Source organism: Anolis carolinensis, chromosome 1 (assembly GCF_035594765.1).
Source record: "Anolis carolinensis isolate JA03-04 chromosome 1, rAnoCar3.1.pri, whole genome shotgun sequence".
Taxonomy (NCBI): domain Eukaryota; kingdom Metazoa; phylum Chordata; class Lepidosauria; order Squamata; family Dactyloidae; genus Anolis; species Anolis carolinensis.
The window spans coordinates 84,660,074-85,236,789 of record NC_085841.1 but is presented as its reverse complement, the minus strand read 5'-3'; the positions used below and the strand labels follow the sequence as shown (position 1 = coordinate 85,236,789).

General features: G+C 40.0%; 4 protein-coding genes and 3 long non-coding RNA genes across 27 annotated transcripts; 3 read left to right on the top strand and 4 right to left on the bottom strand.

Annotated features, from left to right (window-relative positions):
* Window positions 1-128,849: 128,849 nt before the first annotated feature.
* Window positions 128,850-132,417, top strand: LOC134295689 (uncharacterized). The gene is made up of 2 exons (XR_010002317.1): window positions 128,850-131,125; window positions 131,945-132,417. It is a non-coding gene; the product is annotated as an uncharacterized LOC134295689 (long non-coding RNA).
* Window positions 132,418-132,973: 556 nt separating this feature from the next.
* pde7b (phosphodiesterase 7B) lies at window positions 132,974-376,126 on the top strand. 6 transcript variants are annotated; one of them, XM_008114527.3, is made up of 13 exons: window positions 132,974-133,114; window positions 261,310-261,370; window positions 331,607-331,690; window positions 341,218-341,369; window positions 342,624-342,687; window positions 345,883-345,978; window positions 353,728-353,828; window positions 357,324-357,455; window positions 361,263-361,354; window positions 363,050-363,194; window positions 369,918-370,014; window positions 371,295-371,375; window positions 374,621-376,126. In XM_008114527.3, the coding sequence occupies exons 2-13, from the start codon at window positions 261,364-261,366 to the stop codon at window positions 374,839-374,841; spliced, it is 1,272 nt and encodes a 423-aa protein (XP_008112734.1). In that variant the 5' UTR covers window positions 132,974-133,114; window positions 261,310-261,363; the 3' UTR covers window positions 374,842-376,126. The 6 variants fall into 6 exon arrangements, with proteins under 6 accessions (XP_008112734.1, XP_008112733.1, XP_008112732.1 ...); XM_008114526.3 differs by lacking the exon at window positions 132,974-133,114 and adding an exon at window positions 133,776-133,923; XM_008114525.3 differs by lacking the exon at window positions 132,974-133,114 and adding an exon at window positions 193,957-194,395.
* A 249-nt stretch (window positions 376,127-376,375) lies between these two features.
* On the bottom strand, window positions 376,376-400,328 carry mtfr2 (mitochondrial fission regulator 2). Of its 5 annotated transcripts, none has more exons than XM_062968981.1 (9): window positions 400,185-400,328; window positions 396,053-396,143; window positions 394,650-394,772; window positions 393,635-393,739; window positions 391,136-391,257; window positions 389,957-390,144; window positions 388,653-388,944; window positions 388,093-388,276; window positions 376,376-378,627 (listed from the first exon to the last, which is right to left on the bottom strand). In XM_062968981.1, exons 2-9 carry the CDS (start codon window positions 396,113-396,115, stop codon window positions 378,445-378,447), a joined length of 1,260 nt encoding a protein of 419 aa, XP_062825051.1. In that variant the 5' UTR covers window positions 396,116-396,143; window positions 400,185-400,328; the 3' UTR covers window positions 376,376-378,444. The 5 variants fall into 5 exon arrangements, with proteins under 5 accessions (XP_062825051.1, XP_062825053.1, XP_062825052.1 ...); XM_062968983.1 differs by lacking the exon at window positions 400,185-400,328 and adding an exon at window positions 400,051-400,173; XM_003223287.3 differs by lacking the exon at window positions 376,376-378,627 and adding an exon at window positions 386,386-386,972 and having other exon boundaries at window positions 400,185-400,327.
* Window positions 400,329-405,467: 5,139 nt separating this feature from the next.
* bclaf1 (BCL2 associated transcription factor 1) lies at window positions 405,468-437,446 on the bottom strand. 5 transcript variants are annotated; one of them, XM_008114521.3, is made up of 13 exons: window positions 437,311-437,446; window positions 433,901-433,952; window positions 433,021-433,176; window positions 430,712-431,617; window positions 427,703-428,371; window positions 427,439-427,608; window positions 421,613-421,718; window positions 418,690-418,774; window positions 416,712-416,887; window positions 415,473-415,653; window positions 409,375-409,521; window positions 406,905-407,111; window positions 405,468-406,788 (listed from the first exon to the last, which is right to left on the bottom strand). In XM_008114521.3, exons 3-13 carry the CDS (start codon window positions 433,122-433,124, stop codon window positions 406,783-406,785), a joined length of 2,757 nt encoding a protein of 918 aa, XP_008112728.2. In that variant the 5' UTR covers window positions 433,125-433,176; window positions 433,901-433,952; window positions 437,311-437,446; the 3' UTR covers window positions 405,468-406,782. The 5 variants fall into 5 exon arrangements, 3 of the variants coding, with proteins under 3 accessions (XP_008112728.2, XP_003223334.2, XP_008112729.2); XM_003223286.4 differs by having other exon boundaries at window positions 437,296-437,433; XM_008114522.3 differs by having other exon boundaries at window positions 415,473-415,584; window positions 437,296-437,433.
* Window positions 437,447-437,512: 66 nt separating this feature from the next.
* Window positions 437,513-447,389, top strand: LOC134295687 (uncharacterized). Its single transcript, XR_010002315.1, has 2 exons — window positions 437,513-445,387; window positions 446,542-447,389. It is a non-coding gene; the product is annotated as an uncharacterized LOC134295687 (long non-coding RNA).
* An 11,883-nt stretch (window positions 447,390-459,272) lies between these two features.
* On the bottom strand, window positions 459,273-576,104 carry map7 (microtubule associated protein 7). 8 transcript variants are annotated; one of them, XM_062968976.1, is made up of 19 exons: window positions 575,971-576,104; window positions 509,379-509,480; window positions 505,232-505,309; window positions 496,388-496,551; window positions 494,824-494,941; window positions 493,838-493,924; window positions 490,949-491,059; window positions 483,133-483,246; window positions 478,377-478,525; window positions 477,023-477,126; window positions 475,361-475,635; window positions 474,076-474,268; window positions 472,520-472,718; window positions 470,520-470,615; window positions 469,734-469,784; window positions 469,587-469,629; window positions 468,001-468,136; window positions 461,071-461,303; window positions 459,273-460,104 (listed from the first exon to the last, which is right to left on the bottom strand). In XM_062968976.1, exons 1-19 carry the CDS (start codon window positions 576,101-576,103, stop codon window positions 460,094-460,096), a joined length of 2,397 nt encoding a protein of 798 aa, XP_062825046.1. In that variant the 5' UTR covers window position 576,104; the 3' UTR covers window positions 459,273-460,093. The 8 variants fall into 8 exon arrangements, with proteins under 8 accessions (XP_062825046.1, XP_062825047.1, XP_062825049.1 ...); XM_062968977.1 differs by having other exon boundaries at window positions 478,377-478,501; XM_062968979.1 differs by lacking the exon at window positions 575,971-576,104 and adding an exon at window positions 550,308-550,335.
* Window positions 519,693-534,391, bottom strand: LOC134295688 (uncharacterized). Its single transcript, XR_010002316.1, has 2 exons — window positions 534,298-534,391; window positions 519,693-523,957 (listed from the first exon to the last, which is right to left on the bottom strand). It is a non-coding gene; the product is annotated as an uncharacterized LOC134295688 (long non-coding RNA).
* Window positions 576,105-576,716: the final 612 nt, after the last annotated feature.

Genomic DNA, 576,716 nt, shown 5'->3' with positions numbered 1-576,716 from the left:
GGCAAAGTGAGTGTTTCGGTTATTGGATTACAACTTTGGACCTTAATATTTTATATTGGACATTGTTTCTTTGGACTAATTTTGACCTTTCCTGAAAGGTCTACTTCTGGACTATTTTCTACACTTGTTTTTATTAACTTTATATACTCTTACAATAAAGATATTAGATAGATTCTGGCCTCTGTGAATGGTTATTGGTGCTCTGCAGCCTGGGTCTTGACATTTGTTGCCTTTCTGTTCATCTGGCAAGATGTTTTTTTCTTCAAGATAGTCTTGAATTTTGTCAGCTATGGTGTCAGTCAGTAGTTTAAACATAGTGGGCAGACACGTTATTGGCCTGTAGTTTCCTGGTGCTGCTCCTTTTGCTGGATCCTTTTGTATCAGGTATGTTCTTCCAGTTGTTAGCCATTCACTGATACTTCCTTTCTGCAGCATCCCATTGAATTGTTGGGCCATTTTTCCATGTAAACTAATCAGATATTTGAGCCAAAATTCATGAAGTTGATCACTACCAAGCGATGTCCAGTGCACTCGTTTGCTGATCATTTCAATTGTTATTTCCATCTGTTCCATTTTGTTCTGTAAGAATTTTCCTTCAAACTCCTTTATCCACCCAGCGTTTTTGTTGTAGTTCTTATTATTTTCCCAAAGCTCTTTCCAGAACTTCAATGTTGCAGTTTTCTTTGGCTTTATGGTTACTGTGTCTGTTCTTTGGTTCAGACTCTGGTAGAACTGTCTTTGGTCTGATGGAAACAGTCTGTACTGGATGATTCTGGTTTCATATCTTTCCATTTTTCTGGCTGTTGCTGTAATTTGTTCTTTCACAATTTCCAAAGCTTCTTCAATTTTTCTGGTGTTCAGCCAGTACTTTCTGATCAGGTATTGCTTGATTTTGTCATTCTTCAGTTTCTTGTCTTTCATATTTTTCAGGTTCCTTGCATCTGTTCTAAGATTCTTGATTTTCAACTCTAGCCTGACCTTCCACTTTGGTTTTCCAGTCGATTTTCTTTGGGGCTGCTTTGGTTGTAGGAGCCCAAGCTCTTCTATTACTATCACTGCTGCACTGTAGGCATACTGGTTTGTTTGTTCAATTGATGTTATCTGGACAGTGGAGAGTACTGTATTCACATCTTTCATGAGAGATGCCAGGTGTCCCTTGGGCACTGTTTTTAGAGTTGGGAGCCACTTTCTTATTGCATTTGCTGCAGCATGAGCCACGATCTTTTTTTCTTTTTTCCCCCTCCCCAAAGGGAATTTTTATTAATCATTATTTTATAATACATAATCATAGTTACATTTTCCTTTTCCATTCCCTTCTCCCTCCCCCACACCCACCCCCCTCCCTGTTGACAACGTAAACCTTATTTTCTTGTTACATGAGCCTTCTTTCCATTCTTTCCAATTTTTTCTTCCAACTTTCGTCATATGGTTTAACAATCTGTAGCCGTCTGCTAAATGGAGTCCATATTTCTTTAATTTTCTTTTGTTTGTCTGACCATGTTTTTTTGTTTCTTATAATGTCCATAATATCCAGTTGTATTTGATCCCATATATATTCATACCATTTTTCAAGTGTCCATTTCTTTTTATCCTTCCACCCGCACGCTATTACTGCGTGTGCGGCTCTAAACATTATCATCATTAAGTCTTGGTCCTTAATTCTTCTGTCCCCATAAATCCCTATTAACAGAATTTGCATATTTATATCAAATTTGGTTTTAATATGTAATTCAACCTGGGTTAGAATTTGTTTCCAATTTTTTTTATCTCTTCGCATTTCCACCATAGACGAGAGTACCATGACTCCCTACTCCCACAATGCCAACATTTGGGATTTAATCCCTGAATGATGTGTGCCAGCTGAATTGGTGTTCTGTACTATTTCGTAATTATTTTGAGTTCTAATTCCTTATATTTATTTTTATTTTATTTAAACCACTGACTATCTTTTCTATCTTTTCTTTTCCTAGGCCCCCTTCCTTTTCCCACTCCTTATCTTCTATCATTCTTCCATTTATTTTATTTAATTTTATTTTTACCACTAAGTCTCTCTTTTAATATCTTGTCTATTATATTTTCTCCCTCATTACATTCTTCCTTCTTGATTTGTTCCCAAATACCTCTTAGTGTTAACAAATTTATCCCACCCCTAATCTTTCCAATTGTTTCCATTCCATTAATTCCTTATTTTCATTATATAAATCTTTAATTTTACTATATCCCATTTGTTTCAATTTTTTTATAATACTCCTGTCCTCAATATTTCTTAAACTACCTATCGGGGCTTCTTTTGATAAGTATAGCATCCATTTCTCTTTCCATTTCCCCCATATTTTTAATGCTATTTTCCTTGAGCCTATTGTTTTTTCTATTCCCTCTTTTAAATTTTTTGTAAATATTCCATAGTCTCCTTTATTTTTATTTACTTCATTCTCTATTCTTATCCACTTCTCTTGCTTCTCCTCTACTAATTCCAACAACGCTTTCAGCTGGAATGCTTCGTAGTATTCTTGTAACTTCGGTATTCCCCATCCTATTTCTTTATTGGATCTATACAGCTCCTTATTACTTATTCTTGATTTTTTCCCTCCAAATATCCACTTCCTTATTTCTCCATCCCATTTTTTAAATTTTTGTTGTGAAATATCCAATGGTAGAGTTCAAAACAAATACAATAATTTGGGGAGTATACACATTTTAATTGATCTAATTCTCATTGAAATACTTAAGTTCTTATCCTTCCAATTAATACATTTGCATGTATCCTATTCCATGTCTTCTTATAGTTATAATCCCAGATCCTTGTTGGTTTATTAGTTAAGTAAATTCCCAAATATTTAATTTTGTTTTTTACAATCTGTATATCTTTTCTTTTCCGGATCTCTTTTAAAATTCCTTTCCCCAGGTTAAACCCCAACAGCTCTAATTTTGTCATATTTATCCGTAAACCTGAGATTTTATAATAATCTTCCAATATTACTTCCAGTTCTTTCAAGGTGTCCAGTGGATTTTCTGTGATTATTAAAAAATCGTCTGTAAACAGATTCACTTTCACTTCCTTTTTTCCTGTCCTAAATCCTGTTATTCTACCATTGTTTTTAATTCTGTCTGCTAGATATTCTATAGCCATTGTGAATAACATTGGTGATATAGGACATCCCTGTTTAACACCTCTTTCAATGTCTATTTTTCTGGAATATCCTTCATTCACTTTTAATTTTGCTACTCCTTTTTTATACATTTCTCTTATAACCTCTATGAATTCTTGTCCCAATCCCAAATTCTCCATCCTTTTAAACAAAAAGTTATGATTCACTGTGTCGAATGCTTTGTATACATCCAATTTAATAAATGCTATTTTTCTTTTACTTTTCTGTGCAATAATATTAAGCAAATTTCTAATTGGATGGCTGATATTTCTCCCCTTTATAAATCCATAATGGTCTTCCCCTATCACTTTTGGTAATAAATCCTTTAGTCTATTTGCTAATATTTTCGCAAATATTTTGTAATCCTCGTTCATTAAAATAATTGGTCTATAAGAATTTACTTCTCTAGGGTTCTTCCTGGTTTGATAATTGTTATTATTTCTGCCTCCCTCCAAGACTCAGGTACTTCACCTCCTCTTATTATATTATTAAAAACTATTGCCAATTCCGGTATTAGTTCTTCCTTCATTTGTTTGTAAAACTCTGCTGTGTAACCATCAGCTCCAGGTGATTTTGCTTTTTTAAAGTTTCCTATTACCTCATCAATTTCCTGATATGAAATAACGCTTTGTAAAAGATTTCTGTCCTCTTCTCCCAATTTTTCTCGGACCCAGTCATCGCCTTGCAAATTATTTTCGCCTTTATATAATTTCTGGTACAAATCAGCAAATGTATCCCTTATACTTTTATTGTCCTTTACCAAATTATTTTTTTCATCAAATATTTCTTTCACCCTTTGCTTTTCCTTTCTTTTTTTTAAATAGTTTGCCAAGCGCCTTACTGAATTAACATTTGCCCTTTGGAAATCGTTTTTCACCATTATTTCTTTTTTCCATATATTAAATTTATCTATCTCCTCCAACTCTCGTTTCAACTTATCTATTTCTTTTTTTTTTTTTGTTCTTTTTTCATACCTACTCTGAAGGTCCCTGTACTTATCTTCCAATTGCTTGATTATTGTATTTCTCTCCTGATTCATAAATTTCTTCTTGGCTATTTCATTCTTTATTAATAATCCTCTTATAAAGGCTTTCTCTGTATCCCAAATAATCCTTTCTATTAACTTGGAAGAAGTTTTTAATTTCTTTTCCCAACTCTTCCCTATCTTTTTCCTTCATCAATAGTAATTCCTTGTATCTCCATCTATAGTGGGGTTTCTCCTCTTTTAATTGTAGTGTGTCACGCATGAGCCACGATCTTATCCTTGAGCTCTTGTTGTCTTGCTGTCAAGATTCCTGGTGGTTCAACAGGTGTTTCAAGTGCAGGTTCTTCAAATTCTTGCAAAAGCTCCACACTTTCTTCTGGTTCAATCTGTTCCACCATTCCAAGTGTTGCTGGAGTCTCTGCTGCTGTCTGTGCTGTGGTCTGATGGTAATTTGCTTTGTAGATTTTCTGGATTTCTTCAAGTTCAACTTCACTGAACACTTTGTTTCTGATTATGAATCTTCGTTGGTCAGCCAGTCGGGGTTCTGTTATCTGTGAGTCAGGGTACTCTTATTTCCATAGCTGATGCATCCTTTTTTGGTGGCCACGCTTTTCAGCATTTCATAACTGTGCGGTTTTCAGGCATTATATATATCTGCCGCTTCTGTGACTGTTCATTTGCATTTTGATTCCATAGCCCACTTGTCGATGGATGTCCAGAATCAGCAGCATCCACCACGGTCCTTTTTATCCTGGGCGACAACCAAGCCAGTAGAGACTTCGTTTTGGTTTGATTCTCCATAATGCTAATGGGTTAGGTGCTCTTGGTTCCATTCCTCAACTGAGACCTCTCTGGCTTGGTTGGACCTGCCAGTAGTTACATTACCGCCAGCACAGCCCTCAGCATCATCGGAATGCTCAAGCCCCCCCACCACAGCAAGGTGGCACCTACGGGGGGTATTATTATTATTATTAGATTCACAACAAAATTACTACATAGCAAACAAGATCATTATGCTAGCTTTTTTATTAGATCACACGTCAGACACTTCCCAAGTGTCTAGGACTACGCGTGCAGATCTTTTGCAGATGACAGATGGTGATTTGGTCAGCACTGATTATTTTCAAGGTCTTTAGGTACTGCACTGTGCCGATTACCACTGGGAACACCTTTACTGGCTTGTAAACATTTCCAGTTGCTTCTTGCCAATTCTGCTGTTGCCTGGAATTGCAACATTGACGATCCATACCTTTTTTTTTTCCCCACGATCGTGAGGTCAGGAGTATTATACTCCACAACTCCATCAGTCTGAATTCAGAAGTCCCAGAGTAGTGTTGTTGTTGCTGTTGTTTTGTATGTGCTTTATTTGTATTAATAATAGGTCTGGATTGATGTCTCTAAATGTTCTAGTAATATGTATAGTCAGTCATAGTCCAAATACAAGAATCAGAAATGTTCATTTTTCCCCCCTAAAAAAACTAATCTTTGAAAATCTGCACTATCTTTGGTCAGTGTACCTTTTTGAAACAGAAAAGATTATCATATTCAAATGAAGCACTGTCTTGCTGAGTAAACTATTGTTGTTTCCCATTTCTATTCAGAAACCAGAATAACAATGTATTATTTTTTTCTCTATTTATTTTTTGTTTACATATCTACAGAAACAATTAGCTTTCAAAATATTGGACAGCATTAGTAAAGTTGATTATGCAACATGTGAGGAAGAAACATCAGTGGAGAAGAGAGAGTTTAAATATAATCTTTTAAGATACCTAAATAAGATAAGGAGGTTTAATGGGCATAATCCTATCCTAAAATAGAAATGATTTCATCTTGCCGTAAACTCTGGTAGTCAAAAGATAACTAGATTTTCAGAAGAGAGAAACAGATCCTTAATTTGTAGCATTGCACTGATGGAATTACTATAACAGAGTTTTTAAATATTAATGATAAACACATTGAGAAAATCCAGTTACCTGCATTATAACATAAAGGAAATATATAATAAACAAACCAGCAAAGCGGACCCCGCTGTTAAGTGGGACAAATGCTGAAAAAAAGAGGAAATGTAGATGAAATCTTAATGTAGAAGTATCCTTAATTTAGAAAGAGGCCTCTAGGTGGCAATGAAGTTATATACATTCATAGATTTTTGTCCCCTAAAAAAATAATTTTGAGATGCATTTTTCCTGAAACCATTTTAAAGAGCATTTCATACTTTCTGTTAATATTTGCAATCACATCTCCATGATTTTTGCACAGGAGTAGTACGTATAATCCTATTACATACAGATTGATTCTATTCATAGTTCTGTGATCATCTCAGAAAATTACATTATATTATGCAATAAACAACTTATTTATTATGTAATATGTAGCAGATATACAGTGTGCAATGCACTGACTATATATATATATATATATATATATATATATGCACACACACACACACATATACATATACATACACATACATACACACACACACTCTCATACATGAGTATTATATGGCACTTCATGTCAACCTCATGTATATAAGTTGAGGGAAGATTTTGGGGTGAAAATTGTGGATTTTGATATGACCTATAGATAACTCGAGGGTTATTTCTCAGAGGGGAGAGCACCAGTCTTCTCCCAGCTGCCATTTTTCCACCAAAGCATTCATAAAGTCCAGAAATGGTGCCAACAGCAGAGAGAGTAGAGAGGGTTAGTGCTTCTTTTACATTCTCCTTGGATAGACTGTCTTGCTTTTCACCACTCTACTCTGAGAAGGGAATGATTACTTTTTCTTATAAGAGTTAAAGCACAATTTTGATTAACATATCTAGACTTATACATGAGTTTATAGGGTGCACATGACAGTCATGAGGATATGGGTTCGGCGCAAGTGGGTGATGGATGTGAGAACCATCCTAGGGCTGATCTGTTATATGCCTTGTCAAATCAGCCTCAGGATAATAGGTTAGTGCAGATCTGCCCCTTGTTGTCAGTCAGGGGGTTTCTACCATTTTGCTATCATTATGGCTGATGATACTGAAGTAAACGTTTTCTATTTCAACAAGATTTAAGGTCCTTTATGGATTTATCACACATTCTATATTAGCAATGTTGCAAAATCAAACTTTTGGGTTTTTTCCTCCCTTTATTCATTGAAGATGTGCATTGTTTCACCTGAGGATTCAGTACAAGGCATTTCAGAATCTCAGAAAGAAGTCTAAGACATCTTTCAAAAAGAGAAAAAGTAACTCAGCTCCAGTAGGTGGCAGGAACACCAGTAGAATTTGGAGCAGGAAATAAACCCCAAATGAAAAACATAGACAACTTGTAATAATATTTATAACTTAAAATCCCTGGAGCCATTTGCAGATAAGTTGTAAATCTGTTTTTGCTGCTTTCCTTCATGATTTAGCATCTCATGTAGAAGAAATAAAACACTACTGTTGTCAAAAGTTTTCCAGCTTCTTAGAATCCTTTATATTAAAATTTACTTTGTAGACTTTGTTATATACTTATATTTGCTGTTATTTGGCATCAAGTCATCCTCAATTTAGTTCTACTTATGAAAAAGAGAATTCCATGAGTTCTAGTCATCAGCTAGATCAGGTCTTCCAAACTTGAGTCCACAGCTTTCTTGACTCAGTTACTCCATCTAAAATGTGGTCTTCTTTCTTCTCTTCCTTTTACTTTACTGAATATTCTCTAATGCAGGGGTTTCTCAAACCTTTTCAGCCGTGAAGCTCTTTTTGAAGCAAAAGTTTATTGTGGAGCGCCAAGATTTTTTTTTTATCGTGTCAGAGGCAAATTGGAGTTACTTTTGGGGACGCCCTGATGTGTTACCATACTGTGGGAGGCTTCTTTCATGTCCCAGCATGGGAAGCTGGAGCTGACAGACGGGAGCTCACCTTATCTCACTGATTCGAACTGGCGACCTTCAGATCTTCAGGTCAGCAGTTCAGCCAGCGCAAGGATTTAACCCATTGCGCCACCACGGCTCCAAGAAATGTTTTTATATTGTATTATATATTATATACTAGCTTGGGAACCCAGCGATGCCCAGGTTATTTGAAAAAGGCATTATTTGTCTGATTGTTAGGTATTTTCAGTTTGGAGTGGGTGAACTACAATTTCCAGAATTGTGGGTCAGTCCTCCCCAAACCCTGCCAGTATTCAAAGTTGGCCATTTTGGGTCTGTGTACCAAGTGTGGTCCAGATCTGTCATTGGCTGGTCATAGCCTGGCTGCAGTGCTCTTTGGATGGGGGTGAACTGCTACAACTCCCAGATTCCCGGGGTAAGTGTCCCAAAACATCTGTCAGTATCCACAGAAGGCTATGTTGAGTCTGTGTGCCAAGTTTGGTCCAGATCCGTCATTGGCTGGGTTCAGTGGTCTTTGGATACAGGAGAACTACAACTCCCAAAATCAAGGCCCAGTCCCACAAACCCCTGCAGTATGTCCAGTTGGTCATGAGGCTTCTCTGTGTGAAGTTTGGTCCTGGTCCATTGTTGATGGGGGCCACTGTTTCTCTGAATGCAGGTGAACTATAAGGACAGGTTGCTCACCTGTAACCATGTTTCTTCGAGTGTACTCTGTGAATTCACACTAATGGAGAAGCTGCGCCTGCGCAGGTTCCGACGGAAACTCTTCCAAGCTGAAGTTCAAATTTTGGCGGTAACCACGCCCCCCTTCCCAAGGGGCATATAAGGCAGCCCCAGGCGCCCGCTCTCCAGTTCCTACGCCGCCAAGGCAACGAGAAAGGGAGAGGTTTGCCAGAGGGGAAGGAAGGGCGGGTTTGTGTGAATTCACAGAGTACACTCGAAGAAACATGGTTACAGGTGAGCAACCTGTCCTTTTTCTTCGTGTACTCTGTGAATGCACACTAATGGAGACTAACACGCTAAGGTCCCGGATGGTGGGACAAGGCAAACTCGACAATCAGTGAATGTCCAAACACATGTTTATTAGGACATAGAAAAAATAACCGTCCCAAGGGACCAGTGCAATAAATTGTCCGAAAGGACCAGTGCAATGCAACATGAGCATCATAGAAGAAGAACATAACATGGAAGGAATTTTTCAATAAACATGATAGAGAAAAATACACAATTGCGTAGTGCATATAAACGCTCTCCCAGGGGGAGAGGGACAAACACATCTTGGTCTTTGGCATATCCGCCAGGGCCAACGAGGCGGTACAAAGCAACAGAGCAACTGCTCAATACAATCATGGGAAAAAAACATATCCCTAGAGGCAGGTATGGGGAAAAAACCCCGTCCAACTTGAAGGAGAGGTATAGAGAGCCACCTGTGGGTGAATATGAAGAGAAAAAACGTCTGAGAGTCAGGAGAGGCAAGATGAGAGTACTGATCTTGCAAAGGCCGAGTCTTTAAGGGCCTTACTGTCCAGCCTGTAGTGAGAGACAAACGTGAGAGGGTTTGACCAGATAGCCGCTTTACATATGGAGTCAAGCGGAATACCCCTAAGGAAGGCGGTCGACGCCGAGAGGCCCCTAGTCGACCTCGGGCGGATGGAAGGAGGGGGAGGTCGCTTGGCTAGTTCATAGGCCAACTCAATGGCCTGAGCGATCCAGTGGGACAGTCTTTGGGAAGAGATGGGATTACCCAACTTGTCCTGGGCATAGGCGACAAAGAGTCTTTGTGACTTACGAATGTCCTTAGTACGGTCCCTGTAGAAAAGAAGTGCTCTCCGAACGTCGAGAAGGTGCAGTTTTTGCTCGAGAGGAGAGGAGGGGTTAGAGAAGAAAGCTGGTAAGACAATGTCCTGGTTGAGGTGGAAGGCTGACACCACCTTAGGAAGAAAGGTAATGTCCGGGCGAAGAACAGCGCGGTCATGGTGGAAACGAAGATAAGGCTCGTCGACTCTGAGGGCAGCGAGCTCGGATGGCCGTCGTGCCGACGTGATCGCCACCAGAAAGGCCAACTTCCAGGAGAGCAGGCGTAGATCGGTCGAGGCAAGCGGTTCGAAGGGAGCAGAAGACAGTTGAGAAAGTACAAGTTCGAGGCTCCAGCCCGGCGTAGGTGGTAGCGACGGCGGGCAGATGTTATTGTAGCCCCGGAGAAAGGTTTTGATCAGGTGGTGAGAAAAAAGAGATGGCTGGCCGTGGCGCTGAAAAGACCAGGAAAGAGCTGCGAGATAAGCTTTTATAGAGGCAAGAGAAAGTTTCTTCTCGACGAGAGTCATGAGGAAGTCGAGGACCACCGATACCGAGGTCGGGAAGGTGTCGACGTTACGGGATCGAAGGAAGGCATGAAAGCGAGAGAGTTTGTAGGAATAAGCCTTGGTAGTAGACGGCTTATGGGCTGCCCGCAGGACGTCTTGCAGATTCTGCGGAAGAGAGGCTAGGTAAGAATCCTCCATGCAGTGAGATGAAGGGAAGAAAGGTCCGGGTGAAGAATTTTGCCGTCCTCCCGTGAGAGAAGGTGCGGCGAGAGAGGCAGAGGGTGAAACGATCCTCTGGAGAGGCGAAGAAGGGCTGGATACCACAGTTGGCGGGGCCAGGCCGGAGCTATGAGAATCGCCGTGACCGAGATCGAGAGAAGTTTTTCGAGAACTTTCGGTATGAGGGGAATCGGTGGAAAAAGATAAAGCATCTCCGCCGACCAGTCCAGAAGAAAGGCATCCCCTAGGCAGCCGGGGAAAGAGTTCGGGGGGAGCCTCGCTCCGTAGCGGGGTAGCTGAGCGTTGTGGGGAGACGCGAAGAGATCCAGAGTAGGGCGCCCCCAGAGGCGGAACAGACCGTCGAGGACCTCAGGATTGAGCTTCCATTCGTGAGAGGAAGAAGTCATCCTGCTGAGGGCATCCGCTAAGCCGTTTTGGGCGCCCGGTAGGTGGATTGCAGAGATCTGTACGCCGTGGGCTATGCACCAAATCCAGAGACGAGAGGAGAGGAGCATCAGTTTCCTCGAACCCGTACCACCCTGTTTGTTGATGTAGAATACTGCTACTAGGTTGTCCGATTGAATGAGGATGGACTTGTGGCGGATGAGGGGGGAGAATGCTTTTAGGGCTTTGAGAATGGCGAGAAGTTCGAGGAAGTTTATGTGGTTGGCCCTCTCTGACGGGGACCAAAGATTTTGAACCGTTAGACCGTTCATGTGGGCTCCCCAAGCGTAGGTGGAGGAGTCTGTGGTTATGGTTAGCGATGGCGGGGCTGGATGGAAAGGAAGGCCCTTGCACACGTTTTGGTGAGACATCCACCATGAGAGAGACTGGCGGACGGACGACGGTACCGACAGGTATCTGGAGTTGTGGTGGTGGAACGGTTTGAAAGTGTCTATAAACCACCTTTGCAGGGTCCGAAGGCGCAGCCTGGCAAACGGGGTCGTGAGAACCGTGGAGGCCATGTGGCCTAGAAGGACCTGAATGACACGGGCTCTGACCCTCCGGGCAGATCGACAAAGGGCGATATGGTGGCGGAGAGCCAGGAATCTGTCGAACGGAAGTGACACAGTCTCTGCGACGGAGTCGAAGAGGGCCCCGATGAACCGGATTCGGGTTGACGGGGAGAGATTTGACTTCTCGGAATTGAGTTGGAGGCCGAGAGATTTTAGAAGACGCAGCGTGAAAGAGACGTGATTTTGGAGAAGAACCGGGTCGGGCCCGACGAGAAGCCAGTCGTCCAGATAAGGAAAGACCGTGATGCCATGTAGCCTGAGGTGGGCCGCTACGGCGGCGACAACCTTGGTGAAGACCCTCGGGGCCGTGACGAGACCGAAGGGCAAAACGGTAAACTGGTAGGTTTGGTCGAGAACTTTGAAGCATAGGAACCGTCTGTGCGCCTCTCGTATTGCCACGTGGAAGTAGGCGTCTCGTAAGTCTATGGAGGCAAAGTAGTCTCCCCGCTGCAGCATCGGGAGGATAGAGGCAATAGAGACCATCCTGAATTTGGAGGGGCGAATGAATATATTGAGTGCCCTTAAGTCCAGAATCGGGCGTAGCCCGCCTCCTCTTTTCGGGACTGTAAAGTATCTGGAGAAGAAACTTAAAGGGTCCAGTTCGGGAGGGGAGGGACGGATAGCGCCTTTGGCCAGTAGCGCTTCGACTTCGGCCAGTATCTCTGGGGAAGGGTTTGAGTGGAGAACGTGACCTGTAGGAGGGAGGTCCATGAACTCTAAGGCGTAGCCGTCTTGGACAATGCGGAGAACCCATGCATCTGAAGTAATAGAGTCCCATTGATTGTAGAAAGGGGCTAGTCGGTCTGCAAAGACACCGAAGGGACGAGGCAGCGTGGGCTCTACAACGGTAGCGGGCGAGGAGCTTTGGCAGGGGTTGGCGTCAGGTACGCCGATTAGGCTGCGGAGGAGCAGGGATGGATCGACCGCGTTGCTTTTGCGGATGAGGTCCCCGGCGAGGTTGGTGATGGGCTTGATTGTTCGAGCCCGAAGGCCGCCTGAAAGAATGGTGTCTGAAAGATTGCGGCGGGAAACGGCGGGAACGGTGCGGGAACCAGCGAGTGCGCTGAGGTTGAGGTTGGTCGCCACATTTAGACGCAAGAATTTTAAAGTCATGATTAGACTTGAGTTTGTCATCGGTACCGGCGTGAAACAGTCCGAGCGCGTCAAAGGGAAGGTCCTCAATGACCTGTCTGGAAGATGAGGAGAGACCCGAAGACCTCAGCCAGGCGTGGCGGCGAATGGAAATCGCGTGGGCAATCATTTTACCCGCAGTATCACCTGTATGCTTCGCCATTTGTATTTGGTGGTGAGCGAGCGAGTCTGCCTCCTGTTGGAGGGTAGTGAGGACGGAGCGGTCTTCGTCCGACATCTTAGCGAAGAAGGGCTGCGCCTTCTCCCAGATAATTTGTTGGTAGGCACCCATGCAGGCTCCATAATTCGCCATGCGGCAAAGCAAAAGGGCTCCGGAATAAAGTTTTCGACCCACGGCGTCGAAGCGCTTCCCCTCTCTGTCGGCCGGAGTATTCGACTGACGACCTGAGGATTGAGAGGCCTTAACGACCAGGGAGTTAGGGTCGGGATGGTGTTTGAGCCACTCCAGGGTATCATCGTCGGTACGGTACCAAGTCTCGATCCTCTTCGAGGTCGGAGGAATGGAGGAAGGGTTTTTCCAGGAGGCCTGGATAACGTCCAACAGATAAGGCAGAAAGGGGAGTAGCGTGGCCGGCGGAGCTTGGGCCTGCACCCTTTTGAAGACTGGGTCAGACACTGCTTTGGAGGTTTGCTTGATCTCCAAACCCAGGGCGTCGGCCATCCTGACCATTTGCTCAGCGAAAGCACGAACATTGTCAGTAGGAGAAGGCGGGTCCGCCTCATACGCGTCGTGGGGAGGAGAGAGGTCGAGACCGAGAGAGACCACCGAGGCCGAGAGGACAGAGTCTGGGCGGTCGACATCAACATCTTCCTCCTCAGCCCCTTGGGGGGACTGAGGGGGAGAAGACAGCACAGTCTCGGGAGGAGGCAAGGCCTCGCGGGAAGAGAGGGCCGGAGGCCGAAGGTCCTTAGAGGCTGAGGCCTGGGCTGCCCGAGCCAGGCGAGCCGTTTGTCTGCCACGCTCCGGTGTCGAGGTGGGAGGGAAGAGCTGTTGGCGCGACGAGCGAGGCGGCGCAAGGGGCTCCGGCACCGGCACCCTGACCACCGTTTGGGTAGAGTGGTGGGGTGAGTCCTGCAGCTCCCCATCAGACAGGGGGTGCAATGGAGACTGAGAAACATCTCTAGGCCTCTGGGCTGGTACAATAGGAGAAGACCTTCTCGAGGAAGTTGTCGAGGAAGATGGCGGGTCTTTCTTTGAGGAGGCCGAGGAGGAGGAGCGCTGAGTTAGCCGTTTCTTCGCCGGCGGTTGCTTGGATGCAACCCTCAAGGACTTGCCAGGTGTGGGAGGAACCACAGCTGAGTCGGATTGCGCTCGACGAGACTCCTCGTGAGCCCTTTTAAAGGCTATTTTGATAGCAGAGGAGGACGGAGGGGAACCGATACGAGAGCGGATCGAGGTCACCGAAGCCAGAGAGCTCGACGTCGAGGAAGGTCCCACCTTTCCGGAGCGGGTCGACACGGTCGCCGTCGTCACAGTACACGGTGGTTTGACCGGTTTAGCGGCCCTGGAGGTCTTGGACGCTCTGGACGAGACCGAGGAAGCCTTGGCTGCCGGAGGCTTAGTTGGTGGCGCCGACATAGCTCTCAAAGCTGAGGACGCCGACGTACCCGACGTCGACGGAGTCGGTTCTGGCGCGAGAGATTTTTCGTAGAGCGCCGCTCTAAGCCTAGCGGCTCTGTTCTTTCTGGCCTGAGCCGTGAGAGCTAGGCAAAAACGGCAGGTACTGACCACATGAGCCTCGCCAAGACAGAAGAGGCACTTGGCGTGGCCGTCCGAGTCAGGAATTTTAGCAGCACACTGCGTGCAACGCTTGAAACGAGTAGTAGACATGCGAAGAGTCCGAAGTGAACCTTGCGGCGGAAAAAAAGGAACTGGAGAGCGGGCGCCTGGGGCTGCCTTATATGCCCCTTGGGAAGGGGGGCGTGGTTACCGCCAAAATTTGAACTTCAGCTTGGAAGAGTTTCCGTCGGAACCTGCGCAGGCGCAGCTTCTCCATTAGTGTGAATTCACAGAGTACACGAAGAAAAACCTCCTTTTCCCCAAACTTGTCCAATATGTTCTATTGGTTACGGGGGCTCTGTGTGCCAAGTCTGGTCCTGGTCCATTATCGGTGGGGTTCAATTGCAGGTGAATTACAAATCCCAGTACCTACGACTCCCAAATGTCCAGGCCAATTCCCCTCAAAACCCACCAGTATTCAAATCTGGGTATATCGGGTATGCATGGCAAGTTTGGCCCAGAGCCATCATTGTTTGGGTTCACAGTGTTCTGGGTGTTGGTGAACTACAAGTCCTCTACATTCCCCAGTAGGAGTCACAGTGCTCTGACTTGATGCAGGGTGAACGACAACTTCCACCATGTGGAGTCAATCCCCAAACTCCTCCAGTAAGTTTAGTTGCTGCTCAGTTCTGCTGTGTTTGTTGTGCAGACAGATTTGAAAGGGAAGGGCAGTAGGCGGGTTCATGCAAATTCCACACCAGTGGAGAACCTTGGGATGCCTGCCTGTGGTGGAGGAAAATGCAAAATCTAGGATGAAATGGTCCCCAAATGAAAGCATTCCTTGGTGGGGGTTCGTAGTGTTTGGGGAGGACATTGGCAAGGGTTGGGATACATGTTCATGGAGCTTGCTGTAACTGCAATATCAGTGGACGGGAGTGACTTGGTGGCTCCTCAGCACTGGGAACTAGAGCCTGTTTGCGGAGGCCGGAGGCTGTCTGTGTGAGCAGACACCCATGCCACATATTCACATATGGGTTTTCACTTTTATTATAGACTAGCTTGGGGGCCAGGCGGTGCCCGGGTTATTTGAGAACGGAATTGTTTGCCTTTGTTCCAAGTTTAGTCTCGATCCAGTGTCAGTTGGCTTTAGTTGGTATGGGTGAACTACAACTCCCATGTGCAAGTCCATGGTCGATCCCCCTCCAAACAGCTCCGGGATGTAAAGCAGGTCATGGGGACTCGATGTGTCAAGTTTGGTTTTGATCAGACATTGGTGGGGGTCGCAGTGGTCTGGGGAAGTGAGTGAAGGTACTGTTAATCCCATCATCCTTGGTCTGTTGTTCCCTCAAATGATAGGAGGACGTAAAGTGGGCCACATTGCACCTATATGTCAAGTTTGGTACAGTTTCGTCTTTCATGGGTATCACAGTGGTCCGTGGGAGGTGAATAGGATAAGGGTACTGCAAATCCCATCATCCAAGGTCCATCCTGCATCAAACCAGATCAGGACGTAAAGGGGGCCACATTGCACCTTTGTATCAAGTTTGGTACAGTTTTGTCATTCAAGGGAATCACAGTGGCCTGTGGGAGGTGAATTGGATGAAGGTACTGCAAATCCCATCGTCCTTGGTCCATCCTCCCCCAAACTGCTGCAACATATAAAGTGTGTCATTTGGGATATATATACCAGATTTGGTTCAGTTCTGTCATATGTAGCAGTTGCTATGGTCTCAAGAAGCAAGTGAAGGTACTGCATGTCCCATCTGTGTGCCAAGTTTGGTCCAGTTCCATCACTGGTGGGCATCGCAGTGGTCTGTGGGAATCGTAGCGATTGAAAGTACTACATATCCCATCACCCATGGTCCATCATCCTGCAAACGGCACCAGGACATAAAGCGCATCATGGGGTAGGCTCTCTGGAATTGTGGAAGTTGGAGTCCAAAACACCTGGAGGGCCCAAGTTGGCCCGTGCCTGGTTTAAAGGCTTCCATACAATCCTAGAGTTAGAAGGGGTGCCCATCTAGTTGAACCCCCTTCTGCCATAGAGGAAAACACCATCCAAGCCCTCCCGACAGATGGCCATCCAGTCACAAATACGATTGGGAGATAGAGAGAGTCCTAGATTTGAAAGGGGTCTCTGAAGGTCATCCAGTCCAGCCCCATCTGCCACAAAAGAAGAGACCATTCAAGCCCTCCCGACAGAAGGTCATTCCAACCATACATACCATTGAGACATTTATTTATTTATGTATTTATTTCTGATATTTCTCCCCTGCCTTTCTGCAATGGACCCAAAGTGGCTTGCAAGGTCATTAAGCCATGTGCTAACATCCACCATATAAATAAAACATAAAAGTAACGTCAAGCAATAGTAGTATAAATAAGAAATAGCAGGGTTCAGTGGAGGCAGGTGAACTACAATTCCCATATGCAAGTCCATCATCCATGGTCCATCCCACCCCAAACAGTGCCCGGGTGTATAGTAGGCCATGGAGACTGTATGTGTCAGGCCTGTTAGAGTGAGTAGGCCAAAGCCTGCTCTGTGGTAGTTTTTGGCCTCAGTAAAAACTGGGGGGGGGGGGGGGGAGAGTAAACCATCCTTAAAAGGAAAGATTTAAAAGATAGTCATTATTTTCTCTTTAGTCTGCTGTGAATAGTATTTACGTACTGCCGCCTGACCTTGTTGAAGGAGAGTGCTGTATCCAAAAGACACAGGCAAAAGCTGCTCTGTTTGGAACCATGTGGAACAGGGAAGATGGCTGCCTCTTTTGCGGCCTAGCACAATGGAGCCAGGCTGCAAGGCCTGAAACGTGTAGCAAAATGATCAAAGGAGGCTTGGATTGGGGCTTTGGGGGCTAGAAGTGTTCATAAGCATATCGTTAAAAAGATAATAACAATGTTCTCTGCTGCCTTTTGAGGAAAGTAGGGCCTTACAAAGAAGTTGAAAGCTGAGGCAAAATGGCATCCTCCTTTTCGGCCTAGCAGCGAGGGGCCAGCCTGGAAGGCCTTAAACATGTCAGCAGAGGGGCCAAAGGGGGCATCCGTTGTCAGTGGGTTCATGGGGTGATGTGTGTCAAGTTTGGTCCAGCTCCGGCCTTCCTGATGGTCCCAGTGGTGTTTTGGATTACCAAAGTGTAGGCCGAGGCTGTTAACTGTCCCAAAGCTAGCATCGTTCTGAGGAGAGAAGTAGGCCGAACGAAGCCAGTTGGTAGTAGTTTTTCCCTCAGCGATCCCAGTGGCCTGTGAAAGTGGCGGCCAATCAGAGCTGGCCCATATTCCGGCCGGCCAATTAGAAAGCTGATCCATATTCTGCCAGGCCAATCAAAACGCGAGCACATATTCCGCCAGGCCAATCAAAACGCTGATACATACTCCGATACAAACATTCACTTTTATTATATATATAGACTAGCTGTGCCCGGCCACGCGTTGTTGTGGCGTTGTCTGGTGGTATGGGAAATAAAGTATTGAGGAATTGGTGGTAGTTAAGGTCAAGGGTAAAGGTTTTCCCCAGACATGAAGTCCAGTCGTGTCTTACTCTAGAGGTTGGTGCTCATCTCCATTTCTAAGCCGAAGAGCCGGCGTTGTCCGTAGACTCCTCCAAGGTCATGTGGGATGACTACATGGAGCGGCATTACCTTCCCGCCGGAGCAGTACCTATTGATGCACTCACATTTGCATGTTTTCGAACTTCTGGGTTGGCAGAAGCTGGGGCTAACAGTGGGGGCTCTCTCCGCTCCCCCAATTCAAACCTGTGGCCTTTCAGTCCAGAAGTTCAGCAGCTCAGCGCTTTAACACGCTGCGCCATCAGGGGATATTATTTCCTAAAGGTTGTGAATATACAATATTTCTGATTGGTTTTTTTTGTTTGTTGGAGGCAAGTATGAATGCTGCAATTAGGAAAAATGATTAGGATGTAATGGCCTTGCAGCTTTAAAGCCTGGCTGTTTCCTCCCTGAGTGAATTTTTTGTTGGGAGGTGTTAGCTGGCACTGATTGTTTCCTGTCTGGAATTCCCTTGTTTTCAGAGTGGTGGTGTTTGCGATATTTTATGTGCTTCTACTGTCTGTGGCCCTGAGAAAACAGAGGATTTTCCAGACTTTGATGATGGGAATACTTTGTTGGGAGGTGTTAGCTGGCCCTGATTGTTTCCTGTCTGGAATTCCCTTGTTTTCAGAGTGGTGTTGTTTGCGATATTTTATGTGCTTCTACTGTCTGTGGCCCTGAGAAAACAGGATTTGCCAGACTTTGATGATGGGAATACTTTGTTGGGAGGTGTTAGCTGGCCCTGATTGTTTCCTGTGTGGAATTCCCCTGTTTATTTACTGTCCTGGTTTTAGAGATTATATTGTTCTGCATTATTCTATCCCAGTAATTATTTCATATTAAAGAAGAATCTCACTTATCCAACATGCGCTTATACAATGTTCTGGATTATCCAACGCAGTCTTCCTTTTCATAATCAATGTTTTTGTAGTCAGTGTTTTAAATTCATTGTGATATTTTAGTGGTAAATTTGTAAATACAGTACAGTAGAGTCTCACTTATCCAACATAAACGGGCCGGCAGAACGTTGGATAAGCGAATATGTTGGATAATGAGGAATTAAGGATAACCCTATTAAACATCAAATTAAGTTATGATTTTACAAATTAAGCACCAAAACATCATGTTAGACAACAAATTTGTCAGAAAAGTAGTTCAGTACACAGTAATGCTATATAGTAATTACTGTATTTATGAATTTAGCACCAAAATATCACAATATATTGAAAGCATTGACTCCAAAAATGCGTTGGATAATCCAGAACGTTGGATAAGCGAGTGTTGGATAAGTGAGACTCTACTGTAAATACTACATAGCATTACTGCGCATGCAACTACTTTTTCGGTCAAATTTGTTGCATAATATGATGTTTTGGTGCTTAATTTGTATAACGATTACCTAATTTGATGTTTAATTGGCTTTTCCTGAATCCCTTCTTATTATCCAACATATTCACTTATCCTGCCGGCCTGTTTACGTTGGATGAGTGAGACTCTACTGTATATTTCTAATCTTATATTATCTGCTTAGAACTGGATTATATGAGGCCTCTTCTTCACAGCTGTATAAAATGCACACTGAAGTGGATTATATGGTAGTGTGGAGTCAAGATAATCCAGTGCAAAGCAGATAATATAAGATTATAAATGGGTTATATAGCTGTGTGGAAGGGCCTTGAGTCTACACTGCCATATAATCCAGTGCAAATTAGATAATCTGTGGAAGAGGCCTAAGTGAGGCCTAACTGTGCCTGTCCCCTGGGCTGAGTATGTTGCTAGGAGACCAAGTAGGCGGAACTTAGCCTTGTAACTGGCAGCAATTGGATAAAAACAATTATTGCTCTCCCTCTAATTAGGACTTTATTTTTCTTTTCTTTTTGTTGTATCAACCTAGAGCCGTGGATGATGGGTTGTGTTGTCAAATTTTGAGGTTGGGGGGGCCTGTAGTTTTGTTGTTTTGTCCGCTGCCCTGATGCCATCACTCTTTTATATATATAGATATAGAATAGATATAGATATAGATATATAGATATAATGTATAGATATCAGTCATGGGCTGGGCCAGTGGCAAATGGGTGGAGAGTGCTTGTGTAATCTAATTCACATGGTGCAAAAAAAAAAAGGAAAGAAAGAAACAAAGAACAATTGTGAGCTTAACTTGTATATAATTAATGCATATATTTGCTTTGACACATAGGTACTCAAAGGTATATTGAGAATAAGGAAAAGACAACAGACTTTGTGCATGTCCAAAAGTAGGGGAAATAAAGTGCTGCTAATAGTTCTGCTTCTGAAAACCTTAGAACATCATAGTTGTGGTTTACATTTTATTATTATTATTATTATTATTATTATTATTACTGTATTATTATTGTTGTTGTTATTATTTTATTTTTTCCCTGCCTCTTCTCATGGCTTGAGGCAGGTTACAACATTGCTGAAACATATAATCAAAACACATAATCATTTTAAAATACTGCATTGAATACACATATTAATTTTAAAATATATTTCCTTTTTTTGCACTGTGTGAATTAGTTCACACAAACACTCTCCATCCATCTGCCACTGGCCCAGCCCATGCCTGATATATATACTGTATACATTATAAAAACATTTCTTGGTGCTCCACAAGAGACTTTTGCTTCAAAAAAGGGCTCCACAGCTGAAAAATTTGGTGAGAGCCCTTGAGCTAGAGAAAGCCAAGCTGTGTAGGTGAGGGGCTCTTTGTTCCATAACAATCTGTACTGTACATATACTTGATCCCCTAATACAAATACAAGGCCTGTGTTTGTTTAAGGCAGAGAGAAAATAGCATAAGAACCAAACCAACTGCCTAGCAGAAATAGTGTTCATTAAAAATACAGTCCTCCTCCCTCCTTCTCTCCTTTTCAAATAACACCTGGCTACTAAACTTATAACAGGGCTATGGTTTTAACTTGAATATGTTTAATAGATTTTAACTGTGCATTTTAAAATACTGTTTATATTTAATTCTGTTTTAATGTTAGCATATTTGTATATTTTCAATTGTATGCTAATACTTTTATGTTAAGTCACTTTGAGTCTCCTTCAGGACAAATAAAGGTGGATATAAATAAATACAATAACAATACATGCATGCAAGTGTAGCTACTGCATATGTACAGGACTTGGATCAAGATAATTGGATGTGGAGATTTGGGATGCATCTGTATTGTAGAATTAATGCAGTTTCAAAACAATTTGAATGCCATGGCTTGATATTATTAGGAATTGTAGTTTGAAGAGATACCAACACTATCTGGCACAGAAAAGTAGACCATGTAAATCTACAAAATCCAGTATCCCATAGCATTGAGCCATGGCACTTAAAATATTGTCAAACTTCATTAATTCTACTGCATTAATTCTACTTAATTCCTCTTAAAGGAACTAGAGCTTGACTTATCTCATATTCATTTTGAATATTGTACTCATGAACTAATTGTATATGGTTCACATTTTCATCACATAAACACAAACAATTCCTTTCTTATTTTGGTTGGGAAAATAGGACAAATTAAATTTTTCATAGCTCCTGTGTTCTGTATCAATACGTATATATATCTTCCCTGCAAAGAGGAGTCATTGTATTTTTCCACACCCTCCCAGATGTTAGGTGGAATGGTGCATTAGTCACTGACGAAGATTAAGAAACTCTGGTTCTGGGAACCTTTCTGACTCCATCCTTCCTTACAGATTTATTGTATCAGCAGTGTCACTCCATATTTTCTAAGGTCACATGCAAGCTTGTTCAAAAATGTCGAGGTTACCACATATTTTACATGGTGACATCTCAGCTTATTGAAATGGAGCATGTTAAATATAATCAGCCATTTATAAATCTTAGGAAGCATTTACTGAATATTTAAGGTGGTGACGATGCTACATAAATGGCTATGGGAAAGCTCCAGTTCATACCTCCAAATTGTATATCTGAATGTTCTATTTTGGGTATTGAGTTGAACAGCAGACATATCTCTTATTTGCATAATTTGAAATAATTAAAACCACAATCATGAGAGGATTTGGGTGAGGAATCCAAACTGCTCCAAATCCCAAAATTATCCACATAGGTACTGAGATAATGACAAATTTGTTTTCTGATAGTTCAGTGTACACAAACATTATTTCGTGCACAGAAGTATTGTTGTATTGTTTATAAAATTACCTTCAGATTATGTGTATAATGTGTATATGAAACATAAATCAATTTTGTGATATCTTGTGTTTTGAAAATATTCCAAGATCTAAAAAATCTGAACACTCATACTTGAAAACATTTAGGACAAGGGATACTCAACTTATACCAGGATCCAATGTTGTACTTCTCTGAAATTTGCTGTTTCCTCCAGAATTAGTGGTATACTATCATGCAGCACCCTAAAACCAGTTCTGCACAACTGTGCTGTCACATGCTGGGGCCTGTAATAATGTCTGTTTGCAGGACATGCCTTCTGTATGCCCAACGGGACGCCAGGGTGCCTCAGCTGAAGGGTCCCTTAGATTCCCCAACACAAAGTTCTATTGAGGCTCCAAATAAGTTCAACAAAGCTCTTTATTTGGGCTTAAATCTTCAAACAAATGAATTAAATGCTTTATAACCATGGAAAACCGGTAGTTTCCTCAATCTGCCATCAAGGACAGGTAACTGTTGGTAAACTGTTTCCTTTTTCCTTAGGGAAATCTTCTGACCCCTCCCTGGGCAATCTTTCTTTACCTTGCTGGTGTGAGGCCCCTGCTCCCAGATGCGTTATGGATAGCCCGAGTGGTCCCTTACCAGACAAGGTTGCTGTAGATTCTGGCAAGCTGGAAGGTGTCCTTTAAATCTACTCCACGAAGGCTGTAGGAACTGTGTTGATCCCCCAGCAAAGCTGTGGAACTATTTCTTTACTCCCCAGCAAAGCTGTGAGAAGTAAAGCTTTTGTGCAGGTGGGAAAGAGAATCGCACATGTCCTGCCATAAGGCTTCAAACAGTGAAACTGAACAAAATCCCCTTTTCCCTCCAAAACCCTGGGAAAAGGGGCGGGTTTAAAGATTCTAATGAAGATTGCCAAGTTGTTGGCCCTATGAATGCAACCTGAGGGAAACTACCTTATTGCTTAAATAAGTTTCTTACAAACTAGCAGTGCAAGAAAAGGAATTCAAATCTCCTGGCACTACTGTGCCAGCACAACAACTGAGAAACTTTGTAAGATTCTGACATTATGGAGGGCTGTAGCCAGTGAGGAAAGTAAAGCATGATTCCATTGGCATTGAAAGTTTATAACTAGATTTTGGCCTATATGTGTGCATTCAAAAATTACTTTGAGAAAGATTTTTTCCTCCTATTATCTTAGCCTCGTAATGCAAAAACAGCTTGTGAGTATTCAGTCTTTGAGTAGAAAACCTTATTTGGAGGTTGTACTGGATGCAATTTGTGTGGAATCAGTAAGGGAGCACAAGGAGTGTAATGTGGACATGGTGACACATTCAGAAGGGGTGAAGTTGTCTTTAAAACCTTTGTGCCATGTTTCAGCGAACATTTATTTTTTAATAAAAAATATCCCTGTAATTAAGTATAGAGAGCCAGTTAGGTATAGATAGTACTTTGAGCATTGGATTATAACTCTGGAGACCAGCGTTCCGTTCTCTACTTGATCATGGAAACCACACTGAGTGAGATTGGGTGAGACACACAGTTTCAACCCAGAAAACTTCTTAGGATCACCCTTGCTTGGAAATTACTTAAAGGCACACCACAAAAATGTTTTTCATAAGTCCAGTTTACATGCACTGTATCAGTATACCTATAAGGCTAAAACTGTATATTAATTTACATTTTGAACCTTGTAATATGTTTGTGCTTCAGTCAGAGGAATGGAGCCGCCCGGTGGCACAGTGGGTTAAACCCTTGTGCCGGCAGGACTGTTGACTTGAAGGTTGCATTGCTGACCTAAAGGTTGCCAGTTCAAATCCAACCCTGGGAGAGCGCAGATGAGCTCCCTTTATCAGCTCCAGCTCTATGCAGGGACATGAGAGAAGCCTCCCACAAAGATGGCAATATCCTTGCAGATGGCCAATTCTTTCACACCACAAGCAACTTACAGTTTCTTAAATCGTTCCTAGCACAAAACCCTAACAAAAAAGTCAGAGGAATTACAAATTACAATTTATAATCATGCACTGCTGTTTTTGTTTCTGCTGCTTTTGCTGAATTTGTTAAATTTTCTGGTATTTTAGCTACAATATTATGGTTTGTCTGGTATAGGTGGAGGTCCATGAGGTAACAACATGAAAGAAATGACACCATGAGGTATAAATGTAACTAATAAATAACGATAGGATTGCAATCTAAAGGAGAGACCAAAAGTCTTGTCATGAGGGCTGGTGTTATACAGTGACAAGGCAATCCTCCGGAGTTTGGAGGGGAGAGGTGTGCAGGTCGCTGAGCTTTCATCCACCCACATGCTTGCTGGCTAGAGCTGCAGAGCCTCCCTCGGTTGGTGGCAGCCAAAGAAGTCCTCGTAGCTCTCGCCAGCAAATGTACAGACGGCTTTGCAACTACCAGGTTTCCCTCGGCTGGCTACCAATGGAAACCCCTTAACTGCAAAAAATAAAAAATAAAAATCAGTGCATAATAGTGCATAAAGCTGAACTTTTGATTTGATGGAAGCAAATCCAAATGATTGGTTATATAAATACAGAAGAGTCTCACTTATCCAACATTCTGGGTTATCCAACACAGTTTGCCTCCCTCCCAGATCCACAGCAGTTTCTCTAGGCAGCAAGGACAGAACTTTTAATGTATTTAATTTCAGACAATGCTGTTACTGTAATTTCATTTTATGCAATTTTATCTTTATTTGTAGTCAATTTGTTAGGAGCCAATGTTTTTGTAAATACAGTAATTAATACGTAATGTTACTGTATATTGAACTACTTTTTCTGTTGATTTGCTGTAAAACATGATGTTTTGGTGCTTAATTTGTAAAAGCATAACGTAATTTGATGTTTAATAAGCTTTTCCTTAATCCCTCCTTATTATCCAACATTTTTGCTTATCCAATGTTTTGCTGACCCATTTATGTTGGATAAGTGAGGCTCTACTGTAGGTTTGGTTAGGGAATAACAATATTAAACATGTAATGACTAAAATATGACAAAGGATAACTGCAAACTAGAGAGAGACTACCATCCTACCAGAAAGTAAACATCATTCAACACAGTGATTTTTGAACAAGCATGCAGATAATGTAACAAAAGCTGTTCTAGTTCAGACCAAAGGCCTGTCTACACTAGTATCCTGATCACACAGCAGCTAGCCATTTCCCTATGGAAAGTTCATTGTAGGATAGTTGCAACAGCCTAAAGACTCTTCATCTTTAATTCATAGCAGCCCAAAGACCCTTCGTCCTTAATTAATTTCCCTTTGGCCATTTTCTGTCCAAAATGAGCTCTTACTCTCCATCTTCTCCTTCTGCACTTGAGCAGCAGGAATGTCAAGGTTAAGGCCTTGTCTGGGGGCTGTTTTCCCCCTGCAAAGTTGTGGAGAAACGGCATTCATGTGCATAATATATTTAGGTTATCCACAAACTTTTCAGATTATTTAGCCTTGGGGTATTTCCCATTCAAATAGCATTTGATTATGAACCATCCTTTGTACTGTGTCAAAGCGCTAATTAGATAATGCCTCAATATATCTGAATGAGTGGCTAATCCAGGTCATACTGACCTGAAGTCTTTGACTACTTGTTATAATAGTAGTGTTAAAAGCACCAAACATTTCAGGAGAAACCATGTTCACATAATTACTCTTTTCTAAAAAGTCAAACTTGTTTGAGTCCACCTTATCCTATGTGAGCTACGAAAAGCTCAGTTTACAAATGATGATGATGATACTGGAAAACGTTTTAACCCAAAGTCAGGATGAACATATTACTCACTTCTACAGTCAAATATGCTTCTTTTCTATGTTGACATTTTCCTTCAGTTGTATGTTTTTAGAACAATTCCTGAAACCTAGTTCAAATATTACTTAGTTCCTCCTTCATCTGGAGTGTGTAATATGGCACATGTGTAACAACTCTGGTGCTGACATGTTAAAACATCTTTCAGAAGAGCAGAGAAAGCTGGTGTACAGAAAGTTTCCAGTGCAATAAGATATTTTCCAAGAACCATCTTGCAGTCTATGAACATGCTCTGTATCTTTTTGAAAGACGCTATTGGGACGAGGGGACCTTTTGGTCTAAAGTTTGGTATAAAAATACTTTAAATTAATAATACATAAATTATATTTGCCTAGTCAGAATGTTCATCATCAATATGAGTTCGTAAAACTAGGAATGTTAGCTTTGCAAATAAACTTTGCAGTTTTTTGCACTTTAAACTATGTAGAAGACAAAATATTTTAACTCTTGAAAACACGAATTTTTGAAATACTTTATAATCATATCAATAAATCCTGGAAAGTCTATTTTGTTGGACAACAACTCCCAGCATCAATTGGCTGACATAGTAGAAGCCACTCTAGTTGAAAAATTTTAAAAGTTAGAGTCCAACAAAAATAAGTTTCCTAATTCTGACCACAACAATGTCTCTCCATTAAAACCCTGAAAATATGCCAAGAAAAGAAGAGAAGATACAGCATGATAAAGGTAGATTCAGAACTCAATATGCATGCTCTTTTGGATACCAGCTCAATTAATCTGTATCAAACCACGGCTGAAACATACTTCCTTTTCTACAGCCACACATAGCCTTCTTTGCAAGGAACAAATGTCTGTTGGCTTTCAACATTTTATAAAAATGAATTTTGTTCATCACTGCTGTTTATTCCCACCACATGATGAGAGGAATTCTGTTTGCAAATCTTTGAAGAAAGATAAAGATCTTGAACTCACTTATGCAGAATGGCTGAGTGAGTTTTCCACCCAAATCTGATGGAAAAATCTGATATTGTTTAAACAGGAAATACTAATTGAAAGTGGATGGGAGAAAACAAAGAACATAAAAGAGCAGCATAAGAGCTTTGGGGCTGGGGGTAATTTTATTTCTCTCCACTTTTTGCATTCTTCTCCAGCTGTCCATAAATTGGCTACTTATTTTGCAACTGTAATTAGCATGTAATTTTAATTGAGAATAATTTTGCATAGAGGCAGAAGGGGCAAGCCCAGCCTCTCACCCCAACATGACCACAGCCTCCTATGTATACCTATCTTGCCTCTTGATTAACATAGGGATGGAATTCTTCACTAAACCTCTTCTCGAAGGCCGGAACAAATAATTTCAGCAATTTTCTTTCCTCTTCAAGAGAGTCTTGAGAAACCACATACTTTTGGAAGACTGGAAAATAATATTAACTCCTGTATAGAACATGCTGTTTTCTGCTCAGGAAATGGTGTGATTGACAATTTATTATTTATTTATTATTTATTACATCATTTCTACCCCGCCCTTATCACCCCTCAGGGGGCTCAGGGTGGCTTACAACATGAACATATATATCAAAACAATTTATATCATGTTTAAAAATCCATTTAAATTAAAAACGTACATTAAAATTGAGAGCTTACATTAAAAAACCTACATAGTTATGCATATAAATATACATTCAGGCGCATTTCAATTTAGTCTGCATAAAATGTGCAAATGCTTGATTCACATAGAAAACAGCCTTTTCTGTATAGACATTTTCTGTGTAAGAACTAATACTACTGCACAAAACAAGCATGTGGACAAGAGTATTTCCCATTCCATCCTAGAAGTGTCTATGACTAAATATGGGGCCTCCTCCATGCAAAATCTGTTTCCTTTAAACTACCAACATTCAACAAGGCCAGGATTAAATCCAGCATAACATGATACATACACTTCTAGAAACAAACTCAGTGCCATGTTTATATCCTACTATAACATACCATCCAATTGTCCCAATTTGTCAAGGACAGTCCCAATTAATCCTGTCACCCACTTTTCAGCTGCTTCTAAAATGTCCCACGTTCTCCTCCTCCCAGTTTCCACATTTGTCCTTGGCTAACGTCCATTGGTGCAAACTGAGTTCAAAGTGAAAAATAGTTTGCGCTCAATTTAATCTGGAGGGAGAGTGAAATTTTTCTGCAGACCTACACGGCCTCTCTTAACATGTGTGCTCTTCCTCATTAAAAATGGTTGCCATCTTGATGACACTCTGTTGCTGAGGCATTAGTGAAATGTTAGAGGATAGGATGTAGTATAAAAGGAGCCCCCAATGGTGCAGTGTGTTAAAGCACTGAGCTGCTGAACTTACAGACCAAAAGGTCACAGGTTCGAATCCGGGGAGTGAAGTGAGCGCCTGCTGTTAGCCCCAGCTTCTGCCAACCTAGCAGTTCGAAAATATGCAAATGTGAGTAGATCAGTGGGTACCGCTCCGGCGGGAAGGTAACGGCGCTACTTGCAGTCATGTCTGCCACATGACCTTAGAAGTGTCTACGGACAACGCCGGCTCTTTGGCTTAGAAATGGAGATGATTTCTGATCCCAGAAGGGCAGTTGGTTCTCGCAGAAGCAGAGGCAGCAGGAGGACATTTTTGCTCCCTGGCTTCAGGTAGGATTTGGCTAAGATTTGGCTAAGATTTTAAACTGAGTGTGGGCTTGGCTCCTGTGGTCAAAGTCTAACTGTTGTGTGACTGTTGTGTTGAAAGAGAGCCAGGTACTTAAGTTGATTGACAGCAGGCATTGTCCCCTGTTAATTGAGTTTCTGGGAAAGCTTTATTTGCCAGTGTCGCGCGCGCCTCACGGCGCGCACGAAAAAGGCACCTTTACTAACTATCCTTTGCAGTACATACAGGAAACAAAGCAACATAAACAAATACACAAAGAGGTGGTTTGTTGCAGGTTGCACATAAAGTGCGTGCATATTACTTAACTGTACAAAGATCCCACTTGGCCACCACGCTCACCAAGAGATGCAACAAAAGCAAAACATTCCCATCACATGCACCAGCTGTGGCATGTTCCGCTTTTTCACACAAAAACTAGACAACTACATCTGCTCCAAATGCAAACAGATGACTCTGATGGAACAGAGGATCCAACAGCTCGAGCACCGTATTAAGGACATTCAGGCACTCGAGCTCTTCTTGGACACTGCACAACACGCTGCTGTAGATCAGCAGCCTGCATCACACCAACACCACCAAGACCTTATGGGGAGATCAACTCAAAGGTAGACCACCCTCAGGCTTGGAAGGAGGTCACCCATAGAAGGAGACGCAGGACCAGGCAGCCTCCGCAGAACTCCTCTGCTCAGCTGCATTTACACAACAGATTTGAAATTCTTACATCATTAACATACAATCAGGAAACACATCTTGTGGAGGACCACAGTTTCTTAGATACCACTCAGTGGACCACCCTGGATCAATGCGCAGGGGATAGCCCTGACGGGGACAGTGCATCACCACAGTCACACTTATGTAATCATGCAAATGCTCCATCCCCAATCATAGACCAGGAGCAACAGGAACATCCTTGGGAGAGTAATGGGCTCTCGGATGTATCTCAATGGATTGTCATTGATGAATGCACTGGGGATGTTGAGGAGGAGGACAACACTTTACACCTACATGATTCACTTCAACAGGAACACTCTTCAGGGGACATACACACTGTCTTGCACAAAAGGGACCCTGTCAATCCTCAAAGGAAACAGGTCTTGGTAGTAGGTGACTCCCTCCTTAGAGGAACGGAAGCCATCATTTCCAGACCGGATGGGATGGCTCGAGAAACATGCTGCCTCCCGGGGGCAAAAATACACCATATCACTCAGAGGCTCAGCAGGCTCCTAAAGCCCCATCACCCTCCCCACCTTATGTTGATACATGTAGGTACCAATGACACCGCTAGGCATACTTTTCAAAAGATCACAAATGATTTTCGAGCTCTGGGAACAAAGCTAAAACTGTATAATGTACATGTGATCTTTTCATCCCTCCTCCCTGTTGTAGGACACGGCTCTACAAGGGCCGGAAAAATAGTACAGGTCAATAACTGGCTCAGAAAATGGTGTCAAGAGGAGCATTTTGGCTTCCTTGACCATGGTCTACTCTTCCAAGAGGATGGACTACTGGCAAGTGATGGCGTGCATCTCACACAAGTAGGAAAACATCTTTTTGCACACAGACTCACAAACCTCATCAGGCGCACTTTAAACTAGATCCACTGGGGGAGGGGAACAACAGCCTGGCGAACAATATATTACCCACGACCACAGGGAACCGCCGAAAGGCTAAACGGAGGGCTGCACAAACACAGCAAGGACCAAGTACAGAGAGCACAATAATCCCAAATAAACAGTTCGAGAGGAGGTCACAGGGGCTTACATGTCTTTACACTAATGCTCAGAGCATGGGAAATAAACAAGACGAACTCCAACTCCTAGCACAGCACCACACATACGATGTCATAGGCATCACTGAAACCTGGTGGGATGACTCCCATCACTGGAATTTAACCATTGAGGGCTATAACCTCTTTCACAGAAATAGAACAAAGGGGAGAGGAGGGGGAGTAGCTTTATATGTCAAAAACAGTTACGTTGCAGAAGAAATGCAAGACCGTAATCCGGGAAACCAGCTTGAAAGCATCTGGATAAGAATCAAGGGAACCGGGACTCAAAAAGATCTTGTCGTGGGTGTCTACTACAGACCTCCGAGTCAGGATGAAGGATTTGATGAAGCCTTCTGTCAACAGCTGACCAAACAGGCACAAAGAAGAGATATAGTAGTCATGGGCGATTTCAATTATCCCGATATCTGCTGGAAAACAAACTCAGCCAAGAGTACAAAGTCCAACAAATTCCTCACTTGCCTTGCAGATAATTTTATGGTCCAGAAGGTAGAAGAGGCAACAAGGGGATCAGCAACTCTTGATCTAATCTTAACAAATGTGGAAGACCTGATCAATACAGTTGAAGTGGTTGGATCCTTAGGGGCAAGTGACCATGTGCTCCTGCAGTTTGCAATACAAAGGAATGCTGAAACTAAGACAAGTCAAACACGCTTTCTGGACTTTAAGAGAGCTGACTTCCAAAAAATGAAGGAATTACTGAGCGGCATTCCATGGACGCCGATATTAAAAAACAAGGGAGTTAAGGATGGATGGGAGTTTTTCAAAAGTGAAATACTCAAGGCGCAAATGCAAACAGTGCCAACAAAGAAGAAAAATAAGACAAGTGCAAAGAAGCCAGAATGGATGTCCAAAGAACTTCTAACTGAGCTAAAGCTCAAAAGTGACATGCACAAGAAGTGGAAAAGGGGAGAAATCACCAAAGAAGAATTCAAACGTATAGCCAACACCTGTAGGGAAAAGGTTCGCAAGGCTAAAGCGCAAAATGAGCTCAGGCTTGCCAGGGACATAAAAAACAACAAAAAAGGCTTTTTTGCTTACGTTGGTAGAAAAAGGAAGAAAAAGGAGGCGATAGGGCCATTGCAAGGAGAAGATGGGGTGATGGCGACAGGGGACAGGGAAAAGGCAGAACTGCTCAATGCCTTCTTTGCCTCGGTCTTCTCAGAAAAAGAAAGCCATCTTCAACCTCAGCAACACGGAATGGACGAAGGATTGGGGGAAATCCAACCCCAAATAGGGAGACACGTTGTCCAGGAACACCTGGCCTCTCTAAACGAATTCAAGTCCCCAGGGCCAGATCAGCTACACCCAAGAGTACTGAAGGAACTAGCGGAAGTTATTTCAGAACCACTGGCAATTATCTTCGAGAGTTCTTGGAGAACGGGAGAAGTCCCAGCAGATTGGAGGAGGGCGAATGTGGTCCCTATCTTCAAGAAGGGAAAAAAGAACGACCCAAATAATTACCGTCCGGTCAGCCACACATCAATACCAGGCAAAATTCTGGAAAAGATCATTAAGGAAGTGGTCTGCGAACACTTAGAAACAAATGCGGTCATTGCTAATAGTCAACACGGATTTACCAAAAACAAGTCATGCCAGACTAATCTGATCTCTTTTTTCGATAGAGTTACGAGTTGGGTCGATACAGGGAATGCTGTGGATGTAGCGTACCTGGATTTCAGTAAGGCCTTCGACAAAGTCCCCCACGACCTTCTGGCAAACAAACTAGTAAAATGTGGGCTAGACAAAACTACGGTTAGGTGGATCTGTAATTGGCTAAGCGAACGAACCCAAAGGGTGCTCACCAATGCGTCGTCTTCATCATGGAAAGAAGTGACAAGTGGAGTGCCACAGGGCTCCGTCCTGGGCCCGGTTCTGTTCAACATCTTTATTAACGACTTAGACGAAGGGTTAGAAGGCACGATCATCAAGTTTGCAGACGACACAAAACTGGGAGGGATAGCTAACACTCCAGAAGACAGGAGCAGAATTCAAAACGATCTTGACAGACTAGAGAGATGGACCGAAACTAACAAAATGAAGTTCAACAGGGACAAATGCAAGATACTTCACTTCGGCAGAAAAAATGGAAATCAAAGATACAGAATGGGGGACGCCTGGCTTGACAGCAGTGTGTGCGAAAAAGACCTTGGAGTCCTCGTGGACAACAAGTTAAACATGAGCCAACAATGTGATGCGGCAGCTAAAAAAGCCAACGGGATTCTGGCCTGCATCAATAGGGGAATAGCGTCTAGATCCAGGGAAGTTATGCTCCCCCTCTATTCTGCCTTGGTCAGACCACACCTGGAATACTGTGTCCAATTTTGGGCACCACAGTTGAAGGGAGATGTTGACAAGCTGGAAAGCGTCCAGAGGAGGGCGACTAAAATGATTAAGGGTCTGGAGAACAAGCCCTATGAGGAGCGGCTTAAAGAGCTGGGCATGTTTAGCCTGCAGAAGAGAAGGCTGAGAGGAGACATGATAGCCATGTACAAATACGTGAAGGGAAGTCATAGGGAAGAGGGAGCAAGCTTGTTTTCTGCTGCCCTGCAGACTAGGACACGGAACAATGGCTTCAAACTACAGGAAAGGAGATTCCACTTGAACATCAGGAAGAACTTCCTCACTGTGAGAGCTGTTCGACAGTGGAACTCTCTCCCCGGGGCCCTGGTGGAGGCTCCTTCTTTGGAGGCTTTTAAGCAGAGGCTGGATGGCCATCTGTCAGGGGTGCTTTGAATGCGATTTCCTGCTTCTTAGCAGGGGGTTGGACTAGATGGCCCATGTGGTCTCTTCCAACTCTACTATTCTATGATTCTATGATTCTATGAGCGCCAACCCACAGAGTCAGACACGAGTGGACTTAATGTCAGGGGAAAACCTTTACCTTTACCTTTACTAGGATGTAGTATATTAACAGTATTCATGTATATACTAGGTAGCATTGGGAACAAAGTCTAAGCACAAGATAGACCAACACTAAGCTGTGGGCACTGAACTGGAATGCCATACCATCACCTCCTGAACCTGGCCCTCAAGGAAAGTCAAAACCACTGCCACAGTGTAGAACCATGTCCTATTGCAGAGAAGTGGCCAAAAATGGTACTGTGATTGATGGTACTGAAAGTATCCAAAAGGACAGAATGGTTAAGAATATCACTGGGAGTATCTCCCTGTTTGTCCTTTTCTGTGCTTCCTATATTTCAAAATATCCCCGAATTCTTTAGTGTTCTGGATATCATAAAAGTTTAAAGCAGTCACCAGTTTATTTAATTTCACTGTGTAGACTGATAAAGTTTTAAATTTGGTTTTGTCTATAAACAAAACTATGAATATCCATTTTGGGATAATTGTATGGCTATACAACATAGTTAAATATAAGCACATGGAATATTGGGGATGATATCTCCTGACATTCTGTTTCCCATACAAATGTGCCCAAATTGCCCCCACCCCAATCCCCAGGGCTAATCATTTATTTGAGGTCCAGCAAAGAAGGCTGCTGAGCTTTTGCTATGTGGGTGGGAAGAAGGAAGCCTGCTCAGGAAGGACTGCAATAATATTTACATTCCGTGGCTACCATTATGACATATATAGGTGGAAAGGCATACACTCGTTATTATGCAGATGCTCTGTCTTTTCGTTATGAGGAAAAGAGTAGTCTGCAGAACAAGAACGTGTGTCCCAAGTTTTGACATTTTATTTTATGTCTTATCACATCTTTTGAAAGAAAACAAAGCAAACCATCAAAGTGTGCAATTCACTCAAGGATTTAATCCAAACATCATAAACCATTTCCAAACTTCAGGTAAATATCTTTATTCCCCATGGAACATGTTGCAATATTTCCATCTGTCTTGTTGGCTCTTTTACTAGGGCTTCTGTTATAACTAGACAGTACTAATGTATCTTTTGTTCACAATATTACTAACCTTCTTACATTTTTCTCCTCTTCCCACATCATGCAAGGTTCACCATATGATACTCTTTACCAGTGGCCTACCTGTTTAATAGATATTACTTTTCTCCCCTTGTTACTACTAAGGGGGATGTATAGGGGTAGACACAAAGAGCGTCACACTCTCTCTCAGAGGAGGAGAATTTCTGGTATATAGCCCCTGATGCCTGAGCCAGTATCCCATGCATTATTCAGAGCTGAAGTTGTTGAGTACCAGCACTTTTCATAATATATCACTATAACACTAGGATTCCACATTAACTTCCCTGGCTCCATCCAATGGAATATTGGAGTTTGTAGTTTGGTGAGGTACTAGATCTCTCCAACTGAGAATTCTAGACACTCTTCCTTATACTGCCGACCCAGGATTCCATAAAAAGGAACAATGATAATTAAAGTAGAATCATAATGTGTAACTATGGGATTCTAGTATCTTCATTTCTCCTTCATGTGGTATACAGTTTGTACTAGGGGTGGGAAAACTCAATTTCCCTGCCTTTCCCTCTTCGCAAGCAATACAAAAAACACAATTCTTGAACTGGAAAAAAAAGAAGGTCTATCCCAATGGGTGGAGGGCCAGATAGGAGATGCCTCGACCCATTTTATTTCAGATTCCATATTGCAATTCAGTTCTAGCAATGTAAGTGCAAAATTGTTGGTGTGGTACATCTAATGTTCCAGCTAACAGAGCTGTAATGGAAGAAACAGAATTCCCTAGCACTGAAATGATACCTTTTTATTTTTGTTGTCAGTGCTATGAGCCACAAGATCATAGCTCTAACTAGTAAGACCATTTCTGCTTGCTGATCTAATGTTCAAACTTTAGATTTTTGCGTCTTTTCTTCCTTCACAAAGCCTTTGGAAAGAAGGAGAGTATGATGATTCCAAAGTAGGAACAAAAGCAAATTTGGGAGGAACTGGTGGTGATGGTGGTGGTGGTGGTGGTGGGAGGGGGGGAGTGGACACACCAACAGTTTAAACAGTCAATTTTTAAAAAAGAAAAAGTTGGGAGAAAATAATGTGGCAATGTTTGATAGGGCAAGCAACCTGAAGTGTCACTGAATGTCAGAAAATGATATGGCACAAACTGCTATAAATGGCCCTTTCTTGAAGAGCCCTTAGGTCAATGCATAATAGTAGAGATGACATTTACTGCTACCTCAGGAAGAAACCTTTGTACAAGGCAGCTTGAAACAAGCTGTTTATTATACTTATGTAAATGTATATGTATATGTAAATATAATGTGAATCATATAAATTGGCCATTGCTCATACAATTTGAAGTGACATGATATACTCCTTTCCCCCCACCCCATCTGCTATACACACACACACACACACACATATACACATACATATATAAAAACAGATTTGAGAGTAACTTTCCTTTTTTCATCTGAGCATGTCTGTTAACATATGGAACAAAACAACCCTCAAAGCATCCTTGCAAATAACAAGTTACTCCTCTTCTAAGGAGAGCCTCTATCATTTTGTGTTTACTTTTACTTGATAGCTTTTTTAAAATGTGTATTTCATACTGTAGGCCCTGCATTCCTACTGTCCAACATGGGAAGGCTCTTGCTCCAAAACAAGCACAGCAGGAATGCCTTTAAAAGTCCTGACTTGTTTCAGATATCTCAGTCAGCCATACAACTACACAATTAGAAAAAGCTTTATACCCTTATTTAAAATAGCTTCTTTACAAGTTATAACTAGCCTCTGTTGCATCCATTCAAAAATATTTACAATGTTTGTGGATTATAGCTGACCTGTGCCCAGTAGATATGAGTTACTGCATTTATAAATCTCAAGTGTCAAGCTTTATTCCCTTCCAACAACTACAACAGCAGAGCAAAAAAAAAAAAAAAAAAAAGCTACCCTTTCATTTATTGCACAGGATCAGATTGTGTGTGCATTCAAATTGTCTTTGAGTTATGGCAACCCAGTAAATTTCTCGAATTTTCTTAAATAAGGAATACTCAGAGGGGGTTTTCCAGTCCCCTCCTCTGCAATACAGCCAACTGCACATGGCATTTAATGGCACTCTCTCATCAAAGTACTAGCCTGGGTTGATCCAGCTCAGCTTTGAAGATCAGGTGGGATTTGGTGCTTTTAGGACAGGGGTCCCCAAACTAATGTCCGTGGGCTGGATGTGGCCCTCCAAGTTCATTGACCTGGCCCCTGTCCTAAACTTTATACTTAGGGTTGACCTAAGTCTACCTGGTCTTTGGAGGTCTCTTTGCTTACTTATGGCCTTATGAGACCATCTAGATGGCTTTGAGAGGTCACTTTCCTTACTATGGTCCTATGAAACCATCTAGATGGCCTTTGAGGGTCCCTTTCCTTACCTATGGTTTTATGAGATTGTCTAGATGGCCTTTGGGGGCTCCTTTCCTTACCTATGTTTTTATGAAACCATCTAGATGGTCTTTGGGGGCCCCTTTCCTTACCTATGGTCTTATGAAACCATCTAGATGGCCTTTGGGGGCCCCTAATAATAATAATAATAATAATAATAATAATAATAATAATAACAACTTTATTTTTATACCCCGCCCCATCTCCCCAATGGGGACTCAGAGCGGCTTACATGGGGACCAAGCCTGAAAACATACAACAATAAAATGATAAAACAATTATTCCAACAGTAAAACATCAATATCAATAAAACCATCATAGTAATCAACATATAGCATAAAATATTAAAAGCAGGAGAGTAAAACAAGGATCTGGGCCAAAGTGCAAAATATATCAAAATGGGAGAGGTAGTTTCTCAGTAAAGTGCAAAATAGTAGTGGCAGAAAAACCTGCAGTTGGATGGGCAGATAGTTCAACCTAATAATCAATCGTCGAAGGCCTTTTTGAAGAGCCAGGTTTTTAGGCTCTTCCGGAAGGAGAGGAGGGTAGGGGCCTGCCTGATCTCCCTGGGGAGCGAGTTCCAAAGTCGGGGGGGTCACGACGGAGAAGGCCCTCTCTCTCGTCCCCACCAACCACGACTGCGAAGGTGGTGGAAGCGAGAGGAGGGCCTCACCCGATGAGCAAAGAGAACGGGCAGGTTCATAGGGGGAAATGCGGTCTCTAAGGTAGGTGGGTCCCAAACCGCTTAAGGCTTTGTAGGTGATAACCTGCACCTTGAATTGGGCCCGGAAAGTAAACGGCAGCCAGTGGAGCTCCTTGAACAGAGGCGTAGAACGTGCCCTGTAATTCTCTCCAGTTAGAAGCCTGGCTGCCGAACATTGTACTAATTGTAATTTCCGGGCCGTCTTCAAAGGCAGAGCGCATTGCAATAATCCAGTCTAGAGGTAACTAAGGCATGGACCACCATGGTCAGATCAGACTTCTCGAGGTATGGTCGCAGCTGGCGCACAAGTTTTAGTTGTGCAAAGGCCCTCCCGGCCATGGCCGACACCTGAGCCTCAAGAGTCAGCCCCGAGTCCAGGAGGACCCCCAAGCTGTGGACCTGCGCCTTCAGGGGAAGTGCGACCCCGTCAAGCACAGGTTGCCTTTCCTTACCTATGGTTTTATGAAACCATCTAGATGGTCTTTGGGGCCCCTTTCCTTACCTATGGTCTTATGAGATCGTCTAGATCAGGGATCCCCAAACTTAGGCCCTCCAAGGTCATTGACCTGGCCCTTGTCCTAAACTTTAGACTTAGGGTTGACCTGAGTCTGAATCGACTTGAAGGCACACAACAACAACCACACTCTTAATTATGGACTATTTCATCCTAGTCCGCACAGTCTGAGGGACTGTGAATCGGCCCCCCACTTAAAAAGTTTGGGGACCCTGTCACATGTCCTGTTCTAAGGACATATGACAAATAGAGTAAAACTACAGAAAGAACAAAGGATCAACACTGGCAACTTCAACTCTGGTTCTTCTCTACTGTGGTGGATGCTCCTTCTTTGGAGGCTTTTAAACAGAGGCTGGATGGCCATCTGTCGAGGGTGCTTTGAATGGGATTTTCCTGCTTCTTGGCAGGGGGTTGGACTAGATGGCCCACGAGGTCTCTTCCAACTCTATGATTGATTCATCATGCCTATCTCAAGATATTTTGCCAACTGCAGTCTTTACTTATTCTTTTCTTGAAGGAAGCAATGAGTAATTTAAGCATTGATCTTTTTGCTACAAGAAAGTCACTGATTTTTTTTTTCTGAACAGAAAATGCTGTTTTCTATGTAATTATTGTTTTTGTTATTAATATTGGTGAAGAATAGATCCTAAACAGTGAATATTCTTGTCTGTCCAGAATTCTCCTCATCAGAATTTTTGACACTTGGAAAAAAAGGACCATTTAAAAATATTTTCAAATATTCTTTCTATTCTAGCAGCAAGGATAAGATGGTGTCTCCTTGCTTCTTGTACAGAAGCTGAATTGACTATCAGTTAACTTTTCCTTCAGTACTAGTAAAAGGATAGAACACTCCATAGAATCTGAGGCAACAGGATCAAGGCCAAATATGTAGCAACATATAGAGCCATGTTCTCCCAACACTGTGGAGCAATTGGAATAATGGGAGCTCTGCCATCTAGCATCTGCTACCAAAGGTGATCTCTTCCTTCCGATTCAGAATGGGGGTGGGATCAGTTTCCAAACATCTGGACTAATTTTTCACTCCCCAAATCCACTGAAAGCCACAGCAGGCCATGTTGGTGTATTTTGGTGTAAGGGTGAAATGTTGATTCAAGTGTTTCTGCTGTTGGGTTTTGCAACTGTGTATTCCAGCATGCTTTCCAGCAGCACACGGGTTAATGGCAGGCCAGCTTGAATGATAGCCTGCCTAGCCAATAGGTCAAGCCTTCTGGTCTCAGAAGTGCGGACAGGACATTAGTCATTCTTCTACGAAATGAGGGAGTTGCTGACAGAAGAGCTTCGCTGATGATCGGCAAAGAGAGAGGACGTGCTTTGCCTTGCTAGGGAAGCATGGGTCCTATGAGCAATTGACTTTGTAGTTGTATATAATTTGTATATAATAAAGCCTTGGAACCACTGTGATCAGCTGAATTACGACTGTGGTGTCGTTTGTCGGTGCTGCTTAGCCGGATGCTTAAGCAGTCTGATGGAGGATGGATTGGTGAGAGGCATGACTCACCAATAAATCAGGGTGGTTCGGAGCCAATTAACCCCCTGATAGGCCAGACATATTTAAATAAAGTTTATGAAACCCCACTTCTGGTTCCATTTTTCTTTGGATTAGAACAAAATGGCTGTTCCCAAAGGATCAGGAAAGCCCATAAGATTATCAAAGTTTTGGAAGCCACAATTCGTTTGGGATCATAGGTGTGGATGCTCAACATCAATTACATAGAAAACAGACAATAATCTGACTTGAAGGCAACTCAGGGTTGAGGTATCCTGATAACACCCCCATGTGATCTCCAATTTGCATCCAGACGGGAACAGCATGATAAAAAGAGTCACCTGAAATCCTGATTCTAGACATAATATCTGCTGCATCCCTCCTGTTCCTGAATATGGCATAGGAATGAGTGAATGACAAATATGGAATGCTCATGTAAATAGCAATGGGAAAGCAGTTATAATACTAAGGTAACTGCACAGCACAGCTGGAAGATAATCAAAGCCTCCCCCTGAAAGCCCAACATCCCCTTGGGAATGCTCACATCTATTGCCTTGCTTTGCAGAGCTGTAAAGCAGTTTCCCAACTTTTGGACCTCCAGGTGTTTTGGACTTCAACTCCCAGAAATCCCAGCCAGCTTGCCAGCTGTTCGGAACTGTGGGAGCTGAAGTCCAAAACACCTGGAGGCCCAAAGGTTGGGAACCATTGCTGTAAAGCAAACACTAGGGAAGCTGTTTGTCAAGAGGTAAGGGAAAGAAAATACATAAATTCCTGGGTTTTGATGGAGGCACTTAATCTGATCAGAATGTGGTTTCAGAGATCTAGTGGATGTGTGGACTCTTCCACCTGTTTCCCAGTATGTCTGTGTAGGCACTCTGGAGCAAATTGGATTTCTTAAATCCACATTCTGCTACAGATTAATGGCTTTGTAGAAGCAATCATAAGGAGCCCCGGTGGCGAAGTGTGTTAAAGCGCTGAACTTGCAGACCGAAAGGTCCCAGGTTCAAATCCCGGGAGCGGAGTGAGCGCCCGCTGATAGCTCCAGCTCCTGCCAACCTAGCAGTTTGAAAACATGCAAATGTGAGTAGATCAATAGTTACTGCTCCGGCGGGAAGGTAACGGTGCTCCATGCAGTCATGCTGGCCGTATGACTTTGGAGGTGTCTATGGACAACGCCAGCTCTTTGGCTTAGAAATGGAGATGAGCACCAACCCCCAGTGTCAGACATGACTGGACTTAACTATTATTACAGTGTACATGTATTTCCCTTTTCCTGCTCCATATCATTGACTACTGCTGGCGAACCGGGGGGGGGGGGGGGGTGCACAGATATCAGGATGCAGATTGTATTCAACAAAATACTGTCGAGAAGAAGTACATAAATGAGGAGCACCATTTTGTTGGAAGCCCCATGCTTTTGATATCATGTAGTCCTCTGCTAAACGTTTTGTAAAAAGGAAATGAAGACATGAAGAGGAGAGCTGACCTGATCATTGATGTATGGTGTTTCCTTTCTTTGCAAATGATTGAAGTCCTAGGAGCTTTTCCCATATACAGTAAGCCTAGAGCCACGAAGAACGGCTTCCCCCTAAATTGCCAGGTAAAACTGGACCATGTATATTCCTGTGAACTGATCATCCTCGTGAATGATCAATCAGAAGGGTCCTCAATTATCAAATACTGAGAATATTAATGCAGCTATGGTGCTTCCTTCAGCAAGTACCTACAAGCAGGCAAAATGAATAACTACAAGGGTAGCTATGAGTTTTCTGGGTTGCATGGCTATATTCCAGAGGCCATACAGCCCAGAAAACCCACAGCAACCCAGTGATTCCGGCCATGAAAGCTTTCGACAACACAATAACTAAACACCTGCGAATATTGAGCAGAGGCCCTAACCTAAAAACAGATGTGGGATCTCTAACGGTAACCATTGGTGCCTATGTGAAAAAATGTGAAGTGTTACATCCAGTATTTCTGAAGCCACTAAGAATGTTGGCAGTTAAATACATTGGAAAAGTTCCACTGATTTCACAGGCAATGTACGTAACTGGAATGGGTTACTGGGAATTGAAATCCAAACCCCAACTTTTCTATACTCTCCTGTACTGGCACTGGCCTTTGGGCTGTGTACTCTTCCCTACAAATGTACTTTCTCTGGAGCTGTATTGAAAAAAACCCTGTAATAAATGAATTATTATCTACGTGTCTAAGAAGAGCTACATACATCCAAATCCCCTTGCCAAAGCATCCCCAGAGGCTACAGATGTTCTCTCAAAAACAGGCATGTATATTTTTGTCAGGACCCAGGCTGCAGAGCACCAATAACCATGCGCAGAGACCAGAATCTATCTAATATCTTTATTAAAGGAATATATAAAGTCAATAAAAACAAGTGAAGAATAAAGTTCAGAAATAGACCTTTCAGGAAAGGTCAAATATAGTCCAGGAAAATAATGTCCAATAGAAGATATTAAGGTCCAAAGTTATAATCCAATAACCGAAACACACACTTTGCCGAGCAAAGTGTGGGGAAATGACAAGGTCCTTTAGTCCATTGGAGCTTGACAACAAGGCTGGAAAACAAACTAGATTCTTGGCAAACAAGACTTGATACGAGGCAACAAGAAGCAAGAACAAGGTCCGTGGCGAGGTCCGGGGAACAAGGCAGGCTTGGAACTAGAACAAGGTCCTGGAAACAAGGAACTGGAGTTGCGTAGTCCACACACGATCTCACTCCTCAAGCTGACGAATTGACTCCGCAAAGTTTCCTTTGCGGCAGAACACCTAAATAGGGTCTCGTTTTCCCGCCAGAAGAACACTTTCCCTGGAGAACTAAAAGTGAAACCCAAGCTGTGTCCAGATGCATGACTCCTTAGAATTTCCCAAGGGAAGCAACTTAATCAGCTAATTGTCTGGCAGCGATTCTGGCGCTTCGGCGCTTTGCCTCCCTAGCGCCTCTATCTCTATTATAATTGTCCTTACGAGAAAACGGGGGAGAATTCTGCCCAAGGCTTGTTTGGCTGACTTCTTGAGGGCAAACATCCTGCAGGTGCAGGGGCTCCGAATCTGGCTGAATCTGTGGGAATCCCAAGTTTTCCTCTTCATCTGCCACAATAGTACTAGGAACGGGACTACATGGCCCATGAGACATCACAATTTTAAACCTTACATTAATTTTTACTGCATCATCAGACACAGATGTGACTCAGGAGAATGTACCTGTATAAAGGCAAGCAATCCAACACATGCAATACACAAAGTAGTAAAAATGAGAATCTCTTTAGGATTCTTTTTTTGTTGAAAACATCACAGCCAGACATTTCATTAGACAGTTAAGCAGATTTATTTCTGTATTGAAGACTGCTGCTTTACAATTTTAAATATATATATATATAGGTTTTTAAATAAATTAACTCAATATAAACTCTCATTTATGGGGTCACCATATTCAGCAGTTAACAACAACAACAAACATTTCCAGGGTTATGTTTTATCCACCTGTGCTTACTTAGATTTTGAACTCTCATGATTAGACAAATGCAGACTTTAAACTCTGCCTCCTTTGACATTGACTTCCTTATTGGAAAGAGTTAAATAGCAAGGCCATCATCAGTACACAATTGGATCTCAAAACCAATGGCAGCTGGCTGGTGGCTTTTAAACTCATGAGGCATTAGACTTGCTTTGGGCTTTATCCTACATTTCAATAGTGTTACCAAAGGTGCTGAATCCTATCTCTAAAATAAATTCTGTACCCTGCATAGCTCCTTTAAAGTTTGGACTTAAGACCAGAGCAGCTTTGCTACCCCATTCACATGGAAGCCACACACTGCCACATTTCAGAAACAATGTGCTAAAACTTGGATTCCTCAATTGGAGAATTTCAGTTAAATATTTAGTGTAGAAATGTCACAGCTGTGTGACACCAAGCATAAGGAATAATCTTTTTTCTTAAAACTGGAAAAATGAATTCAGAATGCAGTGCTACCTTATTGTAACAGTCTATTCTATGGCTGTATGTTGTATTTAGCAGTTTGTTGGCATTCTATGTGGCCTGCTTTGGAAAAGGGACATTGGGTCACACGAGCTGATCTAGCATGCTGAACTCTTGTGGCAACTCCTTTCATGCACCAGGGTGTCCAGTGGGCCATGGACACAACCACAAAACCAACCCAGTGACGCAAATTGGCAACTGAAATAAACAAACTAAAAAAGACCAGAAAACCAGCAAAAAGCCTCCAGGAACTGCTCAGGATTTTGCTTTGTTTTCTTTTGTTAAGGCAAACAACATTACATATTTCATAACTGTTAAAATGTACATAAACTCGGTATGCATAGTGCCACTGCATCACAGTTGTCCTGCAGCACGGTATGTTTATAGTATGGATATTTTCACTTCAGTTCATATTTAGTTCAATTTATGCAATGTAGCTTTGGCTTTTTTATGTTTCTAAACCAAATGACACACATAAACATATGCCTTTCCATTTCAACAGAGGTGACACACAATTACAGGCAGTCCCATGTTACAAACATCCAACTTATAAACGACTTACAATTAAGAATAGGGTGAGACAACAGGAAGAGAGAGAAATCTGCCTCTAAGAAGGGAAATTCACAGTTGAAAGAGTTATCATGAGGAAAATGGGTCTTCACTGAAGCTTTATCACCAATCCTTGTTTTCACAACAATCAAATTTTTCAAAATCCAATTATCACAAGGTGAGAAAGTGAGGCAAAATCTACTGAACTGGGCACAGACAGCAAAACAAACACCAAAGGGTTGTAACCTTTCTGTATGCTATCCAAAGCTCTCATCTATCTATTTATATAAAATGGTAATAAAATTACGGCCTAAGACAAAACAACAAAACTGCACATCCCAGAAACACTAAACTTGGCAGCACAACCCCTCATCCATGCCTCTACGTTCATACAACAAAAAGAAAACAAAAATAAAGTCCTAATTAGAGAGAGAAGAATAATTGTTTTTATCCAATTGCTGCCAGTTAGAAGGCTAATCTCTGCCCACTTGGTTTCCTCCTAGCAACCCACTCAGCCCAGGGGACAGGCAGAGTTAGGCCTAGAATCATAGAATAGTAGAGTTGGAAGAGACCTCATGGGCCATCCAGTCCAACCCCCTGCCAAGAAGCCTCACTTAGGCTTCTTCCACATTGCCTATAAAATACAGATTATCTGATTTGAACTGGATGGCAGTGTAGACTCAAGGCTCTTCCACACAGCTATATAACCCATTTATAATCTTATATTATCTGCTTTGAACTGGATTATCTTGAGTCCACACTGCCATATAATCCACTTCAGTGTGCACTTTATACAGCTGTGCAGAAGGGGCCTCATATAATCCAGTTCTAAGCAGATAATGTAAGATTATAAATATACAGTACAGTCTCACTTATCCAACATAAACAGGCCGGCAGAACATTGGATAAGTGAATATGATGGATAATAAGAAGGGATTCAGGAAAAGTCAATTAAACATCAAATTAGGTAATCATTATACAAATTAAGCACCAAAACATCATGTTATACAACAAAGTAGTTCCATGCGCAGTAATGCTATGTAGTAATTACTGTATTTACAAATTTAGCACCAAAATATCACAATGAATTTCAAACACTGACTACAAAAACATTGACTACTAAAAGGCAGACTGTGTTGGATAATCCAGAACATTGGATAAGCGAATGTTGGATAAGTGAGATTCTACTGTAATATGAAATAATTACTGTGGTAGTATAATACAAAACAATATAATCTCTAAAACCAGGACAGTAAATAAAGAGCTAACACCTCCCAAGAAAGGATTCTTCCAGAAAGGAAGCTGAGAAGGGAGTGAAGCAGTGTGTATTACCAAAGTCATTCTTCTTCCTCTTCTTCTTCTTCTTCTTCTTCTTCTTATTATTATTATTATTATTATTATTATTATTATTATTATTATTATTATTATTATTATTATTGTGTTACTGTGAACTGTGAAAATGAATACAATCTGGCTCCAAATATTCAAAAACAGTAAAATCAGAATATATAAAAATTACTATGGTATAATAAAACAGAACAATACAATCTCTAAAATCAGAACACTAAAAAAAAAAAGAACACCACTCTGAAAACAAGGGAATTCCAGACAGGAAACAATCAGGGCCAGCTAATACCTCCCAACAAAAAAATTCACTCAGGGAGGAAACAGCCAGGCTTTAAAGCTGCAAGGCTTTACCCTTTACCTTAACTACCACCGATTCCTCAATACTTTATTTCCCATACCACCATACTTCGTCAAAGCAACGCGTGGCCGGGCACAGCTAGTCTATATATATAAAAATGTAATGTGCTGTTTTACTATGGAGTAAACAGCAAAACTACTGAACCAAATCACACCAAATTTGGCCACAAAAGACATAGTCATTCAGTCTATGTCTTTCAAACAAAAAAATCTAGAAAAATAAAGCCCAAAATAGAGGATGAGAAAGAGCCACTTTCCCCCTTTAGAAACGGCTCTGAACAGTAGGCCCCACCCCCTTTAGGCCCCCACTTTGTATCCTAGCAATTCCCTCAGCCAAAATGGTGCCCAGGGCACAGGCAGAGTGCACTTAGCCCTCATCCACACTGCCTATAAAATACAGATTATCTGATTTGAACTGGATTATATGGCAGTGTAGACTCAAGTCCCTCCCATACAGCTATATAACCCAGAATGCCAAGGCACATAATCCACAGTATCTGCTTTGAACTGGATTATCTTGAGTCCACACTGCCATATAACCCAGTTCAGTGTGGATTTTATACAGCTGTGTAGAAGAGGACCTCATATAATCCAGTTCTTAGCAGATAATAGAAGATTATAAATATAATATATAATAATTGCTGTTGTATAATAATACAGAACAATATAATCTCTAAAATCAGGACAGTAAATAAAGATCAACACTCTGAAAACAGGGGAATTTCAGAAAGGAAACAACCAGGGCCAGCTAACATCTCCCAACAAAGGATTCCCCCAGGCAGGAAGTATCCAGGTTTTGAAGCTGCAAGGCCATTACATGCTAATCAAGGTGACTAATTGCAGCATTCATACTTGCTGCACCAAGACTATTAATTGCTATTCAACCTGGACAACCGAGGATTCCACAAGGTAGAAAGTGGCCAGGCTTTTAAGCTGCAAGACTATTCAGTGCAATTCAAGATGGCCAAACAATTATTCTCCTACAAAGGAAGTAGCCAGGCTTCAAAGCGGCTTTTCGATTGAGGTTGCTACTCCAGCTCGCCAAACAAGGATTCCCCTAGGTATAACACAGCCAGGCATTGAAGCTGCAAGACTATTCAGTGCAATTCAACCAGGCCAACAAAAGATTAACCTTGGTAGAAGGCAGCCAGGCTTTGAAGCAGCGATACTACTCTGTACTATTGAAGCTGACCAACCAAAGATTCTGCTAGATAGCAAGCAGCCAGGCTTTGAAGCAGCAAGGCTATTCATTTCAATTCTAGCAGCCCAAAAAACATTCTCCTAGAACGAAAGTACCCAGCCTACCAAGCAGCAAGCCTATTCCATTGTATTCCAGCTCACCAAACAAGGATTCCCATAAGAAGAAAACAGCCAGACTATGAGGCTGCAAGGCTATTCACTGCTTTTCCACCTGGCCAACAAATGATTCCCATAAGCTACAGCAACTCGTGGCCGGGCACAGCTAGTGTGTGTGTATGTGTGTGTGTACACATAGATAGATGATAGAGAGATAGATATTTCCCGATTACTATATCCATATTCTATTTTTAAATGTAAACCTTTGGGGTCTGATTTTTCTCTTTGCCTTCCCTGTCCTTTCTCACACATTTTCCCCCATCAGCCAAATCTCTTTCTTCCACCTCCCACCAATTAAACATCCCAATAGCTCCTTGCAACCCCACTTTCCCATCACAATCAACCATCCTGAACATTCCCAAAGTACCTGCCTTGCAATGCGAAACTAAGCACACAGTGCCAGCCTTTTAGGTCAGATCACCATGGTCCAGTCTATGATGGGAAAGGGAACTCTGGTGTGGTGTTCCCTGGTAGTTCCTCACAAGTGAACTAATAACTAGTTCCCATATGAGTAATGCCATTGCCCTGTGCCATTTGCTGAATATTTTAAGGACTTCATAACATTCCCCTAGTTTTATCATCATTCCTTACCCCTCCCCGCAAAAAATTCAGCTTGGAGAAAACAATGGAATAGCTGCATAGTAATTACAAGTGTGGGGAACTCACTGTCTGGAAATATTCTAAACCAGGCTAAACTTATCTGTGGTGAAATAAGAACAACTGCTAGATGACCAGCTGGAAAAGCCATTGTAATTTGGACTAGAAATGATCTTTGGTTGTTTGTTTCCCTTAAGGCTTCAAATATACCACAAGCAGTATACATGGAAAGAAAGAAGAAGATAGAAATGTTTTAGGGTTTGATAGGAGCAAATTATATAGTAGTAGTAGTAAGTATTGGGATACTAATACCTTCTCTAGATGTGACTTTGCAATTCTGACTTAAATAACTGAAAATTTATAGAATGAGTAAACATTACTTACACAGTAGAATGATGTCCTGCTGAGTAACTGTTCCTGTAATTATAATAAAATATACACCATATATTGATACAACCAGTGGTGTTTTTCCACATTTATACTAGGAATAGGCAGGCCCGAAAGGCTTCTGAGGCTACTGCATTCACATAATCATATAATACTTACTGGGTTGGAAATATTTTGAGACTGGCATTCTCATGAGACTTCTGTCATTTCCTGTTTTTGATCAGCCAAAAACCTTTTCTCTGTCTCGAAACTGTATCATGTTTCATCTTCCTGTATTCATATTCATTTTGGCTTCATACCATTTTAACTTACAATTAAAAGGTCAAATTGTTCCAGCTGTTTTTCATGTAAGATTTTTTCCAAAATATTCTCACTTTAACTTTAACTAATGAAGGTTTAAATCACAACCAGAGGAGTTCCACAGTGCCCACTGTGCCATTCCATTTGATTCAATGGGACCACTCCAGTTGAAGCTGGCAGTTGAAGTTAAATCAGGGATGGAAATTACATGGGCTTTCAGGTGTAGTTGTGCTGTAACTCCCAGCCTTTGTCATGATTGGCTGTGTGGCAAGGACTGCTTGGAACTGTAGTCCAACAACATCTGAAGAGCCATGCAATCCTTTTCCGGTTTAGACCTTAAAAATAGATAAACAAATATATTTTGTATAAAGAAGATTAGACTGATTTTTTAAAAACTGGAAACGGATTCTTGCAAACTAGCAGAAGCTAGGATGAGAAGTTACATCTGGTTACATAATTGCCCTTTGCCTTCTCAACTTTTTTTTAGAAAATGAAAAATCTTTCAAATAATATTTTACAAACAAAAGCTCCCTTCAGGCATTATTTTTGAAGGGAATACATTATTTTCAGTTCCCAAGTTTTCCATCAAAACTTCTACTGTGCTGTTCGCAAGCAGAATTTTCCAGCTCTTTATGTAAAGTGAGCATTTTAGAAGCCTGCTGTTTTCACCTTACTCCACATGGTTTGTGGTGGTAAATTTACATAAATGAGGGAGGTTTGTGTGGTATGTCTGCAGACACCAGAAAACTGGTGGTACGAGATTGTAATGCGTTGGATAAAGAATGTAATATAGGTCCCACCTACACTGTCTGAAACTGCATTATATGGCAGTGCAGACGGGACCATATTTTCACGTATTATGGCATTGAATAATTTCTCCTGTTGCCTCTCATGCAACCCCTCCTACCACACTTGAAAAAAACAACATGGGTGATTTTTTTGCAATCTGAATTGACTAAGCACTTTATTGCACAAATCCACTATTCTACTACAGTCACACTATCATTGATAGCAGATCAGTACAGGCAGTTCCCAAGTTATGAACAAGATAGGTTCTGTAGGTTTGTTCTTAATTTGAACTTGGAGCATTTTAAAGTGTAACTTCAGCCATACACACACAAAACACTTTAGCTTTGGATAGCATAGGGAAAGTTTTTGTTTTGCTGTCTGTGGCATTTGTTCAGAAGATTTCACCTCACTTTCTGTCCCTGTGATAATTGGATTTTGAAATTTTTGGCTTGTTATGGAAACAAGGATTGGTGATACAGCTTCAGTGGACACATCCTTTCTCCATGATAACTCTTTCAGGAGTGAATTTCCCTTTCGGGGGGGGGGGTAGATTTCTCTCACCTTGTCTCATCCCCGTTCTTAACAATGAGTTATTTGTAAGTCGGATGTTTGTGACTCAGAGACTGCCTATACTGGGCTGAACACCTTCAATATCATGCCTCTCATCAATCACTCCAATTCATCCATTTGTGGTCCTATGATTGTATTTCACTATATCCTTGTATAGCTCTGCCTTTCCACACAACTGCTCTTCAATAATGTTTTATTTTTATTTTGAAGCAACTTTGTAATTCCAATTTTGAAAAACAACAAAAAGGCAATTATGGCTGTGAAATATAAACTAAATTTTAAAACAAGCAACTTGGGACAGGTTTTAAGATGGGCTTCAGAGCATTTATGATTGTGGTATCACAATTAGAAATGTGAAAAAGAAACTACGTGGATATAAACTAGGATGCCTGACATCTTTGTTCTGTTTGACAGAAGTGTTGAGTGTCACTTGGGATGAAAATGCATGTTATGACTTATGGTTGTACTTTGTTTTTAAAAATCAAGGGGGGGAAAGACGTAACCATTTAATAAAGGATTTCCTTTATACTATGAAAGGCAATTTGTCACTTCAGTTCAGTGCTGTCTAATGTCGCTAGAAATGGCTGTCTCAAGGACTCGGGGTAAATTATACACAACACAGTTCTGTGCCTCCCAATTATAGGTATAGGAGTGTTTCATTTTTATTTTTGCTTACAAATTACCAGATTTGGGGGAAAAGTGAGACTAGATTGGCAACCCAATGTCCTCTTGTTTTCTGCTGTAGGTCTCCTGGTAGCAGGAGAAGAAGTAAAGGTGCACTTATGTCACATGGTCTGGGAGCCTTGTTTCTCACCAACAGGATAAATATGCTTAGAATAAATAAATAAACAAAACATAAAACAAAACATTATTGGAATGTAACTGCCATTAATGAGACTCAGGATGCACTTACACCATAGAATTAATGCAGTTAGATATCTCTTTAACTACCATGACTCAATGCTACATTGGTATTTTGAACCCATCTGATGGAGTAAATTGAAACTGGATTTTAAATTTTTGTGGTTGTTTTAGCAGGTTTGTATGTTTTTGTTTTATGATGTTTAATTTTGTTGTATGGTTTTCCTTTTTGGCAATTGAATGTTTTGCCTTATGTTGGAAACTGTTCTCAGTCCTCTTGGGGAGATAGGGGGGTATATAAATAAAGTTTTTTTTTTATTATTATTATTATTATTATTATTATTATTATTATTATTATTATTATTAAAGTTTGGCGAGTCTCCTACACTCTTTGGCAGAAAAGGCTAAAGAAGTTGCAAAACTATCATTCCCAGGCCACACCGCATTATTCTACAGTGTAGATGCACCCTAAATCTTGCAATTTTTATTAATTTTTATTATGTGTTGCCACTAATCTCTAATGGACTCTAAATAAATTCAAGTCCCCAGGGCCAGATCAACTACATCCAAGAGTATTGAAGGAACTAGCGGAAGTTATTTCAAAACCACTGGCAATCATCTTTGAGAGTTCTTGGAGAACGGAAGAAGTCCCAGCAGATTGGAGGAAAGCAAATGACCCAAACAATTACTGTCCGGTCAGCCTCACATCCAGAGCCAGCCCTAGGTAATTTCCAAGTGTAAGCAAGCACTATTTCTGACGCCCCCCCCCCCCCCCCCAAACCAATCACTTGCCGCTTCTCTCCTCGTCAAGCCCCCCGGCCTCCTCCCTTGCTGCAAGGAAGGAGTTTGAGGCTTTGGCGAGAGAAGTGCCGCTCCTCTCCTCTCCTCGCCACAGCCCCAAACTCCTTCCTTGCGAACACTTAGAAACGAATGCGGTCATCGCTAATAGTCAACACAGATTTATTAGAAACAAATCATGCCAGACTAATCTGATCTCCTTTTTTGATAGAGTTACGAGCTGGGTAGATGTGGGGAATGCCGTGGATATAGCGTATCTAGATTTCAGTAAGGCCTTCGACAAGGTCCCCCATGACCTTCTAGCCAACAAGCTAGTCAAATGCGGGCTAGTCAAAACTACAATTAGCTGGATCTGTAATTGGCTAAGTGAATGAACCCAAAGGGTGCTCACCAATGCGTCTTCTTCATCTTGGAAAGAAGTGACTAGTGGAGTACCGCAGGGTTTGGTCCTGGGCCCAGTTCTGTTCAGCATCTTTATTAATGACTTAGACGAAGGGTTAGAAGGCATGATCATCAAATTTGCAGATGACACCAAACTGGGAGGGATAGCTAATACTCCAGAAGACAGGAGCAGAATTCAAAACGATCGTAACAAACTAGAGAGATGGGCCGAAACTAACAAAATGAAGTTCAACAGGGAAAAATGCAAGATACTCCACTTAGGGAGAAAAAATGGAATGGAAAGATACAGAATAGAGGATGCCTGGCTCAACAGCAGTCCATGGGGAAAAGACCTTGGAGTCCTTGTGGGCAACAAGTTAACAATGTGATGCGGCAGCTAAAAAAGCCAATGGGATTTTGGCCTACATCAATAGGAGTATAGTGTCTAGATCCAGGGAAGTCATGCTATCCCTCTATTCTGCCTTGGCCAGACCACACCTGGAATACTGTGTCCAATTATGGGCACTGCAATTGAAGGAAGATGTTGACAAGCTAGTATGTGTCCAGAGGAGGGCATCTAACATCTAACACAGGGGTCCCCAAACTTTTTAAGTGGAGGGCCGGTTCACGGCCCCTCAGACTGTTGAGGGGCCGAATTATCATTTGAAAAAAAATATACAAACAAATTCCTATGCACACTGCACGTGTCTTATTTGCAGTGAAAAAAAACCCCAACAACAATTATTTATTTATTCATTTATTTATTTACTACATTGATACCCCACCCTCTCTCACCCCGAAGGGGACTAAGAGCGGCTTACAAGTTGTATGTACATACAATATATTATATTATTTAGCATAGCACAATATTAGCATTATATATTACTATATTGTACTATACCACTGTATTGTAATATTATTAGTAATATTACATTTAATATATAATATGCAATTAATATTATTATATTACACAATATTATTATATTGTATTATTATTATTATTAGCCACCCTGAGTCCCCTATTGGGTGAGAATGGAGGGGTAGAAATACTCCTTATATTTTGTCCTTGTGTTGTTTGGGCCTCTGCCCCATGTAAGCCGCCCCGAGTCCCCACGGGGAGATGGTGGCGGGGTATAAATAAAGTTTTATTATTATTATTATTATTATTATTATTATTATTATTATTATTATTACTGTAATAAATAAATAAATATTATATTATATTGTATTATATAATAAGATTATTATCAATATTATATGTATACACAATATATTATATTATTCGGATTGCACAGTATTAGTAAATTAAAGAACAATACAATATTTAAAAATAAAAACAATTTTAACCAACATACTGTGTAAAATCAGGATTTCAATGGGAAGTGTGGGCCTGCTTCTGGCCAATGAGATAGTCAAGCTAAGTAGGATTGTTGTTGTTGTGTCTTCAAGTCATTTTGGACTTTGGGCGACCCTAAGTTTAAAACTGAGGGCGGGGGCCAGGTCAATGACCTTGGAGGGCCACATCCGGCCCCCGGGCCTTAGTTTGGGGACCCCTGATCTAACATGATCAAGGTCTGGAGAACAAGCCCTATGAGGAGCGGCTTAAAGAGCTGGACATGTTTAGCCTGCAGAAGAGAAGGCTGAGAGGAGACATAATAGCAATGTATAAATATGTGAGGGGAAGTCATAGGGAGGAGGAAGCAAGCTTGTTTGCTGCTGCCCTGCAGACTAAGACACGGAACAATGGTTTCAAACTACAGGAAAGGAGATTCCACCTGAACATCAGGAAGATCTTCCTCACTGTGAGAGCTGTTCGGCAGTGGAACTCTCTCCCCCGGACTGTGGTGGAGGCTCCTTCTTTGGAGGCTTTTAGGCAGAGGCTGGATGGCCATCTGTTGGGGATGCTTTGAATGCGATTTCCTACTTCTTGGCAGGGGGTTGGACTGGATGGCCCATGAAGTCTCTTCCAACTCTATTATTCTATGATTCTATGACATTAATTGTAGTGCCCTTGGGATACCACTAATTTTCAAAGGCTGCCAATTTTTCCTAAACCCAAGTCTAATGTTCATATCTGGATAACAACATCATTATTTTTCACTCATTTTTTTCTTACTTGAACTTGTGTACCATAAATGACTCAAAGAAGAGTGCCTTAGACCCTATCTCCACTGCCATACAAACACATATAATGCAGTTCAATGCAGTTAAACTGCATTATATGAGTGTGACTATATTATGCCGTTTCAAACTACATTATATAGTAGTCAGATGCCTCATTCAGCAGAGTAAAGGGTGTCACTGGAGAAGCTATCTACATAGACTAGAAGGGGATATTTTTAGAATATCACAAAAAGGGGTTTTCATGTGAGCATTGACTTGGAGAGCCCAGAAAATCTTTCCGAGATCAGTTAGCTGTTATCCACACCCAACTTTGTCCATCTCTGGAGATTGTGTATGAATAGAAGGATTTCCTGGAATGAACGAAGTGGATAAGCATATATTTTATTCTTAATAAAGGACTTCTAGTCAGCCATGTAACATATATCAGTTGTCTAAAAAAAATTATAATGAAATTATTTTTTCTGTTTCAAGGTGAATTTTGAAAGGTTAATTTATATACCGTAAATGTGCTTTCAGTTTCTTTTCGTTTCTTATTTTTTGATGGGACTAGATTCACAAAATAAAGATTACATGTATGAACAAACTTGGAGGAAAACAATAATTTTAGAGTGAGGCATCACTTCTCATGTTGTTCACATATATTTCTACATACTTCTCTACCCAAACAATTTTGTAAGATCTTGAAAGAGTGCAAAACTTTTTCACTAGAGCTTAAAGGAGAAAGTGTTCATACAGACAGACCCCAGTTAATAAAATGGATGTGTTCCTGGGCATCATTTTTTTAACTGAAAAATTGGTACCAGAGGCAGAAATGAAATGAAAAGAATAGAGATAGCCCTTGTACCACACAAGAAAACATTTCCCCTTAATTTTTTATTCAAAACTATCAATATGCCCACATGAAATGAGACAACCAGATCAAGTAACCTTGCATAAGTAAATGAAAACAGTCTTCCAGCTAGACAGAGGACAAGGAGGAACTGAAGGAATGGTGTACATGAGAAGACTTCATTAACAGGAGCTTCATTTGGGTGGCTTTGTTAGCAAAGGTAAGTCTGCATTTTAGTGGCAATGGCCCCACTTTCAAACCAGCGTCAAACTTTAAAAAAAAACCCACAAAAGAACTACAGTCTGTTTCCATGTCCTAGCGCAGTGCTTAAGGCACGTACTTAAATGTTTGGTGCTCATCTATTTCTTCTTGAGAATGTATGACTCATCTGTTTGTGCCTGCATCTGTACACAGCATAAAATACTACTTTCTTTTATAGGAAACTGCTTTATCCTATATCATTTCATTTTCTCCATCCTGTCCACTACTATCTACCTCGATAAGTCTAAAAATCTCACGTGCATATCTTTTCCCATACCTTTTTACCTATCTCTGATAGCTCAGAGGTGGGCAACAGTGATAGGACTGAAGCCAATTCTATGCCACTTAGAATTCATGAACTGCCAAGAATTTCACAAAACTGGCGAAAGTGTTCTTCCCATGACCTTGTAGCACCTTAACTTCCTTCTTGTTTACAAGTTTCACTCAGTGCACTTTGCCCAGCTCATTTTATGTTTTTACTGCTGTGTTTTTCATGTGTTTTACAATGATTGCGATTTTTGTATGCCTTTTACATTTATTTGTGTGTTTTTGTATTTGATATTTGTATTTGATATCACTGTATGCTTGTTTTATATCTGTGAGCCGCGCCAAGTCCTTCTGGGGAGATGGTGGCGGGGTACAAAAATAAAATAATAATAATAATAATAATAATAATTATTATTATTATTATTATTATTAAGTGACCAGGGGTGGGATAAGGGGGAAAAATGAGAAATATACTACTGGTATTGAAACATTAGCATCTTTTTCAAGAAGGGAGTTTCACAACCTCCTTTACAGAATAAATTGCAGTATTTACTGATATAAGTTTTTATAGGGATGTGTCTATTAGGGATCATAGGTAGCTGCCTTACACTATTGGTCTATTGACCCACAAGACTAAAGGAACTGGCAGCTCCAGGGTTTTAGCTGAGAGCCTTTCCAGCCCTGTGTGGAGATGTCACAGATTGGATGTGGAGCTCCCATTGGCGTAGTGGGTTAAACCCTTGTGACTTTAAGATTGGGTTGCTGACCTGAAGGCTGCCAGGTTCAAATCCAACCCGGGGAGAGTGCGGATGAGCTCCAGCTCCATGCGGGGACATAAGAGATGGAGCTCCAGCTCCATGCGGGGACATAAGAGAAGCCTCCTACAAGGATGGTAAAAACATTAAAACATCTGGGCATCCCTTGGGCAATATCCTTGCAGACAGCAAATTCTCTCACACCAGAAGCGGCTTGCAATTTCTCAAGTCGCTCCTGACACGGGAAAAAAAAACCTTTTGAATGCAGATGGAATAAACATTGAAATGAAACCTGAACAACATATATTCTGAGACCAGAGAAATCTGGCACAGACCTTAAATATCTACAGTATTTTGCTACCTCTCCAAGCCATCCTACAGATTTGTCTGAAGCCTTTGCAGACCTATTAAAAGTCTGTATGCTCAAAATAGTTTCCCGAATCATTGTGTGATGCCATCACTTGGAAGCCAACAGGGGAAAAGAGGTGTTAAACATATATACATATAACCATGAGATCTGCAACAGCCAGGCAGGTGTTGAGCCAGTTCCCATTTGATTAATCTGCTCAGCAGCTGATGGCTTCCTATTTTAAGGACACCATGAACTGTAAATTTTTTGGAAAGTCCTCATAGCACCAGACCTTCTGAGGAAAATTGACTAAAGAGATTTGCAGGATAATGAAGGGCCTAAGTGGGAATGCCATTTGCAGTGCTTCAAAAAGCAGCATGTTTGATAAGTTCTCCATGACTAGTATGTAGAGTATGTGGCAGAAGAAGGTAAAAGTGGCAATATTGTGATGCTGAAGGATCCTTGCTCTATATGGGTGCATATCTGCATTGTATAATTAATACAGTTCGACACTGCTTTAAATGCCAAGGCCCAATGCTATGGAATCATGGGAGCTATAGTTTGGTGAGGCACTAGCACTGTTATTCAAAAAAGGCTAAAGACCTTGTAAAACCACAACTCCCATGATTCCATAGCACTGATCCATGACAATTGAAATCACTTGTTCCAAAGATATGGACCTTGCAGGTATACAGCAGAAACAGTTTCAGCCCCCGAGGACTCTGGATACAGCCTTTTTTTTTGTCTTTCTTTCATAATGTTCTTTTCAGTACGTTTGTATCACAAGAAAGGGGTACACAAGGAACTTCTGAGAAAAAACAGGAGTGGCTCTTTCATGCAGAACAAGAGGTCTATTCATTACTCTGTTTCTGCAGAGGACATATCTAGTTTATCCAGACATACTAGTTCACTATAGGACAGGGACAAATCCCAGAAGAAGATTCTGAAGTAACTCAAACAGAAGCCTTGTAGGACACACACTCTTGTTTTGTTACTTATATTAGTAAATGTCAACCTACGTTTTTACACCTCAAGTGCTTTAGCAGAAAAGTAGTGTTTCAATCTGAACTAAAAGTTATGCAGGATTTATTTTTGTTTTGCGTTTCTTTCTTTTTCTTTTTGCTTCTCTGAACTGAAAGCAGTTTTGTTTGTTTCTTCTTCATGATAGGGTTATCAAAGATCACAGAGTTTTCCTGTTTGCTAATTGTGTAAATAAGAGGCATTACAAGAGAAAACACTTGCAAATTAACTACCAATTTCTACAAACTGCAGTCTCCTTCAACTCCTACACTCTTATTGGAAAGTGCTTACATAACACAATGGTATTTGTTATGTAATGCAGCTGTACTATCTTATGATCCAGTCTTATGAGCCCCCATGACAAAAATCTCAAAGGATCAGGTGGTGGGGTGGAAGAGAAATGCTAATAAAATAACTATTTTCATCAGTCTTTGGGCTCTTCCACACAGGCACATATTGCGGCTCAAACCAGCATGAAACTGCCAGTTCTGAGCCACATTGAGGCCACACAAGGGTGTCCTGAGCTGCCTTGGTGGCAAGATACCATGGCCAAAGCCCAGCCTAGTTTGGCAGGGCTGGGCATGGGGCAGGATTCCAAGTCACCCCCCTCAAAAAAGGAATTCTGCTTCACTCATGCTGGCTACTCTTCTCTTCCCGTTTCTTCGTCATTCAATGAACAAAGCAGCTTGGGAGGAGTGAGCCCTATCATCTCCAAAGCTGCTGGGCTCACTGAATGATGATGGAATTGGAAGGGAAAAGCAGGTCATGCCAGTAAGGGGAAATTTCCTTGTTTGTTTTTTTTTCAGTTGAATGAATGGGGTTGCTGGAGGGCAGGAAGGGGCTGCTTCCCACCTTTTGGGCTGCCTGAGCCAGGGGAGCATGGGATGCTTCTTAGTACACTATAAAGGAGAGAGAATCATTGTGAACATTGGGCTTGGACTCTGAAGATCACATGGAGACCCACTAGGTGACCTTAGGCAAGTAATACTCTTTCAATTGAAGAGGAAGCAAAGGCAACTCTCCCCGAAAAAAACTAGCCAAGAAAACAACCTTAGGGTTGTAATATGTCGTAAATGAATTGAAGACATACAAAAACAAAACAATAACAACATTGTAAGGATGTAATTGTTTGCTAGTGTCATTCTGAAAAATTATGATGAGGGGAAATTGTTTTCTGAGCTGTAAATATAACACTGTTAAGTGTGATGGAGTCTTCTTCTCTGGAGGCTGGATGGACATGTGTTGGAATGGTTGTTTCTGCTTAACAGAAGGTTGGACAAGATGCACTTATGGTCTCTTCTAACTCTATAATTCTATGCAGGAATCGGTGAAACCTGAACTTTATTTCAAGGTTTTCTCCAGTGTATTAAAAGAGTTGAAAAAGACTGATTTGGCAAATATTGGAATGGATGAATTTTACATCCTGATATGACCAGGATAAGTTCTCCCAGTGGCACAGCGGGTTAAACTGCAGAGCTGCTGAACTTGCTGACTGAAAGGTTGGTGGTTCAAATCCGGGGAGTGGGGTGAGCTCCTGCTGTTAGGCCCAGCTTCTGCCAACCTAGCAGTTTGAAAACATGCAAATGTGAGTAGATCAATAGGTACCACTTCTGCAGGAAGGTAACGGCACTCCATGCAGTCATGCTGGCCACATGACCTAGGAGATGTCTACAAACAACGCTGGCTCTTTGGCTTAGAAATGGAGATGAGCACCACCCCCCTAGATTCAGACACGACTAGACTTAATGTCAAGGGAAACTATTACCTTTTCTGACCAGGATGAAAAATGAGCAGTGTGTCCAGGGCTGGATTGTTATAAATGGAGATGAAATTGAGGAAGTGACTGAATATGTATTTCTTGGACAAGTCAGTTGAATAATTTGGCAAATTGACAAGAAGACACAAGGCTGCTAATCATGTCAGAAGCAAATTGAAAATACAACTATAGTGTATAAAAAAAACCCCAAAGTTAAAAACTTGGCATTATGCTAAATTTCCTTTGACCAGAAGCTGGCCACTTCAAGTGCCTCTGGATTGCATTGTAATAGGTGGTCTGTGATTTGCTCTTCTCTACCCTCGCATGTTGTGGACTTCACTTTGTAGCACCATTTCTTAAGGTTGGCTCTGCATCTCATGGTGCCAGAGTGCAGTCTGTTCAGCGCCTTCCAAGTTGCCCAGTCTTTTGTATGCCCGAGTTTGGGGGGGGGGGGGGGTTCTCATCTAGTATCAGCCATAAGTTCCAGGTTTTAGCCTGCCACTTTTGGACTCTCACTTGCTGTGGTGTTCCTGTGAGTGTCTTTGTACATCTTAGGAAGTTATTGCTTGATTTTAGTCATTGGCATTCTGGCTGATATCCGAACAGAGGATGGGCCGGAGATGATAAGCTGCCAATGAAGATCAGAGCAGATATCTTCAACACTACAGTTTTACTGGCAATATTATATGCATCTGAAACATGAGTAACAACAAAGTTAGAGGAGGAAAAACTGGCAGTGACTCAGAATGGAAGGAAGCAATGGAACGAAGGGTGTGTGGCACGATAAGAAGAGCTAAAGTCAGCAATAAAGAGCTGCATCAACTGGGGTATGCGATGTGGTCAATTAAATCTATGAGGCAAAAAGAAGATGAGCAGGTCATATAGCACAAACAAAAGACAATCAATAGAAATGTTGACTAACGAACTAGATACCAAGAGATCATAAGCAGCCCTTGTGCAGACATCATATTTGATGAGACAAACTAGTGGTTAAGCTATTCTGCCAGAAATAGAAAATAAAAGCACAAGATCGTATATTTGGACAAATGGTAGATTTGCGTGAAGCCCAAAGAAGTGGATCGATGACAAATCAGATAAGATAAGATAGGTTGGCCAGTCTCTGGTATCATTTATTTTCATAAATCATAGTTATATTAAAACATATATATATGGGAAAGGTGCTATACAGATGCTTGTAGGATATTAATATTTTCTCAAAATGAGGCCTGAGCAAAGGTGAGTTGGAAAGGGTCACTTAGCTCTCAAACATCCCTCATTTCATCTTCCGCTCTCCATCTTTTAGTATTCTAGATATAGGCCATTGTGATTTTTCTTCAAATCACTAATCACAACCTTAAAAAGTTTCCTGTGTAACTTTTAGAAATATTTTTAAACTATAAAATGCCAAGGCAAAGTCAAAAATGAAAAGAAGAAATTTAAAGTACACATTCTTTGGAAATAATGCTATCTAGAGTAATTTTCTGTCGTATATTATCTACCTAATTCCCACCCACATGTCTGTCTTTGAAATCTGCCCAGGATTTCATATAGTCATTTTCCCTTTAAAATAAAACTGGTTGCAGCAGTATAGCCCGGATTTATTTATGTTATATGGAGGACTTTTAAACAGCCTAACAAAATGGATTTCATCACTTTCAGCCAGTTATCTATTCTGCATTTTACCCCAGATGAAAAAGAATGCAATGTTAAAGAAAAAAGGGGGGGAAAGATAGGAAAGAATACAGAATGGATAGAATTCATTAGTTGTCTTTCTCCTTTGCTATTAAAATGTCTCCCAGAGCCATAAAATTAATGGTCATAAGCATTCTGTCAGGTCCAAAAAGTTATGCATAGCTGTGAAATCTGGATCCATATGAAAACAAAACACAGGCTCCTGTCTGCAACCCAAGTATTTGAGCTTCTTGAAAAAGCTGTTTTGTTTTGTTTGTTTTTTGTTTTGTTTTTTAAAAAACAGATTTGTAAAATACAGGTAAAAATAATTTCGATAGGGTTAAAAAGTATAAAGAATTATAAAGAAGTATGATTATGTTTAGTGAACAGAGGGCTACCAAAAATAGAAAAGCATGTCTACAAAAAGTGAAAAGCAGAAAAAGAAATGGGAGAGCAAAACATAAACTTAAACAATACAGTTTGGCCTGCCAGATTTTTGGGTTTTGTTTTTGTGGATCAACGTTTTGATTAAAATGTTCTCTCTAAGAATCTCTAGACCCTCTAGTGCACTTCTGTGATCACTTTCAACAGGAAGTTTCCCATAGGGTCACACCTTTCTAAGAATCTCTAGATCCTACAGCTGACGTTGACTATAGAGTTGTGCTGGAGGAAGGGCCAGTTCTTAATGGAGGCCCATGAACCATGCTGGGTGCTCTCGAAGCAGCAGCAGCGGCAACCATTGGGTCGCTCGCCACAGAACAAGGAAGTACTTGCTATTCTCGCAAGAAATCTCGCAGAGATCTCACAGAAATCTCACAAGTATAGCAAGTACTTCCTTGTTCCATGGCGAGTGACCCAATGGTCGCCGCCGCTGCTGCCACTGCCGCCGCTCCCACCGCCGCCGCTGCCAGTAAGTTGGGGGGGTGTAATTTCGGGGGGGGGGGGCGGTCCTAGGTTCGCTTACATACTGAAAAAACCTAGCGCCACTCCTGGCTGGAGTGCCAAGAGATTCTAGAATGTTGACCTCTCAAGTGGAAAAAATGTTGTATATTCATGATTTTTCCACATGTGCAGGGATCATGCACTCCTAACCTCAGCAAATGTGAAAGGCCAACTGTACTATGCAAACTGCTAACTTGCTTGTCAAGGATAGTCTGTGATAGACAGCTGGGTACCACAAAGAAGCTTTATGGAATAGACAAAGGCATTGCTAAAAACAAGGTGACGCAGCAGCAACAACAGAATGACCTACTAAGATACCATTTAAGGACTACATTTGTGCAGCATTGTAAAGAAATGACAGAAGGGTAGCTTTGTAAATCTTATGCTGATATAGATCGCAAATTTGTGATTTCGGTATCTAAAAATGGTCACTAATGCAATATTAAATTAAGTGTGACTCAATGCCCCCCTCCCCCAATGTAGCAAGGTGGGTATTCTATTTAATGCAATAGCAGTTCTTACCTGTCCCTCTCTCCCTTCCTCCCTAAGATGCTAGAAAAGAGGTAAAGGGTTTAGCACTGAGGACGGTGAACTGAGAGGAAGAAGAAATCTACATGAAACCTGTCTGCTTCTTATAGTAGAGATTGCTGTGGCTCTCTCAAGCAGAGTATTTGACACGTTAGGCAGAAGTCCGAACAACTCACCAGCCCACTCCACCCTACACCCAATAGCTAGCCAACAAAGAAATCAGAAAAAATCCCAATTCCATTTAAGCAGGGGTCCTCAAACTTTTAAAGCAGAGGGCCGGTCCACAATCCTTCAGACTGTTGAGGGGCCAAATTATCATTTGGGGGGAAAAACCGAACAAATCCCTATTCACACTGCACATACCTTATTTGTAGTGCAAAACAACAATAACAATGAAAGAACAATACAATATTTAAAAATGAAAATAATTTTAACCAACATAAACCTATCAGGATTTCAATAGAAGTGTGGGCCTGCTTCTGGCCAATGAGATAGTCAGGTTAATTAGGGTTGTTGTTGTTGTTGTGTGTCTTCAAGTCATTTCAGGCTTTGGGCGAGCCTAAGTCCAAAATTCATTTACTACATTTATTTACTACATTTAAATCCCACCCTTCTCACCCCGAAGGGAACTCAGAGCAGCTGTATGTACATACAATATACTATATTATTAGCATAGCACAATATTAGCATTATACTATATTGAACTATACCACTATACTGTAATATTATATGTAATATATAACATATAATTAATATTAGTATATGGTATTATTGTTAGCATTATATTGTATAAAATGATAATATTCTTATCAATATTATATGTATATACAATATATTATATTATTAAAACTGATATAAAAATATCTATATATATAAAATGATAAAGTTGTTTGAGCAGTGACTATAACAACAAAACTAAACATCCCAGAAATACGAAATTTGGCAACACAATGTAAAAGGCTTGCCTCCAGGTTACAACAACACAACCACACCACAAAACCACAATCCAGACCCACAAAACTCACAACAACGCGTCATGCGATAACAACACAACTAAACGCCCCAGAAATACAAAACTTGGCAACACAATGCAAAAGCCTTGCCTCCCAGTTGTAACAACACAACCACATCACAAAACCACAATCCAGACCCACAAAACTCACAACAAGGCATCGTGACTATAACAACACAACTAAACGCCCCAGAAATACAAAACTTGGCAACACAATGCAAAAGCCTTGCCTCCCAGTTGTAACAACACAACCACATCACAAAACCACACAGGACCCACAGAACTCACAACAAGGCATCGTGACTATAACAACACAACTAAATGCCCCAGAAATACGAAACTTGGCAACACAATGCAAAAGCCTTGCCTCCCGGTTGTAACAACACAACCACACCACAAAACCACAATCCGGACCCACAAAACTCACAACAATGCATCGTGACTATAACAACACAACTAAACGTCCCAGAAATACGAAACTTGGCACACAACTAAACGCCCCAGAAATATAAAACTTGACAACACAATGCAAAAACCTTGCCTCCCGGTTGTAACAACACAACCACACCACAAAACCACAATCCGGACCCACAAAACTCACAACAATGCATCATGACTATAACAACACAACTAAACGCCCCAGAAATACGAAACTTGGCACACAACTAAACGCCCCAGAAATACAAAACTTGACAACACAACACAAAAGCCTTTTCTCCCAGTTGTAACAACACATCTGCACCACAAAACCACAATCTGGACCCACAAAACTCACAACAACGCATCGTGACTATAACACAACTAAACGCCCCAGAAATACGAAACTTGGCAACACAACACAAAAGCATTCCCTCCCGATTGTAACAACACAACCACACCACAAAACCACAATCCGGACCCACAAAACTCACAACAACGCATTGTGACTATAACAAATACAAAATTTGACAACACAACTCATCCACCTCCCCAATCCCTACATTCACACTTGGCCTCCAAAAAAACAATTACAATAATAACAATGACAACAACAACAACAATAAGAATCAACACCATCACAGGCAAGAAACAGCCAGGCACTGAGGCTGAGAGGCCAGTCAGTGCTACACTGGGCCTCCAAAAAACAATACAGTAGCATCTAACCTTCATGACCACTACAACAACAACAATAATAACAGGCAAAACAAAAAAAAGACTATTGTATCACAATAAAAATATAAACCGCACTCAGCAGAATCAGACATTACAATTAACAACAAACCAAAGACAACAGGGATCTCAAGCAATTATCAATCAACACAAAAATTGAAGAAGGTGACAGACTTCAAATACTACTACTAATGTGAGTATAAAGAAGGGTGGAGATCACAGCATAAATACAACTTAATGTAGACTGACCAACACCACCAGACTAAGCCACAGCAACACGTGGCCGGGCACAGCTAGTTATTTTATAAATGAGCGCGGGGGCCAAGTAAATTACCTTGGAGGGCCGCATCCGGCCCCCAGGCCTTAGTTTAGGGACCCCTGTGTTTAAGTGTAGATTTTACACAGCCACTTAAGCTGAGCTAGGAAGCAAATTAAAAGGAAATAGTTCTGCTGCAGAGCACCTACACAAGTGCCCCAGAAATTGGTACCAAACTGGTATGGTGGCAACAAATATCCGCGGATCATGAATCCATCTGAACCCAGTTTTTTTCTTGTCTAATTTGCCAGTGTAGCGGAACCTTTGTGCTACGGTCCATGTGAGCGCGTCGGGAGGAATTGAAGACGGACAACTGGAGTCTTTCCAAGAAAACAGTTTATTGGCAAGCGGCCACTGGGGTTCCCCCTCGCACAACACGGTGCTTTCCAAGGGAGAACCCCCAGCGGTGGGCTGAATAAATATTTATACAAATTACAGGGTTCGGGTTATGCCCGCCCACAAGCAAATTCATTGGCTTAGAGTTGTGACGTGGCTCGAATTGCATCCAATCAACGCCGACCAGCGGCCTGGGCGCACTCTTTCCGTGTCGTGTTCACAATCACTCAGGGCGTCTGCGTGCGCACGCGCAGTTTGCCTATTCTTAGCTTTCATTTCTTCAGAAACACGTGATTTCCCAGAAATCACGTGTTTCTGTGAGCTTATGCACCCGGCTCGCTAGCCGTCGCCATCTCTGCCCATATATAGCATTTCCTGGGGTTCTTTAACCTCCCGCCTCACTCCCCCATTTTCTTTTTGCGAAGCGCGTGTACAGAAGCTGAAGCAAAGCATTACGGTTCCATCCAATCCTGCTTGGCTTGGAGTATGGCTATCTTTTCTCCAGGTAAAGATTGTGTGACACACCTAGTACACATTTGCATCATTATTGGAGTGCAGCACATAACTATGAGAACAATGAACAATCCTAAAATCCCTACCAACAATATGTCCTTCAACCATTCTACTGAGGGTAACTAGCTAGTCAACCAGGAGAAGGGAGACCAACCTCCTACCTCCTGGACATTATTGTAAATTAACTTTTGCAATGACTCGATGTCATCTTCAATAGTACTATTCAAGTTATGAAAGTCAAGTTATGAAATTCAAGTTATGAAAGTCACTACACAATGCCCTCTAACCATGGCGCATAAACCCCCCCTGGCCGCCAGTAGGTAGTCAAGGGCCAGCTTATGCTGCAGGGCCATCTGGCTGATTTCTTCTACTTCAGACTGGATTTCCCGGAAAATTTTACCAGTGGCATTTATGGACTTTTCAAGACGGCAAGTCAGGCCCAGAACACTTCTACGATTGGCCTGGGCTACAATCCCTGGGTAGACACCCAGGGTCAATAAGCCAGTGACCAAGCCTCCTCCTACACGAGAAGCTTCTGAGCCTGATAAAGCCTTATTAATAATTATTTCATCTATACATTCTGGTCCCAGAGGATCAGTTTGGATTATGTCTCGCTTACGTCTAAGTCTTGTTTTATGATAAACTCTAACGGGGAAAGTTAAGTATCCTATTCCAACACATCGATAGCCTCCTGGGTGATAGTTTGTTGCCCACTTATCAAAAAAGAACCACAAGTTGGGGTCTCTGATTAACCATGAAGGCAGCATATCAGGCTGGGTCTTAACGGGCTGTCTTATCTGACCAGTCCCCCAACTAAGAAAAGAAATGTATCCCACCTCACCATCAGTAGAATTGTCAGTTTTGAACATGTCCTCGGGGGGAATAGGTTCAGGGGGGAATAGGTTCAGGGTACATAGATGTCCACTCGGTATCAGTTAGATTAGGGAAGGCATATGATTTGTTATACAGACCATGTAGATAGAAACGGTCCCGGCAATAGGAGTAGTTTCCTAACCGGGAAAAGAATGCCTGTCTGGGTCCCCAATGTTTCCACATGGAATTATCTACCTCCGGCCCCCCATGGCAGAAGCACAGGCCTCTTGTGGAGGCATGATATCTGAAACGCCGGAATCGGGTGGAGTTTAACTCCTGGGATATGCTTGAAAATAGAGTGGGTGGCCACGCATTCTGGACCTTTACTAGTCCCTCTAAAACAATCTGTGGTTCATCAATCAAATCGGGAAGAAATGAAAAATCTCCTACGGTGAGGGGGTGTTCATAAATCAATGTTGCCTCTTTCCCATGTTGTTCAAACATATAATTGGCATGTCTTTTTATCCAATTCCCATGTGCCCTTTTTTCAAAAGAATAAAACTCAGCACAAATAATATACCAAAAACAGTACGCTTTCCTCCCCTCCTCATAACTTGTCTCCCACTTTTTCCTCTCAAAATGTCTAGCCACCATCTCCCGGAGAGCTCCTTTGTTGGGCCATGCTGCGACATACTTGACCACCGACGCTCCGTTGCACCCGAAGGGATCAGCTTCATGGTCTTGTTGACCCCTCAGGGAGTTGCCGGATGATCCTGAGTCTCAGGTCCTCACCAGGAACTCGCTCCGTCCGCCACTCCTCAGGTGCTAGTTTTACACGGGTGTAATGTATCCACGGCTTAATCTCCTTCACCTTCACTGCAGTGGGGGTAGACAGGAGCACAACATAGGGTCCTCGCCACTTGGGTCCCAATGGCTCAATCTTCCAATCCTTGACCAGAACCTCGTCACCTGGTGAAAAACAATGTAGAGGTGTGGTAGGGAATGGTGGGTTCAATTCAGAAATGTATTTTTCTAACTGCTGCATTTGTCTGCCCAAAGCCTGAACCTGGGCCAATGTCTGTTTCTCTCCTATGAGGTGTTGCTCAGCTCCTGTCTCTAAGGCTCCCTTCAAGTTCAAAGGGGGTCGTCCATAGAGTCTTTCAAAAGGGGAGAGTCCTATCCGTTTGTGTGGTGTACATCTGATTCCTAATAATGCCATGGGCAAAACCACCGTCCACGGCAATCCTGTCTCCTGGCAAAGTTTCCCAAGCTGAGCCTTTAATGTCCTATTCATTCTTTCCACTTTTCCAGAAGATTGGGGTCTATATGCACAATGTAATTTCCATTTTATGCCCAAAATTCTACATAATCCTTGCACGGCCTGTTGGATATACGCTGGGCCATTATCTGATCCAATTTCCAAGGGTATGCCAAATCTGGGAATAACATCTTTCATCAGAGATCTTGAAACCTCCACAGCCTTCTCAGTCTTTGTAGGGTACGCCTCTACCGATCCTGTGTATGTGTCCACAAACACCAGTAAATATTTGTATCCTTTGTATGGGGGCATTTCTGTAAAGTCAGTGACTAAAGCTTCAAAGGGTACCCCACCCACATGTTGGACTCCTGGTGGCTTGAGGGGTCCTTCTCTGGGGTTATTTTTGATACATGTCCAGCATCTTCGGGCTGCTGCTGCCGTTAGGCTATGTAATCCATCGATATACAACTGTCGTCCTAGCAGATTTGCCAATGCCATTTTTCCTAAATGTGTGTTTTGGTGCATGTGTTGGACTATGTGCCATGCCAAGTCCTTAGGGACGTAGACGCGGGCGTCTGGCATCACTATGAGTTCTCCTGACCACTGACCCTTCTCCTTTAAGGCCCATTCTTCTTCCTCTGGTGTATATGTAACGTTATGTTCAGTTAATTCTACCTGTAGGGCCATTACCTGATGTTCAATATGGGGCAGCCTAGCTGCCTCTTTGGCTGCCAGATCAGCCTGCCTATTTCCTTGCACTACGGGATCGTCTCCATGTTGGTGCCCTTTACAATGCATCACAGCCACCTGCCTTGGCTTCCAAACCGCCTCCAGGAGATACACAATCTCTCCGGCATGTTTCACGCACTTTCCTCCAGACGTGAGGAGCCCACGCTCCTTGTACAGTGCTCCGTGTGCGTGGAGGGTAGTGAAGGCATATTTTGAGTCTGTGTAGATGTTAACCCGCTTTCCGCTTGACAATTCCAACGCTCGGGTCAGGGCAATCAATTCGGCCTTCTGGGCAGAAGTCCCCGGGGGCAGTGACCCTGCTTCCAGCGTCTCTCCCCCCCACTGGACCACCGCATAACCCGAGTGTCTTTGACTATTTTCCATAAAGGAGCTTCCGTCTGTGAACAGGGTGTCGTCCACCTTCGTCAGTGGCACATCCTTCAAGTCCGGTCGACTGGAGAATACCTCGTCCATCACCTGGGCACACTGATGGATCGTGGTGTCTCCTGGAGTCGGGAGCAGGGTGGCCGGATTCAGAGTGGAGCAAGTCTCCAGGGTCACCAGTGGGTTGTCACACAGCAATCCCTCGTATTTCATTAACCTCTCACTTGTGAGACAGCGCGGTCCCTTAGTGTCTAACAGCGCCTTAACGCTATGGGGCACCTTAACTGTCAGTGGCTGTCCTAGGGTCAATTTATTTGCTTCTTTGATTAAATCTACTGATGCTGCCACAGCCCTCAGGCAGGGTGGCAATCCACGAGCCACTGTGTCCAATTGTTTTGACAAGTAGGCGACCGGCCTTTGCCATGAACCTAGTGGTTGGGTCAATACTCCAACCGCTGTTCCTTCCTGCTCCGCAGTGAACAGAGTGAATGGTTTTTCCAAATCGGGCAGTCCTAATGCTGGAGATGACATCAATGCTTCTTTTAATGCCTTAAATGCCTGTTGACATTCTTCTGTCCACTCAAACGGATCTTCTCTTCCACCTCTCGTGGCCTGGTACAGCAGCTTAGCCAACACGGCGTAGTTGGGGATCCACTGTCTGCAATATCCTGCTTATCCCAAAAATTCCCGCACCTGTCGCCGGGTACTGGGAGTGGGAATGGCGCAAACAACTTCCTTTCTTTCAGCTCCTAACATCTTCTTTCCTTCGGTCAGATGGAACCCCAAATATTTCACCGTGGGACAGCACAACTGGGCCTTTTTCCTTGACACTTTGTAACCCTTCTCTTCCAATTCCTTGAGTAACCTCAAAATGTGCTCCTTACAGCCCCCTAGTGTCCGGCAAGCAAGAAGCAGGTCATCTACATATTGAAGCCAAATTCCCTTTAGGTATTACAAAATCTTGCAAGTCTTTGGCCAGGGCTTGACCAAAAATGGTCGGGCTGTTCTGGAACCCCTGAGGAAGGCGTGTCCAAACATACTGGGTCCTTTGTCCTGACTGCTGAGATTCCCATTGGAAAGCAAAGATCGGTTGGGATACAGGGGCCAATCGAATGCAAAAGAATGCATCCTTTAAATCCAATACAGTAAACCATTTGGCAAATGCTGGTACTAGACTCATCATGATGTATGGATTAGGCACTACTGGGGTTAGGGGAACGGTGGCTTGATTCACAGCCCGCAAATCTTGAACTGGGCGATATTCTCCTTGTTCTCCAGGTTTCTTGACTGGGAGCAGGGGCGTATTCCACGGGGAACTGCATGGTACCAATATCCCATGTTGCAGAAGTCGCTCTAGATGTTTTCTGATCCCCTGCACCGCCTCTCGACTGACGGGATACTGTGGCTTACATATGGGCCCCATTCCTCTTTTCACTTCCACCACCACCGGTGGAACATATTTAGCTAATCCTGGAGGATTATCTTCTGCCCATACTAAAGGAGTCTCATGCCATGGCCACTGTATTTCTTCAGTAAAAATCCTAACTTGAAACAGTCTCCATTCCTCTTCCATAGGAAATGATAGTTCCATTTGTCCATTCTTCATGAACTGGAGTTGTGCTTGTAATTTTGATAAAATGTCCCTTCCCAACAAAGGGACTGGGCAGTCTGGAAGATATAACATCTTATGCCTGACCTGATGTCTGGCCAGATTGCAAGTGCGTTCCTTGAGAAAGGGGCACTTCTGGGTCTTCCCAGACACCCCTATTACTTTCGTAGTTTCCCGAGTTTTTTTTTGTATTTACTACTACTGATTTTTCAGCACCCGTGTCCACTAAAAAGTCCAATTGTTGGTCCCCGATTTCAAGTGTGACCATCGGCTCCCCGGGGTCCAACAAAACAAGAGCCTGGCTTCCTCATTCCTCTCCTTCATCCATATCTTCCTATTCTTCTTCCATCACAGCTGCTGCAGCTATCACCTCTCTCGCAGGAAAAGGTACGTAGTTTCCACGTCCTCTTCCCCTTCCTGGGTTTCTTCCTCTCTCAGGCCTTCCTCTTCCTCTCGGTCCTTCCTGACTTCCTTCTTTTCCTTCTGGGCATTCACCTTTCCAGTGTCCAAACTTCTTACATTTAGCACATTGGTCTCGACCTAACCTCTGAGGGGGCCCTCTTCTTCCTCCTTGTCCCCCTCTGGCATATCCTCCTCTTCCTCTCTGTCCACTTGCACTCTGTTCCATCATGGTAACTAATGCTTGGTATCCCTGCTTCTTCTTCCTGTCCTTCTTCTCCTCTTCTGCCTGGTCCCTTGCCATATAAACCTGATCTGCGAGTGCCAACAGCTCATTCATAGTCTTCCCTAGAAATCCTGGTTGCTTTTGAATCTTTCTCCGGATGTCAGGAGCCGCCTGACTGATAAAAGACTGTTGAATCGCCCTCCTGCCGTTTTCATCCTCCAAATTATACGGGCTATATTTCCTGTATGCTGCCTCCAGCCTTTCCAAGAAGGCTGATGGTGACTTGGATTTCTCCTGCACTACTCCCTGAATTTTTATAATGTTGATGGGTCGCAGTGGGCCCCTTTTTACCGCTTCTACCAATATACGTTGAAATCCTCTCAACCTTTGCAAATGTCCTTGTTGCATGGGATCCCGCTGGGGATCTATCTCCACGGGGAACCTCTGGGCTCCCCATTCAGCCACATCATCATCCTGTGGAGCTCCCGTCTGGGCTATGGCTATCCCGTTATTCAAGACTGCTCTTCTTTCTTCCGAGGTGAACAACATATTCAGTAGCTGTCTACAATCTTGCCAGGTGGGGTTATGGGTTTCCATAATCCCTTCCAATAATCTAGCCATAGCCTGGGGTTCTTCACTATAAGGTGGAGTATTATTTTTCCAATTCAAAATATCACTACTACTGAAGGGCACCGCCTGATATGTTTGGACTATCTCATTCCTGTTGTTCATCACAGGCACCGTTCTCAAGGGCATCTGGAGGGCCGGTCCTGCCGGTGAATCACTGGGCCACACCGGAGCCCCATGTCTCCGGGTCTGTGCCGGGGAGGCATCACTGGGCATCCGTTGTGACTTCTTCTTTTCTTTTACTTCCTCCTGATACTTTTCTAGGCTAGGATAGTGTTTCCTGGCCGCTTCAGTTGACTCTGGAGAGTAGGGTGGGGGTCCCGTCTCTAATGTAGGTGCACTGGGGACTGTTCCCTGGGGTGGGGGCGGTGGCAAGGGTGGCGGCAGTAATTCCTGTTGTCTGGCCTGTACACTCAACTGTAAATCTGGGTAGTCCTCCTCGTTTGATTGGAAAACTTCCTTCTTTTTCCCTTCCTTCTTCACCACCATACATTTGCCATTTTTGCACTGTTGAACCCAATCTGGACCTTCCCTAACTACCCGTTCCCAGGTAGCAATATAGACCCACTGGTTCGGATGATTCACAGCACAATATTCTTCCACTGTTCGGATCAGTTTCAGATCCCACGTCCCTTCTCCTCGCCAACCTAAGCCAAACTCTGGCCATTCTCCCTGACACAAATTCCTCAGTCTATAATCTCTCAGGTCCCTTGGATTGCCTGCTACGGCTCGGGTGGCAAAAGAGCCAAAATTATCTAAGATGCATTGTAAGGAAGTGGAACTCTTTGAGTTTTTCCCTCCCATCCTGCCTAATAGAGGGGACTGCCTTGGCCTGGGCACCCGGACACTCAACGGTATGCGTCAGGAACCGCAAGACAGAGCCCCTTTCTACCTCCCTGGGAACCTTTGTGTGTCCCTCCCGGCGCCGGTAACTGTGTTCCCTAGTGTCTTACTTGACCACTATACTTGCCAGATTGCTGTAGACATCGGACCAACCTTCGCCCCTGGACTTTTCCCTGGATCTTTCCTCCCGGCTGGTTTCTATGGAACCTCGCTGTCGTTGCAGCTCCCTCTGTCGGTCAGCGTTGGCTGTAGAGACAAACACCGCAGCCGGTCTTAGGATGATCAGGGGGCCCTTCCTCGTCTCACGGTAGTTGTCTCCGGCCCCCGCCGACGAGTCGGGGCCGTCCCGTCAACGGGATCCGCCTCCACCTCCCCGGCCCGTCTTACAGGAAATCACGTCGGGGTCACCAGAAAATGTAGCGGAACCTTTGTGCTACGGTCCATGCGAGCGCGTCGGGAGGAATTGAAGACGGACAACTGGAGTCTTTCCAAGAAAACAGTTTATTGGCAAGCGGCCGCTGGGGTTCCCCCTCGCACAACACGGTGCTTTCCAAGGGAGAACCCCCAGCAGTGGGCTGAATAAATATTTATACAAATTACAGGGTTCGGGTTATGCCCACCCACAAGGAAATTCATTGGCTTAGAGTTGTGACGCGGCTCGAATTGCATCCAATCAGCGCCGACCAGCGGCCCGGGCGCACTCTTTCCGTGTCGTGTTCACAATCACTCAGGGCGCCTGCATGTGCACGTGCAGTTTGCCTGTTCTTAGCTTTCATTTCTTCAGAAACACGTGATTTCCCAGAAATCACGTGTTTCTGTGAGCTTATGCACCCGGCTCGCTAGCCGTCGCCATCTCTGCCCATATATAGCATTTCCTGGGGTTCTTTAACCTCCCGCCTCACCAATATGCACTAGTGTGCATCGCAATGACTGTTGAAGATCAGTGCTACACCAAGGCAAGGCACAAGAAACGGAGACAAAGGGGCAGAAAGTGAGCATTCCCATGGGAACAAAATATTTCCTCTCGGGGGTGGGATGGGGGTAATTATCTTTCAGTCAGATCTGTTTCTGGGTTTTTCAAATGTGTCAGTGCTAGTCCTTTCCAGAAGACATTTTTCGGTCTAAGATTCTAGTTCTGCATGGGATATACACCGATTGGCTGTAGAAGATTTTGTGGCTTGTTGGAATTTCTGTATGCTTTATAGACACACCAGCCAACTTCAAACTTCATTATACTGCATGTATAGAATGTCCCTTAACCTTATTCATACAGAAACTAAGTTTGATTCACAAATCTTTATGCATAATCAACACAGGTTCATCTTCTTGAGGAAAGATAAGAAATGAAAAAGTACTGTATGATATGGCGAGAGTTGAAGCATCTAACTGAAACAGATGTTGTCACATGCATGCTTCGTGCCAGGCAGGCAGGCAGAAAGAGAAAAGCAGATGAGACCCCAGAGATCAAAGTGATACAAAAAGAGAACAGGTGTGAACAAACACACAAACAAGCTAGAAGTTACTACACACATGATATGTTTAGATAGTGACACACAATTTAACTATCATTGAGTATAGGCATGCAAAGATTGCAATATCCAAAATTCCCTCCTCCCCTTGGAATTGCCTTGAGTAGGGCAGAAAATGTATAAGGAAATGGGATGGTGCAATGGTAGATGCTGCTTCCTTTTGAAAACGGAACTATTACATCTCCCAGAAGAAGCCCTGGTGGGATGTGAAGGGGGGAAAGGGAATCTAATAACCTCTTGAAGGGTGCAGCTACACTGTAGATTTAATGCAGTTTGACACCACTTTAACTGTCGTGGTTCAATGCTGTGGAATACTGGGACGTTGTTTGGTAAAGCACCAGAATTCCTTGGCAGAGAATGCTAAAGACCTTGTAAAACTACCGTTCCTGTGAGCCCAAAGTGGGGTCAAACTGTATTAATTCTACAAGGGTAGATGCACTTGAAGACCAACTGATTTCTACTTTAGCATAAACATTTGCAGATATCAATCCACTTTTTCAGATACAATGACTGAGGAAGTGAATTAATAGCCACAAAAACTCATGCTAAAACCATCTAGTCTTCAAGGGTCTATAGACCCCTCCCCCTCCTTTTACCTGTTCATTTGCCCTCAAATGTTAATTATAATTTTCCTCCTTCAGTGCCTTTTCCTCTCGAGAATAGTGGGTACAGTGGAGATTTTCAAGTTGCACTGTGTTATTAGGGTTGTGCATGATTGTGTCTGGTGATTCCAGATTCGGGAAAATGGACCAGTCAGGACCCAGGCAAAGGCTCAGCCGAAATGGACGATGACAGCTGGATCTTTCGACTAATGGGTGCGATCGGGTTGAACTGCACTCTACCTGAGGCAGAGGCCACGATGTGTGGGTGGCCTTGCAAATCAGGCAAGAGCAGGCTCCTGCTGTCTGTGGCTCCTCCTCTTCATTCTTTCAGCCTCCTCCATCTCTTCACAAAGACCCTCTTGGCAGAGCACCCAAATAAGGCCGGAAAGAGAGAGAAAAGGGGACATAAAGGTGGGGAAGGCTTCCCTAGGCCTCTCCTCCAGAGAGGACCCTTCCGGGAACTCACTTTCCCAGCAGCACGTTGTATGGCACGGGCATTAAAAGAGCCTCTGAGCTCCCTCCCAGGGCATGATGGGAGTTGAGGTTTCTCTTTCCCTCTCTGTTTCTCACGTTTCTCAGCCAATCAGAGGCCTGATTGACAGTGTCCATTCTCCTCCCCTCTTAACAACAACAAGAACAACTCTTTATTGATTAGTCAGTATTGACCATATCAAAACATGTAAAACATGTAAAACATACAAAACGTACACCCTTACCCATACATACAGTAAAATCATGTAAAACAGTAAAACCATGTAAAAACAAGGCATCCTGGCCTACTAGCCTATCTCCCCTCTTGTGGCGTGCTGATTGGGACTTCAATTCTCAGAACTGCCTCTTGTGGGTTTTTAAAAAAATGTTGCGGTAAAAGTTTTTAAAATTTCCCAAAATCAGTAGATTGGTGAAATGTTCTGAAACTTAACAGGCTTGCAGTTGTAAATGTGTCCAATTGATGCAAGTTTCATCCTGATAGGCCTAAAAATGACAGAGAAATGAGCCTCTAAAATTTCCCTGTTGTCGCAAATAGACCTAATCTTACCAGACCAAAAATGGCACCCCTCTCCTTTTTTTGGGAATTTCTCGGTAGATGGGATGGAGGGGAGCTGAAAATGGGACTGAAAACTGCAGCTTTTTTGCCAAATCGCAAACCCCTAGTTCTGATTCAAGATTCGTAATATACTGCCCCATATCACCAGATTGGCAAGACCTGAGCCAGAATCTGGGCATTGTACCTGGTACCTCTTAGTGCCATTATTAGCTGGCCTGGATTCTTACACTTCAAAGAACAAACCTACCAGGAAGAAAAGAAAGACTACAGAAAAAGAGAGACTTGAAATATGGGGAAGAATGTGTTTGCTAACTAAGCATCAAAACTGAGTAAACTTTGCCATTCATAGCGGTGCAAATCTAGTCTGTGCCATAAGCATTATAAGCATACAGAACACAGCACAAAACATGAGAATTTTTATAGATTTTCCATTAAAAATGCAAGCTGTATTGTATTTTCCCCAGGCTTCTAGAGAGCTAAACTGGATGCTTGCAGATGAAAAGGATATGAGAGAAAGACAGATAGAGTATGGATTGATGGACAGGTCGATAGAAGCTCACTGGAGAAAGGTAGATATTTATTTACTGTGGATCTTCATTTTTTCTAAAGCAGTTTAAAATAACAAATGAAGCTCTTTTAGAAGGGCTAATTCCACTTTTGAGGTGGGTAAAGATGCAAGACTGAAGGAATATATTTTAAGACATGTTAATAAAATACAGGTGGCTGGTGATGGGGGAAAAGATGTGCCATCCAGTATGGTTCCTTGCCTTGAACTTGTTTATGGGCTTTTTTTTTACAAAGGAAAACAGATTTCAGAAACCAATGGTACATCTACCTTGTAGAATCAATGCAATTCGACACCACTTTAAATGGCCATGGCTCAATGCTATGGAATCATGGAAGTTGTAGTTTTGCAAGGTCTTTAGCCCCATCAAACAAAACTTCCCACAAGACCATACTACTGAGTGATGGCAAACTGCACTGATTCTACGGAGTCGTTTTTTGTCGTGTTTCTCTTTTGCAGGAAAAATGAGTTACAAGAGTTACAAGGAATAGGGTGGGTAAGATACTTTATACAGGTTGAGCATCCCTTATCGGTGATGCTCCAAAATTGTCCGCATAGATGGCTGAGATAGTGACATCTTTCTGATGGCTCAGTGTACACAAACTTTGGGTTATACACACAGTTATTAAAAATATTGTATGACATTACCCTCAGGCTATCCAAAACACTTTTGGTCCCAAACATTATGAATAAACAATGCTTAATCCGTATTCCAAAATCTCTGCATTCAGAGGAAGCAAGCAGCAGAATGTGACATAAAAGTGACTGGTGGTTCAGAAATCATTGATCCACTCATGTTTTTTGTTTGAACATCGATCATTAAAAAAGCTATCCAAAATGATCCCAATCCTCAGAATGGCACCAAAATTGATCTAATTTTCAGAGTAAAACTTGGGAGATGATTCACCATCTTATTGGCTCAGAAATTCTATTTATTTACTTTATTTTTACCCCACTCTATCTCAATCCCAATGGGGACTCAGAGCAGCTTCCACCACAGCAGTTCTGTCCTTTCTAGATCCTGGGGTAAGTAAATTCTCAATCTTCTTTAAAGGTGGAACGCCACACAAAGAAGACAATTCTACACAAAGAAGATAATTTCCCCTGCTTTCCCCAGCTCTGTCTGATGAAGTCCTTAAATACATACCATCTTATTGCTGACAGGGGTCTCATCTAGTGCAATCTCTTGCCATGCCGGAATATACGACTAAAGACCTCCAAAGAAGGAGAGTCCACCAGTTTTTTCTGATAATAGTTTTTATTATTGTACCTTAAAAAAAAGAAATAGAAACATATAATATTGTTTACACACAAAAATAATAATAAGAGGGTGGGGTTATGGAGCTGTGGTTAGTAGTAGATTAGTTATATAAATATCTGCTGTATCACTGAAGAAAAGGAAGGGGTTTGTGGAGATTGTGTGTGTGTGTGCGTGCGTGTGTTACAGTTGTTACATCGATATCTTCCATACAAGTATTATGCACATCATCTAAAAAATTTAAAGTTCCAAATGCCCTCTATAAGAAAGTACATACATTCTTTTTTGGCATCTGGTATCAAAACTTGTTGTCATAACTTCTTATATCCAGTACTCTCTCAATATTCTTTTCCAGTTGTCTGGATATATTGTTCTAGTTTTAATTGTTGCCCTATCTGTGGAAATCAATTCCCTTTCTTAGTAAACTAGAGTGTCCACCATTTTTGAGGCAATCTGTGCCATTGTTTAATTGTAAATAAAGACATTCTTCCTAATATTTAGGTAAAGTATTTTATCATATCAATTCATTTGGTTCTCATTCTAGTCTCTGGAATAGCAGAAAGCAAGTTCATTCCACCTTCTACATGACATCTCTTCAGATATTTAAAGATGGTTATCCTATCAGCTCTCAGTCTTCTCTTTTATCAAGCTAAACCAGGCAGTTGGTTAATTTATTATAAGTTTTGATTTCCTGACCCTTCATCATCTTGGTCAGACCAACAATGGGATGTGCTTGGCATACTGCATAGGCACCGTCACCACTGCTTCAATTTCAGTTTTCTCCTTCTTGCAACAAAGTCCTAAATGGTTTGTCATTGTGTTAATATTTTTGTAACTAGCGTACCACCCAGGCTTGGGGGAGAAGCATAAACATGAATGTATTCACACCAAGAAAGAGTTTAAACTACATATTAACTTAATTTGTGAGGAAATATTTTTACAAGAAATCATAAATACAGCAACCAGTTTTGCTCCAAATATCCAATTCAGCACAAACTGTTTCAAAGCCTTCTTCCAAAGTGTAAACATTATGAAAATATCTGTTTTCTTCAAAATGTTTAGAAGTTTGTGTTTCAAGAGTGAAACTGTTATTAGTATACCCCCAAAACAGTGCCATGTGACCATGCCCCAACAGCAGAAGTGACAAAGTAACAACCAGATAACAAGGTTATAGCTCTGCGTACCTGGATTTCAGTAAGGCCTTCGACCAAGTCCCCATGACCTTCTGGCAAACAAACTAGTAAAATGTGGGCTAGATAAAACTACAGTTAGGTGGATCTGTAATTGGCTAAGCGAACGAACCCAAAGGGTGCTCACCTTTTTCATTGTGGAAAGAAGTCACGAGTGGAGTGCCGCAGGGTTCTACTATTCTATGATTCTATGATTCTATGATAATAACTATGGTGAAGAACACATACTGTATGATTTAGCTCTCTTTCTTTTCAATTATATCATTTCCCCTAGAATTCCAATGCTGAATAATTCAATTAAAATAAAATATCGTGATAATAATTAAAATTTTGTTTAAAATTTGGGATAAATTTTCTTTAGTTCTGTTCCTTCAGTCAAACATTTTTATCTGGGGTCATATATTACACAATTGTAGCATTATGGTTTCACTTTAGCTGCCATTACTGCATCTGGTGGTTTGTGATTTGGTGCAGCAATAGAACCAGCTTTCCTTAGATAAGTATTCTAAATTATCCAGCAGAACAAAGCCATGTTTCTCCTAAGATACTAAAAGAGAACCACTGCACTATTATTGTGTAGTATGAAAGAGCCCATGATTTCTTGTTTTAATTAACTAACTCCGTTTTTTCTCAATAATAACTGCATTTATCAATAGGCATGTCTTTCCTGCAGGTTGACTGTGCAACAATGTCAGATATGGGAGACATGACCTCAGCTACAGTAGAGTCTCGCTTATCCAACATAAACGGGCTGGCAGAATATTGGATAAGTGAAAATGTTGGATAATAAGGAGGGATTAAGGAAAAGCCTATCAAATGTCAAATTGTGTTATGATTTTACAAATTAAGTACCAAAACATCATGTTTTACAACAAATCAACAGAAAAGCAGTTCAATACATTGTAATATTATGTAGTAATTACTGTATTTATGAATTCAGCACCAAAACATTGCAATGTATTGAAAACACTGACTACAAAAACATTGACTACTAAAAGACTGACTGTTTTGGATAATATAAAACGTTGAATAAGCGAAGGTTGGATAAGCGAGATTCTAATGTACATTTATCTGATTTGTCTTAGGAGAAATTTTAATTAACTTTACTTTGTAATAGGCACATGTATAATTTAAGACCTACATAGCTGAATAACCACATTTTCTTCCTTCAACTATTTTGCAATATGATCAGTAGGATCCCAGCATCAGTCCTCTCTCCGTATGGTCAAGGAGCCTCGAAGGCTGAGTCTCAGGTTTGAAAAGAGAATTAGCACAAGGCTTACTTGAAATCTCAAGCTCCTGTTTGCCTTTGGCCTAAAAGCGAACTGTATTTGCTGCCAATAATCTTTCTCCAAATATTTATTGAGGTTTTCAAATGAATATATTCTGATCAGTTGAATTATGGATGAATACAACAAAAAGAACCCTTCTTAGGCCAAAAATCTTTCAAAAATGTGTGTGCTTCTGTTTTTCCTGAACACCCTTCCTTCCCCCCAAATTTTCTTCATTCTTACAGTTTTTACCTGTGTTCCGTCCCCCAGAGGTTTGTTTTGCATTTTTTCATAGTTATAGAAAATAGCTCCCGTTTGCATTTGCTCCAGGGTTGCTGCCGATTCTGCAGCAGTCTGATAGTTAGGATATTAGCAGAGTTTATAACCAGTGTGCAAAGCCTTGCTGCTATAGGCTGCAAATGTATCAGTTTGTTCTGGAGACCGCCCCTTTTCCTGGGGATAGAAGGCTCCATTTTGAGAAGCCTATTCTGCCTTCTAGACTGAAGGAGAAACATCATAGATGTGCTTGTGTGGCCAAGCCAGGCCAACTCTGAAAAGGCCATCGTAAGTACAAACAAATGACCTGCCTTTAAAACCAGTGCCAAGCATAGATAGGGGAAAGACCTGGTCTTTCGAATAGCTTTGGCACTGGGGCAGAGAACATCTTTTGATTTCTTTGCCACTGGAGGAAGCTCTACCAACTTCACCTCAAAAACTAGCTTTGAACTTAGATAGGTATAGAACTTTTGAAAGCAGCTCAGAGCTAGGGTGAAGAGGATCTCTGGACCTCTTTGCTTTTGGTGGAAGTTAACCCAGCAACCTAAAGGGGGAAAAGCAAGCAAGGAACATCTGCAAGGTTTTATAAGTGGACTGTTTTTATTTGCAACTTCAATTATATGTGCCAAGTCTGCCAAGGACTTTGTGAAAATAAAATTTTGTTGGATTGTTCTACTTGAAGTGCCTTTGGTTACTGGGATTTCCAGAGCTTCTACTAAGTAAGGCCCCCGCAGTTCATCTGGGCAAAGGAAGAAGCACATCCTAAAGCTTAAAAAGGTGCCTGGATGTGACGGCATAACCTGGCTTTGGCACAAATGCAATTGCAAAGACCTTACCTGAACAGCACCACTGATTTTTTCACTAACTTGCAAAAACTGCTTGTGAACGTCTACAACAAAATTTGCACAGGAGGTGATGTCATGGGATTCAGATTGATCTAATGAATGTTATAAATTTTCTAATTGGTAAGACACCACATCCCTGCTGATCTTGGCTAAGAGACAGAAGAATCACCAGGGGGGAAGGAATTACAAAGGTCTTCTAATCCAGACCCCTTCTGCTAGTGCAGGGATCCACCACTACAGTATTCCTAAAGGATGCCTCCCCTGAACTGCTTCAAGATGCAAGCAAGTCTACCACCCACAGAAGAAAGCACTGCAGGGGAGAAGAGTGGAAAGGGAAAATGAGACCCCTCTCCATCATGTAACCCACCGTCGTTCCCCATCTTGAGCTGTACATGCATTTCAGGCTACTCTGTGCTCAGTCCAGGGCTGGATGTTGCAAATATGGGACCTCTACACATGTGTGAATCTTCAAGTTGTCTGTCAATTTATGGCTTCCCTGTGAATTTCACAAAGCTTTCTTAGGAATCCCTCAAAGTGGCCTTGCCAGTTCCTTCCTCTGAAATACACACCCAAGATTCCTTGGTGGTCTCCCATCCAAGTGCATGCTAACCAGGTTTCACCCTATTTAGCTTCCAATATCAGGCCAGATCTGGTGTCTTGCGGGTGTTTAAGTCCTTTATGGGGCCTAAATATGGGGTACATATACATATGAGAGAACACATGCAACCACCCTATACACATAGAGATTTGGGGATTGATCTCCAAGGATGCGATGCCCCTCCTAACCTGGCTCCCGGGGGTCTATGCCTGCTGCTTGGCATTCCCACCTGCACCTGAAGTGGCCCTTCATTCCCAGAGAACCTGATTTCCAACCCCTCCCTCCCCCTCCCCCAGTACGGCTATTCGTGGACAGGGTCACCCTTGATTAGTACTTTGATGGGAGAGTGCCAGCAGATACCAGGTGCTATAGGTTGTATTTGAGAGGGGTGAACTAACAAAAACATTTCAGAGTATTCTCTGCCTAAGAAAGCTTTATTTCATTTATGAGATCATCATAGGTTGCCAAGTGACCTGAAGGCACAGGCACACAACCATCTGTAATCTTTTGGAGACACATTTTAATGTGAGAAGATTTGAGTATGTCAGAGAGGTTGATAGTAATACTGTCAGACTAGATTTGATCAAAACCCTAGATTCCTCAAAAGGGGGTAAGTGAAGATACCAGACATAGGGTGCATCCATCCTCTTCAGAGAGTTACAGCCACTCAGTGGAAGAAAACTAATAGTTCTATTGTTGAAGATGGCTGAGAAGCTCTAAAACGGAAGTTAATGACTCAACAGTAGTGGGAAATGGCAGAGATTCCATCAAAGACAATGCCAGTGGCGCCTTAGCTAACTCTTGTTAGTACTGCAAAGAAGAAGGCATTGGTAGATGACTAGAAATTGTAAAACAAGAAATGGAACATAATATAGCCCCTCTTGATGTCATCAAGCTAAACTAGGTGGGTATGGGATAATTCAGGAAATATAATACAGAATATATCAAAAAAATTAGCAATAAGATTGCAGGAAAATCTTCCTTTATAACCATAATACAGGTTTACACTCCAAGTACAAGAATAAAAGTTAAAGGAATGGAAGCATTTTATGCAGATGCCCAAGTTTCAGAGTTTCCACCTTTGGTGCTCCAAATCTTAGTTCTACAGTTTCTCTCTTTCTTTGGATTTGGATTTTATTTCCATGAGGAAAAATAATATTTCAATTTTGATTTTCTCTCCAAGTCTGTGAATCAGATGAACAAGCACAATATAACTTTTATGAGGCATTCTTTCTTCAAAATCTTCTGTGCTCCCCGGCCCCTGTTCTTCTTCATTGCATTGTCTCCTGTATCCAGTTCTGCAAGCTTTGCTCTTCACATTGCATCCACCTTCCTTTACCCTAGTTCTTCTGCCTTCCACTTCATATTTGTTCCACACCCAGCTCCTATCATCTATAGCTTCTTGCTCCACTGTCCTGATGGGTTTTCCATCCACCATCCCTCCCGCTTCATGACACCTCCAGTTCCATCCACCTGCTTGTCCTCCTGCTTACCTCCCAGGTTCCCCTTCTCAGGGCCTTTCCACACAGTCATATAATCCAGAATACCAAAGCAGAAAATCCCACAATATCTGCTTCAAACTGGATTATCTGAGTCTACACTGCCATATATTCCACTTCAAAGCAGATAATGTGGGATTTTATTCAGCTGTGTGGAAGGGGTTTCAGTTCTCCACCACCCTTCTAGCCACCTTTTTCTCCATACATTCAGTTTCCTGTGGTCCACAGCTGGCTTCTCCTCTGAGTAGGTATCCTGCTATGGGTAAGTGACTTGGCAGGCTGTCTGCTATCTTGCTAGACTTCCATATAGCTATGCTAGACTTGAAAAAGTTACTTTTTTGGATTTTATTTCTCAGAATCCCTGAGCCTGAGCTAGGAGGTGTTATGGAAAGAACAGTCCAAAAGGTAATCTTTCTGGCTCTGAATTGTTCCTAGACTTTGAAATATTATTGTGTAGTAGATAATCAGTTGTCTTCAACACAACTAAAAAGAATGAAATCCCTTCTTTGTCCTGCACTTTTGGGGTACTTCTTTGTCCCTATCAAATTGTAATGACAGTGCTGTTTTCCAAGACAGACCTCTGCGACTACTGGTGGTCAGTGACCACCATGTCACTGGGATAGGGAATCTGCTACAATTCTTAGTTCTACAGCTTCTCTTTTTCTGCAGTCTCTTTGGATTTGGATTTTATCTCCATGCGGAAAAATAATATTTCAATTTCGATTTGCTCTCCAAGTACCTCTGTGAATCAGATGAACAAGCACAATATAACTTTTATGAGTTCTTTCTGCAAAATTTCCTGTGCTGTCTCCCTCTTACTGTTCTTCTTTATTGCCATGTCTCCAGTGTCCAGTTCTGCAAACTTTGTTCTGCAAATTGCATCAACTTTGCATATCTTTCTGCCTAACCATTTAGCCTCTTGTATAATATATGCTGCGATGTGTATGAATTATGTTTATTTCACTTTTATCTCACTTTATTTGACTTATTTTCACCTTATTTCACTGCTTTTTTATCCCAAACTTAGTGTTTTAAAAAGTGTTGCACAAATTGAATGAGGGAGTGTTTAGTTCTCCTGACAGGCACACACATTTATATATATGCATACATACAAAGGATAGTGAGATCATGGCGAGATTATAGGAGTGAAATGGAAGGAAAGGAAGCAAGGGAGCCATATACATGCTGTCCAACAGGAGTGCAAGTAGGCAATCAGGTTGAAAGAAAGGCTGTTTATTGGCTTATATGTGTGTGTGGATATACATATATTCACATGAATGTCAGGAAAGGGGCGGGGGAACACATTTGCTAGAGTTGTGTGATCTAAAACAATCTGGTACAGTGTGCATGTAGACATAGGTAGAAATGCTCCTTCATATCAATGTGGGAAATGTGTGGCTTTGAAGATCAACTAGATTTTGCATTAAAAGTGTGATATTAATGGGGTCAAACCAGGGCATGATACTATCTCATGAATATTTGATTTATTTCAGTATTTCAGAGTGAATGATATGAACACCACTGTCAACATTAAACGTTTAACGATTTTCAGCAGTTTTCTATTTTAAAGGAAAATAGGATTAATTTCTGAAAAGATTATTCTCTGGATAGTAATATTACCAGATATTTCCAGTGCGACAAAGACAGTTTGTTTTCTGTATTTTCTTTAAAGATGTAAACCTTGGCAAAGAATGAATTAAGTCTCTTTACTAAAGACTTCAGTGAAGAAGCAGTCAGGATTTTGTATCCCACCCCATATATGAATTATCCAATAGAATTATCCTTTCAGATGTCTTTTATAATCATTGACAGGCCAAGGCTGCTCAAAGCCCAAACAACCTCTGTAAACTTTACTCTTACTGCTCACAAAACTTTCATGTGGCTATCTTAATTAAAATGCTGAAGAAAGTACAATATGTTCTATGGTGATGCAATCCAGTAGGGCAAATGTGAACTAAGGAAAACACATTGAAAATAAAAAAAAACCTAACCACACTTGTACAGTAGTAGTGTGTGAGAGAGTATGTTTATTTAGGTTTGCTTTATTTGAAATAAGAAACCTCATACTTTTAAGCATGAGGTGGTGGGGAAAATACAAATAGGGATCAATTGCGTCACTGAAGTCAGTAGTAGTTTATTTATTTATTTTATTTATTTACAGTATTTATATTCCGCCCTTCTCACCCCAAAGGGGACTCAGGGCAGATCACATTATATACATATAGGGCAAACATTCAATGCCCATATACACATAGAACCGAGACAGAGACAGACGCAGAGGCAATTTAACCTTCTCCTGAGGGGATGTTCGATTCTGGCCACAGGGGGGAGCAGCTGCTTCATCATCCACTGTGACGGCACTTCCTCATTCCAACGTCGTAAATTAGTTAAATTTGCCTCCCACTTTATAAGTGGTACCTTATTTCCTACTTGATAGATGCAACTATCTTTCGGGTTGCTAGGTCAGCAACGAGCAGGGGCTATTTTTTAATTTTTTAATTGATGGGTGCTCACCCCTCCACGGGCTGGCCTCGAACTCATGACCTCATGGTCAGAGTGATTTATTGCAGCAGGCTGCTCACCAGCCTGTGCCATAGCCTGACCCCTACAACAAATCATTGTGTCGGGAAAGGTTTGCGAGCATTTTTCTGTACATTTTACTAAGATGGTTTTATAAATGTGGGTTGAGCATACCTTATCCAGAATTCCAAAATGTGTTACATCAAAATTGTCCACATTAAAGCTATGATTTGTTTTCTGGTGGATCAGTGTACACAAACTTTGTTTCATGCACATTATTCTTAAACATGTGTAAAATTCCTTCCAGGAAAATAGGCTAGCATGTGTGCATGAAATCTTGTGTTTAGACTTGGGCACATCTCTGAGCTATCATGCACATATATGTAAGTACAGATAATCCAAAATCTAAAAATATCTGAAACTGAAAACACTTATGGTCCCAGACATTTCAAATAACTCATGCTCACTGTGACGGCGCGAGTGGCGCCATCTATATGTTGGAACTATAAGTTGCAAGATTTGAATTGTTGTATCATGCCTGATTTTGCCCTTACCCTGTAAATGTAGTTGGATTGGTTATTTATATCTGTCAATCAATGTTGTTTGTACCTGTTATATTGCTCACTCAGCAAAACTGTTTGGCTCCACCTCTTCCTGGAGTAGGACTGTGTTTCCTCCTTTTTATTCCACCAGCAAGCTCTCTACCAGATGGACGTGAAAGAGAGGCTTGGCTCAAAAAGCCCTTCAAAAGTTACCTCTCAGCACCAATTCTGAGGTTCTTACCCTTGGGACTCACACTTCATGTTCAGGGCCAACCTGAACAACGTTAAGGAGTCTCAAGCGCCTTCACATCAGTCCTTTGGCAACAGAGGAAGACTCTTGTCTTCAGATATAGGTCATTGGACTGAGGCTGAGTTTGCTCCGGCATTCACAGCCAGAGAAAGAGGGATCTGGACAAGCTTCATGGACTTAAACAATCAAAGACTGTAATGTATATTTTCTTTTTGAGTTTTTGAGTTATCTACAGAGTTTTGGTCCTTGGGAGTTCCAGTTTCCCTAAAGGAGGGCAAGAAGCAATCCCCTGGGGAAAGATGTCACGTCCATGTCTCTTTCACTAAGAGTACAGCCCCAGGCGCGACGGCACACTCACCCTGTACACACATTTTTACAAGCATTTTCCCCCATCACCAATTTAGTCACTTTTGTATGTCAATAATTATGTTACAATTTTCATGTAAGTTTGGGCAGCACAATTAGGAAGGTTTGTATTAATTGCAAACAGAAAAAACGTATTACTCATTTTGAGTGACTGGTATGCTTCTCGATCAGCTCCTTTACAAAGTCAGAAATAAGCCACACATCCCAATGTTTACATCTGTCATAAATTTTCACTTGAAAACTGATGACATGGGGGTGGAGTACAGAGGAAGACACACATGAACTGAAAGAACTATGGCAAGCTACAAGTGGATTACCAAACCTAGAAATAAACAGGACAGTGGAAAAATTAAAACTTGTTTAAACCATGAGTATTGTAGAATTATGAAATTCCAGCAACCCTGTTAATTAAGAGTTTGGGAAGCACTCCAAGTCACAGTCAACTTCTAGTTATTTTCCCCTCTAGCAAGGCAAATATGGGTAACATGGCAAGATAGGGTCATGCCTACTTTCTTGTCTAAATCAATTTACCATCAATATAACCACAGCCCTCATTTGGAAGCAGGGGTGCTGTCATTGCAAATAGTATTTGAAGATGAATGTTGCATTTTTGACACTGGCTGGGAAAAAATCCATATTCTTCTGACAATTCAGGACTTCCTGCTGGAATCTGTAGTGCTTTAAACTGAATCAGGATGCATCTGCACTGTATAATTCATGCAGTATAATACCACTTTTAAGTGCCAATGGTATGGAATTCTGGGAGTTGTAGCTTAGTGAGGCATAAGCAGTCTTTGTCAGAGAAGATTAAAGATCATGCAAGACTACAACTCCCATGATTCCATAGCATTGAGCATGGCAGTTAAAGTGGCGTCAAACTGCATTAATTCCCAGTATCTCAACCCAGCATACTATATGAGTTGTAGTCCCATCCCATAACTATTCCAAGCTCTGTACTGTTGCATATTCCCAAACTCTAATGTCACATCAATGTAAATTCTAGATTTTCAAGATCAGCTTTTGTCATATCTGGTTTATGCTGAATTCATACAGAAATCAGGAGTCTTCACACTCTGGACTCAGTACAAAAAAGGACCAAATATGACAAGTGACAACACATAATAATAATAATAATAATAATAATAATAATAATAATAATAATAATAAAAAATCCCCCCATAGGTGCCACCTTGTCGTGTGGGGGGGGGGGGGGGGGCTTAACTGTTCCAAGGATGCTGAGAGCTGTGCTGGTGGTAGTGTAACTACCGGCAGGTCCAACCAAGCCAGAGAGGTCTCAGCTGAGGATTGGAACTAAAAGCACATAACCCATTAGTATTATGGAGAAACAAACCAAAACGAAGTCTATACTGGCTCGGTTGTCGCCCAGGATAAAAAGGACCGCGGTGGATGCTGCTGATTCTGGACATCCATTGACAAGTGGGCTACAGAATCAAAATAAAAATGAACAGCCACAGAAGCAGCAGAAATATACAATGCCAGAAAACCACACAGTTATGAAATGCTATTACAAATCTGAACCTCAAAAGCGTGGTGTGACGGCGCGAGTGGCGCCATTTATATGTCAAACTATAAGTTTCAAGATTTGAATTGCTGTATCATGCCTGATTTTGCCCTTACCCTGTAAATGTAGTTGGATTGGTTATTTATATCTGTCAATCAATGTTGTTTGTACCTGTTACATTGCTTACTCAGCAAAACTGTTTGGCTCCACCTCTTCCTGGAGTAGGACTGTGTTTCCTCCTTTTCATTCCACTGTATCGGATGGACGTGAAAGAGAGGCTTGGCTCTGAAAGCCCTTCAAAAGTTACCTCTCAGCACCAATTCTGAGGTTCTTACCCTTGGGACTCACACTTCATGTTCAGGGCCAACCTGAACAACGTTGAGGAGTCTCAAGCGCCTTCACATCAGTCCTTTGGCAACAGAGGAAGACTTGTCTTCAGATATAGGTAATTGGACTGAGGCTGAGTTTGCTCCGGCATTCACAGCCAGAGAAAGAGGGATCTGGACAAGCTTCATGGACTTAAACAATCAAAGACTGTAATGTATATTTTCTTTTACCCCCTTTGTGAAGAATAAACCCAGTTTTTGAGTTAACTACAGTGTTTTGGTCCTTGGGAGTTCCAGTTTCCTTAAAGGAGGGCAAGAAGCAATCCCCTGGGGAAAGATGTCAGTCCATGCCTCTTTCACTAAGAGTTTACAGCCCCAGGCGCGACGGCACAGTGCTGAGAGGACCCTTCTTTTCCAGCAGTGCTGAGAGAAGCCTTCTTTTCCAGAAGTACTGAGAGAGAAGCCTTCTTTTCCAGAACTGCTGAAAGAAGCCTTCCAGAAGTGCTAAGAAGGGAAAAGAAGGAGTGAAAGGGCCTTAAATTTGCCAAGCCCATAGTCTCCTAAAGATAAAGAAGTCAAAAGAAGCCTGCCTTTGCCTCCAGAGGGAAGCCCAGCCTTCACAAAATTGTGACATTTGCAAGCTTTCCCGCTCTTTTTGCATCTCAAGCCACCAGCAAATTGCTACATTCAGCTCTTGCAGCTGCAGCAAGTTCAAGCCTTCTGCAAAGTTGATACATTTTGCTAGTTTTCCCGCCCTTTTTGCATCTGAAGCAAGCCTTTGCAAATTGAGACATTTGCAGCAAGATCAAGCTTTCTGCAAAGTGGATACATTTCGCTAGAAGCCAAGCCTTTGCAAAATTGAAACATTGGCTAGGTTTCCCGCCTTTTCTGTTTATCAAGCAAGCCAGCAAAATCCAGGTTTCTGCAAAGTAGATACATTTCTCCAGAAGCCAGCCTTTACAGCAACCAAGCCTCTTCCAGAAACCAGTTTGCAAAGCAATAAATTCCAACCTTCTGCAGTTCCTGCCATTTCTTCAAAGCCTGCTGCAAGTTTATGAAAGCCCAAGCTTAACTTCTCAGTTAAGCAGCTGTTTTAATTGTCTTGTTTAAAGTATTGCATTGCCCTTTTGTGTGCCTTTAATTGTATAGTTATATAGTATTGCATTTTGTACTGTTTGAAACTTGGGATAAGTTTCCTTTTGAATTACAGAATGTCAAGTCAATGAGATTTTGCAAACAAGGGTCAAATCTCCCCGCCCAGTCAGAGAAAGGCACCCCACAGAGAAAACAATGCTCTGCCTTTTGCAGCAGGAAGGCCAGCTTAGGCAGAGGTTTAACAGAGCTTGGCAAAACCTGCCAACCATAGCTGATGCAATAAAGGCATCCTTTTGCCCAAAGGAAAAGGAAATTCTTAGGCAAGAATTTGTAAAGGCCTTCAATAATGGGAGTGCTATTGCAGAAGAAATAATCTATGTACTGAACAAAATTAGCACTCCAGAGTCTTTAGATAGGGCTAAGGAAATTTCTTTTAGCCTACAAGAAGAGAGGAGGCGTTACAGCGCGGTTCTATCTCAACCAGAGCCCAGTTCCTTATTCAAAGGTGCAGAAGAAAGGGTTCAAGGCTCCCCATGTGTAAGCCTTAGATCTAGTCTGCTCAAGATTCCATCTAATGATGCTAGCCATAAATCTAAGCATTCATCTAGGCATAGCAGTTCCTCCCAATCCATACATTCATTCATCAGTACTTCTTCCAAAGCAGCCCACTACAACAGAGAGGCTGTCCATTTAAAAATTAGAAAAGAGGTTTTAGAAGCAGAGGCATCTGCAGAAATGGCTAGGCAAGACTTTGCCTTCAATGAAGAGGAACTCCTCCTTCAACAGGCTAAAGCCAAGCAGAAACTGCTTCTAGCTCAGGCTAGGGCCCAGCAAGAAGCTGATCTAGCGCAGGCTAGGGCCCAACAAGAAGCTGACCTAGCTCAGGCTAGGGCCTAGCAAGAAGCTGATCTAGCGCAGGCTAGGGCCCAACAAGAAGCTGGCCTAGCACAGGCCAGGGCCCAGAGAGAAATAGAGCTTGCAATGGCTGAAGCCAAGCAAGATGAGCTGCAACGGGATCTAGATCTGCTTCAAGTAAAAAGAGACACAGCACAAAAGATAGTCAGAGCTAACATTCTAGCCAAAGCCCTATCACAGGAACTAACCCAAGAAAACCTTAGTTTCCTGCCAACACAAGAGCCTACAGCAAGGGTTTCAGCACATCTGCAACTGGAATCACCTGTAGTGCAGAGTCATATCTCCTTTCGCCACCTTGAAGATCGCTCACCTGTTCCGGTGTTTGCAACTTCAAGGCCAGCCCATTCCTCAGAAGTATACAGCAAAGCATGGCCGGGAGAGTGCCATCATCTCTGTCAGAGTCCATCCCTGTACTTAGGCCTCAGAGATACCACTTGTCTACTTGGGAACAAAAGGATGACGTCTTTCAACAACATCCAGATGTCCATTCACATTGGCAAGGCATAGCCGGGAGTGAACCACCACATTCATCCCTGCATACCAAGTCAGTTCTCCCATCGCTGAAGATGAAGGCTTCAGAGGTGCTGCCTGCCAGCAATCTGCTGAACCCAGCATCGCCTACCATCACGAAAAGATGTGTTCAACCGAAGAACATTGAGTTTGTCACGCCACATCACACTCCTCAGATGTACCCTTACACACTGGAGTCTCAATTGGGTTCCCTCTTGAGAAATCCAAGAAGAGACATCAGAGACAAAGGCGTCCAGAAATTCACTGACCGACTGGATGACTACCTTCTGTGGAAAATCACCTTCATGAGGGCCATTCGAGATTTCAAGCTAGAAGCGGATGAAGAACTGTCCCTTCTTATGGCGTGGCTTGGACCCAGCTCAGCCGAGCAAGTAAAAAGACTTTATGCTGCTCATGTAGCAGACCCCCAAAGAGCTTTGTCCACAGCGTGGTCTCGCTTGGACCAGCGCTTCGGTGCGAGCACTGAGATAGAAGCATCCCTCATCGATCGACTCAACAGGTTCCCATCACTGAAGATGAAAGATTGCAAACAGCTTTGGGACTTTAGTGATCTTTTACTAGAGCTAGCTTCAGCCAAAGGAAATCCAGAGCTGCCAGGTTTAGCATGTCTGGACCAGCACACGTCGCAGAGTGCCATTCTCTGCAAACTTCCTTTTCCTCTTCGAGAAGCTTGGGGAAAACAGGTGTTCAAGTACAAAGAGGAGAATGCAAATGTATACCCGCCCTTCACCTTTTTGGTGGATTTCGTCACTAGAGCAACCCGTGAGAGGAATGACCCTCAAACAGGTCTTCTCGCTTTGTACCAAGACCTAAAGCCTGAAAAGACCTCCAAAGAAGACAAAGCCCAGGGCAAAGATCTTAGAAGGAACCTGAGTGTCAAGATGACAGACGCAACTCCTGCAGCTTCTGCTCAACCAGTCAGCAACAACACCATATCCTGTCCCATTCATCAAAGGCCACACAGCCTAGCTGAATGCAGAGAGTTCGCAAAGAAGCCTTACAAAGAACGACTTCAAATAATTCAAAAGGCCAAGGTGTGCTTTAGATGCTGCGGCACCACTATTCACTTCTCCAAAGACTGCAAAGAAAAGGTTAAATGCCAACACTGCAACAGCATCAAGCATTGCTCTGCAATGCACAACTTCGATTCCCCTCAATTCAAAGCAAAGTCAAATTCTCCTGCCAAAGAAGAAACCAAAGAAGACCAAAAGCCTACAGAACCTCAGGTAGCCCTCAAGGCTCCTGCGGTTGCCTGCACCAAGCTTTGTCAAAATAGCCACAAGCCCAGGATTTGCCACCCAATCTGCCTGGCAGAGGTGTATCCAGACAAGCAGCCATGGAATAAGAAAAGGGTCTACGTCGCCTTGGATGCCCAAAGTGACGCATCTCTTGCAACCCCAGAGTTCTTCGACATGTTCGACCTTCATACAGAGACAATAGAATACACCATATCCACTTGTTCTGGAAAGAATAAGATGAATGGCAGAGTTGCAACAAAGTTCAAAATCTCGCCTGTTGGACAAAAGGTCAGGTACGATCTTCCTGACCTTATAGAATGCAGCCTGATTCCCAGGAACAAAGAACAGATAGCCACGAAGGAGGTGGTACAAGCCCATCCTCATCTCAAAGGTATTCAAGACCTAATTCCAGCTTTGGACTTAGAAACAGACATCGTAATGCTTATCGGTGCAAATTGTCCCACACTGTTCTGTGTTAGCAACCAGATTGAAGGTCCTAAGGGATCACCCATGGCCCAGCAGTTGCCTTTAGGATGGACGGTGTTAGGCCCAGTCTGCCTGAACAAGATGTTCCAGCCTGTCACTAAAAGGCCTTCACTAATGCAAGGATGTGCCAGCCACATCTCAGTTTGCTGCCAGGGAGTAATGCCCGATTACTCTTCCATCATCGAAGTCACAGAGAGAGATGAGCAAACAGCCTTCTCTAAAAATGAACAGAAGTTCCTTGAGATGATGAACAGCCAAGTCACTCAAGTCTCTGAAGGTAATTGGATAGCACCTTTACCTTTCAAGCCGGAAAGACCATCTCTACCCAACAACAGAGATGTTGCCCTTCATCGTCTCCTGTCCTTAAGAAGAAGGATGCTAAAGGATCCGAAGGTAAAGACCCAGATCACCCAGTTTGTGGAAGACCTCTTCAGAAACAACTACGCTGAACCAGCCAGCGTGTGTGCGGAGGGAGAAGAGCAGTGGCATTACATATCCACTTCAGAAAATCCGGCAGATGTGACATCCCAAGGAACATCAGCCGCAAAGTTGTCCAAGTCATCCTGGATCACTGGACCCAAATGTCTTCAAAATCCTTCCTTTCCAGAAAGCATTTCCGTGCTCAAAGACACTGAGTTGCCAGAAATTCAGTCCTGCAAATCTACCATCGATGGCCAAGACTTATCAAGGCAAGGTTTAAATCCAGCCAAGTTTGAAAGATTTTCAAAACGGACTAGACTTCAGGCAGCCATTGCCAGGCTCATACATTACATCACTACAAAAAACAGTGGTGCAATTCAGCCCCAAGATCTTTCAAAAGCCTCAACAGTCATCCTGAGATCCACTCAAAGACAGTGTTTTTTAGAAGAAATAGCTTGTCTAGAAAGAAAAGCTTCCTTGCCCAAAAATAGTTGTTTAAAGGACTTGAACCCCTTCCTGGACAATGAGGGTCTCCTTAGGGTTGGAGGTAGACTAAAAAGAGCAAAGATTAGATCCTGTGTTAAAAATCCTTTTATTTTGCCACACCATAGCCACATAGCTCTGCTGTTGACACAGCATTTCCACTCAAAGGTCAAACACCAAGGAAGGTCATTTACAGAGTCTGCCCTAAGAAACTATGGGTTTTGGATTGTTAAGTGCCGACGTAAAGGTTGGGGATTTGGTGTTACTTAAACAAAGATGCTCCTAGATACCAATGTGCTAAGGGTATTGTGTCAAAATTATATCCTAGCTCTGACAATAGAGTGGGCAAGGCCCAGGTTAAGGTCGTCTCTAACGAAAAGGTTTTTTTAATTTGACAGGCCTATTAGCGACATGGTTGTGTTATTTTCAGAAGACATACAGTCTTAAAGTTATTAGAGTTAAAGGTATTTAACTCCATTTTGTTTAGATTTCCGAAAGTCCGGAAATCTAGGCCGGGAGTGTGACGGCGCGAGTGGCGCCATTTATATGTCAAACTATAAGTTTCAAGATTTGAATTGCTGTATCATGCCTGATTTTGCCCTTACCCTGTAAATGTAGTTGGATTGGTTATTTATATCTGTCAATCAATGTTGTTTGTACCTGTTACATTGCTTACTCAGCAAAACTGTTTGGCTCCACCTCTTCCTGGAGTAGGACTGTGTTTCCTCCTTTTCATTCCACTCTATCGGATGGACGTGAAAGAGAGGCTTGGCTCTGAAAGCCCTTCAAAAGTTACCTCTCAGCACCAATTCTGAGGTTCTTACCCTTGGGACTCACACTTCATGTTCAGGGCCAACCTGAACAACGTTGAGGAGTCTCAAGCGCCTTCACATCAGTCCTTTGGCAACAGAGGAAGACTCTTGTCTTCAGATATAGGTAATTGGACTGAGGCTGAGTTTGCTCCGGTATTCACAGCCAGAGAAAGAGGGATCTGGACAAGCTTCATGGACTTAAACAATCAAAGACTGTAATGTATATTTTCTTTTACCCCCTTTGTGAAGAATAAACCCAGTTTTTGAGTTAACTACAGTGTTTTGGTCCTTGGGAGTTCCAGTTTCCTTAAAGGAGGGCAAGAAGCAATCCCCTGGGGAAAGATGCCTCTTTCACTAAGAGTTTACAGCCCCAGGCGCGACGGCACACGTGGCTACCAAAAAAGTATGCATCCCTTGACAAAATTGAAGGAAAAGCTGATAAGGAGAAGACCTGGCTATGGCTCACAAATGGGACACTGAAGAAGGAGACAGAAGGCCTGATTCTTGCAGCTCAGGAGCAAGCCATCAGAACAAATGCAATTAAGGCCAAGATCGAAAAATTAGCTGATGATCCCAAATGCAGACTGTGCATGGAAGCCGACGAAACCATTGATCATATCCTCAGCTGCTGTAAGAAAATCGCACAGACAGACTACAAACAGAGGCACAACTATATGGCCCAAATGATTCATTGGAACTTATGCCTCAAGTACCACCTCCCAGCAGTAAAAAACTGGTGGGATCACAAACCTGCAAAGGTAATGGAAAATGAACACGCAAAGATACTGTGGGACTTTTGAATCCAGACTGACAAAGTTCTGGAACACAACACATCAGACCTCACAGTTGTGGAAAAGAAAAAGATTTGGATTATTGATGTCGACATCCCAGGTGACAATCGAATTGATGAAAAACAACAGGAAAAAGTCAGCCACTATCAGGACTTCAAGATTGAACTTCAAAGACTCTGGCAGAAACCAGTACAGGTGGTCCTGGTGGTATTCAGCACACTGGGTGCCATGCCAAAAGATCTCAGCCGGCATTTGGAAACAATAGGCATTGACAAAATTACGATCTGCCAACTGCAAAAGGCCACCCTGCTGGGATCTGCGCGCATCATCCGAAAATACATCACACAGTCCTAGACACTTGGGAAGTGTTCGACTTGTGATTTTTTGATACGAAATCCAGCATATCTATCTTGTTTGCTGTGTCATAATAAAATAATAATAATAATAATAATAATCATCATCATCATCATCATCAACATCATCATCTTTATTTATATCCCACCACCATCTCCCTGAACTCAGGGTGGCTTACAAAGGCACTCCAGGGTGCAACATATAACATAAGAATAAAACAATAACACATAAAATTATAACAACCACCACTATCAACACACATAACATAAAATAAAACTGCTCAATTTTAAAAATGCAGAACACCTGAAGATAAAAACTAGCTGCCATCAATTCACAAACTAAAGTGCCAGAGTGTCATTCTCATATGAGCCCATTACAGCCTACTCAAGGTCAAAGACCTGTTTAAAAATCCGTTTTTAGGCTGGGTCAGAAGGATTGAAGAGTGGGGGCTAACCTTATCTCTTTTTGGAAAGTTTTCTTAAAAGTGGGACACTTCATGATAAATTAGAATTTGATATTAATTTCATTTGCTAGCTGTGGACCTGTTGTTCTCTTTCTATCTAATTTATTAGGAAGGAACATACTGCGAGCCTAAATTCTCTAAAGGCAGAAGATCCTGTCTGATCTTGGAAACTAAGCAGGATCAGCCCTGGTTAGTACTTGGATGGGAGACTGCCAATGGATAGCAAGTGCTGTAGGCTATATTTCAGATGAAATAGCTGGCAAAGCCACGTCTGAGAATTCCTTACATGAGAAATCCTTATGAAATTTATGGGGTTTTCGCCGTAAGTCAGCAGGCAACTTTAAGGCAAGTATAGACATATACAGCAATGGTGGAACACAACTTGCTCATAAGACCACAAGTTGATCCCAAGAATCAGACAGAAAGTATAGTGAAGGACCCAACCTGATTCCCTGAAGAGCCACATTGCATCAAAAGAGATAATATTGTGCTGTGACGTCAAATAATCTAGCAAACAATCTAGTAAAACTGAGTAATGCATTACAATTTTGTGAATATTGTTTTTTGTTTTGAAATTTGGGGTTTCAAATAGCACTCTTTTTGTGGCTGACAGAGAAGTTTAATGTACTGTATATATGTATACATGTGTATGTCTGTTTCTCACATACACATGGCATCTGAGCACCATTCGTTATATTAAGTATGACATTGTTTTATTGTTGCTGGCAGATGCTTTGAGGTCATCTGAGAAATAAATGAAATATAAACCCACAAACAAATGTAAGACATGATGGTATTTCCACATAATGTGAAAAAGATGAAACCAGTGGTGGATGATTTAGCCATTCATTCAATATTCAGCAAAACAAATGCATTAAAGTTTCAGTGTATGAACTGCACTGTACTAGTCAAATGACTGATTGAGAAAAACTACCATGTGCTAAAGCAGAGAGGCAGAACCTTTAATTTGCTAGAATCTGACCAATATAGATACCAGTGGAATTCAGCAATGTCTAGGGAACTACTTGTTCCCCATTCCATTGCTGAGGTCATTTCTTTTAAAATATGCTCGTGTAAAAGGTAAAGGTTTTCCTCTGACATTAAGTCTAATAGTGTCTGACTCTGGGGATTGGTGCTCATCTCCATTTCTAAGCTGAAGAGCTGGCGTTGTCCGTAGACACCTCCAAGGTCATATGGCTGACATGCCACAGTGGTACCTATTGATCTACTCACATTTGCATGTTTTCAAACTGCTAGGTTGGCAGAAGCTGGGGCTAACAGCGGGAGCTCACCCCGCTCCCAGATTTGAACCGCTGACCTTTCGATCAGCAAGTTCCGCAGCTCAGCGGTTTAACCCGCTGTGCCACTGGGGGCTCCTGTATAAAGTATCTATTTCACATCTAAAGTATCTATTCATCAATGGAATATGCAGTCTAGGGAGATTGTTCAAATATTTAGAAATCTGAGACAAAGATCAAGCAGCCATTCTTTGGAAAAGGTTATGTCAAAGTTGTATCAGATGAAACATAGAATGCCTGCCCACCAGCATTTCAGACTAGATTAATTTTAAAACTTAAAAATTAATCTGAGACATCATGCTGTAATGGAGCAACTTATATATTATCCTTTGCTCCTGATGAATAGTGGCCATTGCTTGTCTCTTAAAGAAATGTATTGCACAGATCTAGCAAGCTGGCATTGCAGCTGTGTGACTCTTCCTACTGGTTTGACTTCTCCCCATGATTCTCCTGTCAGTAGCTATTAGAAAGCAAAACCCACCAATAGCTTCCAATCCTGCAACATTCCTGTCACCTACCTTGCTGCAATGGTCCATTCCTTTTCTGTGCCAGCATCCCAACAGTAAAGTGACTTCAGGGAATGGGATTCTCCTTCTTTTCCCCTCTCCCTTTGCTATTTCCAAGCAGGCTGTTTTTCTTTTCTTTTGTATTTCAAAGCCATCTTTGCCTTTTTTAAAAATTGTAAATGCTTTAATTGTATTAAAAATTAAGAAGAAATAAGAACCATTGGTAGTGTGGGAAGGCGGGTTTAGAAGAATGTGCAGAAGTACAATAGCAAGATCACAAATTGGCAAATCAGAGCAATTATTGAAGAGAGGTGCAATTTCAGAGGTGCCTAACTCGGTATGTATTTATTATCAATAAAGAATGTGTAATGGAATACTGGATTCATGCAATAAAGTCCTATGTTTCCACTGTGTCATCATTTTGTTCCTTGCCACCATGGGTTCTTTTCTTTTCCTGCTATGAGGGTAATTGGGGAATGTTGATCCCTTCAGGAATAGGATGTGGGGCTCACCTTACCCTAACATTATCTGGTATTATCTGACCATCACGACTCCCATGTTGTTGACTCTTCTCAAAAACCATTGATTAGTACAGGCAGCCCCCAAGTTACAGCTAAGATAAGTTCTGTAGGTTTGTTCTTAAGTTGAATTTATTTGTAAATTGGAACAGATACGTTTAAAGTGTAACTCCAAGCACTAAGAATTATTAAGACAGGATGGTCATAGAGCTGTCCCAGGAAAAGTAAATATTATCTGTCCTATGATACTTTCTTGGATACAAGCTATACTGTCTACATGGAGATCACTTCTACACATTATGTTTATAAGAATCTTCATATTTAAGGATGTTTTAATTATTATGGATGGGGAAAGTAATTTGCCCTCACACTTTGGCAGGCAAAAACAAAACTTGAAAAAAATTACTCCTCGGCATCAGCACCTGAAAAATCAATAACCTGTCTGCCAGTGTGAAGCACCTTGCTCCAATAAAAAACAATTACAGAGTCACCGCTTGGTCACTTGAAGCAGAATCTCTGCCCCGGCTCCCTTCTGCTGCTGTTCATTTCTTCTGGTCTACTCAGATCTCATCAGTCAGCTCCAACTCCAAACTGGGTACAAATGTGCTACACAGAGCTAGCAGTCCATCTAAAGTGGCTGCTGATCCAAGTTCTTTGGGAGGAAGGGCATCTCACCGGCTTTCTAAACCACAGTCTGACAAACAAAATGACAAAACTTGAGAGAATTGCTCCCAGACTACTCAGTAATGGAACAAAAACCACTGAAATAATTTTGACTCACCCTTTGTCTTTCCCAGGATATAAAAGACTTTCAGATCTGGGAAAATATGTGGGCCTCTGTGAGAGAATGACCTAAAATCCAAATAGAAATATAGATTTGTTTATCATGTTTACAAACTGAAATGACACTTGACTTGCCAATATAAAATACTTATTTTCTTCATTTGACTATGAGGTGATGTGGTTGACTTAAGAATTTAATTTTGATATATTGTAGAGGCTTGCATTATTATTCTTATTATTTTCTTTATTACCCAGGACCTCATTCACTGGATTAGTACCTACAGATCAGAGAAACCAAACAGGCCAGAGCTACATTTGTGGAGTAATTCTTTACTTTCCTAATATTCTTTTAGATACCATATATGCTGATGTATATACTGACCTCATGTATAAGTCAATGGAAACATTTGGGGGCAAAGTTATATATTTTGATATGACCTGTGGATATGTCAACGGTCATTCTCTGAAGAAGGCAAAGCACCAATGGCACCTCCAAGGAGCAGTTGACCCTGGCCACCACTGCCACTTCCCCACTCAGGCATCCAAAAAGGCCAGAGATGGCACCATAGTGAGGAAAGTAGAAGGGGTTGGTGCTTATTTTAGGTTATCCTGGGACGGACTAAGCTCTTGCCTTTAGCATTGTACTCAGAGATGGGTATGGTCCCCTTTTTTAATGGTTAAGGTACAGAATTTCTGCTGACCTCTGGATAAGGTAAGACCAGATTTTCTGTGTTGCTTTTTTGACTAATGTTTCTAGTCTTCTACATGAGTATATATGCTACTTAATAAAAGTAATATTGCAAAACACTATATGCAAACCAAACAACTCCTGTCATCATAAATATAGCTAAACACATAGTAACACCAAGAAGAATGTGACATTTTGCTTTGGTAATCTATAATAATCATGTGACTTAGTTGTGACTTAAGTCTTTATTGTACAAAGTTGCTATTCCACTACTGTCATTATATATATATATATATATATATATATATATATATATATATATATATATCTGGCATCAGGGCAGCAGACAAAACAACAAAACTGCAGGCCCCCCAACCTCGAAATTTGACAACACAACCCATCATACATGGCTCCAGGTTGATACAACAAAAAGAAAAGAAAAATAAAGTCCTAATTACAGGGAGAGGAATAATAGTTTTTATCCAATTGCTGCCAGTTAGAAGGCTAAGCTCCACCCACTTGGTCTCCTAGCAACCTACTCAGCCCAGGGGACAGGCACAGTTAGACCTCACTTAGGCATCTTCCACAGATTATCAGATTTTAACTGGATTATATGGAAGTATAGACTCAAAGCCCTTCCACACAGCTATATAACCCATTTAGAATCTTATCTGCTTTGAACTGGATTATCTTGACTCCACATTGCCATATAATCCACTTCAGTGTGCATTTCATCCAGCTGTATAGAAGGGGCCTCATATAGTCCAGTTCTAAGCAGATAATATAACATTATCAATATACAGTAGAGTCTCACTTATCCAACATAAACAAGCAGGCAGAACATTGGATAAGTGAATATGTTGGATAATAAGAAGGGATTCAGGAAAAGCCGATTAAATATCAAATTAGATCATCATTATACAAATTAAGCACCAAAACATCATGTTATACAACACATTTGACAGAAAAAGTAGTTCCATGCACAGTAATGCTATGTAGTAATTACTGTATTTACAAATTTACCACCAAAATATCACAATGAATTTAAAACACTGACTACAAAACATTGATTATTAAAAGGCAGATTGCGTTGGATAATCCAGAACACTGGATAAGCAAATGTTGGATAAGTGAGATTCTACTGTAATATGAAATGATTACTGTGATAGAATAATACAGAACAATATAATCTCTAAAACCAGGACAGTAAATAAAGAACAACACTCTGAAAGCAGGGAAATTGGAAATTCCACAAAGGAAACAATCAGGGCCAGCTAACATCTCCCAAGAAATGATTCTTCCAGAAAAGAAGCTGAGACGCAGTGTGTATTACCAAATTCATTATTATTACTTTCATTACTATTATTATTATCATTATTATTATTATTATTGTGTTGCTGTGAACTGGGAAAATGAATACAATCTGCCTCCCAAGTATTCAAAAACACTAAAATCTAAATATATAAAATTTACTGTGGTATAATAAAACAGAACAATACAATCTCTAAAATCAGAACACTAAATAAAGAACAACACTGTGAAAACAGGGGAATTCCACACGGGAAACAATTAGGGCCAGCTAACACCTCCCAACAAAGTATTCCCATCACCAAAGTCTGGCAAATCCTGTTTTCTGAGGGCCACAGACAGTAGAAGCACATAAAATATCGCAAACAACACCACTCTGAAAACAAGGGAATTCCAAACAGAAAAGAATCAGGGCCAGCTAACACCTCCCAACAAAAAATTCACTCAGGGAGGAAGCAGCCAGGCTTTAAAGCTGCAAGGTCATTACATGCTAATCATTTTCCATAATTGCAGCATTCATACTTGCCTCCAACAGACAAAAAAAAATCAGAAATATTGTATATTCACAACCTTTAGGAAATAATAGCCCAATTGCGCAGCGTGTTAAAGCGCTGAGCTGCTGAATTTCTGGACCGAAAGGCCACAGGTTTGAATTGGGGGAGCGGAGAGAGCCCCCACTGTTAGCCCCAGCTTCTGCCAACCCAGAAGTTCAAAAACATGCAAATGAGAGTAGATGAATAGGTACTGCTCCGGCGGGAAGGTAACGGCACTCCATGCAGTCATGCCGGACACATGACCTTGGAGGAGTCTACAGACAACGCCGACTCTTCGGCTTAGAAATGGAGATGAGCGCCAACCCCCAGAACCAGACACGACTGGACTTAATGTCAGGGGAAAACCTTTACCCTTTACCTTAACTACCACCAATTCCTCAATACTTTATTTCCCATACCACCATACTTCACCACAGCAACGCGTGGCTGGGCACAGCTAGTGTGTGTGTGTGTGTGTGTGTGTGTGTGTGTGTGTGTGTGTGTGTATATATATATATATATATATATATATATATATATATATAATGGGATGAGCACTTTTGTTATCGGACCTCTCTTCATTTGTGCAATTCCACCAATTCAACATCCCATGGTCCTGAGATCATACTTCCACATACCATCATGCCCCATCTTCCTGCACTTCCACTGCATTGTAATTTTACTATTTCTAATTTTAGAGCATTTTGGAAATTCTAACAATGAATAATAAAAACAGGCAAATATAACTATAACATATTGAATAAGAACAAAACAGACAGTTTGGGAATAGCAAGGGGGAATGAAGAGGAGAATCATCGACCTCTACATTACTTTGCTGTAAGCATGCAGGCACAGAAGCAAAAGGGACCCATCATACAAGAAACATTGTAAGATTGCAAACTACGAACATATATTTCCATCAACATCAGAGAATGGGTTAATCACAGGAAGGAGGCTTCAGTGTCTGTTTGTCTCTCTTGTACAAGTTCTTAGTAATTCCAGAAAGAGAAATGAATTACATATTACTTGTTACACATTAATAGGAAAGTGTATAACCCTACTCCCGAAGAGCCAAAATATTCACAGGCAAGGCAAGCAATGTGGGAAACCAACAGCCGGTTACTCAGAAAAAGTAAATGCCTGTCATGTTAGATAATGCTTTCTGAGTCCTCACCACTCACCTTCTTTTCATGACAGTATAAGGCTAAAGAATCTTCAAGTGCATCTGACACTTATCTAAATTAGCCAGATGATGTTACAGAAGGTAGGCAGCCTCATGATGTGGGGATTTCCACTGAATGGAATGTGTTTATGATGATACAGATCTGAACACGTCCTGTCTTGGGTGTATGACTTTTCCCCCATGAAGTGGTACTGTGTTGTGTCATTCATAATTGTGGCAGTAGTGCCATGACTGTGAATACAGAGCATAGGTGAATACAGAGAGTTACAGATCTGCAACTCTACGAATGTATAACTGCCATTCTGGATGACAGCTATGTTTTGTATATATGAATCTGCATATTCTATGTGAAAATACATGTGAATCACACACACACACATGGATTATATGGATTTGATCAGTGAAGTTACAGCAACTATAGAGTCACCATGGAGTATGTATGGATGCACCTCTTTTTTGTGGGAGCCTTGTGCACCTAACTCTCACAAAAGTGGAGGGCAAACTATATGAGCCACATATTAAGTCAGTTTATAAATATAACTTCATAAGTAGCAACCAGTTATTGGCATTACCATTACATAATTTTAAGTAGTACATCAGGGTTAGTGTTGTTTTGTTTTTTAATGAAACTTTAAAACTGAAACAATGCCCATATTAGAAGTAGGAAGGAAATAAATTGTCATTTTAATGCAGTTGTTCCCAACCTTTTTTTTGGACCAAGGACTACTTTGACCAGGGACCACTCTCCAACATTAGTACCAAAAAGGCTACGAATCAGTTTTTGGTCAATTTAAAATTTGGTTTGGTTATTTGGGGTGCTGATTCAGAAAAATGCATTGGATAGACCACATCATCTCTGGTTTCTGATACAGAACATATGCAATCCAATAGTTGCCATCTGCTCGGCTACAGAAAGCCATATTTAATAAGCCTTGGCACTATAAGAGGGCTTCACGAGATTGGTTTTGTTGCAACAGTGTAGTATCATTGAGGTTGTGTACTATGCGGACTATTGATGGTCCATGGACTACAGATTGGGAACTACAGCTTTAATGTCACAGATTAGTCTGGTTATGAGAAAGGAAAGAGAAAGGAAAGGAAATTACTAGCAGAGATTGTAACATGGTACACATGGTGTGCCCATCTGTACATTTTATAAAAAGGGGGCAAAATAAAGTTATATTTCAGAAATGATGCAATGAATGAAGATATAACTATACTAGGATATAACAAGTAATGCTTCGCTTGTAAACATTAATTTTAAAGTATAATGCTCTTGTCAATCCTACATGTTATTATCAATCCCCATATTTGTAAATTCTATATCACCATCCAAAGTTACATACAAAAAGAGAGAAACAAACAACTGGTAATATGATGACTTACATTTTCAGCACTGTTCTATAGAAATAGAATATAGAATATTTAGCCATGTGTATATATGTGAGGGGAAGTCATAGGGAGGAGGAAGCAAGCTTATTTTGTGCCACCCTGGAGACTAGGACGCGGAACAATGGCTTCAAACTACAGGAAAGGAGATTCCACCTGAACATTAGGAAGAAGTTCCTCAGTGGAACTCTCTACCTCAAAGTGTGGTGGAGGCTCCTTCTTTGGATGCTTTTAAGCAGAGGCGGGATGGCCATCTGTCAGGGGTGCTTTGAGTGTGATTTTCCTGCTGCTTGGCAAGGGGTTGGACTGGATGGCCCGTGAGGTCTCTTCCAACTCTATGATTCTATAAAAGACCATTAATTCATTCCTAAAGCACTGTCATGAGTAAAAGAAATGAAATGCTTTCAAAAATAACACTTTTTGGGCATCAAAAAAAGGAAGAATAGAAGAAAGTAGGGCTAGAGAACTCAAAGACCCATAAAGGACAATACAGCCAAGTCTCTTGAGAATGGTACTTCTTTTTGTTGTATTGTTAGGAGACAGCCAGATTTGTACAGCATCTTTGCCCAGATATCCAGATGTATGTCCTAAAATGAAACCACTTTTGATTGTGTAGCCAAGGTCACAGAATAGTTAGCTGAAGAGCCTGATCAAATCTTACAGTCAGCAACTTTTCTGCCTCCATTATCTAGCATCAGCAAGTTTGCTTAATTTTCCTGATTGAATAGCCCCAGACACAATTCTTTCTCTCCCAGAATGTGGCTCTGCACTTGGCAAACAATGCAGCACTGATAGGAAATGACACTGATAGAAAATGTCACTTCTAGGGCAAGGGTGATTGACATAATGTTTCAGTGTTACCTGTCTTAAGTGTCTTTTGAGACATTACCACCTTTCAGCTAAACCAAATATTGGGTAGGGTATCTCAGGAAGCTTTTAAAATAAGTTTCTCTGTTTTACAGAAGTTTTGATGTCATGTTTAAAAGAATTCTAAATTCAGAAGAATTCATTCTTGTTAATGGGTCTACTTGAACCCACAAAATCCATGATTTTGGCCAGAGAATCTTGTTAGCTCATTTTTCTTTCTTTCTCGAAATCCTTGTTCTGGCATGTGTACTCAGAATATGAATTCATTAATGGGCTCTGAGGGCATACCTGGTAACTGTGTTGTTGTTGTGTCTCCTCAAATCATTTACAGCAATCCTATCAGACTTTGTCATGAGCCTTTTTGGCAATATGTGTTCAGAATAGTGCCTTCTTCTGAGGCTGAGAGTGTGACTCACTAAGGCTCACCCAGAGGGTTTCCATGGCTGAGCATGGATCTAACTCTGGTCTCCCAGAGTCCTTGTCCAGGCCTTTGGTACTGGTTTCCAGTAATATGACAAAAGTAAACCATGACATAAAATAAAACGAACATGATCTTGGAAAGAGCAGGATTCTTCCCCAATCTTTCCTGCTATAATCATGTGTGCCTGCACCCAACAGGCAGGATAAGAAGCAGCTGCCCCCATAAGCCTTTACCAAGTATGTGAGGATTAAAACAAAGGAGAGCAGATAAGACTGCCTTAACAGTTTTCCCCAGTATGTTATTAAACAAATTGACCTATAGTTTTAACACCAAAATAGAAATAATAAAAAGTAGAACCTGATTAAAGAAAAAGCAATTACTAGATGTATTTTGCAAAAAACAACAGTAAGTGATCTCTACAAGGTTCAACATGTTTTTGCTTACTTATGCAAATCCTTGGAGCCCCCAGTGGCACAGTGTGTTAAAGCAGTCAAAAGGTAGCAGGTTTGAATCCCGGGAGTGGAGTGAGTGCCCACTGTTAGCTCCAGCTTCTGCCAACCTAGCAGTTCGAAATCAAGCAAATGTGAGTAGATCAATAGGTACCGCTTCAGCAGGAAGGTAACGGTGCTCCATGCAGTCATGCCGACCACATGACCTTGGAGGTGTCTACGGACAACACTGGCTCTTCGGCTTAGGAATGGAGATGAGCACCAACCCCCAGAGTCAGACATGATTGGACTTAACGTCAGGGGAAACCTTATGCAAGTCCTCCCTGATTTGGTTGCTTTATTTCAAATATGCCCAGTGTTTACTGAAATATGTAGAAGTGCTATCCTTTTTTGTGGCATGTATTTTTTTCCGTGTCATTTCTGTCTCATCAAATTTCCTTAAAAAAAAAACAATGCCCACAAATACATTCATTTTGTTAACTAAGGTATTTTTTTGTGTTAAGCCATTTTAGCTCAGTCATTAATCAAAATGAGGATTGCAGTCTAGAAACCAGAAAAAGACTAACACTTGGACACATCATCAGAAGACATGACTCACAAAAAAAAAGACAGCAATGCTTGGCAAAGTTGAAGGAAGTAGGAAAAGAAGAAGAAAGTTCTTGTTATTTATTACTTCGTATTTGGAATATGTATCCTCTGCATTTCAAAAAGCCAGCATAAACCTATTCCCCAAAGATTCATCCAGAATTTATGTTTTCAACATCTGCTGCTATATGAATGCATTCTTCATATTTCAACTTCACCACTGTCCATCCTTTAATAAGAAGTTAGTTATGTAAGAGGAGGACTATTCCCTGTGTATTTAACTACACACTAATCAGAAAATAACCTAGGAGTTATCTGTTGCATTATCTGTTGCATAATCACTCTTTCTTACAAATCTACACTGAGATAAGTTGGTATTTACAACTCAACAGCTGCCATAGGTCATTCTCCACTATTCTGAAGACTTATGGCACAATTCTAACAGCTACTGTGCCAGCATAAATACTCACAGAACTGCATTAAAGAGGCCAATGGCAAAAAATAGCCATAGTTTGTGGCCTTTCTGACCTGGTATCAACCTGATTGCAGATGCAATGACAAATAGCAGGACTCTGAAGGCCTCTGAAATAGCCTAGGCTTGTTCTTAGGAACCTTGCCTTTACATTATCACACTCATAGTATATGCATGAAATATTCCAGGTTTTAGGTCCTTTGTGGGAATAATCTGCCTCTTCAGAACCACAGCGCTGCAGCTGAAAACTTTACAGAACTCTCCAAGAATTCAAAATGTTCCTCCTTCATTTTTCCCGGGCAAAAAAATTGAGGTCCACAGCAGGGCCCCAGGTTTGTGTTTAATTCAGTGGATTGGATCCAGACCCCTCCGAGAGGAGATTCTTTGAAATGAATAGGTCTGACATTAATAATGACTAACTTTGATGTTGAATGCCTTCAAGTTGTTTCAGACTTATGGTGGCCCTAAGGCAAACCTATCTCAAGACGTTCTTGGTAAGACCAATTCAGAGGGGCCTTGTTTTTGCCTTTCTCTGAGGCTTACACAATGTGACTTGCCCAAGGTCACCTAATGGGTTCCCATGCCTGAGTGGAGATGCAAATTTATTTATTTATTTATTACATCACTTCTACCCCGCCCTTCTGACCCAACAGGGGACTCAGGGCGGCTTACAATATAAACATATACATCAAAAACAGTTTACATCAAATTTAAAAATCCATTATGATTAAAAATTACAATAAAATCTGGAGCATACATTAAAAAACTTACAAACCCTGGTTTAATGCTTAAACTACTATATCACACTGGCTCTCTTCTTTAGAAAATAATTTAAATCTCATTAATTTCAAAGACTGTTCAAATTTGGCCTTTAACTCCTAAGTGGCATGAAACAAATTTATCACTCAGCTGACAAAAGGGTTTCATTGCCACAATGAGGAAGAAGAAAACATTCTGTAATTTTTCTCCCAAACCAAATTCCACAGGCCCAAAATCTGCTCCAGGTGGGTATCCAAAGTGTCTCTAAACCACCTAGAACCTCTTCATATAGTTGTTGGGGGGGAGGGTGTCATTACGCTGGCAATTACTAGCAAGATGGAAGATGCATGGGGTGCCTCGTGGTGCCCCACATGTCCTTCCTCCTTCCCCCATCATATGGTGGGGACAGGACAGGGCACATTGGCACCTTGTCCCTATCCCCATCATATGATAGAAAGGACGACAACACACAGCAACTCATGTAGTCCCATCATCCTTTCTCCTATCATATGTGGAAAGGGGGAGGAAAGCACAGGTAGCTCTGTTGGAACTACCTGAAAAACACTTTCCTCTCTATGGTGGAGGAGGAAACGCCTTTCGATGCTTCCCTTTCACTTTGGGAGGAATGTGGGCGGGGCCTGCCAAGCGTCATCTGATGTGCTCTGAAATCCCCGTCCAGGCCCTGGCCAAAAGCGGCAATACGGGGCTATTTAGCCCCATGTGAAGAGATTCCCTAGTCATGCGGATGGGGGGATTTACACTGAGGATGAGAGAAATAATATACAATATTGTTACTAAAGTATTTAAGAAAGATATGACCCAAGAGATGCAGAGAAGAGCTCCCTCAGCTAAAAGATGCTTTGGGGTGAATTTTGGTCATTATGTGAGTTTAGTAAAGAAAAAAAAGTTTGGGAAATTTTCCGTTTTACAAAACAATATAATATGAGCACTATGCAACTGAATGAGATGTAAGTTTAATTTGTTTGCATTTAGAGATTGCTATTTGGATCCCTCTGTCCATTTTCCCCCATGCAAACTAACCTATTGCTACTGCTCCATGTAGTGTGTTGACAAATTATAGTCTCTACTTGTTTCTTTTGGCTTCTTCTTCACCTTGCTCCAGTTCTGAGAAGTGGATCTCAGCTGGATAAAAGAACAAAGTGGAGATAAAAGTGAATTGAGTTATGCAATTTGTCAGGCGGTGGAAAAAAATATATTGTGTGTGATCATGAGGGTGGAAGGGGGTAATATTGCCTTCACTACTACAAAAAGCCAAAAAGATCCTTCCCATAGTCTCTCTTTTTAGCTTATTCACCCTTGTAATAACTAACTGTCATCATGGCTGAGCAATGTATGGTTGATGAACAATACATATACACTTGTTTCAGTGCTTGGTGTGTCCAGGACCCATAATTTAGTGTGGAAAGGCTGCACAACACTACATAGAACATTGGGATGAAATTCTCCTTGGAAGCAAATAGTTAAGGCATCTATGTGTTAACATAGAAAATTGAAAAGACCGACACTGGAAACTTGTTGTAGTAGGACACTGGCTAAATTTATTGTCAGTTCCTCCCCTCCTACAAAGAGATATTTGTTGTTAACTGCTGTCAAGTCAATTTTGACTTATGACAACCCTATGAATAAGAGACCTCAAAGACATTCTGTTATCAACTGCCCACATGGCTTCCGTGGTTGAGTTTCTTTAACCTGCTGAAATGAGTCTTGATTTTATTTGTTGTTTCACAGTTGTAGAAACAAAATTGGAGTCACAATAAAAAAATTATGAATTTGAATTGATTTCATCTAGGACCTCAAATAAGAAGGTCCATGCCTGGAGCTTCTGCTAAACCAGATCAGCCAGGACAGAGAACAGGCACTCTGGGTTGAAGGCAAACTACAGAGGTTTGTTACAGTTTGTCTGAAAGGAATTCAAGTACCACCCAACACTCAAAATGTACTAGCATACTTCCTGTGCCTCCTTCTCATTGACTGAGAAACCATTCAGGGTTTGGTCACAGGTTTCCTTGACGTCACTGACTGGAGGAGAGGATCCCCATGATGGGCAGAAGAATAGCGGATTATTGGTAGGTTTAAAATTCAGTCTGTTGCAGACACACACCTCTGGGAGGATGCAGAACTGAAGGGGATGATGACATGGTATGCAGATGATTCCTTAATTGACTTAAGTGTCCAGTTCCATGGGGACAAATGTGCAAGACCCAGAAAACAAAAGGTGAGAATTCCAGTCAACCAGAGGCTTGGCTACCTATATCTGTTTTAGTCTTCTCTTCCATGGAAATGGCCAGCCTCCAGTCTGAGTCAAAGAGGTAAACATCCTAAGCCCATTTGGTGACAAAGGGATCATCTGTCTAATACACATACACAAAAGGAGCTGATATTATCTGGTTTGGGAGCTTGCTGGAGGAACCTTTCTTCATTGTGCAGCGATCTCTGTTCCCAGGAGCTTGTGTAAATAGGGGGCACTGGGGAAGCAGATGCCTTCAGCATACATTTGATACAAGTTTATACATTTAGAAATTGATACAATAAACAAGTAATAAAAATATCATTTTTATAGATTTATTAAAGGGTTTAACTTTGCTATAGTTTGAGGTACAGTTGCTGCTGGGGCCCCCCGGAGCATCCAGCAGCTTTGATATTGCGAAACTTTGAAAGAGCAGAAAATGTTTGTAAAAAACAAAGAAAAAACCATATATTTTGCTTGAAGTCTTATTGAAGTTCATAAATGTTTGGGAGGGGTGCCGTGACTCGACAACATACTGACTGCTTTTCCATACCACCTAAGAACTAAATTTCTCTGAATGTTCCACAAAAGAAAACTTTAAAACCCCAAAATACAAAAAAAAAATAATAACATGGAAGCTATTTAAAGTAGTACAGTAAAAACCACAGTAGAAGTAAAAGCCGTTACCATGTATTGAACTGCTTTTTCTGTCAAATTGTTGCAAAACATGATGCTTTGGTGCTTAATTTGGAAAATCATAACATAATTTGATGTTTAATAGGCTTTTCCTTAATCCTTATTATCCAACATTTTCGCTTATCCAATGTTCTGCCGGCCTGTTTATGTTGGATAAGTGAGACTCTAATGTATGATCAGGGGGTACTTTGAATGCGATTTTCCTGCTTCTTGGCAGGGAGTTGAACTGGATGGCCCACGAGGTCTATTCCAACTATGATTCTATGATTCTATAAACAGCCAATACTGCCCCACCCACCCTTTTGGATTCATGAAAATTGTCCATGGTCTGCATTTTACTCACTCCTGATCTAATACTTATCAGCTCCATTGATTTCTAGTTTGTTCTAAGTCTCAATTCAAAATGTTGTTGCTCAGTATCAAACCCCTGAAAAGCCTGGAACTAGGATTGCAGAGAGAAAACCTCAGATGGCTCCTGCACCTTTGAGGATTGTGACAGATGAGGAGCGGCTTAAAGAGCTGGGCATGTTTAGCCTGCAGAAGAGAAGGCTGAGAGGAGACATGATAGCCATGTACAAATACGTGAAGGGAAATCATAGGGAGGAGGGAGCAAGCTTGTTTTCTGCTGCCCTGGAGACTAGGACACGGAACAATGGCTTCAAACTACAGGAAAGGAGATTCCACCTGAACATCAGGAAGAACTTCCTCACTGTGAGAGCTCTTCGACAGTGGAACTCTCTCCCCCAGGCTGTGTTGGAGGCTCCTTCTTTGGAGGCTTTTAAGCAGAGGCTGGATGGCCATCTGTCGGGGGTGCTTTGAATGTGATTTCCTACTTCTTGGCAGGGGGTTGGACTGGATGGCCCATGAGGTCTCTTCCAACTCTACTATTCTATGATTCTATGATTCTAGAAGAGTACATTTCAGTTCACATTGTTTGGTATCTTGTTGCATGAGAAAGAACACCTGGTAAAATTTCTCATTATGCACAAATTAAAGGTACAGGAACTGTCATCAGTTTTCAGTCTGACAAACCTACCTGGGGCTAGGATAGTTACATCCTAGTCCGAGTCTCCTTGTTTGATTAGGAACAGAGCTTGGAAAAGTTACTTTGGGCCATAGTATTTGGGAGATTCTAAGAGTCTTCCATAAAATAAAAATGTCCAGGCTCTGGTTAGCTGGATAGGAAAGTTTTCTTCACCCCAGGCACAAGGTTCTGTTGCCCAGGAATCCTGCTTACCTTTCCCATTGCTTATTTCCCACAGGAAAATAAAATTCCAAAACATGGTTGCAATGCTAATATGGTATTTTAGTTGGTTGTTCCTTTTTGTGGATTAAGATATTGTCAGGCTTTCACTATTCCTTGTTATTTTTGAAATGTTGCTGTTGGGTTATGTGCTTTGCATAAGAAATTATTGCTAATACTATTCATTTTACAATATATTTTGTGATTTTTTTATCATACTAAGTACTTTTCACTGTTGTTATGTTAGGCGATCCCCCATAGATCAAGGATGATGGTCCTCCAATTGTGAGGTCTTGGGGGTGGGTTTGTAGGTGGCTGAAGAGACCTATTCTTGATCCGCCTATTCTCCTGCAGTAGAGACATCAGTTTCCAGATGGAAGATGCTCCCAATCAGGGTTGGCTTGACACGCTTTCCTCTTGGCATGTTTCTCCCTCAAGCCCTCCATTCGTGCCTCTTCGAATTCTGTACCACTGCTGGTCATAGCTGACCTCCAGCTACAGCGCTGAAGGGCCAGGGCTTTCCAGTTCTCAGTGTCTATTCCACAGTTTTTAAGATTGGCTTTAAGCCCATCTTGATTTAGATCACAATTTTATTTACAGATTTTTGGGGTTGCAATGGGCAGCCCTTTGGCCCCTTCACTGGCAAATCTTTTCATAGCCAATCTGGAACAAATCTGGATTCTAAATGAAGAAAAAAAATACTGCTTTACCAGAAATCATTTACTATGGCAGATACATAGATGACATTTTTATGGTATGTAAAACGGAAGCAATAGCCACACTATTCAGTCAATGGGTAAACACATTACACAAACATATTTACCAGTAACAGTAATCCATATGAGATTAATTTCCTGGATGTCACAGTGTATAAAATACAAGATAAATTAAGTGTTAGGAATTATCAAAAGCCTATGGACAAGAATTCCATCATGCAGTATATTAGTTTCCACCATCACAGATTGAAAACAAATCTGCCTTTTTCACAACTCACGCGACTAAAACGCAACACTAGCTCTTTGAAGGATTGTGAATTAGAAGTACGTACCTTTAAGAGAAAATTCAAAGAAAGAGGATATCCCTACAAAGTATTGAATACAACATCCGAAAAGTCAATCATATAGATAGAGCTCTCCTTCTAAGAAACTCTCAAAATACACCTCCCAATAGGATAATTTGGCCCCTTACACTTACACAACTCTCCTCCAACATCTATAAAATAGTCAAGAAACACTGGCACATGATCACGGATATCCCAGGCTGCCAAATTTTATTTATTATTTATTTCCATCATTTCTATCCCACCCTTCTCACCCAAGGGGACTCGGGGCGGCTTATAGATCTGGCAGAATTTGATGTCAATACACCACAGTACAATAAAATAAAACAATAAAACTGTTAAAAACTGTTAAATGAAATAACAATATACAAAATTTAAAACAATATAAAGTACTTGAACCATTCATCCGCAAAAACCTTGTACATAAACCTTAATCCAGACCGAGTCGAAGCCAGCCAAGTCTTCAATTTCTTTCTGAAACCCAAAAGGGATGGGGCCTGCCGGATGTCACTAGGAAGGGAATTCCACAGCCGAGGAGCCACTACTGAGAAGGCCCTGTCTCTTGTCCCCACCAGCTGCGCTTGCAAGGCAGGCGGGATCGAGAGCAGGGCCTCCCCAGATGATCTTAGAGTTCTCGTAGGCTCATAGGAGGAGATACGCTCGGACAGGTAAGTTGGACCAGAACCATTTAGGGCTTTGTAGGCCAAGGCCAGCACTTTGAATTGGGCTCGGTAGCATATCGGCAGCCAGTGGAGCTGACGCAACAGAGGAGTGGTATGCTCCCTCCGGTTATGAGCCTGGCTGCCGCCCATTGTACTAATTGAAGCTTCTGGGCCGTCTTCAAAGGCAGCCCCATGTAGAGCGTGTTGCAGTAATCCAGGCAGGATTTAACCAGAATGTGGACCACCGTGGCCAGGTCAGACTTCCCAAGGTATGGGTGCAGCTGGTACACAAGTCTTAGTTGTGCAAATGCTCCCCTGGCCACTGCTGAAACCTGGGGTTCCAGGCTCAGCAATGAATCTAGGAGAACGCCCAGACTGTGAACCTGTGTCTTCAGGAGGAGTGCAACCCTGTCCAACAGGCTGTAACCCTATACCCTGTTCAGCCCTATGACTGACCAGGAGGACCTCTGTCTTGTCTGGATTCAGTTTCAATTTGTTTGTCCTCATCCAGTCTGGCACAGCGGCCAAGCACCGGTTCAGGACCTGAACAGCCTCCTTAGTGACAGGTGGAAAGGAGTGACAGAGTTGGACATCATCTGCGTACAGATGACACTGCACCCCGAAACTCCGGATGATCTCTCCCAGTGGCTTCATGTATATGTTAAACAATACGGGGAACAGTACTGACCCGTGAGGGACCGCACAAGACAATGGTTGTGGGCCCGAGCAGGTGTCCCCCAGTGACACCATCTGGGAGCAACCCTCCAGGAAGGACCGGAGCCACTGCAGAATAGTACCTCCGAGCCCCATCCCGGTGAGGCGTCCCAGAAGGATAACATGATCGACAGTATTGAAGGCCGCTGAGAGGTCCAGCAGAACCAGCAGGGACACACTCCCTCTGTCCAGTTCCCGGCGTAGATCATCAATTAAGGCGACCAAGGCTGTCTCGGTACCATGTCCCGGCCTAAAGCCAGACTGTGCCAGATCTAGAAAATAGGTGTCTACCAAGAATGCCTGGAGTTGTGTGGCCACCACACGTTCCATGACCTTGCCCAAAAAGGGGAGATTGGAAATAGGCCGATAGTTGTCCAATTGAGTGGGATCCAGTGATGGCTTCTTCAACAGCGGTTTGATCACAGCCAAGGGAGCCACACTAGTGAAAATTCAGTAGAGATGTATAGTTGGGTGCTTTGAAGGGTTTTTGTGAGAGGCACTTTACTTTGATAAACGTGGTCCTTTTGAAATACACTTATATTTTAGTACATCTAAGTTTGAATAGCCCCTGTAGATTCCTGAAATGTTGAGCTCTTCTTTAGTCCTCCCCCCGCCAATGTTCAAAATACTGAATTAATATTTCTTTGAACAAAAGTACATGTAGCGCATAAATAAAGGGCACAACGCACCTGGAGTGTGTGGGAGAGACAAAAAGATGTCTGAAATTGCATTCAAATACTGTCAAGTCCTCCTGTCAAGCTGGGCTCATCCACAGAAGAAGAAAAAACCACAGTATTGCTAATTTTTTTTATTTCATTGACACAGCACCAAATGGAAAGGCAACAAATAATTAAGATAGTTCTGTATATGGCACATATGTGTGCATACAGTGGAGCTGAGAGACATGGTTTCTCTTCACAGCATTTCTTTCTGATGTATTGCAAAGTCCTGTGGAAATCCAAAGCCTTGTGGAGTTTTACAACGTTGTCTGTTAAAGACCACTCTAGGGGTTAAGCTAGTGAAGCTCAAATGAACACAGACAACTTTTTATACATTTATGGAAATCTGTCTTTCTCTAAACTGCCATTCTTATCCATTAGTTTATTTCTCCATTTATCTGCTACTATGTAGTTATGTCTATCAGAAAATCAGTTTGTCTTCTGCAACAAAAATTTGCCTTGAGGTGCTTTCAGAAGAGGGCACTCCACACACACACACACACACACGCGCCTAAACACATCCTAGAAGCTCTCTCCAATTTGATCCCAGTATGTAGAACAAGAGGATGGACATTCCTCCTAAATGAGGCAGAAGATTGGAGCAAGAAGGGCACCTCACAATAGGTAAGAATGTGTGTGATTTGTAAAGTTGCCATTGGCCATGTTTCCAGAGACCAGATTCTAGGAGCATCTCTGTGTTATAGCCAATTCCGATATTATACCTTCTACATGCTTCAAATGCTTCCACCAGCCAGTAGCTTTGTACATAGGCCATTATGACTGACAGGCATTTGCTATGCAAATATTCTTCATCCCATTAGTGAGAACCATTCTGTTCAGCTTTGGCCAAGAACGTCTTCTGGAGTATTGTATCTAGTTCTGGGCATCAGAGATCTAAGAGGATATTGACAAATTCATACATGTCCAGAGGAAACTGATCAAGATGGTAAGCCAGGAGTGGGAATAATGGGCTTCTGCAAATATTTCTGGTCTGCAACTCCCATTCCTGAATTTTGGAGGGCTACGGAATTCCCAATCCTATAGCAAAAAGACTAGAAATTGAGGCCTAATAGAAATGGTTGAGAAAATTGAGTATGTCTCATCTGAAGATGAGAATACTGAAAGGCAACATTATTCCTACCTTTAAATATCTGAAATATCTGAAGGTCATGTAAAAAATAGTATGTGCTTGTTTTCAGCTACTGCAGAGGACAGGGCCTAAATTGATGGGTTCATATTACAAGAAAGGAAATTCTTCCTAACAATTGCTGGACAGTGAAATTGCCTATTTTGGAAGGTGGTGAACTCTCCTTCCTTTGTGGTTTTTAAACAGAGTTTTGATGACAACTGCTCAGGAATGCAGTAGGTGTGGAACTCTGAACTGTTAGTGGATTGGACCAATGGGATCTTTTCCAACTCAATGGTTCCATGACGTTACTCTTCTCTACAACGTTCTTCTAGCCACCAAACCTTGGAAAAGTTGTTTTCTAAATGACAACTCCAAGATCCCCAACCAGAGTTTAGTCAAGAACCTGAGTTCCCAAAAAGTAACTTTTCTAAACTCTGCAAGTAATACAGTATAGTATCCAACTGGCTAAAAACCATCAGGTTCTATTCGGAATAAAAATCAGCAAAATAATAGAAGTTTTTTTTTTTCAAACAGGAAGTTTCTATTCCAAACTTCTCACGGGCATTGGTAATGCAGCACAAGATTTCACATTTATAAAAGTACTTGACATGATAAAGGAGATCAAGAAGTATCTAGTGTTAAAGAAAATTGTATAAAGCAGCTGCTGAATAGAAAGATGACAGCTAGTAACAAAATAATTGGTAGCAAAATACAACCCAAATTATGTTTCATCTAAATCGTTTCCTGTGTTACGAACACAGAAGTTAATAGCCTTGAAAACAGGACACACATTTTTGTGCATTGAGTGAGACAATTTTGTGTGACCATATGCATATTATCATAAATACACGTTGAGGTAACATCTAGGTGACATTATGCAAGATGAAAGAAAAATATGAAAACGGAAGTTTTAAAAAAACTGGCAGAGCAATTTGCTGCTCTCACAGAACAGAAGGATGTACATATGATCATGTATCTCATGCAGGTTTTACCCCACTGTAGGCACTGTTTAGGTGTGGCGAAGGCGGGAGAGCAAGCCAGTGCAATTAACTGCAATGAATCACTCTGACCAGGAGGTCATGAGTTCGAACCCCGCTCGGAGCCTATGTTTGTTTGTCTTTGTTCTATGTTAAAAGGCATTGAATGTTTGCCTATATGTGTAATGTGATCCGCCCTGAGTCCCCTTCGGGGTGAGAAGGGCGGAATATAAATGCTGTAAATAAATAAATAAATAAACTTGAAAATGGGATTCAAAGACATAGCCATGTTAGTCTGGAATGTCTGTTTGCAAAGGTATCTTGCAGAACCTTTGAGATTGAGAGACTTAGGAGTCATCTACATTAGGCAGGTATGGCCCAGTGTGAATCTGTCCCAGAACCACTCTGGATCGAGCACGTGTGTACTGCATCAAAGGGCATTGTCCAGACAGCCTAAAACTGGTATAACTCTGCTGGATTGTCACCTGAGCCACATCTCTGTTGCCACTCCTAGCCAACGACAGCACTCCACCTACTTACCCACCATGGACATCTCTGCTGATGTCAGAATGGAGCACCTGTACAACCAATAAGAAGGAAAGGGTGAATCTGACATCACAAACATGCCAGGTGCTTGAACAGAGTTCCATGGATAGCTAGGAGTGGTGGTGACATGGGCACGATCCCGATTATCTGCTGTTCTTTTCCCCACCGCCACTGCTTTCCCCTGCCCTGTTATCCCGGCCTTCCTCCATTGCCACTTGCCACCATACTCACCTCTGCCCCCACCATTATCCCCACTGTACACACTTTCCCCCACCACCTCTTCCCCCATCTCTGCTGCCACCACTTTCCCCACAGTCACTTTGGGAGCTGTTGCTGTGAAGATTGTTGCCATAATGTCATCACAGGGGAGCTGGTGGATGTTCACAAATTTATTAGGTATCTGATTTTCAAGAGGATTTGTCCAGAGGGCATTACGATTCATGGTGTCAAAGGCCTTTGCATGTATAAAGGTTGATTTTGTTCTTTGCATTTTTCTTGCAGCGGTCGTGCAAGTGAAAATCATATCCACTATTCCTCTGGAGGACTAAAGCCATTTTGGGATACAGGGAGTGTCATGCCACCAGAAGGCTCTCAATCTGTGCTGCCCCTTTAAGGATCTGAGGGGGAGGAGCTTAGCCTTGGCTCCTGCTAACTTTAAAATGGCAGTTATTTTTGTCAGTTAGGATTTGTCAGTTAGTGGTAGTTCTGGAAGGAAGCATAGGAAGGTTGAAGGTGCACAGAAATTCACGTCATGTTGGAACTGTATTAAATTAAAGAGCCAAATAATACAGTGATATAAAGTCATGTCAACATTGTATTAAAGTCAGTTTAAAGATACATAGAATCCAGTCATGTCAGGACTTTATACTATATAGCAATAACCATCGGGAAACAAGAAGATTTGAGAACCAGGACTGCATAGACTTCAAAGGTTTCCTTTCCTCACAGAGACTTTATACTGGCAGCCAAGGGGAAAAGAAGTTCAATTTGTCTATTAATAAAACATTTTAATTTGCCAAATACAGTCTCCGATCTGTCCTTTGTGCTACGTTGCCTCCAGTTTACTTAGTTAAGCACAAAGGCAGAACAGGGAGGATATCACTGAAATAGTAGAAGGCGTTTGCAGGGATTCTTACAAGGATTTTACTGGTGGAGGTTAAAAGGGAGGTATCTTGATAGTTTCCATAGCCTTTTCTTTCCCCTTTTTGAAAAGGGTGATGATAATGGCATCCCTGAAGCTTGCTGGGATCTTTTTGGTCACCCACAAATTTTCAATGAGTTTGTGGAATTGTTGTGTCAGTTTGAGTCCACCTTCTTTAAAGATTTCAACAGGGATCCCATCAAGTCCACTGGCTTTACTATTTTTTAATTGGCTGATGGCTTTACTGACATCCTCCAAACTAGGCAGTGCTGCAAGCTCATGCTGGGTTTGGTTTTGCAGGGTTTGCTAGAAAACCTCTTCAAGCACTTTGGACCTGCTGTTAAGGAGGTTATGGGATGCTTTTTTTCCAATGTAGTGCAATGGACACATACACACTATTTCCAGATAGCCATGTGAAATGTTTTAGTTCTATTTAAGATTTTGTGATGAAAAAAGGGGGTATGGAGAAAAAGTAGTCACTTTATATGCATGATTTCTGAGTTTTGGCACAGAAAGCAGTAATCTTGCACAAGATACACATGTGGCTTTCTGGAAAAAATGCTTTTTGACAAAATGCCATGATTTTCATGCACCCCTCTCCCTCCATGTATTTCTGTGCTAAATAATTTACCAAAACACCTGGGGATGTACTAATACTGGGTGAGAAGCGTGTAGAAATATTTGGTTTTTCCCCCCAGTAGGGACAGAACTAGAAATTATTCACCTCAATTGCAAGGACAAAATAGTCAATATTTACATCCTTACTATTCAGAGTGCTTTTCCACTAAGAAGAGAATGGGCTTTTTTGTTGTTCTTGCTTGCCTTCAGACTTACGGCTCCTCTCTTAGGGATTCGAACCCTGGTCTCCAGAGTTGTAGTCCAGTCAGGGCCGGCCCCACTCATGCGGCAGCTGACGCCGCCGCCTCGGGCGCAGGCCCGGGGGGGCGCCGTCAGGCTGGGCGGGAGGCGGGGCACCGCCCTGACGGTGCCCCGCCTCCCGCCCAGTGCGCCCTGGCCCGTCTGGCCTGCTTGAAAAGGCCAGACGGGCGAGCGGGAGTAGCGTGGGAGGCGGGGCCAGCTCTGACGCCGCTCCCCCCCCGCCCAGCGTGCCTTGGCCCCGCCTCCCACGCTGCGTGGGAGGCAGGGCCAAGGCACGCTGGGCGGGGGGGGGAGCGGCGTCAGAGCTGGCTCCGCCTCCCACGCTACTCCCGCTCGCCCGTCTGGCCTTCCTAGAAGGCCAGAAAGCAGCGGAGGTCCCTCCAGGCCGCGATTGCGGCCTGGAGGGACCTCCGCTGCTTTCTGGCCTGGTAGGAAAGGCCAGACGGGCGAGCGGGAGTAGCGGAGGCGGAGCCAGCTCTGACGCCGCTCCCCCCCGCCCAGCGTGCCTTGGCCCTGCCTCGGGAGGCGGGGCCAAGGCACGCTGGGCGGGGGGGGAGCGGCGTCAGAGCTGGCTCCGCCTCCGCTACTCCCGCTCGCCCGTCTGGCCTTTCCTACCAGGCCAGAAAGCAGCGGAGGTCCCTCCAGGCCGCAATCGCGGCCTGGAGGGACCTCCGCTGCTTTCTGGCCTTCTAGGAAGGCCAGACGGGCGAGCGGGAGTAGCGTGGGAGGCGGAGCCAGCTCTGACGCCGCTCCCCCCCCGCCCAGCGTGCCTTGGCCCTGCCTCCCACGCAGCGTGGGAGGCGGGGCCAAGGCACGCTGGGCGGGGGGGGGAGCGGCGTCAGAGCTGGCTCCGCCTCCGCTACTCCCGCTCGCCCGTCTGGCCTTTCCTACCAGGCCAGAAAGCAGCGGAGGTCCCTCCAGGCCGCGATTGCGGCCTGGAGGGACCTCCGCTGCTTTCTGGCCTGCTAGGAAGGCCAGACGGGCGAGTGGGAGTAGCGTGGGAGGCGGGGCCAACTCTGGCCCCGCCCCCCCGCCCAGCGTGCCCTGGCCCCGCCTCCCACGCAGCGTGGGAGGCGGGGCCAGGGCACGCTGGGCGGGGGCGGGGCCAACTGTGGCCCCGCCCCCTCACTAATCGCCATGGCCCCGCCTCCCACGCAGCGTGGGAGGCGGGGCCAGGGCGCGGGAGGCGGGGCCGGTGGCGGGGGCGCTTTTCAGCACCCCCGCTTCCCATTAAAAATTATCTCCGGCCGGCCCTGAGTCCAGTGTTCAAAACAGTATACCTTCCTGACTCTTGGACTGGCTTTTAAAGTAAACATTGACTACTAAAATCCAGGGAGTAGTAGGTCTCTGAATGGCTCCTGAAGGAGGCTTACAGTTGGAATCTGCATCAGACAATAATTATTGAAAAGAGAAAATAAAACAGAGCTCTCTTGGGCACTACTGCTAAGATTCCCAACTCCGAGACAAGGGAAAATGGCAAGAAAAAGGAGAATGCCAAGGATTGCTGCTACTGAGATCCCTTGTATTTAAAAAGGGTAGGGGGAAAAGTAGTTTTGCATGATATGTTGTGGTAATCTTTTTAAGATTAAGAAGAACAACAGAAGCAAGAAACAGGAAATCCCATGAACACCTTTCAGGCTGTATGTACAGACATTGCTAATGCTGAGGACACTTCAGCTACCCACACGTACATACACAGATCACCAGGCAGATGGTTTGCATAGCAGTAGAACCAGTATTCCAGGAGCCCAAGGAGCAGGAATGATGGGGTTTTTATAGCCATATTCCAAATCAACTGTAAGCATCTGAGCCAATCTATGGCATGATGGCTAACTTCCATTCTGTAGGCTTTTGTATGTGGCCATGAATTACTTTTTTGTCACTTTTTAACCCTTAAGTCTTAAATCCCAGATAACTTAGGCAAAATATTACTTATAAAAAGGCCCAAAATGCTGTTTGGAACAATGATATGCTACTCCCCACCAACAGCAAATACCATCCCATATGTACTTGCAAAAAACAACAACAACAACAACAACAACAACAACAACTCAATAAGCATGAAACATGAAATTAGGTAATCATTATACAAATTAAGCACCAAAGCATCATGTTATACAGCAAATTTAACAGAAAAAGAAGTTCCATGCGCAGTAATGCTATGTAGTAATTACTGTATTTACAAATTTACCACTAAAATATCACAATGAATTTAAAACACTGACTACAAAAACATTGACTACTAAAAGGCAGACTGCATTGGATAATCCAGAACATTGGATAAGCGAATGTTGGATAAGTAAGATTCTACTGTAATATGAAATAATTACTGTGGTAGAATAATACAGAACAATATAATCTCTAAAATCAGGACAGTAAATAAAGAGCAACACTCTGAAAGCATGGAAATTGGGAATTCCACAAAGGAAACAATCAGGGTCACCTAACACCTCCCAAGAAATAATTCTTCCAGAAAGGAAGCTGAGAAGGGAGTGAAGCAGTCTGTATTACCAAAGTCATTATTATTACTATCATTACTATGATATTGATGATGATGATGATTATTATTATTGTTGTGTTGCTCTGAACCGTGAAAATGAATACAATCTGCCTCCCAAGTATTCAAAAACACTAAAATCAGAATATATAAAAAAAATACTGTGGTATAACAAAACAGAACAATACAGTCTCTAAAATCAGAACACTAAGTAAAGAACAACACTCTGAAAACAGGGGAATTCCACACAGGAAACAATCAGGGCCAGCCAACACCTCCCAACAAAGTATTCCTATCACCAAAGTCTGGCAAATCCTCTGTTTTCTGAGGGCCACAGACAGTAGAAGCACATAAAATATCGCAAACAACACCACTCTGAAAACAAGGGAATTCCAGACAGGAAACAATCAGGGCCAGCTAACACCCTCCAACAAAAAATTCACTCAGGGAGGAAGCAGCCAGGCTTTAACACTGCAAGGCCATTACATGCTAATCATTTTGCATAATTGCAGCATTCATACTTGCTTCCAACAGACAAAAAAAAACAATCAGAAATATTATATATTCACAACCTTTAGGAAATAATATCCCCTGATGGCACAGCGTGTTAAACCGCTGAGCTGCTAAACTTCTGGATTGAAAGGTCGCAGGTTTGAATTGGGGGAGCAGAGAGAGCCCCCAGTTAGCCCCAGCTTCTGCCAACCCTAAAGTTCAAAAACATGCAAATGAGAGTAGATGAATAGGTACTGCCTCAGCGGGAAGGTAATGGCGCTCCATGCAGTCATGCCACATGACCTTGGAGGAGTCTACGGACAACGCCAGCTCTTCGGCTTAGAAATGGAGATGAGCACCAATCCTCAGAGTAGGACACGACTGGACTTAATATCACGGGAAAACCTTTACCCTTAACTACCTTAACTACCACCAATTCCTCAATACTTTATTTCCTATACCACCATATCTATATATATCATAGCATAACATATTATGAAATACAATGATTAGGACAATATGCATTGAAAAATAGTTTATAGAGAACATATATATCAGGTTATTCATTTATCAAAATGGCATAGTGGTTTGAGTCTTGGACTAAGATTCTGGAGACAAGGGTATAATAATGATGGTTTGAGGCAGGATGTAACATCATTAAAACCAGAGATAAAACACAATTAAAAGACATACAACAAGATTTTAATACAAGAGTTAAAACACAAGTTAAAATTCACTGATGAAATGTGTTGTCGAAGGCTTTCATAGCCGGGATCACAGGGTTGTTGTATGTTTTTTGGGCTGTCTGGCCATGTTCCAGAAGTATTCTCTCCTAACATTTCGCCCACATCTATGGCAGGCAACCTCTGAGGATGCCTGCCATAGATGTGGACGAAACTTCAGGAGATAATACTTCTGGAACATGGCCAGACAGCCCAAAAAACATACAACAACACTCACTGATGAAATGCACATTAAAATTCACAAATCTCCATTTGGCCATGAAAACCCACTGGGTGACACTGGACAAGTCACATTTTCTCTGATTCAGAGGAAGGCAAAGACAAACTCACTCTGAACAGAGGAAACCTTATGATAGGTTCATCCTGGAGTCACTGTAAATCAGAAACAACTTCAAGGCATACAACAAATCAGTGATTCACAAAGTGGGCGCTACTGCCCACTGGTGGGCGCTGCAGCGATCCAGGGGTGCGGTGATGGCCACAGGTGCATTTGAATGTTTTCACTTTTTTTGTATTACCTTTCTATTCTGAGTTCAAAAAATAGTTTCATAATTTCAAACTTCAATGTTTCTAATTTACACCTTTCTTTACTATATTTTACGAAAACGGTAGAAACATTAATACATATATCCTTCTGTTTAATTGCTATTAAAATTTAAAAAAAAATTCCCGGGGGCGCTGAGTAATATTTTTTCTGGAAAGAGGTCGGTAGGCCAAATAAGTTTGGGAACCACTGCAACAAATATTTTGTAGCACCATGTCATCTGGATGGCATCCTTGCTTACATCACTAATGGCAAGCCTATGTTTTGGTGCCCTCTGTGTGTGTGTGTGTTGTGCCCCCAATGCTATTAAACAGGTATGCTTTTTAACACTATTATGATTTGGCAGACATTTGATCACAGATTTCACTGTTATGCTGAGATATATTATATCTGTACTTAAATTTTAATGATTATTTCCAAATGTGCTATACATATTTCACAACAGGTACATGTATTGTACAAGTCCATTGCCTCCTTTACCTTCTTTTTGGATGAAGTGTTTTGTATCTCTCTCTCTTTTGGAGGTCAATATCTAAGTGCCGCCTCCCCTCCTTAATGAAACGGAGAGGTGGGTGGAATACTGGGGACCTCCTAGACAGCTAAAAATGTTTCTGTGAACAAGCATGATTTACATTTTGTTTTGTGTTCTGGTTCCATTTTCTATCGTTTCTTGTCAAAACACTCTTTGGGGATCACTCTTGCTCCTTCGTAATACCCTAGTTTTGCAGATTTTTCCACAATTCAAAAATTATTACTTTCCATAGGCTTATTTTATTAGTTGAAAATAATCCAATTAAATTTTAAAATATGCTTAATATGCCTTTCTTTCTTTTTTTTGACTAAGACTGAATACTTGGTTTTTTATTCATGCATGAGGAAGAACAGATATTTGAGCATTGTTTTCTCAAAGTCACAATGACATTTTATTCACCACCATTGGACTATTTTATTCTCCTGTGTGTGTAATCTAATGATGTGGCTTGCATTTTGGTTTGGACAGCTAAGACAACTCCCGGGTTTTTGGCTCTGTCTTTAATTTTTCTGGCAGACAAGAGCTGGTTAAAGGCGAAAAATTGCAGTTTCCACTCCATTTAACAAAATACAATTTCTAAAGCTTGAGGTTTTAAGAGAAAATAGTTTTGTCCAATTTTGTCATATTTTAAATTACAATGGGTGCTAGTTGTAGCTTCTTTTACAGTTTGCAAAACCATACTGGACTGCAAGATTTGAAGAGGTTTCAAAAACAAATTACATTGATTATAGGGACGGACATGTTCTATCTTTGATGAACAGCCTAAAAGTGAATTTTCCAGGGCTGCATTATAAATAAAAAGTTATTTGCAATCAATTTCTTTTTGGAATGACTAAGGCGCCATTGAATTATATCAGGACGGTTCTATTAAAAGGGATGCTTTGTATTCCTCTGTAGTGTAACTAAGGCCAGTGTAACTACACTGCCATATAAAATCTAAATTACCTGCTTTGAACTGGATTACATGGCAGTGTAGACTATTATAATCCAGTACAAAGCAGATAATCTGGATTTTGTATGACAGCATAGATGGGACCTAAGTTTTTAGTTCCTTTCCTAGTTACAGGGGTGTTGGCCCACAAATGAATGGAGCAGAAATATCACATGGTTGAAGTGCTGGCACATTTTGTGCTTCATGTTGCCATCTTATTTTCTGCTGTGGATGTTGTGGCAACTGAGAGGCAACCCCAAAATGTTCAGCTATTATCAAACAAATATGTTGTTGTTGTTTATTCATTCAGTCGCTTCCAATTCTTCGTGACCTCATGGACCAGCCCACGCCAGAGCTCCCTGTCAGCTGTGGCCACCCCCAGCTCCTTCAAGGTCAAGCCAGTCACTTCAAGGATACCATCCATCCATCCATCCATCTTGCACTTGGTCAGCCTGTCTTCCTTTTTCCTTCCATTTTCCCCAGCATCATTGTTTTCTCCAAGCTTTTCTCTCTTCTCATTATGTGGCCAAAGTACTTCATCTTTGCCTCTAATATCCTTCGCTCTAGTGAGGGAAGTATGGACTGGTTGGATCTTCTTGCAGCCCAAGGCACTCTCGACCAAACAAATATATTAGTGAGTTTTTTCAGTGCTTTGAATGGCATTATGGTACCATAGTCAGAATAGAATAGCTTTATTGTCATTATGCATTCTTCCACCTCCCCAAAAGATGACCTTACTTCAAAATATGTGTGTATTCTGTGAAAAGCCGAGATGACGGAGGATAGCTAAAATAGAAGTCAATATTTACTATGGCATGCTAGCTGGGCTAACAGTGGGAGCTCACCAGATTTGAACTTTCGTTTAACAAGTTCAGCAGCTCAGTGGTTTAACCCACTGTGCCACTGGGGGCTCAATTTTACTTTTAAATTACATATTAATTTATTATTTCTAATTTTCATATTTCCTTATACCATTCTTCTATCTTAATTTCTGCCCCTCCTTTACAGTATTTTGCTATTAATAGCCTTGCTGCCATTAACAATATTATTATCAAATTATTTTCTTTTTCTTTCCAATCATCTGTATTGTATAAAGATAACAATATAGTTGCAGGATTTCTATTAATTTTTTCTTCATAATGCTTTCTATCTCTATTATAACCTTTCTCCAGAATCTCTGTACATATTTACATGGCCAGCACATGTGAATATATGTTCCCATTTCTTGACATCTCCTCCAACTTTTTTTTCAAACAGCTCTTATCCATATTATGTACCTTTATCGGGGTCAAGTACGATGTCCATATCATCTTGTAGTAATTTTCTTTTATTCTGACTGATAAATTCTTGAAGTGTCTTGTTTTCCATAATCTTTCCTAATTTCTTTCTCCTGTTTTTGTTCCCAATTCTTCCTCCCCTAGTTCTCTTGCTTGTGTCTATTTTCCCACCATTTAACCTCTATTAATATTTTATATATCATACTGGTTATCCCTTTCTGATACTCATTTTTGTCTTTCATCTGCTCTTTTAAAATTATGTTTTCAAATTTCATTAGCTCTCTTTTCCCCAAGCTTCTTCCCCTCCAACCTCTAAACCATTGCTCCAATTGTACCCAGTAGTACCATAATATATTTAATTCACCTAAAATTTCCTTTACATTATTCTTCCCTTTTATTTGTTCCATCCAGCTTCCAATTTTGTCTAATTTCCTCCTTTTCAATTCCTTATTCATTACATTTTTAAAGTTTGCTGGAAATTTCTGCTCCATTATAACGTGTTATTTTAGAATTTCCTTTAATTAAATCATTCTTATATTTATTCCATATTATTAATATACATTAATGGTACATTTCCCATTTGATTGATTTCCATTTTTGAGCATTACTTAAAATATATTTTCTAATCTCATTTCTATATCTTTGGTTCACTGCAGATGCAGACTGCAGCCAGGAAATCAGAAGTTTACTTCTTGGGAGGAGAGCAATGGCCAACCTTGACAAAATAGTGAAAAGCAGAGACATCACACTGGCAACGAAGGTCCGCATAGTGAAAGCAATGGTATTCCCCATAGTAACCTATGGCTGCGAGAAGGCTGAGCGAAGGAAGGCTGAGCGAAGGAAGATAGACACTTTTGAACTTTGGTGCTGGAGGAAAATCTTGAGAGTGCCTTGGGCCGCAAGAAGATCCAACCAGTCCATCCTACAGGAAATAATGCCCGACTGCTCACTGGAGGGAAGGGCATTAGAAGCAAAGTTGAAGTATTTTGACCACATCATGAGAAGACAGGAAAGCTTGGAAAAGATCATGATGCTGGGGAAAATGGAAGAAAAAAGGAAGAGAGGCCGACCAAGGGCGAGATGGATGGATGGTATCCTTGAAGTGACTGGGTTGACCTTGAAGGAACTGGGGGCGGCAACGGCTGACAGGGAGCTCTGGTGTGGACTGGTTCATGAGGTCACAAAGAGTCAAAAACGACTGAACGAGTGAGACAACGACGATATCTTTGGTGTTCATTTCCATCCAATCTATATCAGCTTTGTTTACCATCCCTTCTACCACATGCTACCTTTCATTAATAGCCAACTGGTGCTAGTAGAGGTAGGTAAGCAGAGGCAGAACCAACGGCATCTTATTTTCCTACAAACACAGGATAAAGCCAACTTCTTCTTTTCTAAAGTCCTGCACTATAGGTTTGCTGGGGTTCTTGAGTTCTATGTTATGAAGACAGATTACTGGTGACTGTGATTTATTGTGGGAGTGACTGTGTTTTTGGAGACCTCCCCCCCACTGAAGTAGGGTTGAGAGAAGGCTCCATCTTTCCTTTCCCCAAATCAATAGCAACAAGGATCTGAAACCGGAAATACGGCTTACAGAAGATCTATGGAGTTCCATATTGTATTTACTTTCCCTTGCTTTTAGTTTAAAACTTAAATCATCAGATTTTTTTAAGTGTACAAATATTGACATGGGACATGCCCTAATGTCAGGTTTAAGAGCCAATACATTACCCCCAAATTTGTATTGTGCCCAATTATTGTTGGTACTGTAATATATTTACAGGTTCTTCATAGTTTGAAGTCCTTCTCAGCAATAACCTTTTTGTGGACAAATCCAGTGGTGCATTTCCGTCCCTTTTACTTTGTGGTATGGCAATTCAGGTTGCAAATGCAACCTAGTTCAGTCTTAAAAATTTAGATTTTTTTGAGGTCTACTTCATTCTTTCTAAAATACTAACCAAAGGAGGCCTGCTGACATCTGTTATCCATAGTTTCATGCCAAGAAAGCTCAAGGATGAGATGTCCCACCTGGATATTTTTTATGCTGATTGGAGAAAGGCACAGTGTTGGAGGATGGAAGAAATAAAAAGTGCCACCAAGATATATGATATTTTATTAAGTAAGGATGGGCTCCCTAAGTGAACCTGGGGCCATTTTTCTCCCCTGACCTTGCACAAACCCTCAAAAAATGTGAATTCTGCAGCACCACCCCCAAAGCGATAACTTCTGATGGGGATGGGAATGAATTCTGTAGCACAAGACTCATGTTTTGCTAAGGCAGGTAGGAATGACCTTTCCTACAGGCTTGCAGGATTTGTTGTTATGTGCTTTCAAGTCATTTCCAACTTACAGGGTCTCTATGGTGAGCCTATTATGAAGCTTTCTTTCCAAGACTGTTCCAGAGAGATTTTGCCCTTGTCTTCCTCTGAGAATAAGGAAATATAACTTGTTCAATGTCACCCAGTGGGTTTTTGAGATGACCAATTCAAACACTGGTTTCTAGAGTCCTAGTCCAATGCTCAAACCACTAGACCAGTGGTTCTCAACCTGGGGTCCCCAGATGTTTTTGGTCTACAGCTTCTAGAAATCCTAACAGCTGGTAAACTGGCTGGGATTCCTGGGAGTTGAAGGACAAAAACATCTGGGGACTCTAGACCAAACTGACTCTTTCAGAATTAGCAGCTCTCACTTTTGATTGGGAGGGTGAAACAATTAGAATGGGCTTTGGGGTTTAAAAATGGCCTTGAACATTCCATTTGGTCCTCGGCCTGCATGAGTCCCATCCCTGCTTAAAGTGAATACAATTTTGATTCTGCCAGCAACCCAAGGAATTGACTGGGACAACTGAAGAAAGTGTAAATGTGTACCATATGTGACACTGAACATAACCCCCCTCTGCTTTATATCTGTTCAGGAAATTAAATAAAAAAGTTATACTGACTAGAATGTAGATTTACTTTTGTGGTTTCAGTGGGTTTTGTTTTATGGTGATTTAATGGCTTTTAAACTTTTGTATACTGTGAATTTTTAACTCCGTTTAACTGTTGTAAGCTGCCTTGAGTCACAAATTGAGGGAAAACAAAGATATAAATCAATATAAATAATAAGGCTCTTGCCTACATTGTGCCTCATGCTAAAAAGTAATTCATTTCATGTTTTTCAGTTTACATAAGAAGATATCCTCTAAAGCAGTGGTTCTCAATCTGTGGGTCCCCAGATGTTTTGGCCTTCAACTCATAGAAATCCTAACAGCTGATAAACTGGCTGGGATTTCTGGGAGCTGTAGGCCAAAACACCAGGGGACCCACAGGGTGAGAACCACTGCTCTAAAGGGCTACACCAACATTTCCCTGAAGACAGCCAGGACATATGTGGTCAAATAATATCAGAGTGTGGTCAAGATGGCAAGAAGAAGAATACACAAGTTGGAAGACACTGTGCCATTTTGCTTTTGCTTGCATCTACCGAAGAGAGTGAGATTAACTTACTCCTCTTTCCCTGCTGAGTTGAATTTAGAGCTCTTTTGTACTTTTCCAGCAGTTGATATAAACTGAGGAGAAAGGGGGAGAGTGGGGGAGAACAAATTGGAACATTTTGAAAACAATTTTAAAATTGGGATGGCAGAGATTGGTCACTGCCAAATTAGAGTAATGGAATGAGTATGGGAATGCTATGCCTGTCACCATCAACACAGGCCATGCTGGCTAATGCTGTGATAGGAATTGGATTTCAACACTTTCTGGAAGAACATACAGTTGTTCATCCCTGTCTTGTTGAGGGAGAGACAAGAGGAGATAAGGACTATAAAGCTGCATGATGGTAAATCTCTTTTTGAAAGAAATAGAAGAGTGAGCGCAGTTTCACCTTTCTTCCCTTTAAAAGGGGCAGAGTCAAGATTCCTGGTTGATCCAGACATTGGCTCCATTCACAATGCTATACTTCCATTCTAACTGCCATGGCTCCATCCTGTGGAATCCTGGGTATTGTCATTTGTTGAGCAATAAGTGAGCTCTCTGGTTAAGAATACTAAGTGCCCCATCTCACCTGAAATGACACCCCCAGGATACCAAAAAATGTTGATGTGGTATTTGAAATGAAATATAGTGTTGTGGTTTGTAAAGACACCATTATGGATGGGTTAACTGGAAAGGTATGTGTAAGAAGCTGGAAAGGTATGTGTAAGAAGGGTCTGAGAACAGCTAGAAATCTGATTAGTCAATTTCTCTGCCATGCTACTGAGGAACTGTTGAGAGTGAGAATGTGTGCTGACTGGAAACAGCCAAGAGAGAAGATGGCTGCCGACTCTCAGAGGCACTGATGTTTCTATGGCTCTGAGGCAATTTTATGGACTACTTAAAAGGACTATTTATTCCTACTGTTCTCTACAAGCAATCAGAGAGACTATTGTGAATATTATTGCTCTGTTTGACCATTTTGAAGTCAGTAAAGTTCCTGTTAATTGTTCTACAAAGCTGAGTGGCACTTCATTACCCTGCAAGGTGACTTTGGCTCACAGGTGGACGTAAGAGCTTCTATTTAATGTCATCTACAATCCTTAACATATAGCACTGCAATTGTATAGTATGAATGGGCCCACCGTTTCAGACATTATTCTGCTGGATGTTTGCAGAATCTCAGCATATCATTCTCATTGGTGTGGTTTCATCACCAACATCCAATTATCAGAGTTTGGAAAGGTAACTTTTTTGGACTACAATTTCCATAGCCCCCAGGCATCATAACTTGGACCATACTACCTCAAAGAATGCAGCCCAAAAGTGCCAGTTTATGATCATCCTGGCTCATAGGGTCTTCATGCCAAAACCTGAAACCTAGTGATAGATCCTACAATATTATCAAGTGACATTATCAAGTTTTTGCCAGATCAAGTTGAAATGTGGGGTTATTTCATTTCACTTAATTAGTAGTACAGGATAAGTAATATTTGATATTTCCTACTTCCTTGTAGCCAAAAGGTGGATGCAGAGCACAGTGGAAGGTGAGCCCTGATACTACAGTGCCAAGAAGAGAAGGAGCTAAGCTGCAGAATTGCACACATCCCTTTCTTTTGGCGGTAGCTGAGTCCCCCAACACATGAGAATCTGAACCCCCATCAGCAGCCTGGAGATGATTCATGATTACCAGGGATGCAGGGCCAAGCTCTGAGATTTGATAATGGACGGCTAAAAGAGTAACTTTTCTTCCAGTGATGAATGACATTAAAGGTTACCAAAAGACAACTGAGCTGGCCTGGTTTCATCTGGCAGCTCAAATATTCTGAACCTTTTGAAGTGAGATCCTTCCTTTCTTTCCCTCTTCCCCTCCCTCTTCTCCTTCCTATCCTGCTTTTCTTGTACCCAGTGGCTGAAAATCATTCTCTCGCAATCATATGTCTGTGGTGTGGCTGATGCATCCAATTTAATTAAAAAGACCAGAAAGCTCCAGATTTTGTTTTTGTTCTCTCCCATTTTATTTTGGGAATCCATATAGAATATCTTCTGCATGGGACGGTCAGAGATCTGTACAACAGCTCCCCAGGACAGTTTATTTTAGCCCAATGTAAACTTGGAAAAAGCAAGAACATAATCTGGGACTTTTCAATATGTTTGATGTGCTGCAGATTTGGGGGGGGGGGGGGGAGAGAATTTAGAGGGAGGGGAGAACAGATATTCTGTACTCAGGTTTCTCCCTCTCACCCTCCCACTACTTTGTGCTTTGAATTCAAGGCAACCCACAATCCCTTCCAGCCGAACACTGTAATGCACACACAGAGCCCAAAAGAGGATACAAGAAGAAAACTGGTTTGTGCAGCAGCAGCAACAGCAGCTGCGGCTTATTTTCAGGCCACATCGCCTAAGAGCTTCTCACACATTCCCTTTCTCCCACCTCTCCCCAAATGTTCTGCCTGCTGTGTGCAAGCTTGGTGTTTACAGTTCAGGGTTATGGAGGAGGAGGAAATATTTTGCCTATTGTTCAGTGACGTCAATGGCTTCGCTCCCAGTCACTTGAGGGACTCTGGTGCTTAGCAAATGTCAGAACAGTGCTGCTACAGGCATGTGCCTCCAAAAAACGGCTGCTTGTTACAGCATATCTTACTAAGGCCTGAGTCTGGATAGAGCTGGCGTGTGTGAGGGAAAAGGTATGGAAATGGCAAATATTAAGTTTGTTACCTATGGAACAGCTATTATTTCCTGACATATTGGAGTGGGGGGGGGAGGCAAGGGGGGATGATTATAAGCAGCTATTTGCCCAACACTTTAATATCACTCTTTCCAGTATAATTTCATTTGGTATTATTCTAAAATGAAAAAAAAAATGGATTTAAGAATTAGAGCTAGCTACTTTAAAAGTGGAAGTATTTTAATTGTTTTCTAGTGGCAGTTCACTGTTTGCCACAGTGTGGCTGTGACTTTCCTTCCTCTCCCCCCCCCCCCCCCAACTTTCCATTCCCTGGCTCAGACCTGAAATATGGAATTGGAAATAAACTTGCATGTAAATTTAATAATGTTATTGACGTTTGTGCTCAGTAGTCTCGAAGAAGATGTAGCATTTCATGCCAGGCTTCAGCTATTATTGCAGTTATTTATCACAGGAAAAAAAGCATTTGCCAAAAAAAGGCAAATGTCTTTCTGCAAACAGTCTGCAGAAGTAACATCTGGATACGCATTCCCAATGATGCACCCCAGAAGGAAATGGGTTTTGTAGGTGGAGGTTCCCAGATTGTTCTCTCGGGTCACTGTCAAATGGGCTGAGCTTAAGGCTGGGATACCAGCATGCTGGCTTGGATTTAGGCTCTTGAAATCGGTGAGATTTCATGTTCAAGTAAATATGGCTAGTAGGACTGGTTTTGGAGAGAGCTAGTTAAAATATAAATGTGATCATTGAGAGGAATGTTCATCAAGGTCAGAGGACCTCGTGAAAAGCCTTTCCATGTTGTCCACATCACAGGTAAGCCATAACACTTTTGGTACTTGTGTGTTTATATTATTAGATGCTTCACTTGTCTCAAGAATATTGGGAGGAAGGGGGGTCTAGTCCGAATGTAAGACATTATGAGGCAAAGGGATATGCCTCAGGTGGCCGACTGGGCACATTGAATTACCTGTTATTTCATGCATTGTGATATCTCTACAGCGGGTGGTGGTGGTGGTCGATTTTCATTCTGGGGTGCTAATTTTTGAAAAGACCAGGCTTCAAAATTATACACAGCAAATGTTTAAATTCTGTCTCCTATTATCTGTCAGGGCAGAAAGCTTCGCCTCAGTTAGAATGGACATTACCTTTCAGTTCCACTCAAAACAAACTAACATTTGGTTCAAAGTAGAAAAGGAATTTGGCTAGGCAAGTCATTTCCCAGTTTTTTTACTAATTATCTTGCCTTTGCGCAGGGTAGAAAAAGGAAGTCAGCCGGGGTCACTACGTTAGTGAGCTCTCAAGAGCATAATCAAAATCTGTTGTGCAGAGAAAGAAAATAAGGAGTGAGATGCAGCAGTTGAAAAGAGGACCAGAGATATTTTTTTCATATTTATTTTATTTAATAAAATATTTATCACCAGTCTTCCTGAACAAACAGGGCCCAAGGACAAAAAGAGGAACATTAAAACAACAACAATAACAACAACAAAACTGGCCAAGCTATCATTGAAACCATAGCAAAATCAAGGCCATGTCAACATTATTACAAGCCAAATGGAACATTATCACTATCTTGCAAAGACTGTATGAAGTTGAATCCAGACTCATTGCCCTAGAAAAGGAATTCCACAGTTTGGGTACTACCACAAAGAAAGCCCTGTTGTGTGTTGCCACTAATTTAGACTGTCTTGGTGAAAGAGCACAAAGCAGGGTCTCTGAGGAATACTGCAGAACATGGGAAGACTCATATGGAGGGGAGGGGGAAGATGATGTTTCAAATATTTTGTGCCTAAATAAGATTTGACTTCCATTTAAAAAATACCCATAGTAGCTTAATAAATTTGAAAAATATTCTAAGTAAGAATTCCTTTACGTTTTGATCAGTTCATGTGTGGGCATAATATGGCACAGAATAATATGACACACCCTGTGTGTGTCCACAGATACATGTTTTCAAGTCATGGTGACTTATGGTGACTCCATAAATTTCTAAAAACAAATCTTAGGCAAGGAATAAGAAGTAGATCAGGAAAATTTTTACTTATTCTGGGTAAAAATCCTAAATTGAATTCAGCTTCCATAATCTTCTGCTATATTTTTGGTTACAATAATGATTTCAGAATACTGAAATACAATGTTATTCAGCCACATAGAGAGAGATGTAAAATCCTTGAATGTTTCAGACATGCCTGTTGCTTCTTATCTGGAAAAATGCGATTATTTCTACTTGCCTCAATTGGGTCTAGCATATTCTTGCATTTTGATTTTTGGTTTATATATTTTCAGCTAAATTGGTGATGTTTTCAGCCACTGATCTTGGAAAATAGCAGTAGCGCTAAATCCATTTTGGTCTTGGTTTCTGCCTAAGTTCTACCCAGAAGCTTGTTTAAATAAATCTATTATTCCAGGATTGCTGATTGAGCTATGTGTTTTGGTATAAGGTGCCATACTATTGTGAAACTAGGTAGGGAATTTCTCCCTCCAAAAATTAGTATTTTCACTGTGGAAAAATCCCTCTATGTGCATTGGGGTGGAAAGCATTTTTCTGTCTATGGTAACTTCGCAGGGGGCACAGGTCTGTAGGGAGTGAGATAAGGGCCAGTGGTGGATGAGGAAAGAGCCAAAAACAGGCAAGCCCACTCCTCTTCTCTTACACTTTGTCATTCTCCTCTCTTTCCCTTCTCCTTCCTCCTTCTCTCTCTGACCCCGTCTTTTCTGTCCTTCTCTTTCTCCCTTTCCTTCCCATCTAATGAGCTGCTGTGGAGAGACCATGTTGCTGTTTACATAGACCTGAACTGATTGCTCACTAAGGGTATTTGAAATTGGGCTGAGGGCCACATGTGGCTTTAAGACACAGGTTGCTCATCTCAGTGTGCATTCTCAGTAATGCCATCCATTACCATTTGCATATGTGGTGTATGTGTTCCATTTCATGCTATTGTTGGGGTCTCATGTGATATAAATAGGGCAACAGAGGAGCTGTATCAAATAAAAGAAAAGACTTGGAGGTTTCCTTATTAGTTCTAAGCTTTCCGCCCAGTCTGGTATGGAATCATCGAGTTGGAAGAGACCACATCAGCCATCCAGTCCACCCCCATCCCCCATAGGGCTTCCCCATGATGGTGAAAGCATTGTGAGAGGGAGCTGCATGTGGGGTGACAGATTCGCCCTGCTACTCCCTCTTTCCGAAGCGGGACACTTCCCCTGGCCTTTCTGATAAGGTAGTCTTAAATGCAAAATAACTGGGAAAATTTCCCGACAATAACCAAGATCCTCAAAGTGGACCTCAGACTAATGTGTTTTTCCTAATGCTGCCTTTGTGCTGTATTCAGCAATATGCAGGCTATAAAGCACTGCATATTGTTGGATATGGGTTTTAGACGTTTCAGCCCTTCCAACTTTCAGCATTGTGTTGCACAATAATTCATGGGATATGGATTGTTCACAGCTAATTCTCATATCTCCAAAAGGTTACCATGCTTTTTCTCAATTTTTCCCCATCCATGAAGGATCATTAGGTGTCTTCATTTCCTCTTTTTGACTATTTAGTGTTCTCATTAAATATATGTCAAATATTAGTCAGAGTTTAAATATAAGTGTGCAGGAAGGGAGGTTGTCATCCTTCATATAGGAAAACAAGGAATTGCACCCAGTTGCCTGATAACAGCCCAGTCTTCACATAATAAAAATAAGTAGAGGCACTTGGCTCCTCTATTAAAATTTACAAAGACAGGGATGTGTTTGAAATGTGCCATTGTTAAGGATGATTGACTGTGGGAAGCTGGTGAAGAAAACGATGGTGCAGTTCATTCAGAGAAGATTTGGAACCAGGACATTGCTGACCAAAATGAATCGGAGGTTATAGCATACTGTGACAAGTGTTCTTTTCCCCTGTTTTTTTGGTTTTACTGATATAAGAGGCAACATGAAGGATGGTGCATTTGACTGGCAGCATTTATCCATCTAATTATTTGAAATACCTCAACTGTCCTTAATATCCCATTGTAAACTTTTGGGATTTTCCGTCCGTCCGTCCCTCTCTCCCCCTTTTTAAATGTTTCATTAACATTATTTCATCATATTTAACATTTTTAGGAATCATTTCTAATTTTGTAGCTTGTCCAAATAGCATTGCGTATTTTTTTTAACAACCATACATAATACCTTTTTAGAACACAAGTTAAAGGTTCACATTTCAAGAATTCTGCCATAATACATACACTATGGAAAGAAAAAAGTCACATCAAATAGCTGCAAAGGATTCTTCAGGAGGAAATTAAACGATGTGTTGAAAATTTAAATTTTATCATAATCAAACTTTCCATTTTAAACTTGAAAACCCCACGTTGAAATAGTCTTGCCTTCTACAAACTTTTGGGATTTTCTATGTATTTTCAAAATGGAATGTCAACTAGAAATATTTGCAAAAGCTAGAAAGGATGAATGGAAAAACTAAACAAAAAGGAAGCTTCAGATCCTTATTGACAAGAAATAGATGATTTCAGGAAGAGTCTACATGTAGTATCTAGATCTATTTATTTATTTACCACACTTGTACCCCACTTTTCTCACCCCAAAGGGGACTCAGGGCAGCTTTACAAAGGCAACAATTCGATGCCACATATACATATACATATCGATAAACAAATGCATTAACATCCAAACCAAATAAAACATAAACATTAAAACATCAATTAAAATCCCACAATCCAGGTCATATTCCAGTGCCGATCTGAGTCGTCATTATGTTATTTATAGTATCTTATTGCACTGCTCCCATTTACTGACCAAAAGCTAGGTCCCAAAAGCCATGTTTGTAGCTTTTTCCTGAAGGTCAGGGGGGAGGGGCTGATCTAATTTCACTGGGGAGGGAATTCCATAGATGAGGGGCCACCACTCATCCCCACCAATCGTATTCACAGTCTAGTGTTGTACTAGTCAATTTTCACGGTCTAGTGTTGTAATAGAAACAATTGTCATATTTTCCCTGAAGACACATATTTGGAAATATTATTCAAGGTAGCTTCAAAGATATGATTTCTAGAAGTCAGAGCTTGGCTTATCTACTCCAATCCTCAGGGCTAAAGGGGGCAATGAAAAATATTTGTATATAGTACAATCCTCATGAATCCAGGGGATGTGTTCCCAGACTTTGTATGGTATGTGTCACGACCCAGGCTACAGAGCACCAATAACCATACGCAGAGGCCAGATTCTATCTAATATCTTTATTAAGGAAATATATAAAGTTAGTAAAAGCAAATGTAAAAGTTAGTCCAGAAGCAGACCTTTCAGGAAAGGTCAAAATTAGTCCAAAGAAACAATGTCCAATATGAAATATTAAGGTCCAAAGTTGTAATCCAATAACCGAAACACTCACTTTGCCAGGCAAAGTGAGGGGAGATGACAAGGTCCTTTAGTCCATAAACTTGAGCAAGGCTAGGAAATAACTTGATACTTGAACAAGGCTTAAAACGTGGAACAAGGTAACTAGGAACAAGAACAAGGTCCGTGGAATAACTTGGTAAAATCCGTGGAACAAGGCAAGGATTGGTCCTGGGAAACAAGGCAAAGTCCGTAGATAAACAAAGGCTGGGTAGCAAGGCGAAGGCTGGATAGCAAGGCAAGGCTTGAGCAGGAGCAAGGCTTGAATCGGAGCGCGCTGTCCAGACACAACTCGCTCCGTAGGCTGACGAATTGACTCCGCGAAGTTACTACGCGGGCAAAACACCTATATCGAGTCTAACTTTCCCACCGAAGCAGTTCTCTGGGAATCAGAAACGAAAGCTAAACTCTGAGACCAGATGTTAAACTCCTTAAAGATTCTCACGAGAAGCAGTCTTAATTGGCTACATTCTTAGCTGCAATTCTTGCACTCCTGCGCGAAGCTGATTCCAAACTTCTCTGTTGTTTACAAAACTCCCGGCGCAAGAACACGGGAGAAGTAGGCTCTGGGCTTGTTTGACATACTTCTGGGAGACAACTTTCTTGCAGGTGCAAGGTTCCCAGATCTGCCTGGGAAAGATCTGGCTGAGAGGAATCCAGTTCAGACTGGGAAGGTAAAAAACCCAAGTTTTCATCTTCATCAGGAATTACAATGTCCTGAGCAGGACTACAAGGCCCATGGGTCATCACACTATCCCCCTCCTCAAGGCCCCTCCCAAACTGGGGACCTCTCCCCGAGGCGCGAGGTCGCGGCTTGGCGGGATAGGTCTGATGGAAGCGACGGGTTAGCTCAGGAGCATGGACTGTGGAGGCGTCTTCCCAAGAGCGTTCCTCAGGGCCAAAACCCACCCAGTCAATGAGATATTGTAGGCGGCGGCGGTGAAAGCGAGAATCCAAAATGTCCTCAACCTCGAACTCCTCCTCCCCATTCATCAAAACAGGAGGGGGGGCCGGTTGGTCTGTATCAGGACGCACACCATCCGCCGGAAGGAGCAGGGAACGGTGAAACACTGGGTGAATGCGCATTGAACGCGGAAGTTGGAGTTTGAAAGTCACGGGGTTTAATTGCGCCACCACTGGATAGGGGCCAATGAAACGGGCATCTAACTTCCGGCAAGGGCGGTGGGAGGGCAGAAAGCGAGTGGACAGGAAAACCCGATCTCCTACCTTGATTTCGGGGCCCGGCTGGCGGTGTTTGTCAGCGTGGTGTTTATAGTCCTCCTTGGCTTGGTCCAGTTGCTGGAGCAAAAGTTGTTGCACCGCTGTGAGTTCCTGCAGCCAATCCTCTGCTGCGGGAACTTCTGAAGTTTCAATGACAGGGGGAAAGAAACGTGGATGGAAGCCGTAGTTTGCAAAGAACGGCGTTTCTTTTGTAGAAGCTTGAACTCCATTGTTGTAGGCAAACTCAGACAGTGGTAACAGAGAAGCCCAATTGTCCTGTTGGTAGTTTACATAACAGCGAAGATACTGCTCCAAAGTGGCATTGGTGCGCTCCGTTTGCCCATCTGTTTGGGGATGATGAGCTGAAGATAAGCGAGAGTCTATGCCCAATAGTTTTTGTAGCGCCTTCCAAAAACGAGAGGTGAATTGAGATCCACGGTCTGTGACTAAACTCTTGGGCAATCCATGTAGTCTGAAAACATGTTGAAGGAATAGATCCGCAGTCTCTTTGGCCGTGGGGAGGCCTTCGCAGGGAATGAAATGGGCTAACTTGGTGAAAAGGTCCACCACCACTAAGATCGTGGTGAATCCACAGGAAGGTGGTAGGTCAGTGATGAAATCCGCAGAAATTATTTCCCATGGGCGAGATGGGGTAGGAAGGGGGTGTAAAAGCCCTGAGGGCTTCTCCCTTCTTATCTTGGAGCGCTGGCATACTGGGCAGGTGTTGACATATTTTTCCACATCCTTGCGGATCTTGGGCCACCAAAAATCCCTTAGGATCAGATGCATGGTTTTAAATAGTCCGAAGTGTCCTGCTGGTTTGCAATCATGACACAGACGAAGCGCTTTTTCCCTGCCCGGTCCGGGTGGGATATAAACATGATTTCTATAGCAAAGCAGCCCATCCTTAAGCGAAAAGGGAAAATGCAGACCTTGGCGAAGTTGGTCCTGCGCCCAGGCATCTGCTTGCTGACTAGCCCTGATTTCTTGAGCACAGAGGGGTCCTGGAGTAGAGGAAGTTGAATCAATGGGAATGGATTTGGTGTTCCCCACTGTGAGCGTGGCAAAGTTCCCGGGTTGTAATAGTTGGGATTCAAAGGTCTCCTTGCGTCCTGCAGCGTATTCCGGTTTACGTGACAGGGCGTCTGCTTGCTTGGTCTGGGCTGGGGTCACATAATGAATCTGGAAGTCGAAACGTTCGAAGAATAAAGCCCAACGTTGCTGCCTCTGATTTAGTTTGCGGGCAGTTCTTAGATGTTCTAGATTACGATGATCAGTGTGGACTTCAATGGGAAATTTGGCCCCTTCTAGCCAATGTCTCCAAGTTTCAAAGGCTGCCTTTATGGCCAGTAGTTCTTTTTCCCAAATGGTGTAATTCCTCTCTGGTGTGGTTAGTTGACGAGAGTAAAAGGCACAGGGATGGAGGTGATCTCCCACCGGTTGTAAGAGTACAGCCCCAATTGCCACATCAGAGGCGTCCGCTTGCACAACAAAAGGGGTTCCAGGATTTGGGTGCTGTAGAATTGGCTGGGAGGTGAATAGTTTCTTTAGTTGCTGGAACCCTTTCTCTGCTTGATCAGTCCAGCGGAAAGGCTGCTTTCCACGGATGCAGCTAGTGATGGGGTCGGACCAGCGGGCAAAATCTGGAATGAACTTGCGGTAATAGTTCGCGAACCCCAAGAAACGCTGCACCTCTTTCTTGTTAGTTGGCGCCCGCCATTCCAATACTGCTGAAACCTTGGCTGGATCCATGGAAAGGCCTAGAGGCGAGATGCGGTAACCAAGGAAATCTACCTCTTGTAGATCAAAGGCGCATTTTTCCAGCTTGGCATAAAGTCCATGATCCCGCAATCGTTGTAACACCATTTTGACGTGGTTCTCATGTTCTGATTGTGATCTAGAAAACACCAAAAAATCGTCCAGGTAGATTATCAAGAACCTGTCTAGATAGTCCTGAAAAATGTCATTGACAAAATGCTGGAACGTTGCGGGAGCTCCGCATAAACCGAAATTCATAACTCGGGACTCGAATAATCCGAATTTGGTCTGGAAGGCGGTCTTCCACTCGTCCCCTTCCCTGATGCGAACTAAATTGTAAGCCCCCCGAAGATCCAGCTTGGTGTAAACCTTGGCTCCTCGAAGCCGATCCAGTAGATCCGAGATTAAGGGCAGGGGATAGCTGTTCCGCTTGGTGATATTGTTCAATGCTCTGTAGTCCACCACCAAGCGTAGTTCCCCTGACTTCTTCTTCACAAACATCACTGGGGAGGCGGCTGGGGATTGAGAGGGTCTGATGAATCCCTTGTGAAGGTTTGTCTCTATGAATTCCCTGAGAGCTTCTTGCTCTGGTTCAGTCAGGGAGTAGAGATGCCCTCGCGGGATCGGGGCCCCCTCCACCAAGTCAATGGCACAGTCATAAGGTCTATGTGGGGGTAATTTTTCGGCTTCTTTCTCATTGAATACATCCCAATACTCGGAGTACTTCTTTGGCAAGGTGATGATGGGCTCGGTGTCTGTGGCATGGCAGACCTTGGCTACGAGGCAATGGTTTTGGCAGTACGGTGAAGCAAACTGCAGTTCTCTGTTGGACCAGGAGATGTTAGGGTCATGGAGAGTCAGCCACGGAATTCCCAAAATCACAGGGAAATGGGGAACCTCGGTAACAAAGAAGGAAATCTCTTCCATATGTTCCCTTATCCATATCCTGGTGGGTTCCGACCACTGACTTACGGGGCCCGTCTTGAGGGGGCGGCCGTCTATGGCTTGCACCACACGGGCATTCTTGAAATCATGATATTGTAATCCCAGAGAGTCGGCATACTCTCTATCAATGAAATTGTTGGTAGCTCCAGAGTCTATCATGGCGTGGATCATGACGGGTCCCCTTTTTGCTGACCATAATGTGACCACGAGAAGGAACAGGACCCCGGTTGGCGGCTCTTGAATGGATTTTTTGACCGGGTTGGCGAGCCTCTCTACACCCGGTCGTTGGCTTCCCCCGCCGGCTGTGTGCCAGTCGGCTCAGACGCCTTCGTCTCCGTGGAGGACGCCGCCGCAAGACGGGCGGCAGGCTTCCCTTTGGCTGGGCACTCTCTGGCGAAGTGGCCCCCGTTCCCGCAGTACCAACAGAGGTTTAAGCGTTGACGACGGGCCTTCTCGGCGGCATCTAATCTGGGACGCACATTGCCCAACTGCATCGGCACCTCCTCGCCTCCTCTGGGGTATGGGGTTGGCGGTGGGGGTCTCCACACTGGACGTGGCTGAACGCTGGCGGGAGCGGGGGGTTTTGCCCCGGCTCTATTGCCCTGGCCTCGAACCCACTGTTTCCTGTTGGCAATCATGACTTCAGCCCGTAAACATTGATCAATGAGTGCCTCGAGGGTCTGGGGAGGATCCACCTTGGAGATTTCTTCCAGCATTTCAATGTTGAGACCCTCCCGGAATTGTCCTCTGAGGGCTACATCGTTCCAGCCGGTGTTGTGGGCCAGCACTCGGAACTCGGCTATATACTGAGACATAGGTCTGTCTCCTTGGAAAAGGCGACGGAGTTTGTGACCGGCTGCCTCCAAATTGTCCTCGATTCCCCAAGTCTCCTTGAGGTGGTCCAAGAAGTGTTGCGCTGATCTTAGGTGTGGAGAGGCTTGGTCGAACAGTGCCGTCGCCCAATTGGCCGCTGGCCCGTCTAGAAGACTGTAAACCCACGCCACTTTGATGTCTTCTTGGGGAAACTCGGCATCACGGGCCTCTAGATAAGCTTGACATTGGCGACGGAAAACATGAACCTTAGAAGCTTCTCCAGTAAACTTGGTAGGCAACGCCATGGCCGGGAGGCGGATTCCGCGCTCCCGCAAGCCCTTTATTTCTCCATCCTGGGCGTTGAGTCTGTCGCGGATGCGATCCACTTCGTCCTTGCTGATGGTGTAGCTCAGTGGCTGCCCACCGGGCACGGTTCCGGTAGACATTCTGGCCGAGGTTAATTGGTGCTTAGGGTGGCGGAGTCAAACTGTCACGACCCAGGCTACAGAGCACCAATAACCATACGCAGAGGCCAGATTCTATCTAATATCTTTATTAAGGAAATATATAAAGTTAGTAAAAGCAAATGTAAAAGTTAGTCCAGAAGCAGACCTTTCAGGAAAGGTCAAAATTAGTCCAAAGAAACAATGTCCAATATGAAATATTAAGGTCCAAAGTTGTAATCCAATAACCGAAACACTCACTTTGCCAGGCAAAGTGAGGGGAGATGACAAGGTCCTTTAGTCCATAAACTTGAGCAAGGCTAGGAAATAACTTGATACTTGAACAAGGCTTAAAACGTGGAACAAGGTAACTAGGAACAAGAACAAGGTCCGTGGAATAACTTGGTAAAATCCGTGGAACAAGGCAAGGATTGGTCCTGGGAAACAAGGCAAAGTCCGTAGATAAACAAAGGCTGGGTAGCAAGGCGAAGGCTGGATAGCAAGGCAAGGCTTGAGCAGGAGCAAGGCTTGAATCGGAGCGCGCTGTCCAGACACAACTCGCTCCGTAGGCTGACGAATTGACTCCGCGAAGTTACTACGCGGGCAAAACACCTATATCGAGTCTAACTTTCCCACCGAAGCAGTTCTCTGGGAATCAGAAACGAAAGCTAAACTCTGAGACCAGATGTTAAACTCCTTAAAGATTCTCACGAGAAGCAGTCTTAATTGGCTACATTCTTAGCTGCAATTCTTGCACTCCTGCGCGAAGCTGATTCCAAACTTCTCTGTTGTTTACAAAACTCCCGGCGCAAGAACACGGGAGAAGTAGGCTCTGGGCTTGTTTGACATACTTCTGGGAGACAACTTTCTTGCAGGTGCAAGGTTCCCAGATCTGCCTGGGAAAGATCTGGCTGAGAGGAATCCAGTTCAGACTGGGAAGGTAAAAAACCCAAGTTTTCATCTTCATCAGGAATTACAATGTCCTGAGCAGGACTACAAGGCCCATGGGTCATCACAGTATGTGAAACTGCAGATATCATTAAAGTCTACTAAAATGAAACACTTCCAGTCCAAGAATGTCACTGAGTCACACTGTAGGACCTAGAAGGTACCCAGAAAGGACATACTTTATCAGTTGTAGATACATGAAGCCATGGATACTGGGGCCTCTGGATATGGGGGTCATACTATATATACATTTTCCTTACTTGTTAGATTTGGTGTTTTTTATCTAACATTTTGGTCAAAAGTATCTTGAAAAAATTATCACCTGATGCTTGTAATGCAAGTTGCAGTTTCCCCGACTACAAACAGAAGTACTTATCTTCATATAATGTCATCTTATTCATTCCAAACCAGTGCTCAACACATCTGTAACCAGTGCTTTTTTATTTAGGCAGCTGGTAGTTTTCAGGTGTGCAGTAGATCTAAAGTGAGTTTGGGGACTGTGATGTACCATTGTGGGAATGTTGAGGGAGTCACTTTTTCAGCCTCATCACTTTTGAGCAATGGTTCTCAACCTGTGAGTGCCCAGATGTTTTGGCCTACAACTTCCAGAAATCCCAGCCAGTTTATCAGCTGTTAGGATTTCAGGGAGTTGAAGGCCAAAACATCTGGAGACCTACAGGTTGAGAACCACTGCTCTAGAGCATGGATCTACTTTAAATCCAGTTTCTGCCTCCTGCAGAATTCTGGGATTTGTAGTTTAGTGAGGTCCAGGACCTGTCTGATTGAGCAGTTTAAAGGCCCCTCCCTGAACAACAAGACCCAGAATTCTGCAGGAGGCAGAAACTGGATTTAAAGTGGATCCATGCTGCATGATGAGGTCCTTTGAACTGCTCTTCTTCCCCATGGCCAGAGTGCTAGTCCCGTTATTTCCAGCAATCAAAACAAGAGGAGCTGTGGTCTCTCTCATCCTGTTTGCATCCTTTTAAAACAAAAATTAATGAAACAGTGTGATTTCACTGCTAATTCCAGGCATGTAAAGGAATTTACCTTCTTTTACAGTTTCCTAATTTTTCTTTGTTCTTTTGTACATTTTCAAACAATGTCTTCAACACACTGCAGCCTGTGCTAGTTTGGCAAAGAGAAATAGCCCTCTCCCTTGCAGAACACACAAACCAGGGAAACACTTCTAATTAGAAAATGTATCTGTTGTTTTTTTTATATATAAATTGAAACCATCCATTTTGCATAACAGGTAGATCCAACAAACCAGCAGCCTGTGCAGGTTTGGCAACGATAAGTAGCCTTGTAGGATATACTAAACAGGGAAAGACTGGTGATTGCAAAATGCCAATTTTATTTTTAATTGCTATTTTCTATTTAAAAGAATAGTGCTTGTGAATTTGCAAAATTTAATTGTAAATCCCCAGTTTCACAAGGTTTTGAATGTATGGGTAGCAAGATTATTCGGGGGGGGGGGGGGAGTTGGGGTCTGGACAAATGGGCAATGCATGGATTGGGAGCAGACTAGTCCCAGCAGTTGTGACAAGCCAATAAGGAACTGCTTGGAGAACTGCTTGGTGCGATAAGAAAGGAGGCTGCCTGGTGTGCTCCACCTCAAACCTAAGATGGGCTTGCAAGCCAGCCTGTTTTTACAATGTGTAATGTACCATTGTATGTGTAACATGTAATGTGTAATATACCAATGTGTAATATACCACCAAACCCACATCCTGTGACATTAGTTTCTTAAGGTTTAGATCTTTGGCTCTGAAATCTCAGAGAGGAAAATAGTCTTGACCTGGCAACTCTACTAGAAGAAACATGACATATCTGATAGTGGATGATGGTAATGATGATGATGATGATGATGAGATCAATGTGGTTAGAACTTAGGGACAGATCCCTCCCTCCACAACACTGAGGCTCTGAGTGGGGCTGAATGAGGTATTGGCATCTTAGTTCAGATGTTTTCAAACATCTGAATCAAGTCTGTTTTCCTCATCTTTGATTCTTGCAACTTAATGCTGTGGGACAAAACTGGAACAAATATTGCGCTTCAAACAACAAGGGCCAACATAAACCAAATTCAATCCATGAATCCAGCACTGTCTCCTTCTGCTTATTTTGCCCTTATTTAGACAAGTATAGAGCACAGAGACTGCCCAGTTTTCCTGTGTTTTGTATTTGTACTTATTTTGATCTTTTCAAGATGCGAGCTTTGGAAAAGGTGGGGTTTTCTATGTATTTTCAAAATGATCAGATATGAACACACCTGCACACATACCCCCAATTGTGAATTTATAAGGTGCATGGGGGAAGAAAGTGTAATAAATGTTAAAATAACACTAAGTGCCACAAACTGGAAAGAAATCAAAACTGACCCAGAGTAGAAGCTGTCCCTCTTCCCTTTTCCACTGCCTGCTTATAAAGTCACAATCAAAACTCTGTAGTTAAGATGGGGCAAAATTCTAGTATTTCACCATTTTAAGCATGAACATTCTAATTTGTTCCTTGGAAAATTGGTATGTTCTGTTCTATCCCTCTGAAATTTGGTATGACGAATCATGTCTAGAAGACATAAGATAACAAAATTCTGACCTACAGCAATTTAAACAGAAAAGAATGAAAAAGGCTGGCTGCAACTATGAAGGCTGCTTTTCCCCAAACTATTTTCTGTCAGTAAATAGCTTTGAATATTTCTTTGAAATGACATTAAAATTTCAAAGATAAGTCTCACCTTTCATTTGTTTGGCCTATGTAAAACAATCCTAAGCTTTCACAGATGAAAACAAGAACATAGAGTTATGTCCAAAATGGCAAAAGTTACTAATTGTTAAGGACAGACAAGCTAGAAGAGGCTGCAGCAGTTTGCTTTTGCCTGAAATGACTGGGGAAAGTAAGATTCTGCTCCCTGCTCTTTTCTTCCTCTTGCTGAGCTATTTTTGCACTTTGAACTCACTTTGTAGCAACTAAAGTACGTAAGCAGAGGACAAAGGGGAAATTGGCACGAAGAGGCTAGGACATCTTAAAAGCAGTTGAAAAGGTTGGATGACAGAAGATGATTCAGGACTGTTCCTGTCAAATTTGGACTATACTTGCCAATTTAAGACAATTGGAGAGCATCAGAGCATAAGAGTGTATTTTCACTCAACATATTCAGTTAGGATGTATCTGTAATTTTCCACATGTGCTGCAACATGGTCAAACAAAATTATAAATAGTACCAGGCACATCAGGGAGAAATGCCTCCTTGATGATAGCTTTCTGGCTTCTTGTACAGTTGGGGCAGGGAGAAAAAAACTCTGAGAAAAATAGACAGAAATTGGCCCCTTCCAGGTTTAAATTATCCACCTTACAGAGGTTTCAGGATGTTGTTCTTCAGAGCAAAGTGAGATGTGTTCTCAACCACTGTTTCTTAAACTGTAGGTCCCAACCCCAAATGGGATCACCTTGGCTCAGTGTCGGTGTTGGGAAAAAATTGGCAAAGTTTTCTGAACATCCCTAATGGCTGCTTTAGACATCAATGAATCTGCTTTGCAGTGTTTCCATTGGACTCTGCAGAAGATGCTTCAGTTGTACTTCACACCAGGACCGGCCCGAGGAAATTTAAAGGGGTACGCAAATATTTTTTGCACCCCCTCCCCTGCGCCGCAGGAGGCGTGGCCAGGACTGCCCCGCCTCCTACGCCGGGCGGCCACACCTCCCACGGTGTGGGCGGCGTGGGAGGCGGGGCCAGGGTGCGCGGCGCAGGAGGCGGGGCCAGACGTGGTCCTGCCTCCCGCGGGGTGCGTCCTGGCTGGGCGGCCAGGCTGCGTGAGGTGGGAGTCCTTCCAGGCCGCGACGAAGGCCGCGGCCTGGAAAGACTGCCACCACACGCAGCCTGGCTACGCCATGGTGCGCCCTGCGGGAGGCGGGGCCAGACCTGGCCACGCCTCCGCATCACACGGCCCCGCCTCCGCCAGGTGTGGCCCCGCCTCCCAGGGGCTCAATAGCGCCCCTGGGAAAGTGGCGCCCAACGCGGGGGCGTGGCCAGCGTGCCGTGTTGGGCCGGGCCTGCTTCACACAAAGGGAAATCAGCCTCTTTAGCAACAATTGCAAGTTGTTACTAGTAAATGTTTGATTTTTATTTTATACCTATTTCTTATACCTATATATCCAGGATCATGCAAATTTCTCAGGTTGAAAGGTGTCACAAGTGGAAAAGTCCTGTTCTAAGCAACCCGTACAAAATCCATCAAGTTATATGAACCTACACAGTGACTTTGGTGATGGAAGAAGTTGCTTGACAGGTGCTGATTCTCCTGTATTCTTGCTTCTATTAAGTGCCACCACTTCCTGCTGTTTTTTTTAACAAATTTAATATAGTTTTAATCCTATAGATTGGTTGTTTTAAACATTGTGTCTATGTGTGACATTTAAATGGTTTTTGATCTGCACTGTTTTTAGTCATTTGTATCTTACCTGATGTTGTCATTGTTTATTATGTGATATAATTTACCTCTATTTTTATGTGTTATGGCACTTGTATGTGCTCCTTAGTTTCCTGCAGCTTTTTTTCCAGGTTAAGAGAAGGGGAAAGCAAGAACTCTTGTTTTCACGTGTTTTAAAAATACTTCTAGAACCTCCTCCTTTATATATATAGAAAGCTAGAGCTGATTAATGGTGGCAACCTTAGGTTACATTTAAAGGTGGCAAGAACAATTATCTGTTAACTTCCCCCTCCACCAAGAAAATAATATAAGATGAGAGAATAAATATGAGATGGAGACCATTCGCAAGAGTCCATGAGCACATAAGCCCTGACACACACATACATCACGGCAGGAAAATACTGCTGAGCCATCAGGATGGTACAACTCAAATGCCGCAAAGTTTCCAGATTTCTTTGGCAGGTTTTTCTCAAGAAGTGGTCCAAGAAAGCAGTTTTCCCAGAGTGGAATATCAGATTGTGTCATGGATCAGGATGAGGGGGGTCCAAGTGCAACGCTGTGTGTGGGAAGCTGACAAGAAAGAGAGAGCGTACTTTCTTTCAGGGTGCCAAACTGCCAGCACTCTTTTGAAAGCATTAAGTCTTTTTAGTCAAAATATGCATATAACCATAATATATATTTCCAAGTTGAATTTTCTTGGCATCTGTTGCACCTCTAACACTTTGAATAATTTAAGCAAGTCTATGGAAATTACTGGGAGCATTTAAGTAGCACATTTTGTTTGTAGGGAAAAGGATTTTCTGTTCTCTGCTTCTTTTGGACTAGAAACACTCCACACTGAAGATGAACTCTCTCTTGAAAATAGAAAGAAAACATTTTCAGAAGTTACAAAGCTTCTGTTCCTGTTTAGAGGAGGGTAAAACAATAACTGCATTGGCAACAGCTGAATAAACCCTATTAAACTCCAGTAAAGACTAAAAGAGGTCAGTTCTCAATTTTGTTTCTCTTGCTCTTCAGCTGAATATACATATTCAGTATATATATCCAGTATACTCGCACCATATATAATAAATGCAGTGTAACGTGTTCCTGATTTCTGGTAGAATTTGCCCCCTCCTCATGTGAGGATTATGTAGTTGTGGTATAAAGGAGATTTCTCCACTTGTCCATTTTGTTGTGTGAGTGAGAAATTCTTGATGGCCAAAAGTAATATGTACCCCCTCATTCTTAAGATCGTTCTTGTATATGAAAGGCATACAAAAGGAAAACCCATAACTCTGAAGGCAATAATGACCAAAGAAATTCCAGGCCCTGAGATTTTGGAAGTCTAATGACAACACTAGCTCTTTGACTTAGAAATGGAGATGAGCACCAACCCACAGAGTCGGACATGACTAGACTTAATGTCAGAGGAAAATCTTTACCTTTACCTAATTACAAGTCAGATTCGAGAAAAATACGTTTTGGTGGCTAGGTAGGCAGCCAGATGTGCCCAGTAGACAGACCAATTGTAACTATTTCAGCCAAGGTTTTCATCCAGTATGGCATTTTGTCATTATGTTTGTTATTGTGAAGACAGTTATGCATGAGAATCTTTAGGTTTTAGCCCCTCTCTGAATATGTTATCATGTTCCCATTCCTCCATATGGTTGTGAAAACTGGACAAAGAAGAATGCTAATAAGAAAAAATCAGCTCATTTGAAATGTGGTGTTGGAGAAGAATTGGAAATACTGTGGACTGCTCAAAAGACAATCAAATGGTTATTAGAGCAAATCAAGCCCAAGCTCTCCCTAGAAGACAAGCTAACTAAACTGAGACTGTTGTAATTTGGACATATGAAAAAAACATGACTTACTAGCAACGACAGTGAAGGAGGCACTTCAGAGGCATAGACTCAATCAAGGAAGCAATGGCCCTGAATCAGCAAGACCTGAGCAAGGCCTAATGACATGGTGAGTTGGAGATTTCGTATTCATAAAGTCTTTTGGAAAGCTTTCTGCAAGACCTCAAGAGTTGATGTTGGCTTGACAGACATTAATAATGGCAACTATGTTTGCCTAGAGTTTAAATCTCCAAGTGGAATATGAGCGGCTGAGGTAGCCAAACGCATTTTGTTTCTAGGACTTAGATGTGCCTTTCTACCCCCCTTTGCAGGAGCTTGTCCCACACCTACTATCATTCCTTTTCATCCCATTCAACTCCAACTCAAAACTATCTAATGAGATGTAAATTTACCCATCCTATTACATTTTTGTAGGAAACTATAGATATCAGTTTACCGAAGAGCTGTCTGTGTACAGCTCACAAAGCTGTAGCAGTATCATTACAAAATAAGAAGCAGTTTAGATCAGAGCAATGGCAGGGAAGGGTAGACAGCCTTTTACTACCCTCCCTTTCTCATTTTTCCAACATTAATGCTTGCCAAAGACTTGAAGCCCTTTATGCTACCTTTGCAAACAGATGATTGAAATACCGGAGGCCCTTTCACACTACACAATTTTCTTTTCATGTCAGGAGCAACTTGAGAAACTGCAAGTCGCTTCTGGTGTGAGAGAATTGGCCATCTGCAAGAACGTTGCCCAAATGTTTTGATGTTTTTACCATCCTTTTGGGAGGCTTCTCTCATGTCCCCACATGGAGCTGGAGCTAATAGAGGGAGCTCATCCGCGCTCTCCCCGGGTTGGATTTAAACTGGCAACCTTCAGGTCAGCAACCCAACCTTCAAGTCATCAATCCTGCTGGCACAAGGGATTAATCCACTGCGCAACCACGGGCTTCACTACACAATTGCAACACTATGATTCCACTAACTGTTATGATCCTGTCCTATGAAATCCTAGAATTGGCAGTTTGGGAGAGGGGCATTTAGAAATCTTGTAGAACGCCTCCATTGCCACTTCAAGGATGCAGCCAAGGAAATCACAGAGCTATAACTAAGTAGTGAATCCTGAGTATGTAGTGGGGAGGGTCATCGGGAACTGATTTAAATCAAGAAATGAGTGCTGTTAGTTATCTCGTCTACTTTTTGTTTTTAACGTGTCCCATTGTAAGAGAGAATTGCTTTCTTCCAAGCACCTGCATGCACTTCACCTTTTTTTAGGTGGCTGTGTGGGACAAGCTCCTGAAAAGAAAGGTAATACCATATCACACATACCCTGTTTCCCCTAAAATAAGACATCCCCAGAAAATAAGACATAGTAGAGGTTTTGCTGAATTGCTAAATATAAGGCCTCCCCTGAAAGTAAGACCTAGCAAAGTTTGTGTTTGGAAGCATGCCCGCCGAACAGAACACCAGAGCTTGCAGGATTGGTAAATGTACGTATTATAGAGTGTTGTACATGGAAATAATGGTACTATTGTTTTGTCCTTGTTATAATATTCTTTTAACTGTCTATATTGAAACCAGGAGATATAAGTTAATTTATTCTTGAGTTCTTATCACATATGTTCCATTTACCTTCTTCAGTATATCTTTATAGGTATGCCATTTCTCCCATCCCAGTAGTCTCTTCTGGCCAGCCTCCAATGATGATAGCCATATGTCTGTATGTGTGCGTTGTCATGATCCCTGAAGTGATGTTACAGACACAGGAGTGCATCTGTCCTTATTGACCTTTCATTTTGAAAGTATAGCCTCTCCCATTAATTAAATACAGTACAGCCCCTGTATCCACAGGGGATATGTTCCAAGATACCTGAGGCTGTGGATTATAGACAACTCTGTATTTTGACCATAGGTAGGCTGGAACATGCTATAGAATTGCACTGGAGGATCTACAGAGACCCACAAAAACTTCTTTGGTGGGGGATTAATACTTTTGATCTGTAAGTCAAGTCATGGATGTATTCCCTTTTCATTACCAAATCTGCCTTCAAGTCCACTTTTTACATCTTGGTTAAACAAGAATAATGACATTTGGATTTTATTCTAACCACTGAGGCTAACCTGGTGTTCACCATTACCATGACAACTCTGAGAGCACAACAGCACAGCACAAGGAAGAAATGTAATGATGAACTGGACTGGAAGGCTGGAGGGTCCTTATTTGAACCCAGAGATTTAGAGTGCCACCAGAGCAGTTGGAAAGCCCTCAACACCATAACACAGCTGTATGTTTCTTGTCCAAGAAAAATGAGAATTTAAAATCCTTTAATCCCTCATATTTATTTATTTATTTATTTAAAAAAACCTTGTTGTTATTCTCAGTATACCACTGCTGGGATCAACAATGCTTTGAGCAGAAGTAGCCTAAGGCAGAATAGTAAATGGTTTCCTTCACCCGCAGTGAAGCACATAGTGGCTAAAGCCAGCCATTTTATTTTGTCACTACAGCGCTCTGAATTCTCTAGCTATTATGGACACTGGCCCTGCTTGTGGGATGATTCAGGGCTGTCTATCACAAAATATCTAGCTTTTAGTGGATTTGTGTATAATTAAATAAATGTTTTTGGAGCTGTTTATAATTTACAAATAGGTAATACAGATGCAGTGATACAATTATGATGGTGATTATGTTTATTCTGAATGTTTTCTATGTCAGGTGCCAATCAAGTATATAAAAACTGAACCATGTCTGTGCCAGTAGCATCACTGGGAATGGTGCCACCCAATGTGGTCATTCATGGTGTCACCTTCAAGGACCGCCTCTTGCATCAAACCATACTACAATATTGTAGATAAAATAGAAAAGTGGGGGGAAATCAGGAACTATAAAAAAAACTACCAGCAACAAATGCAATAGTGTATGTAGTGTGTGTTTGTAGCTCATGTAGGGATATTTTTTTTAAAAAAAATTCTTCTGAATCCCCACAAAAAATATTAAAGTCATTTTTGGGGCCCCTGAACTTCTTAGGCAAAAAGCACAAACAAATGAGTTTGTGCATCATTTGTTACCAGTACGGACAATTTTGAATTTTGAAGTATTTTGGATTTGGCAAGTCCAGCTACGTGATGTTCAATCTGTAATAGTATTGAGAGGTGTACTTTTTCTGACCTAGGAATTAATATATAACTATGAATGATGGTCAGATGATAGGCTTTTATCAGATATCTCTAGGTTTTAAGGCAGCAAATGATAATGTGCAGCCTTCCGAATTGTACTCCCTGTGTTTCCTACAACTAACTTCATTGGCTTGGGCTGCTGGGAACTGTAATCCAACAACACTGGGTGGATTGGATATTGCCTAGCCTGTTCTAAGGCAATAAGGGGACAAATCCTGCTAGAGCAGTGGTTGCCAACCTTTGATCCTCCAGGTGTTTTGGCCTTCAGCTCCCACAATTGCAAACAGCTTGTTAGCTGGCTGGGATTTCTGGGAGTTGAAGTCCAAAACACCTGGAGGACCAAAGGTTGGCAACCACTGTGCTATTCTGTAGACTAAAACTAACAACAGCAAGTGAGACAAGGACTAGATTTAATTCTGAAGCTGTCTGAAATAAGTGCATACAACTGTATGGAAAGATAGTATTTCCATAGATAAAGACAAACAGAAACTAAAATGTAATAAAATTACAAGAGTAATGATGGAATTCAATACACAAGCAGGAAACTAGAGACGCTACCATACAGTATCACATATCAATGACATTGATCTCACAGAACACAGCTTTGGTACCCAAGATGAAGCCCAGTGCTCAGTTCTTATACTCCAGAACAGGCACGGGCAAACTTCGGCCCTTCAGGTGTTTTGGACTTCAACTCCCATAAATCCTAACAGACAGGCTGACAGGAATTATGGGAGTTGAAGTTCAAAACACCTGGAGAGCCAAAGTTTGCCCCTGCCTGCTTCAGAAAGTTCCATTCTATGGCAAACAGTAAAAGCATTACAGCCTTTGGTGTGTATGTGCTGATTTACACCAGAACCAGCTAGAGACAATTACCCTAATTAGCAAATGTCCACTTGGTTGCCTTTGAATCGATGAATTGCATGAAACAGCTGAAAACAAGAATTACAAGAAACTACTAGAAAAATTAAGACTACAAATGAATTTTTTTAGCAACTAGTAACCATTGATAGCATTATCTTCTATTAATTTGCTTTAGGTCATGGCAGAGAGGTCAGACTAAATACAATCCCTGGGGAAGGCAATGGCAAACCACCCCAGTATTCTTGCCATGAAAACTAAGTGGATCAGTACAACCAGAGAAATGTCTGTATACTATCGGAGGATAGGACTCCCAGGTTGGAAGATGGTCAAAATGCTACTGGGGAGGAGCAGAGGCCTAGTCCAAGTAGCCCCAGATGTGATGACGCAGTTAGCTCAAAGCCGAAAGGAAGGCTAACAGCCGACGGTGCTGGAGGTGAATGACGAATCCTATGTTCTAAAGATCAACACACTATAGGAACCTGGAATGTAAGATCTATGAGCCAGGAAAAACTGGACGTGGTTATCGGTGAGATGTCAAGATTAAAGATATACATTCTGGGAGTCAGTGAACTGAAATGGACTGGAATGGGCCACTTCACAAAAGATGACCACCAGATCATCTACTGCGGACAAGAGGAATACCGAAGAAATGGAGTAGCCTTCATAGTTAATAATAAAGTTGTGAAAGCAGTGATTGGATACAACCCAAAAAATGATAGAATGATTTCAATTCGAGTTAAAGGCAAGCCATTTAACATCACAGTGATCTAAACATATGCCCCAACCACAGCTGCTGAAGAAGCAGAATTAGATAAGTTCTACGAGGATCTGCAGCACTTAGTGGATAACACACCAAAAAGAGACATTATTCTCACTACAGGAGATTGGAATGCTAAGGTGGGCAGTCAAATGATAACCGGGATCACAGGCAAGCATGGTCTGGGACAACAAAATGAAGCAGGATGTAGGCTGATAGAATTTTGCCAGGAAAACTCTCTGTGCATAACAAACACTCTCTTCCAACAACCTAAAAGACGGCTTTACACATGGACTTCATCAGATGGTCAACACCGCAATCAGATTGACTACATCCTTTGCAGCCAAAGGTGGCGGACATCCACCCAGTCGGTGAAAACAAGACCTGGAGCTGACTGTAGTTCAGATCACGAACTTCTTATTACAAAATTTAGAATCAGACTAAAGAGAATGGGGAAAATACACAGACCAATTAGATATGATCTCACAAATATTCCCAGTGAATATGCAGTGGAGGTGAAGAATAGATTTCAGGGACTAGATTTAATAAATAGAGTCCCAGAAGAACTATGGACAGAAGTCCACAACATTGTTCAGGAGGCAGCAACAAAGTACGTCCCAAAGAAAAAGAAAACCAAGAAGGCAAGATGGTTGTCTGTTGAGACACTGGAAGTAGCCCAAGAAAGAAGGAAGGCGAAAGGAAACAGCGATAGGGGGAGATACGCCCAATTAAATGCACAATTCCAGAGGAGACAAGGAACTATTTTTGAACAAGCAATGCATGGAAGTGGAAGAAGACAATAGGATAGGAAGGACAAGATATCTCTTCCAGAAAATCAGAAACATCGGAGGCAAATTTCAGGCAAAAATGGGCATGATCAAAAACAAAGATGGCAGGGACCTAACAGAAACTGAAGAGATCAAGAATAGGTGGCAAGAATATACAGAAGATCTGTATAGGAAGGATAATAATATAGAGGATAGCTTTGACGGTGTGGTGAATGAATTAGAACCAGACATCCTGAGGAGTGAGGTTGAATGGGCCTTAAGAAGCATTGCTAACAACAAGGCAGCAGGAGAAGACGAGATCCCAGCTAAGCTGTTTAAAATCTTGGAAGGTGATGCTGTCAAGGTGATGCATGCCATATGCCAGCAAATATGGAAAACACAAGATTGGCCATCAGATTGGAAAAAATCAATTTATATCCCCATACCAAAAAAGGGAAACGCTAAAGAATGCTCAAACTTCCGTACAGTGGCACTTATTTCACATGCCAGTAAGGTAATGCTCAAGATCTTGCAAGATAGATTCCAGCAATACATGGAGCGAGAGTTGCCAGATGTCCAAGCTGGGTTCAGAAAAGGCAGAGGAACGAGAGACCAAATTGCCAATATCCGCTGGATAATGGAGGAAGCCAGGGAGTTTCAGAAAAACATCTATTTCTGCTTTATTGACTATTCTAAAGCCTTTGACTGTGTGGATCATAATAAACTATAGCATGTTCTTGGTGGTATGGGGATAGCAAGTCACCTTGTCTGTCTCCTGAGAAATCTGTATAAAGACCAAGTAGCCACAGTACGAACAGATCACGGAACAACAGACTGGTTCAAGATTGGGAAAGGAGTGCAGTAGGGCTGAATACTTTCACCCTCCCTATTCAACTTGTACACAGAACACATCATGCGACATGTGGGGCTTGAAGAATCCAAGGCCGGAGTTAAAATTGCTGGAAGAAACATTAACAACCTTAGGTATGCAGATGATACCACTCTGGTGGCCGAAAGCGAGGAGGAGCTGAGGAGCCTTATCACCAAAGTGAAAGAAGAAAGTGCAAAAGCTGGGTTGCAGTTAAACGTCAAGAAAACCAAGATCATGGCAACTACACCTATTGATAACTGGCAAATAGAGGGAGAAAACATGGAGGCAGTGACAGACTTTATATTTCTAGGCACGAAGATCACTGCAGATGCAGACTGCAGCGAGGAAATCAGAAGACATTTACTTCTTGGGAGGAGAGCAATGGCCAACCTTGACAAAATAGTGAAGAGCAGAGACATCACACTGGCAATGAAGGTCCGCATGGTCAAAGCAATGGTATTCCCCATAGTAACCTATGGATACGAGAGCTGGACCATAAGGAAGGCTGAGCGCAGGAAGATAGATGCTTTTGAACTCTGGTGCTGGAGGAAAATCCTGAGATTGCCTTGGACCGCAAGAAGATCCAACCAGTTCATCCTACAGGAAATAATGCCCGGCTGCTCACTAGAGGGAAGGATAGTAGAGGCAAAGCTGAAGTATTTTGGCCACATCATGAGGAGACAGGAAAGCTTGGAAAAGATCACGATGCTGGGGAAAATGGAAGGAAAAAGGAAGAGAGGCCGACCAAGGGCAAGATGGATGGACGGTATCCTTGAATTGACTGGCTTGACCTTGAAGGAACTGGGGGCGGTGACGGCCGACAGGGAGCTCTGGCGTGGACTGGTCCATGCGGTCACAAAGAGTCGGAGACAACTAAACGACTGAGCAGCAGCAATTTGCTTATAACCCTTTACAGTTATCCACATTGGTAACCTTTGGTAGCAAACTCCATAGTTGAACTATGTTGTAAGGAAAGAAGTGCTTCCTTCTATTCTGCTCTTTTCTTTTTTAAAAAAATCAGCCATGACCTACATTTTCCACCATGGAGAGATGCAAAAATTCATTCAGTTTTTCTCCAAGATCCTTATTCTTCTTCAGCACATTCACTTTCACATCGTAAGACTGTGTGGCCTGTGTGTTAAAATGTGTTATCCAGAACTTTACACATGCAAAAAATACATGGACATTAGTCTTGATAATATGCCTACTTGTAGTAGGACATGGGGACATTCCAGGGACAAGAAGGGAAAGACTGTAACCCTTTATCATTTATGAATATGAGTAACTTGTATGGTAATAAATAGGGATTGCAAGGTGTGTAGATATTTTCAACAGTTTCCCTGTGTCTGGTATAATATATAATATACTTTGGCACAGATAATTGTTTGATGATTCCACACATGCCATTCCCTCCCCTAAACAATTAATCGTATATTATACAACTACAGAAAATCCATATCTTCTAGGACTCCTTTACTGGGATCATTCCAAATTATTTGAAAGGTCATTTAGTGAGCAATTCCATATTGAAGTGATGACAGCTGAGAAAGAACAGGATAGAACTTCTACAATTCTCTTTGTCTTCTTTGTGATATGTGTGAATATTGTAATGAGTTTAAACTAGATCCTTGTTATACTTCCACCACCCCAATTATAGGAAGCAGTATTTCCCATCCAAGGTGGCAAATGCCAGATCTTCAACTCCATTATTAACCAAAAAGGCATGCACACCTTGCAAGATCACTATCCAGATAAATGGAGTAGAACACATCCCACCAAGTTCAACAAACAATAGGTAATTAATACTGCAGTCTCCTCTCCGTAAAGCAATGCATGTGCTGTTGCCTGTTCCTTATTTTTATTTTATTTGGGTCTCTCGCCTTGCTTTCCACAAGCTGATTTTCTAAAGGCAAATGTTCCATTTTGCAGCTCATTCCATAAAAGTTTCTCACTCCAGAACTAGCAATATTTGACAACAATATTTCTAGATTATTTGCTATGGGATTTCCAGACTACCCATTTTCAGTCCTTGCATTCTTCATTACATAATGTTTTGCACCAGGTGAATGCATTCCTAATTGTGTGGATACATGCAAAACCGATGTTTTAGAAGGCAGTGAACCTGCTAACGTCTTGTCTTTTAATCACAGTCCAAGCTGGACAGAGCAGACACAGAGCTAGGAGTGAGCCCCTGGCCATCATGGGTGCACCATTCTCATGTCAACAGAAACAAGGAGAGATCTGCCACTCCTTCTTCCTCATCATCTGGTCATCTCTGTTGATGTCAGAATGGAGTGTCTGTGATGTCCAGGAGCTCACTTGGAAGTTTATGTCTGCCTGGGAACACTGATGACATTGTTGGAGGGTGAGGTGATGGTCTAGTGCAGGAGTCCTCAAACTTTTTAAACAGGGGGCCAGTTCACGATCCTTTGGACCATTGGAGGGCCGGACTATAGTTGGCCACCAAGCAATAATAATAATAATAATAATAATAATAATAATAATAATAATAATAATAATAATTAATAATAATAATAATAAAGAGGGTTGGAAGAGACCCTTTGGGCCATTGAGTCCAATCCCCTTCTGCCTTTGTGCACCAAAAGCACAAGCAAAGCACCCCTGACAGATGGCCTCCCAGTCTCAATGTCAATAATAATAATAATAATAATAATAATAATAATAATAATAATAATAATAGACCCTTGAGCCATTGAGTCCAATCCCCTTCTGCCTTTGTGCACAAAAAGAACAAGCAAAGCACCCCTGACAGATGGCCTCCCAGCCTCAATGTCAATAATAATAATAATAATAATAATAATAATAATAATAATAATAGACCCTTGAGCCATTGAGTCCAACCCCCTTCTGCCTTTGTGCACCAAAAGAACAAGCAAAGCACCCCTGACAGATGGCCTCCCGGTCTCAATGTTAATAATAATAATAATAATAATAATAATAATAATAATAATAATAATAAAGGGTTGGAAGAGACCCTTTGGGCCATTGAGTCCAATCCCCTTCTGCCTTTGTGCACCGAAAGCACAAGCAAAGCACCCCTGACAGATGGCCACCCAGCCTCAATGTTAATAATAATAATAATAATAATAATAATAATAATAATAATAATAATAATAGAGGGTTGGAAGAGACCCTTTGGGCCATTGAGTCCAATCCCCTTCTGCCTTTGTACACCGAAAGCACAAGCAAAGCACCCCTGACAGATGGCCACCCAGCCTCAATGTTAATAATAATAATAATAATAATAATAATAATAATAATAATAATAAAGAGGGTTGGAAGAGACCCTTTGGGCCATTGAGTCCAATCCCCTTCTGCCTTTGTGCACCAAAAGCACAAGCAAAGCACCCCTGACAGATGGCCTCCCAGCCTCAATGTCAATAATAATAATAATAATAATAATAATAATAATAATAATAATAATAATAATAGACCCTTAAGCCATTGAGTCCAACCCCCTTCTGCCTTTGTGCAAAAAGAACAAGCAAAGCACCCCTGACAGATGGCCTCAATGTTAATAATAATAATAATAATAATAATAATAATAATAATAATAATAATAATAGAGGGTTGGAAGAGACCCTTTGGGCCATTGAGTCCAATCCCCTTCTTCCTTTGTGCACTGAAAGCACAAGCAAAGCACCCCTGACAGATGGACACCCAGCCTCAATGTTAATAATAATGATGACGATGACGATGATGATGATGATGATGATGTTTGGAAGAGACCCCTTGGGCCATCTATTCCAACCCCCTTCTGCCCTTGTGCCGTGGGGGCCGGATAAATGGCTTCGATGGGCCGCATCCGGCCCCCAGGCCTTAGTTTGGGGACCCCTGGTCTAGTGGGTTGATGCAATCTTAGCCTGACTATGTGGACCCCAATGTGGCACCACAGCTGGTTTGGTCAGGTGTTGCTTGGCTATTTCTGGGGCCAGTCCTTAGTGATCATGGGAGACATCATGAAGTACTTTTTGCCTAGGGATGGGGTAATTACTTTGGGGTAGGGGTATAATTTCCAGAAGCCCCACCAGTCCCATAGGAAATTCTGAAATCTGCAGTCCAAAAAAGAAAAACTGTTCTACATATAATATCTGGTACATCTCATAATCATTAGTCAGCATTTTTATAACAACAGTAAGCCATGCTTTTATCATTCTGGAAATATCCTGGCTTACTAAAAGGCAGACCTCATACTCTAAATTACCAGCTCAAAAAGTGAATTGTGGCAATCAGATATTAAGACCTGTAGGTCAGCATTCTTGAGAAGCTGGAGTTTTTCACATCTTTTCCTTCTTTCTTTCCCTTTTCTGGAACAATCAATTTTGTTCCTAGATACGGAAGGCCCCTGCCTGCCCCATCATTTAAGGCTTCCTTGTCCAAGAAATAATCAATTTTGTTCTTACTCTATTTTTTTTTTAGTATCACAAGCCAGCTTAAGTCTCCAAAGGAGAAATGGCCTTGTGTTCACTTCATTTAAGAGCTGCGACCCAGAGTTCCATCTGTTGATTATATGTCTCTAACAGTGCATTAGGCAGCCTTCCAGTCAGATGTCTGTGTCACGTCCAAAACACACAGCATCTCCAAACGTGTGGCTCTTTAATAAAGAATTATTTTTGCTTTTCTTGCTTTAACTTCAGTTAATGCAGTTCAGGAAGAAATTAAAAAGTCTGGCCATGACTTGAGCTGCTTTCATATAGATTTTTCTATGCCATATAAAAGAGATATTTCTTAAAACAACAACAACACATACAAACACACACACATGCTTTGGCTAAAATGCACCTTACCCAACAGTCATTAAGAGCTTCCTACAAGATTACTGCTGTACACTTTAAAATATTACTGTGCTTTCTAAGGCTTATAGCTGTCCCTTTAACAGGATTCAGCTAAACTTGGAAACTTTCATCAAATGTCCTCAAACGCAAGTGGTTTTAACATGCCGAAAAGCTATTATCTGCTAAAACCATCATATAAAGAGCAGTGTGCTCAGCGGGAGGGTTCAGGGAAGAAAGAATTAGGCAGGACAGCAGATGTACGTGAAAAGTTGACTTCCTGTTTGCCTGCTGCTGGAAAGCGGACTTAATGCTTCCTCTTTCAACATGAACACAGCTTGCAGCAGACCTTGTCAAGGAACCGAAGTAAAATCATTTGTCAGGATAATCCATTAACAGGGAAGCAGCCAGGGCAGCTCTCTGAGGATTCCCAAACAAGATTGGCAGCAAGGGTCTTGTAAGCAAGCCTGTTGCATTCAGTGGGCCTTGACCCCCTGCAAAGTGAGTTTGGGGCTATATCTGTAAGGAAAGAGCTTACACACAGAGAGGAGGCAGTAGTGTAGGATGGATGTAGCAGACCGCCGGTGGTGGTGGTGGCAGCGGTGGTGGCGGCGGGGGCGGGGGGTATCAGTAGCTATGGGGATAATGAAACCAGGAGAGGCTCATGCTAGGTTTGAACTGGAGGGTTGGCTCAGTGACATGACTCTGTTATCTAAAAAAGCAAGCAGATCCATGGCAAAAGTGAACTTGGAATAAACTTTTCTCCTGCATTAATCCTTCTCCTTATGCACATGTGTACTCTCCATTCCAGTGGCTGAAACTGCACTTGGTCCAAACATAAACTTGGCTCGGGTTTAATTTAAGAATTCTTTTATTTGCTTTTTGGCTGTTGATTTCTACAGCTCTGTTCACATTTCCTTGCCTTGGCTCATGGCCGAAGAGGACTTGATTTTTGCTTTTTGGAAAAAAAAAAAACCACAAACACACACACACAGACACACACACAAAATTATCAGTACCAACTGGTAATGGAAAGGAGTGAAAAGAGAGGGTATCATCCACACCATACCAGATTCCTGCTGAGAGGGAAGGACAGCCAAAAATGAAAGGGAATAAGTGAAATCACCTCTTGCCAAAATTTGACATTTTAAAAAAGAATTAAAAAGTTCTCTTTGAATATAAAGGTGAAGAAAAACTGTTTCCAAAGAGAAAAGTTTCTGTTCTTCTTAACAACATGCAGCTGTTATGATTACCGATTTGACTTTGAAGTAATTACATGATTGGATTTCACTGTCCTTGATTTTTGTTCAGCAGAGGCATTAAATAAACAGAGCTGCAAATGCATTTCATCCATGTTGGTCCATGAACACTGAAATACTTCTCAGATCTGTATTGAACCCATGAGGCCATAATACCTGATTTTCTCTGTAGATCAAAGTAAAAAAATTGGGAGTGTTTTTCCAGGGGAAAAGTCTATTCAAAGTTATTACCATGAATAAGTTTAAAATGTGAGCTCTGTCTTAACACTGCAGAGAATAAATGGGGAAAACCTTAATAGGAACTTGCAGGAAGAGGAGATACACAAGACAGAATGTTTTTAAAATAAAAATCTGCTTGCCTGCTGCATAAAAGCATTTGCCTTTAATGTATATACAATAAATAACTCAATTTGGCACTAGCAGCAGGACCTGTTTAATAGCAGCACATTGCTTGGAGAATTTAGTCCCAGCTGGCCATATTTATTTATTTATTTCTCACATTTATATCCCTGAGTCCCCGAAGGGACTCAGAGCGGCTTACAACTGTGACAACAATTAGATGCCCATACAAACCAATATAAAACAGCACATAAAACAGTTAAACTATTAAAATACATTATGAATTAAAAATATACATTTCAAACATACAAACAGATCTGTTCTTCCTCATGCTTTGTCCATAGTTCAGTCTGTGTCATTTTCACCATTTATTGATTAAAAGCCTGGGCACACAGCCATGTTTTTAGGGCTTTTCTGAAGCCCAACAGGGTTGGAATTTGATGCATCTCTCTTGGGAGGGAGTTCCACAGCCGGGGAGCCACCACCGAGAAGGCCCTGTTCCTTGTTCCCACCAGCCGCGCCTCCGAGGCAGGTGGGACTGAGAGCAGGGCCTCTCCAGATGATTTCAGGGATCTTGCTGGCTCATAGGAGGAGATATCATCACATAAACATTTCAAATAACAAAATCACTGATAATAAAGCCCCTTTTTACAAAGATTCTCTACATCCACCTCCCCCCCCCCCTTTTTTTATCCAAGGCCCCTTCAACACTGCCGTATAAAATCCAGGTTATCTGCATTGAACTGGATTATATGGCAGTGTATTTATTTATCGTATCAGAAGCAAATTGAGAATACAGTTATAATGTATAAAAAACCACACACAAAGTTAAAAACTTGGCATTCTGCTAAATTTCCTTTGACTAGAAGCTGGCCCCCACTTCAAGTACCTCTGGTTTCGCTGCAAGAAGGTCCTCCATCGTTCATGTAGTAGGGCTCAGACTGCATTGTAATAGGTGGTCTGTGGTTTGCTCTTCCCCACACTCGCATGTTGTGGACTCCACTTTGTAGCCCCATTTCATAAGATTAGCTCTGCCTCTAACGGTACCAGAGCGCAGTCTGTTCAGCACCTTCAAAGTCTCTCAGCCTTTTATGTGCCCAGGAGGGAGTTTCTCATCCAGTATCAGCCACTGCCTGCCACTTTTGGACTATTGCTTACTGAGGTGTTCATGTGAGTATCTCTGTAGATCTTAGGAAGCTGTTTCTTGGTTTAAGTGGTTGGCATGCTGGCTGATATCTGAACAGAGGATGGGCTGGAGATTTCAATCCTTGGTTCTTTCATTGCTGGCTGCTACTTCCCAGCAGATATCAGGTGGTGCAATACCGGCTAAACAGTATAATTTCTCCAGTGGTGTTGGGAGTAGACATCCTGTGATAATGCGGCATGTCTCATTAAGAACCACATCTACTGTTTTAACATTGTTAGATGTATTCCATACTGGGCATGCGTACTCAGCAACAGAGTAGCAAAGAGCAAGGAAAGATGTCTTCACTGTATCTAGTTGTGTTCCCCAGGTTGTGCCAGTCAGCTTTCATATAATATTATTTCTAGCCCACACCTTTTGCTTGATAGTTAAGCAGTGTTTCTTGAAAGTCAGAGCATGGTCCAGAGTGATTCCCAGGTATTTTGGTGTGCTACAATGCTCCAGTAGGATTCCTTCCCAGGTAATCCTCAGAGTTCGAGATGCTTGTCTGTTCTTAAGATGAAAAGCACACATCTGCATTTTAGATGGATTAGGAGTCAGCTGGTTTTCTCTGTAATAGGCAGCAAGAGCACCTAAAACTTCAGAAAGCTTCTTTTCAATCATTTCAAAGCTCCCTGCTTATGTAGTGATGGCACAATCATTAGAATAGATGAAACTCTCTGTCCCGTCTGGCAGTGGCTGATCATTTGTGTAAAGGTTAAACATTGATGGAGCAAGCACGCTCCCCTGAGGCAGGCCGTTCTTCTGTTTTTGCCATCTGCTTCTCTGAACCTGGAACTCAACAAAAAAGCTCCTGTTTTGTAGCGGATTTCCTATGAAGTGGATGAGGTGGTAATTCTTTGTGATATTATACATTTTTCAGGAAGAGGCAATGATTTACAGTATCATAAACTACTGACAGGTCTATAAAGACAGCTCCTGTAATCTGCTATCTTTCAAAATCATATTCTATGTGCTGAGTCAGGTTCAGCACTTGTGATGTGCAGCTGTTCCCTTTCCTGAAACCAGTTTGCTGTGGGATCATAAATGGGTCTATTTTTCCATAATTCTGTGCAAAATAAGTCTCTCCAGAATTTTATAAAGATGGCACAACAAAAAGAGTGGCCTATAGCTTTTTGGATCCTTACGGTCTTTGTCTGGTTTCAAAATGGCTATGGCAGTGTAGACTCATATAATCCAGTTCAAAGCAGATAATTATCTGCTTTGGACTATCTGATTTGATAATCTGGATTATATGCAGTGTAGAAGGGGCCCTAGTCTGTTATCTATCTGGAAGTTTTTTTTAGCAGATTTGAAATTGGAAGGATGATGAAAGAAGGCTCAAGAAGCACAGGCATCTGATGTTGGTTTGCAGCAGTGTGTCCATAATAAGCAATGCAATGAAACTGGAACTGGGAAAGAATGGGACTCTCCTCTAACCAAATTGACTGTAAGTAGCTGTATTTGCTTGAACACAACTGTTAGGGTAAACAGCAGCTACCATCAGAATCTTTCATTGAGTATGCATGTACTGTGTTTCCCCGAAAATAAGACCTCCCCAAAGAATAAGACGTAGCAGGGGTTTGGGGGGATTGCCAAATATAAGGCCTCCCCTGAAAGTAAGACCTAGCAACTAAGGCTGCAGCAGAGTTCCATTGGGAAGCATGGCTGCAGGGCAGAAGCAGCACTCATTCATACACCAGAGGGAGGGAGGGAGGGAGGGAGGGAGGGAGGGAGGGAAAGTGCTTGTTTTCTGTGCCTCCCTCCCTGCCTTGCCTTGCCTTGCCTGTCCCCCAGCCGAGGCTTGAAAAACCTTCCGTGGCTGCTGCCTGCGCTGCCGTTTCTTCCTTCTCCGTCCTGGCCATGCTGGTCATGCTCTCTTCTTCCCAGAGGCTTCTGATTGGCTCCTGGAGCCCGGGCAAGGGAGGGTGGGAGGGAGGGAAGGAAGAGGGCTTTCGTCCTGCTGCTTCTGCCCTTAAAGGTACAGGACGCATTGGGATTCTCCTCTCATCTTCCTATCCTATGCCATGAAACTGATTATTTTATACAATAGAGTCTCACTTATCCAACATTCGCTTATCCAACGTTCTGGATTATCCAACGCATTTTTGTAGACAATGTTTTCAATACATCGTGATATTTTGGTGCTAAATTCGCAAATACAGTAATTACTACAGTAGCATTACTTCATATTGAACTACTTTTTCTGTCAAATTTGTTGTATAACATAATATTTTGGTGCATGATTTGTAAAATCATAACCTAATTTGATGTTTAATAGGCTTTTTCTTAATCTCTCCTTATTATCCAACATATTCGCTTATCTAATGTTCTGCTGGCCCGTTTATGTTGGATAAGTGAGACTCTACTGTACTATTATTCTATTGCCATATTATTATCATCATATTCTGTTACTATTATTATATCCCATTATTATATTATCCTATTAATATATTTTAAATCATTATATTATATTTTTCTATTATTATTATTATATCATTATATTATTATTATATTATTATTCTATTATATTTTCATATTATTATATTATTATTCTGTTATTAAATTCCATTTTATATTACCCTATTAATATATTTTATATCATTATATTCTATACTATTATTCTATTATATTATCATATTATTATTTTATTATTATTAGCATATTCTGTTATTATTATTATATTCCATTTTATATTATCATATTAATATATTTTATATCATTCTATTCCATTCTATTATTCTAGTATATTATCCTATTATTATTATATTATTATGCTATTCTGTTATTATATCCCATTATTATATTATCCTATTAATACCATATTATTATCATTTTCTGTTATTTATATCCTATATTATATTATCTCATTAATATATTGTATATCATTATATTATTATTATATTATCATATTATTATTATAGTATATTATATTATTCATCATTCATGACTACATTGAAACTAGAATAGAGAGAAATCAGCGTGGAAACCTTGTGAAACCTAAATTGCAAGAGGTACCATAGATTGTTGTACATGTAAATAATGGTAGTAACAAGAAATTCTTGATAGGATTCATAGTTTGTCTGGTTATGCTGGTTTGTGATGACAACTACTTTACAGTATATAATAAATGTTCATTTTGTTGTTATAAATGTGAGCTCTTCTTCATGGAAAAATAAGACATCCCCTGAAAATAAGACCTAGTGCATCTTTGGGAGCAAAAATTAATATAAGACCCTGTCTTATTTTCAGGGAAACAGGGTATAAATTGCATATTGTGAGCTTTGAATCAAAAGTTTGCTGAAAAATACTGAAAACATCCATATTCTTTCCATGTTATTTCTGCTTTTGGTACCAATACCTATACTATTTAACACTTACAGGCTCATTTGTTTGCCTTGGCTTGGAAAAGGATTGTAATGGACACCTTGCGAAAATAGTATTTGGGTTTTAATGGTTCATTTTGATTTTATTGTATTTGTTTACTAAAATATTTATTTACCAATATTTATTACCAAGAAGCCCACAAGGGACTTCTTCACATGGACATCTTTTTGGCAGCAGCGACAGGGACGGGATTTTGTAAGTTTGGCTACAGAGCCTGATAGCTCACATCACACCCAGTGAAACTACTTCTGGGCCGGCTCTGTGGCTGCCACATAAAATAAGCCGGCAGTGGATGACAGGAGGCTCCCCATCTTTCCATTAGGAAAGATGGGTCAAGCCAGATTTAAGAGGCTTCACCCCACGTGGTGAAGCAGGGGGAAGCCACAACAGTGTAGGGTGACAGGTCCTCATGCCCCCTGGGCAGGCGCCGCCAGCTGTTAGGAATTGTGGGGGTTGAAGTCCAAAACACCAGGAGAGCTGAAGTTTGCCCATCCCTGGGATAAAATAATTGCTTAAGCCATATTTTTTTAAAAAAAGTTATTGAATTAATTTTACAATAGAATAAAAAGGAGGGTGATGGATATGGGAATCCAAAAAGATGGGAGAGTCTAAGAAAAGGGAATGGGGTGGAGGGGGGGGGGGAGATGGCCTCAAGGGCTCAAATTGAGCTAAAGCCAATTTTAAATAGTTTGTAAGGATCAAAGGCCATGTGGCTCAGTGCAGCTTTACATGTCTGTTGGGTGTTTGTTATGAATAACTTTTCAATAACTTTAAAATGTAGGTTCTTTTTATTGCAATTTCAGTGTGAGAGGTATGTCAGAACTTTTACAGAGCAACAAAGAACGACATTAGACATACAGACATACAGGTTCTATGCAACTTCATTGGATTCACAAACAATCTACAATTACATTAGCTAACAAACAGACAAGGGGGGGGGTTACATTTTCACTTCACATCCACACACATCTACATGCATTCATCATGCATCCAAAGATTTACCATATCCTTTTCTCCCTCCTTGGAGAAGCACCTGCTTAGGCCAGACCCAGCTTCCTCTGCAGCCTGCCAACACAAAACTCCAAAATGCCAAAACTTCAAAACTCCAAAATGCATCCTTTCCCCCTAAGAATAGTGCCAAGGATCAGACCCCTGTTTTCCATACAGCACAACTGACTTCCTGCAACACGTATCATGAGTCCAAAATGCACTCCTTCCTCCTCCCTTGAGAAAAGGAGGCCCAGTGACCAGACTGCTTCCCTACAAATCTGCCACTTTCCCATTCACCATCTCCACTGAGCATGGTGGGTGAACAGAGTCGCTGTCTGTCACAATTTCTGGATTGTCATAAGGTCACGTATATAGCAATATTTTGCTGATGTTGTCCCAAAGTTGTAAATGAATGATAGACATCTTCCATCCTGGAATATCCTGGCTCCATCTCAGTTTCCTGGACCAGATGTTGACTCTTCTTGATTGGTGTTGGTCTTATGTTGACTTCCTTCTTAACAGTTGTAAACATTTCCTTAACTTGATGTAAATATTTCTCTTATCACTGTCACAGTTCTTATCACAGTTTCCAGGCAGGTGAACTCTTTCAGGTCTTATTACAGACCTTATTACAGTTCAGCAAGCAGGTCATCACAGGCCTTAATATTTTTGAATGGTGTCTCCAAAATTATTAACTCTCATTCATACATCTTCCATTCATACCCACACATATTTTTGTCACATGTTCAGTAGGATGTGTACTGCCCTTTCTTGTAAGATTCTGCTGGAGAGAAAGCCCTGTCTTGCATATGCAGAAACTTGGCCTCTCATAGTAGTGGGACACACAGCAAGGCCTCTGCTGAGGAGCTCATATTCTGGGAAGGCCATGAGGAAGGAAACTCACCTTAAGATATTCTAGGCCAAAGCCAATTCCAATCGCCTCCAGCATTTCACAGGTGACAACTGGGACATATGTGGACAAGCAACCGTCACAAAGAATTCACAAACCAGAAATACTGCACCAGTTGGGTTTGAGGACTTAGAAGAAAATCCTCTTCCAAAGAAACATTCACAGCCTCTACCATACAATTGACTTACCTTCATTTGGCATCTGTTTCCATATTTGTGGTGAGTAGAATAATTGTAATATGTACTGCTATGTATTTGCATTGTATTTTAAAAATGAAATTAAAACTATAATAAAACCAAAGTTTCATAACTTATTCCAGCACATACGTTTTCTAAAAATATAGAATTAAAAAGTGGCAAAATGGTCTTGAAATAGACATATAATAATTGATGTGTCATGTTTTCTCGCTTGTCTTACTAAACAAGCTTTGGGTTTGCATTTTGCAGTTTCCCATGGCAACCTTCTAATATTACTGAACAGAGTGGCTCAAGACTACACTCCATTCCACCAGGCTGCTCTTTTCTCTATAACTTTGAATGTGATCCCCTTGACATTTTTGCTAGTGTCCTAATTCTTCTGCAGAAATTATGTCTGTCAACTGTCTCCTTTTAAAAGACCAGACATCGGCATACAATGTTCACTGCTATGCAGAATTTTTTTTTCATAAAAGAGGGCTTGTGAAGTGGCTTTTACTAATTACAGTCAATGAGATATTTCCTGGGGTTAATTCTGATGGCTGTCACTTTAAGTGTCAAAGGAAACTGTTTTTGCAAGGCTGGAAACTGCACAAACTGAAGCATCAAAGTATACTTTATTACAGCTAGGTTTGGGAACTCTTTCTCTGTGTGCAGACTGTGTGGCCTCCAGCTTAGCATTTAGCACTTGTCAAGATTTTACAACTGGTGTTTGCATGTTAGTTATTTCACGCCTTCCTTTTCTCCAACAAACAACTAACTGTGCAAAGTGTCTAAGGATCAAAGTACAGATTACACATAAATCTGTATGACTGACTCACCTTTCTTGAAAGAACCTGCCCTCCAACTTTGAAATGTTGCTTAGGGGACATTACAATTCTCCTTTCCCAAAGCTATAACAGTCAGAGGTTGTTTAAAAAGGATAAATCCTATGCTAGTATGAAAATTCTGTCCCACTCCTCAGCTGCCATTTTTTCAGGCATTTTTCCATTGCAAGACAAAAAAACAGGGAAAGAGCAGATTTGTATCTGAAAACCAGTAGGAAGAATGCATTTGAAAAGTCCTGGCTTTTTTCTGCCAACATCCTTGTTGATATATTTCAGGTGTAGTTGCTGTTAATTTGGGAGATCTAACCACAGATCTCCCACATCACACATGGTTGGCCTAATATGTAACAAACTATCTGCTAGTAATTGGAGAAGGGAAAGAAATCTGTTTATCTTTTTCTAAACCAACAGGCCAGCCAAAATGCAATTATTCTTTCTTAGCTATGCTGCTCTAAATTCTTCTTTGTGTATAACAATGCATGTGTTAAGAAAAAGGGCACACAAGATGTGTATGTTAGTGAAAATAATGAAGAAAAATGCATTATATCTCTAGAAATGACTTTCAAACAAGCATAATCTTATAAAATTGATTTTTTTTTACATTAGGCAAAATGTACTGAATATATATATATATATGAATTTTCATTGAGACTTTTGGGGAAACATTTCCAAAATAATGTGGGAATTTGCTGAAATGCAACTCCCCCATACCAAAATAGATTATTGACAAATTTGCCCATCTTTAGTTTTTCAATCTGTCTGAAAAGGGATGTATGCAAGTGGCATCTCTATTTACCCTTATGTATGTCACCAACAAAAAGACAGCCAAAATGTAGTTTACTTACTACCCTTCCTTGACTAGAGGAAGATTCAATGTGACCTTATTGTCTGTCTTTCAAGACATCAACTTCCCTAGTCTTCAGCTAGAAGCGGTCCCTCATATATCATGACAAAGAGGTGAATCATACATATTATAGACTTTTCATATACCATCAGGGGTCACAGAAACCAGTAATACTAGCCAGGATTTTGAAATTACCATTTTGTAGGCTGTTGTTATTGTTGTTATTTGTCAATTAATCAACTTTGACTTATGGAGACCCTAAGAATGAGAGCCCACCAAGAGCCTTAGTAATCAACTTCCCTCTTTAGGTCTTGTGAACACATGGCTGTGCTTTTCTTAATTGAATCAATCCATCAATAGTGTGGTCTTCCTCTTTTCCTATCGCCTTCCATTTTGCCAGGCATTTTCATCTTTTCCAATGAGCCATGTTGTCTCATGACATGTCCAAAGTATGACAGCCTCAGCTTAGTTATCTTACCTTCTAAGGATAGTTCATGCTTGATTTATTCTAAGACACTTTCATTTGTATTTTTGGCTATCTAGACTTTCTGCAGAACACTTATCCAGCACCATGTTTCAAATTGGTTGAAGCTTCAATGAAATGAAGCCATATGAAATATTACAGGTCATTTATATTGCTACATTATGCCACTAGTCAGATTCCCAATTACGGCAAAAATGATATAGTATATGTTAATACTATTTCATATTTCACTAGGAAAATATTGGTAGACTTCTCAGACAACATCAATACAGCAGTGGGAATAAAGAATGTGGTTTTGTGGATTTATAAATAAAATATCTGGCCTTAAAGTTTATGTGGACAGTTCTTGAAGGGCTATTCAGATCTTTGGAAGAGGAAAATGATCTTTATCACTTCATTATTGGAGTACATAGTGATAAAATGATGATGTGCCTTTGGATATATTATTTCTACAATGAAGCCAGTATTGTACAAGTGCTCTGACAGATATATAGATAGATAAACAAATAGCTAGAAAGCTCTGTTACGTTGGTTATTCAGTGATGTTTTAAAGGTTTTTGCCTTAAAGAGTGGATTTTTCCTTTTATTGTGCTGTTCACCACATTAGTTTCAGTTGCAATTGATATTTAGATCTTAGGTTAAAGGGGTTTATGTAATGTATTCTACGGCTTACTTGCATATATAGTTTTCTATTTGTTGGCATGTTCATAAACATATTACATAAAATAGAATAAACTGACATAAAATAGCATTTTCATTATGATTTTTAAAAGAATAACATTCATGATTATGTTTCTTATAGGTAACTAAAATAGCTGTATTTTCTTTACTTTTAAAAATTATAGTATCTGAATGCTTATAACCCATCACTGCTTCAATACCCCTCCAGCACTTGAATCACATAATTCTCTTCTTCCAGTGCTTAGAGAAGACGCTCCTTGTAATATAAATGGACCAAAAAGGTTAACAGTTAAATAGCAAAGGGAATCACATTATCCCTCATCAAGTAGAATTGTAATGTAATATGATTATATCTTAGGCCACTTCCACACAGCTGAATAAAATCCCACATTTTCTGCTTTGAACTGGAATATATGGCAGTGTGGACTCAGATAACCCAGTTCAATGCAGGTATTGTGGAATTTTCTGCCTTGATATTCTGGGTTATATGGCTTTGTGGAAGGGCCTTGGGTACTGGTGAAAGTAATTGTTATAAGTAATTATTTATTTCTTACCAGTTTCTTCCAGGTTCTAGGCACTAGTGACCATTCAATTGTTTCTTCTTCCCAAATACGTACCATTGCCCAGAAAGACAGGAGCAGAAAAATAGAAGACACTGCATTCATTTTTTTGAGATTTTTGAGGTAAACAGGCAGTAAAAGCGAGGAGTAGGAAGAGAGTCAGCAGATTTTATCCTGCTGCATTCAGGACTTTGGCAAATAGACACCAAATGGCTTTGATGTTGTTTTAAACTGATGTTGGCTTTGATTTATGGTGGCCCTATTAATGAGAGGCTTCCAAGTGACCGTATTATCAACAGCCTTCCTCAAATCTTGCAGACTCGTGGCAGTGATTTCATTGATTGGGTCCATCCATCTGGAATGTGGTCTTCCACTTTTCCTATCATCTTCTACCTTTCCAAGTATTGTTGTCTTTTCTAGTAAGTCGTGGTATAACTGCCTCAGTTTGCTCATCTTGACTAAACTGCCAACTGCTAACCCAATTGCTAGCATCAGCCATAGTCTTGATGTTTCCTATAGCTGTTGCTGCAGTGGCTGCTGTTCTGGAATTGCATCTATGCAGCTTGGACACACAATTTTGAAGACATTGTAAAACTCAAATGGACTGAAGGTTAGCACAAACAGTATCTATCCCTTTGTTCTCACGTATAAAAAGTATGTCTTCTGACTACATTACAGTATTCCCTCACTACTTTGCGGGTTGCTTTTCATGGACTCGCTGTTTCGAGGTTTTTATAAACACTAAAATAATATTATAAATCATAAAAATTATGATTTACAGTGGCGATGGTCTCAGTCGGGTGCAAGGGGTGGGGTGGAGAAGGAGCCCAAACGGCAGTGGGAGGAGGAGACAGAACCATGTTCCCCTGCCTCTTTCTTCCCTCCCTCCCTCTCTTTTTCTACTTCCTTCATAAGGAGAAGCCTAGTGTCCCTACTTTGTGGATTTTCATTTATCGTGGGTGGTCCTGGAAGGTAACCCCACAATAAGTGTGGGAACACTGTATGTGAATGTTTCAGGATATATCTGTCTTCATCATTATTAGTGATATTTCACTGCTTTAAGATTAGGAAACTGAATAGCTGATAAATTTTCTAAAATAATATATGCAAGTGAGAGTAGGGTCGTGAATCTAACATTTCACTTCCCTTCTTCCACCTCTTCCTCTTCTTTCAATTGTTCTCTGTCTTTCCTTTTCTGGAATGGTGACTGTTTGTCTCATATTCTGTCTTCAGGATAATCTTCATTTATGGCACCTCTAACACCCTTCATTACTACAGTGAGCAACTGCCTGTAGTGATTAACACAATTCTGATCACCATATACTTTAGTTAAATATACATTACAACATAAAAATAAATGAATAATATTTACTATAGAAACAGTGTGTGTACTAATAGATTTGGAATTGCATTTTTTAAAATGTATTTAAGGGGGGGGGGGGCAAAATAACTCCATAGCATATAAAGAATTCTGCTGGAAAAGAATGAACCTTTACCTAGCAGTCTGTTGTGGAAGTTTCCACAAATGTAGGGTAATTATTTCTCCTTGGGTTTTAATCTAATTTTTAAATGAGATGTCCAAGATACCCCCCTCTCAAAAAAAATAAATCAGGAACAGGATTCAGCACCTTGGATAGTTCCTTTATAGTTCAGACACAACGCAGATAAATTACCCTATTGATACTGGAGATACCAATCATCATTGTAGATCAGGCTAGCATTATATCCATATAGTGGCCAATCAGTTACTATGGGAAGCACATCAGCAGGGCATCAATTCAACAACATGCTTCTGTTCAGTTTTCCCCAGCACCTGGGATACTAGAGAAAATACATAGCCATCGTGGCTAGTGCCACTAGCAGTCTCATTTTGGAGAAGCATAAACCACTAAAAAGCCTGAAACTGCTATGCTATCTAACACAATATGTGTTTAGTTTTTGCATGCCAGGAGCAGAAACAGCACTCACTGTATGAATGTCCTTGCTTTACGTCGAGTGCCACCAGGTGGCCCCATTGCCTTTGGCTGATCAGGAAGGACTCTAAAGACTCAGAGGTCAGGTTGGAACTTGGCCTGCAGAACAGCAGTCTCAACATTGCATAAGGCCTTGCACAAACAGCTTGCCCAGGTCCATAAATAAGGAGACAGATGCTCCTTGTGACACTTTTATATACTTGGAACAAGCACAATATGGACAGGTACTTTACCTTGGCAATAGTTGGGAAATTATTCAAAACCAGAATGAAGCAAAGTTCCCACTCCCATCTACATTGGCCACATTCAATAGGGTTAGCAATTCTCAACATTGTACTCGACGCAACTGTTTAAAGAGTAAAAAGCCTCAGAAAAAATTGCTTAGGCCCTTAGTTCTGAATGAGCCATGATCGAATTCAATAGGATTCAAAAGAGGATTTTAAACATCTAAGTGCTTAAAGCCTTCCCTCAAGTTAACTTTCTCCCACATGCAGATTTCTTCAAATCTTCTTTCCATTTTGAATAAGAAGAAATTGGATAGATTCTGGTGAACATTCAACTAAAAGTTTATTTCTCTTCTAACTCCTGCAAAGTATTTCATTGATTCATAGCGTCTAATCTAATTGGAACTAAAAAAAAAGGATTTAGTCAAATGGATTTGCAATCTGTTGTCATATTATGGCATTCTTAGAATGATTCATTTGGAGATCTTAAACTGCTAAAAAAAAAAAAGTCAATTCATATCAGCAATGGGCAATTGTAGTTATCCAGGGGGTAAAAATAAAACTAACTACAAACTAAACAAAATGAAAATGCTTTTGAGAAACAGGTATTTAAAAGAATGTTACCAAGCAGGAGTGGTTGGAAACCCAATTGTGCTTTTTGAGACTTCAAGAAACAAGGCACCATTTTTTAGGACACTTCTTTGCCATTGTGCACTTTGTGTGTAAAAAATACTGAACTTGGTTTTGAAGGCTTTTCATTTTTAATATATACCCTCCAATTGTCCTAATTTGACAGGGCGAGTCCTGATAAATCCCCTGCTGTTCCCTTTTTTCAGCTTCTTTTAAGTTGTCCCAGTTTCTTTCTCTGCCTTCCATTTTTCTCTTTGTCCTCAGCTTACTGAACTTCCTGGAAATTGAGTTCAAAGTCCAAATATAGTTTGCACTCAATTAACTAACTAGGAAGGAGAAGAGAGAACACAGTGAAATCTTGCCCTTTCCTCTTGGTTACTATGGTGGACCATCAAGTTATTTCTGTCTTATAATGACCCTAAGGCAACTCTATCACAAGGGTTTCTTGGCAAGATTTGTTCAGTTAGGGCTTGCCTTTGCCTTCCTTTAGAGCTAGAAGAATGTGACTTGGCCAAAGTCACGCAGCAGATTTCCATGGCCAAGGTAAAGGTAAAGGTTTTCCCCTGACATTACATCTAGTCGTGTCCGACTGGGGATTGGTGCTCATTTCCATTTCCAAGCCAAAGAGCCGGCGTTGTCCGTAGACACATCCAAGGTCATGTGGCCAGCATTACTGCATGGAGTGCCATTACCTTCCCGCAGAAGCACTATTGATCTACTCACATTTGCATGTTTTCAAACTGCTAGGTTGGAAGAAGCTGGGGCTAACAGCGGGAGCTCACTCCACTCCCCAGATTCGAACCATCAACCTTTAGGTCAGCAAATTCAGCAGCTCACCGGTTTAACCCACTGCGCCACTGGGTGCTCCATGACCAACTGTGGCAGGTTCTCCTAACTGGCGTGTTCTGTCAAAATAATGAGTTTTGTCACCTTGACCACATTCTGATGTGGCTTGACTATGCATTTCATCTGTAAAATGTTCGAGGTTATGCTTGCGATGTGAAGTGGAGCTGAACATTTAAATAAGTCGGTTTATAAAAATGGAAATGGCATCAGCAGGACAGAATCACAAATGTCATGAAGGAAGAATCTGACCTTTGCCTCTCTTGATGGAAACTTGAGGGGAAACCCCTCTTCTAACATTTGTATCTGCTTTTGTGCTAATGTGGGACATGCTCCCAAAGCAAATTCCATTTTAGGATGGGTTTTCTTAGGGACTGCAGCAGGAGAAAAAAAGACTAAATCTTGTTTCACACACAGAGGAATCCTGATAATTATTAAACCCTCATTGATACTTGCATTAAAGCCTGCACATTGAGAACAAAGTTGAATCTTACTCCTTCTTGTATCTGCCTGTTCCCTCTTAAAGGTGAAATGAATGGGGCTTGCTATTCCAACTTACTAGATTTCCTGGGTTGATTCTAGTTGGTAATAACATTAAATTTTCCCTTATATTAAGAATCGCGAAGCAGTCATATGTCAGTTTTACTTGCTATCAGTTTGAAGTCCCTCCTCCAACATATCTATGTGCAGTACTTCTTAAAGTTTAGATGAAATTCTTTTAATTTTATTAAAATATGACTGATATTACAAGGTAGTTTTTCTCCTAAGGTACCAAAAAAAATCTCATTTCTCTTCTCAGAAAAATCTGAGAAATTTGGACTCAAATTTAGTTAACACTGATTATATAATGATGTTGCTGGAAATTAAGAAAAAGGAATGTCTCATGTTAGGAAAAAATGTCTATCTTTAATGGCAATATGAATAGGTGGTTCACACAGGTCCGCAGTTTAGGGGTGCTCCTTGACTCAGTATTGAACCTGGAGACCCATGTATCTGCGGTGGCCAGGAAGGGCTTTGCACAATTAAAACTTGTGCGCCAACTGCGCCCGTTCCTTGAGAAGCCAGATCTGGCCACGGTGGTCCATGCCTTAGTTACACCCGTCTGGATTACTGTAACTCACTCTACATGGGGCTGTTTCTGAAAAGTGCTCAGAAACTTCAGCTGGTCCAAAGAACTGCAGTCAGGTTGCTAACTGGGGTTTGCGACGGGGAATGGACAACCACCTTGTTGCAGAAGCTCCACTGTCTGCCAGTCTGTTTCTGGGCACAATTCAAAGTGCTGGTTATGACCATTAAAACCCTAGACAGTCCAGATCCAGGCTGTTTGGCTGACCGCATCTCCTTGTACAAACTTGCCCAGGCCCTGAGATCTTCAGGAGAGGCCCTTTTCTCAGTCCCACTTCCATCTCAAGCTTGGTTGGTGGGAACGAAAGAGCGGGCCTTCCTTCTTGGTGACTGCCCCTCAACTCTGGATCTCCTTGCCCAGGGAAGCCAGAATGGCCCCTCCCTGTTGTCCTTCCAGTGGTAGGCCAAAACCTTTTTATTCAGACAGGCTTTTAAAGGAGAAGGTTTTTAAGATCATGTCAGGGCCTACTGTGGTTTTTAGTTTTGAATATGTTTTTATGATTTTAATTGAATTTTTAATACCAATGATATATAATTCTGTTTTGATGTTTGTATATTTTTAGATTTTAAATTGTATTGAAATGCTTTTAATGTAAGCCGCTTTGAGTCTTTGTGTAGAGATAAAAGTCGGGTATAAATAAACATGATGATGATGATGATGATGATGATGATGATGATGATGATGATGATGGTGGTGGTGGTGATGATGTGGTTGGAGTACAGTAGCTTTAGTCTTTTAACATTAGTGATATTAGTTTTTATTTGGTAGCTTCTTTGCGTTTAGAATGGTAGCAGCTTTAGAATTTGGACCTCCTGCCAAGCACCTGAAAAAATATGACTCCATTATCTCTGTCCCTGAGAGAGTAACGCTGACTTGCCATTTCACCAGAGATTGATGGTCAAATCCCCTCTGATCCTTATAGCGTATCTGAGTTAATCGCTGAACATTACAGAATTCTCCTCTCTACCAGCCAAGAGATTTGCTCTTAATCTGGGTCATGTTTAGCCCGATTATAAATCTCACTGATAGAACAGTCTGCCTCCAGGATTATAGATCAGGAAATACCCAAATTATTTCAGTCAGCAGCCACAGTGATTTCACATTTTTGCCCTTTCACACGTATTTATATTTACCTCTCTGTTATCATTCAACTCCCTGTTCTCTTCTCCCCTGCCCACTCTCAGCATTTTATTCATTTGCAAGGCAGTTATCACACACTGAATTCTAAGTTCTAAAATACTCCAAAATCTGAAATTGCCCACACAGGTTACCTTTGCTTTCTGATCATTCAGTGCACACAACTTTGTTTAATACACAAAATTATTTAAAATATATACACATAATAAAAGTGAAAATCTGTATGTGTGTATGTGGCACGGGTGTGCGCTCAGACAGACAGCCTCTGGCCTCCACAAACAGGCTAGAGTTCCCAGTGCTGTGGAGCCACCAAGTCACTCCCTCCAAGGACATTGCAGGTTACAGCGAGCACATCCCAGTGTTCTTTTCTCGCTCCATTTGCATGACTCTGCCCACTGTCTCTCCCTTAATCCTTTCCTACCCTTTCCTATGGCACACAACAAACAGAGGAATTGATCAGCAACTAAATATACTGGGGAGGTTTGGGGAGAATTCACCATGATTTATAGGAGTTGTATGGACTGGGATGTATAGTTCATTTGCAATCTAAGAGCACTCTGAACTCCACCAATGATGGACCTGGAACTCACTTGGCACACAGACCTAACACAGCCAAATTTGCATACTGGTGAGGTTTGTGGGTGATTAACCTTGGCATCCAGGAGTTATAGTTCACCTGTATTCAGAGAACACTGAACCCAGCAAGTGACGGATCTGAACCAAATTTAGCACACAGACCCAACATGGCCAACTGTGAATACTGGGAGAGTTTTGGGAGGGTTGACCCAAGATTTTTTGGGAATTGTAGTTCACCCACATCCTTATGCATTTTCTAATGGGAGCATTCATTAAAAACAAAAGCAAAGACTGGCTTTTTTCATAAAATAGCATAACATATGACCAAACTGATATTACCTCACATCCAAAACCAAATAATTTCAAATAACCCGAGTATCGCTGGGTCCCCAAGCTAGTACTGCATAAAATTACCTTCAGGATTGTGTATATGGTGTATATGAAACATGAATTTCATGTTTAGATTGTAGTCTCATCTCTAAGAATGCCAGTTATAGGTATTCCAAAATATGAACAAATGCAAAAGACTTCCAGACCCAAGCATTTCAGGTGAGGGATGCTCAATTTGTACAGTATTCTGTAGATATGCAAGCTGTTAAATTCTAAATATGACTTGACATTTCAGTTGCACTTATGGATGTTATATATTTATCTACTTTTATTACAGCGATCACCTCATACTTCAGAAGCTATGTGGGGATGGGTACAAAGATAAATTGTGCTACTACACTATCAACAAATGAACTGGAAAGTATTGGCTCCATCACTGCTCAAAGGCATTTTAATGACAGGGTTTTCATCCATTTGGATCCTCTATTATCATATTTAGTGTGCCACCATCTAGAGCAGTGGTTCTCAACCTGAGGTTCTCAGATGTTTTTGGCCTTCAACTCCTAGAAATCCTAACAGCTGGTAAACAGGCTGGGATTTCTGGGAGTTGTAGGCCAAAAGTATCTGGGGACCCCAGGTTGAGAACCACTGATCTAGAGGAAATACATTGATACTCAAAAATACTTCAAAAGGTGTGCTGTAAGTTCATACATTAGGACAGACTTATTAAATGTGTGACACGTTGGATGTTGTTGGACTGCAACTCCCATAAACCCTCCCACTTGTTAGGACTAATGAGACCCAGGTTGCCATAATCGGAGGTGGGCTGAGGGTGCCATTGAAACCACTGCATTACAAAGAGGTGGAAGATCCTTTAGCAGATGAACCTTGTTGTCCCACATACCTTTTAAAGCAGGGATGGGCAAAATGCTGCCCTCCGGATGTTGGTGAATTGCAGCTCCAATCAGCCCCAGATGGTATATCCAATGCATCCATTAGTCTGCATTTAGTATGAGGGAGGCTTGTCCTTTTTTTGAAGTCTGCAATTCTCTCTCTCCTCCATGTTTCAAGAGCACATTACACCATAAATTGTTATGAAAACTTTATTATCTGTAACTAGGTCAGTCTGCATCCTATAGAAGAAGACTTCAGGCTGCTTTATTTCTTTGCCAGACTCCATGTATCTGGGATGGTGGTATGGGATCAGTTGATGGTCACCTTCTGCTTATAAGTACTAATGCTTGAGAATACACTCCTGTTTTTTTTTTTCATCCCTCAACAAAGCTATGATCCAAACCCATGTATTTATAAACCATTTCAATGTGTTTTAATCATTTTTATGACTAATCAGTCCTGAATGGTTCTTGATTTTGAACATAAACTAAAGCTCATGCCTACCACATAAACTACATTACAATGTAATGCAATTTGGAACGGCTTTTGGACTACGATTTTGGGTCTACGTGCAATGAACAGTATATGTAATGTATTTATATGCCATTATTTTTATGATTTTGAAATGATTTTAATGTATATTGTATTCTGTATTTGTATGTTTTATGTTTAATGTGGCATTAAATATTGCCAGTTTGGAAGCTACTCTGAGTCCCCTTTGGTGTTGAGATAGAGAGGGTTAAAATGCAGTAAATAAATACAGCACAATAACCTTTGATATTAGTTAATACATTTTAATTATGGATTAACAGGAAATTCTGGTCCCAAAAATTGTATTCCTTCTGAGACATAGAAAATCCTTCTTTCGGACTACAAGTCTCAGAATTCCTTGTCAAAATTAGAAATGCTGTCTGAGGGATTCTGAGAAATGTCATCCCAAAGAATTAATATTTCCAATCTCTAATCTTGGCAATTTTCAGTGCTGGTAGTGATCTTCCCAGGGTCATGTAATAATAAACTACTGAGCTAATGAAGTAAGCTGGAAGTTCAATGGTGTTCTCTTACCTGGGAGGGGCTGCTCATGTTGGAACTTGTAGCAGTGACCTTTCGGCTTCCACTTTCACGTTTAGGGTAGGAAATTAAGGCCACCAGTCAAATGATGTTTATCTGGAGGCCAACATGCCCCACTGCCAACGCAACCAGGGCCATTTTTACTGTACAACTTTAAGCCTATTTGCAAACTGACAATATGCTGGGAAGCCCAGCTCAGCAAGGCTTGCCTTCCCTCAGCACAGATAAGATTAGGAGGTGTCATTGGGTTGATAAATAAAACATATTCACCATTCTATATGTTTTCAGTGGAGACATAATCTCTATAACCTTGTCTACAAAAACAAAAGTATTCGGGGCAAGAAGAGGGGGCGACTTCAAGCTTCACATGAGATGATTGTCCATAGATCTTCCTTGCTACTCATGTAAGATTATAGTTAAAAGACTCCCCGCGATGTCATTTATGCACAAATGCCATTTTTGTATAATAATCTCAGCACTTTGTTGGTTGCAACATATATGAAACATTCCTATCCTTTGTCTCGTGAGCGCAGCTCCTCCTTTCCCCCAATTTATCTTTGTAGTTACTCTGTGGAGTACATCAGACTGACAGAATACAGTTGGTTCAAAGTCAATTAGCGAGTTCCTTCTAAATGTGGTGGTGGTTGTGTGTTTTCAAGTCATTTTGTATTTATGGAGATCCTAAAGCAGTGGTTCTCAACCTGTGGGTCCCCAGATGTTTTGGCCTTCAACTCCCAGAAATTTACTTATTATTATTATTATTATTATTATTATTATTATTATTATTATTATTTACAGTATTTATATTCTGTATTTATATAACAGCTGGTAAACTGGCTTGGGTTTCTGGGAGTTATAGGCCAAAACACCTGGGGACCCACAGGTTGAAAACCACTGCCCTAAGTGTCTATGGTTCATCCAAGGTCACGCTGTTGGTTTCAATGGCTGAGTGAGGAATTGAACCCTGGTCTCCAAAGTCACAATTCAGTGCTCAAATCACAATGCAACACTGTGTTTTGAATTCTAGATACACATCCCTAAACTGCAAATTTCAGGACTTCGTTGCTCCTGACACGAAAAAAACCCCCCATGGTAGTTAAAGTGAACTCACATTGCTATAATTGTATAGTGTGTGAACTGCACAAAAACAAATGGCAGGTGGCTTGGTATAATCATGGAGTATCTTCTAGCCTGTGTTGTGCAGTTTAACCTTGGTGCCCCTGAATTTTAGGATGGCTGTTTACTTTCTCTCATTCAGTTTTTCTAAATCTTAAGTACTTGCCATCCAGCGTATGAGAAGATCTGCAAATTTTTGAGAATTCTTCCAAATCACACTGAAGCAAGATTCTCGCCATTTCCTGCCTGCATCAGGCAAATTGAACAGGTACAATTATTCTGATCTCAAAGAGGAATGTATCCGGTGGCCAGGAAACAGGGGGGAAAACCAGATGTGGCAATCCTAATTAAAAACTACAAATGTGGTTTTATAAACAGGCTTTTCTAAAGAAGGTATTCACAGCTCTGCACCTGGACAAATGAATCTGTCTTTTCCCATTTCTTCCACATTGATTAAAATGTCTCAAATGTTTTTCTAGCTTGTTATGAAAACATTAGAAATTAGACAAAAGACAAAACTGGAATCAAATTCTTATCAATCCAAAAGAAAATCCTCCCTTGGGGAATGGAGAGGTAGAAGCTGATCTGCCTTATTGTTGCAGAAAAATAGTTGGAAAAGCCCATAAATGTTGTTTTTAAAATTCTTCAAGTTGAATACTTGAATAATTTTCTGATTCAGAGGCAAGCCAGTCAAAGAGCTTAAAGCTGATTTAGAGGCAAGCCAGTCCATGCTCACCCATCTGTAACCTTGAGATTATTTTTTCACTAATTCAGGATGAACCATTAAGGGTTTGTAAACATTCTGAAATCTTATAGATCCACAAATTATACTTGTAACCTAATACTCTCCAAATGGTCTTCCAAAAACAAACATTTTAAGCCTTGAATTAGTGTTATGAGGAAGATCTCTAGTGTTGTTGTTATTGTTGTTGTTTGCCTTCAAGCCATTTCGGAGTTATGGTGACCCTACGGCAAACATATCACAGGGATTTCTGGGGCTAAAACTTTCGTGACTTACCCAAGGACACCCAATGAGGATTCATGGCAGAGCAAGGAACTGACCCCTGTTCTCCAGAGTAATCGTCCAATGCTGAAACCACTGTGCCACACTGGCTCACTGCAGCACACCACTGCCTCTGTTAATTTTTAATATCAGTAATTTATGTCATATTAGAATGTTAAAATGTTTACTTATATATCAAGAGAAAGGTTTTGAAAAGCAGGGAATTCTTATATTGCTTCATTTGAACAGCTCAGGGGTTTTCTCCAACCCCCTTCATGAAGTTTTTCCTATGGGTCTGTCGCTTTCACCTCTCCAGCAGGATCATGGTCCATTGCAGGAGGTCTCATTTAAAATTCGCCTTTGTTTTTGAAAGATAAATCAGGAATAAGTCTCGGATTACAAATAAGAACTTGTCTGTGTGCAATGTCTGTACATGTTTTCCAGTCACCTGTCAACTCACAGAATTTCCTTGAATTTCATAGGGTTTTCTTAGGCAAGGAAGACTCAGGGGTGTTTTTGCCAGTTCCTTCCTCTGAAATATAGTACCTGGTATTTATTGGCAATTCCAATTTGAATGGGCTGACTCTGCTTCCATTCTGATATCAGACAGGTCTAGCGCCTTTAGGATATTCATTTTGGCTCCACACACAATATCTTATTACAAACAAAAATCAAATACACGGCACAGGGAAGGAAAATATTGTTCCAGTGTTGTATTCTCAAACTAGGTGGCCTCCAGATGTGTTGGACCGATCCCTCAATTGGAGGAAGGTATTGAGTTGTAATCAGAAAAAAGTGGGATAAGACAGAAAAACTCAATGCATGTATATGTGTGTATATTATTATCATTATTATGTTTATTTTTATGTTTATTTATATCCATATGGAGACTCAAAGCAGCTCACAATTAAAAGCCTTACAATACAACTTAGAATATACAAACATACAAATATTAAACAGTATTAAACATCATTAATATTAAAAACAATTCAGGTTAAAGCCATAAAAGTGTTGGAAATGACAACCTTCCTCAAGCCTTCTCTAGTAATATTTATCTATGATCCTGTTGCTTACAGTTTGTATGTAGGTTGTGGTATGCAGCTTCCTTTACTCTATGGTTCTTGAGAAATTATAAAAGGGGCTGCAGACCACATGATCACTAGAGACAGCCAGACAGACAGACTGTAGATTGCAGATTGCAGACTACAGACTGCAGACTACTTCAAACTTCAAATCACACACTTGCTTGCTGTAAGAGCTGTCCTGGCCAGATGGCACAGATAATTATTTCAAACATATCTGAAACTGGACTGATAAGTTTTGTATCTGTGTATGCTGAACACATGAAGGTTGTGAGTAAACCAAATATGTTATTTTATCCAAGTCTACTTCATTCTTGTCTCCTGACTGCATGATATAAAATAAGTTGTTTTACGGGAGACTATATGAAAAACACTTCTTAAGCTCTGCTTTGTTTACGCACTGGGAAATCTCTGTTTTTCTAACAGATCAGTGATAACCGGTTATTCAGTCTAACAAGTGAAACCATTGCCTTGCATAATTGTATCTGGTTGTATACCACAAGAGAAGATTCTACTCTAAAGGGTTTTTGGCTCTTCTTTGAAAGGTCATGCTTTTCTTAAAAAGCTATGATCTCCAAATGGTATTTCCCAAAATGTTATGAATGGAATTTTCTGAAAAAAGCATATAAAATGTCAGCACCCTGACTAGATCTTATATATGTGTCTATATGTATGTATATGTATGTGTGTGTGAGTGTGTGTGTGTGTGTGTGTGTGTGTATGCACAGATGCATATGAACCCAGAAGAAACTACATTGAATATGATTTGTTTATTACCTTACCTCTATATACAGGGTACCTCCAGGGGCTCTTGTATACTGACCACAAAATCAGGATGGCAATAAAGACCACTGCTACTGGAACCAGCCCAACTGTCTTGACTACCTCCAAATTCTGGTGCAGGATTGAGAATTTCCTCTGAGTTAACTTAACCCAGGAAAAGGCTGCATTAAGGTGGCCTTCCCCTGGATTAAGCTGGATCACCCTGTGCAGCATTTGGCCACTGCAGGGATTATTATTATTATTATTATTATTATTATTATTATTATTATTATTATTATTATTATTATTATGCCCCACCTCTATCTCCCCAAAGGGACTCGGGGCAGCTTACATGGGGATGAGCCCAATCAACATAGTTAAAATATAAAATATGAACATACTAAGTACACACATGGTACATAGAAGTGCATAAACAATAACAGAAAACAGAAAACATTATAACAAAAATAAATCAACCATCAAACCAACCAATAAAGTTGAAATAATGGTCAGTTATTTGTGTCAGTTATACTGTGAGCCACTATCACATCAAAATGCATCTAGGGTTGATTTTTTTCTTCTTTCACCAAGCTCCATCATACTTAAAATTTCCATTTTGGCTGCCAAATTTATAGGTCTTTGTAATGTTTGGGTAGTTTGTGAGGCAAACAATCTACTTTCTCCTTTCTCTTTTTTCTCTATCTTCATTTCTTGGGGCAGTGCAGATGTGCCCCAGGTATGTCTTTCAACACAAAATCCTTTTTATTTTATTCACAGAATTTTACAGGGCTTTGGATAATGCATTTGTCACTCTTCTGTGTTTTCCAACCATACAACTAGAAATCCATTATTTTTTCATACCACTAGAAATCCATTAAGGAGAGAAACATCTAAAAGCTATATAGTATCTTTTGAATGGTAGTGTTTGGAGAATACCATCTGGAAGCAGCTGCAGAGTCCAAGAATTGGAAATCTACTTGAAATATTACATGTTTTAGCTGAAAATAATAATTGATTTTGTACTTTGCTGTTTCCTTTTATTCACAATATCTGCAATCTAACAAATAGTCCAGAATGCATTTGGCTGCATCCCTGCTACCTAAGCCCATAGAAGAACACATCTGAAAAATAAGAAAAACCTGTATCATAGAATCATAGAGTTGGAAAGAGAGTATATGAGCCACCTAGTCCATGCAGGAAAAGCACAATCAAAGCATTCCCGACAGATGGTCATCCATGTTCATGAATGTGAACCATGAATACGGTAGGAGTCTACCATATACCATGCAGCTGTGGACAAGTCTACACAGGGACCACCAAATGCAGCATTGCCCAAACACGAATCAAAGAACACGAAAGGCACTGCAGACTAACTTAACCAAAGAAGTCAGCCATAGCAGAGCACTTGATGATCACTTGAGTAACACAGAATATTATTTGACAACACAGACATGCTGGACCACTCAAACAACCACCATGTCAGAGAAGCCATTGAAATCCACAAGCATGAAGACAATTTCAACAGAAAGGAGGAAACCATGCAAATGAACAAGATCTGGCTACCCATATTTAAAAAACTCTAAAATCAAGACTGTAAATAAAAACAACATTCAGAAAACAGGGTAATTCCAGACATGAAGCAATCAGGGCCAGCTAACACCTCCCAACATAGGAATCCCTCAGGCAGGAAGCAACCAGGCTTTGAATCTGCAAGGCCATTAAATGCTAATCAATTGCATCATTCACAGTTGCCTCAAACAGACAAGAGTTCTTTCTTCCAATCTGGTCTTTCCACAGATATATAAACCCCACTGTTTCCAACAGACCTCACACCTCTGAGGATGCTGGCCATAGATGTGGGCGAAACATCAGGAAAGAATGCTTCTGGAACATGGTGATACAGCCCGGAAAACTCACAGTAACCCAGTGAACATCTAACCTTTCAAGATTCTCCCCAAAGCTCTAAAAGAGCGATCTCAAGGATACAATATTGTATTGTATTCAAATTCAGAATGATATTTGACCTTACACTATTTATATGATCTGTGTTGTTCTCTTCCTTTCTTTTAAGTAGTACTTATGACATCCACAGAAAATGTTTAGAAGAGAAGCAAAGCAGTCATATAGTGTCAGTACAATATTCATAGTGGGATCTGGCATATCCACTATAATGAGAAGAGATGAATATGGTGTTGAGATAATAGTCACAAAACTGTCATAATTTAGGAGGGCTGCTAGAGTTTCCAGTATAGGATATGTCATTTCACCATGTTAAGCTCCCCTGTTCACTTGAGCCTTCTCCTACCCTCTAGTTATCATGAACTGATGTCAGATCATTCATACAGTGAAGAAATGCAAATCCAAAATGTAAATTATTTTAGAATTGTCATATGATACAGTTTTGATGTACTTATAACAGTCATACTTAAGTTTTGAGAACCACCATAGTATAGTTGTTGGAGTGTTGGACTCCTACTTTGCAGATCAGAGTTTGAATCACTGTTTGGCCATATAAACCCATTGGGCAACTTGGTACAAATCACACACTCTCAGAAAAAAGCAAACAAATCTCTAAAAAATTAAAAAAATTTTTATAAAGGATCACTATAGGTCAAAAACATTTTGAAAGCACACAACAAACAACAAACACATGCTTAAGTAAGTAAAGTCTTTGAGAAAGAAGGCTGCTAAAAAAGCCAATGGGATTTTGGCCTGCATCAATAGGGGTATGGCGTCTAGATCCAGGGAAGTTATGCTCCCCCTCTATTCTGCCTTGGTCAGACCACACCTGGAATACTGTGTCCAATTTTGGGCACCACAGTTGAAGGGAGATGTTGACAAGCTGGAAAGCGTCCAGAGGAGGGCAACTAAAATGATTAAGGGTCTGGAGAACAAGCCCTATGAGGAGCGGCTTAAAGAGCTGGGCATGTTTAGCCTGCAGAAGAGAAGGCTGAGAGGAGACATGATAGCCATGTACAAATACGTGAAGGAAAGTCATAGGGAGGAGGGAGCAAGCTTGTTTTCTGCTGCCCTGCAGACTAGGACACGGAACAATGGCTTCAAACTACAGGAAAGGAGATTCCACCTGAACATCAGGAAGAACTTCCTCACTGTGAGAGCTGTTCGACAGTGGAACTCTCTCCCCAGGGCCGTAGTGGAGGCTCCTTCTTTGGAGGCTTTTAAGCAGAGGCTGGATGGCCATCTGTCGGGGGTGCTTTGAATGCGATTTCCTGCTTCTTAGCAGGGGGTTGGACTGGATGGCCCATGAGGTCTCTTCCAACTCTACTATTCTATGATTCTATGATTCTATGAAGCTCACTTTCACAAAGTCTTTGTATATCCACTCTGCCCAGACCTCTTTATTCCTCTTCCTCTGACTAGCTAGAGGTTTTAGCAGCATTAGCATTTGGGAGTATGATGAAAAAGGGGTGGAGAAACACGAACTTATGATGTTGGTTTGCAGTAGTGGGTCTGCAGCAAACAATTTACTAAAGCTTGAACTGGGAGAAAATGCAGTTATATTCTAGGAGTTCTCCTGTAGAGATTAGTGCCTGCCTGCCATAGGCGAAGTAAATATAAACTACTACAAGAATCCCTTAGTAAGAAGGCATGAAGAGCAAAACAGAGAGAAAGGGAGAAGCAGATAGCTTACTTCACAAACTACCCCAAGAGAAACCTATAAGTTTGGCCACCAAATGAAAATCATAACAAAGGTGGAAGCTGGTGAAAGAAAGAAAAAACATCCCTGGGTGCATTTTGGAAGAAGCTTTCAAAATGGTCTCTAGAAGGATCACAATGTTTTTATTTAGTTATGCAAGGCTTACCCCACCTGTCAGTTTCATTTCTCATGGACATATTGTTAGTTTTGGATAAAACGTTTTCTGAAACATATTGGGCTGCTGTTCTTTTTATGGTGTATGAGAAGCTATCCCTATGTTTTTCATTTTATTTCTGCCTCTGGTGCCAAATTTTCTGTGAAAGAAGTAATGCTGAGGAACACATCTACTTCCTTAACTGTAACTGTAATCGATGATCACCAAGTTTTGCAATTTCCATTAATTAAGTCACCAATCGGGAAAATCCTGGACTGTAAACTTTATGCCAAATTAATGTGTAGTATTTTATATAGGAAATAGTGTTTTCTGCACAGGAATCAGCTATTTTTTGCTATAATAGAGAAACACTATTATTTCATGCACATACAATGTTGTTTACTGCACAGGTGATGGTATTTTCTGTGCCACATATGAATTTAGAATATACATTCCTAATTACAGAATATCATTCTCTGTGGGGATACAGCATTTTATGCACAGGAAACAGCCATTTTCTGCACAATATTATATTACTTTGGAGAAAACAGTTTTTTGTGCATAAAACAATGATATGAACATTTTGTGAAGGATGAATCTAAAACTCTGTCACAAAATTAGCTAAGAATTACATCCCTAGAATTTCAGGATATTCGATCAAATGGCTTAGTTGATCATAGAAGTAGAGATTAAAATAGAAAGAAAGAAAAAAGAAAAGACAGTATTACAGCTGAGACCTAACAGAATACTTCCCAAGATTTTCAAGGGGAAGTCCATCTGAGGCCATTAAAACCTGCAGGGTTTTAAATATTTGCTTATAAATGTTACCTGTAAAGTTCATTCTACAAAATTTCATAGTTCTCTCTATCATTACTGTGCATACTACTGTTAAAAGAGCATCTAACCTCTATATTATGAGGCCGTGGAGGTCCAACCAAGTTGAGTAAACTTCTCCTGGGCTTTACTGTCAATACTAGGTTACTTTAGTGAGGTTGGGCTCCAATGTGTCTTATTTTCCACATAATAGTTTTCCTTCATGGAGTGCTATTAGAGAGCAGTTCAGTGTCTGGAGGCATCTCATATTTGAAAAAGCTGCCCAGCCCCTAGTTTAAAGATAAAGAACTATACAAAGGAGGACAATGTGCCTTGAAGTTGCCCATCAGTACCAGGGCTGGATTATGACCTTTAGAGGCCCTAAGCACTTAAGAGATTTAGAGGCCCTAAGCACTCCATACATATCTAATTCAAAATATAAACAATAATAAACCATAAAAAGTTATCTTTCAAAATAGAACAAAATGTACAGTAAGATGGAAAATTATGCTTATTTTGTATACATCTTTCTTTATATTTGTAAAGTTTTTGCCTACTTTTTCTAATGGCAAAGTCATTTGTTGTAGGAACCACCATTTATGGAAATTAGCTTTGCAGCATTCGCTCCATGGTAAATCCAGCAATGGAAAATTTCTGTGGTTCTGCTGTTCCCTTAATGCCATTGCACATGTTTATTTTGCGAAATGGTTAATCCAGCCCTGATCAACACCCAGGCAGCAGACCTGGGCAGCAGCATGGGCAGCAGACCTGGCTCATGGATGGCTGCCACCTAAGCAGTATTTTTGCCTAGTACTTATTTTTTATTTGATTATAACACAATATTTTTGCATATGAAAATGTTGTGAAAACCAATGTTTTTCTTTATTGTATTTTTTTGGTAATTCAGAAAAGAGGACACAAGCACATGTCTTCCCTTTGCCACCTGCAACAAAACATGGGGCACATCAGCATTGATACTTTAATGCCAGCTGGATAGCATGGTGGTTATACAACACATGCCATGAATGAATGCTGCAGCATGCTTTAAGGGCTTTAAAATGAAATAAGGAAAGTTGGGGGATACTACAAAATAGAGGCTTTAATGCGCACCATACTCACGCTAATATAAACCACAGCATACGGTGAAAGCGATGCTGCAGAATGCAAATTGCTATGTGGACAAATGAATTGTTCCGCTAATCCACACATGAAAAAAATTACATTCTCTGCAGATCTTGAACTTGGTTCAAAGCCAGCCACTGCTGTGCATTGAAGCACTGTTTGGCCCACAAGCTAGTTCCAAGACTTACAGTGTAATAATCCATACAATGAAACTGCTTCCGTATATGCTGGTTTCATTGCAGATTAAGCAGTCAGTGAAGATATGCCCTTGGGAAAGGGGAGCAATATAAGCCAAGTTATATGAGGTTGTGATTGTTATGTGCCTTCAAGCTGTTCCAGTCTATGATGACCCTAAGGTGATCCTATCACAGGGTTTCTTGGCAAAATTTTCTCAGAAGAGATTTGCCCTTGTTTTCCTCTGAGGCAGAGAGAGTGTGAGTTACCCATAGTCACCCAGTGGGTTTCATGACTAAGCAGGGATTCAAATCTTGGTCTGCAGAGTTACAGACTGTTATTATAGATCTGGAACCAAACCCAGAAAAAAAGGTGGTGGGGTTAGTTTTAACAAATCATTTTAGTTTCTCATTGTTTAATTTAAATTGTTTTGTTGTACATATTCCATAGGACAAGATATAAATATTTAAATGAAATTAATATATTTTAATACCCCTGTAGGATTCTGGTAGCTCAATGGGTTAAACCTTTGTGCTGGCAGAACCGCTTACTGACAGTGAGAGCGGGGTGAGCTCCTCTCTGTCAGCTCCAGCTCCCCATGCAGGGATATGAAAGAAGCCTCCCACAGGATGGTAAAACATCAAACATCTGGGCATCACCTGGGCATTCTCTCACACCAGAAGCGACTTGCAGTTTCTCAAGTCATTCCTGACACAAAAAAAGGAAAAAAACTCCATAGAACCATATATTCATGGTGTTGGAAGAGACCCAAAGGGCCATCCAGCCTAATACTCTGCCATGCAGGCACACACAATCAAAGCACTCCCAACAGATGGCCAGCCTCTGGTTAAAACCCTCCAGAGGAGACTCTATCACATCCCAGCAGCATATTCTACTGTTCAACAGCTCATCATCAGGATGTTCTTCCTAATTTTTAGATGAAATCTCTTTTTCTCCATCTCCTTCTCTTAAATTAATTACCTAATATCTCCAAAAAGGGTTTTATGTGTCCCTTTTGACACATTCCAATGTGCACAAACCCTTCCCTATTTTAATTTACCCCAATCTTAAAGCACAGTCTGGGTGGCCATCTGTCGGGAATGTTGTGATTTTATTTTCCTCCATGGCAGAACGGGGTTAGACTGGATGGCCCTTGTGGTCTTTTTCATCTCTATGATGCTATGATCTAGCTGGCAGCCGTTCAGAGGCTGGATATGTACATTTAAAAAATCCAAATGATAGGCCAAGTTTGATTGGAAATACTACCCGGCACTCTTTCCCTGCCTCTGCTCCCCATGGCAGCCCTGATTCCTTGCTAGTGTAGAGTGCATGCTGTCAAAATCCCTGCCACATTCTCCCCTTAGTAGTCCTTTAAAATTAATAGCACATGCAGGGGAAAAACTAAACCCCTTTGACGTCACTGGTGAAACGAGGAAACATAAACAGAGGAGGCTTGACTCCAGCGAGTTGGCGGGGGCCGGAGCTGATTGGCCGGCTTGGCTGTGCCTGTGGCATTGACAGCACCTCCCAGCCTGGCCTCCTTCCACTTGCAGCTGAACACTCAGCCAGGCAGAGACTGCAGCAGCAGCAGCAGCAGCAAGCTCTCTATCCCAGCACTTGCCTGGCAGAAAAGTGCAGTCTTCTCTCAAGACTCGTTCTCTCTCTCTGCTTCTTCGTGCTAACCGTTTCCTACGGCATTCCCTCCCCTTCCCAGGACCCCCACTGGACCCTCCACTCCCACCACCCCACTGGTGCACATGTCCATGTGCACCTTTCCCTCTCCCCTTGTGCTTCTCACTCAATTATTTGCCTGATCCTGGATGCCGTTTCTGGATCCTGCAGTACAAGTCTTCATGAACAAGCTGAACCGCTTGCAGATTTCGCGGCATTCAAAGGTCACCGAACTGCCACTATGGTTAAATGTCTTGTTTAATGGTTGAGGTATGTATACAAAATTGGACCGGCATGAGTGCATACTTATGTTGTTATTGTTGCTATCATCACTGTTGTTCAAAAGCAGGGGGTGGTGTTTGCATTTGCCATGCTTAGTGGGAAAAGTTGTCTTTGTACAAAAAAATTAATTGCCTGTGGAAAAACTTTTAAATGTTCTTACCCTTTTTGTCACTGTTGAGACTTTCCTGAACTAGGAAACCAGGAAACTTGTATGAATTGCAACTGTAATAAATGCAAAAGATAATCAAAAGGTTCTGGTACCGTAACACCTAATGGCCTTTAGGAAAGCGAAAGGTTATTTCACCCCTGTAATCTGTTGTCAGGTCTTGAGTCTTTCAGTGGTAGTCCTTATGATGGAATATCAAGGGAAAAATAATGAGGGATATATTAAAAAAAATAACAACAGGTATGGGCGCTGGTCAATGGGTACAGTATATTCAAATATTTGTTTAGGAATATAGGTTACAAATGTTTAGTGTCTGGATATTTCATCTGGCTTGCATTTCAAAATACAAAGTTAGAAATGTGTGTGTGTTGCTTTAACTTCACTGAAGAGGAGATTGCCTGTGTCAATATTTCATCTCTTTGCTGATGGCTTTAACAGCTAGCTGAGGAAGATTTGCTGGGAACTTCAGAAGAAGCTGAGTCCAGGGCTGTTTGGTGACATGTACATTCAACTGGTCATCAAACAGCAGCCTGGAGTCTCGGATGGCTGTGGCAGCATTAAAGTGACTTGCATGTGCTGCAGGAAACAGGAGCAATGCTTCAAAACAGAGCTCACATTGTTTTCATGAGTGTAGCTATACACATTCATTTGGAGAAGGTGTTCTCTTGGAGAGATGTGTGCTTGAAATCCTGCCACAGTATTAATGGATGGCCTATAGTTTAATTAAGCTATGGCCAAGAAATAAATTGCCTGATCAAGAGGCTGCAAGATTTAAGCACACTGGACACTCTTCTGAGTCGCTGGGGGTGAGTAAAAGGCTGGAGTTGCTTCATTTTTTAAAACTTGTTCGTAATTGCAGGCTCATTTTGTTTTGTTTTTTCTAAACAGGTGACAAATTGAGAAACATTGAATGGGTCACCCTGACAAGGCACTTGAAAGGTTTAAGAGGGGAGAAACAATTAACTGCTCATGCTTCCTAAGTGCCAGCTTAGGAATGGCAAAATACTAGCTCCGAAATGCAGACTATCTGCTATGTGCTGTGAATGGACAATTGCTATTCTGCAGTGCCTGGTGGGAAAAACAAGGACTTTGTATATTACAAATGCATAACTGCAGCTTCTCCATTTCCTTTGCTTTATTTTCACTGATGGTTGCAAGAACAAAGAGACTCCTGTCATTAATAAATTGCTTAATGACACATCTCACATGTTGTGCTAAAGCATCCCTCTTTCTTTTCCGACAACCAGCCCACTATCAATTTTTATTAGCTAGAAAAAGATATTGCCTTCCCCATTACTGATATTTTTGCTTCCTTCTTTTCCCCACCACAGTAGACCTTTTTCACAGAAAATGTTTGCTAGTTCCAGAAATCAAAGCCACTGCTTTATTGAAGGTGAATTGTTTTTACTACTGTGCATAAATTGTGCCTTATTCAGTTTATATGTTCATGCTGTAGCAGAGGAGAGAATGTGAGGAAAGTAGAGAATTCTGCAGGGAGGGAAGAAGTCTTCAAACTTTCTGAACTTTCTGAAGGAATCTGGTTTCTAGGGCCTTGACTTTGATAACAGTTTCATAAGGAGGGATAAATATAAATTTTATATTGTGTTATATTGTATTTTTCCCGGGCATGGCCCCATGTAAGCCGCCCCGAGTCCCCATTGGGGAGATGGTGGCGGGGTATAAATAAAGTTTTATTATTTTATTATTATTATTATTATTATTATTATTATTAAATGTACCTCCCAAAGTGTTCAGTTGTGTGACTAACAATTTTATACTTTGAAAACTGTGATTGGAAAGAGAATTCTGCCCCTAATGTCTTGATCAGCCTGATCAAGGAAAGCTTAATTTTGTTTTTTTAAGTCTGGGGGAAAATAGTGAAGCTTAAATTGATTACAATCAAGGGAGAAGCCACATGTTTTTGAAGGTGAGGAGGCTCAGGTAAAGCTAGCATCATCTGCAGAATTTTCTTCCAATCTTTCATCATGTGTAATAACGTTTATTCCGTAAGACAGTTTCACCGTTTTTGGTATTTCCCCTTTCCCTTCCAGTAAAATGAATGACTTGGCATGGAGACAAGGAAATATAAAAGGTGCTAATATCACATCATTGTATTTCACTTTGCATAGGAACGATGGGGCTGCCTTTCCATTAGACAAAGTGAGATGACAGCCTCAGACAGCAAATTGTTAGCATTATGAAAAAGCCGCAAATCGTTAGCCCATTATGTAGTTACTTTTCAGGGATTTTTTTCTGCCAGAGATTTTCCATCTCAGGCACCTAAATAACTTGGCTGGATTAAGGTACTACACACTTTGAATTAGAGGTGGTTAGTGTGGGAGGGGTGACACTCCTTGTCTCAGGCAAGAAACTGTATTGTGCAAGGCCTGGGGTCCGCAGGGAAATTGCAATAGGGAGATACTGCATTTAACAGCTTCCATGCTTATCTCAGTATGTAGGTTTGGAAGCCTATTGCTCTTTTTTTCTTATTGATTTCAGTATATTTCCAGCTCGTGTACAATTTTTGACTCTGTTACTGTATATGCAATTTTAAATGCTTCCAAAATATTTGGGGAAGGAAACTATAGGCTAGAGAGCAGGGCTTTTTTCGTGTTTATAAATGATCAAACTTCTTAAAGTATGCATTCTTAATACAAATTAGAACAAAATGAGGAAATAAATTTAAACTCCACTGAGATTCTAGAAGCCATTTCCTATATTCAGTTTGTTATTGGTGTTGTGTGTCGTCAAATCATTTTGACCTATAACAACCCTAAAGTAACTCTCACAGGGTTTTCTGGGCAAGATTTGTTGGAGGGAAGATTGGCATTGCCTTCTTTTGAGGCTAGAAGGAGTTGACTTGCCCAAGGTTACCCTGTTTCCACAGCCAAGTGGGGATTTGAACTATCGTCTTGTGCTCAAACCACTACACCACACTGTTATATTGGTTGGTATATATAGTTATATTGACCGATTAAATGTGATATTCTAATCATTATTTACATTTTTTACCTACTACATCCCAAATGTTCGTAGTAAACCACCCAACTTTTGAGTGGTTAATCTATATCAATGAGTCTTAGTCCAAATAATGAATTCTGTTATGGTTTTTAAACATTGGAGCAAAGGATTTGGTCAGTCTACAGAGGAGGGAGGTTCTAAATGATCTCAGAAAAGGGAACTTTGCATTAAAACAGGCATGGGCAAACTTCAGCCTTCCAGGTGTTTTAGACTTCAACTCCCACAGTTGTTAACAGCCATACCACTGCATTAGAAGATCAGTTGGGTAGTTCAATGCCAGTATTATATGAAGTGGCATGATCTGCAGGTTTGCTTTGCCCCAAAATACTGAGTTTTATAATTGATCAGAATTCAGCAGCGACATTTAAATAGCATTATATGAGCACCTCTTTGCTTACATGCCTACAATTGGCCCCCAGTGAAACTAACATAAGTTGAAACACATCACAAGAAAGACAAAGAATCCATTGCTTGTGCTGTAATAGTTTGTGTCTTTAAAAAACATCACAGCCATCGGTCTAGCCAATATCATGCAAACCTTGGCTCAAACAGACATATAAGCAGCCATGGTTTTGTTATTCCAAAAGCTTTAGTATGTATGTCAAGGCTATACTTCTTGATATTGTCTTCAGAGTACACAAAAAACTACATAAAAGTTTTGTCTCCTCTTGTTACCCAGTCAAGTGTTCATTGATCCTTGCTTTACAGCAGGGGTCCCCAAACTTTTTAAGCCGAGGGCCGGTCCACAATCCTCCAGACTGTTGAGGGGCCGAATTATCATTTGAAAAAAAAAATACAAACAAATTCCGATGCACACTGCACATGTCTTATTTGTAGTGCAAAAACAACAACAAAAAGAAGAAAAATGAAAGAACAATACAATATTTAAAAATAAAAACAATTTTAACCAACATACATTGATCAGGATTTCAATGGGAAGTGTGCTCCTGCTTCTGGCCAATGAGATAGTCAAGTTAATTAGGATTGTTGTTGTTGTTGTTGTTGTTGTTGTTGTGTGCCTTCAAGTTATTTCAGACTTTGGGCGAGCCTAAGTCTAAAATTTATTCATTGATTATTTATTTATTTACTGCATTTATTTACTACATTTGTATCACACCCTTCTCACCCCAAAGGGGACTCAGAGTGGCTTACAAGTTATATGTACATACAATATATTATATTATTAGCATAGCACAATATTAGCATTATATATTACTATATTGAACTATACCACTATACTGTAATATTATTAGTAATATTATATGTAATATAGAATATATAATTAATATTATTATATGGTATTATTATTAGTGTTATATTGTATTACATTATAATATTATTATTAATATTATATGTATATACAATATATTATATTATAAAACTGAGGGCGGGGGCCAGGTAAATGACCTTGGAGGGCCGCATCCGGCCCCCGGGCCTTAGTTTGGGGACCCCTGCTCTAGAGGGAGGCGGGTTTAAAAAAAAAAAGAAAATCCATCCACGGCTTGGTTGTTAAAGTGATAGTTAGATCACTGTTCTTTGAAGAGAAGTTGTTTAAGAAGTATTCATACAAACAAGACTGTACTGTAACTCAAGATCCTGAAACGTCTATGTATTGCAACCAGGACCGACCCGAGGAAATTTAAAGGGGTACGCAAATATTTTTTTTGCGCCCCCTCCCCTGCGCCGCAGGAGGCGTGGCCAGGACTGGCCCCGCCTCCCGTGCCGTAACCCCGCCTCCCACGCTGGGCGGCCTGAAAGGACTCCCGCTGCAGCGGGCGCGCGCCATGGGAGGCATGGCCGGGCGGCCAGGCTGCGTGAGGCGGGAGTCCTTCCAGGCCGCGACGAAGGCCGCGGCCTGGAAAGACTGCCACTACATGCAGCCTGGCTGCACCATGGCGCGCCCCGTGGGAGGCGGGGCCAGACCTGGCCATGCCTCTGCGTAACACGGCCCCGCCTCCGCCAGGTGTGGCCCCGCCTCCCAGGGGCTCAATAGTGCCCCTGGGAAGGTGGCACCCAACGTGGGAGCGTGGCCAGCGTGCCGTGTTGGGCCAGGCCTGATTGCAACCACAAGCATATGTACAAATAAACTTGAACTTCGTTGTTGTTCATAAAGATTAGTCTCACTCTGAGCCTGGGGGAAAGCTATTACCATTGAGCATTTATCATTTACGTTAAAAAGACATTACCTCGCGTTGGTGGCAGTTACGGTACCTTCCTATACAAGTTACCAAATTTACTCCAAACTTATTTTCCCTCCATATTTTAAGAGCTGTTTACAATTACATTATAATATTATTATCAATATGTATACACAATATATTATATCATTACCATAGCACAATATTGGTAAATGAAAGAACAATACAATATTTCATAGAATCATAGAATCGTAGAGTTGGAAGAGACCTCATGGGCCATCCAGTCCAACCCCCCGCTAAGAAGAAGGAAATAGCATTCAAAGCACCCCCGACAGATGGCCATCCAGCCTCTGTTTAAAAGCCTCCAAAGAAGGAGCCTCCACCATTTAAAAATAAAAACAATTTTAACCAACATACTGTAAACTTATTGGGATTTCAATGGGAAGTGTGGGCCTGCTTCTGGCCAATGAGATAGTCAAGGTAAGTAGGATTGTTGTTGTTGTGCCTTCAAGACATTTCAGACTTTGGGGGAGCCTAAGTCTAAAACTGAGGGCGGGGGCCAGGTCAATGGCCTTGGAGGGCCGCATCCGGCCCCCGGGCCTTAGTTTGGGGACCCCTGCTTTACAGGTTCTACCAACTGACCCCTTTAAAAAGTAAAAGCCAATGAAACTTGGCTGGTTTTGTCATTCATGCAGAGACCTTGAAATTAATGTATGTTAAAATTGAAAGCAATGATAGCTGTGTCATATGGATAAGTCAGTAACAGTAGATAATATATCAGTCACTCATGTGTCCTTTACTGTGGCTTCTTAACTCAAGGTCAAAGAGAACTTTTATGTAGTTATTATTTGTGGGTGAGACTCTGGAGACCAGGGTCTGAATCGCTGCTCTGCCATGGAAAGCCACTGGGTGACCTTGAACAAGCCACAATCTCTCAGCTTCAAAGGAAGGCAAAAGTAAACCCCTTCTGACCAAACCTTGCCTCCTCCAAAAGGTGATATGGTCAGTATAAGTCAGAAATGACTTGAAAGTACAACAACAATGCTCTAAACTTGCTCTGCTTTCATCACTTGGTCATAATTGTCAATAGCATTGTGTGAGCATGCTCTTCTGGTTTTTTTATTCCTCCTTATGGGATACCATTAACAGACATCTGTTTTTGTTTAGGAAACACCTGTCAGCCCATTTCTTTTAAAGCTTGGGAAAGCTCCCTTTTGGAACTAACCCTCCTAAATCCCACTGGTATGTCAGCTGGAGTGTGTTTGTGTGAAGCTTTAGAGCAAATATCCTTAAGATAAGAGGGAAAGAGAGAAAATGTTCATACTTGGTATATTTTGCTTAGCAAGCATCTCCATCAAGCATCTTTCCATGTTCTTCCTAGGCTATAACTCCAGTGGTCCATGCGTAGGATCAATTGACCCCCCCCCCTGTTATTTCTTACAAGTTAATCCTAGTCATATGTTAGTTTGAAAATGGAACAAAAACCAAAAGATGTATGAAATTGATAGCTACTGTACTAAATAGTCTTTAAATGTTTATTCTTCTGAGGACTTCTGATCTTAACTTACTTGGCCCACATTTTTATCCTACTGGTGAAAGCAACACTGTAATTTCCCACATGATTCCTCATTTGGAGTGTGACTGGAGTGCCTTTAGATGAGCCCATAAATGAGAAACTATGCTGCTTTTAGTAATGTACAAATCAACCATCATCCACCCTACATTGATTTTAATAAGCCATGTATTTTCAATGTATTGTCAAAGTCTTTCACAGGCAGAATCACTGGGGTGTTGTGTGGTTTCTGGGATGTATGGCTGTGTTATAGCAGCATTTTCTTCCAATGTTTTGCCTTCATCTATGGCTAGCATCTTCAGAGGATAAAGCAATATCAGCAGAAAATGCTTCTAGAACACAGCCATACAGCCTAGAAACCACATAACACCCCATGTACTTTCATCTGCTCCATCATATTCAAAGTGCCCTATCTGGTTTTAGAAGGTGGAGCATCACGTTAGTCATATTTAGGGTAGAAAAAATGATACAATGGGTGTTTAACTACAAGGTACAAATGTGTCTCTTCTCTTTTCCTTGTATCTCTTTCTTCTTGACAATTATCATCCATCACTTTCAAAAGGAAAGTAACTCTTCACTGGCATATATTTTGTGGACTCTAATTTGTGGGCGGAGCCCTGGTGGTGAAGTGTGTTAAAGCACTGAGCTGCTGAACTTGCAGACCGAAAGGCTGCAGATTCAAATCCTGGGAGTGGAGTTAGCGCCTGCTGTTAACTCCAGCTTCTGCCAACCTAGCAGTTCGAAAACATGTCAATGTGAGTAGATCAATAGTTACTGCTCCGGTGGGAAGGTTACTGCGCTCCATGCAGTCATGCCAGCCATATGACCTTGGAGTTGTCTACGGATAACGCCGGCTCTTCGGCTTAGAAGTTGAGATGAGCACCAACCCCCAGAATCAGACATGACTGGACTTAACATCAGGGGAAACCTTTACCTTTACTTAATTTGTGGGTAGAGGGTCCTGCCCAGCTAGAGATTCCATTGAGAAATAATAATAATAATAATAATAATAATAATAACTTTATTTGTACCCTATCCCATCTCCCAACAAGGGACTCGGAGCGGCTTACAGTCATAAAAACGTAGTAGATAACATAAAACAATATAAGTAACACATCAAATTGAAAACAATCACAAAATTAACACAATACAACTGACGCATCAATAGGCAATTATTATATAAAACAATTTGAACAACATTTAGAGTTTGAACCATTGCATGAATAAAGATAAGCCATAGAATCCGTTTGGTGGTTATGAAGAATTCTTACATTTCGCCATTGTCAAAGGCCTGTTTATAAAGCCAAGTTTTCAATTCCTAAAGGACATGAGTGTGGATGCTTACCTAATCTCTCTGGGGAGGGTGTTCCAAAGCTGAGGAGCCACTACCGAGAAGGCCCCCTCCTTCATCCACACCGACTGAACTTTTGACAGAGTTGGGACTGTGAGGAGGACCTCCCTAGCAGATCTTAACACCCAAACAGGTTCATAGGGGATGATGCGGTTACGTAAATAGACTGGACCCAAACCATGTAGGGCTTTATAGGTAATAACCTGCACTTTGAATTGGTCCCAGAAGCATATAGGCAGCTAGTGAAGCTGCTTTAAGAGGGGGTGGTTCCCTATAGCTCGCTCCTGTCAGCAGCTTGGCTGCAGATCGTTTTACTAATTGAAGCTTCTGAGCAGTCTTCAGAGGTGTTCCCACATAGAGTGCATTGTAGTTATCCATACAAAATGTAATGAAAGCATGGACCACCATGACCAGATCTGGCTTTTTGAGGGACTGGCGCTGTTGGCGCGCAAGTTTTAATTGTGCATAGACCCTCCCGGCCACCATCAACACCTGAGCTTCCAGGGTCAGCTGAATTCAGGAGGACCCCCAAACTGTGGACCTGTGTCCTCAGAGGACCATTACCCCATCGAGCACAGGTTTCCACCCTATATCCTAATCTGCCTCACAACTGACCAAGAGGACCTCTGTCTTGTCTGTATTCCGTTTGTTAGCCCTCATCCAGCCCATCACGACTGCCAGGCACTGGTCCAGGACTTGGGCAATTTCTTTAGATTTAGGTGAAAACAAGTAATAGAGTTGTGTGTTACCTGTATACAGATGACACTGAACTTCAAAACTCGTAATGACCTCACCCAGTGGTTTCATGTAGATGCTAAAAAGCATGGTGGAAAGAATAGTATCTTGCAGGATTCCACAAGCCAATGGCCAGGCGTCTGAGCAGGTTACCCCCAGCATCACGAACTGGGTCTGGGCCTCCAGGAATGCAATGCAATGTTTGCAAGTCCCATCGCAGAAAGCAGATCCAAAAGGATACCATGGCCAATGGTATTGAAAGCAGCTGAGAGAGAACCAACAGGGACACACTCCCCCATCTAGTTCCCTGCGGAGGTTATCCACCAAGGCAACCAAAGCTGTCTTCGTTCTGTGACCAGGTCTAAAACCAGACTGTGACAAGTCTAAGTAATCAGTTTCATCCAAGTATGACTGGAGTTGAGTGGCCACTACCCACTCCAGAACCTTGTTCAAGAAAGGAAGATTAGAAATAGGCCGGTAGTTGTTTAGTACTGAAGGGTTCAGGGAAGGTTTTTTTTAAAAAAATTGGTCTTGTACCTGCCTTTTTCAGGCATGATGACATTTTTTCCTTTCCCAGTGAGGTATTGGCAATACTCGCAATCTAATTGGCCAATCCCCCTCTGACTTCTTTGATAAACCAGGAAGGGCAAGGATCTAGAGTGCATGTGGTAGCCCATACTGTTCCAAGAATCTTGTCCACATCATCAGGCTGAACAAACTGAAAGGAATCCATTAAAATAGGACAGACAGGTGCTTTAGGTACATAAATTGGAGCTGCCACAATGCAGGTGTCTAAGTCAGAGCAGATCTGAGTGACTTCATCTGCAAAGTGATAGACAAAATCGCCACATTGAGCTGCCAAGTGATTGGAGACTCAGGGTGAAGGAGCCCTCTAACTAATTGAAACAGCTCTGCTGGTTTATTGGTTGCAGACGCAATGTAGGTAGCCGAGTGAGTTTTCTTGGCTGTCCTCATTGCCATGGAGTAGGCCTCTAGTCCATGCTTGGTCAGATTTGTCCCGAGTTCTCTGCCAGTGGCACTCTAGTCTCCATCTTGCTTGCTTCATTGCTGTTAGCTCCCTAGTAAACCAAGGAAGAGGATTGGCTCTGCCAAGCAAGAGGGGACATTCAGGAGCGATCATGTACACCACCCTGGTCTTCTCCTTATTCTAGAGCCACTTTGAGTCTTGTGCCGTCCGCCAGACAATAAAAAAACTATAAAGCTGAAACGTGCCGTCCTTTATCCGGGCAAACTGCAAATCCCTATAAGCTGTCCTAAAAATATTGAACGACTGAGTCTGGAAGACTTCAAAAAAAAAGGATGTTTATTCATACAAGGTTGTAAACCTGGCACAGATCTTAAAGTTACAGAAAATGAAACAAATTTCTATAGGTTTTAGTTACAGAATTATCCCTGGTTCCAGAAGGCAAAGGTGATTATAAAACCACTATACCCTAATCACGCTGTCTATTTTAGAAGGAGAAACTCTTTCCTTCCCTATCTTTACAGCAAAGATTAGTTCTAGAAGCGACGGAATAACCCTGCTCCTCTAACTAGATTCCCTATTCCAGATCAGTATAATTCAATACTTATCTAATTTGGATAGGCTTAGATTGGCCTGGTTTTGAGGATGATTTGTCCCAGTTAGCTTTGCACAGCTGCAGCACGTTGGAAGACTATAGCCAAAATGAGGCTCCAAAATGGAGACTAGACCCTGGTAAAAAAGGGCGGTCCTAAGATGTTGTACTCTTTGACCAATCATTGCAAAGAAAACTGCAGCCAGCTCTTGCAGACTCCAAGCCACTTTTCCTGGGCTTTTGCAGCCAGAGGCTGAAACAAAATGCAAAGGAGGGAAAACAAACAAACGACCAATAGGTAAGGCAAACCATCGTCCTGGGGGACGGAACAAGTCTCCTCAGAGAGAAAGGCGGGGTAAAAGTGATGTAAATAAATAAATAAATAAACCACAGCTTTGACAGGATCACCTGCTGCCATGGCAGGAAAATGCCCAAGAGATGTCAGGAATCCATCTAGATCCATTAGTCTCTTGTGATGGACCATTTTAATTGGTCCACCACCCCTGCAGAGTTTAGGAGCTGCAGTTAGTCTAAACCTGATCAGGTGATTGGTTCATGACAGAGGAATGGTAGAAAGTTCCTCCACACTGCTTTCATCATCCCCTCCCACTTTAAAAACCAAGTCTAAAGGGTGTCCAGCTACATGAGTAGGCCCAGATATAATTTGAAACAGCCCCATGGTTGCTATGGCAGCCATGAAGTGTTAAGCTGCTCCTGACAAAGTGGCATAAGCCACTGAGACTCCAAAGCCAAACCAGAAACCACCCTGGAGTAGTCTGGCCTTCGAAGGATGCATTCACTGCAAGAATACCACATATTCGCAGATTCTGTGCTGGAGTTTGTCAGCATCTCTAACTGTATTTGTCTGAAAACAACCATTTCCCTCACCATTTCAGAGATAAAAACCAGAAACATCAAATCAGAAACATCAGCTTGCAGTCAAGATGGCAAAGGTTATAAGGTGGGAGAAGCTGCAGCAGTTTACTTTTGCTCAAATCTACTGGGAAGGGCAAGATTCCATCCTCTTCTCTCCCACTCTTCCTGAATTTACTGAGTGCGAGCTACTTTGGCATTTTGTACTCAGTTTGTAGCAACTGAGTACAACTGAGGACAAAGTGGGAAAATTAGAGAAGAAACTGGAACATTTTAAAAGCCACTGCATAGTGGAGGGTTAATTGGGACTATCCTTGCCAAATTGGGACAGTTGGAGGATATGTGAAAGTAGACAGAAAAGTGTGATTTGTGTACACATTCAGAGCTGGGACAATCCCTGCTTACCAAATGCATCAATGTTTCTGAAAACGTGTACTTTTCTATAGAACACTTTCATTTACATATTTTTTAAATCTTTTCCCTGATGAAACCAGTGTTCATCATCATCAGTTAACAATCTAAGATTCCTTCCTATTTTAAGTGTTACCACAACTGATTCAACTACTGAGAGAAGGAGACTATCTTTACTATCACAAGACACTACTCCCTGTACCGATACAGATGACATCTTGCTGAATTTTTTTCTGGTCAGTTCAAGCCTCCATTTCCTTTGCAATAATTTCCCCTGGCCTTCTCCATGAAACTGGCAAAGTAGAACTAGAATCTTTAAATTGCATTGTTTTTTCCCCCTTATGATTAAAGTGCTGGTGCTCATATACTGTATGTCTGAATTAACTATTCTCTACTTAAGCATAAGTTAGCAGGAAAATAGATGGCTGAGGGTAATTTCCCAAGGGTTACTGAAATTAATAAAGGTTTCTCTAACTTGGTCAGTTTCTATGGAGTATAGAGCCACAATGATGAGCTGAAGGGAATTAACAATGGTGAAATTGTAAGAATTTATTATTATTATGATTGTTATTTTTCATCACAGGTTCTACTGGGGAAAAGGGGAGATTGAGTAAGTGAAAGTGTGTGATACTAAACCAGAACTAGATTGATGTTGCCTAGTATTCTAAACACTTACTAGCAATTGATTGGCAGGAGTTTAGGCTTGAGATTTTCCAGTAGTGAGAACTTGAAAGGGGGTCTTTCTTGCTTTCTATTGAGCCATGACATGGTAATAAAGCAGAGAAATTGAACTTTTCATGAGGGTTTAAAGATAGGATGGCCTTTACTTCTGCTTGATATTTCAGGCTGCAAAAGACGATACTAATACCGGTCGGTCCTGCTCATGATTCTTTGGCAGGAACTTGGCAAACATGTCTATTGTTAGTTTGATCAAGCAACTCAGCTCTTACAAGTTTATCTTGCTCATCTTAATTGCCAATAACATGCTTGTTTAAGTTTGTAGCACTATAGGCAAAGCAAAACATGTCTCAAGATTACAAGTTGGCAGACTGGATTTAAGTTCTTTTTAAAAAAAAATAGTGTTAATATAGGCAGAGTTGGTTACTTGGTAAAAATACTGTTGATGGTGGACTTTTTTCTTAGACAGCTATAATCTATTAGTTCTTTTGATTTGTGCAAGCTTATCGGTAACATGTATTTGTTAGTCCTCTACATTGTCTCAGAAATTCTGGTCAACAATATTTATCCCAGCACAGTAGGCACTAAATTCAGTAGAACATTAGCTTGTGAAAATTTTTGGACTCCAGCTCCCAAACTCACCTGGAATACAATGTCCAGTTCTGATCACTACAGTTGAAGAAGGGTATTGACAAGCTGGAACAGGTTTAAAGAAACATGCCTGGGATTGTCAAAGGTCTGGAAATTGCAAGAAAACAAATTTCACCTAAATATTAGGGATAAGTTCTCCCTGTAAAAGCTGTTCATCAATGGAATAGTCTCTCACAGAGTGCTCCACTTTAAACAGAGATAGGATAGGTTGTGTTGTCGAAGACTTTCATTGTGTTTCACTACATGGCAGGTAGATGCACTAAATGGTTCTTAGGGCCTCTGCCACCTCTGTGGCTCTACAATTCTATGATTATGTGACTTCATCTGCTTCATCAGATGTATAGAAAATCATGTGAGATGCAGTCCAACAAAGTTTAAGGTTTACAATTATCTTGAAGCTGCTACAAGACTTCTTGCTGTTAATGTAGTAGCAGAAGTCTCACATGTCGCAATGCTCACTTGTGTGAGAATTCTTGTTAAGGAATAGGCACTTTAGGTGATTCTCATTACAACAAGAATTATCTAAGGGCATACATGTTCCATTTGTGTCATGTTTTATTGTATACACAATCTTGAACTGATTAAAATCAATTCCTTAGAGAAGTTGTTGCTGTAGGCCAAATCTTTCATTTTCATTCCATCTTAATTCTTAATATAAGCTTTGCCAGAACAAGGATTGCATAGATTTAAGACATGCTTTTGTCTCTATATAAGACTATGATAATTCCTAAGAAACTCTGGTGAAATATTTGTTTATTTTTCCACAAATATTTCACCTGCCATTTTCAAAGTGGCAAAGTAGAACTAGAGCCTATTAAAATTATAGCATTGAGATTACTGGTTCCCAACCTTTGGGCCTCCAGGTGTTTTGGACTTCAGCTCCCATAATTCCTAATAGCTGGTAAACTGGCAGGGATGTCGGGGAGTTGAAGTCTAAAACACCTGGAAGCCCAAAGGTTGGCAACCACTGTTTAGAAGAATTTGGAATGGGAGTTTGAATTAGATTAAGAAGGTTTCTGTCACCCCTCCTTTTTCCTAGCATCTCCCCCACTTTAGCACTCTCCAGAAATAATTCCATAATCCCAGAGTGGATGGCAGTGCATTTGAAGGAAAGTAGGTTGGTAGAGGCTGTAGATGATAATGTAACTATTCAGTAGAAATCAAGTTGAATATAAGTACCTATAAAATTTGCAAATGCCTTTTAGATGGGATAGACAGAACCTGAGAGCATTTTGTTAATGAAATATCAGAGAAAGATCCACCCATCCCTACATACAATGTTCATTACACTTTTGAGAGTAACATGACCTAGGAAGTGAAAAAAGTCCCTCAGAGCATGTAAAAGTCTCTACTCTACTGAAATTTTAAATTAATGAGAGTTATAACTAAGGGAATGAGAAACAGGGAATTAAATCACCACACATTTTGTTCTTACAGGCAAGAAAGAATATTTGCCATTTTCCTCTTCACTGTAAGAAGGTCATTTTTGAAAACTATTGTGAAGTTTTAAAAATTATTTTCTGCTTGTAACCCATTCCATTAAAAAAGCATTTTCTGCACAGAAAATAAAATCCTTCAATGGAAAACATTTTTGAACAGCAAATATTTTTTTGCAGAAAACAATCTTTCTGCTCAAAAAATAGCATTTTCTGTACAGAAATGTCATTTTTAGAAAAGATAGTGCTATTTTCAGTGTGTGTGTGTGCGCGCGTGCCAAAACTCCAGAGCATTCCCAGAGTTTCATTAGTGGAAGGCGAAACCAACTCACTCTGTTTTATTGCACACTAAGGACTGGAGTGATTTCTGGTCCACTTTGGGTTTGAGATCACATGTGGAGAAGCCCCAGGGTTTTCTTTTTCAAGATTTTTTCACTACTTTAGATACTCATTTTCCAACAGGTTTTGAATATTCATAGAATCAACAAGCTGAAAGGGGCCAGAGCCCGACCCCCTACCATGCAGAAATACACAGTCAAACCACTCCTGACACATGGCCATGCAATCTCTGTTTTAAAACCTCCAATAAAGGAAACGTCACCACACTGAGGGAGCATATTCAATTGTTGAACATTTTTAATGTTTTGGTGGAGTCTCTTCCTATAATTTAATCAATGTCTTAGTCTCTGAAGCAGCAGAACACAAAGACTCCTATCTTTTCATATATTTATACATGGTTATCATGTCCCGTCTTAGCTTTCTCTTCTCCAGGCTAAACACAATCCGGTCCCTTAGCCTCTGCTCAGAAGGCATGGTTGCCAGACCTTTTACCATTTTGGCTACTTTTCTCTGAACACATTCCATTTTGTCAATATCCTTTTTGCATGACAGCGCCCAGAACTAGATACCAGGTGAGGTCTCACCAAAATACACTACACCTGGAAGTAAGAAGTCACCAAAGTAGGCTGGCAGTATCACTTCCCTTGATCTAGGCTCTATACTCCTATTGATGCAGGCTAGAGGTAGATTGGGCTTTTTGACTGGTGCATCACAGTGTCAATTCATGTTCAGCCTGTGGCAGGGCCGTAGCCAGAAAAAAATGGGGGGGGGGGGTTGAAAATTGGGGGGGGGGGGGTTGAACCCCTAGTACCCCCCACCCCCGCTACAAACCTGTCAATATCTGCTTGAAATAGTGCCTGGAGGGACTCTTAATGTTTTGCGTCTCATAGATTTAGCATGGGGATTTGGTTAACCAGTTAAAATTCATGAGTAAACCAGGTTTTTTTTATAATCTGAAAAATTTGGGGGGGGGGTGAACCCCTAAAAAAAAAACCCTCGCTACAGGCCTGGCCTGTGGTCTACTAAGACTCTTACATATCTTTCCACTTGTATTGATGTTGAACAAAGTGTAACCATTTCAGTATTAATTTTTTCTGACTTAATATCTTACATTTCTCATATTGAATTTTTTAAAAAATTTTGAGGCAGCTCTACAATCTATTACAGTCATTTTGAATTCTTATCCTGTCGTCTGTGGTAATACCTACCCCATCTAATTTGGTGTCATCTGCAAATTTGATAAGCATGGCTTTTATTGCATTTTCCAAGTCATGGATAAAGGTGTTAAATAGCACTGGGCCCAGGACAGAACCCTTTGGCACGCACTGGTTGCTTTTTTCCAGGATGAAGCATCCTTTCGGTTCGGTCAGTTAACCAGTTCCTAATCCACCTAACAATAGCATTGTCTAATCCACATTTTACTAGCCTGTTTACAAGACTATCATGGGAAAACTTTGTCCAAGGTCTAACTGAAATCAAGATATGCTACATCCACTGCATTCTCTTCATCTACCAAGTTTATTGCTCTATAAAAAAGAAAGATAAGGTTAGTCTGGCATGACTTGTTTTTGACAATCCCATGTTGATTTAGTGATTTTAGCATGCTAATGGTCATAGCAATCATAGCATTCCTTTCTAAGTGTTTACAAACTGCCTTATAGTTATATGTTCTAGTAAGTCTGCAAGACGAGTGAGGAATTTGATGGACCTGGTTTAATTTTTGGTTTAATTTTACAGATGGGATCTGCTATTGTGCAACAGAGGGACAGGGCTGTTGGTAAGAATCAATATCAGAGGCATTTTACATCATTGAGATGTACTGAACTGGTTACTGGGAACCATGAATAGTACTCAGTGTATTCATTTTAGGTCTGAGTGTATTCATTTTGGCTTCTGAGATTCACTGTGAGAACAAAATCCTAGATTCAATTGTCCTTTATTGTTCTTAAGAACAGCACTTCTTATATTTTGGTCTCTTGACCAATATCTTACGCTACAGCCACCAAACAGAATGCATTAGAAATACTTTCATGGTGTAAGTACTCTGCATGATAGCATAATCCTTCATATATTTAATCAACAACATGTCTCCTGGTGTCCAGTGGGATTCAGTGCTCAGCAAGATTGTATCATTTGGAGCCACCGTGTCAAAATATGTGAGAGTTGCCCTCCAGGTGTGTAAATTCAGACACAAGGAGAGTTTCTATGCCCTCAACATGCATTCCTAGAGGTAACTGGCAACTAGTGTGGAAACTGTGAGTGGATTTCACAACTTCTGTGTAGATCTGCATTTCCAACAGCTGCTGCATGGCAGTCATAATGCTAATAACACTCCCATGGTATGCATGTGTAAGGGTGCATTGAAACTTTAGTATCCTATAGCTGAGGACCACTTTATGTGTAAGTATGCCTCAGTATATCCAAATAATATGAAGCTTGGCCCATCTCCCTGGCACAAACATTAACCGAGTGTCCTATTTATTCTACACATGGATTTTTCTTGTTATTCTTTCCATTTTAAGTCTTGAAATGAAGCATGTTATTTAAATCATTTGAGGGTTTGTTTTTTTTACCCAGACCTCTTCTTTACTACATAACTGTAACACTGTGATTGCACTTTAACTGTCATAGTTATGTCCTATTGAACTATGGGATTTTCAGCTTAGAGAGGGACATTTTTTCTTCTCAGCCAGAAAGCTGTAGTGTTTTACCAAACTACAGGCTTCAGAATCCCATAAGATGCAGCCATGTAGTCAAAGTAGATTAATCATAGTGCTATACATTTGTACCATGAAAGGGCCTCTTCGCGTATACAAGGTCCTTTTAGTGATTTGTTCTGGAGCCCCAACTGTGTTTCAAGCTATAGCTTCTAGGTTGCCACAAATGACTGTACATTTCTTTCTAATATACATCTGCTTTTGGTTGAGTAGCACAAAATGAAGAATATCCTCTCCTAAATTTTGATTACAACAAAGAGATATGAGAAGGAAGAAGGTCTTCTCCCCATATTAACATGCACAGAGAGCAGGGGGGATCTATGGACACATTTCCTTCATTCTTTTGTAGCTTTGAAGAGCGTAAGAGTATATTGTACCCTACATTGTTTTTTATCAGTTGCCATGATTCCACCCTACAGAAACCTGGGACTGATGATTTGATGAGGTACTTAGAATTCTCTAGTAGAGAACTCCAGAATAAGCTTTGGTGCTAGAGCTCTCTGGCAAACAGTTCTAAGGGCTTCCTCGAATTACCAGTCCAGGATACTATGGAAATTGCATTGGGCAATGACAGTTAATGTGATATGAAACTGCTATTATACATATGGATACACTGTAAGAGACTAAAATAATTTTCCTTATCAATTCTGAGTGTCTTCAGAGGCCAATGTGAAGTGAAAGAATATCTTCCTCTGTTCCTGAAAATCCCAGGAACCGGCATTAGGAGGTCCAATCTCTACCTTTTTACCATGCTTTTTACCCCATCCAGCATGAGGAAAAATTGTTCATGCCATCTTTCACATGTTTTCAGGCTGGATACAGTATGGGACTTCATAACTTCAATTTTGAATCGGTTGAGAGGCAAGATGAGGTACCTTAATACTCTCTGTCAAGATATGTAATGGAACCTGTTTTCCCTTACCTTTCAACCTTGAATTTTCATCTGCCGCCATTCCTTCTCAACATGGATCTGGCCCACTTGTGAAGTGTAGGTTAGAGCTGCGGAAGAGAAGCATCAAGCTTGGTTCTTGTTGTTGCTGCCTCCATGCTCCCTTCCCTGGCTGTCCACTAGGAATGCAAGAGCTGTATAGAGAGAGAATGACTGCAGCACTGTACACAGCCTGGCAACCCTGCTCCGTAGGCTGGTGCAAAGGACACATAACTAAATGTTCCTCTCTTGCTGTTTTGCCACATGAGCTAAAGATTGTAGTAGCTGCCCCTTATGGGATCCAAGTTGGGAGGACACTTCATCCTGCCATCCTAAGGGATAGCACTCCATTGCTCAGACCACCAACCACCCTTGGAATTCAGTATCTACTTACCAGAAGCTATCAAGAGCTAACAAAAAGATGAGCTGAAAGAGATATGCAAAATATTTAAGTGTGGAGGCAGAGAGAAAACGATCAAGAGTCAACCAATCTACCATTTGGCAGATCACAGCAATTGAAGTGGTTAAAATGATGAAGAACAGAAAAAGGTTAATAAAGAGAAGATTTCTAACCCCACATGAGACCTGAAAGAACATCTGATCTGCTTTCAGCAGCAGCAACAGCACAACATAAAAACATTTCATTTGCCAAATATTTTGTAATTTTTGTCTATATAGTAGTTTCAAAATGTGAAAGATCATCAAAATGTACAAAAATTAAGAATGAAAGATTCAAACTGAGAGCATTTGCAGATAGCATTTGCAGAAAATAGAGAATTTAGTCCATACATTAGAAGAATTTGGAAAAATAACAGGCTTTAAAATAAACAAACAAAAAACCAAAGTATAAGAAATTTAATAAGCAAAGAGAAAGCTAGGGGAAAAAAATCAGGATTACAAATTGAAAAAGTAAAATACATAGGAATAGCACTCTCAAATAAGAATACAACACTATTTCAAGACAATTATGGAAAGACATGGAAAGAAATAAAATCAGATATACAATGATGGAGCACATTAAAGTTGTCACTATTGGGAAGAATATCAGCGATCAAAATGAATATACTATCAAAAATGTTATGTCTTTTTCAGAACATTCAAATTATAATAAATGACACACCTTTTAAACAGTGGAAAAAGATTTAACCCAATTCATATGAAAAGGCAAGAGGCCTAGAATTAAAACGAAATTTTTCAGGATGAAAAGCAAAGGATTGGGGTTACCAGACTTGAAACTGTATTTTGAAGTATGCATACTAGTTTGAATGAAAGATTGGCTAACCTTAAGAAATGAGAGACTGTTAAAATTAGAAGGTTGTGATTTCCATTTTGGATGGCATGCCTATATATGATATCAAAAAGCAAAAGTACACGCAGATTTTAATCACCATTTTATAAGATGAACCATACTAGGGATCTGGAATAAGTACAAAACTAAACTATGTCCAAAAACCTCATTATCAATTTCAATGGAAGAACCTTTTTATAAGTTAGATAAAGAAGAAAAGAGAACACTGGATTAAATATAGACATTTAATAATACATGAAGATGATAAATACAGATTTAAAACTCAAGAAGATTGAAGGATGCAGGACCTCACCTATAGTGGTACAGATATAGGCAAGTGAAAGAAAGATTTATACTAGTGACTAAAAATATGGTATTTGAAAGAGACCAATCAGAATCTGAAAAGGAATTGTGTACTTATTGGAACATCTTATTGGAAATATGAAGTATTATTGAAGGTGGAAATGGAAACAGAACTGATAAAGGATTGTATGATTAAATGGACACAAAATGATTAAATGGGCACAAAATGTTGGGCACAACATAGAAGTTTCATTCAAAGATACAACTGGAGCCTGAATTATTTATATTAGGAATGTCAAATAACCAAACAAAATCATTAAACTGCAAAGTATTGCACTACATCATGATAATAGCAGCAAGAACAGTATTCAATTCACACAATTCTGGAAGTAGGCAGACCTCCCAACAATAGAAGAATGGGTGGTTAAAGTCTTTAAAATTGCAGAAATTGACAAATTAGCAATGATGAACAAAGAAAAAACACAAAAAACACAAGGACTGGAAACCATTTCAAAACTTTGTAATAAAGAAAGAAAGAAGGAAAAGTTTTTGTAGAAAGCTTCATAATTTAACCTGTTAGAATCTATGTAGGGAATTTATAAATAATAAATATCAGGCCAGAAGGAAGAATAGAAAAACAATGTAATAGGAAGGAAGAACAGAATTATATATGAATGTCTCCAACCCAAGGGACGGGAAGTCACTAAATTAGGAAGGGTGGGAGGAGGGGAGAACATAACCAAATACGAATATAGATGTTAGGAAGTATTGTATTGGTTCATGCATATATACATGACTATAGATTTGTTTCACTGGTTTTTTTTATGAATATTGACATTGAAAAAAACACACATTAATCTTAAAAAATGTACAAAACTGTAATATACAGCTCCTATATAGTCTACTAGGATGACACTGCAGACAGGATGTTTCATTTACTAGATTTTTCCAGGGTTCTGCTCCCTTCCTCCTAATTAGCAGGCAGAGTTATCAACCACATAGAAATGGTTATGAAATATCTGCTATATTTAATGTTCTACGGTTTTTATTTTCAGAGAAATGATACTGTAGGTTAAGGAAAAGCCTCTGTTTTCATTCTGAAGATTCTACTTAGAAAAAGCATTTATGCTTTTGGACAGTGATATTTTCATGTCTTCCAATGGTTTTATCCATGCTGTTGGAACAGGTTGCTGGAATTTATTGAGCTTAGGCTGCCCGCTGAAACCTCCATTATAATCCTTGAGGTTTTTGTTTCCCAGTTCCATGGTTCCTTGTCTCCACGCAACAGGCTTTGGGTGCCTTTTGACCTATAACTTATTCAAAGCACATCTGGACTTCATCCAGACATAATGACTGGTTTATTGTTTCCATTTTGAGGCCAAACTTGGCATATTTTTTTAAAATTGACATTGTGCCATATTTTGAGGCAGACAGATATATGTTTACTTACTTGTGGGGCCACAGAAATCTAAGAAACAGGATGGAATGTTTTTAAAAAACACCACTTTCAAAAGTTAAAAGGTGAGAAAGTGAAATGTGAAAAAAAAGATGGGAAAAGTATTCTAGCTGGTAAGACTTTTTACAGATATATGAGCATTTAGATTTTTATTTTATTTTTTAAAGGCTAGCCTAGATGTATACATTGAAGAGTGGGGTGATTCATTTTATCAGCATTTACCTAAAGTGCTAAGAACATTTTATTTATCTCTTGAGTAGTAGCAGTATACATGATACTCTCACAGCAGAGATGGGAAACTCTGGCAAGTCCAAGAGTCCTGGCTGGCCAAGTGTCTGAGGACCACAAGTTTTAATATTTGTTTTAGTTTATAAGGCCATAATTCTTTATCAGCTACATAGCTATGTAGACTGCACACAGGAGGGGGTGGGAATGTCAGCCAGCTGCTTCCTAATTGACATGAGAACAGATCCCCATCTGTTGCATAAGTTTCTTCCCAGTACCGACAATCCCTACTTATTAAGCAGCTGCTGCTTCAATGGACAGGAGTCTGTTCCCCTATTGACTGGGAAGCAGCTGACTGATACTCCCACTCCCTGCACAGAGTGATCACAATTGTGATAAGAAGTAAGGTCCTCGCCACAATGTCCTTTTGTACTAGATATTACTTGCAGGAGGGGGTGGGTGGGACTGTTAGTCAGCTGCTTCATGATCAACAAGGGATCAGACTCCTGTCCATTGCAGCAGCAGCTGCCTAATAAGTAGTGCAATAGATATAGATCTGCTTCTGCAACAGATGTAGATCTGTTCTGTCAATTGGGAAGCAACTGACTGACATTCCTACCCACTCCTGTGAGCAATCTACATAGCTATGATTACATAACTATGTAGCTTCATGGAGATTGGGGACTTTCATGGTGCCGGCCTACATATTTCCTAAAGCAATGAATATTTACAGATCACTATACATACCAATTATAAATGCTTAACTCTTGGTTATGCGTTCATAACTGCCTTAGTGAATTCTGACCCTAGATTCTAAAATATGCACATATTAAGTACATATAACGGCGCTCCATGCAGTCATGCTGGCCACATGACCTTGGAGGTGTCTACGGACAACGCCAGCTCTTCGTCTTAGAAGTGGAGATGAGCACCTACCCCCAGAGTCAGACATGACTGGACTTAATGTCAGGGGAAACCTTGACCTTTTAAGTACATATATTAGCTGCAGAAAAAATAACTTAAATATGTTGAAAGTAGATAAAAATGGCTAAAATATTATCTTTCAATGGATTGTTAGCACCTTGCATTTCAGCAAAAATATATTATTCAGTAATAAATTGTGACCTCAAATTCTTCATCACTTACGCTTAATTTATTATAAGTTAGTTAATTTAATTTAGTTGTGAACATATTCAATTCATGTTTATTTCATTAATATTGTACATTCATTTTAAAATGAAATGAAAATCATTATAAAATAAACAGACATTAATTACAATCATTAAAATTCATCTATTCATTAACAGTGAGATTTTAAAATTATAAATATGTTTACTTGCTCTGAAACAATTGTATATTCAGTGGCAGCAGCCCAAGAAGCTACTGAAGTCTGTTGGGAGCCAAGGACTTAACTCCAATTGCTAATCCCAACTAGAGCTGATCAACTGAATCAAAAACATTTCCATAAATATTGGCTTTACTTTTGGCAACTGATTCTGTGTATCAGCACCAGTTGCAATTGGATGTAAGTCCTTAACATCTGGGGTACTAATAGTTCTAAGATCACAAAGAAGTGGCTACTGAAAACTAGAGGAAGAATTAATGGATAATGACTTTCCCCGTTCTTAGTTTATTAGTTTAAAGCAGGGATAGTTCTTACTCTGGTACTTCACCAGTCCTCCAGTGCCCTCTGAACATCCCCATTTTAATGTAAATATTACCTCAAATTCACACCCAAAGCTCCCCCCCCCCCAACAATACATGCAGACACAACAAACCTCTCTCCCCAAAGCCCATAGGAAACACACACATCTTCTCATATGCAGTATATTCCTTTGTTTCTCCTTCAAAGTGGTAGCATTACTTCCGGTTACCATTTTGAAGGAGAAAGAGAGGGAAACCACAGTTGCTGCTGAACCTGGATACATTAGTAGCTCCCAGAGCAAGGGCAAAATTGCCTCCCCCCCACCCCCCATTGCTTGTATAAAGAAAGCATAGGCATTGGCTCTCATACTAAAAAGTCTCCAAAACAGTCCTTCTGAAAGTTAAAGATTCAGTCCCAGAAACACTGAATTAATTTCTTCCTCAGCAGTCACTAATTAATTGTGTAAATTGTTTCCATGCAATTAACTGGTGACTTCCCATTTCTCTTGCTCTGTATACTCTGTATAGTGATTTGTAATTTGTCTCTGATTTTTGGCTACATTTTTGTTTTCCTGGGATACTTGGAGGGGCTAGAAAAAAAACCCTAACAATGTGGCTACATGTTGCTTGGAGTCTGCATTTATCTCACCTCCTGCTGAATGCTTACCAAAGTTTTCATTTAGGAAAAGAAATGAAGCACCTCACAAATCTGAAGATATGACCTCCATAGTTACTAATGGCACGGATTATCCAAAAACATTTCAAGCAGAGTTTATGAAGGAACTGTATTTTTTGGCATGCAAAGTAGTCTATATTGGGAGACCGGATCTTACAACTTTAGAGTTTCTTTCATTTTGAAGTTCTCTCTACTTTGGAGTTTTGTGAAGATGCTGTTATGTGATGACCATTATAAGTAAACTTACAGGGATGAGAAAATAATATTTCTAGGCATTATATTGTTCTTGTGTGCCTTCAAAGTTGTTTCTGACTTATGGTAAACCTCAGGTGAAGCTATCATAGGGTTTCCTGCCAGGATTTATTTAGGGAGGGTTTGTGTTTGCCTTCCTCTGGGGCTGAGAGAGTGTGATTTGCACAATGTCATTCAGTGGGTGTCCATGGCTAAGCAGGGATGAAACCACATCACACTAGATATTTAGGAAGACCTTATATGTGCTGACAAGGCATTTTTCTTAGTATGTTCTGAGGAAGGAACTGGCACAACCACCTCTGAGTATTATTTTCCTAAAGAAAGTCTATGAAATTCATGTAGTCACCATAAGTTCACATAGACCATATGTTTCCATTAAATTTGCAAAATCCATTTTGATGCATATGATACTAAATCTCATGGAAACTTGGTTTATTTCACTTCTTTGTGACCATGCTATGAGACACCTAAACACTTAATGCTGAATATGTGTACCTATTACCTACCATCAGATCGTGGGTATCTCTGGATTTGTGTTTTCTATAAGAATCTTAGAATAGTTCTCTTGATTTTTGGAACTAATTCCTTGTAAAGTTCTCCAAGTTCATTGCATCTTTTTAATAGGGTGATTGTGGTGAGAGAAACAGGAACAAAGAATGGGGTGTACGGCTTACATAGTCCAAAGGCACTATTATCCCCCCTAATTATCTTCCTTTTATATTTAGCCCTCCAATGAAAGCTGGAGATCTCTTTAAAAAAATCACCTGGGGGATTTTAGGCATGGTTCAGTAAATGATACAGAGGGGAAATGCTATCAATATGCCCTCAGTGCTTTCCATGTAGTGACAGCTGCTAGGTTCCTTGTCAGAGGGGCAATTAATCTATTCTACTTTTTAGGAATTTGCATGGAGCTGGAACTGTAAAGTAGCTATCCAAGGTGCTGAATCATATCCTTCAAAAAAGTACAGCACCTTGGATATTGCCTGCAAAGTTCAGACTAAGAGCCAGAATGGATTCACACACACTGGCATGGAAGCTCACTGCCACTGGCCTCCCTAGGCCTTTATTGTTAATATGTTTATTTGATTGACTAAGGGTGCTTGCAGCATCTATGATTGACTAGAGCTGTATCCAGGCTGCTTGAAAATTTCTAGATTTTTTTCCCCTGTTCTTTCCAATTTTATACTGGGTTAAAATAAACCACCCATGAGAGCTGGTACAAAAAGTCTCTGTTTATTCAGAGAGCTGGCAGAAGATATTCTGGGATTTTTTTTTAAAGTGTATGTATCTCCAAAATAAAAATGGAAAGAAGAGGAACAAAATCTGGAATTTTCCAGTTTTTTTTAAATCAGGCAAGATGCATCTGAAACAACTGCCAGTTTGTTTCTGGGTGCAATCAAAAGTGCTGGTTGTTGTTGTTGTTGTTGTTGTTGTTGTTGTTGTTGTTATGTTTACTTATTCCCCATTTTTTTCTCTCCACAAGAGTCAAAGCGGCTTATATTAAAAGCATTTCAATAAAATTTAAAATATACAGATATACAAACATTTAAAAAGAATTTAATATCATTGGTATTAAAATTCATTAAAATCCATAAAAACATATTCAAAACTAAAAACCACAGCACCCCCTCTGACTTGATCTCTAAAACCTTCTTTAAAAGCCTGCCTGAATAAAAATGACCTACGAAGCCCTTCTTGGCTCTGGCCCAGGCTCTATATGAACCACCCTGATTCTTAAGGCTTTTTGGGGAAGCCCTCCTCACTCTCCCAGAGGTACATCTGGTGGGACACACAGCAGAGGGCTTTTTGGGTGGCTGCTCCTAATACCTCCCTTCCTAGAGAGGTTTGACTGGCACCCTCCTTGCTATCCTTTCACAAGCAGCTGAAGACCTTTAAGGGCAGTTTATAATAATATTTAATGAACATTTTGATGCTTTTAATTTTTTGATAGTGTAATCATGCATGTCATAAATTTCTTCTAATTTTTATAAGTTGTCTTGAGTCCTGAGATGGGATAAAAGAAAGCCACTTGATGATTATGTGAAGGATGCAAGGCAGCTTACACCAAATTCAAACAAAGTACAACTAAAGTCTTGTTATATAAAAGTTTCAAAAAGCAATTGTGTTAAAAGTACAAAGTTTTAAAGGTACTTAAAGGGGCAGGCCTTCAAATGTTGATTATCAAGGAGAGGTCTCCCTTTGGTTTTCATGTGTGAAGGAAATAGGAGAAATGAATAGTAGACTGGAACCTGGCTGGTGACTTATGTGGGCATAATTCAGGGTTACGTGTGTGTATGTATTCTTCTGGACCCAGCACAAGGAGCTATTCACTAGCTCTTTGCCCAGCATCCCAAACCTTCTCTTCCCACTCCTGCCAAGGCCTATGGGGATTTCTATAGCTATTTAAGGGAGGAAGGGAGGAGAACAAGCAACAGGAACTGTAACCAGTCCTGGGTTCAGTTCTACCACTGGATAAATTAAAATGAGGTCATTCTGAGTGGAACATCGTTTTGTTTCTTCAAATTGGAGAACTGCAACAAGTCTGGGCTTCAATCTGTGCTGCTCAGGCACTTCTTTCACTTCCCATTGGCCAGTTTGCAGACATAGTAATGCTCCACAGGGCTTGACTGAAGCCAGTAAGCAGGGCATGGGACTTTGTGTGTGGAACATTACATTCTATATGTCCAATGTCCAGGATCTCTGCCCCATTATTGCTGTCTCCAGAGATCATATATGAAAGCAAAGTACTCCAAATGGGCCACTCCAACTCACAGCCTCTACCTATTTGTAAGAGCATCATTGTCCATTCTTGGTTTTTCATCTCTTGGTTATAGTCTTGGTCAGGGGTCCCCAAACTAAGGCCAGTGGACCAGATGCTGCCCTCCAAAGTCATTTACCTGGCCCCTGTCCTAAACTTTAGGCTTAGGGTTGACCTACATCTGAAACAACTTGAAGGCACACAACAACAACAATCCTAATTTTGGACTATTTCATCATAGTCTGGCCCCAGAACAGTCTGAGGGACCATGAACCAGCCCTCCACTTAAAATGTTTGAGGACCCCTGGTCTTGGTTATATTAGTTTCATATGTAAATATAGGTGAACATGGAGAAGTGGAGAAACATCCAATTGAAGATGTATTATTTCCAGCATGCCAGAGTCGGCAAAGCTCCTTTAAGTCAATAGCAAAATTCAATTGAGTATTTCCCATTGGCTATAGTGTGAGTTCTCTCAATGGGGTAGAGATCCCTGTTAATTCCCCGTAACTGTTCATCATCTCTTCCACTGTGCAGAGCTGGTATCTCAGAACCATATTTTTGCAACCACTAGGGGGAAAATCTTATATACTTTTGCAAAGCTACAAAAACTCTGATTGCCAGAGATCATTAGCAAGCAGGAAGTGGTACATGCAAGAAAATGTTAATGTTTGATCAGCTTTTTTTCATTGTTTTAATTAATTAGTGATACTCTCCTCCATCCATAGTTTGTGCCTTTTCTCTCCCACCCATTTTTCTCTTCCTGCTGTTTCATAGGCTCTTGGGCCACATTATGCTGTTTGTGGGCGGTATCTTTTCCCTACCTCTGGCAGAAGAGTTCTGATTAGTACTTCCACAAACAATAGAGGCTATTAAAATAGTTATACTATAATTACATGTTGTCATGTAATTGCGATACCCTATATCGCAAAAAAAACAAAACCAAAAAAAAAACAACCCTCAGAGCACCATAAAAATAAATGTTGTAATGATTTTTTAAACAGGATGAGATCATTTAACCTTTAAATATAAATTTTAATATCAATATATTTAAATTTAAATTAAAAACACACTGAACAATTTATATTTTAATCAAGTGAAACCGAACTCCACTGAATCTGCCAGTACCTCCCTTTTGTATGTGGCTGGTGGCAATATATCAGTCTGGACACTGGAAACAGAGATAATGGTAATGAGGGATGCAGTAGGCTGGCAAATTAGAACCTATTCGACTACACCGATGCAGTGGTTGGTGTTCAGTGCATCCAAGTCAGTGGGGCAAGGATTATATTCTGAATTTAATCCAAACTGTAAAGGACCTATCTGTTTGGGGGACAAGTTTCAGAACCTTGAATAACTCCTTTAAAGTCTCAACCAGAACCAGGAGTGAATTCACCACCTGAGTTGCATGGGAGGCTCCAGCCATTCCTGGTGCATATTTGTCTTCCTGTTCTTTTGGAAGAATTTCTATAAAGAAACATCTGATACAAAGGATAACAAGCTTATACAGTACTGATTAACCAGCCTCATTTCACTTGATGCAATGAAAAGAAAGTTTGACAACATGTAATTATTTTAAATGATGCACGTCAGATGAATACCAAATTTGTGCATTTATGTATGTGTGTATCGCATTCAGGGATATAATTTGGGAAACCAAGTTTTGAATCCTCACCCAGCCACTGGGTGGTCTTAGGTCATATTCAGACTTAAAGAAAGGCAATGCAAACTTCCTCTGAATAAACCATAGCAAAAACTATAGGACAAGGCAGTTGAATTGAAGTCACGTGACAAAGTAAAAGATTGAGCAAGTATATTTTTTGTTGAGCTCCACTTCTGTGCATTCATACTTGGTGGAAATATATATAACTCAGTACTATAGCTGGGGTTGTTCATGCCACTGTATTTTCCATTTGTTCAAATGGACAGTGAAAAATGCTGACAGGAAGAAAATCAACAACTGTATATATTTGACTATAAGCCAGCTCAAACATAAGCCGAGGCACCTAATTTTACCGCAAAAAACTGGGAAAACTTGAGTATAAGCCAAGGGTGGGAAATGCAGCAGCTACTGGTAAGCTGACCTGAATATAAGCCAGCCAGGACCCACATTCAAGCATAAGCTGAGTGGGGCTTTTAGGGCTGAAAAACGTGACTTGTACTCAAGTATAAATGGTAATTTCAAATATGGTGCTGGATAAGAGTTTGATGGACAGATATTATGTACAGCTAAGAAAAAGACAATTAAATGGGTCCTAGAGCACATCAAGCCTGACCTCTCCCTGTAAACCAAGATGATTTAATTGAGGCTTTCATATTTTGGTTATATCATGGGAAGACACGACTCACTAGAAAATACAATCATGTTTGATAAGGCAGAATGCAATAGGAAAAGAAGAGTATGTTCCAGATAGAGGACCCAAGCAACAAAGCCACTACCCAAAATCTGCAAGTCCTGAGCAGGACTGTTGATGACAAGATTGCTTAGAGGTCTCTCATTCATAGGGTTATCATAAATCAAAGTTGACTTTACAGCAGTCAGCAGCAACAAAATACTTGGTTCCATTCAATGCTGTTAGATGTACTCCTAGTCCCATAGTACAGAGTAAATGTAAGTGCCTGTAAAACAGTTGTTTTCAAATTCTTTCTCCTGGTCTTGTTGCTTGTCTTTGATGGACTTGGAAGGAAGGGATGATACCAATTCTCTTTACTCTGGCTTTGACTGCTACTTGTTTGAAAGCTTGGATTTCAGAATTCTTCCTTGTCCACTTTCCCATCCAAATATCCTCTCCAGATGGCCCTGTTGTACTTCTAAAGAACATATTTTGAGGGCATTGATTATATTTCAGAGGGAGGAACTGGCAAAGCTACCTCTAAGTGTTCCTTGTCTATAAAATTCATAGGATCTCCATAAGTCAACAGGCAGTTTCAAGGTAGTTTCAAAGAAAATAATGTAGGACTTCTCTCTTCCATTGACAGAAGCTGTCTAGTTGCTGTTCTACTAAGGCAATGGTTCCCAATCTTTGTTCCTCCAGGAGTTTCTGGACTTCAGCTCCCATGATTCTTGACAGCTGGTCAGCTGGCTGGAATTTCTGGTAGTTGAAGTTCAAAACAACTGTAGGACCAAATGTTGGGAACACCTGCACAAAGGTATTCATTCTGTTATAACTACTGCCTATTTGATTTTCAAGAGCAATATTCTTCATAAGTTGCACAATGGAAGTGGTATTTTTCCTGGCCTCAATCCTGCTTGTATCTACCCCTTTTCGCAATATAAACAAGATCGTTACATTAGACCACAGCTTGGAAAAGTTGCTTTTTTAAAGAACACTTCTAGAATCCTCCCAGCCTTGGAGTAATTTTAACAAACTTTATAATGGACTTGGGAAAATGGAGTATCAGTGGGTGTATGAAAGAAAGTTCCCTTTATCTGAACAGACCAAACTTCAATCACATCGATTTAGCATAGCAGCCTTCTAGGAGAACAGATTGGGCTGCATTCTTCTTCTTGCCTTGCCCAGTTTAGGTAGGGTTGTGCGTGTGTGTGTGCGTGTATGTAAAAGTGTAAAAGTACTGCCACGTTCCGAGTGCATATCACAATCAAGGACAAGTGACTTCAGATCTTTTGAGAGGCCTTAGGAGTAAGTTCTGAATATTTGCTGACGTAGTGATTGCTCCCGCTTTGCTGACACATTGGCTTATTTTATCCCATACTATTCTTGGATCTGACGTGGGTTTAGTGACATACGGAGGAATGTCAGCGTAGACTAGTGTTACTGGCTGAGGTCATTTGTGTTATACTTTCCCTGGAACATTGTCTTCTCTCACATTTCTGTTTCTGAAGCAGCAAACTCTTTGTATCTAGAAGCAAAACTTTAGGTTTAAACACCAAATGTATTTTCATGTTTTTTTCCAATTTGGACTAGGGATTCGTTTTGAAATGGGGCAATTTTTAAACACAAGGACCAGAAACCAAAACATTCAAGGTAACCCGATACCCAGAGATAAAATGAATACAGTTTATAATTTAATAATGTGAAATTATTTGTATTGCTGTGTTCATTTGCATTTTAATTTATTTATTTCTGTATTTTGCATATTTCTTGAATAATTAGAGAGATCAGTATTAAAACATTTCAAGGTCAATGTCGTCAGGTGACTGAATTAAAACTCTCACTGCAGTACTCCACTTGCACATATGTTGTAGCCTACTGGTGCATCAGTCTTGAATGCTCACCATAAACATTTACTTTGAATATTTCCCATTTCAACAGAGCTTGGAACTAAGTAGAAATATGTTTCTAACATGAAACACTCAAAAGTACAATTAACCTGTTTGTTGAAAAGCATAGCAATGCATCATAACTGTTACAACAAAGGGGATTTTCCAAGACTAGCATCAACACAATGTTTAATGTGTTGTCGAAAGCTTTTATGGCTGCAATCACTGAGTTGCTGTGAGTTTTTTTTGGGCTGTATGGCCATGTTCCAGTAGCATTCTCTTCTGACATTTCACCTGCATCTGTGGCTGGCATACAGAACCTCTGAAGATGCCACCCACAGATGCAGGCGAAACTTCAGGAAAGAGTATGACTAGAACATGGTCATACAGCTCAAAAAACTCACACCAACACAGCACATAGTGTATTTCCTTAGTACAGGAATGGGCAATGTGTGGCTTCCAGCACATGTTGCTCCCATTAGCCACTTTAGAAAATAATAAAAATGATAGACAGTGGTTCTCAGCCTGGGGTCACCAGATGTTTTGGCCTTCAGCTCCCAGAAATCCTAACAGCTGGTAAACTGGCTGAGATTTCTGGGAGTTGTAGGCCAAAAACATCTGGAGACCCCAGGTTGAGAACCACTGTGATAGGAGTTGAAGTCCAATAATATCTGGAATGCCATAAGTTACCACCTTTGGCTTATCACAACATAACCTCCAATATTTCACAGATTAAAAACAGGGCAGATGTGACCTAGAAAAATCAAAGTCTGGTCAAGATGGCAAACTTTATTAATGAGGAGCACATAAGCTAGGAATTTGCCAGGGGTTTTCTCGAACAGTTTTCTTTTGCCTGAATTTATTATGAAGTTAAACATTCAAATGCACCTGTGGCCATCACCGCCCCCCTGGATCGCTGCAGAGCCCACCAGGGGATGGTAGTGCCCACTTTGGGAATCACTGACTTAAATCAATTAAATTTTGCAAAATTTTGCAGCCTACACAATCAACTTCATAAGCTGTCTGCCTGGCTGAGGGTGTGCCTGCAACTTTATATCTTCAACTCCCCGAAAAGTGGAGAATTTGAGTTCCGATCCATCATCCACAGGTGGCCCGTAAGACTGGAAACTACGGATGGGTGGGTCTGGCAACTCCAATAAGTACTTTAGTCTGTAAGAAATTGAAACTGGACTCTCAATGGAATGACATTTTCACTGAGGCCATAATGAACAAAACAATAAAATAGGATTTGAAAAAGGGGTAGAATAAAAATCAAATAAAGTCAAAATTCCATACAGTGCACAGACTTCCATAAACTATTTCATCTGATATAGAAAGCAGTGCAAAATCAATCTACATGATTGGTTCTCAACCTGTGGGTCCCCAGATGTTTTGGCTTTCAACTCCTAGAGATCCTAACAGCTGGTAAACTGGCTGGGATTTCTGGGAGTTGTAGGCCAAAACACTTGGGGACCCACAGGTTGAGAGCCACTGATCTATGTCATTGCTCTTCATTTCTTCCCATTCACCTCCAATTCCAGTGAACTCAGGTGTATTTAAGCATTATTATTGTTTCGCCTTAAAACAAAGACATTTTAAGCAAAGAACTTCAGTGAAGTGGAAATAAGATAATTTTATGATTCATATGGTTTAAAAAAATCATTGTTTTCAGTAATATTGAAGAATATGGAAGTGTATTACAGTTCTCTGATGCACTGCAGATGTGTATATCTTAACTTATTTTATTCTCCCATACAAAATGTAAAAATTCAAAAATTCTATCCTGGGTAGGTGAGATTACAAGAAGTTGAATGATGAATTGAATGATGTTAATTTAATTTTTATTGTGTTGCACTGCATTGCATTTGAGGATCTTTTGGTAAAACAATCTTATGCAAAAGAAAATGTTTTTCCAAATAAAAATCATAGAATAATGAGATAATAGAGTTGGAGGAGACTACATGGGTCATCTAATCCAACCCCCAGCCATGCAGGATAGAGAAAAAAATGTTTTTTTTCTGTTATGTGAAATAAAACAAAATACAGTAGAGTCTCACTTATCCAAGCCTCGCTTATACAAGCTTCTGGATTATCCAAGCCATTTTTGTAGTCAATGTTTTCAATATATCGTGATATTTTGGTGCTAAATTTGTTAATATAGTAATTACAACATAACATTACTGTGCATTGAACTACTTTTTCTGTCAAATTTGTTGTCTAACATGATGTTTTGGTGCTTCATTTGTAAAATCATAACCTAATTTGATGTTTAATAGGCTTTTCCTTAATCCCTCCTTATTATCCAAGATATTCACTTATCCAAGGTTCTGCCCGTTTAGCTTGGATAAGTGAGACTCTACTGTAACTACAATTCACAGAAAATGATGTATTGTAAGCCACTTTGGGCTACAATTTGAGTGAAAGATATGGGATGTACATCAAATAAGTATTTAAAACACTTCAATGTGAAATGTCTTGTGATAGAGAATCTAGACAAATAACTAATATAATTTATCAAAAGTTTTTCATTACAGTTTTATAGCAAATGTAAATACAGTAGAGTCTCACTTATCCAACATAAACGGGCCGGCAGAATGTTGGATAAGCGAATATGTTGGATAATAAGGAGAGATTAAGAAAAAGCCTATTAAGCATCAAAATAGGTTATGATTTTACAAATTACGCACCAAAACATCATGTTAGACAACAAATTTGACAGAAAAAGTAGTTCTATGTTAATTAATGCTATGTTGTAATTACTGTATTTACGAATTTAGCACCAAAATATTATGATATATTGAAAACATTGACTACAAAAATGCGTTGGATAATCCAGAATGTTGGATAAGTGAGTGTTGGATAAGTGAGACTCTACTGTAAAAGGAAATTGTGAAAAGGTGGAAATAAATAAAAGGCCAAATGAAAGACTGGACTTTTAATAAACTTTAACTAGACTTTACACTTTTTCTCTGGAGGCGTTCCTGTGCCTTTATGAGAGGGCATCATGAGCAGAAAAGTAACAAAGCTACATGTAACTCAGTGAACTCTGTTATGCTGATAATGATGTAGATAGAATTAATGTTGCTGTTATGTGCATTCAGGTTATTCCAATTCATGGTAACTCTAAGGCAAACCTATTAAATGGTTTTCCTGGCAAAGTTTGTTCAGAGGCTGAGAGAGTGTCACCCTGTGGGCTTCCGTGGCCAGCCCTGGTCTCCAGAGTCATAGTTCAATGCTGAAACCACTATAGCACACTGCCCATCTGAATTGATGTATGAGATGAAACTGATATTGTGGTTTGTTTTCCTCTTAAAGTAAAAAAGTTGAAACATAGGCAATAAATGTTAAAACACCGAAGTATGTAGACTTACAGAAAATGAGTGAAGTAATTTAAAAAAGCAAAGTATAAATCTACATCGGTCAGTTAGAAAAACCTTTCCAATTCAGTAAACTGATGTTCTGGCATCAACACACCTCATATTTTATTGCCACTTCATATTAATTCATGTTTGGCACCATTCAGTTTTATTTGCCTCTGTGACATTATGTTAATTGCAAACTATCTACAAGTATCTAATTCTGTCTGATTTACTGTCTTTAAACAAATCCTTGCCAACCTTGGAAACATAGATCCATATGTTTAGCAAACTGGTACTCCAGAACAACGACTCTACAGTCCTATACATATTTCAAAGTCAACATGTTGGCTGTAATCCTATCCATATTCACTTATGAGTAATCTTAATTGAACACAGAGAGACATATATAGGATGGGATATGAATTACTCAGGGCCCTTCCAGACAACCTCATAATCTGGGACAAATAAGTGGGTCTAAAAATCGCTGGACCTTCAGATCAGACACTGAGCTGTCAACCCCAGTGAATGGGCCCCTAGCATCCTGATAGGTTCAGTTCTAGCAAATTTTAAAAATCCGTGAGATGGACACGGGACATCCACCAGAAATTTATATTTAATTTTTTTAATTGATTCTCTGAAATGTGCTGGACCTCATAAGTACTGATGCAATTATTATCTTGTCATTATCTCTCCTCACCCTCCTGCTGCCTTTACTTTTCCCTCTTGAATGCCATTTCCTTTGAGGTCACTTTCCTGCCATGCTGGTTCCCACTGTGTAAATTTAAACTCTGTTTAACTTCATAAACATGAGAACAAAGGAATGCTTGCAGAGAGTTCTCATGGGAATTGCTTTCCAATTGTGCTTCCATTTAGCCACCTGTGTGTCCATGACTCCATTTGTTTACAACCTTCATCAGTTGTTTCAGGATTTTAAAATGTGCACATGTGCTGGAGCAGTCCACATCAGCATATAGGAGTGATGCCACATGACTGCAGAGATATACGGCCACATGAATATACACTTTTTTTTTGTTGCTAAAACCAAGTTTAAGCATACCTTTTTAAGATCAAAATCAGTGCACATTTTCTTTGAACGTCATTAGGCACCCTCCTTTTCTCAATGTCCTCCATGTCTCAGCATTGGTCTTGGTGCATCTAGTCTGAATAGGGACTTATGCAGTTTCAATGAAGTGCAAATCTGTCAAGATCATGCCACAAGGTCAGTGAAAAGGGACTCTAGTAGATGCTTCTATGGTGGCGGCTCTCTTTTTCATTCTCTCTCCCATTCTGCTCCCTTCATCCACCCAACAACAGACACCTTTGCTCCCCTATCCACCTGAGTGAGTGAATGGACTTTAAATGTTTTTGCCCAATGAATGAGGAAATGTTTAATTCTCTCAACAGACATACATACATTTTATACACACTAACACACACACAGAGATAGAGAGAGAGAGAGAGAACAAATGGAGAGGTTATAGAGGAAAAAGAGCAGAAAAGTGGTGAGAGTGCAGGTGGGCAGGAAAAGATGAAAGATTGATATGGATATACAAATATATTATGTATCTATGTTTATTGTCAGAAGGACAATGCAGCCATTGATGTCATATGACTTAAAATAATCCACAAAAACACCCTTTTGCATCAAGGTGACTTCAGAGTGAGAGAACTGTATCACTTTCAAAACCAATTTGACTTTGGATTAAAATGGGTAATTGAAGGCTTAAAGGGATCAAACTGGGGCGGGATGTGGTACACTGTCACTGAAGTATAGCCCTAATGTGGATTCAACCTCAGGTTACACAATCCATTTATAAGTAAGGGCTTGGGATATTTCATTATGTTTTTAATGATTTCCTGTGACTGTAACATCAGGAGAATCATATCATTCCCATCCCTGGTGTGGATCATCAGCAGTAACATAATCTTCCCTAATTTTGTCAGTGTGGCTGGAGTTTACAGTAAAAATTAGTCTGTTGTATGAACTGTAAAACATTGGAACAGCTTAGATTATTGTTTGTTTAAGATAGTAATAAGAGATTCTTGATATGCCAATATGACCTTTTTATACTGTAATTACAGGAGGAAAAACCTAATGCCACACTGTATGTCAGGTTTCATAGTTTAACAGCCCAATCTCATTAGAATCAATGGCAAATGTTTCCAAATAAATATGTATAGGATTGCACCCCAAAAGCTTTGTTTTTTAACTTTGAATTTGTTTCAATAGTTTTTGACTGGTAATTTTTAAATACTGTTTATATTTAATCTTGTTTTAATGTTCACATATTTGTATATTTTAAATCAATTGTTCCCAACTTTTGATTCTCCAGGTGTTTTGGACTTCAGCTCTCACAATTCCTAACAGCTGATAAACTGGCTGGGATTTCTTGGAGTAGAAGTTCAAAACACCTGGAGGACCAAAGGTTGGGAATCACGGTTTTAAATGGTTATGCTAATGCTTTTATGTTAAGCTGCTTTGAAACACCTCCAGGGGAGATAAAGCAGGGTATAAATAAATATTATAACAATAATAATAATAATAGCACACTCATGCTAATCTGCTGATACATAAGTTCTACTGAATTAAATGGGAGTTGCTTTACAGTAAGAGTAAACAGCATTTCCATAAACCACAGGGCACATGGTCCAATTAGAACTGTTCTTTAAAATATAGTTCAACCCGCTGGAGGTCTGTTTCCAGATTTCACATGGATACATGAAACTGAAGATTATAATGAACCCAATCGGATATGGGGCTGTAATGTATTGGACACATGATTACCTATTTTAAAGCACAACATAATGCTGATGGAAAGTTGTGTCCTCTTGCACAGAGCATGAATTGTTGCCGTAGGACTGTGTCTAGGTTTTAAGTTTTGTATTATAATTTATTTTCTGTTTTGCAGTTGCTATACAATTTCTCTGTCAAAGCTTTACAGTCTTCAGCAAAATAGATTATAATAGAGAAACATATGGGAAATGTATGTGAAGAAAATATTTCTTGTGATCTATCAAAACATTTACAAATTTTCAGCTGCAAAAACTGTAAAATCTTACTTAAGAAAGTTGTTCTTTTCCTGCTTCTCTCTCTTTGGCAAAGACCTATTATTGGCCTCTATAGGTGACCCACCCTGAGTCTATATCTTGTATCAAATGTTGTTGTTTTTGTTTGTTTGTTTTTTTAACTGTTTGAATGTGTACTCGTTAATGAAAAATGCTTGTACATGTCACTGGTTACAAATCAGTATTCACTAGACTTACTAAACAGGCTGATTTTCCTTTTTATGACGTATAGGTGAAGCATCTTCTGCACACCCCATTGTAAACACTGCACAACATGTTCATATAAAACTGCCATTAAGTTAAGATTTTTCAGGACTCTAACATTGAGCTAAAGGGGTTGGAACCCATAGTAATAGTCTAGAGTGGGGTTGGAATGTTGTGCCCTCCAAATGTTGCTGAACTGAAACTCTAAGCAGTGCTGCTAACTTAGTCAGTGCAAATTCAACAATGTCTGGAGAGCTGCAAAATTTTCACAATTGCCCTCGATGTTTTTGGACTTCCAATTCTGTCACCATAAGCAATTAGAGAGGATCCTGAGAAGAATAGCACATCAGAGTCTGGGGAGCAATTGGTCTTCCGCTCTCTACAACAGTGGTTCTCAACCTGTGGGTCCCCAGATGTTTTGGCCTTCAACTCCCAGAAATCCTAACAGATAGTAAGCTGGCTGAGATTTCTGGGAGTTGTAGGACTCCCAGAAATCTGGGGACCCACAGGTTGAGAACCACTGCTCTACAACCATACAGGAGTTCATCAATCATGTTCATGGACTTGTGTTACATGTCTTTGGATGTTGTTCCCCATGCTTCCTAGTATTGCCTATGTATGTATTGTTGTTCCTAGTATGACCTTAAAGAGTATCATAGGCAGCCACAATTTCTCAAAGGCAACCAACATGATCAGGCACAACTTCCATCAATTTCTGTTACATTCACCCACTGCTCATTCTATAGACTGTCTCTAGAGAATGTGTCAGTGCTCTAGTTGCCATACATATTCCATTATTATTGTCCAGTTTGAGTACAGCATAAAGACAATCGATTCCTGCAATTATGATGAATGAAATAAGTGCCATCAAGATAGCAGGAATTGTTCTGGGCTATTTATTCATAAACAGGTGTGCTCAGAAACAGTTTAGATTGCTCACATAGAGGTAGAAAGCTTTCATTTATAGATATTGATATAAAGATATAGATAATGGCAAAGGCAGCTGTTTCACTGTGCCTATTGGTAGGATCAGACCTATCTTCCAAAATCTATTAGGATAAACCTTCACAAGCAGATACACCCCACTGCCCTGTTCTGGGACCAGGCATGTAGCCGGGGGGGGGGGGGGGTTCAGGGGCTTCAGCTTCCCCCCCCCAAAAAAATTCTCAGAGCGGTCCTTGAGAAGGCCTTACATTTATTATTTAAACTGTTATGTTTATTCATATCATGATCTGATCACCATGCTCAACATATCTCATATGCTTGGGGGTTTTGAGATAACAATACAAAAGGTTTGCTAGAGTAGATCCTCTCTCACTCAGACTCAGCCCTCCCCCCAAACCAAAATCCCCCCCCCCCATCGAAATCCTGTCTGGGACCCAGCACAATTGAGTTGCATAATTATGACTCAAATTACATGAGCTATTATCTCTTCTGGGGATACAATATATGCCCTAGACAGTGTCATTTATTTTTTTCCTTCTTAAGGAAGTGAATCACAAGTTTTGAAAGTATCCCAAAAAGCCACACCGAGAAGGTTCCTTCTGTGAGATGATGTCATTGTGGGATTTCTTCCGGACTTTATGTTCTGGTAAACACAGCTTCTGTGCCAATTGCCACAGGACAGTAAGCAAAACAGTCCACGAATATATGTCGCTACTTTCTTACTTATCTATTTGTTCAGCTAGCCTTGGATGTAAAAGAATCACAAAAAGAATACAAAAATAACTTGGTGTGGTGGTACCATTAAGAAAAGTGTCAAGGGTAAAAGGATTTTAGATGAAAACAGTTTAATTCTTATAAACAACATTCTTACTTATTGTAGTTATGAAAATCTGAGTATTTAATACAGGTTGACACCATTAAAATAGTGTGCATGTACATATAAATAACGGAGTCTGCTGGAGAAAATAAACATGTATAGTCAATGAAATAAAATTGTGGTTGGTCTGTTGCTGAGCAATTGGTTTTGTGAAAAGGACCTCATGTTCTTTACCACAATGTTGGTGGGTTCCAGTTTCCTCTTGCCACTTAACGGTTGTACTAAAGTTGTAATGCCAAGTTGGCCACATCCTGAAATGAATCATGCCAACTTGGCCTGATCTGCATTCAGATCTCAATTATGTCAGATCAATCAGAATCAGGTCCAGATCAAGTCCAGATCCATTCAGGTCAACGTGGAAAGTGTGTCTCAAAAGTGTTGCAAAATAGCACCATGAAAAGAAAATGCCAAGGTGGGGAAGAGGAGAAGAACTGGGCTTTGCTCTAATCTCAATGTTGAAGAAAAAACCTCAGCAGCAATCCCGCAATCAGAATCTTTGAGGGGAAAGATGTTCTTTTTTGAGTTCTCTGTCAGAAGGAAGCAAATTTCAGAAAGAGCTTGTTGGGAAAGGGTGATAGTTTTGTGATTACTGTATTGTCTTCCCACAAGGACCAGTGCATTTCATTATGAAACAATATCTGGTAAGGAAAGGATGGATTTGATCCTCTTTGAGTATTTGATCCTTTTTGAGAGTACAAGGCTGCTACTTCCTATGTATTATACATCGGAGTGAACATTTCTAAAGTTATAGTGCACATTTTCTAAATCTACAATGTACAGTTTCAAAGTGTGCTTTAAAAGTGTAATTGTACACTTTCATTTAGGTCCTTTCGACCCTGCCTGATAATCAAGGTTATCAAAGCAGGAAATCCACATTATCTGATTTATTTATTTATTTATTTATTTGCAGTATTTATATTCCGCCCATCTCACCCCGAAGGGGACTCAGGGCAGATCACAATGTACATATACATGGCAAACATTCAATGCCATTAGACATACAACATACAGACAGAGACACAGAGGCTATTTAACATTTCCAGCTTCTGGCTTCATGAGAGTATGCTCGATTCCAGCCACAGGGGGAGCTGCTGCTTCATCATCAACTGTGACACCGAGTACTTCCTCATTCTTCCACATGCACGCTGCTGGATGTTTTTATGGTGACGTAAATTAGTCAAATAAGCCTCCCTGAATAAGCGCTCCCTAAATTTTCCTACCTGACAGATGTAACTGTCTTTCAGATTGCTTAGGTAAACAATGAGCTAGGCTATTTAATAGTCGGGCACTCACTCCACCCCGGGCTGGTTTCGAACTCATGACCTCTCAGTCAGTAGTGATTTATTGTAGCTGGCTACTAACCAGCTGCGCCACAGCCCGGCCTGATGTGTATTGGGTTATCTTAGTCTACACTGCTATATAATCCAGTTTAAAGCAAATAATGTGGATTTTATATAGCTACGTAGAAGAGGCCAAAGTTGCACTGAAAGTGTTACTAAGCCTAAAGTTGATGATTTCTCTGTTTCTTGTGTCAGAAAAGGCATTTCAGCTGGTCTTTCCTTCAGGATAAGCTTTACTTTCAAGGTACAGGTGTCATGTCCACTTTGGCATTTATCCAGCTTAATTATCTCCCTTCATTGTGGATTCAGCGTGCAGATTGTCCATTTCTGAAGCCTTGTTATGAGGTAGTGTGAGGCAAGTTCCTGGCAAAAAGATGAAAGAGTGTGGGAATAGTGGCCAGGACACTGTGGCATGAGCCACATATACCCCCCCCCCCCAAAGAAAAAGCTAGCCTGCTGGGCTCAGATGTGGTAGAACATACAGGGCCCTTCCACACAGCCATATAACCCTGAATATCAAGGCAGAAAATCCCACAATATCTGCTTTGAACTGGTTTATCTGAGTCCACACTGCCATATATTCCAGTTCAAAGCAGATGATGTGGGATTTTATTCTGCTGTGTGGAACGGCCCACTGTCCTATCACCAGCGCTAGAGTTGCTTTCAACTGTCAGTTTGTGAAGAGTCTGAGCATGGAATAGCAGTAGGATACCACGATGCCTTTTGCCTTTAGCAGAAAAATCTTTTTCCTTTAAGTCCCCCCCCCCCAGGATTAACTCATCTCTACCCAGGATTGAGCTTCTGGAACACAGTACACGTTGTCTGAGTTTGTTTCAACTTCAGCTAATGATTAATAAATTAAATGCATGGGTGGTACTTACTTTTTCCTTGGACAGGTGCTAAACATGCCTGTGTGTTTAATTGCTTGCCTTGTCATGTTGCCAACATCAATAGAAAAATCCTTATTCTACAGGAAGAGGCAGAGTAGGCAAATAATCAGGAATTGAAAAAAATGTTATTTTGCCCCAGCCACCCTAGGAGAATCTAGGTTCAAATCTGGGTGTGGGGCAGCCCTATGTTCTAAAACAAGAGAGGCATGAACCCATTCAAAATGAGTGTGCCCCCACACAATCCCACCCTTATCTAATGGTATAAACCATCATAACTTTTATCTGGATCTAAATTTAGTTTAATGTTAATTGAAAGCAGTCTGGCTTCCACATATTACTTCAGGGATTCAGCCACTCACCCTTGATCAGATGGTAGGAGAAACTGTAGCCAGGCAATTGAAAGGTATTTGTTATGTGCTCCCCTTTCCTTTCCTTTTTCAGGAGCGACTTGAGAAACTCCAAGTCACTTCTGGTGTGAGATAATTGGCCATCTGCAGAGGGAGAAAACGTAGAGGCAGTGACAGACTTTATATTTCTAGGTGTGAAGATCACTGCAGATGCAGACTGCAGCCAGGAAATCAGAAGACATTTACTTCTTGGGAGGAGAGCAATGGCCAAACTTGATAAAATAGTGAAGAGCAGAGACATCACACTGGCAACGAAGGTCTGCATAGTCAAAGCAATGGTATTCCCCATAGTAACCTATTGATATGAGAGCTGGACCATAGGGAAGGCTGAGTGAAGGAAGATAGATGCTTTTGAACTTTGGTGCTGGAGGAAAATCCCGAGAGTGCCTTGGACCGCAAGAAGATCCAACCAGTCCATCCTCCAGGAAATAATACCCAGCTTCTCACTGGAGGAAAGGATACTAGAGGCAAAGATGAAGTATTTTGGCCACATCATGAGAAAACAGGAAAGCTTAGAAAAGATCATGATGCTGGGGAAAATGGAAGGAAAAAGGAAGAGACGCCAACCAAGGGCGAGATTGATGGTATCCTTGAAGTGACTGGTTTGACCTTGAAGGAACTGGGGGCAGCGACGGCCAACAGGGAGCTCTGGCGTGGACTGGTTCATGAGGCCACAAAGAGTCAGAAATGACTGAACAAATAAAGAAGAAGAAGAAGAAGAAGAAGACAGGATGTTGCCCAGGGGACTCCCGGATGTTTGATGCTTTATCATCTTTGGGGGAGGCTTCTCTCATGTCCCCACATGGAACTGGAGCTGACAGAGGGCACTCATCTGCATCCTCCCCGGGTTGGATTCAAACTGGCAACCTTCAGGTCAGCAACCCAATCTTCAAGTCAGCAGTCTGCCAGCACAAAGGTTTAACCAATTGCATCACCTATTATAATAAAAAGGTTGTTATGTTCCTCAAAATAGTGAACTCAGACAAATCAGTATTAAATAGTTAATATGATAAATATCATAAGCATGGCATCCATTCAGAATTAGTTATGTTGCAACCTCATTGGAAGAGAGGGAAGAAAGTGATTAACAAATAAGAGTATTTTCATTTTGCCCCAAGTAGTAAAATACTTGTGCCTTCTTCTGATGTCAACAGCCTTCTTTAAAATCTCTATCATGGAGGAGCCTACCATTACAGTGGAAAGTGTTTGAGAACAATGCTTCATTTCCAGCCTGGATAAAATGCTTCAGAAAACCTGTTCATAATAGCTCAGCAGATATCCTTGTAAGAATGAATTGCAGTTACTATAAGTTCTGGTCAAACTACTGTGAGATTCCATGCAGTAAATTCACAACATCTGATATTAATTAGTCCTGGCTTCATTGCTTCTTGTAGTGTATCTATAGTCTACATTTGATCCATCCCTTTCTCTGAAGATTTCTTCACTACTTCATTTGCACAATCATGCAACGAAGACAGGCTTCCCCCTGTTGACCCATCATATAACTTGCAGTGTATTTTTGTTTCTCACTTTCATCCCCAGAGCTTGGCTGTAAACTTCAGCACTTTCTCTGACCCTCCAGCGAAAACCACGTCAGACTTCTTGGGTCTCTGCCAATGAACATGGTACAAAGACTTCAAACAATAGGATCCAGCCACCTCCTGGAGAGCTGGCGCACTATTCCTACTGGTTTCAAAGCACACAAATTCTCTTTCATTATCATGTGCAACAAGAAATTGCACAGACAAGGACATGACTAGACTATGAATTCAACTGTTTTCTTTTTCAGAAAAGTGTGTCTGTGTCTATGTGTACACATGTACAATTTTATAAAGAGGAAGGATATGACCTACAAATGGAGTACAAGCTTCACATCAGCTGGGCCAGATGCCGATATGATGTATACAAGAACGAACACTGCTTACTTAAGATTGCATCTTTAGTCCCTGACACCTTTGATATGGATAGAAAAAGGCCTTCCCAAAGACCTTGGAGAGCTGTTGCCAGTTGTTGCTGTTGATGTTATTGACCTATTAGATTAGTAGGCCTGTGCGGTCAATGAAAAAAATGTTTCAATACTCATTACTAAATTAGGGGGCAATGGTGAATAATTTCTAAAGTGTTTCTAAAATATCATCAGAGATGAGTATTGTAACTATAACGATATAACAAAGTTTTCATTACTTTTTCATTAAGTACTTGTGCAAGTGGAGAAGCTTCCAGGCCTCCTTTCTTTCTCGTTTTTAGATCTATTGGGATAAAACTTGCTACAATTGTAGAACACATTTACCACTGTTACCCCCCCCCCCCAAGTTTCAGAACGTTTCACTCATCCAATGATTTTTGGGAATTTTTAAAAGTTTTTATGAACAACTTTTTTAAAAAAAAACTACAAAAGCTATCTCCATGAATTTCTATTTTCAGTGATACAACATAGCTATGGCATCATTGTCCCCAAATTTCAGAAAGATTTGCACATCCACTGATTTTTAGGGAATTTTAAACAACATAAATTTAACAGTACTATTTTACTAGAAGACCCGAGGGGTCATCCAGTCCAACTCCCTTCTGCCAGGCAGGAAAAGCACAATCAAACCACCCCCCAACAGATGCCAATCCAGCCTTTGAAATACTACTAATACTAATAATAATAATAGTAATAGAAAACCTACTAGGAGCTACTGCCTCTCAACTTTGTCTACCTCACAAGGTTGATTGAACTCCCAACAATCTCCTTTTATCTTGAAATCCCTTTAAAGAATGAAAACGGGGTTTCCCCCTTCTTTCAGGAAGGAATTCTGGGAAATGTAATTTGGGAAAGCCTGAGGACTCCTGTGGCAGAAAATTCAAAAGGCCCCATCCTAAACTACATTTCCCAGAATTGTTTGCTTCCTGCATTAAAGCCTCCATGTGATAAGTGTGGTCTCTGCCTGTCTCTCTCTGGGCTGGCCATGTGCCAGAAGGGCTTCTTCCTTGCCCGGCCAACCAGCCAGGCATCCCTCCTGCACACCCGTGGCCCTCCTCGCTGCCCCGTTGGGGAAAGAGTGGAGCTTCTCTCTCAACTCCAGGCTTTGCCATCTCCCTCGGTGCCCTTTGGGGGAAACAAACCCCACCCTTTTGGGAGAGAAGCGGAGCCCGCAACAGAGACCAGTATCCACTTACAAGACTTTCATAACTCTTCCAAAAGTCATAGGTCCGTATTTTCATTATACATTTTTTTGCATGGGCACCCCTTGTGTTTCTTAATATTGTGTTATATGTACAAATCTTACAAAATAGATACAACAAATGGGACACAAACCAAGTTTTGCACAGCCCTAATGATTAGCTTCAATATAAGACAGCTATTGTGTTAAATGAATACAATTCCAAAGGTTTAAAAGATGTTCTATGTTTAAGGTATATATACATGATCCAGACTTTGGAAATTTAACTTGGGACTGTAACTTGCAGAATTTGCAGCCATAATTGAATTAATATATATACATAAACATATACATATACATATTTCCAAGCTGTAGACCCTCAGAACATTGGTATCCTTATTTTTGTGCAAAGGAGTCTGTCTGTGGGTTCTGAACACCAGTTAGATTTGATGTTTGTGATATAATTAGTGCCGAACCAAAAGAAGTGGCTTCACTTTCCACTCACACATTATTCCTCAAACATGTTTTGATAAGTTTTTTTTTTTAAAAAATCTGAAGTAGTTTTTTTTTCCATTACTGGACAATTTCTGTTAAGACACTATACATCCAGCATTTTATAAAACTTGGCTTTATCTGTTGGTGGATTACCTTTAGGATTTCTGTGCTGGAGTGCATATCTAAAGAGGTGGAAGAGGAGGAGGATTCCTCAGCTGTAATATTGTATTGCAGCAAAAAGTAGGGAGAAAATCCTATGACACCATAAAGACTAACAATTCAGTATGACCCCCTTCATCTGTGAGACTAGTGCCCATGGTTTCATAGATCAAATTCCAACAAAATATCAGATTTTCTAGGTCCTCCAGTATAGCTTAATGATAGTCATGGGCCACATGTCCTTCATTTCCATTGGGTTTGGTATTCTCTGTGGTTTTGCACATCCAAGCAGTGGATAGGAGAGTTGTATTGTTCAAATAAATACATTAGCTTTTCTGGAACTACAAGTCTGTGTTCTGTATTTATTACTTTAAAAGAAAAGGGTTTTTGGAGTACCACACATAGAATAGGCAATAAGACAGCCATTCTATTCTTTACTTATTGTGTAAGAAAGAACAGGATGTATGTCATATTATCCTGAGTTCAAAATACTGTTTCTTCAAAAAAACATACTGAATGATACCTGAGCCAGTTTGTTCTCCCTTGGCCTCATGCCTCACATCTGTTGTGAAAATGAGAAAAAATGCAGGTGGCAAAATCACATAAATGGCATTCTGATCTCCTTGAAGAAAAGATGGGCTAAAAATGAATAATTTAAAAAACACAGCCCTTCATCTATTATCTGTCTAGCACTAGCTATTGTCACAGAGAAGTCATTTGCATAATTTTTGCATAGCGGTACACTCTCATTAATCATACTGAAAGGCTGCTAGGCTTGTTGGTGTTTCTTGCGTTTCCCTTCCCGTGGCGTTTGTGTAACAAGACAAGCCTTGAAGGTGAGGTTAAGTGACATATGTGTGTCAGTTTTCAAAGACACCTGTTTTTCAGAATGGGGAAATGTAACTCTTCTAAATTAGTCTAAAACAGCACGAATTCTTACAGCATAGCTGCTTGGGCTTTGATGGTTGTTGCCATCTCCATGTTCTAGCCTTTCTGTGGCCATCTTGGAGCAGTTTATTGGATATGCATGAGTGGTCTTTAAACCTGTTATATTTTTTTAACTGGTGTGGTTTCCTCAGGTGGTCTATAGTTTGAAGGGCAATTTTCACCTCTGAATAATATTATTATTTATTTCTACCCCACCACCATCTCCCAAAAGGGGCCACCACCGAGAAGGCCCTCTCCCTCGTCCTCACCAACCTCACTTGTGAAGGTGGTGGGACTGAAAGGAGAGCCTCCCTGGTGGAGGGGGTTAATGAATTCTTAACTCCTCCCCCAATTATATTGTTGTAGTATTAAAGTGGCATTTTACTGATGCATGGATGCACTAAAACTGTTGTTGTTTTGAGAGAGAAAGGGGAAGATGTAAATGATGTTTTTGTTGTTCTGGTTTATCTTGAAATTCGAAAGAAAACCATGAAATAGGGGGGGGGGGGAATAAAATGTAGCAATTGGTGCACTGAATTCCCAGAAAATAGAGACAACAAAAACATTGCCTGAATATTTTTTAAAGAAATCAACAAATAAATCCACAACTGCAGTAACAAATAGAGCAACCTGCTGCCACATATTCATCTGAAGGAGGCCTGAATGGATTTCATTGAAACTGTTGTCAAAATATCTGGCCCTCAGGGTCAAAGTATCCTACAAATAGATGATGTAGTTTTTCACAGATCTGGAGGTGCTTTCAAAGAACGATTGCATCTTTGAGTTGGTGAGACTCATTTCATTTTGCCTCTGGTAAACATGTTTTGTGATTTTTTTTTCAAAAACCTGTTTGACCAGCAGCAACAATAGAAAAGAAATTTATATGCACTCTGGCAAGCAGTGCATCTCTTGAAAGATTTCTACACAAATTGCTAACTATGGAGCCTAAAATTTTATTTATATATTTCTTGCATCAAATATAAATACCTGACTTAAGAGTTTGAAAAACTTGTGTTTATAGGCTGCTACCACCAGCATCCATTTGCCAATGTGGCCCCTGCCCATGGTGGCTGGGGGATTCTGGAAAGTACATTTTCCAAAATTTGGTGTTTTGTCTTAAAGTGTGTACAGTTCTTATTACTTTCACTACAATCCAATTTACACAGAAGTTACTTCCACTGTGTCAATGGAGCTTACTCTTAAAATCATAGAATGAAATTCGCTTTCTCTCCTATTTTCACCCAATCCCCCCCCCCCCCACCATTCTCAAGGCAGCAATTCTTCAGTTTGAAGGTTTTTTAAATAACCTTTACAGGAATTGTGGAATTTCTTAAACAATTTTTAAAAAATATAATTATGAAGCAGCAGACATGTGGGAGGGCAGAGTAATAAGAATATATGGAAGTAACACTATGGGACCACAGCCAAATCAGCGCCAAATGCAAATATGAAGAGATGTGTGATAATGATTGTACAGATCCCAGCTTATTGCCACAATTGGTGGTCGCATGATTGCCATGGAGTAGTGGCTTCATGCAATAGAGTACCAGTTCAGATACTGTCCGGCAAGTGAAATAAAAAATGCTTCAGAGGAGAGAAAAAGAATCATAGAATCATAGAATAGTAGAGTTGGAAGAGACCTCATGGGCCATCCAGTCCAACCCCCTGCCAAGAAGCAGGAAATCGCATTCAAAGCACCCCCGACAGATGGCCATCCAGCCTCTGCTTAAAAGCCTCCAAGGAAGGAGCCTCCACCACACTCCGGGGGAGAGAGTTCCACTGTCGAACAGCCCTCACAGTGAGGAAGTTCTTCCTGACGTTCAGGTGGAATCTCCTTTCCTGTAGTTTGAAGCCATTGTTCCGTGTCCTAGTCTGCAGGGCAGCAGAAAACAAGCTTGCTCCCTCCTCCCTATGACTTCCCTTCACGTATTTGTACATGGCTATCATGTCTCCTCTCAGCCTTCTCTTCTGCAGGCTAAACATGCCCAGCTCTTTAAACCGCTCCTCGTAGGGCTTGTTCTCCAGACCCTTAATCATTTTAGTCACCCTCCTCTGAACGCTTTCCAGCTTGTCAACATCTCCCTTCAACTGTGGTGCCCAGAATTGGACGCAGTATTCCAGGTGTGGTCTGACCAAGGCAGAATAGAGGGGGAGCATGACTTCCCTGGATCTAGACGCTATACCCCTACTGATGCAGGCCAGAATCCCATTGGCGTTTTTAGCTGCTGCATCACATTGTTGGCTCATGTTTAACTTGTTGTCCACGAGGACTCCAAGGTCTTTTTCGCACACACTGCTGTCAAGCCAGGTGTCCCCCATTCTGTATCTTTGATTTCCATTTTTTCTGCCGAAATGAAGTATCTTGCATTTGTCCCTGTTGAACTTCATTTTGTTAGTTTCGGCCCATCCCAGTTTTGTGTCGTCTGCAAACTTGATGATCGTGCCTTCTAACCCTTCGTCTAAGTCGTTAATAAAGATGTTGAACAGAACCGGGCCCAGGACGGAACCCTGCGGCACTCCACTTGTCACTTCTTTCCATGATGAAGATGACGCATTGGTGAGCACCCTTTGGGTTCGTTCGCTTAGCCAATTGCAGATCCACCTAACCGTAGTTTTGTCTAGCCCACATTTTACTAGTTTATTTGCCAGAAGGTCGTGGGGGACTTTGTTGAAGGCCTTACTGAAATCCAGGTAGGCTACATCCACAGCATTCCCTGTATCGACCCAACTCGTAACTCTATCGAAAAAAGAGATCAGATTAGTCTGGCATGATTTGTTTTTGGTAAATCCGTGTTGACTATTAGCAATGACCGCATTTGTTTCTAAGTGTTCGCAGACCACTTCCTTGATGATCTTTTCCAGAATCTTGCCTGGTATCGATGTGAGGCTGACTGGACGGTAATTGTTTGGGTCGTTCTTTTTTCCCTTCTTGAAGATAGGGATCACATTCGCCCTCCTCCAATCTGCTGGGACTTCTCCCGTTCTCCAAGAACTCTCAAAGATAATTGCTAGTGGTTCTGAAATAACTTCCGCTAATTCCTTCAATACTCTTGGATGTAGCTGATCTGGCCCTGGGGACTTGAATTCGTTTAGAGAGGCCAGGTGTTCCTGGACAACTTGTTTCCCTATTTGGGGTTGGATTTCCCCCAATCCTTCGTCCATTCCATGTTGCTGAGGTTGAAGATGGCTTTCTTTTTGTGAGAAGACCGAGGCAAAGAAGGCATTCAGCAGTTCTGCCTTTTCCCTGTCCCCTGTCGCCATCACCCCATCTTCTCCTTGCAGTGGCCCTATCGCCTCCTTTTTCTTCCTTTTTCTACCAACGTAAGCAAAAAAACCTTTTTTGTTGTTTTTTATGTCCCTGGCAAGCCTGAGCTCATTTTGTGCTTTAGCCTTGCGAACCTTTTCCCTACAGGTGTTGGCTATACATTTGAATTCTTCTTTGGTGATTTCTCCCCTTTTCCACTTCTTGTGCATGTCACTTTTGAGTCTTATCTCAGTTAGAAGTTCTTTGGACATCCATTCTGGCTTCTTTGCACTTGTCTTATTTTTCTTCTTTGTTGGCACTGTTTGCATTTGCGCCTTGAGTATTTCACTTTTGAAAAACTCCCATCCATCCTTAACTCCCTTGTTTTTTAATATTGGCGTCCATGGAATGCCGCTCAGTAATTCCTTCATTTTTTGGAAGTCAGCTCTCTTAAAGTCGAGAATGCGTGTTTGACTTTTCTTAGTTTCAGCATTCCTTTGTATTGCAAACTCCAGGAGCACATGGTCACTTGCCCCTAAGGATCCAACTACTTCAACTGTATTGATCAGGTCTTCAACATTTGTTAAGATTAGATCAAGAGTTGCTGATCCTCTTGTTGCCTCTTCTACCTTCTGGACCATAAAATTGTCTGCAAGGCAAGTGAGGAATTTGTTGGTACTCTTGTACTCTTGGCTGAGTTTGTTTTCCAGCAGATATCGGGATAATTGAAATCGCCCATGACTACTATATCTCTTCTTTGTGCCTGTTTGGTCAGCTGTTGACAGAAGGCTTCATCGAGTCCTTCATCCTGACTCGGAGGTCTGTAGTAGACACCCACGACAAGATCTTTTTGAGTCCCGGTTCCCTTGATTCTTATCCAGATGCTTTCAAGCTGGTTTCCCGGATTACAGTCTTGCATTTCTTCTGCAACGTAACTGTTTTTGACATATAAAGCTACTCCCCCTCCTCTCCCTTTTGTTCTATTTCTGTGAAAGAGGTTATAGCCCTCAATGGCTACATTCCAGTGATGGGAGTCATCCCACCAGGTTTCAGGGATGCCAATGACATCGTATGTGTGGTGCTGTGCTAAGAGTTGGAGTTCCTCTTGCTTATTTCCCATGCTCTGAGCGTTGGTGTAAAGACATGTAAGCCCCTGTGACCTCCCCTTGAGCTGTTTATTTGAGATTATTGTGCTCTCCATACTTGGTCCTTGCTGTGTTTGTGCAGCCCTCCGTTTAGCCTTTTGGCGGTTCCCTGTGGTCGTGGGTAATATAGTGTTCACCAGGCTGTTGTTCCCCTCCCCCAGTGGATCTAGTTTAAAGTGCACCTGATGAGGTTTGTGAGTCTGTGTGCAAAAAGATGTTTTCCTGCTTGTGTGAGATGCACCCCATCACTTGCCAATAGGCCATCCTCCTGGAAGAGTAGACCATGGTCAAGGAAGCCAAAATGCTCCTCTTGGCACCATTTTCTGAGCCAGTTATTGACCTGTACTATTTTTCCGGCCCTTGTAGAGCCGTGTCCTACAACGGGGAGGAGGGATGAAAAGATCACATGTACATTATACAGTTTTAGCTTTGTTCCCAGAACTCAAAAATAATTTGTGATCTTTTGAAAAGTATGCCTAGCGGTGTCATTGGTACCTACATGAATCAACATAAGGTGGGGAGGGTGATGGGGCTTTAGGAGGAAAAACACAACTCTAACATTCCTTGAGCTAGCCACTTAGATTTGAATAAGGTTATAACAGATTGGGGCTTCCAATATCAACATATTTTATTGCTTAGGTACCAGTCATGGGTTTGCACCCTTCTTATTTCAAGGATATTGAAAATGTAGAAAGCATATATATTTGCTCAACATAAGAGAAAATGAATTTGTTGGGTTAATTTTCAGATGTAATTTCCCATGACTTTGGAAGCTCTTTTCTCTATTTAGTTTGTGATGAGGTGAGGTAAGGACAAGACATGTTGGTTTCCACATTCAGACTTTTAAAAACTCTGGGTTTTTTGGGGGGTTTTTTGGAACATCAAGTTTGTAAGTTGTCAGACTTGAGACACCATCTTGGATTTTGTGGATGAAATGTCTGACACCATTTCAAAGGGGGTTGCATTGTGAACAGCCTTGGCAATTTATCCTGATGACTAGAATGCTATGTCTAGTCCTTTTAGTGTAGGGTTGGGAACTTTTTAATAATTAATCTCCATTATTAAGGGAACCTTGAATTTACAGAAAGTTCAGTCATTGGCACAAAAATGCTGGTAGCCTTGGATTCCTCCAAGCAACCTACACTATGTTATGCAGGCTTTTTTTGGTCTAGGGACCTCATCCCATGGGGGAATGAAGGATGAGGGGAATCATCTCCCTACTAAAGCATTTTTTCCATTGCATTTATAATTGAAATGGATAATATATTCACACCATCACATGTGATTTACTTCTGAGGATTTCTACAGTAATCCTCGGCATTCTGAGCTGTGTAGTCCCCACCCATACCCCTTCCTTTCTTTTTTTAATTGCAGAAGTCCAAAATCTAGCTTTAAAAAAAGGAGAAAATGTAACAACAGTTAAGCAGTGAAATATGGAAATTGCGCAATTCCCAACAAATAAATTTTTTAAAAAAATACTGTAAAAGAGTCATGCATGGGAATTACTGGTGAGAAAAGAAGCACCAATTGTCATTTTGGCACCCTCAGGAATGCCCATAGGAACTCTTCATCACCACTAAGCTATCTAACGCAGGGGAATCTGACAGATGCCATCACAAGTTAAATTAAGTGCTTTCTGCTTTTTCCACACAAATTGAGAGCTCTTAAGAAAGCAAAACCTAATCCTACTTCCCTTTTTGGCACATGTGTCCATAAAAGATGGGATATATTCTGTGAACCCATTTGACCACTTGGAGATATAATTAAATTTTCGGGGGCAAAATGCTGATGGGGATACCATTCAAAGACATGAAAAAGAATACTAGAAAATATGTTTAAAGTGGTATATGATGTTGGTTGTTGTTTTTTTTAAAGACATTTTCTAATCTTTTGTCAAGGTGAATCCTGACAAGGAGAATCCTAGATCGATTTGAATTTTCACAGGTCAAGACTTATGAACAACTCTTTGGTGCAGAAATATTACTTCTGTGCATGAAATGCCTCTTTCAGCAGAAAAAAATAGCATGTGCAATTTATGTGCAGAATAAGTAAAAAACTGCGAATTTCTTGTTGCAGAATATTGCTAAAAATAACTAGTTGTTTCCTTCAATAAATGAAATTAACAAAGAATTGCAACTCTGATTCAGAGGCAGATGTTAACCATGTCATCTGCCTCCCACACTATACTACTTTTCCTGGAGAGTGCATTGGTTTACCCACCTGAATGCACCCATGGATTTTAATTCTGTCCCAGTAGTAACTCATGTGGAACTGTCACAAGGGAATCAAGTTGGAGCAATGTTTGGACTGGTGATGCTGGCAAGAAAAAGAAGCGTGACAACACCTTACCTTGACAGAAGGGCCAGTCTGTACTTGGATGTATGCAGGGTTATTAAATATTACTTTTAAGCTTCCAATGTCCAACGAACAACATACGGTATCTAATGTGCTCACTAACGAAAACCACTAACTTTTTCTAGCATTGACCATAGGAAGGAGTATAGAAAAAAGCTGTTTCATTTCTGCATTCCATATATTATCAAGTGAAATATTCTTACATAACACATTTTAACAGAATCTGAGTAGTAATAGAATTAGCTTCTCAAGGTTCCTTAACATAACAGAATTGGTGCAGCAAATCCTAATGATCTGATATACCAGAAAACCAGAATGATCAGTATTTCAGGTCCTTACATCTGTAATTTCATAGGCACAGTGTTTTCTTGTGGGTTTAAATGATAAACCATAGGATAGATTTGGGAATACATTAATAATTGTCAGTTGCTACGCTCTAAATGTAAGCTCATTTTAAACCATTTTCAAAGATCAAAATGGTTGCCTGTTTCAGTTAGTTAATTTCCTTCCAAATACAATTCAAGATGAATTGGTTAAACAGGGTTGTTCCTTTAAAGGGATCATATTTCTAGCAAGCTGTAATTTTTCACATAGTGAATTTAATATTGCAGTGGATGTTTCCTAATGTACTAACTGAGGAGGCCCCGATGGGTTGTGAAATACCACATAAAACACTAAAGAAAACATTATAAAACCAAACCATAACTTTGTTATCCTTTCACTGGACTGCATTACATCCAGATGGCAAGGCTGGACTTAGTAAGAGGTTTCTTAATTTTAGTGGGGGTTCTCCCCTGTAAATACAGACTCCTTTTTTAAAAAAATGTCTGATCTTTCTGAGAAGCATTGAATTGTGGAATAAAATCATATGATGCATCTATAAAGACCAAGTAATAACCTATTTTTATTTTTTCAGGAGATAAAGAGCTGCAATTTGGCCCTAAGCTAGCATAATTATTGAGACGGGCTAGAGGAGGGATTAATAGCTAGACTGTTGTAGGGACACAAGCCTTCACTTAAATATACAATTGTAACAGATCTGTGAAATATACTGAAGTCATGTACAGCCAAGAGAAAAGCCAAAGTGATCCAATTCATATGCTATCCTCTTTGTGTAGTTTGGCGAAAGCACTGGGCCAGCAATACTGAGGTCAGAAGGCAAGACCACCCTTCTCTTATTGTCAGTAGAATTGAGGGAGGGATTGCCACTCCCTCTCACCCCCAAAAACTAGGTCAGAGAAATTGAGAAGGGAGAAGAAGGAAAGGTAGGAAGTTCTGTCATATCAGTGCTGAACATTTGTGCAACATTGGTTTCTAGGGCTAAGGGTGCATCTGTACTGTAGAATTAATGCCACTTGATGCCACTTTAACTGCCATGGCTCTAAGCCAATGGTTCTCAACCTTCCTAATGCTGCAGCCCCTTCATATAGTTCCTCATGTTGTAACTCCCAACTATGAAATTATGCTACTTCATAACTGTAATTTTGCTACTGTTATGAATCGTAATGTAAATCTCTGATATACAGGATGTATTTTCATTCACTGGACCAAATTTGGCACAAATACCTGATAGCCCAAATTTGAATACTTGTGGGATAGGGGGGGGGGGGTTGATTTTGTCATTTGGGAGTTGTAGTTGCTGGGATTTATAGTTAACCTACAATCAAAGAGCATTCTGAACTCCACCAATAATGGAATTGAACCAATCTTGGCACACCCAACTCCCATGACCAACCGAAAATACTGGAAGGGTTTAGTGGGCATTGACCTTGAGTTTTGGAGTTGTAGTTCACTTACATCCAGAGAGCACTGTGGATTCAAAACAATGATGGATCTGGACCAAACTTGGCACAAATACTCAATATGCCCAAATGTGAACATTGGTGGAGTTTGGGGAAATAGACCTTGACATTTGGAGTTGTAGTTGCTGGGATTTATAGTTCATCTACAATAAAGAGAATTCTGAACTCCACCAACATTAGAATTGGGCCAGACTTCCCTCAAAGAAGCCCCATGACCAACATACTGGGAGATCTGGGAGGAACTGACAGTGATTTAGGGGAGATGCAAGTTCATCTACATCTGTAGAGTACTGTGAACCTAATCAATGATGGATCTGGACCAAATTTGTCACAAATTTGAAAGGATTCACCATCTGTTTCCAAAAAGGAAGAGGAAAGGCGGAGAGATCTTCAGCCTTCTCTGCCAAAAGGGTTCTTAAGACCAGCAGAAATATGTGTTTTCTGGTGATCTTTGGTGAACGCTCTGACATTTCCTTGCATTCAAAAAACAATTCCAGGGAAAAGCATTCCTGAATGCATTTTGGAAGAATTTCTCTTTGGGAGGCTTATCTGACCTTTCACATATGCATAATTTTTAAATCCAACCTAAAACTTGTTTTAGCACTAATGGGTCCATAGCATGATAATCTCCAAATGTTTGTACTTTTCTACTGCTGTCCAGTACTCTGATTTCTTGTCTTTTCCTTCATTTTCTTTTTTAAGTACTACCTAGAAAACTCTGATATGTGTATACTTTTATTGCATTTCAGTTTGACCCAATCAATCCAGGTTTTGTTTTTACTCCAGGCCAACAGACCTTTATGTATCTCTGTTTTGTTGTCCTCAAAGGTTAGATTGAATGTGTGTTGAGCTGTGATAGATTTGCTTTCCCAGTATGTGATGGCCAACATCAAAGTCCTTCTCTTTTAAGAAGATTAAAGAGAAGAGCAAAAGGGCAACTTCACCTGTGGAGATTGTACCAATCTGTTCTTCTGGAAATGTCAGACTTTCTACACTCTGGGAATAGATTGGTCAAATACAGGGAGAATATAGGATGCCAGTGCTTGTTTGATAGCATTGTGCATGCCCCATAAGAAGAGCCTGGAGAAAATAGGGCACTTCCACACTAAACCCTTAATGTAGAAGCATCCTAAACTGCGAGCCTGTTCACAATCAGTGACATGTTGACATACTGCGATGTTGGCAGGGGGCTGGACTGAATGGCCCATGTGATCTCTTTCAACTCTAGCCATCTTATCACATTGAGAAATTTCCCAGTCATATGACACTTCAGCCTCTTTTCAAGCATGGAGAGAAAGCTCATCACATGTTCCAGAGTTGAAAAGAGGCAGAAATGTCCTGAAAGGAGGGACCTCTGAACACTGGCCAGCAATCATGTTCAGAGCTCCTACCTCTTATCACACTTTACTCCCATGTTTACAACTGAAAAACTGGTGGGATGGGAACCCTCAAATTTTTCTCATCCTGCCCAACCATCAGCAGTCTCTTGTATCCTATGGGGTTTGGTACAGAACAATAGGATCCCATGGAAAGAAATGGTATAACCTGGAGCACTGTACCCTATGGGGTTTAGTGCATAAGAATAGGATCACATGGAAATAAGTGGTTTTAAACTGGTGTCGGTCTCCTTTAATGTAAGCGGCTTTGGGCAGGGCAAGGGATCTCTTGGTTTTCAGATATTGTTGTTTCTCCTGATTTTTAAAAAAAATTAATACTGACCATGTGATGAATGTAAGATGAATGTATTGCTAGCTCTTAGGTTTCCACGTGTGAGTCTGATAGGGAAGCAGAACTCGAAATGGGGCTGCTGACGATATAAGAGGAACAGTTCTCTAATCTTAAAGGAATTGTCACCCATGCTTTCCCCTCTAAATGTGACGAGATTGTAGGATTAGATGATTCTGTATGAATTGCATACAGGATTGGAGGCTTGTGGTTTTCTTTATGGGCATATTTTATTTGATTCTTTGTTCCTCACAGATTATCAGTTATGTAGAAAAGCTGAGATATGAAAGTATATTAGATTTATTCTAATGATTTAGGAAAAATATGTATGGGCATCCAATTGTTGCCACTGTTGTAAGCCACCCTGAGTCCCTTTGGGTGAGAAGGGCGGGATATAAATGTGGGAAATAAATAATAAATAAAAATAAACAAACGTGCTGAAGGTCTTCTGTCTTTGAAATAAATAAATAGTACTTATTTAAAAGTATTCATGGTGAAATAAAACAAATAAGTTTCTAAACACATGCACAAAAGTTATCTTTGTAAAATGCAAACCATTGCCTAGGTTCAGGCAAGCATTTCAGACTAAGGGTGCATCTAAATTGTCAAATAGTGCAGTGTGGGTATCGCATCTGTCTGGTGCAGTCACACAACAGATGCAGGCTGATGCTACCCTGTTTCCCCAAAAATAAGACAGGGTCAGAAGCAGTCTTGAATCTTTATCTAAGTCAACTCTTCCCCCAGATAAGCTAATGTTATCAGGACTGCTTGTAGGCAAAAGATCGTCTCCCTGGCTGTTGGATTCCAAAACATCTCTACTTTCAGACAGAGTCTCAAAAACAGCATCTTGCTCTAAAACCCCCTCCTTTCCCCCCTCCTCGGCTGCATCTGATTCCAGCATTCTCTCAGGCCTTGAAACTGCATCTGGTCCCAACATTTTCTCAGGCCCTGAAACCCCAAGCCCCTCATCTTCATCAGATTGAGCCACAACATACATGGGTCTGCACTGACCATATAATACAGTTAAAATGCATCATTTTGAAAGTTTAGATCCAGCCTTTGTTAGAGGTGCACCATTCATTTTCACCCACCAGTGTTATGTTATGTCAACAAAACATTACATAAAATCACTTACCTTTTTATTCTATAGGTCCCATCTACACTGCCATATAATACAGTTTCTGAATCCAGATTATCTGCTTTGAACTGGATCAAATGGCAGTGTATATCCAGTCTATAATGTTTACTTGTACCACTTCATTCTCTGACTTGCAGACTCAGCAATATATATATATTTTAAAAACTGTGTTGGAATAACTAGTTAGAAACAATTAATTTTTGTGAATGGTTTCCTTTTTCAGTATCAAACATAACTGCATTATATAAGGGATAACTTTATTTCTTTTCAAAAGTGGTCAATATAACTAGTTGGGCACTTGGTAAGATGTTAACTTCACCAAATGGTGAAGGAAGAATATCACATAATGTGGATACTGCTTCACACCTTTGTGTAAATTGGGGAGATCACAAAAAGAACATGCAGTGTTCCACATGTCAGCAGCTAAAGCAAGTAGCATGCTTCTTAAAAGTAACTATTGGGCAAATAATTTTAGTAACTACTTGGATGGGTCTTGAAATTACAACTGTAGCTCATAAGCATTTAAAGCTCTGTTATAAAACGAAACCAGGACTTCTTCCTAATTTGATCTATTGTCATGAACTGAAGCATTCTGCTTCCCTGCTCTCAGCACAAATATTAAATTTAGCAAGTTAACATTTAAAATGGCTTTATGAAACATATGAAGAGCACTTCTTGTTAATAGCAAATGATGTATACAAAGATAAATACTCCAATATTTCTCAGTTGGAGAGGGCTGCACATATTCCTGATTCTGCTGAGATAACATGTTTTTGAAATGCAAAACTCAGAATTTAAATTCTTCGGTGTTCTGAATTATGTACTTCTGCAGTAATCTGTTTAGATTTGGAAGGTTAAAACATGTCAGTCTCTATATCTATTGCAGATGTGTATCATGCTTATATCAGTAGGACTAAAAGACTTGTCTCCCTGCTGTTTACTTTTAACAGAGTTTTTTTGTGGTTGATAAAAACCAGTGCTTCCACTTCTTTCTTTTTTTTTCCATACTGTAAAACTAACCAAACAGAAGAGGTTAAGAGATATTTCTTACGCTTTGTGTATGAAAACCCAGCAGCCCTTTTATAAAAAGGCTACAGGCTGCAAAAGGAGAATGAACAATTTTATATTTCTGTAAACATCTGGAAAGTAAATTATGTCAATTAAATGAAGAAATCCACTGGTACTGTTTTGTGTTTTGATTAAGACCTGGTGCTGTTCAGTAGCTAAGTTGCGAGCTGCTTGAAAACATTGCTTTGTCATACAACTATGGGGATATTTATTCAAAAGATAAGTCCTCCTATATCCTATAGGGTTTTCCCTGAAGAAAGTGTATTTAGGATTGCATCCTCCTTTCAGGGTTTATAAATGGGCTTTAGTCAATTGAACTTTTCATTCTCAGCATAAACACTATCCCCTTCTATTCCTTATGGGGATAGCTGTTTCCCCACCCCAGTAACCATATTTCTGGGGGATACTGGGAGTGGTGGTCCAGAAAGGAAGTTTTACAAATTTTAGTCTGTCTTGTAAAACAGGTTTCTGTAGGGACCTTTTCAAATGGTTAATCGGAAAAGCTTTCAGGTTTAAGTCGAAACAACCTGCTACTGTTTGTAAAAGCTATAGAAAACCCTTGCAGGCATGCTTTGTGTCTGAAAATTCATGGTTTTACTGGGTCCATCTTAGACAGCACAGAATTGGCTCTGATTAGCTGTCTTCATGATAAACATAGATGCTGTGCAGCATCCTTGCACTGCCTGGATTCAACACCGTTTTTGTTCAGTACTCCATGTGTTCAGCATGCAGCAATAACCTGCAACACCATGTACCAATAACAATAACCTTTTTTGTGGTGAAAGCATGATTTGGGGGCAGTGCTCTCACCCTGAGTCCTCTACCTCACCCTGAGGATAGAGAAGGAAGCTTAAAACCTGAGACTCCTGAGAGCTGGGAACTCTAGACCCTGTCTGTTTATCCTTCAGTCTACACACATTGTACACAACCTGATACATCAAGGGGCAGGGTTAATTATCTTCTGCAGAGAAACTCTTTGCACACAGGTAGTTAGCCTCATAGGCAGCTATACTGGGCACTAGGAATGTATGGGGAGGAGTAATGTGTTTATTAGGACCCTATGCTTTCTACAAGAATGAAATCATTCCAGGATTGCTGATCTAAAACTTTGAAAATACTTACAAATCATCTAATAGTTTTTAAAAACTCATAACATTTTCACTACAAATATTGATTGAAAAAAAGATTATAGCTAACACAGTGAGTGACATTACATCTATTTAAAGCTTCCTTCCTTCCTTCCTTCCTTCCTTCCTTCCTTCCTTCCTTCCTTCCTTCCTTCCTTCCTTCCTTCCTTCCTTCCTTCCTTCCGAGGATTTTAGCTTTAGTCTTTAAAAGGTAGGGATTGAATGCTTTCTTCAGATTTTAGAATACCAGAAAACATCCTTTGTTCCCAAAGCAACCCAAGAACCCAAACCAAAAGATTTCCCAAAATGTAAACCTGATCTTAGGCAAGCAAAGTGTGAAAAGATGAGATAAAGATAATAGTAAGTGAACTTTTGAGAAAGAGCATTGTTTTGTGTTTTATTTTCTTCAAATGGTTTCTGAAGCCCCTTCCACACTGCCCCTATATCCCAGGATCTGATCCCAGATTATCTGCTTATACCAGATTATCTGGCAGTGGAGACTCATATAACCCAGTTTAAATCAGATAATCTGGGATCAGATCCTGGGATATAGGGCAGTGCAGAAGGGGCCAAAGTCTCCCTCACTTATTTGTGTGTGAAAGGCTGAGCTACAGGAAAATTCAAAAATCTTCTTCTCTGGTGATGGGTGCCGTTTTGGGAGACACTTCATTGCATTCAGATATTTGTTGCCAGCAGTGCCAAAATGCAAGCTCTCTTTTACATTTAGCCCCTTGCAAAAATGCTGCTTGCCATTTTTGCATCCTGACATGAGTGTTTAAGGCCATATTACATTCTGGAGCTCTGGAGTTCATTTTCCCCTTCATTGAAGTGACTTTGTTCCATTGCCTGGTTTACCATTTTGAAGAGTAAAAGGAATAAAATAACACTTGATTGTTAGTTTCACATACTGGACCATCTCATGCTCTGGCTGCAGCGTCCTTTATAAATGCTCTTCTGTGCAATGCAAATTACCCATTTGGTCACATGCTGTGGAAGCATCCCACAAATATTTGAATTGTGGTATTTGTAAAGAAGAGCTGGGTTTCTTAGAGATGCTACTGTATGCAGTGTTTTGAGTTTTTGTTATTTATAGAAATCGGTACCCTTCTTTTAAATTGTTGGCCTTTGGCAGATAACCAAAAGAATAAGGATAATTAGAAACCAAGGAGAAGATGGCTGGAAATTTGACTGGGCATAGATCATACCATGTCTTTTACTGTTTCCATCAAGTTAATATGGCGTTTGTAGTGAGAGTCTTTGCTTTTTTACAGTACTATACTGTCTACTCTGTAGAAGGAATGACAATCAAGTTTTCCTGCTGAGGCTATGCATTGTTTCTGTATATAAAAAATGTGTTAAATGGAACTTCAGTGTTTTTTTTGTTTTTGTTTTGAGGGCTTTTTGTGTGTCTCATTTTATTTGTCACTCAGCACAATGGAAAATGGGATACAACATGGTATAGGTATTTGAGTATTGGACTAGGATTCTGGGAGACCAGAGCTTGAATTTCCACTCGGTTGCAGACATATATTAGAGGAAGGCAATGGCAAACCTTCCTTGAATAAATCTTGCTAAGAAAATTCAAGAACATGGTTAAAATACATCTGCTAGCATTAAGGTACATTACAACACACACACACACACACACACACACACACACACACACACCAGTTTCTACATTATCTGCAACAGTAAATTGATTACTCCGGTGCCAGTGCTTATAGCTTAATAGGTATTAGCCAGCAATGTGGATACCTTTCATAATAACAGTCATCTCCATTGAATCACAATGTCAGGGTCATTCTGCTGACTGGGTCAGTTCAAAGGGAACCTGCATTTTCAGCTACAGCAAAACTGTTTCATGATGGCCCCTGATGCCTCTGAATCTCAGGGGCACATGGAGTACTTCTAAGCCCAGGGCAGGTGTTCTACTCTGTTCTCAGTACTAAGGTTGCAAAATTAACCAGAATTATTTTCAGTTATGCTGTGCTTTTGAAGCACAGGTAGTATTGTAAAGCACTGAGACCTAGACAGGTGTGGATTCATTCCTAGAATTGTATTACCCTCTTGAATTGGAGGGATTCCAAAACCTGGAGGAGGATTTGGTGATTGACATATTCACCAAGGAAGTGAGGTGTTTGCCACTGCAAGTGTAGTGTATTGGCAACTCCTTGGGAGGAGACATAGCATGGTGATTCCATTGCATGTGATATACGAATTGGCTTGGCAATGTTATAAGTGAATGTATGGAAGGGTTGTTGTATGTCTTTCGGGCTGTGTGGCCATGTTCCAGAAGTATTCTCTCCTGACATTTCGCCCACATCTATGGCAGGCATCCTCAGAGGTTGTGAGGTATGGATAAACTAAGTAAGGAAAGAAAAGAATATATATCTGTGTAGAGTCCAGGGTGTGGCAAGAGTCCTTTGTCACTGGGAAGCCAGCATTAATGTTTCAGTTAATCACCCTAATTAGCATTGGAAAGGTTTTTGTCTCTTGCCTGGAGGCATCCTTTGTTCAGTCATTAGCCGTCCTCTGCCCTCAGAGTGTTGATATGGAAGGCTGCAATCCATATGGATGGACTCAATCAAGGAAGCCACAGCCCTGGGTCTGCAAAACCTGAGCAGCATGGTTTACGAGAGGGTGACTTCGAGTTTTCTTATTTATAGAGTTTCCTTAAGTCAAAGTCGATGATGGCAGTTAAAAACATCATGGAGTGCAGGAAACAACGACGGTTAGATGTTGCCTCCCATAAAACTTCCAAGATCAACTCCAATATGGAGTTACACTAATATTGACGGAGAAGATTACAGGTTTAAGGGAGAGTCCAAAAGATCCCTGTTCATTCAAAACACAGCATAAACATCAGTTAGGAAGGCCTCACATTTTTTGTGAGACAGTTGAAAAGAGGACCTCTTTGGGTTGTACCTCTCAGTCTAAGTTTGGAATAAGACATTGGAAGTACCACATTAATTGTGATTGCTTTGGGGAGAAGTGAAAGATATAGCAACAGCCATTTGCAAATAACATAGTGACGGTAATGGTATGAATAAACTTTACTCAGTACTTGTTCTTGTCATGCTTTGGAAACTAAAAAAGCAGCACTCTTGGAGTATCTGGGGCAATTTACTTTAGTTTATAGATTATTTTTGCATTTTAGATGGATTTTCTTCTATAAAAGTATTGGAAAAAACAGGTAATTAAAGAATCAAACTACTCTGGGGTCATTAAAACAAATTACATGACAGGTAACTTTTAAAAAGTAGTTTCCTGGTGATTTTCTTTGCTTGGAAGGACCTGGAAAATACATATATTTTAATTACAATTGATGTAAAAAATAAAATAGGAATATAATTAGGAATTTTCCCCTAAAGAACAAAATACCACCATATAGCAGAATCGACCAGAGAAACCCACAGCTGTATACAACTAATAACTTCCATAATATCTCTTAAAGCTGGAGATTTTCAAGTGTATTAAGTGAAAAAATCAGTAGGAATGAAGAAACCTATTAAACACTGTGAAATGAGGAAAGGAAAAAATATTTTCTTAACCAAACAGTGTTGCACTGTACAGGCCATTTCCTCCTGTGGTAAACCAGAGTAAAATGTATTGCCTTCTTGGAAAATATTGAATGAGCTCACCAGTATACAGTCATGGCTCCTAAAACAGACCCAAGAGACGAATCCATTTTTCATGAAAGTCCAAAGGAAAACTCCCATTCATTGGGCAGAAGTTATACTGTGGCCAATATAAAATATTTTGGAACCTCCGATGTTTTTTGGAACAAACATAGTTTTGATCTGAAGTTAAGTCACTTTTCAGTTGCACAGTGTTTGGGGGATTCCACGTTTTCCAGAGTGACTATGCTTGCTTCCAGTTTGCATTTCAGAATGTAATCCAAATAACAGAATTTTAAATAATAAATGCGGAAAACATAAACAAAGAAAACTTAACAACTGTGACACTATTTTAATTTTTTCCAAGATAAAACTGGTAACAAAGGGATCATAACTGTTGCACTAATGTAATATTTGTGTATGACTAACAGCTATTGTCCTTCTTTCATCCTTCTTTTCTACAAGAAATTGTAAGTGGGTGTGTCGATATTATCCTTCTTTCTTCTGCCTTTTCTACAAGAAATTTTATGTGGGTATGTATATTTTGTGTGTGCACAAAAATTTACAATTACAATGTAGCGGCTATGTTGAAAGTTGTTCCTGCCCATAAATTATTTTTTATTAAAAACAATGGGAAGGAGGAATTTTGGTAAGCCATTCACTATGTCTTTTTACAGCCACATTTTAAATTATTTAAACATGTCATGACTTTTAGCACTGCTCCCTTGCACCTCTGTGTACAGTATGGATATGCATAACTGGGATGTCCATATGCATACACCCAAAAGCTCCAGATGTAAGGATTCCTAGTTGCATCCAGTCATAGCATGAATATTTAAATAAATGTGAAGGCTTCCCTGCTATAGCTGTTGGTGATGTGGTTTGCTGGAGATCTAACTGCTACAGCCTTGCCTACAAGGATGAAAGACCTTCCCTACATCCCAACTGCCACTGTCCTAGCCACAGAAGGAGACAAAAAGTAGGCAGAGCTTTACCATGCCTGCTTCTTTTTGTAGTAGTAGATCAAGTGGTTCATCAAGTGCAATGGTTCTCAACCTGTGGGTCCCCAGATGTTTTGGCTTTCAACTCCCAGAAATCCTAACAGCTGGTCAACTAGCTGGGATTTCTGCAAGTTGTAGGCCAAAACACCTGGGAACTCACAGGTTGAGAACCACTGATCAAGTGGATGAAAGGCTCTCCTTCCATTCCAACTTCCACTTCCCTGCTCAAGGAAGGAGAGAAGAGGTAGGCTCGGCTGCATCATTCCTAGCCCCAAAATCAGATAAAAGGTCCTCCTTTCATCCCAATTGCCACTACTGTGACTTTTTAATGGAGGGTAGATAGAAAGGTATGGCTTCATAATGGACAAGCCCAGCAACAGAGCAAACACACACTCCCTTCTTTCCAGCTGCCACCGCCCTGGCCTCAGTTGGAGGGAAAAGTAGCCAGGGACATCTGCATCATTCCTTTGCTGATGCAACCAGCATCTACTGAACTTTATGGCCTCCTTGACTGTTGTTCCCTTTTCCTTGCATGCCCTACCTTTTTAAACTATAAGCTCGAGATCTGGGAATCGCCAAATTAACAATTGTAAACCACTTGTGTACACTGATGGTACTATATAAACTGATAGTGATTGCTATTTTTACTGAATGCATGGACATAATATCTTAAGAAGGCTTACTGTGTTCCTTCTCATTTATTTCTATGCTGGAGTTCTTTTTGCATAGGTCTGGGAATATATGCATGTGGAGGGCAGAGAACCGTTCCTATGGAAATGTGGGCGTTGTAGTTTTACTTTACCCTTCTTTGCCAAAGAGTGTAGGTGCCTCACCAAACTACAAATCCTTGATTCCATGGCACTCAGCTATGGCAGTTAAAGCAGCTTCAAACCACTTTAATTCTACCCTGTAAGTGCATCCTTTGGGTTCCAAAACATGCACAAATCGGCATCCAGAAAACCAGTTACTAAAACCTGGAATTACTGACAAGATGTTGAGATATTCTTGGAAATAACATCATTGCTATAATGTACCAATAAATGTTAGAGGCTGTCCTGACTCAGGGGGCAATTAAAGTTGTGCTTAATCTCAATTATCAATCCATTAAATCATCCTTTCCAATTTTATGACATGTTTAAGAGGAAGTACTTGCAGACCTTCAGTCTTCAAGTTTCATCCTTGAACCTACTCTAACTTAACCTTTTTTGAAAGCCAGATTGATTTTCTAGGACTTTTTCTTCTCCGTTATTCTTTAGTGCAAGCTATTTCCTCATGCACGGTCAAAAGATTTCCACTCATTTGCACTTTGGCTCCTAAGAAGGGCTTCAGTTTCTAATGTGTCTGTCAGGGAGAGGCACCATAGAGAATCGAAGCAGGGTTTTGAAGCAATTCATTAACTATATCTCTGTCTTAAGCTCTTACATTGATTATGTTCCCATCTTTTTTCAGAGGTGTGGAGAAATCTCATTTGATAGCCCAGAGCAGAATGCCAAATGCTTTCGCATGCTAGGTAAGTGGCATCCATTCTCTTAATTTGAGCTTTGGTATGTGGAGAAATATGCACTATTTTAATGAGGTAGTTCTTTTCAAAGAGTCTGAATTTTAATGAGGTTGGTTGGTATCCATAATTCTTCTGGATGTATAGTTGGCTGTGGTACAACTGGTATGAATACTGAATGCATATGAACACTAATTGATTATAATGAATCCTCAGTTCGCTTGTAGAAAGTTGACAGGGTGATATTTGACTGTTGGTTATGAAACATAAATGATGATTATTGTAAAATTCTGTATAGCTGGAAACACACAGTTAACTCCTTTAGATATGGGCAGGCTAAAGAATGTGGGGTCTCAACTTACTGGTTTTAATAACTTTTTTCACAACTAGTATGCTTCCAGAATAAGTTTATAGCAGTGGTCTGGTGTGTGTTAATTTGACTGAGAAGGGAATTAGGGTATGTATTTAGAAGAAGAAAAGAGAACAATTTTGTAATAACTGAGATTCAGCACAAAGCCGTTTTATAACCTTTTTTCGGGATTTCTACCAATTCTAGAAACAATAGTTGCAACTTTCATAGAGGAAGAAATGGATAATGTTTAACAGCAAAATGCCACAGGCTTTTAGTACCTCAGACACAGATTTGTTATGCCATACAATTCTATGAAGATAGTGTGGTGTAGAGATTTGAGCTCTGTACTATGAATTGAAGACCCAAGTCTGAACCCACACTCAGTCATGGAAAGCCACTGGGTGATCTTGAGAAAATCACAGTCTCTCACCCTCAGAAGAAGGCAAAGACAGTATGGTTCACTTGTATCAATGAATCAGAAATTATTTGAGGGTAAAGGTAAAAGTTTTCCCCTGACATTAAGTTTAGTCTGTCCGAATCTGGGGATTGGTGCTCATCTCCATTTCTAAGATGAAGAACCAGCATTGCCCATAGACACCTCCAAGGTCATGTAGCTGGCATGACTGCATGGAATGTTACCTTCCTGCCAGAACGGTACCTATTGATCTACCCACATTTGCATGTTTCAAACTGCTAGGGTACCCAACAACAAAAAATGTGAAAGAACCAGGATGATGGGGATGAGGGTTCTGCTCTCCCAAATAAAAGTTCTGCCTTTCAGTTAAATTTTCTTCCATTCCCCAAATTCCTAGCATTGCAGGGAGTGAAACTTTGAAAATCATCAATCTCTAGAACTATCTTTGCTGTCTTCACATTTTTTGGGAATCTTTGGCGCTTTGTTTTGAATACCTATACACTTTATTTCTAAATAATCAACTAAAGTTTTAAGTCACCACAATTCTAGAAATATAAGGATTGATGAATAATTTTATTGGGAGGGGCTGAAATCTTATTTATAGGGCAGTGCCTCCAATTTGCTTATCCTCTCTCAAAATTATACCCATGACATGGATTAGTTTCAGTTTCATTAGATGCATGATTATCCTAAATTACTGTATAGTGGCATAGATTGGAAGAAATTGTGAATAGTGAGGCCAAATACAAAGTATACAATTCATGCCAATTCCATGAAAAAAATTGAATGAGGGAAGTGATCACTTAAAACAACCATAACAGAAGGCAAACACTAACATTTTAGTATTACTTTGTTAATTAGCATCTATAGTGGAACAGTAACCATCATCTAAATTAAAGCATAGGTCTGTTTATGAAAGAAGTTACCATTTTGGGGGCCTATCTTTTGAATTACTTTGGAGAACAATTGTAACTTTTAGGTTAACATGGGTTGCTAGATCTCAGAATGGTTAGGTCGCTACCCCACACAGGATCTCCCCCCACACACCCCATTTCTTAACATTTCTAAAACATTAAGGAGATGCAGTACAATGGAGCCCATCACATGACAATTGATGCTTCGTTAGGGAATTGTTTTAAAAGTATAAAGAAATGGAGGGTGAGAAGAGATGGGGAGAAATCATCTTCTGAGCTCAGGAATCGCTATGAAACAGGAGACAATGGTGAAAAGCACATGGGCTGGGATCTGTCTGATTCGCCTGCATTGATTTGATTTGGTGATTTGGGGAAATGGGCATTCCTATGGACAGCATCCAACAAAGCCTTGATGCCCCAGTAATCTCCCGTAATCCAGCCACATCATTTTGATGATGATGATGATGATTATGATGATGATGATGATGATGATGATGACTTTATTTTTGTACCCCGCCTCCATCTCCCCAAGGGGACTCGGAGCGGCTTAAATGGGGATGAGCCCAGTCAACAACACAAATACTTGCACAGTATATTTTTTATGGCTGGTAAATGTATTCATTAGAAATTGTGCTACATCAGAAGATCAGTACTTTGCTTTCACTTGATTATAACCTTTCCAAATTGTGCTTTTCCTTCTTTTCTTTCCTTTTTTTAAAACTAGAGTTAGTGGTTCATAAAAAGTAATTCAACAATGTCTAAAATAGTACATCTGAAAGAATTGCAATTCTGCATATTTATTTGTTTGTGAAAGTATTGATTTCAAAATTGAAAATTACATTGGTTATGAAGAAAAATGTACTTTTTGAAATATTGTTACTATACTGGAAGACAGAGGTAAAGGTAAAGGTTTCCCCTGACGTTACGTCTAGTTGTGTCCAACTCTGGGGGTTGGTGCTAATCTCCATTTCTAAGCCGAAGAGCCGGCGTTGTCCGTAGACACCTCCAAGGTCATGTGGCCAGCATGACTGCATGGAATTCCGTTACCTTCCCACCGGAGCGGTACCTATTGCTCTACTCACACTGGCATGTTTTTGAACTGCTGGGTTGGCAGAAACTGGAGCTAACAGCGGGCGCTTACTCCGCTCCCCGGGTTTGAACCTGGGACCTTTCGGTCTGCAAGTTCAGCAGCTCAGCGCTTTAACACACTGAGCCACCGGAGGCTCCACTGGAAGACAGAAGAACCCCTAAAATTATTTGTCCTTCCTATTGTAAAGTTTTTCCTTTCCAATAAATGGCATGATGTATCCTTGATAAATCTGTTCTCAAAGTTAAACCATTAAATGGGCGGGAACTGCACTCGCTCATGTGATAATCTGAAAACAGATAATTTCAAAAGGAAAGGAAAGAAACAAGAATGTGTGAGACGATTTGCTTTCTAACACTGTGGGACATAACACCACAGTAGTGTGATGCTTCCACATACACACACACACCGTCCAATAGGATGCAGTCCTGACTTTCATGGTTTTTCTGTACTTTTGATGGCATATTACATAGCAAGGTTATTGCTATGTTTTTCTAGATCCCAAGCTAAGGAAAGAAACCTCAGGTTAAGTAATTCTGGAAGACTAGGGGAAAAAATGATTTTTGCATGTGTACTGGTTTTAAAAGCTAGGCATTTCCTTTCCCACCTTCCCAGTATTACAGGGCTTGTTGGCTCAGCACAAAGATATTGTGGGACCCCAGAAAAGAGATATTGGGTACATGTTATATCTTTTGACTAAAGACAAGGAGTCAGACAGTGTTGTGAGCTTTATTGCTGTAGGAAACCCTGGTAGCAGTAGTAAAAGATCTGGGGGAAGAAAATTCTCCCCAAATTGGTAGTGAACCTTTCATTGGCCCCAAAACAAGCATAAAGGCCCCAAAGGTTCTCCACACATCATGGGTCATGCAGGTAGCGCTTTGTGGCATGCAAACCATAGCAGGAATAGTGACTCTGCGTCTCCACTGACAACTGCAATTTTTTTTTCCTTTAATGTTAAGGCCAAATGTGTGTTTTTTAAAGATATGGGCATTAAAAGTTGCCACACCAACACATTCACATGAAACGCTCTGGTGCATAAAATTCCTTTTTTGAACATCTAACCAAATATATTCTTCATTTGCTACTTGAATTGTGTTTCATAGACAGCTCTGACTCTCTAATATTTGGTAGAATAGGTAACCATAGCAACAGGTTTGTCAAAGGAAGAAGTTGCTGCTGGGGCTTCTGATGGCTTATTCTTCTATCAGATTATCATAGCTCCTGACCTGACTTCTTACTGGATCAAAAGTATTATCATTTTTGCTAGTATTAGTACACCCATTTGGATGGCACTGAGGGTACATTCCCCACTATAGAGATAAAACTGTTTGACTCCACTTTAACTGCCATAGCTTAATACTATGGAAACATGTGAGCTGGAATTTTACAAGGTCTTGAGTCTTCTCCACAGAAGAATAGTGGTGTATCACCAAACTACAAATCCTAGGTTTCCACAGTATTGAGCCATGTCAGTTAGTGGTGTTGAACTGTGGTAATTCTACAGTGTAGATCCATCCATTGATTACTTCTAATTTAGATTCACCTTCATAAGATAAAGGTAAAGGTTTTCTCCAGACATTAAGTGTCAAGACACAGAGGCCTTAAAGAGCCACACACACCATTTAGTCCAACAAAAGGTTTATTGCAAAACAAAATATGCTCAGAGACATTTAACTACAGTGTCTCTGGCCAAAACTAAAAGGATTTGCCCAAACTGGGCTCCAAAAGGCAAACGGAAAATAACTCGGATTAAACAGAAAGAAAATCTGGATTAAAACACAGTCAAAGTAACAGCAAGCAAACAGCGCTGTAACAAAGGAGTTCCAACAGACAGCGCTGCACCCAAGGAGTTAAATGCAGGAGGAGTTGTCAAAGCCAGCCGAAGTCCCAGAATCACCATAAGAAGAAGTCCAAACAAACATCGTATCCAAGGTGGTCCAACAGAGCCGTAGTCGAATCAGTCCAAGAGCCCAGGAAGGGTGAAAGCCACACTCATGATAAGCCAATCCAAACGTCGTTTCCAAGGTGGTCAAACAGAGCCATAGTAGAACCAGTCCAAGAGTCCAGGAAGGGAGAAAGCCACACTTACGATAACCCAGTCCAAGTTGAAGAACCACAGGAACCACGAACACCAGGCTGTAGAACCCGAACCCAAAACCCAACAGGAAAACAGGCAGCGACAAACCCGCACGATACTGACACTGCCTTCTGCAAAGATTCCCCATTTCAGAGCCTGCTTTTAACTTACACATCATTATCCGATGATGAGCTGGCCTCCACCCCATCATCACCTCTTACAGCTGTCCTTGTCCTCACACATGAACCCCTGTTTCCATCTCTGCAGTTCCTCCATCTCCTGTCAAGACTTAGGTTTCCCCATGACTCGGATGAGTCTCCCGTTTGCCAATCCTCATGTCCCGAAAACCCCACAAACATGTCACTAGAAATTGGCTCTACACATATATCCCTTATCTCTTGTACCTTAGTCCAGTCCACTGTGTCCTCCCCATCCTCATCACTCCCAGACCCATCATTCCCAGAGAAACCCATAAACAGCTCATTATCTGTGGGAGCAGTAAGTACTGGTATATCCCGGATCTTCTTCCTCTCCCGTTCTTCATCTGATTCCTGCTCCCACGTAACCCTCTTTGTACCTCTATTCCCATCCACCACATCTCCTTCCTTGCTTATCGACTCCCTGCCACTTGAAAACCCTTTGAATGTGTCTTCATCAGTAGGTGCCATAAGTATATCCTGGATCCTTTTCCTTTGCTGTTCTTCATCTGACACCAGTTCGCGATTAGCCCTTTCCCCCCTACTGGTAGTCATACTACTGCTTGGTCATGTAGCCTGCATAACTGCATGGAGCACTGTTACCTTCCTGCTGGAGCGGTACCTATTGATCTACTCACATTTGCATATTTTTGAACTGCTAGGTTGGCAGAAGCTGGGGCTAACAGCAGAACTCCCCGAATTTGAACCAGTGACCTTTCAGTCACCAGTTTCAGCAGCTCAGTGGTTTAATCTGCTGTGCCACCAGGGGCTCCACCTACATAGGTCCTGTTAATTGAAAGCACTCTGGTCCTCTCCTTTCTGACTCAGGAAAATAAAGATAAGAGGCAACCAGAGGGGAGCCTTGCACACCAATAGTTTAAATCCATTGCTCCATGTCTTAGTCTCTGGAGCAGCGGACAACAAGCTTGCTTCTCCCTCAATATAGTGTCCTTTCACATTTAGAAACATGACTGCCATGTCCCCTCTCAGCCTTCTTTTCTCCAAGCTAAACATACCCAGCCACCTAAGCCACTCTTTGTAGGACCTGGCTTCCAGAACTTTTGTCACTTTGGTTTTCCTTCTCTGGACATGTTTCAGCTTGTCAAGATCATAGAAATCCTTTGTGCTCTTGCTAAAAGTGGTCCTTGTTGTAAACAGACTAAGGTACAAAAATGTGAAATGTCAAAATGGTGCTCCTCTCTGGTGAATGGGACACTGAAGCTCCGAGGGCTAGTTGGCTCTCTGTATCCTCCTGCTTCTTCCTGTGCTCCTTGTCTTATCAAGCTCACTTAATTGGTTCCTTCCTTGGTTCTCCAAGTCTACTTCTATGGTGTCTCCTGCTTCTGTGGCCTCTTCTTTTTCTCCTTTTCCCTCTCTGTTGCTGTCCCTGATATCATAATCATGGGAGGCCAGACGGTGCCAGCAAGAGAGCATTCCACCAGTCTGCTGCCATAGTAGCAGTGTTTGCCTGGGCCGCTCTGTCTAGCATCACTTAGTGGCAATACATGCCTCGGATCATCAGAGAAAGATTAATCTTGTTTTGACAACACTTAGGTAGACCAATATTGGGTAAATGAATTCGAAACTGATGAAAGCTTTCTCCTCTAGATATGTTGCATTGCAACAGCAGGGCTGTTTCTCTTTCTCATGAATTGAGGCCAATTAATTGTAGTTGGTAAGCATTGAGCAAACAGACATCCTGTATTATATCAGCTCATCTAGTCTGACTGCTTTTAGTACTGATGTGGGCAATTTGACCACAGAATGAGAAAGGGGAGAGCAAGCTACTTCTTTCGTGTGCCCAAATTATAAATGAATGCAGAGTCCTTACCCAGACCCCAAAATTATCAAAGGTCTGGAGACCATGCCATATGAGGAATGGCCTAAAGAGCTGGGTATGTTTATCCTGCAGAAAAGAAGGTTGAAAGGGGGAGCTGATAGCCATGTATCTGAAAGGATGCCATCAGGAGGAGGGAGCAGGCTTGTTTTCTGCTTCCCTGAAAACTAGGACTCAGAGCAATGGGTTCAAATAACAGGAAAGGAGATCCACCGAACATTAGGAAGAACTTCCTCACTGTCAGAGCTGGTCAACAGTGGAAAGCGTGATGGAGTCTCCTTCTTTGGAGGCTTTTAAGCAGAGGCTGGGTGGCCATCTGTCGGGGGTGCTTTGATTGTGCTTTTCCTGCATGGAAGAGAGTTGAACAGGATGGTCTGTGTGGTCTCTTCCAATTCTATGATTCTACGATCCCAGGATTTCACATATTATACTAGGATCCTTGTATTTTTATAATAACCCTTTGCTTATGTCAGGGAACTGATGTATGGCTAAATTCAGCCACATTTCTCCCTCCATCTCACTCATTGTGCATTGTTGAAAACTGTTCTCTGCCTGACATATCCTGCACGAAACTACTCTGGAAGAGTTTATCTTGATTGTTCTTATATTTATCCACTTAAAATTAGCCTTCATATGCACTGAGGTCTATCCACTTAAAATTAGCCCTCGTATGCAATGATGGGTGCAATATTTCCATGTTGCTTCAGTGTTTCTAGTTCACAGCTTGAAAAAGCTTATGTGTTGGACTTTAAAAAATTACAAATCTCTCAGCTACCATAGTTATTGGTGACACAGCTACCTTGCTCCAAAGTACAAATCTTAGGATTCTGTGAGATAATGCCATGACATTTATGGCAACTTATATAACTGTGCAGTGCAGTTGGATGGATTATCTAGTATTCTGGCAAGGTCTGGTTAGTAAGAAGTAATAAATGAATACAAATAGTAAATATCTGTTCAAACAGGCATTCCATGGAATCTCCTTAAAACAGAGACCATGGTTTTTCGAAAGGGCAAGTGTCTTACTGGGAATTTTATAGGCTTTCTTGGGATTTGAAATGTTATATTGTTCTTTTTGTTTAGGGTGATTTATCATATTCTTGGTTGGAATTGCATTGCATAGGAGTCCAAATTGGAACTGACTCTGTGGACTGAGATGAATAGTACTTGAGTGTTGTTATTTTAACAGATGATAATGCAAACCATGAAAAAACTAGGCAGACATGAATAATGCCTTCCACACCTGGAAGGCTTATGGGTTTGGGGTTGTTAGTTTTTTGTATCCCAGGAGCAGACAGTTTAGCACTGGACAGAATCCATGGCTTCTTTTTCTGCTAAATTGCTAGAACCTACTGTATGCCACACACTACTTTAAAGGCTGCTTGGGCACAGAAATTGAACTATGCTGTTGAATTACAGAAACAGCTTGTGAAAAGCCGGACAATACTCCTCTTGGGCACAATGAATGCCAAGTTCACATTTGCCAATAATTTCAGCTGATATTTTTGTCAACCTGACTGTAGGACATCTTGGAAGATGGTGGCCACTGATGCACTACTACTATTACTACACATAATAATAATAATAATAATAATAATAATAATAATAATAATAATAATAATAAAAAGAGGGGGAATGCACACACCAAAAAGAAGACACAAATAGACCTTTTCTAACTTACCACTGTAAATTTAAGTTTGCAAATTTAATTAATCCTCACAACTTCTGAGGATGCCTGTCATAGATGTGAGCAAGCTAATAATTTTAAATGCAACATCCATGATCTTTTTTATGTGATCTACAGTTTTATCAGTGTTCAAATTGATCTGGAAAAAGCTGTTATTGGTTCAACCCACTTGTGAAAACTGATCTTTATGTTCTGTAACATTTCCGTGAGAATTACTGGTGCATTGTATTCATACTTGTAAGGCACCATCCCAATTGGTGAAAGTTTTATCTATTCCCCAACCTGACACGGCTAGCCTAAGATTGGATATACTGGTAACTCTCTGAGATGTTAAATGCTCTGTAATTACACATTTCTATTTCACTATAAGTTCAATATAATTAGACCCCTACTTAGCTAGGGCTATTTCATTTTGATTCAAACTCTTCCATGGAGGCTTAGGTTAACAAATGCCTCTAGAGCCATATCCCCATGAACAATAAAATGTTGAGTGATCTCACAAATTGTGTTCTCTCATAATTTAAAGTTTTCTTTTGGTACACTCACACTTTCTTTCAAGCCTAAATCCAGAGGGGGGAAATTGAGCCCTTGGGATGTTCAGAGAGCTCTATTATTCTGTTCCTCTATAGAAGGCAATTGTCATGAGAGAATACATTTCAAACTAACTTGTCTGGGACATTTGTGCCTTTCTGAATAAGGCCCTGAGGTTTTGGCAGGAGATTGGATCACCTTGGGCCACTTTGCCTTGGAGAAAATCCAAATTGCTCCAAAGCAGACTATTTCACTTCTGGATTTAGGCTTAGTCTGAAGTCAATGCATACTCCTATTATCTAGGAGCCAGAGGAACTAAAACACATGGGATTTAATTGGTAGCATATTTTCAGTTTTTAAAGGAAAGGAAGAATTGCAGGAGCATAAATCTGGTTGTCTAATCTCATTTGCTGTCATCTTTAGGAAAACAAACTATAGGGCTTTGAAGCTTACACAGAATCTGTTATGGAAAAATCACATCGTAATTATTCTCAGAAGAGTTTGGACAGAAAGTATTGCTGCTGGAAACTTCTATTTTATTTCTTTTCAGTTTCCACAATGAGATCTTTATATATATATTAGCAGCTACAATGTGATCTATGTTCTACAAATGAGCAGCCACTTTAGTTTCTGGAGCTACTCAAAATGCATACTATTATAGTCAAGCATAAAGTTGTGTGAAAAACAGATTCAGTGGGAATAATTCTTGATAGGCAGGAGATTTTTGAGGTTTACATAAAAATCCCTTAAAGAGATTCTTTGGGATAGACAACCCAATATACAAATTGTGTATGTGCGAGAGAGAATAACAGAATCAAGAGTTGGACTTCAACTCCCAGGCAGTACAGAAATTCATAGCTAGAGGCACTTCAGAAAAGTGGACATCCAAAATCCATATAAAAAAGAGTTCACCATGCCCTGAGGACATCTATTCCACTAATGATCTTCTTTTATTGTCATGAAAAAAATCCCTTATCTTTAGGTGAATCTTTTTTTCATGCAATTTGAATCTATTGTTCGTCTTTGGAACAGCAGAAAACAAGCTTTCCCCATCTCTTACATACACATGTATTACATTCATATATTTAAATATCCTTAGCACACCATATTTCTATATTCTCTTCTCTAAATTATACATACCCAGTTCCCCAAATTCATTCCTCATTGGGGTTTGTATCCAGAAATTTGATCATTTTGGTCACCTTCCTCTGGACACGGTTCAGTATTTCAATATCCTTCTTGGACTATGATGCCCAGAATTAGGCACAGTATTCCAGGTGAGATCTGGTCAAAGAGAAACAGAAACTACATCACTGTTTTAGCCTCCATAACCTGTGCCTACTTAACTTGGGAGGAAAGGGTTGGAGACACATAGACAATCCGAAAATGGCACAACAATGTCCCCTGTACTCCTTACTTAAAATAGTACCAAAACCAGAAATTGGGACTGAAACAATGCCTACATGCTGCACAGATATAGAAGATATTCCTTAACTCTCAATGACAGGAACATATTCTTTACATTACAACATGCTCAACATGCACACAAATCATTCTGTAATGCCCCTAACCTGGAGTGGGGCAGTTGTAATTGTTCAGGCCAATTTTATTCTAGCAAAATATTTTGTAATGCTGAAGGACCTTTATTTCCAGTTTCAATCTAATTAAAATTACATTTAAATATACTTTTTAAAAAACTCCGAATTTTTGAATTTGAATTACAATGTATTAGATGATAAAGAGTAATGCCAAGAATTTTCTTAATGAAGAAGCATAGGCCTGGGAGAATGGAAAGTTTACACCAAAACCCAAAGAACAATAACCTCGATTTGATTTCTAAGTACAAAATAGGTGGGAAAAGGTAATTTGACTATCAATAATGCTTCTTTTCTGTCTCCAAAAATAACTGCTGTGCCTCATTAAAATATGTTATGTCATCCAAATTGTTTAATATTGGGCTGCACTTTCACGGTTCTAAGAAACTCTAAAGGCCAAAAACGTGAATCTCTTGACATATCTTTTTTGTAAAGTTGCATGTAGAGCAATGATTATAATGTTCCTTCAGCTTCAAGAGCAGACCCACATATATTTTGCCCCTTTTTCCCATATAATGTACAGAAGCTAAAAATACTTAAAAATCAGGTGTTAAATTTTAATTGAACAGTACAGAAAAGATGACATTTTGGCCCTGCACTGATAGCAACATCCTAGCTTGGGAGCCTCTCACTAAGCCATGTGGTTCACACAGCTCTGTGCACAATTTTGCATTGCTCTCTCCCCCCCCCCCCCCCTTGCACTTGCTACTGAGAAATACTTATCATTTTATTCAATATATGGAGATCATCCATATATAGTTTTTGAGCCAAAAAGCAGAAAGGTATACTGAGTCTAGGAGCACCCCTGCCCCACACACACACACAAAACAAAGACATTTGGCTCTTTTTCCTAACAATGACTGTACAGTACTTCTTAGTTTCAAAGCATAGTTGAGCCCCCATGAGTAGTGCAGGATAAATGAAGATTGGAGATGAATGTGACATATGTATTATTCATTTTGGATGACCAGAAAAACTTCTGAAATTACATTGACAGATTTTGAAAATGCCTTTACTCCAATTATGGTTGGATTTTGTGGTCCAGTGCAAATAAAACTTTGTTTATAGTCCAGGGCTTCTTAAACCTTTCTCACTCATAACCCTTTTTTGCTTGAGAAATGTTTACATGACCCCAGATCTATAGGTGTATAAAATAGGCAAATCAAACATTTACTGGAAAAAAGGAATTTATTTTAAAACAATTCTTTGGTATACATATAGTTTTACTATCTATTAAAGATGGATGCAAATTTGTATACTAGTGAAATGAAAGTGCTTATTTATTTCTGCATAAAGAATGAAATCTTAGCAGAATATTTGACACTTCAGGGCATACAGCACGTTCAACTTTTTTCAAAATTGATCTATATTTTGATTTTATAATAATCGATTCTGAGAATGCCACTTCACAAAAATACGTAGTACGAAATGGAAGTATGTTTATAGCCATTTCAAAAAGTGTTGGAAATTCTGTCATAATTTCAAGCTATAATTCATTTAACATTTTTAACCTGTGTTAACTTGATAACTAGGCAAATTCCTCCTGATCTTGATAACTGGTCTTTTTTAATTTCAGTTGAATACAGTTTATGAACCCAACTTAGTTTTTTAGAATAAAATTTTGAAGGAAAGTATTTCTGAAACTGAAAAGCAAAATTAGCCTTTTCAAGGCTTGCTAAATAAGGCAGGCTGGTTTTCCCTTTTTATGAAGTTCATTTGAGGCATTTGCTGCCAAGTCGATTGTAGTCACTGCACACTTCATGTAACACGCTTCATGCTAACAGATTCATGTAAGTATCTAAAACAGCCACTGGCTGACATTCAGAAACCTTTTACTGTTGGCAAATATTTTGTGACCACAACATTCAGTTATTGTGATCCATATGGGATCACAACCTACAGATGAAGAAGCTTTGGTCTAGGCTATTGTTTTTTCCCCAGATTAACATACATATAAATGACCACATTTGAACATTCCTCCAGTGAACATTGCCTTCTTATTCCATCGCATGACAGCTTTACTACAGCATTTTTTTTCCAAGTTGTGGGAATCTGGCTTAAGAAAGCATGAAAATAAGCAACAAGTAGAGGAGAGGGGTAAGGGCTGAATGAATGTTTAGTATCATTAGTAGACATGTTCAATAGAGCCATATTTATTTTGACAACCTAATTAGACAGCAGTTCTATTGAAACTGACACCCAAAAACTGTCTTTGTCTTCCTACCAATTAAAATATTAAATTGGGATTTCTGTTTATGACAAATTTGCCATTGGGCAGCAAGGTCTGGGCAAAATTGTTCTGAAAGTTAACAAAATATATGCATTCCTAACAAATGTAAAAGGAAAGGATAATGTTGCATTTTTCAATTGGTTTGGCCCATTTGCACACTGGATATAAAGTACTTGGTTTCAAGGCTGATTTGTTGAACAAAAATGCTTTAATTGGTTCCACTTTATGTGAACTGGCAAATTCTCGTCCAAGCTTCCTTCAGCTCTTGAAGAAAAGGAGCGCTATGATCTGTTTCCAACCCTAAATGACAAAACAAAGACCCTATTGCTTAGCAAAAGTGATTAAACAGAACGAGTCCTAGATCAAATTAAATGCTTTGACATAGGATAATGAAAAGCATCTGAGTATTAATTTTGAGTTTTTCTAGTAGAACATAGTGTCCTTGTTTCAGAGGCCTTGACTTTGCTTACCCTTGATGGACAGTTTAATGCTGTGTTGTTTTTAAATCTAATCATTGGGTATTTGAGTCTACTGCAATAATCCCATACTTGTTGGTGGCTAGGTTCCAGTGCAGAGGGTGATCTGTTTCTTTTTTACAGAAAGAACTACATTGCTGTGTAAATCAAATCTATATTGGAAAACAGCGATGACAGCAAGACCACTTAACAATATTATTTGTCACTGTGTAAAAAAGTAAGTGAGAACTAAGTCCACACACATAATGCGCCTATTTAACACATATGACTCAAGTAAGAGAAGTAAATTTGGACTTTCTCCTGACTTAGGGCCTGTGAGGACAGTTGGGCCACTTCCCAAATGGAACCAGATGCATCTCTCCCTGCTGCCAGCCCGCATGCATGGGCTTCGGTGGACATGGGATAGAAGTTCCCTCCTCTGCTTCCCATTCTACAGCAGTCTCTTATCTGTTACCATCACTTGCCGTGATGTCAGCTGGGGCGACAGGGAGTGGGAGAGAAGAAGGGATTTTGTATTTTCCCCTTCCTCAGTGCCCATTCACTCTGGCTGATGTCACAGCAAGTGATGGGGAATAAGTAGGTCCCATGTCATTACCAGAAACCACCATAATACAGGCGGTGGGGAGGATAGTTAGGGTGGCTGCCACTGGTGCCAAACTGTGTTTGATGTGTAGACTCCCTTCTGCCTCTGTGGCAACTGGAGAAGTCCCTGTGCGAATACTAATTGAGGCTGATCCTGCATCCAGCAGTACCAGTTAGCTCTGAAATAAGTGTCAGTGTGGGTATGCCCCTAGTTTGTGAAATTGGCTGTGGTTGAAAGGGTCTCAAAGGAGATAAGAAATGGCTGCCAACAGGGTATTGCCATGCTACGGAACAGCGTAAACATGGAGTACACATACTTTTGCCCACTCTCAAAAATCCTTCTTCAAAGTTGTATCTGACAGAATCTTGCTAAGATGGGTCTTGACATTCTGATGTTTTTTACAAAGGGCCAAGGTCTCAGGTTCACTGCACCACGCTGTTGACACCGAGACATCTGATGCTTTGTTACATTATGAGAGCTCAACTATAGGCTAAAGCAGTAAGAATGTGTGCAAACCTTTGCCATGTTGTAGCTGATTACTGGGGACAATTAGACATCCTTTCGTACAGTTCCTGATCTCGTCTCTAGTGCAGTTTTGGAGACACAAAAGCCCTCTGGCAGGATTGAGGAACCATATATGTCTTTTATTATGTCCTCACTTCTTAGATGCGGGGGGGGGGGGGGGGGGGGGGGTGAGCGATCAAGTATGGATACTTACACACCAGTAATAGAAATAAGTATCCATACTTGATCGCTTCCCCCCCCCCCCCCCGGTGGCAAAGTGTGTTAAAGCACTGAGCTGCTGAACTTGCAGACTGAAAGGTTGCAGGTTCAAATCCCAGGAGCGGAGTGAGCGCTCACTGTTTGCTCCAGCTTCTGCCAACCTAGCAGTTCGAAAACATGCCAATGTGAGTAGATCAATAGGTACCGCTCCGGAGGGAAGGTAACGGCACTCCATGCAGTCATGCCGGCCACATGACCTTCGAGGTGTCTACGGACAACGCCTGCTCTTCGGCTTAGAAATGGAGATGAGCACCAACCCCCAGAGTCAGACATGACTGGACTTAACGTCAGGGGAAACCTTTACCTTTACTATATATATATATATATATATATATATATATATATATGCACAATTTGTATATTGTAAATATTTTGTTTATAATTTATATTTTTATTTGTGCTTGGTATTTTGTGATTTAGTTATGCCATTATATTTTGTAGGCATTTGTCTAACTAATCAGATTGATATTATTACTTGGGTATGGTTTGCATTACCGTAAGTGGCTTGTAGCATTTTGATGGAGTTTTTTAAATGATGAAAAATTATAGCAGCCAGGTTGTTCAGCAGTTATGATATCATAAGCTGAGCTGTTGGGGATTTACATTTGTGATCATGATTGATGAATATGACCCACAAACCTACCTTCACCTTGCAGTGCCCTGACCAAATTGCTTTCCAGGCACTAGAGAATAGAGTACAGAGAGATGATGTTAAGGGATTCCTTGGAACCAACCGTTGCAGCAGGACCCTAAATGACCTTCCAACTCTGTGTTCTCAGTGGGAAACATGCTGTGGACATCATCTCTCAGTGCTTGATTTCCAATGCCTCAGAAAAACTTTTGTCGGGGTGCAAAAGCAGTGTGGAAGTAGATGGGGTGGAGGGTGTTCCAAGCTATAACTATGACAATGGGCCTGTACTGTCATAGTTATAATGATATCGCTCAGACTGTGTTATAAAACGTAACAGCAGAATCCAAGCTACTTTTAGGATTCCTCAGACACTACTTGCTTTTGAAAATTAACTTCCCCAGCTACTAGGCCTGCTTATGTAGGAAATGTATTTTTTGTAGCAATGAGCTTTCAAGGGATGTTATGTTCTGATACAAAACAAGATCTGGCTCTGAGCTACCTATTTGGTTGGACTCTATAATAGGCAAACAACAAGAGTAAGGGTGCTTCTCGTTTATGTTCTAAATATGCACTGAAGGATGATAAAGTAGTCAGTTTAATCCTCAACTTAGTGGCTGCAGTTCCCCTAAAAATGTATTATGTTCAACAGAAGCAGGTAGGTTTTTTTCACTGCTAGGAAGGCAATTGTATCACTTGGTTCTGTCTTCAAAAGTAGAAAGTATGATGAAGAGATCATATCTTGGTAACATCTTATCTTATTTCCAAGCAAATGAGCACACAATATTTCTTGTTTCCCTTCGGCTATTACAATATTTATGCCCCATTTACTCTTGCTGCAAAGTGTTTTCGAGGAAAGAATGTTAAACCAAAGTTCACATCATGTGCCGAAATGCTAGAGGCAAAATGTTTGTCATCCCATATGAAATAATGCATATATCTCCTTTTGTTTAGCTGATCTTTCATGCTCTGCTGCTGTGGCACAAGAATGGCTCCTAAAAGGTATATTCTTCATGTGCCTCTCTCTTCGTTGTTACTCAGGACAAAAAGGGAGGCTAGCAAGAACACACACACAACTAATAAGCAATTGGACTCTTGTCTTTAAGCTGAAAAGGAAAGCAAAACAAAAGCTATACAGTCAGCCTTCCATATTAGCTTGGGTCAGGGGCACAAGACCCCTGTAAAAGTGAAAAACCACAAATAACAACATTGTTAAGATTTTTACCTGTGAAAACAACTCTCTCGGAATTTTAGGTTTTCCAGCATGACTCTATGGTGAATATCCACTGGAAGCTCACCAGATAATTGCACTGGAAGACATAGAGATTCCTAAAGTGGTTTCCTCTCTAGAAATCTCTAGGCCCTCCAGCATGATCAAAGGAAGTTGGTCATAGTCACACTGGAAGACTTAGACATTCCTAAAGACAACATTTTAAGCAAATCCATGCATAATCAAATCTGTAATTGTCAAAACCACAAATGTCAATGGATGACTATATTTTCAGCTTTTTTCATTGGCACCATATGCTAAAGATAAAGCATGGTGTTGCTCTTGTTTCCCCACTAAGCAGCCAGTCAGCACCCTCAGAGATAATTCTTTTTGTTATCAGAATTGGCCCCATATATTTAGCTTCCTACATGGTGCCTGTTCCTATTCCCAAAGTCAAATCAAGGCCAGTCCCAGTATTTTAGCCAATCAAAATCACAGCATGGTCAAGAAGGTTAAAAGTTTTGCAGTAGGAAACAAATGAGATGCCATGGTGCAACAGACACAAGGATCTGTGAAACTGTGGGAAGCTTGGACTCTTACGATGTATCAGATTCTTGTGCCTCTGCAGCCTTTCTCTTGTTCATTCACTACTTGTGCTGTCTATGAAATTCAAGTCTGGAGAAAGACTGAAAATATGTGAAACAATAGGAATCCAAGCATAGCGCTCCATATGAATCCATGCCTCTTTCACCTTTCTTTCTCTCTCCCCAGCCTTACAAACACACTATATTAATTATCCATTAATTGTAGTTCTATTATTATTTTTTAAATGAAACACTTCAATCCCCAAGCATTTTGTATAAGAAAGGTTTAACCTGTGATTTTTTTTTCATGTTAGGAGCAATCTGAGAAACTGAAAGTCACTTCTGGTGTGATGAAGGAAGATCACACAAGCTAGGAGAGGCTGCAGCAGTTTGCTTTTGTCTGTCTAAGGGAAAGGAGAAGTGTCCGCCCCTCCTCACCTCCCTGCCTCCAGCTGAATTAATTGAATAAAACTATTTTTGTGCTTTGAATCCAGTTGCAAGTGAAATAAGTTGAGGACAAATAAGGAGAGCAAGCAGAGGACATAAAACTAAGATGTTTTAAAAGCAAGCAAAAAGACGGGATGAAAAAGGATTAATCAGGATTGCTGCCAAATCAGAACTAAATAAAATAGATAAAATAAGGATTCCCAGTTAAGCCCTTGCCATCTACATGTGCCTTGTGTTCTCAAAAATTGAAATAGACTAGAACCACGGGATACCGTTTATCAAAGACTCTTTGAAATGTCATCTTTTACTGAAAATTTTGAACTGAGTAGTTTATGCAGATCTCTCATTGTGTAACCTCAAGATCTGAAGGCCCGACAGGAAAAGCCTTTACAGATTTAAGCATCTGGACAAACAAGGTCCTAAAAAGTGAGTTTAAGCAATGCAAAGGAAAGCAATTTTAATATGTTGAGGTAGAGGAATCTGCCCCATTTAAAGAGGTGGAACAAACTGCCTGGAAGTCCTGGGAACCCTCAGTAATAGTATCCTCTTTCTTCCAGCTGGCCATTCACTGCCATATTTTGCCACATGTTCTGATATTCTGCAGTGAGATCCAACAGCTTCTCAATGCTGGAAAACTGCAGACCCAGTGTTGGTAGAGAAAATATAAAACCTGGTTGGCTCCTTGCTCTATTTCCTTATACTGATTATGTCTTTGGCCATGGACTGGTAGTATTCACTAGGGCCATTTGAAAGAAAAGGGGGGGGGAAATCTGGAGGGTCAGTGTTGTCCCACCCAGTTTAAACTGGTGATGTATAAAAAGATTATCACTGGAGAATAGACAGTGGAATCAAACGTGTCTGGAGAAGGGAAAGCAAACAATATTTTATAGCACTTGTGAATCCTGACTAATTAGTTGTGGAAAGGTTATTGGAGGCACTAGGCCAAGAGATTTGGGAGCCAAGAGAGCTTAAAAGTCCTTGCCAAAAAAAAAACCAAAAAAAAAAAAAACAGATGATGGGGACAAAAACTACCATGAAAAGTAGTATGTTAAATTAATAATGGCACTGTGGGCTGCTACAAACTGCCAGAACACACAGAGTGGGCATTTATTTTGTCAAAAGACATACAATGGTGCAGATGTTTCTCATGAGTTGCATAAATTCAAAATTGCTATACAGACTCAAAGTGAAACTGCAAACACATAATGGTTTTTGAGATTTAGCCTTTATGAAACAGAAGCAGTGAAAAAGAGCTGCTTTCCTCATTTTATCACCTTTCCTCCTCAGACTCTCTTTAAAACTTGTTTCTCAGCATGAACTATGGCAGAACTACTTGCTGCAGCAAGTAGTTGTTCACCTCAATTCAAAGCTGTTAATTGAAACAGTTGTATTGTTGGGATGAGTCTGAAAGTTTTATAACCATGTAATTGTCTCATTCGTTGCAGGTTTTTGTTAGCATTGGTTTTGAAAAAGAAATTCAGCAGAACAGAAATACTTCCCATGAGACTCAGTATAACTAGAAGATTTGGATGCTTCTGTGCCTTAAAAAAACAAATTTATTTTGTTAAGTGAAAAGGCTGCTCTCTATCCCAAAGGCACCAGATCCTATCTGATCTTGGAAGCAACGCATGGTCAGCTCTAATTAGTATTTGAATTGGAAATCACCAATGCATATCAGGTGCTATAGGCCATATTTCAGAGGAAAGAACTGGAAAAATCACTTCTTGTCTAAGAAAACCCTGCAAAAGTCATGGGTCTCCATGGGTGAAAGCACAGACATGCAGACTTAATTTGTTTATGCTGAAGCATCAAGCACTGAAACCCAAGAGACTTACCTGAGCTTCTGATCAAATTGTCAGGCAATGTGCAACCTTCTACATGGTTTTGAAGAGTAATGGCCATCAGATGTAGGGTTTTTTTCGTGTCAGGAGCAACTTGAGAAACTGCAAGTTGCTTCTGGAGTGAGAGAATTGGCTGTCTGCAAGGACGTTATCAAGGGGACGCCCGGATGTGTTGATGTTTTTACCATCCTATGGGAAACTTCTGTCATGTCCCCACATGGAGCTGGAGCTGATAGAGGGAGCTCATCCACACTGTTCATGGGATGGATTTGAACCGGCAACCTTTAGGTCAGCAGCCCAACTTTCAAGTCATTAGTCCTTCCAGCACAAGGGTTTAACCCACTGCGCCACAGGGGCTCCACTTCAAATGTAGGTAATACAATTTCCTCCTTTGTCAAGGGATGAGGGATCTTGGAGCCATTTGACTCCCATCATCCCACATCAATGGCTGTATTATCAGATGTAGGTAATACAGCCATTGATGTGGGACGATGGGATTCAAATGTCTCCAAGATCCCTCATCCCTTGACAAGGGAAAAATTGCAGTTTCTCATACATCTCTCCTTCTAGATGAAAATGATAAAGTTACACCCAACATGCCTTATACATTCAGTCCTCCTTATCCACAGATTATGCATCCATAGATTCAACCATCCACCACTTCAAAAATATCCTGCTTAAAACAAATAAATTCCAAAGAGCAAAGCTTGAATTTGCCATTTTATATAAAGGGACAACTATTTTACTATGCCACTGTATACAATGGAATCTGATCATTCACAAATTTTGGTGTCCATGAGAAAGCCCTGGAGCTGAACCCCTGTGGATACCAAGTTTAAAAACCAATTTTCATTATCAGTTGGGTGATTATTCTCTACTGTCATTCTCAGACATTCAAATGTCCCCATGCCTTGCAGTGAAAGTACCATGGCATTAAATTCAGTATCTGACAAGTTGTTGCTGTCTCCTGGTGCTGCCTAAAGCAGTTTCCACCCTCTATCTAATAGTAGAGATGGCCTTGCAATCAGGACTCACCCTTCCTGGTGGATACCAGAAAGAGCCTTGACAGAACTGCCAATACTATGCAATGTTTCAGAAAGTAATTGCAGTTGCACCAGTCTGGGAGACAGCAGGCTTGCAGCCATGTGTTTTATGAATGGATCACTGCACCTGGAATGCTGCAGAATATTATTGTTTTCTTTCCTCTTAACCCCTTTGTTCTAAGGGTCAGGATATCCTGATTTTAACCACTGCTGGAAAACCGTATAATTGCAACAACAATGGTATAATACTTAAGAACTTTATTTTTCATAGGGCTTCAACATTAGAGTGCTGGTTAAAACAAGAATATTTTCAAGACGCAATTTAACAACAGGACACATTAATGAACATTTGAAAAACTTAGTAATACAGCCTTCGTCTGTTTGAGGTGGCAACACTAAGGTTGCTTGGACAGTGGAAGTATCATGCTGCTGTTTCTGATGACTTTGGCACCAGCAGGATAAACTTGTATGTTCTGTTTTTTGAAATCTGAGGATGTTAAAATTCAATACACTCTGTTTTTCCTCCTTCCTCTATGAATGAAGATCCTGTTTATTTCCAAGTGTATTTTTCTTTCTAGAAAAGGACAATATGTTTTATTTTAGCCTAGAAAGAAAATAAATATTAGAACATTAAAGCATGGGAGAATGAAATTAAAATCCAAGATAATTAATCCCATATTTTTTTCTTTAAAAAAAACATAGTTTTGTATCTAAATATCAGAAATACTTGAGGGAGAGGACTATTTTATTTTATTTACTTACTTTTCCCAAAGTGCTGAAAGTGATATTTGCACTCATTCCACTTTAAGTTCAAGCAAACATGTTCTGCAGACATGTCTATGGTTGTAAGACTTGCTTCACGTAGTTTTGAAGTCATCTGTGTATGCACCTAGAGATGAATTTCTCTCCACATGGGGTCTTAATGCATTTGAACTACAAATTCCAGAATCAAGTTGTCCCAAACTGTAACTTTTCTAAACTCTGCTCCCTGCTAGGTTTTTAAAAGTCTTATTCAACCTTATTAACACATTTGATTCCTTCCCCTCACAGCTTCATGTAAGATACTCAAGGATATGTTGATGAATTTATTTTCATAACAGCCTTATCAAGCAGCAGAGATGAAGAGATAGTTTAGTGCCTGAGATGAACTGAGGATGCATCTACACTGTAGAATTAATGCAGTTCGACACCACTTTAATTGCCATGGCTCAATGCTATGGAATCCTGAGAGTTATAGTTTTGCAAGGCCTTTAGTCCAAAGAGGGCTGGTGCCTCACCAAACTACAAGTCTCAGAATTTCCTAGCATTGAGGCATGTCATTTAAAGTGGTATCAAACTACATTACTTCTACAGTGTAGATGCACCCCAAGAGACTTATTGATAACTTGAATCTTAAAATTGTCATATTGGATCCCATAGAAGGAAAAAGCCAGGATATAAATTCAACTAACTAACCAATTAATAACTGCTCTAAAAGAAGCCTATCAGGAAGACATGAACACAACTCAATCTTCCATCTCACATTGCAAGAAGCCCCCAGTGGTGCAGTGGGTTAAACCTTTGTACTGGCAAAACTGATGACTTGAAGGTTGGGTTGCTGACCTGAAGGTTGCTGGTTCAAATCCAACTTGGGGAGAGCGTGGATGAACTCCCTCTATCAGCTCCAGTTCCATGTGGGGACATGAGAGAAGGCTCCCACACCGGGCATCCCCTGGGCAACGTCCTTGCAGATGGCCAATTCTCTCATACCAGACTTGCAGTTTCTCAAGTTGCTCCTGATATGAAAAAATAATAACCTCACATTCCTGATATATATATATATATATATATATATATATATCCCCTCGATACCAGAGGTGGCACTCAATTGTAGTTTAACTATGACCTGTCCCGAATCTCCTACCATTTTGCTTCAGTGAATGCCCCAGAATTCTAGTGCTATGGAAGATTCAGAGAGAGTATTATGAAAGGCAGACACAAACTCCTTTGTCCATACTATAGCCACACTTGAACCCAGGTGCTTCTTTGGAAACATCTGACAAGCTTCATTCAATGTCCCATGGATTTCAAAGGGAGAATCAGTCACTTTTAATGGGCATAACTTTTTGCATTTTTCTTAAAATTGAACAACATGTTTTTGGGCTTGTTATTCCCGCAGGCCCTTAGATGTGCCAAATTTCACTTGCCAGATAATGGAAATGAAAATGAATAAGGGTAACTGAAACAAATTAATGACTCCCTGATTGCTAGTGAAACAAATATAATTCTAAGAAATGAGTAATGAAACACATGGACCTCTTCATAACAAAAATAAATTGCGAGGAAATGAAATGTTTTGAAAAATGAAACAGTGGACATGTCAGTCCAGATTCAGCTATTAAGCATCCTCTGGTATATTTGCTGAGTATTGTTTCCTCTCGCAGCCCCTGCTGAGTTAGTACTGGATCTGTTTTGTCTTTTTCCTAGAACAAAAGTAGGGAATTTTAGGTCTTCTGCATGTTTTGGCTTTGACACTTACTAGCCCCACCCAGCATGGGGTTATAAAACTTTAGTCCAAAACATCTGGATTAGGAAAAGTTCCCATCTATTGAAATTGTGTTGTTCTGTGGCGGAGTAGCAATAACCAAAGGGTTTTAGGGAGGCAAAATCACTCTGCCTCATGAAGAAGTCTCACAAACTTTCATGAGGCTGATTTAAACTTCACTGAGTTCAGTGAAATTTAATGGAACGATGCTGTAGTGGCCCTGTGAATATAATTGGCAATATATTCTATTTTATTTATTTGATTTTTATCCTGCTTTCTTCCTATGCAGGATCCAAGGCAGCCTACAACATTAAAAAGAACACAGTTAAAACATGATTTATGCAAAAGTTCATACAAATTAAAAGTTCAATTAAAAGCAGAAGTAAATGTAAAATAACCAATTGCAATAAAACAATTAAAATACATATAGATTTTAAAGAAAATATGAATATTTTAATATTTTAGTATTTATATCTAAGATTTTATTGGCTTTAAACTTTGATTTCCAGTATTTTAAACAGACCGTGATATTGAAGGCATCTACAGACAACGCCAGCTCTTCAGCTTAGAAATGGAGATGCACACCAACCCCCAGAGTTGGGCTTAATGTCGGGAAAAACCTTTACCTACCATTCTGTTAATGAAAACACTCAAATACTCAATGTAGTCCATTTCTGTGGAACACAAATGTCCACAGGACAGTGAATAGGCTTGGTTCAGTTTTTCATGGTGAATAATGCGAATCCCTTTAAGTTCTTTGCCTGGTCTTCTTGCCCACCCAATAGATGTCCTCACATGAACTCACTTCTTCAGTCAGGTGAAGAGAACCGTGAGAGTACTGTTCTTTTAAACTGGTTCACAATGGCTCTGAGAGAGAGAGTGGGATTTCAAGAGCCTGTTTTTTCAACTTTCAGTCAACCGAGAAACCTTTTCCCGGCTTCCCAGTAGTGGTCCTCACCCCCCCCCCCCCAACTCATTCTTTTTAAAATGGAATTTTAAATCCCAGACAAATCCAGAGCTGTTTGTTAGATATGACACCACCACCTCTGGACCTTACTCCTTTCCTGATTCATTTCATTCACAGTTCATTCTGGAATTTGAAGCAATGTTATTTCCTGTCCAGCTGGAGGGCAGCTGAGGTTACAAAAGTGCCTTGATTAATAGGCTGCACTTCAGATTTTCAGCAATTGAGTGCCAAACAACTGGGAAGAGGAAAGTGGATGGGAGGAAGGGAGAGTCCCCCCTCGTCACATTTCTTTGCACACAAACTCAAATGCAGGTTCTCCAATATCCTCATCATAAGGCAGTCATTAGCAGAGTTGTGAAAATAGTCAGAATGAGGTAAATATCGGTTATTTTTCAGCTTTTTTTCTACCCTCATGAACAATAGAGGCTGAATCTCCTTCATTCAAAATGCTTTGGAGAGGGAGAATTTTGGAATATCTGTATTTGCATATATGTACATTTGGAGATGGGACCCAGATGGGAAACTGATTTTTGTCTCATACACACATAGCCTGAAGGTAATTTTATACAATATTTTTTAATAATTTTGTGTGTGAAACAAATTTTGTGTACATTAAAGCAGCAGAAAGCAAAGGTGTCACTGTTCTCAGCCACACATGTGATTTTGGATTATTTCAGATTTCAGAATTTTGGATAAAGGATGCTCAATCTGTACTAGTAGTAGTAGTAGTAGTAGTAGTAATCCCAATGACTCTAAGAAAGAAAAATAACTGGGCTGACAAACATCTGAATGAAATAGTCATAGAAACATCACAATAACATTACAAAAAGGAAGTGCTTAGAATACACCACATTATCTAATGATACCCTGTTCCTCCCCCCCCCCCCCCCCCAAAAAAAAGATATGGTCTTATATTAATTTTTTCTCCAAAAGATGCATTAGGGCTTGTTTTCAGGGGTTGTCTTTTTTTTCCAAATTGACTTTTTAAATGAACTACATCTAGAGCTTGTTTTTGAAATAGGGCTTATATTTCAAGCATCCTCAGAAATGCTGAAAAGTCATGATAGGTCTTATTTTCAGTATAGGTCATATTTTGGGGTATATAGATTTCCAAAATTCTTTGATCAAAATTCCCAAGTAATAATATCAGTACACTGTGGAACTACTGTATAATATAGGACATTGATAGACCCTGTGTTCAAAACCAGCAGCTGTTCACACATTGTTTGCCTATTTGTCCTGGCAACAGTAAATAAAAACTAACACCCTTGGGCCTTTGCATTTGTCTGGTCACCTTAGCCAAGAGAGGTGTGGGTTTAAAACCAAAAGTAAAGACATTTCCTCCTCCTCCTCCTCCTCCTCTTCTTCTCTGGTTCAAGCTGTAGCCTGGGATTAATCAAGTGCCGTTAACTTGAAACCTGCAAGAGGAGGAGGGAAGCAGGAGAGAGTTTGCATGTGTGTGAGAAAGAACAGTTTGGGAACATTCAGGACGGGAGGCTTTGAAAGGTACATTTCTCCATGGAGTTTGTCAATTTAAGGTCAGAAGTTACAAAGCTGCTTCACGCTTAAGCAAGAAGAAACCTCCTCCGTCCGCCAGAACAATGATGTGTGCTGCTTTTATTCTTCCTGGAGTCTGAGGAGTTTTCCTCTCCAGCCCTGGCAGCAGTCTTGTGGAGGATGCCTGTGCTGGAGAGGTTTTTCAGCCTGTCAGACATGGGAAGGCGTTGGGGGGTTGAGGAAGACCTGGTGCCCTTGTCCCCAGGCAACCGCCCTGCCTGTCATCGGGGGACCCTGGCTTGGGAGTTGCCCAAGATGTTCAGGATGGTGAAGCTCATTTGGAAATCCAAAAGTGAGCTCCAAGAGACAAAGCAGAGGAGCCTTCTGGAAAGTGGCAGCAGTCCAAATATTTTACCAGGTAAATTTAAAATGTGTAGGTTGTGTGAGTGCATTTCTAATCCTTCTGAAAAGCAAACAAGCTGCACATTCAATAACATATTGCCTGAACCAAGGAAGCATGGCTATGAATAGTACATAAATTATTTGCCTCTTGTGGGATTAGGAAATGTTAGGTATTTTGGAGTTGTAATGCAGGATCAACTTGTTAGTTTTCATTTTAAAAATTGAAGCAGCGTTTTGGAGTCCCCCTTTGAAATGTCTATCATTCCTGAAAAATCAAACTGTTTTCCATGTATCATTAAGCTGGAAATGTATGGTGACTTTCCTATGAGCAAGCTTTACAGATGTTAATGAGAGTTTCTTGTGAGCAGACCTGTGTGGGATTATACTATAAGTTAATATACTCTGAAATAATCTTTTGAGGTTTTGGATAATAGTTTCAGAGTCAAGAGAGAATGGTCTCTCTTGGCCTTCATATTCCCAAAGGACCTCAAGGTGAGGATATGTTGCGTAGCCATTCTGAGGATTATTCACCAGTTTTGAAAGGCTGTGATTCTTCCAGTCCTCTCTAAAATGTTCTGCCACCAAAGAAGGGTATATGTGCAGTGAAATAACTGATTTTAAATATTAAAGGCACGGTGCAGTCATTATTAGCTCTAAGTCAAACTCACCAACTTCAATAAGAGATGGGTACATGCTTCCTTTGATTCTGTTGAAATCAGAAGTTAAAATTGATCAACTTTGTCTAGAATAGTATCCGTTATTTTTTAAAGTATTTTTTCACAAAAATTAAAGGAGCAGTATGGGGATATGAAAGTCAAAATAAATACTTCAGGCTCTCGTGCTTTCTGGTTTGGGATTTGTTTTATTTTGGAAATAAGTAAGTTGAGTTCTTGTGCATTTCTGAATATGTTACCCTTAGTGCATAAAATAGAAGGTGTTACTTTTTTTGCAAACATATTGAATGTGTTTTCCAACCAATGTGTATCTTTTAGACAAAGGCAAACCCTGTGAAATTTATAAGATCTTGTGTTATTGAGACAATTTAGTCATACTAATGTGACTGAAATAGCTTACTGATTATTTTCTGATGATGTGAAAATTTGGCCACTTAAAAGTACCTTTAATTGATTATATTGGCAATTAAGAAAATATACAGCATTTCTTTCTAGATATAGATTTTGTGTCATCTGTATATAACTAAATAAAAAGGTTAATTGCATTTTCAAATCATAGTTCCTCACTATACTTATTTTGTATGTTATGTTGTCTAATATGCATATTTTAAGTACAATTTCTTAAAAAGTTTCAATGTATACAACAAAAAAGGGAGAGGGGAACAGGGAATTTTCTGTAATATATATTTATGCTGTTTTCACAAATATGTACATGCATGTGCTTATATGCATTTTTATTTTAGTTGTTAAATTGTATTACAAAGTTCAAAGAAGTACAAACACTAAAGAATCATGGTTTCTGTTTGTGAATTAACTGAGGAAATACCACATTGCTACATTCTCATGTAAAGCTGGACTTGAGCATATTAATGTGTTTGATATGAATATAATTTTTTTAAAAAGCAAGGGATGGAAAAAGTAAATATTAAAAAAAAGAGGAAGGAAAAGTTACATAAGCAATCCAAAACAGCAAATATTGGCCTTCCAGGTGTGAATTATTTTCTATGTTTGCTCTCTTCAATGCTAGAAGTTTGGGGACTGATGGAAATTTTCATTTGGAGAGAGTCTGAATTCCTGCCCTCATTTTACCACCACCACATAACGTTACACCTCAAGAATCCTCCCTCTTCTCTGCTCCCTGGCATGCTATCTCTTTTTGGATTTTTACCAACCAGAGAGAGCAAGAACATTACTATCTTGTGAGAGTTCAGAGAAATAAATAACAGCAGTAACTTCTTCCACCCATCTCCCTCCCCTGCGATAATATAATTGTTATAATCAACACGAGGTTATGGTAAAGAGATGTCTGACTATTCCACAGTGTTTGTGGCCTCAGAAAAAAAGCTCCTGGGTAGGATGTGCTTGGCAAAAGACTATTGTAAGTGACTAGTCATAGGTCAAAAAGAAAGATTTGCTGCGATTTTGAATCATTGAGAAAAATCTGTCTATGAAGGGTTCAGGGTGAGTTAGGAAGTTTTCTGAATTGATTTTGGAAATATGACACTTTGGTGAATGAGGAGAGATTGACTAGCTAGGTAGCTGCTGCCAAGCAGCTGTACTGCTTCGGCATGAATAATCAATAATCAATTATTTGTCTGGCAAATGCATTCTACACGACAGCAACCATCTCATGTGGCTCTTTGCCTTCATTCAGAAGTGGCTCCCTTCCTCGCTCTGTCTCTCTTCTTTCCTGCTTTCATGGCATGACTTGGCACCTTTCTGTGTTGAAAATGGGAGGGAGACGCACAGTCACTTCAAATGCTGTTCCATACAATAAAGGATACAGAAGAGTCTACTTGCTACTTTATTTTTCAGATGCCTTCAGGAAGTCTCAGTAGCCTCTCCCTTTTCCTGTAGATCTTTTAAGTACACTACTGAATGAAGGTTTCCCAAAAATTACATCCAGGCACAAATAACTATAGCTTTTTATCTCATAACCAAAATTCTTTAGCATTAAATAAAAACAGTTACCAACCTAAATTGAAATAAATTTCATTTCATCTCCAAGGAAACGCAACATTTAAAGCTTTTTGCTTTGTAGTCTCCCAATAATACCAAAATCAAAATAGAGCAGTTAATATGAGTTCTATTAGAAATAAGCAATTAACCTGCAGACATGCACCATACTTGCTGGAAATAAGCCCTTGCTTGGAATATTATAAAAATTTTCTGAAAGATCAACTGACTTCTTACCCCGGGGGTTCTCAGTCTGTGCTCCCTGGAGCCCTTGGGGCTCTGAAGGTGATAGTGAGGGGCTCCACGGCGCCGTGCTGCTTCCTGCCTCCTCCTCTTTCCTCCTCCTGAGAAATGCAGGGAAATTAAACTTTTGAGTTGGCAGAAACAGCACCACCAGCAGCAGCATACTCCCAGGACAGAGACCCTCCCCCCCCCCCCCCCCCCCGGTCTCCCTTGCTGCCCAGACTCTCTTTCTTGCCACCCAGAACCTCCAGGGGGGCTTTCTTTCTTCCAAACCCCTATTTCTCTCCCACCACTCAGGGGGTGCTTTGGTTGTGTTTTTCCTGCATGGCAGAAGGGGGTTGGACTGAATAGCCTCTGGGGTTTCTGCTATTACTGTTACTACTACAACTACAACTACTAGGGACCAAGGCATTGACATCTCCAGCCCATCCTCTGTTTGGATATTAGCCCATATGCCAACATCTTAAATCAAGAAATAGCTTTCTAAGATCTATAGGGATATTCGCAGGAACACCTCAGCAAGCAAGTGGCAGGTTAAAACCCGGAACTTCAATCAGTGGCTGATACTAGATGAGAAACTCCCTCCTGGGCACATAGAAGACTGGGCAACTTGGAAGGTGATTAACAGACTGCACTCTGGCACCACGAGATGCAGAGACAACCTTAAGAAATAAGGCTTCAAAGTGGAGTCCACAACATGCGAGTGTGGAGAAGAGCAAACCACAGACTACTTACTACAATATAGTCTGAGCTCTGCCACATGCACAGTGGAGGACCTTCTTACAGCGACACAAGAGGCACTTGAAGTGGCCAGCTTCTGGTCAAAGGACATTTAGTATCATGCCAAGTTTTTGTTTGTGGTTTTTTAAATACATTATAACTGTATTCTCCATTTGCTTCTGACATGATAGATAAAATAAATAAAATAAATTACAAAGGCTGGGTGGCCATCTGTTGGGGATGCTTTGGTTGTGCTTTTCCTGCATGGCAGAAGGGGATTGGATTGGGGGTATTCCACTGAAATACTGTTTCGTTTATGTTGATTAAAGTTGTTCTTTATTTTAAATATCATTTTCTTTCTTTCTTTCTTTCTTTCTTTCTTTCTTTCTTTCTTTCTTTCTTTGCACTGCGTGAATTAGTTCACACTCTCCATTCATCTGCCACTGGCCTGGCCCTACCTTATATGTATATATATAAAGGTAAAGGTAAAGGTTTTTCCCTGACGTTAAGTCCAGTCGTGACCGACTCTGGGGGTTGGTGCTCATCTCCATTTCTAAGCCGAAGAGCCGCCATTGTCCGTAGACACCTCCAAGGTCATGTGGCCGGCATGACTGCATGGAGTGCCGTTACCTTCCCTATTGATCTACTCACATTTGCATGTTTTCAAACTGCTAGGTTGGCAGGAGCTGGGGTTAACAGCAGGCACTCATTCCGCTCCCGGGATTTGAACCTGGCACCTTTTGGTCCGCAAGTTCAGCAGCTCAGTGCTTTAACGCACTGTGCCACCAGGTACATAATATATAATATAATATATAAACATTTCTTGAGGCTCCAAAAGAAACTCTTGCTTCAAAAAGGGCTCTGCCTTACCCAGTCACAGGAAGTGGTACCGAGACACATGTTTGCATCATGTGAGGACTACTTTGGGTTTTTAAAATTTCAATAGCTAATCCATTTCACCAAATGGCAACAGCATTCTCCACATTATAACTTGACTCTTGTATAGTCAAAGCCAAACCTATCAAATGATCTGTATCAGGTTCTATCACAGACAGATGTTGGGATAGCACACATTGGGTCACTCAAACGATCTAACTCAGAGTATTCCATACTGTGTGTCACAAAACATTCATCTGTCAGCTGTAATGTGTAGTGTGTCGCATGAATGTAATGAGAAACTTCTGAGTTTTTGTGAAATAAGCAAAAAATCATGAGAATTTTTTATTACAATTTATGTATCTCTTAGAGGAGTTTGGTTTAACCTCCAGTTTACTAGTAAAACTGAATTACAGTACCGCAAAATAATACATGTCTAAAAAGTACACCCCCAACATTCTATGTTTGGAAAGCTCTGATCTTCTGTAAGGCGTTCTTTATGCTTCAGTGCTAGGTGTCGTTGAACTTTCACCTGCAGACCTTGTTTAGCTGTTTGTTAATTGGATTTGGCAGCAAGCTGGTTATCTTGGATAACTTTTTGACAGCCCTTTTCTAAATCCCCAGTGGCTTGGAGAGACTTGGGGGATTGGAAAGAGGTTTGATGCTCTTTGGGCCACACTTTCCCTATTTCAGGTCTAGTAAACCTCTGCTGAACAGCTGATTAGAACTATTTTTTGTCAAGTATGTTAAATATTTTTAAACTAGGCTTTTCACTAAAACTGCATGACTACTCTGCCATTTAAATGAATATGAAATTTTGTGACTTTATTCATTGGCTAAAATTGCATTTTCTACTGATAAGACAAGCAAAAAAAAAGGCCACTTGTGTACAATGAGTTAAAAAAACCAAGGACTTACACTTTTCCTTTTATTATCCACCACTATTTGTAATGATCACTTTTTAATGTTTGCTTAATTCTTCAGTTCCAATAAAGCTACAGTGAGTGACTTTTGTTTTTTCTTTCCACTGTCTAAAGGTGCATCACTTCTAGGTACATATACCACAGCTGACAAATTAGTGTAAAGGCTTAACAGTGTTCTCTAATTATATGTCATAAGTTAGATAATAATTTAAAACACTCACTGATAATTAAATGTTCATGTCACAAAGACCTCATATTTCTTTGTATTCAGAAATATGCTTCCATTTGGGTTTGCTTAGAGTGAAGGGGTTAGGAATTACATGGTTTGGGCAAGGTCAAATTGCTGTGGGGTTGGGGAGTGCGTGGGAATGCATAGCCTATATTTAGATAGCTTGCCACACATGCGTACACACACACACAAGAGAAGCAATGCCATGAATAGAATTAGCTTTCTAAAAATAAATATAGCACAAATCTTGCAATAACCAATTAGTGAAAAGCTGAGCTAGAAAAAACTCAGATTAATATACTCAGGCTGCTTCTACACCAAACAAATGCAGCATGAGTTGACATTAAAAATTATGGTTCATACTGCATTTTGTGATCACACACTGGAGCAAAGCCTCAGTTCATTGGGTGGGGGGGGTGGGGAGAGACATACCTGGTGTTGTCTCCTCTCCTTGCTCTTGTTTCACCAAAAGAAGAAAGAAACAGCCACCTTACCATCACTGGAGGCAATCCATTGTAATGAATGATGACTCAGTGAAGCTTTGGAGAGGGGAGGGAGGCTGTGTCTTTGGGTTTGGGGCACAATGGGGGTGGGGAGGGTGGCACTGCCATCCCACTTCTCCTGGCAGTCTGATCCCGGAGAGTAAGGAATGGCTGGGTAGACAGACACCTAGGATTGTGGATAGCGATCCCAGGTATTTGTCTCCACAGACCCCATACATTCAAGGAAGATCTGTAACTTTGCAGGGCTTTTTTAAACCTGGGCATAAACCAGACTAAACAGTTTACCTCAGGTTACTCTGCATTAGCCTGGGTGCATCGTTTGGATTCCCCAAACTAATACGATATCTACACAGCATTATATGTCAGTGTAGATGAGCTCTGAATGAATTGTTACAACAGCATTTATTTCTAGAATCATAAAATTATAGAGTTGGAAGAGACCATAAGGGCTTTCTAGTTCAAGAGGCATCCCAGATGGATTGACTCAATCAATGAAGCCATTTCCCTGCAAGATCTGGGCACTCCTCTTGATGACAGAGTTATTTGGAAGTCCCTCATTCATATGGTCACCATGAGATACAGTTAACTTGTTGGCAATTAACAACAACAAAAGGTAATGCTGAACAGTCATATTATGGATTAGATTTGTTGCTCCAGTTTAATAGCACAACTCAGCAATGACTTTAATATTGATTAGTTATCATTATGGTTATTCCACCCCAAGCATTATTACAGTTGCAGTGTTAGACAACTCTTTGTTTTCCCATTTCCAAAAAGTAAACAAAATAAACAAAATAAATTACTTTTTAACAAGAATATCTGAATGCTTCAAGCTACTGATCCATAGTAACAAAACACATTTATCCCCAAGTCACAAACACATCATGAGACCGCAGGAAGAGAAGCACTTCAACTATGTGATATGACTCATCTGTTATTCATGAGACCACATCTCTATTACTACAAAAGTAATGATTTGAACAATTATCGTTCAATTACAAATGGGTGGCATTATCCTTTATTAAGTTCCAGCTGTAATGCAACTGAACTGTTATTGTCATTATTTGGAAATAATAATAACAACAACAACAACAACACATTATTGATCACGAATGACTTGCAAGTTCTTACTCATAAATAATCCAGCAATTGCAGACATTAAGTGTTTTATAAGATTCTTTTGATTAACAATGTGAAATAGTTTGCCCATCTCACTTAGGAGCTCGTCTCCGTAATGTAAAGGAAAACATGGCCCTCTTGTCACCTCCTATATCTGTTCTGCACACAGAGGATGCTCTGTATGGTCCCCAGTAGAAAGACTTTTATTAACTGTGAGAGGAATAATTATTTGTAACAGCGTTTCCCAGTCAGACTGCAGTAACTCAGCCCTCAGTGTGTTTTTTCCGAAAGAGACATTTTTCCAGGCCTCTGGAAGTCAGCCATCAAATGTCTGTGTCACACCTTCAGCACTGTTTTACAACACATCTTGAGGATTATTAAATGAGATTTTCATAATACTAGAAAATTGCAAGAATTCCTTGGAAATAAGAAAGAATGCATCCTTCACTTTGGGAGGAAATGAATAAAGACTTTGCCCTAAAAATACAATTAATTAATTTTAATATATAGCAGACTCTCAGTACCAGAACTTAAGCAACCAGCAAAAACAGAAGAAATAATAATTTCAATTTTAAAAGCTGTTTTAATAATACAGTGAACCGGTAAAACTGTGTTACATTAAGTTATGTTTGTCTTTATTTGTCTTTATTTGCTTTTAATTAATGTATTTCAATATTAACATCAAGTCAATGTAGAGTTTCTGGTATAGTATGGATACAGTATTAGTTAGGACTATTTTAATAGTAACTCTTAAGTAACCAGAAATTAAATTTATCTGGCATCTTCCAGTTAACTGTGGCTGAATTACACTGAATTACACTGCCCTATATCCCAGGATCTGATTCTATCTTATTTATTTATTTTATTACAATACTTATATCCCGCCCTTCTCACCCATAGGGGACTCAGGATGGCTTACAGTAAAACACAGTATAAAAATATTACAGGCAATTAAATCAGTTAAAAATTAAATACATTAAACATTGATAAACAATATGCATATAAATACACAGTTGGCACATCTTATCTGCTTTGAACTGGATTATTGGATTCTGGGATATAGGGCAGCATAGATCTAGTCTGAGAATCAACTTTTGTGTGCGTTAGTTTTGAAGAAAGCTTTTAGACCTAACTTCAGCCTTCAAGGACACAATTACAGCATTAGATCTCTCCTTAACAAAAAAATTCTAAGTATTCCAAAAATTTCTGGTTCAAGAATAATATAGGATGGCACCAGAATAATTTGAAGCAAAGCAAAGCATTGGATACTCCAGCAACATTGATACCTTTTGTTGTTCTGTAATTCCATACTGCAATATTTAGGAGTAAAAACTGTTAAGTGGCCAAACCAGCACTCTTTATAAAATGGCAGCATTTATGTTGCACAATGCAGCAAAGAACTAGATGTTTCAGATTTATGAAACACTGTTTCTTTCAGCTTTCCAGACTGTGATTCTCTCTTGAGTCAGACACAAATTAAAAGCTCTTAGGAGAGAACAAACAGACTGGAAACCAAAGGCTATTTAGATAGAACTGAAAGCTGTGTTTGCCAACAAGAATTGCCTCACAGTCTCCATGTAGTAAATGTCCCTGCATTGAGTTGAATCAGTAAACTGTTTTTTGTAGCAATTTCGTTAAATCTAATAGGTTATTGTGCTGGACAGAAATGTGTTTGCATCATACACATATTCCTGTTATTATTATTTTGAAAAAGAGACCTGGGTTACTTATCCCAGAGAACTGGAAGGAGAACCTTGGGAGATTCAGTTCCCTGTAAGATTTGGACATATCTGAAATAAACAGATATGTGCCAAGAAGAATAAAAGAAATGAAGACTTGATAAGCAGTAAGAATCCTGCTGCTAGATCTAATAACAGACTGGGTCTACTTTTCTCCAGTGTCTTCTCCTGCTTAAATAAAGATATCTCAGTTCAGAGAGACCTTAATCATCCTTAGGCAGATCTTCTGTCATTATTAACAGTGATTTTAGCATGCTATTTGCTGCAATGAGTCTCCTAAGGAGACCACCCAGCCTCCTTAAGCAATTTTTTCCTTATGAACCAATGTTCAAATGGGTTGCTGTTTTGCTATCTTCCTGTCTAAAATGGTTTCAAGATGGACCAATTTTCCATCACAGATGTAGCCTCAAATTATTCTCATTAGATGTGGTTTGAGAATATATTTTTGGTAATTATAAATAAATTGATGAACAAATGTGAATCTTTCAAACTGTAGGAGCCAGTGCTGTTTCTTTACTAAATATTTTGTATAGTAGTAGAATACGGGAGTTTCAGAGTATGCCTTTGTAAGAAATTTATGTCAAATATTAATCAGATTTTTTAAACTTAGGGTTTTTTGTTTTAAAATTCTTTAAGGTATTGATGTTTGTTTTAATTGCACATTGGACTGGCATATTTTCATATAAGATGGGATATAAAAAGTATAATAAATGAAGGAGTGATGGAATTAATGCTTCCATGTGTAAGAGTTGTTTCTCTTTTTACCCTTTAAAATAGTCTCCCATCCCTGTCTTAAAGGATTTAAATTTGTTGGACAATAACTATCCTGGCACCAGTTTTGAACAGGATTATGGGCTTTTCATCCACTCAAAGACAACAGGATTATGTGCTTTTGATCCCAAACCTGTGGTCTTCTCCAGATGAGATGGACTGTAGCTTGACTATAGCATAACCAAGATTTGTGGTGAGCTACAGAATAGGGCTGTGCAAAATTTTGTTTATGCCTCGTTTGTCATATCTATTTTGTAAGATTCGTACATGCAACTCGATATTAGGAAACACGAGGGGTGCCTGTGCAAAAAACGTAAGATTCAAAACACTGACCTATGATTTTCAGAAGAGTTATGTAAGTCTTGTAAATAGTTCCAGGTCTCTGTTGCAGGCTCCACTTCTCCCCCAAAAGGGCTGGGTTTGGTTCCCCCAAAGGATCCGGAAAAGGATGCCGAGACTGGAGTGGCGGGAGAAGGCCCACTCTTTCCCCAAGATGGGAGAGATACCTGGCTGGATGTCCGGGCAAGGAAGAAGCTTCTCCGGCACATGGCTGGCCCAGGGAGAAACAGTCAGAGACCATCACATTGAGGCTTTAACGTGGGAAGCAAGCAGAATTCTGGGAAATGTAGTTCTGAAACATGGTGGGGAGGTAAAGGTGGCAAATCTGTTCTACAATTGTAGCAAGTTTCATCCCAATAGCTCTAGAAATGAGGGAGAAAGGAGTCTGGAAGCTTCCCCACTTATGCAATTACATAAGAAAAAAGTAACAAAAATTTCATTATTTCATTATTGTTATGACACAGACCCCTTACAATGTTTTAGGAATACTTTAGAAATGATTTGCTGCCACCAACCCCCAATATAGTAATGAGTATTGAACTTTTTTTTTTAATTGATCACACAGGCTTACTACAGAATAGTCTTTATGCATACTGTGTTGGATAAGGAAATTGCAGTGCTACACACCTGAGTGAATATAGGTTAGAAAACACTACTCTACAGCAGTGGCAGTTTGTAAAGGGCAAAGCAAAATCTGACCAATACATAGCCAGTCTGCAGTGGTGTACGCCTTCCCACTTCTCATCTTTAGTCTCTTGTCATAAGCAAAAACAAAGTTTATAAAATGTGATCCACTTAAAGAAAAAATCTTGAGAAAATTCTCAGAGGAAAGTGAGCAGGAGAATGGATAGAATAAAAGTCTCAGCATTGAAATAGATGCAATCTAATGTAAATTACTGTTAAGAAAGAGCAAGTATAAAGTGTTCAGGAAGCAATGCTTCATGCCTGCATGCAAACATGCACATATGTACAGACACACCATCCACTAAAAGATTTTCATTTAAATAAAGGAGAGGTGTTATATTGATTATATACCAGTAGTTCTAGAACATCTGATTATGGATTACCTTTTGTATGTAAGAAGTGAAATGTTTTAAAATGCAATGAACATGATATTTGAAGGAACAGCATGTTCCAAGCAGCATGATTTGAATCTCAATCTCCCTCCCTCCCACTTCTATAACACCCTGCCACTTTTATAACCTGGCTGTGTTTTTGCTTGAGCTAGTGTCATGTTTTGAGTGTCAGGCTGCAATTATGGGAGACCAAGGTTCAAATCTCACTAAGCAAGTCACATTCTCTCATTTTCAAAGAAAAGTAATGACAAATCCTGTGATGAATTTTCTTCTGGTTGAGGTATGGTGGAATGGCATGAAGCTACAAAGCAACAAATATTTTTGCTTACTATACCTGTACTCTGAACAGGCACAACATTCTTGTCTGTTGCTTTGTGTGTACTTCAGCACAATGATTGTGAAGACCACAAAACATGCTATTGCTAGAATAAGCCAAATGATCATACCTCTTGATGACACCACTGTATGTTACTTTCCTAGGGTAACATGCTTCACACATAGTTCCTTGAGCTGCAACTTTTTCCACTCTTGAAAAAGAAAAGAACTTTTATCTCACTGCTGAGGACCACATTCCCTTAGGGATAATCTGTTGGGGGAAGCAGCACTGCTAAGTGGGTAGAGCTAGAGGCAAAGACGGGAAGACTACCAATATGGCAGAGAGAGATATGCCTTTCTCCAGAAAATGAGTCTGAAGGTTGCCAGCTCCTGAACTGATGTAGAAGGAATGGGAAGAGATGTAAGGTATGGGGGGGGGGAGAGAGATGTAATTGCTAATTAGCACTGCATAACTTCATAATTCATAAATGCAAACTGGGACACATTTAGTCAACCAACAGTAGAGTGTGTTCAAGAGGTTAAAAGTTAATAATGAGGAAGAATGTGAAAACTAAGAGAGGCTGCAGCAGTTAACTTTCGCGTGTGCCTACAGGAAAGAGAGAGAACCAATAGTGGTTTGAGCATTGGACCATGGCTTGAGACCACAGAGTCGCACTGAAAAAGCTTGAGATTACTAGAACAGTGGTTTCTCAAGTTGTTTGCATATTTTAATGTTGCAAGCTGCTTTCATAGAATCATAGAATGATAGAGTTGGAAGAGACCACATGGTCCATCTAGTCCAATCCCCTGCCATGCAGGAAAAGCACAAAGTATCCCTGATAGATAGCCATCCAGCCACTGTTTAAAAGTTTCCAAGGAAGGAGCTTCTACCACACTCCGAGGCAGAGAATTCCACTGTTGAACAGCTCGTACAATCAGGAAGTTCTTCCTAATGTTCAGGTGGAATCTCCTTTCCTGTAATTTGAACCCATTGCTTCTAGTCCTAATTTCAAGGGCAGCAGAAAGCCTGCTCCCTTTCACATATTTATACATGCCCATCATGTCCCCTCTCAAACTTCTCTTCTACAGACTAAAGATAACCAGTTCTTTAAGACTCTCCTCATAGGGCATGGTCTCCAGATCTTTGTTAATTTTAGTCACCCTCCTCTGGACACCTTCCAGTTTGTCAATTTCTCTTTTGAACTGTCATGCCTAGTATTGGACACAGTGTTCCAGATGAGGTCTAACCAAAGCAGAATATAAAGGTACCATGACTTCCCTTGATCTAGACACTATAGTCCTTTTGATGCAGTCCAAAACCCCATTGGCTTTTTGAGCTGCTGTCTCACACTGCTAGCTCATGTTCAACTTGCTGCCCACAAAGACTTCAAGATCTTTCTCTCATGGACTGTTGTCGAGTCAGGCATCACCCATTTTGTATCGTTGTATTTCATTTTTTCTGCTTAAGTGAAGTATCTTACATTTGTTAAAATTCATTTTGTTAGTTTTGGCCCAGCTTTGTAATCTGTTAAGGTCATTTTGAATTCTGAACCTGTCCTCTGGAGTATTAGCTATCCCTCCTAATTTGGTGTCATCTGCAAACTTGGTAAACACACCCTCTAAACCTTCGGCTGCTGTGTATATATTATTATTGGTTTTTATTATTGTTCTTTGATGTTTCATATTTTATTTTATCATTGTTTTGTATCTGATTTTGCTGTGAGCCGCCCTGAGTCCCCTTCGGGGGAGATGGAGGCGGGATATAAATAAACTTATTATTATTATTATTATTATTATTATTATTATTATTATTATTATTATTCATCCAAATCATTACTAAAGATGTTGAACAGAACAGGACCCAGGACTGTTCCCTGCAGCACTCCACTAGAGGAGGAACCATTGGTGAGCACCCTTTGGGTTCAGTCGCTTAACCAATTACAGATCCATTTAATCACAGCATTGCCTAGCCCACATTTGACTAGTTTGCTTTCAAGAAGGTCACAGGGGACCTTGTTGGTGCCTTACTGAAATCAAGATATGCTACATCTACAGCATTCCCTGCATCTACCAAACTTGAAACTCTTATCAAAAAAAGAGATAAGATTAGTCTGGCATGACTTGTTTTTGAGAAATCCATGTTGACTTTTGACTTTTAGTAATCACAGCATTCCCATCTAAGTGATTGCAGACTGCCTCCTTAATGATCTGTTTCAGAATCTTTCCTGGTATTGATGTCAGGCTGACTGGACAGTAATTGTTTGGCTCCTCTTTTTTCCCCTTCTTGAAGATAGGGACAATATTTTCTCTCCTCCAGTCCACTGGGACTTCTCCTGTTCTCCAAGAACTCTCAAAGATTATTGCTGGTGGTTCTGAAATTACTTCTGCTAGTTCCTTCAATACTCTTGGATGTAATTCATCTGGCCCTGGAGACTTGAATTCATTTAGCGTTGTCAGGTATTTCTGGACAACTTCTTTACTTATTGGGATTGCATTCCCCCTATTACCTCATCTGCTCCATATTGCTCAGGTTGAACCCCAATCTCCTTTTGGGAGAAGACTGAGGCAAAGAAAGTGTTGAGCCGCTCTGCATTTTCTCTATTCCCTCTCAGCATTTCACCACCTTCTCCTCACAAGAGGCCCTACCATTTCCTTTGTCTTCCTTTTACTACTGACTTAACCAAAGAACCCCCTTTTATTGATTTTAATCTCTCTTGCAAGCCTGCGTTCATTTTGTGCCTTAACCTTACAAACCTTTTCCCTACATATGTTGGTTTTTTGTTTGAATTCCTCTTTGGTGGTTTCCCCCTTTTTCCATTTCTTGTGCATGTCTCTTTTCAATCTTAGCTTTGTTCGTGTTTTGATTTTTAAAAGCAGGATAAAAACATATTTATATTTGCAATTTGGTGTTATCATGGGATAATAATCACAGCCTTTCAAAAGTAATTTAATTCACATTTTCCTTGGATATAACTCATTCTCAGAACTCATTACAAATTAAAGGAAAGGATTAGGGACTTTGTAAACACTAAGTGGAAACGTTATGTACAGGAAGGGTTATGAAGAGCTATTGTGTTAATATGTTATGTACTTAAAATCAGAAATGTTTTAATGAAAGAAGGAGCACAGTGTTCTCTGACTTTGAAGAATGGCCTCTTTGGTGTTACTTCTGTAGATCTTAATGTTACTTTGTAAAGCCAGGCATCAAATTCTAGTCTTCCACATTGGATGTGCCAATTTTCACTAGTGTGGCTACAATTTCTGCTGCTGATGCTGCTTCTGCAACTCAACCATAACTGCATCAATTTTGTGGTATAGGAGGCTACCAGAATGCCTTCCAGTCTCATGGAGACCAATAAGACCATAGGTAAAGGTAAATCTAGTCGTGTCCGACTCTGGGGGTTGGTGCTCATCGCCATTTCTAAGCCAGGTCATGTGACCGGCATGACTGCATGGAGCACCGTTAACTTCCCGCAGAAGCAGTACCTATTGATCTACTCACATTTGCATGTTTTCGAGCTGCTAGGTTGGCAGAAGCTGGGGCTAATAGAGGCAGCTCACTCCACTCCCCGGATTCGAACTGCCAACCTTTTGGTCAGCAAGTTCAACAGCTCAGTGGTTTAACCTGCTGCGCCACTGGGGGCTCCCATAATAAGACCATAGAGCAGAACATATGCTGCTGGTGGAGAAACAAAGCAAGAGCACAGCCCACTATTCTGAAGATGTCATTTTCACAACATCTTCAGGTGTGGCTCGCAGCCAGATAGGCCAGTTTGTCATCATTTGAAGAGTTTATTTCGTGTCAAAAGCATTGCATAAATAAACAAGAATAAAACTGATATAATGATGGGAACACAAGCGGCTAAATAATTTTAGAACAAAAACGGGCAATAGCAGTTGCTTTGTCTGTAGCTTTAAACAGTTCTTCCTCTGTGCATGAAGCAGAGCATAGTGGGCAAGCATACGGATACTGAGTTATTTGTCCTGCTCCACGGTCACACAAGGCAGAAGATTCTTCTAGGTAGTGCCATTTAGCCAAGTTGTCTTTTGATCTTCCAACACCACTTCTGAGTCTGTTCAGGGTCTTCCAAGTTGCTCATTCTTGGTTTGCCCTTGGAGGCAGACCTTTGTGGGGGGCCATCTATTTGGGATTTTCTTGTTTAGCTGCCCAGAGGGATACTCTTGCTGTTGCTGGGGGAACATTAAGAGGATGGGTGGTTCTCATGAAACTTTTCCGTGATTTGAGTCTACTGGGAGGAGGCTGATAGCCATGCAGAGAATGGCTTTCACAGTATTCAACCTTTTTTTCTCTCACAGTTGGGAGCAACTTCCCATCACACATGGGGGGGGGGGGGAGGAGTAATGGCAGCTAGAGTCTATCAACAGGTGTAGGTTTATAAATAAATAAAATAATAAATGCACCTTTGTTACCTTGGATCCAATATCTGTCACTGGACTATTCTCAGCCAGTGTATTTACTGCATTTGCCTCAAATCAGGAGGTCCTCAAGTACACATACATCACTTCTATGAATTATATCTCCTCTTCCTTTTACTTGCCATGTAGAACAACAATAACAACAATAACAATTTTATTTCTTACCTGCCTCTCCTTGAGGGGGTTACAGAATAAATGAAACACATAACCATTGTTAAAATATCACAAACATTATTAGTATTATTATTTATTGCCTTTAATAATTATTTATTTATTTATACAGTAATTTTAATGCACATATTAAAATGTATTTCTATAAATGTGATGGTAACACAGTTCTACTGGGAGTACTGACCATGACTTTCTTTAATACCAAATAAACTCTTTATAATTTACTAGCTGTGCCCGGCCACGCGTTGCTGTGGCGTTGTCTGGTGGTGTTGGTGAGAAACTGTTGAAGTAGTGGTGGTATTGAATGTCTGTTGTATGGTTGTCTTTATGTTTAGTATGCACACTGAAGTGGATTATATGGCAGTGTGGAGTCAAGATAATCCAGTTCAAAGCAGATAATATAAGATTCTAAATGGGTTATATAGCTGTTTGGAAGGGCCTTGAGTCTACACTGCCATATAATCCAGTTAAAATCTGATAATCTGTGGAAGAGGCCTAAGTGAGGCCTAACTGTGCCTGTCCCCTGGGCTGAGTGAGTTGCTAGGAGACCAAGTGGGTGGAGCTTAGCCTTCAAACTGTCAGCAATTGGATAAAAACTATTATTCCTCTCCCTGTAATTAGGACTTTATTTTTCTTTTCTTTTTGTTGTATCAACCTAGAGCTGTGAATGATGGGTTGTGTTGTCAAATTTTGAGGTTGGGGGGCCTGTAGTTTTGTTATTTTGTCCGCTGCCCTAATGCCATCACTCTTTTATATATATAGATTGTGCCATTTGTTTTCCCTTTCTTTGGTCCCACTGCTATGGAAGTTTATTTCATTTCTTAGACTCTTAGGGTTTCTTTTGTGCCTTGGCCCCTTTTATTAAAAAAAATGGAAGTAGAAAAGATATCTCTTTTGCTTAAGTGGATTATACATGTGACACCCATCCTCTATTGGGGCAATTTCATTTGTCAGTATCCAAGTAAATTTGTACCAGATTGGGGAGGCATAACAAAATTAACTTCTTGTTTGAGAACATTTTCCTTTCCACAAAAAGGAATTTCCTCCCCCTCCCCCCAACATATTTCTCGAAACAGAGAGTCAATTCTTAAAGCCATTCTTTAAGTCAGGAGTTGTGCTTCGTGGTCATTTCATTCTGCAGCAACTGAGGGTAACTGAGGACTCTGATGGAAGTTTTGGAGTAGCAGCCCCTTAGGGCTGGTTGTGCAAAAACTGATTTTCATTTGGATTCAATATCTGTCAATATCTGTAACTGCATTATTCCCACCCGGTGTCATTAGTTTTGTTATCAACTATTCTCTCTCTCTCAGTCACATAGTCGTTTCTGACTCTTCATGGCCTCATGGACCAGTCCACGCCAGAACTCCCTGTCGGCCGTCACCGCCCCCAGTTCCTTCAAAGTCAAGCCAGTCACTTCAAGGATACCGTCCATCCATCTCTCTCTTGATTGGCCTCTCTTCCTTTTTCCTTCCATTTTTCCCAGCATCATGATCTTTTCTAAGCTTTCCTGTCTTCTCATGATGTGGCCAAAATACTTCAACTTTGCCTCTAATATCCTTCCGTTCAGTGAGCAGCCGGGCATTATTTCCTGGAGGATGGACTGGTTGAATCTTCTTGCGGTCCAAGGCACTCTCATTTTCCTCCAGCACCAAGTTCAAAAACATCTATCTTCCTTCGTTCAGCCTTCCTTATGGTCCAGCTCTCACAACCATAGGTTACTATGGGGAATACCATTGCTTTGCTATGCGGACCTTCGTTGCCAGTGTGATGTCTCTGCTCTTCACTATTTTATTAAGATTGGCCATTGCTCTCCTCCCAAGAAGTAAACATCTTCTGATTTTCTGGCTGCAGTATGCATCTGCAGTGATCTTCGCACCTAGAAATATAAAGTCTGTGACAGCCTCCACGTTTTCTCCCTCTATTTGCCAGTTATCAATAGGTGTAGTTGCCATGATCTTGGTTTTCTTGATGTTTAACTGCAACCCAGCTTTTGCACTTTCTTCTTTCACTTTGGTGATAAGGCTCCTCAGCTCCTCCTCACTTTTGGCCATCAGAGTGGTATCATCTGCAAACCTAAGGTTGTTAATGTTTCTTCCAGAAACTATTAAGCCCCCAAATTATGAATTATTGTCTGTTTTTAATACTTTGTCTTAGTGTTTAAATGTTGTATATGCCTATATTTAATGTTTTTAATGCTTTTAATTCATAGTTATACAAGCTGTAACCATCCACGCGTTGCTGTGGCCCAGTCTGGTTAGGAAAAACATCTGTGCGTCCCCTGAGCAACATCCTTGGGAATGACCAATTCTCTCACACCTGAAGCAACTTGCAGTTTCTCAAGTCGCTCCTGACACTGGGAGAGAAATAATGCAATAAATAGTAATGTAATAATATAATGTGGTGCAGGATGTCCCACAATAACAACAAAAATTGCAGCTTAATTAAACTTTTCCACATTTTTTATTATGGCACCCTTGGAAATAATGACATTTATAAACCTTGGAGGAAATGTTATGTAATAATAATGTAATACTGTTATAATAGTATAGTAAGTACTGGTATCTCTCCCTCTTCTCTCTGAGGCTCATGAAAAATAAAGAGAAAGTGCTGGTTTGTAATATATGTTTTTTGATAATGCCTGTGGGTATACAATATTTTTGTATTACTTTTTTATATAAGATTATTATTATTGTATCCCATGGCATCTTAACCAGAAACCCTTTTTTAAAAAGAGGGGGAAACATTATTATGATAGTTATTATGAGATGCTACTTAGTCTTTTTAAGAGACTGAATGAGTAACAGAGGGAGGGAGTTTGGCCAAAAGAAGAGGGAGGGAAAGGGGCAGGTACCAGGGTGCCTCTGGGCATGAGCAGAGCGCTCTCTCTCTAACAGGCCTGGGCCAACTCGGGCCCTCCTTCCAGGTGTCTTGGACTTCAATTCCCACCATTCCTAACAGCCTCAGGCCCCTTCCTATTCTTTTTCCCTTTCTTTTTCCGCTTAAGCGGCTGAAGGGGGAAAGGAAGAGGGCTGTGTCTGTTAGGAATGGTGGGAGTTGAAGTCCAGAAAGGAATGTTTGCCTTTCTTTGAACTGCCACTCCCTTTAGGTTAAGCCAACATAACCAAATATGGAATATAACAAGAGCAGCAACATGGACAGCCATACATTTTCCATTCCCTGGATTAATGGTAAGGCCAATCCTGCTACAAACATGCATGGAAACTCAGTTTGTGAAATTTATAGCAATTTGATCAGGACATATGTTATTATCCATGGTGTTTAATCTTCTCTAATCCTCATCTTGTGTGAAAAGATGCTTGGAGTGGAGTTCATTGATGACAGAATGGATGAAAAACTTCCATTTTAAGATTCTGGTATGGAGCATGCCCCCTTTCCATGACTTTCATCCAACATACCTGAAGACATTCTGACTAAACTGAACAAAAATAAAGGGATGCTAAATAAATTACTTGGCTGATTAAAAGGGGGGGAGCTAAGCTCTCACATGTTGTGACATGTCTGCTTTGTATTTCTGGAAATCTCTTTTTCCCCTCCTAGCTTCATTTCAGCTACCTGCTGATTAGCTCAGTTGCTTGATTAAGAGCAAGTTGGTGGTGAGAAAACTGCAGCTTAGTTGAAGCAATAGAAAACTTCATTATGGCCAGCAATGGCAACCGAACATAGCCTTAAGAAGTGAGTGGCCTTAACGTTATTTGGTATCCACCACTCTTAAAGCCAAATGTAACAAAACACCTAGACAAGTTGTTGTCGATTTCTTGTGGATCAAAATAAAAATGGCTGACATGTTGTGAATGTGCCAGGGTTCTCAGTTTAGTATAGTGCTGATTTTCAAGATTTTCAAGAAACCCAAGGCAACATTGATGCTCATGGATATTGTGCGCCTTCAGATCTTTGCATCTGAGTCAACACTGATAGGTGAAATGTAAAACATGGAAAAGTTACTTTTTGGATGACCACTCCCAGAGTTACCCAGTTGATATGCCAGCAAATTAAAGGAATCTCAATTCAGATGTCTGTCATCAAAGGAAACTGCTTTGGAAATAATTCTTACAATGCTGTTGAAGAATCTTAGGTGATGCATCTTTTCCTTGTTTTTGTTCTTCCATTATATAACAATCCAAGTCTCTAGTGGAATATATTATTCACTTTCAGCTGACCTTTTCAGCAAAAGACCATTGTTGTTAGTTATTAATTCCAGCTATTTCTATTCTGAATTTAACTTTCCCGTTGACCATTACCACATCCCCTATTCCTTACCAATGGCCACATCCCATGCCAGTAATTTTATGACTGTATTACTTACAACGACTTTAAAAAAGGTTGTTCATTTAGGATGCTTTCCAGATAAGGCTTTTATTTTGAAGATGTACTGCATCATTCATGGAATAAAGACATCTTTGTGTTCCCTTTGTAATCCCACTATATTCTCCCCTCTACTTTTTCTTACCACACACAAATTGTTGAGGAAAATGCATATGCCAAGAAATGCCTTTTGATTTGTAGTACTAAGAGAATCCAGGTGGAAGGGCCCCTAATGTATGGAAGGGCCCTCTATGTATGGTTTTTTGTTGAATAACATGTAACTTTTTAAAAAGTGGCTCAAATCTATGATAAAGATTAAGTTGATGGGTACCTGAGACAGTGCTTTTTCAGTAGTAGCACCTTGGTTGAGAAACTCCCTTCAAAGAAAATCAAACTGGCCCCACTCCTACTGCGCTTCCAGTGGGCAACCACATCTGCACTGTTCTAGATGGAGCTTAGTCCCTAAATTCAAGCTTGGATTTTGGACTCTGTGTGTGTGTTTAAATTTTGGTTTTAAAAGTTTGCTGACATCCTACAGTAAATCTCATGTTGTACGATATTCCCGTTCATACTTATAATTGTCACACAATCACAATGAGTAAGGTATCCTCCAGATTCTAACTTTGAAACCTCACAATCTCCCCCTCAGCCATTTTTGAGGCACTGGAGAGAAGGACAACCAGCAATAATAAGTCCATTCCTCTCTGAATCATGAGGTGTGCTGAGACAAGAAGCTGCAGGTGTTTCTCCACCCTGCATTGTGGAGAGGGCTGGACAATTCTTTACTTGCCACCATGCTGTCTAGTGCCTGTCATGTGGAGTCAGTGGGGCTTCAATGGTAGGATTTTGAGAGTAGCATTGGAAGACATCATAAGTACGTCTCTGTACCTCTATTTCCTAATTCAGGATCTCAACAATTGTTTTGATTTGCTTTCAAATAATATTTACTTTAGTTTTTATCTGTTGTGAATCTTTTTGGAGTCCATGGCAATCAGAGAAATATCAAATAAATAATACATATAGTCAGACCTCCACATTTGGAGATTTGATTACTTATGGATTTGATTTAAATGTTCCTTCTAGAAATCTCTAGGTCCACCAATGTGACTCTATAGTCAACTTCTAAGTTTTCCCTCCTATCCGTGATAGAAAAATGACCTTAGACTGCCAGTTCCGCTCTTGTAAGGCACCTCTACTTCATTTTCAGGGATTTCTCTGCACAACAGCTCATCTGTTCAGCACCACAACATCTCTGTAGCATATCAGGGCAGTAGAGTGACTTCTATGGAGAGAAGGAATTCTCAAGCCAGTTGCACACTCATAGATCAGAAACCAGCCAAAAGGAAAAAAAGATTCAGAAAAGCAATCACATAAACCTAAAATTATGCAATATTTCAGACAAGTTTGCACAAGCTCACACAGGTTAGCTAGAGCAGCTACATGGTTGCACAGTCTCTTTGCATAATCCCTGCTTTCATATCCCTGAACTGTAGGCTGGCTGGCTCCCAAGTAATTATTTATGGATTCAAGATCATAGTTTGAGAGATCTAGCACAGGAGCAACTGTTGGTTGTATTATTTCAAGATTTGCAAAATGTTTTCATCTGTAAGTTTTAGACTCTCCATCTGTTTTGCATGAGCATCCAGATTTGGAGGAGGGGGGAATGGGAAGCACATGTTCACAAGACGACCTACTGCCTGGAATGGAATAAAACAGAGACATAATTGCAGGACTTTGCTGCCAACATAAATATCCTCACTGGGCTGTTTTTCACCTTATGAAGCAGTGAGGGCAACCAAATGGGGAAGGCACTTTGTTTTAAACCAATAGCAGGAGGATAAGATGAGTCAAGAACTGCATTTTATAGTTATCTTTGCACAAACGTGCCAGAAGAGGCTTATCCTGGGTTGACTCTTTTTTGGAATTCAAAGAGATTTTGTTTTGCTCTGTTTTGTTTTTAATGCAGAAGTGAACCTTCATCACTTAACCCAGTCCCTTACACATCCTGCTCTTTTGTGTTTCCAAATACATTTGAAGAACAGATGCTCCAGTCTGTTGAATGAATGTTTAAGCACAGCTATTAAGTTCATATCAAATTCATAACTTAATGGTCCAAGCCGCTGGAAAAAATAAAAATGGAAATATTATGTCTTCAACGTGTAAAATTTTTCAGATATGTGGAGGCATTATTGAAACATTATTAAAAAGGATAGAACCATAATGTTCTAAATATGCAACAAAGGTTTAACTGATATTCGATTAATTTTGATGTTTCTTTAGCAGAGGGAAAGTAAGTTCAGAATAACATATTCTGCAACAGTTCAATACTTTTATTAAAAGGCAACAACATATAAGTCCAAATGCAATATATATAATTAACACATTATTGATATGAAGAGTTCTTTCGAAGAAACCTAAGGGCATAGGGAGAGACATTATAGCATGTGCTCCCTGACATCATCAGAAAACCTAGGATGCATCTGATATGTGATTTCAGCTCCACAAGAACCACAGGTTCAGAGTCCCGGCATGCCTAGGGTCCAAAGAATCAAATCAGATGCAGACAGATTGAAGGCAAGGATCAGAGGTTTTAGTCGTTTCAGCCAAAAATGGACGTCAGAGAGACAGCACTCTCAAATCAGACATAAAGCAATGGATATATAGAGACATATTTATAGAGACTTGATAGCTATTCAAAGAATGGACTCTTGCTGCTCTGGGTGCTGATTGGCGCAAGTTGCCATCTGTGTGCTGATTGGTGGAGTGCACCATCCGCTAGTGCAGCTGATTGATTTCCTTGTCAATGTCAGGTGGAAATTTTAATAAACTGCCATTGCTCAGTTTGAAGCTTATGGCTGTTTTTTGTGTGTCTTCTTTTTGTGCATGAGGGAAGTAATGTGGACAGAGTCCATGGTAGATAGGTTTTAATAATTTTAATCCTGCCAGTCAGGGTTTGACAATGAGTCCAGGCAGGAGAAACAGTGGGTGCTGACACACCTTGATGTCACCCAGGAAGAGACATCACAGGATTAATTCATTGTTGGGTAGAAGGGTTTATGTTGGCCAGGAAGAATGGTCAACGGGTGGTTATGCCAACCACCTAGAGGGATAATGGGGTTACCTCTGTGTTCCCCCCTCCAATGGGTGCATGTGCAACTGTATATCTGGAGGAAAGGTCGTATTTGGATGTCAGCCAGACTGTGTTTCTGGGGAAAAGGTTGTCCTTAGACATCAGTCAGTGGGACTCTTCATGGCATCTTTATTAGCCAAACATCTACACTGTAGAATTAATGTAGTTTGACACCACTAACTGTCATGGTTCAGTGCTATGGCATCATAGCAGTTATAGTTTTACCAAGTCTTTCGTTTTCTCTGCCAAATAATGCTAGTGCCTCACCAAACGACAAATCCCAGGATTCCATAGCATTGAGCCATTGCAGTGAAAGTGGTGTTAAACTATAGCGTAGATGCATTTTTTTTGCCACTACAGTAGAGTCTCACTTCTCCAAGCCTCGCTTATCCAAGCCTCTGGATAATCCGAGCCATTTTTGTAGTCAATGTTTTCAATACATCATGATATTTTGGTGCTAAATTTGTAAATACAGTAATTACAACATAACATTTTCTGTCAAATTTGTTGTATAACATGAAGTTTTGGTGCTTAATTTGTAAAATCATAACCTAATTTGATGTTTAATAGGCTTTTCCTTAATCCCTCCTTATTATCCAAGATACTCGCTTATCCAAGCTTCTGCCGGCCCGTTTAGCTTGGATAAGTGAGACTCTTCTGTATTTGAATAAAGAGGAAAGCTAGTAGAGGTTTCTTCCTTCTGCAAATAGAAGCTTGCGAAGGGCTGTAGAAATAAAATTGCAGGTTTAAAAATAATAATATGGAAACCACACAGCATAGAGATATCATCGCTTATTCAACTCTCTTGGAACACAAAGCAATATACAACTTTAAGGACCATAAAATTTAATTGGAAGAGGCCCAGGGTTGCCCTGGTATTTGAGGAGGAAATGTACAAACTAATTGCTTCTCTGGATTCTTATTCAGACTGAAAACATTCCCCTTGGTGCCTCGAGGCCTGATAGCACTGAGGCCTCCTGAGCTTGCCTCTTAAAGAACAAAGAAAGCTTCCTCATAGTCAGCCACGCTGTTGGTCTATCTATCCTAATGTTTCCAATTCTGAGAGCAAATCCAATACTGATTAAACAGACCAGAAAGTCCCAGATTTTATTTTTATTCTGTCTGATTTCATTTTTGAAATCCACACATGGTTTGTTAATCCCCAAAATACTTTATGTCAGCTCCCCAAAGACTGGGTTACCGTGAGATTTTCAAGCTGTATGGCCATGTTCCATAAGCATTTTCTTTTGACCTTTCACCCACATCTATTGCAGGCATCCTCAGAGATTGTGAAGTATATTGGAATAGGCAAGGGAGGTTTATATATCTGTGGAAGGTCCAGGGTGGGAGAAAGAACTCTTGTCTGTTGGAGGCAAGGGTGGATGTTAATTAATCACCTTGATTAGCATTGATTAGTCTTTCGGTTTTGAAGTCTGGCTGTTTACTACCTGGGGGCAGGGACATAGCCAGAAAAATTTGGGGGGGGGGGGGTTGAACCCCTAACCCCCCCCCCCCCGGCTACAGGCCTGCCTGGGGGAATCCTTTGTTGGGAGGTGTTAGCTGGCCCTGATTGATTCATGTCTGGAATTCCTCTGTTTTCTGAATGTTGTTCTTTATGTACTGTCCTGATTTTAGCATTTTTTAATACTGGTAGCCAGATTTTGTTCATTTTCATTGTTTCCTCCTTTTTGTTCAAATTGTCCACATGCTTGTAGATTTCTATGGCTTCTCTGTGTAGTCTGACATGGTAGTTGTCAGAGTGGTCCAACATTTCTGTGTTCTCAAATAACATGCTATGTTCATCAAGTTCTCTGCTAACCAAAGACCTTTTTCTTCCAGCCCCAGGAACAAAGACTAGAAACAAAATCTAGTAATTCTCCATCAGATTGGATACAGAAGCTCTCTGGGGTTTGAAGTGGGAATCTTTCTGGAGGTGCATCTACATTGTAGAATGAATGCAATTTTGACATCACTTTAACTGCTATGGCTTGATGCTATGGAATAATTGGAGTTGTAGGGAGGTACCAACACTCTTTGGTAGAGAAGGCTAGAGATGTTATAAAACAGCAACTCCCATGATTCCATAGTATTGAGCCTTAGGCGGTAAAGTAGAAGCGAATTGCATTCATTCTATAATGTAGATGTATCCTTAGTCCTACTTGAAAATTCCCAATATTTTCTTGCAGTCTTCTATCCAAACGTTTACCACTTCTATACTGCTCGGCTTCTGCACTCAGGTGTGTTCAGGATAGTATAGTAAGAGACAATACACAACAGCTTCCAAAGTTGGGGGAAATGTTTTTATTTTGTCATATAAGCCCATATATATATATATATATATATATATATATATATATATATATACACACACACAGTAAAACCCACTCGTCCGAGCCCCGCTCGTCCGAGCCTCCGTGCAATCCGAGCGGGTGAATGGGGAGAGCCGCAAAAGCTGTCTCCGTTCACCTGCTCGCTGGCGTGCATGTTGCTAGGTAGATAGCAAGCTACCTAGCAACACGCAGGGAGCGCCTCCCAAGGGACGAGCGCCCCCTGCGTGTTGCTAGGTAGCTTGCTATCTATCTAGCAACATGCACGGCCGGCTCCTTCGCCATGCTGGGCACTGGTGCTGCAGGCCCCGGCGTGACGAAGGAGCCGAGGCACCGGCGGGCGGGTGAACGGAGAGGGCTTTTGCGGCCCTCCCCCTTCACCTGCCCAATGGCTGGCCCAAACGCCCACCAAAGGGAGAAGTTTCCTCTCTGTTCGGCGGGTGCTTGGACCCAGAGAAGCGGCAAGCTCCCCTGGATCCAAACCGCGGCCAAACTGAGAAGCTTCCCCTCCGTTCGGCCGCAGCTTGGATCCAGGGGAGCTTGCCGCTCCTCTGGACCCAAACCGCGGCCGAACTGAGAGGAAGCCTGGTAATCCGAGTGATCCGGGTTGACCGAGCTGAGGTCCGCCCATTTAACTCAGACTACCAGGGTTCTACTCTGTGTGTGTGTGTGTGTGTGTGTGTGTGTGTGTATGTATATATACACACACACACACACACACACACACACAGTCTATTGCTACTTATTTTACCCAAGAAAACACCTCTCTAGGAAGTTCCAGGTGTTCTAGCATGACTCTTTGGCCATCTTCTAAATCTGCAAAAAATCAAAACTGCTGACTGCTGCAAACAGTGGCTCAAAACATATGCTTGGATTGGTCAGTTTGATATGAGCTATGAAACAGAGCCTGTCCCCCTATGCCTTGTGAGTGAGTAGATTTAGGAGTCCAGGCAGGCTACTCCATTTCAAATTCTGGTGCTTAGAGATGGGCGAAACCAGTGAGTGTTTCCTGAATTTTTCAATGGCACAATAGAAACAGGAATTGTAATGTGACAGTGACAAGTATTCCAGCAACTGTTTTTCTCAACCATGGTAACAGTAACAACTTAATGATCTATTGGCAGATCAGAATAATGAGCAACATAACCAGTTCCTTGAAAAGTAACATTCTGCACTATGACTGTAATAAGGAAAATTTCATACATGCTGTTAGTTATTTTGAGCCTCTCTCCCACTATTGGTGTATATGTATGAAACACAGAATTCAGTTTTTAATATGTTTGTTGTATGCTTTTTTTAAGAACAACAGATGGCTCTGCATTTTAGCATGAATGTTTCATTTTTTTTCTGGGAAAAAACCTATTTTCATCATGGTCATCTTCAGATACCAAGTAGTACCTAGTGACACTTGCATCTTTTTTGAAAAACTCTAAGTCAATTCCATTAATCTGATACACTGGGAGCTCTCAGTGGTACAATGGGTTAAACCTTTGTGCCAGCAGGACTGCTGACTGAAAGGTCAGTGGTTCGAATTCGTGGAGTGAGGTGAGCTCCAGCTTCCCATGTGGGGACATGAGAGAAGCCTCCCACAGGATGGTAAAATATCAAACTTCCAGGCGTCCCCTGGGTAACGTCCTTGCAGCCACCAATTCTTTCACACCAGAAGTGACTTGCAGTTTCTCAAATCGTTCCTAACATGAAAAAAACCCTGATGCTCCTGCCTCAAAATGATATATATGTATCCTGGCACTAGTGTACCTAAAGTATTTTAAAATAAAAACAATAAGTTTATAATGTGTAAGTTTAAATTAGTTAATGGCAACTGGCAAGTCAGTGAAATTAACAAAGCTTTCAGTTTCTCAAAGCAGGGCTTTTGAAAGTGAGAAAGTTTTTCTCACAACTTTGTTAGCTTCAACAAGAGACTAGATCTTGGGAACCTTGAAGCAAAGAGGAAAGGATAAGCAGTCAGCTTACAAATGGGAGTTATAGGTGAGTATAACAGGCCCTTGTATCTGCTGGGGTTTGGTTCCAGGATTCCCAAATCCATGCATGCACCATTACCCACAACATGCACACACTCACACACCCAAAATCAAGGTTTGCTTTTGGGGTTAAAAAAGTACTTTCAAGCCATGGATAATGGAATCTGTGGGTGCAGAATCTATGGATATAGAGGGCTAATTGCAAATATCTTGGTAAATATGGTGCAATGGGATTGCAGTAGTGTTCAGTCACAAAGCAATATGGTCTGTCATCTATAGTAGTCAACTGACAAACTCTTTTCCAAGACAGTTGGATGGGGCGTGGTGACATTTAAATCTGGAAAAATACATTTAACTGAATAGATTCCTAAGTGATCAATGAAGCAGTTAAGAGACAAGTGTGATGCTGGTCCAGACTTGTGTTTGAAAAATGAGTTAATTACCTCTGTTTAAGAGAAATCGGCTGATTGTATCCTTGATAAGAGAATTTGCAAATCATGATGTGCATATGACGTCAACTGCACGACCAGAGAGCAAACTTCATGCAGTGTGACTCAAAATCCTTTTAAAAAGAGCACATATTTGCCATGAGTTATGAATTATCTCTACAAAAGTTCTTAATTAGACATGTGTTCATCATTTGCAAGAGATAATTAACAGTTATTTGAGGAAACTGGGATAGGTGCCTTTCCCTACATGATCAAGTATTAACACTCTGGGTCTGTCTAAATATGTTGAAACGAGTTCTTGGAACAGTGCACACCATCTGGTGAACTATTGCCATGTTTCAAGCAGTTGTACCAGTGTGGCATCAACACTGAGCAATAGATTGGTGAAAATGACCTAATCTACATATGCAGTACAAAAAAGCAGTTAACTGGACTGTACGCAATTTATACTGCTGCTGGAAGGTGTCCAACTTAAAAGTCAAAGAGCTAGCATGTAAATGTTAAGATTTGTGGGAAAGGTTCTGTTTTTAATACAAGGGTGAGTTCAGGAGTGTGAGTTTACATCTTCATTCTGAAGTGATACGGTGTACTCTACCACTTCATTCTTGAGCAAGTATTGACCAGATCTAACAAAAACGATCTTGCCTTCCATTTTGCTATACATCCTCCACCAGCCAGCATTTCACTTAATTGATGAGACCTGGCATTCTCTTGAGCAGATATGAATGTACTGTATAAGCTAGACTTACATATCCATAACTGGTTGGTATTCAGTCCTATGACTGTGGCATTACTGACATGACCACAAATGTTCCCCCAGACCTACCTTAATTTTAGAGTTATAGGTATAGATGCATGTTTAAGTAACATTTGTCTGCATATATCAGTTACTTTTTGTGTGTGTTTTACTGCCAATTTTTTAAAGGAAAAATATTGGGGAAAGATGTTAATCAGATAATTATTTTAATATTATGATTAGTTTAAATTTGCTTTTGATTGGACTTATATATTGTATCTGTTATTTAATTATCTAGAATCATAGAGTTGGAAGAGACCTCATGGGCCAGCCAGTCCAACCCCCTGCCAAGAAGCAGGAAATCTCATTCAAAGCGCCCCCGACAGATGGCCATCCAGCCTCTGCCTAAAAGCCTCCAAAGAAGGAGCCTCCACCACAGTCCGGGGCAGAGAGTTCCACTGATGAATAGCTCTCACAGTGAGGAAGTTCTTCCTGATGTTCAGGTGGAATCTCCTTTCCTGTAGTTTGAAGCCATTGTTCTGTGTCCTAGTCTGCAGGGCAGCAGAAAACAACTTGCTCCCTCCTCCCTATGACTGCCCCTCACATATTTATACATGGCTATCATATCTCCTCTCAGCCTTCTTTTCTGCAGGCTAAATCTAGTGAGCTTCTTCACGTTCAAACAAGAAAAAATGACATAATGCAAATAACTAAATCAATGTTGCAACAAGTTATACAATTTATACATGATAGCAGAGCCGGTCCAAGGTAATTTTCAAGTATAGGCGAACAGAAATTTTGGCGCCCCCACCCAAACCAATCACTGAACTACTAGGTTGGCAGAAGCTGGGGCTAACAGCGGGAGCTCACCCTGCTCCCCAAATTGGAACAGCCAACAAATTATTGGGTTGCTGACCTGAAGGTGGTGGCAGCAGCCGTTACCTTCCTGCCAGAGCAGTACCTATTGATCTACTCATATTTGCATGTTTTCAAACTGCTAGGCTGGCAGAAGCTGGGGCTAACAGCGGGTGCTCACTCCGCTCCCCAGATCTGAACCTGCAACCTTTTGGTCAGTAAGTTCATCAGCTCAGTGGTTTAACCCGCTGTGCCACTTGGAGCTCCCTATATACACACACACACACACACACACACACATATATATATATATACACACACACACACACACACACACCCTTATTCCTCCTCCAGGACCGTCACTTACATTAGCCTATATCCCAGGATCTGATCCCAGATTATCTGCTTATCCCAGATTATCTGGCAGTGAAGATTAATATAATCCAGTTCAAAACCTAGAATGAGATCCTGGAACCATGCTCACCATTCGCACTAAATTATGACTGCAAGGATCATTTTCCCCAAGGCCCCTTCCACACAGCTGAATAAAATCCCACATTTTCTGCTTTGAACTGGGATATAAGGCAATGTGGACTCAGATAACCCAGTCCATACCTCACAACCTCTGAGGATGCCTGTCATAGATGGGGGTGAAATGTCAGGAGAGAATACTTTTGGAACATGGCCATTCAGCCCGGAAAACATAAAACAACCCTGGACCAGAAGCGTTTAGGCTTGATAGGTCAAGACCAGCACTTTGAATTCAGCCCAGTAGCAGATTGCCAGACATTGGAGCTGATGTAACAGAGGCCAGGATAATGTATTCCATACCACCTACCATAGGGAGAGAGAAAAACTCATTGAAAACTTGAGCCTTTTTGATCCTACCTTTCTCAGGAAGAACCAGGGAAACGGCAGATTAAACCAATGCAAGTACAAAGTCTCATTTTCTTGGCAGAAGCCAGGGCAGGAAGGAAGGAAAGCATGGGGTTGCTGTGAGTTTTCCAGGCTGTATGGCCATGTTTGAGAAGCATTCTCTCTTAACGTGTCACCTGCATCTATGGCAGGCATCCTCAAAGGCTGTGTGTGCGGTTTTTGGAAACTAAGCAAGCGATGTTTACATATCTGTGGAAGGTCCAGTGTTTGAAAGAACTCTTGTCTGATGGAGGCCAGTGAGAATGTTGAAATTGATCATTGGGATTAGCATTGAATAGCCTTGCAGCTTCAAGGCCTGGCTGATTCCTGCCTGAGGAAATCCTTTGTTGGGAGGTGTTAGCTGGCCCTGATGGTTTCCTGCCTGGAATTACCCTGCTTGCATAGTGTTGTTCTTTATTTACAGTTCTGGTTTAAGAGTTTTTTTAATTCTTGGGGCCAGATTGTGTTCATTTTCATGACTTAAAGCAACACAATAATAATAATAATAATAATAATAATAATAATAATAATAATAATGACTTTGGTAATACACACTACTTCTCTCCCTCTACAGTTTCCTCCCTGGGGGAATCCTTTGTTGGGAGGTGTTAGTTGGCCCTGATTGTTTCCTGCCTGGAATTACCCTGTTTGCATAGTATTGTTCTTTATATACAGTTCTGATATTAGAGTGTTTTAATACTTGGGGCCGGATTGTGTTCATTTTCATGGCTCAAAGCAACACAATAATAATAATCTTAATAATAATAGTAATAATAATAATGACTTTGATAATACACACTACTTCTCTCCCTCCAAAGTTGCCTCTCTGTGGGAATCCTTGGTTGGGAGATGTTAGCTGTCTGGAATTCCCGTTTTCAGATTCTTCTTTATTTACAGTCCTGATTTTATGGTTTTCTTATGAAAAAGATGCTTTCTCCCCAACTGGACACAAGATCACCTTGGACAGATGCAGGCAGCACTTGATGTGGATTTGCTGCCTTCATCCAAGTCTTGCTATATCTATCTATCTATCTATCTATCTATCTATCTATCTATCTATCTATCTATCTATACATTGACCTACCCTTTAAATGTTTGGTGATGGGCATGTAAGGGGGAGGGACGTGACTTGTTTACTGGCGGGAGCATACACTTTTCAGCTTGTTTTTTTAAAAGGTACGGTAGCACTCCGGGTTAGGGCACATTTAAAGAGAAAGAGGCCCCTAAAATTGTCAGCAATGAGTGGAAAGGAGAACCAGAGGCTGCAAATGCCTCCCCGCCCCCTTCTTCCCAGGTTTTGGAGAAGATTTGAGTCCATGGGTTGTTGTGAGTTTTCTGGACTATATGTCCAGGGTGGGGGAAAGAACTCTTGTCTGTTTGAGGCAAATGTGACTGTTGTAGCTGGCCAGCATGATTAGCCTTGCAGTTTCAAAGCCTGGCTGTTGCCTGCGCGGGGGGGGGGGGGGGATCCTTTGTTGGGAGGTGTTGGGAGGAGAAAGGAGGAAATTGAACTGGGATGCGGGGAGGCACTTTAACTGCACCTTCTGGTGAAAGCTGCTGCAGATGCCCCAGGGCATGGGCTCTCCTGGGGAAGAGGAGGAGGAGGAGGAGGAGGAGGTACCCCTTGGAGCCTGTGCCTTGGGCCCTCTTTCCCAAGCCACCGGTGGGAGAGATGAGCAAAGGAGGGAAAGAAAGCTAGAGAGAGAGAGCCCCTCTCCTCCCCCCTTCCTCCTGCTTCTTCTCCTTAGGAGCTTCGCTACAGCCCCTACACCGGACTAGAAAGAGGTGGAGGAGGAGGAGGGGACAGAGACAGAAAGAGAGAGCAGCAGTCGCTTGCCTCTTCCTCCTCCTTGGCTTTCTTTGGGCTTCAGCTGGGGAGGAGAAGGGGTACACCCTGGCTTCGTGAGACGCCCCTTCCCCTTCCCCTCCTCACCTGGGCGCCACGTCCTGAAAGAGGGCCATGATTTAGCTGGCCTTGCTGCTGCGGCCTGCCTGGGCCTTCCCGAAGGCCCGGCCGAAGGGAAAGGAGGTGGGGGGGGGGGGTGTGATGGCTCGAGGGCGCCCCCAGGAGGACGGCGCCACAGGCAAATGACTATATTGCCTCTCGGTTGAACCGTCTCTGCATGATAGCCATGTATAAATATGTGAGGGGGAGTCACAGGGAGGAGGGAAAAAACTCACTGTGAGAGCTATTTGGCACTGGAACTCTCTGCCCTGGAGTGTGGTGAGGCTCCTTCTTTGGAGGTTTTTAGGCAGAGGCTGGGTGGCCATCTGTTGGGGGTGCTTTGAATGAGATTTGCCTGCTTCCTGGCAGGGGGTTGGACTGGATGGCCCACAAGGTCTCTTCCAACCCTATGATTCTATGATTCTAATTCTGCTAAACTGTGAATAAAAAAAACCTAGAAAGGTATAATTGTGGCAACTTGAGTGATAGCAGATTGAAAGCAGTAAAAAAGAATACAAACTAGGCTCCAGATAAACACTTCAAAAGTAACTTTCAATCTCTGTAATTAATGTGCAACTATTTACCTGTACAATCAGTGATTGAGGAAAAAAATGAGCTTGCTTCCTGGAAAATGTGTGGGATTGCTTTTATTTATTTATTTTTGATATATTTATTTTTATTTACATACATTAAAAACTTACAGTGAAACAGAACACAAAAGAGTGAACATTTTACAAACAACAACCCCACCACCAAGGCCTGAACAAGTATCATTTCATTTACCATAAAATTTATTATTCAACCATTAAACCAATGTCATATCCAAAATTTCTGACCAACAGGGTTATATTATTTTCCTTTTTCACTTTCTAGAACGTATTTAATGAAAACTGACCAGTATAAATCAAAATCAGATCTATTAATTTCCCCCCTGAACACCCCCATTTCCATTGATAATCTGTCATTTAGAGCTACATTCCAGACCTCCCCATACCATGCTTCCAGTGTGAGATTGGTTACTACCTTCCAGTTCCTTGCAATTATAAGTCTTGCCGCTGTGAGTAAAATAATCACCAATTCTTTCTTTTCCATTTTTAAATTCAACTTTGTGGTGTCCATTAATGATGCTAACCTCGCATCCAGAGTGATGTTTAAACATATAATGTTACTAATTTCTATACATATTTTATTCCAAAAATTCTTCACCTGGAGGCATTCCCACCATAAATGAAAATATGTCCCTTTATGCATACCCCATCTCCAACAGAGGTTACTTTGTTTCTTATCCATCTGGTGTAGCTTAACCGGTGTGGTATACCATCTCCATATGACTGTATACATTTTCTTTTAATCTTATTGACAAATTCTTAACCACTCTCCACTTTAGAACCCTTTTCCAATCGAGATCCATCAGGGGCCCCAGGTCTCCTTCCCAGACCTTTTCTAACAGCTTCAGCCCTATTTCTTCCCCTATTAATCCATTATATATTTTCCCAATTAGTCCTTTCCCTGAAGTTTCCCTGAAGTTTGATTTTTAAGTTTGCTCAGCCATTCTTCATATTTATTCAGCTCTCTGCATCTGGGATTTTTACCTAACCAATCCTTTTTCCAATTATATAGCTGTTGCCTCTCAAACCAATTCAGGACACCTTGTTGTTCTAACTTATTAAGGTTGCCCCTTGAATTTTGTATCCATTCCTTCCAAGAAAGAGTAGTTTCCACCTCCTCTAATTTTTTATTCTTAAGTTTAATTCTTAGATCTTCTGGAAAATTTTCCAGCAGGAATATTGGGGTTAGAGGAGAAACTCCTGGAAATATCTTGTTTCTTAACTTAGCCCATGTCTCCATAACCTCTTTAGCCAGGTTGTTTTTACACACCTTAATTACTTTGCCAGTTTTTGACAAGAAAAACATATCCCCATAATCTCTTTGCCAACACTTTCCTTCCAGTTCCCGCCAGATTAATTTAGGTTCAGAAAGCAGCCTAAACACTCCCTTTATTATCTTCTCTTTATTCAGTCAGTCGTTTCCGACTCTTCGTGACCTCATGGACCAGTGTGTGCCAGAGCTTCCTGTCATCCGTCACCACCCCCAGTTCCTTCAAGTTCATGCCAGTCACTTCAAGGATACCGTCCATCCATCTTGCCCTTGGTCGGCCTCTCTTCCATTTTCCCCAGCATCATGATCTTTTCCAAACTTTCCTGTCTTCTCATGATGTGGCCAAAATATTTCAACTTTGCCTCCAACATCCTTCCCTCCAGTGAGCAGCCGGGCATTATTTCCTGGAGGATGGACTGGTTGCATCTTCTTGCGGTCTAAGGCACTCTCAGGATTTTCCTCCAGCACCAAAATTCAAAAGCGTCTATCTTCCTTCTCTCAGACTTCCTTATGGTCCAGCTCTCGCATCCATAGGTTACTATGAGGAATACCATTGCTTTGACTATGCGGACCTTCATTGCCAGTATGATGTCTCTGCTTTTCACTATTTTGTCAAGGTTGCCCATTGCTCTCCTCCCAAGAAGTAAACGTCTTCTGATTTCCTGGCTGCAGTCTGCATCTGCAGAGATATTCGCACCTAGAAATATAGTCTGTCACTGCCTCCACGGTTTTTAATTCTTGTATTTCTAATCCCCCTAATTTCTGTGGAATATGCCATAAGCCTTTTGGTAGCCGAGATCTTCTAGTTCCATTACAAAATTCATTAACTAATTTCTGCCATTTTTTAAGATCAACTTCTAGTAATTTAATAGGTAACATATTACATAAGAAGTTAAATATAGATAATAGTTTCATTTTAAAAATGGCAATTTTGCCAAACCATGAGAGATTAATTTTTTTATATTCCAATAGTTGTTCTTGGATTTCCCTATCAAAATTTATCAAAATTTATTTTTTTAACTCTGAATAATTTACAGGTATTGTAACTCCTAAATACTTAATTTTGCTTCTAATCTTAACCTTAAATTGGGTGCCAGACTTCTCTTCAGTCTTCTGCAGTCTTCTGCACCTAGAACTTACATCAACTAAAACACCCTCCCTTTTTCACCCAAGAGGGAAAAAAAGTAACCTAACATCTTGCTCCCTTTCTTTAAAGTTCCTTTGAGTCCCTTTATTTATCCTCAAAGTCTTCTCTTTAATGATTTTCTTCCTCCACTTCTCCTGTCTGCTCCAGTTCCAGTCCCAATTGTTGGAGCAATTTCCTTCCGTCTTCAGGTGATTTAGCAATTAATAATTTCCCATCTCTATAAATCCTTATAGTTGCAGTAAAGCCCCACAAAAATCTGATGTCTGCTGCCATCAATCGTTGAGTAAGAGGATGCAGATCTGTCCTTTGTTTTATTGTCTCTTTTGCCAGATCTAGAAATATTTGGACTTTTCTTCCTTCATATTGTAGATCTTTGATGCTTCTGAATTGTTTTAAGACCAAGTCCCTCTGGGATTCCTTCACAAAAGCAACCAGCACATCCTGGGACTTGTGATTTTGTAAGCTGTAAACTTTGTGAGCTCTTTCAATTTGGGATGGCTGAAGTCTGGTGCCATAAATTTTACCCCAGGCAATCAGCTTGCTTAATAAGTAACTATTAGACAGGTCATTCGGCAAACCCTTGATCCTAATATTTCTTCTCCTCAGTCTGTTTTGAAAATTTATTAACTCAGCTTTCATGTCTGCCATATCTTGGTGAACATCTTGTAGGTCTTTCTCATTTTCCTTGCTTCTGGTTTCTGTTGCCATCATATGGTTATCAATTTCTGACATTTTTGTTTGTATTTGAGCTACCTCCGCCACTAAAGTATTCACTGACATTTCAACACGAGTTTGTGATGCCTGCATAGATTCAAATGCCAGCAGCAGCTGGTCGATTTTTGTTTCTATTGAGTTACTGGGTTTACTGGGCAATGTAGGTAAGCTCTTATCCTTAGGCTTTGTTGCCATTGCATCCCTTTCCACAGGAATGCTGATGTTACTGTTTTACAATTTTTCTGGACTGCAACTCCCTTAGAGCTATCAGCAGGTCATGTTGTGATGGATTTTTTGAGTAATGATACTACTAGGTGCACTAGAAGAGGAAGAAAGACTACTTGTGAGCAAGACTCCGATGAGGAGCAACAAAGGAAGCGAATCCGGGAAATACTTATGGATCCTACTGATGATGACTCATTTGAGGGCTTTGAGGGGGATGATGGGGTTGAGAATCAAGAGGATGGGATGACAAGTTCAGAGGATGAGGTAATGGACTGGACTAAGGTGCGAGAGATCCAAGATCTCTCGAGAAAACCCACAAGTAGCGACACGTTTGAGGGTTGGAACAGTGGGGATCCAGCTGGGTCTTGGGGAATTATAGGTTTGGATAAAAGATGGACTAGGTGGAGGGATCCGCAAAGGGCTTCAGCTGAAAGGAGGTCTGGTGGGGCGTTGTCTGATTCTAGCTCTGAGGAGGAATTGAGGCAACAGGCTGCAGCTGCTAGCAGGGTGTTGGCTGATTCTAGTTCTGAGGATGATTTGTGAATAAAAGTGGGTTTGGGAAATGGATCACCTTTGCAGTCAGCAAAGTGTTGTTGGGTGTTTGTGTGTCCATGTGAGCTGTTTAGGAAGACGGACTTTGGGAAGACTTCTGTGAACGTAAGTTTAATCTGGATTATCCATGGCTGTGGGGGTTGGAACTGTGAGGGTTTTCTCTGGACTGCTTTGTTTTGATCTTGTGCATTAGTTGCTGTGCTGCATTCTATGTTTTGGCTCTGTGTATGACCTGGACTGGATTTCGTATTGCTGACTTCTCCTTCTCTGACCTGGACTGGATTTCTTATTGCTGACCTCTCCTTATCTGACCCGGACTGGACTCAACAACGTTGACATTGTGTTTGGGTGACTTCGACAGACGTCTTCGGGCCCCTGCTGGTCGTCAACTCCTGCCTGCTGATGTCCTGCTGGGAATTGGAGTGCCTTCTTTGTTGTTTTACAAAGTTTGTTTTTAAACCGGGTTATACTCCGGTTTAATCCGGATTATTTTCCAGGGTCTGGGGCTTTGTGCTGTGGGGATTCTGTGTTTCACACTGAAGATTAAATGTTCTGAGCTTTTTGAGTTTGTTTTTGGGCTCCTTTTGGTTGTGAACTAATAAACTGTATTTTTACTAATGTTTGGTCTGGCGCTTTAAGGAGTCTGTGTTGCAACAGGTCACAAGCTCTCTGTTGCAGATGCTAGACAACAAGCTGGCAGCTACCCTCCTTCAAAGGCAGAAAACTGTTTAAATATAAAGTCCCATAATCAAATATTGAAGGTTATTGAATTCTTCTTAAAAAGCTGCATACAGTCCGTTATTATCTACGGATCTTGGTAATTCTGATAGAAGATATCTATATTACTCACATTCTTTGTGCGGAGCTAGTGCCAGACACGACTTATCTGACCGCCAGCATGCTGCAACTCCCCAACGTGTGGGATTGGCAATTAAATCAGAACCCAGGTTGGTAGCAAGTCATGTATCAGAATTGTTGCAAAGATGGGAGACACTCTATTCAGTGTTCATTGCATTTTAGGAGGTTAATAGGAATCCAGAGTAAGGTGTTGGATCTAGCCCTGCTGCTGCCTGTCTTTCAAAAGCATATGTCATGCATGTGTGTGTTTTGGAAGTCTGCATATTCACATGCATTTCGAAACCATGAATAATAGGGTGTGTAGTTATTTCCTCAGTACTCTTCACTGTATCAGTTTAGCTGAATGCTGTTCTTGTGAAAGTGATTTTACACAACAGACAAGGAGAGCTCAACCAGTATTTAAATAATTAATAAAATGAACTATAGTAATGAAACATTACTAATGAAGTCCCTGGCTGCAGTGTTGTCATAGAAACACTATGCATTGTCTGTTGCTAAGTGAGCAATTTGGTTTTACCAGACTGCAGGCAATTAAAAGTGCTCAGGATTCGTTTGTCCTCAGATGTTTATTTCTATATATTTTCCGCAACCCTTATCTTTCTTCTGTTAATCACTTGTTAATTGGGGTGGGGGTGTGATATAGTGTACTGCAGAAACAATCTTTGTTATAATTCCACCATAGTCTTCCAATTATCGTTTACTGCTGGAGTTTCAACCAGTTATTGCCACATTCTCACACATTTTTACAACCATAAGAGTAAGAATTTTGGGATTCAGCCCAGCCAACTTGAAGCTCTTTTAATTCTCATTGATTTATTTCAAATGGAAGATTTACACCATATAAGAATTTTTTCTCCTTTCAGTAAGTGATACTAAAAAGCACGCTCTGTTACTCAAGTTTTTAAAATGTTTTTGAAGAAAAAATAATAGGGCATTGTCAAGATGCAAAATTCTGCCCTTGTATGAGATACACAGAGTTCTGCCCATTGGCGTGAATATCAATATAGTCTCTTTTTTTCCTTATTGTATTTTTCTTTGTGAATGGCGTTTTACTAGATTAATGGCGCTTCCCTATGTTCTCCTCCACCTTCTTTCCCCTGTCCCTCAAATCTGTTCCAGAGAATCCCTAGTACATTGGAACAGAGCAAAGGTTACAGGGGAAAGAGGACATCTTTTCTGCCAGCTATTTCCATCTTGGCAGTTTAGAGGATGGTTAGAACTAGACTCTGTAGTAAGAGTTGAATCTATGGCTCTAAATTAATCAAACAAAATTGAAACCCACTGCTTTCATTGATCATGTCCTTGAATAAGTGTCTAGATCAGTGGTTCTCAACCTGTGGGTCCCCAGGTGTTTTGGCCTACAACTCCCAGAAACCCCAGTTTACAAGCTGTTAGGATTTCTGGGAGTTGAAGGCCAAAACATCTGTGGACCCACAGGTTGGGAACCACTTGTCTAGCTCAAGGGAAGTTGTAGTCCCACTCTATTCTGCTTTAGTCAAACCTGATATATTGTTCCTCTCTGGACACAATAGATCAAGGGGGATATTGACAAAATGGAATGTGTCCACAGAAGAGCAACTAAAACAAGCAAAGGCTTTGAAATCAAGCCTTGTGAGTATTACATAGAGCAAGTCTACATGGGCAAGAAACCTGAATTGACTTCACCATGGCATAATACTGTGACCAGTGAGCTTCACCAGTTTTCTTGGATTAAATTGGATTTGTCCTACTTAAAGCAAAGTTGGGAGATACTCTGGAGTTTGGTGGAAACTCTGGATTATCCCATGGCTTCAGTGCAGTGGGGACAGCTGGATCATGTTTGATTTGGATAGGTCCACTGCCCAGATGGGACACTAGCATTATCACCTATTCCCTCCACTCATCAGTACAGGAAAAAGGGAGTGGCTCATAGCTGTGTTGTAGCCACTGTTGCTTCCACAAGGCTCTGTATGAACTCCTGACTTTTGCAGTAGCTGTGATTTGGGTAGGTGGGTATATACCTCGAGGTATATATTGCTCCCAGTGCTACTGGATATCTATCCAGATAGGTGATTGCTGCAAGAACACTAGTTAATTTTCAGACAAACAGACCAAACTTCAGTTTTTACAGCCAAACATCAATGGAAGATTAGTCCTAAGAATGATTTAAAAAGTACTCCAAGTTTAATTTCTCAAAATTTGGGCTTATTTTTTGGGTTTGGGGAGTTAATGTATACTTTAAGTATTTTTGTCTTTTTATTTGGGTGATGTATTGGATTTATCCCCCCCCCCCCCCAAAAAAAAGCATAAACAGACATCTGGAAGCATTGGGGGCACACACAAAAAGATTGGGCTGCACTTTTCCCACCTGGTTCAATTATTTCTTCATACTTAGTTCTTGCAAAGCAAAAGGTCAGGAATATTCCAATGACACAGGTAGTGTCCACAATTTTAAATATAAAGCATCAGGTTCCTTCCATAATCTCAGGGTTTAGGGGCACCAGACACACATGGAGGTGAAAAACCACAAATAAAGAAATTGCTATATTTTTTTACCTGAGAAAAAACATCTCCCTAGGAATTTCTAGGTCCTCCAGCACAAAGTTAAGAACTTCCACTGGATAGGATCAAACTGGAAGACCTAGAAATTCCTAGAGAGATGTTCTCTATAAGAATCTCACATGACTGGAGAACGCTGACAATAGAGTTGAAAAATCAAACCTGTAAATGTGGAGGGCCACTGTATATCTTACAGTGCTTTTTGTTGCATTTGGTTTTAAATCATGTTGGAGCTGGTTTGAGTTCCAGTCCTGGAGGAGGGGCAGAATAAAAGTTATACAGTTTGACTGACAGAAATGACAGAAAGACATGCAATAAGAATGGTTACCTGTGACTGGACGCACCAGTGAATGTTTGAACATTCAGACCGACATTCCAACAAAAATAATGCAATGTATAAAAGCAAAAGCAATACTTGGATGTGCACTTGGGTGTGTGTTTGATTTATGCCTGTTATTATGGATTTGTTGAGCAATATTTATATGAAGATCTGTTATTGCATGTAAGATCTTGTTAGCCGGATTTGGTTGAGAGGCTGTTATTTGTAAAACAATTTATCACAAGTAACTGTAGTTGGATGAGGACATTGAAGCCCAATGTTTTTTCTTCGCAAAACATTTTTTATGTCTGAGAAAAGGTTAATGCCGGAATGCTAAATGCCTGTTAATGTTTCAGTAAGAGTCCTTGACTAAAGAGAAAAAAATACAGATTTCTGCTTATAGATTCCCAAAGTGGATGTTACTTTTTCATGGAATAACACCTGGGTATTTAGGATAAGACTAAGAGATACATGGTAGCAACTGCTCTCCATGTACAAAAGCACTGTTTGCAAGGAAATGAAGAATGGGCAAGATTCAAGGACCATAAGAAAGAGGCATTCATATCCATTCCAGTATGTGCTTTTTACTAATCAGATACAGATGCAGACATGGATTTCCAGGATATGGAATTGGCAAATTGCTCCTTCAGAGAGAAATGACTAAAAAATTCTTGGATTTTCTCTCTCACTGTACTGTCAATTAGCTGTTCCATAGTGTCCGTTGCCAGATACAAGTCTTGCAAGGGAATATTTTGTTGTGATCATCCCCCAAAAGTTGTGTGTGGCTTTGTTTGTTTGCTAAGTTTGGTGGCCTTTTCTGTCTTTCTGTTAGATGATCGGTACTGCTAATGCCATAGTGTTTGGGGGTTTACACAGTAGTAACAACAGGTGTGTTCATGAACAAAAAATTCTGAATTTGTTTGCTTTCAGAATCCTTGTCAAGAAAGGGGAGGGGATTATTTCTTCCACTCTGCCATTATACTACAGAGGAATACATAATATTTGTTGTTCTGTGCCTTCAAACCACTTCCAGCTTACAGTGACTGCAAGGCAAATCTATAAAGGGAGTTTCATGACAAGATTTGTTCAGAAGGTTTGGCATTGCCTTCCTTTGAGGCTGAGAGAGTATGACTTGGCCAAGGTCACCTGATGGATTTCCATGTCTGAGCAGGGATTCAAAGCCTGGTCTCCAGAGTTTAGTCCAACACTCAAACCACTAGATGACATTGGTCACCAAATAGTTGTCTTCCTTCTTGAGACTAATGATCTTCAGATGTGAATCTGGCCAGAAGCTTTCTTGGAGGGAGACGAGTCTTTGGAAATGTCCTCTCCTTCCTAGTTTTACCTATTCCTGCTTTAATGATTCAAATCTGTCGTCATCGTCTTCAGCTTCTTGACTAGGCTTTCGTGCTGCTTCACTGTTGTTGTTTTTCTCAGATAAAAATTAGATAATATGCTTGAAATGTACTTAGATGAGCTGCCCTTTCAAGTGGTAAAAGACACCTCTATGTCATAGCTCAAGCTTTTCCTCACCTTCATAAGCATACTTTGCTTTGCAGTTGAAGGTAAACAGAGGCTTAAGTACAATTGCCAAGGCATGTCTTTCTAAAAAGATCCTGTTGCTCATGGGGAAAATGTACAAATCCTGGGGAATATGTGCTTCTCCTTAATTTCAAGTATCACTTTCAGATGATTTCTGTCGGTCTGCATCAGCTGAAGAGCTTCCACTAATTGTTTTATTTAAGCAGGCTTTTAATGTGCATGTAGGGAAGCTCCTTGTTGGGATGTGTGCTTAATTTATTTAGTTTTTTTTTTTTCGTGTCAGGAGCGATTTGAGAAACTGCAAGTCGCTTCTGGAGTGAGAGAATTGGCCGTCTGCAAGGACATTGCCCAGGGGACGCCCGAATGTTTTGATGTTTTACCATCCTTGTGGGAGGTTTCTCTCATGTCCCCACATGGAGCTGGAGCTGAGAGAGGGAGCTTATCCGCACTCTCCCCGGGTGGGATTCGCGGATGATTTATTTAGTTGTAACTTTTGTATGTCTTTTCAATGATTTTATACCACTTTAACATGATGATTTTAAATTGCTTTTAATTTTTTGCTGTTGGGTTTCTTTATGTCAACCACCTTGGATCCCACTCCAGGAGAAAAGTGATATATAAATAAATTAGAAAAAACAAATAGAAAAATGTGGATTGCCCACATTCTACTATTTCACAAAATGTCTTCTGTTAGTATATGCCCACTCACGACCTCTTTTTTTAAATTTACAGTATTTATATTCCGCTCTTCTCACCTTGAAGGGGACTCAGGGCGGATCACAATGTACATATACATGGCAAACATTCAATGCCATACGACATACAGACAGAGACAAAGACACAAAGGCAATTTAACATTTTCAAGCTGCTGGCTTCATGAGGGTATGCTCGATTCTGGCCACAGGGGGAGCTGCTGCTTCATCATCCATTGTGACACTGAGTCCTTGATGGATTACTTCCTCATTCCTTTCCGCATGCTGCTGGACCATTTTTATGATGTTGTAAATTAGTTAAATTAGCCTACCTGCATAGGCAGCACTTAAATTTCCTACGTGATAGATACAACTATCTTTCAGGTTGCTTAGGCTATTTTAATGGTCGGGTGCTCAATCCGATCTGGGCTGGCTTCAAACTCATGACCTCTTGATCAGTAGTGATTTATTGCAGCTGGCTATTAACTAGCTGAGCCACAGCCCAGCTCTATGTCTGTGAGCCAATAATAGTCACTCACTCACTCATTCAATATCAATCTGACCCCTTTTGATCCTTTCACTTCTGTAATCTGAGAGGGATGCTCAATGTATAAACTGTGAATCACTAAAACCTATAAGGTGGGCATAAGCAAACTTGGGCGCTCCCGGTGTTTTGGACTTCAACTCCCACAATTCCTAACAGCCTACCGGGAGTTGAAATCCAAAACACCCGGAGGGCCCAAGTTTGCCCAAACCTGCTATAAGGGGTACCTGCAGCAACTGTTCTGACAGCAGATTGACAACAGTAAGTCCCACAAAAGAATGCTAGACTCCAAATAAATATTCTTGCTGTTAACAATTTACAGTCATAAGATCATAAATTACATAACACATTCTGGGTTTTACATTTGCTGAACATTTAAACAAGATTACTTCAGAATTCTTGAAACCCCAGCCATATAATTTTTCCCCCTTTTAGCAGGACATAATTTAAACAGATTAAACTTTATTTTCTGAGCCAGATAACACTGCTCTAATTGACCTTGCTTCACATTAAGGTTTGCCTACTTCTCCTGTGAAGGAAATGTGCCTCTAAACTTGGGTGGGTGGTCCTGTTTTGCAGGAGATGCACGGCTGAGAGGTCAGACTGGGGTTCTTTCTGAGCGACGTGGTTCCTACCCGTTTATAGACTTCCGTCTTCTCAACAGTAAGTACAGCACTTATTTAAGAAACTGGCTTATGGATCATTAAAGAAACATTTGAATCTTTATGTAGAAAATATAGCTGAATTATTTTAATATTGAGTGCTTCCAGAGCTTGGAAAAGTGTTCTTTTTGGAATGCAATTGCTTGGGTAATTTTCTCAGTTCCAAGATTTCTAAACATCTGCATTGGCAGTGGAACAAGTTAACATTCTTTGCTTGTTTGTATATGAAATCTAAAAATGTTTCTAGAAGTTCAAATTTTCTGTTTAATAATGTTCTGTGCACATTACCATGAGACATGCCCATTGTCACAGAACAAGGCCCCATGAGTATCATTCATAATGGCTCTAAAATGTTGTGGTATTATCAATGCACTATCAGTGACAAAAGTATTCACAATATTTATGTTCTACTTTTCTGTGAAAGTCTTATCAGAGTAATCTACATTTTTTTTACAAAAAGAATTAAAGTTTCCTTTAAAAATATTCAAATAAGCAGCAGCAATTAGCAATAGAAGAGCCTTGTTCACAGTATGAAGGCTTCTGTGTGTGAAAGGAGACAAGTGAAATAGATAAATATACCTTGCCCCCAGGGGAGAATATTCCACAGAGAAAGACTTGGTTTTACAGAGTTATATAAGCCACCAGAGAGGTCTCAAAGAACTTATAATTACATCCTAACAAGTAGGTACACAATGGAAACAATGGTAATGAGGGAAGAATATGTGCAAATGCCAGTAAGCTTGGTTTTTGTCAGGAGTGTAGACCTAAATACTACTGGCAATCCTAATTTATGTAGGACAGTTGGGTCAATGGGACTTACAAGTTTATTTATTTCCCCACAATTTATTCAAAAGATCTGTACTTGAGATTACCAATGGGATTCAAACCAAGGAGTGCAGGTTGTGCCAAGTCTTTACTGAAGTCATTGAAGTGATTAGGATATCTTAGAATGATTGTTTTATTTAACTGATGTATATCTCTCCTTTCCTCTCAAACTGACTATGGCAAATAAAAAAATCATTTTTCTGAGCATTAAGCCCTGTTTTGTTGTCCATTACAGTGCTAGGCCATAGATACCCACTGAGTGGTCTTGGACAAAGCATACTTTCTCAGGCTAGACCGAAATTCAAATCCACTAGAAACCAGGATCTGATTCCCCACTCGGCCATGAAAAACCACTGACTATGGGCAAGCCATACTCTCTCACCCTCAGAGGAAGGCAAAGAAAGCCCTTTGAACTAATTGTGCCAAGAAAACCCTGTGATAGGGTTTCTTGGGAATGTTGGAAATTACATTCATGTGCACATACAGCAGTAGCAACACTCAAAGTGGTGGTCCCTGGACCAGCACTGCTCCCCTCAACATTGACTAGTGGTCCCTAGTAAGCTTCCGGAGGGAACAAATATGGGGTTGCTCCCCAGAAAAGTAACTGTCAGTCCTCCAAATCAGATAGTGTGAGAAGCACTGTTTTAGTATACATCAATTTCCCACATCCACATTCTGTAGTGAACTATTTAATAAAAGTATACAATTGTGATGAAAAGCACTCTGGTAAATCTGTTTATTTCTCTTTAGCTCAAGCTAGCAGTTAATTGAATAGCAGCCTTTCAGGCAAAGTGAGTGAGAAATCTTTCAAATTGAAAGATGTTTTAATTTTTCTCTACATCATTACTTACTAATCTGATGCCCTCCAGGCATTTTGATCTATAATTTTAATGAACTCCAGACAATATAGTTATTGGCTAGTGATGATTGGACTTGCAATCTAAAACATCTGGAAGATGCCAGAGAGGGGAAAGGTAGTCTATCTCTTCTGCTCATGACTGGCAGCCGCAAAATTCCCCTAGCAAACATATTTGGGACTGTTTAATCCAAAATTGCCTGTTTGGGATCGTCACAAGCAGGGCCGGCCAGAGAAAATTTTACCTGTTAAGCAGGGGGTGAAAATTGCGCCCCCCCCTGCTGCGGGAGGTGTGGCCATGCACCGCGGGAGGCAGGGCATGACCAGACCTGGCCCCGCCTCCCGTGCCCTGGCCCCACCTCCCACGCTGCTCGCCCTGACCCCGCCTCCCGCGCAGCGTGGGAGGCGGGGCCAGGGCACGCTGGGTGGGAGGCGGGGCACCGCCCTGACGGGACCCTGCCTCCCACCCTGCGCACCCTGCCCAGCTGGCCAGGTGGCGGGAAAGTCCCTCCAGGCCGCAGCAACCGCAGCCTGGAGGGATTTCCTCTGCAGCCTGGCCGGCTAGGCAACGCCAGCCGAGCCAGGGCGAGCAGAGCGGGAGGCAGAGCCAACCCTGGCCACGCCTCCCGCGCTGCTCGCCCTGAACCCGCCTCTCGCGCAGCGTGAGAGGTGGGGCCAGGGCGCGCTGGGCGGGAGGCGGGGCACCGCCCTGACGGTCCCCCGCCTCCCGCCCAGTGCGCCCTGGCCTGGCTGGCCTTGCCCAGCCGACCATGCTGCAGCGGGAGAGCTTGCTCGTCGCCAAACAGGCCTTCCTGTTCCCCAGCGAGCGAGCCTATGGTCCCCGCTGGGGGGGGAACCTTGACGGCGCCCCCGGGGACCTGCCCCCGAAGCAGCCGCCTCAGGTGGCCTCCGTGTTGGGCCGGCCCTGGTCACAAGCCCTAAAGTTTGCAGGTGAAAACCTGAGACCTAGATAGAAGTGAACCCTGGTGATGCCATTAAGGTATATATATTACTGGTAATTTTAAACACACACATACACAAATAAACAGAGGATATTTTACTATTTAGACTAAATCTTAGCTAAAGGGATGTTCCCAAATTTAAGATGAAATGAAGGGATGTTCTTTCTTATGGAGATTTGCACACAGTCCTTTCCCTTTGCCCAGAGCTAAGCCCACCAAAAGAAGAGGACTGGTTCCTTTGTCTCCTGTTTGGGATTTGCCCACAAAAACTGGTGACTCAACGTCAGGTCTTGACATATGGCAACCCTAATCAAGTCTCTTCTAGGCATCCTTCCACATGCATTCATTTGTTTGTTCAGCTGGTAACAATATGTATCCTGTCTAGATTGTTCTGTATGCCTTCCAGTCAAGTTATGGTGTCTCTAAGGTGATCCTATCGTGGGGCTTTCTGGGGCCGAAAGTGTGGGACTTGCCCAAAGTCACCCAGTGGGCCTCCATGGCTGAGTGGAGAATTAAAAAAGCTCACACCACTACATCAACGCTCAGACCACTACATCATGCTGGCTCTCTAGACTGTGCCTATAGATGACTTAATTGTGATTTAATAGCTGTGTATCTATGAACAATATCTTGCAATATGTTTTGATCTAAACCGTTTATATATTTGAATGTAAAATTCTGAGGCATTTTATCATGTCAAACAGTATACAGTTCTCACAGACAGATAAAAATATCTGTTCTTTCAGAGTAATAGATGTGACATGTGTATAAAGACAATGCCATCTGCAGATGAACAGATCATGTGTGCACCACGAAGAGCAAAGCACAAACCTGGATTGCTTCTGTTGCAAACATTCACATTTCATTCATTTCTCCTTTTCCTGGAATATAGCCTGGATTGGCTTTCAGAAAGGATTTTCCTGGGAAGGCAGCATAAATTCAATTTTCTCATTGACTAAATTGTTCAGTGAATAAGTCAAGCAAATCCTCCCAATGACTTATGTGTGGTGATTAAAATTAGCTGTCATTATCATATGATGTTCTCTGTCAGTAAGTGATGCAGCACCCTCCTTAATCTGTTTAATTAAGAACAAGAGGGGATTCCATACAGCAGAGCTGCAGTGGTACTGACTGGCGACTTAGAGCACAGCTTGCAGAGAACTGGGAGAGCTCTCTGTCATTAATATTGCAAAATGAGAACTGGTTATGGGGCACCAAAAGCAAAACTGAAATTCAGAAACACTATATACTCAACTATAAGAATACTAACACAATTGAGCATGTAACTTTGATAATGCATTTTTTGAACTTTCTAGTGTGCATGTACTCTGGTGAGAGCTGTCAATAGAACCCAATTGTGATGCTTGAATTCATGTGATACAAGGACACATAGTTGTCTTAGTTGCTGCTGGTTTTTTATAATTTCTCATTTTGTCAAATTTTCTGGTATTTTAGATGCAATAACATGGGATGGGAATAGATCCATGGGGAAAATACTATGAATTACCACACTGTATGGCACCCAACCTAATGATGCCACTGGCTCCCGTATCTTCAATGGTTGTGTAGCAGAGGGAGTTTCAGCAGGTGTTGCTTGCCACACTAAAAAGTATCAAGAAACATTTGCTAAAATTCTTTCTTCTGCACAACCATTAAGGGTACAGGAGCCCTTTCCAGATTTCACTCTGGCAACCCTAGTGATGGAATTGTCGATTTTGGTGGATATTGGTTTTATTCCAGTGCCGAGTTAAAAACTTCGCTTTTTGTTAAAAACCAGGCATTCAAGCACAATTCACCACCAAGCAATGCTTTCCAGCATTCTAGAAAGTCAAAGTGGTATCAAACTAATATGACTATGTAAATACTAGGGACATAAATACATTTTTACATTCTTTGAAAGAAATGATGTATTTTCAAACATATCAAGAAAGACCTTCCACATTTGGTGACTCTTTTGAAAACCTTGGGGAATAGCGCTCACACACAAAAAAGCCTTTTTGTGCAATGGTTAGTATTTGAGCAAAAAGGATGCCAAAGACTATGTTTTACATTAAAAGGCGCTTTATACAAAATTTTTCTTAGTATGTTTTTCTTTTTTGCAATCAAATATTTTGCTAAGAAATCTCAAGGCATGACAAAACTGTCATCTGTTGGTAAGAAAACATTTGCTCTTATTTTTTTTTCCTCTCTGTGTAAGAATGAGTGCACGTTCATTTTATTAAGGTCAGTGACCAGTTCGAGAGTAAGAATGAAATAAACTTTTTGATCTTTGATAGATAGATAAAAACTCACCCATAATTGGCATGAATGTAATATTTACTAAATTCAAGCGCATATTATTAGACTTCACATACTGATTTCTAGGTACGTTTATTGATACTAATACTCAAGTAAATGCAAACGAAATCGTATTCATATTCAAACCAAGCAATAATTAATTTTGCTTTGTTTGGTGCATGTAATATTTTGGATAAAAGATAAATAGGGGAATTAAAATATCATGAAGTAAAAAAAACTTTATTTATTACTTACTTACTTACTATGAAACAGTTTGTTATGGTATTTTGGTATCTATATATATAAAAAGGTAATGAAATTTCAGCCTAGGACAAAACAACAAAACTACACATCCCAGAAACACTAAACTTGGCAGCACAACCCCTCAACCATGCCTCTATGTTCATACAAAAAAGAAAAGAAAAATAAAATCCTAATTAGAGGGAGAAGAATAATTGTTTTTATCCAATTGCTGCCAGTTAGAAGGCTAAGCTCTGCCCACTTGGTCTCCTAGCAACCCACTCAGCCCAGGGCCTCTTCAATCAGGCCTCTTCCCCACTGCCTATAAAATACAGATTATCTGATTTTAACTGGATTATATGGCAGTGTAGACTCAAGGCCCTTCCACACAGCTATATAACCCATATATAATCTTATATTATCTGCTTTAAACTGGATTATCTTGACTCCACACTGCCATATAATCCACTTCAGTGTGCATTTTATACAGCTGTGTAGAAGGGGCCTCATATAATCCAGGTCTAAGCAGATAATAGAAGATTATAAATAAAATATTTAAAATAATAATTATTTAAAATAATAATTACTGTGGTATAATAATACAAAACGATGTAATTTCTAAAATCAGGACAGTAAATAAACAGCAACACTCTGAAAACAGGGAAATTCCAGAAAGGAAACAACCAGGGCCAGCTAACACCTCCCAACAAAGAATTCCTTCAGGCAGGAAGCAACCAGGCTTTGAAGCTGCAAGGCCATTAAATGCTAATCAAGGTGTCCAATTGCAGGATTCATACCTGCCGTACCGAGACTATTAATTGCTATTCAACCTGACCAACCAAGGATTCCGCAAGGTAGAAAGCGGCCAGGTTTGCAAGCAGCAAGGCTATTCAACCTGGCCAACCAAGATTTCCCCTAGGTAGAAAACCCCCAGGCTTTGAAGCCACGTGGCTACTCCATCCTATTCAACCTGGTCTAGCAAGGATGCCCTATGTAGAAAACAGCCAGGCTTTTAAGCTGCAAGACTATTCAGTGCAATTCAATCTGGCCAAACAATGATTCCCCTACAAAGGAAGTAGCCAGGCTTCAAAGCAGCTCTTTGCTTGAGGGTGCTACTCCAGCTCCCCAAACAAGAATTCCCCTAGGTATAACACAGCCAGGCATTGAAGCTGCAAGGCTATTCAGTGCAATTCAACCAGACCAACAAAGGATTAACCTTAGTAGAAAGCAGCCAGGCTTTGAATAAGCTCTGTATTATTGAAGCTGACGAACCAAAGATTCCCCTAGGTAGCAAGCAGCCAGGCTTTGAAGCAGCGAGGCTATTCATTGCAATTCTAGCAGTCCAAAAAACCATTCCCCTAGAACGTAAGTACCCAGGCTTCCTAGCAGCAAGCCTATTCCACTGCATCCCAGCTCACCAAACAAGGATTCCAATAAGAAGAAAATGGCCAGGCTTTGAGGCTGCAGGGCTAGTCACTGCTGTTCCACCTGGCCAACAAATGATTCCCATAAGCCACAGCAATTCATGGCCGGACAAAGCTAAAAAACATACCTTCATTTTCCAAGCTCTCACCATCATATGAACACTTGAAACTGAACACAGACTTGAGACCAATTTTTAGACATTTTTAATCCCTAAAATAGCATCCTGCTATTAGTTTGTAAATATAGTAAAGCATTGATTTTTTAATCTCAGGGGGGAAAATGCTTTCAATTTTGGGAACATTGCTTCCTTGAGGATCTGAATGACTACTAGATTCTTTGCCATGTATATTTTATATATACATATTCCTTTTAAAGCAAGTGGTGAGTTGTTAATTTGTTCCTGACCTTCTGTTCCAAGGAAAAGGATGTTCTGGTGTTAACTCTGAGATTTTTCATACAGCCACAAAGAGAAAAGGGGGGAAATTGAAAGGTCCATTAAGATGATAAATGAAAAACAGGATTTTCTGTTATTACAGGCTATGTTCATTTTCCTTAAAGGGGAAAAGGGGCTATTTCTTTTCACTTATTCTATAATCAGCCATATGTTTACACTCTAAAAACTTTCCTAATATAATGTTTTCAACAAGAAATAACTAACTGCACTCAGTCTTAGGGTCTATTACATAGTTAATCATTGTATTATTATAACTGCAACACATTAGAGTTGTGTGCAGCGCTTAGAAGAAAAATATTAAAATTCTTTGAAGCTGCCTTGAATCTCATCATGGGAGAAAAAGCAGGATATCACTTTAATAAACACAACAATAAGTACATTTTTAATTATACTGGCTGGGGAATTCTGAGAATTCTAGTCCAAAAAGTAAATTTTCCTAGCTCTGATCAAACCCAGGCAGATGAACTCCCATTACTGCTTGCTTTGAACCATTCTGTTCAGTGCAACTTTGCTAATTTGAGTGGTTTCCAAACTAAATTTGGTGGTTTTATAAGGCACTCAGTAGAACAAATTCCTGTTAATTGGTCAGTTAGAAACACCGTCATTTTTATTTGGCAGCGGTTTATTTGTTTGTGTAATTTCCAGTGAGATTACTGAATTGAATTGGAAGCTGGAAAAACAATACTTATTCGTAAACTAAACTCAGGAGCAGTTTAACGTCTGAAAAGGCCAATTGAATACCAACTGTGAAATAAAAAGATTAGACATATGATCTTGAGGACCATTTCATTGATTTAGATTATTTAGTTCTCAGGGCTATTCTATAAGGAGGGGGAGCAATTTGATGTGGGTCTAGGCCAGTGGTTCTCAACCTGTGAGTCCCAAGATGTTTTGGCCTTTAACTCCCAGAAATCCTAACAGCTGGTAAACTGTCTGGGATTTCTGGGAGTTGTAGGCTAAAACACCTGGAGACCCACAGGTTGAGAAACACTGGTCTAGGCCTTGGGTGAAAATGCCTGACCCCAAGGGACAGTCCTATATCGTGGGCAGCCCTTATCAGCAAATTGTATCCAGAAGGGTAACCCAGGATCCCACTCCCCCCCCATAGCCTCAGAGATTTTATAAGCGAGAGAAAGTTCCCCCTAAGCTAACCCCAAAGGTGATCTCTTTCCCAGTCTCCTACTCTCCAAGGGAGTGTCAAGGTGTACACCAACTAAATCCCTCCCCTTCCAATCATTACCTGCCATTAAAAGCATTTTTAAGGCACCACCTTAAGCCAGTTTTGTCTCTTTTGTTTCCTAATCTGCCCACATATTGGCGCCGGGCTTAGCACAGTGGGCTAAACCACTGTGCTGCAGAAAATCCTACCAATCGAAAGGTCACCAATTCAAGCCCGGATCGGGGTGAGCACCTGCCATCACCCCAGCTCACCTGCCCATCTAGCAGATCAAAAGCAGAAATGTGAATAGATAAATAGATGCCATTCTTAGCAGGGAGGTAATAAAAGGCACCCTTAACTACATTGATCAGGAGAATGTCTAAGGACAACAAAAAGCTCCTCAATATGGACGGAGTTACAACACCCCCCATGGCCGGAGTCAAGCACAGTTTCCAAGATGCCAGAAATAAGATGGGAAATGCTTTTACCTCTCTTTGTGTATTGTCTGTCCTTGTTATAACAGCATTGAATGCTTGGGCATGTATGTTCTGTAAGCAGCTCTGAGTCCCCTTCAGGGTGAGAAGGACAGAGTATAAATACTGTGAATAAATAAATAAGTATATCCATTCAGAACAGTTAAAAGTACAAATTAAGCAAATTATAAAAAAGAGTGAGGACCACAGTGAGAATTCTTAGGTTTGGATCCACTCAAATAAACTGGCCATAAACTGGGACTGATACAAACCAAGTGAAGCATCAACTTGAGGAATACAAACATTCACTTTAAGGTTATTGTGCAAAGTTCTCTTGTTTGCATAGGTATGGCTGCAAAAGAAGTGTTGTTATGCTTGAAATGGCTACTGATTTCTCTTTTTTTCCAGCTTAAAAACATCACTCTCCCCAGTGTGTTGATGGCATGGAAGTTGATCTAACATCCCCTAATACATTATTCTTTAAAATATTAATCCTGGTTACAGAAAGAATGTGTTGTGGATCACGCTGATGTTCCCCATCTCTTCTGTTTTTATTTTTCACTGAAATATCATGAGGATAAACGTAAATAATTCTCTTTATGCTTGGAGTTTGTTTCACCAGTAGACAATGTTCAAGCAGCCATGCTTTGATGCTCTGTATCTCTGAGAGGTTAACATCATGTCTCTGCCTTGCCCTTGGGAGAAGAATATGCGGTTTTAGAAATACATCCTAATTTATTGTGGGTTGGGAACAAACATAGTTATGCATTTTTAAAACAGACAAATAAGATTTGCTCTTTGTTGCATTCTAGCTTGTTGGTTTAGTGATGCCCTTTCTATCCATTGTTTTTCCACAGATACCATTTACTCAGGGGAAATTGGAACAAAGAAAAAGCTAAAAAGACTGTTAAGTTTTCAGAGATATTTCCATGCATCCAGGCTGCTGCGTGGAATCGTACCACAAACCTCACTGTATTTGCTGGATGAAGACTACCTTGGTCAAGCAAGAGTAAGATGCACCTCTGAAAAACTCAGTTCTTACAGATAAGCCAAATTCAAGCGATCAAATTCTTAAGCCAGGATAAGCACAAATATCCTGCTGTGGGAGTAATGAAAAAACTACACTTGAAAGAAGTTTCTAGATTCTTTTAATTACTTTTGTATGCAGGAGCACAGAGATCATATATAAATGTTCCTGATGTTAAGACAGGAAAGACAATCTGAACTGGACCAGTGGCTACTGACGGCATATAGCAAATGCATGAAACATTGCAAAGGATATTCCTTTGAAGTTAATACTAAGAACTCAAATGTTAGTCGCAGGGATATGAATTCCAATATAAGATATTGCAGTGTAAATCCATGCCTCCCCGCCCCCAAAAAAAGGTCAATTTTAGGAGAGGTTTCATCAATGTATGTAATTGGAGTAGGGGTTCAAACAGAATTATTTACAATGAGTCTCTCTCTTAACCTGTAACATTTTGAGGGATTTACAGGTGTTTTTAGTTATTCTATTTTTTGAAATCCATGAAGGTCAAAGTAGCATTTTAGAAATGATGATTCTTGGAAATATATATTCTTATTAAGCAAATAAGCTGTGATGGATTTTTGCCAGCAGGTATTCTCTTGCATGCTGGCAAAAACCAAGCAATAATCATGGTGTTTACAGGGCAATGTAGTTCTTCAGTCATTTCAAGAGGGCTTAGTCACAGCTCAGAGGTAAAGGGACTGGTGTCTCGGGATGAAATAATGAATATATTTGTAATTATTAGTAGTATAGTCCTTTCATATTTCATAAATAAAGGTTAACAATTGCATGTAATAAGTGATATCATGTTCTTAAATTAGCAGGTTATATACAGGAGCCGCACTGGCACAATGGGTTAAACCCTTGTGCCAGCTGGACTGCTGACCTAAAGGTTGGGTTGCTAACCTGGTTCGAATCCGCGAGATGGGATGAGCTCCCATCTGTCAGCTCTTGCTTGCAGGGACATGAGAGAAGCCTCCCAGCAGGATGGTAACACATCCTGTGTCCCTGGGCAATGTCTCTGTAGACAGCCAATTCTTTCACACCAGAAGCATTTGCTGTATGTTTTCAAGTCACTTCTGACAAGATAAAAAGAGCGGGTTATATCATGTTTTTAAATTGTTATTGACTGGCCACCTGTTTGATATTTACTTTCCCATAAAATGACAAAGTAATATAACATTATTTTTATTTTGGATTGTAACCATGACTGTCCTTTTTTGTTTGTATTTCCAGCACATGTTGTCTAAAGTGGGATTGTGGGATTTTGACATTTTCCTATTTGACCGCTTGACAAATGGTAAGTTACTTTTTATAAAGCAAACCACATTATGAAATCTCTTTCCAATAGTCAAGCTATTGTTTATTACTAATTGGCTCATCAACCTTAATTTTTCTTTATTGGTAGAGATTTATCCCTTGCACAACAGTGGAGTTCAGAGAAATATGGGGGGGGGGGGGGGGGAGAGAGAAGCTGTCAGAAATATGCATTGCCAAAACAGCACAACTGTGTGCCATGGGCTCTGTCTCATATGTTGTGAAAAATCTTGGCCAGTTTTGACTCATAGGTCCCAGTTCTCAAAATTTTGGGGAAATGGAGGAAAATCCCAAGTGTTTTCCAAGATGATGGAAAATGCCCTTCCTCTTGTCATATACAGAAGCCAACTAAAGTAGACTACTGGCAATAGAATAGCATACTCCATCACAGCTGGGGCCAGTAGGCCAGATTTAGGGAACATAATAAGCAGTGGGGTGCAAACAGTTTTGTCTTCAAGCAGATAAAATCTGCAGAGGCTCAGGAATAAGACTTTCTTGAGACAGCTTCATTCTTTGTATTGTTAGAGCATTTTGGTGATTTCAAATGCCTGAACAAATTTGTAAAAGTTACAAAGCAAATGTAAACACAGCAAATATAAAAATTGTAGATATGAATAATCTTCACTGTTTCACTCTCTACAATGCCATAAAATTTCAGAATGAAGTAAAATCTCATTCTGGGGACAGAATTCTTAGGAAAGATCAGTATCCCATTTTCTCTCCTTATCTATACATAATTATTGAGATCCAATGAGTTAAGTATCCAATAATCAATACTGTATAAAGTAGGGTCCCTGTATCCATACTGGTTACATTCCTGAACTCACCATAGAAGCAGGAAACCAACCCCATAGAAATGAATAGAAGCTGGATAATACAGAAATTGTATTGTATATTCCCAAAATTTATAGGATTTTAATTTTGTAAGGAATACAAATTCTGGATCTAAGTTGGTCTGTTTTTGACTCAATTGTGCCTTTTCTGAAGATTAAAAGGGCAAATAATAAGTGCAACATCCAGTCCAAGTATTGTGGGAAGCATGATCTCTCACTTTAATAGCTCACAAGGCTATTTACTCTAATTGTATTTATCCCACAGGGCAAAATATGTAAGTACCCTGCTCTCAGTGGTAAATGGAACATTTTAAGAAACTGTGAAATTCAATTGGCATTTACTGTACTTGATGAAACAATGCATTATTCATCTACTTTGTAATAATTTGTTTGACATTGGATGTAGTTAAAGTCAGCTGGTCAGCTGGTTATAAAGCTCTCTAATCTTTGGACTGTGATGACAGGAATAAGGACAGATTGGAGCTTTATTTTTAATCATTCCTTGAGTTGAGGCCAAAGTGACCTTCTCGCCAAGGCCATCAAGAGGGGTGATTTCTCTGAAAGTTCTGGCTGGGTTCTCTAGGGTGCCCAGGATTTTCTAGGGTTTTTTCTAGAGTTTTTTTTTTAAAAAAATCTGATGATATCCTCATTGCAGTTATAGATTAATAACCTACAGTTGCAGGAATGTAATTGCTCCATGGTTGCTAACACTGTGCAGTCATGATTGTTTCACTATTGCTACAATCATAAATGCCTTCCCAAACTTACTTTACTAGCCAGCAGCCACATTGAGAGGATAACATTTCCATCTCTCTTCTGCCAATTTCTTTTTGCAAGCCTCATTCATTGGAAAGAGGTGGAAATCTCATCCTCCTGTGCCCTAGCTCTCAGCTTAGCAGACTTTCCTCTTTTGGTGCCACCTCTGCCTAATGAAGTAGATGTGATGCCATGAGGGGCTGAATGAGAGGACATATAGTTACACATTATAACTAAGTAGGTGCTATAGAATATGGGCCATCATTTAAATCCCTAAATGACTCATACCAGAAGAAAGCTCTCTTTGGCTGTCTGCTGGGTACACTACTTTGAATGTCCTGGGAGTAATGCCATGTCACATTATGTTGCTCCTACACTGTTCTGGAAAAGTGGCTGGCAGAGAATGGTGTGAGCCTTTCTCCATAGTTTCCTATCAGCCACAATTCCCAGGATATTTTGGGAGTGATGTGCCATCTACCCTGCTTCCTGCAAAATAAGACAGGGTCTTATATTAATTTTTGCTCCAAAAGATGTGTTTTCAGGGGCAGTCTAATTTTTCCAAATTGACTTTTCAAATGAACTATATCTAGGGCTTATTTTTGAAATTGGGCTTATATTTCAAGCATCCTCAGAAATGCTGAAAAATCATGATAGGTCTTATTTTCAGGGTAGGTCTTATTTTTAGGGAAACAGGGTAGTTCTATCTCTTCAAATGCATTTGAGGAATCAGAAGAGAGGTTTGGTCCACTTCTTGAGTAAAGTGGGTCCTTTACAAAAAATTGAGAAGCACGGATGGGTGAGAATGGGAAAACCATTGACTACCTCACAATCTTAAATAAGGCAACCATTGACACAGGAAAAGAAGGAAGGAAAGAAAGAAAAAGTAAAATTTCCCCACCTATCCCCTAAGAAAACAATAAGAAACTGTTTATGTTTTAGAAGGGGTAGAATATTTGGGGTGGGATGGGAAAATTTTGTGCCAGTGGTTTTAGTGTTGGACAAGGACTCTGTGAGACCAGGATTTGAATCCCTGCTTAGTCCAGGATCCTACTAGAAATAGAATTTATGCATTAAATGAATTGGAGCAGGCAAATTTACCAAATGCAAATCTTAACGTTCTAGTTGTGAAGTGTTTTCACTGCATCACTCTCTGTGACGTTAGCAGTTAGGGGACTGATGAAAAATTGCATTTTATTTGGAGTGGCACTGCCCTCCTTCTCTCCCCCTGCAACTTACAGTCTTAGGTTTGAATGAGAGATAAATAGATACTCGGAGGCAGCAGGTATTGGTTACCCTTCCTGGAAGACTGTTCATGACAACAGAGTTTCATATGATTCTGGTTTTATTTTGCCAAGAAATAAAACATATTTTCAGGGTTATGGGGCCTGGAAGCTTGTCGTGTTTTCAGGCCATGAGAATACAACTATGCATTCTGTTAAAGCCACTCCTAGAGTTCAACCAAGGACAGTGCTAGTGTGACAAAACAGTCGTAGAATTTACAAGGTGGCTAATTTAAAAATTGGTTATTGCCATGACTATTGTTCCGAGGTGTTTTTTTCAAGTTAATATGAGCCTTTGTATTCTTTCAGGAAACAGCCTGGTAACTTTACTGTGCCACCTCTTCAATGTACATGGGCTTATCCACCATTTCCAATTAGACATGGTTACGTTACACAGGTTCTTAGGTAAGTACTTTCTTCAGCTCTTTATTAGTGCTGACAGCTGTAAAGGGTTCCTTCAAATATTTTGAAAGTCCCAGAGAACATGGCCTATAAAGGGATTATAAGAGTTCTGGTCTACCAACACATTTTTTGTTTTGTTTTTAAAGTATTCCCCACCTTAATTCTGTGGCAAATAACACTTTAGTTACACCCACTCTGGTTCTTCTTCTTTTTGCTCCCTTTGATATAAACAAAGGATTCAAGTGAATGTTACAGAAATATATGTTATAGAAGTACAGGCTTTTTTCTTGTTAATAAAAAATCACCGTTAATCTTACTTCCATAACTTGGGCTATACTTTCTGAGCTGGGATACTTCAGAATTTACTTTCATAAACACTTATCTTTCTGAGGAGAAAAAGTAGAGGGGGGAGGAATTTTAAACTGAAAAGGGGCTATCAGGAAAAGGGATTTCTCCTTTCCTTTCATTTAGTATGGCCCCCCATATCCATGAAAGACATATTCCTGCACTTGCAATAGATAATAGCAAACCCTGTTGAAATGAACAAGTGTTGCCCTAGGTTATAATAGAGCAGTCATGGGCAAACTTTGCCCTCCAGGTGTTTTAACTTCAACTCCCACAGTTCCTAACAGCCTACCGGCTGATATAGGAATTGTGGGAGCTGAAGTCCAAAACACCTGGAGGGCCAAAGTTTGTCCATGCCTGCCATTGAGTCATGCTGAAGAACCTAGAAAATTGCTAGCGGTGTGTCCCCCTGTACCAATAGTTTCAGTTAACTTGTGGATTTTTTATGGTAACTTCTGGTGAAGGCACAGCATAGAATCTTGGAGGACCTAGGAAATCTTTAGAGAGCGCCTATTTTATCAGATGTCAGCAGGTAAAACTGTGGGTACTCATACGTGTCATACTGTACTTACAGTTTTATGAGAAAGGATATATTGTTTGCCTTTCTAAGCAAAATGTCATTTGGATCCAAGCTAAATATTAGTGCAAAATTTGAAGCAGAAAAGATTTTGTTAAGAATATTTATTCACTCGTTTAATAAATCATTCTGTCAGTGCTGGCAGCTCGTAATGTGTTCCACAATGAAGACTTTCTTCTTTCTTCCCTATTAGCCTTATGCAAAGTATGCCCATCTCCAGCTCTACCCATGTTCTCGTTGTTCTTGCTGCTGTTGTAGTTTATGGTCAGACCAGCTTCAATTTACAGTCATCTTGTGAATGAGACACCTCTAAGAGACAGCAACGTGCCATTTCAAGACATGGCTTCCTTGATGAAATCCATTCTCCTGCAATGCCGTCTTCCTCTTTCCCTCTTACTCTCCACTTCACCTACCATTATCATCATTTCCAATTAGTTATACAGTATTGTATCATGTAATTTCTAAAGTAAGACAGCCTCAGCTTAGCTATTTTGGCTTTTAAGGAGAATTCAAGCCTCATTTGCTTTCAGGCCCATTTGCCTGCACTTTTTTATTGTTTGTCTATAGCCTTCATGTATTGCCTCGAAGTCCTCCAGGGCCCCTGAGGCAATGCACAGTTAATAAAAAGTGATAAAATAACACATAGATGAAAACTTTTTTAAAAAAAACTTCAAATATTTCTTTAAAATAATTTAAAGTTTCAACTCTGAGCAGTAGCCTTGGATGACCTTACAAAGAGTCTAGACCAGGTATGGGCAAACTTTGTCCTCCAGGTGTTTTGAACTTGAACTCTCACCATTCCTAACAACTTGGAGGGCCAAAGTTTGTCCATGCATGGTCTAGGCCCTTGGCAAAGTTCAATCACTTGATGGTTTTAACTTTAAGTTTCACTGCCATAATCAACACATGACAGTTAAGGTCTGAGAAAGGCTCTACCATTGCTCCTAGTCCTATAATAATTGATGACTGAGGTCTTTCAGGTCTTTTAGAACAATCCAAATAGGCACTGAGAAAAGAAGGACTTGTTGCTAGTTAGCATTGCAGGCATTTCATCTCATTCATTTTCTCTCTTAGGGCAGGGTGGGGAGTTGTGTGGCATGAATCTGCTTGTGATACATCCTAAATCTTTGGAGCAGTCCCTATAGCCAATTGGCTTATCATGGTTGCATCTCTCCTACAAAACAAGGCAACACTCTACCACATCTTGTTTTGCCTCAAAATAGTCATGGTCCTAAACATGAAGTAACTTTTGCCATTTAGAACTTCTGCACTGGACTCAGAAAAGTTAGGTCTAGGATCTCCCCTTTCCCACCATTAGGGATTCCTTTAAAATCCCCATCTTCTTTTCAACTTTGATCCAAAAGGACAAAGAAACTGAAAGGAAAATGAATGGTTTCTGCTGTCCAACATGCAATATGCCCCACAACCTAGCAGGTTTTGCTATTAATGAGACCAGAGACATCTTGCACAAGCAAAAGCATGGCCTGATGCAAAAAAAAAAAAAAATCTTACAGGACAAAAATGCTTTGCTTTATAAGGGCTGGCTTTCATTTCCTGCTCCCCCACCAGCATCAGTTTCTGTGTGTTTCACATCTTCCTTAGCAATGGATTGCAACTGTATCTTCATTTCCCTAAAAGATTTTTTTAAGTTTACCTACTGAATGTATGTACTGCTGGAAACACAGGGCCTTACATTGTAGGGAAATTTGCCATATGACCAAGAAATCAAGCAGTAGGGAGACTTCATTGAATGTTGCAAGGCCAACAGTTTGTTCATCACAAACACATTTTCCAAAGAGGCAACTGTATGGATGGACAATGTAGAAATCAAATCTGCAACTGCTCAATAAACTGTGCTCAGAGATGAGGATAATTATAATCAATTAGGAGACAGAGAAGATGATAACATAAAAGGATTAACAAGAGGCCTCTTCCACAAGATCTAAGAAATCAAAAGGAATTTTAAACCAAGAATGGGGATGCCTGTATAGAATCATAGAGTTGGAAGAGACCTAATGGGCCATCCAGTTCAACCCCCTGCCAAGCAGCATATTTTTCTACAGTATTTATCCCCCCCCCTTTAACTTTGAAAGGGACTCAGAGAGGCTTTACAGAACACATATATGGCAAACATTAAATGCCAGTTATACAATTTAAAAAGGACAGACAACACAGAAGAAGCAATCCTGTTTCTGGGATCTTTAGATGTTGTGCTCAGCTTTGGCCATAAAGAGGTGCTGTCGCTTCATCTTCCATGCCTTCCATTGAGCTTCCATGTCGTTCATTGAGCTTTCAGCTTCCTTGATTGATGCCCTTAAAGGCGCGTTTATAACCTCCCTGCTAAAAGTGGTATCTATTTTATCTACTTGCATTTTCTGCTTTCAACCCTACTAGGGGGCAGGTGAGCTGGAGCTAACGGCAGGAGCTCATCCTCAACATGGGCATGAACCTTTCAATCAGCAAGTTCTTTCTGCAGCACAGTGGTTTAGCCTGTTGTGCTAAGCCCGGCCTATGCCTATGACCCCAGGAGGCCACATTACACAAATGGAAATAAAAAGATGAGGAAAACAGTATAAATAACATGAAAGAATGACAGATCCATTCAAAGAAAACCAATTTAAAGATGAACGTCTAATTTTAGAAAGTAAAGCAGAAGATGAACTCAGAGCCCTTGGAAGAAATAAATCACAAGGAACAGATAGCATACCAACAGAGTTGCTTCAATCTACAGAGGTGGAAACTACTATTATTCTAACTAATATCTCCCTAGAACCATAGATGACTAGATTAGGACTATCATACTATGGACATAGCATGAGAAGATGTGACTCATTAGAAAAGAGAATGATGTTAGATAAGACTGAAGTCAGTAGGAAAGAAAGAGAACCCCAATACAGATTAATATGTCCAGCCAAAGAAACATGCAGAGCTGTTGACAGGATGACTAGGCGGTCTCTCATTCATAGGATCATCACAAATCCAAGACGGCAGTTAACAATAGCACAGTTATTTTGGTTTTTATTAGACCAGCATTCAATGTAAAAATTCAAATTCTTCAGAATTTTTCAGCAGGGCAAGAAGGTAAACAAAGCAAAAAAGGAGACATTAACTATTTTGCCTGGTAAAACTTTCTGGTAGTTAATTTTTCAGAGTGTCCGTTTGTCTTTTTTCATTACGACATCTGCTGGTCAGTGAAACATACTGCACACTCATAAATTCATTTCTAGAAGAGTGAAACGTTTTCAGAGACTATTCTGACAAGCAGGAAGAAAAGAATTGGGCTCTTCTGCACTGAGAGATTATTACTGAGAAATGCAAGTTTTGGTTTGGTACAGCCCAAACCACCACAGGCAATCGATAGATAGATGGACTTATAAAGTGTCCCATTTACTCAATAAGAAACACTTCTCAATTTCCATTTCTTTTTAAAAAATTCCAGTTATTTTATCGAATTCATGAAAACTTTTGAGAATGTTTATAAAGTTCTTCTTTAAACAAACAGAAGATTTTTTCCAATTTACACCAGCAAAATTAAAGTGCCACTGCAGATTAGCAACAGTGTTGTCAGTATTTTTGAAGTAACAATTTACCATAATTTTCAAAGATTTTAATTAATTTGATTAAACAAATTTGAGATTTAATGAGTTATGGCTATTTTCAATTGTAAATGTTCTAAAAGAACCAGATTCTGTCTGATTTTGGAAGCTTAACAAGTCAGCCTAGGTTAATATCTGGATGGGAGACCATCAGCAAAAACCAGGTGCTTTACACTATATTTCAGGGGGAAGAACTGGCAAAACTACCTTTGAGTATTTCTTATCTAAGACAACATTCTCAAATTCATGGAGTTGCCATAAATCAAGAGATGACTTGAAGGTACATGCATCTCTCTGTGTGTGTATACATGTGTGTGTGTGTGTGTGTGTATACACACACACACACACACACACCCATACATACATCTCAGTGATGGCCTTCTCAATTGTGGGCCCTCGCCTGTGAAATGCCCTCCACAGCAAAATTAGATCGTCTCCCTCCCTCCTGACCTTCAGAAAAAAAAGTAAAAACATGGCTTTGGGACCAAGCTTTTCAACTGAAGTGCAATTAAAGAAATACAATTAAAGAAATAGTGAAATGACAATTGGAATGACTATGGACTACGACTTTGGATCATATGGTTTCAGTTCGTTGGTTTTTTTGGTTTTAATGTTGAGATGTTTTTATCTTTAATGTTGAAATGTTTTTAACTTGTTAGTATTAATGTATTTGTGATTTTATTGTATGTATGTTTGTGGCATTGAATTGTGCCTTTTTGTAAAGCCGCCTTGAGTCCTCTACGGGGTGAGAAAGGAGGGATATAAATGTGGTAAATACATAAATACATACATGAACACAGTTATTCTCAGCACAAAAGGACCTGTTTATGCCTGCCTTCGATGTTCCTGTTCAAGATGAAAACCCTCTAAAATTAAAAAGTGGTGGCAAACCGAATTCAGCACTACAAACTAGGGTGGCTACGTATGCATTCAAATCCAGATTGTTTAAGAGTCAAGAAGTTACATTGCTTTGGATAGATGGACCTGACAGTTGGCTTTGCTTTCATCCACATTTGATATTTTATTATAAAGAAATAATCCTTTCCATTTTAATTATTGCAAATGTTGTAAAGTTCTTATTTAAGAAGGAGCTGAACAAAATTATTAGCCATCCCTATTTTTTTCTGAACTTGCTTGACCAAAGGAGAAAGGTTCTTAAGAATATGTTTTACTTTACATCATCAATGAATGCTTTGCCACTGTGCTCATGGCAAAATTGAATTATGAGCAGATGTCTCCACTAACTATTCAGAATAGCCAGCTCTTTTTATTTATTTATTTATTTATTTATTTATTTATTTCCGATATTTCTACCCTGCCCTTCTCCCCAAGGGGACTATAACAACAGAAAATGTCCCATTCTGTCTTGCATTCTTCCTGAATGTAGAGTTAGTGTGACATTTTTCTATCAGTCCCCTGTGAGTTGAAATTGGGCATCTGCATGGAGGATTTCTCACTTTTTATGCTAATAGGAGCAGAAAGTTGTCAAATTCTCTGCCAGTTTTCCAGATGAAATGAGCTAGCCTAGAACTGGAAAGTATAATTAATTGGGGAGTTTTAACATGCTAGTTTTTAAAAAAGTGATAACACTCACAGAGGACTGAGAATATGTTTGTTTCAGTACAGATCGTAGTCAGAAGGTGGTGTTGGGCAGACCTGCTAGACCTCATGGCCATTGGGCTGTGGGGTCCCACAGGGCTCATCACTTTCCCCAATATTATTTAACACCTACATGAAACCGCTGGGACAGATCATACAGTTTTGGGATTTGGTATCACCTGTAAGCAGACGATGCCCAACTCTACTACTCCTTCCCACCTGATAAAGCCAAGGAAGCCATGCTGCACCTGAACCAGTTCCTGGAGGCAGTGATGGGCTGAATGACAGTAAACAAATTGAAACTCAATCCAGATAAGATGGAAGTACTACTGGTCTCAAGTAGGCTGGATCCGGGAATAGGGTTACAACCTGAGCTGAACAAGGTTATACTCCCCCTGAAAGCCCAGGTCCGCAGTTTGAGGTTGATTCTGGATTTCTCTTAAACCCTTAAATTTATGATGGAGGTTACCAGGATCGACTTTGCACAACTTAAACTGGTGCACCAACTGTGACCGTTCCTGGAAAAAAAAACGACTTGGCCACAGTGGTACATGCTTTAGTTACATCCCACCTGCACTTTATGTGGGGCTGCCTTTGAAAATGGTTCAGAAACCAATTTGTTCAAAGATCTGCAGCCAAACTGCTAACGGGAGCAGATGTAAGAGAACATATTACTCCGCTCCTGAGGCAGCTTCATTGGCTGCCAATTAGTTTCCAGGCCCCACTCAAGGTGCTGCTTTTGACATTTAAAGCCCTTCACAGCATTGGCCCAGACTGCTTGTTTCAGTGGGTCCCATAATACACACCAGCGAGAACTCTCAGATCTAGTGGAGAAAGGCTGGTGTCGACTAAGTTCTGTGATTCACTCAGGTTAAAGATTTCCAGAGAGGTGTCCTTTTGGGGAGTGGCTTTGGAATGACTTCTCAAGGACTATTAGAGCAGTGTCCCCTCTGTTAGGTTTTAAAGCTCCTCCTAAACTCCATCTTTTTAAGGAAGCCTTTGACTGAACTCAGGACTTACAAAGAATCTGGGCTGTATGGTGTATTTATGAGTGGTTTTAAAGTTTAAATGTTTCATTATAGTTTAATGTATGTTTTAGGACGTTAACAGCAATTACTAATATTTGGTTTTAAATGTTTTAAATGCATATTTTATCTGTTGTAAGCCGTCTTGGGCCCTTAAGGCAGGGTATACATTTCTTAAATAAATAAGTCAGTATGGATACTGGACAATTCAAGGAATTGGTAGCCACAAAAAATAATTTTTCTTAGCTCCGTGTTTGGGAATAAGGGCCCCTTTCCTGTTGTTGCTTTAGAAGGTGCAGCCTCCCTTCCTTGATCCATGTGTGAAAATAGTCTGCAGTCATTACCCATCATATATTCTCTCTTTCCTCTCCTAAAACACTATTTATTTTTCTTCTGAAACAGTGCTTTCATGAAAAGCAATAAAAGAGTGATTTATAAAGTAGGTCTAGATTCTTTAATGGTTTGAGAAATCTTTTCTATAATATGGCTGTGGTTTTTGTTCCCACCCAAGGAGAGCCTCATACAAGGCCATTAAGCTTTTTTTTTTAAAAGAAGGAACTCCTGGTCAAGTGAAACTAATGGAATATTTTGCTCATTCTTTTGCGTCTAGTTATGGTGCAAGAAGATTATCATAGCCAAAATCCATACCACAATGCTGTCCACGCTGCTGATGTTACCCAAGCCATGCACTGCTACCTTAAGGAGCCCAAGGTAAAAGTCCTTACCAGTGCGCAGTGTCTCTCCATTTTCCCACTGTAAACCTTGTACTGAAAAATTCGTTACGCTTCTCACAAATCAACTTTCTATTGCACTAGAGGTAATAAAGTGTCCTGGCACACATTGGTTCGACTGTTTCAGTGGCAAATGATTTAGGGGTTTAAAAACCTGGCAGCTTTTGGACCAGGACTAAAAACAGCATTAGTCCTAGTTGTACCAAGGCTCAATAAATGGTTATTCTAGAGTCAGGAAGCAAATTAATTTTTAAGCAACAGTGTGTAGTGACTGAGCCTAGTGGGTTAATGTAGCTTCAGTGCAGAGAGGCATTTGCACGGGAGAATTCATTGGATAGCTATTAAATTTCCTTTCTTCTTGCCTAATCATTTTTTCGCTATCCTCAGTACTTTAAAATTATTGGGTAAGCATGGCTATCCAGATGTTGTTGAACTACAATTTCCTCCATTCCTAATTTCATGTTTTGCTGCTAGAGGAAATTGGCTGGCTTTTGCTAGTGTTGGACTAAATGGAGACAAGTGAACTGTTCAAGGTGGCAGATAAAATACAAAAGGTTTTCTCATCTATCTGGGAACTACAATTATACCCCACGTTTGCTCTAATGAGCTAAAGGTGGTGTCCATGGCTCTTCTTCTCCCAATAATCCCCATCAGGGTCACCTGGGGAGTTTCATGACTTGGTGGACCTGCTCCCTAAACATCCTAAAACCTGGTTTAGGGCCTTTAAAAATCGGCTAATTATTATTTCATTCGCTAGATGACATTGTTCGCTATGTTTTATGGCAAAGTTTATGAATTACAGTAGAGTCTCACTTATCCAACACTCGCTTATCCAACATTCTGGATTATCCAACACATTTTTGTAGTCAATGTTTTCAATACATCATGATATTTTGGTGCTAAATTCATAAATACAGTAATTACTACATAGCATTACTGCGTATTGAACTACTTTTTCTGTCAAATTTGTTGTTAAACATGATGTTTTGGTGATTAATTTGTAAAATAATAACCTATTTCAATGTGTAATAGGCTTTTCCTTAATCCCGCCTTATTATTCAACATATTCGCTTATCCAACCTTCTGCTGGCCCGTTTATGTTGGATAAGTGAGACTCTACTGTAGTGGCAAATTTAGTGCATACTTACTGTATACTAAAGCCATCACATATTAAATATGAAATATAAAGATATACATGTTCTTTTATTAATCTAGATTGTAAGAATTTAAGTATATATAGTTTTATTTTGAAAATCCACAAACACAAAGTCAGCTAAAACTTCAGGAGCTCTCTTTCTGTCCTTGGGACAAGATAGAGACCTCATGGTCTATCAAAAATGCTATAAAAAAACCTACAGAAGGGGATGGAAGGTCATTTCTTGTTTTGAAATTATTTTTTTAAGATACTAACACTCCGGAGGGGTCTGTGACTTACTGAATATCTAAACCAAACAACTATGGGCTTCCACAAAAGAAATCAACCTTTTATAGTTACAAAAAAGGAGTCATCTGGGACCAAAAACCCATCCTTGGAAGACCTCTTATAGCCTCGGGTTTACAGTTCATTCCTGCTGTAAACTAGAAATAAACACAGTAGATCTTTAGTTCTTGTGCATTGGCTTAAATATTATCCCAACTTCATCTGGTTTCAGTCTAGTCCAGTTGTTCTCACCCTGTGGATCCCCGGGTGTTTTGGCCTACAACTCCCAAAAATCCCAGCCAGTTTATCAGCTGTTAGGATTTCTGGGAGTTGAAGGTCAAAATATCTGGGGACCTACAGGTTGAGAACCACTGGTCTAGTTCATTTCTTTGATAGATGTGCCAATTTATATGTTTCAAGATGTTATGAAATTTCAGAGCATAGACCAGCATTTCAGAGTACTGCATGACCTTAGCATGGCCAGTTAGTATATCTTGGTACAATGGGGTTGATGCTGTTTTTCAGCACCGGCTCAACATATATAATATTTTAGTTCCTTGCCTCAAGCATTTAGTCAAAAGTGCTCATTTTTAAAATTGGCTAACATCAGGGTTACCAGGCATTCCAGATTTTAAGGAACAGTCCTGTATTTGAATGAAATATGCTGCATCCTGTTACATTCTTTCCCGAGATGTCAATTGTCCTGTATTTCCACCAGCCTCTCCTTCCTTCCTCCCTCCCTTCCCAGAGTGGAAAAGGTGCGACCCAAATAGTGTAAAAGGTGGCAACAGCAGCAGTAGTGTATTTGGGGGTCCCTTTAATCAATACGAAAGGTTTTCTCATCCATCTGGCTGGAGTCCCTTTGGAGAAGAGGCCACAACCCAGACTTTTGAATGAGCTCTGCCCCAGGGCCACCACCCCCTTAAACCTCACCTCAGACTTTGGATGTTTGCAGTTCCTACTTCCAGTTCCGTTCTGTGCCTGTCCCTTAGTTTCATCTTTGACACTTGGCAAACCGGTCTAACATTATGTTTTTCAAAAGACAACAACAAAAACTGTACACTTATTGGAAGCAAAGAGGCATCAACACATCTATAAAATGATTTATGAGAGGGCATTCTAGAGAACATGCCTGCCCTTTTGTTTCACCTCTCTGTTTCTTTCTTTGATGCATATACTTAAGGCCTTTTGCTTCCTGCCTGTCTGCAGAGGTCACTACCCCTTTGTCCCAAAAGTTAGTCCTTTGTCTGCAAAGGGAGGTGCCTGCCCCAGGATAGCTTACGTCCACACACGAGAGCCAGCTTTTACGGGCTCTTCTACTGAAATTTAGGTAATCTTTTGTCTATCTCCTTTCCTATCCCAAGATGGATTTCCTGAAACACTAAATGTAAGTTTTCCCCTTTTTTAATCTTACAAGAGCATCCTGAGTGTTTTCTCCTGTTTTCTGCCACATGCTTATACTACACTGGCTATGCTGCACTCTGCTTGATATAGATAGTAAATAATCCCACAACACTAGTCACTGTAGCAGCATTGAAGTGCTTGATAATGTTAGGGTGGTATCCTTTGTATTTCAGCTTTTGGCAGTAGAGATTTAGAAGATATCTTTTTATATTGTATATTGTTTAAATATTTAAGTCTTGTTTTAATATTGGACACTGCAATTGGTCCTCCCCTCCCCACACACAACTTAAAGGTTATTTCAAAAGGAAGTACATTAATATATAATAGTTGGGTGGTTTTTATAAGTGTGAGTTCATTTCACTGTGTATGGTAAGAAAAGCAGCAGTGTACTTTATTTCACCTTAATATAATTATAAATAAAACTTTATATACCGCCCTATCTCCTCAAGAGGACTCAGGGCGGTTCCCAACATAGCAAAACATTCAATTGCCAAAAAGAAACCATACAACAAATTAAACATAGCAAAAATAATAAACATAAAACAAGAACATACAATTCAAAACAAACACAAAGATTAAAATCAGTTACAATATGCTCCATCAACAGGGCCAGAATATAATGATCTTGTGTTTGTTTTCTTCATGGTACAGCTAGCTAACTTCCTCACTCCTCTGGACATTATGCTTGGACTACTGGCTGCTGCAGCTCATGATGTAGATCATCCAGGAGTCAACCAGCCATTTTTGATAAACACCAAACACTACCTTGCCAATTTATACCAGGTAAGAATGATTCTTGTCATGCTGTGTTAAAAAACAACAACCCATAAATCATAAGCAAAGCCTGGAACACATTGTTCATGGCTATATTTGCAATGGTCTTTCTTCTTCTACTGCCCACCACTGTCGTTATTTCCCATCATTGTCGGACTCCATGGAGCTCAACAACATTGTGGTCATTAGTCAGTGTCAATCAAGTTCAGACTACTCACATACCCTCAAACATTTCACAGAAAAGAACTAGGTCACAAGTGGCCAAGTAACACCAGAGACTGCTGAAAATATCAAAAGTTTTAATGAGGAAGAAAGTATGAAGCTATAAAAGTATGCAGCATTTTGCTTACCCCTGAGCCTACTGGGAAGCGCAAAACAGGACGTCCCACTCCCTCCTCTCTTCTCCCCATGGTGAGCTAATCAATTCCAAACTATTCCTACTCCTCAGACTCAGTTTGCAAATATTAAAGTTGAAGTCAAAGGAGAGGACATTTTAAAATCAATTGAAAAGGTGGAACAGATGAGGATTAATCAAGGCTCTCCATGCCGTATCAGTAGAATTGGGAGAGATGTACTTGTCCACCCTATCAAAAGTGGGAAAGAAGTGGCTAGTTGAAAGCACTGGATATATATGTAATGAGGGGGGTACTTACAGACACAGCTAATTCTCAGGAAATATGACTAGACTGATGTGTGATTCAGATGAATGCAGAAAAGGGCACAGAGTATGATAATGTGGAAATAGTGCATTTTAATGTCAAAACAAGTTTTTACTTGAAAATGTGTAGAAAATTTCTCAGTGTCCTACTCCTCTGTGCTCCCTACAATCAACAAAATTAGAATGATGTGTGCAAAATGAGAGCTTGTGAACATTATTTGCTTTGGACTCCTCCTCTCAGATTCCATCAGTCAGCATGGCTAGAAAAGTGACATTTTGAAGCTCTGGATTATACCAAATTGCAAATTTCACAAGCCACAAGTTCTATATTTTCTAGTCAACAATTTTTGACTAGAAATATAATGCAAAGCTTTCTCTTTGAAAAAAGGAAAAGGGGGAGAAAAATATATGAAGCTTTGGATATTACTATTCTTGATCTGGGATGTCAGAACAGGAGAAGAGAATCAAGGAGGAGGAGAATATGCAGATATTTCCAGAGCAGTTTACATGACTTTTCTCCAAAACAGAGACAGATATAAATCAAGAGTCCAAGGTTGTAATCAAATGGCCTTTGAAATTTGAAACTCCAAAAGCTGTATCCATTCTTTCAAAACCTGTGTACAAAATTACCCATAGTAAGCAGTATTGGAGCCCCGGTGGCAAAGTGCGTTAAAGCACTGAGCTGCAGACCGAAAGGTCCCAGGTTCAAGCCCCGGGAGCGGCGGGAGCGGCCGCTGTTAGCTCCAGCTCCTGCCAACCTAGCAGTTCGAAAACATGCCAATGTGAGTAGATCAATAGGTACTGCTCCGGCGGGAAGGTAACGGCGCTCCATGCAGTCATGCTGGCCACATGACCTTGGAGGTGTCTACGGACAGCGCCGGCTCTTCGGCTTAGAAATGGAGATGAGCACCACACCCCAGAGTCAGACATGACTGGACTTAACGTCAGGGGAAAACCTTTACCTTTTCCTTAAGCAGTATTACCTTTGAATACAGAGAGTTTCACTTAATTCAAAGCACCCTGGGGATGTATTACAAGAGTACAGATCAAAGTATATACTACCTGATGGCTTGTTCAACAATACCTATTAAAATTGAATCGATATAAAAAGAACCAGCTGACCCATTAGGTTCTATTTTATGTCTATTAAATATGATAACTGCCATCCTACAGTGGTGTGTAATTTCTATGTATTTCATTAGCCTCTTGGAGTCATGTACTGAGAAATGTTACTATTTTTGGAATACAACTTGTAGAATGCAAGCCAGCAGTTCTCCTGTTGGTATGGCCCTTACCATGCAGCCAATATGGCATGGGCTATGCCAGTAAGAGAATTCTAAGAGTGACATTTCCAAGCTGTGACACTTTACCTTTAGTGGAACTAGATTGGAAATTATTAGTCTGTAGATTCCTAGCAGAATCTTGATTTTATAGTTAATCTAACTGGTAAAAATTCTTGGAAAGCCTCCCTCCCTTGGTGTGTGTTTTAATTCTAGGAATTTCAGTTGTATAATAGTCCAGACTGTCCTTCCACCCTAAGATAAAGGAAAAGGCAGGGCCATGCGAGCCAAGGCTATGACAGAGGGATGCCAAGATACTTACTCTGTGAATAACTCAGCTCTTTCTATTGCTTTTGACAAGCCATAATCAAATATAAGACCAGACACGGGAAATTTAGTAGCAAAAGGGTTGATGCATTTAATTAATTGTTACATTAGCATTTTGTAAGAAGGAGCAAAAAATAACTATTGGCTGCAATCCAGCATCTCCTCAATGTAAATATCTGCATGTGGAAAGATACTACACCAGAACTATGCATGCAAAATAGCATGACTGTGTAACACATGTCAATGGCTGAATGTTTTTGTACAGTGCACAGTGTGCAGTGCAAAACCACAATGTATAACATCAGTGTATGTGTAACTTTGCTTCTGCCACAGTCAGCAAAATGCAACTATTGCACTATGATGAATAATGTGGCCATATGTGTAACATGATATAGGTAGACAGGATGACCGCCAAAATGTTTATAATAAACTGGCATATACATTAAATGCTAAATGTTTGAACTAAAGGTCTAACCAGAATGAAGCTGGGAAATACCATCCATGATTATGACTGATTTATTAGTGATTCCCATGTCAATCCCAACAAATGTCCCAAGGTTTGGATCTTCAGAATTCAGTTTCCTGGGACGCATGAGAAGCCTCTGTACAAGGTGGGCATGAAGGAAAGGCTGGAGAACCTATTTGGCAGTGCCCTACCTGTTCCCTATATAGTGTCCAGACAGAAAGAATATCTGATTGCAAAGAAAACCACCCACCTTTGAAACTGCCCTTAATATAAAATCTAATATAAAATCTTTAAACCTCGGTATTTACTAAACCATCACAATAATTGTTGTCTATAACTTAATTAATTAATAATGTAATAATATCAGTCTCACTGGTGAGACACAGAAGAGGGTCCTATCAGCAAATCTCAATCCTTGGTAGAAAGGCATAGCTGGATCCCAGTGTGTTTTCTCTTATCCTTTCTGTCACTGGTGTAGATTTCAACTGTTTTCCAGATGGGAACAACATGTACCAGGCTTCATCATTTTCTGCCCAATGTCCAAAGGTCTGATCTGAGCTTCAAGGACAGCAGAGGAGCCTTCAGCAATGATCCCAAGGACCTGGGATCATGGCTCCTGCTGTGAAAAATGCCTTCTTATCTTATGCAGACTTTGTCTCTAGTTTTTATAAGCAGTTGAAAAGGAAAACATATTCCCCTCCTACTTTGCTGTCTTGACCTTGCAAACTCACCAGCAATCATCAGTGTTAATCATAGTATTAACACCAAGCTTAACATGCCAAATTGGCATGTGCTTAACAGCATTATGTTGCTTACTTGAGGGCATCTAATGCTGTTACATTGATACAGCTAATGAGGAAGCCTCGATTCCCAATCTGTTTCAAACAGCTGCTGGGCAGCATTCCAAGTATCTACTGGAGCTTTGTATGCATAACTCTGGTTTGGAAAGAGGGCGAGGAAATTAGTTTCAGCAATTTCCCAACCAATTAGGGATCTGTGCACAGAGGCCTGCAGCTTTATACACATGGCATCTTGCTTCATCATAGTGAGGTTTTTGAGTTGATTTTTCCTTGCTCCTTCTCCAGAATGTCTCCGTACTAGAAAACCATCACTGGAGGTCTACAATAGGCATGCTCCGGGAATCAAGGCTGCTTGCACATTTGCCAAAGGAAGAGAGGTAAGCACTACAGTCTGAGAAAAGGACTAATATGGTATGCCCATTGATGTGGGTTACCCAAAACCCTATGAATTGGCCAGATTTACAGCGTTTTGTTAGATGAACATGTTAGTGTCCAAAGAGAAACTGAGTCTGTATACCCTTTCTAGCAAAAGTCCTAAGGAAAAAAATAGGTTTGTGAAACCACACAATTTAAGTAGTATGGTATCCATTCTAGGACCACGTCCAGTTACCCCATCACCATTCAGTTGTGCTATCCACTTTGTAAACAGAGGAAATGGGAAAGCCATGTCAGTGCTTTGAGGGAAGGTAACACCAAGTTGGTGGAAGGGTCCTGTGGAATTCTGGGGTTTGTAGTTTGCTAAGAACCTAGATATATTCCTTGGCAATAAAGTGCCAAGTGGAAATCCCAGAATTCTATAGGATAGATCCAAGACAGTTAAAGGCTTTCGGTAATTAGTACAGTGCAATAATAGACTTGGAATTATGTATAATCGACGATGGAACAGCCTTGGACTATGATTTTCAGATGATGTGATTTTAATATTGAATGCAATGTTTTTAAATGTTTAATATGTATTAATTTTAAATTTAATTGTTTTTTAGTCTCTGTTTGTATGTATTTTAAGACATCTAATGGTTGCTATATGTAAGCCACCTGGAGTCCCTTTTGGGGTAGAGAAAGGCAGGGTAGAAATAAGGTAAATAAATAAATAAATAAGAACCACAATGCTGTAATTATGCAGTATGAATGGTACCCCAGTTGGACTGTGGCACAACATCCAAATATGATTTAGAATGAAAGGCTCCATGCCGATCCCCATCTACATCTTGTCCTGGTCAGTTGTTTCATCTGCTTCTCGGCCTGGTCCACCAGATATGGAAGGGTGTTGGTGTTATCGTACACCTCTTAGTAGGTACTGCTAGCAAGTGGAAAGGAAGGGTAGGATCTGCAGTTCCAAATACCTGGAGAGCTACAGCTGCCCCTTCTGGTTGACATGACTTCACTTAACATGCAAATTCCAAAATAAAACAGTACTTCAGTCATGATCTTTTTCAGAGTCATGTTTGGCCATGCCAAACTCCGTACTAGCCCCAAAATTCCCTGCTTCTAAGGAGGTAATAAAAGCTCTAATTATTTCCTTCTATAGGACATAAAATCCCATGGTGGTAGTGGGAAACTCTGAGAGGGTGTATCATGAGGACTACATTGGTACTAGTTCTGGTATAAGACTGTGGTCTGTTAGTTGGTATCAGACATGGAGCTATGGGATTGGGGGAGCAAAATGGGACATTATTCCCCATAACAATTCTTCCTCCACTATTAATTTTTCCATTAGTGCTTTGCAATTTTCTAATATTACACTAACTTGAAATTTCAATTGAGTATTTAGAAATAGTTTGATCATCTAAAGAAAAGGGTTGAGCAAAGTTACCAAGGGAATATGAACATAGAAAATATAAGAGTTGTACGTGTAAAGGATCTTCACTGCATCACTCTCTACAACGCTACACATTTGGGGACCAGAGGATAATTCAATTTGGGGGCTGCCAGTATTTTTATTTGATCAGGCAGTACCCCCATTTTGTCCCCCACCCCTGTAGCAATACCCCGCAGATATCTCAAATAGGACAAAAAGTATTAAACAATTATTTCACAAAAGATAGCACTCTTTTTTCTTTTTGAAATTGCAGGCAAGATATTGAACAACAGCTGGGCTCCCTGATCTTGGCGACAGACATCAACAGGCAGAATGAATTTCTGACCCGGTTGAAAACTCATCTCAAAAATCAGGATTTGAAATTAGAGGATGCTCCAGACAGGCACTTTATGCTTCAGGTAAATGGTGATGGTTTTTCCCATCATTATAATAATAGTTATTTTCTAGGCATTTTTCTTTTCATGACTAACAATGCAGTTATACAACCACTGATAGCTTATCATTGTCAGAGTTTGGGGAAAAGGGAGGCAAAGTCCTGTGCTCAGTGCTTTTGTCGTGTATGAATATATTGCATACGTACGTTTCCCTTCATCATGAGTTAGAACTACTGAAACCTAAGGCTTAAAGCAATATTGTTTAAAATAACATACAAACCTTAAGCTGTTCAAAAAGTAGGAAGCTTCCTTATATCAAGTATGATTATTAGTCCATCTAATTCAGTATTGTCAGTTATTGCTGTAGTAGTTAAAGTGGAATAATAGCACTATAACTGTGTAGTGTGAAAGACCCCATAGAATTTTCTTGGGGGTCTTCCATTAATGTACTAATCAGGCTTAATCCATTTTAGCTTCTAAAATCAAACAAACCAGGTTTGCTCAAAGTGGTATGATAGAGAGAAAGGATTAATGCAATGTAATGTTGGTCTTGGACCCAGACTACTGAGATTTACTTTAATCATCTTAATGAAAAGCCTATTCATAATTTCTGGTGCTTTCAGAAAAAAAATAAATCAATCTTGAACACATTAGTAATGATAGTGAGAGTTCTCCAACCTGTTCTGTTGCGTACAGTATTTTCTCATCTTTCTCTTCTTCTCCCCTGACCATTTCCTACTATTTCTCCTTTCTGAGATTCATCCAGTATCAATATTTTGCATTCATAGATTGCTTTTGAGAGGAATTTTCAGAAAACTTATGCAAAAACATGAGAGCTTTTATGAGCCAAAAATGAAGGAAATGGGCTCCACAGAAATCTGAGATCCTGCTGTGGAGAAACTTACAGTTCTCATACAAATTTCATCATCTCAGAATATCATAAGTTGCAAAAAAAATCAAATTAGTTCCCATGTGAGTGAATTTCTGTACTGCTGAGTCAAGATCTAGCTGTTCTCTAAATTTTAGGTGTCTCTTTTGAATTAGGGTCTGCCTACAGACATCATGGAAGTATTTCATATCCCTTTTAGGTAGGGCTGGTCCTACCTTGTTCTCCAAATCATCTGCACTGAAATGAAATCGAATATAGATTGTGCAGGCCTTCCATATAGAAAGGAATTTAATAATTCCTGATATGGGTTGGAGAGCAGAAATCCCTCCATTCCTTAATGTAGAGTTCAGTTGGTGGGCAAAATGTGTAGAAAAGGTGATTAGATGAATTTCTGCACAGGAAGAAAAAAAACTATCTTGCAGCCAGCTGTGAGTCTGAGACAAGTCAAAAATGCTGGTAGAATTCTGAGAAATGCAATGAAAACAAGATGATTGCCTATCCGGCTTTTAGAACCAAGAACTGCTTCTCGTCACTTTATTAGAAAGAGGTACAACACATCTCCAAATAATTTTAATACTGCTACATTTTAACTACAGAGAGCCACTAAACTCCTTCCTTGCCTGCTTGCTTTTCAAAAGGACTCAAACTACTTCAGCCTCCCCCTTATCCATAATGGAGTAGCTAATGGACACCTTAGAATACAGCCACCAAGCATCATTGTGGTTAACCTTAAAAGTACCTTTCATTGACTAAGTAATGCAATTACAAAATGCTTGGGGCTGACACCTCTAAACAGCTTTTAGCAAAGGTAATAATTCAATTTCAAATGGAAAGGACATTACTTAACATATTTGTTACTTCTTGACGGAAGAAGAGAAGAATAGATGATGACAAAGTAGATACTCCCACTTTAGAAAAATAATTATAGCACACTCCGCACTAATGGGGGGTCTTTGATCAAAACAAGCTTTGTATGAGAAATCATTTACCATAAAAAGGAGCAACTGCTAGGAGCACAGACTTACATGCTGTACAGGCGGAGTGCAGGGACAGATCCTGGAAGACGGCACATGGTAGAGAGCTGCCGAAGGACAGAGTACATGCACTGCCTACTGTGCTCTCTGTAAGGCAGCCAGCTGCCCTCGAGTAAAGCAGAACTGGCCACTGGCCACCATTCATAAAAGGGAATATGGAGCTATTTTACACTCATTTTAGGCAGCAGAACACCTTAGCTCAGCTCTGTCGGTACTAAGCAGTATCTATGCAGGGGAAAGAATGGAAGAGCACAAAGTATTTTTCAGGTACAGGAGAGTCTCACTTATCCAACCTTCGCTCATCCAACGTTCTGTATTATCCAACGCAGTCTGTCTCCCGCCCAGATCCACAGCTGTTTCTCTAGGCAGCAACGCACAGCGGGCCAACATGCCCAACAATAACACAAGCGCAGCCATGCTCCCAAACAAGTGGCAGGCTTGTTGTAAAACATGATGTTTTGGTGCTTAATTTGTAAAATCATAATGTAATTTGGCCTGTTTATGTTGGATAAGCGAGACTCTACTGTACTGAGGCCTGGGAATCACATTCCAAACAATTTGAATTATATTTCCGTACTGTTACTCAATTATTTATTCGTTCTTGCCCTAAAGAGTTTTTACTTTAAAGCTTGCCCTATTATTAGAGACATAGGCCATACAGGTGTGGCTGTTAACACCACCCACAGTGATACTATTGTCCTAGCTGATAAAAAAGCAGGAATATTGGTAATGTCTAGGCTATGATGAAGATATATTTCCTATTATGCTTGCATTGGCTTCTGCTATGTATATAGAAATACCAAAGAAAAAGTATTATCTCCCTTGAATACATATGAGTTTATCCACAAAGTTAAGCTGAAGATGTTAATTTTTTTCTCTGTGTTAAATATAGAAATGCCTGCTAAGGAAAAAAATTAAGTTAATGGTTTAGTCCTAATGAAAATGTAATCGCTTACATATAATGTGATGCAATGTATGCAATATGCCTAGACACTGAAAAATCTAATTTCTTCAATAAAGGACGTGTATCTTTGACTTTTTAATATAAATAACTGAGATCTTGCTCAGTTTCCCCCATAAATAATCTAAGACTTTTAAGAATGCTTAAGCTGAGTGCTGAAGCTAACTCTGCTGTTTGGACTTTACTGTGATCCATCAGTTGGAGGCCCAAGTGACCAGAAATCCGTTCCCCTCGCACTGTGCGGCCCCACTCACACTAGTTGCTAAAGGGTGGAGACTACTTGGCCATTACTTGTGCCATCGCTAAGGGGAGGGGCCTTCTGTTACGATGGTTGCTAAGGGAGGAGGGGAGTGCTTGGCCATTGCTAAGGAGCTGTCTGTTAGGACGGTAGCTAAGGGTGGAGGTGACTGATTGGCCATTGCTTTGGGGTTTACCTTTCTCAGGTGGGTTACGTTTGTGAGAGTAGGCTTAAAACACTTGCCAGGTCAATTGCTATGTTGTGTTCAAATTTCATAACTGTAGGTGGAATAGTTTGGGAGATTTCATGTCCTTAACAGGCGGACATCACATTTTTATTTATATAGATTTCAGTTTGAGAAACACGTCCTACTAAAATAAAAGTTTTGAATGGTCATTTTATAAATAATACATACTGAGCCTCACAAAGGAAAGAGTAGGTAAAGGCAGGCCTAGCACTATTAATTTCCATTTTTCTTCAGGTAATAACTAAATGTATTTATTTATTTACTGCGTTTTTACCCTGCTTTCTCTCACCCCAGAGGGGACTCAGAGCAGCTTCCAGTTTGGCAATAATTCAATGCCACATTGAAACACAAAAGCATACAAACACACAACATATTAAACATTAAATAAGAAAATAAAGCATATGAATACAATTAAATAACTGTTATAAACATAGCACCTACTCCTGTAATCATAGTCCAAGCTAGTTCATTTATATTAACTCCATGGTTGTATATTGCACTGTGGTTGTACTACTCCCCAAATGCTTGGTTTCACAGCCAGGTTTTAACTTTCTTTCTGAAAACCAGGAGGGAGGAAGCCAATCTAATATCACTGGGGAGGGTGTTTTATGGCTGAGGGGCCACCACTGAGAAGGCCCTGTCCTTCGTCCCTGCCAGTCGCACCTGCGAACGGGGTGGGACTGAGAGCAGGGCCTTGCAGGCAGATCTTCATGTCCAAGCTGGTTCATAAGGGGAGATACCTTTGGACTCACCCCATTATATAAAATTGCTATGGCTGTTTTACTCAGGTTTAGATTCAAGTTCTTTCTACTCTGCAATATCTGCAAGCTGTTTTATAGATGAACTAGAAAATCTATAAAACAGACATGGAAACATTTGAAGACCTATATAGTGGATTGGATATCTAAATTTCTTACAACTAATCTAAAGCTAATGAGAGATCTTTTTAGTAATGGTGCTCATGTCTTTTTTCATGTTATTTATAGTGATATTGACATATATGTTCTTAGTTGCATTAGTCCAAATGATGCAATTACTTTTAGCAGTATATGCCTGAGACATACAGGGCTACAGCTGTGAATGAAAATTGTTGCTTTGATGAGCAGAATTTGGTTTTTGTTTGTAATTATGTAATCATGTCTCATGCCTCCTCTATGCGGTTTATAGACTTTTCTATAGGAAATAGGCTTGAAAGTAACAACCTATCTTTTAATCTCACTCATAATGTCTATTCTTGTACATAATTGAGATAAATGCCTATATTGAGTTTTAGCTTAAATGCAATAGAAGTGACTATGCTCGTCAGAAGAAGTAAATGTTAGGATCACTTGCTTTTCAAATTGTGCTATTGATAAAACTTTCCCTCTTATGGGGCTGCAATAATTAAATTACAGTACAAAGACACTTAAACTTGTCTTAATCATCCAAGAAATGCTTTATAAGAAAGTGCTTCTGAGTGGTTTAATAAGATGTGTTGTGTAACTAAAAAAACAACTTAGAATTGGATATGTACAAGATAGGAAGGAAAATTGTAGCGCCTTACCCTCAAGAGTATTATTTGGTAAGAAAAGCAATTTGAAATCCTGCTAGCTGAGAAGAAGAAACATGCAGCACAAAATAGGTGGAAGGCATTGAGAGACCTCTCATTAAGCAATAACTCTACCAATTGCTTTGAGTATTGGCACTTTGGGTTATTCTTCAGGCTCAGGTAGCTTTAATTTCTCAGCAGCCATTTTAGTCTTATCACAGAATCTGGGAAAAAGCCAATAGCAAATACTTTCCCCCGGGGTCTATATAATTTGACAGAATGGGACCAAGGATTCCAATCAAAATGTCTGCTCGTCTTCTATAGGGGGCTGGACTTTGTAGCAAAATGTAATGCTTTGCCCTGTTATGAAGTGTATAGACACTGGAGCCGAGTCTGGAATATTTCTTGGCTGATTAACAAAGTTAATGACAGAGCTAGTCGCTTTTCAAAGAGTTAGAAATATTATTTTGGTAGCTTTTATGGTGATGCATTACCTAACTTGGGTGTGCTCCTGGATACAACTCCTGGAGACTCAGATTTTGATGGTAGCTAGAAGTGTGGTTTGCGCAGTTATGTCTTGTGCACCAGCTGTGTTTGTTTCTTGAGTCATCAGATCTGATCACAATGACTTTTTAACTTTGGATGGCATAGGGAAGACAGGGAGCTCTGGCGTGGACTGGTCCATTAGGTCACGAAGAGTCGGAAACGACTATGCGATTGAGCAGCAGCAGCAGTTAACACCCCTGTTTTATTTGCGTTGCTGTCTGTGCACCTGTTCAGAATTTTAAAAGAATTGGATTGTTGTGGAAACAAGGATTGGCAAGAAAGCTTCAGTGGAGGCACCATTTTCTGATAACCCTTTTAGGAGTGGATTTCTCTTCCTTCTCCCACTTCCTATTGTCTCACCCCTGTTCTTAACTATGAATCATTTGTAAATCAGTTGCTTGTAACTTGGGAACTGCCTGTATTGTAATCTGCTCTATATGGGGCTGCCTTTGAAAACTGTTTGAAAACTTCAACTGATCTAAGGACCTGCAGCGATTGCTACCTGGGGCTGGCTTCAGGAAGTATACAACTCCCTTGTTGCTATTGGTGTATTGACTGCTATCCATTTCAAGGCACAATTTTAACCTATACAGCTCTGGTTGAGGTTAATTAAAGGGCCATATTTTTACTTACACACCTAGCTATGTGTTTAAGAACTGATGTTGAAGCCCAACTCTGTCCCACCTGGTGAGAACATGGGACATCTTTGGAATTTGATTGTTTAGGCAGGACAAATCTGTACAATGTGCTGGATTTTTTTATTTGTTATTTTCTTGTGTTATTCTGATTTTTAGGTTGTATGTTCTTCAATGATTATATTTTATTTTTATAGTTTAATTGCATTTTAATTATTTACATTTTGTGAGTTTTAAATTTTTTAAAAAGCAATTGTAAATTGTCATAAGACCCATAAATCTAGAAGTCACGTGCTCATTTTAGAGGCAGAAACACTTAAGTTCTTTAACAGGCATTATTATACTATTGATTTGGATTAAAATGTTGTATACTAAGACAATATATTATTGCGTTCCACAAAAGGGAACTTTTAAGAAGCACTTTTACTTATGAACTTGTAGGTTTTTATTTCACTTCTAAGCTTTTATCTCTTTTCATTTAATATTTGCTTATATGAACCATATCTAATAACAAGAAATAAATCATAGGTTTCCTTACTAGACGGAACAATTTTCATTTCCCCATTTTACACTGACCTTCTTAGTATAAAAATAATCTTACAAAAATAGTAAGTTTGAAATTACTTATGCTTGCTACATCTTTCTTAGCATATTGTCCTTTGTTTTCAGATTGCGTTGAAGTGTGCAGACATCTGCAATCCTTGCCGGCTTTGGGAAATGAGTAAACAGTGGGGTGAACGGGTTTGTGAGGAATTCTACAGGCAAGGTCAGCATCCTGACAGACTTCTCACCTGGCGCTCTCAGCCATAAATCAGAATTTTGTTAATCGAAAGTGGCAGTTTCTCAGCTAGACAACTTTGCATGTTCATTTGAAGTCAACCACAAAAATATGCTGATCTCATTAAAAGGACAAATGGGACACGTAGAAATCTAACAGGATTAGCCTCTCCGTATTCACCCCAGTGACAAAGATCTCAGTGAAAGCTGGGAGGGTCTTGAGCCACAGTATTGTCTATTGCTACAATCTTGCTTAAGTTACTACTATGCCATTTAATAACAACATAATCTCATGTGAACACCCTGTCAATATCTGGTTGCTTTCAAACTGAGTGAAGCATCATCTTGAAATAGAAAGAGTACTCAAAATATTTTTTTCAAAAAGGATTTTCAAGAATCAAGAAAGACAGACAGTAGCATTTTCTGTGTGGAAAAGAGTATTTCAATGTAGAAACTTTTTTCATGCAGGAAATGCTGTGCTATGCAAAGAAAATGCTTCCTTCCTATACTACAAAAAACCCTGCTTAAATTGTGCACAGAAGGCAAAACCTGTGCAAATTTTGTACAGAATTTTGTACAAAAAGCCTTCAAAAACTGGGGGCTTTGACAACTTCTTTTCAGCAGAAAGTAATACAGATTTACAATTTAAATACTTTAAATTTATCATGAACAATCCAAAACACCAGCATAGCAGCTGAATGGCACAAATTGGCATTAAATCTTGGTGCAGGTAGAGAGCTCTATTTTTTTTCTTCCAGCAGATTAAAAAATAAGTACCTTGATAAGGGGTATTGTCTAATCCCAATGAGTTTTCCAAAGTATTGGACCATACAAAAATGTCTGGGTATGAAATAGGATGTTTATTCTGAGTACCTGGCATTATTTTTTTCTTGCGAAAATGTAAAAAAAATCACATATGTTATAGAATTGTTCACATGTTTGTTTGTTTTTTGTTTGTTTGTACATAGCCAGCATTTGCAGGTTCCATTATGAGTGATGTCTGCCATAAATTTTGTTCTTGGGACTAAATCTGCTACTGTAAGGGTTAAGCATGTGTTATTTCATAATAGTACTTTACGTGTTCTTTAGAAAGTATTGCATGACAAGGAGAAGAAGCTAATACTATTTTTCATTTTCTATAAGTTTTGAAGAGTTAGCAAATCTAAATGGGGCTTCTATTCTCTTGCTGAGTCCTTCAGACTGTGATTTATGTATAACAGATGTGCAATACCAGATTTGCCTTCTAAAGTTGCTCCCTCTTTCTTGTAGGTGACCTGGAGCAGAAATTCGACATGGAAATAAGCCCTCTTTGTAATCAGCAGAAAGATACAATACCTAGTATACAAATTGGTGAGTGTAACTTTACACCATTGACAGAAACTTCTACCAGATGTCATAACATGAGGCACAAGTAAATTGATTCAAAATGTTATCCAAGAATGACTGACATAGTCGAATCAATTTTATAAATGACCCATAAGATTGCAGTTATTTAATCTGCATGTTACAGAGAATAATGTCAAGCCAGATCAGTTTTTGAGTTTCCCTTTCACTTCCATGATTTGATACTACATCAGACTAGTGAAATTTTGGGTGGAGTGGGTAGGTAAAGATATCAATGACAGTGAAACCGCAGAACTTTCTGCAAGCAAAAACAGACAACCATTTGAGAATTGGAAGTTGAAAGCTTTGCTTTCTACACTTTCTACTGTCATAGCTCTGTTTTTAACAAAATGTGGATAGTTTTACTTAATTTTTTTTAAAAAATAGCATTATTAGGATGAGGGAGAAAATATGAGAAGGAAACATAAGATGAATGTCAGAGCCAGTCCCAAGGGACTTTGCTTCTTCTTGAAGCAAAGCAGCAGATGCCACCCTGATGTTAGCCAAAATGTGTAATATCCAATGTCAGACAAGGTTTTTGGCATATGAAGAATAACCAGTATAAACCAAATAACTATTTGTTAACCATTCATAACACCTCAAATCATCAAATGTCTCTTGAGAAATGTAGACCATGGTGTGTGGTATATCTTATTTAAAAGCACTAGCAGCATTCTGGGGAGGGAAAAATAGACAACATGAAGTTAAACCAGACACTGGTTTTCTTACTAGCTATCAGTAAGGACAACATTCATATGAATCAGTCCAAGTCAAAAAATGTGCTTCAGAATGCCTTACAGTTCTAGACAAGCAGTCTTCCATATCTTCTGTAACAGGCCCACATGCAATTAATTAGGAAGCAAAATAAATCAAAAACTATGTTGGGAAGTCAGAAAAGATTATTAGCAAGCGAGTATTTTTGCAAGTCATCCCCTTGTTTAAGGATTAAGTTTTTCTCACCCCCTTGTTAAGTATTCTTAGTTGGCAACCATTCTGCAGCACTTTTTTTTGGTCCTGTCAGGAGCGACTTGAGAAACTGCAAGTCACTTCTGGTGTGAGAGAACTGGCCGTCTGCAAGGACATTGCCCAGGTGACGCCTAGACGTTTGATGTTTTATCATCCTGTGGGAGGCTTCTCTCATGTTCCGGCATGGGGAGCTAGAGCTGACAGATGGGAGCTCACCCTGCTCCCTGGATCTGAACCACCAATCTTTTGGTCAGCAGTTCAGCCGGCACAAGGGTTTAACCCATTGCACCACCAGGGGCTCCTCTGCAGCACTAAATTCCACAGTTTAGGCATCTATTTATACCTATGTTTTGCCATTTCCGGTTGGTTACATCTGCTTTGAAATCCTAATCAAATGCAAAATTTAGTGAAAAGAAAGATCTAGATGATTTCTAAGAATTGAAATAGATATTCCAAATAAGGAGTGGGTTAGGGTTACAGTTATCTGAGAACATTTCTTTTCTTACATGAAGTGGTAAAGGTAGTCGCACTGGGCAGGTTGTTTGTGTCTTTGTACCTTCTGTGTGCGTGCATGCGCATATCTTCATATAGATTATTTAATGCTTTTTAAACTTGTGCACTTCATACTGTTTTAGCTATAGTATTTTGTTTTAGTGTATATTATAAGCCATTTTTGTCTCATATTGAGAAAAACATGTTAATACTAAACAAAATTGGCAGGATAAAATAAATAAATAGGGAAGAAACCACTAGTTTTATGCAGGGGGAAGAATTTTATGCAGATTATATTTTGTGGAAATTGTTAAAAATGCAACTCGTAGGAAGCATTTGGCATTCCAGTCTCATGCTTAAGCCAAGAAGGGAAAAGCAGGTACATGAATTTTCAAGGTACTGTCTTGCCATACTGAGAATGCCACTTCTAACTATAAATATCAACAGTGATATTGCTTCAAATTTCTAATCTGAAGTAACTGCAATGACAGAAGTTTCCATTTTTGCCCAGAACCGGACTGGAATATTTGTGCTGTTATGTTAAGTATAGAGATCCAGGCTGTAACTTTAGCGCCTGTAGGTCTGGTTAAAAATCCAAGGGATGTTTGTTGTTCAGCAATAAATAATTTGTATTCCCATTATGTGCTTGCCAAGTAAGAAGGATAACAGTAACCTTTTAATGTTATGTCCACTGCTGATAATTAAGAATTCATTCTTTAAAAGAAGTAGCTGTGCTTTCCTCCGTACCTTGAGGGCATGTAAATTTGGCCAACTACAATAACAGCAGTGAGAGATGAGGTTGTTCTGATTGCCTCTCCCCTTTGGACAATTAAAGTTGAGTTTATATTGGAAATGAAATTTAAACAATTGCATGTTTTCTGTTGTATTAATACAATTAGCTTCACATACAGTGAACTTATTTAACCTGAGAGGCCCAGTTCTATTGGTTGCATATGATGCTAATGAAACATGATTTCATCCATCATGTGGCAATCACTGAGAAGATACATCCAAAAGTTACAGCCTGGATCTCTATACTTAACAGACCCAAGAATCTTGGCCAACTGCAATTTTTATGTTTATTCAGAGTTCTTAGACTCAGGTTTTCATTCCAATAGTCACCATGAAACACATAGTAAAACATTGTTTTCTCAAACGTGTGAAGTAACCCAAAGAATTAAGTAAGCTCTTAGGACAAGTATGGAGGAAGAGTTGTTTAAAACTACAGACAATGCGGTTGCTGTTGCCCGCCTTTGGTCTAAAACTATTTAGCTGCATGTGATTCCTTTATTTTATCATTTTTAAACTTATTTATTATGCAATGTTTTTGACACAAAATAAATAAAAATAAAGGACAAGGACAGTAGTAGTTGTGCTAGTACAACTGCACAAATGTATTAAGCAGTTGGACTAAAATAAAAATTGTGGCATAGATAGCCACTTCATACTTCTGCATAGTACACAAATACATCTTGGTGCCTTCAAATCGTAATAACTACCATAAATATTTGAAGAGTTCTATTGCTCTATATATGAGAGGTGGGACAAAGAGGAAATTATGTGCGGGAAAGAGAAGATGATATTCTTATTTCTGCAGTGATATACTGGTGCAGAACTACTGAAAGCCCCACTGAGGAAAACATGATCACCAGGATCCCCATTTCAGGTTCCAGACTAGGATGCTGGCTTAACAGGATAATGTGTTTGGAAAATAATTCAAGTGATGATATGCTGTGCCTCATGTTTTCCTCCAGGCTTCATGACCTACATTGTGGAACCACTCTTTGAAGAATGGGCCAACTTTACTGGGAACACTCCCTTATCTGAAAACATGTTAAACCATCTGAGAAGGAACAAGACCAAGTGGCGGAATTTGCTTCATAAGCAACATAGTAGCAGCAGCAGAAGCACTGACCACTCAGTTCAAAAGACTGAACATGAAGAACAGACATTAAATGAAGGAGGAACCCTGTAGTACTGGGCAGCTCTGCTCTCTATACTGCTGTGCAATTGTAGCTTTCACAACAGTGAATAAAATCTTAAGGGTCTGTTGGACCATTGCAGAAAAGCAAGGGGGAAAGCTGAAGCTACATGTGTCCTGAGTAGAACCTGTGTCCTAAAGCTCCGTCAGATCTCACTTCCTCATCTTATTCGAAGCCATTCATCACTTCTCATCACAAAATGCTTGAATGAGAAGCTTCTTTTGGTCATGCTGAAGCTGGCTTGGTGAGTCGGTGCCAACTAACAGGAAGATTCAAGGGCACAGCCCAAAGCAGTACATTCTTGGTGATCATTTCCATTCACTTTGGGTAATACTATGACATATGTTTCTCAACAAAAGGCTTGGAGCAATGTACAGTCTTCAGTCCGGCAGCTGGACTGCACATTCAAAACCATCACCAGCACTGTCAGAACTCAGAAGGCATCTGGCTACACAAGAGAAAAATATATATCTCATTTTAAATAAACAGCCGTTTTTAAATTTTTTGTATTTGGTGCATTGCAAAAGGAATCTTTGAAGACCTTGAAGTAAGGTTATTCTGTGTACACAAAGCTTTTCCATCATGGTGCCCATTAATCATTTTATGCCACTTTAGATTTCAAAAAACCCTGACACTCTTCTCACTGCAAGAACAGTATTTCTTATCAAATCAAAAGGGAAGAGTTGTATAGTTTAAATGTTTCCAGATGTCTCTTTTGATGACTGTATCCGTGACCTGTTTATATTCGCACATGTAATGTCTCCTGTATATATAAAGTGCTACTGATTCCCATATCAAAATACCCAAGTATTATGGGAAAGCTACCTGTATAAACAATGGCACTGTGAACAAAATACTGTTAGTTTTAGTATGGAAGCATTTGTAAGTATGTTATAGTCTATTAATACACTCTTGTTTGCAGATAAAGGCCTTAACTCTAGCATCCTTAACTTTCCGTTGGCTACTAAGAGTCTTACCAATTCATCATAGTCTGTTTTCATTTGTCCAGCCAAGGGTCACATGGAAGTTATAGCCACCAAATTATTTTATTTTCTTTAAAAGTTCATATGAACCCATAGTTCTACAGATTAAAACAGATGCAGCTCAAACCAGCTCTTGCCATCCCCCAATTCAAGTAGATGTATTCAAAAAATTCACAAGATCTTACTTTATATTGAAAAACCACAGCAAACAGAAGCCAAATCAAATTTGGAGGCTGATCCCAAGTTAAATATTGGGTTGTTCTATGCCAAATCAATAAATGAGAGTTATACCATAGTCATGGATTTTGCTGAAGTTTTCAAAAATCATTTTATTATTCATATGTATCACAGCAAAGCTATACCACTTTTAAAATGTCTATTAAATCTGTTCTCAGCTCAGTTCCTTTTATCATAAACTGAGATGTACTCTACCTGACAACCATTAAGGGTCATTTTGAAGTTAAGGGTCACCTTCAAAATCAAAGAGCATTGTATACCAAAATCTAGCAAAATATAACAGCAGTTGATCAACCATCTAGGAAAGTTTCAGTGTCCATAGTCATTTATTAAATTTATATTCTACTTTTATTTCACATATAATGTACAAGGTGGCTACAATAAAACAGAGCATTAAAGGTCTCCATTATCAAAACACATAAGCATGTCAGTTAAATGCTTATCAGTAAAATTAAGAAATCAGCCCTGATGAGTTAAAACTTGTTTCAATAAGTGGCAAGGTCAACCTAAATTCCTAAAATTGTTGACACATATGATCTCAATACACAATTATGAATGTCTACAGGTTCATAGAATACATACCCACAAGGCAATAGTATCTTAGTAGTAGCATGACTAAGTGAAGTATTCTCACTAACCCATATTCCCACAGTACTATTTTACCAGAATGTTTAATGGAATAAACAAGAATCCATGATTTAAATTGCAGGGGCTGTAGGGAAGAAAAGGAAATTGGTTCAAATAAGAGTTTTAGAGATTCTGGAGGAGGGCAGGATCACAGGGTACCATGTACGTTTCTGCAGTAACCTTCATCTTTGTTTAGTTAGACTTTGTTACGGGGGAGCTGGGCAAAAATAGAAGTATTGCTGAAGCAATGAGAAAAAAGGGATATGGCCAGGAATGGCCAATCTAGCTAATAAAACTTCTTTGGAAATCAGAACAGTAATACAAACGTTCTAAGACTGAAATTAGCAGATGGAATACTGATTTCCTAAACTTTGAATGAGTCTTGGTAGCCTGAGCTTTATCAGCATTTTCATACGAACATTAATGTATATCATAGTGTAAAATTCAAAGAAATAGCCATGTTAGTCTGGATCAGTTTGTAAAGAGATCCTGTAGCACCTCTGAGATTGATAGAAGTTCATAGCATAAGCTGGACCACATCAGACAGCTGCTGGGCTTCATTTCCATGTACTGTGAAAAGAGCCCCACGGGACCCCAGCGGAGGCCATCACATGACGTAAGGGCACTTTCAGTGGGACTCCATTTCTGCAGCACATGAAAATAGAGCCTAGCCATCATCTTACAGGAGTCAGGTGTTATTTGACTCCATGTGGGAGAAAGCAGGAGAAAGGCGAGTAAGCACCTGGAATGGTGAGCCATCCCAGAAAGACGGAAGAAACGGGGTAAAACAGTTCCCTCCAGTTTCCCCCTGCTCCGTTCTTAGACCTAGGTCTACTTAATTCAAAGCAAAGGTGCTATAACTTCTCTTTGCGTATATCAAAATGCCATGTTTTTAATTCAAAGGTTTTGCACACAAAAAAACTGCTCTTACATCAGTCAGATAGTAATGAGAAGACATCCTCGAAGTGCTTTGCTGACAGAGTGCTAGCATTTTTGAACTTTGAGCCTGCCTCCTTGCACACTGCTAAACATCCTGAAGGAAACATTACTTAGAGAATACACATGCCTACTATCTGGTTAATTAGAATGTATCATTAGTAGTTACTGGGAAGTTCCTATACCTTTTCCATTAAAATATCTGATGTTTCAGTTTTAAAGCTCTAATTGCCTCAAGTGAGGCAGTTGAGCCCTTCAGAATGGGAGAAAACTCATGCAAACTGGAAAATAATCAATGAATGGTGTCATGGGACAGGGAGTCAATTCAAACCCCAGAGTTGAATATATTGGATATAAAGCATATTGGATAAAAGCAGCAGAGTGCAAATGGTACAGTCCTCCACATGCTATTGAACTACAGCTCCCAGTCACCCTAGTCAATGCTGAAGATGGAACAACATCTGAAGGACTATCTAATTTCCACTTAATACACAGAGCTTCACACACAGCATCCCTTTGGCTACAGAGTACTGTAATTAACTCATAATAGTATAGGACTCAAGAGCTCTGAATAGATACTGTTACACAATTCTATTACAACTCCAATTAAAAAACTTTCTCTAAAGATCATATATATTTCATTACTAAACACCCAAGCTTTCATTATGTTAATTTGACATGTGACAGGTATTTAGAACCAATCCCCATATGGTGAATGTAATGGAAGCCAGTTAGAATCGTAGAATCATAGAGTTTGAAGAGACCTCATGGGCCATCCAGTCCAACCCCCTGCCAAGAAGCAGGAAATCGCATTCAAAGCACCCCCGACAGATGGCCATCCAGCCTCTGTTTAAAAGCCTCCAAAGAAGGAGCCTCCACCACAGTCTGGGGGAGAGAGTTCCACTGCCGAACAGCTCTCACAGTCAGGAAGTTCTTCATGATGTTCAGGTGGAATCTCCTTTCCTGTAGTTTGAAGCCATTGTTCCGCGTCCTAGTCTGCAGGGCAGCAGAAAAAAACAGTTTTAGGGTCTAAGATTCTCAAATGTAGAAGGTTAAACAATGAGCTCTACCAGTACTCCAAGGAGAAATTTGGCCATATGAATATCTACTGCTATTCATCAGTATAAGAAGTATAGAGTAGAAGCAAGCAATTAGAAACAGATGAACCGTCTGTCAAAAATCAGACTTACTAAAAACAGACACAGCAGGAGCTACAGACTATACAAGCCAAAGAAATGTAGGCCATAGTGAGCCTCAAGGCTAGAAAGTGAGTTTAGACTGAGAAAACTAAAATCATTTGATAGCTAGACAAATACTTAATTAACCAACTCTCAAAGAGGCATTTCAGATTATAGAGAAAGGAGCTATATGTAGCACGTTTACCATGTCAAAACCATAGCAAAGAGTCCCTAAGTCCCTATGATTTTCATTTAATGTAGTGTGAAGGGAGAAACAGAGAAAGCGTTAAATTGCTAAAATTCCATAAGGCACCAAAGTTTTAGCCTGCTCAATTAGTGTCCCCATGGCTTGGTGAAGATTCAAGTCAACCAAACTGATAACCACAGAAACAATGAAAAAGGGAAGGTAGAAATGACCTAATTTCTGAATATTTAACTTCATTTTGTAATGGTTTATCAGCCTATTTCCATTACTGATGACATGGTACATTTCCCATGTTATATAATGACAAGGAATTCCAAAATCTTCCCAACCAAAATGTGTATTCTTATCAGCATTCTGATCAATTTCAGCAAAACGGTTCTGAGCAAATGTGCTTAGGAAATTTGAGCCTCAAAAATTATTAAAGAAAAGAAAATATACAGGGATATGATTTTTTTTTGTGTGTCAGGAGCAACCGGAGTTGCTTCTGGAGTGAGAGAATTGGCCGTCTGCAAGGACATTGCCCAGGGGACATCCGGATGTTTTTTGATGTTTTACCATCCTTGTGGGAGGCTTCTCTCATGTCCCTGCGTGGAGGTGGAGCTGATAGAGGGAGCTCATCCACACTCTCCCCGGGTAGGATTCGAACCTGGCAGCCTTCAGGTCAGCAACCCAACCTTCAAGTCACAAGGCTTTTATCCCCTAGGCCACCGGAGGCTCCAGGGATATGATGACTCCCACACTCTCTGGGAAACAGGAAATACTTCTCAGGGTCAGTTCCCATCTCTTTTTTTTTTCCTCCTGCATTCATAAGGGAAGAAGACAAAGTTGTCCGGCACTGTCTAAGGTGGCAAGCAAAGCACCACATCACATAAGCTGCAGTGGCACATGCATGCCCTAGGAAAGCTGCTCAGCCAAATTCTTCCCCTGCGCCCACCCAGGGAGGAAGAAGACAACAGCTTAAAAGAAGAAATGCACACCCTCCTCTTACAGAAGATGGCAGCAATTGCCATAGTGACAGTCCCCATGCCCAAGCAGCAATGAATTATCAGTTCTGTGTCTGACCAGGGACCCTCTTTTTTCAAGTAAGATGTTGGTCATATTGTCATATTGTAAGATAGTCAAAATTTTACCATAGAGAAACTGATAAACACCTTAATTATCTTTTCACGACAGTGACACAAACAACTGAAGACACACAAACTCATTAAAAAATATAATGAGCTATTCCCTTGTTGTACCATATAATAAGGTCTCCTTTGGTATTCCCAGGGAAATTCACAAGTCACTAAAGAGCTTGCTCTCTTGCACAACAACTACAGGATTTCCACTGCTACAAATCCTGACTGCCAACAGAAGCAACGGAAGGAACTATACTGGCAGAGGGTAACTCTTGTTTATCAAAATAATAATAATAAAATTATATAATATAATAATAATAAATTTATTCTTATATCCCGCCCCATCTCCCCGAGGGGACTCGGGGCGGCTCACAACAATAATAAAAACAGTGACAAATTACACATTGTAAAATCAAACATGAAAAGCAGTCATACAATCAATACATACATCACATGTTAAAAACAAGGAGATAAAACAGTTCTAGGCCGAAATAGAGGGCTTCTGTAGCTTCGTGGCAGAAGTACTCAGCAAGGTATCAATAATCATGGCAGAACACTCTCTAATTAAATTAAATGGGCAGACATATCAACCCCCAAAAATTAGTCGTCGAAGGCCCTCTGGAAAAGCCAGGTTTTAAGGCTTTTTCGAAAGGCAAGGAGGGTGGGGGCCTGTCTAATCTCCCTCGGGAGTGAGTTCCAAAGGCAGGGGGCCACAGCGGAGAAGGCCCTCTCTCTCGTCCCCACCAGCCGCAACTGCGAAGGTGGTGGGAGCGAGAGGAGGGCCTCCCCCGAAGAGCGAAGAGATCGTGCAGGTTCATAGGGGGAGATGCGGTCTCTAAGGTAGGTGGGTCCCAAACCGTTTAGGGCTTTGTAGGTCAGCACCTGCACCTTGAATTGGGCCCGGAAAACAAACGGCAGCCAGTGGAGCTCCTTAAACAGAGGCGTAGAACGCGCCCTGTAGTTTGCTCCTGTTAGAAGCCTGGCTGCTGAGCGCTGAACTACAGTAGAGTCTCACTAATCCAAGCCTCGCTTATCCAAGCCTCTGGATAATCCAAGCCATTTTTGTAGTCAATGTTTTCAATATATCGTGATATTTTGGTGCTAAATTCGTAAATACAGTGATTACAACATAACATTACTGCGTACAGAACTATTTTTTCTGTCAAATTTGTTGTATAACATGATGTTTTGGTGCTTAATTTGTAAAATCATAACCTAATTTGATGTTGAATAGGCTTTTCCTTAATCCCTCCTTATTATCCAAGATATTCGCTTATCCAAGCTTCTGCCGGCCCGTTTAGCTTGGATAAGTGAGACTCTACTGTAATTGCAATTTCCGGGCCGTCTTCAAAGGCAGCCCCACGTAGAGCGCATTGCAATAATCCAGTCTAGAGGTAACTAAGGCGTGGACCACCGTAGTCAGATCAGACTTCTCGAGGTATGGTCGCAGCTGGCGCACAAGTTTTAGTTGTGCAAAGGCCCTCCCGGCCACGGCCGACACCTGAGCCTCAAGCGTCAGCCCCGAATCCAGGAGGACCCCCAAGCTGCGGACCTGCGCCTTCAGGGGGAGTGCAACCCCATCAAGCACAGGTTGCCACCCAATACCCCGATCGGACTTTCGACTGACCTGGAGGACCTCTGTCTTATTAGGATTAAGTCTCAGCTTGTTCGCCCTCATCCAGGCCAACACAGCGGCCAGACACTGATTCAGTATCCGAGGGGCTTCCTTGGATTTTGGTGGAAAAGAGTAGTAGAGTTGGGTGTCATCCGCGTAGAGATGGCACCGAACTCCAAAACCCCGGATGACCTCGCCCAGCGGTTTCATGTAGATATTGAAAAGCATGGGGGACAGAACAGAACCTTGCGGGACCCCACAGGACAATGGCCAGGGGTCCGAGCAGGTGTCCCCCAGCTTCACCATCTGGGAACGCCCCTCTAGGAAGGACTGAAGCCACTGCAGAACAGTACCCCCAAGGCCCATCCCGGAGAGACGTCCCAGAAGGATACCATGGTCGATGGTATCGAAAGCCGCTGAGATATCCAAGAGAACCAGCAGGGTCACACTCCCCCTGTCCAGCTCCCTGCGGAGGTCATCCACCAAGGCGACCAAAGCCATCTCGGTACTGAAACCAGGCCTGAAGTCAGACTGCGATTGGTCCAGAGAATCCGTATCATCCAAGAATCCCTGGAGCTGAGAGGCAACCACCCGCTCCAAGACCTTGCCCAAAAATGGAAGGTTGGAGATTGGTCTGTAGTTATGCAAGTTGGTCGAATCTAGGGAGGCCTTCTTTAAGATAGGTCTCACCACTGCTTGTTTTAGATTAGATGGAAATCTACCCTGCTCCAAAGAGGCATTAGTTATTCTCACAAACCAATCAACCAACCCACCACTGGCCTGTTTTAAAAGCCAAGATAGGCAAGGGTCAAGGGCACAGGTGGTCGCCCTCACCGCTCCTGGCAAATGTGCTGTGGCTAACAAAACTATAGCCAAGAATTGACTTGTGTCCTTAAGAGTAAGAAGACAAGGTTAATACTATGCTTCTCTTCAGGAGCTTATTGAGGGAGGGAGACAAAATTTATTTATTTTAAATCTTAGTAAGGCTACTGAAATACTTACTAGGCGGGCTGGAAGGGGCTTCTAGTTAATGAGCAACAGGGCCTATATACAAGTGCCAAACAAGGAAAGAGGGCAAATACCAGATTGCTTTAAGACCTCTGCAATAAATAAATGGGTTTGATTGCTGTCTCTTTAGCCCAGCAAAGTGTTTTGGTGAACACTCAAATTGAGCCAGGATTGTGGGTTCAGATGTAGAGGCCAACAACCCATTCTAGTGCCACAGCAGTATGCTAATCAACTGTTCCAATCAGCTTTCAAGAAAGCAAAACTTTACCCATAATGCTAGTATTGATTCTACATGATCCATTTACAAAGGCTGGTGTGGGGGGAGTATTTTGTTTGAACTGCAAGTATTAGAATCATCCTGGCAATGCTGCTTAAGAATTGTAGGACCCATTGTATAAAAGACAATGTTTCCAAGTTGCCAATTCCAAATACAGTAGAGTCTCACTTATCCTACATAAATGGGCCGGCAGAACGTTGGATAAGCGAATATGTTGGATAATAAGGCGAGATTAAGGATAGGCCTATTAAACATCAAATTAGGTTATGATTTTACAAATTAAGCACCAAAACATCATGTTATACAGCAAATTTGACAGAAAAAGTAGTTCATTACACAGTAATGCTATGTAGTAATTACTGTATTTACAAATTTAGCACTAAAATATCACAATGCGTTGAAAATATTAACTACAAAAATGCGTTGGACAATCCAGAACGTTGGATAAGCGAGTGTTGGATAAGTGAGACTCTACTGTATATGAATACGCAATGCATGCTATCGAATTTGTTCCTAAGTCTGCTTTGTCCTGACACCCAATATGAGATTATGTCTTCAGTTTTAATTGCTAGATAAATTGACAGCCCAGTTTCAGGTTTTTCTAGTAGTTAAGACCTTCTGCACTGTGTAATTTACCAAGTTTCAGATTTCTAGGCAGTGGAGATGTCTCTTAAAACAAAGCACATTTAAGTAACATATGTTAACAAGAGCTGTACTGCCTATCGTCTTGTATGGATCTTTTCTACAACTTTTTCAACAGATAAAGTTCCATTGGCTCCCTTTTCCCAAAGAAGTATCTTTTTGTTGTGCATGTTAAGTATTCCTTATCTGAAATACTTGGAACCAGAAGTATTTTGGATCTTTTCAGATTTTGGAATATTATATTTGTATTCCTAATACATACATACTACCTTGGAGATGGGACCCAAGAGTAAGCACAAAATTAATTTATATTTCATATATGCTTTGTGTCTTGATCAAGAGAAAAAAAGCACAACAACAACTTGAAACGCATCCTCTTAAGACAATTTTATACAATATTTTAAATAATGTTCATGAAACAAAGTTTGCATACACTGAAAACAATGGTTTCACTATCTCAGTCACTCATGTACTGGTCACCTTTATTTTAATTGAGTACAAGCTTGAGAAAAAGCTAGGTTATAAATGAAGGTGTATGAAGAGAGGAGTTGTAGGGATATGTGGCTGATAATGTGCAGCCTACAGACAGGCACTAGTGGTCTCATATTTGCAAATTCTCTGCATAGCTCTGCTGATTTAAATATTTGTAGTACACTTCTTGTACAACTCAATGCCACAGACAAAAGGACAGGACATTTGATTGCTCAGCTGAGATGAAGTGTCTGTCTATTGAGCAACATATTGTACATGAAAACTAAAGCTACTTTTGCATGTGGTGTTCGATTGCCCTCTGGTGGTTAGTTGCATGTGTTAAATCACTCCTAGAAATGGACAAAGTGCTCTTAAAACCCCCAATATATAATACTGTATATATGCTTCTGTAATATGACGTATGTCAGGTGACAAGAATGGTCACCTTACTCAAAATCTAAATAGCTTCAACACCAATGGAAAGTAAAGCATACAAAATGTTTCCAGACAAAATGATTGAAATCAAGCTGTCACTCATGAGGTTCTAGTTTATAAACTTTTCCAGACAAACAAAATTATGACTGTGGATTAATATTGTAAGACAAACTAAATTCTACTTGGAGCAGGACAGACAGTTCTCCGGATAGTGTCTCAACAAACACAAATGTACTGTAAAACACCAGCACTATAACTGAGTATGTCTTTATGCTGAATACCTGCATATATAGGTCCAACTGCCATCAAATTAAACCATGACAAATTGGTGCTCACCTTCAATAACTATACCCTTCTGAAGCTACAAACTAAACTCCCTCCATATGTAAACATGCACTTTTAGAAATAAAAGCTATAATTTTCAAATAGAATTGTTGATTACAGGCAGTCCCCAAGTTAGAAACAAGATACATTCTGTAGATACGTTCTTAAGTTGAATTTGTTTGTAAGTCAGAATAGGTCCAGCAAAAAGCATACTCTTTGTGATTTGGCCAAAAAGGATACGCATTATAGTTCCTGTGTGATTAAAATTCCTTTTTAAAAAGACTCCAAAGATTTCAAGCAATGTAAAGGAAAACCACTGTAACAGATAATCCTCCCTTCCAGGAGCCTCTTCTGTTTATCCCATCTTTCTGGGGGTTATTATGCTATGGAGAGAATGCAGCTTGACACCACTTTAACTGCCCTGGTTCATTGCTATGGGATTCTGGGAGCTATGGTTTCACAAGGTCTTTAGTCTTCTCGAACAAAGAATGCTGCTGCCTTACCAAACTATAAATTCCAGCATTGCATAGCATTGAGCCAGGGCAATTAAAAGTGGTGTCAGACATGAAGGGAGAGGAGAGGTGGAGAGGAACAGGGAGGAGGAAGGAGATATCAACAGGAAGAAAAAGAAAAGGGGTGTAGAGATCGATAGGAAGAACAGGGAAAAGGGTGTTGGATATCAATAGGAAGAAAAAGGAAAGGTGGGTGGAGATATACAGGCATGCTTTGGCTCAGCACTAAGTTTTCATGACAGAGACAGAGGGGAGAGGTCCATTTGTAACTATGAGTTGTTTATAAGTTGGATGTTTGTAACTCTGGGACTGCCTGTACTTACTGCAATTAAGGTTTGATCATCTTCTATAGAGAAAGGAAGCCATCCTCTACAATGGTTTCTTCTCATCTTTCATTCCAACAGGCAGGTTGATCAACCTCTGAAGGATGGCCTTCAACCTCTTCTTCAGGGACAGCAAACTGTTAATTTTGTCCCACAACCCAAAAGAAAAGCCTCAGATAAAATAATAATAGATTCAAAGAAAGGTATAGACAGCAAAACATTAAAATAAATTTTTAAAAAGCAATAATCTCTTCAGATCCTGAAAAATTTCCACAGAACAAAAAACTTGAACTAGGTGTGGCAGAAGACCACCTTCCCCTATAGAAAATGACTGAATCATAGTTTATAATCAAGAGTCCTTTCTTCTCCGGTAGTAGATATCTTCTGAACCTGAAGATATGCTGCTGGAAGATCCAACAAAATTCCATACCTTGACTCAACAAACAGCATAATTTAGCAGAAACTGGCAAACACAGATTTCCCTATGATAGGCTTGCCAGGATATAGCTATATATAGAAGAGATGCATATACTGTACTTATTTTCACAACATTCCCACTGTGCATTGTAAAGAAAAAGATACCCAATGATTCTTAATGGAAGAATTGTGAAATCTAAAATATTAACATAATGGAGAAAGATCACAGTCCACATATAAAATAATTTATTTCATAAGCTGAATACAATGGGCAGAAAATGGGCAACAGGGATATTGAATAATGAATACATCCATATATCTCCTGGTTTCTTTACAACCTTTTACTGTATTTACACATTCCTTTTTAAAGCTAACATACTTCTTTTTTAAACAACATAGATATTTTAGCATCTCAACCAAATAAACTTAACAGGTGCAGCTATTTATATTTTCTTTCCATTTTACTTTTCTTTTTTAAATTTACTTATCAAAGCAAAATCTCCATAGCAAACCATAACATAAGATATAAAACAGATATTACAGTTCATTAAATTAAAATTAAAATATTTTATAAAAGCAAATTCCATGTGTACATGGTTTTTTAAACCTCTATAACAGCAGGTATTACCTTATATCACAGAAAGCACACAAAACAAGTGTAAAAGTAGTCAAAGCAACTACAGATAGCATGGCTTTTTCCAGAAGTTCTAAAAATGGCTAAAGATGAATTACTGTCTTGGTAGTAGATGTATATATCAATTCCTCAGTTCTAGTGAGTGTCTGCTTCATACATGCTTTTGAAATATGACAGCCAACCTGAAATCAAAAACACTTTTCATTTTGAAAGTTATTTATTAGTCACTTTTTAGCCCCATAGACAAAAGTTTTATTATATAATAAATAAAAAGACATTTAAGTGAACAATCAGTTTGAAACTAAAGGTAACCTTCTTCTAACATGGCCTACCCTGTTTAACAGATTTTCAAAAACTGGTTTCAACATTACTGCTTATTTAGAAACCCTAGTAAAATCAATTTTAGCTGCTTTTGAATAAGTATGCCATTTTGGGGTACAGAAAACAACAATGAAGCCTTAAGATAAATCTACAGAATATTTAGAAAATCAGGGAAGCTTTTCTAATGTACAGCATAATGTCAGAGACAATAATTTAACTATGTTAAGCTAGTTTGCTACTAACTAATTTTAGAACTGTACTACTAAAACTGTAGCATAAAATATATGCATTTTTGAAGAACTGTGTCAAACTAATGGAGACAAGATTTATAGAAGCAAAATTTCAATACAATCAGTCTCCGAGTTACAAACAAGAGAGGTTTTAATATGTTGTCGAAGGCTTTCATGGCCGGGATCACAGGGTTGTTGTATGTTTTCCAGGCTGTTTTGTAGGTTTGTTCTTTAGTTGAATTTGTATGCAAGTCAGAACAGCTACATTTTTAAATGAAACTCCAGCCATTTTTTGGCATAGGAAAGGGTTAACACCCCTGTAATGTTTGTTTTGCCATCTGTGCCCTTTCAGAAGATATTACTTGAGAGTTATCCCCTGTGACCATCAGATTTTGAAATATTGAGGTTGTTATAGAAACAAGGATTGGTGATAAAGCTTCAGTGGAGACACCTTCTTCCCATGATAACTCTTGCAGGAGTAATTTCCCCTTCTTAGGGGCAGATTTCCTTTCACTATGTTATCTCACCCCCATTTTTAACTAGGAGTCGTATGTAAATCATATGTTTGTAATTCAGGAATTGCCTATAATAATCTGTGATATTCAAGTCCTTTCTGGAAAGCAAAGCCCTCTGATCTCTTGTGCACACACTTATCACCTTGTGTTTCCATCACATTTATCCAAATTTTGCACATGTCAAAATGCATTCTGATGCAAATGACCAAATGCATTATTTAAAATCATATACATACCATTGGAGTGTCTGGACTGGAAAAGGGAGATGCACCATAGGATCTGTTTTCTTTATCAAATGAATCATCATTATTGCTCTGGGATGCAAATTTCTCTTTAAGAGCTTCTGCTATTACAGCTGCTGGATCCCACTGTGACAGCATTTTCTTCTTCGTTTTGGGCAGTGGAGTTCCTCCAGGGGATCTGAAGAAAGGAAGGAGAATCTTTCCAGTGTTTAGGCACTACTATATCTAATTAGTAAACATAGTATTTTTAACACTTTAACAAAACTAACAGTTCTAATTCTAAAGTATTTTTATTCTTATACTCTCAGCATCTTGTTTTCTACAAAAATCCTTGATTTTTTGTGAACTATCAATAAATTTTATGCACAATTTGCAACTGTCTGCACTATACATATTATACAACCCTTATGCAGTAGAATGGTATCAGAGGTTTGACAGTCTTTGAAGTCTTTAGTCCTCATTCAAATTAAAGGCTGGGAATGCCTAAACAGTTTATACTGGAGATGTAAATATTTGCTTTTTAGATTCCAGAATTCACACCCTGATCAACTTACCTCTCAACAGCTCTTAATTTAACCTTGTTTATATCCTTCAGAACATCTACCATACTAGGAACAGCCTTTGCTTCCTGCCATCCATCATGGTCTGCAATATTTCTGGTCTTACTTGCAGCCCGTCGTTGTTTAATAAGCTCAATTGCTGAATTACTGGAATCAAAATTAGACTGCAATACAGGAGGTGGGGGAGGCACAACGTCATTGCAAAGAGAGACAGGAGCTGGTGTAGAAGTTGTTGCCTTGAGGAAATCACTAGAAAGCATGTTTGATGAATGCACACCATCTGAGCCTGTTAAACAATTGAGAGACAATATAAGGGAAATATAAACTTGAACTGTCGATATATAAATATGAATAACAGGTAGGTCATGTAGCTTACAGTCAAAACAGAAGATGGGATCAACAGATCTAGAACACAATCAGGAACACATCAAGTCCTGTATCTGAGCACAGGAGCTGCTGCTGATTTAAAACATCTACATTGTAACTGGCTCTAACAAAACAAGAGATTCAAAATTGCTGAATAATTCTGAGCTATTTTCTCACTTAGCATAGGCTTCCTCAGAGTTCTTATGATAAAAAAGAACCACACCATTAATGTAAACTCCATAATAAAAAAACAAGGTTCCCTTGTGTTGCCACCATTGCCTTATCTGTCCCACTGATCCCCAATCCATGGGGACCTTCTCCTCCATCCAACTAGCATGCAAAGAAAGGCAGGGAGCACCCAGGCAGGCAGAGAAAGGTGGAAACAAGCAAGTGGGCAGAAAAGGGCAGGTGGCAAAGAAGAGAACAGCCATACAAGTGGGGAGGTAGAGAAAAAGATAACGGGGTGAGCAGAAGCACAACATGGCCACCTCCCCGCAAAGAAGAGTCCCTGGTGGGATGGCTGCTGCTGCACACTGCATGGGCCTTTGTTTTGCCATGCTTCCTCCATGCTTTAGCTTCTTCCATGCCTCAATATGTCCCCCCACCCCCCGCTCACTTGCCATGTCATTTTTCAGTGATTTACAAGCCTGGTTGCATGTTTGTGATCTTGCAGATTCTGTTAAAATAGTGTAGACAGCAGCAGAAGCGGCAGCAAATAATTCACAAATAATAAAATTCACTAAAGTTAAAGCCATGAAAGTGGGGAGCCTCATCTTCTACTTCTGTGACTACAGAAATAAAAGTTAAGAGATGAAGCAATAGCAAGAGCACATTCTTTACAAATGTTTTTGTCAAACAGCAGTGAGACAGAAGTGTCTTACATTACAAAAAACTACAGACACATTTAGCAGGATTCACATAAACAGACTTACAAGATAAATCATTTTCTGCCCTTTGCACTGCCACAAGTGCAGCAATCTGATTCCGAAGGAAAGCTAACTCGTTCTCAAGAGTAGAAATTTTTCTACATGTCTCTTCATCCACAACAGTTGCTTTTTGTGATGCTGATGATGACACAGGAAGTATAGATGGGGCCACAGCCTCTCTCCATTGATCGGATCTAGGATATACCAACATACATCTTTGTAAGTAAATAGAAATAAACGTTCAAGATTTAGAGAACACCCATTCAACCAGCAAATGAATTCATCTGAGCATCTTTCAGGTATGGTTCAGTTAATGAAGTTGATATATTCCTGGACATTACTTTTTTAACATAAAGTTTAGTACCAAAGGCAGAAATAATGTGAAAATAATAGAAATAGTTTCATAAAACACAAAACAGCAGTTCAAAATGTTTAAGCAAACATTTTATTCAAATCTAGCAATATGCATGTGTGAAATAAAACAACCAAAGAAAATCTGAACCATGTAGGAATCTGTAGGCTTTTCCAATATGCATTTAGGGATGTCATTTTCTTACATCAGCCTACTTTTTTATTATTAGATCTTTTTTAAAAACAGACATGGGGATGGGACATGACTGATGAGTCAGATTCACAACAGAGCGGCATGCTGAGTTTGCCCTCCAAATTGAAGAATGGGTAAGGCAGCCAAACTTATGTCTTGGATCAAGATGCTACCTGGAGCATATCCAATCAGTTACTGGAAATGAAGCTGATAATATCAGAAAACCTGTGCCCCCCGCATGTCATCTACCCTCCAGTTGGGGTGTAAAGGTTATAATTAATTTATTTAATCTCTTGGAACCATTATGTTTTTAATGTGTTTAGTTAATGTTTTTACAGTTTGTTTAATTGTTATTTTGTTTTATTGGCTTTCCTTATTAATTTGTCATCTATTTTGAATATATTGTTTATTGTGTTTTACTCATGTTGTGAGCTGCTCCAAGTCCTTTTGGGGAGATGGGACGGGATAGAAATAAAGATTATTATTATTACTATTAATGGTAGCAAAATCATAACGTGTATATTTATATAATCACAGAAAAAAACTAACATTCCTGAAGTGAGAGATAAACTGAAAATAATTTGAACAATTCTCTTATAAAATATCTGAACATTCCTGAAAATTAAATCAGTTTTACTTGCCTGCATTTAGTATATGATTCTATATCATCATATGGCATCCACAAGACATCAGCGAGGGACGGTGTAAGAGAGTTAACACTGTTTCTTTGTTCAGATTCTAAAGACTTCATATTTGCGACCAACTAAAGTAGGAAAAAACTATTAAATATATATAAGACTTCTCTACAAAGCACTACAATAGAGCTTTTCCCACTAGCTCTGCAATGTTGTTTTCTGGACTGCGTAGGAATACTAGTTGTCACATTATCCCATCTTTCAAGATAAGCAACCCTTGAAAGAGAGAAAATGAACACATCTACAGTATACCCAATGGAACCAAGTGTGATATATAAAGTTCTCATTGCGTGAATGCGATTTCCTGCTTCTTAGCGGGGGATTGGACTGGATGGCCCATGAGGTCTCTTCCAACTCTACTATTCTATGATTCTATTGATTCAATGAATCTAATTCACTGGGACTAGCAATTGATTTAGCCACTGGTTGTAAAAATGTGACTAAGAGGAAGTAAACCAGAACTGTGTACAATAAGTGTTTTTAGAGTATTGTCACCTGTGAGCCTTCCCAAACTCAATACAGTAGAGCCCCGGTTATCCAAGATAAATGAGCGGGCCTGATCTCGGACAACCAAAGGGCTCGGATAGGGCGAGGCCTCGCCGAGGGATGTCTCCCCGGATCTCCCTCGGCCAGGCCCTTGCTGGAGAAAAATGTTTCCTCCAACAAGGGCCTTGCTGAGGGAGATCCGCGGCATGCTCCTCGTTTCTCGGAGGGACAGGCCCTTGCTGGAGCGTGCCCCGGATCTCCCTCGGCAAGGCCTTTGCTGCAGCAGCGATTGCAGGCCGCTTCTGGGGCGCTTCCTCCTCCTTCTCCCTCTCCTCTTGAGCTCCCTTCGCGTGAGGCAGGGCGCTTCCGGGAAGCTTGCTCCTCCCTCTCCTTCTCGTGAGCTCCCTTCGCTCGTGAGAAGGAGACGGAGGGGTGCCCCCAGCGGCGCCTCGGATAATAGAGCCTTGGTTAACCGGAGCTCAGTTAACCGGGGCTCTACTGTACTTAAGTACACCATCTCAATTTTTAGGAGAACAGCTACATAATATTTTATGTGAATTACAATAGATGGCAACATAAAAACAAAATACTTGAAAATTTATCAAATATTGTTCAAGAATTCACAACGTTATTCAACTGTTATTCCGTAGTTATGGTACCACTGTCTGTCAAAATATTGATTTCAACTGTTTTTCATATTTACGGTAGAAGGGTATTTTGTACTTTGTACATCCTTCATTACTAATCATTATTATTTAATAATAAGCACTCTGCTATCATCCACAACAGGGGTGAGCATGTTTCAGAGTCCAGAACACCCAATTTTCAACCGCTCCACAGTGCCACAAGATGACATGCAGTCACCATTCTGGTTGAATGAAAGTGATACCACATGATTCTTGGCTACCTTTTAGGCCATTTTGCTTGTTTTTGGGCTTTTGGAGAGGGTGGAATTTCATCAGTGTGGAAGGGGCCTGCAGATCATTCAGCGATGTAAGGGCCACACTTGACTATCCAAGATGGATAGTCAAGATACAAATCAAAGATACAGAATGGGGGACGCCTGGCTTGACAGCAATGTGTGCGAAAAAGACCTTGGAGTTCTCGTGGACAACAAGTTAAACATGAGCCTACAATGTGATGCGGCAGCTAAAAAAGCCAATGGGAATCTGGCCTGCATCAATAGGGGTATAGCGTCTAGATCCAGGGAAGTCATGCTCCCCCTCTATTCTGCCTTGGTCAGACCACACCTGGAATACTGTGTCCAATTTTGGGCACCGCAGTTGAAGGGAGATGTTGACAAGCTGGAAAGCGTCCAGAGGAGGGTGACTAAAATGATTAAGGGTCTGGAGAACAAGCCCTATGAGGAGCGGCATAAAGAGCTGGGCATGTTTAGCCTGCAGAAGAGAAGGCTGAGAGGAGACATGATAGCCATGTACAAATACGTGAAGGGAAGTCATAGGGAGGAGGGAGCAAGCTTGTTTTCTGCTGCCCTGCAGACTAGGACACGGAACAATGGCTTCAAACTTCAGGAAAGGAGATTCCACTTGAACATCAGGAAGACGTTCCTCACTGTGAGAGCTGTTCAGCAGTGGAACTCTCTCCCCCGGGCTGTGGTGGAGGCTCCTTCTTTGGAGGCTTTTAAGCAGAGGCTGGATGGCCATCTTTCGGGGGTGCTTTGAATGTGATTTCCTGCTTCTTAGCAGGGGGTTGGACTGGATGGCCCATGAGGTCTCTTCCAACTCTACTATTCTATGATTCTATGATTCTATGGCCACAATATCTGTCCAAAATATCTTTTTCACACTTCAACTTCCATAGCTGATTTTCAAAATCATAAATAGTATAGTACAGTTCATTTGAGGTTCTTTTTCTCTTCCCATACTAAGCACAATCAAATTCATGAAAAGACATTTGTTGACAAGACGTATATTTTAAATTTGGCATTAGTTCACAAACCTGTAAGTGAGGCCTTGGACAAGGAGTTAACAAAAGATGTTTCCCCAATCTGCGAACAAAACTTCGGGTAGATCCATAATTTTTCCTTTCCCAAGCCAAGGACATCTAAGAGGCAAGCAGACTATTTCAAGTTAAATGAAAACATGTGAAATAAAGCTGTCTATCAAAGAACAAGCTTTAATTAGAATTTAACTTGAATCAATTAAATCTAAATTATTGTACTTATTACTAAATTCTCAATAATTATATCTTTCTTCTGTGATGAAGAAGGCAAAAAAACTTTTCCAGTTGGAGTCTCTGTGAAGAACATCAGGCACAGAGCACACTGGATGTGACGTGTGTGTATGTGTCTCTCCCCCCCCCCCTATATACAGTATATTGAAAAATATAATACAATATTGAAGGATCGCCCATAACACCCATCTTGGGGTAGAACAGAGACATATTTGTTCTAAAGCTGTCATCATTTGTAGCAGGATGGCCAATTATGAGAAATTATGAAAACTATGCTAAAAGGTTCTGAAAAAGTAGACAAAATGTGTGTTGGAAATTAAGCAAATAACCACTGGTTTTAACAAGAATATGACTCTTTAAGGCAGTGGTCCTCAATCTGTGGCTCCCCAGATGTTTTTGCCTTCAACTCCCAGAAAACACCTGGGGACCCACATGGATTTCTGGAAATTGTAGGCCAAAACACCTGGGGACTCACAGATTGAGAACCACTGTTTTAAGGAATTAGACCCAACCACTGCCTTGGCATCCTGCAACGTTGTTTACTGTAAAATGCCACTCATGAGCTCTACTGAGAACAGGTTAGCATTTTCAATTCTCCCTGATCTATTAGGTCTGGGGATACTTTTTCTAAACCAAGAACAGTGGGAACATAAGATTGGAAAACCACAAAAGGGAATTAACATGAAAGAAAGATAATGTGGAAATGTAGTCAACCTGACCAATACCCATATGTTTACAAAGCAATACTAGACTGAAAAGGCGAGCATACTGTCAATCTTACCAAACATCTCCTTGAGATATGACATAATTGTTGGAAGTGTGTTCCCGAGGCAGTGGATGAGGAAAGATGGGATCCAATCACATAAGCAATACGACCAAGACAAACTTTGCACCTTTGTAGGAGCTGTGAAAAGATACAGTTGTCACAGAAAACATGTATATGATACCTATATGCCTGTTCAGACATTCTCTTGCAAACCGAGGAAAACTGAACTAGGGAGAGGATGTGGATGTGAGGACAAGCATCACCACCCAACACTTTACACATCCATCTGTTTTATAGATCTAGGTACACTTAAGGTTAAGATCTGGGAAAGATGGTATGTACGTTTGGTGAAACATGCTGAACAAATGTCAGGTGCCTATCAGAATAATGACATCACTTAATTTGAGAAGGTTCTTAAAACAAATCACAGTAACATCATGAATACCTTCATAAGGAAACACATTGAATAACCTTTGTGAAACATCAGAACACAAGTGCTTATGAAATTAATGAAGCCTTACACAAGAATACATTTTCTTTTTAATTTCTCTATAGATGCTGAAATGGAACTAAAATGGCTTCACTGAGGAGGCATACATGAAACTTCACCATCCCTGAGACTCCAATGGAAATAAAGTAATAAAACATAAACTGTTGCTTTTATGACTCGTCTCATCTATAAATAAAAAGGCATAATTCATATTTTAGAATTATTTACAGCACAAGCCTAAGGGCTCCTGCTTCTAAATGAAGTGTGTATGAACATAATGGGGTTCCTGTAAAGCTGGAGAAAAAACTCTGATTTCCTCCCTTGACTTTTACAAGTACAGTAGAGTCTCACTAATCCAAGCCTCGCTTATCCAAGCCTCTGGATAATCCAAGCCATTTTTATAGTCAATGTTTTCAATATATCGTGATATTTTGGTGCCAAATTCGTAAATACAGTAATTACAACATAACATTACTGCATATTGAACTACTTTTTCTGTCAAATTTGTTGTATAACATGATGTTTTGGTACTTAATTTATAAAATCATACCCTAATTTGATGTTTAATAGGCTTTTCCTTAATCCCTCCTTATTATCCCAGATATTCGCTTATCCAAGCTTCTGCCGGCCCGTTTAGCTTGGATAAGTGAGACTCTACTGTATTTACATTTTACAAGTATAACGAAGCAAATTGCAAGAGTATGCAATTATCGAAAACGGTCAAAGAAAAAATGTGGAAATGCAGCTTCTGAGCACAACACAACAAATCCAGAATGCCAGGCTGGGGAATACATCTTCCCTGGGTTAATAGGCCTCTCATTATGGCACAAATATGATATTGTGAACATTAACTGTTTTTCTCCAGCTTTAATAAAACCTTTCATGAAACATAGTTTCCAGGCTTGAAAATACTGCACTATATGCTTACCAGATCTGGTGGCACTCCATAGTATTCCAGCAGTTGCCTTAAGAGATTCAGCAGCAGAGACATTTACAAAGCAATGTATTATTTCAAGGCACTTCAGTAAACATGTGCAGGAGAGAGTTGGTTTGATAATGAGAAAAAATATAAACTAAATCAGTCTTTCAAAATTTTTTATCATCATAATATAAAAATATTGTTAGTAAGAGAAACACAATGACTCACAATAGTGTATTAGAAACATCTGAGGCAATAATATACAAATACAATGTGGTTTAAACTTTATGGGATGGTTGTGAGCTTGACCACCTCAATAATCTAAGTCTCCAGACTCAGCACTCTTCCCTTATCTTATTTCTACTATGACCACGTATTGGCTAGAGGACTAAGAAATAGCATGATATGAATGCTTGTGGCATACATGGGAAGTAAATATCTGTACTATGAGTTAGGCAAAGGACTCTGCTAAATCTTAAAGATGCAAAAACCTGGGAGTAAAGTTGAGGAAAAAACACTTTCCCCCATTTTTTCCAAAGCATTTTTCCTCAAATATTTTCTATGTTCAAAGATGTTAAGAATTTTGACTATAATGACTAAGACAAGGTCTACATACATTTATTCCCCTCAATTGTTTCTAAAAATGATATAAGAGGAAAATATATCAAGTGGGACAATGCTGTAATATCACTCCACTGATATTCTTGGTCTTAGTTTATGTTTCTCCGTTCTTTTTATGGCAATGGATGTGTTACGTCTGCCAATACTATGGCAAACTAAAAGATACAATCAATTTTATTTTATTATGGTAATAGTTTCTTCTGTTTTATTGTTGCTGCCTGCCTTTAATAAACAGAAAACACAAGCTTTCCCATATAGTTTACAAGTTCTTTATAGTTCAGGATTTGTAAGTAAAATGAAAATGTAAAATAGTAAATCTAATTAATAATAACCAACATTATAATTTTATGCTAAACCAATTATACATCACACATTTTACGATCCTGAAGTATCAATTTGTCTATCTATTTGTAAATGCTGCCAATGTGGCTTGAAAAAACTTAATCTGTTTTAAAATAAAACCTGAATTTAATACAAATATTTTTAAAATGAATTAATAAAACTAGGACTCTGGTTGTGCTGATGGAGTGTTCCATAAATACCATGAACAGTAAAAAAAAAAAAAAGAAAAAAAAAGGGGGGGGCAATAAATGGGTCATTGAGCAAATCAAGCCTGAACTCTCACTAGAAACAAACATAAGACTAAACAGAAGCTTTGATGCTCTGGACACATCATAAATCGGCATGACTATCTGGAAAAAATGTTTGGTAAAGTAGAGAGTAGTAGAAAAAGAGGAAAACGGAAGTCACAATCCTGAGTTTGCAAGCCCTGAGAAGAGCTGTTAAATAAAAGATGTCCTGGGGGTTTCTCATTCACTATTGTGTTATGTGCCTTCACATTGTTTCCAACACAGATAAGATTTGTTAAAAGGTGGATTGACTTTTCTTTCCTGCAAAGCTGAAAGAGCGTGACTTGTTCATGATCCTTCTGAGTTTCCATGGACAAAAAGATTCCTTCATAGGGTCTCCATATTTTGAAACCAATGTGATGGCACATAATAATAATAACCTTTTTAGAAATCTAAAGCTTAAGATTCGCCCACATCTATGGCAGGCATCCTCAGAAACCTCTCAACCTCTAAGGATGCCTGCCATAATTGTGGGAGAAACATCAGGAGAGAATGCTTCTGGAATATGGCCATAAAGCCTGGAAAACTCACAGCAACCCAGTGATTCCGGCCATGAAAGCACAACACATTTTTATTCTCTCTCTCTAAAGGTGCTAAAGGACCAGTGGTATTTCAGACTATCACAGCTATGCCTTTGAAATTTTATTGCCTTAATCATTCAAAGACCGCTCTTTCATCAGATGCAACTACAGTCCACAAAATGTATACCAATAACACTTCTCAGCCATTAATATTCCACAAGACTCTACTGTATTTCCTGCCAGGAATTAAAAATAGTGCACCCCCATTGGGTTTTGTTATGTTTTGTTTCTTTTTACAAGGGTAGGCACCAATTAAAAAGCATTTTTAATTTTAATGAGAATTTCACAGAACTGTCTGAATGTTCCAGATAACATATTGTACCAGGAAGCATGGTACAATAATCCAAGTACTATGCAAGAAAATACCATCTGGTCAATTTGTAGCAACGACAACCATTTTAGAATAGTGATTCCCAAACTCTAGCTTTGGACTTCCAACCTCATCCGCAAACAGAGATTGTGGGAACTGAAGCCCAAAGACCTGGGAGGCATCTGCACCATAGAATTAATGCAGTTTGATACTACTTTAGCTGCCCTGGTTCAATGCTATGGAGTCCTGGATTGTGCAGTTTGGTAAGGCATGAACACTCTTTGGCAGAGAAGGCTTGTGAAAAGATAACTCCCACGAACCCACAGCATTAATGGGTTGCTGTGAGTTTGCCAGGCTGTTCCAGAAGCATTCTTTCTTGACGTTTCGCCTGCATCTACAGTAGGCATCCTCAGAGGTTGTGAGGTGTTGGAAACTAGGCAAGTGGGGTTTATATATCTGTGGAATATTCAGGGTGGGAGAAAAACTTCAGCTCTGGACGACCTTCCAGGGGAAATTAGGCTAGTCCCCACCCTCTGATCTTTTTAGTCCAAACTAAAACCTTGGCTTTTTCACCATGCTTTCCAATAGATATAGAGCCCAAAACTTTCAAATTCTAGACCCATTGGTTTTTTTCACTGAAAACACTTTATATGACTGCTTGGTTGTTATTCATTTTATATCTATAATTACCATGGATGTTTCGGCAGGCCTTCGGTGATACAGTCATTAATTAATCAGCCCCAGAGGGTTTTTAATAATCTATCCTGTATTTGTATTGTCGAAGGCTTTCATGGCCGGGATCACAGGATTGTTGTATGTATTCCGGGCTGTATGTATAATACTTCTGGAACATGGCCATACAGCCTGTAATACATACAACAATCCTATCCTGTATTTATTATGGTCTTACCATTTATGTGTTTTAAATGCAATTTTTTATCCTTGTATTGTTGTTTTAATTGATATATTGTATTACTGTTTTATCTTTTCATATTGTGATTTGTATTATGTTGCTTATATTTTGTCCTTATGTTATTTGGGCCTTTGCCCAATGTAAGCCACCCCGAGTCCCCACGGGGGTGGCGGAGTATAAATAAAGTTTTATTATTATTATATCATTTTATCGATACGTATTTTAGGGTTGATTGATTTTATTGTGGTATTGTTTTATGTATTGATGATGTGTATTATGTTTTCCTTTGATATTGATGTATCTGTATTTATTGCACCATGTGTATTGTTGCATTACAAGTGCTTTGTATGTCGCCCCGAGTCCCTTTTGGGAGATGGTAGTGGGGTAGAAATAAATTATTATTATTACTGTCTGGCTGAGGCAAGTGTGAATGCTTCAATTGGCCGGCTTGATCGGCACTAAATAGCCTTGCAGCTTCAAAGCCTGGCTGTTTCCTGCCTGGGGGAATCCTATGTTAAGAAACAATCATGGCCAGTTAGCACCACCCAACAAAGGATTCCCCCAGGCAGGAAACAGCCAGGCTTTGAAGCTGCAAGGCTATTCAGTGCCGATCAAGCTGGCCAATTGCAACATTCACACTTGTCTCAGGCAGACATGAGCTTTCTCCCACCCTGAACATTATTCCTCAGATATATAAACTCCACTTGCCTAGTATCCAGCAGACCTCACAACCTCTGAGATTGCCTGCCAAAGATGCAGGCGAAATATCAAGAGAGAATGCTTCGGGAACATGGCCATACAGCCCGGAAAGCTCACAGCAACCAAGTGATTCCGGCCATGAAAGCTTTCGACAACAGAGCATCAATTATAATTATAAATAAAAAGAAGGGTGGGGGTGGACAAAAATTGTTGTCGGTTGGGTTTTAAGACCCTGATGTCCGTTCGTCACTAACCCGGCTTCTTGTTGGCTGGGGAGAGAGAAGGGAGAGAAGGAGCGAGCGAACCCTTCGCAGAAGCAGAAGAAAGACGAACGGCCCTCAACTGCCCACTTCAGCCGTTAAGATTTCACGGGAAAGGCTTGACTTACCGAGCGAGCGCCTTCTCCTCCACCGCAGGCACAGCTTCCGAAGCGAGCCCTTCCAACGGGCGCAATCAAACCCTGCCACTCTTTCCTTTGATTGGAGGAACTGGTGTGACGTAGGACGCGCCGTAGCCAACCCCACAGCGCGAAGCCGAGGATGGTGTGCGTGTGCAGGGTGGGTAGAGAACCCAGTACGCATGCGTGCGAGAAAGCTGCCCTTATGAGTATGCCACCTTTAGACGGTTTTTAGAATTATGTATTGTTCTACTCACCTTTGCGGTCTTTATAGACTAGTTCACCTGCTACAGCAGGCATGGGCAAACTTGGGCCCTCCGGGTGTTTTGAACTTCAACTCACACAATTCCTAACAGGCTGTGCTAGTGAATAAACATCTAAGTCTACGAATGAGTATACTGTACTGTACTTTCAATGATGTAGAATGCAGTTTAACAGCACTTTAACTGCCAAAAGCCCAATGTTATGGAATCTTAGAAGTTGTATTTTGTTGAGGCACCCGCACTCTTTGGCAGAGAAGGCTAAAAACCTTGTAAAACTACCCCTCCCATAGCACTGAGCCATGACAAAGTGATGCAAACTGTACTGATTCAACACTGTAGATGCTGTTTTAGTCTCAATAGCACTAGAAGATTCCTTTACTTGTGCTTCTTCAACTCTGCTCCTCCAGATGTTTTGGACTTCAATTCCTACAATTCCTAACAGCTGTTAAACTGGCTGGAATTTCTGGGAGCCGAAATCCAAAACACCTGGAGATGCAGAATTTGCAAAACACTGAAAAAGCAGATGTCTTTGACATTGGAAGTGATGCTCAGGACTTCAGGGGCGCATGGCTGGCGTAAGTAACTATAGATGGGGGGATCAGAAACAAAGAGAATGCAAAGATTGCTGGCATGGTGGGAGGATGCTGCTGAGACTACAAGTACAATCAGCCTTCTACATTCTCTGTGGTTAGGGGTGCAGAACCCATGCAAAAGTGAAAAATCTTGTAACAAAATGGCTATGGTTTGGGGGGTTTTTACCCAAGAGAACATTTCTCTAGGAATGTTTAAGATTTCCAAAACAACTCTTCTGCTGTAAGCTGACCATAGACTCCATTGGAGGACCTGGATAAGTGTTCTCTAGAAATCTCTAGGTCCTACAGGACTGGATAACCATAAAATGTCATGGGATATCCAGAACATTTTAAAATCAAATCTATGAATAATCAAGGCCACAAATGTGGATGAATGTCTATTTTTGAGCCCCCTCTTGGTTCTAGTTCAGCACACTGTGGCACCAAGTACCAGGGAAAGGTATTGTTCTTGGCCAAAGGCCAGATCCCTCACTCGCACTAAGACAGAGACCCGGGGATCACGTCTCCTGTTTATTTCCTATTATTCCTCCTCCTCTTTCAGGCCTTTGCTTCGCGCTCCAGCCATTGCATGCTGGAGTCTCACCAAGGCCTGACATTATACTATCACCACACGTATGACTGAGCGCATGAATGTTTGGTGTTATTGTGTGCTTTCACGATTCCAACTTGACCCTATAATCAAGGGATTTCTGTAGCTGAGAGTGTGTGACTTTCCCAAGATACCTATTCACTGAATTTCCACGGCTGAGAAGGAATGTGGGCTCCAGAGTTTTAGTTCAATGCTCAAACCACACTGGCTTTCTTGTGTGCATTTATTTGGGAGTAAATAGAAACCACAATAAGATGGAAGAGGGGTCACCTGGGTTCTGTATGCACATCTTTCTCTGCTTTCTTTCCTCCATCACCCCACCACTGCCTCCCTGAGCTTCTATTTCAACAGTTGGGGTTTCGTATGGCGTGCCAACTTTTTCTAACAGCCCAGACTTCCCCTGCCTTCTGCTGTTGACTTGCATTTCATCTTGTGCCCTTGGCAATTGGCTCGGTTGAGTTTTGCACCAATAGATGAGGCAGTGGTTGTCCAGGTCAAGTCCACCTCTTCATTTCCTCTGCTGTGGGATACAACTGCAAGGGGTGATGATGTTGACCAAAGCCACCCCAAGTTCTACAGTTCATGAAGTGGTCATTACCTTTCTAAGGGCAATTGAAAAGGTGTAAAAAAAAAACTTGATGGAAACTTTTGAAGTTTCATCATAAGGCAGATTAAAAAAAAACAACCCAAATTGACTGAAGGGATTGCAAGGTAGGATTTCGGTATTTGTTCCCCTTTGGGTGCCTTATTGCCTTGAGGTATGCCAATTATATGCTTCAACAGCTCCGTCATCCCCCGCCCCCTAAGTACTGTAGGAGCAGAAGTCAGAGAAATGGATACAGAAACAGAAGGTTGGTTGGCAAGTCCTAAAAATACTACAGTGAAGGGATTTTCTACAGTCCCCTTGCAGTCTTACCATCTCTCTTTTCCACTTCGGCTTTGCTTCTTCTATACATGTTTATTTTCTCAAGGTGTGTGTATGAACTTTCAAGTCACCTGTTGAATTAATGGAAACCTCACAAATTCCAGTTTTCTTAGGCAAGAAATACTCAAAATATGGTTTTGCCGATTCCCTCCTCTGAAATACAGTCTGGTTTTTAAAAAGGTTTGTTGAATTGAGATGTTTTCAATTCTAGTTCCATCAGGCTGCAGCAAAATTAGACTTCAGTATCTAAAAAGACAATACTTGTTACACTAAAATGATCTTAGGAGCCTTTAAATTAGCAGAGTGAAAATGCTTCATTAGGTCATAAAAAGATGTTGTGTTAGTGTTATTTTTTTGTTTCAATTAACTTTTTGTTTTCCATATCAATTCCCACTGGTCACAAGCTTCCAACAAAAGAACTTCAAAGCAAGGCAAATCTAAATTTCACCATCTGCAGATCTTCTCCTCTCCATCCCCAAATAAAAACTAATCTCTTCAGTGTAAAGCACATGAATTGTGGGCCCTCTGAATCTTGTGTCGCCTGAAGATCAACATTTGAGTCGCACAATTCCCAATGCTGGTCTTAAAAAACACATCTTAAAAGTTCTATTGATTAAATCCTTTTGTTCTCTTCTCAATTATGTAATTGTGCTGCTGTCCTCTTATGATCCAAGGATTTGAGAATCATAGAATCAGAGTTGGAAGAGACCACATGGGCCATCGAGTCCAACTACCTGCCATGCAGGAAAAGCGCAATCAAAGCACCCCTGACAGATTTCTGATTAAAAGCCTCTAAGTACGAGTTTCCACCAGACTCCGAGTCAGAGAGGTCCACTGTTGAACAGCTCTTACAGTCAGGAAGTTCTTCCTAATGTTCAGGTGGAATCTCCTTTCCTGTAATTTGAACCCATTGCTCCGAGTCCTAGTCTCCAGGGAAGCAGAAAACAAGCCTTTCTTATGACAGCCTTTCAAATATTTAAACATGGTGTGATCATGTCTCCTCTTACCCTTCTCTTCTGTAGGCTAAATATACCCAGCTTTAAGCCACTCCTCATAAGGCATAGTCTCCAGACCTTTGATCATTTTAGTCGCCCTCTTCTGGACACGTTCCAGCTTGTCAATATCTCTCTTAAATTGTGGTGCCCAGAAATGAAAGCAGTATTCCAGGTGAGATCAAACCAAAGCAGAATAGAGGAGCACCATGATTTCCCTTGATCAACACTGTTCTCCTTTTGATGCAGCCCAAAATTCCATTGACATTTTTAGCTGGTGCATCACACTGTTGGCTCATGTTCAACTTTTCATCCACCACGACTCCAAGACCTTTTTCACATGGACTTTATTGAACCAGGCATTACCCTTTGATTCTCTCTGTGTTGGATTGAATAGAGGTAATGGCTACCTGTCTTCTGGTACTGATTAACTTACTCTATCACTCTGAAAACATGTTACACCAGTGGTTCTCAACCTGTGGGACCCCAGGTGTTTTGGCCTACAACTCCCAGAAATCCCAACCAGTTTACCAGCTGTTAGGATATCTGGGAGTTGAAGGCCAAAACATCTGGGGACCCACATGTTGAGAACCACTGTATTACAGAATAGATAATAAAGAACAAATTGCCATCTTCCCAAAGTACGGGAAGAAGAATGTGAGCAGTGGAGACTATCCCATTAGGACCCACACAAATTCATAGAGCAGGAATGTCTTATACATTTTGGACATGGCATCTGCAAAGAATATTGTAAAGCTGAAAAAGTGAAGAAAGTGGCAAACTAAATACTTAGTAGACTAGAGAAACTTTGAGGAAGACTTAGGATGCTTGGGGATGTTTAATTGAGGGGAATAAATAAATGGGATGATGTAGAAATAATCAACAGAAATAAGCTGTCTTCACTTTTTTTCTCATATTAGGACCTGGTGCCACTTATTAAAGTTGATAGGATTAAAGACAAATTATTAAAATACACTGTGGAATTCAGTATCCCACAAAATATGGTGACGACTGCCAACAAATGAACCCATGGTAGTTCATAAAATATTTATTGTGAATAAGCAATGCTTTTTAAATCAAATAACACTAATTTATTCTTACTAAATGTGTAGCCAAATAAAAACCTAAAGTTCAATGAGCTATAACTAATTCAGTAAAAATATTCAGAATGACACTTTAAAATTTATTAAGAAGCCAAAATCTGTGAGAACTATCAATTCAACTGACCATTGACTGGTTGGGGAGGGGGGGGGGAGAGAAACTGTGGCTTCTAGCACAGAAGTAGGAGCACAACCAATTTCCCTAAATATCATATATGACCAGTTACAGTGATGAGGCTCCTAGTGTGCATAAAAACATCCTGCAATATTTTTGTATCATATTTTTGCTGCCAAAATGGTACAATTATTACTGCTGAATAGCAATATACATGTACTTTCAAGCTATCAATAAGATAATGAGAGTGGTGTCACAGCTCTGTGCTATATGTTTTAATATTCATGTGGGGCTAGGAAAGATGCTCTCTTTAATAACCAGAAAGCTTGCTGAAAATCAGGTTAGGCATTAGTGTGACAAAAGGACTAAGGGTCTAATTCAAGGTAAACTAGGGCTCTCTTTTTCCCAGGCTTTCAAAATTAAAAATGAGAAAAGGGCATACTAAGAATTCATTTGAAACTGCATTTAGCTTAGGAAGAGTACAAGTACTTTGAGAAAGATTGGTAAAAATAGAAGTCTTCACTTTTTAAAACAAACACATGAATCTAACTTTGGTTCACGTAACCCTTTCATTTTTTTTAATTATGGAAGGAAATATCAGGTTTTTTTCCTGAATCTTTTAACTTTCGACTTAAGCATTCAACTAAAACAATGTATTTGTGCTATGCTTTATAGCTGTAATAATAGTCTCATGTCCTTTTAGAATTTTCACATCTTTATTCCACTGAAAACTAAACCACAATGGAGATATCCCACTGGTGAAGTTATTTATCTGAAGAAAACCTACAGAAAAGACTATTTTACAAACTGGGAAAGAACTGGTACAACAGGTAATTGAATCAATATTGCCACGAATTTTCTGGCTGATACTTTCATTTGATGTCAATGACTCTTCCCCCAACAGTTCCTGTAGTAATAATGTTATTTCACGTTCATTAAACATGTTGTTTAAATGTCATAAATGGATAGGATCTAGCATCTTACATAAGACTATGTTTATTATGCATGGAAACTCGAGAGAGAGAAAAACACACTGAAACATGCTTGTGTTAAAGATAACTTCACTACAATTTACCTCTTTGTTGTACGCCTAAAGATTTGGAATGTAGGACAAGTCTTCTTGTAAGAAAATAGTGTGCAGAAAGTCAAGTTACTTTTAGTGCTGTTGCACAAACAGTTGAGGCATTCCCCCATTAGCAGTAAGGGTATGTGGACGGAGAAACGTAGCACCTGTTAAGCTACAGCTCTACTTGTCAGATCTAGATCTGTTCAGAAGAAAACTCCCATCGTATTCTAGAAATGTGAATGTATGAAAGAATTAATAAGAACCCCAAACTGATCTGTATACCCTCCTACATACATTCTGCAGAAAGTGGGATATAAAGGTAGCAAAGTACTCCAATTTTCAAACCTGATCACTAGTAAATTTGGGGAAACAGATTGCAAAGTTATTCTTGCAGTGCTGTTTACACATTGACACAATTAATTAGGTGGTTGCATAAAAGAAAATTAGCCTCCAGCCCCATCAGATCAAATTAAATGTACAATTTAAACATGAGTCATACAAAGAAAAACTTCTGGAAATTACTAACTTCAGCAAAAGGATTGGGATTTAGTACAGGTTTATTTTAAAATGCTGCCTCAAGATAAAGATATGCAGACCTACAGTTACTTCAGAATCAAACACAGCTGTAGAAGGGGCAATGAAATACAACTCTCAGGGATTTGACCATATCTTTTGGACAAAGCAAAATTGCACTGCTTATAACAATGAGCATTTGTAAAAGTTGATCATGACGAATAGTATTGTACTTTTTCTACTTGCTTTTGTATAATCAACAATAACTTTATGAGACTGGGAAAGTATTAAAACAAAAACAAAAACTAAACTAAACTAGTTTCCAACGGTAAAATTTAAGTAAAATGCTTACATTCAATTGACGACAAGTCATATTAAAAATGCTGTGTAGGGGGCGCAAAAGGCTTTTACAGCTGGAACGATCTTCAATGTTTTATTCCTGAGTAAAAGAAAATGTAAATATTTGCATCATTATGCTATGGTATTTTAAATCTTTTAGAATTCAACTAACTATAGTGAAGGAAAGTGAATAATCTATAAATCAAAAGTGCCTACCTTTTCTTCTTTGCGTCTGTCTTTGTCTTCACTTTCCATTGTTTCTTCTTCCTCTTCCACAAGCCCATCCCCTTGGTATTTGTCATGAGTCCACTTTGGACTGCTACCTGATTTTTTGAAGTTGAATCTTCCTCTGCCACGCTGGAAGATGCCACGGCCTCTTCCTCTTTTGGCCCAGTAATCTACACCATCATCTCTGTCATCGTGCTAAATATAGATTAAACAAAAATATGAAGAGTCTGAAGAATACTAACACATTTTTCTGTGATTATTATTTCCAAGTCTGTTTATAGAAAAACACTATAGTTTTTCCTCTACTTTTATTTTCCACTGTCAAGGAATCTAGGGCTTTGCCTGAACAGGGAGATAGCTGAGAAGTCCAGGCTTTATATTATCAGAAATAGAGGTTTTTAAAATATGTTTCTTCTTCTCCTCTGGAGCTCACTGGAAGGCCATCTGAGTTCTTGATGAGCCTAATGGGAATATCTAAAGCTTGAATATCTAGAGCTTTCCAATTTGAGATGGTGGCCAGATACAGAATACATAGTTTAAAAATTGACTTGTCTTCTTCCCATTTTAATATGCTATGAAGAAATCATTAGCTTGTACAGTAATGTGATTTGGGGGTTGATCCAAAGATAAATTGGCATTATGCAAGCATTTTAAAAAAGTAAATAATAGCTTGAATGTTTTTAAGTAATTTGCTTTTTAAAATGTAAACCTACTTGGCATATTTTGCCACAGAAAAAAATCAGAAGAAAGAAAATATATTTTTATATAATTCCCTTTGTTTTTAACATATATGCGAGAGTAACATTGTTTACATAGCCAAAAGACACCATCCGTGAACAAGAAGGAAATTCAAAACTTGGGAAAATATTTTGGAAGTTCAAAAACATAGCAAAGCAAAACTATTATCCAATCAGAACTGAACATGATCAGTGGCTACAAAATATTTAGTGGCATTTCGGGGGAGGGGGGGAGACTGAGATGAAATAGCATGGGTGAGGGCAAGGTTGATACATTTCATAGAAACATTTCATACTTCCAACATATTGTTGCCTACCCTTTACCTACATAAATTTTGGTTTAGAAATCTGCCACATGAGTAATCAGAATATCTAGTTACAAATAAAATGTAGCTGACTTTGTTAATATGGCATGCACTGAGAAAAGAGGAAGGCCTAAATTGGATTCAAAATACTGGGCTCATCATGGATAGAGACCCACCATGGTGTCTTTGGGTGCAGGCTTTTATTTTGTCAGTGTGAATCAGGCCTTTTCAACGTACAGCCCTCCAGGTGATTGGGCCTCCAACTCGCAGGAGCCCTAGCTAGCTTGGTGAATGGTCAGGAATTCTGGGAGCTGAAGTCCAAAACATCCAGGGGACCACAGGTTGAAGAGGTCTTATGTGAATGGATGACTTACCCACCATCTGATCCAGGGTAGCATGTTCAACATGGACAGGAAATGTGTGGGAAGGTTGTAACGCTTTTTCAAGAGGGAGGGATTATTGTGTGTGGTACTTCCTCTCCCCAAAAGTCTACAGCTTGGTAAGGAATAAAGGCACAAGCAAGGAAGAATAACACATAGTAATGCCTCTCTACCTAACCTTTTCAATAATCCATGTTTTTGGGCTGCTCATGTTTTCTCAGGGCCATTTTGGGTTTTTTTTTTGCCAGGGGGAGTGTGTGGGAAGGCTCAGGACAATTTCAAAAGGATGTCTGACCAATCTCTTGCAACAATGGTATTAGCGACTCAGGTTGCTCCTGACACGGAAAAAAAAAAGTGAAAACTGTAGAGGTGGGGGAATTAAAGAGATCTGCAATCTCCCATCGTTAAATTTAGCTGCTTCTAAATAATGGCAGTTACTTTAATTTGAAAAAATGCACTGCAGTATTCAAGCAGATATCCCATATTTTGTGGGAGCAGAACAGTTTTTCTACCGTGAACTGAAAGCAACAGAGCTAGTTGTTGCTACATATTTGAAGAAATGCAAAACTTTCCAACATCAGACATTATTTTTGCTGGGAAAGAAACTATTTTTGACTACATGCTGTAGCCTGTATAAAATAAGTGGTGTATCCAATATTGGAGTATCAGAACAATTTAATCCAGATTAAGCATAGGAGCGTTCCTTCTGCTCCAACCACAGTGAGCATCCAAAAACCTTTGCCAAAATTCTGTGACATGTGTGACAGTGCCACACTGAATATGTGCCTTTTTAATCTGTTCTTCTCAACTAATAAGCTTAAAGGTTGTGCAAAACAGCTTTCTTTTCTAGCAAGTAGTTTTGTAACAGTTTGTGCAGACAGATAAAGAAACAAGAACAATAGCTGGTACTGTATATAAAATTCTACTAAAATGCATCAAATGATAATAATAACTTTTGATATTGCCTTTATAGAATGTGCTTCTAAAAATAAAAAAAGTTTGAGAAAAGATGCATGCAGAACAATATGGCACCCACCAAGAAGTATTTCTTGCTTTTTGGGGTATATTCAGGATCCCATTCCTCCTCCTTCGGTCTCTTTTGAAAAGTAGGGTTTGAGTTACTGGGACCAGTATTTGTTCCAGCAAACACGCCTCTGGCTCTTCCTCTGCCCCTAATTCGAAACTGATTAACCAAAGCATTTACGTATTTAATACAATATGTATTGAAAGCAAATTATAAATTCCTAGTGCATTAACTAAAATGCTTTGTTGTAATTTTTCAGCTAACACTGCACAAGAACCAAGTGGCCTAAAAATCAATGTGCCAAAATGTACAGCCAAAATAAGCAAAAGAGCATTTATATATGAGAGGCAGGAGTTGGTATTCCCAAGACACATACTTCCAAAAAGTTTGATATTGATAGATAACTGCTTTCTAGTAATCCACAGGACAAAAATGGGCTGAACCAAGAAAAAAGCTTCAGCAGATTGAGGATGTGCTAAATGGTAGAATTATTGCAGTTTGAGGCCACTTTAACTGCCATGCTTCAATGTTATGAAATCACAAGAATTGCAGTTTTCCAAGGTCTTTGGTTTTCTCTAACAAAATGTGCTATTTCACCAAACTACAACTCCCATGATTCCATAGCATTGCATCATGGCAGTTAACGTATCAACCTTCATTACTGCTACAGTGTGGATGCACAAAGAGGCTTCCCCATCAGAAAGAGGTTTTCACCAAGTTAATTTATTCTGGTTCAACAGGGGAGAAGGCAATCAGTCATATGGGAAGACAGCAAAAATCATTTCCCCTATTTCCCTCAGAAGGATTCTGAACAGAATTTGTTCAGAGAGGGTATCACTGACAGAACTAACCTAATGACGTTTGCTGATATCTTATTCACCTTTAAAAATGTAGGCTAAAAAGCCTATATTGGGTCAACAGAGAGGTAAAGCGTATATGTTTAGGAGTTAATGCTTTGCAGATGTAATGTTTATGTAATAATTATGCATCTGGTGGTCTAGAACATTCAAAGAAAAGAAGAAACGTTGAAATAGCCTAGTATGGTTAGAATATTTAAACACATATCTGCAAAAAATTTAATGAGAAAAATATTATCAGTCAAGTGGTAATTGAAGTACTATGTCAGATACAACCTTAAAACATATTTCAAATTGCTGGCATAACACAGTACAATGTATAGGTGCCTTTCATTTTAAACTATCTCATTTACTTTCAAACATATAGATAGGCTCTCTCAAAACAAGAACTGCTAAGTGACCCAATAATGCTTGTACAAAAAAAATCCTGTATATTCACTCAAAATCACCAAATTACATGTAAAACTCTAACACTGCACAAGGGAGCACTGAAGAGGTGAGGCAAGATGGTGCAGAGCAACTGCTATTAGAATAAAAGAATCATAATAAGAGATCACATGGGCCATCCAGTCCAACCTCCGGTCAGGCAGAAAAAGCATAATTAAAGTACCCCTGACACATGGCCCATGGAAACTATGAATGAATTAGAAGAGATTTCTGAAGCAAATACTGTTATACGCTCAAATTAAAAAACAAAAATACTATACACAATCTGCACATGAGAATACAGACATAAGTCTGTTCAAATTATCTAAACCGAAACTTCAGTAGAGCTCCTGAGAAATCCATATTTCAGTATGAGGTAGTTTGTTTGTTTGTTTTTTGTTAAACTGGGTAACTTGAAAGACAGCTTTTAAACCAAAATCTAATTCTTGGTCTCAACTACTACAAATCACTGTGTCAATGAAATTTACTATTGAACTGACCAAGTTTCCATTAATTAAATCCATGTAGTCTACCCAAAAGGCACCAGTTCCCATTGAATCTTGGAGATTAAGCAGGATGAGCCCTAGTATGTGCTTGGATGGGAGACCACCAATGAATATTGACTGTAGTCTTTATTACACAGAAAGGAGCCTATTGCAAGTCAATAGGTGACTTTGAGAGAACATAATACACACAATCTAGTTTGGGATTAACAACTGGATTTAGCCCTTAAATTTGTAGGTGCTCCCCCTTCAATAAATGTATTTTATGTACATATTTTATCCAATTTTATGAAATTTGGGTTTCATTTTGGGGTGCAAAAAGCAAACGAGTATTTATTACAATCATAAGTTCTTTTTTTTAGGGGGATCTTACAAGCAGTTTTGTAATTTTTCCAGTTGTGCTTACGGAAAACAGCAGCAGCTGCAATGTGATGATGAGGTGGCCATCTCCAAATTTCTACCCCATAACTGCCTAGTTTCACAAGAGTTCCTGAAGCAAGGAGGAGTGACTTGAAAACTGTGTATGCCCATCACCACCAGTTTTTTGTCCTTTTTATCTTCTCTCTGCCACCAACATCTGTGGTTCTAACTAAGTTACCCGAGTAATCCTTTTTTTAAATGTTATACAGTGTTCCTTCACTTATCACGGAGGTTAGGCTCCAAGACCACCCGCAATAAGTGAAAATCCGCAAAGTAGGGACACTATATTTAATTTTAATATTTATACATTATTTTAGTAGCTATACACTATTTTAAGTCTTTATCAACCAATCGTGTTGATAAATCATCTCCTCCTCCTCCTGTTGCCACTTGGGCTCTTTTCCTCCCCCTTTGGCTTCCCCTTCCTCAGGCTGTAAATTGTAATTTTTTATCTATATATATAAAGGAGAAAAAAACTGGCCACCGTGAAGGTAGCAACAAAACTATAAATCCCAGAAACACGAAACTTGACGGCACCATCCAAAAACCTTGCCCCAAGGTTCGTACAACAAAATGACACATCAATAACTTAAACTTCCCCAAAAAACCCCAAAACTGAGAAAAAAGGATGTGCACCTACACCAACCACTACTCCGCGTGAGGCCCTCGCACACTCCACCACCCCCCCCCCACACACACACAACTGCCACTTGCACATGAACCATTCCCTGTCGCGCAAGCCACCTTCCCCACCATCCCCATAACACAGTGCCAGGAAACAGAGAAGGGAGAAACAGCGGCGACATCCTGAACGGGCCTTACCGTTCCCCCCCCCCCCCCCGCATTTCTTCACCCTTCCTTCCACAGAAAAGGATCCCCACTCAGCTGAAGAAGGGATATGGGGAAAGGGGGACTCCGCTTTTCTGTAGCCAAGGCACCCTCTCACAAAAGCCCTCCCTCAGGAAAGCCTCCCAAAGTTGAAGTTCTTCCCCCGGAAGCGAGGAAGACGCAGCCTCCTTCGACTCAGGGGCGAGAGGAAGGAAGAGCCGCTTCTGCTGCTTCTCCTTCCCTAACACAAAAGGACCCCCACTCGGCTGAACAAGGGAGGTGGGGAAAGGGAGACAACTCTGCTTTTCTGCGGGCAAGGTACCCTCTCACAAAAGCCCTCCCTCAGGAAAGCCTCCAAAGCCCCCACCACAAAGGCGGCGCTTTTTTGGATTTACTACTATCTTGGGAACCCTATGGTGCTTGGTTCAGTACTGCCTGGGTAAAAGTGACCTACAACTCCCAGATTTCCAGGGCAATCACCCCCCCAAACCCTGCCAGTATTCCCTGGCCATGTTGGGTCTTTGGCCCAAGTTTGCTGCACATCCGTCCTTGGCTGGGTTCAGGGTTCTCTGCATAAGGGTAAACAATAACTCCCAGATCCGAGGTCAGTCACCCCCAAACCAGACCTCTATGCACGGTTGGCTATGCTGGGTCTGTATGTGTGCCAGGTTTGTTCCACATCTTACCTCAGTTGGATTCAATTCTTTTTCCCGCAAGTGAACTACATGTCCCAAAACCAAAATCAATTCCCCTAAATGCCTGCAATATGTTCAGTTGGTCATGGGAGCCCTCACTACTCTTCCACACAGCCATATAACCCATAATATCAAAGCAGAATAACCCACAATATCTGCCTTCATCTGGGTTATCTGAGTCCACACTGCCATATAATCCAGTTCAAACCAGATAATGTGGATTATCTGCCTTCATATTCTGGGTTATATACAACATAGCCATATAACCCAGAATATCAAGGCAGAATAACCCACAATATCTCTTTTCAACTGGGTTAAAGACCGACTACATTTGATAATCCAGTACATTGGATAAGCGAATGTTGGATAAGTAAAACTCTACTGTAATATGAAATAATTACTGTGGTATAATAATACAGAACAATATAATCTTTAAAACCAGGACAATAAATAAACAGCAACACTCAGAAACCAGGCAATTTGGGAATTCCACAAAGGAAACAATCAGGGCCAGCTAACACTTCCCAACAAAGGATTCTCCCAGGCAGGAAGCAAACAGGCTTTAAAGCTGCAAGGCCATTAAATGCTAATCCAGGTGGCTAATTGCAGCATTCATACCTGCCATACTGAAACTATTAATTGCTATTCAAACTAGCCAAACAAGGATTCCGCAAACTAAAAAACCTCCAAGCTCTAAAGCCACGAGACTACTCTGTCCCATACAACCAGGCCTACAAAGGGTGCCCTATGTAGAAAGTGGTCAGGCTTTTAAACTGCAAGACTATTCCGTGCAGTTCAACCTGGTCAAACAAGGATTCCCCTACTAAGGAATTACCTAGACTTCAAATTGGCTCTTTCATTAAGGGTGCTACTCCAGCTACTTCACAAAACGGCCAGGCTTGGAAGCTGCAAGGCTATTCACTGCTATTCCACCTGGCCAACAAATGATTCCCATAAACCACAGCAACGCATGGCCGGGCAAAGCTAGTGATTTATAATCGTCTTTTAGAGTTTATTGAAAAACCGCGAAACAGCGAAACCGCAAAAAGTGAACCGCATAATAGTGAGGGAACACAGTAAATAAAACAGTACACTTCTCTTTTGAGAGTCATTTTAACAATAATACAAAGTCTCATCAAAAACATGATTGTTAAACCCATACTTAAGTCTCAAGAAAATGACACAATGGCCTTGCACACTCACAGAAAATGAATAACCTGCAATTAAACATGAATATGCATACCAGTGTTTCCTCAAAAGAAAATGCTGCCCAACACTGAACAGTAGTATCAGTTCTTGTTTCAGATTCTGGATTTTTGGATTCTGTTTCTCATTGGATTAATATATAAAGAAACAAGCTGAGTGAGACTGAGCTCATATGGGTGCAGCCAGACCAATATGGCATAAGAGTTATGTAAGAGAGACAAGTCAGAAAAGAGTCACCATACTCTGCTGATATATAAATTAATATTGTACTGAACAGTTGTATATAATTGTTCAAGAAGTATGTGAGGTAGCATTGGAGAAACATTCAAATCAATGACTTAAGCAACTATTATTAGGTGGACAGGCAGCTGACTGTAGAAAGTTTAGGAGAAGGGGTTCCATTTGACCTTATGCCTCAAGCCATCAAAACATACAACTGCCACTAACTGATTTGCTGTATCTTGTTAAAACAGCACATTATCCTAGCCCAGACCCTTTTAGTAAGATATTCTATTCTAACTGATGAAAACACACACAAGTAACCAACAAGCCAATAAGCAAAAACCTGTCTTGTAATTTTAGGGCCACTAGATCTGGGCATCTACAATTTCTGGGCTTATTTAACAATGACTATGATACATAGAACCAGTTCCCTGCTTGTGATGGTTGGACTGGGTGCATGTAATTTTGATGAACTTGCATGTAATGTTACACAACCTGTAGCTGAAATGAGCCTTGGTCATATTGATAACCATGCAACTACATAAATGCAATTAACTGTAACTCAAAACCAATGTGATATAATCCTATGCGCAGTTACTTGAAAATACACTTCACTGAATTCAATAGGATTGAACTGTAAAGTAACAGTTTTCAGTTGTTTACATCTGGTTGTCGTAACAATTTCACGTAATAGACCTAGCTACAAGCTTACATGCCAATGAACTTTAAACTTCAAAAAGAAAAAATAAGCTAATAAAAACTAAACACTAACTTCAAGAAGGGAAACACAAAACAAATTATGTGATTTGTTACTTAAAGATCAGAAATTTCATTTAAGTTCTAAACTGTGAACAAATTATTCTATAAGTGTATTTGAACTCTGCATTTTTTGTAACTTTTAAAACAACCATAATTTAATTACTAATCTTTTTTTTTAAGATCAGGAAACTCACAAAGGTGCCTCTTGGTCTTCCAACACCGGTAAAGCCTGGGTATTCCTTCTGATCATGATGTGGTTTAAACTCTTCATCTCTTTCCTTCTTGCTGTCCTTTTCTTCTCGGGAACTGGATGAGGAGGAAGATGGGGAGGAAGTTGAGGAAGATCTAGAACGGTCTTGCTCTCTTTTTTGTTTACTGAAAAATAAGAAACCATACTGTTTGCTGTTGCAGCCTACACACAAGGGGGTTTGTTGTACCCTTAGATGATATTGTCTCTTCTTGTCTGAAGCTAATATGGAGTTCAATTATACCATTAAGCTTCCATCGGTGTTTTAACTTTTTAAGAACTAATGGTTTATTGACACCAAATATTGCTAAGCTTAGCTGATTTGTCAGTAAATTTTGATTTAATATATATACATGCGTTTTGTGTCAACAGAGAATAAGTAAGATAAACTTTCTAATGAGAAACTATTTTTTTTAATGTATTACTAAGAAGTTAATATTGGTTTTGCTGTTTCATTACAGAGAAACAAAGTGCAGAACTAGTCAGCAACCTGATAGCTGAGTCTATATCAGTATAAAAAAGTAAATGCAAAGTGCAATTAATCCATGTTTTAAAAAGAAAAAGAGCAGAAACATAACATATAAAACCTTCAAATTCCCATAGCAAATACAATGGCATTTATTTAATCATATTGAAATATCAATATAAATCGAAAAATGCAGATATACATCAAGTAGCTCTTATCACTGCTGTAAGTACACATTGAATACACTCCTTTTATAGACTAATTTGTTTCTTTAAGCCCACTATCTTTTTTTCTTGAGAAACAATAACAATTTCTTGCTAAGCCACCCCATGCCCACATTAAGCCTAAACTTCAATATAACTTTCATCCTCTGGGTGTCATGAGTTGAAAAAGTGCGGAATCAAGCATAACGAACCAAAGTTCTTACACAAACTGTTTACAGAAATGTACTGCATTGAAGTCCAACCTCCTGATGTAGCCTGGATAATAGGACAGATTAATTTGTCATTTTTTCAGTGTTAGCTTGCTATTCCAAAGTTTTTGTCCTCATCCACCATAAGCCGTGTAAAAGACAAATACATTTTTGCTGTAAAACAAATAATTTTAATTGTTTAAATTTAGATGTTCGATTGTACAAAGAAAAGTGAAAGCAATTAAGCTTATAATTACAAATATCTAATTAGAAGCTAAAAGACTACTTGTATGGGTTAAACTTTTTACCTGTCATCTTTGTAAGGTTTAAAATCTTTGTAATCCTTTGGCATTTTCTCCTGCTTCCTTGATCCACTGGATTCCCTGGAGCCTTTAGAGTCACCTCGTTCTTTACTTCTTTCTTTTCTTCGACGATCGATGTCATGTCGAAGATCTGCAGCATCACACTTTAATTTTTTATCTCCCTATATCAGAAAGATTTCAATGCATTTTAAGTACCAAAACCCCCAAAGAAATAAAGAGACCTACCATTTAGTTCTCAATTCTGCATATACTTTCCTATACCTGAGCCCCATTGTAACAGTAGGACATCCTTCTAAGAAAAAAAAAGGCACAGAATTCTGAAAGATGTCATACTGCCATGGGGCCAGCTGTGAGATATTGGTATTGGCATACAAGACCTTGAATAACTCAGCACTGGGTTATCTGAGAAAGTGTCTCATCTTTCGGTATTCAATTTCATCAAATCCCTAAGAGAGGCAGTAAGAATCTGGCAGTCTGTATGCTTCTCTGATCATCTACAGCCATGCAGAGAAGAACATTGGGTCTATTTGTGTCATACCCCTGGACTACCTTGCCCTTCGAAGTGAAGCATGCACAACAAGTCTAGGTTTTCAGTACATGCTAACAACATTTCACTTTATTCAAGCTTTTTGTTTTATTATGTAAACTCCTCTAACCAAATAAAATATACTCTTTTCAGCAACAGTACTTTTTCTTGGTGGTTTAGCAGGTTGCTCCCTTAAACAGAAAAGTAACTTCCTTGAGTGATGTTACAAATCCAACTAAGAGGTTGCTTCTGTAAAAATAAAAGAGAACTGAATTGTATTCAATTGTGTTATTTTCCTAGAACAGACTGCTGACAGTTCTACACCCCATGTACTTATGCTGTTGTCTGTTTTCTCTGGATCAGTTTTGGGGGATGTGCTAAAGGAGGAAGGAAAAGGAAACTCCTGTTGTGATAATGTAAATCTCTCAAATAATGTTGGGTTTAGTCCTGTAAGCAGCCCTCCAATATACAGGTATACTTCAGTTAACAAAGTAGATGTATTCCTGGGCATTATGTCTTTAGAAGAAACTTTGGTACTAGAGGCAATCACAATGTGAGGAGAATGAGAATAGGTTCTGACACCACAAAAACGAAGAGCAATTCAACATACAAACTTCTTTTCCCAGAACTCCTAATATCAGCACATGAAATGACATAACCAAGTCAGATAAGCCTTGCATAATAATAATTAAAAAAGTACAATTGAAAGTTTCCTCCATAATGCTTTCAGACGACTTCCTTTTTCCAGCCTCCACTTTTCTCACGACTTCTGTTTGGGTGGTCAAAAGTATAAGTCTATGGTTTATTTTTTTAATAGTCTTGCTGATGCTGAAAAGGTAGAATTATCTGTTCGTTTGCATTTTATGCATGCTTATTAAACAATTCTGGAGAGAACTGCTATTTATTCTCCCTGTGGTAGGCAAGCACACACAACTAAAGTCAAGTCCCGTGTTTTCCCAACTGAAGCTTCCTTGCACTGTGTACTGCAAACGCACTGCTGCAACCTACACTATACTCCCAATGCAAATTATTGCAAATACACTATTGAAAACCTTATAGCTAGAGAAACAATAAGGGAAAGGAGGGTTGAGCATGCATTAAAAAGGAGTTTTTTTGTCAGTGGAATTGTTAACCTAGATATGCCTGTACTTTATTTATTACTGGCACAGTCAAAAGAATTAATTCATTTGTTCCATGGGGGGTGTTCATTTTTGTGCCTTCTATTCTCTTCACAATGAGTACTATTATCTTTTTGAGACAAAGTGATTAAAAACACATTACACAAAACTGATCCACTGGATCAGGCACAAAACCACTTCAGGTTCAAAAATGTAAAAACAAGTTTATGATAGATGCCTTTGGGAAAAGGTTTATGATTTAGATTGAGCTGGATGTTTTGAACTGAACATAAAACAAGAATGGCAATTCAAAACCTACTTTCTGAGTTTCTTCTTTAAAGGCTCGCTCTTCTCCCGCTAAACGGGTATGCTTCCTCAGGGCACTTGGCGAGATGTCAATCCTCCTAAATGCAAGATTTTTAAAAGTAATCATTATGGCTGCCAACATTCATCTCTGTCAAGTGGAAAACTGAAAGCACAAAAGAAGAAGTGCCACTGTGTGATCTAAAACTGAACACATTTGAAAAATAAACCTCCAAAACATTCAAACATATACATACAAATAAAAACATCAACACTTTATATTCAATTAACTTTACCAAAGAGCAGTTCAAAACTACAAAATACATGATTTAGAAAAAAAATTGCAAAAGACTTACAAAATTATAAGATGAAGGATATTCAGATATATATGCATATATCTGACCACATTTTTTGCATTATTTTTAATAAAATGAAGTGGCATCCTTATATAAACATTTCTTTGACAAATCCCACATCCAAAATCTGACAGCAAAGTAACAGACATGTTATCTCAAAAAAAAAAAATGAGACCAACCCTTTCTATTTATATTTATTATCTGTGGGGTTTTTCTCAATCATCATAAAAACTGGACACAGATCATCCAAATTAAGTAATGAATACATTATCCCACAAACACTATTAATCTTGATCTTGGGCACCTCTACGTCTTTTCTGCTTCCTGAATCCTACTTTGAGATCCTTTTTCCTGTTACAATTCCTCTGATCTCCAAGATCACCATCTTGTCAGATACATTAAAAAACTTTATTTTGAACAAACTCCTTCAAAACCACATTTTTCTCTCCAGTATTTTATCTCTTGATCCCAGCAGGTTTTGCCAGATTATTTCCAAATTTCAGTATGAACTTTCATTATTCATTTGTGAGAGCACAATGTCTTTCCAATCCTTTTCAGTTTCAGAAATTGTTGTTAGCGCTTATAATTCCACATTTTCCAAGTCCTCAACCTTCTGGCTGGACTCTTCAACAGTATACACCTTAATTTCTCCAAAAATCCAACACCATTCTCTTTTTATCAGCATCTGACTTAACTTGTCCATCAGTAATTTAACTTCATAAATTTCTAGAAAAATTGCTTTATCAGCTGGACTGTCTGAGTACTTCTCCAAAGGTCACTCATGCATTTATGTAATATTAGCATCTTTAGCATCTAGATACTAGAGGTGTTCAATTTGGTCAAAAGGCATGCAGTTTTGGGGTCCACTTTCAGCTAACCCATTATTCAGTTTACCAGGAAGTTACTTGAATCAAGAGGGGTGCTGCGTTTTCATTTGGCAAAGATTTGGGCCATTGGCTACAATGGGAACCTTTAAAGGCTCAATCCTCACATATTTTAAGGCCTTTCTGCATGAAATCTACCTCAGTTTTAGACCCCATTTACAATTGCAAGCCTGCCAAGTTTCAAAACAATTCACCAATCTACTGATTTTTTAGAATTGTAAGTTTTTACCATAACATTTTTTAGAATAAGACAAGCCACAAGAGATGGTTCTGGGAACTGTAGTTGCCGGTTGTATCAATTATCAGCTAATCAGAACATGGACACAACCAGGCTTTTTATTGGCTGAGAAACACAGAGAGAGAAAAACTTTAACTCTCATCATGCTCCGAGAGGAACTCATGAGACATTTCAATGTCCGCTCCAGGCAAGTGCTGCTGGGAAAGCGAGTTCCCAGCTAGGCCCCTTACAAAAAGAAATAGACGGACGCTGCTTCTTCCGGGGGAAGAGAAAAAGACACTGCAATCATCCCATCTTCTGCAGGAACCCCGCAGCAGACCCCTGCCTCAGGTATATTGCAGATTTTATTTATTTATTTACTATACTTATACCTTGTCCTTCTCACCCCCGAAGGGGTACTCAAGGTGGTGTACAATCTATGGCAATAATTCAATCCCAGATTCAGACAATAACAGTAAAACACAATATTATAAAAACGTAAATACACACATATATACATATCAATTATAAATAATCTTCCAGATGATTAAAACATATCAAAGGTCTAGCACCAGCTGAGCTTTATAAATGTTAAACCAATTGCTTTTGCCATTCTTATACAGGTTTCGTCATAATTATGGATCATATTAATCCACAAAGGCTTGTTTAAATAGCCAGGTCTTAAAAATTTTCCTAAAGCTTAAGAGTGAGGGGGCTGTTCTGATGTCATTGGGGAGGGAGTTAATTCCATCCTCTCTAGTAACCGATAAAATCTGACTCCCTTAATCCGTTTTGGTCAGCTTTTTGGTTCCCCATTCTTCCCCATTCTGTTTTCAGAAATTATACGAAATGGACCACTGAAAATTACAAATCATTTCCGTTCAAACTGATTCAGGCACAAGCCTTACCAGACACTAAGGCTCAATGGTAATTACATATGGTAAGTACTACAGTACTATAGGCCACCAGTCTTGTCTGTTATTTTGTTGCTCCAGTTAATACAATGTGTTCCTTCGTGAAAACAATGCCCTTTCCCATAAAAGTTCACTCTTAAAATCAATCCACACTTTTCCACTAGAAAAATTTGAAACTTGCAATTCTAATATTACTATATCCTTTCTTCCTTTCAATAATTACATCACAATATAATTAAACTTTTGCATACATAGAGAATCTTAAAAATAATCCTTAGTCTCTTTTCTTAATCCAGAAAGGAGGCAACTCACCAAAGTACCATTTCAAGTGAATGAAAAAACAAACATTTCAAAAGCATAAGCTAAGACATCTATGCAACATTTTCTATTAACATACTTTAGCAACAAATCATGCATCATACATGCCATTACACTTTCAGGAGGAGCCTCTGCTCCATTTCTGTTTCATGTTGTGGGATACTTAATACTGGTTATGTATTATTTGGAGAGTGGCTATTTCACCCATTTCATCTAGGCAAATAAGAACAAGAGATATGCAGTAACACACCTGTGTATTTCAGGACTCTTTTGCCGGGTGCTATGTTCTTCAGGAGACTTCTGATAAGCAGTGAACCTCTCACTTAGGGTCATTGCAGCTGACTTGAAATACTGTTCTGTTGGTTACAGAGGACAAAGACTGTCTAGTTAACACGGATACATCTGCATATCGTACCAAAGATACAGAAAAGGCAAAAACATTCAACACAAAGTCCATATTCTTTCCAAACTCTTTTTCAGTAAACCCTGACCGTGGCAACCTTTAGTATTTCATAATGTTCCTGCACATGTGTACTGCCAGTAGTACTACTTATTCAAGAACTACAACTTTTTAATGAGGGAAACTGTTGTTATAATAAACGCATTTGGCATTACACCTACAACGGCAAAAGATTAGGTTGATTCATTAACATTTTTAGAAGTATAAATTAATATTTAAAGAGTGTGTTTAGTCTTTACAGATACATAGGATCAAGCTATAAGAGATTTTTCTTCTAAGAAGAAACAATTTCAGATTGTTCTTTTTTTAAAAAAAAAAAATCAGATCCTAATAGCTGAATATATTTTAAAGTCTGGCATGCTGGAAATCTTGGCAGTTTATTTAGTTTTTTTCTTAACCCAAGACCATTAAATAATACACATTGCATTTTGAAATACCAGTTCAACAGTTGTATTTAAATGTAAAATAGAAAAATGTGTAAAATGATAAAGGACTATGAAATGTTACACATAAGCAAACTATCTGCTTAACAGGTCAATGTACATCTGTATCAACTTACCGCCCAACATCCAACCAATCATTAAAACTTGATATGGCCACTACAAGGGTAGTGCCTCAATCATAATTCCAGCAAACACAGGAATTTGAGCTAGCAACTCAGTGTTTGTGCCATTTTTGCCAGGAAGACAGAAGGTTCAACTTTGCCTGTTTGTGCATCTGTTATCTTTCAACAGCTATTTTACTTTTGTAATATGGATTTTGCCATTTCAAAACACATTCCAGGACCTAGTTGCAATGAAAAAGAAAACATCACTGGGCATTTTCAGCTCTATATCAATGAAGAGCTGTTCACTCTAGCGGCATTGCACCAATAATGTAAAATTGCTACTTCACTTTTACCAAAACGTGACCCACAAATTTCTTGTGAGGTGTATAGAAAGATTTTGGTAGATTGGGAAGCAAATTATGGTTCAGACATATTAATAACTTGGTGACAGACTAACAGTTAAACAGCAGGACATCATCGTTGATACACTCACTGAAAACATCAGTTTCAAAGATCTCTTCAGCTAATGTAAAGATAAGGATTTTGTAACTTGGTAAATTCCATTCCAATGCTTAGCCAGTTAACAATTCAAAGATATTTAAGATCAAAATAAAAGCGGTTTTGTCTGCTACTAAGATGAGTTATTTTAGTAGTGAAGGGAAGGTGACAGAGATTTTGCTTATAGTTCTTAATTGGGAAATGTAATGACCAACGTGTCAAATTTTCAAACATTCAAAGGAAGTGTACATTTACTTTTCCTGAATGGAAATGGAAAGGGATTTTCACTTTAGTTCCTCCTGAACTTTTCTCCACCATTTCAAAGACTGACCACCCCCTGAACAGGTTTTGAGGGGGGTTTTTTGAGAGTTCAAGAGAAAAGGTAAAATCTTTGTTTCCCACCATCAAGCTGCTCCTGCCAATGTCTGGACCCAAGCCTGTATGTTTAAAACAAAAATATACAACTTTCTATCCATGCTAAAAAGAAGCCTTCTCCCTTTTTCTTTTCCTCTTTTGTTCAAGGTAAGTTTTAAAACTTATTGCCTACTCCCCCTTTGAGAAAAGCCGGCAATTTCAAAGTTAGTAAAATACAAGAAACAAGAAATTGTTATATTCACTTCAGAAACATTTGTATAACTGATATGACAAAAATTATTTTGTTCAAATTTTCATAGCCATTAGAGATTTCATCAATTAATCAGCATATTTTCAATATGCGTCTTTGATCCTTCATAGTTTATCCATTTAGGTCAGTGTGGGGGTGAATCAGCCCATATGAGAGCCACAAAATGCACATGAGCTGATCTGCATTAACTCTGGGAAATATGCTTAATGAGGTTGTACCCTGTGTCAAAATAACTCAGGAGAAAGCCCGAATCCTGCACCAAGATTTGGGCTTTCTACTAAGTTATGGCACTCCAGACATCCACTGCTGGGATCAACTGTAGCTGCCCTGACAGCTATCCTATGCATGCTGGGCATAGGCAGACCAGAGGCTCAGGACAGCAATCTCCTTCTACCCTTTTCTCTGCCTGTCACTTTTCCCCTTCATTCCTCGCATCCTCCTTGTTAAGTTGCAAGACACAGAAGAAAGTTAGCAAAGACTCCAGCAAAAGGTAGGTTGTGTTGTTGCTGCTGGCGTGATGGGGGTGGTAGTTGGTCCCCTGTCCAGTGGTGCTGAATTAGCTTCAGCACAGCTGGCCCTCTCGCTGCTAAAACCTATTGGGCTGCAATGCAGGACAGAACTAGCATTTTAGATACAACTTATGGCCAACATTATTTGTCAGTGTAAAAACGCTCTTAGTTATAGAACTCTCCTTTAAGAGAAAGCAATGTAAGACAGTTAATAAAAGGGAATTTTATCAACTAGCCCAGTTGTCAACTGGAGTGAAGTTTTCTTTATATCCGTATATCCGTCATGTCCATTATTTAAATGATAAACAAGTCCAAAAAGATGAAAATCAAGCCATCTGTTACTAACTACAATGTTGTGATAAGGGGGCAACCCCAGCTAAGCAGTACAGTCCTTGTTTGCAAAACAGAAGATCCCAAATGCAATCTCTAACAATTCCAAGTAAACACAGATTATATAAAAAACCTCTACCTGAAAAACTGCTAGCCAGTGGAGAAAATACTGCAACATTTAAATAAGATGTCCAACCTGGTATAAAGTTACTACTTACATCTCCTTTCCAAGTACCTACCTATTTCATCAGAAAGTATATATGAAAAGACTGAAAATGTAAAAAGACTGAAGATATACACAAAGACATATTTTGAACATTTGCAAGTCATACAAGACAAAAATATATGATCCTGAATGCTGTCAGAAGTCTTCCTCCTCTAAATCCAACTCGACTGAAACATGTCTAAGCAATGTTAAACACAAGATCTGTACCTTGATTGCATTTGCATTCACACTAACTTATTTAGCACAATGCACACAAACTGAAACAACCCACAGTCTTGTGTACTTTTTATTTTTTACATTTCCTTCCATATGATCATAGAGAATGATTTCAAAAGAATTTGCTTTGCTTTCAGTTAAACCCATTTTGCTGAAACTATGGTTAGTTTCAATGAGGTAATCTAACAACCTGCAATCTGAGGTTGCAGTTAGTATGTTTGAAATTACCTATACTTAGCATTAACTGAATTCAGCACTCAAAAAACATAAGAAACCACGATGAATTAAAAGCAGATGTGTGTATTCTTCCTTAGCTGTGCCTCTGCGGGGAGGAGTGATGGCAGATTATTGTAAGTCCAAAATAGCAATTTCAGATTTTTTTCTATCAATATGTCTGCATTCTTATATATACATATAAAGCACTAAAGAAGAGTCGGAGTACTCTTTAATTAGTCAGTTCCAAACAATTTCATATATGCCAGTAATCAGTCTAATAAAAAATATTTCTTGGTGTCTTGATTTTTAGGCCTGTTCCTGGGGTTATTTGGCACTGATTGAGAAAATTACACTGGATAGGCCTAAACAGCTCTAGTTTTTTAGATATAGTTATCATAGTTTTATATAGGTGAGCAGATGGCAACTGGTAGGTGGCATATATTCTGTATGGGCAGAGCTGATACGGAGTGCTTTTTTCTTGCACTTGGAGAAGCAACACAGAGCTAGTTTGTCCACACAACATTAATAGGATTGGAACCTGAACTTAACACTATAGAATGTGGGGCTGCCCCAGAAAAGTGTTCAGAAACTTCAACTCATTCAAAGGTCAGTTGCTAGACTGCTCACGGGATATAGAGAAAAAACTACTCCGCTCCTGAAGCAGCTCCACTGGTTTCCGGTTTGTTTCCGGGCACAATTCAAGGTGCTGGATTTAGCCTACAAAGCCCTAACCAGTTCAGGCCCAGCCTACTTGAGGGACCATATCTCCTTCTACCAACCCATTCGAGCCCCGAGATCTCCAGGAGAGGCTCTTCTCTTGGTCCCACCATCATCGCAGGCGCGTTTGGTGGGAATGGGAGAGGGGGCCTTTTCAGTGGTGGCCCCATGGCTCTGGAACTCCCTTCCCAGTGAGGTATGTTCGGCCCCCTTCTTACTGGCCTTTCATTCACAAATTAAAACTTTTCTGTGGAGCCAGGCTTTTCCAGACGAATAGTAACAGTCACTGTCAGATAACTGCTGGTAGAACTTCACCACTGAATGCTTTGTTGGCCCTGGCAACTGCAATTTGACCTGAAAAGGGATTCTTAGGAGCTGCATAATGTTTTAGTTTTACAAATAACTTCAGTGGCCAGAGGGTATGGATACTTTTAAATGGTACCTGCTGTAAGTTTTAACGGTTTTATATGATGCATTAAATTGGGTTATTTTTATATTTGTATATGATGTTTAGTTGATTATGTATCGATGTATTTGTATTGGTTTTGAACTTTGTATGTCGCTTTGAGTCCCACCCATGGGAGAAAAGCAGGATAGAAATGATAATAATAATGCCCTCTGAAGTGAATCTAGAACAGTGGTTCTCAACCTGTGGGTCCCCAGGTGTTTTGGCCTACAACTCCCAGGAATCCCAGCCAGTTTACCAGCTGTTAGGCTTTCTGGGAGTTAAAAGTCAAAACATCTGAGGACCCACAGATTGAGAACTACTGATTTAGAACATAATTTCTCAACTACTATTCCTGGACTCCTAAGAGCTCTTGAAGATGATGTTGGGATTGTGTGAGAAACTAAGACTAAAAAGAATTTTAGGTAAAGCAATTTTAACGCAGGAATCCTGACACTTGAAAATTATTTTGAGGATTGCTCCAAGCTAAAAAGGTTGAAAAGGGCTGATCTAGAAGCTATGTTGCTGTAGATAACATTTCTCTGCTGTAGATAACATTTAGCTCAACAAGATAAAAATTTCCAAAAGCATACAAGTTTAAATCTCAACATGCATACCGGAGGCAAGTACATGTAAATAAACTCAGATTAACAGCCTATACATTATTCTGAGGAATTCTGAAAACAATTTTTCAACTTTTGCTCATCCAAGGCCCATCACTATATTAAAGGTAAAGGTTTTCCCCGACGTTAAGTCCAGTCATGACTGACTCTGGAGGTTGGTGCTCATCTCAATTTCTAAGCCGAAGAGCCAGCATTGTCCATAGACACCTCCAAGGTCATGTGGCTGGCATGACTGCATGGAGCGCCGTTACCTTCCCGCCTATTAATCTACTCACATTTGCATGTTTTCGAACTGCTAGGTTGGCAGAAGCTGGAGCTAACAGCGGGCGCTCACTCCGCTCCCGGGATTTGAACCTGCGACCTTTCGGTCTGCAAGTTCAGAACATTGTGCTTTAACACACTTCGCCACCGGGACTCACTATATTATTTCACCCTAAATCCAAAAAAACCTATGTAAGTAATACATGTTATTCCGTTTCTTAATAAAATTTACATATCTTCTGGTAGACAACTGTATAATGTTAGAAAACATCTATGACATAAAATTTTCTGAGACATTTACATCAAAATATATAATTGATTTTTTCAACCAACTGATTTCAGTATCAACACAGCTTTTTAGTGTCATATAATACTTGCTTTGAATGTTAAAATCAAGGCATACCTTTGACATGATGAACCAAGGACACAACGTGCTGAATAAATGATTCTGATGTGCTTTTGCTGGCCTGCGGTAGCTTAATGTGGTCAAAGATGGATCGGAACTCTTGCTCCTTCTTGACTGAGTGGACAAGTGTACTAGCAAGCAGCCTGTCTTTAGTCAAGGAAGCAGGTCTAAAGAATATAACACGAAAGGGAACACAAAAGGTTTATGAAAAAGCAACTGCACTATTGACAAGGGGAAACTATTACAGACTGAGAAAATTACCTGTTTGAATCATCAAGTGGAACAGGTGCCATTTTAAGTTTCACTTCAGGCCGATGGGAATCACTGGCTATCATTTTGATCCTAAGTGGACTCTCCTCCCTGAAGGTAGATTTCTCTCTTGAGTCTGGGTTCTTGTGCAGGGGAGGACTATAATCAAAAAGTTCTTTCAGCTTCTCAGATTTTACCTGCTCAGGTGACTGTGTTTCTTTTTTCATTGTTCTCTCAGAAATTTTCTCATCTTCCTTGTGCTTATCTTTTGGTATATTAGGCCTCTCCACTACATAGCTAGCTGGCTCTTTAAGCTTGTAATTTTTATCTTCTCTAAATCCTTCACTCTCTCTATTTACTTTCATAGAGATTTTAGATTTGTACTTAGATCCTTCCTCCTCAGCATTACGATGAGATGCTGAAAAACCCTTACCCTGATCTGCAAGAACAGACTTCCTGAACTGCCTATAATCTTCAGTCTCCTCTGCATCCTCCCCTTCAGAGTCAATGAATTTTTGTTTTCCAGAATCTTTATCCATATAATATTCCAAAGCATCCTGATCCTCCCATTCTCTTTCTCCCTCTGTCCTCCCCTTTTCTGGCCCTCTCTCCTTTTGAGCATCTTTTTCTCTAACATTACTTCTATCAAGCAGGTATACTCTAGACTCTTCATCTGTGTACCTGTGGACAACAAAGAGGAAAAATGTAACTTCCAGCTGTCTTAATTTGTTACTTTCCAACATTACAAAATTCTATACTACAGAAGACAAATTCATTTATGCATTAGCATTTTTACACATTGATGTTTATAACAGATCATTCAAATGTAGAAACTTTAATCCTTTGGGCATTTAAAAAGTAATTATTTGCACAAATTGCAATACTTTGACGCATTTTTTTTGACAGAACATAAAACATTTTGCTTTACACCTAATTTTTAATTCTGATATTCAAAACCATATTATCCAACATAAATGAATGATGTGTATATGTATCCCATTTTAGCTCATTTTTTAAGATTTTAAAAATATTAATTTTATTACAAGATATTTAATAATATTACAACAAGTTTCAATCTTCATTTCAGACACTCTTCTAGTTCTTCCCCCAAATTATAATGCATTGCAAAAATATATCTGTCAAAATCTTTTATGACTGTATTTCTATTATCTTTCATCACATATTATTATAATCGTATTTATCTAGTTGCTAATCCAAAATTTCACTTAATCATTCAGTGATTTAAATTCACCATTGCTTTGACACACATAACTAATGATTTACATGCAGTATCAAATAAGTCTGTTATTTCTCCTTTTGTAACTCTTAAATTATAAATTAACTTCTCAGGCAGGATTATATAGTCCACACCTTATTTAACCATTTCCTTTCTAATTTCTCTATTTTTCCAAAATTTTAATTATTTCTACCCTTCTGCACATCACATAAGTTTCTATTTGGTAAAGGTTTATTTTAATTACCAAAAGAAGAGATCATTAGTAATGCCCATTTAAAATAAGCAGTTCCCCCACTATTGAATTTATTTATGAATAATTTTAACTGGAGCTTAGACATTCAGACCAGAGACTTATCTGTGAACTATTTATATAAGAGGAAACAATGGATCATGCTCAAAATCATTACATTGTAAAGCACTAGCCAAGAAGCCATTGGAACAAGACAATATATTTTCAAGTCTCCATCCTTATGAATTCAAAATATAAATCTGATTTCTATTCTAATTCATCTCAAATTTTCCATTATGTTTCTATTTCTATTATTAAATATCAGTTAGTGAAAAACATCTTTTTTCTTCATGAGAAAATGCAAATGAATTTCAGGGAGGAAACGGCTGAGAAGCAAATTGATCTCTGCAGTCTCGCACAGCACCACTTTGCAAAGCAACAATTTAAGTTTCCCATAAGTAATTTTCCCTAACTGAATGTACTCCAGATGTATGTGCTGCAAATATCGCCCTCCCAGTCACACAGAAAAACATACCTACAAAGCAAGAAACAATCCGCAACTTCTGAAAAACTTGAGAAGTAACCATAATGCTCCCTTGACTTATAGAAAAGTGTTTTAGCTATACTGCTTAACAAATGTTTTAAATATATAAGCATTATTTCTTATCATTTCAATGTACTGGTGCAACATCCAGAGCTTGACTCAAGTATTTTTTTTGTAAAAAAAAAAAGTTATATAAAATGTATTATCCTAGATGCTGTACAGCTTGGTAAGTTAAAATACTTTAGTGAGTAATGGTAAGCGGGAAGGCTAAGAGGGAATGATAATTCCATTGTATTGTATGCTACCAAGAACAAAAGATGAAACATTTGTAATACAACTGGGAGGGGGGGGGGGTTGGAAAAAATACATCTTTAAAACATTAGTGAGCAAGGCTGAATACCATTACGCAAAAAGAAATATGAAACAATGCAAGTGGAACTTGATATGAATCAATTATTTAAACTGTGCTTTCTACAGGTGCTTTAAATTATGTTGAAACCATCTCCATTTAAATCAGCGATGGGCCAAGTATGGACCTCCAGGTATTGCTAGATTGCAACTCCCAACATTTCTCACTGTTGTCTATCCTAGGGATGTCAAATTCATTTTCACTGAGGGCCACAAAGAGCTGATTTTAATTGAAATACTGGATAAATGTAACGATGCTGTTCTGCCATTAAAAGCCTTGCAGACCACATAAAATAATATGGTGGAGTGGATACAGCCCATGGAGCTTGAATTTGACGAATGTGGTCTGTGCTGACAAGACTGCTGAGAGATGAACATCTGGAAGGTTATATTTTGTCCATCCCAATTGAAAGCAATCCAGACTGTCATGCGAGCATCAAATATTTTTATTCACATTTCTACATCACAACCCATTTATAGGCAAATAAAACTGAAGAAAATTCTAGTACTTTTCATTATACATTGCACATACCAACAGAATTGTGTTTATACTGCTCATTTAACTGAATAAAATGCCTTTATTTTTGCATTCACTGTTCTTACCTTTTCAAAAATTTGGCACCCTTTGAACTTTCGGGTTCACCGGCCTCCGGATAGAAAGAGCGCACACGAGTCTCCTCCCGAGTAGCATTCTGTGATGCAACTGCTTTTGCAGGACTTCTTCTTGAAGGAATGTGATGCAGAGGACTATTCTGGGAAGGGCTGTAACGACTGGAACCATTTCCAAGAGAACCAGACCCAGACCTCTCAGGGCTATGCTGAATGGAATGTGAGTGTTGAGGTGTGTCTTTTGCTGAGTGAACAGTGCTGAGTAAGTGAGCATCAGAACATGAAGAACTCTGACTAGGTGGGGAGGCAATAGAGGGACTATGAGGAGACCTTGGGCTGTTATCATATGCTGAAAGACCAGGCCAAATATCACCTGAAGCTGCTGCTGATTTATTGAAGTCATCTAGAGGCTCAGATGGGTCATGTTCAAATGCACTTTTCTCTTCCTCTTGTGATTTGTTTTTTAAAGGGCTCTCTTGCAAAGTAGCTGCCTCAGTTTTCTTTGCTTGTTTTTCTGATGATCCGCGTCTTTTTGAAGAGACAGGTGACTTGCTATATGGAGATGAAGAACGAGATGAAGACGACCTTGGAGATCTGGAAGATCTGTAGGATCGTCGAGATCTGCTCCGAGATCTCTGAGAAGACCTTGACCTTCTCTTTGGACTCCTGGAACGCGAGCGGTCTCGTCGAGGACTTCGAGAGTGTCTTCTGTTCCAGACAGGTCTGTAACCACCACGATGATATCTACCTCCACCTCCGGGATAATATCCTCTACCTCTTCCTCTATAGCCATAGGGGCGCCTCATTCCTCGATTATTTCTGTAATCTCTGCGGTAATCTCTATTATAAACACGATCCCGACTGCGAGAACGTGAGTATGTTCTAGACCGGGACCTAGAACTAAAATTAAAATGAATTATTAAATACCCAGACAATTCATGATTCCCAAAAGTAATACACTGTCCACGATCCAAAATATTAGACATAGTGTTCTCATTATGCATTAATATTAATCACCCATAGTTCCCAATAAGCAAACTATTTACAATGAGTATGGAGTTATTTAATTCATATTGCACAATAATTGTCCGCAAACATTAGTATTCAATGCAAGGCAAAATGTCAAAACAAAATTCAAACTATTATCCACATTCAGGTGTCATGCTATGCCATGGTTCAGCATGAAATGATAGGTCTAAGCAAGTCTCAGGTTTGTAAGCTTCCCCGTCTGGTGAAACCATAAAGGATCTGGAAGCATTTATTTTTTACTAGCAAAGATAATTACCATAGTAAGCCCACTGTATCCTTGAGAGATTAATTTCACTACACTCAGTGGATATCCAGAGATGTGGGTGCCCACATCTCATTTAAATATGTTGTAGTGCCAAGTCCCAGCAGCCAGGTGTGCCACTAGACATGCATTCTTTCGGTTCCCTGCCTCCTGTTAATTGACCACTTCTACATTTGAGCAGCTTTCACAGAAGCATGGCAGTAAGCAAAAGTAGCACTCCTTTTCATTAATTCACAAATGACTGTGCAGGAGCACTGCTGATGCAGATCACAATGTAAGAAGTAGCTTCCACAGAGGAATGGCAATTGTTGCCACTTTGATGCTATTGTTCAGTTTTTCATGAATAACTGAGTAGGAGCGCCACTGTTGTCATCAATGTCCTTGAAGAAGTTGCTCAAAGGCAGAGGTGGGTGGCTGAAGGCCCCAGAGGTTCCCTTTGTGGCGGCTGGGGCTTGCTGTTGCCTTCACTGCTGCCCTATGCCATTTTTAATAGAGGCTTATAAGGGAGATAACATTTGCGTCTCTCTGCAAGTCTTGCTTTCAGTCTCTCCAGCCTTGCAACTGTGTTGGGTACAGTGCAGTACAGGTATAGTATTTGAATCTTCGATAGAATGAGTATGTGAGCCTTTAAATATGGCCAATATAGTGGCTCCACTATTCATTCAAATCCTAAATTGTGACAGTTAATTCTGGTTTACAAAGCCATTGCCCATGGTTCAAGTTTGGCTTGTTCCAAATAAATTAGATTTAGCATTAACCAAGATACATAAATGAACATTTCTAAAATAGTATTGATAACACATTAGGTGAGGTGAAGTGGGAATGGTGGAGATTGATTCAGCTAGCCACATTTGCATCTTATCAAACTATGGTTTAGTATTATCTGTGAACAAGCCATGTAATTCTTAGCATATACTTCCACATTTCATGGAAGATCAGTAGATCTTATTTTGAGATGTCAAAAAAAAGGAGGAAAAAGAATACTGAGATAACAAAAATGTAATACATGTACCTGTATCTCTTTTTTCTGGAATGTGATCTAGATCTTGACCTTGAACTGGACTGAGATCTAGACTTTGATCTTGAAGAATGTGATCTTGAGTTTGAGCGACCCATTTCTTCTCCAAGAGCTTCACCTTTCCAACAGAAATCAGGAAAACAAGCTGACCTGGATTTAAAGTAAATCACTCCAATATGTAAGGAGAAGCATGTTTTAATTGGTCAAATTCACTGCAGCATAATGATAATAAATTCTTTGATTTGAAAACTCTATTCAAAATCTGTATAGCAGTACAACAGTAGTATGGGAGGCAATGTTTCCTAAATAATTCAAACATAAAGCAGCCCATCCCTTCCAAAATGTTTTTTTCCAAATACAGCCAAGTTGCCCAAATGGGAACACGTAAGAATAGTGTACAAAATTCCATTTTGTGCTAACAAGCAAGATCACTGGAAAGCATCACAGAGAACATACACAAATTCTGTTACTATTTCACATCAAGTATATTTTATCTCAAATCCATTTTCCTCTGTACTGCCCTTTTTCCCCCTCTGCTTACATTGAAATACACATTTTTTATTTTAAGTTGTACACAAAGCTTCTGTAAGTGATACGAGATTTTATTTCTTGTAGATTTTGTTTGTGTTCACGAAACTTAAATCTAGATCAACCTTTTTATAGATGTGCTTGTTAAAAGCACAAAGTAATGAAGATACACGTGTTTAAAACAAAATCACCCAACATCACCAAACGATACATTGCATATGTTGATAGTTCTGTACAGTTAAACCTAGATTGTTTTATAGGCATTCACCGAAACAGAAACGACCCAATAATGGTCCCAGTCTAACCTTAAAAATACATTATTAAAATGGGAAGCTATTTATCTTACCTTGCAATACTTCACAAGAAATTAAATTCTTAGCATACACTCAAATCAATCCCTGTTTAAAGAAAAAAAAGTAATGTTATTTGATTACACAAACTGTTGTCAATCTATTTTTAAACAGCCTGAAGACTTACGCTTCGAATGGGGTGTGGGAATATTTCAATATACCAAATGTATAGTATGATGTATACTCATTGCAACACTAAATCATAGCATATTAGTTTATTGTGCTGGTTATTCAGAAATAAGATTTGTGTTATTTAATGGGCTACTTTTCAAAAAGTAAGAATAGGTATTCTTATTTTTCATTTCAGTCAGAAGGTGTTCTGGTCTGTAGTCTGTGTTTCCAAAGTGTATGATAACTACATAGATAACTGTACAATATTTACAATATATGCTTTTGTATAAGGTGACATCATGTACAAGTTGAAGGGCCAAAATTATGGATTTTGATATGATCCATGGATAAATTAAGACCATTCTTTGGGAACTGAAAACATTCTCTGAGCAGAATGACAAAGGGTGAGAGCTTAGTCTGTCTCAGGAACGAGACTAGTAACAGTTAAGGTAACATACTTAAATAGAAACAACGACTCAGGTATTTTGGGTCAATATTTTGAAAAAAAATTCTAGACCAATACACAAATATATGAAGTTTTTAAAGCAAATTGCCATATTTCAAAAATAACACCTACAAAACAGTGGGCACTCTTGTGCAACCTACGTTTCTGAACAACCAAGCCACCCAGATTACAATCAAAAGTCCTGATTTGAAGAGATGGGGCCTGAACTCAGGCCCTTTGTCGCTAAACCTAGTGTGAGTCATGTTTTTCCTCTCTATACACTGTTCCCAATTCATTACCAAGAAGCCTCAGAAGAACCTAAATTGTTACATAAAGGAATTCAGCATTGAAATTACACTTACAGTACTATTATGCATGTGGCATCCCCAAAGAAACCTGCCTCTGTATATACTATCAATAATGAACCTTGCCTTTTATAAATAACTAGAAATTTGGGGACACTTGTCTCAAGCACAGATGAGTAAGGTATAACACACCAGATGCTGTTGGACTAGACCTCCTGTCATCCCTATGGCATCACCAATGATCCTGAATGCTGCAGTCCAATAACATTTCTGTTGCACTTTCAAGTCATTTCCAACTGATGGTGACACTACACAGGCAACTTTATCACAAGGATTTTTAAAACAGAGTGTGAGTCACTCAAGGTCACTCAATGTGTTTCCAAGATCATGTGGGAAATCTAACCCTGGTCTTCAGAGTCATAAGCCAGTACTTAAACCACTACTGCTGACCTTTTCAATAACATTTAGAGCAGAACTTTCCAAATATTTCCTCTTGGTAACACACCTTTTTTGAATCATATATCATTTTGCTACACAGCAATTCAGTTTTATTTGCAAACCAGAGGTTTAACCAACCCCTTAGAAGAGATAGGAACACACATATAAGTCGTAATAATGACATTTATGAGGACACAACATATCTCATGGAGACATCTCATGTATACATATATATTAAAATACACGATTTATTGCTTATTTCATAAGCTTATCGGTACATTTGTACTACACACTGCAGCTGACTAATGTGTCACGGCACACAATTTTGAAAGCTCTGATCTAGAGGGCCACAAATTGCCCAGCACACTTTCATAGGTCTCTCAGGAAATATGAAAAAAACACCTCTATAACTTGTCCTGAAAAGGTTGACATTTAAGTCTCCTTGACTTGAGTCATTTCTGGATTAGTGCTGCTGAACGATCAGATGCTGCAGCTATTTTTAATAACACAAATTGAGCATCTCTTATTCAGAAATACAAAATGTTTCAAAATTGTCCACAGGGTATTTGAAATAACAACACCTCTGCTTTCTGATCAATGGAGGCCCAGATGTCAGCAGTGACCAGGAGGCCTTTTGCACAATTAAAACTTGTGTGCCAGCTGCGCCCGTACCTTGAGAAGCTGGATTTGGCCATGGTGGTCCATGCCTTGATTACATCCCATCTAGATTACTGTAATGGGCTCTACGTGGGGTTGCCCCTGAAGTTCCTGAACCTTCAATTAGTCCAAAGAGCTGCAGCCAGGCTACTTACAGGTGCTGGATCCAGGGAGCGCACAACTCCTCTGTTATGGCACCTGCACTGGCTGCTAATTTGTTTCCAAGCCCAAATCAAGGTGCTGGTTTTAACCTTTAAAGCCCTGAACAGTTCAGGTCCAATTTACTTATCTGAATGCATCTCCTGATACCAACCAGCCTGCTCTTTAAGATCTTCAGGGGAGGTCCTACTCTCACTTCCATCACCCTTGCAAATGCGACTGACATTTGCAACGGTGGCCGCCCCTACTCTGTGGAACACTCTCCCAAAAGCAATTAAAACAGTTCCCTCCCTTTCTTCTTTTAAGAACCAACTAAAATATTCCTGTTTAGACAGGCTTTCAGTGAAGAAAATTAATCAGGAGTGACAGGAAATATTATACATTATGGACTGGAATTAAGTGCAATATATATATTGATATGGTGCCACATGAATGTGAATGTACATTGTAAATGTTTCTTAAATTTGCTTATTTTATTATGCTTAGAATGTATTCCGATTGTTTTGATGCAATTTTAATATGTTGCAAGCTGCTTTGGGTCCCGTGAGAGTGAAAAGCGGGTTAGAAATAAAGATGCATTATTATTATATGTAATGTCTACTTCATGCACATTTCTAAACAATATCGCATAAAACCACCTGAAGTCTTGAGTGCATGAGGAGCATAGGAAAAACAATTGGGTCCCATCTCTAAAATCTCTCAAGACGTGCGTGTATAAAAATAGAGGCATCCCAATATCTTGGGGGGGGGGCACACTGAAATCTTAAAACACTTCTGGCCCCATGCATTTCGGAGAAGGGGGACCCGACCGACATTAGAAGTGGTTGGCTGGGCTTCGTGTGCGCGGGAGAAAGAGGAAGAGAGGCGCCAATTCCCTCGGCCACCTCAAAGGCCACGTTCACGCGCCTGAGAGCGGCAACACGGAAAGGCAGGGAAGAGGGCGCGCGAACCACACTAATAAAATAAAATCAGAGGAAACGGCGCCCCTCCCCCTCCGTCCTCTTATGTCTTGCCCCTCGCGGTTTGAGTAATGGGCGGGGGGGGGGGGGGCGCGTGAGCCTCTGGAGCACTGAGAGCATTCCACAATACCTCGCGAAGCCCCGCAACGGCCAACCGGAGGGGGAGGGGCAAGCTGGGCCGCGCGACCAAGGCCTCCTCGCGCCACAGAACTCCGAAAAGGGAGTGAGGGAAGCCCAACGGCCGCCAGAGAAGGCTGAGGAGGGAAGCCAACGGCCACTGCCAAAGCCCTCCCCGCCCGTGTCTCCTCAGCCCTCACCTTGCTATGCCTCACCCTTCTCTGGGCGAGCCCTTTCACCGCACGGCAGCCATTTCCAGCCTCGGTGGAAGGAAAAGAAATGAAGAGGGGCGGGAGAACCATCGAGAAGTTATTGCGACGCTCCAAGAGGACGACACGTCACTTCCGCTCCGGAGAGTCAGCAAATAACCGACTAAGTAAGTATCCCCTTGGCGCCAGTTGGTGCCCACAGGAAAGATGGCGCCCCTCTGGCAGAGTCACGTGACGCTTCCTTCTGGTAAAGAAGGGCGGGGAGGACACGGATCATTTCAGATGCGCATGCGCGAGAGGCGTGGCGTTCCCTGTTTGGCAGGGTAACGAGTTGACGCAGCTTTCAGCGCCATGGCTCCCTCCTATGGCATCATGGGGGTTGTAGTTTGCTCTGGCAGAGACGGGTCCAACAAATGTTCCGCTCAGCAAAAGACAAGAGGGATGTTCGCGCTTCTGCAGGAATCTACCGTATACCATGCAGCTGTGGACAAGTCTACACAGGAACCACCAAACGCAGCACTGCCCAAAAACGAATCAAGAAACATGAAAGGCACTGCAGACTAACTCAACCAGAGAAGTCAGCCATAGCAGAGCTCTTGGACCAACCTGAAGGGAAGTCATAGGAAGGAGGGAGCAAGTTTATTTTCTGCTGCCCTGCAGACTAGGACACGGAACAATGGCTTCAAACTACAGGAAAGGAGATTCCACCTGAACATCAGGAAGAACTTCCTCACTGTGAGGGCTGTTCGACAGTGGAACTCTCTCCCCCGGACTGTGGTGGAGGCTCCTTCTTTGGAGGCTTTTAAGCGGAGGCTGGATGGCCATCTGTCGGGGGTGCTTTGAATGCGATTTCCTGCTTCTTAGCGGGGGGTTGGACTAGATGGCCCATGAGGTCTCTTCCAACTCTACTATTCTATGATTCTACCTGGACATAGCATATCATTTGAGAACGCAGAAATGCTGGTTTCCAACATATGACAACCATTCAATGCTCAAAGAAAACCATAGAAACAGTTTAAATCAAGACAAAGCACATTAGACAATATAAACAACTTAATAATAATAATAATAATAATAAGTTTATTTATATCCTGCCTCCATCTCCCCTGAAGGAGACTTGGGGTAGCTTACAGCAAAATCAGATACAAAACCATGACAAAACATGAAACAAAAAAAATAACAACAACCAATAATAATATATACGCAATAACTGAAAAAACAAAAACGCAGTATTAAAACATTGAATTAAAAACAATGAGGTTGCAATCATGGATAAGCAAATTGCACATTATGGGTTTCAATAGTGGATAAGCAAATTCATAAATAGATAAAGTGCAACAGATTCATTTAAGGTCACATTGGATTGGGAGGAGCCCTGAATTAATGTCAAGTAATGAGGAGAAGTGTGACCAACACAAAAGGTCGAGGAGTATAATTGTAATTATGATGGGGATGGGCGATCTTAACCAAAGGCCTGGGTGAAAAGCCAGGTTTTCAGGCTCTTCCAAAATGCCATCAAGGTGGGGGCTTGCCTGATCTCCCTAGGCAGCGAGTTCCAGAGCCGGTGGGCCACTACAGAGAAGGCCCTCTCTCTCATCCCCACCAACTGCACTTGTGACGCTGGCGGAAGTGAAAGGAGGGCCTCCCCCGATGACCGAAGAGACCATATAGCTTCATTAACTGTAACTTAATAAACAAAATAATGGCAAATAAAATAAAGACTAAAAAATGAAAAAAGAAATAAAATTAAAAAACATCATGAAAAACAAAAACCCTGATAAAACACATTAAAAATAAAATATATATTATTTTATATTTGCTAACTTGAGCTAACCCTGCTGAGCGTCTCAGATCAGACGGGATCTGTGAAGTAGAGATTTAATGCATTTGCTAAGCAATAAAGTTGCACTTTTGGAGAAGCTTAGAACAGCAAGCAGCCTGCCTCACAGAATGGTTTGGGGCAGCCTTCTTACTAGATCCAGGGGTATCCCTATTGTGTGGGTATATATGCCTTCGGTTTGGCTGTCATGGCGATGTTATGAATTTCATAGGATTTTCTTAGGCAGGGAATAGTCAGAGGGGGTTTTGCCAGTTCCTTCCTCTAAAATACAGCCTGCAGCATCTGGACCTGTGGTGACACAATGGGTTAAATCCTTGTGCCAGCTGGGCTGCAGGTCTAAAAGTAGGGTTGCTGACCTGAAGGTTGCCAGTTCGAATACATGAATTGGGGTGAGCTCCTGTCTGTCAGCTATTGCTTGCCGGCATGAGAGAAGCCTCCCAGCAGGATGGTAACACATCTGGATAACGTCTCTGTAAACAGCCAATTATCTCACACTAGAAGCAACTTGCAGTATGTTCTCAAGCTGCTTCTGACATGATAAAAAAAACCTGGAACTTATTGACCCAAATATTAACCAAGGTTGACCCTGATTAGCTTCCAATTTCAGATGGGATCTGGTGTCCTTGGGGTTCCCTTCAATTTGATTTATGATATATAATGTCACTAGCTGTGCCCGGCCACGCGTTGCTGTGGCGAAGTCTGGTGGTATGGGAAATAAAGTATTGAGGAATTGGTGGTAGTTAAGGTAAAGGGTAAAGGTTTTCCCCAGACATTAAGTCCAGTCGTGTCTTACTCTGGAGGTTGGTGCTCATCTCCATTTCTAAGCCGAAGAGCCGGCGTTGTCCGTAGACTCCTCCAAAGTCATGTGGGATGACTGCATGGAGCGGCGTTACCTTCCCGCCGGAGCAGTACCTATTGATGCACTCACATTTGCATGTTTTTGAACTTCTGGGTTGGCAGAAGCTGGGGCTAACAGTGGGGGCTCTCTCCGCTCCCCCAATTCAAACCTGTGGCCTTTCGGTCCAGAAGTTCAGCAGCTCAGCGCTTTAACACGCTGCATCATCAGGGGATATTATTTCCTAAAGGTTGTGAATATACAATATTTCTGAATGGTTTTTTTTTGTTTGTTGGAGGCAAGTATGAATGCTGCAATTAGGAAAAATGATTAGGATGTAATGGCCTTGCAGCTTTAAAGCCTGGCTGTTTCCTCCCTGAGTGATTTTTTTGTTGGGAGGTGTTAGCTGGCCCTGATTGTTTCCTGTCTGGAATTCCCTTGTTTTCAGAGTGGTGTTGTTTGCGATATTTTATGTGCTTCTACTGTCTGTGGCCCTGAGAAAACAGAGGATTTTCCAGACTTTGATGATAGGAATACTTTGTTGGGAGATGTTAGCTGGCCCTGACTGTTTCCTGTGTGGAATTCCCCTGTTTATTTACTGTCCTGGTTTTAGAGATTATATTGTTCTGCATTATTCTATCCCAGTAATTATTTCATATTAAAGAAGAATCTCACTTATCCAACATTCGCTTATACAATGTTCTGGATTATCCAACGCAGTCTGCCTTTTCATAATCAATGTTTTTGTAGTCAGTGTTTTAAATTCATTGTGATATTTTAGTGGTAAATTTGTAAATACAGTACAGTAGAGTCTCACTTATCCAACATAAACGGGCCGGCAGAACGTTGGATAAGCGAATATGTTGGATAATGAGGAATTAAGGATAACCCTATTAAACATCAAATTAAGTTATGATTTTACAAATTAAGGACCAAAACATCATGTTAAACAACAAATTTGTCAGAAAAAGTAGTTCAGTACACAGCAATGCTATGCAGTAATTACTGTATTTATGAATTTAGCACCAAAATATCACGATATATTGAAAGCATTGACTACAAAAATGCGTTGGATAATCCAGAACGTTGGATAAGTGAGTGTTGGATAAGTGAGACTCTACTGTAAATACTACTGCGCATGGAACTACTTTTTCTGTCAAATTTGTTGTATAATATGATGTTTTGGTGCTTAATTTGTATAACGATTACCTAATTTGATGTTTAATTGGCTTTTCCTGAATCCCTTCTTATTATCCAACCTTTTCACTTATCCTGCCAGCCTGTTTACGTTGGATAAGTGAGACTCTATATTTCTAATCTTATATTATCTGCTCAGAACTGGATTATATGAGGCCCCTTCTTCACAGCTGTATAAAATGCACACTGAAGTGGATTATATGGCAGTGTGGAGTCAAGATAATCCAGTGCAAAGCAGATAATATAAGATTATAAATGGGTTCTATAGCTGTGTGGAAGGGCCTTGAGTCTACACTGCCATATAATCCAGTGCAAATTAGATAATCTGTGGAAGAAGTCTAAGTGAGGCCTAAATTTGCCTGTCCCCTAACTGAAACCTGGCTGTCCCTTGGTTGCTAGGCAACGAAGTGGGCAGAGATTAGCCCTCTAAACTGGCAGCAATTGGATAAAAAAAATTATTGCTCTCCCTCTAATTAGGACTTTATTTTTCTTTTCTTTTTGTTGTATCAACCTTGAGGCGTGGATGATGGGTTGTGTTGTCAAATTTTGAGGTTGGGGGGCCTGTACTTTTGTTGTTTTGTGAATTGCCATGATGCCATCACTCTTTTATATATATAGATTGGCAGTATTCCATCCATGTACTAACCAGGGCTGACCCTGCTTAGTTTCCAAGATCAGAGAGGATCTGGTGACTGCGAGGTCTTTGCATAGTGATTTAATTTATTTCCTTATATAGTGGCACTTTTGGAGAAGCATAGAAGAGCAGACTTGCCCAACAGAAGTCCTTCAAATGAGGATGCGTTAAGAAATACTAACTTGACCCATGTCTTCTAGCAAGACTGCCATAACTTCAAGGGCAGAACTGCAGTAGATAGTGAGTTTTTCTGTACCATATCCCACTATGAGGGAACTTGTATATAGATAGATTCAAACATCAGAAGTGATGCAGAATAGGCCGATGTTATACTGTAAGACAGACTTCTTGCACTCCAATGAAGAAGTAATTTCTCCAGAAGGCTTACTGCATGATAGCTATGCTTGTGTATTGACTATAATTGGCCCTTTTAATCTAAAAACCTAGGGCCCTTCCACACAGCCCTATATTCCAGAATATCAAGGCAGAAAATCTCACATCTGAGTGTAGACTCAGATAACCCAGTTCAAAGCAAATATTGTGGGATTTTCTTCCTTGATATTCTGCAATATAGGGCTGTGTGGAAGGGCCCTAGGGCCCCTAGATTAAAAAAACCAAGAGGAATAAAATCTTTCTAGTGCAACCTGCAACAACTAATAATGTAGCATAAATGTAGCTGTACACTACTATTTCCTGTGTGAAGTGTCATACAAGAAACAGAAACTTGCATTCTTTTTTGCCCTGTGTCAGTTACAGTTTCAAACGGAAGGATAAAATTGACAACTTGTAAATAAAATTACTTCTTAGAAATGTCTCTAACTTATGGTACTTGCAAGCTAAATGCATGCCTCTTGCTAGTTTATGAAGTACAGGCAGTCCCCAACTTACAAAGAAGAAGACTGTCCAACTCTGATCAAATTGTTATTCTCATCTTGTTCAATGTAAATGTGCTTATATATCCTTTTAATAATAATAGAGTAAAATAATACATGTAATAATAATAATAATAAATACAGGAAAATAATACAAGTAATAATAAATAGAGTAAAATAATAAATGCAATAATAATAATAATAATAATAATATCAGAGTAAAATATTAAATGTAATAATAATAATAATAATAATAATAGAGTAAAATAAATGTAATAGTAGCAACAATAATAGAGAAAAATAATAAATGTAATAATACCAATAATAATAGAGAAAAATAATAAATGTACCATATATTCTCGAGTATAAGCTGATCCAAATATAAGCTAACCAGGACCCTTACCCGAGTATAAGCCGAGGGGGGCTTTTTCAGTCTTTAAAAAAGGGCTGAAAAACTAGGCTTATACTCAAGTATATACAGTATATTAAAGGTGTGCAATTTTTTCATTAGTCCTCGTAAAGTCAGATCAAATTAGTTAAATTCATACTTACGGCATGATAGCAGACACTTGGGTGTGGCCCACCACAAAAACTTAAGATTAGAAACTTACCCAATACTTCTTTATTTCAATTTTGTAAACCTAGGAAGCCTTCCAAAGTCAGTTTCATTTTCAGTGCAAGCAAACAAAGCAAAGCCAAAAAGGCTGCCTTTCCTCTTTAAATTAATGACCTCTTGCCATTAGAGGAGGAAGTTAGTAGGGAGAAAGCACAGTTCACCAGGAAAGAAAGCATAGAATTCTGGGCCCCTGGGACTCCTCCCAAAAGCCTAGAGGAGTGGGATGGTAACCTCTCCGCTCTAAGCCCCCATTCCCTCTTCCCAAACTTAAAGGTGCTACTAGCTACACAGGCCTCTACGGAGAGCTCTGTAGCCATGTCAGAATGAAGCTTGGGGGGGGGGGGGGGAGTAGGAGTAGGAGAGAAAATTCTTCCTGGGAAGTGCTTCAACAGAAAAATTGGTATGACAGGTAGAAGTAACATAGAAAGAATAAGGATCAATTCTGACACCACAAAAAGATTAGTTCAGCATGTTTTTGGAAACATTTTATTCAGACTAACAGTACACACACATGACAAGAAATTACATTCTAGAAGTAAACAATTTTTCTTTTAATCCCGGAGACCACAAGAGGGGTTCTTTTGAAATACAAAGATGGATTGCCTGGTCTTTTTTTAAAGCTCATACATTTTACTGTACTCACCATGGCACTGCCTTTCCGCTGTGGTGGGATTCCTGTGAGACAGGAGGCTATGCTGACAACAGCAATGCTGCTGGTAACTTCTTCCATAGTAGACTTTACTGGGGATCCAGACGAATTGTGCCAAACAGTTACTGGACAGCAGCACTAGTGGTGTGTGTGCCTATGTGTGACAGTGACAGAGGATTTCTCAGAGATGATGACAATGGCATCATAGTGAAATCTGTTAGTAAAGAAGGTTTTTAACTTTTAAAAAAAAGAACTGGTGGGATCACAAACCTGCAAAGATAATGGAAAATGAACACGCAAAGATACTGTGGGACTTCCGAATCCAGACTGACAAATTTCTGGAACACAACACACCAGGCCTCACAGTTGTGGAAAAGAAAAAGGGTTGGATCATGAATGTCGCCTTACCAGGTGACAGTCGCATTGACGAAAAAACAACAGGAAAAACTCAGTCGCTATCAGGACCTCAAGATTTGGAAACAATAGACATTGACAAAATTATGATCTGCCAACTGCAAAAGGCCACCCTACTGGGATCTGCATGCATCATCTGAAAATACAACACACAGTCCTAAACACTTGGGAAGTGATCGACTTGTGATTTTGTGATACGAAATCCAGCATATCTATCTTGTTTGCTTATGTCAATAATAATAATAATAACAATAAAAGGAAGCATTGCCAACTCAATTTCAGTGGCTTTTACCATGAAAACCCTATAATAAGACAAACCAAAACAACACAACAACAAAAAATTACAAGCTGCGAGCCAGTGGGGTGTAGTAGTTTGAGCATTGAACTACATTCTGAAGATCAGGGTCTGAATCCGTGCTGATTAATGGAAACCCACTGGGTGACGCTGGACCAATCGTAGTCTCATCCTTTGCGGAAGAGAAAAGCAATCCCCCCAACAAATCTTGCCAAGGAAACCTATAACAAGTTTATTTTAGGGTCACCATAAGTCAAAAGGTTTCATGGGTTAAATTCTTTTAATTTCATAGCACTCCTACTGAAGTCCCATTTTTCATGTTATGGGGACATTACAGCTTTTGTAGCATGCAGAGGTGCTCGAAGTTGGAAGAGAAACCAATTCTCCTGGGCTTTCTGACTAAGCCCTTTCAGGTGGAAATTTATAAAACAATGTCCTGCTGTTCTATAAGCTGTTTATTTCAACAGATCTGATCCAGAAGACATTTCCATTAGAACCCAGGTGATGCCAGGAGTTAGGAAACTCTGGAAACTCTTGAAAGCAAGCTATGGAGTCCAGATAGGCAGCTATACCTCTGGATACTAGTATCTGGCTGGACAATTCCAGATGTGATTTATCACGTGTCTGTAAAAAATTGGTGACAGTCTTTCAACCTTAAAGAAAGGGCAAACTGCCTCTGATAGATTAGCTTGAGGGTTACTTTATGGTTCCCGTCCCCTTGATCTGGTCATGTAAGTGTGATTTATTGTTATAATTGTATTATTTTACTTTGTTTAATAATGTGTATTATGTTGTTATGTAATGTTTGTGTTGCTTTTATGACTGTAAACCGCCCTGAGTCCCATCCGGGAGATAGGGCGGTATATAAATAAAGTTTTATTATTATTTATTATTATTACTGTATATCAGAAATGACTTGGAGGTTCACAGCAACAAAATTCACTTTATACAATATTGCCATTCCTGGCTGATCTGAGCTTTTGCTAAGAAAAGCTGGCAGACCACCCATCTTACCCACAAACAGTTAAGCCTCAATTGAGATGTTTCTATTGTCTACTATTAGTTCAGCCCTGTTGATTCAGACATGTGGCTGATCCTTTGTTGCTTGTTCATATTCTTGTCTGGTTTTTTCTCCCAGATCTTTTCATTCCCATTCTGGGTTGACCTGAATTCCAAGTGAAACAGCAATGGAACACTCCATGGGAACAGTTGTAGGGGAACAAACTTGGGAATAAATCTAAGATGTCTGAGATAAGCTAATGCTTTAGCTTTTTCCAAGGACACTCTTGTGTTTACAGAGAGGTAGAAAGCATCTTTTTTTTGGCTAGTCTTGGGTACAACATCCTGAATTTATTTATTGTATTTTCATCTCAGCTTTCATCCTAAAACAGGACAGAGGAAGGTTACAGTAGTGTTCTAGGTGCTGTGTCTTGAAGTTGGGAGATGTTGGATGTTCTATATTATCTTCAAGTGATAAAGAAAACACATAAGATTTGATCTCTGCCCTCCTGCCTTGGTTTGATAGCACTCAGATTTCAGTTCTAATTTTTCATCCTAAAGTGAGTGAATTGTGAAAATTCAAACACATTATCTGGCCAAGCACACACAGGATCCATCAACAAAACTAAGATGTGCATTGTTAGATGCTATTTGACCTGATGGTATACAATTAAGTTGTCCCCTCCAAATTTGCAGTTTTTCCTTTTGCATATTTGAATATTCACAGATTTGAGTATTCACAGATTTGTTTAAAATGATCTCGAATTCCTCCAGTGTGATTCCATGGAAGGTTCTAGCGAATGTTGACTATAAGTTATACTGAAAGACCTAGAAATTCCTAGAGATGAATTTTCTCAGGTAAAAATTGAAATTTGTTTATCTGCAGTTTTTGTGATGTCCCAGGCACCTTTGGCCCCTGATCCCGCAGCCATTGCTGATCAAACTGAAGAGGATTTGGGTTTTTTCCCACCGCAGCAAGATTCAATCCCTTTCCAGATGTCTCCTGTTGACATTGCCGTGCCAGAGCCAATTAGGAATGACCTTGAGATGTTGCCGGCTCTTCCCGGATCTCCGGAGAGTTTGGAGTTTGATAGAAGGGCTACTTTCAAAACAGATCGCTCTCAAAGACAAAGTTTAAGGAGAAGTGTGAGATTAGCAGAGTGAGGCGATTGTGGCTAAGCCAGTTCTCTTGGGAAGAATTGGGGAGGCAGGCATCTGGCGCCTCGTTCTTAGCAGCTCGTTTCTCTTGGGAAGATTTGGGGAGTCAAGCACCTGCTTGGGGGACTTCAATAAAAGTTCTGCGCAGAGAATCTCTGTTGCGGTGTCAACTGAACTTCTGATGGAAGAATACATCGTCTCTTGATCCTGAGCTTCCAAGCGGCCTGCTGGCACGCTTACTCTCGAGTAGACCGGGTGGTGCGTCCTGTCCCTTGCCAAGTTTGGACAGCATTTCAGATCCATCACGAACAGCCCTAGCCTTGCCTTGAAACCTTGCTCTGAACTATTACTTCAAGTATTTTCCTGAGGAACTTTACTTCTTTCCCCACTCAAACTTCCATTAAGTTTGAGTGTGTTTCGGTTATTGGATTTTGGACTTTGGACTCTAATATTGGACATAAAACTTTCATTTTTTGGACTAACTTTGATCTTTCCTAAAAGGTCAACTGCTTGACTATCTATTCTGCTTGTTTTTGTTTGAAACTTTTATTGCTTTAATAAAGATATTAGATTGTTTATTGGCCTCCGTGTTGGTTCCCAGTGTTCGCGCTGCCTAGGAGCATTACAGTTTTTCTCTTTCACTGGGATCCTGTGCCCCAAACCCCAAGTAATATAGAGGGCTGACTGTATAGTGCTATGATTTCACTTTGACTCAGTATTCCCCACAGAAAAGCATTAGGCCAGCAATCAGAAACAACAGTGGGATCCCCACCCTCAACCAATGTATCTTCCCAATTGAAAAGTAATTTTTCAGACATTCACTGGACTTGTATAGCCTGGATCTGGAGCCTTAGCAGGCTAAATTAAGCCTAAAGGCCCGAGGCTTCCTTTTCTTGTCTTAAGAGATCAGCAGTGATTGTCCAGGTCATGCTCTTACACAACTCTAATTAGGTTAGTTCTGGAAACATCACATTGTATCACAATGTTGTTCTGCTGTCTTTAGTATTTTGTGGACTGTCTTGCTTTGGATGTGTGTGGGAGGGGTACATTTACATGTAATGAGGTGCTGCACATTTTGGAAACGCTGCCCTTACTTGGAAAGCAGACCCAAGTGAGGACTCTTGCTTCACCATAAATCGAAACCCTTCTAAAAGCATCCAGGTGAGTGCCAAATTCCTCCTTCAGTCTTACATGTTCTGAAGGATCCAATACATTGTTCCTTTTGTTAGGTGATATGAACTGAAGATGGCCGACAGGAACCTCTGATGTGGACTGGTCCATGAGGTCACGAAGAGTCGGAGACGACTAAACGACTGAGCAGCAGCATTAACTGAAGATGCCAACTTTTTACTGAGCTTTAATTATGAAACTCCACCTGCAACTTCCAAACTGTCATTTCTGTGCAATCACCTTTTTTTTCCGTGTCAGGAGCAACCTGAATCGTTTCTGGTATGAGAGAATTGGCCGTCTGCAAGGACGTTGCCCAGGGGACGCCCGGATGTTTTGATGTTTTTACCATCCTTGTGGGAGGCTTCTCTCATGTCCCCGCATGGAGCTGGAGCTGATAGAGGCAGCTCATCTGCGCTCTCCCCGGGTGGAATTCCAACCTGGCAGCCTTCAGGCCAGCAACCCAACCTACAGGTTACAAGGCTTCACCCCATTATGCCACCGGGGGCTCCTGCAATCACCTGCACCCATATATTGTTATCTAAATATCATAACTACAACTCACATCTGAAGAAATTGTTTATATCACATAATGCTCATTTTGGAGCCTTCTCCCCAGCTCCATCCATAATGCCCATGGTCCCAATCCAGATAGTTTACAAACAACAGTATGTAGAAGGTTGTGGAACAGAGTTGTGACCAACCAAAGCATTGTAACAAGCTTCCAAATTAAGGATGAACAGCTAATGGTGCTCTGGATTACTAATCTGATAAATTGATGGGCGCTGCAGTCTGATAGTATATTGAGGTTCACAAGCTACCACTCCATCACACCCTTCTTGGTAACTGAGGAAGCAAAAACCAACCTCTCTCTGAACAAGCCTTGCCAAGAGAACCTTGTTATAACATTGATTTAGGGTTGCCATACATTTGAAAGGACTGAAAGACATGCAACAGCAAACACAATACTTTATTAGCTAGACCTAAATAAAATGAAGGCACCAAATCCTACCTGAACTTGGAAGTAAACCGGATCAGCCCAGGTTAGTATAAGGTAGAATGGTAGGGAATACCAGTGGGTATAGGCTACATTTGAGAAGAGGGTAAACTATCTCTGAGTACTTCTGGCTTAAAAAAATTCTGTGAAATTGATGTGGTTGCCATATGTTGACAGACAATTTAAAGACAGGCACCCATGCATGAGCAAACACACACAACATGTCACACTAGCTATTCCATTGACTTCCAGATTGTCTCATTTCCCATGAGATGACAGATGCTGTAATGCATATTATTAGAGACTAAACTCAGCATTCATTACTTTCAAACACATCAGGGCTATTGAACTCTTCTGGTAGGACAGACTCATAGTCATTATTCTGCACGAGGAGATAATTTAATAGAACATAATATTTCCATAGATTTAATCCCAACATTTATCTTTGTCACACACATTTATCTTTATAAAAATTAAAGTCAAAATACAGCACTAAAAACCAAAGGCAACCCAAGACCTTGGCATCTGTAATGAAAATCAGACTTTTAAAAAGATTTAGAGAAGAATTTTAGTTAATGAGTGTGCGCATCTGTCAAGACGCATTGTTCATCTTTTTCTCTTCTTGATATATGCAACATTTGTAACATGTTTCCTTATTTATTTATTTACAACATTTATATCCTGCCCTTCTCACCCCAAAGGGGACTCAGGGCGGCTTACATGGGGGGCATTAGTCCATGCCCAAACAACAACAATTTAAAACAATTAAGCAACAATTTAAAACATGAAAACAACATATGTAAACATTAGATTGTGCATAGATCCAAAGCCAGATAATCGGATAATCATATTAATCAATCCAAAGCCCATTCCAAATATATTGGAATGGGCTTTGGATAATATTCTCAATCTTATAGTATTTGATTGCTCCATCTCAGACACACAACTAAAAGAAAACTGAAAATTCATTTTTAGTTTACTTTTGCCCCACCCATAGCTAGGTAGCAGACCCATCCTTTGTGAGCAGAAGATACCAATTTAGTACGTGCGGCTTGCAGTTATAGAATAATGATTAGGCGTATTCCTCAGACCACCTGACAAAAAGTATAGAGTTAGATGGCAGTTTAATTAGGTTTCCATAGTAGGGTTTCCTCAATACCCATCCCTTCAGTGCAGGGCACTCTCCCACAATTTCTATAAAGATTAGGCTAACATGCAGTTGGATTGACATTGCCTTTACAGGCAGCCACCATCTTATTTCTGTTGAGGGCCTGTTGTTGTTTCTGTTGTTGTTGTTGTTGTTGTTGTTGTTGTTGTTGTTGTTGTTGTTGTTGTTGTTGTTATGTCCTCAAGTCATTTCCAACTCATAGCAACCCTATGGCTAACCTATTTTAGGTAAGATTTATTCAGAGGTGATTTTCCATTATCTTCCTCTCAGGCTGAGAATGTGACTTGCTCAAAGTCTCCCAGTTGGTTTCAGTGGCCGATGAGGATTTGAACCTAGGTCTCCTGGAATCCTACTCCAACACCGGTTCCCTTTGTAGGGTTTTTGTCTCCAGTAATATCTTTAGGAAGTTGCTACCCCCCATCTTGCTAGTTACTTCTGTCCCCAGAGATTTCAAATTTAAACTACAGTAATCACATTTAATTCAAAACAAATATGTCCTGCTGTTTTTGTTGTGAAAAGGCATTGTTTTGCTAAGAACAAAGCAAAACAAGGCAAAACAAAGCAAGGGGGCCGGGCTGTGGCGTAGGCTGGTAAGCAGCTGCTGCAATAAATCACTCTGACCATGAGGTCATGAGTTCGACGCCAGCCCGTGGCGGGGTGAGCACCCGTCAATTGAAAATAAAATATAGCCCCTGCTCGTTGCTGACCTAGCAACCCGAAAGATAGTTGCATCTATCAAGTAGGAAATAAGGTACCACTTATAAACGTGGGGAGGCAAGTTTAACTAATTTACAACGTTGGAATGAGGAAGTGAGGAAGTGCCATCAGAGTAGATGATGAAGCAGCTGCTCCCCTCTGTGGCCAGAATCGAACATCCCCTCAGGAGAAGGTTAAATTGCCTCTGTGTCTGTCTGTCTCTGTTCAATGTGTTTATGGGCATTGAATGTTTGCCTTATATGTACATAATGTGATCCCCTTCGAGGTGAGAAGGGTGGAATATAAATATTGTAAATAAATAAATAAAATAAACAAGGCATTGTGTTGTGACTGCGCCTTCGGGGATTATGGTTGATGGTGATGGGATTCGAAGAGGAAGAAAAAACCCTCATGATGAGGGTTCACTGGAGGAGTTGCGCAGGAAGTGACTTAGAGAGTTATATGGGGATCTTCTGAGGAAGATTCAGATGGGGAGTTTGGGGAAATGGATGCTAAGGAACAGGTGGTGGCTGGGGAAGCGGGCACTGAATGGGCACAGCCACCGGAGATGTCTGGGGATTTGAGGCCTATGGATACTACTGAACCTGGGGTTTCTGCAGGAGCTGATCCCACTTGGGATGCTTGGAGAAGGAAGGATGGTTCTTTAAGTGTTCATGGGGCTAAGTGTGGGCAGGATGATTGGGACTCCGACGAATTGCTAGGTACTCTGGATCCACGAGCTCTAGCTGTGTGGAGTTCGGACTCTGAGTAGATTTGGGACACCTGGTGTTTGGGTGTGAGTGTTTGGTCACCCAGGAGGAAGGGGAATAAAATGGGAATGTTTGGCCACTGCACTTTGCGTGTGGCAAGGTGTTGCTGAGGCGCCATTGGGATCTCTGTGTTTCCGTGAAGACTGGACTTGGACTGTGATTCGGATGTAAGTTATCTGGGACTGCTCTGCAGCAGAGGGATGGAACTGTGTGGGTTTCCCTGGACTGCATTCTGATTACTATTTCTAGCTGCTGATACCATCTGGCTTGGCTCTCGCTGTGTCTTATCGTGGACCTGGTTTGGATGACTGCACCCTCTTCGGACTTTGGATTGAATTTGACCTGGCTTCTGTCTATGCCCTCTGACTGACGACTACTCCCAGCTTCTGACTACTGGTTTGCCTTTCGGAATTTGCTGCTGCCTCCTGACCTGACCTTGGATTCTCCTGACAACAGCTATTCATCACCCCTTTGAAGCTCTCGGCTTGATCTGCACCGTGGAAGCAGTTTACTGCTCTTCTAGTTTGTTTGTTTTCAAGCCACTTTGCTGTTTTTCTTTTGGGAACTGTCCCTTTAAATCCGCAGAGCCGGCTGTCTGTTTTCAGAAACGGTTTGAAGCCAAAAGAGGCTTTTGCAGTTTCAGTTATACTCTGCAGCTTCTGGAAGGTTTCAAGCCTTCGTTTATTTTGCATATTTTCTAGCAGTCAACTCAATTTGTTCTCCAAAGCTGAATTGAAGCATCTTTTAGTTTTTATTGAATGCCAGCGTGGGAAAATAGCGTGGCTTGTTTTTGAGTTATTTTTGTCCAAATTACTCTTGAAACACTGATAAGTGAAGTGTTTCAAAGATACCTTCTGTGTTTATGTTATTTCTGGCTTATCTTTTGAATAAACTCTGTTTTGTTTGTTAACTGGCGTCTGACTCTTGACACATTGTGTTCCAGTGAGCCACCACTACATCAGTGTTTCTACTGGACTTCAGTTAAATATTTTCACTTCGGCTTTAAAGGTTCTTTCTGATTAGGAGGATCAAATGGTTTTATTATTATCATCTAAACTCAGTGGTGCAAAGATATTCATTACTGAGTCCCTACATGATTGCCTAGCTCCCATATTAGTGCTATTTGTTAGAAATGTCTCAGGCTCCAGGTTCTGTGTTCTCATGATTCTTGTACACCTGCTCTCTACTTGTGGTCTTAGCCATTTCATGGATTTTGAACCTATTTTTAGGAAACAGTTGTGTGACAAATTGGGTAAGACTCCTAAAGATAGGAGACTGCTTTTATTTATTGAATTGTACACACTCAGAATTGCTTCCAGTTCCACTGTGGTCAGTACAGTGTAAATTGTCTATTGGGATTATCATAATTGGGGTGTCAAACTGAGCTTCTTTTGGGCTCCTCATCTTTTAAATTTGTTTAGAAGTCATTTGGACCCTGCTATGATCATAATAACAGTCATATTCCATTGGAACCATTGGAACCATGGATCCCATTGTTACTCCATGTTGTAGTGCTATGTTATTGTGTGCCCTTAAATCATTTCTGACTTATGGCAACCCTAAGGCTATCACGGGGAGTTGAGAGTATTTCACCTGGTAGGTTTCTCTGGCTGAATGGGGAATTAAACCTTGGTCTCCAGAGTCATTGTTCAATGCTTAACTCACTAAACCATGCTTGCTTTCGGACCCACTTTGGTTTAAACAATTTATTGTTTTAGCAGCAATTTGTGACATAGACATACTGCCTATAAATTATACTAAATCCAAAGTTATGCTTTTTAAAATATATATATTTAACACTAAGGGATCATTTTTTGAACAAGTTAAATCACGTTTCTTTATCCATTCTTATTCAAATGTTGTTGTAGTTGGGCCAAGGGGCAGTAATGGTTCTATGGGTGAAACAGCTGGAAGAAGAAAAAGGGCTAATAGAGAGCAGGTGCTTGATGAAGAACAAGTAAAGCAGGTCTGGGAAATACTTATGGCTCCTTCAGAGGATGAGACGTTTTATGGGTTTTTTAGTGATGAGGAGTCCATGCTGGAGAATGATGGTTTCACAGAGAGTAGAGGAACTAAAAGGTCTACTCAGGAGCAGGAGTCGGATGAGGAAAGAGAAAGGAAAAAGATCCGGGATATACTCATTGCTCCCATGGATGAGGAGACATTTGAGGGGTTCTCTGGGAATGATGGGTCTGGGAGTGAGATGGAGAATGTTGATTGGACTCAAGTAAATGTGGTTGATGAGCCAGCTCATGGGGCTGCATCAGGGGATTGACAAGCCTCTCATACTCCTGGGACATGGGGAGATCTAAGTCTTGAACGAAGATGGAGGGACTGGAGGGATGAGAGGCAAGGTCCACAAATGAGATCAAGATCAGCTGTGGATGATGAGGACAGGGTGGATGCCTCATCAGCATCAGACTCCGAGTAAGTTAAAACTGGAGTTTCAAGAGCTATTGCCTTGCAGAAGGCAAGGTGTCGTTTTGGGGACATTGCTTTGTCGCTGCCTGTTCTCCTTGGATCCTGGCTGTATAGCTTCCTGATAATCCGGATTGAATCCTGTTTCGGTGTTCCTGGCTTCTGACTCCTGTTCGGCTCCTGACAACAACGTTTCCAGTTTGGCGTTTCCAGTTTGGCATTTGCTTTGGCATTCCTGCTCCGGCGTTTCCAGTTTGGCGTTTGCTTTGGCGTTCCTGCTTTGGCGTTTCCAGTTTGGCGTTTGCTTTGGCATTCCTGCTCCGGCGTTTCCAGTTTGGCGTTTGCTTTGGCGTTCCTGCTTTGGCGTTTCCAGTTTGGCGTTTGCTTTGGCATTCCTGCTCCGGCGTTTCCAGTTTGGCATTTGCTTTGGCGTTCCTGCTCCAGCGTTTCCAGTTTGGCGTTGGCTTCAGCGTTCCTGCTCCGGCGTTTCCAGTTTGGCATTTGCTTTGGCGTTCCTGCTCCAGCGTTTCCAGTTTGCCGTTGGCTTCAGCGTTCCTGCTCCGGCGTTTCCAGTTTGGCATTTGTATTGGCTTTCCTGCTCTGGCATTTTCAGTTTGACATTTGCTTTGGCGAGCCTGCTTCAGTGTTTCCACCTTGGTGCTTGCCTTGGCATCCCTGCTTTGGCGTTTCTACTTCGGTGTTTCTGGCTACTGAACCCGGTTCGACTCCTGACTACGTCTGTGCTTGCTCCTGGCTTGGCGTCTTTAGTTTCCTCCTTTGGTCTTTGAAACTCGGCCTGGCTTTCGACTATGCTTCTGTTTGCTGCCTTTTGGGAGCGTTTAGCTCCTCTTTAGCTCTTTGAGCCACAGCATTATGTGGTGTCAGCTTTGGTGGTGTTTGTGTTATGTTTGATGCGGATTATCAAGCCAGATAATCCAGATTATCCTTTTGTTCTTGCTTTTTGTCTTCTTTTGAACTAAGACTTTTACCTTTTAAAAGAAACACTTCTGTTAAGTGTTTTTGAGTTTAAAACATCATCTAATAAACATTTAAGAACTTTTATTGTGTGTGTGGCTCTTTAAGAGGTGGCTGTATCACGACAAATGTAAACCCATTTTTGTACACTATTTTCTTTTGCATTAGGGATTCAGGCAATTTGTTTGCATTACACTTTGGATATTCCAAATTGTGTAACACCTGTGGCCATGAGTTTTTAAAATGGACATTTACAGAAATAAATAATTTGTGCATATATTGTGCTATCTGGCTGCATTATATGATGTGATCATGTTTAAATATAGATGATTAATTGGTTCTGTCAACAACCAAGGGTATGTTCTGGTAGAAGACTACAGAATTCCTGGAATTATATTTCAGGATCAGGATTTTAGCATTCATCTGAGCATTAATTTACTGGTAAGCTCCAGGAATTGGAAAGTTTGCTCTAGGGTTTGTTTAAAGCAGCATTCAATTTTCAAAGAACTATCTGGAGAGGAGCTTGGTATCTACCTATTGCAGAAAGATTTGAGATATTATATATTTTATCATCAACATGCCCTATATAACTCTGATGTTTCACAAAATACCTGTTTAAAAAGTCGGATTTGGCCATTGATCCTGGTATTAATCATCTCTTTATATTAGAGTACTGTAATGAATTTGACATGCATTGTCATTGAAAAATATTTGTTAACTACATCAGCTACAAAATTCAATAGTAAGTCTAGTTTGTACTCTAAGGAGGCTATGATACCTATCATGAACCAATTCTACTGACTTCTAATTTTTTTCTAAGCAAAATTCACATATGATTCTACAAATAGCTGGCTAGCTTTATTTATAAACCCTTAAATGGATTAGGGCCCGAATATCTGCCCACCATGTCATTCACTTTATGTGGTGATGGGAACGTGTTCTCCTGTGAGGCAAGAAGCTATGTTACTAGCATTACTGCTGCTGGTAGGGTCTCCAATGCTGAATGATCAGTAAGAAATAAAAAGACGATGGAAACAATATGCTGATGACAGATTCATTCAAGGAGCAACCATTTGAAGATGAAGTCACCATTTTACAAAGTGAAATGGAAGCTGCACTCAAAGCACAGGAGAAATAAATCATCAGGAAGGGATGATCTGTTTTAAGTAACAGAAACTGAATCCATTCAAATTCTAATTAAAATCTGTCAATAAATATGGGGAAAAAATAATGGCCCACAGAGTGGAAACATTCAATATACCGTATTTGCTCAAATTTAATGCTCACCCTTTTTGGCTAAATTACATAGCCAAAAGTGAGGTGCACATATGATTTGATAGCATGTTAGATCACACATGTAAACCCGCCTGTGCCCTACCATCAGGTTGAAACTGACAAACTTTAACTCTAATTTGTTTTAATGGTTTTTAACTGGGATTTTTAAAATACTGTTTATATTTAATCCTGTTTTAATGTTTTATATTTGTATATTTTAAATGGTTATGCTGATGCTTTTATGTTAAGTTGTTTTGAGTCCCCTTTGGGGGAGATAAAGCGGGATAACAACAACCACCACCACTACTACCACCACCCACCCACCCACCCACACACACACACACACACACACACCAACCTGAGCCAGGTGGAGGGGCACAGCTTACCAACTGGCCTCATTCACAAGGCCTTCAAAACCTCCCACTCGGTTTTGAAGGCTTTGTGAATGAGGCTTTAGTTGGTAAGCTGCTGCCCACTCATCTGGCTGAGACTGGCCCGTTTACTAGCCTCAGCCTGATGAAGGAGCACAGCTATTGATGTTCAGAGGCGGGCAGTAGAATGGCAAGGGGAAACCAAGCATTACATTAGATAAGGGATAAGGGTTCATATTGCAAACAGGGCTGAGTAGGGCTGTTGATGGTAGAATGACTTGGAGATCTCTCATTCAGGGGGTTGCTCTAAGTTGAAGGTAACTTGACAGCAGTTAAAAAGAACAGCAGGATCTCTGAAAGATCGGTGCCTCCAATATGAGCTTGTAAGAACTTCAAGAGATGCTTTGGTCCATGTCTTGGAGAAACTACCTTGAGAAGCTTGGATGGTGTTTACATGTGACAAGGTTTCCCCGAGACAGCATCTTGATTGTAGAATACCCTCCAAAGAGAAATCAGGTGGACCCTGGCAGGTATTTGGGAGTTTCCCAAACTCTATTATTCTATACGGCCTATGTTTTTATGACAGATTTTTGAATTAACTTTAAAAATTATCTTTATTATTTAAAGACACCTCACCAGATTTTAAACATTGCTTTGGGAGCCCTGGTATGCAGAAAAACAATAAAGTGTTGTGATGGAGTCTTCGAGTAGAGATACTACTAGTTGTGTTAGAAGAGGCAGGAAAACTACTCGTGAGCAAGGCTCCGATGAGGAGCAAAAAAGGAAGAGAATCCAGAAAATACTTATGGAACCCACTGATGATGATTCCTTTGAGGGTTTTGAAGGGGATTGTGGGGCTGGGAGCAAGGAGGATGGGATATGGGACTCTGGGAGTGAAGAGATGGATTGGACTAGTGTTCAAGAGATCCGTGATATTTTTGAGGAACCCACAAGCAGTGGTACATTTGAGGGATGGCACAGCTGGATCCTGGGGAGTTATGGGTTTGGATAGAAGGTGGACTGGCTAGAGAGATCGTAGAAGGGCAGCAGCTGGAGGTGGGGTGTTGGGCGACTCCAGCTCTGATGAGGATTTGCAGCAACAAGGTTCAGCTGTGGATAGGGCATTAGCTGGCTCAAGTTCGGAGGAGGACTTGTAAATAAAAGTAAGTTTGTTGCTAATGTAACCTTGCAATCGGCAAGGTGTTTGTTGGGCGCTTTCGGGATCTCTGTTTCAGAAGACGTATTTGGAAGACTGCTTTGGGACGTGTTAACCTGGGTTTTTAGTGGCAACGGGGGCTGGCATTGTGTGGGTTTGCGCTGGATTGTCCTGTGTTGGTTTTATGCATTAGCTGCCGGCTTGCCTCCGTTGCTTTGGCTCTTTGTGTTGACCTTGGACTGGGATTCGGAGCTTGTGACTTCTCCCTAATGATGCGGATTGGAATTCGATGCCTGTGACTTCTCCCTAACGATGCAGACCGGATGTGGTGGCTGTGACTTCTCCTTTAAGACGCGGTTTGGCTTCACAACGATGTTTTGGGGCACAGTGTGGCCGCTGGTCACTGTGGGTTGTTGCTGGTCGCTTTCTTGTGTTTGCTAAGCTCCATTGAGTAGGTGGAGCAAGTTTCCAGCCGTTTCGGCATAGTTTGTTTTAATCCGGATTATTTCCCAGGATAATCCGGATTATATCCCAAATTCGGGTTTTTTTCTTTTTGGACATTGTTACTTCACACTGAAGAGAAAGTGTTTTTGAGCCCTTTTTTGGTTATTTTATAGGCTCTTTTGTGTTGTTTTGCAATAAACTGAGTTATTTATATTGGCTGGCGTCTGACTCGTAACATAAAATATCTATTTCTGACCAAATTCCATCTCAGTATAATTCTAGATTGACTCATGGTCTTTGATGGTTTATTCATATATGTCTCTGTTATTTGACTTTATGGCAGCTGGCAAGGCATTAGCATCAATAAATTGAGTAGGGCAAGTTTGACTCATTTATCTCTATATTATCACCATATTGACATACATTTTAAATATTGTATTGTTCGTTCTTTTTTTTTGGGCTACAAATAAGACATGTGCACTGTGCATTCATCCACGTTTTTTTAAAAAACTATAGCCTATAGTTTTTTTAACTATAGATCGTGAACCAGCCCTAGGCTTGAAAAGTTTAAGGACCCCTGTACTAAACGTGGCACATAAATATATTCCATAGTGACAGGTGAACAGACTCTCATTGACTGCAGCAGCTGCTGTCCAGTAAGTAGAGACTGGAGGACTTTTATGATCCCCATTTGTCCCCTAAATTAGGGGATATGCAGGGATAGTGAATATAGTCACCAGTGTCTAACTCTAGGTTATGCATTCATAAATACACAATAGGATTCAAACCCCATTATTTTTAATTTGCTGTGATTATCACCTGCAGAGTATGCTCTGCATTCACTATACTACTAAAAATACCTTGTTCTTGGTGTACTAGGAATCTCCTGAAATCTCACACCTTTCGTGTGCTGTACACATTGTATGTCAGATATTCTTCGTCATCTCAAATTTGGAGATGATTCATGAAAGTAATCAACTGAAGTTTTCTTGGCAAAGTGCATTAATTTATGAAACAGAAACTAAGTTTTTATCACATTTTTCTATGATTTATTTTGTACGGAACAAAATTAATAAATACATTATCTAGAACAACAACAGGTTTTCATTTCATCCATGAAAAAATAATGCTTTCGATTTTTCACATTTTAAAACCTGTCATATTATTTTATTTTCAAGAGCAAATGAAAGAAGACAGTAGTGATGCCTAAATATACAGAATGTCCATGTAGGAGTTACATTTACAAGAACCTGATACAGAAGCCTATATTTTGCCCCCATAATTAAGAGTTCTCTGCAATAATATTTAAACCAACAGGTTTAAATAAAAGAAACAACACCCCAGTAGCCCTACTTGTAGAGCACTGAGGCATTTACTTTTCAAGTATTCAATCAGTAAAATGTAAAAAGATTCAGCTCTGATTTTACATTATACCTTTAAAAACCAAATACCCACCTTCAAAACCAAACCAACAGGTCCATTATCCCAGTAATCAACTCATTATTGTTAGAATCCAGTTAATCTTTTTTCTCTCTTCAGGAATGCAGAAAATAGCCATTATGCTAACCGAAGGAACTTGCCAGATAAAAGCAAATTATGAAAGATGAAACATGATTTTCCTAGTGTTGAGATCTATTTGATAGAAAGATAATCCAAGTCTATTCCCGATAAATTCTTCTGCTGGTTTTACTATGGTCTTTAAAAAACAAACTAACACAGGGATGTCCAAGCAATCTGTAGAAAATTCAAGAGTGCGAAAAGGACAACACTCCTTCATAGAATGGAAGGAATTCCACTTGTGCCAGAGACCTTTACTTTGCCTTTGGTAATTCATTAGTGGGAATCAGACCACTTCTACAAGGAACAGAAAGAAACAACAAATTAGTAGAGATAACAAGTCTTTATTGAGGGCAAAAACTGCAGTAAAGTGCACTTTTATCATTATCAACAACAATAGCTTAGAACCTGCATCCCTATGAACTGAATTTTGCTTGAGGGAAGTTTACAATGCTGGAAGTGAGGTGGGAAGATGTCTTCCTCCCTTATGTCTCTGTTTCTCTTCTGAAAAGTTGTGAGACTCTCTCTTAAACAGTATGGAAGCTATAAGAGAGAAATTCACAAAAACGACACCCACCATTCTTCTAATGGAGGGATAAGGAAAAAGATGGCTGTGGGCTGAATGTAGTCCCCAAAGCCACTTTAACCCCCCACCCAAAATCCTACTACAATTTCTCCCCATTTTTACCCTCTGGGTAGTTCTCAATACACTTTGATCAACTTTTGGGTCATATACTGTTGGGAAAAGGCCTGTCTTGGATATTAAATGACCTAGGAAGAACTAAAAATATGGAAAAAAAAATCCTTTAGTGGTCCATCACTAAATCTCATCATTAAAGATACAACAAGTTTTCCTGTCTGTCTATCTCAAAAAGTCAAAAAGACAGACCTGTCATCTTACTTCCCTATAAAGAAAACCCATTGGCTTCTTAATAAACACATGCTTGTATAGTTAAAATAAGACATTCATGCTTGGAACCATTTTTCATTGAATTCATTCATTTGATAGTCTCATATTGATGCAATAAACCTCAAGTTGAGTGAAAGTGATCTTCTGGCCCCCATGCTCTTTTTAATTTCATATTTAGGTTGTATTTTGATCCAAAATCAAATCAATATTTTAAATATAGAGCACAAGTAATTCATTTCTTGCTCTGGAACTGTTTACAAACTATAGCCAGACATTTGCTAGATTCTGCTGAGATGCCACACTTTGCTCCAATATGAAATTAGATGTTTTAAAGCAGCTAAATGCAAACATACCTGCTGTTTGATGTGTCTGAACATTGTCTACCTGTGGCAACGGCCCTAGTGTCCCCTTCTCTTCAAAGGCCAAAATGGGGGTCAAAGGAATGGCAGCACTTTCCTTTTCTTCGTTGTTCATGGCATCCAATCTGGATGTTTTTGTTCCCATGGGTAAGTTGATGAGCTCCTCAAAGTTTTCATTCTGCATAGTGACTCCATTTTCATTTGGATGTTTTCCTGGGTTAAGATTACTGAAAAACATGAAACGAGTAATGGAATGAGATTGAAAAAAACGATTTTATTGGTGAACGTCTGATATTCTTAATTTGAGTTTTTATTATACATGCTAAACTTATCGGAACCTTAATAGGTGCATCATTTTATTTGCAGTACAGATGCCATTAAGATATTTATGTGTGATCCAAGCAAAGTTAAGTACATTTAACTTTTCCTTAGAAACCAGTTACATGTGATTTTGCTCTTTTAATGCTTGCTTTGTTACATGCCTTCAAGTCAACTCTTACTATTTGGCAACTATATTATTGTGTCTTTTTGCTTGAGTTCATTCAGAGGATGTCAGATATTACCTTTCTTGAAGCCTGAAAAAGTGTCATTTGCTCAATATTACCTGGTAAGGATTTTCATGGTTGAGTTGGAACCCTGGTCACCCCGAGTCCTAACCTAGCACAAAAACTAATGAACACTATTGCCTCACCATTATCCATGGCTATTTCATGAATAATGATTGTGGGTCATGAAAACTGGAATCCGGAAATGTAGCATAGATTAGATATCATATAATGAAGCACTTTCTCCAGCTGAAATCAATGGGATTTAATATTGCTTGTGATTGAATCATGTCTTAATTTAGTCACCAATTCTTGCAAACTTGGAATTCAGCTCCAATCCAGCCTACAAAAGGGGGTATCATTATGTGTGTATTTTACTTGGAAGGAAGCCCTCGTAATGTTAACTAGGAGTTAATACCAGGTGAACAAAAATCAATGCCTTCCTTCTCCACTAATAATTTTCATTATGTACCTTTCTTTCTTTGGTAGATCACCACTGGATACAACCCAAATCTGAGCAGTAGAACACAAGGACTGCAAACAAAACGTCTGGTATATCTAATCATAGAAAGAACAGTCAACTTGTGGCCCTCCAGATGTTGCTGGACTGAATTCCTCCATCCACAGCAAGCATGGCCAGTGATTCAGGCAAATGAGAACTGCCATGTAACAACATCGGAGTGGCCATTTGTCACCCTCCCCAGAACTGAATGGATAAGAGGCAGCAGAGCTGAGAAAAACCTTTGCCAGAGGTCTTTGGAAGCACTGCTGATACAATATTTGGACAAAATTGCAACTACAGTAGAGTCTCACTTATCCAACGTTCTGGATTATCCAACACATTTTTGTAGTCAAGGCTTTCAATGCATTGTGATATTTTGGTGCTAAATTCGTAAATACAGTAATTACTACATAGCATTAATGTGTAATGAACTACTTTTTCTGTCAAATTTGTTGTATAACATGTTTTGGTGCTTAATTTGTAAAATCATAACCTATTTCGATGTTTAATAGGCTTTTTCTTAATCTCTCCTTATTATCCAACATATTCGCTTATCCAACGTTCTGCCGGCCCGTTTATGTTGGATAAGTGAGACTCTACTGTACATTAGTTGGATTGCAGAGATTTCTCAGGCTTTAATGGAGCAGATTTAATTAACTTCTAGCACTTAAAACTTCTAGCACTTAAAACATGGTAATCAAGGCACTGCATAGCAATGTAACAACCAAATAATTCAAATATCAATGCACATTTTATTTATATGCAGCTTTATTTTAGGCTACTAGGACCCCCAGTTGGTTTCTTTTCAAGTACTATCCTCTGTGGTGTCTATATAATTTACAGGATTTTGAAAATATAGTCATAATTGGCATCACTTGGTGTTCAGTTTGAACAGACAGATAATAGTTATATGCATAGATAAAAAGTGGCAACAGGTGGTACATTCTAATTAATATGAAGCACAATGAAATTTTGGCAGCTGCGAGTTTTTCTTGCTATGCAACATATATTTCTATTTTAAGGGAATTAATTTAGTGTTATGACTGAGTAGTGGAATAATCAAGTTGGTTGCCACTGTTACTTTGGGTACCCATTTATGGACATCTGTTGGAGAAGACTGTGATGTTTGAACAAAAAGAGCTCACAAACCATGAATGCACACTATACAACTCTTTTTGACGAAGTACATCTTTGACCAATGTGAAGGAGAAGCTAGTTCTCCTTTCAGCCAGCAAGAAAGGTGCTTTCCCCACTGTATGTCTTTTAGATGAGCTGCAAGGAAGAGCTGCAGACCAGAAAAGGCACCTTCCAACAACCACAAAGTGCAACTGTCCTGTGGGAAAAGTGTAGGAGAGCTCATGGCTGCAATCACTCCCTCTAACCAAAGTGAGAGGAAAACACAATGGGTAGGTGGATTAGCACTGTTGATCTGTACCCAAATGGAAATCTACATGTAGTATGGACACCAAAGCATTTCCATGTCAATAGGACAGTGAATCTGTTTCAGATTAGGTTATTGAAGATGCTGAACCTATGTTGTGTATAGATTTCAGCAACTTGGGCAGTTCCTGTAAAGTTTGGATTGAAACCCAGAGGAAGTTCACCACAATATTGACATGAAAGCCACCAGCCACTACAGCCATAGCAAATAATGCAAGTTCACATTCACACAAAAAGTCAACAACATATTTTAAACTCCTGGTGCCTGGTTGTGGCTATATCATTTCAGAAATGTTGCAAATGAATGTTTTTAATTTCTGAAAGATAACTGATACTATTAAGTCATGCTGAGTTACTTTGTTGGGATTACAGAAAACCAAAAGAAGAATTGAGATCCAATTCCAGTGAGTTGAGAGAAAGGCAGGATATAAATGGATAAAATAACAATAACAACAACTCTTACAAAACAGCAGAAGATCTGTAACTTTGCTGTTCTATTCATACTCTTAAAGTCTTGCTCTCTATATTTTTTAAAAAAAATTAAGCATAAAATTGAAACACTTTTTGGGCCCTGAATATTCTGCATAAGGACATCAACCATTATTGTGATACCAGCAAGGTTACATATAGTGATGTATATTTATGCTGTAGAAATAATGTAAGGTGTCTTTTGCTTGAGCAATTTATGAAACACTAGCTGTGCCTGGCCACGCGTTGCTGTGGCATAGTCTGGTGTAGTACTTGAAGTCTGTTATCTTTCTCAAGTTTTGTCTCGAGTGATGATTGCTTGGAATCAGTGTTGTCTTTGGTGTGTGGTTAAACTTGATGTCTGTTTTTGGTAAGTGTGATTTAACAGTTCTTGTTATTATGGTGTTGCAGGAGGGTGGAATATGAAGGGTAGTCATGTGTAGGTTGTGTAGTTGTAGAATTGTCCTGTTGGTGACTGGTGGTTTGTAGGAGTGGCGTGTAGACATATTTAGTAAATGTGTGTTTATAGTATTGCAGTGTGGTTTTTGTTGTATAGTCCTGTGGTTGTGTGTGTAGGTGTGTATGTGCCTTGGCTGTGGTGGACATGGGAGGTAGGGATTGCTGTGGTGTGTTAATAGTGAGGTTTGTGTTGTGTGGTTGCATGTTGATTGTGGTTGTAACTGGCGAGGCAATACAGGGTCTTTGTGTGTAGCAATGGTGATGGCCTTTGTGTCATGGTTGGATGGCTGTCTGCAAGGATTGTGTAGTGCATGGTTGAGGGGCTGGCCTGGATGCTCAGTTGGGGCATTTGCAAACTGTATGATGGTATTGCTGTTTTATTAGTATTGTTATTTTCTTCTGCATCGTCATTATTGTGGATGCTGTGTATGATCATGTGTAGTTGTACAAATGCCTGGTTGGTAACTGGTGGTTGTGGTGTGGTCTGTATTGGTTTTTTTTATTAGTATAGCTGGCTCTCGGTCCAGTTTGTTGAGTAGATATTGCCCTCTTTGTCATTAAGCTGTTTGCCTACCCTCCGCTGCCTTCTGTCGTCGCTGTTTTTTAAGCCATGGAGTTTGTGAGGCCACCTTGTTTTCCTGGCCCGTTCCCTTCCCTCTCCCGAGCCTCTTCAGGGTGCAATGTTTGTCCCTGCAATTCAGCCACCCGCCCTCCCGCTCCTTCCCCCGTCATCATTGTGAGGCCTCTTTGTTCTTCCAGCTCGTGCCTTCCCTCCTGCCGAGGATGTGGGGGCCAGGCCTTAGCAGTGCACCTCGGTTCTGAAGGCTCCCCAGCCCGTCCCCTCCCACTTCCTGAGTATCCTGGGTGCCTCACTGTGAAGCGCACCTTTCTGTTTAGGTCCGTGGTGGCATCCTCAGAGGGGGAAGTGGCAAGAAAAAAGTTCCAGTGGAGAAAAGGGGTGAAGAAATGGTGAGCTCCAGTGGCTGTTTTTTTCCTCATGCAGGGTGGTTTGGGGATGTTGAGGAAGATGGCGGCGGGGATCGGCAAGCGACGGTTGAGGGTGGCGTGTGTGCTGAATGCGTGCCAGTTCCTGTCTGGCACATGCGCAGATCATTTTTCCCGGTTTTGGGGGGGTTTTGGGTCTCAGTTCGGTTGTAGATTTTCGGTTTCGTGGTAGGAACCTAGTGGCAAGGCCGTTGGGTTCTGTTGAGTTTTGTGGTTCTGGGGCATTTAGCTTTGTTGTTTATTTCTAGGCCCCCAGTCCATTACATTTATATATATGTAGACTAGCTGTGCCCGGCCACGCGTTGCTGTGGCTTCGTCTGGTGGTGTTGGTCAGTGTACATTAGGTTGTATTTATGCTGTGACCTCCACCCTTCTTTATACTCACATTAGTAGTAGTATTTGAAGTCTGTTACCTTTTTCAATTTTTGTGTTGATTGATAATTGCTTGAGATCCCTGTTGTCTTTGGTTTGTTGTTAATCGTGATATCTGATTCTGCTGAGTGCGGTTTATATTTTTATTGTGGTACAATAGCCCTTTTTTTGTTTTGCCTGTGTAGGTGTTTATTATTATTGTTGTTGTAGTGGTCATGAAGGTTGGATAAGTTAGATGCTACTGTATTGTTTTTTTTGGAGGCCCAGTGTAGCACTGACTGGCCTCTCAGCCTCAGTGCCTGGCTGCTTCTTGCCTGTGATGGTGTTGATTCATATTGTTGTTGTTGTCATTGTTATTATTGTAATTGTTTTTTTGGAGGCCAAGTGTGAATGTAGGGATTGGGGAGCTGGATGAGCACTGAATGGCCTTGTAGCCTCAGTGCATGGCTGATTCTTGCCTGTGTTGGTGTTTATTATTAGTGGGTCAGTGGATGGATAGATGAGTGGATGAATAGAGTGTTTCCTTTATTCCTATGCTGTTCCCTTTCTCTGCTCCGATCCTGAGCTCGCTGATAAGAACACACTGGTCAGAAAGGAGGGTAAATATAACCGGATCAATGGTCTTTTTCTCCGTTTTGCTCTTGGCCTTCTGGGCAGAGAGGAGGCAAGGCTTTTGCGTTGTGTTGTCAAGTTTTGTATTTCTCGGGCGTTTAGTTGTGTGCCAAGTTTCGTATTTCTGGGGCGTTTAGTTGTGTTGTTATAGTCACGATGCGTTGTGAGTTTTGTGGGTCTGGATTGTGGTTTTGTGGTGTGGTTGTGTTGTTACAACTGGGAGGGAAGGCTTTTGCATTATGTTGCCAAGTTTCGTATTTCTGGGGCGTTTAGTTGTGTTGTTATAGTCACGATGCGTTGTTGTGAGTTTTGTGGGTCTGGATTGTGGTTTTGTGGTGTGGTTGTATTGTTATAACCGGGAGGCAAGGCTTTTGCATTGTGTTGCCAAGTTTTGTATTTCTGGGACATTTAGTTTTGTTGTTATAGTCACTGTGCAAACAACTTTATCCTTTTATATATATAGAAGATTGTCAGCATTCAGGGGTGGTGGACACAGCTTCTCTTAGGACTGTTAATTTACATCTTACACAGAAGATCTTATGTAGTGCTTAATAAAAAGTTTATTTTTTTACTTCAAGCTAATAACTGTTTTAATTGTGGTTTATAATGTCTGGAATCTCACCAGAGAATTATTCTAATATAAGATAGAGGTTGCATACCTGCATACAGTTCTTAGCACAGCCCATTGTTTTGCTAGCACACGTTCCCCTGAACTCTTGTTGTCTTAGTGGACAAGGAAGTATTTGCCCATAATGAACAGGTGATCCTTGGCACTCACTGCGCACACCATTTCACAATTATGGGATCCACTGTAACTACATTGATGCATAAATAGTATTCTGAAAATGCAAGGGGACTTAGCCAATATGTTTCAATCTGCAATGAAGGATCAGCTATACTGTCCAAGGATGCTATTTAAAATCAATTGTTGCTTGACTCCAAATCATTTCCGACTTACGATAACCCTAAGGCAACCCTACCACAGAAGTTTTTGGGGATGAGAGTGTGTGACCTGCCCAGCTCTACTGATGCTAAAAAGATTTTAAAAATCAGAGGTATGCTGGGGGTCATGTAATGCTTTTTTCAGTACATGAACATTATGGCTCAATTGTTGCCTATTATTATAACAACTGCAACATTTTTCAATACTGACAAGCTACGGATAGAAGAAAGGGACTTTTAAAGTTCTTATTAATTTTTTAAAGATGCTCTTAGCTACTAGGAAACAAATGATGATTTCAAATATTACTTGGCTTATTGCGGGCTACAATTTTTGATCACAGCAAATCCTGTTTTAATGTTTGCATATTTGTATACTGTTAATTGTTATTCTGATGCTTTTATGTTAAGCCACTTTGAGTCCCCTTCAGGGGAGATAAAGCGGGGTATAAATAAATAAATAATGCTGAAAATGTTATTGAAAGAAACATGCATGATTTGCTTCGATATCCTTTAACCTTGATTAAAAAAACAGGAATTATTAAACAAACTTGTGCTTTCAAATAGTCTCATGTCTCTCACCTGTCTAGGTTGACTGTGGGTTCATGAGATATGAGCACATGTGTATGGGTTACCACTTCACCGTTGCGTGGAGATTCTGGCACATGTTGAACCTGAGAGCCCATGATGGGGCTTAACGGAGATGTAGGGCTGCTTGCTGACAGGGAAGAAGAAAAATACAAGTTGTCTGTGCATTATTTGACAGAAATGATCTATTTCAGTCTCACCACACATTCAGATAATTGTGAGTTTTTCCTGACCATTTTTTTTTGTAGAAAAGTGTAATGGTTCAAACTTCCTCTGACCTAAGGGGCTCCCCATATCCAACCATGGGAACTGGACTGACAGATTGGATAGAATCACCAGCCCACTTCTACTATTGGTTGTGATGGGATGACAGACTCCATCAGTGAAAGAACTGGAATGCTTCTGTACTGTGTATCATCATTTATCATTATTAAAGCTTATGTGATAGCAGTAGTGTGTGTCAGTGTTTTGTATGTGAGTGTGTGTGTGTGTGTGTGTGTGTGTGTGTGTATGTATGTATGTGTGTATGTATGTATGTGTGTGTGTGTGTGTGTGTGTGTGTGTATATATATATATATATATAAAAGTTTAGAAGGAAGCCTGGAACCACATCCAGGTTCAGAATAGAACAAGCCTCTGCTCCCACCATATTTCCAGATGTATGGAGGCTGATTATGAATATGCAGGAATCTGTTCTTCACATTGATTGAGAAGCACTGTCCAAGGAGCCAAAGTACATGCATGGTATGTAAACCGTTGACTCTCCCAATATTTTGGTCTACAAATCATCTCACTAGTAAGGTACTGAAGGAGCTGTAGTACAAAACCCAATAGTTTAACTGCTGGTCAACTACTGGCATAGAAAATAAGGAACTAGATACACTACAGCTCTAACAAAGCTTGGAAACATTTTTTATTTTATTTTGACCCCCAGGATCCCTAACTAGCCTGCATCATTTTCTGGTTTCCTATGTTCAACCCTTAGGGCAATGCATGCTTCAGAGTCCAAGGGAAGAATAAAAAGCAATTCCAGAGTTTTAGAACTAATTAAGCTTGGAAAAGGTTTCGCTTTTCTCAGAGCTTCAATGAAGCATCTAATATTCAATTAGTAATAACCTCATGGATTTGCAAAACAATATAGCATGAAATCTTTCCTTCACACTTTTTTTCAAAAACCATCAGATAATTTTTGCCTTTCTGTCATTTTAAAGCTTTATAAAATGCAAATGAAAGTCCTTATCATTCCCACTGAGCATTCGCACACAGAATGACTCATGGCAGATATGAATATTTTGCCCTAGCCAAATAAAAATGACCTCCAACCAACTAATTATCTACACTTCTAGTTTATGAATCTACCATTTAAACCAATTAAAGCTTGCAATCCCAATTATACATTTCACCATAGATGTATCATTATTGCAGCAGATTTTTTTTTGTGGATTCAGGCTCTGCTATATTACATTATATGATATTTTATTCCATTTATCTGGGTTACCAGTTTCCAAAATTCCCTCCTACTTAGATCATGTTCTGAATAACAGGTTCATGTTTGACTGGATAATGGCAAGAAGTAATACCTCTTTCCTTTGTTATTTCTCCATTTTGCTGTTCATTTGATTTCTGCAAAATGAATTGATTTGCAAGTTAGATGCATCACTGGAATAATACAGACACATACACAGGTAACATTTTCTTATCAGATACAATAAAACCGAGTTACGTACTTTTTCTGCAGCTTCTGTTCGCCTAGTTCTTCTCATAATTTCTTCCAAGCGCTACAGGAGAGAGACACAGAGAGACAGGAAGCATTATTTATTATCATCTATCTTAAATATGGCTGGACATTTTACAATAAATGCTGTGAACACCCACTGAAGCATCTACATCTTCAGCAAAGTCTCAGATTGATGATCTTGGACTGCAGCCATTCCATCATGTTCCCTCTTCCTCCCTCCAAACCTGCTGGAGAATAAAGTGCCCTGCAATGACAGGTCTACTTTGGTCTCAGGAATCAACAGCACAGGTGACAGCAACGGCAGCAGTTGCTGGTAGAGTCAAAGCTTAGAAAAGTCACTTTTTGGAACTGCAGTTCCTAGTATCCTCCTGTCAACATGTATATTTCAGACATAACACTGTAATTTTGCAAAATATTTTTGCACAAAACATTGTATGTGTGCCTTCAAGTGGTCTATTCACTTAGAGTGAGCTCATAAATTTCACAGTGCTTTATGAGGCAAGGGATTTTTTAGATGGTTTATCATTGCCTTCCTCTGAAAAAGTCTACAGCAGCTGGTAGTCTAGTCCAAACACTAACTACGGCTGACCATATCTAGCTTCCAAGATAAGATGGGATATGTGCATTCAGAGTATTTTCCCAATAATCATATTGTGCAAAAGACAGAAATAAAAGAATGTGCAAAATTACTAGCCTGGGAGTCACCTATAACAAGGGAAACTTCCCAATTGATCTGTAAGGTCATGTTCTCCATCTGTATATGCTTTTCTCTTACCTTCTTCCTTTCTAAGCGCTCCTGTTCTTCTCTTTGGAAATGTTTTTCACGTTCTACCCGAATCTGCTCTTCTCGTAACCTCATTTCCTCTTCTTTCTAAAATATAACACAGGCAAAGGTAAGCATAGATTTATCTTCTCTGAGATATCAACAGTATCCCTCTACCTGCATAAGACATTTTGCCTGATGGTTTCCTTCTGTGTCCACTTGCCGAAATCATACAAGCATGCATTTCATACAAGTATGATGTGACAAATTCATTGGTAAGTTGGTCTGCTTTTTCCAAAGAATACTACTTCAAGCTTCATTGAATTATGTTTCTAAAAATTGCAATTTGATAGGGCAGAGAAAATACCATGCTGTTTTTCTCTCAAAAAGCAGATGAAATGCCATCTTTTCTTACTTCTGTTTCTTAAACCATTGAACAGATTGCATATTTCATTCTATATGCTGCCAATCATGAAATGAAAATACCTGTGTTCCCCATTTACTCTTCCTGTGTATATTTAAGATAAGATTAAATCATCCCTCCCCTTTTCTATGTATTATTAAAAGAAGTGTTGACACATCTCACTTTTCTTGTGTCTGTGAAGCAAGGTTGTAGAGTTGGTTTTTGTAAAGGCAAGCTACATCAGACATGAAAGAGGCTTATAGTTAATAGGATCAAGCATGGATTGGTGAGATTTGACCCTTTCCTTCCTTTGCTGTAGTCCTGGGAAAGACACCTCCTCTGCTGCTAATATTTTCAGATAGGTGTGGGAATCCCCTCTTGGGATCTATTTGCATTTTTATAAAAGGGTGTACAGTAATTCAAAAGCAAGGATGCATTTTAACATGATATATGGTTGGAGAATAAGATGGGGAAATGCTGTTGAATTTTAAACCATTTTTCTGTATACAGTGTTCCCTCACTTATCGCGGGGGTTAGGTTCCAGGACCACCTGCAATAAGTGAAAATCTACAAAGTAGGGATGTAATATTTATTTTAATATTTATACATTATTTTAGTAGTTGTACATTATTTTAAGTCTTTATCAACCAATTGTGTGTTGATAAATCGCCTCCTTCTCCTCCCGTTGCAGCTTGGGTTCCTTTTCCTTTCTTTTGGCTTCTCCTTCCTCCCTTCCTTAGGCTGTAAATTGTAATTTTTTATGATTTATAATAGTCTTTTAGAGTTTACTGAAAAACAGCGAATCTGCGAAAAGTGAACCACGAAGTAGTGAGGGAACACTGTAGTATCAAATAACACTTGCAAGGATCAGATCTATGTCAGACAGTTATCACTTCCAAGGTCAGAATGCAGTGGCAGGGTTTTATGCCACACCCTGTCTCTTAGTTGAGATCTCATGTTTAGAAGGACTGGGAAACATAGATGGTCTACTACTATTTGAAACTGGAGAACAAGCATTTGTCCCCTAAGACTAGCTGATGGATCAATGGCAAATTACCAGAGTTTCTAGAAGCGATATGTTTATAAACTCTCATATCAGAAATTAAGGCAATAATCAGTGCAGTCTTCTTGGTAGACCTGTTCATGATCTACTCAGACAGCAGCCTTTCTTACTGTTATCCAAGGAAACATTATCTTCTTTGATGCAGATAGACCTGGACTGTATCTACACTGTAGAATCAATGCAATCTGATATCAACTATCATGTTTCAATGCTATGGAATCCTGGGATTTGTAGTTTGGTGAGGCACCAACACTCTTTATCAGATAAGGGTAAAGACCTTCTATGATTCCATACGATTGAGCCATCAGAATAAAAGTGGAGTCAAACTGCATTAATTCTACAAAGTAGATGCATCCTTTGAATAAGGGAAAGGAGAAGGTGGGCTAGCTTGTAGTGTATGTCCAAATCTCATTAGAAGTACATTGATCCAACAAGACTGGTAAAGAGCAGATCTCAAAATGAATCCAGAAGTCCATTAAATTGTATGCACATCTTTAAGCAATATAAGTCAGAGAGTTGTCTGAAACCCTTTCTACTTCAAAATACCTGTTTTTGAAGCTGCTCCATTTCTTCTCTGTCCTTCTGCTCTTTTTCTTCAGCTAAGCGGTGCAGACGCAGCTGCTCTTCTTTCTCTTGCTCTTGTTCTGTTTCCCTTTGTTTCCTCTCAGCCTCCAATTTCTGAGCTTCTTCCTCCCTGCGGGCCCTTTCTTCAGCAATCTTCTGGGCCAATTCTTCCTTCTTTTGCCTGTGGGTACCAAAGATTGGCATCAGACAAATGTCCAGAGCGGAGCTGGGAAACATCAATGGGCAGAGTGGTAAGGTTTTTGTAAAAAATATTCTCATATCTGTGTTCTTTTTTGAATTGAGGCAGAAGTGAATAAATAAAAGTAAACATCTATTAGATATATGCCTATAAAGAATTATAATTAAATGCTGATATCTATTAATCCTTAAAAGAAAAACCTATAACATGAATAGCAATGTGTCATTAAAGTACCTGTAAAATACCTATTAATAGTTAATATAAATGCCTACCGGTATTAAATGAATTCCTATGAATACTTTCAAAATAATTGATTAAATAAACATGCATTAATAGTTTAAGAAACCTATTAACTAAGTATGTATTAAAACTTAAAATCAATTCACATAATTATTAAACAAACATTTACAAACACTTTATATAAACTTTGCCAACCCTAAATACTGATAAATATCAGAAAACAGCAGTTCTAACAAAATAGTAAAAATAATAGCTGTTTCCCCTCTTCCCTCTAAAGCAAATGGTATGAAAGTCTTCCTTCGGTTTCAGAAACTGGATTTTTCCCCCCAGGATAAATGAGAACCAATGTGCATTTCCTACATGTTTATTGTCATTGTGTGCCTTTAAGTTGTTTCCAACTAAGGCCAATTCTAAGGCAACCTTAAGGTAAACCTATCATGGCAATTTCTGGGGCTGAGAGAGAATGACTAACCCAACGTCATGCAGTGGGTTTCTGTGGCTGAGTAGGGAATTGAATCTTGGTTTTCAGAGCCATAGTCCAGTGCTCTAACCATTTCACCATGCTGGCTCTCCAACTCAGATGCTTCAGGGAACAGCTGAAGCATGGAAATACTGAATAAGGGCATGCCAAAAGGTGCACCCTACCCTCCTGCATTCTCATGTACTGCAGCTTTGCATGCCTATCCAGCTGTACATTTGGATCAACCCTATTGTATAGTTTCAGGCTCAGGAAAAGCCAGTTCCAATGCAGTCGGATCAGACACTACAATTTGCAGTAACTGCAGTGGTAACCACTGCCTCCATTGCCAAATGGCTGTTCCAATTCTGGCATTTGGATTGGATTTAAAAGAGTTCTCTAAGGTACTTCACCTATTTTCAGGTTATGATTTAGAAATTGGCATAGCTCTTTTAAAATTCAGATTAAATTCCAAGGACACTGGAGTTACTAGCCACAGCAGATCAACTCTGCAGAACAAAAGACAAGATGTGGATCCAGTGCATTCATTTTCCCATCTACTCCAAGTTTGGAGTCTGTAACATATGGAAATATATTATGAGATATGTCAAAAGTGTATCTTCTCAATTTAGGAAACAACACCTTTCAGTCTCTTCCTTCTCTCTTCTTTGTTGCTCCTCCCGTTCCCGTTGTTCTCGGGCCAGCCTCCTTTTTTCACTAAGGAGCCTGGTCGCTTCTTCTGGGTCTGTTGTCCCTGCAGAAGGTTTGCTAGAGACAGGAGACAGCAAACCCGCTGAAGGAGCAGAAGGAGCAGAAGGCAGAACTGTAGGAGCAACTGGAACAGGAAAGAAACAGTCAACACTCCCACATTTGGCATATTTGGACAACATATTAAAGGACACATATTCACATATAACAACAATAAACCACATATATACAACTTCTGAAATAAGAGAGATGTCATAAAATGTGATGGCATTGTAGTTAAAACTGTGAAGGGCTCATGGATCAGCACTACAGGGAAACCCCTGTTGGATTGGAAGGACCTGTTCTTGAAAAACTTGCTGGTGGAAGGAATTCTTGAGTGTTATACCTCTCAAAAGTAACATATTTAACATCTAAGAAATACCCCAGGCAGAGATTCTGGAGAACTGCTGCAGTTAGACAATGTTGGATCAGAACAAGTAGGCAACTGCAGGGGGTTAGGGCACTGCACTGGTCCGTGGGTGACCTCAGGGGGCTTCTCCTCAACAAATTCTCTTGTCTCTAAATCCCTCAAACCCCTCTAGGATGGGTAGATGCAATCTGGCTATGTATTTAGCCCCACCCCCACCCCCATCTTAGGCCCAGGAGAAATTTTATTTGTACTAGAGGAAGTGATTAGATCTTCCAAGATACTTTTTGTTGGGATGGGGGCCAAAATATGGCTAAATTGCCTCCACATCCCCTAGAGCAGTGGTTCTCAACCTGGGGTCCCCCAATGTTTTTAGCCTAGAACTCCCAGAAATCCCAGCCAGTTTACCAGATGTTAGGATTTCTGGGAGTTGAAGGCCAAAAACATCTGGGGGGCCCAGGTTGAGAACCACTGTCCTAGAGATATTTGGGAACTATACCTGTATATTTCTCCAAACATTTTTGTATCTCAGGATCATAAAAAGACCCCTGGGGATGTTTCTTTGAGGCCTAGTAGCTGTGCTTTCCTGATCCTTGGATTAGGGGGAACAATGTTCCAGTATAAAGCAGGCTGGCATGTGTACAACAAAAAGAATATCAGAAGGTCTCTTCTGGATCAAGAGAGGGATCTAGCTTTTCCAGAATCTTATCCAATGAATAAGTACCAGAAAACCTACACTTGTAGCATGAACACAATGTTTCAGGCTTCTTAACTAAGAAAAAAATACTAGAAGACTGGCAAACCAGATCTTACTCTGGGTGGTTTCTTGATTGCAAGGTAGGTTTTCATTTGCAACGATGCTGGGAGCTGGGGTTGCTTTTCCTTGGTCTTTCTTTTCTTCCATGATCTTCTCAGGTTCCCGCCGTGTATCTTTTTTCTCATTTTCCAGCTTGCGTTCATTTTTGACAGGCCGGATGTTGCCAGGGGAAGGAGGGCGTGGTTGAGCAGAGGAGGTTCTAGATGATACCTGTGGTGAAGTTAGCTTTCTGGGTGTCCCAGGCAAAAAAGGCAAAGACCTGGAGGCATGCCTATTGGAACCACAAAGGAACAGTAATGATAATATTAAGCATACTATTATTGTGATTTCCATTTGACTGGGGTTTGATTATAGCATTATTTTTCTTACCAATTCATTCTCCCCAGAAAATAAAAGAAAAATGAAGAGGTATGAAGAAGAGAAGATGATCTCACTCCAGTACATGTAATAGTAGCTATGTGATTTATGCCATAGAATGCAAATGCAAGAAACTTTATGTGGGAAGGCTAAAGACTCTTGTGAAATGAAAAATAAAGACATTTCTCTCCGATTTGAAAAATAAAAGGGTGGGAGCTCCTTCAGTCAGTCACTTGGAAGAAATGCAGCATTCCCGAACAGATTTCTGTTTTGGGGTAATAGAGATTATTATGAACAATACAATTTTTGAAGAAAAAAGGTGAAATGGATCCTAAAATTGAAATCTCTATTCCCATCAGATTTGAATGAAGATCTGGACAAACTATCCTTAATATCAAAGCAATGTGGAATGATTATAATAAACCATAATAACCCTAGCAACTGATTTCAGCACATATCATTGGGTTTTTTCCTGCATGACAACCTGAAATCGATATAAATGATACAATTTGTAGACTCTGTTCCTTTAAATACTTAATAGTTCAATTTTTTGGAAAATGTTGTCTATAACTCCAGATATTTGAATATTATATATGCATCTGCTAGGAAAAATATTGTAACTTGGGTGTTTCTATGATGAATTGAATGTTGTCCTGTTTCTTTTTGTTTATAATAGATTTGTATTTATGTTCTGTTTTTAACCCCTGAAGACCTTTTCTCATATGGGTTTTTAAAGGAACAAACAGTTGACTATCAATTAGCATGTGGAGCTTGTCTCCTTTATGTTTCATGTTCATTTCAGTGTCACACTGAGTTCCAAGAACAAACCAAGGAAGAGATTGCAAAAATAAAAGACCAGGTGAGTGATATGAGTTTAATGCATAACCAGTACAAGGAATCCCATCATACCTACTTTTGGGGAAATCTGAACATGTAGAATAAAATGAATTAATCTCAACATTTGGAAGTGGATTCCTGTGCTTGGTTGACATGATATGGGAAGGATGCTCACTTGTTGCCCACAACGTGGTCTACAATTAGCCATGTTGTATAATATATTATGAAAGATGTGAACTTTAAAAAATATAGGCAGAATACAAAGAATCACAATGACGTTTGATGTGCCGGTCTGTATCAATATCTTCAAGCCTGAGATAAATTGATATGGCCCCACTGATATCTATTGTCCAAGGTTTAAAAACATTATCAGAGCAGGGTAGTTATTTTACTGTAAACATTTTATTTCAATTTCTACTTTTTTCTAAGAAGAAAAGAGCACTCAAAGCAGATGATTTTCTCACCAAGCAGATGATTTACTTCTGAAGGCTGAAGGTGAACGAGCTCTCTTTTTGCCAGATGACAGATTAGTCACCGAAAGGCCCTTTTCCTTTTCTTTTCTGTTAGTCTAAAATTCAGTAAATAGGATAAATCAGTACGTTACAACACACTAAGCAATACCTCACACTTTCTGAATCAGAAAATGAACAACACCCATAGAAAGATAACCTCCTTATTAAATGTGATAATATCTTATGCACAGTAAGAGCTGGTTTTAATCTCAGTTAGCCCTCTATTTAAAATAAATAAGACCCTAGGCTATTAATTTACAGAATGTGATCCAATTCTATCATTTTTCTGATGTAATTGCTTTATTCAGCAGAAATGGAAGAAAAGTAATTCCTTTTCATGGTGATGGTGGGACCTGCAGTGGGATATACAGTAGAAAGAAGTCCTCCTCACTGGCACAATGCTGCTTTTTGTCACTCCCTTCTACAAGCAGAGATATAAACTCAGCATGCATTCATTAATCTAGTCTTCCCTTTTAAGGTTTACATTTGTATCTTAGTCATTGTTTCTTCTAAGACCTTCCAAAGAAGTCTTGAGAAAACTTCTCAAAGATTTCTTTGAAATGTTGTTCATTATGATTTGTAAAGTATCAAAAGACCATGTATTTAATCACAAGGTTATATGAACTTACACTTCAGGTTTCTAAATGACATGTCAGTTTTCCAAATTTAGGCATCTGTATCCCACTCTAGTAAACATTGTTACCAAAATTTTGCAGTTTTCCCACATTTTCACTATCCTAGATATTATGTAGGCATTCAAAGCATATAAACCAGATAAGGAAGTATAAATTACGGGTCCAAATGCTGTTCTAATGTCTCAGTAATGTAAGTGTGCTTCTGGAAAGTCAACTCCTAACAGTACTGATGAACTCAACAGCAATTGTGCTTCTGTTCCATCTTTCCTCCTCTTATCTGTTTTGGAAAGGTAAACAATGCAAGAAATGGGAAGAACGGGAAATTTAAAAATAAAAGTCATGTGAAATATCCTAATATTATGTGTTCAAGACTGTGTGAATACACAATTGTTGTCTGGAAGCAATACAGAATTCCATACTTCATTCAGAGCTGGTAAAAGTTACACATTGTACTATAACTCCCAGCTTCCTCTATCCAATAAGGTGGTGCTACAACTTGGGGTATTCTGGGAGCTGTAGTACAAAAATGGCTATTCCAAGCTTCAGTTCTGTCACATAGCTTGTTGTCTAATCAAACTACTTTGTTGAGATCAAAGCAGACCATGTAGCCTACATCTTATGTAACATTACTTCACTACTGCTGTAAGCCTATTCATCACTAATGAGCTTACCCCTGCCGAATGTGTAGTCCTCCTACGTCGAACATCAGGTGTCGTGCCAAAGAGTTTTGCTCTGTCTGCTGGATTTCGACAGCTTATGGCCTTGAAGGAGAGAGGGCTGATGGGGCTGCAAGATGCTGAACGAGGACAAATGGGGATAACTAGGGTATGGAGTATATGATTTTTATATGTGTACATATGTATATTTAATAGAACACAAGAAGGGAAAGCCATGAGAAGGAAACGAGAAAAGGAAGGAGGAAGAGAGAAATATAGGAAAGAAAGTATTAATATAGGAAAGAAAAAGAAAGATTTAAACAAGAACCACTATGTAATTATCCACCAAGAACTTCAGAGGCATTCAAAACCAGAATAAATCAGTATGCTACTGAATTAAACTATGATTCCTGGAGGGTTTTATGTGCCAAACACCATCTCTGTGTTATGCTAAGATCACTATCTGAACAGACATTGTGAAGTTATAAAAATATAAACATCCAGAGGAATTAGAGAAACATTTCAAAATTTTCAATAATAATTTCAAAGTACAATTCAATCTCTTGAAAATTTGACAGAAACTCTGAGCCTATGCAGCACAGAACCTTGAACTGCACCAGATAGTTATTCCAGTTCACACATTCAATGAAATGTGCATTGATGCTAATTTTTATCATCGCTTTTACTTCATTATGCTCATGTGATGATTTATTTAGATTTATCGTATTATAGCAAATTGAGGATACATACAAAGTTTAAAACTTGGCATTATACAAAATGTCTTTTGACCAGAATATGTGATGATAAGATAGGGCTTAGTGTAAAGTGCATAAGGTTGCCCTCCTCTCTCTTTCTCCCACATAATCAGGAAGAAGGCTTAATCAGGACTTCATTTCACTTTCCCCCGCTCTTGGGTTGTGAAATGGGAATCATAGTTGAGAACAAAATCCAGTCAGTTACTGATGAAGCTGACAATACAATATGTGATTATTTTGTTCACTGGCTTCCACAAATTAGAGCTTGTTTTCAAACCTCCCTTCCTGGTTTGCATAATGACAAGCCAGGAGTTCTGGGAAGTGAAACATCCCAGTTGCATGGAAAGAGATAGGGGAGAGATGGTTGGAGACTTTAGTTGGACTCGTGTCCATAATGCTAGAACTCATGTCTCATTGGAAGGTGCCCTGAACACTTCTTTAATGAGATACCAATTCAAATTTAAGCTACAAATAAGTCAGAGGAAAAAAGAGCCAAGTGAGTACTGGTACATCGAAGCTTATCTATACATTTGTACTTGAAAACAACACACATGCACACACACACACACACTCCCCTTCAAAGAACTAGCCTTAAAATCACAATCACAGAGAGATTAGTTTTAACAAGGAGATCAGTCTGAAAATAAAATGAAATAGAATCAAAATCATTAATATATCAGGATTATTCTTGGAAGTCTTCACTTCCAAAAACAAAGAAATCACAGACAACAGAACAGGTGGTACAACAGATAGCATAATTATATTCAAAAGCATAATTATATAGCAATATATTACTACCTGATACATAAAAGAATAAACAATCCTGTGAGCACAGACTCCTCTTTTTAGGAGCTAAAACTCACAAATCCGTTGTTTGAATTCAAGTTTGTGTTGTATCCAATAGAGACTTTTGCTCTACCTGGAAAGACCTTGGGTTATGCAAGGCAGAATACATAATTTTTCACAAATCCCTTTTACTTGCTACAGTGTCACATACTTCCCAAAAAGTTTCTTTGAGGATTGAATGTGTGTTGTAGAATAATATGTAATATGGCACAGAGTTCTAAAAGGTGAAACAGGAATTGAGGTCAAACCACACATTGCATACAAAAACATGCAACATATCCTAAGAGCCAATTTAAAGCAAGCCCAATTTCCTGCTCCAGTTCCTTCTGCCTCTACATATGTAATCGTGCAATAGGGTTTGGAGTGTGAATGCTACATTTTCTCAAATCTCTTAAAAATCAGCACGTGAAATTGGTTAGCTTACAATTCAATTAACAAAGCACAACTAAATCTAGAATTTCAGTGTGTAAATTGACAAATAGTGATAAATTACATAATCATAAAATCAGTGCAGATAAGGACATTCTAGATAACTATCTCTGCATATCACTCAGGTTATATCGATAACAAGATCCATAGAGATAACTTTATACTTCATAATATGTCTGCTTAGGCACAGAACACATACATCAGGGATAGGATTGCACTCTAAATGTATTCATTACAGACTTGCCCTCTCTATCACTAAAAAGCAAATCCCTTTCAGGCTAATGTCAGTTTATAATCTATTATACTTGTTGTATCCATTGAAATGAAGCTACAAGCATTTGGGAATACCTATGCATTCAAAAGAGGCTGTGATACTATAAAAATTCCCTGGTGATTATCTGTATTAACTCTATTACATAAGCTGTGAAATTAATCATTTCCTAACTGATAACTGAGAGAAAGGGAAGTACCATAATTAATTTGATACCCATGGATTTTATATCAAACATGTCTTCTTAAGTCTCTGAGATCTTAATTCACAGTATTTTAATGCAATTGACAGTCTCGTATCACTTCTTTTTATCCATTGGAAATGTTGGAAAATTTAAAATTGCCCCGGGATAGAAATGAGGTCATTTTTATTTTCTTTAGATTTAGTAACACCAATTCATTAATTTTCCAAATTAGGGGCAGCCTTCTACAAATACTCCATGAAACTCTTGTCCCTAGTGCTATTTTGTTCACTATGCTTCTGTTATTTCTCTGTAAACAGAGGCCATCCAACATTAAGGCGAATTAAGCGGTCGCTTGTGGCGCAGACCATGCGGGGGCACTGTCGAGGCGGCAGCGGAAGGCCCAGCCACCCGTCCGTGTGGCCGCCCTCCTGCTCTCCTTGCCTGCCCTGCATCCCCAGCCTGTCAGGGTGTGGGGGTGCCTGCCCTGTGAGCCCGGTAGTTGTAGTTCTCCCTTCCCAGAGAGCCCTGAGCCCAGCCAAGGACGGGCCTGGCCCTCACTTCCCAACACAGGGCGCGCCTCCTCCTCCTTCTCACAACCCCACGTGAGAAGGCAGAGAGACCCATAAACCCATGTCCCCTACAGCTTCTCCTCCTCTGTCCTTTTTTATCTCTCTCTGCCCACACAAGCCCCTCCCTGCCACTCGTCAATCAAGGCCAGGGAGCAGCACGCAGCCAATGGGGGGCTTCCGGTGGGCGTGGCGACATGGGCTCAGCCAATGGGAGGAAGGCGAGGGCCGGCTCCGGGGAAAGAGGCCAAGGGGGAGGAGGAGGAGGAGGGAGAACATGGCGAGCGACTTCACCGTCGCCTCAGGTCTGGTCTCTTTGTGAGGCGGGAAGGCAGAAGATGGTGGAGCAGAGGCCGAGAGAGAGAGAGAGAGAGAGCTGTGTGTATATACAAGATGGTGGAGCAGAGACTGGAGAGGCCGAGAGGCTGAGAGAGAGGTCTGGATAGAGACAGAGACTCGCTTGGGGTGCCCGGGGGGAGGGGGAGGAGGCCCAGCCTGCTCCTGGGTCTCTGTGGGAGGTACGGCCTAGCGCCCACTCTACATCCCCGGCCTCATGTTTGGGGGGGGGGGGGGTTGCCAAAATTCCGGTCACCTACTCCTGAAAATTACCTTGGGACAGCTCTGTCAGTAAATTGTGGATGATGATGGGTTTGTTTATTTCTGCATAGCATATCCCACAACACACACTTAGCCAAAACTAAAAGGATATCAATTGGTATTACATTGTAGGAAGCCTCAGTACAATACAAAACCAAGGCTCTTTATCCCAAGACTTCTCACAGGAATTCCTCATTTTGTCAACTTTTAAAAATTCAGTAGAACAAAGCAAACTAATTTATAATAAATGCACTTTTGTTAGCAAAAAAAAAAAAAAAAAAGGCAGCCGCCCTATATCTACATCCCACAGATCCGTCAGGGCTTGTTTTTAAGTGGACATGCTAAAGATTGCAGTGTAAAGATATAAGTCAATGAAATGTAGACAGTTCTAGTTGTCACTGAAAGTAAGAGTAGCTATATTGTTTGGGCTTCTCAAATTCTATGGGACTGCTATAAGTTCAGTTTTTGGTAGCTAGCTGTGCATTTTTAGTTGGCAAAAAGCCTTCATGCAATAAAAAGGAGCAATTTGACAAACTAAGAGAGGCCAAAGCAGGATTAACCATCCTTTGCTTGATTGTGCCTTACTTAAATCCTTGATCTGCAAATTATCTTTTTCTCTCTCCTTCACAGTGTCCATTGAAAGCAGCTTGTAATTTGACCATTGGAAAAGTAGTTTTTTTAAAAAAATGTAGGAAAATCTTCTGATGAATCTTTGTCAACCGATTAAGTATTAAAGCTGTCAGGCTAAAGTTGAAAGGAGGAGACAGCACAAAAACACGAAGCTAAAGTATTATCTTAAATACTAAAAATAGTAGAATATCTATAACGTTTGTTAGAAGATCTTTTTCCTATAATTCGCATGTATTATGTTCTGCTGGCAACTAGACCATTTTCTTACTACTATATTGTTAGAGAAGTGCAAGCAAGAATAGAGAGACAGGCAATGTTTCAAACGTAAGAGCACAGGTGTGGAGGGGAGAAGAAACAAAGCTGTTCTGAAGGAAATTAATTCAACCTATGGCCAAGCTATTCAAAACTTAATCTTGAACAAAATTTATTTTCAAACAGTTATAGAAATGTTGCATAAACACAACCAGGTATCTATTGGATGCTTTTCATTTACCTGCATCTCCTGACAAGGTGGCTGCGCTTTTACTCCGGGCCAAGAACGAATGCGTTGGTGTCAGAAGTCGGCTAACGACACTGCTCTCCCACGGACTTAGCTGCAGACGTCGAGCTGAGTGTCACCATATAAGTGAAATGTTAGATCACATGTCTTCCACAGAAGGTCAGGCACCACACAAGGTAGTTAATAAAACATTGCTCCCCATTGCACACAGGCTGTTTGATTAAGAACTCTGAAAAACCCATACCAATTTACCATATATTTCCTTGTCAGTTTTTATCATACCATTTCAAGAAACTGTTGACCTCATACATTGCAGTACTCTGAAAAATTGAAAATGTTATCTATCCAGATATGCTTTAATACCACAGCTACAGTGTAAATATGTATTACAAGATTCTATAAAGGTTAACAAATATTTCCATCTCACATTACTCACCTCTTTTATTTCTGAAAAGAATATTTACTGATGATGTTTTAGGACATGTATTTAAGTTGCTTTAAGTAATGAACACAAAGGAAAAAATCATGGAATAACCATCAGTTTTACATGCAGCTGAGACCCATACAACTTCCTCTCACAAAAGTACAGAACTTTCCTGTTTTCTTTTTTTTAAAAAACTCGAAATATGCAGCATCAGAGTGCAGAACAACACAGACTTTGAGAATTTCCTGTTTTGCTTCTTCTTGGGTTTTATCGTATGCTGCCATTATTTCATAATCCGCTGAACTCGTTTTTAGAAGGGAATGGCATTATTTTCCACATAAAAATTGCTCACATAATGGGAGGAATGAAAAGAAACATTCTCACAAGCGGCATGTGTTCACAGAAAAATAGAGCTACCTGTCGATAAAGATTGGCCATTTGTTCCAGACAAAAGCGCTTTCAGACGGTGTTTATTGTTGTTATTTAAAGTATTTTGCATGGAGTGCATTCATGGTCATCTTCCATTTGTAACCTTTCTATGGTTTTCGTCCATCCTTTTTCTTATCCACCCAGGATAAATTAGGAAAAATGGTAATGGCTCCTTGCTGACTTTTGCTGTAGCCCTGGAAATTATCTCCTGAAAGTATCCTAAATTAGCTTGGGTCCAGTCCCATTGACAGGGAGCTCTGGCGTGGACTGGTCCATGAGGTCACAAAGAGTCGGAAACGACTATGTGATTGAGCAGCAGCAGTCTCATTGAAATAAGTTATACGGTTAGCTATAACCAGTTATATTCCCACTGAAATAAACTAGAACTAAGTCTAACTTAACATGAACCCCACTTTGCACATATCAATCTTTCAAAGAAGTTATTTCAAGGGTACAACATGAATGTTCCAAATCTTGCAGGGTACTTTTTTTTAAGGAATTTTATTTAATAGGTGGTAGAGATCTTATCATTTTTAGCTTGTTTCGTAGGTGAGAGGTGGGAATCATACAACCTCCAAATGTTATTGACCTGTAGGAACCCCTGACAGTTTAGCCAATGGAAAAATATGATGCGAGTTACAGTGCGATGAATGTTCCCACCCTTTTGTAGAGAGAGGAGAAGACACAAAGGAACACATCCTCTGCAAAGTTATTTCCCTTCCTATGCTGTTATGCTCCAGTTTTACCAAACAACAAAAATGGCTTTACATAAGAAATCTTGAGCCCACAACTGCAGCAGGCTGCCTGCATAAACTTTCTTACATAATAGACTGTTGCAAAAATAAAAAAATGGTAAGATTTTTTTAATGGAACCATACTCAGGCAGATTACATAAAGTACCAAATATATCATGGGTGTCCCTATTAAAGTACATCAGCGATCATTAAACTTGCATCTCAAGAAATGTGGTGTGGAGGATGTCTTACAGAAAAATCCAAAAAAAACACCAATTTTTACATTATTTCCACTCAGTGAACTGCTTCATTTATGGAATTGCTTTATTTTGGCTGTTCCTAAAATTTGGTCTCTGCTACTTTTATTTGTACATGCTACGATAAAATAGCAAAATACATGGTCATAAAAGGTGAATGAATGGGACCAAAACTAGGACGGGGTGGGAACAGCACAGAATAGCAGTTGCTGCCATTTAAGTTCCCTGCTTCTTCTGTTAGCAGCTTGGAACATCAAGAGAAGATAGCACAGGATCCCAGTGTGTCCTCTGCAATTTTAATGCAGGGATGGGGTGGGAAGTATTGTCAGGAAAGACACAGTGGTAGTAGAGGGCTAAATCTTTCAACTCTCCTTTGGGATATTTTAGTCTCCTGTTCCGTCTGTCATTAGGCATTATATTTTTTTTTCAAAAAAAAATCAAAATTTCTGAAAATGCAAAATAAGATATTACATACAATTCATTGCCATGTAGTAGGTAAGCAGTAATAAATATTAATATGTATTTCCTATCAGCCTGTCCAACTAAGAGATCTATCTGTATATAATCAACTATGCACTTGTCTCTTTTATCTGTTTGCTGTTTCAACTATGATGGCTCCCATGTACACTTTGGGTTTTAATATGAACTTTAAATAAGTTCTCCAAGTTACTGTACCTATTTGGAAAACAGGGTTCAACATTGCGGATTTGAAAGTTAATTTTAAATTCTGGAGTGGACTAGAGAGTTGCCACATGGCAAACCAAAGCCACCAGCCACTACTGATTTCAGCAGATGGAAGAAATAAACTTGAATGGTTTGACGAGGAAAGAGGAAAACCAGTTAAGAGCTTGAGACTCTGCCACCTCTTGAAATGCTGCTTGAACATGCTTGCCCCACCCCTACCATGGCAGCATGGAAAAGGCTGGCCTCTGCCCACAGGGGCCCCCAACATCAGCCCATCTCCATTTTGAGAGGGAGAGCAGACCAGGGCAGGTCTGTGGGTGAAGTGGGGACCCCAGTAGCCTGGATTATGTCCATGAGTTGGGAGTTCTTCACTGCAGCAAATAAAAAAATAAATAAAACTTTATTTTTATCTCGCCCTATCTCCCCAAGGGGACTCAGTAAGGGAATATGCAGGACATCTGGCTTCCTCCACATCCATATTATTTGTATAATGCATTTACTTATATATGCAAATAGTGCTAGAAAAGAGAAGATACTGCAGGGTTTCCCTCAATATCAGAAATGTCACCATGTGTGACCAAACACGTAAACACATAAGACCAGAAAAGTAACATACAAGCTGAGCCATATTTTCCACATTTCAACTAAATACTAATGTCTCATAGGAAGAAGTCCCGAACTGATGTGGTGATGAAACACACTCAAAATGCTTCACTGTATGATTAAGAGGAAAAGTGGTGGGATATTACAAATATATATGTGGATGTATTAAATTAACAAGAAATCAAATTGGCAAATGTCATAATAGAAGTAACAACAAAAAGTCATAGCAATTTCTACTGATCAGTAAAGAAAAAAACACATATATTTTTCACAGGATATTTCTGAGTGAAACTATTTGGAAGGTGAACAATTCTGAACCAAAGCCACTACATCAGAAATGGAGAGGAGGTTACAATGCACTGTAAGACACTGCACATTTGTAAAGAGGCATGGAGTAGAATACTTCAAATTTAGTTTTATAAGGACACTAAGAAGAATAGGATTTATTTTAGATAGTTTTCTGAAGTACTTTGTTAGACAAATAAAGGGGGACAATCTCAAGTTCAATAACCTCTAGAAAAAATATGCTAAAGAAAAGAAAATAACTGTCTGGAACTGGCTCTCCAAAAAGCTATGATGAAAGGATTAAAACTGGTGAATACTTTCCTACTAAGCTACACCTCTCTCCTCGAATGCCCCTTAGGGAAATTTCTCAGAGTGCTTTTAAATTGAAAATAAGATAAATTGCTGTTTGTTTGTGTGTATGCGTGTGCCTTCACGCAACCTGTTGATTCATGGCATCCCCATGAAGTCCATAGAGTCTTCTTAGGAAAAGAATACTAAAAGGTGTTTTTTTCAGTTCCTTACTTGGCAATATAGCCTGTAACACCTGATATCCATTGGCTGGCTACCATCCAAATACTAACTAGGCTCGATCCTGCTTAGCTTCTAAGTTCAGATGGGATCTGGTGCCTTTGGAGTAATTAGTCCTGGACAGATTGCTGTTTACAAAGCTGTAATTTACTTGGCAAGCTGGTCGGTTACTATTGTTCTGCATGGGGAGGGCAATTTTTATTATTTTCAATCCCACATTCCCCACTTTGGCATTACTACATGGAAGATGTCACTTCGATTAACCTTTGTAGGAGATAATGGACTTTGGACTTTGTGGACAGTTCAGCTCATGCCAATCCCAGTATGACTTCATTTTTGTGACAGGTATAGTTCAGTCTTTATGCAGCTTGTGGAGAACAGATGTGTCACTGAGTGTGTACATGACCTCAAAGCAACTCTAGTTTAGACAGTCTCTTCCAGTCTGTTTACTTTTTGTTTTAGGACAGTTTAATTAATTGAAAACCTCCTGCATATTGGAACAGTAACACTGCATATGCCTCCATCAAATGATGGATGGATTCTTGCATTACATCATAGACACCACACAGCCACAAAAGCAATTCACAAAGAGAGCACATAAAAATTCAGTATTGAAACACACACGTGCACTTGCTATAGCAAATACAACTGGGGGAAGCAAATAAAAGAATTGTAAATTCTTTTGTATAGAGTTTGATAATGAGGAGGGAAAGGGAAAGTACAGTTGATCTTTCTCTTCAAGGTATGTATTTCTTGCAATTAAAAGAGCGAAACACCTATGTGTGTTGTAATGTTTTTAATGTTAGCCGCTTTGAATCTTTGTATGGAGAGAAAAAGCAGAATATAAATAATAATAAGGACATCTGTTGATATGACTTCTCAGAAAATTTCTGTTCCCATACTTAAAGGATAACTTGACACAGTGGTCAAATTCATATTTAAAGATAGAATCAGAAAGAGCATTTGCAAGAGCTCCTCCTGATCCTATGCTTAATTCTAGTAAGTCATATCACAAGTCAAAAGACCAGATTTCATTGCATTATAGACCATAATAATAACCACTTTTCAGGCATGGGGCTTCATGAAGGGGGTGGAGTGAGTGGATGGATGGTACACAAGAGCTCTTCCAGATTCTATGCTTAGAATCAGGGTAACTTTTTATTAAACCAATGTTGAAAACAACTTGAGAAAATGTACAAGAGTGTCCAGAAAACCAAATTTACCCACTTGCCTTTGTCCTTTCAGCAAAGGTGCATCACTCACTCACTCACTCACTCACTCACTCACTTGCTCATCCATTTATAAGCCCACCCATCTGTACCAAAGAACCACTTGCTTCAATCATACACCCATCCATCTGCTCACTCACCACCTTCATAAAGCGCCGTGCCTGAAAAGGGGTGGGCGAGCATATGGACGGGCGTGGGAGCGAATTAATGAGTAAGTGAATAGGTGAGCAGATGGGTGAGTGAAGTAGTGGGTTGGTCTTTGGGAGGATGGGTAGGCGAGTGGGTGGATGGATGGCCAAGTGAGTGAGTGAGTGATGCACCCTTGCTGAAAGAAGGAAGGCAAGTGGGTAAAGCTTATTAGAGCAGGGCAGCAAGACACGTGGAAGAGAACACTAGACTATTTACTCCGGGGAGTGCTGTCTAAATCAAGGGTGCAACTATTATGAAAGGAATCCCAAAATACCAAATTAGGGGCCCAAAAAGAGGAGTGTGACTATTACACAATGGTGACTATTATGCAATAAAATATGGGTATTTAAATCGTAGTATGTAGAATGAACTTGCCAGGTGGCATACTGCTTTTAAAGGGGAAGTAAAGTCCCCATTCTAACCAATTGTTGATCTTCAAAGGAAAAAAGGATTATATTTTACTTTCTGTTTTTTACATAAATACCCATAACATGTCAAACCAATGAAATTCTCAGTTGTGAAAAAGCAGCCTGTAAAGTTTGATTCATTAAAAGATATGGAGTTCCTCTGCAAGCATTCATAAGCACACTGCCTTTGTAGACAGCTGCCATAACCTCAGGTGCTTGAAAGAAACTAAATGAGTGGCACTCATGAAGATGCCCAGCTCTTCAGAACACTTTCATGGATTAGCACCTGAAAACTAGAAACTAGAAGGATTGAATTTGAATGCACAAGAGTCATGGAGTGAGATTCACTGGGTGTTCTCACAGTAAAATGGGGCTAACACTCTTGTTTTTTCACACTCTGCATAGAGTCTAAACATATTGTTAGGAGGTATTTATATGGGATGAATACATTAATGCCAACAAGAAAGGGATTTTAAGCGATACACGTTTCAGGAGCAAAGCACATTATATTGCAAGTATTCCTTTTAATATCTATTATCTTATTACTGAACAATGTATCTACCAGTATAATTTGCAATAAATAATAGACTGTTGAATTCACAAGTCAGATTCCATTAAAATGAGGCTGCACAACTTTTCGGGCTCCAAAAGCCACATCTAGTCTTGGCTGGGTTTGCACAAACCTGCACATCTTCTAATGCTTCATGTTTCCACCCTTGTCCAAATATCCAATGCTTTCATTTTTGCTTATGCCAGTATATGAACATGCACAAGCTGTCATGCCAGCTTTGAAATGAACATATAATGACTTCAGTGTGCTAGGTGTTCCTTATGCTAGTTCCATTGGCAGAATATGCAACTACAGTTTCTAGCACTTTTTGGCAAGTATTATATCATTTTAGTTCTGCATGTCTTTTCTAGTCTTCACCACTAATTTTATCATGGACATTGCCATGAATCACCAACAACTATTTTTCAGAGAATAGTTACCTTTCTGGAAGACTTTATTTGTAAGTTTCAGTTACTTGTTTTTAAAAACTAAGAAAATGTTGCCCTTGAAGAAAACAATACTTGTGCTTTGCTGCCAGATCGGTGAAATCTGAGACAACATATATGTGAGCCAACATCTGAGAAAGCTATTGCACATTACTGTCAGCCTAGCACATAACAAGGAAGAATGGCATATTACCAAACATGCAGAAAAACCCACACAAAGAAAAAGCGGTATCAGAGATAAGCTATTGCGCACAGATTGTCAGCGTGGCGTAAACATTGATACAGACATATATCTCCAAACATGTATGCTAAACATAAAACTCACACATTTTAAGGACATAAACAAATCAATCCTATACATGTTGACATAGGATTACTGCCTTTGTTAACCAAACACATTTGACCTTCCAACCAATTTCACTACATAATCAAAAATCTAATCCAACTTTGTCTTCGGAAAGGTGTTTCTGGATCCAACCTGCATATAACACTTGGAGCTGTTGTGATTAATACTACAGAGTACATTACATCTAGTAGATTCTAACGGAAGATCACATCACCGTTGTATCCAATTGTAGTTCTTTTAGACTTTTAAAATTCCCAAAGACTCAAAAAGGATTGGGATAAAGTCTCTCATGAAAACAAAGCAACATATAAATTTGATAGACAATTACTATCCCATTTCTAAGCCAACATAAGTCAGCATGTTGACTATCCTGGAAAGATTCAAGATTTTAAAAAAGGGGTGAAATAAAACAACAATAATAGATGAATATGATCTAGTGGTGATGTACAAAAGTTAAAATGGATTCCATGCAGTATGGAGAGATGAACAGGTTTTCTATTTTTAAAAAATCCATTTACTAAAAAACCTGACAGAAGCACTGCTTTTAGCACTTTCAAATCTCTTGTTTTCCCCTTGTGATTGAAGTCTTTTTTCCTCTAACAACGTAAAGGAAATGACTTGAGATCAAAATGGTAAAATCACAGCACAAAACATTTTTAGACCTTTCCTTTGCGACTACTGTTGTTCTTTAAACTGTACCTCTGTCTGGAGAATTTAGTAATGTTGCAGATGAGGAGGAGAGCCGCTTGTTAATGACTGGATCAACATGTTTCGAAAGGTTCATTGTTGAAACAGATCGCCTGTCTGGATCTAAAACAAATGGAAATAATGCTAATTGACAGCCCACATGCAGCAATGTAAGTTCCTAGTCCTCTAGAGGGAAGTAGAAATAGGAATATTGTGGCTTTTTTCTATCGGACAATATCTTTAAGAAAGGACTTTTTGGAAGGATTTTAAATAGGTGACTCAAAGAGTGTGCACAATATTATTTTGCCTGCAATCTTATACATATGTACCTGGAAATAAATCCAGCTATTTTCAGTAAGGCTTACTTCTAAGTAGTTATGAATGGAACTGAATTGCTAATTTCTCGTTACATCCTACCTAAAATTGTGACTCACTCAATCAAACAACAATATATTTCTATGAAATAAATCTGAATGATCTGGTAAGAAATATGCACAATGAAATGTTCATATTCATCTCATTGCACTTACAATCAGAGTGATGCAGTAAGTCTGGAAGCAAATGGGAAATAGTAGAGGGAACCAATGTACTCATAGACAAAATCACTGAAACAGGTCATTTACCTATTAAGTAAGATAACCTTGTGGATATAGCTGCTTCCAAGGCATGATCATTTGTTTGTTATGATGACAATGAAATATCAAAACCAGCGTATGTATCAAGTAGAGAGAAAACTGGGAATTAATTTAGGCAGATTCAAAGTTTAAATGGCTAAATCTAATTGCTAGTCACAACAAGAGTAAACCCATTTAATCAACAGGACTTACATAAATGTTGACATAGCATTCAGCAAATGATTCAGGCTATTGTTCTTGGGCCTAGCAATTGTGTTTAACCCAATTATTCTTGTAGATAAACATTAGGAAAAGTTTTGCCTACAGGTGTTTCAACTTATGTGCTTGTGTGCGTGTGTGTATATGTGTGTGTGTGTGTGTGTGTGTGTGTATGTGTATATATATATATATATATACACACACACACACACACACACACACACACACACATACACACAGTAGAGTCTCACTTATCCAAGCCTCGCTTATCCAAGTTTCTGGATTATCCAAGCCATTTTTGCAGTCAGTGTTTTCAATATATCGTGATATTTTGGTGCTAAATTCGTAAATACAGTAATTACAACTTAACATTACTGCGTATTGAACTACTTTTTCTGTCAAATTTATTGTATAACACGATGTTTTGGTGCTTCATTTGTAAAATCATAACCTAATTTGATGTTTAATAGGCTTTTCCTTAATCCCTCCTTATTATCCAAGATATTCGCTTATCCAAGCTTCTTCCGGCCCGTTTAGCTTGGATAAGTGAGACTCTACTGTATATATATATATATCAGAGAGAGAATGGGAGAAACAGAGGAAGGGAAGCAGATATAAACAGAGAGAGAGATTTACAGACTGGCAGAGGAGAATGTATTAGGCAGACATCTGCATGGACCACACTTAATCTTGTTTCCTGTTTCAGAGAGCATTTCTGTATTTGTTTTATATTATACATGATTACTTTATACAAGTAAGGATTATCTTCATTATTGTCAAAAACCTTGGGCATTGAAGTTGGGCAATGAATTTATATATAATAGATATTTTTCAGATTTCCTTTTCCTACAATTTATTTGACATTTCATATAACAGATACTTTAGAAAAAGAATCCATTACTGAATGGACATTTGGGCAAGTATTTTGCATTTCTATTCATTAGAGCAGAGTTTCTCAAACTGTGCTCCTCCAGGTGTTTTGGACTTCAGCTCCCACAATTCCTATCAGCTGGTAAACCGGCTGGGATTTCTGGGAGAAAAAGTCCAAAACACCTGGAGGAGCACAGTTTGGGAAACACTGTATTTGAGTATCAGTTCCACAGGGTTTTCCCAAAATCACAATGCACAAATTTGTAGGTCCACAGTGACACTCCAGTGCTTTAACGAAGTATTTGAATGAAAGCACAGATATCAACTACCCCATTTACTCAAATCTGGTATTGCAACATGGAGATGAAGCTGCCTATATTTTTCATTTACCTCCTTCTTTCAAGCAAGTTCAAGTCATTTTTCCCAATAAGTCCCTGCTTTAAGAGGAGAAAGCATGGGTGGCATGTGGTCATGTAAAGCCAGAAAGCTGAAAGAGGTCCGAAAGCAAACACAAAAAAGCACTAAGAGGAGGCATTGTTGTCTAGATGCTCAGAAGGTAATTTGCTATGTGAACTGGAGGGATATTTAAGTAAACAGAAGTGGCATGCGGTAGCAAGAGGAAAAGAGCAGTGAGCAGCAACCTGAAGGGCAGTCTCTAGCGTATGTATGTGGGACAATTACAACAGGATTGATTTTGCTTCTTCAAAATGCTGGCTAGGTTTGTTAATGCAGTGTCACAGTGCACCAACCTTCTTTTTACAGACTGCAGAGTCAGCAGCCATACTATGGAGAGTATATAATAGATATTTCAAAAGCACTGGGAGATAAATGAACAAAGGAGAATGATTTCTGTAAAAATACAGAGTGGGAAAAGGAGTAGATAAACAAGTTGAGCAAGAGGGATGTCCTTTACAAAGAGCTTTCAAAAGCTGGAAAGATCTCTGCATACTGCTTGCAAACAGAAGCACTTCTAAAATGTTGAGAAGTTGTACCACAGTCTTTAAGTCACCCAATAACCGCTTGGTAAATTTGAGGAAGGCAGCAGGGCATGCTATCTATCAAGCTCTAGCCTAGGCGGCAGATGTTAGGCATGCATGGTGACTAACAGAGCATGGTTTAGTTACTGGTAAACTGGTCTGGCTCTGGGGAGCGAGAGAACTACTGGTGAAGAGCCAACACATCACAATGAGTTATGTACCGGGTTTCCTAGCACCACCCAGAGGTCTGAAGTGGTACTCCAGGCCTGCTAAATCGAGAAAGGTGAAGGATGATTCAACATAATAACCTAGGGACAGAATGCAAGACAATGATTTTCAAAAGGAAAGAAAAAATGTAAAAGGCAGCAAACAAGTTATACAGAGAGAAGCAAAGAGAATAGGTAGAACACTGTTACCAAAAAAAGCCATTGTTTATTGATCTTGCAGCACAAGGAACAGTAGCGATTGGAGTTTCTTGCCCTTTGTAAAAGCAGTGATACATATATTTATTCCATAACAGATGAAGTAAACACCCATTCATGCACTTTTAGGGAAGGAAAAGAAAATATGTAATGTACATACAGAATTTCCTGATTCAAAATATAATGGACATGTCTTTATACTTGGAAGTCCTCTGTGTATTTAAATATCTATTCAGACACAAACCATGTGTCTGGAAAAATACAAAAATCATAACTCTATAATTTATTTAACACATTTTTTTAAAATCAAAAAGCAACTTTTTCTTAGAAAGTGAGAAATCTACCAAAGACTTTTTTCAGTGATAATGTTAGCCACACTGGCCACTAGATTCCTTCCCAGTGGATTTAAATGTAGTGAAATATATTCTTGTGTCTAGTTTTTATAATAATTCACATTGCTTTCCTAAACACTCATATTAATAATGCCTAGCAAATACAGAAGCCTGAGGAAATTGGCATAAACAGACTCTTGGCACATGAAAAGGTCACAGAGAGATGAACAAAGCAAATTAAGCAGAAATACAGATGGAGTTAAAAAGAGCAAATCATCCAAGCATTAGTTCAGTTTCTCTTTCTTGACTGCTAAGAAGTAAGAAGAATGTACATCTCAAGACACAATTAAAGACTCAGCTGAAATGCAGTCTGCAAACAGGCGTCCTCGGTAAGAAATACAGATTAGCACAAAGAAGGGGATACAGACTGCGAGGTCTGGCCTCCACTTTTACCTGTGGTATTAATGCTGCTGTTGCTATGCAGTGTACCTCCCCAGGACCATCTGTTTTGCTTCTGTTTTGGTTTCTGGCTCCTTTCAATCGTCCTGCGAACAACAGCTTCATGTCGCTCCTAATGAGATAATGCAAAGTGAAGTTTTCCTAAACTAGTACAGTTCTGTTTGGATCGCTTGAAAAAAGGGGAAATGTGATCAATGTGAAGAAAATATGTCATTCTTCAGGTGTTTTCTGAATAGCCATTCTGAATGATGAATGAGCCGGGATGTACTTTCATGTGCACCCATAATCCCTCAGTCCACAAGTTGTATAATTGACAAAAATGATTGACAGCAATGCGAAACATGCAAGAGGAACATCCACAATGTGAAAAATACTGTGGATTTTATAGTCCTATGATGATATAGCACCATATATGTACTACAATACTTTACATCTCAAAGTCACTATTCAGTCCATATATTAAACTTACATCAAAAATAAATAAAATCTTGATTTCCTCTCCTTGTAGGCAAAATGTAATGACTTCGTGCCTTCTCAAATCCAATAGCCAACATTACCTTTTTGATGCTAGCTCTGAAGAACGTTTGTTGTAATCACTACAGGTGAAAACTCACTATCCCAGGAGATCCCCTCAGTGTGATGCCTCATGGGCCTTGTAGTCCCGTTCCTAGTGTCACTGTGGCAGATGAGGATGAAAACATGGGGTTTTCTCCGGATCAACAACAGCCGGACTCCTTCAAAATGCCTGATGTTGATGTTCTTGCCCAAAAGCCAATTAAAACTGACCTTGAACAGCTCTCACCTCCCTTCGCTAGGAGACATTCCTTTACTGCAGACAGGGGAGTTAAAGAGCGGGTTCGCAGGAGTTTAAGAATTGCTGCCAAACAAGACATTGATTAGCCATGTTTCCCCTGGGAAAATCCAGAGAGTCTCACATCTGCAAAGTTAGGTTTCGTTCCCTGTTCTCTAGGGAAAGAGGACGCTGAACACCTGTATGGCGGGAAAACGAGACCCCAATATAGGTGCCTGGCACGTTAGAATTGTTGCGGAGTCAACTGAGCAGCTCCAGAAGCAACTTCGTGTTTCCAGCCTTGTGTGGACTTCGCAAAGTCCGCAACCCCAGTTCCTTGCTCCACGGATCAAGTATTCAAGATTGGTCTAGCCTTGTTTTTAGCCACGGACCTTGTTCTTAGAATCTCTGTTTCGCCTTGTTCCTAGTCACGGACCTTGTTTAATGATTCAAATTTGTTTCCAGCCTTGTTCTCAAGCTACCTTGGACTTCAAAGACTCTGGGCACTTTCCCCACACTATTGCTTGGCAATAGTGTGTGTTTCGGTTATTGGATTTAAAACTTTGAACTCTAATATCAATTATTGGACAATACATTTCTGGACTTTATTTGACCTCATTTGATAGGTCAGCTTCTGAACTATATTCTTCACTTGTTTTTATTACTTTTATATATTTACTTAATAAAGATATTAGATAGATATTGGCCTCTGCGTCTGGTTCTTGGTGCTCCGCTGCCTAGGGTCTGACACTCAGACAGTCCACTTACCTTGTCCTCTTCTAGCCGCTGTCTTCGTTTTTCCTCAACTGCAGCTCTCCTCCTTTCTTCTTTTAGCCTCTGCTCTTCCAATTTCTTTTTGCGTTCCTCTAGATGTTTCTCGTAATATTGCCTTGCTCTCTCTTCTTTTTCTATCCAGGCAAGTTCTCTTGCCGCTAAACAGCAACAAAGAAAATGTCACTCTGATTGTGTCTGTTTATAACAACTTAACATTTCCCTGAAAGAACACACAGTTTAGAAAACTCCAGCATAGAACCAGAGGGGTCAGGAATCTGAAGCAAACTTCAGTTCATTCTCACTGAGAAAGATGAAGAGTATCCCATCCAAATTAACTCCTGGAAAAGCCATACACTTAGAAGATCGACCGTATCTATCTAATTGTCTCAGTCTTGGGGTAATCACACCTATCAGAAGTCCTTTTTGTGTGAGTCAGACAACCTCAGGAGCAGCATCTGATTGAGAAGGATGTCTGGTGTAATTTTTTTTTAATTTTCCTTTCCTTTGTTTTCGGACAGTGCAATCCCAATCCATAATAGGAGTTAACCACACAGTGCCAATCATTAACTTCTTAATTGTTTCTGAAAGCAGCTTCCGTTTTACTGGCACTTTTTCTTTGGTGCATTACTGATTCCCATTACCTTACTTCATTCAGATGTTTTTAATCTTTACTTTTATTGAACATTTTGTTAGTTTATGTAGAGGTGGCAGTAGTACATTGGTTGTTCACACAAGCAGTACAGCAAATAACAAGGAAAGGGAACAAATATTAACAAGACAAGGAAAAGAAAAGATTAACAATAAACATTAGGACAGGAGGATGAACTGTTTCATGGTCATGGAACCCACCCCAACTGTCTCTCCTGATCAGACATGTCGGAGCAAGATGGAACACTGCAAGCTCCCATCAGACATAGTCCATGGAAGACCACAGCAGCCCCCGAGCAACAATTCTGGGACCTATCTACTATGTAATCGAGCTTGGGATAGTTCCTTATTTGGACTTCTCTTAGAATCCTCCTACTAACTTTAGAGTCATGTTCCAACCCCCAACCCCCCAATTTTCCAAGCTCCAGAGAAGCAATGCACAACAGCACCTTTCACTGCACAACACAGGCCGAAAGTATATATATAATTAAAGATAGCCGAGGGGTCCAACTTAATGCATAGGGCCATGTTTCCCATGCAACTTCCAAAAGAGGTCATCTAGAGTAACTAAAACCATTTCATCTCAAAAGCTAGACTGAAATCAACCTGGTAAAGATTTAGAGCTGACTCAAAGTTCTCATTATGCAAACAACCACCTTACAGAGGAATGGCAGTCTACCGTAATATGAAGGAATATCTGTCACTCTACCACTATCTAAATATTACATTAGCTAGTGGCTTGTTGGGGGAAACTGACTTTATCAGTTTCTTAAGCTTGCTCATACACTTATTTTCTACAAGGACTCCTTGAACAGCCTTGACAAGGACCATTCAGCTTTAATTTTTGGCTGACCTTAGCACACTGTTTGTGTTTTAGCTTTTGCAATGAATTTAGCTAATAAAAGGGAGAGGAATCAATATTAAAGGTTCTGCACTGTTGAAAAGATGCCTTTAGGCTTTTTTTTTCTTAACAGAAAATGGGTTCAACAATAGATTAGACAAGATATATTTTAAAATAAAATTACAGTAAATTCAATCCCTCCAAGTTTAAATTAAACTCACTAAATGCTTTTGAAGTACTGTACCACATTTCATCTTTTTGATATATTTTTTAAAAGATCCAGTGTCTTATCTACTGCTGATTATGAGATCGGGCTTTCATTATATTTTCATCGTGCCACATTCAGTGAATTTTGCAGGAGCTTCAGAGGATCTTATCCTTGACCCTGGGTTTTCTAGTCACTTTTATAATTTTACTTACTCTTAAGAGCAAAATCATTTATGGAGGAAGACAAAGAAGAGCTGTAAAGAGCTGCACTGGGGATCATCCCTTTGAAACCATCCTTTTGTTCAGGTAATTTCCAAGATAATTTACTGATGGTGACACTCCAGGATCTTAGGCACAGGTCTTCTTCACCGCCCTTTCACTGCTGGAAGCTCCAGCACTTAGTGCACAACTGTGTAGTGGTTTGAACATTGGTCTATGACTCTGGAGCCCAGCATCCGAATCCCTACTTGGCCATGAAAGGGAGACCTTGTGGAAATCTAGCTCTCTCAGCCACTGAGAAAGGCAAAGGCAGACTTACTCCGAAGAAGGGTTATCAGTCAGAAACAACCTGAAAGCACACAGCACACGCTGCCATGAAATTATGCTTCCACCCAAATTATATTTTTCTGTTTTTATAATATTTAATCTGTTGCTGTAGTTATAGTTGCCACCAGTGCTACTAAGAATTAATAGCAGTGTGCACAATTCCATTTGACAATATCGAATTTGGGGAAATTTGTCGATCCAACTGCTGGACATCTGAAAACAGACTGGGTGGAGGGCAGCCGAAGGCTCAGTCAATACAGATCACCAGCAGCCAGATCTTTCAGCTAATGGGGCTAATAGGGCTGAGTGGTACTATCTGATGGGAGTTAAAATATTTTTCTCTCTCTGCTCCTCACGTTTTTTCTCAGCTAATTAGAGGCCTGGTTAACTGTGTCTATTCTCCCCTCTTGTGGTGCGTGTGGTTGGGACTTCAATTTCCAGAGCTCCCTTTTGTGGTTTTTCAAAAATTATGACAAAAACTTCTAAAATTTCCCAAAATTCAGTGGATTGGTGAAACGTTCTGAAATTCAGTAGGCTTGCAGTCATAATTATGGTCTAAAAGTGAGGTAAGTTTCATGATATGCCTAAAAATGATGGTGAATTGAGCCTCTAAAGTTTTCCCATTGGCGCCAATGGACCAAATCTTACCAGAATGAAAACGACATCCTCCCCTGATTTCGGGCATTACTTGGTAAGCAGAATGGGGAGAGGGAATGAGAACTAAAATGGTACGTTTTTTGCTGAGCCGCAGATCCCTAGAATTTAACAACGGGAGAAATCACCTTGAGTTCCATTCTTGGTGAAAAGGTTGCTCATAAATAAGGTGATTGACTAGAGTTAATTTTATACAAGGGATGCCAGTTCTGTTAAATTGTCATATAATCTATTTCTGATTATGCAAACTATGTTTACTACAGAACTACTAGAAAGAAATCTCTTGTTCAAGGACCAATGTTTCTATTGTAGTTTGGAGTTTTAGCTCCTTTTCTAATGACAATGAAAATTTCAAGACACACTTTGGATTGTATTCATCTCTGTCCTTTTTCACTGCTCATTCTAGCCTACATGATTTGTTAGCATGGCTTCACAATCTTCAATTCAACACTCATAATAAGAAATAGACTCTCACTTGGCAATCCACTAGGAGACAGCAGGCCAAAATGTAAAAACTGAGATAATTAAGAATTGCTGCACTTTATCAGTCACCTCGTGTTTACAATATTTATATGGTGCACCTTACCCAGTCTACTTTTACAACCTCTCCGTTTTAATCCATGTTTTTATTAGTTCTTGTCATTTGTTTTTATTGGCTAATGTTTAAATTTTTATAATTGTGCATGTCTTTTGTCTATTGTTGTGTTTTATATTGCTATTGTTTTTATTCGGGCTTGGCCCCATGTAAGCCGCCCTGAGTCTCCTTTAGGGAGATAGAGGCGGGGTATAAAAATAAAGTTATTATTATAAGTTATATTGGTTTTTATCCTAGAATGAAGGATAATACATTTTATATACACACAGAATTTTTAAAAAAATCTATGGATGTTCAAGTCTCATTCTATGCAAGTAAACTGACCTTCCTTATGTAAAATGTCAAAATCAAGATTTGCTTTTTTGGAATATTTTCAAACCGTGGATGGCTGACTCCGTGGATGCAGAATCCATGGATCTAGGATGTACTTCATGTTCTAATCTAGAAATCTCAGGCAACTTGCAACTTGTAAAATATATGTAAACTAAAAACAGAGCTCCCTGAATGAAATGTAATACATACAAATATAAGAAGTATACTTTGTTACTGGATCAACAATACTACTGCAGTTTTTGATATTGTGAGGAACAAAGGACAGAGATCTGATTAGGTTCTGCTTAGGGAGCACTTTCAAAGGTGACTCCTTGCGTTCTACTTGCTAAAAGTACACCCACAATTGATACAAATCATATCTACACTTTCATTACACCTCACTGACTTGCCACCCAGAGAACATTTTTTTATTTCAAAGACTGATGGCACGTTATGAATTCTACTTTGAATGCCAAGAAAGATTCCTGAAATGTAATTTAAACTTTTAAATGTCATAATTGTCTTTTGCTAGTTTGGAAAAGGTCAGAAAAAGGAGGGGATAATTAAATTCCTTGCGATTATAAATGTCTTAAAGCATGACACAACATTAGTACGATGTAAATTCTAACCCAGATGTATATTACAGATATAAGTTTGTATATATTAATAGTGTTCTGCAGAGCAAACGTGAGGCTATCCTTTCAGAAATACAAATGGCATTATATTTTAATGTATAAATAATTGACAATTGAGATAACACACTAAGACTTCGCTCTTCAATGAGAACAGTGTAAGTAAACTAATCGAGTGAAAAGTCAACAATTTTAAGAAGTAAACACTTACCGTTAAGTTAATGGGCATAACTTCTCTCTAATGCTATTTACTTTGGACAGTCCATATAACCAGATTAATAGTGTAGAGCAGTGGTTCCCAACCTTTTTTGACCTGGGCCCACTTTGACCAGGGCCCACTTGAAAAAGGACCACTCTCCAACATTAATACCAAAAGGGTTACGAATCAGTTTTTGGTCAACTTCAGATTCGGTTTGGTTATTTGGGGTGCAGATTCAGAAGAATGCATTGGACAGACCACATCAGCTCTAATTTGTGATACAGAACATATGCCATCCAGTAGTCACCATCTGCTCACCCACAGAAAACCATATTTAATAATAGACCTGATGTGGTCTATCTAGTGCAATTTCTGAATCAGCACTCCAAAAAACCCCAGGAACAGGCCTAAAAACAAAGACACCAAGAAAACAATGTTTTTGGTAGGACTGTGTTATTATCCGTGTCATTATCCGGTGCTGGTCAGCTCTGTGGAAAGGAGTGGAAATAAAATAAATACAGAGGAAGGAGGTTCATTGACTGGATTTTCGTTCTTGTGGCTCACTGCTGGGCTGTGGCCCATGGGTTGGGAACCACTGGTGCTTTTCTGGGAATGTTTGTAACTGTCATACTACTGACATTAGTGTGGGCAGGCTTAGAGAACCTACCTTGTTTGTTTTGGGTTTTTTACTACAAAGTTGAGTTCCAGCAACTAGAACCATGAGCTAAAGTCAAGTGTTTCTTTTGACTTTTGAGTATCAGAACAAAAAAAATGTTTAAATCCTTTTTGCACAATAATTTACTCCAAGTCACTCTCAGGTTTTCTTCGGTTTAGCTGTACATTTCTAATGGGCTTTCTAGGGTAGGTGATGCCCAACCCTGATATTTTACAGCTTGCCCTTTTTCTGTTCTCTCCCCATAACAGATGAGTAATAGAAGGCTGAAGATTTTTGAGGCAGTCTAAGTGCTTCCCAGAGGGTCCCAAGGAAGATCACTAGACCCCAGTCCATGTTTGGATGCTCCATGTCCCACTTGTGTAATTTCAACAGCCTCACTGTTACTTTGGAAAAGCCAGTCCCCTTACTTTTTACACTCTGTAAATATTTCCTGTACTTCAGACCTAAAACTGGGCATGCTATTTTGGACATGATTCCATATCAAACAGTTACAAATTCACCTTGATATCTCCAAAGCTGGACTTATTTTAGGTGGAACAAAAGAACTTTGCTTTCACTGAATTCCTGCTAGTTTGCAACCAGGGAGAAAATGGTCTTACATCAGAATGTATATAGACAGGCTATCAGTACTTACTTTCTTAAGTGTTTCAAAATCCCACTAAACTTTCAGTTTGCTGAGGCAGACTTAATATTTTTAGAATGTCAGAGCACACAGGGTAATTATTTGAACTACTTTCAGGGAAGCAAAAATGTGAAATAGTGAGTAGCACAAAGTCAGGAAGAGGCAATTTGCTAATGTTTTCTCCCAAGAGAGAGGAAAGCATTTCTGATTACTGTGTTTACATTTTGAAACCAAAAACTAACCAATTTTGAGAAGTTTTCTCCTGCTGTGATGGGTCCTATAACACCTGTCAATATAAACTTTCTATGCTCTCCTCAATGGGAAAAATATGTTTGCCCATCATCTTGTTGGATGGAGATTATCCAGAGTTATTGGGGGGGGGGGGTGTTACAGTTCCACAACCTATTACTTTTTCCAACATGGACATGTATTTTTTGTTCCAAGTCCATTTTTAAATTTAACTCAGGTTTCTTAGTTTAACCCTAATTTTAGCACAATTTCTATATCGTTAAAATATGTTCAGTAATATACTCAGATCAATACAGAAATGGATCCCTATCAAAGCTTTGCCTTGGTTTGTTGGTCAGAAAATAAATACAAATGAGGTAGGGATCATTATGTTCAGACTGGGTATGGCTTATTTTTTAATATCATGAATTGCTATTATCAAAAATTAGAGTAAAGCTAAATACGAACACCAAATCAAATATCATATCAAAATACAATCTGAAGAACTGCCTGTAGAATTTAAGGGTAATGCAAGTAGATATGAGCTATTAAGCCCAATCGACCATGAACCAGAAGAACTCTGGACTGAAGCCAGGGAGGAATGCAGAAAGGCACTATCTGTATCCAAAAAAGAAAGAGCATTGCAGAAGAGTTCTGTGGATGCTGTGCACTGCTATACAAATGCAAAAATAGGTCCTAGAACAAATCATGCTTGAGCTGCCCCTAGAACCAAAGATAACTAAATTGAGACTGCCCTACTTTGGCCATATCATGAGAAGCATGACTCTCTAAAAAGATACTAGTGCTTGGTAAGGTGCATGGCTGTAAAGAGAAGAAGAAGAAGAATTCCAGATGGATAAGACTCAATCAAGGGAGTTATGGCCTTGAGTCTGTAAGATCTGAGTAGGGCTGTTAATTACATGGAGTTCTCCCATTCACAGGGGCATCATATGTTGAAGCTAAAGAGATGGCAGTTAACAACAACAACTGGTGGCAAAATATCCTGGGAAAAAATAAGGGAATTAAAGAAAAATATTAATAATAATTAATGAAGTGAAGGCATGTGAAAATCCCACTATTTTGCCTGTTCTTTAGAGAAAGTAGCTTAAATATATGTTGAAATAGAACAGCAAAGAACATAAAATTCAAAACTATGGCATGTAACTTGCTGTAGCATTGTATGTGGGGCCGGGGAGAGGGGGTTGTGTTATATTTAGTATTTTTTTAATTATTCATTTGTGTGTATTCTGAAACAAATACAATTATATTTTATCTAAATGTAGTAATGTTCAGCTTCTCTCATTAGAATGAAGAATAATTAGATTGCTTTACTTTTTACCCTGACTCAAATGGCATGCCAAACAAATATCAATATAGGGTTATCTAAAGGTAAATGTACTGTGCCATCATGATCTACTTAAAAATACAGAATGATGACAAGTGTCATACTGAGGAAGGGATTTTTCACAAAATTAAGAGTGACATCATATATATATTTACATGTTTATTTTTATGGAAGGGGAAAGGGGGGAATGGTTGGCAACGTTTTCTAAAAAGATTGATGACTACAGACAGAAACCAAGAACCTCAGAAATTATACTTATGTCAAAAGGCTAGGAAGGAACCACCAATATAGTTTTTTGTGTTTCAAAGTTAAAGTTTCTAGCATAATTAGTGGATACTGTGATAATTCATGCCTCTAGGTATTTGTTTACATTTGCTTTCTTCTGCATGAAGGCAACTGAGAGAGGATAAGTTCACTAGCCACCACAGCTATATGGCAAGTTCTTCATATGTCAAAATTGGTGAGAAGTACAATGGACCCCCACCCACCATTCCAACCTTATATCCTTCCACCCAGTTGCCTCCATGACCATGTCTCTATCCTGTGCTGGAATGAAACCTCCTCAAATGCCTCCCAATTTGGAATTTATCCTTTGGGTCAAATCACTCTGCTTTACTTACCAGTATGGAATAACATTAGGCCTTTAAGATACATATTTAGGACAAATTTATCCTGCATATCTTCCTGGGATGTTCACTGGCACTTGTGCATTAAACAATCACAGCACAATGATTCCATTTTCATGTCCATGTTTCCATCTTACAGAGTTACAGTTTAGGAAAAAGTATTTAAATTTCTCAGAAAGCTTGTCTAGTGCTTCTCAAAACGACTAAACTCCCTGACTATTAAAGTTCAGAAGAAAGAGTTCCTTGTTCCCTAGTATTATTAATACATTCAAATATTGGTTATTTTAATTCAAGGCCTCATGAAGAGAATCGTTACTGCTAGAACCATAACTATATTAGCTTTTCAGAAGATCAAACATGATATCATTGCATAGAATTTACATGGCAGAGGACATAACAATACATGAATTGAATCTTGGCATGTTTCAGGGCATTTATGCAGAATGGTCCTATGTGGACAGGCTTGATTTATGTTTCAGCACACAGAAAATCTACATGTTAAGTCTATGTGAGGATTGGAACATAGGTGTTTATTCTTCTGATGCCAAATTACAGCCTATATTAACAACAAAAGCGTACATTCACTTCCAATTAGAACCTCAGCCCATATACTGCTCAACATGTAATACAAACATCAAATAACAAGCATGTTACTTAAGATTCCTGAAAATCATGAAGTAGTTTCGAGTAAATTACACGTGACTCACCTAAGACTTTCTCCCGTTCCACCCTCCTTTCTCGAGCAAGCCGTTGTCTTTCATCTACTTTTAGAACGGGCGCAGAGTCTGCAAAACAACAAGGTTTAAAATCTTACTTTAGAAAACCAGTTTTAAAGATCTTGGAATTTACAAACCAAACCCAACAATTTAGCTGGTTCAAGAACGTATAAAAACTGAATACTTCCAGCATATTACGAAGTATCTAGATCAGGCATGGGCAAACTGCGGCTCTCCACGTGTTTTGGAGCCGAAGTTTGCCCATGCCTGACCTAGATAATATGTAGAGAGAAAACGAACCTTGAAAACTGTTGAATTACAAACTGCACCTAACTGCTTTTGATCCTTTTTAAAATGATGTTTAAAATTGTTTTAAAACTGTGAACAGTTTAATTCTATTTTAACATTGGCCTTTGTGTGTCTTCAGATATACTGTAGCTAGGACCTGTCCAAAGTCCCACAGTGGGGAATATTTAATGCTAATGTTAATGAAAAAGAAAAAGAAGAGGAGGATGAGCAATGGGAAGAAGCAGCTGTATTGCTTCCTCACAGCCATGGCGGTACTCAAGAAAGTACCCTCTGGATCAGGGATGTCAAAACTCATTTTCACTAAAGGGCACATCAGCCTTATGGTTGCCTTCAAAGGACCATTTGTAATTGTAAGACTGTATAATGTAATCATGTTGCTCTGGAATTGAAAGCTTCACAGGCCACATAAAATGACATTGCAGGCTGAATCCAGCTCATGAGCCTTGAATGTGACATGTGTGTTCTAGATGACTACAACTCCTACAATGCAGGGGTGGTGAGAGTTGCTGTTCAGGTCATTTCTAAGATAAGGATATCACTGGGTTATCTCTGCAAGATTTGTTCAAAAGAGATTTGATTTTGACTTTCTCTGAAGTTGTGAGACAGACAACCCAATGGCTTTCCATGGCTAAGAGAGGATTGGAACAGAATGGGCTAATAGTATCTACAGAATATGCATGAATTATACATAGAAGTATTTTTAATTTAGAAATAATATATATAAAATACTGCTTTTATAATAGAGTACACCCTCAACTTTTGTGAGGGCTAGCAAATTAGGATCCCCACAGATTGAGATTCTGTGTCTGCAAAAATCTTCACCTTGCTCCCAGGCTGCGTTTAGAACAGCTCAATTGCCTGCACCAATTGTCACCAAGATTTCCCCCATGCCTCCTAGAATGATGACACTGCTTCAGAAATCTCCTGAAGTGTCATCCTCCTTTTTCAAAGAGAAGGAAGACAACACTCAAGGAGATTTTTGCAGCAGCCATGGCAGATCCAGACCATCGGTAGGGACACCCTACCCTCCCTCTCCTCTTAGTCTCCTTTCCCATCAATGGGACCCAACAGACAAGGTGCATGTAGTCCACGACTGAGTTCCTTCTCCTTGAGAGAAGGAGGAGGACACTCCTGGAGATTTATGGAACAGTACTGTCATCCTTTAAGACGTGGGGAAAGGGGTAGGCTTAGAGACCAATGAAGAATAAACAAATACATGGAAGTAGAACCAATGTAAGTTGAGGGTCAACTCAAACACCAGGAATTGTCTTTCTGCAAAGAAGTAGGCCTGTTAGTTTCTTGTAGCCTAAAAAGGATGAGGGATAAAACAAAGGAAGAGGATGCCACTACACTCCTCTTTCCCCCTACCACTCCCTCTCTTCTTTATATAAAAGTACCATGATTTTGTTTCTTTTTGTGTGTGAAAAAGAGTTAATTGCTTTACCTCCTGCACTCAGTCTGAGGTTAGCAAGAGTCATTTTGAGTATTCACAAAACAGCCAAAGGCAACAGATCTCTCTCCCCCCATCTAGAAGCTAGGAACTAAGGCTGCAACCCTATACACATTTATGAGGGAATCTTCCTGAAGTTAGTGGGACTTACCTGATAAAAGCAGTAATAAAAGGAACAAAAAGAAAAGCTTACAATTATACTGCAAAAAGCAGTGCAATCAACTCTCATCACATGACAGCAGTAAAGTAACCCGCATGCCTCTTCATTACTCAAAAAAGGAATCAGAAGTAACTTGTTACAAATTTTTATTCTTATTTTTTTTTGCTTTAAGAAGATGCAAAGTAAGAGTTATTAACATTACAAAATGCTTAGGTGCCAAAATGGGTTATAGGTATGAACTGAAGTATTGCCACAAATCATATAAAATTTAAGATCTACTATCAGGCACAAAAACAGAGTTGCATGGGATGTGGGCTGCCTTTGATTCTCCCCATTTTGAATGAACTGCCTTTTCTATTGAAGGTCTTCCAAATCTGAGCAGCAGAACGAATGGCACTGATGCAATTGTAAAAACTGACATTGGGTACATCGAGTTTGTCTGAGAAAATATAACTCTTTTCAGATTTATTTGGCACTGTCCCTGCCAAGTGTTATAAAAGAAGGAAGTGAAAAGTGCTGTTTAGGCATTATGTAACTGGACAGAAAGCAAGGCTAATACTTTCAATGAATCTGAGCAGAAAATCTATGCTGGTCTGGAACCTATGAAGTAAGCAAAACAAAGCTGGCATATGCCCCAACTGAACATATACAGAATTTAGTTTCAGTCAGGCCTTTTTCAAGCAAAGTCCTGAAATTAGTTTTCAATGGTAGAACTCAATTTTGACATGGGGAGACCTAAGTGCCTCTGTATATATACATCCCCCCTCTCTCAAACACACAAGCACACACATATAGAGTAACAAGTTGATCAGCTGTGTGACTTTTGCTTTTGAGTTGTTTAAATAGTGTAGCTGCTGAAGAGAATATCAAGGACCACACCATCACAGTCATGTGTTGCTATGTGCTAAGCATTCATTAATACCATATGGGTATTGTGGTGTTCAGCGATTCCATCACTACATTTCTGTACTATGCAATACACAGTTACTTGGGCACAATCTTGATATTCACAGTGGATGTAATAGAAGGACAATGAGTTTTATTTACTTAGAAACAACTATGAGATTGTTTGCTGTTATCTCTCTTCCTTTCTATCTCTGACCTGCCTGCTCCATTCCAGTGCTCTTCAAATTTGGTGACCTACATGCAGCATTTTGGACCTACTGAAGTTTTCAAACAATTTACAATTTACACATACAATGCACTTCAGTAGTCCAGGTATGCAACACTGCATCCAGGTATGACTTCTCTGGGAAGAGACATAGTCTCAGACTGTCTGCTCTACATCAGAATCAATAATTAGACAGAAAACATGCCTAAAGAAATTGTAGATGCTGGTTTGCTGTGAGCTTTCCAGGCTGTATATTCCAGAAGACTTTTCTCCTGACGTTTCGCCCACATCTATAGCAGGCATCCTCAGAGCTTGTGAGGTATATTGGAAACTAAGCAAGGGAGGTTTATATATCTGTGGAAAACTCACAGCAACCCAGTGATTCCAGCCATGAAAGCCTTCAACAACAAATTGTGGATGCATTCACAAGCATTTATGGAATATTACAACAAGGTTGTTGTGAGTTTTCCAGGCTGTATGGCCATGTTCCAGAAGCATTCTCTCCTGAAGTTTTGCCCACATCTATGGCAGGCATCCTCAGAAGTTGTGAGGTAACCTCTGAGGATGCCTGCCATAGATGTGGGTAAAACGTCAGGAGAGAATGCTTCTGGAACATGGCCATACAGCCCGGAAAACACACAACAATCCTGTGATTCTGGCCATGAAAGCCTTTGACAACACAATATTACAACAGTTTGAAAGGGTGTGTGTACTGGAAATAAGTTATTGATTTAAGGTTTTCATATAACCCCTTTATATATTTATCCCACTGTAATCGATAACATACCTGAAAACAAATTAATAAACAGATTTAAAAGAAGTAAAAAAGTAGCAGAACATACAACTAAAATAGCAATTAAAAGCAACAAAACACAAACTTCAGAGAATTAGTGTTTCAAAATACATCATCCTTTCACTACAGTTTTAAAACATCAACTGTTAAAATGTCAATAAGATTAAAAGTGTAATTGTTGAATGCCTAAAAGGTGTTGAAATGGGCATAGCCTCCCAGGAGAAGTCGTCTCATGGCCAGGAGGCTTCCAATCGAGTGCCAGCGGTGCCACATAGCTAGGCCAGCAAGAGCAGCAGGAAGCATGCAAATAGGTACCTGGTCTAGCGCCAGTGTTGTTTGTGTTCAGCCCTAAAGCAGCAGAGGAAGGGCGGCTGGATGAAGCAGCTTTTTTGTCTTGTAATTTAGAGCTTTCAGATACTAAAATGAAAAGAGAGAAAAAGAAGTGCCTGTTAATCCTGTGATTACAAGCTGCGTTTGTTGTCATTTAGTCAACCTGGGATAGCCAAACCCAAAATTATTATACATCTCCTGAGGTTTCTACTCTAGCTCACATTGAAAGGGAAAAGCTTGGAGCTGTTTCTGATGAAATGGCAGATCTGTATCATCTCACAGGAAGGGCTTCTAAAAAGAGTTCCACAGAAATAGTTAGGAAAAACAGCTGTCAGGTTTTTGTTGCAAGCATTTATGCACACAACGAAGCATTCTTCCCTCCTGGTTAGTAGCAATCTCATAATCATTACCATAACAACAACAATAACAACAATAATAACAACAAAAATATGCTGTCTTTCTATGAAACTCTGTATCAGCATACCTAATTCTCACTCGAATTGCTAGATCTTTCAGAAACAACTGAAACTTCAGTCCTAAGATAACTAAAATAACCAACATGAATGAAGAAGTAAGGAAGTCTGGATTCTCAAATTGATTTTTACTTCAGCTTTCATAAACTCCAGGTAATATGACTAATAGTAAGGAATCATGGGCATTGTAGCTTGAAACATCTGGAAGGACAATCCCTCCACTCCTTTTTTAGCAGAAGCATTTGGAATTAAAATAAAAATGTTGACTTTGTTCTGCTAGATTAAAACATGCTGGAACAAGAAATACTCTTTTACTGTATTGCATATAACTACATTAAATATATAATATTTAATATAACCTGCTGTTATATCACCCAGGATTACTGAGATTCTGTTGATTTAAATCATATGAATCAAACTGGCATACATCCTTACAACTCTTAAAACTTGCTTTGTCCAAGTTCCAGATAAAATAGTCCTCAAAGCGCAATTTCTCAGGAAAAATCCTGATGTTAACTGAATAGTCATGAATTAGTAAAAATAAGGTCTGCTGTGTCAGCCTAGGTGTTGTCAAAATGAAGTTCATGAATATGCATTCCAAAATAAAGCAAAACAATATAGTAGTAATAAGCATTTGTTAAGTAGACTGAAGTAGATGATACGTCTTACTATTTTTTTGGTCTCATTAGATATCACATAAAGTTTGACGACTCTCTGATTATCTAGCATAACAGACCAAAACTTTATATTACTGTATTGTGTGTCAGCGTCCTTTTAACAAAGAACAAACATGTATGATATATTTGTAGTAGCAGCCACCCATTCCATTATAGTTGTTCTATACAGAATAAAGTTTACAAGTTTCACAGTCCAGGAAAAGTTCAGGGCATTTTACATGTGAAGGTGACACAGGGGACTGTGTCAATTCATTTGCTGATGTCCTTTGCTCCAATCATCAGACAATGAAATTAGCACAAATAACATTATGCCAGAGCAAGGCTTGATAGAAAAAACTATCTACAAGTTTGAAGAGCACTTGTGCTCCCGGTTCAGAGTTGATGCATACTAACAGTATCATGGAAAAGTGCTATCCAGACACAATTAGCTTCTATTACATGGACCTGTTGCTTGCTGTATGTTCAACCAGTGCATGGCACCCTATCAATGCAATCCCAGTTGCATGTCCCCATTTATACAAGTTCATATATATATTACAAATATTAAGTGCTCAAGTTGTCATAGCTGCAAATATGAGAATGATAGCATATAGATGCTCTGGAATCCTTTAGATGTCCTGGGCTACAACTCTTAACCTTTTCATTTAGTATAGGCACTGGTCAGGAAAGACAGACCCCAATCGAAATCACATCATTCTTATCCACTGTTCATAGTGACACTGTTCATAGTGACATTGGAATCTAGGAAATGGAAGGCCATGTCTAGTGAGGACCCATAAGAAGGCCTTCTTGATGCCCACTCCCAGGTTAAAGAATCTCTTTGGAGAAGGTCTGGCTATTAAATACCTAACTAATTTGCACAGCCAATACAATCCATAGACATGAGTTACTGTGGAGCAGAAATCTGACTTTTTGGGTGAGGTGAGAAGACTGTCCAGATTACATGAAGCCTTAGAACCAATTCTACTATTGCCATATCAGCAGTTATAAGATGGTCTCTGCTTTTTGTTTTCTCTTCTAACTGAATATTCTCATTAGCACTCTCCTCCAAACTGCAGAAGTAGAGAAATGTCCCAGAGTCTTTAGTACTGTGTAGCAATTAAGACATGTACAGTGGCAAGAAAAAACTATTTCTAGATTTGTTCTCGCCAATAGTTCTATATGGTCCTTTCTTCCTTAGAACTCATAGCTGCTTTTTTATATCATACTATTAAATCCAGGGGTTGAGCATTTAAAAGAAGATTTTACTACCCGTGAGAAGTTGAAGATTAATCACTTACTTAAAACTGGCAAAAACTACTAACATTCACTGAATTTCAAGGACTAATGCTAAGCTGCTGTATTTGTATGTAATCCAAAAACAAGAACCTCAACTGAAGGTTAGACAAGTCAACATGGAAAGAGTTTCTGGCATGCAGAAAGCTGGAAAATGTTCTTAGAAACATAAGCTGTTTTAATAACAATTAATGGGCATTGTTGTTGTTTATTTGTTCAGTTGCTTCCGACTCTTCGTGACCTCATGGACCAGTCCACGCCAGAGCTCCCTGTTGGCCGTCACCACCCCCAGCTCCTTCAAGGTCAAACCAGTCACTTCAAGGATACAATCCATCCATCTTGCCCTTGGTCGACCCCTCTTCCTTTTTCCTTCCTTTCCCCCCAGCATTATCATCTTCTCTAAGCTTTCCTGTCTTCTCATGATGTGGCCAAAATACTTCATCTTTGCCTCTAATATCCTTCCCTCCAGTGAGCAGCCGGGCATTGTTTCCTGAAGTATGGAATGGTTGGATCTTCTTGCGGTCCAAGCACTCTCAGAATTTTCCTCCAGCACCAGAGTTCAAAAACGTCTATCTTCCTTCGCGCAGCCTTCCTTATGGTCCAGCTCTGGCATCCATAGGTTACTATGGGGAATACCATTGCTTTAACTATGCGGACCTTCATTGCCAGTGTGGTATCTCTACTCTTTACTTCATTAATAGGCCTAAACATTAAAGATTTTAAACTTTCATCCACTTAAGTTTGTTTTCGTTTCAATGTATTCTTATCTGCCAGGTAATTCCTACAACTCCGGATCATTTCCTTACAGCACTGGGGGTTTTTGAGTATGTTCTGGACCTGTAGGTAGCTGAGATAGATGCAAGGCTTATGAATTTCTGGTCAGAACTGCCAATAACTGAAGTTATGCCCAAAACCTGCCCCCAAATCCTTAACCATTCAGAGAGTTTCCTCTGCAGAGCCATTAAAGGCAAAGAGAGTCTCTGAAGGCAGTAAGTCTGAAAACTGAAAGGCAGAGATGACTGAAATGGTCCAACATGCCGGTCTCACTGGGCTATCATCAGAAGCGCATGGAAGCATTAGTGCTACTGAATAAATGATAAATCACAATGGCTACACCTACAACATAGATATTTTGAGATGATGTCACCAGCATAGCTGCAACAAATTACTTTAGGTTTCAGCATTTCTCATATCCAGACTTTTGAAAAAACGAAACACTCTCCCAACTGCCCCTATCCAAACAAATATTTAGATTTTTGTCACTTAGTTTTTTTAGGCAGGTTAACTTTTTGGTGTAAAAAATGCCCAGGCGATTCTATGTTGTGCTACTCCTAGGAGTTACTATACAGTTTAATTGCAGAACCTAGCAAAATCCTAGGGAGGATATCCAGAGATACAGGAGTCTAACTATATGTACTTATTTGAAAACACAAATCCTGCCCTTACCTATAAGTCTCAGAAAGCCTAAAATAAGACAATAAAAAGTACAGCAAGATTAAAATCAGCAGGAGGGGTTGGAGGATAACGAATGCTTCAGAATAAAATTAAAGTTAACTTTATAAAAGTCCTTGGAAAATAAATGAAGTTCTAACTTTCTTCTTCAGTGGATGCAAAAGGAGACTTATATGTAGTCTTCAAGTATGTTTGATTTAAAGGAGTATTCCAGGTAAGGCACCATGGTAGGCACTATTACCAGAAAGCAAACATCTACATGAGTTAAAGGACAGGAGAACATCTACAGATGAAGGATTAAGAAAGTATATATGCAATGGCCATTTTATACTGTAAGCAGGAAGCGTAAGGACATATACATATCAGGGGCAACAGAAAGAGATTCAGATAGGAGGAGGAGAGAAACTGTAAAGTAATTAAATATTAAATTTAAGAACGTAAAGCAATAGTAGATATTTGAGAGCCAGCATGGCATAGTGGCATGAGTGTGAAATCTATGTTCTGGGAGATCAGAGTTCAAATCCTCGCTCAGTCATGGAAATTCATTAAGTGGCCTTGGGCAAGTCCCACTCTCTTAACCTCAAAGGAGGCAAAGGGAAGCTTCCTCTGAAGAAATCTTGCAAAGAAAATTCTATGACAGGGTCACCACAAGAGTTGACCTGAAGCTAGTCAACAAGAACAATGAAGTTGTATTTGAGATGTAATTTCTGGGATATAATTTTTTAAAATTATATACATAAATAATTAATATGACATGTCCAACTGTAAAGGCAGAGATTCCAATTTCATTCTCTTCCTGCTATAAAACTGTAGTTTGTTACACAGTTAGAGAACATGCCATTGCATTCACAGCCATGGTTTAAGAAACAGAAATGTAAGTCTTTAGAAAACTTATCACTGTATACAACAAATGTTGTACCAAGAAGAAAATGCCTACATTGTTTTATGAAATGTACCAGAAAGAGTCTCTTGGCACTCGCTTCTTATGATATCCTAAACAAACTGAACATGGAGAATTGTATATCACAAACACTTAATAATCTCCACAAGAAATTGTAATAACATCTCTCTCAAAAACAAAGACAGCAGGCAGTGTTATTTTAAAAAACTGTTCATATTGCTCCTTCATACAGTGGGATATTGCTGAGATTTACAGTGGATGTACACAGTCCAAATCAGACATATTTATTGGGTTTAATGACATTTGGGAGCAGGCGTGTTCACAGTATGGTACCATTAATGGCAGGGGCGCTTGAAGCTCATCTTGAACTGGCCCAGTCATGAATGACAAATGCATGGTTATCCAATATACAGTAGAGTCTCACTTATCCAACTTCTGCTTATCCAATGTTCTGGATTATCCAACGTAGTCTGCCTTTTAGTAGTCAATGTTTTTGTAGTCAATCTTTTCAATACATTGTGATGTTTTGGTGCTAAATTCGTAAACACAGTAATTACTATATAACGTTACTGTGTATTGAACTGCTTTTCTGTCAAATTTGTTGTAAGACATGATGTTTTGGTGCTTAACAATATAATAATATATAATACTCTATTATACTATACTAATATTATAATATATTGTATTTACATATAATATTGATAATAATATAATGTAATACAATATAATAAATTATTATAATTGTATATTTATATCACATGTAATATTACTAATAATATTGCAATATAGTGGTACAGTACAATATAGTAATATATAATGCTTATATTGTGCTGTTCTAATAATATAATATATTATACTAGCTGTGCCCGGCCACGCGTTGCTGTGGCTTAGTCTGGTGGTGTTGTTCAGTCTACATTAGGTTGTATTTATGCTGTGACCTCCACCCTTCTTTATACTCACATTAGTAGTAGTATTTGAAGTCTGTTACCTTCTTCAATTTTTGTGTTGATTGATAATTGCTTGAGATCCCTGTTGTCTTTGGTTTGTTGTTAGTTGTAATGTCTGATTCTGCTGAGTGCGGTTTATATTTTTATTGTGGTACAATAGTCTTTTTTTTTTTTTTGCCTGTGTAGGTGTTTATTATTGTTGTAGTTGTTGTGGCCATGAAGGTTGGATAAGTTAGATGCTACTGTATTGTTTTTTGGAGGCCCAGTGTAGCACTGACTGGCCTCTCAGCCTCAGTGCCTGGCTGTTTCTTGCCTGTGATGGTGTTGATTCTTATTGTTGTTGTTGTTGTCATTGTTATTATTGTAATTGTTTTTTTGGAGGCCAAGTGTGAATGTAGGGATTGGGGAGGTGGATGAGTTGTGTTGTCAAATGTTGTATTTGTTATAGTCACAATGCGTTGTTGTGAGTTTTGTGGGTCCGGATTGTGGTTTTGTGGTGTGGTTGTGTTGTTACAACTGAGAGGCAAGGCTTTTGTGTTGTGTTGCCAAGTTTTGTATTTCTGGGGCGTTTAGTTGTGTGCCAAGTTTTGTATTTCTGGGGCGTTTAGTTGTCTTGTTATAGTCACGATGCACTGTTGTGAGTTTTGTGGGTCCGGATTGTGGTTTTGTGTTGTGGTTGTGTTCTTACAACTGGGAGGCAAGGCTTTTGCGTTGTCAAATTTTGTATTTCTGGGGCGTTTAGTTGTGTTATAGTCACGATGCATTGTTGTGAGTTTTGTGGGTCCGGATTGTGGTTTTGTGGTGTAGTTGTGTTGTTACAACCAGGAGAAAAGGCTTTTGTGTTGTGTAGTCAAGTTTTGTATTTCTGGGGCATTTAGTTGTGTGCCAAGTTTCGTATTTCTGGGGCGTTTAGTTGTGTTGTTATAGTCACGATGCATTGTTGTGAGTTTTGTGGGTCTGGATTGTGGTTTTGTGGTGTGGTTGTGTTGTTACAACCGGGAGGCAAGGCTTTTGCGTTGTGTTGTCAAGTTTTATATTTCTGGGGCGTTTAGTTGTGTGCCAAGTTTCGTATTTCTGGGGCGTTTAGTTGTGTTGTTATAGTCACGATGCATTGTTGTGAGTTTTATGGGTCTGGATTGTGGTTTTGTGGTGTGGTTGTGTTGTTACAACCTGGAAGGAAGGCTTTTGCATTGTGTAGCGAAGTTTTGTATTTCTGGGGCGTTTAGTTGTGTTGTTATAGTCACGATGCGTTGTTGTGAGTTTTATGGGTCCTGTGTGGTTTTGTGGTGTGGTTGTGTTGTTATAACTGGGAGGCAAGGCTTTTGCATTGTGTTGCCAAATTTTGTATTTCTGGGGCGTTTAGTTGTGTTGTTATCGCATGATGCGTTGTTGTGAGTTTTGTGGGTCTGGATTGTGGTTTTGTGGTGTGGTTGTGTTGTTGTAACCTGGAGGCAAGCCTTTTGCATTGTGTTGCCAAGTTTCGTATTTCTGGGATGTTTAGTTTTGTTGTTATAGTCACTGCGCCCGCAACTTTATCCTTTTATATATATAGATGTATATACAACTTGTGAGCCACCCTGAGTCCCCTTTGGGGTGAGAAGCGAGGGATATAAATGCTGCTAATAAATACATAAATTAATCCCTCCTTATTATCCAACATATTCGTTTATCCAACGTTTTGCCGGCCCGTTTATGTTGGATAAGTGAGACTCTACTGTATTGCCAGCTAACTTCACACATCCAACTCAGCAGACTGTAGACTATGGAAGATCATATCACAGAAAATGCACAATTTTAAGGCAATTCACTGTTTCTGCAGGTTGTAGTCCAACATTGTGTAATGAACTTCCACTCATGTCATGGGATTTTTCTCACCACACACCATCCCAATTGGCTCCAAATGATTCCCCAGCACTCTGGTGTTGGAACCAGGAGTATTTTTCACTAGCTGTGCCTTTTTGCTGGTAGACAAAGGCCCCTTCTATACTGCCATATAAATCTAGATTATCTGCTTTGATCTGGATTATATGGCAGTGTAGACTCGTATAATCCAGTTCAAAGCAGATAATATTGATTATCTGCTTTGATAATCTGGATTATATGGGGCCAAATATTGGTGGATAGAACCTAAATATGACACTACATCCAAAACATACATTTATTGATTCACAAAAAACCTATGCGAATATATAAAGAATAACATTGTAAAGAACTACCAATGATACAGAGCCATTGTGTAATATACAGGTATGGCACTATGATTCCACTTTAAAATCTATGGCAACATCCTATAAATCCTGAGATTTTCATCTCAGGATGAAGAATTTAGAATTCTCAGCTAGAGAATATATCTAATGTCTCACCACAAGATATATTGGTACCCATTAAAGTGGAATCATAGCACTATAACTGAGTAGTGTGAAAGGACTGATAAAAAGTGACTACACATCAGATGAGAGGAAATTCTTCCACAGAAGACACTTAAAAAACAACAAATGAAGTGATGATTGTCTATATCTGATTCCATGCTAGAGGCCTTTTAGTAATAATAATAAATAAATAATAAAACCTTTTTTTTTAGACTACCCTATCTCCCTGGAGGGACTCAGGGCAGTTTCCAACATATATGGCAAATATTCAATGCCAGCCAGGAGAAGTATACAAACAAACCACAACAAAGCAGATCACATCAAACAATATATAAATGACCTGACTTTAAAACTTAATAACAAGCAATATAGCAAAGATAAAACTTTAAATCCCATATAAACAAACTTTTAGCATTTTAAAAGTTTTCTTCAGATGTTTTAGGAAATGTTATGGAGATGGAATTCAAATATAGTCAGCCCTCCATATTCGTTGAAGTTAGACCCCATGTGAAAATGAAAAACTCTAAATGGAGATGTTTTACTTGAGATAAAACCTTTCTAAGAATATCTAGATCTCCCAGCACAATTCTAGGATCACCTTCCACTGGAAGTTGATGACAGAATCACGTTGGAAGACCTAGAGATTCCTAGAGAGGTGTTCTCTCTAGAAAACTCTAGGTCCTCCAGCATGACTAGAGGAAATTGACCACAGAGTTACACTGGATGATTAAGAGAATACTAGAATTAATATTTTAAATCAAATACGTGATGATCAAATCCACAATAGTCAAAACCATTAATGTGGCAGACGATGATAGTTCTATATTATCCTACACTGTCCTACTCCAGAGATTCAGCTATGTTCATTACAGAGTAAAGTGTGTTCCTCAAAGGTCTTTCCTCATTATTTAAAAACTTCCTTCTTACAACTTTGGCTCCATTATTTTTCATTTTCTCTTTTATTTAGTAAATACTTCTATTTAGCTACATAAGAACATAAAGGATGGACAATCAGAAAAACTCTCACATCATGATAGGAAACTGACAATAAGGAGTAACTAACAGCATAGTCCTATATATTTGTTTCCTAAGAAGCAAGTTCCACTAAGTTTACGCAGTCCATGAGATACAAGTAAGATGAGTAATTTATAAGGAGTAATTTAAGATTTAACGACAGCCCTCTTAACTAAAAGCACAAAAGTCCTCAAATATCCCTGTCTGTGTTTTTACATGTTTGGATTTCAATTTACACGGAATACCCTACCCTTCCCTGCGGAGAGACCTGTAAGCTAATGAAAAGATAACACAGATAATAGTGCTACAACTTGTCAAAGATGTCATTCAGATTGTTCAGTAAGAAGTGTATCAAAAAAGGGTGTCAAATGTAGAAAGAAAAACATAGCTAGGTGGGAGTAGCCCATGAACCCTCCTGGTGAGGCATGTTTGCATGTGCATGTGTGGCCTATGCTTGATTACATCAGGATGTGTAGTGCCAGCTATCAGTCAACACCATGTGAAGGATTTTGGGGAAGCATTCCTGGTTGACATCATCTTCATATAATTGCTTAGCAACCACCACAACTAGATTTTCTGTGCATAGTAATAGTAATAATAATAATAATACTTTATTTTTGTATCCTGCCCCATCTCCCCGAAGGAACTCGGGGCGGCTCACATGGGGACTAAGCCCAGTACATCATAAAATACAATGTCAATTACATTTAAAACAAGACACATAAAACAAGCATATAAAACAGCATATAAACAGTAAAATATGATAACAGTAAGGAATTCAGTGGGGTCAGGCAATAAATTATATATATATGTGCAAGAATTCCAATTTTGGAGCTGGGCCAATAAAGTGCAGTAGTAGGAAGTAGGTGGGAACATTGGAGAGGGAAAACATCAAATATGTCTGCTCAGTTGAACGCACACTGAAATAGCCAAGTTTTTAATTCTTAGTACATTGTTTGCAATCTTGCTCTGAGGTGTGTACAATTTTCAATATCTCCTTATTTGCTATTCTAGGTTATATCACCATGCCATTCATTTCATATGCCCACAATTAGAAAGGAAGGAGCATGTAATACTGTCATTAAGCCCCAATCTATATAGATAAGGTTATTCATGTTTTATTCATATTCGTAATACATACACTGTCAGAACCCTGGCTGCTGGGCACCAATAACCTTACACAGAGGCCAGTCTCTATCTAATATCTTTATTAAAGAAATATATAAAATCAATAAAAACAAGTGAAGAATATAGTTCAGAAACAGACCTTTCAAAAGAGGTCAAATATAGTCCAAAAATGTATTGTCCAATAAATGATATTAGAGTTCAAAGTTTTAATCCACTTGACCGAAACACACACTCTTGCCAAGCAATAGTGTGGGGAAATGTCAGAGTCTTAAAGTCCAATGAAGCTTGACAACAAGGCTGGAAATAAACTTGATTCTTGGCTAGGTCCGTGACTGGAGACAAGGCAAAACGTGAAGCATGGAGCAGGATCCGTGGTTAACAGCAAGGCAAGGCTTGAAACTCGATCCGGGAAGCAAGGAACTGGGGTTACGAAGTCCACACACGAACTCTCTCCTGAAGCTGATCAATTGACTCCGCAAAGAATCTCTCGCGCCAAACCCCTATATTGGGTCTCGTTTTCCCTCCAACAATCTCTTTCCCTAGAGAACAAGAAGCAAAACCCAACTCTGTCCAGATGCAAGACTCCTTAGATTTTCCCAAGGGAAGCAGGCCTAATCAGCCTGTTTGTTTGGCAGCGATTCTTAGACTTCTCCGATTAGCTTCTCTGACTCCTCTGTCTTTAGAATAAGATTCCTTCCTGGGAAACGGAGGGGAGTACTGCCCAAGGCCTGGTTTACTGAATTCTTGAGGGCAAACGTCAACATCCGGCAGGTGAAGAGACTCCAGCTCTTGTTGAACCGGCGAAAACCCCATGTTTTCATCTTCATCTGCCACAATAGTACTAGGAACAGGACTACAAGGCCCATGAGGCATCACATAGACTTACATTTATGAAAAGTACTCCAAGCTACAGATGCCCTTGGTGCACCCTACCTCAACAGAGCACCCTCCACGCGTGACGGGCTACACAGAGCTGGCTGAAGATGATGGGAACTCCTATTCATTGGAAGGGCTCCAGGTTTTAGAAAGGCTACCTTAATGTATCCCCCATCAATGTGGAATGTGGAGATTACTATCCCATTATATTCTCTTCTAAAATCAGTGAAACCCACAGTGAAATTCTGTTGTATCAATTTCTGTTGTCTACCATAATACAGGTTATGTTATACTTGTTCTCTATCCCTAACTGATTGAAGCCGCATTTCCAGAGTGAAAGCCATTTTGTCTTGCTTCTAAAACAAGCTGAATATTAACGGGTTTTAATCCTAGCATTAAGCATGCTACACATTATCCAGCATGCCTGCTTTCACACTTGACACTGGCAATGGGATAGGATCCTCTGCTACATCTGATCCACAGTAGGCTATTTAGGGTGAGCTTAGGTCAAACTGCATGGCAACAGCAAGGTCTCTGCTGCCGCCTTGCTCTTGTCTCACAGCATCTGAAACTTGAGGCAACCATTCACTGTCCACAGCTCGGAAATGCTGTTTTGACTGCAACTCCTAGTATACCCAGTGAGATTCTAGGAGTTATTGTGCAAAAATAATTTCCCAAGGTCCACTAATGCCAATGGTAGGTTTTGCCTGTTAAACAATTATGCATAGTCATGCAAGTCAGCTCCATCCTAGCCCAAGTCAATAATAGAAGCATCTGGAATTATCCTTTTTTGTTGTTGAATATGTTTGATGAAAAGTAAGAAGGCCAAAAGGGGGATATGCCTAAGGGAGAAGGACTGCTCTTTTATTTAGTTTTCTGTGTAATGTGGCCAGCAGTTCTCAAATGAGTTCAAAGAAAGGAATGTTATAGAGAAAAATATTGAGCTAGATTGTAAAAGCAAGCAAATAAGGAATTGGTTATAAGTCAGAAAGAGATACATTTTTGAAAACAAAATAATAAAGAAGGCTAGTGTGTGAATAAAGTTAGAATTTGTTTATGCTTAAACAAGAGTTACTGAATGGTACAAGAGAGACAACATTCAGTATATCACAAATTCATTGGGTCTACAAGAGAAAGAACACGTGGCTGTATGTAATGATGCTTTTCCCCACAGAAAGTAATTATGCTTGTGTAATGCGAATAGAGATGGAGGAGGATATCCGAAAAGCAAGACGATTGTTGCCATATTATATAGGGATATCTTTTTATTACATCATTGAGGATGATGAACTTAAGAATCTGTGAATTTTGGTAGTCATGAGAGGAGATCCTGGAACCAACCCACAGCAGATACCAAGGACCCTACCTCTCATACATCAGTAATGCTAGTGACCCATACCACTCATCATCAGCACTGTACTAATTTTACAAATTAGAATTGTATTGACACCCTCTTACAGAAATCCAGTTTCTAATTCTCAAGCTAATAGGTGTTCTCATGTCATTTTAGCATAACCAACTCAGACGGTCTGTTTGAATCCCGATTTTCCCTGTAGCTAAATTTAATTCAGCTACATTTATAAATGTTTTAAATGAAAGGATGGATTTTATTTTACCTTTTTCCTCTTCTATTTTGCCCCGAATATTATTATTTTGGGTGTCACACTAAATCAATTCTAAATCTGCTGCTGGGACATTCATAAGTCATATTAAGTTAGGGTCAGTTTGAGTGTTAAGGTCTTTTAGTTTGTGGAGTAAACAAACTCAAGCTACCAGAAATGAGAATCATTTAAAGAATGTCCAGTCATGCTTTTTTTCACATAGTGTTCCAAAAGCTCTAATTCCTCTGCATCAGTGCAATTATACAAAATGGAGCACCATGTTCTCCCATTACTGATCTCTGCTTTTAATTTCCTCATGATGCTTTCTAGCTCAAGGATAGAAAGGTTACAGCAGCATCAAATCTACATCTCCTTGCAACTATGTAGGAAGAAATAGTGTTCAGGCTGTGCTAATTTATTGGAATTGTGCTGTTTTTATTAAAGCAACCTTGGTTTCAAAATGCTATTTTTATTACTTTGCCTTTGGACATTGTGGATAAGAAAATGCTCTACATAATATTCTTACAATTACGAATACTTACAGACCAAATTGCTATGCATTTTCATTACAGTAACTAATAACTGCAAAGGTGGTGGTGATTCCGAACAATTGCAAACTACCATAATTCATATAAAGCATCTGCAGATTTAGCATCTACAACTATTTCCTAGGTTTCATCTGTGTTCAAATGATACACATACCGAATTACTTTATGTTGTGCTATAAAATATTTTTGCGAGCTCCTAGTTAAATAAACCATAATACAAGGAGTGACTGTGTGTTTCACCTGTAATTACCACATAATTTGAGGAACAAATGTTAAAATCTGGTACCTGGTGAGGACACTGACAGCAACAGGTTTCAAAGAAACAGCAACAATGGAGGCAGCTGCCAGCTAGCCAGCCAGATAAATACATAGATATTAATGCAATTCTAGCCATGCCTACTCAGAAGCAAACCCAACTCTGTTCTATATTACTTTCTTCCAGGTACATACATATAGGACTGCCGTGATTTCTGGCATTGATTTCACAAAAGTCCATCCCAAGAGGCTAAATCCTGCTATTGATCATAATATTTTTTTGCCCTCCCTTCCTTATCCAATGATTTAAAATCAATGATTTTCCAATGATTATAAAACTGGATTGTGCTGGTGGGAGGGTGCATTAAGGGAATGGGGAATGCTTTGGGAAGTGCACTGGGCTTGCTCCATCTCAGAAAGTTAGTTTTTTCCATTATTCATTACAGCATTTCAAATATAACCCACTGACATTACCCATTGTGGAGCTGTGGTGGCACATGAGTTAAACTCTTCTGTTGGCTGAACTCCTGACCTGAGTTTAAATCCACGAGAAGGGGTGAGTTCCCATCTGTCAGCCCCAGCTTCCCATGCGGGGACATGACAGAAGCCTCCCACAGGATGGTAAAACATCTGGGCGTCCCCTGGGCAACATCTGTGTAGATGGCCGATTATCTCACACCAGAAGTGACTATTCACTTCAGACATGATAAAAAAAATTATTCACTGTATGTATGTGTGTGCCTTCAAGTTGGTTGTTAAATTATAGTGACCTCAAGAATTTCATAGGGTTTTCTTAGGCAAGGAATCTTCAGTGATGTATTTCAGTTCCTTTACCTGAAATACAGGCTAAATAACCTGGCATTTATTGGCAGTTTCCTAGTTAGCCCAAGTACTAACTAGGGCTGACCCTGCTTCTTTTCAAAGATAAGACAGGATCTGGAGTCTTTAGAAGACAAGGATGAAAAAAGTAACTTATTTTCTCTATTATTTTATCTCTATTATTACCTCTTCTGCCTTGGATTGGCCTCGGAAATGTTTTTGGTGTAGCCTTCAGAAAAAGTAAGAAGCGGATACACAGACATAGAGAAAGAGAAACAAAGATAGAGAGAATTTTAGTTTTTAATTTTTGTGGTTCAGGGAAGTTTTATATTTGATTAGAATTGCATCAGTTCATTTCCTGCAATAAAAGTGATTATGTTATCGTCTTCCACTAGTTGGCATGAAGAGTGGAAAAAGCAAAGGTCATGTAGGCTCTGAATAGCAACAAATGGCAACTTGATGTTGGGTAAGCACTGACCTACTCTTGCCCTCCTGAGGAAGGCCAGCTGAGTATGAGGATAGGTTTGACCTCAGAGGTACATTGATAATTATTATATTTAAACATGTTCAAGCGTGGTATTCAATTTTCTTTTGCAGAAACAGTTTTCCCATTGATTCCACTTTGCAAAGATTTTTGACACAATTTCCCCTCCTGCCAGTGGATTGGGCCCTGGAATATCTTTTGGTGTAGTCTTCAGAAAAGACTGAAAAAACACAGAAACAGATAAAGCAAATGAGCGAGCAAGAAAACGAGCATTTTAGTCTGGGTCTTCAGCAAACACTATTTTTTTTTGCCTCTGCTTCATTGAATTATCAAAAGCCGAAAGAGGATACTGGAAAAAACATGGAACATTTTGTTATCTCTCAGACAACATACGGTGTTGAAAACAGATCTCACACAAATGGCATGCAATCTATCCTTCTAAAAAAAAACCAAAACAAAACAAAACAAAACAGGAGGGGAGCACAATATGAATTATCGTTCCCTAAACTATAAGCTAATTGTAATGCAAGTATACGTTTTGCCAAATGGAAATGGAAGGAAATTGCTTTTCTTCCATACAATATTTCAGCTCTGACTCCTGGTATGGGGAACACACAAAATGTAGCCTGGAACCACCTAGTGAAGTAATGTTTGAAAAGTTAATGTGGGATGAATTCATTCTCAGCTTTTATTGGCATGGTGTCAGCAGCAATAATACCATACCACCTGGGAGGAAAGAAGAAACATACAGTATTAGGTAAATCTTCAGGCTAAACTGAGGTTTCTAACAGTGGAGCCTTCTACAGATTTCTGAACTGAAATGGATGGTAGCCTCAATGCAAACAAGTGAGAAAAAGAGGATGTGGGGGAGAGGAAGGATAACCAGTTGTAAACACACACAGACACTCTCCCCGTATATTTGTATGCAACTTGCACTAAAAAGCCATACAGCAAAGTAAAGTGCACTGAACTTGCTTATGCTGCTTTTAGCAATGCCACACTCTAAAAGCTTTTAAGGAACTAATCCAAATTGTTCCCTGCCTTTCGGGAAAGCGGCTCATCTTTATACTGCATTTGGGGGTGGGGGTGGGTTTTTTTTAATGCTATTGAGTTCAACAATTGGATATAGTGTTCTTATGAGCCTATAAAATTAGTGTAGAGATACAGTTGTCCTATTACTAACTAATAAACAGAATAGAACAATGGTAACAGACAAATTATAATCCTTACAGGCGCATGAGTAATGCGCAAATGAAAACTGTTTACAACATTACATCAAACATTATATTCATGCTTGTATGTTTTTTCACTAACAGATAAGTATTGTTCAGTGCCTGAGTACAACACTTTGAATTTCAGTATTGTCCCACATAGATAAAATTAGTGTCAAACAGAATAAAAACTACAGTAATACTGAGATGTCTGCCATTCCAGATACGACAATTTGAGCATGAGGACAACATCCTGGTCATATTACAGGTGACAGTTCCTCCCAGCTGTGTCCATAGAATCACAGAATGATAGCATTGGAAAAGACCACGTGGGCCATTTAGTCAACTACCTGCCATGGAGGAAAAGCCCAATGAAATATTTCAGATCTTATCTAAGGCTTTCTGAACAATATCTGTTTTTGGGAGTTTAAATGAAAATGCAATTTCATTTAAATTGCACTTCCTTCCTTCCTTCCTTCCTTCCTTCCTTCCTTCCTTCCTTCCTTCCTTCCTTCCTTCCTTCCTTTCTTTCTTTCTTTCTGCTGGTGATTTTAAACTGCAACAACTTTACCACAGCCAAAAACAGCCTACTGTCTGGGAAGCAGGCCAAGACAGAAAGGGTAAACTATCTTTCCCCCAAAGTAGTGTTATATCTTATTGTTTTCAACAGCTACAAACAAATCTCCTTCAGCTTTCAATATGCAAAACCAGTCCAGGGATTACTAACCTGGGAAATGGAAATAGACCTCTTTCACTAGATAAAAAGAACAACTACAATTTTGCAGGATTTTAAAAATACTACGGAGAAGCTGCATTAAAAAAAAACCTACAAAGCGATGCCATATCAGATTGCTAACTCACAACAAATTGTTCCCAACAGATTCTGTTTGAAAATTATATTATGTTTAATGTATACAAGTGTCCTGCTCACTTCAAAGGATCAGTCTGAACGCAGATTAGAGATAACTGCTCTCAAATCCAATCTTTATTGAAGAACACATGACTTTGGAAAAGTCAGGAATGACTCAATGTTTACATACAACTATTTTTATAACTTTTGATGCTACGTAACACCACACGTAAATATCATCATCAAGCCCCACCTCCAATATCACATTACTACCATTTTCACACACTAAACCAATTATGTTTGTTTATACTTTCGGCCCCAAGTTCCCAGGCGTATTCTATCTTCTTCTGCCAGGTGCTTCTGGGATTGTTTATGTTATGACTCCCAGTTACAGAGCTGAATTACCAAAGCCCTGTAACTGGGTTCCATGACATGGTGCCCTCCTTTTCTTCGTCCTCCTCTTCAGTTCTTCCTTCATCACAAACCTGAAACAAAACAATAATTCTATGTGTCCATTTTGTCCAAAGTACCCATATATTTTTTCAGTAAGCTACGATGGAATACAGGGTGTATTTTCCCCAAACTTCTTGGCAATGCCAACTGGAAAGTCACTTCGTTGATAACACCCTGTATTCTAAATGGTCCAATATATTTAGGGCCCAATTTTTTCGAAGGTAGCCCCAGTTTGATGTTTTGGGTACTTAACCACACTAAATCTCCTTTCTCCAATTTATCACCTTCCACTCTCTTTTTATCTGCGAACGCTTTATACTTTTTATGTGCTTCCTTCAATGATGCAGTCACTTGACTCCAGCATTCCACCATTTGTGTTTTCCATTTCCCCGCCTCTGTTCCCTCATCCTCTGTCCATCTTGGCATCCGGGGTAGAGGCTGTATTTCATACCCGTAAACTACTTCAAAGGGGGTTTTATTTGTTGCTGAATGTATAGTCGAATTAAAAGCTAGTTCTGCAAAAGCCAACCACCGAGACCAGTCATTTTGTCTCATGTTAGAGTACATTCGAAGGAACTGCCCAAGTGTCTGCTGAGTACGTTCTACCGCCCCATTTGTCATGGGGTGAAAAGCAGAACTTAAACTCCTTTCTGCTCCTAGTATTTCCAGGAATTTTTCCCAAAATTTTGCTGTGAATTGTACTCCTCTGTCACTGATTACTCTACTGGGACATCCATGCAGTTTGTAAATGTGGTTTATGTACAATTCAGCTAGTTTCTCGGCTGATGGTAGTTTCGTCAGTGCTATAAAGTGGGCCTGTTTAGAAAACAGGTCCAATACTGTCCAAATATAACGATGTCCTTTGCTAACCGGTAGTTCCCCCACAAAGTCCATAGCTACACATTCCCAAGGTCTGGTAGGTTCTGCTACTGTTTGTAATAATCCCATTGGCTTCCCTCCTCTCGATTTATTTCTGGCACAATCATCACATTGAACAACATGATTTTTTATGTCCTTCCTCATCCCTGGCCACCAGCAATGTTTTGCTATTGCTTTGGTTGTTTTTGTAATCCCTGTATGACCAGCGCTCTGGTTATTGTGAAAACGATGCAAAATCTTGATCCTTAATGTTGCTGGGATATACAGTTTCTTGTTCACAAACCAAAATCCCCCCTTCTGCTCCCCCTGTTCTGCATTGGACGCGATCCATTGGTCTCCTTCATAAGACTGTTTCAGCTCGTTTCCCCAATTATCTTTTCCGTCGAGTTCAACCATAGCAGTGTTCTCCTTTTGGGTTTGTGCTCTTGTCCTGACAGCTAAGCCCCATTGTTTATCAGAGAATATTGTTCCCTCTTTTGCTGTGGGTATTCCTTCGTGTTGAGGCATGCGTGAAAGAGCATCTGCCAAGACATTCTGCTTCCCTTGAAAAAACTTTAATTGGAAATCGAACCTGCTGAAGTATTGTGCCCATCTAATCTGTTTGGGGGACAATTTCCGAGGGGACTTTAAATACTGGAGGTTCTTATGGTCAGACCAAATTTCAAATGGGATTCCGCTTCCTTCGAGAAAGTGTCGCCAGCATTCTAAGGCTTTTAATATGGCTAGTGCCTCTTTTTCCCATATCGGCCAACACTTTTCAGTTTCGCTGAACTTCCGGGACAAATATCCACAGGGCTTTAAGTTCCCATTTTGATCCTTTTGCAATAGTACTGCCCCATACGCGCAGTCTGAGGCATCGCAATGGATTATGAAAGGGCTCCTGATATCGGGGTGTTTTAGAATGGGTCCTTCTGTGAAGCATTCTTTTAGGGTTTCAAATGCCTTTTGGCATTCTGGCGTCCAACTTAGTTTGGCGCCAGGAGCTTTTACTTTTGCTGTCTCTCCTTTCCCTTTTGTTTTTAAAAGTTCAGTAAGGGGTGCGGTTATTTGCGCGAAGCCTTTTATGAAGGATCTATAAAAATTTGCAAACCCCAGAAACGATTGCAATTGCCTCCTTGTTTGAGGCACTCCCCATTCTTTTACATCTGATACTTTAGCTGGATCCATAGCTAACCCTTCTGGAGATATCCGATACCCCAGAAAGTCAATTTGAGTTTTATTAAATTCACATTTGGACAGTTTTGCGTATAGCTTTGCTTCCCTTAGTCTCTGCAAAACTTCCCGGACCAATTTCACGTGCTTTTCCTTATCTTCAGTCACAATCAAGATATCATCAAGAAATATGAATACCCCTCTGTACAACAATGGGTGTAGTATTTCATTTATAAGCTGCATAAAGCAACCCCCTCCATTTTTTAAACCGAAAGGCAAAATTTCATATTCAAAATGGCCGAATGCACAGGAAAATGCAGTTTTCCAAGTATCCTCCGGTTTTATTCTCAATTTATGGTACGCTTCAATTAAATCAAGTTTAGTAAATATGCTCCCTTTCTTCAATACGGTAATTAAATCCTTTACTAAGGGCATAGGGTATTTATTGTCCTTAGTAATTGCGTTTAAATTTCGATAATCAATGCACAATCGTAGGGAGTTGTCTTTCTTTCTCCTAAATAACACTGGGGCTCCGAGAGGAGAGTTGGATGGCTTAATGAAGCCTCGCGCCAGGTTTTTATCAATATATTTCCTCAATTCCTCCTTCTCCTGCACGGACATGGGATACACTTTTGGTTTTGGTAAGTCTGCTCCTGGGGTTATTTCAATTTCTACTTCTATATTCCTTTTGGGAGGCAATTTACTGGCCTCTTTCTGATTGAAAACATCCACAAAGTCTCTGTATTCAGGTGGCAATAGCTGTGGGTTTATCTCACCTGCTTCATCTTCCTCGTCCTCCTCTTCTGCAATTTTGCTTATCTCCCATTGCGTCTGCTGTTCTTTGAATGCTAAGCTCTTTCCTCTCCAATCTACTTCAGGATTTGCCTGTTCGAGCCATGGTATCCCTAATATTACGTGGTATGTGGCAATAGGGGCTATTACAAAGGATATTCTTCCTTCCCATTTGCCTATTTTACATGGGACCTCCCGTATTTCCTTTGTAGATACTTCCCCAGCAGCGACTGATCCATCTAGCTGCGAAAATGCAATTGGGGAGTCAAGCGCCATCTGCTGGCATTTCAGCGCTCCTGCTAATTCCGGAGTTATAATATTTCTAGAACAACCACAATCCACAAATGCCTTGCAGGTGGCCTGATTCTCTAGTCCCGAGAGGCAGATTGGCACTACTATCATGCGTTTGTCCCGACTCACCAATTTTTCTGAAGATTCTGGGGCCTGCACCTCCTCTTCCGCGCGCCTCCCGGTTGCTGGCTTGGGCTTTGGGGGTTTTGGCGGCTCCCCCTTCCGTGCCCAGCATTCTGCTGCTCGATGGCCCGTCTTCCCACATACAAAGCATCCCGGTTTAGGTTTGTTGTCGTCTCCTCTGGAGGGAATCCCCGGCCTCCCTCCGGGTCTTTCCTGCTTCCTCGTTTCTCCTCGACCTCTCGCCACCGGTCTTTGCTGGCCGCCGCTGCTTCTGAAGCGCTTTATTTGGGTCAGGGTTGATTCGACGCGCCCCGCTAGTTGAATCCATCCCTGGAGCGTTTCGGGGTCATCTCTGTGCGCTGCCCAGCTGAAAATCTCGGGGCGTAGTCCCTCTTTGAATAACTCCACTTTGGTCACTTCAGACCACTCTGGTACCCTTTCCGCGAGGTGGAGGAATTCCTCTGCGTACTCGGGCACTGTTCTGTCCCTCTGCTTTATTCCTTTCAGCTGGTCTCGAGCCCTCAATTGTTCTAGCCGGTCTCTGAACCGGTTTTCCAGTGCGGCGAGGAAGCGGGGTACTGACCTCAGACATGGGTCGTGTCTGGCATGGAGTTGTACGTACCAGCTGGCTGCTCCTCGCTTTAGTGTGTTGCCGATGGCTCGAACCCTGCTTGCTTCGGAGGGGAATGTGTGTGCATTGTCTTCCATGTATCCTCTGATGCTAATTAGAAAAAAGTTCAGTTCATCTGATTCCCCTCCGTATTCCAGTTTGAGATCTTCCCTTCTCGGCATCCATTCTGCGGCCCGTTGATGCTGTCTGGGAGGCATGGGGAAGGGTTGCATCAGGTTTCCTCGGGTGGCTCCTTGGAACACGCCGCGCCCCACTCCGGTGGTCATTCTGCGCGGCTCCCGAAAGTCTGCCGCCGCTGTCGGCCCTTCCGCCCATCCGCATACTGGCCTCGCTGTAGCTCCCTCATCACGCCTTTCCTCGTCGTACGGCACATCCTCCTCCTCTTCCTGGATCCCCTGCTCCTCTCCGCCTCCGTCTGCAAATCCACTGGACCCGATCCCTGGCCCCAGTGGCCTTTCCACCCCGACGCCCATCCGGGGGGTTGGGAGCTCTGTTGGAGATGGCGGCCTCAGAGTTCCCAGAGCTCGCTGGCGCTCCACTTCGCGCGCCATTCTGTCTCGGAACTGCAGTTCCTGCCAGTATTCCTCGTCCCCCTCGTCCCTTGTCGCCACGGGACTCTGCGTTGACGCTCGCTGGCCCCTCTGGCTCCAATCTCCTTCTTTACTTGGCTCTCTCTCGGCGCCATATTGGATGGGTTCCCTTTGGAGATTCTCTTCCAATAGTGGCACCAACCTCCCCACGGTTTCCGACAGCCTGGATAAATTTGTTTCCAGGATGGATAACCGCAGGGCCACGGTCTCCGGCATGCTTCCTCCAGATCCCCAGCTGGTTTCTGCCGCCGCCGGAACGCCTCTTCCCCCTCTGGGAATCCTCTGAGTCACACCGTCCGGCTTGGGGTACCCCGTAGAGGAAGCTATGGCTTGCAATGTCTCTTCCGCCAACGGCCGATCTCCCAGCGGAGGCCCCTTTGCTCCGTCATGGCTTTGATCTCCTTCCCTGCTCATTATCACTTCACTGCAAATTTGCAGGAGGGTGAGAACTGGATTCCTGACTTAATTGTCCTGCTCACTTCAAAGGATCAGTCTGAACGCAGATTAGAGATAACTGCTCTCAAATCCAATCTTTATTGAAGAACACATGACTTTGGAAAAGTCAGGAATGACTCAATGTTTACATACAACTATTTTTATAACTTTTGATGCTACGTAACACCACACGTAAATATCATCATCAAGCCCCACCTCCAATATCACATTACTACCATTTTCACACACTAAACCAATTATGTTTGTTTATACTTTCGGCCCCAAGTTCCCAGGCGTATTCTATCTTCTTCTGCCAGGTGCTTCTGGGATTGTTTATGTTATGACTCCCAGTTACAGAGCTGAATTACCAAAGCCCTGTAACTGGGTTCCATGACATACAAGAATCAGGAATGTTATGATTATGGTGTATTTTTTCTGAGTATTTTCCAGCAATTATTAATGTTTCCTATGTTTTGACTCTGGACTTTTGAAATTGTTATTGTTTTTGGTCTATTATGAGAAAACAATACTTTATTATTAGAAATCTGGAGTGCTGTATACAATTTAATATATTGTATCAAGTCTCTTTTCTTGGTAGCTAAGTTAGCTTTCTTGAAACAAATATTTTAAAAATAAATTACAGTACTCAAGCCTGTTTTCGCCTGTTGTTTATCTGTGCCCAATGTGATGACTTTGAGAGGAAAGTCCCATGTTAAGTGTAGATAGTATTATATCCTTACACTGCAAATTCCTAAGCCTGAAGACCTTGAACCTTATCCAGTTACTGCATTCCTGAGTTAACAGCACTGATAAAATTAATAACATGTATATATGCTGAGAAAAAATTGAGTTGCTAACAGATACTTCCTCACTGTCAAATGGATTCGTCTCATTAAGTCAACATATACAGACAGTCTCCAAGTTATGAACAAGATACGTTCTACAGGTTTGTTCTTAAGTTGAAACTGTATGTAGGTCAGAACAGGCATATTTTATAAGCGTAACTCCAGACATGTATGTAGAGCTTTGGAAAGCATAGGGAATGGTTAACACCCTGGAGGTGTTTGTTTTGCTGTCTCTGTCCCCATTCAGAAGATTTCATCCCATTTTCTGTGATAATTGGATTTTGAAAAATTTGGCTTGTTGTGGAAGCAAGGATTGGTGGGAAAGCTTCAGTGGAGACACCTTTCCCTCTGATAACTCTTCCAGGAGTGAATCTTCCTTCACTCCCACCAGATAAAGTGGGATGCCCACTTCAGGAAGTGAAGTGCCAGGAACAATGTATTGAACCTCAGATTATTGCAAGTTCTTTCTAGCTGCAGCAAATTCCTTAGCAAAGAAGCAGCACTTGTATTCTGGAGGAACAGGTGTACCTTGGACAATTGCTTGATCATTTAATTGATGTATCAGAAAAAAGCTAATGTGCAAGCCAAACTTGGTCAAGGCTAAAATGCCTTTGCCTGAAGGGCTATTTGTGAGTGAGATGGTCGGGGAGATAGCTCTGCCCTACTGAAAGCTAGGAATATGAACCCCCTCAGAGCAAGGGCTTGGGACTGGATGGATCTGTGAATAGCAGAGCCGTGCTTTATCCCTAAAATCCAACACAATGGGAAGGGACACAGGAGAAAAACTATTTCCAAGACTTGTAAGACTATCCATTTTGATGATTCCCTTCTCCCACTGGTGTCCCACATGTATTAGCTCACAATGTTTGGTGGGTTCTCCCAAGCTCTGGATAAGTGCTGCATGTGTGAGTGGGAGGAGAGATTTACAGGGCAAGAGAATGATACAATAAACAGCAATTAATATCGTCTAAAATAATTTGTCTCTCTCTCTCTAGGTATAGACATTTGAGGCATATATTCTCTGACAAAATGTGAATATGTCTTTAAGTGTTCATGTCTTTATGAGGTATTTTAAATGTTTATGTGAGTACTGAAAATATGAAACTTATAGGCATGTCACCACTCCTTAAGAAAGCAAACAGCAAAACTGATCAATATATCACTCCAAGGTACCAAAACAGAAAATCAAATAAAGGAAAAAAATCACCACTAATTGCTTTTTCATCAAATAGCACAAATGAAAAAAAAATCTATATAAAGACAAAAACATCTTTCTTCATTTTGTGCTATCACAAACAAAGATGAGGACTCAATACTCTGACCTGAAAATAATCAGTTCAGAATATTCAAATTCCTATGGTACTTTTATTACTCTGTCCAAAGCAAAAGTTGTCCTGGAAACAAAAAAACATACCAGAATGTACAAGGATGCAACATTATCAGTATCATAAACAGCCAGACTACCATAGGGATTGTTTCTTAATGTATATATTTTTCACTGCATGACACTTATAATATTTGTACAAAACTATGATATCTATAACACTAGAAGAATACCAAGGGCTCTACTACAGTTATAGCAATATGATTCCACATAAACAGCCACTGGTATGTCCTATATGATCCTGGGATTTTTAGTTTGAGGAGGCACTGTAGGAGCTTTCTGGCTGAGAATTCTGGCTGGAAACATGGTAATTAAAGTGGAATCATAGTGATATACTTATGTAATGTGATGGGGTCCATAAACATCCCAGAAGACGGATCATATGTCCTACTCTTTGTCTTAAAGGGCAGAAGGTTACTTAGTACAATAATCATTGAAAGGCAAATTACCAAGCTTATATGAAGCAGGATGGAATTCACTAAAATTCATGATACTCCTCTATATGTTACAGTAATTAATAGAACAACACCAGGAGGATGTAGTATTATTATGAACAATGAAATGGTAACCATGAATGCAGAACAATTGCTACCTATGTCACAATTGTGACAAAACTGCCACAATCATAATTCCGCCCCCCCCCCCCCCCCAACTCATTTTACTAAGCATCAAATGTTGGCAATCAGAGCATGAATGAATTACATTTCTGTCAGGTTTGGACAAGAAGAGGTCAGGCTAGGAATGGTTCATCAGTTAAGCTACTAAATAAGTAACTGGTGTAGAATGCTGTTCAGTATCTTCTGAAGCCCACCCACCATTCTATAGTGCCAAGACAGAAACCTTACTGGAATTTTATAAAATTCATAGGGCCCTCTCACACTGTACAATTTAGCTGCTATGGTTCCATCCTATATGGAATGGGATATTTAGGGGGAAATATTTGGAATTATCAGCCAGAGCGCTCTACTAACTCACCATGATACCAATCCCAGCATTCCATATGATGTTGCCATGGCAGTTAAAGTGGAATCTTAGTGCTATAACTCTACAGTGGGAAAAAAGCTTGAGACATAACGTTTAAAACTAAATAAAAATCAAAATGGGAAAAAATTCATTGTCCTTGGTTGAAACAGATTTTAACATTTCCCTAATGACTGAATGAGAGGTGTGACTTAAGGATTGAAAATGCAGACAAGCTGATCTGACCTTTTATACTAAAAAGCTGACACTGCAGCACAAACACACTAATGAAACCAACACCCAGCTGGTACTTTTCTAAACTAGGATCTAAAATGGTTCAGACAGTTTGCTACCACCTCACACAATCTATGTTGGCATGTTATTCCCTACTGTATAGCTGCTGCACCTTGCTTGATTACTTTGAACTTCTGTTGGTCTGCTGTCAAAACAGCCAATTTACAGCTCAAAAACAAGTGGGTAAACTTGACTGAACCAAGCCACATAGTTTTGGAATAGCAATCTTTGGATTCTCTCCACCATATTTATATTATAAAGGCTTAAGTTCTATATAAAGTGAAGATTCTCTTCTCAAGAATAACTCTTTAAAAATTCATGAAGAAATGACCACATCACATGTAGGAAACTTGTTATAGCTAATGGGGAAACACAGATGCTTCCAGTCAAGATGTTTTGGAATTCCATTCCAAGAAGCCTGGGCTAAGAAAGCCAACACATTATGAAAACTGCAGCTTAACACAGCTGAAGAACCAAATATATACCACAGCACTGAATCCAGAGGAACCCCATAAACACCATGAGCTCAAGCATAAGTTTCTCAAAACAGTATGCCATATGAAACTGAAACTCCCACATGACAATGTCACAGAGTACTCTGTCCATTCATTGGTCCTGAAGGATAAGATGACCAGAGGTAGTGAATGTTACTGAAAGAGTCCAGCTGGGATCCACTTCCCCACATAGCTCCTGACAGCACTTGTTTCTGTCCCAAAAATAAGGCAGTGCCCTGATTTATTTAGCCATTTAAATTCAAAACTTTTTCAAAGAATGTAGTCTAGAGGTGCCATAAAAATAATAATAGCAAGGTATTTTGTATATTAAGAACAACTTAATATGAGAACAAGTCACTCTTTCACACATTTGTTTTTATTAAGGACAGCTTTTAAATTCATTTCATTTTGTAAGTTATGCCACTAGTAGGATTTGAATTCACTATGAATTAAAGGTACAGTTCTCTATGTAAACCCACTGGGTGACCTTGGGCAAATCACATTCTCTTAGCCTCAGAATAAAGTAATGGAAAAACTCCTATGAACCAATCTTGCCAAGAAAACCTTAGAGTTTCCATAGCTTGGAAACAACTGGAGTGAACACAACAACTGGTACTTGATATTCCCTATGATAAAATGTGACCTGGTGAAGACGGACTTTGAAATGTGTTCAATGTACTCTGCTTAAAATCCCATAATTCATTTCTGTTAGTTCATGAGATTTTATGATCTGCTGGCTGTTATTGATTTAGCCTTTTACTCTTAAGCCTGTCTTAAATGTGTTTATAGTGATTGCTTTTTCTTACTGGTGCGGTGGCATTCTGGATTAAGACGATCTTGTTTGCATGTTTTCCACATAATCCCAGCAACATCTACCAATATTACTCTTGGTTTTCCTTTCCACACCAACAAGCAGACAGGGCTCAAAAGCCCACAGTGCTTTCTTTTAAAAGAAAAGTTCATCAAAAACTGTGTTTTAAACAATGTCATACTTTGAAATGTAGAGCATCCCCAGGGACTTACTTTCCCCTAGCAATTGATTCATCCTACTGTCTGTTCCCTTTAAATCAAACATTTTAAAACCCCTTTATTTTTCCCATGTCTTTTCCTCCTTCCCTGTTTTGTATGGTAGTTAAACAACTCAGAGTAAAGACTGCAGGCTGATTAATTACCTTAAGCATTATTTCCCACACAGCATGATGGTCATTCAGGGTAAAACACAACGGGTGACAAGATGTACAGCTCAACTCTACATACACACTTGGTTTTCAGACAACATTGTTCAGTGAACCAAAAGCAGTAACCACAAAGAGTTGTTTCTGAAACTACAGCAGGGAGCTGTTTTGTATGTAAGAGAAGAGCCTGGCATATCTGAATAAATCCCCAAGCCATCAATTTAGTATTTGAGACTTTGGTGTCCACTCTTTCTCAAGGTTAAAACTGTTAATGACATATAAAATTAAAATATTCTTATCTCTTTTTGAAATGGCTTACTTTTTATGTTTAAGTTAATTTCACAGAAGATCTCTTCAGGCTTAAGAGATCTTCTATAAAATGAATGAACGACCTGAGGAAGAAACCATTCTTAACAGGGATGAGAATCTTAGTGAAGGTTGCTGGGGTCTCTGGGGCTCCAAGAAAAGGCTTTTGGGGTTACATGTGAACTGGGGTACACCATGCCCCCGTGTTTGATGATAAGAGCCCTTTTCCAGTCCTAAATAATCCTCAATATATTTTAGGAGATGAAATTATGTTTAGAGCGGACTGAATAGTAAAACACATAAGTCTGAAGTCTGTTCTATTTATCCCCGCCATATAAATGGCTGGCCAAGACTTTTTGTTTTCATAGCACACTTTGAACTAAGAGATGGCCTAATCCCAAATTTGATGATTTGACAAAACAGCAAGTGCCAGATGACTCAAAGACAGTCCACACCCACTTTTATTCAGAAGGAGATTTAGCAGGCAGGAGAGGTTCAGTGTCCTCCTCCCCATGGAAGATCATTCCAGGAATGTCAGCAATCTCAAGCTATTCTGTCCCAGCAGATATTTACAGTAAAGATATCGCAGAAGGAAAAGAGAAAAAGCTATCTTAGTCTCCCCATGTTCACTCAACCTCTTCATTCTTTTGCTCAATTTCCAAATAACATCTACTTCACTTGTAGACAGCACCTGTAACTCCTTAGAGAACCTGTCACATTTGTTTATCTAGACCAGTGGTTCTCAAATTTATTTGGCCTACCGCCCCCTTTCCAGAAAAAATATTACTCAGTGCCCCCTGGAAAGGGGGGGATGGCTTAGAGGAGTGGGCATGGCTCCTGCTCAAGAGGGTGGGGTTGAGCCTCTCCCCAGTCCAAGATGCAGGGCTGGGAGGGGGAGGTGGGCGTGGTCACAAATGGGAGGCCAGGACTGGGATGGGCTGAGTTACGAGCTCTGAGGCAGGGCTGAGCTTCTACTGTCCTGCGGCACCTGCCAGGACACAAGGGGCGGAACTAGATGAGGGGGCGGGGCCTCTTCCCAAGTGCCTGACGGGGCTGGACCTCTATACCCCACTCCCCTGTTCTAACAAGTGCCTCAGGGGAGGTATACAGAGGCTCAGCCCTGTCTCGGGCTCTTGGAAGGAGGCCCCGCCCCCACCCCTAGTTCCGCCCTCTGTGTCCCAACAAGCACCTCAGGAGAGGGATAGAATTCTCAGCCCAGTCTCGGGCTCTTGGGAAGAAGCCACGCCCACTCCTCTAGCGCCGCCCCCTGTGCATCCTAACAGGTGCCTCAGGTGCTCAGTCCTGTCTTTGGCACTTGGGAAAAGGCCCTACCCCCGTGTCCTAATAGGTGCCATCACCTTCCCCCTGGATTGCTCCAGTGCCCACCGGGGGGCGGTAGCGCCCACTTTGGGAATCACTGATCTCTAGCTTGGTCAAATCTGTTATCTTCTATGCTGTTTCTTATTGATTATGACCCCTCTCCACCTTAGTCTCCCCTCATTTTGAAAGAATCATATTACTACAGTTGACCCATTTGTAGGTTTGGCTTTTGTGGATTTGATCATTCACGGATTTGATTAAAATAATTCTACAGGAATCTCTAGATCCAGTTGAAGGTGACCACTGAATTGTGTGGAAGACCTAGAAATTCCTAGAGAGATGCTATCTCAGGTTAAAAAAAATAGCAATTAATTTTATTTGCACTTTTTCACTTCTATGGTGGTTCTGTGCCCCTAAGCTCAGTGAACGTGGAAGGCTGACTGTAAATACATTTTCACTCACCTATGCCTTATTATTTACTTTTTGCATGTATTTAAAGTTCACAGGAAAGAACAGTACTAACAAACATACAGAGTACACAGACAGGGATATTAATAGCAGCATTAACAAACACACAGAGAAGACAGGGAAACTTTTCTGAAATACAAAATTAATTACAACAGCAGTTTACGATGGCACAAAAGAAGAAAGTCTTCAAGATTTACCTCAGTGGGGGAAAGACAAGGCACAAATCAATAGGATTGAACTAATTTACATTCTGCATTTCTTCCATATGGGACCCAACCCAGCTATTCTAGAAAAATTATAGGATTTTCCATCTGGGATCCATTTGCTTTTGCCTCTTCACAAAAAGCTGTTGCCAGAAAGAAGCAAACAAAACCAAACAAAAAAACCCCAGGGATCCTTCTGTTGGTGCACTATGACAGTGCAACTACGCCAATGGCAGATAGACCTATGTATGCAGTAGGAAAAAGAACACATGTACTGAGGCTTTACATGTATGAAGGCTTTTGGGAGCTAGAAAATTTTGTTTGACATCTCTCAGTCACCACCAGTCGGAAACACAACTACTATAGGTTTATCTTTCCTTATCCAAAAACTCAAAATCCCCAAAAACCCAAAATTGTCTATGTGGGTGGACAATTATTAAAAATATTGTATAAAATTACATTCAGAGTATGTGTGTAAGTATGTGTATAAGGCATATATGAAACATAAATGAATTTTGTAGTTAAACATGGGTCACATCTCTGAAACATCTTATTATATCTAAATATGCAAATATATAGATATCTTAAAATAAAAAAAATCTGAAATCCTAAACATTTTGGGTCCCAAGCACTTCAGATAAAAGATACAAACAAAAGTGCTTTGTATTTGTATTCAATGTTCCCACTTTCACTTTTCCATGCTGTGTTTATTCTAACCTGGAACTGAAATTGATTTTTACTGCTTGATGTACTGCAATACTCAACATAATGAAAGTGCAAAATACTTTCACTGTAACACAAGTGAAATAAACAAAACCAAGTGGACACTTGTTGGCTTGGCTAAAGAAGCTTTGACGCAACTTACTACCTCCAAGATGCACACAAGTAGGTAATTCCAGTGCCATGTCATCCCAGATTAAATGCACCTGCTTCTGCTAGCCCTTAACTTTGTTGGAAACACTTCTGAACAAACAACCTTATTTTATTTCATGTCAAAAGCATTGCATAATAAATAAGTTTAAAATAAAGGGATCACAAGCAGCTTAATAGTTTTAAACAACATTGTTAAAATCAAGGAGCTATTAAAACAAGGCCAGGAGAAAGTTGTGCAGAACTACCAATTAGAGTTGGAATAGTTTTAAAAAATCCCCAACTCAAATTTTACCTTAGAGAACTATTAAATCCAGTACTACAAAATGGAAAGAACACAGAGCAGCTACAACTTTCCCTAAAGAAGGCTATCTACCAATATTCAATGAGTAGATAGGGACAATATTAGTCAGTGAAGCACCCCAAAAGCGAATGCTGATGGAAATGGAAAATCTACAGCTGGACAATATGACTTGGATGCTCCACAAAGCTGACATTTTTGGAAAAGTGGCAAGAAAAAAGCCATTTATGAAACCAGCCTGTGTTACAGATTGCATGTAAGGGACATAGCAAACACATAGAAGATCAAAACTGAACAAGTGTCTATTCCTCTGAGAATATTCCTCAGGATGAACTGTGAACCTAGTTTAGACTTAACAGGAATAAATGGAGCAAAATTATTCATGAAAACCTCTTTTAATCTGCAAGGGACCAAGGACAGGACAATGACTCTAAACACACTACCAAATTAACACAAGATTAGCTTAAAAACAAAAACTTGAGGACCTTGGAATAACCTTATCAAATTTTAACCTCAAGTTTGAGAATTTGTAGCTGTTCCACAATGGTCCCCATCCAACTGGACAAAGCTGTGGGGAAATGGTCAGGAACACTAGGGAAAATGTAAATGATGCAGAAGCAACAAGACTTAACAGCAATTTGCCCAAGATGGCTCACATATTTAATGGTTTAATTTCCCAATCGCAGGACACTTCAGCCTCTATTCAAACATGGTGAGGTACTGAATTCATCACATGACTTAAACTACTTCTGACAGTCATGAATAGTCCTCCATGGTTGAAAAGTGGCAGAAATGTCTTGAAAGGAGGGAACTCCGTCAATCTACCTTATTGTATTCAGAAATATCTCCCTCATAGGACACTTCAGCCTCTTTTCATGCATGGAGAGGCATGAAATTCATCACATGTTCCAGGGCTGAAAAGAGGCTGAAATGTCCTAAAAGGAAGGTACTACTCTGAGGTGTGGGGCAGAACAATTTTTCCCATGGAAAGATGATGTTTTAAATTGCTGTCAGTCTCATTTAATGTAAGGGGCTTTGGACAGGGCAAGGTATCTCTTGATTTTTGGATATTGTTGTTTTTCCTGATTAAAAACAAAAAAGTAATACTGGCCTTGTGATGAATGTCAGATGAATGTATTGTCAGCTCTAAGTTTTCCACGTGTGAGTGTGATGGAGAGGTAGAATTTGAAATGGGATGATATAAGAGGGGCAATTCTCTACGCTAAAAGGATGGTCTCCCCATGCTTTCCCCTCTCAATGTGATGAGGTCATTGGTTGTGTGAATACTTACGCAACTAACAAATTTTATTTTGTTTATTCAACTTTTGTGCCACAATTAAAATATTGTATACTTTCACATGCTGAATAGCTTCTGTACACCAAACGATAATATCAGTTAAAGTCAAATTACTTCCATGTTGTAACACAATAAAATGGAGAAAAATTAAAGGAAGGCTAAATACTTCTGCAAGGCACTATATGTACTACTACATATAATAGATTTAGACTGAATAATTATAAATAAACTCCTCTTAAACATATATTTGAGGGGACGTGAAATATGTTTGTGTGTCTACATGAACCATGCATAAGAAATATAATGCACCCACATCACACTGCATCATTGTCAGCATCCTTGGTCTACAAGCTTAATTCCTAATGTGGGATTTTAACCAATAGTCACCATCTGGTCCAAGAAGCTTATATGGATTTGGTGATTTGTTTTAGATTGTGGTATGTTAAAAATAGCTGTAGGAAGTTTCAAGCATGTTTTCAAATATCATTGACTAAAAAAATTGCCTGACAATGAGACTTGTGAATGATAAAACAATTGGGAAATAAAATATACTGATCCTTAATGCACAGTATTAAGGTTTTCATATTATATTCTAGTATTCTTCATGTGAAGAGGGTCCCACCTATTATGATCTAATTACTCAATTACTGCTAAATATTTCCTAATTATCAGCACAAGTACAAATAGCTGTGTTTTGTTTTTCATCTGTTTTATCTGTCCCTCTCCTGGGAAAGAACAGCTGCACATTTTCTTCATGCAGGTGTATACATTTCCTTTTCCGAAGTTCTAGTTGCTAGGTAACATAAGCATTCCTTCTATAGAAAGACAGCAAAATGAAGAAAACCTTCTCTTGACTATATAAAACAATGCTCCCCAAATTTTGGTTCTCCAGCTGATTTTGATTTGGTTCTTCAGGTTCCAGAAGCTTCAGTCAGCTTGACCAACAGGTTTCAGGTTACAGAAGAAGTGACCTGTAGGAAGCCTTTTAGTCTTTTCCTCCTATCAGGGCCTATGCTAGCATAAAATGGCCTGGTTTCCTTGTTACACTGTTTGTTTTGGAGCTGTCCCTGGTTCTGATACTGGTCTGATCCTTGCTGCTTAACTTAACACACGATAACTTATTGGAAACAGCAAACTTCGGCCCTCCAGGTGTTTTGGAGTTCAACCCCCAGAAATCCCAGCCACCATACTGGCTGTTAGGAATTGTGCGAGATGAAGTCCAAAACACACGGAGGACTGAAGTTTGCCCATGCCTGCCTTCAAATGACTCTGAAATATCTGCGTCCTTTCTCTTTGCTTAGTCACAACGGACCATCAGGACAGACATTTCACTAGCAGCAACAATTATTCTATGTATCTCTGAGTTATCAGGTCTTATATAAAAGAATAAAATATTAAGATTGAAATCCAACATTTGTAGAACAGAACTTTCCTTTTGCAGCCCCTCAGACCCCTTAAATCAGAAGGGGCGCAATCCTTCAGAGCATATTTTGAGGATACCCATGGGACTGCAGCAGGAAAGAAAAATTACTCTTTTCATGCTGTACTATTTGACCTACTGGTGGGAGAGCTAATTAAATGTCATCCTATGTGCTTTTATTATAGTATGCTGAGCAGTGTATGATTCATAAATATCATATCTTAGAACGATACACCTATTTTTCCCTGCAAGCATCTTGAAGAATGCTAGAACATCTTAATCATTTTTTCTCTTCCCTACTTTTTAAGAGAGAACATGATCTGTCTATGTGTTTTTATCCATTGTACATTATCTTGGACGCTGAGAGGTGATAAGAAAATGCCTTGAATAAATATAAAATAACATTTTGCGAAGCTGGGAGACCAATACTTCTCAGCCAATCATTTTAAGAAAGTTTAAAAAAAATGAGCAGAGAAGACACCTCTCTCTAAGCTTTAACTCCCTTCTCAGACAGGATTAATGATAGCCTGACCATTTGAACCCTTACCCAAATGGTAATTCACCTTTAGATAGTCTTTTTAGCTTGCTCAGGTAGCTATTAGCAGAAAGAAAGCCTGTGTGGGATGGAATTATCTCTTGGTGAATGAGCTCTTGCTCCAAATCCATCTTTCAATGAGAAAGAGCATAAAATTAAAGAGCACTTCATGGGACATGACTTTAACTTTGAATGAACAACAATATTTGCACGTGAAGAATTTGGGGACTAAAGTGGGCCACAACTCACTGAGTGATAATAATCTCTAGGAGTACCAGATTCCTCCTGAACAGATACGGAACCTTATGGGCTGGAAGGTACAATGTACTGTACTTCAAAAATGTGTTCAGCAAGGCCAAGCCACCCCAACTGAATGACCCAGGCAAACAGACAGATGCCAAGTTAGTTCCTATCCCACCACATCTAAAGCAAACAGTCACAAGGAATGATGCAGGGAATCCATCTTGCAAATGACGTGTTGAGACATCTGTTACAAGTTTGCTCAATAAATATGCCTCCTGTTATAGTCTGAACAATAAGGAAATGAGTAGGAAGTGATCCCTTCTGGATTCCTGCCCATCTTGGGAGAAGACAGGCCTCATTTTAAATGTATAAACTGGAATTTTCTTTTACAATCCCTCCCTTCCTGCTGACAAGGAAATAGCCTCATTGTTGAATTTAATAGATCCATCAGTGCTTACTGCTTAACTATGTTGTTTACTTACAATGAATGAGAGATCTTGCAAAACTGACACAGGGTAGTACACCTTTGTCTATAGTTGATTGACTTTGTCTCACGTAGCAACTCCATTGAAGATTCAAGAGGCATTAGGAGCCATTACTATTGAGTGACAGAGGTCATATTCATATCTGCCCTTTGCACATAGACCCTCCCCTGCCTAGATTCATCATATCAAAAACATGAAGCCCTTTCCTTTGAAGTTTTGATAGGATAACATCAAAGTCATGTTTTGCCTCATTCAGAAGTGCTTCCTTCACATGACAGCCTCCCAGTTAGGAACAGGTTAGATATAAGCAGCAGGGCAAAGCAAAGGCAGAGCAATTTTCTAAGGGATTCCAGAGATTTTTACAGATTTCAGACTGCCCTACAAAGGACAGAAGAAAAGGAACATCTTCAAAATCTCTTCAATCTAGTACCTGTTTCCCTATCTTATTTGGAATTTTCTTTACATCAGAGTGTGAGGAAAATCTATGTGTGTTTTAATCTGAAGCCCTTTTAAGCTCAGCTGCACCGTGCAGCACCTCCTTGGATGGTCAGGGGTAAAGTTGTTAGCACCTGTCTTTTTCTTTTGAGAAATAGCTTGTACTGAACACAACCTATTCTGTTGGGTTTCCACTATATTTTTTCTGTCTTCTTAATAAAGAAATAATTGTTTTTGCTTTAAATTCTGATGTGTTTTTCTTTTTGGAGTCAATTTGGGTTAACTGTTTGTTTTTAAAACCATAGCCTGCAAGGTCTTCCAGTTAGTGAGTGCCTGGGAGAGATTTTCCCTCAGATCAGTAAACCTCAAATCAGTAAACACAACAGCAGTGTCCCTAGTTGAATGCTATCCCCTACTCCATGCTTACCATCTCATGCCAATTGACCTCAAGTAGAAGTTCATTGATGCAGTGTAAAGCAGGGGGGAAAATTGCAAGGGCCCAAATACCTAATAAGGTAGGGGAGGGGTAGGAATCCTACTGATCCTGATGAGCAATTTGCTAGTCCACAACTGGTGTGCAAAATGACATAGGAAAAACCCAAACCAGCCAGTTAAGGGGGAAAAGGCTACATGGGCCACTTAATTACTGGTTATCCCCACATTCTTGAGATTTTCAATGCACCTATGTACTTGCTCTGCTGGATCCTATGGCTGTGTATAAAAACGTTCAGTTGTTGCTGTGGTGGGGAGACACATAGACAGACTTCATATTTCAGAGGAATTACACTAAGATGCCTGCATATCTGCTTCCCCCAACCACTATTTGAATTTTGCATCTCATAGATAATCATTACCAAAGACATTCTCACTTTGTCCCACCAAATTGCTGTTTCTCAACCCAGGTATCCAAGACTTTCTAAACAGAAGCAACCCTTCCTTACTTCTGATAATGGCCCATTTTCATAAATAACAACAAGCCTTGCATAGTATCTTTTCAGGCAGAACTTCACATAGCTGGCTACATAGGCAGAGAGAACTCTTTTTATACGTATCTGTATTTGTGTAAAATAGCACTCTTTCCATTCAACTCCACCTACAATCTATGTGGAACAGGCCTACAGATATTCGCCATCTCATATACTATTTGTGAGAAATGCTTTGGACGCACTTTAAAATGTGGCTATAATATCAATGTGGTGAAGCTGAGTTTCATTTTGAACTTAAAACATTGCTCAGTGTTCTTTTTTTAAAAAAAATGTTATAAAATATAACATATATCCAATATTGTATAAGTAAATTATAACATTGTCATAGTTACCTTTACAATTTTCCCATATATTCTCATAACATTCTGATGTTTTCCTATCCTTTACATTTCTATACTTATTTACTACTTATATATCCATCCAATTTTTCCCCTTCCATCTTCCTCCCTCCCCCTGCCAAGGTTTATAATTTATTTTGGGGATAGAGACCAGCACCATTGGCTAGATCAGTGGTTCTCAACCTGGGGTCCCCAGATGGTTTTGGCCTACAACTCCCAGAAATCCCAGCCAGTTTACCAACTGTTAGGATTTCTGGGAGCTTCACAATCTCATTGATATTATAGCCATGTTTTAAAGTGCATCCAAAGTAGTTCTCACATACAGCATATGAGATGGCGAACTTCTGCAGACCTGTTCCACATAGATTGTAGGTGGAGTTGAATGGAAGGAATGCTATTCTACACAAAAACATCTGGGGACCCCAGGTTGAGAACCACTAGGCTAGATGCAGGAATAGAGTACCTGAATGTATATCCTTTTCACATTAGGATTTTCTCATGGCAGAAACCTGCGCACCGAGGTCTGGAAGTTAGAATTTTATCAGGAACAACACAATCTTCAACTTATTTAAACATTTATATGTATCATTCTTTCCCACCGAACTGTTTATTATTAGAAACAGGAAAAATAAGTTAAGAAATAATAAGGCAAAATTAAGTTAATAGTGCAATCCTACATTTGTGGGACATTGAACACAGTGTCACAAAAATATCCACTGAATCATCTTTAGTCCTCTTAAAATCAATGTGAGATCTAGTCCAATCCAACTAAAGTGTAATCAGATGTCACATCAAGTTCAATGGTGCTTACACCTGAATAATTGGACTATTAAACCTGTAAGAATTTGCCATTTTAAGTCATTGCAATGGAATGTGGGTTAGGCTAAATTCTGCTGATCTGTGCCCAGTGTTCCTTATTTCAATGACTCTGACAGTCCCTGTAAGTGTTTATATTCAGTTCACAAACTATTCACTGTAAATGCTTCTGAATTTTCTTTAAAGCAATAAACCAATGAATCCTTTACAGTAGAGTCTCACTTATCCAACACTCGCTTATCCAACATTCTGGATTATCCAACATATTTTTGTAGTCAATGTTTTCAATACATCGTGATATTTTGGTGCTAAATTCGTAAATACAGTAATTACTACATAGCATTACTGCATATTGAACTACTTTTTCTGCCAGATTTGTTGTATAACATGATGTTTTGGTGCTTAATTTGTAAAATCATAACCTAATTTGATGTTTAATAGGCTTTTCCTTAATGCCTCCTTATTATCCAACATATTTGCTTATCCAACATTCTGCTGGCCCATTTATGTTGGATAAGTGAGACTCTACTGTATTTCTATTATGATATAGTGCCAAATAACCAAAGAAGCATAGAATCATAGAATAGTAGAGTTGGAAGAGACCACATGGGCCATCTAGTCCAACCCCCTGCTAAGAAGCAGGAAATCGCATTCAAAGCACCCCCGACAGATGGCCATCCAGCCTCTGCTTAAAAGCCTCCAAGGAAGGAGCCTCCACCACGGCCCCGGGGAGAGAGTTCCACTGTCGAACAGCTCTCACAGTGAGGAAGTTCTTCCTGATGTTCAAGTGGAATCTCCTTTCCAGGTTTTACTATTTTCCAGGATTTACTATTATTTTGTGATTGCTATCTAATACACTGTATAATATATACACAAAGAATTCACATATAGTGATTTTTGACAGAACAGTAAATTCCAGAGGGCATCTAGACTAGAGAGGAAGAAAGGGGATGGAAGAAATTCCAGTAAATGACATACCTGGAAACTGGATGAGAACAGAATTTGCTTGTGCCCCATTGTTAAAGTCTATCAATAACCTGTATGTCAGGCAATAAATTGTTGTTGTTGCATATCTTTACATTGTTTCTGACTTATGGTGACCCGAAGGTGGACCTATCACAGGGTTTTCTGTGCCAGATTTGTTCAGGCGGGGTTGGCCATGGCCTTTCTCTGAGAGTGAGAAGAGTATGACTTTCTTAATGTCACCCAATGGGTTTCCGTGGATTAGAAGGTATTTGAGCCCTGGATTTCCAGAGCCATAGCTCAATGCTCAAACTACTACACCATGCTGGCCCTTTATACTATACAGACAATAAATACAGGCCTTTTTAACATGTTGTGTTTGCTGAGCGCTAAAGGGGAATGAAACATTATTTTCAAAAAAAGATGACACAAGCCAACAGATTCAGCTCCATTATCCCCGATTAGCTATATATTTCTCTTGAACCCCATTATCATTTTTCATCCATAAGCCTGCTCCATGCTTGCAGTTAATAATATCCTTTCCACATTTCACTCTGTTTAGTTGCTTGATTACTGTGCAATGTTTGCAATATTCGCAGCAATCCTGGGATGTGGATTTATATTGAAAAAAAGGAAGTTTGGGAGCTGAGTGAGGGATTAAACACAGCAGCCTTTTGCATCTGGATGCCTGGATTAAGGTTGGAATGAAAATGGGGTTGAAGTGGGCCTAAATATTGATTTGATAAATAAAACACAACCACTTGCCTATTTTCAAAATATGCATTCTGCTACAATATACACTCTTCAAGACTGGGGAGGTCCTCCTATGGGTAATAAAACCAGAATTTTAAATGTTGAAAAGCAACTGCAGCGTAATGGCCTGAGCAGACTAAGACGCCAGGAAATGCAGATTCAAATTCTTGTTCAATCATGGAAACTTATTTACTGAACTTGCACAAGTCACACCCTCTGACCTTAGTGAAGGCAACAGCAAACCTCCTCTGAAAACATATTGCTATGAGAGGACCACCATAAGTTAGAGCTGACTTCAATTCATGTAACAACAAAATTAAATATCATTTTACCTGCTTCGTTTTAAAAAGAAGCACTTTATTTCCCTCTTATTTAAGCACACGTTTCAAAACATATCACTCAATATTAATTTTTACTGTCAGAAAGAAAAAGGGAGTGAAACTGTTTTCTATCAATTACATTTTCCCCTACAGCTCCAAGGCAATTGAGAATTGGAGGAGCTAGAATAGCAGGAAAGATGATGCTGAAGTCCATAGAGTGAGCAGGAATAGATGAAACCCCCTTCCTACCGTGTGTGTATGACATTCTAAGCAGGCACTGCTGTCAACTGAATACTGTAATCATAGTAAAGGAATCATGGATACAACCCATTGAAAAATGCTGCCTTCTATGTTAGTGGGACGATGAATCCACTCTGGGTTTTACTTCATAGTTTCTTCCTCAGGTGTTAAACACGTCTATCAAGTTCAGCACTTTGGAGAGCACCTTGAAATTTAAACAGATCCATCACCTGACTGAGATGGAAGCTACCAGCTGCTAGGAAATCTGGCCCGTTGCTTTTAGGTTACTTTCACTCATACATTGAAATATAAACCTTTATACAGCAGCACTGAAATAGGTGCCTTCTCTCAAAATGAGCTAAGTCACGTTTAATAACTTTTTAAAAATTGTGATTTTAAAATTCACATACAGCATGCGGGGCCTCTAAAAATTACCCAGAAATGTGAATGTATGTGCCTTCACTTTGCTTTTCAACCAATTTCTTCCTCTGAAATGTAGCCTACAACACCAAATATTCATTGGTAGTCACCCATCCAAGTACTAACTAGGCCTGACCCTGCTCAGCTTCCCAGATTAGACAAAGTCTGTGGCCTTTAGAGTATTTAGGCTCTAATTAGGAAAGTGTCACATAAATCGTCTCAGACAAATGCAAATGCCCACAGACCAGGAGTGAGATATGATAGTATCTTCCTCAGCCACTGGTGCATCTTTGAATCCAAACTATATTAATATATACTAGCAAAAACTGATCCAAGGGCACTGCCTTTATTTCCAAGAGAGGTAGCTACTTCTTCCCTTAGCTCTTGTTCTGTATCTATCACTTTTTGAAAATGGACCAATATTTTAGGTCTAATCTTCACAGCATGAAAGAGAAATTATAGGTATTCTCTTTTGATCTTGCAGATGGCATTTAAAGCTAGAAAACAAATCTTAGACTGTAATAGAAAATATTTTGGGGATGGGTAGGAAAGATAACAAAATGTACTGCAAAACATTCACCACAAAATAGTTTAATTCCACAGCAACAGTCATTCTGGTGCAACACACACACACACACACAGACAGATAGGTAGCAAATAATTGCATTATAGTCCTAACTGAAAAGCACATTGAAAAGATAAATGCACACAAAGAGAGGAGGTTGTTTTCTTGCTGTATAGCCAACAACCTAAGAATCTTTTCCATTTAGTTTCAATAACAAAAAGCTACATTTTGAAAGAAAACTGAATTCCTTACCTAGATCCTCCATTACAGTAGATACTTTAGTCACATAGGCTTCTCCAAGGATCTAGTGTGGCTCCAGGATGTGACCCATATTAGAGCTGTATCACTTAAATCCACACACAGATAAAACCCAGCTGGTAATAAAGTAATCCAAGGAAGACAGAGAGGATGGTTTGTGGCAGACACCTTTAGCTTTGTTATTTCAAATCATACAAGGGAGGCAGAGGCAATGCACATAAAACATAGTCTCCTGGTCAAAGCAGACATCTCCTCCTATTTCCTAGTTCAGCATCTGATCAAAGAGAAGACTGTTGGTCACATCCATGAGATTATTTGAGGGCTCAGGGAAGGGGGGAAATCTGCAGAGCCTTTCCCAGTGCAGTGCGTCAGTTGTGTGAGCAGCTTAGCTGAAGGTAAGCCTGAAGCAACTGGTTAGGGATGGCAGCGGCTGTCTGCCACACTGCCTCATTTCCCATCGCAATGCACAGCATATGACCCCATGGTTCCCATTTACCAGGAAGGGCCCTTGTATTCTGGAACTCGCCACCAGGTAAACACGTGTCTCCATTCCTTGCCTTTGGGAAGTGCCTTATGGAAAATTGGGAGTTGCCAGCTTTGGCGTTCTTCAGGTCAAATTCCTTCATCAAGGACTGTAGAAATTAGTGCCCTTAATGCTCAATTACTTCCCACACTGCCAGAGTTTGATGAGCTTGGTTAAAAAAAAAGGGAATACAGCTTTAACACTGGCCATTCTGGGAGGGGATTAAGTGAGATGAATGCCAAAAAGGTAACTTTTCCATGTTTTACATATCATTTTAAGTTGTTATAAACATTCTGACAATCACAAAGAACAGAAGTGGGCAGATTTGTTGCTGTGTGACTTCTAGTCATTTATGTTTACCAGCAATTTTATGTTGACCCTAAGATAACTCTATTACAGGTTTTTCTGGGACTGAGAGTGTGTGACTTACACAGGGTCATTCAGTGGGTTCTCATGGCCAAGCAAGGGTTCAAACTGTTGTCTCCACAGTTGTAGTTCAACACTCAAACCACTAGTGTTGAGTAATACCCACCACCACCTCCCAGAAATTGTCTGGACCTCTAAAACATCATTACAACTTAATGTAACACACTTAGGATCACTTATGATGCACTTAAATTGGCTCTGAGTTGATGGGTGGATCCATCTAATCTCTATAACACATGCTTATAAATATGTACACACATAGCAAATTTATTATGCCAATTAGTATACAGCCTACTCACATGCTGGTGGGAGCCTCACAATGATGTTTTTCCAGACATAATCTAAAGAACAAACATCTTCTTTGTGGTTTATAACCATGAATGACAGCCTGTGACAGGTAAAGTGCATGCATTAGACAAAGTCCTAAATAATCTCCAGCATTGTCTACAAGGACAGTTTCACAGAAACCCTTGACACTAAAACAGCAGTGTGACACAGCATGTTCCATTTCACTTACAGTGCAAGGAATATGTGTTTGTGAGAAGCAGAGTTCATTAATCAGATTTCTACTGCTTGATCTCCACCATCACTATGCTAAATTCAAAAAGGAAAGAAAATCGGGTTGTGATTCTGGTGTTTACCGAGTTGAATTTAACACTTACCCCCTTATCCTGCTTTCCAAATCTAAATGAAACATTTGGACATGCGATTTGGCTTGACTGGAAAATATATAATCTTTTCTTAAGAACACATAACAGTTTGCGAGAAACCATTTTGTTCAAACTTTCTCAAAGTAACTGCTTCTAATCTGAGATACCAAGATGGCAACAACACTAGGATGATGTTTGGAGAAGTAGTCTATAGGCATCAGAATATCTTTCAATAATAAACTGAATTTGGCCTTTCCTGCTACTTGCTTTGTCTCGCTGTCTACCCATCTGGCTCCCAGCTAATAAATTAGCTCCATAACATGCTTGTCTGTTGGGAGGGAGAAAGCTAGAAATGTAAATATACAGCATGTGGGAAATTTTGTTTATATCTGCTGAGCGATTTTAACCTAGTGTTGCAGCCCAAGGGCCCGGGCTGTGGCGCAGGCAGGAGAGCAAGCCAGTGCAATTAACTGCAATGAAATCACTCTGACCAGGAGGTCATGAGTTCGAGCCCCGCTCGGAGCCTATGTTTGTTTGTCTTTGTTCTATGTTAAAAGGCATTAAATGTTTGCCTATATGTGTAATGTGATCCGCCCTGAGTCCCCTTCGGGGTGAGAAGGGCGGAATATAAATGCTGTAAATAAATAAAATAAATAAGGCAGCGTGAGCACTCCAAAACCAGACAAGAGCCAATATAACACACTATATCTTTATTAAAACAATTATAAATCCAAAAGAATTTAGGTATAGAGTCTGAGTAAGGAATAGTTCTTTTCAGAAAGTCAATGAGAGTTTCAATTGTGTGAAGGAAAAGGTCTGATATTATAATCCACAATGAGAACTTGATAGCTCTCCCAAGAAATCAAAGTCCATGAAGACAAACAGGGAAACAAGGCTGGCAGAAAACAGAGTTCTATCCACTGGAAATGCTTTGTAGCAATCAAGGTAACAAAGTTGTCAAAGCTGAGGCAAACTTGAATCAGGAACAAGGAATAACATCCGAAGTAATATCAGAGTCTGCTCGAGAGTCACGGCACAGCATGGCCCAACTGGAACTGGAAAACTTGGCTTGAGACAGTAAGAACAGAGGAACCTTCCTCCAAAAAGCATCATTGACACCGCAAAGAAATCTACCGAACAAAACACTTTTAACAGATTCTGGGCTATTCAGAATTTGGGGAGTACAAACTCCCAAAACTTTCTCAAGGGAACGCTACCCATTTCCCCATCTGTTTGCCAGTTTCTGGCTGCGGCGAATTTCCTGTTTTGCACTTCTTTGTCTAGTCACAAAATCTCTACAATTAAAAACCCCGTTCTCAGGCGTTTCTTCCACATATGGCTGTATTTGCGAGAGAGAACTAGAAGAATCCTCTCCAATTAACAAATCTCCAGCGTCAACATCTTCAGGCACCTGCAGCTGTAAAGGCCCCTCTGTGGAGGGTGCAATGTCAGTAAATTCCTCATCATTATCTATGTCAACGTGCAGGTCCCGAAACACTGCCGGCCTTGGTGCCCTGGCTGGCTGGGACCTAACACCTAGGTACTGTTGTGTTTCTTATAATGCTGTTCTGTGGGGAAGGGACACCTGGGAAGGTTGATTTTCTTCACAGTGAAAAGTTAGAGCCTTCCCTTCAGATTTCCTGTAGTACACTGCCCACTTGCCCAATCACAGGCTTAGAAACACATACACTTAAGAACATATAATATTATGTAGATATAGTTGGATAACTGAAGCCTTGTAGCCAGGGCCGTAGCCAGAAAAAAATTTCGGGAGGGGTTTTGAAAATTTCGGGGGCGGGGGGGTTGAACCCCTAGCACACACCTCTCCCCACTACAAACCTGTCAATATCTGCTTGAAATAGTGCCTGGAGGGACTCTTAATGTTTTGCGTCTCATAGACTTAGCATGGGGATTTGATTAACCAGTTAAAATTCATGAGTAAACTAGGTTTTTTTATAACCTGAAAAATTTCAGGGGGGGGGGGTTGAACCCCTAAAACCGCCCCCTCGCTACAGGCCTGTTTGTAGCTATGCATTACATTAAAGATCCGAGTCTCACAATGTGGTCAACAACTGACTTTGGGTCACAGCTTCGCACAGTCAGAGTCACAGTCTAATGTTCCTTTTCTCTATCGTACATTAAGAATGAAGTACAGTAGGCCCTTAGTATCAACTGGGATTCAGTTCCAGGATTGCTACCCTATTTCCCTCATGGATGGTCAAGTCCAATAATATAGAATTGAGTAGTCCTTTATATCAAATGGCAAAATCAAGGTTTGTTTTTTGGAATTTGTTTTTTAGGAGGAATATTTTCACTGACTGTAGAATCCGTCAATACAAAAACTGTGGATACGGAAGGCTGAATGTAATGCAGTTGGTCAATTTATCTCATTCTTTAAAAAGTAGGAAAGATGCATGAATGGGGCACCTGTACAAATAGACTGCTAGCTTTTGTAGAACATGAAGCTGAGAAAGTTTGCTTGAGGTACAAGAGGAAAGGTGCATATATGCGGGTCTTTCAATCAGTAAACATAAGGAGAAGACAGAATACTAAATTGACTGAAATGCTTGAACAATGTTGCTCCACAGAATGTAAATGCATCTTTCCCCAACTGCAATTTCCCATAAATCAACATTCATAGATGCTAATTAGCTTTGAAAAACTGCTAGCTCCAATGGGAGCCCTTGTCCCCATGTCCTTCTGCAAATGTAACTGTTGTAAAAGAAGCTATACAATAAAATAAAAAATCTATTTGGGCCACATGCTTTCAAAACCCATTTGTAAATAAAATTATTCCAAATGAAAGACTCATTCATGAGCACTTTTTCCTGTTTATGCTTCACAACTATGCCTTGTGGGGGTTTTAATCAAAGAGGTTAGTGACTCAGCTAAGAGCAATATGGTACATCTTAAAACATAATTGAACCTAAGAACACTAATATAATTCGCCAGCTTAGGAGCAATATTCACAATTGGCTTTGCCTATATGTGGGGGAGCAACTATATGTCTGAGGTTTCCCCACACCCAAAGCAGCTGCCAGTCAAGGAACATATGGTCGATTAGGAGTACATTGTCATGTCAATTGCTGGGAAAATGGAGAAGATGAGCATCTCATGCTTGTGGATGGAAGGGCATAGTTCTGAAAATGGAAGGTCTTGCACAGACATTTCAATCACAGACACCAGGTAAGCACGAATTAGTCTCTGCAGGACAGTCTGTGTTAAAATGTTAATGGAAATCGGGAAAGAGCATCTTTACTAGTAACTCCAGTCTTCATATTTAAGTAATTGGATTGTAACTGGCCATCAAGGGGTACAAATATGGTTTTAGAGTTTCACCAAAATGAATCCAGTTTCAACCATTAAAAATGCATGAAGAAATAAAGATATGGTGGAGATCTAAGTGACACAGACATAATAAAAATCGTAATTTGACCAGGATAAGTAGATAATTTATATTATGTTGCTTTAACGGTGTATTTTTACACCTGCCTACTCAGAAATACTGAATTGAATATATACTGTACTGAATTTGGTACTGAAATGAGTATATACTGTTAGGAAAGTATTTAGAAAAATGCAGCCTAAATAGGCATTTGTGGGCTATTTTCTATTTCAGAGGCAATTCATGTAGCATCAGCTTCTGCCCTGTTTCCTGTCCTTCTAACATGAATCCTTTTACATGTAATTGCAGGACTCTCAATACATACATGCCCAGACAACTTTGATTTATATCTAATATGTTACAAATTAATGCATTACAGGGCATATGAGAGATCTCTATTCAGTAGCATTCTCATAACATGACAATAACACATTTTTCTTACATTAAAAAGGTTTAATGCAGTGGTTCTCAACCTGTTGGTCCCCAGATGTTTTGGCCTTCAACTCCCAGAAATCACAACAGCTGGTAAAATTGGCTGGGATTTCTGAGAGTTGTGGGCCAAAACATCTGGAAACCCACAGGTGAGAACCACTGGTTTAATGTCAAATACATCTCATTACTTTTAGCATAATGAATTCCAACCCATTCTTACACATATCTTCCTCAGAAGTTTCAAATTACGTTCAGTGGGATCCACATGCAAGTAAGTGCACACATGATTGTATCCTCATCTGTTCTCTATGTAATTTTGGCATCTGATTAGTGCATGATTTTGTAGAGACAAAAGGTGTCAATTAATAGCACTTGACATTCAATATGAATCTATCAAAAAAGGGCAATCAGGTGTTATGTTCTTCATCAGAAACAAAAAGTAGCAGGTATATATGCTTACTAATTAATACTACAGTATACAGAACTATTACACTGTGATGCACTGTGTTAATTCTGTTGATATCGGAAAAGTAAATGTTATTTTCTGGCATTTGTCTCTCAAAGACCAAATAGCCAGAGAGAGGTGCAGACTTTCCACCTCATCATACTGACTTCGGGAAATGTCCTAGGGCACTTCCAGGATGGCTCCTTGCTGGAGCCCACATACGATGCAAGGCTACTTCCGACAAGGGTCCATAAAGGAAGCGTCCTGGCAGTGTGCTAGGATGCTGCCCAGAGAACATGGGCAGCTTCCCATGTTCTCATTAGCTAGAACAGGGGGAAGCTGGGCGAGCAATGCAGTGGGGAGTGGGTTTCCCCCTCTACCCATCGGATTCACCACTCTGCATGGTGAATGCCCCTGCCTGTCGCCCAGTTTCAGTACCCCAGTGTGATAAGGTCCCCAGCCTACATAGATATCCATCTATTTCACCTTTCCGCACAACAAAAACCTCTTGCTAAAATGTAGGCTTGTGACTCTAACACTGTCATTTATTTTCCTTCTCTTGTAAAATTTTTACACTTTTGCTTGATGAAAGCATGCATCCTATATTTTATGCATTTTAGGTTGTCCCAATAAAGGCACTGCTGTTTAGTTGATTTGTCTTTTATTGTCATAAGCTAAGCAGGCAAATTTGAAAATGCAGCTATTCCCACATCCCGGTTTCTGGACCTGACAAGATAAGCTTAAGGCCTGTCATGTTTGGCACAAAAGAATGAATGTTGTTTTAATGAGTGTGTATTTGCTTATGAAGCAAATTATTTCCAAGTGATCTGCAAACCTAAAAAACATAAATATAGAAAGCATTCTGTCTGTATGGAAAGCACCCCTTAGTCTCCTACTGACCTAATACCGCAAGGCAGAAGGTGCGTGGCCAAGAATAACTGCTCAGCATGTAAGAGCAGCTGTAGAGTGGCCTAGAATAGTCGGATGTAGGCCACCACCGCAGGGAGGCCCTGAGAGGAAAAGAGATTACTTTGGTAAAGGTTAAGAACTGCAATTAAAACTTTCAAAAATGATGTTGACTTAGACATTGCTTCAGAACAGAGTTGTTCATACACAAAATATTTACATTTACATTTCCCAAGAATGCCCTGAATCTTATATATTTATAATGCTACCCTACTACAACTCATGAAGCACTGTGTATTAACTGGAGGAGGAAAGGGAATTACAGAAGCAAGGAGGAGAAGGGGTGACACACATCCTCGAACATCAGAAAGGCAACAAGTCAGGATGTACAATGCATGATGATTGTCCTTTATCAGAGGCTGCGAAGTACTTAAAAGTAGTAAGTTAATTTGTTATAAATTCCCTTTAACAAAAGAACAATGTCATTATGTCATGACTGCAATTTAATCAGAAAATGGTTCAGTTGACAATGTGACTTTTTTAACCTTTATAATTACTATGTCCTCATTAAAAAGTGCAGGAGAAATACTCTATGGTTCAAGTGCTGGCTTGTACTGTACCCAATCCTTTATTGTTGTAGGTTCTAAGGGAACAAGGATGTTGACAGAAGGAGCCACAGATACAAATTCAGGTTTTAATAAAGGTAATTAACAGCATGATTTTAGTTGCTTTTGAAAAACACAAACATCATTTTTAAAACTGAAATCATACCTTTTTCAAAATAGTTTAGAAAGCACTATGTCTGATACATTGTTTGCCAAGCAGTAAATATAACTGGAGGTCTGATTGTAAAAAGAACTACAGTAGAGGCTCACTTATCCAACATAAACGGGCCGGCAAAACATTGGATAAGCGAAAATGTTGGATAATAAGGAGGGATTAAGAAAAAGCCTATTAAACGTTAAATTACATTATGATTTGATAAATTAAGCACCAAAACATTATGTTTTACAACAAATCAACAGAAAAAGGAGTCCAAAAGACGGTAACGTTATGTTGTAATTACTGTATTTATGAATTTAGTACCAAAACATCGTAATATATTGAAAACACTGACTAAAAAAACATTGGCTACTGACAAATTGACTACAAATAAAAATAGAATTGCATAAAATGAATTTACAGTAGCAACATTGTCGGAAATTAAATCCATAAAAAGTTCAATCCTTGCTGCCTAGAGAAACAGCTGTGGATTGAGGTGGGAGGCAAAGTGCGTTGGATAATCCAGAATGTTGGATAAGCGAATGATGGATAAGTGAGACTCTACTGTATTAGTATTTACATATATATGCTTAGCTGCAAGTAACCTTGAGCAAGTCATGCATCAACCCAAGAGGAAGGCAATGGCACACCTGATCTAAGCAAAACGTACTAAGAAAACTCCATGACAGGTAACCAGAAGTCAGAATCAACTGGAAAGTACATATTGTACCTAAAAAAATAAATTGACTATGGAGTCATGTGAATTCTGTACTTTGCCTGCATCTAATTCTTTTCTATAATCTATTCTGCCTCCTCTAGACAGGGGTAAAGAATAATTTAATCTTATTATAACGCCTAATGGTTGTCCCTACTGTTATTGTTTCCTTCTGAAATTCAGCAAGAACACTCATATTATTTTTATCTTTACCTCTGCTTGAAACCTACTTTTAATAATGGAACAAAAATTTCTCAGAATATAAAATTCTGGAGCTAAAGGGTAAATCACTCCATCAAGGGAATATGATTAAATGTTGCACAAGCAGTTTTCTCTCCTAGAAAATTAAGAACAAGGTCTGACCTTATGGACACTATCATACTCCAGTATACTCCAATTTACCTGCTATGAAAACATTCTGTGGATTCCCGGGATATGTAGTTTACGGAGGCCGAAGAGTTCTTTGGAGGAGGAGTCTAAATGTTCCCCCTAAACTATAAATCCCATGATTCCATACTATGCTGCCACCACAATTAAAGTGGAATAATAGCACTATTACAGTGTAGTGTGATAATGCCCTAAGAGAAACATTTTATTATCCATCATTAATTTTGATGAAAAGAATCTTCAGGAAAATGAATTAATCAGTGCTTAAGAGTGTTTATTTATTACAATTGATCAATTATGATGAATATTACTGGAAGAACAACAGGGATCTGGCCAGTCTAGGGCTCATGGGCCAAGTCAGCTGGCTGATGCAAGGAGTATTTCCCTGGATTAACAGGAGATTGACCTGGATTGCTGGGTTGCCCTCACCTATATTCAGCAGTGGAAAGCACAGGCTTCCTTTCCAGCAGTCATTACTGAAAGTGGCAACCACTCGTTAATCCACTCTGACTGTACAGCCCAAGCTTCATTTTACTTCCAAAGTCAGAAAAGCTCCTACAGTTATTTTTATTATTTGGAAGTGTGAAACGTTGCTGGTTCCTGCACCCAGAAAAGTAAGGGAACCACTTGAACCCACAAAGGCCACGGGGTTGAGCTCCAGCCCTGGAGAAATTCTCAATCCGCTTATGACCACATTCTCCTGGTGATCAGGATTCCCCTAGGAAGGTGGATGATAATCTGAGAAAATTGCCATATTTGCTTTCCCTGAGGAAAAAAGTCACTGAAAGAACAGCACAAAGAGAAACATTCCTTTATGTTTAGACAGCGTCCTTTGCAAAAAAAAAAATATTTCTATCATGCATTTTCTTCCCTTACTTCTAATCACACACCATACTCCTTTCTATTAGTTTAGAGGTATTCGGTTAAAAAGGGTCAGTGAAAAACCAGGCATAGAAATGAGCACAACATTCTTGCAAAGAAGGACCATGCAAATGAAAAACAGATCTGGTTGTGAAAATGGGACAATGTGCATATGATAATTTGCATATGTGCACATTGAGAAATAACTAATGCAATTGTAGTACTCTAATCTCACAGTGCATCTTGAGGAAGAAAGCACCCAGGTGGCTCACCCTATTGTGTACATGTGAACTTACAGAGATTTCATGTCTTCCACCTTCCCTTCCTAATGGTACTTTATCTTCTAACTGGTCCTTTACCTTTAAATGGAACAGACTTTCAAAAGAGAAGATACCTTTCTTTTTTGGTGACCATTCAAATAGAGGACACATTAATGAAGGACACACGGTCATCCCAGCCATCAACTTCATATCAGAAAATATGAACAGAAGGATTATATTACTAAACTCCTGAACTGCCTTCAGAAATTCATTCTTTTTTTCTTCTTTTTTTTGGTGAAATATAAATTTATATATATATATATATATATATATATATATATATATATATACACACACACACACACACACACACACACACACACACACACACACGCGCGTACATACAAATAGGGACATACAATCTTGATATTCCACATTTACATTACCTGTAGTTCTCCCCGATCCCGCCACCTCCCCATTCTCGCCCATAAACTTATTCTTACATAATGTAAGGGTACAGAAATACTATATATATTTATATCCCCTCTCTCCCTCCCCCCCTCCCCCCTGAGAACAGTTTACTACTCTTTACCGTACTAATTATAGTTGTTCAATCATAAGGATAATCTTATTTAATTCCTTGTATTTGTCTTTCCCCTTTATCCTGGAGATAAGGCCCTTCCATTTTGCCTCCCAGGTCATCTTGGTTTGGCCCAACTTATAGTAGCTTTTCCTTTCGCTAATATAATCTTGAAGTAGATAATCGGCTAAATATTTATACCACGTTTTTATATCCCATTGTTTTTGGTCCTTCCATCCTAGGGCAACTGAGGCTTTGATTGCATCTAACATATGTTTTATTATTTCCTCCCATTCTTTAAGTTCCCCATTGCCTTCTAATTTTTGAACAAAAAATTGTGTTTTATTCCATTCTATTTTCGTCCCCAATAGCTCTTTCATTTCCTTCTTAATTATATTATAGAATCTTTGAATTTTTTCGCATTCCCACCACATATGGGTATAGGTTCCAATTTTCCCACAATTATGCCAGCATTGTTTTGGGTGGGTTTCGGTTATATAAGCCAATTGTATAGGAGTTCTGTACCATTTTGTAAGTATCTTCAGTTGCATTTCCTTAATCTTTAAATATTTTATTTTATTAATTGATTTTATCCATTTTTCTATTTCTCTCTCATTGCAAATCAAATCCTCCTTCCAGATTTCTATCAGGGTGTATTTTGTGTTATATTGTTTTTCCATGATTATTTTATATATGTATCCCATGATTCCTTTCTCCTTCTCTACTTTCCATTTTATTATTTTATCCAAGTCTGATTCTGGAGTCTCCTTATTCTTCCAATCTGTTATCTTTTTAGACAACCCTCCCCATTGTAGCCAATTGCCCTGCCCACATTTGTCTTTTATCTCCTCCCATTGTATAACTGTTCCGACGGAACAGAAATTCATTCTTAATTGATTATCTCTCCATGTTATCTGCTTCTATTTCTATTAAAGAACACAGCTGTCTTTTGTCAACAGGATCAGTGATATCATGTTGTTGTTGTTCTAACATACAGTTTTTACTATTGAACAAAACAGATGGGGGGGGGCAGCAGATCCTGAGAAACACTACACGCCAATTCCAGTTTGCAAAGTTATTCTTGCAACTGTAACTGCAGCACACTCTGCAGTCTAAACATAGTGACATTCCATTGTAACAATATGTTTGATAATGAGAGTATTCCAGATTTATTTCACTCTTTCTAAGATATAGGTCAGTAAGGACCCAGCTGCTTCATTCCAACTTCAAAATCCTGAAGAATCAACATCAGACAGAGGAACTATTCTTTGAGTGCCAAAGTGCCTCTGTCTGATGCCTCTGACAGGTTGGGGACAAGAGTAGACACCTTCTTTAGAATTACAGCTGAAGTCAGATCTCATCCCATCAGAAAATCATGACTAGTTCACTATGAGACACATGCCACTATAGATATTTTGGGGAAAATGTATGCAAAACATGTACTACATATTCCTATACAGCTCTACTCAAAAGTAAATCTCACCACACTGTATGGTGTATAATCACACTGTATAAACAATAGGAAGTGAATTAAATTAAACAGCTTATCTGTATCATGCATAAAAGTAAATTATCCACCCAACAAGTGGAATAAAGATATGAGCGGGAGGGGGAAGTTGAATTTATTAAGTGTTGACTTCCCTTTCACCAATTAATTCAATCGGTCTACTCTATTTGAAAGTTTCAATTGGATGTAGAAAAAAATATTTCAAATACATTCCCTGATTCACCTCAAATGATCTATATCTTTTTATAAACTAAACTGTATAAATATTTTGATTTCTTTTTTAAGTCTACTTCCCTTGCAAAGTTTTAAAGTCTGAGATAGGATTGTTCAATTTAGTGCAAGCACACATTCTGCCAGAGTCAGTTTGCTTTCTTTTGTTACCAAGGTCTTTGCGTGCAATTCTCCGATATTCTTTCAATTGCTTGGAAACAGAGGGAATGGGCTGTCAAAAGAGCTTTAGCATCTCTGCAAGTATCAGCGCCCTTTCAACTTAGTTGCAAGCCTAGTTTGAAGTTTGACAATCTAAGGCATGACTATTTGTTGTTTTTGTGTACCTTCAAGTGATTTCTGACTTATAGCATCCCTAAGGTGAACCTATCAAGGGTATTTCTTGGCAAGATTCATTCAGAGGTGGTCTCTTTGCTTTTCTCTTAGACTGAGTGAGGGTGACTTGCCCAAAGTTGTTCAGTGGGTTTTCATGACTGAGTGGGGATTCAAACCCTAGTCTCCAGAATCGCAATCCAATACTCAAACCACTACATTACATTAGCTCTCTATACAAGATGTCTCCATACAAGATAGGACTACCACTTCAGATCAAGTGCCATTCTTCTAAAATGTATCGGCGTCAAAGGAAATAAGAAGCTGCCTTATATTGGGTCAGACTCTTACCCAGAATTGTCAACTCCGACTTACAGCAACAGTTCCTTAGGAGGATTCTTTCCTAGAACTTTGGAGGCTGCCCTCCAGCCAATCAGAATAGGCTTTACTTAGTTTTCAAAACCAAACAAGATTAGACAAGATCAGGATGGTAAGACTTGTTCTGTGTAAAGAAAATGTGCTAGTCAGCTATAATTTCCATCTCAAGCTCATAGAGTTCTCTATGTTCAGAAAAAATGTCCAAGAAATTAATCCTTCTATAATCTTCAAATGATCTGAAGAATAAAGAGATGTCTTACTAATGTGAAGAATGAGCCAAAGAGTAGGGAAAAGCTGTAGGCACAACAGCGACAGAAAACTGTGCACTCCCAAAGGAAATGCAATGCCAGGAACCTTATAATAGACCACCCAGAATAAAGCCATAGTCTGGGTGCAGTCAGAGGATATCACTGGTAATAATCAGTTTTAAATCAAATTGCTTTAAATCATGCTCCAGATCATGATTTAAATAACTTCTCCTAAGGAACACAATTTAAATTATTTAAATTAGTTTTAATCTTTACTGAGGAAGATTCTATTGAATCATCACTTTTTGTAGAAGTACACTATTGTTTTGAATAACTTTGGTATGGTTTCAGAGGTGTCAGTTTCATGTTTTGTAGGTACATTTAAACTTTTGTTTGGAACTGTTACAGGTTGAGTGCTCCAAAGTGATTCAGGCCTTAAGTGTTTTGGATTTTTAATTTTGTGGGTTTTTTGGAATACCTGTCCAATCCTCTGTCAAGAAGCAGGAAAATTGCATTCAAGGCACCCCTGACAGATGGTCATCTAGCCTCCGTTTAAAAACCTTCATAGGAGTCTCCACCACACTTCAAGCTTATCTAGTCATAAATGGCTTCAGTTTTCAAGCCACTGAGAACAGCATAGCTAAGGTACATCTGTACTACAAACACATTTGATTTATAGCAATTCAGTTATCAAAGGCAAGTGGTACATCACTGCATTGAATTAATTTCAGTTTCATCAACCGACCATTTTGTCTGAGCAACACCACACAGGACTTAACATAGTCCAAAAGACATGCCTTCATTTATACTGAACTCTCCTTGTGTATTTGTATTATTTTGTTTTGATTACCAAGTTCTGCAAGAAGCTAGGAGAATAACTTTTAAAATTATCTACATTAAAAAATAACAAAATTCCTATTTCCAAACAGCCAGTTGGTATTATAAGTCAAAAAGTTGAGGTGAAAGTTTGTTTTACTATAATTTGGATAAAGTATATTATTGGAGCTTGGTTGTAGCTACTAAAAAAATCCCTTTTCAGTATCTAAGATATGACTAGCAGTTACTTTAAAGATTGTTATCAAAGGTATTTTTATACTGTAAAATGCACTCTGACATCACTTTCACTGCCATGGCTCAGTGGTATGGTATCATGGGATTTAGCTTTTTCTACCAAAGAGTGCTGGTGACTCACTAAACTACAACTCCCAGGACTGTAGCATTGAGCCACAACAGTTAAAGTGGTCTCAAAATGCATTCATTCTGCGGTGTAGATGTATCCTAAATTAAGATAAGATTATTTTTTATCTGATACAGTATAACTTTTAATCACATTTATAACTACAAGAGCATGTTGTCATGACATTGTATAGGAAGAATACTACAAGGTTCAAAATGCTGGTGCATGTTTCTGCTCTAATATGGATAGGAGAACATTGATGTTTTGAGCATTGGGATGTGTCTTTTGGTCCCTAAAAGTAAACCATTTCACTTCATGGTATCTGTTAGGAAGTATTTTATTATTCTGAGAAATAAAAAAGCAAAGAGATATTGTAACTCCAACTGGCTGTTTGGAAAGAGGACCTTTGGAATGTTTACTGTGCTTTATTGAAATGATAGTAAAACAAAGGTTTTGCGCCAGAGTGAAGTATGCAGTTATTGAGTAAAAAAAGACTGCCCAGTAAGCAACTTCCATAACTAGTATGCCTCAGGAAGTAACATTAGCTGAGTCATGCTGCTGGAGACATTAATTTTTAAAACAACCAGAGCCACAATATTAAAGTTCATCATTAAAAGGTTTAGCAATGCACTTCACAAAAAATGTATTTTGGATCATAAATAAAGGTCTATTTGGCACAAGATCCCAAATTAGGTCACACATGGACATCTGCCAAGAAAAAAAGAATGAGAGTTCCTTCTTATCAGCACTTGCAATAATTTAGAAGATTAAAATTCAAGAAGATGGCCTAAGAATCAACCACCTGTATCTACCACAGATGCATCAAGACAAAGTGTTTTTGCTCATCTCTTATAATAGAAAATGTTTTGTCCAATCGTTCTGCGACCACCATGTGTCTGGCAAACTTTCCTAGTCTCCAATGTGTGTTATAAAGAAATATCACCATCAACACAAAGTTAAAAGGATAGATGAAGGATGGATAAAGATTACTGGACAGTTTCTTTAAAATCGTAGCCTGCTCAATAGCAGGAGATGGAGAGGAACGATAGCAGCTGGTGGATTCCATGTCAGGAAGTGCTGAACATGCTCTGTTTTAGTCTGACCTTAAAAAGAGGGCCCATGATGCTCAATCAATCTTTGGAACAGATTTCAGCCCCTTGGATAAATGCTTTACTGTTTGGAAGAAAAGGAGGAGCTGATTCACCACCAGCTGGAAGCCACCAGCTAGCCCTGCATATGAAGGAATTAAGCTCTGCCTTTCACAGTTACAAGTCAGGAAAAACTCACCTGTCTTAGCAAAAGAGTTTAATGTGAACCTTTGCCCTACCCCCAACAATGAGTCAAATGTACAAGTGCTGTGAAAGCACATACAAGGTTTTGAAGGGGCTTTTTAAAGCTTTCTGAAACATTGAAATGCTTCCTCCAAAGCACCTGCAAACACTATGAGTGTTAAATTACTGGTCTTCCTACTACTACTACTTTTGTCCCACCAATCCCTGAAATGCAATTCCACAAACCTTTTTGAAACTGAATTTAGTCCTCCAGTTGAGAAAATGTCTTCACCCTTGACACAGATCTATACAAATTAAGCAAAAAGATTTGTATAGGGCACTGCAGATACATTTGGCTGTATATTCTTACAGAACTCCTATAACTGGAAAACCCGATGAGGCACCAAATTACTGTCAGGCCCCTTTGCAGAACTTTGTGATCTATGCAGTAGTCAGGGGCACTTGCGGGCAAGACATGCATGCTCACACAAATCCATGTCCTGCTCGCCAAGTTTCCATAGTAGGACACATGTGGCCAAGCTTCATCTGAGTGTAGTCAAGATGGAAAAGTTATAAAGAAAAATGCACAACCTAAACCAGGGGTCCCCAAACTAAGGCCCGGGGGCCGGATGCGGCCCATCGAAGCCATTAATCCGGCCCCCACAGCACAAGGGCAAAAGGGGGTTGGGCTAAATGACCCAAGGGCCCTCTTCTTCTCTTACAACCCTTATTATTAATATTAATATTGAGGCTGGGAGGCCATCTGTCAGGGGTGCTTTGCTTGTGCTTTTGGTGCACAGAAGCAGAAGGGGGTTGGACTCAATGGCCCAAGGGGTTTCTTCCAACACTCTTCATTATTATTATTATTATTATTATTATTATTATTATTATTATTATTATTAACATTGAGGCTGGGAGGCCATCTGTCAGGGGTGCTTTGCTTGTTCTTTCAGTGCACAAAGGCAGAAGGGGGTTGGACTCAATGGCCCAAGGGTCTATTATTATTATTATTATTTTATTGTATGACACAGCAAACAAGATAGATATGCTGGATTTCGTTTCACAAAATCACAAGTCGAACACTTCCCAAGTGTCTAGGACTGTGTGATGTATTATTATTATTATTATTATTATTATTATTATTATTATTATTATTATTAACATTGAGGCTGGGAAGCCATCCGTCAGAGGTGCTTTGCTTGTTCTTTCAGTGCACAAAGGCAGAAGGGGATTGGACTCAATGGCTCAAGGGGTCTCTTCCAATCCTTATTATTATTATTATTATTATTATTATTATTATTATTATTATTATTATTAATTATTGCTTGGTGGCCAACTATAGTCCGGCCCTCCAATGGTCCAAAGGATCGTGAACTGGCCCCCTGTTTAAAAAGTTTGGGGACCCCTGACCTAAACGTTTCTACAGCTGTTTCTGAAGTAAGAGTCAATATTCTGAAGTAAGGAGGAGGTGAGAGGAAGATAGAGGAACTGGGACATTTTAAAAGCAGCTGAATATGTGACAACAGATAATAAATTGTGACTATCCCTGTCAAATCAGAACAATTGGATGTCATGCAATTTTAGCCCTACATCCATTGCAAACGAACACCTCCCCTTTATGCAAGTAGGTCAGGGTTGCATTGCCTTCAAGATGTTTTCAGTTTATGATGCTCCTAAGGCAAACCTATCACAGGGCTTTCTTGGCAAGATTTGTTCAGAAGGAGATTGCCTTTGGCTTTGCCTCCTCTGCGACTAAAGAGTGTGATTTGCCCAAGGTCACCCAGTGGGTTCCCATGACTGAGGTCTGGTCTCCAGACTTGTAATCCAATGCTCGGACAATTACACCATGCAATTAGCCTCAAGAAAATCCTAGCATCTATAAACACTTTTGTCTACTCCTGATTAGGATTAGGCCTAGATCTCATGAAAACAGCCCCATAGACTCCTTGGAAATGTTTATTATTTCCTTATTTTATGTTTCATTCAAAGACAGAGTCTTGCTCTAAAAAGCCCACAATGTGTTTCACTGCATTTTTTTAAAAGAAAAAGCAGAACCAGGCCATGGTGGAAATACAAAGTCTTGCTAATATTTTTCAAGCACAGAACTTTAAAATGTTTATGATTGGAGTACAAATGAAATAGACACCATCATTTTGCATCTGGGCACTGCTGTTCTATTTGACTTGCAGACGGCTCCTGCCATCTGGTATTTGTTGTTGTTTCTCAAATATGCCTGCAGCTAGATAAAGAAGGATAATACCGCAGCATTCTTGTAAACTTTTAACCTTCAAGCAAGAAGGAAAAAAAACCTTTCTTTTTTGCTGAAAAATAAAGTGCATGATTCAGTCCCTTTGGGAACTGGTAGTATATGACATCTCAAAGCTATCCTGTATCAGGGACTGGACATCTAGGTCAGTCCTTATGATTTAACATCCTCTATCTACATACAGTAGTTACCTTTTTAAGAGAATTGGGTACTTTGGGTATTCTAGCACCCACAACTGATTTTTCCTTGCCTAAGTATGAATTTCCAGAGAAATAATATGCACCTTGAATCAGAAGTAAATTCTACCATGTTCAATAAAGTATTACTCCCTAATTATCTTCAGGACTGTTCCTTCAGTTCACAAATTTCCTAAGGCACCACAGAACTGAACTGAATTTATAGGAATGGAAAGAGCTATTTTTCCTGCTGTTACACTTCAAACTAAGGGTGTTGAATAGCATAAATGACATCTCAAGCTAAAGATCTGCACTGTCACAGAAACTGGGTGATGAAAGAAAGCTTGAAGGTCAATGCATCAATTGGATAGGGGAAGGGGATCTAATCAGAATATTTCCTTGCAGACAACCACTGCATGGTGGGGAATTATTTTTGCCAATAGTCTAGTTGCTATATCCTAGTTTATATGCTGAGCACAGGTTCAAACCTGTAAGTTTGGATCATGGCAAGGATGTACCATGGTCATGGCTGAGGTGCTGCCAAGGATGTGTTTCAGCCATAGGCTTTCTCCAACCCAATATTGGCCAAACTGCCTCCCTTTTCACTCCTATATTTTGTTTGGAACAGTGTTTTTTAAGATACAATGGTGTTTGCTTCCTCCCTTACAAATCTAGTTGACCCATAGCTGCACTTCAATTAGATAGGTATAAAAGAAGCTACAGAGCAAACAAAATGCCTACAAGCATCCTATTTCCTTCCAGCAGCCATAAAGCTCAATTTCAGGCTAATTCTGAGTTAAGGGGGAGTACATTCCCATCATCAGAAACACTGCTAAGATGCTGAAGTTTGGAAAATCAACACCCTTGACAACAAAGGCAATTACGAAAAGCCAATCTTGTGGGGTTGGGGCAGTATACTTGGTGACCAAAGAAAGCTCATTGCTGCCTTGGTATCTTTGATACTTGAGTCATGAAATAGCTACTAGGAAACAGCTACCACTTGTTGCATTGGTGAGGTTATGATTGACAGCAGCTTCTAGTTCATTACCCCAACACTGGAAGGACAGGTTATTCCATGTTGTGGAGGGAGGGAGAGTTTTGAAGAACAGAAAAGCACAATAAGGGCTTTATGAGTAATTGAGTCAGTGATGTTCACATGGGTGTGTTGGGGCAAGAAGAAAACGACTCATATAAAAATGAGGCACCTCTCTTCCCCCAAAAGACATGGGAGATGATTTCATGAAGTTATAAACCAGTGCTTCTCAGCCTTTGGTCTTCCAGGTAATGTGGACATTATAATTCCTGATCTTTGATCATGCTGTGCAAGTCTGAGAGCTGAAGTAAAAAACATGTGAAGGACCAAAGATTGGGAATTACTGTTGCAGATGACTCCAGTACTCTACCCTGTCAAAGGCAGCAATCCATGTTTGAACAGGTACAAATTGTTGTCTTTCCAGGAGAAAAGGCATAGAGGTAAAAGGATATAGCCAGCATGAGAGCGTACCTGCCTTTTCTGAGCAAATAGGGATAGGATTGTACAAGAAATTTCTCAGGAGTATGTACATTTTTAAAAATGGGAAGAAATGCAATAAAATAAACCCACTATGCAAGTTCATGAAATTGATAACCTTTCCATTCAAGCTTCCGCTTTACATTTTTCAAAACTTTCTTGTTCTGAAAAATGTATTCAACTGTAAAATAAATCTATTTCATCTGTCTGAATGAACACATTAAAGTTTGTGACTGAAAACACAGTCACACACCAACTTCTTCACAAATAGGTATCAGATGTTAAAATTCTGTGATCATCACAGATGTACCTGCCATGCTTTAAGGCAGGAAAAACAAAGCTTTTGATTACAAAATGTCAGAGAGGAACAGAATCTACAGCCAGCCCTCTACATTTGTAGTGGTTAGGGGTGCAGGATCCCTGTGAAAGTGAAAAAACTGTCAATATTGTAAGCACCCTACCACATATTTAATACCAACAAAAATTACAGTACAATCCACGGATTCAATCTACCTTCCATTTCAAGGTGGAAATGGATAGCAGGTGAGGCAAATTCAACTCTCTTTCACAAGGCAGAAGCAGCTATCAGGCAAAGCTTGCTGCTACTACTCTATGTCATTTTTAATAGGGACTTATAAGCCTCGTCTCACACTTGCAGTCTCTCTGTCTGTCTGGCTGAGAGACTAATAATAATAATAATAATAATAATAATAATAATAATAATAATAATAATAAAAACTTGATTTATACCCCACCACCATCTCCCCGTGGGAACTCGGGGCAGCTCACAATGTTACAAAAGTAACAGCGCAAATACATAAACAATACACACAGTTTAAAACAAAAGAAGATGATAAAACAGAAGTTAAAACAAAGGTTTATACAACAGTAATATCAATAGTAATAATATCAAACAACCACCAATGCAATTCAGTCAACTTCAAAGGTGGGGGGGGGGACTATAGCAGCAATATAAGATAAAATCATTAGATTAAAATACCCCAATAAAAGGAACCTAATAACATTCAGAATAGAATTATAATGAGGCTGGTCATCCAATGGCTGTCTCTCCAAAGGCCAGCCCAAACATCCAGGTTTTCAATGGTTTCTTAAAGGATGATAGGGACGGCGCCAACCTAATCTCCCTGGGAAGGGAGTTCCAGAGCCGAGGGGCCACGGCCGAGACTAGGTATGTGAGGTAAAGGTAAATGTTTTCTAGTTATATTTAAGTCCAGTCGTGTCCAACTCTGTGGGTTGATGCTCATCTCCATTTCTAAGCTGAAGAGCCGGCATGACTTAGAAATCCCTATTTAATATGCTACAGGTCAGCATTATCCTTGAATAATCAAATCCATGAAGGTAAAGCCTGCAACTGTGGAGGGATGATTGTATATTGTTTACAGTTCCAGAATATATTTGACTTTTCATGTACTCAGTTGATCAATATTCTCTTTACCTTCATCTACTCTTAATGCATTTGGATTTCAGTTTATTTGTTTACTAAGTATTTCAAAATTAAGAGAAACTCAGTTGAGTAATTACAAAAGCAAAACACAACCTAATTAGTTTAGGTTCTGACTTTTACTATAGGCATAATAGATGTTGCTTTGATGTGCTGCAATTTTATCACATGCAAACACTTGGAAAAAATAGCACCATGTTTTTAAGTAGCTTGTAGAACACAAAATATATTGAAGTGTTAAGCCTAAATCTAACTGGTAGCACCAAGAATTTTCACTGGATCCGTGGTTCTCAACTGGTGGGTCCCCAGGAGTTTTGGCCTACAACTCCCAGAAATCCCAGAAAGTGAACCAGCTGTTAAGATTTCTGGGAGTTGAAGGCCAAAACATCTGGGGACCCACAGGTTGAGAACCACTGCACTGGATCAATGGAAGCTACTTAAGTGTTGATTCATCATCAAGGTCTCACTGAATTTAACTTTCGCTTTTATGATGATTGTTTAGCTGCTAAATTTTTAAAATTTCAGAACAAACAATGCATTTGAAGGACCAGACAGTATTCCAGAAATGAATGGAATATAGTCCTGATAAAACAGTTAAATTAATTATAGCTATATCTGTAATTTGTGAACTTTATTTCTTTCAAGGTAAAAAAAACAAAAAATTAAGAACATAAACCCTTGCCTTCCCCAGCTGGTTAGTGATTACTGACTTAGACTAGTTTTATTGTGTTTTAGCGTATTGTTTATTGCTTGTTGTTTATACTGTTTTAATTGTTTTTAATTTGCCTTTTGTTTTGTATTGTTATATTGTGTGTTGAGGCCTTGGCCTTTGTTAGCTGCATCGAGTCCTTCGGGAGATGCTAGCGGGGTACAAATAAAGTTTAATAATAATAATAATTAATAATTAGACTAGGGCAGACAAGTTAAATGGTTACAACAAAAACTATGGTTCCAGTAATCACGGGTGTTATAGAAGCAATCTGAATAAAACAATCTGAATAAAATGATCACAAATAGGATCTCAACAGTACAATCGGAAAAAAGTGACACTACTTGGAACATGACACATTATCTTCCAATACCACACTGATTCTTAGTTTCTTGGATGCAATCTGAATCACTGATGGTCCAAAACTCAAGTCAATAATGACTAATACACTACGAAATGGATATTAGAATGATTAAAGCAGCAGCAGCAGCAGTACAAGCATGGTATCTAAAATAACAGATGTCCCTAATAATTTATTGAACTGTGGTGTTCTAAAGTAAAGAATACAGTTTTTCCAGAGCTGACTGGAAGATTAAGAAAGTTATGTCTGGAGGAGGTAATGAAAGCCTGACATAACTTTTTAAATCTATCAGCCAGCTGTAGAAAAAGTGTATTATTTATTTTAGAATAGCATTTCTGGCCTTTTTGAATGCCTAGACAGGAAAATGGTGGTGGCAGTGGTCAAGGGTGATAGTCCCTCTAATAAGGCACTGGTACTTTCTGTAAAATGATCCTTGGTTTATCCAAGGCTCATATCAAAATTCATAATTTTGGCCCCCAAAATTATATATGAAGTCAACTTATACATGAGTATAAACCAGTGGTTCTTAACCTGTGGGTCCCCAGGGTTTTCTTTGGCCTACAACTCCCAGAATTCCCAGCCAGTTTACCAGCTGATAGGATTTCTGGGAATTGAAGGCTAAAACACCTGGGGACCCACAGGTTGAGAATCACTGGTATAAACAGTAGTTTATTTAAGTTGGTTTATCACAGATAGTACTTCACATGTGTGCTACTGAGGAAATCAATTATACAGCCATTGGGTTTAAGAGGAATACAAGCTGCTCTACAGAAAGCAAACATACAGCAACGCAATCCTTGGATGTAGAGAGATTTTTTATACCAGGTTGACTTCCCTCCTATTGACTCTGCATGGATCTGTGTATACTAAATCCAAATAGCAGCAGTTGTGGATCAATATATAGTTCAGTCTTCTAAATCTTTGGTGAACAGGAAGTTCTAATGTTATCTTTGACAACAAAATGATCAAAGCATAACCACTAGACTAACTTTTTTGTTGTTCAAGTTGCATTTAAGTGATAATTTAGCAGCAACAGAAATTTGCTAAACGAACCAAGAAATTATACTGCAGAGAAGACACTATGATATTAAACTGTTTGCAAATAGATCAGAATTAAAGGGCCACCAGACATTTAAGCAACAACAGTAGAAACTTAAACCTATGTTTGTCTCTTAGGCATAACAAACAGCACCATAGAGTTGTCATCAAGGCATCTTCATGATAAGGAGATGAATGAAAACATAAGAACTAGGATTTGTAAAACTGATTCATAAGCTGACATCATGGATGGGGAGAAAGTAGATCCGAATTTTCTGGTGGATCTCAGGGTGGACGACAAGAATGTTGGATTCCCTATTAACAACAGCAGCAGCAGCAAGATGATTGGCCATTCACCCAAAATTAAAACTACTGAAATAAAATTTGAGGTCGCTAGGAACAGCTATTATGTGGGGTGTTGCAAGTAGTCAAAATACGTTTTTGGATCCAAAAGTCTTTAACTTTTAGTTTTTGCCTTTTGCCCCAGGTCTCAGTTAATGGATCTCAAGATTCAAGTTTTTTGGTCTCTTTGCTAGTAAACACAGATTGCACAAACTGAAGTGTGTAGGTTTCTAGCTGTCACTAGCAGATAAATCTGAGTTTCAGGTAATACACCTTATTCAAGGCAACAAAAGTCTGGTAGGCTTTTGTTTATAACATGCAGCATCAAATACATTTGGAAGCAATTTTATGTTTCTAGGTGCTATAGACATAATGTTATTTGCACCTATTAAAATGTATCTGTATACAAAGAAACAGTTTTAAGTACAAGAAGGCACCAGATCCTGGAAGCTAAGCAGGGTCAGGCCTGGTTGGTACTTGAATGGGAGACCACCAACAAATGCAGGTTCTGTAGACTGTATTTCAGAGGAAGAAACACTTGAGTATTTCCTAAGAAAACTCTTGGAAATTCAAGAGGCTGCCACAGGTCGACAGGTGATTTGAAAGCACATAGACACACCCAAGCCACCCTGACAATTTGTCTGAATACACACACACACACACACACCATTAATTGACTGATTACAAGTCGGACAAAAATATTACTAAAAAGTCCTAAAGGCCTCAATGGAAACTATTTCCTTGCAAGTATTTTGTGGACATCAGACATGATGATTTATTTAACAATATGATTATGAAACACTGTATTTTTACATTCAAAATTGCTAACATTTCAAGATAGGCATAGGACTGCCTTCCCAACACTCTTGTGATCCATCTGCTGGTCCCTGTCAACAACAGCATCCCAGGGGCACCATGTCCCTCCACTCTCAAAGTTTGCAACGCAATACAAAATCAATTTCATAGGAAAACTCCAAAGGGCATTTTGGTACACAGGCAAAGCTCAGACAAGCATCTGCATCCTGAGAACTAGAAAGTGCTAATCCAAGCAACATTATTAAAGGTCTGTTGCTAAAGAACTCATTGGCTCCATATTAATTTCCCATTGTAATTGTCCAGAATGCCATTAACGACTTCTCGGGTTTCTACAACGATTATGAAACACACTAAGATGTATGCATAAAGGTTCAGATAATGGTGAATGTTCCCAAGCAGGCGGTTTTGGAAACAAATTGATTAGAACAAGGTTTGCTTTATTAAAGATCTATATAATACTTGGGTGTATTGAACATTTTTCTTCACTTCCAAGAAAGATTTGAAAACATTGAAATTTAAAGTTGGAGAAAGCCAGGCTCCTGGAAGTTAAGCACTGAGAGGAGCACATGAAAGTAACTGTCACTGTCAAACAAACCAGCCCAAGCCCAAAGGATAAACATTAACACTATTTAAATCTGTAAATATTTGCCTGCCAAACTCCCCTTTAGTCATCTGCCTAAATGAAAAGGGAAATAAATGAACCTTCAATCAACGAGACAACTGAAATGTACAAAGTCCTATCTCCATGATCAGTACCACCCCACTGTGTCTGACAACTGTTTTTTAAAAAAATAATTTCAGGACATTTTAAGAAGGATTTTTAACTGAACAGACTCACTTATCACTGCTAAGGATCCAATGCATTATGATAATTCTGACAAAGTAAATACTCTTCAAGACACAGGTACAAGGTTGGGCATTAATAGGATTTAATTTAAAACTTAAAGATAGTGAAGTGAAAATATTGTACCCAAGAGTTAATAAAACAAGATTTTGTCAAAGATTAAGCTGAAAAACCTAACTCCAAAGTTTTCCTGCAGTCTAGTACTGAACTTTGAACCAGATATTTAAAATACTTAGGCATTTGTGTTTATCCAGAAATCTGTACTACAGGCTGTAAAACCTCTGGCAGAAAATTTCACATTGATGTGGCTTCCTTAGTCATCTAAGGAGAATCTTGTTTCCTCCACTGTAATACCCTCATTTTCTCAGCATATGCCAATGGAATAACACAATCACTTATTAGCGAGCTAGAAACAGATACATCTTTCTGTTTCCAGTAACAATTTCTGTGACCAAAAGGTAGCTTTTTAAAAATATGGTAAACATGTCAAAACAAGAAACAGCTTTCAGTGATCAATATAAACCAAGAAATCTACCAGTTATATTTTAACAAATAACAGATGCACCGAATTGGATGACTGTTCACAAACACCATGTAAGTATTGCAACTAGCAAAATCCACTGCTTGCTGAGCTGTGCATCCTACAGACTGACTTGGCTACCTGCGTAAGCAACACTCACCTTTCTGCTTCTTGGAATTGCCATTCTTTTGCTGTTCATCTTCTTCGTTAATTGTAAACAGAACAGGCGTGTTTGGCCTCACACCTGCCTTTTTAAGTCTCTCTTGCCGTATAGCAGTTGTCGAACCAGGCATAATGTAATTCTCCTTTTTAGAAACAAACCTACAATATATAAATTCCACACTCCACTTTGCAGCTGGCTAGCTGCAAAGCAGCCTGTTCATTTGTAAAAGATTCCGTATAGCTCAATAGTCTCCAAAGAGCTGCTGAAAAACCAATGTCCACTTAGCAGGAGGCAGCCTGCAGTCTCCTCCACCTTGACAAGGGGAAAACAGCAGGCCGTAATTGCAGGCCCATCGGTCTGGATGCCTCTTCCTCCTCCTGCTGCTCCCTGAACCTGCTTGGTCAGATCCTACGACTTCATTCCCTCCTGATGCAGTGCCTTCTCCTCTTTGCTGTAGCTTCTTTGCAGCTCCTGCACACTGAAATATTCAGCACAGAACCCAGGAGGAGAAAATATGATACGCCACCGTTAACAGTTGCCCTGACAACAGTGACATATCCTAATCAAAAGGAGGTCTATGAATGTCGTCTCCTCAGCTGCAGGAAAGCAGTCTGCCGGAATGCTCCCTCCGTATGTGTGTGTGTGTTGTTGGCTGCTAAATCAGAGCAAACCAACATTTAAACAGGGGGGAAAAAAAGAAAGGCTAGAACCACCTCGCAGGCTGGGCTGCTCCTTCTTCCCTC

What these genes read in the sequence shown, in the direction of transcription:
- pde7b (XM_003223288.4), top strand. Translation starts at nt 287,044, where the DNA reads ATGCCTGTGCTGGAGAGGTTTTTCAGCCTGTCAGACATGGGAAGGCGT. An exon ending in TGAGGAATTCTACAGGCAAG is followed by an intron (nt 370,015 to 371,294) that starts GTCAGCATCCTG and finishes TCTTTCTTGTAG; the next exon opens with GTGACCTGGAGCAGAAATTC. An exon ending in AATACCTAGTATACAAATTG is followed by an intron (nt 371,376 to 374,620) that starts GTGAGTGTAACT and finishes GTTTTCCTCCAG; the next exon opens with GCTTCATGACCTACATTGTG.
- mtfr2 (XM_062968981.1), bottom strand. Translation starts at nt 396,115, where the DNA reads ATGTCTCTGCTGCTGAATCTCTTAAGGCAACTGCTGGAATACTATGGA. An exon ending in AAATTAAGAGCTGTTGAGAG is followed by an intron (nt 388,277 to 388,652) that starts GTAAGTTGATCA and finishes TCCTTTCTTCAG; the next exon opens with ATCCCCTGGAGGAACTCCAC. An exon ending in CCAGTCCAGACACTCCAATG is followed by an intron (nt 378,628 to 388,092) that starts GTATGTATATGA and finishes GCTGCCCTGCAG; the next exon opens with ACTAGGACGCGGAACAATGG.
- bclaf1 (XM_008114521.3), bottom strand. Translation starts at nt 433,124, where the DNA reads ATGGGTCGCTCAAACTCAAGATCACATTCTTCAAGATCAAAGTCTAGA. An exon ending in AAGAGTCCTGAAATACACAG is followed by an intron (nt 418,775 to 421,612) that starts GTGTGTTACTGC and finishes TCTTGCATTTAG; the next exon opens with GAGGATTGACATCTCGCCAA. An exon ending in TTAAAGAAGAAACTCAGAAA is followed by an intron (nt 416,888 to 418,689) that starts GTAGGTTTTGAA and finishes TTTCTGATATAG; the next exon opens with GGAGATAAAAAATTAAAGTG.
- map7 (XM_062968976.1), bottom strand. Translation starts at nt 576,103, where the DNA reads ATGCCTGGTTCGACAACTGCTATACGGCAAGAGAGACTTAAAAAGGCA. An exon ending in AGCGGCTAGAAGAGGACAAG is followed by an intron (nt 494,942 to 496,387) that starts GTAAGTGGACTG and finishes TTATCTCATTAG; the next exon opens with GAGCGACATGAAGCTGTTGT. An exon ending in GAGAAGGAAGAGACTGAAAG is followed by an intron (nt 472,719 to 474,075) that starts GTGTTGTTTCCT and finishes TGGTACCCACAG; the next exon opens with GCAAAAGAAGGAAGAATTGG.